This window comes from Delphinus delphis, chromosome 4 (assembly GCF_949987515.2).
Source record: "Delphinus delphis chromosome 4, mDelDel1.2, whole genome shotgun sequence".
Taxonomy (NCBI): domain Eukaryota; kingdom Metazoa; phylum Chordata; class Mammalia; order Artiodactyla; family Delphinidae; genus Delphinus; species Delphinus delphis.
Window position 1 is genome coordinate 83,498,776 of NC_082686.1, and position 514,263 is coordinate 84,013,038.

Here is a 514,263-nt window from a genome sequence, read left to right on the forward strand (position 1 = left end):
TTTTTGTATGTGTCATCTTGTACCAAGCTTTGTGCTCTGTGCTAGGGATACAAATAACTATAGTTATTACTAACCTATTTTACAGATGCAGAAACTGAGGCTTGGAAAGGTTATCTAGGTCATACAACTAGTGAGTAACAATCCATCAAGTACTGTTTTCCACCTAAATATCTCTCGAGCCCAACCTTCCCTTTCCTTCTCCCTGTACCACCCTAGAGTAGACCCCATCATCTCTCTGCCCAAGGCCACTGTAGCCTCCCATGTGGTCTCCAGGTATCTATTTCTGTCCCCCTCCAATCTGTTTTCCTCACTACGTAAAGATTTACCATTGGAATTACCAAGGTCTAGAGGGGGTTCACTTTATAATTTGTTTTTCACTTTACGTATGTTATCAATTTTTTGGATGTGTTTAATAAAAATGTTTTAAAGGATTTACTCATATATCTCCAATTGCAAGCCCAGTGCATTGCACATAGTATGCACTCAAGAAGTATTTGTTGAATAAATGAATAGTAGGGCCAGGAACTTACTCCAAAGCCCTGCATGATAAGGAAATAGAGGGATTTATAAAATGTCACTGTTGGCCTCCTGACCTTAATGTCTATTAAGGGTAAAGGCAGATTAACAATATTTGTTCAACAAATTTTTTGTGTGTTTCTATTCTATGTCCTGGCACTGTGTGCCCAGCACTATGTTAGATACTGAGGATCAGAAATGAACAAAACAGTTTCTGCCCTTGTGAAATTTACCGTCAATCTAATCTGAAAGGCCAGGAAAGGACTCTCTTAGCTTTAAGCTAAAACCCAAAGAGAGAATGAGAATCAGGGAGATGAAAATAAATTTCATGGAGAAAGAGGTAGGGTAAGTGGTCAGCATGGGCATGTCTGTATTCTCCTACTTTGGGGGTCTAACCCTGAGGCAGGGGCTTAGAAATATCCAGCTGAGTGTGGAGGAGGCTAGAAGCCCACTTCTCCTGGCTCAGCTTGGAAGGCTGCCCAATTCTGGCAGAAGTCTCACGTTGAGCAGGGCTTAGGAGCAGACAGTAGCTTTAGTGAGAAAGAGGAATCTGAGATAGTGCTGCTGGGTGTCCACAATTTGCAGATGGTGTGCCAGAAACCCAGACTTCTCTTATGCCTTCTGCCAGGCAAGCAGAAAGTAGCATGGGTGAGAGCCATGGACAGGCCAATGGGCACTGTGCCAGGGGCCAGGTGATCCTAAACCAGAGGCTTTATGGTGGACTAATTGGCAGGTAATGATGTGGCTAAGACCCCAAGGATGGGCAGAGCTAAAAACCCAGCAAGAGCTGAAGTGCTCCCAGGTCAGCTGGTGAGAGGAGCAGGGATGAAGGAGTCGGGGTGGGAAGGTGAGACGTCAGACTCTCAAGGTGCTGAAGCAACAGATCATGAGTTTGACAGCCAACAACCTCAGCAGTTGATGCCAGTAGGGCCCTGGTGACCAGGTGTGACTAGGCACATGGCTGCAAAGGCCAGTGAGGACCCAAGCTATGGCTCACATCTCTGCACACAGATCTGAGACCCGTCTGGCCACTCCCTCGAAGCTTCCCTTTGATCCCACAGGCCATCTTCGGAAGTCAAGAGTGGGGAGGGGGGCTTCCCTGATGGCGCAGTGGTTGAGAGTCCGCCTGCCGATGCAGGGGACACGGGTTCGTGCCCTGGTCTGGGAAGATCCCACATGCCGCGGAGCAGCTGGGCCCGTGAGCCATGGCCGCTGAGCCTGCGCGTCCGGAGCCTGCGCGTCCGGAGCCTGCGCGTCCGGAGCCTGTGCTCCACAACGGGAGAGGCCACAACAGTGAGAGGCCCGCGTACCGCAAAAAAAAAAAAAATGATTAAAAAAAAAAAAGTGGGGAGGGGTAAGTTCTGATAGGACTACAACTTTCAATTGACTGAATATTTACCCAAAATGAGATGGTTTAAGACCATATAACTTTCACTGGCAAGTTGTTTTTGTTTGTTTCTCCAGAGTATTTTTTTTAATCGAATGAAAGATTCTTGAAATGCTATAGTGCTTTACGATTTTCAAAAGTTTCACACACGTGATTTCATGTAATTCCATAATAACCCTTTTTCCCCCCTACCCCTATATTGCCTCTCCCCCTTCCCTCTCCCCACTGGTAACCACTAGTTTGTTCTCTATATATGTGAGTCTGCTTCTTTCTTATTTTATTCACTAGTTTGTTGTATTTTTAAGATTCCACATATAAATGATATCATACAGTATTTGCCTTTCTCTGTGTGACTTATCTTACTTAGCATAATGCCCTCCAAGTCCATCCATGTTGCTGCAAATGGCAAAATTTCATGGCTGAGTGAAATTTTATGGCTGAGTAGTATGGCAAGCTTAAATTTAGCCCACTCCCCAACAGGAATGAAAACCCACCAGAAAGTTTTCATCATTTAAAGAGAAATAACAGCTACGGATTTGTATACATACGCACACAGTGTGTACATTTCAGTAACAGAAATAAGCTCTATGAAGCAAATGGGCAGGGTGCTAAGAGAGCACAGCACAGGGGGACCAAATTTAATACGGAGGTAGAAAAAGCCTCCCTGAAAACACATTAAGTGAAACTGAAAGCAGTAGGAGCTGTCGGGTCACGATAAAGCCTAAGACAAAGTGAGAGAAGTTTAGGGTAACTTAAGAGCAGAGTGGCTGGGTTTGGGGCTGAGTCAGGCAAGTACAAGATGGTGTAGGTAGGTGGTGTTAAGATTTTTATCTTTACCTTAAGAACAACAGGAAGTCATCGAAGTGTTTTAAGCAAAGGAGTAATGTACTCAACTTGCCCTTTTAAGGTAATATATTCGACCTAGCAAATGGGTGGGGAATGACTGGAGGGGTGTGTGAACAAAGAAGCAGCCACACAGTTGGAAAGCAATTTGATCATCCAGGTGAAAAATGAGGGTACCTTACAGTGGGCAGCGGAGATGGAGGGAAGCTACCGAGAGACTTGGTAATGAACTGCTAGAAGACCAGGGAAGTGAGAAAAAGCAGCCCCAGCCTTCAAGCAGATGGTGCCCTGCAGTGGAGCCCACGGCTGGAGATTGGATTTCAGGCCCCTCCTCGGCCAGGCCTCCTGCACTGGAGGGGGGCCTGGAAGGAGAAGATTAGGAGAAGAACCGAGGGGGACTGGTTTCTGGAGTTGGCAGATGGTGGATGGTGATGCCATGTACTGAGAGGAGACAGACTGAAGGGAGGACAGATTTTCTATGTTGGGGGTAGTGGTAAGTGAATCAAGAATTCTTGGGACATTTTAAGTTTAAGACATCTACCTGAAGACATTAAACAGGCATCTGTGCACACAATTCTGGGGCTCAGAGAACTGGTGGGTAGCACTGTCAATGTACCCTTGTCAGCAGGTAGTTCTGAGAGCTGATGAGATTGGAGAAAAGACAGCACAGTTCAGAGGGGTTGCACAGTCACAGCCCATAATGTCACACTTTGCTTTATACAAGACAACATTCCAAATGTTGAGAAATATCACATAATAACCTGGATTTCCCCTTCTATGAAAAATCAAGGGACTTCCCTGGTGGCACAGTGATTAAGAATCCGCCTGCCAGTGCAGGGGACACGGGTTCGAGCCGTGGTCTGGGAAGATCCCACATGCTGCGGAGCAACTAAGCCTGCGGGCCACAACTACTGAGCCTACGCTCTAGAGCCCGTGCACCACAACTTCTGAAGCCCGCATGCCTAGAGCCCGTGCTCTGCAACCAGAGAAGCCACCGCAATGAGAAGCTCGTACACCACAACGAAGAGTAGCCCCCGCTCGCCGCAACTAGAGAAAGCCCGCGCGCGGCAGCAGACCCAACGCAGCCAAAAATAAATAAATAAAATTTAAAAAAAGCAAAAAGGAAAAATCAAGCTGTGGTAACCTGGGCCCACATTGCTGTAATTAGATACTAGCTAACACTATGAACCAGGCAGTGTTCCAGGCACTTCACAAATTTAATCTAAGTAACAACTTGATTTTTATGGTTCATACTTTAAGTAAGAGAAAACGGAAGCACAGAAAGGTTGAGTAACTTATCAGAGAGCTAAGAAGTTGTGGAGCTGGGTTGCAGACCCAGGCTATCTGGCACCAGGGCCTGAGGGTTTAGACACCTGGGGTGCAGCTGGGAAGCTGCAATCCCATTTAGAAAAGCCCTGTTGCCTGCAGGGCATGGTCCCACCACTTCCTATTGTTTTCCTGTCCCCGGTAAACCCCATCCCAGTCTGAGCATCGGTTGCCATTTATTGTTTTATTTGCACTGCTGTTTTCTGATATTGGAGAATTATTTATCTATACCAAGTAGAATATTAAAAATATTAAAGGCATCTAACTTCCATGGGTAAGAATTTTAAAATTATTTATTTGTGAAATTTCTGTTTGTATGTTATCTGGTCAGATAGAATTGATAAAAACAGGTTAGTATTTAGGTTAAATATGTATGAGAAACTCATAACTATGTTTCCGTGCTTCTGAAACAGTCACGCTTCTGATACATACTTGGGATCTATCATTCCCAAGTATAAAAGATGAAAATGACACAGAGCGAAGGCAACATAATATTAAATAACTAACTTTTCAATTTCAGACAGTTTTATTTAGATAAGGTTGATCTGAGACTGAGGTCTTGGGAGACTTTGACAGTATGCTTAAACTTAGTTTCAAGTCTTGGGGGAAAAATACGGTTTATGTCAGTTTGGGGTCTTACAGTCTCTCAAGTGGAAGAGGGGGTGGGGTGACTTCGATCGCTCACCAGTCCCTTCCTTAGTAAAAGTGTGAGAGGAGGGAGGTGGGGGTGAATGTTAAACGTACAGTATTAATGAAAGGAAAAGCAACAATTATTAAAGTTAGTCAAGAAGGTTCTAGGAATGATGGCACTGACCCAGGAGAAGGAGCTGGTATTTGGAACGGAGGCTCACTCTGGGAGCTGCAGCCCCCGGCTTCTTGCAGGGCTCCACTGGAGGGGAGGGGTGGGGCAGACTGAAAGCAGCAATCAGATAACCAAGGAAAGCCTGGGAAGTGTGGTGAGGCTCAGGCTCTGTCTGAGAGTGGGAGGGGAATCTGGCTCAGATGGACAATTTTGCTAAGCTCTGCCCCAGAGATCCCCAGGCTGGAAGTATCCTCCTGGCCTCCACCCTGGGAAGACCAACCACCCTTCTGAAGATTAACAGGGACCCCTGGAGCCCTTGTGGTCATGAGGTTCCCCTACCAGAATGCAGTCACTAATTAGACTTCTAAAATGAGAACCTCACACGTACAGTGCCAAGCAAACTGTTAAAGTAGTTAGTGCCTGGGAATTATGCTCGGGTTGTTAAAAATAAATGATTGTCCACAACCAAGTCCAAACAAGAAACCAAACGTCTGGTTGGCCTTTTTGGATTTTGACAAAACTATATCCCACCCTTGAAGATCTTACTGGACCCCATCCTAACCCACAAAGAAACCATGCATTGTGCTTCTCCTCTGCGTGGATTGGGCAGTCACCACAAATGCAGACTTGGGGAATGGGGAAGGTGATGCAAAACATTTTCACTGGTGCAAAAAAAGAAATGGGTATTTGCCCTGAAAGGAAACTTTCTATGGTTGGAAGTGGTTGGGTTCTCTGTATTTGTTTCATATGAAAGTGAAGATGAGGAGAACTTGGAACTCTCATACATTGCTGATGCGAATGTAAAAGGGTGCAGCCGCTTTGGCAAACAGCTTGGCAGTTTCTCACAATGTTAAACACAGAGTTATCATGTGTCCCTGCAGTTACAGTCCTAGGCAAATACCCAGGAGAAATGAAGCATATGTCCACACTGTATTTGTACAGGAATGTTCATAGCAAATGCATGTATCTCAATAAGGTTGTTTAAAAAAAAAAAGAAGTCATCTCTGGGCACAGGCTAAAAATATCTGAAAATTACTTGTAAAGTTAACATAAATATACAATTTCAGCTGTAATATGATTTGATTGTGGTGGAATCTAGACAATGTAAAAAGGGGAATGTACAAAAGTAGTCCTGCTTAAACTTCTGGGTCAAGCTTTAAAGACCGAAGACCTCTGATTTTAATTTGGTTACATTTCCTCATATCTTTCATCAGCTGTTAGGTGTCTAGTTAATACAATACTGTGATATTTTCATTTATTGTTTATTTTTTTAAAGTGGTTTTCTACACTACAGCCCTCTGTTATTAAAGATAAATAATGACACTAGTGCTAAGCTTATTAATTTGTTGACAGAATTTTTATATACTTTAATTTTCTTGATGGTATCTACTTATATTATCCTCTGGTAGCTTTTATCATGATCTTTTCCTGGCTTCCTATTTTATGGCTCATCTGCTCTAGAAATGCTCCGCAAATGCCCTCAGTCAAGAGGTATAGTCCTGGCTGTAAACAGCCCTCATTCCCAAATATAATAAGAGGCCTCTGGTGGCCTAGATGAAGCCAAAACAAATAATATTGCATATACATCAGGTTTCGAAAAGCAGTTACTGCCCAGAGTGCTGTCCTGTTGACCCTGATATTGGGAGGCTTATTTGGCCTGTACCATGGGGCACCCAATGGTAGATTGTGGGATGTTGCCCCTGTAGTCAGATCTCGGATGCTTAAAATGCAAGTGAACAGGGGATTTTAGTTGGGAAGAGTAATCGTCTATAAATAGACCTTGGCAGTGAGACATACCACCTGCACAATAACTTTTATTCTCCAAACACTTATACTTTATTTTTATTTATTATTTTTTTTGTGGCGGTACGCAGGCCTCTCACTGTTGTGGCCTCTCCCATTGCAGAGCACAGGCTCCAGACGTGCAGGCTCAGCGGCCATGGCTCATGGGCCCAGCCGCTCCGCGGCATGTGGGATCTTCCCAGACCGGGGCACGAACCCACGTCCCCTGCATCGGCAGGCGGACTCTCAACCACTGCGCCACCAGGGAAGCTCTAAACTCATACTTTATATGGCCATTATGTTTCTCCTTCTGTGCTTACAAAATGCCTTATTCATATGTTCAGAGTAAACTCATCCGGGTTTGGTGTCCCCAGCTGAGCATCAGATAATGTCAGAACAGTCATAAATGTGCCTAGAGAAGAATTGTTCACATTATAAAAGGAACAAAAGGAGGGGAAACTATCAGTTTTCTGAGCTGCTTTGTATTCTATTCACTATAGAAAACACTGACTGGAGAATTTCAGTAGTCAGAGTTTGTGTATAGAATGAGTTTGGATCTTCATAGCCCAAAATGCAGGCAGTCTGTTGTAAAGATAAAAAAAAAAAATCATAATATTGGGAATGATAGCTGGGAAAGCTGCTTTTTGTTTTGTTTTGCTTTGTTTTTTGACTCAATTTTATACTGCTTGTACAGTGTTGACATTTATATTTTGTGTAAAAGATTTATTTATGCAACAGCATAGGGCTGAGAAGCTGTGCCTCTCCTTGGCCCCCTTTGTCACCATGTCTCTCTCCTTGGAACTCTCCTTTTAGATGTGGCATACATGACAGCTTGGCAGATGTCACATCCACTCCCAACCCTTTTTCCCTTGCCTTCTTCTATAGAAGCCAGAAAGTTAAACACTCAATTTCCTATCCTCCCTTGAAGCCAGGAGTGACCATGTGACTCAGTTGTAGCCAAGAAGATGAAACCGCAAGTTCAGTGAATCAAAAGAGAGACTCCCAAAGAAAGGGGAGAGTTGTAGCTAGTCCTGCCTCAGCCTCTCTGTCCCCTTCTTCCTGCCTTGAGTTTGGATGTGATGCCTGAAAGTACGGCAGCCATCTTTCAACCATGGAGTTTCAAGCCAACACCTTAAAAACGGGACAGAAAGAAAGCTGGAGCCTGGGTCTTTTATGATGGTACCAGGCCTGGACTGCCAACTTGCTATGTAAGAAAAACATCATTTGTTTGTTTAAACAACTTGTGGCCAGACTTTCTGTTATTTTCAGCCAACCACATTCCTTTATGACACACGAGATTTCTTCAATGTGCTTCTTTCCTATTCTCAACTTCTCAGATGGCTCTTTCTCAGTCTCCACCCCCAGCTCCTCTTTCTCTGCCTATGCCTGAATACTGAGATTTCTGTGTCTTCTCTCCTTGTTCTATTCTCATTTCTTGAATAATTTTCTCCATGGGCACAGCTTCAACTGCCCCTTACATACCAACAAGTTCCAAATCTAGATCATGAATTTGGGCCTCCAACCTGAACCTGGACCATTATTTTCAAGTGCATTTAAGACATTTCCCTTTGTATGGCCCTGAAGCAAATTCTGCCTATCCATAATTAAACTCATTTTTTTCCCCAGCCAAGCCTTACTTTTCTCCCTTCTCTTACTATTTTGATTAGTTTCACCACCCACTCAGTTATCTGAGATAGAAACTTTGGAATCATCCACTCCTTGTTTACCTTCACAGGTCACATCCAGTTAGTCTCCAGGTGTTACTGAATCCATCTCTTAAATTCTTCTTAGGTCAGCTCTCTCTCCTTTATTCCCTCACCATTGCCCTGGTCCAGGTGCCCACCCTTTCCACCTGGACTTCTACCCTCTCCTCCTAATTGGTTGTGCTGCCTTCCTACTCTCCCTATCTAGTGTGTTTCAACTGCTGGGGTCAACTTTCTAGAACACATCTGATCACTTCACTCTACTATTTAAAACACCTCAGTGCCTTGGCCCCATTACCTAGGGCCAGTGGTTCTCAAATTTTACTGTGCACCCGCATAACCTGAAGGACTCGTTTAAACATAGATTGCTGGGCCACTCCTCCAGAGTTTCTGATTCAGTAGGTCTGGGGTGGGTCCTAAAATGTATATTCCTAACAAGTTTGAGGATGGTGCTGATCAGGGACCACATTTTGAGAACCACTGGTCTAGGCTAAAATTAAAACTCTTTAACATCAGGTTTAAATCATTTACAACCTACCTTCCCAGTTTCTGGCCGCTGCTCACCACGTTCCATAAGTTTTTTTGGGTTTTTTTTGGCCGCACAGCATGCAGGATCTTAGTTTCCTGACCGGGGATCGAACCCTATCCCCCTGCAGTGGAAACATAGAGTCTTAACAACTGGACCACCAGGGAAGTCCCCGTAAGTTATTTCTGAGGTCACCTGCCACTCTTATGTCCAGGTCTCAATCATTCTCTTCCCCGTGTCTGGAATGCACATCCCCCTTCTCATTCCTGGCAAACTCCCTACCAGTTCTTCAAGGAAAGTCCAGCTCCGGCTTCCCTACTGAAGAATTAATTTACTGCTTCCTCCTCTACACTCTTTTGGCACTTCATACACAGGGTACTTTAGAGTCCTGCTACTTAATTGGTGGTCCTCAACCAACACTAGGGCCATCACCTGGGAGCTTGTTAGAAAAGCAGAGTTTCAGGCTCCACCCCAGACCTACTGAATCAGAATCTGCAATTTAACAGGATCCCCAGATGATTCCCATGCCAGCTGAAGTGTGAGAAGCACTGCTGTGCAGGGCCTTGTGATTGATAGATGCTCTGATGACAGTATTTCCTTTAGTTCCTCCAGCATTCCCATGGCTCGTTATTATTGTCCACAATTTAAAAAGAGGAAACAGAGGCTGGTAGTAGCAGAGCTGCGATTCAAACCCAGGGCCGTCAGGCTTCAGAAATCTGTGCTTGCTCTCCATACTATACCCATCATCTGCCTATTACTGGTCTTCACACATAGTATTGTAATTATCTATCCATAAGTCAGCTCCCTGTCCAGGTAAGGAGATGCTGAGCGGGGCAAAGTCCTATTGTCTCTAGAAATCAAGGAAGAAAACTGCACTGAAAACAAGGAAGTACCTTTGTTCTTTCTCACTGTCAACTACAGTTCTAATAGCAACTTTGGGTAGGATGAGGTTCCTGAAAGAGTTTATACAAATTTTAAAAATATAGCAGCTTTATTGAGATATAATTCATAAATCATATAATTAACTCAAAGTATACAATTCAATGGTTTGTAGTAAACATATTCACGGAATTGTGCAATCACTACCCCAAAACGAACCACATGCCAATTAGCAGTCGCTCTCCATTTCCCCCAGACCCTCCATCTCTAGGCAACCACCAACCAACCTCTGTCTCTATAGATTTGCCTATTCTGGGTGTTTCATATGAATGGAATTGTACAATAGGTGGCCTTTTGTGACTGGCTTCTTCCACTTAGCATAATGCTTTTAAAATTCAGTCATGGTGTAGCATGTATCAGTTCTCTTTTCCTTTTTATTGATGAATGAAATTCCACTTTTTATTTATCCATTCATCAGTTGATAGACCTCTGAGTCGCTTCCACCTTTTGGCTGTTACAAATAAATAATGCTGTTAAAAGCACTGTTGAAGTTTTGGTGTGGATATATGTTTTTATTTCTCTTGGGTACTCACCTAGGAGCTGGGTTATGTGGTAACTCTATGTTTGACTTTCTGAGGAGCAGCAAGACTGTTTTCCAAGGTGGTTGTACCATTTTACATACTCAGGAGCAGTGTATGAGGATTCCATTTTTCCTACATCCTTGTCAACATTTGTTATTATCTGTCTTTTTAAAAAATTCAATTTATTTAAACTAAAAAAAAAAAAAACACCCCAAAGCCTGTGTTTTTTATTATAGTCATTTTAGTGGGTATGAAGTGGTAGCTCATTGTGGTTTTGATTTGCATTTCCCTAATAACTAATGATATTGAGCATCTTTGCTTATTAGCCATTTGTATATCTTCTTTGAAGAAATGTCTACTCTGATCTTTTGCCCATTTTGAAGTTGGGTTTTTTTATTTTATTGTATTGAGTGGTAAGAGTTCTCTATGTGTTGTGGGTTGAATGTGTCTCCTCCAAAAGATCTGTTGGAGTCCTTGCCCTCGACACCTCAGAATATGACTTTATTTGGAGATAGAATCTTTACAGATGTAACCAAGTTAAAATGAGGTTTCATGGTGGGGTTAATCTAATATGGTGGGTGTCCTTATAAAAAGGGGAAAATTTGGACACAGAGAGACATGCATACAAGTAGAACATCATGTGAAGATGAAGGCAGAGAACAGGGTGATGTAGCAGAAGCTAAGGAATGCCAGAGATTGACAGAAAATACCAAGAAACTAGATGAGTGGCATGGAACATTTTCTTCCTCGCAGTCCCCAGAAGAAATCGAGATACCTTGATCTCAGACTTCTATCTTCCAAAACTGTGAAGCAATAAATTTCTGTTGCTTAAGCCACCCAGCCTGTGATACTTTGTTATGGCAGTCTCAGGAAACTAGTACACTATATATTCTAGATACAAGTCCCTTAACAGATTATATGATTTGCAAATATTTTCTCCCATTCTGTGGATTGTCTTTTCAGTTTCTCAATGGTATGCTTTGAAGCACAGAAGTTTTAAACTTTTATGAAGTTCAATTTAATTTTGACTCCTCTGCAGGGTTAGTTTTTAAGGGCAGCCTTTGAGATTTATTCTGATCCCAGGAGGGGTCTTCTTAGCGGTTTCTTTCCCTAGTTCTCACTGGTAAACTAGCTGACCTGTGTTTGTCGACCTCTTGGAGCTACCAGCCTTCCCTTAACTGTCTACCACCATTGTGGTGGACAGTTTGAACATCTCCACACTCTGTTAGAAATAAAGGCAGTCAGCTTTACAAGCAGGGTGCTATGCTGGGGTCGTAGGCTCTGGTCTTCTTGACCCGCCTTTCTTGGTGTGGAACGTCTGCCAACCAAGTAGGGGCTGGCTGGAGGAAAGGTGCCTCTACCTCTCAGCGATACTCACCTGGAAATTAGCCTAGGCAACATGGAGTCGTGGGGGCATGCGAAATGCTGGTGGCCTGCCCTTCCCACGGAGACCTCTTTGCCTGGGAGCAGGGGAGTCCCATCTTCTTGACCACATCCACTTGGAGTGTAGCTTCTGTCACATTGAGTTGGGAGGGAAAGTGAGGTAGAGCGTGCATAGTGGTTTAAGTGCTACAGACTCTGTTCTTACTAAGTTTCAGCAGATTTTTTTGAATAAATGTTTCTTTACTTATTATACGCCATTAGGATAATTTCTAGAGACTTTAAATGTTGTTATTTTTAAAATAATTTTCACCAATTACACTTGTTTTGCTGAGGTGGGGGTCTGTGAAACTCTTTACACCACTATTCCAGAAGTAATTTATATACTTTTGATAAAAAATGGGATCATAGCAGTTGTGGAGGTAGGGGTAGGGGTGGGGTTAGGGATAGCAGTAGCAGAGTAAGTCAGGAATAAAAGATTGGGTAACAACCCTTCAGGACTTCCAGTTAGCGAACAAGAGAGAAGCAGTAGGTGTGAACAAAACCAGGAATCACTAAAGAAATTTGGAGGCTTTATAACTTCCCCATTCCTCTGTTTTTCAATATATCCCTTCTGCCTCCCATACTGATAATCAGTCAGATAAATATTCATTACCTACTCTGTGCCAGGCACTTTGCCTGGTCCTAGGGTTAGAGTTAGGTTAACAAGATAGACTTGGTCCTTGCCCTCAAGGAGTGAAAAATAAATCCCTTTGGGGAATCAGGAAAGGCATCATAGATGAGGTAGCATTTGATCTGGACTCAGAAGCAAGGAGAGGGTTATTGCTGAACCTAGATTTAGACAGAAACCCAAAAGCTAATGATAAGATCAGGGAAAGTCACTGTTATGTAAGATGCCAGGAGATCATTAAAAATATGATTTAACACATTTTGATGAAATTTTTCAGGTCTAGGCAAATTCAAAACAGGCCATTTGTCATTGGCACCCTACGTTCTAGCCACTTTGTCTCTCCTTTCACTTTCAAGTGACCTTGGGCCTTCCAAAACTACCTACTAAGGCATCTTACCCCAGCTGGTCCTCTCCTCTGGGCTGGATTCTTGGCTAGATTCTTGGAGCTCACCAAATAAGGGATGGTATCTAATTTTGAAGAGTCCATAATCTGGGACAGGGAGGTAAAGAGTCAAGTAAACAGTAAAGTACTCTCACAGAGGTAATATCAAGGAGGTAATGGGGGCACACAAGAGCCCATCTAACTCAGACTGGGCTTATTACCAAACCAAACTTGGGTCCACTTGCCCGCATGCAGTAAAGCACTCTACTGACACCTGGTTGTGGTGAAGGATAGTACAGCGTTCATTGCAGGGCCAAGCAAGGAGTCCAGGGCAGCTAGTGCTTGAAAGACCAGAATTCCCCAAATGGTTTCAGGAAAAGGTTTTTAAAGATAGGGTGAGGTGTGTGATCAACTCGTGGACATTCTTCTGATTGGTTGGTGGTGATGATCAGAAGTCAACATCATCAACCCGGTTCCAACCGGTCTAGGGTCTACATGTTGTGGGCAGCATACAGTTAATTTCTTCCACCTGGTGGGGGTTTCAGTATCTGCAAAACAGCTCAGAGGACATGGCTCAGAATATTATCCATAGCCCTTGAGAAGGAACCAAAGGTCCTTGACTTTGTTTAACGGCTACAACTATTATTTTGTCTTGCTTGACTGTTTTCCTTTCTGCATTTTCTCACTTCTCTGATTAAATTTATTCTTTGACTAGGACTTCCCTGGTGGCGCAGTGGTTGAGAGTCCTCCTGCCGATGCGGGGAACACGGGTTCGGGCCCTGGTCTGGGAGGATCCCACATGCCACGGAGCGGCTGGGCCCGTGGGCCACGACTATTGAGCCTGCGCTCTAGAGCCCGCAAGCCACAACTACTGAAGCCCACATGCCACAACTACTGAAGCCCACCCGCCTAGAGACTGTGCTCTGCAACAGGAGAGGCCACTGCAATGAGAAGCCTGCGCACCACAAGAAAGGGTAGCCCCTGCTCGCCACAACTAGAGAAAGCCCACGCGCAGCAATGAAGACCCAACGCAGCCATAAATAAATAAATAAATTTATAAAAAAAAAAAAATTTATTCTTTGACTAAAGTTTATCTATAGACAAAAGGCAGGCCAAGGATATGAGGGAGGGGATCCTGTTCTGGGAAGGCCCCATAGGGCTCTGCTTGGTTACAGGATGGGAAGAGGGTGATCACGGAAGCTCCCCTGAGGAAATGAATCCTAGCTCTTTCAGAGAATGTAGGGGAGATAGCTGGAGGCCAGGCATTCCAGGAGAAGGAAACCAGGCACAGAGATGGGTAAGCCCAGGAAGCGTTCCTCCTCTCTCCCCCACCCCACCCAAGATTTGGGGAATTCCAAATTGTATTGATTTTGACAAGAAACAAAGTTTCCCTCTCCCTAAGGAATTCAGATCTTTCTCTCTCCCTCTCTCTCTCCACTAGCCCTTAGCAGCCAGTCAGGTACATGAACTGGTGTCAGCTGAGCGTTTCCACCGCAGATTTCAATCAAGGAGTCAGTGAGGTAAAGATAAATTTATTAGCATGGTGGCTGGGTAGGGATGTTCTATCCAGATTATTTTTGCTTAAAGATAATTGTGTGTGTCCTGCTTCATAGCTCTCTAGAGCTGCCCCAGTTTATGCCTATTTTCTGGGTAGGATACTTGGCTGCCTCATCAACTCTGTGAGCCTCTGCTACCTTCCAATAAATTTCCTATTCAGATAGTGTTGTTTCAGTCACATGCCAACAAGGAATTTTGATCTTAGGCAAACCACTTAGAAGGCTCTTCCATAGAGATAATGAAGGCCTGAACTAAGGCATTGGTAGGGAGGAGGGAAAGTAAGATGGATGGATAGATAAACAGATAGATCGATTTAGATATAAAGAGGAAAAGTTCCTGGCACAAGGTATGTACTCAATATTTGAATGCATGATTGAATAATAGGAAAAATTACTCTTAGGTTTCAGTCAATTTTGTTGCTATTAACCAGAAAGGAAAATACAAGATGAATCTTTTTGGAGAAAGCTGCTTTTGAGTTTCAGGTTCTAGTAGTCCCATATTGAGGACTCATACAGAAATTTCTAGAAGACATTTGGATATAAGTATCTTGTCTGAACATTTAGATTTAGGATCCATCAAATATAGTCATAACTGGGACCATAGTGGTGGATAAAATTACCCAGGATAATTATCTGCAGGGTAAGAAGAAAGCCTGATGATTGAGGATTTAGGGCAGAGGCAGAGGAAGAGCCCATGAAAGAGAAGGAAAAGGAAAAGGAAAAGTATGGCTATAGACAAGATAGGAAAATGTCATCAGGAGCATCAAATTTGTTAAATAAGATAGGGACTTAGAATTTAACAACAAAGATGTAATTGGAGCTCTTGGCAAATGTGATTTCTGTAGTGGTGTAAGTATGTGAGCCAGATTGCGGTATATGAAGAAGTGAAGCAAAGGAGAGACTTTTAAAAAACAGGGTTTAGCCAGAAAGGAACTTGGGGCTGCAGAAAGGATTTTAAAGATGGGAGAGGCTAGAGTATGTTTAAATGCTATGGGAGGCTTCCCTGGTGGCGCAGTGGTTGAGAGTCCGCCTGCCGATGCAGGGGACACGGGTTCGTGCCCCGGTCTGGGAAGATCCCACATGCCGCGGAGCGGCTGGGCCCGTGAGCCGTGGCCGCTGAGCCTGCGCGTCCGGAGCCTGTGCGCCGCAACGGGAGAAGCCACAACAGTGAGAGGCCCGCGTACCGCAAAAAAAAAAAAAAAAAAAAAAAAAAAAAATGCTATGGGAAAGTGCTCATAGAGAGGTTGAAAATCAGAGAAGGATGTAGGGGGAAGTCCCTAAGATGCTGGTTGAGTGGGATTCAGAGTTCAGGTGGAGGAGGGACACCTAAATTCTGAAGAAGAGAGACGATAGGAAAGAAGTATAGGAGGAGAGATTCTACTTCATGTCCTTTAAGTCTCTGAAGGAGAAAGCAAGATCAACTGCTGAGAAGAGCGTGGAGTACGCCAGGAGAGTGGCGAGTGAGTTGAAGCCTTGCCAAGAGTATCTTGCCCAATTGAAGTTGGAGATCACACAATTTTAGAGGTATAAATTAGCTGATTTTCTCTACCTGTGTTCAATAGCTTGGGAGTAGGAGCAGAGAAGGGCCAACCACTGGGATGATACACATGGAGGCAGTAGGAGAATAAGTGGAACGGGAGATCAAAAGGGTGAGCAAATTTTGAGTGCTGGTGAGTGTTGGAATGACATTGTGATGATGGAGTGCAGGCTGGAAAGGGATAATGGGTAACCCAGGGGCCTGCATGAAGAGGTGTTAGAAGACTGGAGATCTAGATAAACTCACAAGGAAAATCACAGAATGAGAGAGATGGAAGGAAAGGAAGGCTGTGGCAAAAGACAGAAAGGCTTTGGAGTTTAAGGTTTCATAGGAAAAATAATTCTGGGTGATGAAATGATCCGAGGAATGGCCTTCTGTGTTACTTGGGAGTGAGTGAGAGTGAAGGTCTGTTGACTAGAGGTCAAAACAACGTGAGGCTAGAGCAAAGGGATGGGTCCTATACGCTTAAATGACCCAGGATAATGGCAGAAATCAAAATTAAAGACTATGAGTCAGAGGTCAAAATTTGCTAACAAACAATTTTATGAATGGTAGGTATATGGAAACCACAAGTTGAGAAGTGGAAAATGCAACAAACTAGGACATTAGTGTAATGTTATTTCCATGTGTCAGTAAGCAGCCCTTCCCTGATTGCTATGTATTTCCTCACTCGACAGAAAGCTCTGGAGGGCAGGGCCTGTCTTATTAATCCCATAGCATCTTACCCAGTTCTTGGCAGCAGTCGGAAAGAAGAGACCATACAATCTCTTTACTCTAGAAAGTGCTGATTCTTTATTCCCATTTACACAGTTCTCAGTCCCTGGAATCCTGTAAGTTCCTCTATCATACTATATGTAGAATTTATCTATTCATATGTCTGCTTCTCCCATCATTCTATAAACTTTGAGAACAGGAACTGTCACATTCATTACTGTAATCCCAGAGGAAACATTCTGTCTGATCCACATTAAGGACGCCAGTGTTTTGTCAAATAAATAAATGAATACATAAACGAATGAACCTCTCAGCTGTTAAGAACTACCATTCCTGATTAAGCACCACTGCCAAGTACTGGGCTTTGGTCTCTTCCTTCCCGTTGATGCCAAGCACTGAGTAAGAGTGGAATTAATCTAATAAAACAGGCCCTGCCCACCAGCAGCTTTCTGTCACGTGAAGGAGCAAGTGAAGGAGAGGGAAAGAAGCAAGTGAAGGAGAGGGAAAGAAGCAAGTGAAGGAGAGGGAAAGAAGGTTGGATAGAAGCATCTTACATTGCCATGTAGTCTAATGAAGGTTGCACAAAGCAGAAGGGGAGTCCTGGAGCCCAAATCCACCATCAGAAGGAACATGTGTGCCTTAGTATTCCTGTTACAAGTCACTGGCTGAAAGCAGCTGGTAGGAGGTGTGTGGGCTCAGCACAAATGCAACATGGATTTCAAAGCCAGCAGCTGGGGCATCATTTGGTCAATTATGCTCTCTGTGGTTGGAGGCTAGTCAGGCCCATTTCCATAGCTGTCACACCATGCTAGAAAGCTTCTTGGAGTGTTGCTTTCTGTTTTGTTTCACCTCCTCTGTTTACTCACCTGCAGACACTGAATTCCTATAAAGCCTTACTATCTTTGGTATCATCCACCACATCTCAGTAGGAGTGTGTTAAGAAAGTAAATATGATCTTTTAAAAATCCTCTTTCCTCCTTTATCACACAACCGTGTTTTTCTCTAAATAAAAAGATATGAGTATTCAAAGCCTTGACTCTTTGGACCGATTGGCACTTTGGTTGTACTACATATGCATTGATTATTGTTTATCAAACTATGACTCAAAAATCCTGTTTTGGGGCTTCCCTGGTGGCGCAGTGGTTGAGAGTCCGCCTGCCGATGCAGGGGACACGGGTTCGTGCCCCGGTCCGGTTAGATCCCACATGCCGCGGAGCGGCTGGGCCCGTGAGCCATGGCCGCTGAGCCTGTGCGTCCGGAGCCTGTGCTCCGCAGCGGGAGAGGCCACAACAGTGAGAGGACCGCGTATCGCAAAAAAAAAAAAAAAAAAAAAAAATCCTGTTTTAAGGTATATAGCCTCTTGTATAAAAAACAGAATTGGTGGTTTTATTCACTAAAACATTAAGCACCTCTGTGCTGAACATGCCATTCAAACATAAACATGAACATGTGACTTATGAGTCTTAATTTATAGAGGTGACTGGGTGATAACACGGAGCAGTCAGTGCCATTGAAAGAAAAGTTTAGTGTTACAGTTCTCCTAGAAACAAGAGGCGCAGTGTGTCACACAGGGCCACAGGGGAAGCACCAGTGTCAGTCAGGAGGCAGAAAGAAATGAGGGGGAAGCATAGGACAGAGCCTTTACTGGGGTTTCCATGGGTAAGTCAAGGCATAGCAGGGTAAACAGTTTAGGGTTGGCTAGTTTGAATAATCCCAGCTGGTTTGGTGACACAAGGGGTGGTTCTTAGCAGTCTGGTACCTGGCCCTAGGGTGATTTAGGGCACGGGAAATGTTGGTTTGGTGTGTGAGAGTTAAGGAGGCGGCTGGAGTTTTGGACAGGAGATTGGTTGGTTTATATATGAAAGCTGGGCTCACTGACAAGCTGTTTACTGCCTCTAGGAATTAGCCAGTCCTGGGAGGAGCAGTCTCTCCCCAGCCAGCAAGGTCCCCCAAAGATGTCAAAACATCATATAAAAAATATAAAAGACCCCAACATAATTAGGAGGAAATCATGCCTTTTGATTTTCTCAGTCTCCATTAACAGTTAATGAATAGCAGAGAGGCAGAAGGCAGGTTTAGCCCATTTTTCCCCCTCATTCTGTTAAGAGCACAGGTTATTTTTTGAAGAGAAAATTTAAATTATATGAGGCTTCTATTCTCTACCCATTGCTCATGGTTTTCCAATTATAAGCTAACAAATGCTTTTAATTCTTTCAACTCCTTCCCTGACTTTGCATACTGCATTTTTGTCCTGAAGACAAAATGCATAGAAAAGGAATCAACATTTATATTCTCCTCTTCTGTGCCAGAACTCTGTTCACTCTTCAACATACATCCCATTATCCAACAAGCCTGTAAAGTGAGTATTACGACTGCATTTCCTAGAATAAGCAAAGTATGGCTCAGAGAGGTGAAACGGCTTTATGGCAGAGCACAGGTTGGAATCAGAGCCGATGAAGCCTATCCACTTTCCAGGTGTGGCTACAGAGGAATTAAGTGAAATGAAAACAGCTTTAACATTTATTACTTAAGACACATTCTAACTTGCCATTTTATTTTGATGGCACAATATAAAAACTAAGCATAACAAGCTAAAGCATTGCTTGCACTTCTTCTTCTTTTTTTTTTTTTTTTTGCGGTACGTGGGCCTCTCACTGTTGTGGCCTCTCCCGTTGCGGAGCACAGGCTCTGGACGCACAGGCTCAGCAGCCATGGCTCACGGGCCCAGCCGCTCCGCGGCATGTGGGATCTTCCCGGACCGGGGCACGAACCCGCGTCCCCTGCATCGGCAGGCGGACTCTCAACCACTGCGCCACCAGGGAAGCCCCTGCTTACACTTCTGTAACATATCTTTTCAAGATTTTACTTTTGCTAATGTAAAATCAGACATTGCCTCTGCAGTAAATAATGTGCCCTCTTCGACACCTGCAATAAAATTTCTTAAGTTCTTTACTCTTGATATTACTATAAGGGTATTTTTGAGAGCCAAATCAAAAGAACACTACAGTGCAAATGTTATGGATCACTTTCATAATTAAAAATTAAAATCATAATAAAAAAATTCTGAATAGTAACACTTACATGTGGTTCACACTAAAAAACTGATTATGTGCATATTTATATAAATTACACACAATTCTATAGGAGTATGCAGTGAAATTGCCTTTTTACTTGTCCCTAAGCCACCAATTCCTCATACACACCAATGTTTTTAGCTTTTTGTTTAGCCTTCTAGTTACTTTGTGAACACACTAGTAAATACATATATTAACTTGTAATTTCCCCCACTCCTTTTTCAAACAACCACTTGAATATATTTAAGGTAAGACAAAACAATGAGCTTTTGGTAAATAAAATTTAATACAACCATAGTCAAGTAATAATGGTTAAAAGACATTTTTTATTAGATAGAACTTTTTAAAAATTAAAGACAACTATGCACAAAGTATATTTAAACAAGACATATAAGTATTAGTGTGCTGCAACTAAATTGAAAACAAAGAAATACAAAAGCTTTTTTTTTTTCCCCCACTGTGAAGACTCTGGAGCATCTGAAAGCAAAAGACACTTGGCTGCCACAAGTCTGTACAAGCTGTAAAGCACATTATGCTTTTGTTCAACTCTATAATCGTGTTGTCTTAGATAGCTCCAGAAACTCTCAACAAGATTTAAATTAAGAAACCATGGGGAGGGGTGTTGGAGAAAGAAAGACTAAGAACTTTTTCAGGAAAGATAAATGAAAGAGCCTGTAGAAGGAAAAACAAAAGAAACAAAACAGTACATAAGAATGAAACAAAAATAAGTAGACTTACTTTTTTGACTTTAGATGCAGATATTGCAAATGATGTTTACAAGGGTTTAATCAACCTAAGATAGATGTTTTTCTTAATATCTTAAAAAGCACCTTGGCATCAAACAAAAAAAGTCCCCCCAATATAATAAAACTCCAAACACCCAACAACCTTTCTTAACATTTTCTTTCAAGCAACCACAAGGCTGGTGCTCATTAAAGAATTCAAGAAGGGAAATTCACTCTATAGGAAACAAGTATGAAACTTATCTAAGGTAAGCTTTATTTAGATTGAAAGAAAAGTTGAAATAGCACTAGAGAACTTAAGGCATATAAACAAATTCAGATGCAGTTATTTTGAAAACATTAAAACAAATTCTTTTCTTTGGGACAATACACAAAATAAGTTATAACTACTGGTATTCAAAACATTTTTTAATGATGATCTTTAGCACTACAAAAATTTAATATCTAAGGCAATCACACAAATGTAAAACACTCATAAAAAACATTTTAAAAAAGTCTGAAGTATGTTGAAACTGTCTCTGGAATTATCAATTCACACTCCTGGTCAAGTGGTTTCTGATGACTAGCATTAGATGTGACAGTAAGTATAACTAGCTAGTCAAACCTACTGCCTTAAAGGCCAACCAAATTGCCCCATTCTGGTTTCTTGGTATGGTGAATTTATTTAACTAAAAGGAATAATGGGGTGAGGTGATATAAACCTGGTTTTCAGTATAATGCACAAGAAATTCTAAGAAAGGCCAAAATTATGTTGAGGTTAACTGGTGTCTTGAGTTTAGGAAAATAAAGGCAGTCCACAGGAAGCCTTTAAGAGACGTTATCTTATCACTTGGCACCACATAAAGAGCAATCTCTTCTCTTTGAAAATACAGTCTGGAGTAGAAGATATCTTTTCCATATATAAATCTCAAGAAACAAAAGGCACACACTGATGATTCAACCCTCTCTTTTCATGTATGGGTTCTCACAGCATTTCTTTTTAAAAAATCTATTGCCATATCCACACAACAGGAAAAAAAAAATACACCTGGTTTGTACACTGACAAAAGTAGTATAATTGAACCTTTATATTTTCCTGAGTTTCATTTCAAAAGGGTATGACAGTAGAGATACATAAACAATTCATATTCACTAAGAGAAAATGTATCAGTCCACAAAACGTTTTCATCTTTCTAAATATAAAAAAATGAATGTTTAACCACCGCCATGTGTGAAGCCCCTTTACCAAACTGAATTTACTCTAGAATCATGAACTGCAAGTTACTTAGATATGGCACTTTAAACACTCCAATTAGGCAAAAATGACAAGTTAATACCCTCCCTGAGTATTTACATCATTTTTTTGTTAACACCTGGTTTAAATGGAGTAAATACCTATATTTCAGTCATCTAGGGGAAAAAAAAAGGTTACTGAAGATACAATAGGCTACCATTTCATACCTGTGCAGTAAAGTCAGTGGGAAGATTAGAGTAGAAAAGGAAGAAGGCCTTTTTGTTGTAAAAACTAGACCACTTTATAGCTCATTCACATATAGGAACACATGAAAAATGATTAAAGTTCATGGAGAAAAAACTGTACATTTCTGTTGACCCACAAAAAATACTTTTGAATTCCTTCCCCACTGAGGTATATCAATGGCTAGGTTTAGCAAACTTGTATCTCCCGTCAATTTGTTTTCTGATCTGGTAAAACTGTATGCATTATATAGATTCTGACTGTATATGAGTCATCATACTAATATTCATCATGTACTTTCATATGTAACAAAGTATTCTAGAAATGCCCAAATTAAAAAAATATACTTCTGGAATTGAATTTAATAAGATCAACTAATTTTTACTTTATGTGCCTTTTTCTGATCAGAAACTGATAAAATTCTTGATGTCTGTATGTATGTGTGTAGATGAGCATACCATCTATCTACATATATACACACATGTATTGAATATATACATACACACTAACCCAAAGGCTTATACGAGCATCACCCACCAAAAGAAAATATGTCAACTATGTGATGAGAGCATGAATATAATCTGATACCATTTTGGTTGATAAATCTCTTTTGATATACTAATTATACCCTAAAATTCTTTATTACTTTATCAATGCTAACATCATTATTTATCAAAAATCAGTAAATGAAAATAAATAATTTAAGAAAAAGTATCAGTTGGGTAACTTTAAAAATTGTTACTTTAATTTCATAGGATTCAAACTAAGTTCTTGGTGGCTACTTAATTTATGTAGTTTTAAATTATGTAGAGAAAAAAATTAAGCAATATTGGCATGAGGTCCATGTTTAAACAAATTCTGTTTTATAGGATTTCCAATTTACTACAACAGACACCTGAACATTAAAAATAAATGTATAACAAAATACAAGTAAATAGTTAATACTTTTATAATAGACGAAAGTACTAAAATACAGGTTATGTTGAGAAAGTCTTCTTTGTGTGAAGTGTCTATTTATGGATGGGCATGATCTTACAAATACACATGAAAATAACAAGTATCATTTGTATAATTCTCAGCATTTACAAAACACTTTTCTCATATACCACAGAGAATTTCTGAACTAAATAGGTTCCATTATCTACAAAAGGTATGATGCAGAAGTAGAAGTTTACTCTAAAATTAAAACAAGTATCCCAATTGTATCTACTACTGTCTTTCAACTAAAATGGTAGAAAAGTGGTTTCTGAATTGCTCTGATAATTATCACAAAAAGGTATACATCATTTCAAATTATGATCTGAAAAATAAAAATTCCTTAAAGATTTGTTAAGTGTTTTAGAGTTTTCCTCAGAATTCAGACTCCAGCTAGGCATTAAAAGTTGACTCTGTATAGGTTTATTTCAAATCTTTGCATCATTCTAAAATGAGAAAGAAAGAGTAGTTTATCAATGTTAGGTTTTTGATTACTACCTTGTTTTTAACAGAAATCTGGTGACACTATAATCACATATTTGCATCATTTCTCCTATGGCAAATATATAATTATGATGTGAGACAACAATAGTGCCTGGGGAAGTCGAAATATAGCAGGCTACCTGAACATCCCTAAAATGTTTTAAATTATATCTGTCCACCCAGGAATATCAATAATCACGTACACTATAGTTCCTGCCATTTCATTTGCCTTAGAAAAAGTTTTACACTTTTCTCTGAAAACCAGTAAGCTTTATAAACTGGAGTTGAAACATCTAGACAAAGGCAATTTGATGTAGAGAAGCTTGAGAATATTGATCACTATTTTACACAATGGGTACCAAATGAAAGATTTATCTTAGAAGACTGCAACTACTGCTGTTAGTTTCTTCAGATAGCTAATTTTAAAAGAAATATGGACCCACTGAGACAGGTGGTCCCTGCTTTATCCTTTAAGGGCAGCTTAACAGTAGAGACTCCCAGGATTTTTAGCTGTTCACAAGAAAGGAGGATAACCAGGAAGAGGTCCTCACCCAAAGCACCATAGTAATGAGGTCAAACCCTACTGGGCTACGGAGAAAATCTGTCCCTGTTTTTCACAAGATAATATTGCAAAGTGGATTTCAACTCTTCTGCCATGTTCAAGAAAAGGCGCATCCCTTAGAGGATTTAGAGATGATATATAAATACTTTTGAGAGCCACAGTGGGTCATTTTCCCTTCAATGGTCTTAGATGATTTTTTCTTAGGAACTAACATGTAATTTTAATCTCCATTTTAAGGGCACTTGCTTTTGTATCTCCTCCCCCCAAAATACCTTTAATATAAGAAAATAATTCTAAGAATGAAGTCATAATAATTCAGTATTTTATGATACTCAGATTGTCATCATTACACTTTTATCAATTACAGAAAAAAACCCACAATAAAATTAATCAACTTGGATGTATTTTTTAGTGACAAAGATTTTTAAAACTGGTTTTTCTACCTTAGAATGATTCTAAGTATTCTAAGCATTATATGAGTCAAACTAAATGAAAACTTGCCATGCAATTATATATATATATGTATGTGTGTATATATATATATATATACACACATACATATATATATATATATATATACACACACACACACACATATGTGACAAAGTAAGGAATATACAGTCTTGCAGATAAACATACATAAATGAAGAAACCATCACAAATTCCTAAAAGGTATGCAGGCAGACATTATTTCCTACTCCACATAGGTTTCTTACAAATACTCACAAAGGTACACTCTCAAAGCCCAAGCAAAGACCACTATTACCTTCAACAACAACAAATTTTTTTTTCCCAATTACAGAAAAGCCTTTATTACAGTTTGAAAGATTGATATTTTGGGAAGAAAGGCATGACAATTATTATTTTTACTTTTCTGTGCATATTGCAAAAAGGAGATATGTCAAGTTCCCACTCTGGAGTTTTTAAAACCTCTCATCTTGGATTGCTGTGGCTTCTTGGGTGAGGTATCCTGGTTTTAGAGCTTAAAGCATTTCTCATTGTATCTATGAATAGTCACACATCCATGATAGGACACTGGCCTGGGCATTGCAGCTACCCCTGTGATGATACTTGTTGCAGGATCATAACAGAGAATAGTGTCTGTGGCTTCTCCATTTTCCCGTCTTCCACCCAGGATATATATTTTACCATTACATACAGACATACCACAGTTTTCCTGTTCAACCAAATTAAAAAAAAAAATTAACTGTTGACAGTAAGGGATTTGGCAGCAAACTGAAAAGTAAAATAAGACATGCTTTAACAAGTCAAAAAAGGAGACATGAAATAATAAGCTCCCTTTTGCCCAACTCCTATGTGTGAATACTAGGTAAATTTGCATGGGTGAAGGGAGTGTTAAGATAGAATACATGTCACTAATTGGGGTCAAGATATGGGAGGTGAAGTGGGGGTGGTGGACTGAGAGAAGGGTTTTAGTTAACTTAATGGTAGTTGAATGAAAACATCCTTGAAGACTTGCTTCTCCTATTACAGGAAGGTCCTTTATTATAGAAAGTGGCTATTACATGATCAAAGGGTAGGAACATTATTCATTATAGGGGATTACCCACAAGTTGAAAGAATGAATGAGAGTTATAACCAAATTAAAGAAGCACTGTTATTAGGGGCCTTGGATGGGGCACAGAAACTCCCCAGATAACATTTTATAGTTAACTTTCCATGCAATGAGACTCCTAGCTAAATTTTACTCTTCTCTGTCAGTAATACAATTATTATATAAAACAAATACTCTTGCAAGGATAAGAGTGATTCTTCAAAGAAAGAAATTATACTAAAATTGTCTCACTATTGCATGAATCTGGTTATGCTGCAGGTCAATTATTCTTCCATTTAAATTTCACTTTAATTCAGAAAGTTATTGTATATTATTATCCTGTTTCCACATAACCAACAATGAGATGGGTTCTACCAGTGAGTACAATAAACATTTTTACTTGATCAGATTTGCTATATATAAATTTCACTCTTGTAGAAAAAATTAAATCTTGGTGGATTTCTATAATAGAGGATAGTATCTTTGGGTCTAGAAGAATTAGTGAATATTTTAAAGTGTCTACATTAGAGTTTATATATTATATATATTATATATAATAATATATATTATATATAATATATATATATTATATATTGACTTGGGGCCCATATATATATATATATATATATTATATATTGACTTGGGACCCATTATCATCAGTGAATGACAAACTTTTATGTAGAATACCACCCATGAATTGTACCAATTATGTACCAGACTATAACATTTTCCATCGAAAGCACAATGAGCTCTTTCTATAAATTCTGAAAGTTCTGAACACAATAAAAGACAACATCCTTAGTTTTCAAGTACAAGCTGGCTTGCACTATTGAACTTTACAGTCACTTTGATGATGATTCTTAAACTATATAATTATAGGATCTATCTTGTTATTAACATCATTTCATAGTGCTCAGAATTAAATGAAGCAAGCAACCTTCAGAACAGATATTCATTCATATCAGGAAATTACTTGCATAGTAGTTTATTTCACTCTATGAGAGTCTCAAGGGTAATGGCAGCTAGTAAGAAAAATAATTCATCAATACATGAAGTTTTAATGTTATTTTTCATGACTTAAATGAAACACAATCTTAATATTGTAAAATATACCCCTCTCCTTAATTATTATTTTTATAATGCTTAATGCTTAAATGTTAAAACGCCAATAAAGAAAAAGAATCAGATTTCTTTTCAATTATTATTCTAAACTTTAACGACATTTTAAATACCTAATCCGCTGAAGAAGGGTAAAAAAAAAAATCTTCGTCAGTAAAAAAAAAAAAGTTCCTGATGAAAGTTAAAAAGCAAAATATGTTTAAAATAGCAAGTTGTGGAATTTAGGAATTATGCAAAGTCAAAAGGCATGGAAATGGCGAGGTAAAAACAGAGAAAAAGGCTGGGTCCATTAGGACTGGGAAAAAAAAGCTCATTTTTTCAGTTCTTTTTTTGTCATTCAACATTCTAAGCATTTAAAAACACCACAACCTTTGACTCAAATAGCTGTCTACCATGAAATTACAGTTGATTTATCATTTTTCATTTGATTAGTATTAAAAGGGTAGGCAGGACTTCCCTGGTGGCGCAGTGGTTAAGAATCCGCCTGTCACTGTAGGGGATATGGGTTCAAGCCCTGGTCCGGGAGGATCCCACATGCCGGGGAGCAACTAAGCCCGTGCGCCACAACTACTGAGCCTGTGCTCTAGAGCCTGTGAGCCACAACTACTGAGCTCACATGCCACAGCTACTGAAGCCCGTGTGCCTAGAGCCTGTGCTCTGCAACAGGAGAAGCCACCACGATGAGAAGCCCGCACACCGCAACAAAGACTGGCCCCTGCTCTCCACAACTAGAGAAAGCCCGAGCACAGCAGTGAAGACCCAATGCAGCCAAAAAAAAATTAAAAAAAAAAAAAAATTTTACCGAGCACCAATCAATCAATGCAAGATACATGAGATGAGTTAGAAAACACAGTATCCTTAAGAAGACTGAATTCCAGTATAGAAATGAACATTTATAACTATAAGGAAATTTATCACTTGCATTATAGAGGTGTTAAGTGTAGTGACAGATCAGAAAAACAAGAGATTAATTCTGAACAGGGCAACCTCAGTTTGTTGTAACTGTGAAGTGGTACTTGAAAGATGAGTAGAATTACAAATAGAGAAGGTAGAAAAGGCATTAAAGGCTAAGAGGACAACATGAATCAAGGCAAGAACACATACCATCTGGATAGCAAATGCAAGCAACAGATACTTAATGTAATTTGGGTAAAGGTGAAGAAAGTGAAGCTAAAAGGCAAGAAGAGGTCAGACAACAGGAGACCTAGAATGAAGTGGGAAAACTTTTAGATTTTATTCAGTACATTTCCAGAGAAGAGACATAATTTGATTTGCTGAAAAATAACTGGTGGTAAAATGGGTTAGAAAAGCAAGACATTAGAGAAAGGAACACTACTTAGAAAATACTGTTTTAGTTTAGGTAAGAACTGATGAGAACCTGAACAAAAGCAAGAACCACAGGAATGGAAAAGAATAGGAGAAACTCTTGAGGACACAGAACTGATACGATGGATTGATTCAATTTAAGAGAAATCAAGAAAAATTTTAAAAATTAAGTTTCTAAGTGTGAAATAATAGAAAATACATATCAGCCTCTGCCCCCAGTTCCTGACACAGAGCTCCTAAATCCCTTGCAATTTCCTGGTTGATGGGAGTGTCTTTTGTTCCAAGGAGGGACTGTTGCTGGGCTCCTAGATGGGGGTTGGTCACCAGAGAAACCAAGCCATAATTAGAAACTTGTAAGTTTCACCCCACCCTCCCTTTTCTGGAGAGGGGAGCAGGGCTGGAAACTGAATTATAACTGATCATGTCTACATGATAAAGTCTCCATAAAAATCCCAAAAGTATAGGATTTGGAGAGCTTCTAGGCTGGTAAATGCATCTATGTCCCAGGAGGGTGGTGTACCTCAAATCCATGAGGACAGAAGGTTCCCTGCTTAGGACCCTTCCAGACCTGGCCTTAGGTACTTCTTTATCTGGCTGTTCATCTATGTCCTTTGTAATATACTTTATCATATAACAAACCTGTAAACATAAGTAAGTGTTTTCCTGAGCATTATTACTGAACCCAAGGCGGGGGGGCTGTGGAAACCTTGATTTATAGCTGATTTGTCAGAAGTACTGGTGAAAACCTGAGACTTGTGACTGGCATGTGAAGTGGTGGCAGTCTTGCGGGACTGAGTCCTTAACCTGTGGAACCTGAAGCAAATTTCAGGTCATGTCAGAACTGAATTGAATTGTAAGACACCAGCTGAAGACAGAGGTCGGTTGGTGTGGGAATAAACCCACATACCTGGTGTCAGAAGTGCTGTCAGGGAGAAACAGAGTTTTTCCATTCACTAGGTTGTTTGGAAACAGAAGAAGTAAACTTGGGGAAGAAGGTGAATTCTGTTTTAAAGTCTTGGAATGCCACGGAAAACATCAAATAGGCAGTTGGAAATTTGAGTCTGGAGCACAGGAGAGAGGCTTTAATGGAGAATAAGATTTGAAGTCATCAGTACTGAGCAGTAAATGTGATCACTCAGGAACGGAGTATAATCTGGAAAAAGGGCAGGGAAAAGAGGCTCAAGGAATACCCATATTTAAGGGTTGGGTAGAAAAAAACAAGAGAACATGAATGAGACTCAGGAGATTATTAATGACCTTTGGGAGTACAATCTCTCTAGAGTGGTACAGGTAGAGCCAGATTTCCAGCATCAGAGCCATCAAGCATTTTGATGGTGGAAGGAAAGAGGGTAGAGCCACGAAACAAAAGGCCAAGGGAAGGCCTTTATGGGGCAGGGGTAAAGGCCATATAAGGGTACAAGTGCAGTGTGGATGAAAGAGACCCAAGTACAGCCATTTTCTTTATAGCAAAAACAACAAATTACCTAGTTTCTAACCGCAGAAGGAAAGAAACCAGTTTGAGAGAATTTCTTCTCTTTCAAAAATGTGCTAGAGAGAGGGATAAGAACTGGAGTAGGAGTCTCAAAAAGGTTAAGGGGAAAAAAACCCAACAGCCCAAGAGCAATACCTACTTTACCATGGGATGGTAAAAAGTAAGTTATTTCAGGGAAGGAAGTCCAAAAGGGAGGGGATACCTGTATGTGTATGGCTGATTCATTCTGTTGTGCAGTGGAGGCTAACACCGCATTGTAAACCAACCATACTCCAAAAAAAATTAATTAAAAAATTAAAAACAAAAGTAAGTTATTTCAATAAATTCCTTGGAAGGAGTTCAAAACAAGAATACCATATGCTTTATGTGGAGTTTAAACAATTTTTGAGGGACTTCCCTGGTGGCTCAGTGGTTAAGAAACCGTCTGCCAATGCAGGGGACATGTGTTTGAGCCCTGGTCCATGAAGATCGCACGTGACGCAGAGCAACTAAGCCCGTGCGCCACAACTACTGAGCCTGCACTCTGGAGCCCGCGTGCCACGACTACTAAAGCCTGCGCGCCTAGACCCCACGCTCCACAACAGGAGAAGCCACCGCAATGAGAAGCCCGCGCACTGCAGCGAAGATTAGCCCCCGCTCTCCGCGCTAGAGAAAGCCCGGTGGGCAGCAACGAAGACCCGACGCAAACAAAAATAAATTTATTTATTAAAAAAAAATTTTTTTTTTTGGAAATAATCCAAGCATACATGAAACACATAAATAGTAAAGTTACTGTATATTCATACTGGTCCTGTACTTGGTCTCTCCTACATTGATTATTCTTTTGGACTGTTTTATGTTATTACCTGTCGGCTGAATGTATTCTGTACATGCATCCAGTAATCTTCAACGGGATCATAACAGTATATTGCCTTGGTCAGTCCACCAGCAACATATATCAGGTTGTTTAAGGATACGGCTGTTATACACCTCTTGGCAATTGGGATAGCTGCACGAAGTAGCCAAGAATTGGTTTCTGGATCATAAGATTGAACCTAATAATATATAGAAGTACTTAATTAAAATTTCTCAACAAAAATGCAAATTTACATAATAAATAGTCTGCCAATATACAGAAACATGATTAAAAATAAAATCCCATTAATTCACAGAATTAAGGGAGGTTGGCTTGAGAGTAAAATATCTGAATTATGAAATTCTCAAAAGAAATACAAATTTATTACTATCAAGCAGAATAGAGTAAGAAACACAGACCGTTTCCAAGATGAATGGCTAGCAGGTTTGCTTTTTTTTTTTCCATTAAAAATAACAGTCTTCAAAAAAAATAAAATAAAATAACAGTCTTATAAATTCTGTTATATAGGATAAGTATGCCTCAATTTGAATATAATTTCTTCACATGTTTAGGGAGTCCTTTCTTCAGAAGAACACCAGCGAACCTCAATTCAGTATACTTTGAATTATCACAAATTCTGAATTAATGAATTCTAAATATGTAACATTTGACATTATATTAAAATTTAATTTAGAAAAAGAATTTATTGATTGACAAAGTTCAGTAAACTATTGCTAAATGAATTAGGCATTAGACACGTTTGCAGAATAAACGGGGTATTTTCTGAGATGTCAGGATGGCACATGTTCTTTTGTCTCATGAATTCAATGAACTGCAGCAGCTTTGAGCCATCCTATATTTACATTAGAGAGGTTTTCTTTTCTTTGTTCTAAGAATATTTTCAAAGTATGCAGAAAAATGACCCAGTTGGAAGCAGTACAGTATCTTACCCTTTGCTAATTCACTTCCCAATTGTTTTATGTGAATAATTTTTTGATTTTGTAAACTATACCAGTAAAAAGTTTTAAAATGGTTTATAGTATAATGCTGAGATCAGTTTCATCTCAAAAAAACTGGATCACACTTTTAACAGAAAATTGTTGGATATGTTATGATCTCACTTTATGATCTCACTTTAGTAACTTGAAACTCAATGTTTTCCTCCCTAAGTATAAAGTACCAGACAATTTTTAAAAGCCCCCTCACTCTAAGGGACCAAACTACCTACTTGATAGGCCTTCCATATTTCTCTTCTTGTGTATATCATTGGTAATTTCTATTTAAAAAAAAAAAGAGAGAGAGCATGGCTTACCTTATCAGAACAAGTATTATCATCAGGTCCTCCACCAATCACAAACAATTTGCCTATACAGCTAGTCACGGCAGGAGAACTCACTGCTTCCTTAAGGGGGGCAACTTCAGTCCATCGATTTGAAAAGGAATCATAACATTCTACACTGCTAAGTCTGTTTTGCCCATCATAGCCTCCAACAACATATACCTATATGTAAAATACATGGAGAAATCTTAATTATCAAAAGTTTGAATTTTTAACTAGTTGGCTAAAGAATTAAGGGATGGGGGCTTCCCTGGTGGCACAGTGGTTGAGAGTCCGCCTGCCGATGCAGGGGACACGGGTTCGTGCCCCGGTCCGGGAGGATCCCACATGCCGCGGAGCGGCTGGGCCGGTGAGTCATGGCCGCTGGGCCTGCGCGTCCCGAGCCTGTGCTCCGCAACGGGAGAGGCCTCAGCAGTGAGAGGCCCGTGTACCGCCAAAAAAAAAAAAAAAAAAAGAAAGAATTAAGGGATCTCTCCCCTTTAAAAAGCCCTTGGTAACTGTAATTGCAATATATTTAGCTCAGTTTCTGGACCTTTAAAAAAAATTATCATTCTCTCACCACCACCAAAGAGCCTTTTTAGACATTTTTTTCATAGTAGCCCCCTCCAGTGAAATTTTTAATACCACAGATATATTGTATATCTGTTTATATATTGTATCTGTGCTTTATACACAAAACAGTATGATTTTTTTTCACCCGCCCAAGAACCAATCTTCATCCCCTTAGGAGCAATATTGCTTGCACTGAGAATTACAGGATTTAGCATAAATGCTCATACTCAGGGATGGTGAAAATACTTGAATATTATAAAGTAATAAAAGCTATGAAACTAAAGTATTAAGTAAGGATTACTAGACTGTGAGATCTTTGAAGGCAGGGCCTATCTTGTTCTTTAATTTAGTCCCTGCAGTACCTAGAAAAGTACCTGATACATTATGAACTCTAGAATGTGTATTTCAAAGGGCTTCCATGTACATTTTCTTTTCACAAACATGAGGAAGGTAGGGCAGATGAACTAATCAACAAGCCATTAATTAAATCAGTTACATGCAGAATAATCCATTAAGCATCACAAGATATACAAGAAACTTTTAACCTATAGAAGCTCTCCTAAAAAAGAAAAAAAAAAGCTCTCCTGTTTAACACCTATAATTCTTTTAATGAACAGTCATCATCAACTCTTTTCTGCATCCATATCTAATTAACTATTAAGTTCTACCAAGCGTTCTTTCACAGCATCTCTCACGTCTGTCCCTTCCTTTTGTTTCCCACTGCCACCATCCTTGGGGTCCATATCATTTCACACCTCTCAATCTCCTGGTCTCCACTCTTGTACTCTCTGAACCACAGATTAATCTTCCTAAAACACCTCATCAACTCCTTTTACTACTTTAACAATGAATGCCTAAGGGTCAAGGCCAAATTTTATACATTGTCATTCAAGTGTGTCCACAAATCTCTTTCTGTACTCTTCCAAATTTCCTCAGCAGCTAATGCTATTTCAATCTTGCATTTCTTACATTATGTGAAAATTATCTGTTGGTGGGTTTGTTCTCCCAACACCAGGCAGCCCAGAGAGGTTAAGTAACTTATTCAAGGTCATGCAGCTAGAAGGGGTATGGAAACTGTGGCACAATGTAGTACTTAAAGGTATGGGCTTTGAAATCAGGAGAGGTAGGTCCATCTTTAGCTCTGCCACTGCAAGTAAGGCCTTGCTTGGGCAGTTCACCTATCTTCTCTGAGACTCCATCTTAATTTCCTCAACTTAAAAATGTAGACAATAATAGTACCTATCACATAATATAATTTTGAAGATTAAACTTTATTACTATTCCCCTACCTGCATAAACTAAAAATATATGCTGTGCGCCTTAAGATAAAAAGCCTCTAGATTAGGAAAATCTGAGCTTTTACCCCTGCTTTATCACTTTCTGTGCAACCTTGGGCAAATGACTTGATCTCTCTGGATTCAGTTTCTTTGTAAACTAAAGAAGTTACATTAAATATTCTCTAAGATGCCTTCTTGCTCTAAGATTCTATATTCCAAATCATCCTAGGTTTCCTTAACAGAGTGCATTTACAACTTTAAATAACTTTCTGTGTTTGAATTCAGCCTATATTGTAGTTTTTGGGATAACTGTTTTCCATGAATTGAGTACTTGCTGTGTAAGGTAGGAAGGATTCCTTTTATTTCTTGATTTAGTGCTTCCAAGTTTTGGGCACCTTCAAGTCAAATATACTAATATTTGTCAAATAAATTTGTGTTCATCAATCCATATACGATATTTGAGACATCAATCTTTTTCACATGCCTCTGTATGTTCAGACTAAATAATTATAATGTTTTTAGTAAGACCTCATCTCTTTTCAACACCTTAATTATTTTAGCTGCCACTTTCCAGTAATATTTTGTCATCCTTGAGGTATAGCTACCAAAACTGTATATAATATAGTAGGTACTAACAAACCAGTGGTTTTAGAAAATACTCTATTAGTATTTTATTTCCATTACATCTACCTCAAAGTCCTCATTATTTCATTGCTCTTATAGACAGCAGCAACACAGTAGATCAATACCCTTAGGAATTAACAATACCTTTCAAACTGCGCTTTGAGAAGCTCTAGTATTCTATAGTATAGCGATTTCAAGACCTTTCTGTGGGGAGATAGGAGGAGGGAATCAGAACTGATGGGTGGCTGAGTAGGAAGGGTTCCTGGCATTATCTCTGTTCCAACTAGAGCAGTTCTGCTTTCTCACTGGTGGCTCTAAAATGTCTTCAAGAGAGGGCTTAAGAGGCAGCAATCTTTTTAGAAGAGAGTACTAGGGGACCAGACAAATATGTACGTGCAGTATATTCAATATCTTATGATAACCTACAATGGAATATAAGCTGCAAACAAACAAACAACACCCCTAAAACACGAATCACTATGCTGTACACTTGAACACAATATTGTAAATCATCTATACTTCAAAAAACAATGTGCGAGCAAGTACGCTGCTTTTATTTAGATTGCTCATTAATTTGAAGTGGCTTTGGAGGAGATGATAGAGACAGAGGCAGGGAAGGGCTACAGAGTCCAAGTTAGCCCTTGATACACAGCTGTATTTTTATCTGCTTTATGTAATAGCTTTTTATATTAGATTTAACTTCAAAAAAGTTACTAGTCTACTAGTGATTCAAAAATCACTAGTCTACAAGTGATTCTCAAGTTCCTAAGGACAGTAAATGGTCCAGAATCAAATTATATGTTTTTCATATTTATTAGCTGCAGCCAATAATAAGTTTGCTTTAAAATATGTTGGTGAGTTTATCTTAACACTTGTTTTGTCCCTACTTGTACAAATAAAAAAGATAAAATAATATCACTCTACATAAATATATCTTGGCCTGAATGCCAAAGTCAGTAAAAGGAAAAAGATTGCTTGGATTAGACATTGGCCTGTTTTTGTACTTGATGTAACTGCTTTATTTTCCAGTGCTTCTCAGTCATTTAGACCGCATTGGTGCCTGAGAAGAGAAATGTGCTGCACTGCTACAAATTCCTAGTTGGGAGAACAAAATATCCATTCAAAAGTACAGTGTCAAATTGTTTATATCTTCAGTTTATGTATTGAGGTTAGAAATGGAAGGAAATACAATCTGAGTTCAAAATACCCAGAGGGTGAGTAAAATCAAGGATTTTACTCATTCTGGAAACGTAACAGCAATAATAATAAAAAGTGGTTTCTCTTACTTTACCAAGGAGGACAGCCATTTTGTGACGCCATCTGCCTTTATTTAGAGAAGCAACTCTGATCCAAATATTCAACTGTGAGTTATAAATCCAGACATCACGGCCATTGATTCTTCCACCTTTAAATGCAAAACAATGCACACACACTAACATGTGTATCACCAAGGGATCTTTGCCAAAGGCATAGATAATGAAAACATTGAGTTATTCACCCAGTCCGAGAATTTGAGGATTCAGTTCAATAAATGAAACAAGGACCCTCTTAAAACTTAAAATGCAAATGGTTCTACAGAGCAGATTTAACTTTGTCAGTTGTTATCCTGAGAAATAATAACTATATGTCCCAAATAATAAAATGCAGAATATGAATTTACCAAATGTGTAAGACTGTTCATTTAAGAGTCAGACAACAGAAGCACCCAGACAAAAGAGTTACTCTAGAAAGATTTTTAAAAATCACCCGTTTTTTAAAAAGCATACCATTGTACAAAATAAAGTATGCGTTGTTATATTATTCAACGTGTAGTAATATAGTAACCTGCAAAGGTGGTAAAATTAAATTTAACTAACAAATTAATCAACAAACTTAATTAAACTTCAGATTATAGATCCTATAGCTATACTTTGTATATAAGTCTGTCACTTTATTGTCTGTTTGATTTTAGAGGTAACATATCACATATTATAATAAAAGTTCAAGTTAAGAATTTTAAGGAAAATCCTATTTCATAAACGTTGGGGAGAATTTCAGAAAACATGGGTGGATTAGAGATGATTAACTGAGTACTTTTCATTTTGCATACGTTACTGTGTTCCTTAAAACAAAGTAAACAGGTAAAAGTTTTAAAAATTGTACCATATTCTATATGCATTTGAGAGCATTTAAAATACGATATGGCCTATTGTTTAGTGCAGGGAACATAGTCAATATCCTGTGATAAACCAAAATGGAAAAGAATATGAAAAAGAATTTATATATGATAACTGAATCACTTTGTTATACAGTAGATATTAACACAACATTGTAAATCAATAAAATAAATTTAAAAAATATGATATAGTTGAAGGCATTTTCTGGGGAATCTTTTGTAAATCATTCTGCATCATCTTGTGCCTGTTTTTAAGAGCAAAAAGTCATTTTCAGTTTTATTTGTTGTATAATATGATCTGCCTAAGGTGGGCATATCTACTTTCACTGTTTTCTTTTGACACTTATGGTTTAAAATGGCCAAGCTGTGATTAAATTAAAAGTAGCTACTGTAATAATTCTTTATTTACCTGAAACAAGAATGTCATTCCTTAGAGCACAGACCGCATACTCTGATTTGGTAAATTCTGGAAGCTTAGCCAAAGACTTCCACTCTCCTGTCACAGGATCATAGCACTCAGTGTATGGAAGATTAAATCCTCCAACTCGTTCACAGCCTCCAACGACAACTATCACCTCAGAATAGCCAGTTGACCTAAAATAATTATTATAAGAATGCAAAATTAAAATACCCTCAAGATTGTTTAAAACCCTAAAAGCATACCATTGTCATAAAGAAAGTAGAACACTATTATAAAGTGAACTGTTTATTCTCTCAGTATATGCCAACTAATACAGCTTGCTAATTTACTGACTTTGAGAACATTTACAAGGGATTTAGTGATATCATCTTTCCACAGAAAATTTCTATGGGTATTTTTTTCTATGAGTTTTACCTTAAAAGTTATAAAATGGTCCAAAGATCCTACCTAATTCAATTGGAACCCTGGTAATATCAAGGATGACTTTCAAATGCAGTCTTGCAGCAATTCAGATATGCATAACCACACAAGGTAAGATAATGCACTTTTTCTAAGTGTAGGAAAATGGAGCTTTTTCATCAGATTGCTAGTTCTAAAAAAACATTCACAGTACAATCTAAGTACCCTTTAGAGAAGTATATGTACCTGTTCAGACACTAGTTTTAAAAATAAACTTGGGCTTCCCTGATGGCGCAGTGGTTGAGAGTCCGCCTACTGATGCAGGGGACACAGGTTCGTGCCCTGGTCCGGGAAGATCCCACATGCCGCGGAGCGCCTGGGCCCGTGAGCCACGGCCGCTGAGCCTGCGCGTCCGGAGCCTGTGCTCCGCAACGGGAGAGGCCATAACAGTGAGAGGCCCGCGTACCGCAAAACAAAAATAAATAAATAAACTTTTTTTTGGCTGTACCTCGTGGCTTGCGGGATCTTAGCTCCCCAACGAGGGACTGAACCTGAGCCCTAGGCAGTGAAAGCGCAGAGTCCTAACCACTGGACTGCCAGGGAATTCCCTAAAAGTAATTTTTCTAAAGTTAAGTAAAGTTCAAGGTGCTGGTGGTCACTAAAGATGTTAACAGAGTTTATAACAAAGAATGCTAAAGGAAAAAAGCAAGATGAAAAATTGTACAGAAGGTCTGATCAATACTATGTAAATAATGTGTCTGGAGAGAGCATACCAAAGTGCTAATGATGGTTTTCTCTGGATTGTGTGGCTTCCTCCTTTATATCAACACAAATTTTCAAAACAATAATGAGCATGGGCTACTTTTAGAGTGGAAAAGACAACTTTTAAGAGCACTAAGGGAATCCAAACTTTACGTTAATTACTGGTTTCTTTTACTTTGTAGTTTAAAAAGATACTGACAGGAAAAACTAAAAGCTTATCCAAGACTTTTCTTTTTGTTCATAAGGCTCATGGAAATGAAAAAGTCTTGTAATTGCATTTTATGACTGCTACGATATTAAGTCTCACAAAGAAAAATGCTAACAATGCCTCTTCTCTTACTTAAATGTGGAGGGAAAAAAGACAACATCAGAACACTTATTTGTAGTTTTAGAGTGATGTTTTACAATTACACTAGAAAAAAACAAAGTAAAGCGACATTGGTATGTCCCTTTAACAGAGCTGCTATATTCTAGCTACACTTACAGCTATTTCAACTAACAATCATTCACCTAGTCCATGCCAGGCATACTTTTTCCATTATAAAATCAAAAATATATACTGTAGAAAAGAATTTTGTTCACAGATGCAATAAAAATTACTTTCAGGAACCCAGCAAATTATATTACCCTAACCTAGAATATAGTAAAATATTATCAGAAGGACTCAAATACTATCAATAATATTTACAATTTTCCAAATAATTCCCAAATGAAAATATTAAAAGTAAATAGTGGACAACACCAGACACTTAGTAGTATAACTAATGACTAATTTATCCTTCTTTCCATAGAAGTATTATTTCCTAAAATCTTATTTAAAATACTTCTGAGACAAACCCAGGTGATATTCCTCAAAGTCTTATTTACTGATTGAACAAAACAAAAATTGTTAAATACTGTCACTGGGGTTCAGTCACTCCTAATAGTTTTAATACAAAATGAAGTTAATTATTACATAGAATTTTGTTTTATACTTTCCTTATAGCAGTTTACTTGTTTTATACTTTCCCTTTGCTTGCACTTGCTTGCTTTTTCAAGACTTCTTAGCCCAGTAAACATATATTGTCTGTTTTGCACCTTGGAACAAGAAGAGAAAACAGCACAAAAAGCTAATGGCTAAAACATTTAGTCCCACTAAATAAGGGATTATTTTAGTGTCTATATGTGTAAGTATCTGAAAGGATCAGCAAACTAGTAATTTTGCCTGACTGAAGGTCTTATTTGCGACCAAATGGCTTTTAACTTAATTAGAGACAAATCTGGTGTTCTCATTAGAGACTGTTAACTCAATAAAATAGTTATTTTTATTTCTTGAGCTCAGAAAAATACTTATCTCAGGCAGGAAGATGATTGCCTTAAAGGAAATGAGTTGCTGCAGCTGATAACGGTGACTAGAATAAAAAAGTGGCCAAGATGATAGTATAGGATGAATAAAATTCTGGATACCCATGCAATCTATTTTTTAGGGTGAATGTTACTTTATTAACCCTTTTAAATGAAAATTCTGATTTTCTGCTGTGACAAACTAACAAATATTTGCTGCTTTAGTATTACGTCTCACCATTTGTTCCTATGAAAGTGGGACAAGCAAATTCTCTTTTTTCTACATTGGTAAATATTTTTTAAAAAGCCATCACACTCTTTTATCATAAACTTGAGAAAAGATCAAATTAAAAAGTCACATTCTTTGATTTATGTGAAAGATAAAATAATTATAAATCCACAGAATATTCTAAACCTAATCAGTAAAATGGATAGTAATTACCAGGTTCAGTTAAAAATCTCAAAAGGTGAAATAAAGGACTTGCTAGCTGAAATAACAGACCTACTTATTATCAATGCAAACATGCCAGAGACAGATGAACTGCCAAACTAACTTTCATCAACAAAAAGGGTTCAGGGCTTCCCTGGTGGCGCAGTGGTTGAGAATCTGCCTGCCAATGCAGGGAACACGGGTTCGAGCCCTGGTCTGGGAAAATCCCACATGCCGCGGAGCAACCAAGCCCGTGCACCACAGCTACTGAGCCTGCGCGTCTGGAGCCTGTGCTCCGCAACAAGAGAAGGCCGCGACAGTGAGAGGCCCGCGCACCGCAACTAGAGAAAGCCCTCGCACAGAAACTAAGACCCAACACAGCCAAAAATAAATAATAAATTCATTTAAAAAAACAAACAGGGTTTCCCTGGTGGCACAATGCTTGAGAGTCCCTCTGCCGATGCAGGGGACACGGGTTCGTGCCCCGGTCCGGGAAGATCCCACATGCCGTGGAGCGGCTGGGCCCATGAGCCATGGCCGCTGAGCCTGCGCGTCTGGAGCCTGTGCTCCGCAACGGGAGAGGCCACAGCAGTGAGAGGCCCCCATACCGCAAAAAAAAAAAATAAAACAAACAAACAAACAATATCTTAAAAAAAAAGGAGGGGGTCAAAAGGTGATCCCGGCTAATAAGAAAAATAACAATATATTTAAAAAACACAAAAGGAAATGTTTCCATATAGTGGGAAGTTGGAAGGGAGAAGGGGGAGGTGTTAGTGACATAGTCTATTTACCATTCCAAGACTCAAAAATACCTGAAAACCAAGCCATCACACCAAAAACTGAACTTAAATAGAGATATGATACTTTAAGCCATAAAGAGAGCAAATGGCTCTCTAGTCTGCAGGATATGACAGTTAATAAACTTAATATATTAACTATATATCAAAAGAGGGGATTGGTCAGCCCTAGAAACAATAAGTAAATGAGTGAACAAATGAATGAAAGAGTAAATAATAATCACAGAGGCAAACATTTTCTGTGCCCATTCAAGTTATTGTCTAAAGGAAAAGAGAAACCTTAGCTAAGCTAACTAGAACATTACTGGGTTTTTGGTAAGAATATTTTATGGTAGGTGAGACTTTCTCAAGCCATACTAGCTGAGAAGACTCTGGTTCTAAAGACCTACTAGATCCCTTTGTTTGGATTCTAAACAACCTTTTTGAAAACTTTGGTTTCTCAACTGGTAACCTGCACATAGTAAGAGAATATGCTGGAAAGGGTGACTTAAAATATCTAGTCTGTTTGACAGTTCCACTTCTTATTGCCAATACATGTATATAAACTAAAAGACAAATGAGTTAATCAGTCTCTCATAATTAACATTAAATCTGCCCCTAACAGTCTGATCTTACTGTATCAAAAAAAAAAAAAAGTTTCTAAGCCTAGAGGAATCACTGGATTATGGTTCATCAATATAAACGAATATAAATGACCCCTTAAGAGGCTTATGCCAGCCATAAACCTAATGGCTTTCTAAACTTAGTAAGGACAGTTTCAGCTTGTGTGGTAAGGCTTTCCACCTGAAACTGGAACAGACAGAATGGGTTCTATAAAGAAATGGTTGTACTGAAAGATTCAAAATGTTTACTCTTAAAAATAAGCAATTATATAAGAATTTATTATCAGGAGCTGATCACAGATGTGATTATATAGCCACAAAGATGTTCATCTCACTTACTGGTAAAAAATCAGGAAGAGTTCAAATTTGGGTGGGATGGCTATGGTTCACTGTAGATTTCATGTCATGAAAACATGTTTACCATCTATTAAATAATAACAGCAAACTATGAAATAGATTACAACTTTGTAAAAGAAATAATAAATTCCTAGAGAATAAAAGGGAAGAATAAAGCCAAATGCCACAGTGCTACCTCTCAGAGATGGGAATATGGATATTATTTTTTATCTACAATTAACATAAATTACTCCACCCCCTCTTTTTGCCTCAAGTTAAGAAAGAAAAAAGGAGAAAACCCATACCTTTCTATTAATAGCCACTACTGGGTTGTCTGCTCTTACATATGGGACAAGCATTTCTGCTATCACTTTTCTGCTACATGATCCTGCTCCCAAGGCTACAGGTAACCGTTCAGAGAAGGCTGTCTAGCTGAATCAGAGATTATCTCTCCACATGAGATGGGAGACATTCAGTCTCTCTTAGTGACTGAACTTGTAATATAGAAACCAAATCCCATGAGTGGTCATATTCAACCAGACTAGTGAGAGAGAATGATGCAGACATGCAGAGAAAAGCAGAGGCAAGCGTGAAGAAGACACAGCTTGGTTTCTGATGGTTTTTCCGTAGCCTGTTCTAGTCTTCTTGGAAGTCCTGTTGAATTTCTGCCCTCAGGTTCTACAAGATAACGACTTCCTGGACCCTTTTAATACATATATCTGCCTTCTATGCTTACAGCTGGTGAGCTGGTTTCAATTACTTGCAATCAGAATTCTGATACACTAGAGTTCAATGAACTGCAGAAAAAAACAACCTACAAATGTTTTTCAAACTCAGGAAAAGAGGCTCAATCTTCCACATTAAAGAAAGGCAAATCAAAATTATGGGATATAAATTTTCACTTTCCAGAGTAGCAAAGATTTACAAAAACTAATAATACACTGTGCTGGGAAAGGAGTGAAGAAATAGGGACTTTCGTATTTTTAGATGAAGTATAAATTGGAAGTCAATTTTTACAATATCTACCAAAATTTAAAATGCACATAACCTCTGACTGAGCAATTCCACTTCTAGTAATTTATGCTATAAATTATCAGACATATGTATAAGAATATTCACTGAGCACTGTTTGCAATGAAAAAAATCTGGAAACAACCCAAATGTCCATCACCAAGAGATGGATTAAATAAATTATGGTATCCATAAATGTGATACTATACATCTCTTTAAAAAGAATGAATTTGAAATTCTCCATAATGAAGAGTAAAAAAAAAAAAGAATGAAGACCTATAAGTGCTAATATAGAACAACCTTCAAGATTTTTTTTCGGTACGCGGGCCTCTCACTGTTGTGGCCTCTCCCGTTGCAGAGCACAGGCTCCAGACGCGCAGGCTCAGCGGCCATGGCTCACGGGCCCAGCCGCTCCATGGCATGTGGGATCTTCCCGGACCAGGGCACGAACCCGTGTCCCCTGCATTGGCAGGCGGACTCCCAACCACTGCGCCACCAGGGAAGCCCAACTCCAAGATATTTTTAAGTGATTAAAAACAAGGTGCAGGAACTGTGAGAGAAGTACACTACGGTCTGTATAAAAAACAGTAGAGACGTATGTGTACATACACACACACACACACACACACACACACACACACACACATACTTCTATATGCAAAGAATATTTCTAAAAAGTTAAAAAATACTGGTAACAGGGAGATATCGTTTGGGATGAGAACTGATATATCAAGGGTCAAGTAGAGTGAGACTTAGGCATGTATACAGTACTTTTATGTAAAAATGAATTCAAGATAACAATGAACTAACATGTATAAAAATGGTAAATCATGCATCCGATGATATAGTAGATTATCAGTCTTAAAAGGGACTGGAACAAAAATTCAGAACACTCAGTTCTAAAATTTTATTTCTTAAAAAAAATCTTAACCTTAGTCTTCTCACTGATTTACTCAATAAGAACTTGAACCTTGTCCTCATTATGACAATCAGGTTCCTATTTTCATTATATAGTAACTGCTTATCAGACAAGAGGTAGTAGAAAGTATTAGAAGAGACAAGTACTTAATTAACCAATTCCAAACTCAAAGTGATGAACTTATTAAATCTTAGCTATCTCTATTGTTTAATGGAGTGTGGCAGATATTTTTCCATAGTATGAACAATTTATACTTAAAATAAACCATTTGATAGCAAGCATTTCTGTCTCTCAAACCACATTTCCTATTCTATAACAGTATAGCTCAAATTTAAAATGTATTTTGATTATTCACAAAACCAGCAATAATTTTTATTAAGCATTTTTGTGTCAAATACTAGGTTATGCATTTTTCATATGACAGTTCTAGTCCTCACAACAATCTTACAAGGTAGATGGTATTATGCTTATTTTACAGATGAGGAAACTGACACATAGAGAAGTTAAAGTGCTTTGCCCAGCATCACAGAATTAACTAGTTATTAGAGCTAGGTTCTAGTCCAGAGGTCTATCTGATTCTGAAGCCAGTACTTTTGACACATCGTGGGGCTTGCACTATGTGTTTATTAAAAACACTATTATACATTAGTACAGAAATTTAAAGTTGTATAACATATATTAGTAAAAACAACTATTCCTAAGCTTTACTCCTTCTGTGATTGGTCTCCACTATTTCTTCTTTATATACCCAAGGTTTACAACTGGCAGTACCGATTATCAAAGTTTTCATGGTCTTATGTTCTATAGCCTCTTCCTAGAAACCTGCCATCACACTCCACTTCTAATATAATGTATCTTGGGTTTTTTTCTGCCATTTGAGACACATGGATGTATATAGGCAGACTATCCAGTATGGCTTGAGCTCTGGAAAATACTTGGCACACAATAAACACTAAAGAAATACTGGATGATGTGAAGAGTATAACCTAACTGCACAGTGGTGGGATGGGACTGTCACTACCCTAATCCAGAGCTGATCTTTGCCATCACTAATGGTGGAACAACCAGATACGCTGTGTCTCCCAACGTGATGCAATGTGATATATACATTACCTAGGATGAATTCTAATCAAAAATATTTAACTTGTCTCCATCGAGCTGAAGCTAACTTCCAGTTTCCAGGAAACAGCTAAATGCAGCTAAGTGACACCATAAGGAAGCAATCAGACTAATACAGAAGGTGGAATATTTTTCTGGTCAACTTGACCATGAACAAGTCAGAATCATAAAAAAGAAACTTTTGAAATAAAAGACTTCATGGAAATAACCAGGTGCAATAAGTAGTCCTGGACTGGATCCAGGTTCATTAAAGGACAGTTTGGAAAAGACTGGGGAAATATGAATATGGATTGGATATTAAATAATATGAAAGAATTATTCTTAACTTTGAGGTTAATTTTGCCTATGTTATTGTTTTAAAGATGCATCTTCAAGTAAATATATATATTTTATATATGTATAACTATATGTATATAATTAAAAAAAAAAACATTGGCTGAATGACTGAACAAATGAAAAAGTCTGGGCTGGAGATATAGTTTTGATAGTCAATAGCAAGCATGGTAATCAAAACCATGAGAATAGATGAGACCATCTAGGAAAGTATCAAGGCAAGACGAAGAGAGATTAACCAAGGGAATATCAACATTTCAGACACTAGAAAAAGTGCTATCAAATTGAAAATGAGTAGCTAGAGAAGAGGACCATGAGGGAAATTGTACTCCTGAAGCTAATGGAAGAGAGTTTCAAGACAGATTAAAGCAATTAAAAATGTCAGATCCTAAACAGAGATCAAGGTGAATAAAGACTGAAAAGAGGCTAACAAATAACGAACAGAAGGTCACTGATGACCTGATTGAGAGGAGTTTCAGTAGACTGACTGGAGCAGAAGTCAGAGGAGTGAGCTGCAGTTGAAGAAGTGGAGGCATCACTCCTCTTACAAAGTTTGTAGCTTCTCAGAAAGATGAGAACCTGTATAAATAATACATATTGTTCAGATAAGGAAATTCGTAGTGATTAGTACTAACATGCAGTAACAGGTAAGTGGAAGACAGAATATAAAGGATAGAAGGTGATGGCAGAGTTGTAAAATAAAGGATTCCTCCAGATTCCTCACGTAATACATAAAATATAAGATTTACATAAAATAAATATCTGCTATTATATTTACAATAGTTTGCAAATTCAATAAAACTATAGTTTGATTTTTCTCCTGCTGGCCTCCTAAAGAAAAATGATATCATAATCTTATATAGATGTGTTTCACTGTATGAAATGGATTGGTTCCCTTAAAAATTGGATCCCTTAAAATTGTAATTTTGTAAATCAAATAACTAAGAAAATCAGAAAATTCTCTAGTTATAACGTAAGGCTAATTACCTTTAGGCTGTACTCTGATTTCATTCCGGTCATATCTTTATAAACAAATAATTTTAATATAAATGACTTTTGATTCTACAACATATATTCCTTGGTCCCTATTCTAATCTTATGCAGATGGGAGATATGGGGGATAGATATTATTAACTCTATTTGACCCAAAACCATTCTGTCTGCCACAGGGGATTCTGTTTGTAAAAGTATACGATTCTACCCTTGGAAAGACCCTGTTTGCCCAGAAAAGTTCTGGAACAGTCCCAAAGCTGTTTAGCTTTCTTAAGTAATACATTTAAGAACCTTGGTCTGTCACATTCTCAGGCTCAGTCGAAGTCTCTTAACAGTCCTAAATGGAAGAACTTAAAAAAAATCATCAGTATATTTTATAGAATAAAACTGCAGTTTTTGTTCTTTGTTAAAAGACTAGGAGTAAAGTATTTTATATTTCTTTTTTTTAAATTTGTTTTATTTTTTTTGGCTGCGTTGGGTCTTCGTCGCTGCGTGCGGGCTTTCTCTAGTTGCGGCAAATGGGGGCTACTCTTCGTTGCGGAGCACAGGCTCTAGGCACGTGGGCTTCAGTAGTTGTGGTGCACAGGCTCAGTATTTGTGGCTCACGGGCTCTAGAGTGCAGGCTCAGTAGTTGTGGCTCACGGGCTTAGTCGCTCCACAGCATGTGGGTTCTTCCCAGACCAGGGGTCAAACCCGTGTACCCTGCATTGGCAGGCGGATTCTTAACCACTGCATCACTAGGGAAGTCCTTCTATTTCTTTCTTATAAAACAATTACTTTTAACTAAAGTAGCCTGACTTTGAAGAGAAAATGCACTCTAACCCTAATACGAAGAAATATTACGTTAATTTTTTAAAAAAAATAAATTTATTTATTTTTGGCTGTGTTGGGTCTTCGTTTCTGTGCGAGGGCTTTCTCCAGTTGCGGTGAGTGGGGGCCACTCTTCATTGCAGTGTGCGGGCCTCTCACTGTCGCGGCCTCTACCGTTGTGGAGCACAGGCTCCAGACGCGCAGGCTCAGTAGTTGTGGCTCACGGGCTTAGCTGCTCCACGGCATGTGGGATCTTCCCAGACCAGGGCTCGAACCCGTGTCCCCTGCATTGGCAGGCAGATTCCCAACCATTGCGCCACCAGGGAAGCCCCTACGTTAATTTTTGTAATAATAGTTACTCAATATTGTATCCAATTTATAAAGAAGTTCAGACTGTAAAGTACTGGGAGTTTTCTTAAAGTGGGTCAGACCAACACTACACTATATAAATAATAATGGCCAATAATTTTTAAAGCACTTCCTATGTACCACTTTCTATGCTGAGAAGCTTAAGGATTACTGCATTAAATAGTTTCAATGGCAAAACCTGTGAAGTAAGCACCATTTATCATAATTTTCATTTTACATATGAAGAAACAGATTAAATATTGCTATATCCAAACTAGTGTAGATTTTAAAGACATGTTATCTCACAGTATGCTGAATTTTAATTAAAAACATGCTATCTCACAATATGCTGAATTTTAATCACATGCCAAACGAATGATAATCAAAATCAATGCCAAAAATGTGGTTTGAGAGCTACGCTATAGTAAATTTATAGAAAAAGTGGAGGTGGTATGGGAAAATAAACATCAGTTTCACACAATGTGAATATATTTAACACTATTAAACAGTACACTTAAAAATGGTTAGGATGGTAAATTTTATGTTATGTGTTTTTTACCAAACACACCAAAAAAGTTAGCTTTGTTAGAAAAATATTTAAAAGATTCTTTACTATAATATTTCTCACAATAGCCAATTTTGGCTTATTCACAGTAAAACACGTTTAATACTATTCCTTCCCTTATTAAGGCATAGAGATTATTTTTCTACAATTTATGAATTAAAATCTATAGGTGTTTCAAATCTAGTAACTGTGGCAATGAGAAAAGATCTGAAGCCTTGGTTTTACATCTGAGAACCCCCTCAATCTATATTAGCTTACTTACTTCACCTCTATATTTCATGCTATCTGTTAGGAAAACGGTTAGTCTGTGAATATACAAATTGTTTTTTATACGTAGAGGCAGTCCAACAGAGTCTAACAAAGTCTAGCTACCTTACATCCAAAGATCTTTAGGGGAAAAAAAAGTGGAATAAATTTGTTACCCTACAAAGGTTAAGAGAAATTAAATATGTTGAAACATACATAGCTGCAAAGACCCTCTGCAGTGCCATCTCGTAGCTCAGAATAACAGTAACGAAAAATGCTATTGTTGAATCTAGTCTTCACTGGGAGAGAAATTCTAATGATTTGTAATCCAAAACAAATCTCAAATTATATAAAGCAACATGCAGATGATACATATAAATGACTACACTGAGATTACACTCAGGAAGTTTTAAAATATTTTAAAAACAAAAATTTTTGTTAATTATATTGTAGTTAATATGTAAACAGTCTTCTTACCTGCGTGGCCTTGTCCTTGGGGACATCATTTCATTCCCAAGTATGTGGTACCGTCTTGCTTCATGCAACAGCTGATAACACTCAGGAGAATTCTGGATCAGTTGGTCCACCTCAACTGTCTGAACAAAGTAGTTGGGATGCAACAGCGGGAGTCTCACATGTGTCAGGAGCTCATGTAACAGTGGTCTTCTCAGATCAACAGCACGATAGACCCAACGCATGACGGCTTCAAAAACCATCTCCTCTTTGCCAATGACAAGTTCATCACTACAAATATAATCAATAAGTTCATCTTTGTCAAGCTCAAGAAATTCTTCATGCTGGGACACATCCTCAAAAGTCTGTAATGCAAAATGCTTGCATTTTGTGAAGAGTGTTTTGAGGGAATGGGTATCAGCAAAGCGCTGGATTCCTAAGCAATTGCAAGGATCAAGTTGCTCCTCCAAGAACTTGGCACATGCATCACGGAGAACACTAATCTGAAAAAGGCTTGATGTTTCAAAGAGATACTGTACATTCTCTGTAGTGATCTTCACTTTTCCAGTATAAACATACTGCAAAAAACATTCCATAGCTTCAGCTAAAATACCATTGATCTCAACCAACATTTCTCGGCTTTCCCTGTGGTCATTACAAAACATAGCTCTGAAGTAGCTACTACAGGCTGAGAGAACAGCTCTATGGCAAGGAAATTCTTTTCCTTCCACACAAATGATAACATCTGTGAACAAACGACTATCTCGGAATTCATTAAATATCTGGAGTATGTTTTCAGCATGGGATGATCCTGAAGAGAAGTCAAAAAACTCACGGCCTGTCAGAGATTTAGGGTCCATTTCAAAAATTTTACGCTTTGTTGCTGGTGAATCACGCACTCCGAGATCCTCTCTGTTTAGTCTTCGTCCCAATATTAGTACCATTGTTACATCAGTTGACTATATAATTGTTGAGAAATAACTGTTAAGGATCTTCCTTATGTGGCTAAAAGTAAAAAAAATCAACCCACTTCAATATGTAGAAAGTTCAGTACTCAACTGACATTTCATTTTGATGTAAACACTACAATAAAATTACACAATCAATATATTTCATACAGGCTTTAGAGCACTATATCTCATTTTAATAAAAACTGATAAATAAAAATTTATACAATTAGAACATTAGGGGTAATTTGCAATAGTAGTCCTTAAACCCCCCCAGTTGAAAAGATGCTATGTAAGTTGTGAATTACTAATAACCTTCTGTTTCCCTTTTACACAACTGGGTTTCAGTTACTGAATGTAGAGTTAAGTCAGAATGCTGTAAGACACAGAACTTGAGTACATTCAAACCCTAATATAAATGTTTATTATTTTAACATAGTGCTGCTAAGAAGAATTCAGCTATATCTAACAATGGCCTTTAAAAATATGTATGTTGTTTGAACAGTAAGTAGATAGATTGCTTTCTAGCAATCTATCCTAAGGAAATAATCAGGATTATACGGAAAGATTTACCTATAGTTGTTCAATGCTGTATTAATAGAAAATACTTAAAACAACCTAAGTACCCTACAATAGCGGATTAGTTAAACCATAGTACATATTAAGGATGGAACACAGTCCCTGCAGCCATTAAAAACTATATAGACTATTTAATGACATGGGGAAGCATTAACCAGGTAGTAAGTAAAAAGCAGATTATCAAAACATATGCAAAAGGGTATAAATACACTACCAAATGTAAAACAGATAGGTAGTGGGAAGCAGCCGCATAGCACAGGGAGATCAGCTCGGTGCTGTTTGTCCACCTAGAGGGGTGGGATAGGGAGGGTGGGAGGGAGACACAAGAGGGAGGAGATATGGGGATATATGTATATGTATAGCTGATTCATTTTGTCATACAGCAGAAACTAACACACCATTGTAAAGCAATCATACTCCAATAAAGATGTTAAAAAAAAAACTGAAGCAAGAGTTAGAGCTGGACTAGGGGTATCTGATAAGAATTTTTCTCAGATTCTCCCCATTCTAGGTAGGTCTCTAAGAATTTTTATCTAAAGCAGCTGGAAGACTTATGAAGCTCTCTGTATGCTACGTAGGCACAAATTATAGTATAGATGTATGTATGTATAAATGTTTTTACTGCTGGAAAAGGAAAAAAATACACAAAAAACATACAAACAAAAAACATATGCAAAGAGGGGTGCAGTGGATAAGACTCTGCACTCCCAATACAGGGGTCCCGGGTTTGATCACTGGTCAGGGAACTAGATCCCATATGCATGCCGCAACTAAGGAGCCGACATGCTGCAACCAAGAAGCTGGTGAGCCGCAACTAAGGAGTCCATGTGCCACAACTAAGGAGCCCACCTGCCACAACCAAATAAATAAATATTTTTAAAAATACGCAAAGAAAATAAAAAAATTTAAGTATCATTACATCTAGGCATAGAAAAAAGGAGGCACGTATGTCAAATGATAAGTATTTATTTATCTTCTGTCTGCCTCTATTTTACCCAAAATCTGCACTATAATTATATAGTACTGGGTTTTTAGATTTTTTTAAATGTATGTTATTTATGCCCTGCTCCCTTTCACTGATTAGAAACATACTCAAATCTCCCTCAAAAACGGCTCTGAATAGGTAACTGATGGATTGAGGCACTGGACTATAGCTATCAATTCTCTTAAATTTTGATTTTTAAGGTGGTTCTTCTACTCCTACTCTCTTTTCACAAATCTCTATAAGTTGATATGTGATCCAAAGTGTTATTTGTAATTGGCTTCTACCTCCATACATTTAAAAAATATATAAATTTATTTATATTTAATTTTGGCTGCATTGGGTCTTCATTGCTGTGCGCGGGCTTTCTCTAATCGCGGCGAGCGGGGGCTACTCTTTGTTGCAGTGTGCAGGCTTCTCATTGTGGTGGCTTCTCTTGTTGAGGAGCACGGGCTCTAGGCACATGGGCTTCAGTAGTTGTGGTGTGTGGGCTCAGCAGTTGTGGCTCATGGGCTCTAGAGCACAGGCTCAGTAGTTGTGGCACATGGGCTTAGTTGCTCTGTGGCATGTGGGATCTTCCCAGACCAGGGCTCGAACCCGTGTCCCCTGCATTGGCAGGCGGATTCTTAACCACTGTGCCACCAGGAAAGCCCCCATACATTTTTGCTTTCTCAAAGTTTAAATGAAAATGTGTTCAGAATGCAAAACAAAATAACATACTGCAAGTACTAAGAATTTCCCTTTGGCTAAAAGTGACAAGTAGGAAAACATAAATGAAAAGACACTCTGCTTTCTGTATCCAATAATTTTACTGTATCTGGTATTTGTTATCTGGTATCTTATTGTATCTGTATCTGATAAATTTGGGGATAGCATATTGAGTGAGTTGGATTAATATAAGGCTGATTAAAATTTTATATAAGTTAAAGGTCTTTTTATGCTATTTTCTGCCCCTGAATTCTCACGGCTATTTTCTTTGATTGTTGACTGCCAAGAGGTCTTCCACTGCTTTACCAGAAAATCCTGAATTAGAATAGCTATAAAATCACCTGGTATTAAATGCATTCAACAGCAACAAGATACTTGTCTACTGCTTTGTATGTAAAAGAGACTATCTCATAGATCTGGGCTATTTCCTTCCAAGAAGCTTCTGTGTGGCTTTTTGGACAGCCTCACTTTCTCTGGACTTTCTGAGAACTCTTCCATGAACTAGTCCACAACAGCACGAAATATAAACTCTTTGTATTGATGACACACTAAATGATTTATGCAATTGTGTCTTAGGAATATGAGATGCATTTCAGAGTGTATCCTTTGGGCTTCCAGATGTAATTCAGTAGACTTTAAAATTAGACTGAATTCTTCTAAAAATTTAGCAAATATCAAAGCATCATTATTCCCATCAGGAAAAAGTAGTAAATAAGTAGGCAAAACATGACGACAATGTTTGTTCCCAAGAAATATAATGACTGAAAATAATACCTACATAAGTTAGTGGATGCAAGGGTGACTGGACTCTCAATGACTGACTGCCAAAGACACATAATTTGTCTAGAAAAGGTAGTATCCCTTTCTTTCTCTCATTTCTTTCAGGAGCTTTATTCTTGGAACTAAACTCTCACTTGAAAGGAAGAATTTTAAGAGAAAGATTCTTCTGGTTAAGAGTACTCTAGAGTTTATTTCCAACTACAGAACTCATAAATGTTGTAGACCTAGTTTCAGATTGCTAGGTAGATTTTAAAATTACCTGTTTTTGGCCTATGTCCCAGAAAAATGAAGGGAGATAACTTATTTTAGTGTCTTTTGGACTGGAGAAACGGTAGAATAGGGACTGAGGATATTCGGAAGGAGTAGAAAGGAGTGTGTAAACAGTTTATCTGGGGGCTTCCCTGGTGGCACAGTGGTTAAGAAGCCGCCTGCCAATGCAGGGGACATGGGTTGGGTTTGAGCCCTGTTCCGGGAAGATCCCATGCCACAGAGCAACTAAGCCCATGAGCCACAACCACTGGAGCCTGCGCTCTCAACTAGAGAAAGCCCGCATGCAGCAACGAAGACCCAACACACCCAAAAATAAATGAATTTATTTAAAAAAAAAAAGAAGTTTATTTGGTAACAGAAAAGTCTGTGATGCTGCCTTCCTATCTGATCTTGAGGATAGAATTGTTCCCTGTTACTCTGATGGTCTGTGACCCCTGGTTGAAGGAAAATGATTTACATTTTCTAATAACAATGCTTAGAGAGTTTATAAACGTTATAAATATAATACCTTTTTAGCATTTGCTTGATCAAAGCCCCAGTTTTTCCACACCTAAAATAAATGGAAAACAGCAACACATAAATCAGATAGTAATCACTTTGTGTATAATTGGTGTTATTTACTAATATGTTGAAAGAAGGTTTTAGTAGATTTCAGTTTGTGACTGGAAGTTAACTTCTGCATAGGAAAACCAATCCTGAATAATCCTTAAAGCAAATTAATAACTTTATGCTGTATCTAAAATAGTTTCCTTATTTATCAACTTCCTTACTTGACAATTTTATCCTGCAGTAAGGTTTCTTGAGTGAAAGATGAGTAAACAAATATTCATGTCAACATCAAGCTAACGGTGGAATTGAGATGAGGAAACATATCCTATGATAACTCTGCACTGGATATTTGAAGAATGTCTGGTAACTAATGTTTCATCTGAGTTTGGGGTCATTAAATAATTCTGAGTTGGTCTATCAATACTACCCAAAGCAAACAGTTTAGTCATTATATATTTTATATAACTGAAAGCAATGACAAAATCTCAAGTATTCTGGGTAATTCAGGAAAAAACATTTCAGTTTTTAATTCTTAGTTATCTAGATTATCCATATAGAATCACCATGCTTATCAAGTAATTATGTTAAATCTTTTAGTATATAAATGCATATTTCTTCTGCTTTTTTGATCCTTATAGACTTTAGTACCTGTAGAAACCAACAAATTCAGCACAATTTTTCATTGTTGTTGTTGGAAGGGGAAGAGAGGAATGCTTAAGAGAGAATACTGGAACCTTGAACTGTACACAGAATACCAACAGTATTTAAGCACAAGTGATTCTGGTTTCTGGCCTAGGTATCTATAAATAGAACTCATAAATTCTTAACAAGTTTAGACAAATTCAAAAGTGGATCCAGAAAACCAAGATATGGACTACTAATTTTTTTCTACATGTATACACAAACACACATCTCTATACCCTGATTATTGTTTGATTGCGAAGTGAATGTTATCTTGCTTGTTTCCTTATTTGCAAAAGTCAATCTAACTTGTGTATATCTTGGTAAAGAATATTTCAACTTGGTCAAATTAGGGGACTGTTAGTCCTAGCTAAGTAAGTTTTTCCCCCAATAAGACAATAAGATCCTGAGCCAATGTAGGGATTCAAGTCAATTCAAGAAACAATTCTAGAAAGCCTACCCCCTGTCTGCCACTGGGGTGGTGAATATTGGATTCAGATCCAATTTTAGATGCTGTGGGGTTGGTTAAGATTAGAATCAAACAAGAACTCAAAGATTGATACTACAATAGATTCAAATTCTCAGTGTTTCTCTAGCAGAAAACACAAATTGTTTTTCTGCTGGAGTGCAAATGGGAATACATTCTCTCATGACTGATCTAGTCTAGAATTATACCTTAAGGAGTAGAAGGGCAAGGCAACTCACCCGGGCATTTTCTGCAGGGTTTTTAGGTAATACTTACCAACCTAATCAGTAAGGGCTAGGGACCAAGGAGGTCAGTGTCAGAGGTCCAAAGGTGTTATATAGTATCAGAATTGATTTTAGAGTGTAGAACTGCAATCAAGCTTATTTTTCCTTTAGCATGCAGGACCCCTATACAAAGAAACAAGTTACTATTAGCCTTAAGATAGCATGGATTAGTGAGGGGTTTACAAAGACTAATAAACACCAGATGGTAAAGGAAACTAACAACATTTTGACTAACATGGTCCCTGCAACTTGCAGTAATGAATTGCTACATGCTATGCTCCACACTACTACTCCATTTTCTCAAATTGAACTTTGAATGAAGAACAACATAGCAGAAACAGCAAAATTACTAAAGAATTAAGAGTTTTATCTTTAAAGATATACAGTAACTCAACAGAAGGAAGTCAGAAAACACTGTAACATAGTAAATCTATTATTTAAAAATAACTAGGAAATATTTAACATGGAAGTATCTGAAACCAAGCAGTTTTTTCCACCATATTTTCTCAAACGCTAATTTATTTGAACCATTCTATTTAATGACCACTTTTTAAAAGTTGTAAATTTATACTCTTCAATTTAAACCTTTACTCTTGGAGTAGTGGTTCCTGAACCAAATTTTACAAATGCAACACCTAAAGTCCAGTCTTCAAGCTGTTATTTTCAACATTTCTCTTTTTCTTAACGAAACCACCAATAACATACTTACTCACCATAAGATATTAGAAACCAAAAAAAACCCTTAAATTTCTTTGTCTAGAATTATAGCAAGTGATTATCCCTTGTTTACATGAACCTGAAATAGTCAATACATTATTACTTTGATTAATGAGAGAAAGAGAAATAAGAGGTATCTGATGATGAAAAATTCAGGAGTTCTTAAGCAATGTGTCAGACTAAACAATTATGGTTCTATAACTGAAAAAAGAATACTGTCTTCTCCCAAATCACAGAACAAAAAAATTGAACTTATCCATTCACTGTTTCGCTCCCTTGCTTTAAAACTTTTGGCTACTAATATTCCCCAACCCCCAAAGGAAGGAAAAAAAATTGTTAATCATCATACTTGATATAAAGCTGTCCTACTGAACCTACTTGACATGTAAACTTAATGTCCTTGGTTTTATCTTGCTAGAAGATATCTAATGCATTGTTTTATTTTAAAATCTTAAGACCTGTAGATATATAGTTATCTTTTCTTTTAGCGAAATTGTTTTTGGGGGCTTCCCTGGTGATTCAGTGGTTAAGAATCCACCTGCCAATGCAGGGGACACGGGTTCGAGCCCTGGTCCGGGAAGATCCCACATGTCGCAGAGCAACTAAGCCCATGTGCCACAACTACTGAACCTGTGCTCTAGAGCCCGCGAGCCACAACTACTGAAGCCCGCACACCTAGAGCCTGTGCTCCGCAATGTGAAGCCACCGCAATGAGAAGCCTGAGCATGGCAACGAAGAGTAGCCCCCGCTTGCCGCGACTAGAGAAAGCCCGCGCGCAGCAACGAAGACCCAACGCAGCCAAAAATAAAAATAAACAAAATAAATAATTTTTTTTAAAAAATTGTTTTTGGTTCTCTTATTAGAATTAATTAAATCTGCAAGGACATGACCCAGTACTCTGCCACTTGAACAAGTTTGAGATCCAACATTTTTCGTGACCTCTCTATGGATAAAAGCACTTTGAAGTCAGTGATTTTTATTTACCTTAGTGGTGATACAAATTATTTACAGAAGTAAGTTTTAGAAAGCACTGAGTAAAGAGCAAAGCCTAATGACTTTTAGACATCAATTTAGCAGACTTTAAGATGTGCCAAATGCTGAAATATTGTAGCCCCTGGGTGATGAATTTAGGCAGAGTGACAAACTTTAATTTAAAAAAGCTAGTTTAGCTATTGTTTGTTTGTTTGTTTTTTGCGGTACGCGGGCCTCTCACTGTTGTGGCCTCTCCCATTGCGGAGCACAGGCTCCAGACGCGCAGGGTCAGCGGCTATGGCTCACGGGCCCAGCCGCTCCGCGGCATGCCGGATCCTCCCGGACCGGGGCACGAACCCGTGTCCCCTGCATCGGCAGGCGGACTCCCAACCACTGCGCCACCAGGGAAGCCCCTAACTATTGTTTTTAATAGGAGAAAGAATAGGGTTTTAAAATATCAACAGTTGTTAAATGGCCACATACTCTTTGTTTCAGTCACAACAGAAATAGAATCATACAAAATATATATGCTTATATATTTCATATACTTATGAGGATATACTAGGATATTTTATTTACATTTTTTATACAATCCATACCTAAATATTTATTGAAAAAGGATGTCCCAAATTCCTAGGTAAGAAAAAAGTACATACAGGGACTTCTCTGGTGGTCCAGTGGTTAAGACTCTGCGCTCCCAATGCAGGGGGCCAGATTTCGATCCCTGGTCAGGAAACGAGATCCCGCATGCTGCAACTAAGAGATCCCCCCGTGCTGCAACTAAGACCTGGTGCAGCCAAATAAATAAATATTTTTTTAAAAAAGGAGTATATACAAAAAAATAACTGCAGTCCCTCATTTAATGAATAGTATTTGTTTTTCACAGGCTTGACCTTTGGGTTTTAATAAAATGGCAGAAAAACAAAGAAACTAATACAAAGTTTTCTGAAAAAGCATTAAGGTTTTAGCAACTTGGACAAAAGCCAAGAAAGTTTAAATTAAAGCTGATAGTAAACCCCAACTCAGAATATTATTTCTTCTTCCTGTTTAGAGACTAAACAGGCTTTGTCTGGATAAGCAGGCTTTGTCTGGATAAGCAGGCTTATGAGTGGTGGTTTTATTTTTTACAAAGGTTAGAGGTTTGCAACTTGTACTTATTTAGAAATGTTAAATGCCTTCAATGCACAAGAGATGAGGCAGTTCAGGATCACAGAAGCTGCTCCTTCGGGCATAGTCATCCCAACTTGAATTTTAAAAATAAATTAAGAATGCATACAATGAGAACTGTTCATAGTCAATTCCTGCTTCACTCAGGGCGCTCAATCTACCTCCTACAGAAATGCACTGTCTTGGGTGAATTCCTACAGATTTATAGGAAAATAAAATCTGATAAAACCCAAGTTACCTATTAAATCACAGATTAGGAAAACCGCATCTTCAACACACTGTGGCTAAAATGATTGTTCTTGTAGATTTTATTACTGTCATCATAGAAGAGTGAGCTATAATCCCCCAAACAAGGAAACAACTCATCTAAACCGGGGTATAGAAGAATCTTAACTTTTTTGGGGGGGCGGGGGGGAGGATATCCTCAAGTTATTTTTTTAAAAAATAGAATTCTAATTTTACATCTTAGTCGACAGCAAGCAGATTTTTCATCTATTTTACGTATTTGACAAAAACCAACCTCGCCGGTGGACATAAACAGTCTGTAGCTGCAAATACTAAGAGATGATTTTTAAAAAGCTGTTCAAGAGAGCAAGTGATTAATCATTAAAATCCACTAACATTAACTGCGAAAGCTCGCTGCCTCAGGAGTGACTGTGAGGCACTCTAAAATGTGGCTTTACGGTCCTTATTTAGCTATTTAAACCCTGTTTACAGAACAGGCAGGAACTAATTCGCCTGATGGCTTTCTTCCCACCATCTGGGTAGACAGGGCGACAGGAGTTAAAAGAGGGATAATTTTCCGGTCCTCCGCGGGCCCCAGAACAGGCTCAGGCAGAAGCCGCGGCAGCCACCAAAGGATAGCGGGTCAGCTGGGCTTAGCTCCCGAGTCCCCCGGCTCGGCAGCGCGCGCCGCCAGATGCTCCGCTCGGGTCGCAGCTGCACAAGAGGCGAGCGCGCGCTCTCGCGTGTCCTCCAGATAACCTTCAAGGGGGCGGGGAAGAACTGCCTGGGCAAGTCCACCTCGCGACAAGACACCCACCAATAAACACTCGGAACTCGCCCAGTCGTTCCGCCCGAAAGCACCCGCAGGGCCCCAATCCCCGCCGCGTTAACAGTCTTCGCCCCGAGTGTCCAGAACCTGGGGGCGGGGCCATTAGGAACTAAATTAAGAAACCGAGGCCTGGAGTGGTGGGAAGGGGAGATTAGGCGGGGACTCCGCCGGCGGAACGCCCGCTCCCCCGCCCGCGCCCACTTCCGGGGGACCTTCTTTCTAGGGCCCGGCTCCCGGAGCGGGCCCCCAGGCGAGCGGTGGTAAACAAAGGCTCGCTGGCGGTGAGGGCGGGGGTAACGGTCAGGTGACGGCGCCAAGCACATTTCGCAACTGCTTTAATGGGGATTCTCTAGCCTGCAGCCCTGGGACCTAACTTGACCCGTCAGTCCTCCCTGTTAGGATCAAACTGTCGCCCCCACCAAGCGGAAAGGTTTGATTTCAGACCTTCGCATTCTCAGCGCTACCTTCGATTAAAAAAGCGACGTTCCGTTCGAAGCCCATCGGCAAAATGCGGGACCCCTCTCCCCAGCCCTGTCCGCCAGCTGCTCCCCGTCCCCCAGGGTGACCCGCACCTGCTACCCCCCGCCCCGGCGGCCATGCCCCTCCCAACCCGCCCCCGGCGGGTGCGCCAGCAGCGCCGCGGTTCCGGGGCGGTAGTGTCAGGAGTTGGGGGTGCCCTTCCTTTCAGAGTGTGGTTGCGGAACCGGGGCGGACAACCCCCAGGGGAGCCCCGGAGACCTCTCGCCCCAAACAGGGGCCCTGCAGCCCCACCCGCAATCTCTCCTCGGACCCCTCCTCTGGCTCCGAGAGGCCGACCGCCGCAGGCTTCCCTCCTGCAGACATCCCCGTGGTCAAGACCTCGGCCGCCCCTCCGCCCCCGGCTCTGGCCGGTTCCTCGCCTTTCGGCCGGTCCCGGAGCTGTCATCCCCAGGTACCCCTCAGCGAAGGCTGGAGGCGGCCCCCGCCGTACCTTAGCTTCCGGCGGCGAAGCGCTGTCTCCTGCGCCGGCGTCTCCTCGAGCCACCAGTCCCTCCGCACCTCACAACAAAGGAAACATGTGACCGCCCGGGCCAAAACACTGAGCGTCACGCAACCCTGGCCAATCCGAGTGGGCGCCCCCCGCCCCGGGAGACCCTGGGAGTTGTAGTTCCTATTCCGGGGGGGTGGGTGGCCGCCCCGGCAGCTTGGATTTCCCGCTATAGGGCGGGTGTCGGACGTGGGGCTTGAGATCCAATCCAAGGGCTATTGACTCGGAAACAGTTTTAGGTAGAGATAGGTTAAGAAACTGCATCCGTGTTAGGAGCCTAGTGGGAAACCTCAGTCGGATGTTTATTGCCACGTCCCTAGGCAAAAGCACATAATCAAGAATTCTCAGAACCCTAGAGTTTGGGACCAGGCTTTAGAGACCTTTTAATTTGACCCCTTGGTATAGAATCGGGAAATCTGAGGATCTGAGAGATGAAAGGGACTACAACCCTAGTAGCTAGACAGCGCAGGGAAACTAAATTTCACTGTAAATCTATTACTGTCACCTGTATCATCCTGGGTTAACTTTCTATTTTAAAAGTACATGCAAATCAGACAAAGTTTTCACAAATCCCTGTTTTCTGATTCCCCAAAAGACAGTATTATTTTTTTAATTTAATTTTATTTATTTTTTTGTACAGCAGGTTCTTATTAGTTATCCATTTTATACATATTAGTGTATATGAAATAGAGACACAGATGTAGAGAACAAATGTATGGACACCAAGCGGGGGAAGCGGCGGGGGTGAGGGCATGATGAATTGGGAGATTGGGACTGACATATATACACCAAAAGACATTATTTTATCTTTTTGTTTCAGCAAATATTTTTTTCAAGGTTGAGTACACCTCCAGATTTTGAAACATTTAACTAGTTTTTGGTTTCTGATATCAAAATTATAATTTCTCTCTCTTCCATAATTTATGAATACAGTCATGCTTTTATTAAATAAGAGGATGTGTTCCAGTGATCAGAGGTGTATATAATATAGAAGGCTTGTGTCCAGGCCTTTTAAACAGGCATTTTAGTTCTCTTTTCCATCTGTTATTAAAAATGAAAATACCTACCATTTATTGAGTTTCTACTAAGCTCCAGACAGAGTGTTAGGCACTTTACGTATATCCTTTAATCTTCATAATAACCCAGCAAGATAGTGTTATAATCCCATTTTACAGGTGAAGAAACTAAGCCACATAGGGGATAAACATTTGGCCCTCGTCACTCAGTTATTAAGTGTTGAGGCTGGGGTTGACACATTTAAAAAATATATATATATATGTATTAATATAGGTACATAATTGTCTAAAAAGTGTATTTACAAAGTTAAATATTACAAGTCTAGTAGTACAGCTGGAGTACCATCTCCCACCCTTCCTCATTCTTCATTCTCCAGAAGCAGCCACTTTCAACAATTTGAGCTATTCTGATATTTACATTTATCTTTCCATATAATGTATGGCTATTTCCCATTAAGGGAGCTGTCATCCCTGTCCCCCATCCTTCCAATATCTTACATTTCTGCTTAACTAATTATTTAATGTTTATGTTATTAAGACTATGTATTTATTGTTCAACGATGAGTTAAACAGTATACAACTTCCCGTCTTGGATGGCTTTTCATTTTTCCTTGGGTAGAAAGGCAGCTAAGCACCTGGGGGTCCTCAATACCATCATAAAGTTCCAACTCCCTGAGAGAGCATTTAAGGGTCTTCCTGATGCACCCTGGGGCCCAACTCTGCAGCCTGAACACCAGCCTCAGTGAACTTCCCACAGGACTCTTGCCCAAAGGACTCTCGCTGTCTGTCTCCAGGCCATTCCCATCCATATCCTGCTCCCTATGCCCCTTATGCCCCCTCTTCCCCTTCACCCCATTCACTAGGTTAGCTCCTGCTCTTCCTTCCAGGAGTCAGCCTGTGAGTCCTCTTTCCAGGAAACCCTCCATTCATCCTCATTGCCCTCTGGGCTAGGTATCTCCCCTCCTTCTTCCCGCAGCAGCCCATCTTTACCTCCTTCCCAGCAGTTATCATACTAATTGTGTGACATCACACTAATTGTGTGACATCACACTAATGCAGGGGTTAGGGGCTCTCATCCTCTGCACACCTGAAAATCTGTGTATAGTTTATAGTCAGTCCTCCACATACCCAATTCCTCTGTATTGCTTCCACATCCACCGAGTCAACCAACCCTGGATGGTGTAGTACTGTAGTATTTACTACTGAAAAAAAAATCTGCATATAAGTGGACCTTTGCAATTCAACCCTTGTTGTTTAAGGGTCAGCTATATATTTACATGCCTTTCCCAACTGAGTATCCTCTGAAATGCCTGAGGTCAGGGATGATGTCTTATTCATTTTGTGTTGCAGTATACCAAGTAGATGTTCCATATGTATCTGTTAACCGGTGAGTGATCTCTACTTCTTGAGGTTAAGGGGCCTTGAGAGAAATAAAAGTGCCTCCAGACCACTTGGGACGCCCTTGGACTGGCCTGCATGATGAGGTCCTCAGATTCTCTTGGGGCAGATGGATGCAGGGTGATCAATCACAGTTCTGAGAGTGGAAAGGAGTGAGGGGACTCACAGGACAGCAGCCCCGGAGACAGGCAAGGGCCTATTGATGGGTGTGGGAGCTCCTCAGGCAGCCCTCGGAATAGAGGTGGTTTTGGCATTGGTAGAGGGCCCTGGGAGTTATGCGTACCCCACAAATCAGTGAGCATGCCTGCCTGGCAGCCTTTTCCTCAGCTGGCACTGGAACAGAAGCAGAGGTGTCAAGTCCAGGGGCAATCTGCTGAAATTGAGTGATGGTAATATGATTTTAAAAAAAATTTTATTGGAGTATAGTTGATTTATAGTGTTGCGTTAGTTTCAGGTGTACAGCAAAGTGAATCAGTTATACATATACATATATCCACTCTTTTTTTTTTTTTAGATTCTTTTCCCATATAGGCCATTACAGCGTATTGAACCTGTGCTATACAGCAGGTTCTTATTAGTTTTTTATTTTATATAGAGTGGTGTGTATATGTCAGTCCCAATCTCCCAATTCATCCCTCCCCCCTCCCCCTGTAACATGATGTACTTTATGCAGTGTTTACCATCCAGGTCAGTTTGATCATTTGAAGTAGGTAGCTACTGAGGGGAATCCGAGGGTCTTCAGACCAATTTCCTCTCCTTTCAGGGATACAGTATATTGCTGCATATTCTGTCTTCTTGCACACACCACATGGAAGTTCTTGTTCTGCTCTCCAGAGCATTCGTGACAGCCTTTAAGGTCTGAAGGTGGCCAAGCGTCCGTAGCTCCTCCAGCCATTCTTTTATTTCTCTCCAGCCTGCTCCTCTTCCCCACGCAGACAACAGTTGGGACATAGTAGATCATCACTCCCTAGACATACCACACACTTTCAGACTTCCCTGCCTCTGCTCTAGGTCTCTTGCACTTGAAGTCCCCCTGTCCCAAATTCCAGTAGAAATATTGGTCATCCTTTAAGGCCCATCTCTGGTGCCACCTGTTCTGATCCTCTCCTCTCTCCCTCACCCGTTGTGAAGCTGTGCACACCTCCCACATCCTTTATAATGTGACACTAGCACTGTGTTTATACCCAGCCCTTGAATGCAGCTGGATCCTTTGACCAGCTACGGGCTCGGCACATTTGCCCCTTCCCTGCAACAAGCCCCAGCTGCAAAGCACTTGATGAATGGAGATTTTACTGAAGGTTTCACAAAGAGAATTATACAGCATCTCACATCGCAAAACTCCTTAACAATTCCCTTTAAACATCTCTGTTCCCTCACCTCAGCTCCTCCTTGGTACCAACTACTCCTCTTTTCCCACCATACACCCTTTCTCTGGGCCTCTCTCCAGCCACAAGATTGGGGTTCCTCCCCTTCCATGATCTCTGCCACCTTCCCCCTAGACAATCCCCTCTACCCTTCCACCCCGCCCCCCGCCATCTCTTTTTCAGTACTTTGCATTTTCACACTCATCACCTTTCAAACAAGAGAGTTCCACTCTTCAGAAGATACAGAATACCATAAATAACAAATTATCTCAGCGCACTCCACCCCCACCCTTTTTTCCTCCACAGACATGTTTAACATCTCAGCAAGTCTGTTACACAATAACTCCTCAGAGTGCTGAGTGGAGACAAGAGTGAACACAATACACTATTTGCTCGTGGCACCTGAGCCTCTCCAGTCATGAGGCCTACCCCTTCCCTCCCTTCTCTGGTGAAGAGAGATGTGACTCATCTCTGCAGCTTTTTGGATACAGAGGTCTGACTCTCTCTGACTCTATAGTTACCAGGAAGGCTGTCTCACCCAGGCCCAGAGAGTCGTGGGCCCTACTAGGCCAGTTAAACCTTGGAGTCAAACACAGTTGTATTAGGATTTAGCAAGGAAAGACATAGATGGAAAATTTTCCATTTTGAGATCTGGGAAAAGAGGTAAGTCTTCTGCCACCTAGAAGGTGAGCTCCCTACCCCTGCTCCCGAGCTTTTCCTTCTGAAACAAGAAATGTTTCTCTTGGGAGTGGTATGGGTGTAGTGGCAAGGCTTGCTTTGTTCTCGAAACCATCCTTCACAGGTCGAAGTCGATGAGGTGCCAGGAATTGGTACCTAGGTGCCTCGGATCCTGTTTGTGACCAAACTTGCCACACCAGATGCAGGTAAGGATGACTGCTTACCACCGTGAGCCCTGGGCTCTGACTTCAGGGAACTGAGGCATACTTGCATCCTCCCTGCATGTGATGCTGGTCCCTGTTTTTCTCTTCATTCTTCTGCCCCAAGGACATCTGATTTCACCTCCCTCTCTTCTTCCTGATTACTTCCCCAGTAATGAGAATTTAGGTGGCCCCCTGGTCTCTGAAGAAACCTGATGTTTTGGAAGTTACTCCTGCCCTGACTGCTCTAGGTAGGCCTGATTCTCCAAGGGACACCTCATAGCACCTTGTCCTATGACTTGCTGCAGAACCCTCTCAGGTATGAACACATATGGAAAGTGTCTTCTGCTCATGGCATCTGGTCACAAGTTTAGGCCAGTTTTTAAAAATGACCATAATCCCACAGGCTGCTCAGCAGTCTGTCCCACAGATGGCTATGAGTCCACATAGAATTCCTGCTGCTGGTCCCAGCAGACTTTGACTTCATCTCCAGTTTCTTGCCACCCTGTGACATTTAAGAGGCATGTACTAATTCCAAGTTGATGTTCCTCTGCTGTCTCTGGCACTCTTCTTCCAAATGCCTGCAGTTTAGGACAGTGTGTCTTGTCCATCTTGTGTCTTGTCCATCCCTTTTGCTTGATGGGCAGCCTTCCAAGAATCCTTCAGTAGGTATGAAAGGGCTAGACCTGACCACGAGTATCTGCAGCAGACGTTTCCTATTCTTGAAAGACTGCATCCAGTTTCTTAGGAAATTGTGTTGGTTGAGGTTGGCCCACCTATCTCCAGCCCAAGAATTCTCACTGCTCATTGTATGCTCTGTCTGAAGCATCTGTTGCGAACAGTGCAACCTCCCAAAAACTTTAATGCAGATCTCAGAGCAGTTCCCACACACTGCTAGTCCAGGACCACCCTAATTTGTGCTGTTATTTTTCACTCCCTTACATAGCTTAGCACTTTGACAGTCATGTTCTCTATCTCCCTATGAAGATTTGAAACCTACGTGTTTCCACTGGCACTTTAGACTTGAAGAGTCTAGGTTCAAAACTTAGCTTTTTTTCTTACTAGCTATATAGTCTTGTGTAAATTACTTAATCTTTCTCAGTTTTCTCATCTGTAAAAATGAGGATAAAAACACCTACCTCATAGAATTGTTTTGAAGATGAAATGAGAAAAAAAATATAGTGTCTGGGATATAGTAAGTGCTCAATAACAACCAAATTTATTACTATTATTACTGTCCCCTTCCCCACCAATTCTAGCTATGTCCTCTATGCTCTGTCCTTTGCTTTAGGAGGGGTAAAGAAGGAAAGAAAGGAGGAGTAAAAGAATATATAGCCTTTGTAAACTATATTTGATAAAAAAAAGCCTGAAGACATGAAGTGATTTAGAAAAGCTAGAAACCAAAGCCAGACTTTTTGAACATTCACCAGGGTGCTGTCCTCTAACTTCTTTTGTCTTTCCCAATGGGCATTTATAAGATTAAAAAAGAGAGAGACTGCCCACAAGATGTAGAAAAGCAATTTGCCTCTGCTCATAAAATATCCACACTCAAAGGCCACATCGCTGAACTTAAACCATGGTTGCCTTTGAGATGCAGACCAAGGGACTAAGAGTAGGGGTCGAGACCTTTGTTTTTTTCAGTAAGCTTTTGACAATTAAAAAAAACAAAAACAAAAACTACCTACATATATACACTTTTCAAATTTAAAAAAATATTTTAAAAAGTGCTTGCCTGACTAATGTGATTAAAAATAAGCACCTGTGCTAACTATTGTGCAATCTCTTTTGCTTCCAGCCCCAGATCTCTCTGCAACTGGCCTAGAAAACAGCGAGGGCTCCTAGGTCACCAGCACACAGGGACAGATACTCGACGCTGCTTGTGACAGCATTGCAAGCACATGCCTGACATACTTTGGAAAGGCTGCCTGGTTCTATTACTGGTGCATGAAAGTTTTGCTCTGGTAGGAAATCTCTAAATTTAGATGATTTTCAGGATGAACTCTGAGTGATCTTTGTCCCCAACACGAGTAAGGAATTGGAGGTCACCTTGCTTTTTACTATTTATTTTTTAAATTTATTTACTTTATTTTAAATGCCAGAGTTGATGTTTTATAATGCAAAACTTTTGAAGATTGCCATTTAAAAAAAATAAATTTATTTATTTATTTTCAATAATAATAAATAAATAAATAATAAATAAATAAATAAATAAATAAATTTATTTTTAATAAATAAATTTGGATCTTCGTTGCTGTGCGTGGGCTTTTTCTAGTTGCGGCGAGCGGGGTCTACTCTTCCTTGTGGTGCGTGGGCTTCTCATTGTGGTGGCTTCTCTTGTGCGGAGCACAGGCTCTAGGCGTGCGAGCTTCAGTAGTTGCGGCTTGCAGGCTCTAGAGCGCAGGGTCAGTACGGTTAGTTGCTTAGTTGCTCCACGGCATGTGGTATCTTCCCGGACCAGGGCTCGAACCCGTGTCCTCTGCATTGGCAGGCAGATTCTTAACCACTGTGCCACCAGGGAAGTCCCAAAGAATGGAAAATAAAACAAACAAACACAAGGGAGTATCTAAGATTTCTCCTTTACGGTTCTTATAAAAATTTTACCCTGAGTTCCTTTTTTTTTTGGCTTGAGTGTGCAAATCATTATTATAATAATACATCATAATAATACTTTGCACACTCAAGTGAAATAAAAACAAATCCAAGGTAAAAGCTCTATGGAGGGGTTTAGGATGAATCCAGTTTAGGGATTTAGTTCTTATATAATGTCAAGATGCTTAAAGGTTGCCATTTTAATTGAAGAAAAGACAATTTCACTAATGAGATAATTTTTTTTTTTCTTTTGCGGTACGTGGGCCTCTCACTATTGTAGCCTCTCCCGTTGTGGAGCACAGGCTCCGGACGCGCAGGCTCAGCCGCCACGGCTCGAGGGCCTAGCCGCTCCACAGCATGTGGGATCTTCCCGGACCGGGGCACGAACCCGTTTCCCCTGCATCAGCAGGCTGACTTTCAACCACTGCGCCACCAGGGAAGCCCACTAATGAGAGAATTTTAAGGAATGCTGAATTTAATGGAGAATCAGCTCCTTGAAAGATGAGACTCAACAGAGGATTTTTTGGTGTGTGTACAGTCAAGGTATTTTTATTTATGTACTTTAAAAAAATTACTGGGGTGTATTTGACAGTACAGTTTGTACAGTTTAATGGTTTGATATACGTACACATTGTGAAATGGTTACCACAATCAAGCTAATTAACATACCTATCACCTCAGATAGTTACTGGTTTCTTTTTTCCTTTTTTTTTTTAACATAAGTTTATTCTTAAATGTAGAATAGGTTCTAAGACTACACTTCAGGGACTTCCCTGGTGGCACAGTGGTCAAGAATCTGCCTGCCGATGCAGGGGACATGGGTTCGAGCCCTGGTCCGGGAAGATCCCACATGCCAGAGCAACTAAGCCCGTACGCCTCAGCTACTGAGCCTGCGCTCTACAGCCCGCGAACCACAAGTAATGAGCCTGCGTGCCGCAACTACTGAATCCCATGCGCCTGGAGCCTGTGCTCTACAAGAGAAACCACTACAATGAGAAGCACGCACACAGCAATGAAGACCCAACGCAGCCAGAAATAAATTAATTAATTATTTTTTTAAAAAAAGAATAAGACTACACTTTTCTAGCTATAGGTGGCAACCGATGTTATGGCAGGGGATCCAAATGTTTAAACAGGAATGGAATTAAGGACCATCGTTGCCTCAAGCACAAGGAACAGCTTACTTTTTGCCAGATTTCTTAATTCCACCTGTGACCTGGGGGCCCTTCCCTGAGGCCTTCGCTTTTAAATCCCTGAGTTTCTTCTGCTCCTCTTTCTGTTTCTGCTTAATGCCTTATCTTCCTCATCCATCTCCTTGGCCTGCTTCTTGGGCTTCTTCTTACCACCTTTGCAGCTGGACATGGTGTCTGCCACTCCTTCCCCAGCTTCTTTTCCTTTCTTATGCAGTGAGAACACTTAACATCTACCCTTTTAGCAAATTTCAAGTATACAACAAAATATTGTTAACTGTAATCATGTTGTTCTACATTAGATCTCTAGAACTCATTCATCATTCATAACTGGAACTTTACATCCTTTGACCCACATCTTTCCGTCCCTCTGCCCCCAGCCCCTGTTAGCACCATTCTGTTCTCTGGTTCTATAGCGTCAACATATTTTAGATTCCACACACAAATGATATCATGCAGTATTTGTCATTCTGTGTTTGGCTTGTTTCACTTAGCATAATGTCCCTCACATTCATACATGTTGTTGCAAATAGCAAGATTTCATTCTTTTTTAAGGCTGAATAATATTCCATTGTGTATATATAGCCAACAGTGTTTCTTTATGGAGAATCAGGAAGGTAACTTTGGATTCAGATGGACTGGCTTCAGATCCTGACTCTGCTACCACTGTCAGGGTGACAGTGGATGGTTTATTTAATTGCTCTGAAGCTCAGCTTCTTTGTGTGAAACCTAATAATACCTTCTTATTATGAGAATTAAATGCTTATGAAAAGAGCACATAGACCTCAATAAATGGTTAAGTATTATTCAGCCAGGACATAATGGTTAAGTATTATTTTGTCAAAATATAATGATAATTACTATTATGACAGGACATAATGGTGCATTGACAGATCCTAGCAAAGAAAGATTCTTCCTGTTTAACAAAGAACAACATGGGGTAATGGAAAAAATACATAGAAAAGAGAGGGATCCTGGGGAGCCCTGCCATAACTTACTCAGTCACCCTGGACAAATCACCTAATCTCCTTGAGTCCCAATTTCCTCATCCCTAAAAGGAGCACTGTGCCTTCCACCGTGAAGGTGTTTGGGTGAACTATTTCTAAAGGCCTGTCTAGTTTTAGAGGTACAGGAAGTTTGTGTATTTTTTTTTTTTGGTACGCAGTCCTCTCACTGTTGTGGCCTCTCCCGTTGCGGAGCACAGGCTCCGGACGCGCAGGCTCAGCGGCCATGGCTCACGGGCCCAGCCGCTCCGTGCGGCATGTGGGATCTTCCCGGACCGGGGCACAAACCCATGTCCCCTGCATCGGCAGGCGGACTCTCAACCACTGCGCCACCAGGAAAGCCCCTTGTGTATTTTTTTGATTGAAAGGACTTCAGTGGAAAATTTCTTTTGGTTCAACAAGCACCCAAATCAAGACATTCCTGGGAGCACATAGAATTCTTTGGGAAGGAGTTGGGTGGCTGTAAGAGGCTACGAATGACCAGAAATCAGTTTCCAGCTCTGGGAGTGAAAAGCCTGCTTGATAGGCTAATGCGATTTGGGGGAGGACACGGCTGCTTCCTTTGTGATCAGACTGAACTCGGTTTCTCTACTGAACCTTTAAAACAACTCTCCCACTCCTGAAGCAATACCCTCCACAAAGTCTTTCCAAGCTGGGTCCCCGGACCAGCACGCCCTGTTTATGTAGCCATACTCTTAAGGGTGGACCCCAGTCAACCACCTTTCCCTCCAAGTCACCCCACTCCTGTACTTCACCTCAGTTTGCCCTGCTCACAGCCCTTCTTGTGGGACTCATTACCCCCCCAAATTCAGCCCTCAGCTCTTTCTATTTTTAACTTCCAACTCAGTGACTTTTGGGAGTGAACAGTCACATGTGCTGGGGAATTTATGACATTACTGGCTCACACTTTCCCTCTTACCTTCTCACTAATAATCCCTTGCTTTAAAAAGGAGAAATTAATAGTTTTTAAAGTTCCCTTCCTCCAAATTTAAAAGTATTACATGCCAACTGTAGGAAACTTTAGAAGGGATAAGGAAGAAATTGGATATCATCTATGATCTTCCAACCCTAAGAGAGCTACTGTTAGCAATATATTTCCAATCTTTTATTTCTTTGTATTTATATTTATAGTGTGTCTATAGCTATTTATACATATTTTTGCATATTTGAATTAATACTTACATGCAAAATAAACTCTTATATATCACCATTTAATAGGTGGCTTTCTGTTTCCTTCTCTCTGATCTGTCTTGATCTTTCACCTCTTGGCAGTCCCAATGACACTGACCTGCAGCTTGGAACTAGCTTACATCAGCATGTTATTACTAAATATTGAGAAGAGTTAGAGTTTTATATGCTAATAAAAAGATATCTGTCTGCAAAGTGAAGATGATTTAGGTTCATCAACTCTGCAGACATGAATACCAGGACAAATTTATTGATGTTTTTTGAATTTCTCAGCATACAATTTCTTTCAGTGTTCCCTTGCTTTTTATTTTTAATTTTATTTTTATATCCCCCTTTTCATTTTTTATTAAACAGAAATTTGCAATAAGGTTAAAGTAAATCTTTCATTAAAATATTACTCATAATGCCATTATGCTACCAATACAACTATTTAAGCATTTCATATACATTTCACATAGGCTCAGAATTTGATTACATACTATTATATAAATATATATATTTTTAACTTAAGACTCTATGAGGAATATCTTCTTTGGTGTATTAAGTCCACCCAATTAACTGTTTTCTTTGACTTTATATTAATAATGAGAACAGTAATGGCCAACATTTATTGAGCACTATTCCAGGTGTTTATTAAGTGCTTTGCCTGCATTTTCTTATTTAATCTCCACAGCAACACTGTGAGGTAGCAACTATTATTAGCTAGCCCCCGCTTTTATAAACAGGAAAACTGAGATTCAGGAACATTAACTAGTTTGCCCAAAGGCTGGAGCGTAGAAAATCTGACTCTGGGGTCTGTGCTCCTTCTGAATCATTATACAGTTCTTTTTGCTTAATAATGTGCCTTGGTAGATATGCTATACTTTGTTAAACTACTCCATTGGTTTTGGATACTTATGTTGCATCAAATTTTTTCCCCCAATTTCAATAACTCTGCAATGAATCAGTTTCTGCATATAGATTTCTGCTTCTACTGCATGATTTCCTTATGGTTAGTTCTTAGAAATGGAAACGGAAAATAATTTTATTCAAAGGGAGCTTATTGGAGGAGCTGTTGGGAGAAGACAGGAAAATTTATTCAGTTTTTTAGCCACAGGCTCTGTTCCTGAACCCCACACTATGGAGTTGAAGGAGGTGTGGAGGTAGGGATACTGGGGCATTATGGAATCTCGTCCCTTTCAGGCTGTGTTTGGGGCCTCTCCTACTATGGAACACTGGACTTCCTGTTATTGTAATGTTTATTAAAGACATTTAAGCTTATTTTATTTTGTTACCCCCTAAGAAAAGGACTGTCTATTTTTCTTTTTTGTATCCCAGGGCTTAACATAGTGCTCATTACATAGTAAGTGCTTTGTATATGCTTGTTGAGTGAATAATGAAGGTTAGAGAAAGAAAGACCTCTCTTAACTGTGAACTCTCAGTTTCAATTGAATTAACTGTGATAGTAAGGACTAATACCTAGTCAGCGTATGTATTAAGAATCGGGATGGGTTAAGTCTTTTTATTTTTGACACTTTTTGCAGCTTAGCTGACACCAGAAGTTTGTCTTCCCAGGGTTAGGAAATTCCTACAGATAAGCAAAAAATTCCCCTGGGAAAGCAAACCAACCAACTCAAGATCACACCCCAACCACCTGGTTTATTGGGTGCTCCCAGGACTCTCACCTTTGGGCCACTGTTCCCCTGTCCTAATCGCCTCAGGGCTAGGTACCTGGCAACTAGAGACGGCCCCAACGCCCCAGAGTCTGCTGAAATTATTCAAACTAGACAATCCTAAACCTACGTACCCTGCCTCACCTATTCCTTCCTGTGAAAACCGTAATAAAGGGTCTTGTCCACATTTTCCCCTTGATTCTTCTGCCCCCTGATCCACACTAGTGCTTCCCCTTGTGGCCCTGTGTGGCGTGATGTGCCCCCACCTTTTGGGAACTCTGAATAACGAGTTATCTTTTCAATGGCAGTCACCTCCTCCTGTGCTGGCCTCACTATACTTGAATAATAATGAAACCTACATCTTAAAACAGGTACTAAAGTTAACAGTGACTGAGATGATGGTGGGTGAAACATTGTGACGATGTAAGGGGACAGTAGGGCTGCAAGATGTAACTGACAGTAGTAGTAGCATTAACTAACAAGGTATATGGTTAAAAGCCAGGGAGAGGGCATGATAATTATGATAATTAATAGCAATAATAATCACATAAACTTTGCACTTTAATAATATTAATAATCTCACTATTTTATACAGCACTTTCCTACTTATTATCTAATTTGCTTCTCACAACACATACCTTTTAGATAACATTATTATCCTGTCTGATTACAGAATGGCCTAGGCCCATTCATAGAACCAGAAATAAGATTGAATATCACCAGATCCAATCTCCTCAATGTACTTGAGGAAGCTGAGGCCCAGTGAGGGTGTGATGGTTAATTTTAAGTGTCAACATGATTGGGCCATGGGGTGCCCAGACATTTGGTGAAACATTATTTCTGGGTGTGTCTGTTAAGGTGTTTCTGGATGAGATTAACGTTTGAATCTGTAGACTGAGTAAAGCAGATTGCCCTTCTCAATGTTCGTGGGCTTCACCCAATTGGTTGAAGACCAGAATAGAACAAAAGGTGGAGTAAGAGAGAATTCTCTTTCTGCCTGATGTCTTTGAGCTGGGACACTGGTCTTCTCCTGCTGTTGGGTCACTTGGGCTGGAGCTATACTATTCATCCTTGCTCTCCGGCTTACCAACTGCAAATCCTGGGGCTTCTCAGCCTCCATAATTGTGTGAGCCAATTCCTTATAATAAATCCCATTGCTTCTGTTTCTCTGGGGAACCCGGACTATTACAGAGGGGAAAGGACTCTGACTTTGCCTTACCCCATCCCTCCTAACTGTGGTCGTAGATATCCACTGCTGGCTAAACCCAACCTAATTTAGGAGCCCTCTCAGAGCCCAGTAGGAGGCGGGGCAGAACCCCAGCAGCTGGTGGTCTTGGGATCAGTTTCTAAGGCTCCCGTCCCATTGAGGTCTGGCTGACATCCCTTGGTTACCACCCAAGGTCCATCCCATTTACCTTAGGCCAGAGGTAAGCCAAGACCCCAGGGTGGGTCCTCTTACCTCTGCTCACAACACTTCACAACAGCACCTGTCAAGGCACCTGAGACAGTACTTAAGAAGGACATGGCTCTTCTGTAGGGTAACTGCCTTCATATCCCTGGGATGCCAAGCTGGCTTGGACTTGGGAACCCAAGAAGGGGATCAAGGTCATCTGAGGTTTCAAGACAGGGGCTTGGTTATAAACCATTCCCATTCCATTAGTGGGTTCAAAGTGGAACTGGCCACAAGATGAGGATACAGAGGCCTGAATTATTGGTCCAGGTACCTCAGACTTCCCAGGAATGAAATTTGCCCTAGAGTGTAAAGTGAATTCGCAGCCTAGAGGGAGGTAATGTATAAAGCCCTACAGAGCAGGGAGCTGGCCAGTGCTGCTAGAGACCTTTACCTCTGTTAGTTTCACAAGTTCTCAACCTTTATTAAAGAACCACTGGGAGCTGGAGGACTCAAGGTCCAGCTGATGGGTCTGACTCCGCTCAGAATCAGAGAACTTCTATTTGAGACAACATCTAACGGTGACACCAAAGCTTGGTGGGAAAAGAGAGGCAGCGGAAAGTGCAGACAAAGAGAAAGAGCAAAAATGGAGAGCACGCGAATTGCCTGAGCTAGTTTCTGTGCTGTCAACTCTAGCCAGGAGCTACACAAACTCCTGCTGATGTCACCATCAGAAATAAAATCTGACTCCTTTGCATCTCTGCCTTCTCTAACAAAATGTTGTGTCTATCTGTGTGCTGAGGACAAGATCAAGAGCTGGTGTGAGTGTGCTGGCTGGGTGGGTAGCCAGCAGGGGCAGAGCAGGGAATCAGGGGCTTGGCAGAAGCCAAGGGCTGGGTCACCGAGGGGCTCAGACAGGATCCGGGGGAGCTGTGGGCATAAAGAGGTATCAGATCAGTAAACCCTCAGAGGGAAGCTGGGTTCTCTGATTTACAAAAAGATTCTGAACCAGAGGAGTGGATAAGGCAGAAATGGAGGCTGCAGGGCTGGAGACAGCACCAGGGAATTTCTAAATTTCCCTGAGAGGAGGGCACAGCCCTCCTTGGATCAGGATTTTTCTCCCTTTGCGGAGCACAGGCTCTGGACGCGCAGGCTCAGTGGCCATGGCTTACGGGCCCAGCCGCTCCGCGGCATGTGGGATCTTCCCAGACCGGGGCACCAACCGTGTCCCCTGCAACGACAGGCGGACTCTCAATCACTGCACCACCAGGGAAGCCCTGGATCAGGTTTTTTTAGAAAAAGAAATTGGATTAAGTTTAATTAATCAGGGATGGTTCAGGTTTTTGCATTTAAATTTAATTTTAAAACGAATTAAATTTTACAGACAGCTGCACGCACAGGATGGTCTTTCTAGGCCTGCAGGGACCAGACCTCTCAGGGAAGCCCAATGCCCACCTCCATCCTCACTTCCCCAGAGGCCCATGACAGATGGCAGGCTGTACCTTTGGGCAGAGGGGATTCATTTGAGGATCAGGGATCATCTTTGGATTTTTCCTTCAGCCTCCCACCTTTTGGGATAAGAACAAGTGGTGGAATTATAGAAAATATAGAAAGCAGGGTAAAGAAATGGAATAAGCCGCCCACAATTCCACTCTTCAGAGGCAATCACCCTGCTTCTGCACCTGTGGAGTGGGCATAATTACTATAATGGATTGTCATGTTAGATGAGGGAGAAGCTATTTTAACATTTTGGTGTGTTTCCTCCTATTCTTTTCATTAAGCATTTTAAAATTGGAATCACACTGTATATATAATTTTTCCCCACATTTGTTCCTTAATAAATATCATGGCTATTCTCATAGCCACAAATATACTGTGTGTGTGTGTGTGTGTGTGTGTGTGTGTGTGTGTGTGTGTCTCTGTGTGTCTGTGTGTGTCTGTGTCTGTATGTTCCAGTAAAACTACCTACAGAGCAGATGATGGGTCAGATTTAGTCGTGGGCGGCAGCTGGATGACTCTGGGTGTAGAGAGTCCAATGCCTGGCCTGCCCCAGTGCAGAACAAGGGGCAGCCCCTGATAAAATCACAGCTGACAATGGAAATGATGATGCTCTCCTCCTCAGGGATTCAGAGGTCAACTGGTCACATTTCTACTTACAGGAAACTCACCATCTAAGATGTGTAGGGTGCTGGGGGTTAAACCAGCAAGAGACGAGATTTAAACAGATTGCATTCTGTTTAAATCTGTTTAAGCCCCATTTAGTCTGGGGTTCCCTGGGTCCATATTTAATACCTAACACAGTGGCATGAGTTCTCTGAGAGAGGAAAGTGAGGACCTTATCTCATAACTGAAAATTTCCTGGAAGCCCCAGAAGAGGTGGCTGATTCTTGCCCTCTGTGGCCCTGCCTCTCATCATCATTTTGGAGGATATCTGGACCGTGCCTCCAGGGCAGGGGAGTGCAGGCAGGAGCCAAGGACTTGGCAAAAATACTTTTTTCAACTGTCACTTTTGATAATTGCTTTATATTCTATCACATGATCAAAATGTAATTTATTTATCCCTTTTCATTATGTGGACTATTTAGGTTGTTTCTAGTTTGCTGTTAAAATACTATAAAGAGCATCTTGGTACATAAATCATTCTCCTAAACTTAAGCTCTTTTGTGAGTATTAGATGGGAGGAAAACTATCTTAACATTTTGGTGTGTTCACTTCTAGTCTTTTTATTTGGCATTTTAAACATGATTGGAATCATACTGAATAAATAATTTTATTCCACCTTTTTTCTTAATAATATATCACAACTCTTCTCATGGTTATGTTTTGTTTACAGATACAATTATGTTAGCATCTGAAAGCTTAAGGCTCTTACTACATATTATCAAGTTGCTTTCCAGATAATTATACTATGCCATTTATTTCCAACAAGCTTTCTGTCTCAAACACAGACTTTGATTAAGCTTTTTTTTTTTTAAATGATTAAGCTTTAACAAGGATTTTTCAACTGAGAAAACCTGGGCTTGGTTTCCTTACTTCCATTTCAGACCTGAGTGGAAGAGCTTGGCCTCCTTGCTCTTGCCTGTTGGTCATGTCCTCTCTGGGGAGTGGGAGTTTGAGAGGAGGGAACACAGGGAGAGACTTGGATTTCCTTTCCCCACCCTATCTGGTACGAGTCATCCAGAGCTGAACCCATGTTCTGATCTTGTCCTCATCTCTCAATCTTGAGCTCTTTTCCCTGGAAGCAGTAGGCTGGTGTAGAAAAATCTTTGGGTTCAAATCCCAGTTCTGGGACTTACTGGCTGAGTGAGGTTAGGCAAAGCTCCTTACTATCTCTGAACCTTAGTTTCCAAATCTGTGAAAAGGGCATGATAATAGGCATGTAGTGAGAAGTAGATAAAAGAAACTATGTGAAGCATAGGTGTATTTAACAAATGGTAGTCCTTTCCTATTCTGTTCTTCTGTTATCCAGGGATGGCCTGGAGTTGCCATCTCAGATGAGGCACTGGAATCATCGTTCTCATAACTGTGGTATGATTTGAAGGGGAAGGAAGCCACATTCCCTCCAGGCTTTTGTATGTTTTGTTCCCCAATTTAGATCAATGATTCTTAAATTATACTATGCATTAGAATCACAAATACTGATGGGCCCAAAATGTAGAATTTCTGATTCTGTAAGTCTGGGGAAGGGTCTGGGAACTTGCATTTCTAACAAGTTCTCAGTTGATGCTGATGCTACTGGTCTGGAAACACATTTTGAGAACCTCTGGCCTAGACCATTCTACTACTCTTCCTATCCTTTTGGCTGACTCCGACTCATCCTTCAAGTCTCAGCTTTGATTTTATTACCTCTAAAAAGTCTTTCTTAAACCTGAAGTCCAAATTAAGCATCCACCCTCTATACTTTCAAAGCTTCCTGGACCTGCTTGCTCATAGGACTTATGACAATGTTCTGTAATTGTCTTATGACTTTTCTGTATCCCCCAGTAGACTACAACTTATTTGGAAAAGTGACTCTGTCTGTCCTGTCCATGGCTGTGTCTACAGGACCTTGTTTAGTGCCTGGTACATAGCAGGTGCTCAATAAATGCTTGTTGAATGAATGAGTGAGCCAGACCCTGGGTGATTGGAACCACAGCCTAGGGACTCATGAGGGTGGGGCAGGTAAAGGAGTAAGTTCTAGTGGCCAGTGTCCAGGCACATCTAGGAATTCAGTGCTAAGGAGATAAGCAGAACATTGCAGGAGCTATAGGTCCAGGGACTGGACCTCAAGAGCTTAGTCTACCCTCTGGGTATGGAGAGCAGGGCAGAACCCAGTATCATAGAAACTGAACAGGAACTTAAGACTCAATTTCTGATTAAGATGCTTGATCCATGGATGAACCTCAAGGGCATTATGTTAAATGAAATAAGTCAGACAGAGAAAGACCTAAACCCTGTCTGGGGTCTTTACTGAATGACCCAGGTGCTCAATGGGGTTTCTGCACTCTGCCTGATCAGAACTCAAATGTATCCTAGATCTAGGTGAGCTCTGGGGATTTTCCAGCCTGCAACCACTGATAATTTCCCAGGATTGTTGTAAGGATTAAATCAAATTATTCATATGAAGAATATTGCAGGGGGTTGTTACCAAGAAAGGATACATGAGGGGCTTCTGGGGTGCTGGCAATCAATATATTTTTTTTTATCTGGGTGGTGGTTACATGTGTGTTCACTTTACTTGTTAAACTGAACATGTTCTGTGTATATGTTATATATCACAATAAAAATTAAAAGAGAGAATATAGCATTGTGTTGACATACGGTAGGTGCTTAATGAATGGTAGTCAGCCTGATTAAATGAGATAAGATATGTAAAATGCTTGACACAGAATCCAACACACAATGGGTTCAGAATCATTTCCTGTAAGTAAACTTTTATGCAAGTATAACCTACAAAAAGACAAATACACAAAGCATAAACACACAGTTCAATGAATTTTTCTTAGTGTGAACACACTTGAGTAACCAATAACCATGTCAAGGAATAGAACTGAATTGCTGTTATAAAAGGGTATGAAATGGGATTTTTCTGATGTCTCAGAATTTTGGCTAAATTCTCAAAGCCAGTGATAAACACCTCTCCCCCTTCTAAAGAATGTTGTTAGACATACCTTTAGGGCCTCCTAAAAGATGGCAGAGATGGTCCTGTGACTATCAGCCTCTGTCACCCACCTCCAGCCTCACAGGAGACTAGGATTTCAAAGGCGGCTCATTTGAGAGTCTGCTTAGGAGGGAGTGATGTGGTTAAGTGATGGACTGACAAGAGATTACAGCCCCCATGCTTCCATAGAACCAGAGTTTAGGGCTAAGAGAGTTTGAGGGAAGCCTGAATACAGACCCTTGGAGTGAGGTTAGGGACCAGTGTTTTCTTCCAGCCTGAAGAATTCTGAAAGTAGGAGGCAGGCTGGAGACGATTATGATGGTGTAGTTAGAGAGAGGGCAATAGTTTGGTGGGGTAAGGATGGTGAGTTCCCTGGCCAAATGGAAGCTGAAGTGGGCAGTGGGCTTTCAGTTGCCTTGCTGGGGTCCTGTCCCAGAGGGCTACCTGTCAGGACTCCAGCAGTATGAGGAAGTGGTGGTTATCTCCAGAGGTCAGGAGAGGCAGGGGTGGATTGTAGTAGATTAACCAGAGAGTACAGGACATCACCCACATCAGGGAACCATGCACTACAAAGATACTATGGTAGCCTCTGAAGAACCCACAGACGTTTCCCCTCTAAAGACCTAGTATGTGAACCTCAGCCAACTAAGTTAGTCAAGAGAGACCACAGAATGCACCAGCCTGAGTTAAAAGAACTTTCCCTTCCCTTCCCCTTCCCTTTCCCCTAACCCAACCCTAGAAGAGCCAGAAGATGAGGTGGATGAGGTGAAACAAGGGTTGACATTGCAGACCACACATGTGTTCTTACCCAGTGTTGATTCCCAAGCCACTGGTCAAGCCTCGGGGAGAGGTGGAGAGAAGTATTGAATTGGATGTGAGTTTTTTAACTTACTATGGACTGGACTTTTTTAAGGTCCCCAGTAGAGGCTATTCCTATAACCACAAGAGCCTGAAAATCGTTAAGATCTTCCTGAGATTCTGTCCAGGGGCTAAAAAAAGAGATCCGGTGAGGCATGTTAAAGGACAGTGTTAGGGGAAAAATAAAGCCATTTCCTGTTTGTACCTCTTGAGTTCAGCCCAGTGTGTGTGTGTGTGTGTGTGTGTGTGTGTGTGTGTGTGTGTGTGAACCCATACGCACATGCACCCATTGCATTAGCTTGGCTATGACAGAGCATGGAGAATTTCTCTTCCACTATAAGGTGCACTTTTGTAGGGATTAGAATTCATTAAGTCCTGTCTCTCTCCTGCGGACAGTTCTAGGTAAATGCGGGTAGTTTCTTTCTCTCCTCTTTCATTATCAATCTGTATCTGAAGGTTTTCCTGATGATTCTCAGATCATTTAAATATCTACAGTTCCTCCCCAACCAGTTACATTTTAAATTCATGTCTTCGACATATCAAAGGCATTCTGGGTCCCTTCACAGAAATTGATGAAGCAATTACATTCATCAACAATGCATGTACAGGTTATGATTGCATAATAGCAATATTGGTCTTTCTGTATTTATCTCAGAATTTGTGAAATAAAATAAAACCATTGAAACTACATATTTATTATATTTCACATAGAAAAAAATTTTAAACATCCCACTAGTCGCTCCTGGTGTGGCTGTGCCCTTGGACTTCAGTTCCCTCATCTGGAGAAGGGGGCTGTCGTCACAGTGGTCTCCTGGAGTTGCCAGATCCACCGGCTTCAGTGTCTTTCTACCCTGCTCAGCTCTCAGGAGTGAGTTTTCAGGACCACTTGTCGCAGCAGTTTTGAATTCTCTTTCCCAGCTCTTGAAAGATGTGCTTGGTCCCTTCCGCAGCAGAGAGATCTGCTTCTTTGGTGGGGAGGCATGGGGGATGGGTAGATGTGATGGGAAGAGGCAGGGAGAGGGGCGACTGGTAGGAATTGATTGAATAAGAGGGAGGATTTGTGACAAGGGTGTCAAAGAGGCAGAGAAAGTACAGAGAAAGGGTTTGGAGAGAGGGCCAAGAAGGGCGCATGAAGCTTTTGATTAAAAATGGTATTACATCAACAAAAACACTGGTATTTAGGTGATTAAAAAAGAGTACAGTGTTGAAAATTTGTATAGCAATCACAATTACAAATCTTGGGGCTTCCCTGGTGGCACAGTGGTTAAGAAGCCGCCTGTCAATGCAGGGGACATGGGTTCAAGCCCTGGTCTGGGAAGATCCCACATGGCTCAGAGCAACTAAGCCCATGCGCCACAACTACTGAGCCCACGTGCCACAACTACTGAAGTCCACGAGCCTAGAGTCGGTGCTCCACAACAAGAGAAGCCACCACAATGAAGCCTGCACAGCACAACGAAGAGTAGCCCCCGCTCACCTCAACTAGAGAAAGCCCGTGCACAGCAACGAAGACCCAACATAGCCAAAAATAAAATAGATAAATTTAAGGAAAAAAACTACAAATCTTCCTGGGAAGATCTCTATAGGCGGCCAGTAATAGAGAATTTTATTCTGAATACCGCATCCTTTTGGTCTCAAAGATTTATGTCTTCTGACTTTTTCTACAAACTTTGGGGTTTGCCCTATTTGGATCCTGAAATTCCATGATAAAGTGGAAAGAGTTTTTGAAAGGTATTGGAGTCAGACAGACCTGATTTGTCTGTCTGCTATTATTAATTGCAGAGCCCATCACATAACCTCTCTGAGCCTTAATTTCTCCATCTGTAAATATGTACCTAAGATACAGACTATTAAGCAATTAAATGAAAGTACAAAATAGAATATTTAAAACACCCAGCACAGTACTTGACACATAGCAAGGGCTCAATAGGAGGTTAAAATTGTTAATATGGTTTTGTCTAGTATTCCATCAAACTAAATTGTCTTAGTTTGATTAAATACTTCCTGTAGCTGTAGTTTTTGAAGTTTCTCAGTTTTCTAAGATTTGTTTGTCTAAACTATTCAAAACAGGACTAGCATAAAAGCTTTTGCCCAGAATGCAAACTTCTTTGGTGCTGTATTCCTAGAAGTGAAATAATTAGGTCAAATGTGTAAACAGCTTTGTAGGCTGCCAGTTGGTGCTAAGAAAAATTGGACCAATTTGAAATGCAAATGTGACACCTAGGTGTATTTATTTCCAAAGTCTGGGCAATAATGATACTTTAAAAATGTTTACATTTGTGGTGGCTGCTGAGACCTGCTTTTATATAAGGTTCAAATTCTCAGAATTTTTATGAGCTTTTTCAGTCACATTTGCCTTGTATACTTTTCCCCAGTCTGCATATTTGTGGTTGGGTCCTATTCCATTTCATTGCACTGAGGTTTTGGTATATATCTATGTATAAAATGTATCTCTTATAATATAAATGCATTTTATTTTTCTTTAATAATCTTAAACTTACCTATCATACACAAAAATAAAAATTTTATTAAAATATTTAGTTCTTTAATACACCTGCAGCTTAAAATAGTGAACAGTGTGTGTTAAAGACAATATTAATTCATTTGCCAATATTTATTTAATGTTTCATATGTGTTACTTATTTTGTGTAGTAGGTGCTTCACGTCTGGTGTTTTGGATCTATTTCTGGGTTCTTGGCTCTTTTTTTTTGCTGTACGCGGGTCTCTCACTGTTGTGGCCCCTCCCGTTGCAGAGCACAGGCTCCAGACGCACAGGCTCAGCGGCCATGGCTCACAGGCCCAGCCGCTCCTCGGCGTGTGGGATCTTCCCGGACCAGGGCACGAACCCGCGTCCCCTGCATCGGCAGGCGGACTCTCAACCACTGTGCCACCAGGGAAGCCCTGGGTTCTTGGCTCTTGATTCAATTTCATTTGTCATTTTTTCCTAATTTTAGCTCCATATCAAACAGATTTCATAATTACGACTACATTTATTTAAATGGTCATTCATATTTTTGGTAGTTTTGTTTTATTAAATTTCACCAAGGAGTTTTAGTTTTTTAAAATATCTTATGGTTTTTCTTTTGTTTTTTTTGTTTTTTTTTTTGCAGTACGCGGGCCTCTCACTGTTGTGGCCTCTCCCGTTGCGGAGCACAGGCTCCGGACGCGCAGGCTCAACAGCCATGGCTCACAGGCCCAGCCGCTCCGCGGCATGTGGGATCTTCCCGGACCGGGGCACGAACCCGCGTCCCCTGCATTGGCAGGTGGACTTTCAACCACTGCGCCACCAGGGAAGCCCTCTTATGGTATTTTAATTGTTATCTCCTGTAATCTCTATCTAAACTTTGGGTGAATGTTCCTCCCATTTTAGTTTATCTGTATGTTCTGATTTTTTTCTGTAGTGAACATGCAGGAACAGTATACACTTAAAAATAAGAAAAATATGATATATAGGATCTTTAGTGGTAATGAAATGAAGAATAAGAGGGCAGCATGATTGTAACTTCATGATCAAGTGTTGATTAAAATAGGCAGAGAAGAGTGGACCATCATCTCACTGGTTTCTGTACATAGGTTCCCTAAGATCTCCTGTGTGTTGAGGACTGGAACATTTTACTTTTCTTGATTACAACCCTCAAAGAACTGCATAAGACTCGCATGACCAGAAATAGTCTTGGCACAATATAGGTAGTATGTATTTGCTAAATACATAGTAGTGTTACCTTGATTTTTTTTTCTTTTTTTCTTTTGTCCTGACTAATAATATTTGCCATAATTATTAGTGGTATTTTAAATAAAATGGGTGATTCCTGTCTGATTTCCGTGAGCTGACTTTGCTTCCAGACATGATTAAATAATAGGGATTGGATTTACCTTCTAGCCTTTAACAGCTAAAACACTGGACAAAGTATATAACAACAGTTTTTGGAATTTGGTCAGCAGATAGGACAGATCTGCGGCCCCTGAGAGAAGGAAAACAAATGAGGTGAGTTTTACAGTTGACTCAGTGTGCCGCCTGGATGGACTCAGTGCAGGGAGAAGGAACTCTCTGAGCTAAAAATGTAAACTGGAGTTCAGAGAGGTTAATGTAGCTAGAAGTCATGGGGGCAGAGTACTGGAGAGGAGGGAAATGCACAAAGAAAGAGCTCTGGATATTTTCAGAGAGATTCCCTTAAGCCTTTGGCTGAGTGACCTGCACATGTGTGAGAGGAAACTACTGAGGCCATGGAAAGGATCACCACAAAGCAGTAAATTGAACAATTCCTGGAATTCACACAGAGCTGGGCATAGTTTGTGTTCCAGCAGCCAGAGTAGAAAGATCTCATAATTTCTAAAGCATCAACTAGAGATGCCAGAAGGGTATTTCCTTAGTAGTGAGACTAAATTCTCCCTGGACTAAAGGCTGCTCTGCCTTCAAAGAAAGCTTTGAAAAGAACAAACTGATTCTAGGTAACTTAACTGTACACCAGAACAAAATCCAACACTAATTGAGGAAATTAAACAAAACCCAGCACTCAAGTATAAAATTCACAGTGTCGGGCATCCAATAAAAAAATTACCAGGTATGCAAAGAAGTGGGAAAATATGATCCACAAGCAAGAGAAAGGTCAACCGATAGTAACAGACCCAGAAATGACAGAGATGATGGAATGAGAAGACAAAAATGTTAAAGCAGCTTTTATAAATACATTCTATATGGTTAAGAAGGTAAAGGAACACCTGAGATAGAAATGGAAGATGCAAAATGGATCCAAATGGAACTTCTAAAGATGAAAAATACAATATGTAAAATGAAAAAGTAGTAGATGAGATTAACAGCAGATAAGATACTACAGAAGAAAGAAAAATCAGTGAACCTGAAGCCATAGCAATTCAAATTCAAAATGAGGCACAGAGAGAAAAAAATACTGAAAAGTTTTATCATGAGATTGCAGCAATTCAGTTACTTACATCTTTAGGCTCCAATTCTAATTCTAGTTCTCTTGCTGTTTCCACCACTGCAGATATTTCCTCCACTGAAGACTTGAACCCCTCAAAGTCATCTATGAGGGCTGGAATCAACTTCTTTCCAACTTCTGTTAACATTGGTATTTTGACCTCTTCCCATGAACCATGAATGTTCTTAATGGAACATAGAATGGAGAATCCTTTCCAGATGGTTTTCAATTTACTTTGCCCAGATCTATCAGAGGAATCACTCACTATCTCTGGCAGCTATAGCCTTATGAAATGTTGCTTCCTTTCTGGCTGTTTTGTTCCCTTATTCCTTTTTTCCTCTCTTGCAGTCTTCTTTGTGAATTGATGATTTTTCATAATGGTGTGCTTTGATTCCTTTCTCTTTATATTTTGTGTATCTACTGTAGGTTTTTAATTTGTGATTACCATAGGCTTACACAAAATGTTCTATGGATATAACAGTCCGTTTTATGCTGATAACAATTTAACTTTGATCATATATAAAAATGGTACCCTTTTACTCTGCCCCCACATTTTATGTTTTTGACATCACAACTTAACATCTTTTTATATTGTGTATCCATTAACAAATTATTATAGATATGTTTATTTTTAATACTTTTGGCCTTTAACTTTATATTAGAGTTAAGTGATTAACACAGCACCATATTCTAATATTAGAGTATTCTGAATTTGACAGTATACATACCTTTACTAGCATGTTGTATATTTTCATGTTACTAACAGCATTCTTTCATTTCAACTTGAAGAATTCCTTTCAGCATTTCTTGTAAGGCAGTTCTAGTGGTGACGAACTCTCTCAGGTTTTGCTTGTCTGGAAAAGTCTTCTTCATTTCTAAAGGACAACTTTGTTTTTGTTTTTGTTTTTGTTTTTGTTTTTGTTTTTGCGGTACGCGGGCCTCTCACTGTTGTGGCCTCATCCGTTGCGGAGCACAGGCTCCGGACGCGCAGGCTCAGCGGCCATGGCTCACGGGCCCAGCCGCTCCGCGGCATGTGGGATCTTCCCGGACCGGGGCACGAACCCGTGTCCCCTGCATCGGCAGGCGGTCTCTCAACCACTGCGCCACGAGGGAAGCCCTAAAGGACAACTTTGATGGGTAAAGTATTGACTGGCAGTTTTTTTCTCGCAGCACTTTGAATATATCATCTAAGTCTTTCCTTGCCTGCAAGGTTTTTGCTGAGAAATCCACTGATAGTCTTACGGGAGTTCCCTTGTATGTGAGGATTTTTTTCTCTTGCTGCTTTTAAAATTCTTTTTAACTTTGAATTTAGAATGTTTTATTATATCTTGGATAAGATCTTTTTGAGTTGAACTATTTTGGGGACCTGTGATTTTCATGAACTTGTATGTCTAAATCTCTCCCCAGATTTAGTAAGTTCTCAGTCATTATTTATTTAAATAAGCTTTTCCCCCCTTTCTCCTTCTCTTCTCCTTCTGTGACTCTAATAATGCCTAGAATATTATCTTAATGGTGTTCCATAGATCACCTAAACTTTCTTCACTCTTTTTCGTTCATTTTTCCCTTGTTCTCTGGATAATTTTAAATGACCTGTCTTCTACTTCGCAGATTTTTTCTGCTTGATCCAATCTGCCGTTGATGCTCTTTATTGTGTTTGGCATTTCATTCATTACATTCTTCATCCTAGAATATCTACTTAGTTCTTTTTTATGATTTCTATCTCTCTTTTAAACTTCCCACTTTGTTCAAGTATTGTTTTCCCAATGTTGTTGAATTGTGTTTCTGTGTTTCCTTGTAGTTCACTGAACTTCCTTAAAACAACTATTTTGAACTCTTTATTGGGCAAATCACAGTTCTCCAATTCTTTGGTGTCAGTTACTGGAAAATTATTGTATTCTTTTGGTAGTGCCATGTTTCCTTGATTTTTCATGTTTCTTTAAGTCTTGCATTGTTATCTTCACATTTGAAGAAGCAGTCACCTCTTTCAGTCCTTGTTGACTGGCTTGGGAGAGAAATAGAACTACCTCTGTCAGCCCTGTTAGGGATTCTGACACTTTCTCAGACTTTTTCTATGGATATCTCTACTCCACATTTCTTGTTCTTTCTTGGTGGGGGTAATTCTTTATTTATTTATTTTTTTGGTGGAGTTTAGTTTTCTTTATTTCTAGTGCAAGTTATGGGAAGTGAATCTTGAGAGAACTGTTCACAATGTGAATGTGATGATCAATACAATACAATTAGCTTAATTTCCACCCTGGAGGAGATCTTCAGTCAAGACATCAACACCCCTCACGTTGAGTGCATGACCATCTAAATGCAGAACAAGTTCGATTACCCTGTTTATAAAGAACTGCTGGCAGTGACACAAAGAACTCAATGATAGTGTCCTACAGCATCAAAGAAACTAGGAAAATAAGCACTATGAAAACTGATGAAATGACATTAATTTGAGCTTGGGACAGTCATTTAACCTCTATTGGTGAAAATTTCATAATCCTTTTCATTCAAATATCTTGTTGTTCTAAGAAGTTAAATACATTTGCAAAAAATTAACAATATCCCAACGAATCAACAAAAAAACCCTCCTGACACTAAAAAGCAATTACGGCAAAGTTACAGCATCCAAGGTTAATAGATAAAAGTCAATCGCTTTCCAATATACTGGCAATGAACAAGTGGAATTTGAAATTAAAAACACGATGCCATTTATATTAACAGCCTCCCTAATAAAATACTTAGGTGTAAATCTAACAAAAGACTTAAAGATTTATATGAGAAAACTACAACATCCTGCTGAATGAAATCAAATAACTAAATAAATTGAGAGACAGTCTACATTCATGGATAGCAAGGCTCAAAAGTGTCAATTTGTCAGTTCTTTCTAACTTGATCTATAGATTCCACACAACCCCCCATCAAAATCCCAGCAAGCTATTTTGTGGATTGTGACAAACTGATCCTGAAGTTTTTAAGGAGAGTCAAAAGACCCAGAAGAATCAACACAGTATTGAAGGAGAAGAACAAAATTGAGGACTGATGCTACCTGAATTCAAGATTTACTAGAAAGCCACAGTAATCAAGACAGTGCGGCACTGGTGAAATAACAGACAGATCAATGAAACAAAATAGAAAGCCCAGGCTCACGCATACAGTCAACTGTTTTTGACAAAGGAGCAGTATAATGGAGCAAATGTAGCTTTTCCAACAAATGATGCTGGAACAGCTGGGCACCCACATACAGAAAAAAAAAATAATGAATCTAGACACAAACCTTACATGCTTCACAAAAATCAAATCAAAATGGATCTTAGACCCAAACATAAAACTCCTAGAAGTTAACATAGGAGAAAACCTAGATGACGTTGGGTAGGGGGATGACTTTTTAGATACAACACCAAAGGCACAATTCATGAAAGAAAGTCCTGATAGGCTGGACTTCATTAAAATTTAAAACTATTCTTGCCAGTGATTGCCCGTCACTTTGCAGCTCCCGTTTGAGCATCATTAGGTTACTTGGTTATGCTCCCATCACCAGGCCAAGACGTTCTCAGTAATCCTGATGGTCTTCTCATTCTTTTCCTTCTCCTCCTCCTCCTCCTCCTTTGCAGCAACCTAGTTCTGGAGGCTGGAGGTCCAAGATCAAGGGGCCGGCAGATTCGGTGTCTGGTGAGGACCCACTTCCCGGTTCATAGATGGCGTCTTCGCGCTCTGTCCTCACATGGAGGAAGGGGTGGTGGGGGTAATTCTTAAGATTGTATGCAGAACCAGGCTGGATGCTGATAGCCTCCTGTTTGCTTCCCCTAGGGTGGTGCTTAAAGCACAAGTTTGTTTACTTTCTCCCAGTCCTGAAGTGCTGGGCCGGCTTTCTGTGTGTGCTCGCTAGTTGTCTGCAAAGGCTCACCCTCCCTTCCCTCCAGGGTGCGCACACAGGGAGCCTGCAACGGGGTAGGGTGTGTGTGGGTGAGGCATGTGGAGCATTGTGGGTTCCTGTGGGCCATTTGGGGGATCTGCAGGTGAGGTATCCCTGACAGCTCGTGGAAAGTCTTCCTGATGGAGTCCATGACGCAGTTAATAGGACCTCTGTCCCTTTGATACCCTCCAAGAGCCCCGTTTGCTGGTCTATCGGCCACTTTCTGTCCCCAAGTCCTGCAGCACTCAGAAATATTCTAGATGCGGTGAGAAAGAAGTGGGTCTCTTTGGCAGCATCTTACACAGCTGGGGAAGCTAGGTACACACTCTCACTTTCTCCTGTGGGAGAAATCATGGGCTGAGTAGGTCTCTATTGGCACTGAGTTGTGCTGCCTTGGGGGAGGGGTGACACAGGTAAAGTGAAACTGTTTCCTCTTACTCTCATCAATGTGTCCAACATAAGATTTTTTTTTTCTCCAACTGTGTTCTGTAACTTCTCCATTGGACTCCTGGAATTCCACAGAGGCACTCTTGTCCATGGGTGATTGTCAGAATCAGTGACCTTTGGGGGTAAGATAGTAGAAAACTCCTATTTCACCATTTTTTTTTTTTTCTGGTACGCGGGCCTCTCACTGTTGCGGCCTCTCCCGTTGCGGAGCACAGGCTCCGGACGCGCAGGCTCAGCGGCCATGGCTCACGGGCCCAGCCGCTCCACGGCATGTGGGATCTTCCCAGACTGGGGCACGAACCCGTGTCCCCTGCATTGGCAGGCGGACTCTCAACCACTGCGCCACCAGGGAAGCCCTATTTCACCATTTTGATGATGTCACTCTGTGTGTTGTGGTCAGAAACACTTTGAAAGCATTAGTCAGTCTATATAAGTGCTTAACATATCAAAGAAACAAAGATCAGACCCAGGAACTCAAGAAAGTGTATTGTTGAAATTTAGCATTGTTCTTGTTGCCAGTTGCTCTCTATACTTTAGTAGGCCCTGCGGGCTTCATTGTCATTTTAGAGAAGATTTAATTCAAAGTTCCAGAAACTCACTTAAACTTTCATAAACTAAATAAAGACACAAGTCTACAAGGGTATTTCAGAGAACCAAATGAAAGAGAGCCTCTGAGGTACCAGATTAGGTGCTGGAAAGCCACCAGAAACCAAGCTGTCTCTCCTTCCTTATCTCTCTTTTTGAGGCTCCATGGTCTTTTATTTCTGTTCTCTCTGAGAGTGTGCTTCATTCTTTTCTTTCCTTTGCTTTTTTGTCTGCTCTGTGTCCCATCGATCCTCGTAAGTACCCATAAAGCCTGACTAGAATGGCTATATACAATTCCAAATTACCATAAGAGAAAATCTGATTGGCCCAGCTTGGCTGAGTGTCTGTCTCTGGGCCAATCAAATGTGGCCAAGAAAGTGAAATCAGCAAGAACATGTATATGGAAATTACCCCCATGAGAAGGGGCAGTTTTCAGGGGAGAATCCCAAAAGGAGTCTCCTACAACCATAAATTAGTATTATTATTTTTTAATTGGGGTATAGTTGCCTTACTATGTTGTGTTAGTTTCTGCTGTACAGTGAAGTGAATCAGCTGTATGTATACATATAACCCCTTTTTTTTGGATTTCCTTCCCATTTAGGTCACCACAGAGCACTGAGTAGAGTTCCACACAGCCATATATTGTTGATGTTCATTGCAAGGACTCATCATCTGGAGAAAGATCATCACAAAAATATTTAATTAATAACTGCCTTATTCCTAAAAATGATATGAGACAGCTAAATCTTAAAGTATGCACAGGTGCAAATTTTAATATAACAAACCCGGAGAGTAAATTAATTTAGTATTAAAATTCTTTACTCTAAATCATTAAAAATTTCAAGTGTGACTTAGTTTAAGTTATTGTTCTAAGTGGGAAGTATCATTCCTAGTGATGACAGGTAAGTGTGAAGATTTTAGAAAGTGAGTATTTGGCTGGTTTGTTTCTCTTTACTTAAACACGGTCTATAGTTTAGCCAAAATTACATTAGTAAGAAAATGTGGTAAAACAAGAACTAGTAAATCAATTTGAATTTAATCAACAAAGGGAACTGGTTTTAGATATTTAAAATATTTTGGTTAATTGTAACGTTTTAGTTAACGAATTGTTAAAATTTTATAGGGAAATGAAACTCAGTTGTCTGGCTTTTATCAGGTGTTCCTATACGACTGAAGATAATCGTACCTAATAGCCTGTGTGTTAAACATTTTAGGCTACATATCTTGTTTTACTGGTAAATGAGTAGGGGAAGTGAAATGTGGAACAAATCATTACTCTGGACAGGAAGCAATAGAAAGGCAAATCAACATTGTTCTTCACTTGGTTCTTTGCGTTGTTTTTATATTTTTACTGGAAATGCTTTACAGCAATGCCCTTTTGGATCACCGTTGTTCAGTAAATATGCAGTCAAATGTAGCTCAAGAGCCAGCTGGGACTGAATTTTTCTGTTCCCCTGGGGAAAGACCTGGTACCCTAAGTTAATTTGTATGTGACTTCAGTAGGCTAGGGAGGGGAGAGAGCAGATGACCTGAAGACCAGGTTTTCCACCTTGGAGGAGAGGGGCTCTATACTCCAACAGACACGAGTGCATGTCCTTTTGTGCAACTGTAACTGGAAAGTAAAATGTTATGGAACGAGGGGGTTAAGTAACAACAAACTTCATTAAGTTGAGCTGCCTGCAGCCCTCGGTGAAGTGGGGCTTAGGGGCAGGCTCTGGTTGGAGGATAAACAGTTAACTGCAAGCTGGTAGCCTGTGTTTCCCTGTGAGGGGAAGTAAAACTTTGAAAGATTGGGATCTCCTTGGGAAGAACCTCAAGAAAATAAAAAGCTGGACTCCTGCTTGAGCAGAGGTTGTCCTAGAGAGACCCACCCTGCAGAGATCAGCTGTTGCTTTTACTCCTGACAAAGAAAAAGCTCAGAGATGGCTGGAGGGATTCCACTAACGGACCACTAGGGAGGGACCCTGCAAGCAGTTGCAGTCAGACAGTGGAAACAATACTATGAGAACTGGTGGCCCTTTTATTTGTGGGGGCATCAGCAAGATAAGTGAGGGAGACTCCAGGAAAGGCTGTGCACTTTAAGTGAGGTGGCAGGAAGATGCTTGCAGCTCCGCCTTCTCTCCTTTCTACTGGATCATTCCCATCAGTAGGTGTCACACATACACACAACCTGGCTCTTGTGTCTCCCATCTTTAAAAAAGACTTCACTAGATTCTTCATCCCCTTCCAACTGTCAGACCATTTCTCTGCCTCTCTTTCCAGAAAAAACATCTCAAAAGAATTACCTATGCTCTGTCTCCAATTCTTCACCTCCCTTAAGCCTCCTCTTTATCTTCAGGATTCTTTTGGCATTAAATAACAGAAAACTCTGAGTCAACTGTGTCAAATAAAATGGAGATTTATGAGTTTAAATAACAAGAACACACCCCCCCCCCCCCCAACAGGTAGAGTGGGCTCCGGGCATGGGCTCTGGCTCTGCTTTGGGGCAATTATCTTGGCTCTGTCCTCCTCTTTGGCATTGACTTTATCCTCAGGCTTTTACCAAGATGGTTTCTACAGAACTAAATGTCACATGTAGAAATGACAATAGCCAGTGTAAGTGAGGAGCTGCCTTCTCCTTGTGGCTCTTCTTAAGAAAAAAGAGACCTCTAAGAAATCTTCCAACAGATTTCCCCTCACATCTTGGCCAGAATTGTATCACAAGCACATTCCTAAAGCAATCATTGCCAGAGGAAAGTAGATTGTAGTGGTTGACTTGGACCTACCAGGATTTACAGTGGAGCTGGCTGTAGGGGGTTTGTTTGCAAGGAAGAAGGCGAGAACAGGTTCTGGGGAAGTATCTAACATATCAATTTAACTTTTGTCCCTAACACTACACTGAAATGGAGTGGCACAGGGCACCAAATTCAGTGAGCATTTTTTGTCTTCATCTTTTCCACATTTTAGCAACATGTGACTACTTGGGTACCCTTCAGCCTCTGCTATATCATATTCTCCAGGTTTTACTTTTCCCTTTGGTTACTCTTTCTCAGATTTCTAGGTACACGATTGAAAAACAGGACTCGTCCTATTTTTTCTTCAGCTTTGTCTTCCTTACACAATCATAGAAAATGATTCAAGGAGATAATTAGCTAGGACTTGCAAAGGACCAGCCAAGAGTGGGTTTTATGTCCCTTAGTTGATTAAATACCTCCAGTTTATGAAAAAGGTTGAAGATATCAAAGTGCATAGGAAATTGGAGAGAAAATTACTTTAGAGAGATCTGCAATGTAAGTTTTCCCTCACAGTAGGGAAGCAGTGAGACTGCTTGCTCTTCCCTGGTAGCTTGGTGAAAGAGGCTTTACTGGGAAGCACTTGGAGAGTGGGGCACAGAGGACTGGAGTCTGACGGTGGCTGGTGGCTCCTCTGATGGCAAAGAGATGCTGTGTTGAGGGTGGCTGTTCTCCCAGAGTTTTAGGCAAATGAGGCTTGAGTGCTTTCCATGGACCTGATGTAGTACACATGTAAAAAGCAGGCATGGGGTTTTCTTAGATCCTGCCCAAGAGGGCTCCTTGGAGAAAAACAAATAAACAAACCACAAACAAACCCTGGAGATATACTATTGAATTCCGAGGTGGTGAGGGAAGAATTTTAAGTGACTAGCCCTAGGAGACGCATTTACCTCCAGAAGGGGACTGCCATTGCAAGATTTCCTGAGATGGTGGAGTCTCTAAAAAAACAAACAAAACAAAACCATAAATCGTCCCATGGGAAAAAGAATAAGTTCTAAATCCTGCCAAGCCCAGGTATCTTTGTTTAGTTCACCCTCCCCACTCTGCTTCACCCCTGGAGGAATAAGGAGCAGCCTAGTGGGGGGGGGGAAGGGGACTGCACATTTTAGGGGAGAGAAATAAAGACCCATCTATACTCTCTTCTCCCACTAGAGACAGCCAGGTTGGAGCCCGCCTAAGCTGGGGAAGAAACTTCAACTCATGAGTTTGGAACGTTTGGTAATTACTTTGGACCATTCATATTACTGATTGAAATTAGACTCTGTGTGTGTGTCTGACCACAGGTGACTGGATGGTTTTTTTATTACTTAAGAATGTCTAAAAAGGTCACAAAATTGTCCTTGATTTTGTTCAAGGAGCAGTAGTTCCAAGGGGATGGTCTGAACAGGTAGTGGAGAAAAAGAATAAAGTGGTTTTCTGATTATTCCAAGTGCATTCCTCTTGCTCAATGTATTGTTAAGGCTGGATTTTTCGTCTTCTATCCAACCTCTAAATGAGACTGTGTCTGAGACCAGTCCTGGGTCTTCTTCCTTTCATTGCCTACATTTTCTTGATATGCTCTCCCTTTCCATTTTATGATTTTGACCCTCCTTATCCTGATGACTTCTAAATGTGTACCTTTAACCCAAACATTTTCTCTGAACCCCAGAATTAAGAATCTAATTGGTACTGGCAATTCTACTCGTTGCCAGTCTAATAGGCATCTTAATATGCCCCGAATTTTCCCCTCTCCACCATTTATTTTTCTTCAGTTCTTTCCTATAAAAATAAAAAGCATCCCCTTCCAACCAGTTGCTTAAACCTAAAATCTAAGAGTCATTTTGGACTTTTCCCCTTTTCTCATCCCTTACTTCCAGTCCATAACCAAGTCTTGTCAGTTCTACCTGAAGAATATATCCCAAATCCATCCTCTCCTTTCCATCTCTACTGTCATCCCCTACTCCCAGGCACCATGAACTTTTCCTGGGCTACTGACAAGCTCTCTTATCTGGTCTCCCTTTTTCCACCCCTCCCATGTTAAATCTGTTTTCTACATCACCACAGTGAATTTTAAACATTTAAATCTAATCATGTCAATGCTCTGCTTAAATCATCTATTATTTTCCTATTTCCTATAAAATAAAATCCAAACTCCTTACCATCAAATACAAAAGCCTTAATGATCTAGTCCCTGTCTTCCTCTTAAGTTCATATGGTCCATTCTCTTTCACTCACTATGCTGCAACCACTTTGCCTTGAATGACCTAGTCTCTTGCTTACCTCAGGGACTTTGCACTTTCTGTTGCCTCTGCCTGGAATGCTCTTTTACTGACTCTGTTAAGGCTGCATCCTTCTCAGCCTTCAGGTCTCTGCTCTAATATCACCTCCTTGAGAAGGCTTTTCCTGAGTACGTTTTCTAAAGTAGCTCTTCCTGAGACCTCTGTTACTCTTTATCCAATTGCCTTATTATTTTTTTTTAATCCATGGCACTTATCACAAATTTAAAGAACCTTATTACTTCTTTGTTTAGTTATTTTGTTTTCTGTTTCTTTTACCAAAATGTAAATTTCATGAAGAGAGAAGCATTCCTAAATTGTTCACACCAGTATTCTTGCCACCTAGAATAGTATCTGGCAGATAGTAGGTGCTCAGTAAATACACAGTGAATAAATGAATGAAAGGGGCAACATCCAGGAGTAGTCATCCTCTGGAGGAACCACGTGGACCCGAGTTAGAAGAGCCCAGAGAGAAATTACAGGGCCCTAAACTTGTTCAGCGGGGAGGATGCCACTTCAATGTGGTGTTTCCTCCAACTGAGCGGGACACTGCCTCACCCCACATTTTACCTAGGAAGAGGAGGACAGGATCCTCAGGGTCTGGGGAGGATAGATGTTAATAGTGATTAGTTTTGTCTTCTCTGCAGTCAGAATATGACAGAGAAGGAAACTTACTTAAGGCCTGGGCAGCCTCTCTCCAAGAAAATCTTGTTAGAATGGCAGAAAGGGCAACACTTTAAGCATTCCTCCCTATAACGGCCAGACTGAAGGACAAATCCCTCAGTCCTTCAGGGCCCAGATGAAGACCTCCCTCCTTGGGGACAGGATACTTGCTTACACTGGAGCCCTCAAGACCTCCTAAGGCTGAAAATATCTCGTGTACACCCAACTGGTAGAAAATCCAAGGTGACTTGGGTGGGGTGTGGTGAAACACAGAAGTGATGAGAAATTCTGGGATACCACCCTATGTTTAAAACTTCCATTCTTTCCTCCACAACAAATTCAAATTGCAAATAGCAGTAGATGAAAATGACTGTTTGATCAGCATGGTATGGTGGAAAACTCATGGGCTTTGGGGTCAGAGACATCTGGGGTCAAATTCTATCTATGTCACTTATTGGCTTAATGATCTTGGGCAAGTCACTTAATCTCTCTGAACCTTGATTTCTCTATCTAAGAAATAATTATCTTTGCAAAGTTGTTTGCGTATAAGCGTCTGATACATGGGAAGGGCCCGACAAATGATGGTATGGTCATTATGGTGGGAGATTTTCAATTTCTATCTCATTGTGCTAAAATGCTTCACAGACATAATAAAATGCAAAGCCTGGCTTAACTTTATCTTCCCATCTGATGAAATAAAATTATTTTTAAGGCAGGACAAGAAAAATTTTAAAGGTAAAATTCTCTCTCTGCCTTCTTGAGCCACTACCCCCTCCCCTTTAGTGTGTATTGTGCATCTGTGTTATATAATACATTAACTAGATCCCCTTAGAAGACACAGGAACGCCTAGTTGCCAAAAAAAAGAAAAAGAAAAGCCATTTCCTCCTTGCCCAAGAAAGGTAACTCCTTAGGAGATAACCTTCCTTTCTCAGTCCTGTAAGAGGTCACAGTAACCCACTACTCACCTCATTGGACTATGTAAACTGTCAGTATGTTACTTTGATGTATAACTCTTTGTCTCAAAAAATTGTATAACTGTGTTTTGACCTCTAAAAGGCGGAACAGTCCTCAGAGCTTTCTGAAAGACTGTCTCCTGGGTTATAATCCTCAGGTTGGCTGGAATAAAACTTCCATTTCTTTCTTTCTTTTTTTTTTTTTTAAATCACACTGGGTATTTATTTATTTATTTATTGGCTGCGTTGGGTCTTTGCTGCTGCGCGTGGACTTTCTCTAGTTGTAGCGAGCATGGGCTACTCTTCGTTGCGGTGTGTGGGCTTCTCATTGCGGTGGCTTCTTTTTTTGTGGAGCATGGGCTCTAGACGTGTGGGATTCAGTAGTTGTGGTGCACGGGCTTAGGTGCTCCTTGGCGTGAGGGATCTTCCCAGACCAGGGCTTGAACCTGTGTCCCTGGCATTGGCAGGCGGCTTCTTAACCACTGTGCCCCCAGGGAAGTCCTGGTATTTATTTATTTATTTATTTATTTTGGCCACGGGGCTTGTGGAATCTTAGTTCCCCGACCAGGGACTGAACTCAGGCCCTTGGCAGTGAAAGCGCAGAGTCCCAACCACTGGACAGCCAGGGAATCCCCCTCCATTTCTTTCTTAGTTTGACTATTGATTAATTTTTTTGTTGACACATCTCTGTAAACCTTGGAGGATCTGAGCCTTTTAGACAAGCTGAATGCTTTAAAGAAGTTGATTTCCAGTGAATTTGGGTCACGGTTGACATCCAACATATCATTAGTGTATTTTAAGACTTGGTGGCACCTGTGATCCATGCTGGAAAGAAACGCAACCTAATTCCAAGTGATAGGAGGTTACCAAGAAGTAGCAGGTTATAAGATGGCAGGCTGAATCATGACTTAAGAGATTAAGTTTAAACAGGGGAATGGCATTCTAGGCCAGTTCAATTTCTTCCTAGACAAATGGAAAACTATTTTCCACAGGCCATGAGACTATGTTAATTACCCTGTCATGTCATTCGGTTTCTTCAAAGCCTCTGTTTTCTAGCCCTTTAAGAATGTATCTTAAATATCCCCTCAAGCGCTGGGTAATTGTTTGCTATGAGAGATGAAATGATTGCACATAAATGTGGGTGGTAGGCAGTCGTGTTTTCTACCCATGGATAAAGAAGTTAAAAGAGTCAGTCTGAGAAAAATAATAAATCAGATGTTAAGAGAAAAGAGCGTCTACTGGTTCATTCCCTGCCCTAGGAAAGCCTAAGAGCATTCCTGGTCATGGGTTCAAAGTGATCTCCTTGTATCTGTAATAATTTCTTTTTTTATGCTTACGTCAACTTGAGTTGGGTTTTGTTACTTGAAACAACAAAAGCCCTATTATTTTTTTCACTTAAAAAAGCACTGTTGGGCTTCCCTGGTGGCGCAGTGGTTAAGAATCCACCTGCCAATGCAGGGGACCCAGGTTCGAGCCCTGGTCCGGGAAGATCCCACATGCTGTGGAGCAACTAAGCCCATGCGCCAGAACTACTGAGGCTGTGCTCTAGAGCCCGCGAGCCACAACTACTGAGCCTGCCAGCCACAATTTATGAAGCCCGCGCACCTAGAGCCCGTGCTCCTCAACAAGAGAAGCCACCGCAATGAGAAGCCCGCGCACCACAATGAAGAGTAGCCCCCTCTTGCCGCAAATAGAGAAAGCCCGTGCGCAGCAACGAAGACCCAACACAGCCAAAAATAAATTAAAAATAAATTTAAAAAAATACAAATAAAACAGTGATTTTGTTTATTTGTCCCAAGTGGGTACCAGTTTTTAATAAACAGTTATTACAAATGTTTATAAACACTTCTCTAAATGCATTACAGAAGAGCTATCACTCTCATTCCTTGAAATAACACTCTTCGCAAAGTATCCTGCATGTACATTTCTTTTAAACATCTTTATTATGTGTGTTTTTAAGCACTTCTTCGGAGCACAGGCTCCGGACGAGCAGGTTCAGCGGCCATGGCTCACGGACCCAGCCGCTCCGCGGCATGTGGGATCTTCCTGGACCGGGGCACGAACCCGTGTCCCCTGCATCGGCAGGCTGACTCTCAACCACTGCGCCGCCAGGGAAGCCCTAAGCACTTCTTTAAATGCATTACAGAACAGCTATCACATCCACTCCCTGAAATAACACTCTTCTCAAAGTTGCTTGCACAGAACACACAAGAGTCCTGTTTAATACAGCGTACAACACAATGTTTGGTACATAGCAGCAGCTCTCCGACAAATGATCACGTTATCAGTACTGTTGCTGTGGTACCGGTCCATGAAAATCATACCCCTAACCTCATTGGAAACTCAACAGTCATTGTGGTCTTCAGAGATAGTTTGGGGAGGGTGATAAATCCTGGCCTTAAACTCAATCCTTGCTACTGGTTCTATCTACGAAATACACCTGCACATACTTCTTGCTTTCTTATTCATTCGTTCATTCATCCATCCATCCATTCATTCATTCAATATGCCACCAACTAGGAAAAAGAGTTTCCTGTTAGTAAAATCATCTGATAACAGGAAACAGGGATTCTTCAACCTCCCTGAAGGAGCCCACAGTAGCAGAGAGTAAGAGAATGGATCTGGTGGTGGCGTTCTATGAAGGAAGTCTCGTTAGATCCCTGCAGTGAGTTTTCTCACCTTTGACAGTGCTTAGATGGGCCATTCCTGTAAGTCCGCAGCTCACGGGCATTTTACAGGCCTGAGCTGATCCATGTCCTGCCTGACCCTGCCTGACCTCACACCAGCCTCTTGGCCCCCTCTGCATTTTGTCTGACTTTACCCTGTAACAGCTGCTGCCTTCTTCCCTGTCGCTGCCCCAAACTGGGCCCGGCTTCCAGCTGGCTTCACGACTGCAGGCATCCAAAGGGCTGGAAGAAAATTTCTGCATGTCTTTGTGGGGGCGTTTTCCCAGACAGCATGACCTCTTTGAGCCGCAGAGTCTCTTTTTCATAATCCTTGCCATCAGCAGTGGCGTTTTCTGCTGTTTGAGCTCACCATTGCCAGAGATAGTTGAAAAAGCAGTACATATCACATAAGGAATGTGTCCTTGGATGTGGATCACTTTCACCAGGCAGGGAACCAAAACACTACTCATTCTGCCTCCGCCGAGAGTCACAGCCATGGAAGCACAAACTGCATGGAGAAATTAAGCAGCTGCATTCATTTGCCAGAAAATGTTCCAACAACGGCAACTGGGCAAGGAGTGGCCCCAACAACAGTGCTGCCGCAGCTGTCAGTGCTCAGCCTACGTGGCTGAGGCCTCTTCTCAGGGCTGCGTTAGCAGCCCTGGGGGGAGGTATTGCTGGGGGCTTTTAGGGGGTGGGACAAGGGAACCAGGGAGGAGCAAGCACTCCTGGGCCTGGGACTGTGGATTCATGGTGGCCCGATGCCATTCTCAGGACAGGAGAATGTTCTACTTACAAGAGCGGGGCCAGGGCATGAGGATCCCCGGCAGGTCAGGTAGGGAGGGCTCTTTGCTTGAAGCAGTCTGAGGCCACGTGGCCAGGGTGGAGAATCAAAAATCATCCCCCAAACAAGCAGCAGCATCAGAATGGACTTGTTCAAAACAAAGGATGTGAACAGCAAGTTTATGCGGAAGTCTCCCTTCCCTGTGGGGCTTGTGTGATTCTGGGGGCTTGTGTGATTCTGGGGGTGGGTGTGAGGCCTTAAAGTAGCTGTACAGGGTACACAGATGGAAGGCTGAGCCTGGAAGCTGCCCCCTTTCTGCTTTTGATGTGTGAGCAGGGATGGCAGAGAAGGATCAGAGGAAACAACAAAATGACTGTCACCCAAAGAAGCCACAAGAGTAAACGAGGCTGGCCCTTTGCCACGTGTAGCCCATCGAACGTCCAGGTGGGCAGGAGCCACTGTGCAGCAGCGCTCCTGAGACAGGCTGTGTCCCACGGAGCTCGTCAACCAAAGGGGACCAGGTCTTGGGCCCTGGCCCAACCGAGACTTTAAACTAAACTCTTTCTGTCTTTAACCCTAGGTAGCTAGCACTCTAAACCAGTAGGTCTAAACCACCTGCTGATTTGCAATTTCAGTACTTTAAGCTTGGAAAAGTTGAATGCACTTACCATAGACCAGACACCTGGTCTGGGAGAGAAAAACGGTTTCCACTGTTTAATCAAGCTGAAGAAGGAGGTTCAAGCGCCTGATTTCCATTGTGCCATTCATCGGAAAAACAAAAGCAAAGAGAAGATGGCTCTCTGAAACCACAGCTGTCTTCAGGGATGGTGAATTTTGTTAAAGAAAAAAACCTATAAAATCAAGGCCTCTGTTGAAACACTCATATGGCCTATTTGTTCAGCTGAGCCCCTTGAAGGGCTTGCTTTAGGAAGTTGAGCCTGGGGTGGCTTGGGAAAGGGGTACTGAATGGCTCCTCTCAAACTGAGAGGAGAATTTGGACCAGGGGGTGGTGGTGACTGGAAAGAGGGGAGAGGAGAAGGAGGGAGAGGCACAAGCAAGGCCAGGAGGTCTGGACTAGGAGTGGGTCGGGAGATCTGCCCAGTGCCGGGTGTCTGAGGGACCATTACTCTCCCCATGGCAGCCTCATTTTCACAGTTGCTTCTCGGAGTCACAAGTGAAGGGGCTGGTCCTGGGTGAACTGCACTAGGGCCAGGATAAAGGAGCAACCCTAGAGCGCAGAATGGAGAGCCCGTTCCGGGGAGGCTGGGAATCAGGGCTGCCCTGCCCCATTTGTAGAAATCTCAGGAGAGCCCTGGAGTTTCCACAGGACCTAGAATTGGGATTTGAGTCTGTCTTATCTAGATCTTAAAGGGGGCAGGGCTACCCCAGCTGACATTAGGGCCACATTTCAAGTGAGGTTTATTGAATGGTGTGATGGAGAAGATGATTAAGATTATGCATTTTCCTTAGGCCTGTGCTTGAACTATAACCAGTTTATGGGCATTTGGAAGTGGTTGAACCCAAAGGCTAGAGCGAATGGCTTATTTTTATATAATGAGTGGCTAGGATGAGGGGATTCATTGACTTGCTGCTTGAGAAGAATGACTTGCTGGGAGTTCAAGCTCTGAGAGACTCAAAGGCTACCAGGCTGCACTTCCTCAGTGATGTGACTTTGGCGAGTTGTGGGGAACACTGACCTTGATATTTGTCCAGGGAGGTGCCGGGCCTTAGTCCCAAAACGCACAACTGGGAGGCTCTGTTCGTTTTCCATTTCTGAATTGCTCATAGCTCAGTGAAGTCACAGGTGTTGAAGAGTTAGTTATTTAGCAGAAATGAGTTGTAGTCTTGGAAAAAGTTTAATGAGTTTCAATTGTGCTTAAAGTTTCTGTGGCTTCTGCTGGGATTTTAGGAAAGGCTTTCCATATAGTTCAGTAATTTCCCAGAAAAACTGGTTTCCTTAGTTATGAACGTTAATTTAAACACACGTAATGTAAATGCACTAACGCATTTTGTACCCAGTGCATGGAACAGGGAGTTGGTAACAGGGCTTCGGCGTGGGACTGTGCTGAGGGGGCACGCTGGGACTGAAATCCTGGCTGACCTCCCCTCCCCCTGCTGTGCGCCCCTGAGTGGGGCTATATCTGCTAGGGAGGAAGGGAGGCCTTTTACTCAAGTGCCTGCCCAGAGGGGGCGCCTTTCCCGAATTCACACCAGGGCAGCCTGTAAGCAGGCAATGGAAAGACCTTAGCAAATGATGCTGCATGACGTGGGCATCATTGTCTCCCTTTGGCTATTCTAAGACGGCAATCAGGGCGGATATCCCAGGGGAGGTGCCCACACTGAGGGAGGCCACAGGAAACTTGGATGTGCCTCAGTACGAATCCCTTCGGATTGATCAGTTCCCTGTTGGCTTGGGAAAATTAAAATATTTAGCAGACTTGTTATTTAACTCTGGATGGCAAACCGCTAGATATTCCTGAATTAGCACGGGCTTGCCTTATCAACACATTACATTTTCAAGAGCTTAAAGATAAAAATGTATTATGCCCACGTGACAGTCTCAGGGTCTTTGGAGTTCTGGAGGTGGGTAGGTGCCAGTGGATACCAGGCCTAAGCTCCATGAGGGCCTGGACCTGGTTCTATTATGTTCAGTGCTGCGCATCCTGCCTTTAGCACAACGCTTGCCATAGAGTATGCAGTCAGTAAACGCACGTGAATTGAAGGATGCATGAATGGTGCCCCATGGAGGTGGATCAGAGCAGAGGAGAGAAGGTAAACTTCACATAGTGGCTGATCAAGTGAAACCACATTTATGTGGAGCACATCTAAAACAATTCCTTCTTTGAAAGGAATTTACAGGGAGCTGGGGTTTGCCTTAATAGTAGAACTGGGTTAATAAGATTTTATAGAATTACATGTTTTATGTATTTAAGCATCAGAGTGTCTTTATTGATGTTACAGTTGCCTGAGAAACATGTGTCGAGGGCATTCACTGTTTTATTTACCAGATTTTATTGAGTATCTACTGTGCCTGACACTAGGGAGATGCAAATGTCAAAGGCACAGTGTCTGCCCTCACACTGCACACTGGTATAGTGGAGGAATGGGCACTAGAACACATGTTTCCAACAATGGGTGTCAAGTGCCATCGCACTTGGGTTCTATGTGAGCAAATGGGAGGCACACGTAACCGGGGTTGAATGGAATGAGGGAAGGCTTCCTGGAGGAAGTGGCTTCTTTGAATCCCTCTCAACATATATTATTCCTTTGGATTGGGTGGGCTATGGCTTTCCTATTCTCTCAGTCTTCAAAGGTGTAGTCCCACTGGATGTTCTGCCTGGGGCTTGGCCACCGCTCCTTCTGGGGAAAGCAGCTCCCACCTGGGAGAAGCCTACACCTGAAAAAACTTCACCGCTTCCTCCACTGCAGCTGCTACTTGACCCATTGTGGAGGAGACCAGAATCACACTTAGGTATCTTTCCCCCAAAGCAGGCCAAAATTTGTTAAACAGAGCCTTGTACATAGGGATTGCTGAATTAAAAGTAATATCCACTTATGTAAATGTTCTAGCCATTACGTTTTCTGAATCTAAGCTGGCCATATTCTCAGATTAAGAAATCTGATTTGATGTTGTGAAGCTTAGAATTTTCCTTTCAAGAATAAAAATTCAAATAACTTGTGTTCCATTTCTTAGTGTTTACTTTTGTGAAGAATAATAAGACAGGACAACATTACAAAAAAATTGGGACCCTCTATCCTAGTTGGTGGTAGCAAAATAAAGAGCACAAAATCGGTACGGGTTTAGAAAGTATCTAACAGTTGAATAACAATGGTCTCATTTTAAATAGAGTTCACAATACATATATAATTAGGTGTGGGGTACACCCACATCCTGTTCTTGTTAAGAATGAATTTTGGAGGGGAGCAAATTTAAATGTATCGGTTATTAAAATGAGAGGCTAATAATACTCTAGGTAGCAGGTGGTACTCAAGGCACTTATTGGTTGGTTCATAGAGAGCTCAGCTGCTTGGAGAAGTGGGACTGGTCACCAGTAGAAGTGGGAAAATAAGATGTGATGTTTTACAAAGAATCCAGCTACCTAGGGATCACATCCATCGGGATGACCCTTTCTCATTTCAAACTCAACCCCTAAACGTCAACCTAAACCCTTCTTCTTCTGCCTTAAACCTGCTCTGCCTCCTGTGCCCCTATCCTGGTAAAGGATATCACCATCTATCCAGTTGCCCAAAGTAGAAACTTGGGTGTTTTCCTTTATTTCTCTCTTTTCTTCTTCCTCTTGCCCCTCACTCCTTTCTTCTAATCACCTCCCAAATGCTGTGGGCTCTACCTTTTAAATATTACTTGAATCCATGTGCTTTTCTCCATCCCAGACACTTCTCTATCTTAGACCTCTGTCAACTCTCATCTGGCTTTTGCTGGCAGGTAGCAGCTTTTCTGATTTCCCCACCTCCCCTCTTACCTCACTCCAAACCATCCCCCATGTTGCGTCCAGAGCTGATCTTCTTAAGGTGCATGTCTAATGGTCCCTCACTTGCTTAAAACCCTTCTGTGGTCCTACACCATCATCCAGGTAATGTCCAGGGTCCTGTGGCTCACATAGTCCTTCAGGAATAGGCTCTGGGGATCTTGCCAGCTTTGTCTGTTGCCCACCTCAACTTGCACGCCACAGTCAGCCTCCTTCAGTTCTTTGAATACTCCTTGCTCCCTCTTGCCTCTAGACTTTTTCTCAAGTTCTCGCCTATGTTTGAAATGCTTACCAATCTCCTACTTGTCTTTCAGATTTCAACTTAAACGTGACTCCCTCCATGAAAGCTTTCTCTTCCTCAAGTCCGCAACAGGCTTCCCTGATACAGGCTCCCACACTAGATGTCCTCATCACAGCCCTTTTCTGTGTTGTCATTGCTTGTCACTTGAAGGTGGGACTCTCTCTGTCTCAGTGTTTACCATGTGGCTGTTGCCCCATCAATGTTTGTCACTAGATCCTGGGAGTCCAAAAGGCATGACTCCCTGCAGAAAGATTGGATAGCAAAATATATTATGATTTTTAAAAAATTTAAAGGAATTTTGTTCCCAACCCCATCTCTATTCTTTGCAGTTCTATCCTCCAAATGCCACAAAGTTTTGATGACTGTGTTTAACGGGACAGCCTGGGATGGTAGAAAAATCCCCAGACTCGGCCAACATTTGCTGTACTCTTGGGACTTGCCAGGATGTGTCTTAAGCACAATACACATGTTAACTCATTTAATCCTCGGAACAGTTCTTCTGGGTAAGTACTGTCATCTTCGTTTGGCAGATTAGGTGCAGAGAATCAGGCCCCAGCTCAAATCCATGCTCTATCACTTATTTGCTGTGTGACACTGGGCAAATGACCTCCCCTTCTGAACTCTCACCTCCTGAGCTACAAAATGGAGACAACACTTGCTGACGACTTGACTTCCAATGTTTCTGTTTTCTTACGCACCATACGTATTACACGTTGGCCTTCGGCAGTTCAGTTCTGAAGGCCACCCATACACTGCTGTGTATCGGTGGACAGAAGAATGTGAGCTGAGGCAGGTGATGTTCCAGCCCCCCGGCCGTCAGTACAGCTTTAACAGCATAGCCAGTATGTCTGTTCCATTAAATATTTTATTGCAATTTTTCCTTTTATATTATAAAATGTGTGGAAAATGAAAAGAAAAGTTCTGATGCTAGTGATTAATAAGTACAAACTAGTCAGTGCTGTGTCGGTTATTAAACTATCATCTCTCAGCTTCAAACCCACTCGTCTGTATTCTGCTTTGTGATGCAGGGACTGGCATTCTGCGAATAACATTCTTCCTTGGCCAGCTGCTTTCTTTTAGGCTCTGTCAACGAGGGACGTCGGAGGGAGATTGCAGGGCTAGATGAGGAAGAAGGGACTTTTTCCTCTTTGCTTTTGGTTTATTTCTGGTTGGCCCCCTGTTCCTGTCACCAGCATCCAGCAATGCTGCTCCTTCGCTCTGGCAGAGGTAGTTCATTCCAGAAGCAGTTTGTTTGAATTGTGTTCCCCTAAAACTCATATGCTGTAGTCCTAACTCTCAGTACCTCAGAATATGACCCTATTTGGAGCTGGGGTCTTTAGAGAGGTAATCAAGTTAACATGAGGGTGGGCCCTAATCCAATATGACTGATGTCCTTATAAAAAGAGGAAATTTGGACACCGAGATATGCATAAAGGGAAAACAACGTGAAGAAACACAGGGAGAAGACCATCTACAAGCCAAGGACAGAGGCCTTGAACAGATCCTTCCTTCACAGCTTTCAGAAGGAACCCACCCTGCTGACACCTTGATTTTGGACTTCTAGCCTCCAGAATGTGAGACAATAAATTTCTGTTAAGTCACCCAGTTCGTGGTGCTTTGTTCTGGCCACCCTAGCAAGTAACATACAGTTCAATCCAGTTTGAGGTTTTACCAACTTGCAAAGCCAACCTCATGGCATCCCTGCAGAGATACCATCACTGCTGGCTGGCCCCCTTTCTTCAGAAGTCTGGGTCCCAATCCATTGGTACCCTCCTCCAGATCCCTAAGTTTTAATAATTCCAACCTCTTCCCTTGGTTTCCCCGGGCTATGAACTCCTTCCTGCTTTTGCTACCTCTATGGTAGCTTAGTGGTGTTTTTTTTTTTTTTTTTTTTGCCTTTTCGGTTGCTTAGTTAACAATTCTTTACTACCTAGTTAAACATTCTCTATATTAAATTCTCTCTATTAAATGTACTGGAGACTTGTGGGCATGACCCTGGCTGTGGAGGTGGGGCTGCTGCCCCAGGGGGTCTAGAAGGCTGGGCATCAAGCCAAAGGGTGTTATTCTCGAAACTTAAGATCTAATGGAATTTGCCTTTCCTGCAGGACTTATCACCCCTTCCTTCTTTCCTATTTCTCCCTTTTGGAATGGAAATGCCTGTCCCACCATTGCATTTTAGAAGCACATAACTTATCTGATTTCACAGGTTCACAGCTGGAGAGGAGTTTGCCTCAGGATGAGTCATACCTCTAGTCTCACCTACATCTGATTTAGATATTTAGAGTTTGGACTTTAGAGCTGATGCTAGAATGAGTTAATACTTTTGGAGCTGTTGGTATGGAGTGCATGTAATTTCCATGCAATAAGGACGTGGGTTTTGGGGGCCGGGGCAGAATGCTGTGGACTGAATTGCGTCCCCACAAAATTCATACGTTGAAAGCCCTAATCCCCAATGTGACTCTCACAGAGAGTGTGACATAAAGATCCTTTCTGGCATAGACTCCTCCAGACTGTATTAGGTACCTCTCCTCTGATGCCAGGGACAAGGACCGTAGAACTCACAAATTTAGCACATTCGAGACAAAGACGGCAACTTTTGAAGCAAACAGAGAGGTAGACTTTGTTTCCTCATTTGAATGTACATTGGACTTAAGCCCATTTGCTGAGTGTTTAATTGTTAAGGAAAATAACTGAACTGAGGAACAGAATAAAATGTTGAAAATATATGAAGATTGGATTTAAAACTTCATATAATTTAGGGTGTCTTATTTTCTCATAGTAGCCTGCATGTTCCACGTACTATTCAGAGATTTTCTGTTCTCATGTTGGCCTCATTAGGCTGGGAGGTCCTTGAGGCAGGGCTGGAGGATATTTAGTCCCCTCTGTATCCCCTAGTGTCCAGCACTGTGGCTGGCCCATGCTTGGCATTTAATACATATTGATTAAACTTAAATTCTGGAAAAGGGCCCATTTCAACTCCCCATCATCAGTGTCATCTTGGACCTGTCTATGATCCAGGACAGAGCCTTCAGGAAAGGGGCAGCCAAGCAAGAGGAGTGTATTTTGTCGCCTTCAGACAGAGAAATGACTTTCCGTTAAGGTGGATTATTTTGAGAGGGCTAGACATAATTTACATGTCAGTCAGTCAGGCAGTGGCCCAAATAGTTCTCATGTCTGGAGGGAATTTATGTCTCTGCTCTTTTTTGCTTAGAGTTTGAAACTTTTGTTATTTAATAATAGTTGTTATTTATTTAGCACTATGGTATGTCAGGTTTGGTGCTAAGGACTTTACATAATCATCTCTCATTTGATAACCACAACAATGCTATAAGATGGGTAACCCATTTTATAGATGAAGAAACTGAGGATCTGCAAAGTTAAGCAAATTGTCAAGGCCACACTGTGGGAAATGCAATAACTGGAATTAAAATTCAGGTCGTTCTGACTCCAGTTTGGTCCTTTCTAATGGTCTTCTGCTTTCCTGTTCAAGCAGAGCCCCTAGACCCTTAGAATGGAGTGACAGATCTCCTGACTCTCTCCACACTAGGATCCTCTCTCCAGGTATAAGCACTCTAGTTCCAATTATCCCTCTGAGAAAGTGATGGCTAAGTTTTCCAGTCCCTGGTTTAAATTAGTTTACTATAACTTCACCTTTCCACACACCATACTGAAGGAGACAATTTACGAAAAGGCAGTGTGAGATTCAAAAGTGAGCATGAACTTCTACTTTTGAGTGGTGTCCCCCTCAATATTTCCTGCTATATTTGTACCTGGAAGGATTAGCATGATGACTAAGTATGTTGATGGATAGACTATTGGTTATACATGGTACCCTTTAATAATATTTTATCTTCTCATTTATTATATCCACAATTCTGAGCAGCAGTGTTGTTAACCCAGAATGGGGATCATCTAAAAGTCCTTCCTGAATGCTTTTGGTATGTGTTAAAATGTTTCTATATATATTCAGAGAATCATAAAAGATCAGAGCTACTGAATCATATTTATTGTATCAGGTTTCCAGTATGTCAAGTTTAAAAGAATTTAGATTAATTTGAGAATCTCTGGATAATGTGGATGATATATCCAGAGACATACATGAAAGCTTCCCTTGAAATGGAGATATAGAACGAGTAGACTTCATTGACCCAATGTTTTCCTTGTTTTTCATCTCTCGTCTAAAGATGTATTGAAATTCTGTAGCTTGAAATGTCAAACAGACTTGCTCACATTTTTTCACCCTAGATGAAATGTTTTAAAGGTGAGAAGGCCACCTGGCTGTTTCAAAATGAGATTGATTGGAAGTCCCCGTCCCCCAACTCTTACACCCTACACTGTGCTACGGTCTTACCCTTAGCTGTTCAGGTTCACACTTTAATTCTAAGGGTACATCCAGAGGTGACCATCTCTGCCGGATTTATTTACTCAGCTGGGAGCTTGTTGTAAGATTGAATCCCGGGTGAGGCGCTGGCAGTGGCATCCCTGCCCTGTACTGTGTCAGTGAAGCAAGCTGCAGGATTTGTTTTGTTTTTTTAAGATTTCTTATTTATTTATTTTATTTATTTATGCCTGCGTCAGGTCTTCATTGAGGCACGTGGGATCTTTCGTTGTGGCTTCTCTCTAGTTATGGTGTGAGGGTTTTCTCTTCTCTGGTTGTGGTGCCCAGGCTCCAGGGCACGTGGGTGCTGTAGTTTGTGGCACATGGGCCCTAGTTGAGGCGCCCGAGCTCAGTAGTTGTGGCACGTGTGTTTCTTCTCTCTCTAGTCGTGGTGCGGGCTCCAGAGCACGTGGGCTCTCTACTTGAGGAGCACGGGCTCAGTAGTTGTGGCACGTGGGCTTAGTTGCCCCGAGGCATGGGGGATCTTAGTTCCCCAACCAGGGATCAAACCAGAGTCCCCTGCATTGTAAGGCAGATTCTTTACCACTGGACCACCAGGGAAGTCCCGACTGCAGCATCTTAACTCGGGCATAAGGAAAGTGGTGTCCTTACCGGGCTGATCCTTCAGAGTGATTCTGAGCCTGTTCTTAGCTGCTCCTTTCAAGCCTCGTTCTCCATCCATGCTGGAGATTGTGTGCTCCCTGGAGATTATGTGCTCCCTAAACACTCCTCCAAACATTTCAAATTTAAAATATAAAAGAATAGTAAAATGAGCTCCCATCGGGATGCCATCTGGATTACTGGCCCCCTTTTCTTCCTGCTTATCCGTGCTGGCTCCTAGTAATTTGTTTTCCATACAGAGACAGCTATTGTCAAAGTGCAAATCTGATTATATCTTACACACTCAATCCTCACTGGCTCCCCGAATCTCTCAGAGGTAAAGACAAAACTCCTTAACCTGGCCTGTAAGACCTTACATGATCTGGCCCTGCCTACCTCTCCAGCTCCATCCCACACCATTCTCTCCCAACCTTTTTTACTTTTTTTACTCCAACCATATGGCCTTCCTCCAGTTCCTTATACTTGCTGTGGTCCCTCCTCACTGCGCTTTGCCTATGCTATAGCCTCTGCCTGGACAACGCTTCATGCGGGTACTGCATACTCATCCATCACAGCTCAGTCATCAGAGAAGCCCTCGCTGACTTCTCTGACTGGGTCACATTGCCCCTGATAAAGTTTTCCGCCAAGTACATTTCCCTCAAACATTTAGAATGATTGCAGTGTGTGTGTTGATCTCCTTCACTAGACTGAAATATCCTTGAGGGTAGGAACTGTGTCTCCTTTTGCTCACCCTTGTATCCTGAGCACCTAGAACATACTCATGAAACATCTGATGAATGAATGAATGCCTTTCCTTCTGGCCTTTTATCTATTTTCATACACTATTATGTTTGCAGAAATAGAAACATCTTGTACCTACCATTCTATAGCTTTCCTCGTGTACTTAGCAGTAAGCAAACATTTGGGGGCTGCTTTTATTGACAAAACCCACTCTGGAATTTTTGCTGTTTCCAATTTACTCCTTGAGTTTTCATTTGGAAAGTCCACTGTAGGGTTGGGTATAAATAGCAAAACTGAATCAGCACTGGCTGCAGCTATGGTTTCTGATCTTTTTTTGAGGCCCATCTTGGCACCTGGCAACAACCCTGGTCCACGCGGGAAGGGTAGTGCAGCGGTTAGCATGTGGGGGGTCAGAGATGAGCATCTCAGCACTGCTCTGCTTCTGTCCCAGCGAGGCCCAGGTGAATATAATGAGCAAAGTCTCTATCAAGCTACTTCAAGACAAGTGGGATCTAGGCAGAAATCTCTCTGAAATCCAAGAGCAGAGCTGTATCTAGAGCTAGAAGGTGGATCCAGATTCAGAGCAGCCCCAGGAGCATCAGGACCCCCTGGCTCTCCACCCAGTCTCAGGGTGACCTGTCTTGGCTACTCTCTACATGTCAGCTTCAGTCTCCTCTTTAACCTTCCAAGTCCCTCTGATTACTTACAGTTTTTGCTTTTCAGAAGTTTGGCTTGCAAATGGCTTTAACTTGGCACGGTTCTGACTCTATCTGTGGCATCTCTTGATACATCTTTTTGCCACCTCTTTCTGCTCTCAAATGGCAAACTCTGTGTTTCTTATTTCAAAATAGAGAGACTCTTGCTGTCCCATCTGATCTTGTTGAGTCAGTTGTATATGTCCTTGAACTAATCTCTATATACACTTGGCTGTCTTTGGATGGGGGCATCCACTCTAGTTAGTAACAAGGGGAAGCAGTGGAGTCATGTAGTACCAAAAATGGCTTCCTGGGCAACAGAGGAGGTGGGCTGGGAATTTTCCATTAGAATAGGGCATGGACAAATCAGACGCTATTACTGACTTACCTAGTACAGCCTGTGTGACCTGGAACAAAACACCCAACTTCAGTTTTGAGCCTTGGTTTCCTCAGCTGTAAAAAGAGGAAAGCAACCTATTTTATCAAATTCTCAGGATATAAGGAAATAAGATGAGATAAAACACACAGAACACTTGACCCAGTAGCATCTCAACTAGTAAGAGGTACTATTACATCTCTTCATTGTAATAGTATCATCTATAACATATTAATGTTTATAATGAATATACACAATACATTATATCTTTGAATATATTCTTTGAAAATAATATACTTTCATATTATAAATAAATATAATACATATAATGTGAGATATATATATATAGAGAGAGAGAGATATGGGATAATGTAGTTTCAAATTACCTCTTTAATCCAGGTTACTTCTGGGAAGAATTTCTCAGATGGATAAATACTTCTATAAATTGTGACTCTAGGTAGAATAATATTTCTGACGCACAGGGTGGAGTGATGGGAATGTTTTTTTCCCCGGGGAGATGGTGGTCTATTGGCCCCTCTGTACTATGTGGAAATGATCCAAGATAACATGGGGACAATAAACAGCCTGTGGATACTAACAAAGGCTATTGTACTGAAGGAGTTTTTTGGTCTGGAGCCAGAAGCCAGATTTAGAATGAAATGCACACAATTTCTTTTCTACAGAAATGTTTAAATAGTAATAGTTAATGCTTACATAGTGCTTACTATATGCCAGGCATTGTGCTAAAGGCTTCACATGTATTAACTCATTTCCCCCTCTTCACAACACATCAAGGTGGATATCTACGATTTACAGATAAAGAAACGGAGACATTGATCTGTTTCTTAAAATCCTTTCCATAAGCTGTAACCAGCTGACCTTGCTTTGACTTTATGTCCATCTCTAGTCCTCTGTCCTCTGAGTGCCGTGGTTGGTATTGCTGTTGTTCCAGGACTGGAGTCTTGCCTTGCACCCTCTTTCTTCCCACTGCCAGTGTTCTTCCATGAATTCCAAACCTGAGGGTTGCCACCAAAGCCCTTAATAACTTTTTTTTCACAGCCCAGAGGTCTTTTTTTTTTTTTTTTTTTTTTTTTTACATGTATTACTCTATGAATTATAGGGAATGGGTTCCAGCAGCTCAGGCTCCTTTGCACTGGTTCTCACAAAATGTGCTTCTGTCGGAGGAGCAGGCTGGCACTTCAATTGAAACCAAGAACATTTCTCTTGGCTTCCTTCTTTTTTCTGATCGTTTTCCTTCACACATTTCAGGAAGCTATCTCAGCTCTTAGAGGACTGAATATGCTCAGTGTGTACATTACTTCTCTTGCCCTTAACTTCTTTGTTTCCAGCAATGCCAACAGGATGCTGGGTAACACTAGACTCTCCCAGTTTTGCCCTGGGAACATTTGTGGGGAATTCCTTTTTGAACATGACATCTACAATATCACCTTTGTTGTAAATTCACATGGATGTGGCTGAAGGAACTATTCCATGTTTTCTAAAAGGCTTAGAGAACTCATAGTGGGTGCCTCTCTTCTTTCCCTTTGTGTTGGTCATTTTGGCAAATTACTGGAAGTTGGAAGTTTCAGCCAAAAAAGAGAAAAATAGAACCCCTTAATAGCTTGAGCAAGCTTAGCTAAGTAGCAAACTGTGACATGAAGTCATAATAGGATAAGGAGTGAGAGGTTACATGGGCTAAGTGGCTCAAAAATCAGTGTCTATTGAGAAATTCCCTTTACAGGAAAACTGCATTTGCCTTCAGGGCAGGTGTAGAAGCTTGGAGGTGCCAAGCTGGGCTGTAGATGTGGCTGCCATGTCAAGTACTTGGAGGTGGGGACGACAACAATGTCCGAGGAGGAGGGGCGGTGTGCTGACCAGGGTATGGGTCAGCTGGAAGAGCGTCCTGATACTGCTCTGTCTCTGTTCTAGTGAAGCCTGTTTAGATGTAAGGAGCAGAGGCTCAATCCAGTTACTTTGAGAAAAGGGGGATTTAGGCAGAACGCCCCTGCAATCCGATAGTGCAGCCTTAAGTGGGGTTGGAGGGTGTTACGGTCTCAAGGTGGCCTCGAGACCTAAGTTGTGTAATGGGGAAGACGGTATATCAGTTGTGTGCTGGTTAAAAAAAAAGCCCTGATTCATAGCATTTATCATTCTGTTGTGTAAATACTCCTGTCACGGCCAGTTTCAACCAATATGATGTCTTTGAGCTTGAAGCTGGGAAGAAATGCGTGCAGTTCAATCTCTCGAATCAATATGAGTCTATTCCAGGGCACCAAATTTTAACTTTTTTTTTTCTAAATTTTCCAAGTTTCCAACAAGGTGATTTATTTTTGTTTTATAGTCAGAAAAACACCTAACAAAAGTTATTTTTAAGAAGGAAATAGAAATAAAGAAATGGGACTTAATTAAACTTAAAAGCTTTTGCACAGCAAATGAAACCATTGCCCAAACTAAAAGACAACCTACTGAGTGGGAGAAAGTATTTGCAAATGATATGACATATAAGAGGTTAATATCCAAAATATATAGGCAGCTCATAAAACTCAATGTCAGAAAAACAAAAAACCCAGTTAAAAAATGTGCAGAAGACCTAAACAGACATTTTTCCAAAGAAGATATACAGATGGCCAACAAACACATGCTCAACATCGCTAATCATCAGAAAAATGCAAATCAAAACCAAAATGAGATATTACCTCATACCTGTCAGAATGGCTGTCATCAAAAAGACCTCACCACCACGTTGGTGAGGACTTGGAGAAAAGGGAAACTTAGTACACTGTCGTGAGAATACAAATTGGTGCAGCCACTATGGAAAACAGTATTGAGGCTCCTCAAGAAACTAAGACGGGACCACTTTCACGTCCATCAAAGGAAAACATTACTATTTTCTCTCTTCCAACATTAATTGGGAAAATGTTATTGAATGCCTATAATAGGCAAGGTGTTTGGCATGCTAGAGGGGGAATAGAAATAGGATGACCAAATTGAGTTTTGTTTTTTTTGTTTGTTTGTTTTTTGCGCTACGCGGGCCTCTCACTGTTGTGGCCTCTCCCGTTGCGGAGCACAGGCTCTGGACCTGCAGGCTCAGCAGCCATGGCTCACAGGCCCAGCCGCTCCGCGGCATGTGGGATCTTCCCGGACCGGGGCACGAACCCGCGTCCCCTGCATCGGCAGGTGGACTCTCAACCACTGCGCCACCAGGGAAGCCCTGTTTTGTTTTGTTTTTAATGTGGAGGCTTTGTTTTACTTTTTCTTTTTTTTGGCTGCATTGGGTCTTCTTTGCTGTGTGCAGGCTTTCTCTAGTTGCGGTGAGCAGAGGCTACTCTTCGTTGCGGTGCGTGGGCTTCTCATTGTGGTGGCTTCTCTTGTTGCGGAGCACGGGCTCTAGGCACGTGGGCTTCAGTAGCTGTGGCACACGGACTCAGTAGTTGTGGCTCACGGACTTAGTTGCTCTGCAGCATGTGGGATCTTGCCGGACCAGAGCTCGAACCCGTGTCCCCTGCATTGGTAAGAGATTCTTAACCACTGTGCCACCAGGGAAGTCCCCAAATTCAGTTTTCTCAGGACTGTCCCAGTTTTAGCCTAGAAAGTCTGGTATCCTGAGATATCCCTCAGTCCAGGCAAACCAGGATAGTTGGTCACCCTACAAACAGAAGACACGTCCCAGCTCTCAAGGATTTTATAATCTAGAAAACGATCTCAGATCCTCATCCTCAAGAAATATTTAATCATGTCTTAGGAGAAATAAAAATATAGGAAAATGAGAGAGAATATATAGCCGAACCTATCAGAGAAGGCTTCATGGAGATAGTTTCAATGAAGATGGCTATAATTTTTTTTTTTTAAACCCAACATTGGGCTTCCCTGGTGGCGCAGTGGTTGGGGGTCCGCCTGCCGATGCAGGGGACATGGGTTCATGCATCGTCCGGGAGGATCCCACGTGCCGCGGAGCGGCTGGTCCTGTGAGCCATGGCCGCTGAGCCTGCGCGTCCGGAGCCTGTGCTCCGCAACTCGAGAGGCCGCAGCGGTGAGAGGCCCGCGTACCACACACACACACAAAAAAAAAACCAAGGAGACTTCCGGGAAGATGGCGGAAGAGTAAGACGCGGAGATCACCTTCCTCCCCACAGAAATACATCTACACGTGGAACAACTCCTAGAGAACACCTACTGAACGCTGGCAGAAGACCTCAGACCTCCCAAAAGGCAAGAAACCCCTCATGTACCTGGGTAGGGCAAAAGAAAAAAGAATAAACAGAGACAAAAGGATAGGGACGGGTCCTGCACCAGCGGGAGGGAGCTGTGAAGAAGGAAAAGTGACCACACACTAGGAAGCCCCTTCGCGGGTGGAGACTGCGGGTGGCGGAGGGGGAAAGCTTCGGAGCCGCGGAGGAGAGCGCAGCCACAGGGGTGCGGGGGGCAAAGCGGCGAGATTCCCGCACAGAGGATCGGTGCTGACGGGCACTCACCAGCCCGAGAGGCTTGTCTGCTTACCTGCCAGGGCGGGCGGGGCTGCGAGCTGAGACTCGGGCTTCAGTAGGAGCGCAGGGAGCGGGGTTGGCGGCGTGAACACAGCCTGCAGGGGGTTAGTGTGCCGTGGCTGGCCCGGAGGGAGTCCGGGGAAAAGTCTGGACCTGCCGAAGAGGCAAGGGACTTTTTCTTCCCTCTTTGTTTCCTGGTGCGCAAGGAGAGGGGATTGAGAACGCTGCTTAAAGGAGCTCCAGAGACGGGCGCGAACCGCGGCTAAAAGCGCGGACCCCAGAGACAGGCATGAGACGCTAAGGCTGCTGCTGCCGCCACCAAGAAGCCTGTGTGCGAGCACAGGTCACTATCCACACACACCCCCCCTTCCAGGGAGCCTGTGCAGCCCGCCACTGCCAGGGTCCCGTGATCCGGGGACAAATCCCCCGGGAGAACGCACGGCGCGCTTCAGGCTGGTGCAACGTCACGCCGGCCTCTGCCGCCGCAGGCTCGCCCCGCAGTCCATGCCCCTCCCTACCCCCGGCCTGAGTGAGCCAGAGCCCCCGAATCAGCGGCTCCTTTAACCCCGTCCTGTCTGAGCGAAGAACAGATGCCCTCAGGCGACCTACACACAGAGGCGGGGCCAAATTCAAAGCTGAGCCCCTGGGAGCTGTGAGAACAAAGAAGAGAAAGGGAAATCTCTCCCAGCAGCCTCAGAAGCAGCGGATTAAAGCTCCACAATCAACTTGATGTACCCTGCATCTGTGGAATACATGAATAGACAATGAATCATCCCAAATTCAGGAGGTGGACTTTGAGAGCAAGGTTTATTATTTTTTTCCCCTTTTCCTCTTTTTGTGAGTGTGTATGTGTATGCTTCTGTGTGAGATTTTGTCTGTATAGCTTTGCTTCCACCATTTGTCCCAGGGTTCTATCCGTCCGTTTTTTTGTTTTTTTCTCTTAATAATTATATTTTTATTTTAATAACTTTATTATATTTTATGTTAACTTTATTTTACTTTATCTTCTTTCTTTCTTATTTTCCTTCCTTCCCTCCTTCCTTCCTTCCTCCCACCTTCTTTCTTTCTTTTCTTTCTTCTTCTACTAATTCTTTCTTTCTACTTTTTCTCCCTTTTCTTCTGAGCCGTGTGGATGAAAGGCTCTTGGTGCTGCAGCCAGGAGTTAGTGCTGGGAGAAGCCAACCTCAGGACACTGGTCCACAAGAGACCTCCCAGCTCCACATAATATCAAACGGCGAAAATCTCCCAGAGATCGCCATCTCAACACCAGCACCCAGCTTCACTCAATGACCAGCAAGCTACAGTGCTGGACATCCTATGCCAAACAACTAGCAAGACAGGAACACAACCCCAACCATTAGCAGAGAGGCTGCCCAAAATCATAATAAGGCCACAGACACCCCAAAACACACCACCAGACATGGACCTTCCTACCAGAAAGACAAGATCCAGCCTCATCCACCAGAACACAGGAACTAGTCCCCTCCACCAAAAAGCCTACACAACCCACTGAACCAACCTTAGCCACTGGGGACAGACACCAAAAACAACAGGAACGGGTTTCCCTGGTGGCACAGTGGTTGAGAGTCTGCCTGCCAATGCAGGGGGCACGGGTTTGAGCCCTGGTCTGGGAAGATCCCACGTGCCGCGGAACAACTGGGCCCGTGAGCCACAAGTACTGAGCCTGCGCGTCTGAAGCCTGTGCTCTGCAGAGAAAGAGAGAGGCAGTGATAGTGAGAGGCCTGCGCACCGCGATTAAGAGTGGCCCCCACTTGCCACAACTAGAGAAAGCCCTCGCACAAAAGCAAAGACCCAACACAGCCATAAATAAATTAATTAATTTAAAAAAAAAACAACGGGAACTACGAACCCGCAGCCTGCAAAAAGGAGACCCTAAACACAGTAAGATAAGCAAAATGAGAAGACAGAAAAACACACAGCAGATGAAGGAGCAAGATAAAAACCCACCAGACCTAACAAATGAAGAGGAAATAGGCAGTCTACCTGAAAAAGAATTCAGAATAATGATAGTAAAGATGATCCAAAATCATGGAAATAGAATAGACAAAATGCAAGAAACATTTAACAAGGACCTAGAAGAACTAAAGATGAAACAAACTGATGAACAACAATAAATGAAATTAAAAATACTCTAGATGGGATCAATAGCAGAATAACTGAGGCAGAAGACCAGATAAGTGACCTGGAAGATAAAATAGTGGAAATAACTACTGCAGAGCAGAATAAAGAAAAAAGAATGAAAAGAACTGAGGACAGTCTCAGAGACCTCTGGGACAACATTAAACGCACCAACATTCGAATTATAGGGGTTTCAGAAGAGGAAGAGAAAAGGAAAGGGACTGAGAAAATATTTGAAGAGATTATAGTTGAAAACTTCCCTAATATGGGAAAGGAAATAGTTAATCAAGTCCAGGAAGCACAGAGAGTCCCATACAGGATAAATCCAAGGAAAAACACACCAAGACACATATTAATCAAACTATCAAAAATTAAATACAAAGAAAACATATTAAAAGCAGCAAGAGAAAAACAACAAATAACACACAAGGGAATCCCCATAAGGTTAACAGCTGATCTTTCAGCAGAAACTCTGCAAGCCAGAAGGGAGTGGCAGGACATATTTAAAGTGATGAAGGAGAAAAACCTGCAACCAAGATTACTCTACCCAGCAAGGATCTCATTCAGATTTGATGGAGAAATTAGAACCTTTACAGACAAGCAAAAGCTGAGAGAGTTCAGCACCACCAAACCAGCTCTACAACAACTGCTAAAGGAACTTCTCTAGGCAAGAAACACAAGAGAAGGAAAAGACCTACAATAACAAACCAAAAACAATTAAGAAAATGGGAATAGGAACATACATATCAATAATTACCTTAAATGTAAATGGACTAAATGCTCCCACCAAAAGACACAGATTGGCTGAATGGATACAAAAACAAAACCCATATATTTGCTGTCTACAAGAGACCCACTTCAGACCTAGAGACACATACAGACTGAAAGTAAGGGGATGGAAAAAGATATTTCATGCAAATGGAAACTGAAAGAAAGCTGGAGTAGCAATTCTCATATCAGACAAAATAGACTTTAAAATAAAGACTATTAGAAGAGACAAAGAAGGACACCACATAATGATCAAGGGATCAATCCAAGAAGAAGATATAACAATTGTAAATATTTATGTACCCAACATAGGAGCACCTCAATACATAAGGCAAATACTAACAAACAGCCATAAAAGGGGAAATCGACAGTAACACTTTCATAGTAGGGGACTTTAACACCCCACTTTCATCAATGGACAGATCATTCAAAATGAAAATAAATAAGGAAACACAAGCTTTAAATGATACATTAAACAAAATGGACTTAATTGGTATTTATAGGACATTCCATCCAAAAACAACAGAATACACATTTTTCTCTAGTGCTCATGGAACGTTCTCCAGGATAGATCATATCTTGCGTCACAAATCAAGCCTTGGTAAATTTAAGAAAATTGAAATTGTATCAAGTATCTTTTCCGACCACAACGCTATGAGACTAGATACCAATTACAGGAAAAGATCTGTAAAAAATACAAACACATGGAGGCTAAACAATATAGTACTTAATAACTAAGTGATCACTGAAGAAATCAAAGAGGAAATAAAAAAATACCTAGAAACAAATGACAATGGAGACACGACGACCCAAAATCTATGGGATGCAGCAAAAGCACTTCTAAGAGGGAAGTTTATAGCAATACAATCCTACCTTAAGAAACAAGAAAAATCTCGAATAAAGAACCTAACGTTGCACCTAAAGCAATTAGAGAAAGAACAAAAAAAACCCCCAAAGTTAGCAGAAGGAAAGAAATCATAAAAATCAGATCAGAAATAAATGAAAAAGAAATGAAGGAAACGATAGCAAAGATCAATAAAACTAAAAGCTGGTTCTTTGAGAAGATAAACAAAATTGATAAACCATTAGCCAGACTCATCAAGAAAAAAAGGGAGAAGACTCAAATCAATAGAATTAGAAATGAAAAAGGAGAAGTAACAACTGACACTGCAGAAATACAAAAGATCGTGAGAGATTACTACAAGCAACTCTATGCCAATAAAATGGACAACCTGGAAGAAATGGACAAATTCTTAGAAAGGCACAACCTGCCAAGACTGAATCAGGAAGAAATAGAAAATATGAACAGACCAATCACAAGCACTGAAATTGAAACTGTGATTAAAAATCTTCCAACAAACAAAAGCCCAGGACCAGATGGCTTCACAGGCAAATTCTATTAAACATTTAGAGAAGAGCTAACACCTATCCTTCTCAAACTCTTCCAAAATATAGCAGAGGGAGGAACACTCCCAAACTCATTCTATGAGGCCACCATCACCCTGATACCAAAACCAGACAAGGATGTCACAAAGAAAGAAAACTACAGGCCAATATCACTGATGAACAAAGATGCAAAAATCCTCAACAAAATACTAGCAAACAGAATCCAACAGCACATTAAAAGGATCATACACCATGATCAAGTGGGGTTTATTCCAGGAATGCAAGGATTCTTCAATATACGCAAATCAATCAACGTGATACACCATATTAACAAATTGAAGGAGAAAAACCATATGATCATCTCAATAGATGCAGAGAAAGCTTTTGACAAAATTCAACACCCATTTATGATAAAAACCCTGTAGAAAGTAGGCATAGAGGGAACTTTCCTCAACATAATAAAGGCCATATATGACAAACCCACAGCCAACATCGTCCTCAATGGTGAAAAACTGAAAGCATTTCCACTAAGATCAGGAACAAGACAAGGTTGCCCACTCTCACCACTCTTATTCAACATAGTTTTGGAAGTTTTAGCCACAGCAATCAGAGAAGAAAAGGAAATAAAAGGAATCCAAATTGGAAAAGAAGTAAAGCTGTCACTATTTGCAGATGACATGATACTATACATAGAGAATCCTAAAGATGCTACCAAAAAACTACTAGAGCTAATCAATGAATTTGGTAAAGTAGCAGGATACAAAATTAATGCACAGAAATCTCTAGCATTCCTATACACTAATGATGAAAAATCTGAAAGTGAAATCAAGAAAACACTCCCATTTACCATTGCAACAAAAAGAATAAAATATCTAGGAATAAACCTACCTAAGAAGACAAAAGGCCTGTATGCAGAAAATTATAAGACACTGATGAAAGAAATTAAAGATGATACAAACAGATGGAGAGATATACCATGTTCTTGGATTGGAAGAATCAACATTGTGAAAATGACTCTACTACCCAAAGCAATCTACAGATTCAATGCAATCCCTATCAAACTACCACTGGCATTTTTCACAGAAGTAGAACAAAAAATTTCACAATTTGTATGGAGACACAAAAGACCCCGAATAGCCAAAGCAATCTTGAGAATGAAAAACGGAGCTGGAGGAATCAGGCTCGCTGACTTCAGACTATACTTCAAAGCTGCAGTAATCAAGACAGTATGGTACTGGCACAAAAACAGAAAGATAGATCAATGGAACAGGATAGAAAGCCCAGGGATAAACCCACGCACATATGGTCAACTTATCTTTGATAAAGGAGGCAGGAATGTACAGTGGAGAAAGGACAGCCTCTTCAATAAGTGGTGCTGGGAAAGTTGGACAGGTACATGTAAAAGTATGAGCTTAGATCACTCCCTAACACCATATACAAAAATAAGCTCAAAATGGATTAAAGACCTAAATGTAAGGCCAGAAACTATCAAACTCTTAGAGGAAAACATAGGCAGAACACTCTATGACATAAATCACAGCAAGATCCTTTTTGACCCACCTCTAGAGAAATGGAAATAAAAACAAAAATAAACAAATGGGACCTAATGAAACTTCAAAGCTTTTGCACAGCAAAGGAAACCATAAACGAGACCAAAAGACAACCCTCAGAATGGGAGAAAATATTTGCAAATGAAGCAACTGACAAAGGATTAATCTCCAAAATTTATAAGCAGCTCATGCAGCTTAATAACAAAAAAACAAACAATCCAATCCAGAAATGGGAAGAAAACCTAAATAGATGTTTCTCTAAACAAGATATACAGACTGCCAACAAACACATGAAAGGATGCTCGACATCACTAATCATTAGAGAAATGCAAATCAAAGCTACAATGAGATATCATCTCACACCAGTCAGAATGGCCATCATCAAAAAATCTAGAAACAATAAATGCTGGAGAGGGTGTGGAGAAAAGGGAATCCTCTTGCACTGTTGGTGGGAATGTAAATTGATACAGCCACTGTGGAGAACAGTATGGAGGTTCCTTAAAAAACTACAAATAGAACTACCATATGACCCAGCAATCCCACTACTGAGCATATACCCTGAGAAAACTATAATTCGAAGAGTCATGTACCAAAATGTTCATTGCAACTCTATTTACAATAGCCTGGAGATGGAAACAACCTAAGTGTCCATCATTGGATGAATGGATAAATAAGATGTGGCAGATATATACAATGGAATATTACTGAGGCGTAAAGAGAAACGAAATTGAGCTATTTGTAATGAGGTGGATAGACCTAGAGTCTGTCATACAGAGTGAAGTAAGTCAGAAAGAGAGACAAATACCGTATGCTAACACATATATATGGAATTTAAGAAAAAAGAAAATGTCATGAAGAGCCTAGGGGTAAAATAGGAATAAAGACACAGACCTACTAGAGAATGGACTTGAGGATATGGGGAGGGGGAAGGGTAAGGCGTGACAAAGCGAGAGAGAGGCATGGACATATATACAGTACCAAACGTGAAATAGATAGCTAGTGGGAAGCAGCCGCATAGCACAGGGAGATCAGCTCGGTGCTTTGTGACCACCTGGAGGGGTGGGATAGGGAGGGTGGGAGGGAGGGAGACGCAAAAGGGAAGAGATATGGGAACATATGTATATATATAGCTGATTCATTTTGTTGTAAAGCAGAAACTAACATACCATTGTAAAGCAATTATACCCCAATAAAGATGTTAAAAAAAAAAAACAAAAAACATTGTAGGTATTTCTGGGAAATGATATTCTGGACTCTTTGTAGCTCGTAAATCTTCGGTGAACATCCTTACTTCTGTAATGAGAAAAAAAGAAAGTAACACTATCCCCCTCAACCAGAAACAATTGAAGTAGATTTCAAATATACATATAAAGCAAAAAGGATATAAGAAGCATTACCAATCTTACCACCAAGATATAACCTCATTTAAAATTTTTGATAGGTATATATCTAGGACAGTGGGTCTCAGCCAGGGTGATTTTGCCACTTGGGGAGACACTTGGCAGTGTATACAGACATTTTTTGACTTTCACCACTGAGGAAGGATACTACTTGCATCCAGTGGATAGTGGCTAGGGATGCTGCTAAACATTCTACAAAGTACAGGACAGCTCCCTCTTCCCCAACAAAGAATTATCCAGTCCAAAATGTTAGTAGTGCCATGACTGGGGAACTCTGTCCTAGGATGTACATATGGTTTTGGTTTGAATTTACAAAAGTGATGCTAAATCTATGTATAGTTTTCTAATCTGAATGTGTTGTATTTCCTCAGGCAGAAAAGGGGAAAGACAGTCTAGGCAAAGGGAATAAATACAACTAAAAGACAAGAAAACTCTAAGCATGTTTAGAGACAAAATATTTAGTTATAAAATCATAGTGACAGAATACATCATAATGGTTAAGAACCCAGGCTTCGAAGTGAGCAAATGCAATTGGAATCTTAACTTCATCTCTTTGGGTCAAGGGGCTGAGTGAGTGGGAAGGAAAGATGAGATAGGAGCTGTATGCTCTTTTTTTTTTTTAATAACTTTTTTAAACTTTATTAATTTATTTTTATTTTTGGCTGCCTTGGGTCTTTGTCTCTGCGTGTGGGCTTTTCTATAGTTGCGGCAAGTGGGGGCTACTCTTCCTTGCGGTTCACGGGCTTCTTATTGGGCGGCTTCTCTTGTTACAGAGCACAGGCTCTAGGTGCGCAGGCTTCAGTAATTGTGGCACATGGGCTTAATTGCTCTGCGGCATATGGGATCTTCCCGGACCAGGGTTCGAACCCGTGTCCCCCGCACTGGCAGGCGGATTCTTAACCACTGCGCCACGAGGGAAGTCCCTGGAGCTGTATGCTCTTAAAAAGCCATTAATCCTCTATTAGCCTCAGTTTTCACATGCTTAAGATGAGGAACAACAATACCTACTTCAGAGGACTACTGTAAGCATTAAAAGAGATAATGGTTGGCAAAGCCCTTGCTTCTGGTAGGTGTTCAATAAATGGTGACTATGTTACTATTATTATTGTTAACTTTTTTATTGTCAAACAAAGCATAGATATAGAAAGTGGCACATAGGGCTTCCCTGGTTGCGCAGTGGTTAAGGATCTGCCTGCCGATGCGGGGGACACGGGTTTGAGCCCTTGGCTGGGAAGCTCTCACATGCCGCAGAGCAACTAAGCCCATGTGCCACAACTACTGTGTTCTAGAGCCGGCGAGCCACAACTACTGAAGCCCATGTGCCACAGCTACTGAAACCTGCACACCTAGAGCCTGTGCTCCGCAACGAGAAGCCACTGTAATGAGAAGCCCGCGCACCACGAGGAAGAGTAGCCCCCGCTCGCCACAACTAGAGAAAGCCTGCATGCAACAAAGACCCAAAGCGGCCAAAAATAAAATTAATTTAAAAAAAAAAGTATTCTTCAAGACTTGTTTCTATCAGTATAATTTGTGTTAGGGAAGATGGTTGACTGGGGTCAGAAGGGGCAATCCCTGGCCTTAGGAATAGAGATCTTCCTTGAGTACAGCTACCCATTTGTATGGGGACAGAATCTGTTCCTTACAAACATCATAGAGCCAACTAGCTTAGTAAGATATAATTAGATAGTTTTCTCAGTAGTAAAGCTTTTGCCAGTGCTTTGTATATTTTTCTGCGTGGTAGGAAAATAAAGCTTCCACAGAACAGATTTATTTTGCTTGTATCTGTAGAGAATATTTACAAGTTCATGCTGAATCTCAGAACATATCCAGGTTGACATAGATGCACTGATTGTGTTTTTTAACGTTTCTGCTAAAATGTAATCATAGATCTTATCACACTCATGGTACAGCTCTGTGTGTGCTTGCTTACTAGGAAAATGGAGGGTTTGGGGGGAAGACAGCAGTTATCGGCTTATGTCAGGGGATGGGGTGGGTGGGCTTGCAAGGTAAATATATGGAACACTATGAGAGAACTTGGTGAATAGAATCTACCATGAATGAAGAATTGAGTTATATTCTTAATTTTGGTGTTTTGGGGGTGGTTGGATGGAGTTGGATTATGGCCAATGTTGTTTATAATCTGAGAGGTTCTAGAGGACAAAATGCCATGAGAGGCATCGGTTCATGTGTTGTCCTCAGCTGTACTAGAGAGCATAGTTAGAGTCACGGAGGTGCAGTTCTGAGCTCTTCCCTGCCCAGGCCTGCAGGAGGAGTTCGGGTTGTGCGTGTCCTTGTGGCAAGCACAGGGGGCTAACTGTACACCAGCCCACCACCCTCTTCTGTGTTAACAGGTCCTGATTGTGTTCAGCTCTCAGATGGCTATTCCTTGATCTTGGGGGAGGTGGACTAGTCCCAGTGCATGAATCGTGTTTGGTGCAAGGCAATTGTGGTACTCAATTTATATTTCCTGGTGTTTGGTCTGAGGTGGCCAAGTGACCTAGGAAAAGTGTGATGGGGATTTTAGGAAATAATTTTCTCTCTGATAAAAAGAGAGAGATGGAGGAGAAGAGGCCTGCCCTTTTCATCCCGATTTTGGACCAGGGTTCTGTGAAGACATGGTGTTTGGTACTGTGCCAGCTATTATGTGACCATGAGGGTACATCTTTATCACACCAAGGGTGACAGAGTGAAAGATGGGAAAATCTTCTGTCCTTGATGACATCACTGAGCTTCTGGATCAACCTGGGACTCCACACCGCTAGCTTCTTACAATATGTGACTCTTATTGTTTAAACCACTTTTGATGGGATATTCTGTCATTGAAGCCAAACGCATCTTTGTTTTGGATGCACGCGCAGCTTGTGAGATCTTAGTTCCCCAACCAAGGATTGAACTTGTGCCCCCAGCAGTGGAAGTGCAGAGTCCTAAGCACTGGACCACCAGGGAATTCCCAGAAGCCAAAAGCATCTTGACTGACAGAGCTCTGGATGAAGAACAAGTGTTGGGAGAATATCAAAGGCCCCAATTTTAGGAGTAAGTATCCATGCGTAGAAGAGAAGAAGAGCTGAGGCAGAACTGGGACTCTGGGAGAGGCTTCGGTCACCACTGGCGAGGACAGGCAGTTGGGCTCCTGCTGATCAGTTTCCTTAGCTATAAAATGAGGAAAGTTATGTTAGTGCCACTGGGTTGTTATAAGCTTAAAAATACCTTAACTCCTATACATTTCCTAGGATATAGCAGGAGTTTAATAAAAGACAGTTATTTCTATTTAATGGAGACCTACAGAGGCAATGAAAATACTTCATGATCCACTACTAGATGCATGACCAATAGATGCTGGGTGAGGTCAGGCCAATTTGAGGCTTCCTAGGGCCATCTGGTGTCGACCTACCCTGATTGGTCTTCTAAGAGAGAAGACCCTGGGGGTGGAGTTTCTGGAGACCATTTCTTCTCTGCCCCCAGAGGCATATCTAAAACAATAGACATTTTGGGGGGAAGGGGAACATTAATATTTTCCATGACATTGTTTTCCCCTGAGCAGGGAGGAAGACAAAGACAGATGACATGCAGAGCTGATAGAAATGAGAATGCCAAAGCTAAGTGGGTTTTCCAAGGTTCCCAAGGGACTGGTCTGGGGCACATCATGGGGTCTCAGACTCCTGGGAGGAAGGAGGAGGAGGGTTTGGAATGTCCCCTGCCCATCCCATCATTGACACCTTGGGATACAGAAGCACCAGAAGTATGAATGTAATAACCAGAACCAGAGGCTTCCTGCTCACGGATGTGAGGGGGGTGGGGGAGGTGGACTGAAATAGCCACACAGCACTAACAGCAGACTCTGAGAAGCCACTCCTTTTCACTGGAGTGGCTTCCTACACAGCCTTCTAAGTAATTTCTAAGCTTGTGATGATTACAGAAAGAAGAATAGAAGTTACTGGCATTTGTAGTAACAGGATGAGAAAGTGCAAGACTTCCTGTTATGTGTGTGTGACAGCTGGTGATAAGTGGAGGGCCCTGCACAGGAAATCCGCTCAGCTTCTGCAATGTGACCTGCCTGAAACTTGGGCACTTCTTCAGTCTGGATGTTGATGGCAGGACAAAGGGGCACCTGGACCATGGACAACGTGGTAGAGAAGAGTTTGGAAGGGCCCCTGGCACCTTCTACAGATGAGCCCTCCCAGAAAAGGGGAGACCTGGTAGAAATCTTAAATGGGGATAAGGTAAAATTTGACGACACTGGACTCTCCTTAATTCTGCAGAATGGCCTGGAGACCCTCCGAGTGGAAAACTCTCTGACAGACGTCACCTTGTGTGTGGACATTCAGGAATTCTCCTGCCACCGCGTGGTGCTTGCCGCGGCCAGCAACTATTTCAGGTCAGCACGCCTAGACCAGAGTCAGATTGGGTGCAGGTCATCAGGGAAATGTGCATTGATGTGAGAGCCCAGTGTAACTAGTTGGCTGTTGCATTTACGGTTTGTATATTTATTTCTGTTTGTGTGTCTATTCAAGATTCCAAAAAGGAAGCTATTAAACTTTAAAGTTTAGAATTTAAGTCATATTAAGAGAGCTTGCATCATTTAAGGGTAATGTTTATACATTATGGTGAACATTAATGTGTATATGTCTTTGTTCCAGAGGGTGGAAAATTACCAAAGTTATGGGGATTTTCCCCCCACCATCTGACTAGTGTGTTGGAAACATAATGCTGTCTTTGTTCACCAATAGATGTAGAGAAAACAACGTGACCACTCAAAGTTATCCAATGATCTGCTGAAAATTAGGGGCTTCTGTTTAAGTGCAGTGAATGAGTAGGAAGGGAAAGCAGTTACAAAGGTGCTTTCGAAATGAGAGGCCACTAGTTACAACAAATTCAAGGGATCTGGGTTCCATCCCACTCTGCCCCTTCCTGAGCCTGTGACTTGAGGCAAATCACTTAATGCTCTGAGTTTCTGTTTTGTCATCTGTAAGATGGGGACAATAATGCTTACCTCTCAGGATTATTGTGATAATTAAATATGAGAGGGAAGAGGGTCTCACATAGTGCCTAGCATCTTGTAGATGCTCAATATATCTCTGTTGAAATTCTTCGCCTCATTCTTCTTAGTTCAGCTAAGAGCTGTGTATTGGGCAAAAGCTTGGGGGTAGGAATGTGGGAGAATCAGGAACCCAGTGAATTCCGCTGGATCCAGAGTTCTCCAGATCGATGTAGACATGGTGGGAACCAGTCCCCAAGGGAAATGTGGAAGCAAAAGGTACTTGGAAAACTTGAAAAAGAAATACTCTTGTAATTCTTCTTAATAAGATTCTTCTTAATTCTTTGTTCTGGCTGAGGAAATTAAAAACTATTTACCTATGTAAATATCATGGAAGGTATTTTATTTTTTCATTTTTTGATATGCTTAGGAGAAAATCTTTGGAATTCAAAAAGCAAGGTTGACAGATTGTTGTGGGACTGATTAGGTACCGTATGTACACGAGGCAAGAGGATATACGGGTTTGTAGGAAGCAGGGCCTGCTATATGCCAGACAGACAGTTATCTGATTTTATTTTTGCAGTAGCATAATGAAGGTGGCTGATATGCCCTTTTACAGATGAGGAAATGTAAACCCAACATTACATATCTAGTCATTGCTGGAGCAAGGATTGGGCACATTCTAGAAATTTTTGTTTTTATTGCAATACAAACTGCCCCTAGATTGGAGGCTTTATTCCACAAGAAGTATATAAAAGGTAAAGTGTAGGCACGGCCATAACACTGTGTTCACACAGATAAACATATTATTCACTCTACCAATATTGATCATATGATTTCACATTGATCACAACCCCTTTCAGAAATGAATGAGAGTCAACTTAGCTGATGTGTTGAGCACTCACTTTCAGGTTTAATCTTTTTGTTTTGGGTCACTAGAAAACTGCTATTATAAAATATATACCCGATTAGCGATTTCATTAGCTGCTTGACCTGGCTATGAAACAGGACCGCTGGCTCTGTGCTCTTAAGTACATCAGTGCTGTCTCCAGTCCTGGGGTTTCTCAGTCTAAACAGAAGGTGTTTGGGCCCAGGTCCTTCCAACCCTGCTGATGTAGGGTGCTTAGGGAAAGTGTGTGCCAGCCCCAGAGGCAGCAACGGGCAACGAGAAGTTGGAGGCGGCCATGCAGTGCACGTGTCTGCCTGTGGATGAAGAGTCTCTTCCCAAATTGCGTGGTTATGAAGGGAAATTCCTTTCATTCTCTTTTGATTCTCATTTTGGTATTTCCAAGGTGACTGTCCTCCTATAATGACCACAGTCCTGGAGACAGTATTCATTTTCCCGGTACTACTATTAAAAATAACTTCTGTTGTTGAACACTTATCGTGGGCCAGTCCCTGTGCCGCCTGTGTCACATACACTGTCCCACTTAATCCTCATGACAACCCTCCTGAGGTGGGGAGTTGTCTCCCCATTTCCAGATGAGGAACCAAAACTTGGAGTGTCTCAGTTAACGCAGTGCCCAAGTGGGATTTGGACCTAGGACTGACATTAAGTCTGACATTGCCTCACCGCCTGTCTTGCTTTGTTTCTAAGATTTTGAAAAGGGTTGGTAGCCAAGTTCCTCTTATGCTCAGACTTTGAAAGGGCAGAGAGTCTGCTCTGTCTGAGAAGCTTCTGACATAGCCCTCTGTGCTCTGGAGGGCCTGAAGCTGGTTGTAAAATTATGTAGGGTTTTTTTTTCTTTATTCATTGAGAACATAAATATTTTCCACTAAGTGAACCATAGTTTATTTAACCAATCCTCTATTGATAGACATTTGGATTGTTTCGAAGTTTTTGCTATTATGAACAATGTTATAATAAATAATCTTATATGTCATTTCATATGCATTCAGGAGTGTCTGGGGGTGCATTTCTAGAAGAGGGTTTGCTGCATCAAAGAGAAATGTATCTGCTGTTTTAATGGATATTGCCAGATTCTTCTTAATAGGGGTTAAATAATTTTGCAATCCCTATGGCTTTGCCAAAAGAGGATGCCATCTAATTTTGGGGTTTTTCCCAATCTGATAGATGTGAAACAGTATCTCAGGTTAGTTTTAATTTGTATTTCTCTTATTTTTTTATAAGGTCAAACATCTTTTCATATGTTTAAGGGTCATCTGCAGTACTATTTCTATAAACTCTCATTTTATAGCCTTTCAAACTTTTATTTATATCTTTTTTTTTTTTGCGGTACGCGGGCCTCTCACTGTTGTGGCCTCTCCCGTTGCGGAGCACAGGCTCCAGACGCGCAGGCTCAGCAGCCATGGCTCATGGGCCCAGCTGCTCCGCGGCGCGTGGGATCTTCCCGGACTGGGGCACGAACCCGTGTCCCTTGCATCGGCAGGCGGACTCTCAACCACTGCGCCCCAGGGAAGCCCCCTCATTTATATCTTTTTCAATCAAAATTAATTTTTATCAAAGTACTATGTACAAGTAGTTAACAAAGAGTCAAATAGTATTTAAAGGCTTATAATGAAAACCAAAAAATCCTCTTCACTTCCTCCACCCTTCAGTCTTGGTCACTAGAGCCCACCATTTTCAAAATTTAGCTGTTTCTGCTTCTTCTGGTATTATATTTATATTTCTACAAAATACTCTTATACTGCTCTTTCTTCATTTCTCAGGGTTAGACATCATTTATTAATTTTCTAGTAGGTCTGATAAGGATTTAGCACTTATACCTAACTCCCTTCCCTTCCCTATCCTCTCTCAATATAATGTTATCACATTTTTCATATATTTGGATTAAGAGTTTACATTATATCTATGAAAACATTGTTTCCTGTTGAGCCAAACTGTGTTTTATGATTACATTTTCTTTCTTGTAAACCTTCTTGTCTTTCCTGAAGTTAATAACTCACTCTTTTTTCCATTTGCTTAGTTTTCGGGGTATCTTTTGCTCACAGCCTCTCCACAGTGATCTTTCATGTAGTCCAAATGCATCAGAGGATCTACCACTTCTTTATCTTATCACTTCCATTACCCTATACAGCTTCTCTGAACCTGCTGCCCAGCTGTTGTCTAGCTGCATATGTAACCACGGTGGCTGTAAATAGGAACTATATTAGTAACTCAGACAATGTAGTTCCCTTTGGGGGCCTATTTAAAAGCCTGCAATGGAATGAGGAATCTGGGAAAACACGTAGAGTTGAGGCTGAGAAAAGGGTGAGGGGGAATAAAGCTTAGAAAAATCGAGGGAAGCACAGATTTAATACTTATAATAATATTTTTTTTAAGTGTATAAGATTACTAGTGTCTTTTATAAGATTGCTCCAAAGCTGCCATTTGTGTTTTGTCTCTGGACAGGTCCCCAGATCAAAGTCATTAGAAGGGCTTGTGCATCCTGCATACAGGGCCCCACTTCCCAAATGATCTCCATTTAAGCCAGTGGTTCTGTCCATTTGCAGGGGAGCAACTCACTGCAGAATATGGCAGATTCTGATGTTGACCCATGAGGGCAACCATGCTGTGATTCCTAGGGTTGGCGGGGGGGGGGGGGGTAGTGCTGATGTAGGGAGGGGTCACCAGGCTACTCAGTCCTACGTGATGACTGGCTCTTCCTCCATGAATATATAAGCTTCCAGGCTGAGGCTGTCAACAGCAAGCTCCTTTGCTGCTGCTCCTTGGTCCCTGCCTTGCACCTCAGTACCTCAGTCTCTGGGTCTGGTTCCCTGAAGCTATGATAAGGGGACTTTAACCACTAGCTACAAAAATCAAGCACACGGCCAGGAATGGGAAGGGTATTGTGGGCACAACCTATGAATAATTATTCTATATTAACCAATTACTGGATGACAGAAAGGGGGGCAAGAAGCTACTCATAATTTCTGTTTATATGTAATCCTTTGCATTTTCTCCATAACGACGTAAGATATCTAGAAAGGAGCCAGTAAGTGCAGGTGATAGAATAAACAAGGATGAGTTACAGCCATCTGGGTCTGGATTGAAAATCTGGCTAATGGCAAAAACATTGAGGATTGCTACTGCCACAGTGGGTACTGCTGATGAACTCAAATGGACTGACGATCGTACTTGGCATTGATTGGCACTGGGTTCTGTATTTTACACTTCAATATTGTCCTTTTGGCAGAACCAATATGGTGGTTAATATTTAAGTACTATATATAGGTCTATAATCTCTTATCTGCAGTTTCAAAATCCCCAAAGTGCTGAAAACGGAAAAGTTTTTCGTAATTTATTAGATGGCCAAATCCAACTGGAACCCCACTCATCTCCTCTTCTGAACCGAGAGGAGGCTACTTAGAGTCTTTATTATTTCACTTAGGACAACTATTCATATATTCACTGCTGAGGTGCTAATGTGTTCGATTAAGGAGTGCTGGAGGTACTATGTGGTATTCATGATATGGTAATAGCCAAACAATTCTGGATGCCAGAGCACATCCAGCTGCAAGATTTTAGGGTAAGGGATTATGGAACTTGCTGATAGAGTTAATTTTCATTTTGGTGTTGTTCTTCTACCTTTTTTCATCTGCATATTTTAATATACTTGTAAACATAGTTTATGTATAATTTGCATCTTGCTTTGCACCCTTTTTTCTTATAACCTTTCCCCCATAGTGCTCCATAGTTTTCATAACTACTATTTATTTATTTATATAGCTACCATTTTTAACAGAAGCATAATAAGAAAATCTTTCATCGTGAATATAGGTTGCTTCCAAAATTTTGTTTTTATAAAGTATGTAGTAATAAACACCTTGTATTAAGTACTTTTCACAGCTTGGAAAGTGGAAAGGCTAACATTTTTTTAGCATTCATTGCATGCCAGGAACTTTGTTGGATTCTTTTTCACTTCATTTAATCTTCACAATGTTGGCAATTAATAATGACAAGTAGGTAGCATTGTCTCCATTTCACCCTCCAGAGAATTCACTTTGCTAGGAAGAACGGTTTCCCTACTGGGATCCAAACTGAAAACAGACCTCTCCACTGGGCAGAAATATGGCTGTTAGGACATTTCCTGTGCAAGACCATTAACTCCCCTTCCTTGCCGTGCACTAGTGTGGTCTACATAAGCTGAAAATGAGGAGAAGATGTAAAAATTATTGCCTCTGTGTGCTTGCACACACATGCACAGGCAGGATATAGTAGGAACACTCACCCAGTTTGTGTCTGGGGGCTGAGCTGACAGATGCTGGTAGCAAAGACCCAGCATGCCTTAGGGTACTGGCCTGGGTCAAAGGGCTAAGTGAGAAATCAGGAGGCAGGTCAGAGTGTGAGGTGAAGAGACAGTATGCTTTCAAAGTATAGGATCTCAAAAACCTGTGGGACATCATTGGGGCTGGAACCAATAGCTGTTGATATAGTGGAAAGAACACTATCTTAAAGTTCTGTCACTGGAATTTGAGTCCAGACCCTGCCCTTTCTTGGCTGTGCAAATGTTGGAGGAATTGTTTGGCTCCTCTGAGGCTCAGCACCATTATCAACAATACAGTGAGGCTGGGCTTCCTTGGTGGTGCAGTGGTTAAGAATCCACCTGCCAAGGCAGGGGACACGGGTTCGAGCCCTGGTCCGGGAAGATCCCACATGCTGCATTGCAGCTAAGCCCATGCGCCACAACTACTGAGCCCACACACCTAGAACCCAAGCTCCGTAACAACCGCAACAAAGAGTAGCCCCTGCTTGCTGCAACTAGAGAGAGCCTGCGCGCAGCAATGAAGACCCAACAGAGACAAAAATAAGTAAATAAATAAATAAATTTATATAAAAAACAAACAAACAAACAGAAAAACAATACAGTGAGGCTAATGATTTGTGTCTACCTATCCTGGTGAGTTATTGTGAAATACACATAATAAAACAGATTCACTCATAAATTTATTCACCTAAACATTTTATGCATGGTAATAAGTCATATTTCTTAGTTCCAAGGAATAGAAATCAATTGGCTCTTTTGAGAAGGGGATGTAGGTAGGTAACTCACAGAATCCTCCAGAAGGCTGGAGTACCAAACTCAGAAAACAGACAGGAGCAAGGTAGGCCAGGCAGTGGCCAGCACCACAACCTAAAGCCACCTAGAACCCTTGTGGGGAGGACTCCCTTGCTGCTGCAGGACCTTGGAGGCCAATGCTAGCACGGCTGTGGCCCCTGGCAGTGCTGCCACTGCAGTCTCGGGAAACTGGAGGCTGTGCTGCTTCTGTTGCCTCTACCAGAACAGGTTTTCCTCTGTTCCTGCCTTTGCACCACCAGCTCCCAATTCATAGCCTGGTGTTGGTTTAGCTGATTGGTCAAGTCTGAGTTACACATGTTAGGGTATTAACTGTGACAAGCTGGAAAGTGAGCATCGGACTTTGCAGCTTCTAGATAGGGAAGTGGCTTCTGCCACAAACTACATCTCATTCAGAGGGAGATTTGCCACACCTCAGGAAGGTTTCAGATGCTGGGCAACCAAAAATTGCCAAGGGTCCATTATATGCAGCGACTATGTGACAGGCCTGCATCAGAGGCAGAATAGGGCTTAAAGTAATATGAGATAAACGAGTATTAGGGAATTCCACTGCTCTTGTCACGTATGCATCAGAGATAAGGATTCTGAGATCCTAGAAGACAAGAGGACAATTACTTGCACTTTCCTTCCTCCTCTCCCTCCAAATTGTGGGTAGCCCTGGGCATACCTGTGAGAGTATATGGCATCATCCATCATATATGGACTAGAATCAGGCTGAAAGTGTGAGCTACCACTGCAGTAGCTGGCATTCAGCACACCCTGTAAATGTTTGACATGAATAAAAACTTGATCTTCCTCCTGCAGGTTCTGTCACTAAGTGGCATCCTGGTCAGAGCAGGAAGTCCTCAAAGAGTTGGGAGGCCATTGCACAACTTTAGAAAAGGGAAGGATGATAAAGTGTGGTCACCATAGGAAAAATTAGAAGGAGCAGTGAGAACATCCAAATGCTTCAGAATGTTGTGGATTCAATAGGTCACTCATGTGACCATCTGGACACAGATGTGCTGTGCCTACAAAGTGACTCCTGCAGACCTTTCTTAGGATTGGAAGATGCTGGGCAGAGGTTGCTGCCTTAGGGCAGAAGTGCAATCAGGTCCTTTGAATTTGCAATAAAATGTAAGCTCTGTCATCTCCACCCTGGTGTCTAGAGCATATGGATCTTCTTTCAATCAAGAACAGAAAAAAATATTCTCCAGTTTTTTTTTTACATCTTTATTGGAGTATAATTGCTTTACAATGGTGTGTTAGTTTCTGCTTTATAACAAAGTGAATCAGTTATACATATACATATGTTCCCATATCTCTCTTCTCCAGTTTTGAATAATGTTCCATGTAGCATTCAACTAAAACACAACAGAGAAGTACTTTCATCATTTACATCTTAAATTCTGAGCTTTATCCCTGCATCAAGTACATGGATATGTAACAGTCTCTTTATGAAAATGCCTTTACAGAACTCAATTCTACTATAGTAAATGCCAAACAGTCCCTGAGAAGAGATGGCCAGATGCAGAACATCTGTGATTTTGGTAAAACCTCCTTGGACCTCACCATCCATCTCATTGCTCAATGTTCCCGTATGAGTCAGCATTCTCTTGGTTGCAGGGGATAGGAACTCAAAGTCAAACCAGCTTAGGCAAAAGAGGAAGGTATTTGGCCACATAACCAAAGCATAGGAAGGGCCGGAATGTAGCAGAGCCCAGGAGGAAGAGGAACAAAGTCCCTGAATGCAGTCAGGGAGATTTCTTCCCATCCATTTGGCTTCTCTCTCAGGTAGGATTACTCAGGTTGCACTTCTGCCTCATGATGGGGAATTTGCCTGTTGGCAGCTCTGAGACTCAATTCTCCCAGCTTTTGTTCTAGGGATAAACTGAGAGGCTAGCTTCAGTTTGAAAGTCCCCAGGAAAGACTGATTGGCTCAGCTCCATTCAATTACCCAGTCCTAGACCAATCACTGTCAGGAACATGGGGCACAATGGTCAGCCCAACTTAGCTCAGGAGTCTACTGTTGGACAAAGAGGTGAGTGAGTGTGTGTGTGTGTGTGTGTGTGTGTGTGTGTGTGTGTGAGACAGAGAGAAAGAGAGATGTCTATAAAAAGGTGAGAGCTCCTACTTGAACCACATAGTTGAGTGGGACCTGGGTGGGGAGAAGAGCATTTTCCAGAAAGAGGAGGAGGGGTACTGGACAAAAGGAAAAATAAATATCCATTAAAGACGGATAACAGATCCTGGCTTACTTTTTAATTAGCCAGCTTGTTATACTTCTGTATTTGCTTTGGCCGTCAGGAAGCTCAGTGCATCAGCTTTCCTTAGCCTAGGTTTCCGTGATATATTCTCCTCCTACTTTAATTCCTTAGTTCTTATCTTCTTTCTGTTGTTACTGTTTTATTTTATAATACCTCTGCTGCTTTAGTATAAGCCGTCTCAAGTTCTTTTGGAGAAGCCATTTCTGTCTAAAGATAAATCCCCATTGCTATGAAAGAATATCATCTAGCCAACCTATATGTCCTCTGCCAGCTGTAAGGATTCTTTTATTCTTTTAGTACATGTAACTTTTATGGAAAGCTTCAAGGCCACAATAATTGCAGGAGCGCTGACACTGTTATGACTTTAAAACACAGTCAGGGACTTCCCTGGCGGTCCAGTGGTTAAGACTCCTTGCTTCCACTGCAGGGGTACGGGTTCCATCCTTGTTGGGGAGCTAAGATCCCGCATGCCATGCGGCCAAAAAAAAAAAACCAACAAAAACCACACAGTCAAACCAAAAGTTGCATCATAGCTTTTTCTGAGGAGACACTCAGGGATCTATAAAAATTAATCATCAGCAGCTTTGCATATAATGGTCCAGGTCTTGGGTCAAGTAAGAGCTGACTGGCATTCAAGAGATCACATCATGAAGAGCGAGCTCAGGCTTGCCGGGGGCTGGTGTTGGGGGAATTAGGGGAGGAGCAGATGCCTGGTGAATAATTCCAGGAAGGTGAGGTTGGTGGACACAGCACACAAAAGAAACAGGACAAAGAGAATGGAGGGGCTTCCCTGGTGGCGCAGTGGATGAGAGTCCACCTGCCGATGCAGGGGACGCGGGTTCGTGCCCCGGTCCGGGAAGATCCCACGTGCCGCGGAGCGGCTGGGCCCATGAGCCATGGCCGCTGAGCCTGCGTGTCCGGAGCCTGTGCTCCGCAACAGGAGAGGCCACAACAGTGAGAGGCCCGCATACCGCAAAAAAAGAGAATGGAGATCAGGAAATTTAGGAAAGTTCTCAAATGACTGGCAGTATCCTTAAAGCTTAGGATAGCAGGTTGGCTTGGCAGACGATGTGTATTTTACAGATGACCCCGAAGAAGGAGCGAGGGCGAATTCTTAGTAATTGCTGTGAAAAGCTGCACTCCTACTACACTTCTTCGTGTACCACTAGTGATCTGTAGGCCTTTAACTGAGGAACACCGGATCATATAACCTCTCTTAAGGTGCAAAATATCTGGGGGTTGGGGGCACAAAATATTAAGCTTTCAGTACTACGGTGTTGAGTGGGTTTAGTGAAATTCCACCCACTTACCCATTCATATATTCATTCAACTGGCACAAATTTATCAAGGCCAGGCACTGAGTGTACAAAGATGAATGAGTTATGGTTCTTGCTTGACTTCGAAATCACAATAAGTTGGAAGAGAGAAACAGGTAAATCAGTGTTTCAGTACTGGGTAATAAGGGATATGATAGAGCTCTGCTTATGGAAGGGGCATGAAATTGTTACGGACCCTTTAGAGTCGTGCCCCAACAAGGGTCCTCCTGCCTGATGTCGCTCGTGCCCATAGAACGAGACCGAGTTTGGTTCTGAAGCAAAGGAAAGGTTTATTCTTTGATCAGAGAATGGAGAAGTGCCAGCTGGCACTCTAGAGCACACACTCTCCCGAGAGGCCGTGGGTGGGGCTGCTTTTATAAGGCTCTCCTCGGAGGGGAGGGTACCGAGTTCTCACTGGGCTGGCGCAGGTGCACTGCCCACACTCCGAACTGTAGTGCAGGGCACAGCATCTCTGCACACGGCCCACCGCCCTCTTGAATGGCGGTGTTGAGTGCAGCGCTTCTGCTCACAGTCTGGAAGCTGAGGTGTCCAGCCCGGTACTTCTGCCCAGGGAACTCTAATCCGATGAGTTAGGTGCAAGGCCTCTGCACACGACCCCCTACAGGCAAACTAAGCACAAAAGAAGACGTTAGACCTTATCTTATCAGCTAGATTCCATCTTATTTTTCCCTGGGGACCCCAGTGGGCTTTGCCAGTGACAGAGTCAGACTGGAGAAAAAGCAGTCAGCGAAGGCTTCCTGGAGGAGGTGATATCTGAGCAGAGTTTTAAATGATGAGTAGGCATTGGGCCAAGGGGACCAAGAAAAGAGGAGAAAAGGAGCAGTGTTCCAGGCCAAAAAAAGCCACATCTGGGAAAGTATCATGCAGCGTAAGGACAGGGACCACAGGTAGAAGATTAAAGTTGGAGTAAAGAGTATGTGTGGACCAAGAAGGCCAAGAGAGATGAGCAGGGTAGGATAGCATGAAAAATTTGTTGGGTTAGAATGGAGAGTGTGAAATGTACCTTATAGGAAGTGGGAAGACGGGGAAGAGTTTTTAATGAGGAGAGGGATCCAACCTCTCTGTTAACCCTTTGGGCGGTGATGTGGAGGCCCTGATAATCTAGGGAGACCCTCAGGTGGTTGCAGAAATTACAGGTAGAGGAAATGAGGTCGGAATTAAGGCTGAGGCCCTGGGGATGGGGAGACAGTCTCAAGTGACATTCTGAGTCCTCTCTAAGGGCCCTCAAGGCAGCCAGACAACAGAGAGCCGGACAGAAAGGAGCGGGGCAGCACTGGCTGGTGAGAAGGGGAGGAAGAAAGCAGGGCTGGGGGACTGGAAGACAAACTAAACTGGAAGACAAACCATACTTCTCTGAGCTTCAAGACTGGAAAGAGAGAGAGAAGGTAGTGTAATTTTATCAGTCCTCCACCCACCCGTGCCACCCCACTGTAGAGCCAAACCTGGAAACAGAACAAGTAATTTCTTTCTTTCTTTTTTAAAGACTTGTTTATTATTTATTTATTTATTTGCTTTATTTTTTTGGCTGCAGCGGGTCTTAGTTGCGGCACGCGGGATCTTCGTTGAGGCATGCTGATCTTTCGTTGTGGCGCATGGGCTCTTTGTTGTGGTGCATGGGCTTCTCTCTAGTTGCAGTGTGCGGGTTTTCTCTCTCTAGTTGTGGTGCGCGGGCTCCAGAGCATGTGGGCTCTGTAGTTTGCGGCACTTGGGCTCTAGTTGAGGCACGCGAGTTCAGTAGTTGTGGTGTGCGGGCTTCTCTCTAGTTGTGGCGTGCGGGTTTCTTCTCTCTCTAGTTGTGGCGTGGGCTCCAGAGCACGTGGGCTCTCTAGTTGAGGAGCATGGGCTCAGCAGTTGTGGCACACAGGCTTAGTTGCCCCGAGGCATGTGGGACCTTAGTTCCCCAACCAGGGATCAAACCCACGTCCCCTGCATTATAAGGCAGATTCTTTACCACTGGACCACCAGGGAAGTCCCAGAACAAGTAATTTCAAAGTAACTCAAGCTCTGAACTTTTGTGTGTGTGTTTTTAACACTTTGAGGGAGAACACACCACAGCTATTAAAATCTGTTCCCCCCAAAAAAAAAAAAAAAAAGTCTGTTCCCCTCTCTTATCCACATCTCTGATCGCTGCTGGCTTTTAGGATATCTTTGTATGAATTTTAAAAAGTTCTGTCTGGGTGGACCAGTTAGAAATATGTGCTTCTTTCCCTGGGGACTGTTGCTGTCCACATCAGGGCTCAGGACTTGGTGAGTGCAGATTGAATGTCAGCCCCAACTCTGGCCCCGTCTGGGCAGCTCTGAGGGTAGCCCAGCCTGAGGTAACTCCTCCTTTGCCTCTTGCTTCAAAACTCCTCTCCATCCCCAGCTAGAAGATCTCCTTTCGCCCTCCCACTTTCCTCTGGATTCTGTATCATAAAAGCCCAAAGAACAGGCCTGGCAGTCCGGATTCCTCTGTGGCAGCTGGTGGTGGGAGAAGTCTGGAACACATTTATGATCATCTTTGCCCTGTCACAGTAGGGATAACTTTTAGGACTGGGGAAGCCTCAACGTTTGAATACCTTGGAGTGAGGATTGGGACCAGTTCGCATGTTTTTAAGTGGTCAGAGCCAGGGAACGCTCAGAAAAATCTCTAAGCAGAGGCTGATCCTTGATTTCCGGATAATGACATGGAGGCCATAAGGAGACCAACGTGGGGTACTTGGTGGGGGGGGGTGTTGAGATGGAAAATGTTTGGAAAAAGAGAGTGACAAGGAGCCTCCGGGGCAACAGCCTAGTCAGGGTGTGACAGTGGATAGTAGGCACAAATGTTGACTCCCAGACTAAGGGAAGTGAGAATCAGAGCAGACCTCATTTAAGGGGGTTGTGAGGGAAGCGGTGTTTCGTTAGCAGAAGCCAGGTTTCACCTTTGGGCAAGGAAGTGGAAGATGTGCAAAAGCAAATTAAAGTGAAGAACAACCACCATGTTTTGTAATGTAAAATCTCAGGTAGGAAGGCTTAGGATAAACACCATGGGCTTGGGGTTCTGATTTAGAAAATCACTGGAAAATATAGTTCTTCACACACATACTTTGCTCCAATCAATTGGTCTTGGAGGTCCTTGTTATTTATTCTCATGGCAGTTAGAGGAGAAATGTGGGTTTGGAGACAAGGGGAGTCCACTTGGCCTACAGGAGCAAGTATAGGACTGAGCTGCACGTGTAGCTTCCTTTTCATCCATCCATCCATCCAACAAATATTGAGTGCCTACTGTGGGCCAGTAAATAAGAAGTGAGAGAGAAATAAAATCCAACCCTTGCCATTAAGATCCTCATGAATCTAATAGAGGGAAAAGACACATTAAAAATAGGCCCTATAGAGTGTACACAGAGAGTCCTGTCTGCAGCCCAAAGGTGTTGATGTAAACAGAGGCACATGTTGGAAACTGCTAGCTATTGATACATCATGGGATGGGGAAGTGGGTGCACAGATCAGACTGTGAAGAGCCTTGTATAGCAATGTTGAGACTTTTTATTTAGTCTTTAGCAATGTTGAGACTTTTTATTTAGTCTTCTTTAGCATTTGGTCCCAGTTTTTATTCAGGATTTCTCTTGTCCAGTTGTGTCGGTCAGGACTGTGCATTGCAAATGGCAGATATTCAGTTCCAATTGGTTCAAGCATATAAAAAAAGAATTTATTTGCTCACATGATTTAAAAGTCCAGTGGTATTGGTTTCAGGGTTAGTTGGACCATTGTGCTCATATAATGTCATCAGGGCTCAGTTTCACAGTCTGTCTCTTGTCTCTCCTTTGTGTTGGTCTCTCTCTCAGGGGGCTCTTTACACATGGAAGCAAGAAGGTCTCTAGCAGCTCTGAACTTTTATTTCTCTCAGCTCAGCAACTGCAGTGGGAAGAGAGCTTCTCTTTCCCAATAATTCCAGAGAAAGTTCTGGAATTGGCTTCAATTGGACTGGCTTCTTCCTGGACCCATCTGTGACCCAATCACTGTGGCTTGGGAGACATCCTACCAGACTGGTATTGCAGGAGGGGTCGTTCCCCAAAGGAAAATCTGGTTCTTCCTCCTAAAGTGATTAGGAATGATGTTGGGCAGCCAAAGCAAGAACTTTCCGTTATGTCTTTGTGGCTGAATCATTGCTGAATTCTGGCCACAAGCATTTGCTGTGACTGATGTTGAGCCTGTCTGACCCTGCAGGTCAGTACAAGCCCTTCTTTCTGTCACAAATTTGGATGGGCTGAGGCCATCCACGGCATGCAGAGACCTCAGCAATGGTCCAGTAGGGCTGAGAGGGACTCTGATTCTATAGAAACATGGCTGGCATTCTGGTTCCCTAGGGGTACATGTTCAGCATCCTTGAGGAACGGTGAACTTGGGCAAGGAGCTTAGTAGAGGCAGTTCTTTTGAGGTCTGATGATGTTTAGAGTCAGGCGGGGGCAGCTCTGGGGTTCCAGCTCATCTGTCAGCTTGGAGCAAATACTGAGCCAGCAGCTGTGAATTCAGGGAGCTGACTCCAGGCCCCAGAGAGAGACAACAAAGTGCTGTTAGTCATGTCTCTGGAGTGGAAAGAGAGATGCCCATGAACCTCCCAATCCTCTGAAGGCATCCCTCCAGGTGTGTGAGATTCGCATGTGCACAGCAGATTAAGAACAGGGAATTGTGCACTGTTTGTGACTATAGGGTTTTGCCACCACATCCTGTTTCAGAACTACTAGATCTAATGAAATGTGTTACTTGAATATAAGCTGCAGGGGCTCTGTATAAACAGCTAAGTTAGAGAAAGACTTAAGAGGCCAGGACAAGACCTGCTTCCATCTAAAACCCCACCAGGTTGGGAAGGGGAAGAGGAGTACTACCCCCATCCCCACTTCCAATTTGGGGGCCAGCCCTAGGCCTCATGGAATTCTAGGAGGGCTGGATCTCAGAAGATGAGCATCTACAGGGAGGGAAGACTTTCAAGGACATGTCTGTCCCAGAACCACAGCCAGTTTCCTCGACCTGGACCTTTGTCCAATCTCCTCATTCTCAGGGTGAGCCAAGGGGAGCTGGGTTGGAAAGTGAGGTGACCTCCCTCTAGGGCATTGGTTCTTAAACTTTGGTTTGCAAAACAATTATGGGCGTGGGCTGGGTGAACCAGATAGCGTTCATATTCCCACTGCCAGAGATTTTGATTCAGTAGGTCTAGGGTGGGTGAGGTTCAGAATTCTGCATTCTTAGCAAACACCCCAGGAATTCTTATGCAAGCTACCCATGGAATATACTTTGAGACCCACTGTCCTTGAGGTTGGAGTGTCTGCAGGCCAAGGATGTGGGCAGGACTCATGTGTTGGGACAGGGTCTACATGGTAGGGCTTAGGGAACAGCTTGAGGTCAGAAACTTGGCTGAGCCAAATGCCTACATACATCCTTTGTTTAGGAAATGGCAGGAGGAAGGTTTGGTGTCTTCAGCTTAGAGGTGCTGGGGGACTATAGTGATGTCATCCCTTGCTAGGTCACCCTTGCATCTGCTGACTCCCTGCTTCCTTTGGAGTGGAATCCCCTTTGATTGGCCATATTGGGTTTATATCCAATAATCCTTTCTTAACAGTATAATGTTCATTGAGCAGCACATGATTACTAATTTAAAAATATTTTTAGCCAATGTATACATATAGACATATAACCTTAAGTAGAATTTAACTCAGTCTGCAACCAGTGTTAGAGCTATTTCCAACCCTGAATACCTCACTGATGCAGAAGAGTTAGCTCCTGGTACGAACGGGATGGCGAAGGGATTAGAAGATGAACAGAGCAGGGGTCAGCATGGGTGGAGCTGGTCTAAGAATGAGAGAGTGGGGGTGGTGGAGGTGAATATTTGTTTATAGGACTGTGATTGGGGTTAGAGGTTCAGGAAGCAGGAAGTTCAGTGGCAGGTGTGGAGGCCTGGGGAGGGGGTGGGCCATAGTGAAGCTGGGCTGTTGAAAAATCCTGAGTGGATGACATTTAGAAACTGTTGGAGCATCAAGAACTCATTGAATTTGTGAGTGGAAAGTTCTCGTGTGGGTGTGTCCTCTTTAAGCTCCAGGCCCTAGACTCGGTTCTCTATGGGCAGCCTCTTCAGCCTCATGCTTCAGAGAGTGTTTGATAATTCTTGGAGGTGCAGATTCCTGTCGAAAGCAAACATACGAGGGCTAGAAGCACAAGCTCATTCATTCATTTATTCTCTCTCCAGATATTTACTGAGTCTCTACTAGGTTCCAGGCACTATTCTAGCCTCAGGGATATAGCACTGAACATGGCACAACCCCTGCCCTCACTCAGCTCACATTCTAGCAGGGAGACAATTATTAAACTTGCTAACAATAGATGTGTAATATAATTTCAGGTTGTTACAGGGTTATGAAGAAAAACAAAAGAGATGATGTTAGAGAGTGACTGTCTTAGACTGAGCGTCAGGGATGGTCACCCTGAGGAGGGGACATCTGAGTAGAGACCTGAATGAAGTTGGGAGTGAGGTTGGCAGAGCTTGGTGGGGAGCGAAGCCCAGGCAGAGTGATGGGGCCATGGCCTGACTTCATTCCAGGAGACTATTGGGCCCATGGCTGTCTTCATGGCTGTTGTGGGAGATGAGCTCTATTTTGGGATTGGCACTGACTCACTGCTGAAGTATTGGGCAACTGACTCCCTACTCTGAGATTATTTCTAACTGTAAAAAGAGGATCTTCATAGCCACCTCTGTTTTACAAGAATCTCATGAGACTTGGTCAGTGTCTGTCTAGAAAATATTGTTATTACACAAAAATTTTATTTACCTCCTGTAAAAGCTAAGGGGGAAATGGTTAGTAACTAACCCAGCTGTGCTCTTGGGGAGCAAAATGTGGTCTGGTTCACTCAGTGCTGACACTTAGTTTGACCCCCTAAAAATGGCTTTGAATTACTGCTGATTTTCTTGATTTTAGTGCACTGGTGAGCTCCAGATTAAGAGCCCAAAGTCCTAGGTTCTTGTCCCCATTCTATTGCCGACAACCTGTAGGGTCCTAGGCAATTCACTTAACTTTTACCTCAGTCTATCACCTATAAAATGGGTATAATAATCAAAAGAGATGATGCTGTTTGCCCTACAAAGGCTATACACATAGATGTGAGAGATTACTGTTATTAAAGTGGAAACCTAGGGATGGCCCATTTTGCCCAGGGGGTCCCAACTTTGCTAAAGTGTATCCATGGATCTCCTAGAGAGCAGCAGGAGGCCTAGGAGTTTGGTCTATGAGAAATATGTAGTTTTCTCCTTAGTTTCATGTTATCTGTGTCCAGCATGGTGTCTGGGGCCCAGGAGAGTTTATTTAGGTGGCAGAAAATCAGTGAAAAAGTCTCAGAGGAAAGCAGAGAAATGCTGGGACTTTGGGACCCAAACCAGGCCAGAAAAGCCCCAGAGGAAGGACAGTCTTTGGAGCACTTCCTTTCCTCTCTCTCCCATGAACATTTATTGAGCTCCTACTGTGTGCCCACACCATGCTAATGTCTCTAAGTCAGTTTGTGAGCGGCCCTAGCCCTAACTCTATGCTGAATGGGTGGTGCACAGCCGTGCAGGGACCTGACTGGACCAAGCCCAATGCTGGCAGGTCCCGGCTTGTGAGTCAGAGTGCAGTCGGCTGCCTGCTCCGAGTATCTCCCACAGCCTGCCGAGATTCCTCTGACCTGGTCTGAGACGCCTTCCCTTAGTGAGTGCTGGGTATTGTTCCAGCCACTTGGTGAGTGGTAATTATCTTATTCTTCCCAGCAGCTCACTGGGGTCAGGACCATTGTTATATCATTCCACAGAAGAGGAAACTGAGGTTTGCTCCCTTGTACAAAGTCACGTGGTGAGTTAGCGTCAGAGCCTAGACAGCCCAGCCCCTCCACCTTCCAAAAGCCAGCACTGCAGCGCTCCTTCCCACCCTCCTCTAGGCTCCTGGAATCATGCTGCTTGTGCACATGCACACCCACACACATCAAAACCCAGAAGGTGGGCTTCCCTGGTGGCGCAGTGGTTGGGAGTCCGCCTGCCGTTGCAGGGGATGCGGGTTCGTGCCCCAGTCCGGGAGGATCCTGCATGCCGCGGAGCGGCTGGGCCCGTGAGCCATGGCCGCTGAACCTGCGTGTCTGGAGCCTGAGCTCCACAACGGGAGAGGCCACAACAGTGAGAGGCCCGCGTATCGCCAAAAAAAAAAAAAGAAAAACCAGAAGGGCGTGAGAATTTACCTACTTCTGGGGTGGCCTGTAACTAAGACTGTCACAAGGTGCTGGAGTATCACAGCCCAGCTTCTTTGCCTCTTTTGGGGACAATTCTGGAATGTATTCTCCAGAGGTCCCTTGCAGGACTAGGCCAAAGTGACTTTCTGTATGACTTCTGTTTTGCTTGGCCTCCTCCCCTCCCTCATCTTGCTCCCCCATTCCCCTATAACACATCACTAGCTATTGAGGGTTGGCTTCAGGGGATTCCAGACACCCAGTTAAGTATTGGCTGAGCTGGGCCAGGATGTTATTCAGTGATTGATTCCAAGAGAATTCAGAAGCTGTGTCTAGCAGTGACAGCCTGATCAAGAGTCCAGATGATCCCAGAGATCCCAATAATCATGTCACATGGGACCCCCAAAATACATAGGCTTCAGAAGAGCCCCTTGAAGTGCAAGGCATTGAATGAGACAATTTATATACCTATCTCATTTAATATTAAAACATCTCTACAGTAGACTTTTTCAGTTTTCATTAGAATGTTTGAGATCATGCAGATTCAACGAAATTCACCTTTTACTAATTTTAAAATCACATTTTAGGTGAAGGGGTACTTCTAAATTTCACTTTGGTAGGATTCCACTGATATGTTGCCTCAGTTACATGAAGCTTCGTTTTACCCCATCATCACTGCCCACCCTCTCCTGCTAAACGTCCTGTTACTCATATATTCATGTACACGACATTCATGTGGGTAACATCCACTTTACCCCCTGAGATGATTGCAGATCTGGGTGACCCAACAGCAGAGTTGATGCTCTGGAGCATGCCGCGGAGCGGCTGGGCCCGTGAGCCATGGCCGCTGAGCCTGCGCGTCCGGAGCCTGTGCTCCGCAACGGGAGAGGCCACAACAGTGAGAGGCCCGCGTACCGCAAAAAAAAAAAAAAAGACAGGAAGAAGGGCAGAGGGAGACCCAGGGGAGAAGACCTCATGGGCTAAAACAACAGGTTCAAACATCAGCTTGTCGGGGCTTCCCTGGTGGCGCAGTGGTTAAGAATCCGCCTGCCAATGCAGGGGACACAGGTTCGAGCCCTGATCTGGGAAGATCCCACATGCCGCAGAGCAACGAAGCCTGTGCACCACAACTACTGAGCCCACGAGCCACAGCTACTGAAGCCCGCACGCCTAGAGCCCGTGCTCCGCAACAAGAGAAGCCACCGCAATGAGAAGCCTGCACACCGCAACGAAGAGTAGCCCCCGCTCGCCGCAACTAGAGAAAGCCTGCGCATAGCAACAAAGACCCAACACAGACAAAAATAATAAATTAAACAAAAAAAAATCAGCTTGTCAAGTGATTTCTTCCTCTCTCTTTTTTCTCAGTGATTTCTTCCTCTCTTTCTCTCTCTCTTTTCTTAATGTCTTTCTTCCTGCCTGGGACTGCCTTGGGGAAGACACTTGGGCCCAGCAGAGCAGGACACATTAGTTCAGTAAGCACTCATGGAACATCTGGTGGGTCCTGGGTGCTGAGGGATGGAGAGCAATCGCCCCAGGTTCCGACCTTGGGAACCTCACTGTCCCATGGGGGCAGACAGGTCTGAAGGGGGTCTGTTTAGATTTGGAACCAACGGTCACGGTTGGACTCACATTCACATATCTCTCTCCCAGGGCCATGTTCTGCAATGATTTAAAGGAAAAGTATGAGGAGAGGATCATCATCAAAGGGGTCGACGCGGAGACCATGCACACTCTTCTGAACTACACGTACACCAGCAAGGCGCTGATCACCAAGCAGAACGTCCAGCGGGTCCTGGAAGCTGCTAACCTTTTCCAGGTGTGTGAACAAACAGGCCCAGTGCTCTCCTCTGGAGAGAAAAAAGCAGCAGTTCTCTGGAGACCTGCCTGGCCTGGCTCCCAGGCCTGTACCTGGGACACACATACACACTTAGCTGGGCTTGTGCTTACTTGAAATTTCCCGGGGAGTGGAGAGCTGAGTCATTGACCCCTTAATGCGATGAAGCCAGGGGAGCTTGGTGCCTAGAACCTACACTTGGTTCCTGACTCCAGGAACAATGACTACAATGTACAGAAGCCTAATTGGAGTGGGGACTGCAGTCACCATTTCATATATGTACCTTCTACTCCTTAGCACAACCCAGGGAGATAGTCACTTTCCCCTACTTTGCGGGTGGGGAAAGCAAGGCACATAGAGAATAAGACACAAGGCTGTGATTTGAACCCTGGGCTTTCTGAGCCCAGGGGCCACATGTATGCCACTATACTGGGCAGCCTCTCAGGGAGCAGTGTCTAGATTCCAGGGGAAGCAGGAACTTTGCTGCTCAGCAATTTGTGGTGGGTGTGAAAGAAGAGCACTTCTCATGAGGGGTGTCATGGAAGATGAATAGAGAACCCTCAGAATTAAGTTTTATTGTTTGCATTTAACTGTGTTTCAGTCTGATTATAATAATTATAGTTAGCTTCATAAAATAATTAGACCCACAGATTACGTCAATTGCATCCACAATTATCACAGGAGATCCAGCTTGAGTTACCATCTTTGCCTAGGTCTAAGATTGCACCTTGAGCTCGGTTCCATTGGGTTATGACAGAGATTATCCCACTGAGGATGTCGAGATTTATGATAAACAGAGTCCAGGGACAGGCCAGGTCATTCCCAGGGACTGAAGACAAGCATCAGATCTTGTCCATGGTTTGGGAGTTTGGGAGTTGGCATCCTCTTGGATCATCAGTAGGTCAGCAGTTGAAAAGAACAGAACACAAAGTCTGGGAAGGTGGGGAAAGAGGAGTCTAGGGTCAAGATCATGGGCAATTGGATTATCTTTGTGAGGTTGGAGTCTAGGCAGGATTTAGGAAGCCCAGCAAGGAAGGGAAAGTGTAAAGAGGGAGAAAAATCAACCATGGAAGAGCACTGATGATTCTGAGTAATGGGTTTCTGCAGTGTTAGCCAATTTTGTCTCAGTTTCCTGAGGGCATTTTAAAGATACAGAACAAGTTACTTCCCAAAGGACTGGTCACGCCTTACCTGGCAATGTGGCCAAGTCAGTTACCACCTGTTCACCCAGCCCCTTGTCCTTTCTCTCTCCTTATCTGCTTAAACCCTCAGCCTTATTCACTGGCAGGGAAACTTCCTTTGTTATGTAGAGGGAGGGGCTCAGCAACCTCAGGCTCAACATCCCCAACTCATCCCCTCTACCCACTATTCCACCAGTCTAACTTCAGGGAAATCCTTCTTGTGTTATGGAAGGGACTCTCTCTAGTTCAGCTTTTATGCTGTTTGGGAAATTTCTCTTACAAGGCAAGTATCCCTTCTTCACTGCTTCCCCCCAAAGGACCAATAAGCTTGAGCAGAATCACCCCATTCACCATAATTCAATCAAACCACAGTTATTGTTACCTTCATGCTAATATCCTTTCCTGGGGTCCAGAAAGTGTTGTTGACTTGTCTAAAGATGGACAGGTAACACTGACAATAATAATAGCAATAGCATTTATTAAGCTTCAAGTACAGTGTCTGACACCAGAGTAGATGCTTAATGAATACAAATTGTATTGAGCACTTACTGTGTGCCTTGAGTGACAGTGTTGGATCTAGTAACAAGGTCTCCTGTTTTTCCCACTAACTGAAAGTAGGTCTTATATGATAGGCTGAGGAGATAATGTTGTTTTTAAAATGCAGGTTGTAATATTTATAAATTGTAATAACATTACAAACTCATTTCAGAAAATTAGAAATCCATACAAGCAAAAAGAACATAAAAATTACCTACAACCTCTTTCTGTTCAGAGGCAATATGGCAGCATCCTTAGTATATACGCTTCCGGGTCCTTTTCTGTGCATTGATTATACAGAGGCAGCTAGCAGGGTGGTAATAGCACAGCTTGGAGCCAGACTGCTGGATTTAAATGCCAGCTCCACCACTTATTGGCTGTGTGACTTTGGGTGTATTTCATAATTTTGCTGTGCCCCAGTTTCCTTGTCAGTAAAACAACCAAACCAGGGAATACCAAGGAGAGAGAAGATAGGAGACAGACATGGAAAGGAATCTCCTTCAGAGCCTGCAGAGAGAGCCAACTCTACTGACAACTTGATTTCAGACCTCTGACTACCAAAACTGTGAGAGAATAAATTTCTGGTTGGTTAAATTGCCAAGTTTGTGGTAATTTGTTGTGACGGCTGTACGAAACTAATACAAGCTTTAAAAGTAATCTATAGCTAAAAGTCTTAAAATGAAGAAGTAATCTCCTATTCCCACCCCCTCCTTCAGCTCACTCTTCTGGAACAATTACTTTCACATGTTTTTAAATGTTTCTTCTTTTATCTACTTCCAGATTTCTAAATGATTTGTGTGCACTGTTATCTCTTGAGGCATCAATTTTAGATAACTTCTTTTCCCTCTCTCCTCCTGCTCTAATTTTAACTGGTCACTCTCTAGGCCTGTTGCACAGTTGTTATCCTGGGAGTTCCCTTTGCTGTCATACTGGGAGTCCCTTTTACCTCATTTCTAAGTTGGATTTTCTCTTCCTGGATCCCATATCTTCTTTCTTGTATACTCCCACATTTTTATGGATCACAATCTTTAATATCTTACAATGAAAGAGTATTTAAGAGAGAAATTTTTTGAGACTTAAATGTCTAAAAATATTTTTGTTTTCCCTTCATTTTTTTTTTTTTTTTTTTTTTTTTTTTTTTTGTGGTACGCGGGCCTCTCACTGCCGTGGCCTCTCCCGTCGCGGAGCACAGGCTCCGGACGCGCAGGCTCAGCAGCCATGGCTCACGGGCCCAGCCGCTCCGCGGCATGTGGGATCTTCCCGGACCGGGGCACGAACCCGTATCCACTGCATTGGCAGGCAGACACCCAACCACTGTGCCACCAGGGAAGCCCCTTCCCTTCATATTTGATTGATATTTTGCCTGGGTATAAAATTCAAGGTTGAAAATAATTTTCTTTGACATTTTGAAGGCAGTGCTCTATATTGTTATCTAGTATGTACATATTTTGTAAGAATAGGTTACCACTGGACACGTGTTTTTTCATCTATTTCATCCATATTGTATATCATCTTTTTTTTTATGTCAATAGATTCATTCCTGCAACAGCATTTACAATTGCTGTGTGTCTTTTTTCACTTATTATATTCGTTTCTTCTACTGGGAGATTCATGTCTTTCAATTCTGGGAACTTTTCTTGTATTTTCTCTTTGATACTTTTCTTCCAACTCTTTTATCTATTCTGTGCTCTGGAGCTATTATTAGTTAAGTGTCGCACCTTCTGAATTTAATTTTTTTCTTATCTTTTCTTTCCTAATGACCTTTCTGTTCTACTTTCTAGGAGATTTCCTCAACTGTATATTTCAACTCTTCTGTGAGTTTTTAATTTCTGCCACCATATCCTTGCTATTTATTTTAATAGATTCCTATTCTTATTTCTTGGAGACTATTATAATATGTTTGAAGTTTTCTTCTGCCTTCTCTTTCTTTTGAGTTCCTTTACTCTGTGTGTTTGCTTAGGTCTCCAACTTTCATCTTAGAGGGCGTATCAGTTTCCTAGGACTGCTACCATAACAAATTACCACAAACTGGGTGGCTTAAAGCAACAGAAATTTATTCTGTCACAGTTCTGGAGGACGGAAGTCCAAAATCAAAGTGTCAGCAGGGCCATACTCCCTGTGGAGACTCTAACGGAGAACCTGTTCTTTGCCCTCTTCCAGTTTCTGGTGGCTTTTTGACATCTCTTTACTCCACTCCAATCTCTGCAGTCATGTCACCTTGTCTCCTCCTCTTCTGTGTGTCTGTGTTTTATAAAGATATATGTGATTGCATGTAGGGCCCACCAGGTAAGCTTCTCCTCTCATGCTACTTGACCTAGTCATGCCTCGTGCCATGTAAAGTAACATTTACTCTTTTGCCATATAAGGTAACGGTCACAGATTCTTGGGATTAAGACGTTGGACATATATTTTGGGGAGCCACCATTCAACTACTACAGAGGGTTTCTTCAAATACCCTTGCTATCCAGTCATATTTTATATTGAGGCCTTAATATACTAGGTTCAACTCAGTGCACGTGGAGTAGAATGGGAAGCGAGCAGACTAGAGAGTTTTACCAGGGTTATCAGGTGGCCTGCCAGTTTTTTTATTTGGGCTCCTTAAATGTCAGTAGTTGCTGAACTTTTCCTAGGGCCATTCAGTTTCTCCAGATAAAGATCATTCAGTCTTTTGCCGGGGGTTATAAGTCAACTGCATGTATTCTGGACCGGTTACGTAGGTGTAGGTGTGTGTGCAAATCTTTGCTTAACCCCTGTATTTTAACTAAGATGTCCTCATGTGTCTTCTTCAGTTTCTGGTGTCCCTGAGTCCAGAACCTTTCTGGTCTGGTTTCTCCACAGGATAAATCTTCTTTTCCAGTGGAAGTGGGAGTTGTTAGACTGCAAGAAGTAAGGAGGAGAACCAAGAGGCTTAACTTCTTAAACCAACTCCCTGCTGTCAGCTCCCACCTACCCTGGTCTTCCTGGTTTGGGGGGACTTTAATATTCCTACTTGTTTGGATTCTGAGGGAAAAATTTAGTGTGACCTCTGTCCTCTCAGCAAAGTCACTTACCAGTCTTTATATTGTGTGGTTTGGGGTTACTGATGTCTCTTGGTTTCATTGTGGATGGAGTTTGTGTTTCTGTTTCTTGTTCTCCTTTCAGTTTTGGGTGATTTTTCAAGAGACCTATAAAAACCGTTTAGATAGTAAAGAGTCTAATCTTTTGTAATACTGTTGCAAATATTTTCCATTGGTAATATGACTCATAATTGTTAGTTACAGTTTTTTAATGTACAAAGCTTAAAACTAGTATTTAGTCAGGTTTATTGATCATTTCCTTGATGGTTTTTGCCTTTGGTTTGTCTTTTTAGAAAGACCTTCCCCATTGCTTGATTATGTACTTACTCACTTATAAGTTCATTTAATCTTTTTACATCTACAGATTTGATACCTAAATCTTTAATATACCTGGAGATTATTTTGGCATAAAGTTTTGTCTTCTCCGTCTTCTTCTTCTTTTCATTTTCTCCAAGTGGTGAGCTTCAGTGGAGAGTTTAATGAGCTTTAATGAGAGGGATTGAAGAGGAAGATGGAGACAGGATAGAACTACAGCAAGCTTTGTTTATTGTTGATTCTCCTATTCTGGTAATCCCTCACCTCAAAATTTTCCAAATCTTATTTACCTTCTTGGAAAAAAATAGTTTCTCTCTGAAGCTATTTTATTCATTTTCCTGTGAGTGTTAATTCTTATGAAAATAAGAGAAGAGTACTGTGAGCTTTTGGACATCTGTTTAACTCGCTTTCTGACTGATATTGTTTCTGGACTACTTGCTTTGAAGTCTCAGACATAGAAAACTGGGAATATTTTCATGCCTGAAGGCACCATAAGGGACAGATGTTTATAGGTTGTTGAAATCACTCTGTGGTTTTAAAATATTATTTACTCTTTTGGATGGATAAGACATATGCCTGTTCTAAATTTAGAAATATAAGGAGATACAGTGAAACATTTGCCATCTTCACTCTTAGCTTCCTTTTTCCTGTCTTGCTGTCCTTCCTGTTCTATGCACGTACAGTGTATATGTGCATCTATCACTCACTCATTGCCTCCATTTTTTAAACGCAAATGTTGGCACAGTAAACACTCTATTTTGATGTCTTGCTTTATTTAGCTTCACGATAAGTTTTGGAGGTTGTTACAGGTCAGCACGTGTAGAGCTGTCCTGTTCTTTTCTTTTCTTTTTTTTTTTTTTTTTTTTTGCGGTATGCGGGCCTCTCACTGTTGTGGCCTCTCCCGTTGCGGAGCACAGGCTCCGGACGCGCAGGCTCAGCGGCCATGGCTCATGGACCCAGGCGCTCCGCGGCATGTGGGATCCTCCCGGACCGGGGCACGAACCTGTGTCCCCTGCATCGGCAGGCGGACTCTCAACCACTGCGCCACCAGGGAAGCCCTGTCTTGTTCTTTTCAATGCTGGATAATATCGTTGGGGTCTCTCTAGATGTCAAACATATACAGTTATCTGTAATGGTCTCTTATAAGGCAGGGTGGTGGAACAGAAAGAACATGGGCTTTGGAGTCAGGCAGAACCTGGGTTTATATCCCAGTTCAGTCACTTATTTGCTGTGTAGCTGTGGACAAGTTACTTAAATTTTCTGAAACTCAGCTTTCTCATTTGTAAAATCAGGATGACAATAATACCTGCCTTTCAGGGAAAGTGTGCCAGAGTTGGCATTTTATTTTGTCATTTTAGAACCTCCACAGAAGCCAATACCTCCTTTGTGGAACTGAAATCAGCTGGAATCAGATTATCTTGGTTTCCCTGTGACATCCAGTAGTAAAGGTTTCTTAATTTTCACACCTTTGATGTGGCTCAGCTGCTCTCTCATTTTCTGCTTCTCTTCTCAGGCCTCCTCTTAATCTCTTCCTGTTAAACACTGATTGCTTCTCTCTCAGGATTTCCCAGTCCAGAAAGGCAGAAGGGAGAATTCAGTTGACCAAGCCAATCACCACTATGGCTCTTTGAAAAGAGTTTTCACGTGAGGCCACTTCACGAGTGGCTAGCCTGTTAACACTGATTGCCCTTGGGTCAAGGGCCCATTGGTCCAGTGAGGTATGGCATAGGGCCAGACAGTTTCTTTGGAGGGAACTTTGGGTGTGTTAGGTACTGCATGATCTGCCCACTTGAGGAGATTTGCAGTAACCTGGCTATAATTTAGTAGCCAGTTTTGGTGAGGAACATATTTTCTCTAAGTAGTTTTGGGGGAAGGTAAAAGTAAGAGAAGCACCTAAGAGAAAAGGCCCAAGTAACCTGTTCACATGTGAGGCAGGGATTTTAAGATGCTTGTCACCCAGTGGAGGCTCCAGAGAAGCAAATGTCCCTCTCTTGCCTTAACTGGACTTCTAGGCTTCTGAGCTCTACATAAGCCAGGTGGTCAGAGACTACAGATCAGGGACCATGACTATAAAAACTTGGGCAATTTTTTAATCTTGGAGGACTTTGCCATGTTTGTTTGGGGAAGTTTGCCTTATCTGTTAGTTTCATTTTTATTATTAAAACCTCATGAAAGAATAAGGGCTTGTGAGCTTATCTTCAGGGCAGCAAGAAGATGTGAGGTCAGGGAGACCATACTCATCCTGCATTTAGTCTTAGATGGAAGGATCCCCGAGATACAGAGCAGCTGGTTAGAAGGGGCTTGGATGAAAAAGGAGGTCAGGCTGAGTCCCTACGGCTGAAGTGAGGAAAGAAAGAGGGATGTCGGAGTGGCAGCCTGATCACCTGGGCCGTGCCTGAGAAGACTCATGTGGTGTCTTCACAGCACCCCATGGGGAGGTGATGTAACTTTCATCATGGTGGCAGTCTGAGGGGACTTTGGTGAAAGTCCTGGCATTGCTTATTTTCCTATTGTATCTTTTGCTAATGACAGGATGGATGCTGGTGAGACCTGTATGATGAGGGAGCCATGTGGTCAGTGGCTGACTTGATAGCCTGGGTTGGCGTCTTGGCTTCCCAGTACTTGGAACATGGTACATAAATGTACCATGTTGAGCCAGTGAATATGTGGTGCTCTGGTTCATCACTAGCTGAATATGAGGACCTGCTCAAGATGCCATCAACATTTGCCTGACCTCCTACAACAGGACACTAAGAAGCCTAATTCTGGCTCTTGGAAATGCCATGAGCTAGTAGAGGAGGAAGTGTTCCACAGGCTAATACTGACACTTGTTCATTTTTAAGCACCTACTAAGAGCCAGGCACCTAGGTAAAAGTAGGTCCCGTTACTGTAAGGTACAGATGAATTTCTGCTCTTATTGACAGGGACCCACAGATGATGTCTACTCAACATCAGAATAGCCGGTTGATCTAGGCAAGAAAACCAACCCAACGCTTTCTTTACCACCATCCAGATAAAATCAACCTGTTTACTGTCTGATGCACCCTCTCCCACACGTTCCCCTTGTCAATCAGTGATGCTGTGTGGCTGCTGTGAGTGTTAAGAAATCAGGGTTAATTTCCTGGGTCTACAGGACAGTAACGGTTGCCATTTTCAGAGTATTTCAGAACAACTATTTTGCCTGTCTTATCTCATTTAAAATGAGGTAGGTATTTTTACCCCCAATTTATAGACGAGGGAAATAAGATTCAACAATGCTAAGGAAATGCTCAGGGTTTCACGGCTAATGAGAAGGAGGAGCCTGAGTTAACTCCTGTGCATAGCCTGTGTGTTCTTCACCACACATACTGTATCCACCCCTCAGAGCGAGGCCTGAAACAAGCCATGATCCTGAAGGCAGCTGGGGCCTTTAGTATGGTGCTCTGTGACCAGCACAGCTGTAAACCCTTTCACCCAACTCCCTCTGGGGAATCTTGGACACTTGGGGTTACCAGGTGTCTCCCCAGTGAGCCTACTGCTGCCCACAGAGCATCTCTCTTAACTTTGCATTTCTGTGTTTGATCTCAATGTTTGCTCTTTTAAATTTTTAGGCATAACTTATGTTCAGTAAAATGTGCATATCTTAAGTGTACAGCTTGATGATTTTTCTTATTTAGGTATAGAACCTTGTAACTACCACCCAGATCAAGCTCTAGAGCATTCCTGGCATCTCAAAATGCTCCCTCATGCCCTCCCCAGGAAGTACCTCCCCAGGGGTAACTACTACTCTAGCCATGCCACCATGGATTAGTTTTGCCTGTTTTTAAATTTTGTATTGTTCTTGAATTCCAATTAGTATAGGGGTCTAAATCTTAGGCTACAAACTCAGGTATGCAAAAAAAAAGTGTGAATTAACCTATTCTTTTTCTTTTTTTGTGTTTTTAATTTATTATTGAAATACAGTTAATTTATAGTGCGTTAGTTTCAAGTATACAGCAAAGTGATTCAGTTATACATATATATGTGTATATATATATATTCTTTTTCAGATTCTTTTCCATTATAGGTTATTACAAGATATTGAGTATAGTTCCCTGTGCTAGACAGTAGGTCCTTGTTGATTACCTATTTTATATATAGAAGTGTGTATATGTTAATCCCAAACTCCTAACTTCTCTCTCCCCACACCCCCCATCCCCTTTGGTAACCATAAGTTTGTTTTCTATGTCTATGAATCTATTTTTGTTTTGTAAATAAGGTCATTTGTATCATTTTTTTAGATCCCACATGTAAGTGATATCATATGATATTTGTCTTTCTAAACCTATCATTTTTCTAACATCGAACTTAATCTCTATTCTGAGCTTCCCATTCTACCAGTGGCAGAAGCTGTAGGCAACTTAATGACAACCCACTTCAGGAGAGCCTTATCAGTTCAGGATTTGGGCTGCTTATATAGTTGCAGGGTGCATTTACACAGTGCCAGAACATTGTAGAAAGGGGCATCTGGCTCAGGCTCACCGTGGTCATTCGCATCATGGGTCCATGCTGGCACCTCCTGGAGTGTCTACATTCCCATCGGTCTGTCTCTTGATCATCAGCCCCTTCCCCACTGGCATCAACTGAAAGTCGCCAGTCCCACCTGGTTCTGGCCATCAGTCCTTGCTGGTCATTTTGCATTTTCTCTGTCCTGTTTTCAAGGCCTCTTCAGGCCTGCCAATCCTCTCAGTATTTCCATGTCCCTCTCAGGGGCAACACAAGAAGCATCCATTTCCTCTCCTGTGCCGATCAGGAGCTGTAGAGAGCTCGGAGCAACTGCCCTAGGCCCGCTTTGTCTAGAAACAACACACTGCAGTTTCTCTTCTGCTGCTGCTCTACTGGCCTTCTGCTTTTCTGATTTCATCTCGGCAGTCAGGGTACATGTTCTTTTGTTCTCATATCCACAGCCTCTAAGGGCTTCCAGCATCCCCCTTACTCTGGAGTTCTGGCCTGCATTGAGACAGAGGGATCCTCCCAGGGACCCACACCTGCTTCTCACTCCATTACTAGACTCCCCGTTTCTCCTCTCTCTTTCAGGCCTGAGAATTGTTATTTCCTCCAGTGTGGGAAAAGCTGACTCTTATATTATCATCCATTCTCCTATTTCTACTGTTTTGGCATAAACTTTTGCACACACTCTTTAGGATTCTAGATTTTGAAGGTCAAAGGGCCCAGTTATTACCACTAATCGGTATTTCAAAACTATTTTTCTAGTGTAAGTTCTAAAAGTGTATTTAGAAACACAAAAGCCAAAATTGTCTTCTTTCATCTACCCTTTCATCCTTCCCTGAGTAAGTAAGCCTGGAATGCCCTAGTTGCTGTTTATAGATTGTGGAATAAGGAAGTGGGATGTGGGGTTTTGGCTGTAATACAATCCACGTTGCTACCAGATTCTGACTTTTTCTGCTACCTAACTACCACAAAGTACTGAGTATCTGCTACGTTCAAGGCACTTTGTGAGACGCTATCAGGGGGAAATAAAGATAAAAATTGTAAATATAGATCACATTTAAGTAGCAATTTATCATGTTCTTTCCCCTACATGATCCCATTTGAAATTGACAGTATTTCTGAGAGTGAGCAAGCCAGGTAATACCCTCCTAATGAGCCTGTAAGGTGGGTTTATTATTCCCAACACTTTCCAGATGAGGAGACTGTGGCTCAGAGAGAGTCCAGCTCATCAAGTGGTGGAGCTTTGATCTGGGGTCTAAGCCCAGAACTTCTGGCTCCTGTACCTGCCTCCATTTACTACCCTTGAAGCCTCAAAAACGAGGATTCCCAATGAGCTTCCAGACCCCAAGGCAGAATGTAGAAATTGAGAAATTTCTGGCTCTGAAGGAGGTGGACTTCATAGAATGGGTAGGATTTCAACAAGTGGCAGTTGAGTTTGGAGAAGCGTATTCCAGGCAGAAGGAACTTGTAAGCAAAGACTTAAGGTTTCACCTTCTCTACCTGCTACCCCACCTATTGCAGCTGTCTGCATTCATAGACCTGCTTCTCAGGACTTGGCTCCTGCTTAGGTACTTTCTTCTGTGCCCTACACACGTGTCCACACACACGCACACACACACATGCACACATACTCAACTCCCCGACATCCTGAGCCTCAACCACGTCCCAGACACAATCATTCTATTTAGTCCTTACAATGATGTCCCTCCCTGGCCTTCACCCTCTCCCTGGGCTGAGTCACTAAGCCGCAGCTGTGACTTGCCCCTTGAATCTTAGTGTGACCCACATGTATCCCCTTGAATCTTAGTGTAGCCCACATATATCCCCTGTTGCACCCTGCTAGCCTGTTGGGGCCCCTGCTATGTCCTCCAGGAACTCAGGGGCTGTCTGTTGCCTGAGTCTCTACCAAACTTGCCACACCCTTGGGCACTGCCCCTCCCCTTTCCCTCTGATTCCACTTCTGAGGTAGGTGCACCTCTAAGTGCCCCAGTCCCCCAGCACCTGCCCCCCTTAGCGAGTGGGCCTTTCTCAGGTCTTAGCTCCTTCCTTTCCTGCCCACCCTGTATAGCTTCCAGGAACTAGCAGACCTTTCAGTCAAGTCTAGAGGAAGGACTGAAAGTCTGGAGGGAGCAGAGGCCATCCGAGGGGTGGGAGAGTGTATTCCCACAGAGTCAGAGGCGGGTGTCTGGCTTGAGAGGGAGGGAGAGGCAAAGGTGGAAGATTAGGATCAGTGGTAATTTACAATTTGTATGAAGACCCCTCTTTAATACCAATACAGACCTCACAAGAGAATGGCTTTACGTTTAGTATCTATTGTCTGGGAAGACAAAAATAGTGACAAAAGTTCACAATGAATTCAGAAACACTCTCAAATAAATTTGAATTTTATTCATCTCATCAACAACTAACACACTCTTCACATATACTGATTTGTTGGGACTTGAAGGTAAGAATATCAATGTCTTTATAGACCCTTTGCAAGAACTCCAAGGCCACGTAGGGACTATGGTCAATGGAATTCCTGATTTGGACCAAAATAGTACTTCAGTTATTCTGGAGTGGAAGGAACCTCTAGTGAGATGTGGAATTACAGTGGTGAAGTTCTTTAGGACGCCTGGTTTTGGAGAGCATAAAGGGAAGCAGAAGAGGGGCAGTAGAGATGGGGAGGGAGGGGTGCACTCTCTTTGAGGCAGACATTTCTCATGGGAACTGCAGCCATGTTTCAAGTGGTTTCTTTCATTGTATTTTTAGTCTCCCTGTTAGAGTCAGGTGCCTGGGTGTAAATTTTTACTCACATGTTCTCCCAAATAGGAAGTTGACTGTTGCCATTATCTATCATCACTCAGCTTTAATAAACAAGTTCATGTGTCATTGGAACAGGCTGAGACAGAAAACTTACCCTAAAGTCCTAAATAATCTTAAATATGAAGAAGCAAAACCAGATTTTTTTTTTTTTTTTTTTTGCCATACGCGGGCCTCTCACTGCTGTGGTCTCTCCCGTTGCGGAGCAACAGGCTCCGGACGCGTAGGCTCAGCGGCCATGGCTCACGGGCCCAGCCGCTCCATGGCATGTGGGATCCTCCTGGACCAGGGCACGAACCCGTGTCCCCTGCATCGGCAGGCAGACTCCCAACCACTGCGCCACCAGGGAAGCCCAAAACCAGATATTTTTAAAGAGAACAAGTTCTTGTCCCCATGACTGCCCTGCACATCAGCAGTTTCCCAGCCATTGGTTGATATCCCATGATGCTGCCCTACACAACCCTCGCACTCAAAAGTGTTTTTGAAGCATATTTTGGAGGGAATGTAGGCAACTTGGAGAACCCCCACTCACCCTTCTCCTTATAAGGCCTCTTCAGACTCTCCTGGAATTTTGTTAGCTCAACAATGCAACAGTCACAAAGGCAAGGTGATGCTCAGTGAGAAAAATTAGCCAGGTGATCTCCAGTATCACTTCTACCACCTACCAGCTGTGTGACCTTGGGCAACACACTCAACTCTGAATTCTCTATTTCCTCCTCTGTACAAATGGCAATATTAATACCTACTTAAAATATATACATTAAAAAATAAAATTTATTCGTTAAACAAAATAATGGAAGGGAAATTGTCTAGTATAGATCTTGGTACCTACTAGGTATCTGAAAAATATTTTCTTTCTCTCTCTCTCCTTCCCTTCTTTCTCTCCTTTTGCCAGAGTTTGTGCTAGGTGCTCCTGGAAATAAAAACACACGGATGACCTAGAACCTGCCCTTGAGATACTTGACCATAGTACAAGGCAGTACAGTGTTCTGCTAGAGGGGCAAGTGAGTTGCCTAGTAGAGCCCAGAGGAGGGAGGAATTGATTCCATGTTGGGCAATTGAAGAAACCATGAAGGAGGAAATGGCTTTTCAGAAAGAACTTCATGAATAGGTAGGATTTCTCCACTTCTTTTCCCTTCCCTTCTCTTCCATTCTCCTTCTTCCTTCTTAACCAAGTATCGACCCAGAATTTTAAATGTCCAGAGGCAGGGAAGGCTCAAAGCACAGTCTGATTAAGACTCTGGCTCTGTGTCTTTCTGGTCCTTCAGGTTGGCTCTCCCTCTTGTATTGGCTTTGTCCTCTGGGTGGATGGATACCAGAGAGCCACCCAGTGTCTCCTGCAAACACAATTCCCAGAAAAATGTCACATGTGCAAACAAATGTTTGCATACAATGTAGGGGTTCATAAACTCTCTGGAGCATCCGTTGGTCCCAGATCTAACAACTCTGAATGAAGGAAACAGCCCTGTAGATAAAGTGATGGCCATGGTACTCACTCTTCCTTCCTTTTGAGGTATACTTAAAAGGGGAGTTCTCAGTTGCAATTAGGATAAGCTATCCTGAGTCCTTTCTTTAAAAGTGGGGCCCCAGAGTCAGACTTGCTTGGGTGAGGAAAGCAGGATTTTAGCAGGTAGTAATGAGGGACAAAGGTAGTCCTGGCTGAGGAAATGGTGGGAGCATAGAAAGGCACTGTGACAGGTGAGCTTAGGGCTATTTGGAGAAGGTGAGTAGACAGGTGTGACTCCATCAGGGAGAGTCCCAGTGCTGACTTAGAGCCACACTGGGCACAGCTTGAGGGGTAGGAGTGGACTTTCTCAGTCCAGGCAGTGGAATCACTGAACTGTTACATAGTGTTTATCCTAGCTGTAACTCTACACATTCCATGTGATTATTTGATTCCTGCTTGCCTCCCGCACTGGTCTACCTTCTCAGATGAGCACAGGCACTGTGTCTCTTTCTGCTCCCCTCTGTACCCCCAGCCCTGGTTGAGGGCCTATGATCTAATAATGTTCAATACATATTAGGGAAAAGAACAGGTGGATGAATGGTTTCTGAGTGGGGAGAGACACGTCTGGGTCACTGTTGTTCACACGTGGGAGCTTTGGTACTTGATTCTATTCTCCTTCCTTGTTCCCTTCTTTGCTCATTGGTGTTTATCACACAGGGGTAGCAACTGGCATCTTATCAGCCAGGCCTTCCTCGGTCTGGACAGATCAGACCATCTGAGTTTTCCAGTGAAGTGTGCAAATGACCCTGGGCATCTGCCGAGCCCTTGTCCTGTGCACACACTATTTGACCGGAGGCAACTTGAAATAATGTAAAAACGTGCATTTTTGGACTGAGAAAGATTATTTCAAATTTTAGCTCTGCCTCTCATTGTAAGTCTCTGAGGAAATTACCTCACTTCTCTGAATCTGTTCCTCATCTATAAAACAGCAGTGATAATAAATACCTACTTTATAGTGCTGTTGTGTTAAATGAGCTGGTTAGGCTGGCTCCTAGTATGTGCACTTTTTTTTTTTTTTACATTTTATTTTATTTTCTCATTGTGTACTTGAAAATCACAAGAAAGTATTTATTTTATTTTTTCCTGATTTTAAAAGCAACTTCATGCTCAGTGTAGAAAACTTGGTCTGTACAGCAAGGTCTAAAAAACAAATTACTGTAATAACTTTATCTACAAAACTCTATTGAAATAACCACTATTAGCATTTTGATGTATTCCTTTCTAGTATTTTCTCTACTTGTGAGAAATGTCATTTATTTTAAATAGATAATTCCTCCACATGGCACCCAATTGGGGTACAAAAAGGTAAACAGTGAGAAGTAATTCTCCCTGTCTACCCTCACTCCGCCCACCAGTTCCACTTCCCAGAGGCAACCTTGTTACCAGGTTCTTAGGGGGCCTCCCAGGGCCAGTCTACATATTTAGAAAATCTCTTTGATTTTCATATCATCTTTTTCTCAGGCAAATGCTGGCAAGGCGTACCTGCCATTCTGCTCTGGAGGCTGCCGTCTAAGTGAGTTCCCTTTCAGCCCTCATGATGTCTCTGTGGGCAGAGCCGCAGAGGGCTCTGGTTACAGCTTCTGAGGGCTCAGCGAGCCTTGGTCTCGGTTTTATATTTTTACTCTTTGAACTGAAAATCTGCAAACAACTAAACAGGTGTTAGATTTCTCAGTCTCAACTGTTTCCTCAGTTGCTCATGCGAGGAGCAGATCTGCAGGCCGTTGGGGCCAGCTCACAGGGTGGTCTGAAGCAGAATTTAGGCGTTCTGCAACATTGACCATCAGGTCAGTGTTTTCTGAATTGACAATTGAAAAGTGTGGTCTGACAGGGTAAGATAATATTTTGCAATTGGGATTGATCCCCCCATATTAGGGACGTGTGCCCCCTAGAATGCTCTGGAGTGAAGAACAAAGCCTAAGTCAATATGGTCCACCCTAAGACCAGTCCTGTCCCCTCCCTTCAGGACCCATAACCCTACCACCCCCAGCTCCTGTCATTAGAGTTTCTCCTCTGCAGGCTGCACCCTCCCACTTGGTCAGGCCGGCCCATCTGTACTCTCAGTAGGCCCCGTCTTCAGACCACCCCTCCCCAACAGGCCCTGTCCCCTCAGCCTCCCTCTTTCCATCCTTCTTCTAACTGATCGAACCAAGAACACTGACAACTTGACCCTCTAAAGGGCCCAGTGGACAAGGAGGGAAGGTAGGAAGTTAAACTCTTTCAAAGCTGAGCTCCAGAGAGCAGCAAATAGAATGGACAGGTGCATTTGAGACATCTCATCTGTAAAATGAGTATTAAATAATGTGATGAATACAAAAGGGCTTTGTAAGCTGTAAAGTGCTATATACGCATATGGGACTCATATTCTTATGAAGATGATGATAATTTAAAAATGTCATGGAAGCCAATTTTACAAATTAATTTTTTATTACAAAAGTGTTACTTATTCATTTTAGAAGATTTAAAAAGTATATAAATAAACAAAATAAGAAAAAAAAATCTCGGAACTTCCCTGGCAGTCCAGTGGTTAAGACTCCATGCTTCCAATGAAGGGGGCACAGGTTCAATCCCTGGTCGGGGAACTGAGATCCCACATGCTGCACTGCTCGGCCAAATAAATAAATAAAAGAAAAAAGGGAAAAAAAGAAAAAAAAAATCTCATAGTGTTATTACAGAGTGTGGTGCCTTGTATTATTTATACAGTATATTCCATCTATTCCTATGGGACCTGTTTCTGTGGGAGGATTATTGTTGCCTTGACAACAAATTTGCCCCGTGACTTACTCTGGCCAGTTAAGTGTGAGTGGAAATGGCATGTGCCACCTCTCAGCAAAAGTTTTAAGAGCCTTTGTGTAGTTTGCCATCTTTTTTCTCCTTCTGTCACAAAACTGGCATGTCAAGAGCTTTTCCATCATCCTTGGTCTTGGACTGAAGCCCTGTGAGCCCTGTAATGTGAGTGAGAAATAACATTTATTGTTGTGAGCCCGTGAGATTTGAGGGTTGTTTGTTACTGCAGCATAATTTGTCCCAAGATACCTGATACACAGAGATTAACAACTGTTAATATTTGGGTTTATATCCTTCAGTCTTTTTTTATGCCTATATTCAATATATATTTTTCTTTATAAAAAGAGGATCATAATGTATGTATGATTTTGTGAAGTGCCTTCTCATTTCACCTGAAAATATTTCAGTATATAGCTCCAAAAGATGAGTTTTCTTTAAGCATAACCACAACACGGTTACCACACTTACAATTAATAATAATTGCTTCCTATCACCAAATGTTGGTCACTGTAAACATTTCTCTTCTAAAATTTTGTTTAAGTCAGGGATCCAAGTAAGCTGCATACTTTGTAGTAGGTTGATATATCTTTTAAATCTCTTTTTGTGCTCCGGCTCTCCCTCCCTGCCCCACCCCCCTTTTCCTCTTTCCCCTTTTGATGTATTTGTTGAAGAAACTGAACTGGTTGCTCTGTAGAGTTTCCCACAGTCTGGGTTTTGCTAATTGTATTCACGTGGTGTCATTTAACATGTTCCTCTTTCCCCTATGTTTCCTGTAAGTTGCTGATTAAATCTAGACACTTGATCAAGATTCAGTGAATGGATTTTTCAACTCAATACATTATGAACATTTTCCATGTCATTTACTATTCTTCTACAACGTGCTTTCTTAATGACCATACAGCTGTCAAAAATATGAATGTATTTTCATTTATTTAGCTAGTCCTCTACTTTGGGTCACTAAGGTTGTTTCTAAATTTTTGCTACTACACACGACTCACTGGTAAACCTCCTTGTGGACTAGTCATTTTCTGGCCTGATTTGCTGCCCTTCTGTTCTCTTAGTTCCTGCGGATGGTGGACGCCTGTGCGAGCTTCCTCACAGAAGCCTTGAACCCAGAAAACTGTGTTGGAATACTGAGGCTGGCAGACACACATTCCTTGGACAGTCTAAAGAAGCAGGTTCAAAGTTACATCATCCAGAACTTTGTGCAGATCCTGAACTCCGAAGAGTTCCTTGAACTTCCTGTGGATACCCTGTACCACATCTTGAAGAGCGATGACCTCTATGTGACAGAAGAGTCTCAGGTGTTTGAGACTGTGATGAGCTGGGTCAGGCACAAACAGTCAGAACGACTCTGCTTGCTCCCCTATGTCCTGGAGAATGTGCGCTTGCCGCTTCTGGACCCATGGTACTTTGTGGAGATGGTGGAAGCGGATCCTCTCATCAGACAATGCCCAGAGGTCTTCCCGCTGCTGCAGGAAGCCAGGATGTACCACCTTTCTGGCAATGAGGTGAGTTGATGTTGAGAGATGCCGTATATAACCAGCGAAGTGAAGGAATTAGCAGACCTCCCAGAGATACAGGTGAGACTGGCTCACAAATCATTAGGGCATCAAGAAGTAGATGCTGTAGATGTTTATAGTCTGAGTCAGGCAGTTCCAGAAGCCCTGGATCTCTGATCTGTAAAATGCCGATAATACTACATGGTAGACAGCTACTGAGAGAATTAGGTGAGATCTGGAAATCACCCAGCACCATGCCTGGCACATCCTTCCCCTTTCCGGTTGTGTAAGGGCGGGAGTTTGGTGGGGGAGACACACACATGAAGGGAGTGTGCCCTGTCCAGTCGCCATTCCACAGGGCTGCTGCTTTCCCAGTTTGTCCACTCTGGGGAAACCTTGAGACTCTTATATCTCCCCTGACATTACCTAGGTTCAGACTCTCATTATTTCCTTCCTGAACCTCTGAGAATTCCTCAAAACTCAGCTTTCTGCCCCCAATCTGGCCGCCCTGCAATTCATTCATCAGCTGGGTGATCTAAAACTCAAGCCTAATCATTTCACTCCTGGGCTTAGCCTCTTCACTGGCTCCCCACCACTTTCAGGATAAAGCCCACACTTCTGCCTAAACTCTCTGAGCCTGGTCTCTTGCTCGCTGCTCTAGTGTCATCTGCAACCTCTCTCTCCTGCTACAGTCTGAGTGTACTGCTTGTAATTCCCCAAAGCGGACACGCTTTTTCAGCCTTCAGGCTAATGCAGGTGCGGCTCAAATGACCTTTTCCTCTTCTTCATCTAGTTAACTTCTGCTCCAGCTTCAAAACTCAGTTTAGGCATCACCTTCTCCAGAGGCCTCTGTCAGTCTCATAGCACTGGAGCATTGCTCTGTCATAGCACCAACCACTGCATGTTAACCGTTGAATTCCTCATCTGTAAATATCTCTAGACAGGGAGGTTGTTACGGTAGGAAATATGTCTTATTGGACTTTTCATTCAGACCTTAGGAGAGTCCTTGGTATATAGCAAGGGATTGGTTAATGTTTGTTGAATGAATAAATGGGTACCAAGGTAGTGAATAAACATATCACTTGTATCTACCTGGTTCTCCTTAACAATCCCTGAAGAAAGGTTGTATTCAGAACTTTATAAAGACAAGAATAGGCTTAGTGGAGAGGAACAAAATAATCATTAAGTAATGATAGAGGGGCAGTTTGTTACGTTTGTACACATGAACAGCCATACGTGTATACCACTATACAATGGTTCTGAGGTTGGCTACCAAGCCTTCTTCATTAGGCCATTGGTAGAAATATTAGCCAAAATAGTTTAGGAATTGTCTTTCAGAGGCCTCTTGGGAGCCCCTTCTTTTCTGTCTGTCCTTTTCTAATTCTGTGTTGTCCTCAGATCCATTGTCACTTATTCACTCTGCAAACACATCCTTAAATATTTGGTAGAATTTATCAGTGATGCTATCAGAACCAGGAGGAATTTTTTGTGTATGTGAGAAGGTTTTAAACTTCAAACTACAAATTGTATTTCTTTAATAGCTATATAGATACAAGAGGCTATTCACATTATCTATTTCTTCTAGAATGAGCTTTGGTAGTTTGTATATTTCAAAGAATTTTCCATTTCATAGAAGTTGCTGAATTTATTGGCATAAAGTTGTTCACAGTAGTCCCTTATTATCCTTTTTAATATCTGTAGAATCTGTAGTGATGTTATAGCTCTCATTCCAGATATTGGTAATTTGTGTCTCCTTTTTTCTCCTGATCAGTCTGGTTAGAGGTTTATCAATTTTATTGATTTTCTCAAAGAACCAGCTTCTGGTTTTACTTGACTTTCTCTACAGTCTTTACATTTTCTATTCCATTTATTTCTACCTTAATCTTGACTACTTTCTTTTGCTTACTTCAGGTTGAATTTTCTCTTCCTTTTCTAGTTTTTTAGGGTAGAAATAAAGGTCACTAATTTGAGATTTTTTTTCTAATATTGCCATTAGTGCTATAATTTCATATGCTATACTTTCATTCTTCACAAATAAATCCTGAACACCAACTATATGCCAGACATGGCACCAAGCACCATAAAACAGTCTCTACCTTACTAAACTTATGGTCTTTCAGAGAAGACAGGACACTAAGCAAATGAAGGGTGATAAGCAGACTGATAGAGAAAGACCAGATAACCACAAGGGTCCTATGCTGGATATGTGGGTCACTGGCAGTTGGCTCAGCACTGGGAAAGCCCTCATATTCCTGAAGACAAGATCAATCTCTGCAACTGCTCTCAGTTCAGCATTTAAAGTACAGTCTTGGGGCTTCTCTGGTGGCGCAGTGGTTAAGAATCCACCTGCCAATGCAGGGGACATGGGTTCGAGCCCTGGTCCGGGAAGATCCCACATGCCGTGGAGCAACTAAGCCCATGCGCCGCATCTACTGAGCCCGCGAGCCACAACAACTGAAGCCCGCGCATCTAGAGCTTGTGCTCCGCAACAAGAGAAGCCACCGCAATGAGAAGCCTGCGCACCGCAACAAAGAGTAGCCTCTGCTCGACGCAACTAGAGAAAGCCCACGCACAGCAACAAAGACCCAACACAGCCAAAAGTAAATAAAATAAAATAAATAAATTTTTTTAAAAACTAAAAAAAAAAACCAAAGTATAGGGTCTTGATCAACTGTACTTTCAACATTCTTGCTATTTTCGTTTCTGCTTCCCATTTCCTAACTCCCTGAAATGCAGGTGAAAAAGGCTTTCCTCTTATATAAAATGTCCCTACTATGTCTTCTGCAAAACTGCTGCTATGAAATATCTGCTCTGCCTTTTGTATTTGCAATGGGGTGGGGATGGGGGAGTGGGATTATAAGCTTTGGATATAGGAGGAGAGAGAATTCTGATAACTAGAAAATGTCAGGAACTTGAGCTCCCAGTCAGGCAGATCTGGGCTTTAATCTTGATTGCACAGTTTACCTACAGTGTGACCTTGGGCAAGCTACTTAGCTGCTGTAAGGCTCAGTCCTTGTAACATGGGGAAAACAATATCTACCAACTGATAGAATTGTTTTGAGAATGAAATAAGATAATGAATGAGATGTGCTAGCACAGTGTCCGGCATATGTTAAGTGCCCCAGAAATAAAGACTGTTCCTATTCTCACTCAGTTCTTTATGGTACTCTATCTCCCACAATCAAGCATTTTCTTTCTCTGAGGCTAAAATCTCTCTTTTCATTGTGTCCTAGTTTTTTTCTGCCTTATTGCCCCAAATCCTGCTCAGGGCATTTTCTCATCCTCATTTTATAGTCTAGGTAACTGAACCAACCAAACATTGTGATCTCTGAGTTGTGTCTCATTGCTAGTTGATTCCCTGAAACTCTCAGCCTTCTCGCTGCTTGTGTGATCTTGGCTTTATTCCTAATGACACTAGTGTAAGCCTGGAGGATACTCTGTGAACACATTTCTCCTCCTAACCTTCCTTTCCCAAACTTTAACCCTGCTTGTCCTATCATTATCTCTCCATTTTAACCTTGTCCCTCCTCTGAGCTCATGGAGGTGGTAACAGAAGGAAGTTTTAGAACCCTAAAAGCAAATGTCAACTTACATTTGATTTAGGAGTAGTAGCTGGTACCTTCATTGGGAGAGGTCTTTTGGGGCAGAGAAAGTTACCCCTTCATTTCATTGCCTCCTAAGTCTCCAGGGACCAACTTGATCTATACCAAAGGCTGCTCTGATATGTGTGCTGTCAGGAGGACCTACTCCTGAGGGCAGCGGGGCAGAAGCTCACCCTGAGGAGCTTTATCCAAGCAGTTTGGTCACTTCTGTTTGGTGCTCTCACATAGGTTCTTTGGACAATGAGTAGTCAATAAGGGGAAACTTTTTTGCTCTACTTCTAACAATCTGAAAATAAACTGTGTAGGCCCTGATGGTTGCATGTGATTCTTTGGCAAACACTTACTTCCGTGTGTCTGCAACAAACTTGCCCATCTCTGACTTCAGATTGGCGTTTGTCATGCCTTTGGGGTTAATATTTTGCAAAACGTAGCTGAACTTACAATTTGGTAATGGTGCCACCATCTGGCAGTCCTGTGGTTCCGAGTTACAAGGCAGGTCTCAATACCCAGCCAGTCCCATCAACTAGATGATTGTATTAGTTATCTATTGCTGTGCAACAAATTATCCCCAAACAGCTGTTTAAAACAACAAACATTTATTATCTCACAGTTTGCAGGAATCTGGGAGTGATGCAGCTGGGTGATTCTGGCGCAGGGTCTCTTCTGAAGTTGCAGTCAGTCTGTTGGCCGGGGCTGCAGTTAGTCATCTCAAGCTCAAACGGGGCTGGAGGATCCACTTGCAAGTTCCCTCGCAGGATTGTTGACAGAAGTCACTTCCTTGCTGGCTGTTGGCTGGAAGCCTCATCTTCTTGCTACTTGGGCTTCTCCATTGCAGCTGTCTTTCTTTAGAGCAAATGACCCAAGAAGGACTGAGAGAGCTGTCAAGATGGAAGCTGTAGTGCCTTCATAACCTAATTTCAGAAGTGGTATACCAACACTATTGTATTCTATTGGCATAGAGATCAACCCAGGAACAATGTGGAGGGAACAACATAGGATGTAAATGCCAGGAGGTGGGGATTGCTGGGGGCCATTGTGGAAGCTGGTTACCACAATGATCTAGACTGGAAAAAAAAGTCTTTATCAGGTCCTGGGTTAACTAACTTGCCCATTCATTCATTCATTCATTCAGCCAACATTTATGGAAACCCACAAGCTCCAGGCACTGTTCTTGGTGCTGAGGATCCATTGGAGAAAAGGGCTATCCCTGCCATCAGGGACATTAGAATAAATTACATGAGGGTGAAAAGCGCTGTGATAGGGAAATTCAGGACTGTGGGAACAGGTGTGGAAAGGCAAGAATGGCTTCCTGGAGGAAAGAACAAAATGACATTGAAAATAATGTCAAGTGGCTTACAGGGTAAGTGGTTGGGAAGGTAGTGTGGGCAATCGAGGACAGATATTATGGGGAGATGCAGACAGCAGGCAGGAATGCAGGCTTCAGTCAGTGGGAGCAGAGTCTTCCACAGGCCAGGACTCAGGACCGGGATGCCAGCCCTGGGAGTCAGGAGTAAGATCATGGCTGGTTTGGTCCCCTGCTAGTCAGCAGGCTGTTGATGCAGGAGAGCAGACACTATGAATAAGATGGGGGGGGCTTCAGAGAGGAGGCTGAGGCTTGGCTCTCAGAACCAGAGTAAGGGTCACAGGGAACCAGTTCTGAGAAGCTAGTGCTGTCCTCTAAGCATTGCCCTATAATCCCTAAATCCTCCCTGCAAGAGGACCAGATGGGTGCTAGAGGTTGTCCCTCAGCCGTGGGAAGGAAGGTTTAGAGGCTGGAGGGAGAAATCTCAGATCGGCCAAGTTTGTCTTTGGTGCCAACTCATTGCTCATTCCTCTCCTACCAGCTTGGTATTCTCATAGTGCCGCCAAGTTCTCGGGACCACCCCTTCTACCCTTATCCCAGCCAGCCTTTCCACTGTCAGTGCCCTCGGTCTCAGCCCATTGCCCAGGATTTAAACTGCCACACACCTCCACTCCTTTCTGCTGACCCATAAAGGAGAGTCCTGCCACATACTTTATGGCCACGGTCTGGCCTCAATAACTGAGGATGCAGAGTTTACTGTATCTGACTATTGGCACAGAAAAACAAAGTCTCTTCTGGGAAAGTAGAGGTTGGGTGTTGGCTGATCTGATTACATGTGATTATTGATTGGATTCACCACTTGTGGACTCAGGTAAACTGTTTGTCACCATCTGTGGGCAAGATTGAAGTTCCATAATCCATATTAGGTCAGCTTAACCTTGTAGGAAAGAGTAGCTGCTTTGGCCACGTGGGAAATAGGTGCTGCTGCCTCTCTGTCTCCTATCAGTACCCCTGTAGAACGTTCCCCATCAAGCCCAGGGATGGCTGGAACCAGGAGGAGGGCAGCTCTCCCTTTTCATTAATTACATCAATATGACATCTCCCACCACTCCTACTGCCGTGACTAGCTATGGAGGGCCATGCGTGTGCCAGGTGCTCTGCTCAGCTCTCTACATCACAACCTCATGAATGCTCACAGTGGCATGGTAGCATAGGAATGATCACAGGAATTTACAGAGATTGTGTTGCTTCTCCAAGGTCACATGGCCATCGGTGGTGGAACCAGGATGGAACTCTGGTGTATTTGACTCCAAACCTCTGCTCTTTCAGCTGGGTTCAGATATCTGTGGTATGGATTTCTTTGCTTGTTCAAGGCTCTGAAGGGTCATATGCTTGATGTTGGGACCCAGTCCCCCAACCTCCTTGGACACATCCTTGCTCCCTTTTGGTTCTTTTCTCCTAAGTCTCTGGATGCTCTTATGTGCCCTCAGGACTTCTCTTCCAGAAAAGGCCTGGTAGCGAGCGAAGTCTGGGATATCATCAAGAAACTGAAACCAGGGGGGAGTGGAAGGTGACCAGAAATGAAATTCCAGGATTCAGTGCTTCTGACCAAGCAAGAGGGAAGAGGCAGGAAAGTGCATTTGATGGTAGACAGATCTGAACTTCTTAAAAAGTAGCAAAATCTACAACTGATAACCTTTATTGAGTACCTACTATACATCAGGCCCTGGGCCAAGCACACTAAATATATTATCTCATTTAATCCTCATGACAAACCTATGAGGTTGTTACCACTAAAATTTCCATTATACAGAAGAAAAACCTGAGGCCCAAGGAGGTGAAGTCACATGGTCCTATGGTGGCAGAGTTGGGAATTGGGCTCTGCTCCTCTGGCTCCACAGCCTGAGCTCTGAACCACTGTACCATTCTGCCTTTTTGTACTCCCATTGATTTTCCAGATCATTTCGGAGCGCACCAAGCCCAGGATGCATGAGTTCCAGTCTGAGGTGTTCATGATCATCGGTGGCTGCACGAAGGATGAACGGTTTGTGGCGGAGGTAACCTGCCTGGATCCCCTGAGGCGCAGCCGCCTGGAGGTGGCCAAGCTCCCCATGACAGAGCACGAGCTGGACAGTGAGAATAAGAAGTGGGTGGAGTTTGCATGCGTGACATTAAAAAATGAGGTCTACATCTCAGGTAAGCAGAAGCCATGTGATGCCAAAGCCAGCCCCCAAGGCACTACATGTTTTCCTGAGTGAGAGACAGGCAACCATCCCAGAAGAATTACTGTGGATGGCACTGATCTAGCACTAACTGGGTCAGGATATGGAAACCGGGCACTCAGATGGTCTTATCATGGAGAGTGAACCCTAATCCTTGAGCAGTATTGTAGTAGGAACTGGGGGAGCAGGCAGATAGGACTTCCTTCATGGAAAAGGAAGAAGGAAAGTGGTACTAGAGTTTATTCGGTGTCTGCTATAGGCATAGGACACTGAGCTAGCCACTGGGAATACAGTAATGGATAAAAATATCTGCTCTTCCCCCCAAATCTGACCTCTCCCCTCAAGTTTATTAGGTCTTACTTTTAGATGCTCCAATAGCATCCAGTACTTTTTCATTTCTTACTTCTAAGTTGTTTGCTTAATTGTTTTTAACTGCTCTATGCCTGTTTCCCATTAGTCCTTAAATTCCATGAATCAACACTGTATTCCCAATACCTAGCGCTGTGTCTGGCCATAGTAAATGCTCAATAAATATTAATTAAATGATGTAATCTCTACCATCTTTACAGCATAGTAGATGAATTTACTCTTTGGTAGCAATTAATTATTGCCTCTCACATCAACTCTATAAGGTAGGTGATTTTAATCTCCGGATTACAAATGGAGAAAACCGAGGCTCAGAAAGGTATGGAACTTACCTAAAGTCACACACTGGTAAGTGTCAGGCAGGATTCCAATCCATGTTCTCTGAGTCTCATGCTCTCCCATGACATTAAAAGCCACCTAGCTCTTCTTGCAGCACCAAGGGAAAAGACAAACATCCCTTCCCTTCTCTTGGAGGTTTTCTTTAATCTGAACTTGTTTTGGAAAGAGCTTATTTCCAGAGCTGGCCTCCTCCAAGATAAAGGGCAGGTCAGTTCTTCTTTGAGTCTATTAATACCACAGACTAGGGTTTAGCTTTCTTTTGTCTTACAGAAACATTTTTTAATTGTTGTAGAAGATTTAAGCAATACAGGGAGTGTAAAGCAAAATATGGTAGCTTCTCTGTGCCATCACAATCCTACATGTTTTAATTTTTTTTTTTTTACAAAAATGGTTTTATATTGTCTTAGAGTAAGTAATGCCAGCTGCTGTAACAAACCCTGACTCTCAATGAATCACCAGAGAAGTATGTGTGGGTTGGGGGAGAGCACCTGCTCCACTCAGTCATTCAGGGACCTAGGCTCCTTCCATCTCATGATGAGGCTGTTTCCAGACGTGACCTTCAAGCTTGATGCATTTCGGGAAGAGAGAGAAACCCAACAAGTTGAAAAGACACACCAGCTCACAACAGCCTCGGCCTGGACATGAGGCATCAGTTCTGCTCACATTCTATTGGCAAGAACCAGCCACATGCCCTCCCTGCACCCCCGCTCCCCATGCAGTGGGGCTGGGAAATGTAGTTTAGCCGTGTGCCCAGGAGGAAAAGACAGGTTTGGTAATCATGGTCAGTCTTTGCCACATACACTACACATAGTGTTTTATTCTACAACTTGTCTTTTGTCCGTCTTCAATTTGTTGTTGTCTTTTAAAAAATGATACAGGCTGCTAACACATATATATGGCATCTAAAAAAAAAAAAAAGGTCATGAAGAACCCAGGGGAAAGATGGGAATAAAGACACAGACCTACTAGAGAATGGACTTGAGGACACGGGGAGGGGGAAGGGTAAGCTGGGATGAAGTGAGAGAGTGGCATGGACATATATACACTACCAAACGTAAAATAGATAGCTAGTGGGAAGCAGCGGCATAGCACAGGGAGATCAGCTCGGTGCTTTGTGACCACCTAGAGGGGTGGGATAGGGAGGGTGGGAGGGAGGGAGACGCAAGAGGGAGGAGATATGGGGATATATGCATATGTATAGCTGATTCACTTTGTTATAAAGCAGAAACTAACACACCACTGTAAAGCAATTATACTCCAATAAAAATGTTAAAAAAATAAAAATGATACAGGCGATACATGAAAGCATGCTTGTTGTACTAAATCAACAGAAATGTGTACTCAACTAACAATCTGTTCTGGACATCATTACATGTTGGTATAATTGATCTACTACATGTGTTAAGCAATGTAATACATGTAAAGTACAGCACAATCCCAAGCACGTGGGGAGAGCTCAGCAGTGTTAGTCGTCATTATCATTACTGCGAGGACTGTTATTACTGCTCATTTCACCAGCTTCAGGGCTGTCTATGGAATGAATGAACCATAATTTTTTTCAGCTTTTATTTTCCCACTGAAAAAAATACCGCAATAGGCATTTTCATACATATATATCTATGAACTTGCGCTGATATATGGAGAGATTCCTGGAAGTGGTCATAAGATGTGTAAATTTAGAGTTTTTGTAGATATTGCTGAATTGTCCTCCAGAAAGTTTGTACCAATTTACAGTTCAACCAATGATGAATGTCAGTGCCCATTTTCTACATCCTTGTTAACGTTTTTTATTATCAATTACATTTTTAATAGACTTGATTGTGTAAATTTACACTCTTAGATCGTTAATGAGGTTGAATATATTTTCATATATTTATTAGCTAAACGTATCTGTTTTTTAAAAATGATCTGTTCCTACCCTTTGTTTTTCTATTGGTTGTCTTTTCCTTATTAATTTTTTGGAGTTCTTATTATATCTCCTTTGCTATTTGTATTACAAACACTTTCTCCCAGACAGTGGGGTTGTCTTTTAACTTTGATTTATATTTTATATAGTAACTTTCTTTTCTATATGTTCTAGGTTTCTTGTCATGCTTAGAAAACCCCTCCCCACCCCAAGATCATTAACATCTTCTCCTATATATTCTCCAGTTACTTCTATAGCATTTACATTTAAATTTTAAGTATAATGTGAAATAGAGATCTAAATTTTTCTCTAAACAGATAGCCAATTGTTCTAATGCCATTTATTTAATAATCTCTATATCTTTTAGTCTGTTTCTGTACCTTGTTTTTATTTGATCCGTTTGTCTTATACTAGTAGCACATTATTTTTATTATCACAGCTTTTTAGTATATTTTGATATTTGCTAGGGAGAGCTCTCTCATTCCTTCTTCTTTTTCAAAAGTTTCTTAGAAATGTTCCCAAATCTACTCTTCCAAATGAAGCTTAGAATGTTCACTTCATGTCTTGCAATCCATGAAAAGCCCTGAAGGCACCTAATATATAGGTTAACTTGGGGAGGGTTGACATCTTTGCAGTAACCTGTCTTATCATCTGTGCACATGATATGCCTGCCCAGTTAATCAGGTCTTCTTTTACATCCTGAAGTAAAAAAAATTGTCATTTTTTTTCCCTTTTTAATAAAGTTTGCATACATTTCTTTGAAAGTGTATAGTTATTTTATAATTTTGGACACTACCTGAATGGGATCAATATCACAGTGTTTTGAATAGAGACTTCTAAGAGGTATACAACACCCCTCCCCCAGAATGGTTAAACCATATGAACAAAAAGAAAACAGGAGAGGATGAAGCTCAGTCTCCCTAGCAGCCAGGGGAAACCAAACTATGGCATCATTTTTCTCCCTCAGGCTGTAAAACAAAACAACCAAAAAAACCTTCCTAATATCCGCTGCGGGTGGGGTATGGGGAAAAGTCAACCAGGACAGCTTTGGAAGGTTCTTTGGTAGCACCTGTAAAAATTCAAGGTGGGCACACCATTGACCTAGGAATCCCACTTCTGGGCTCCACCCTTGAGAAACACTTACCCGTGACACAGAGCGTCATTAATGATATTCATTTCCACACTAGTGCACATTTTAGTCTGAAAGGTACATCCTTTGTTTTAGGTAGTTGGTAGTACTCTGTGCTGATGGGGAAATGGAAACACAAAGTCATTAAAATATTTTATTAAAGTCACCAGAAAAGTCAGCTCTCCTTTGTCCTGGTCTCTCTCCCTAACGGAATTACCTATTTTCTATCTATTGAGTTGTCTCGAAAAAATGTTTTAGCAGCTCACTCTCAGATGATCTGGGGTGAGCATCTCATTCTGTTCCAATAGAAGTTGTTTCAAAGTAGGACAAACCTCACTTATGTTTTTATAGAGATCAGAGTTATGAACCGAGAGAATTTTGTAAGATTTCATGGTGATTTTCCCGGGTTTGTATTTGTTTGAATAAATAAGCAAACAGAGAACTTAAGCTGGTTTCTCATTTGCCCGCTGGTCAAGGCCCTACTATCCCCACCTGCAATCGTCCAACTTTACCTATCCTGCCTGACCTCCTGCCCCTGAGCCTCACAAACACTGGAGTCCAGGCTCCTGTTGGTCCCCACTCGCCTAGGCAGACTTGGGTACTACTCCCCTGAAGCCTTCTCTGGACCTAGCTCACGGAGCCTCCTCTTCTCTGAATTCTCACAGCACGGAGGTGACACAGGGCACAGCCCAGCGCGTGATCCACCCCAGGCTTACGCTGTGTCTCCCTGTCACCCTGTGCAGGCTCTGTCCTGGCAACCACACTGCATGCGCCTTCATGATTTCTTTTGTCTGGGGGGATGGGGCGGGGGTTGGTGCTCATCTGGGGATTTAACACTCTGGGCCAGTGGGGAATTATGGGAGAAGCTGCGTTTCTGACATATCAGTGGTTTCTTAAATGCTCTATATGTCTCCTAGGTGGCAAAGAAACACAGCATGATGTTTGGAAATATAATTCTTCAATCAACAAGTGGATTCAAATTGAGTATTTGAACATAGGCCGCTGGAGGCATAAGATGGTGGTGCTCGGGGGCAAGGTCTATGTGATCGGAGGTTTCGATGGCTTGCAGAGGATCAACAACGTGGAGACCTATGACCCCTTCCACAACTGCTGGTCAGAGGTATAGATTATTTCTATGAGTAACTCTGTGTTATTGCTTCAAAGCTTAAAAAAAAAAATGAGTATCTGCCAATGTAGGTATACGGCTTTCTGATCTCCCTGCTCCCACTGAGAACATTTTCAGTGGCTCTGAGCTTCCCTCCTCATAGGAGCCATCGAGTCAGCATTACTGATCAGGTCACGGAAATGATTTCCTTCCAGGTGGGGGAGCTCTATGTGGGTACCTGTCCTATCCTGGCCAGAACCCCAGATGTAGACGGGAGGCTTGATCCTGTCTTGGTCTGCATGTCTTGGCCTAGAGTCTCTGTCTCCTCCGATGCCATCTGCCCTTGTCTTCTCCACACTGGGCATACCAGGATCTCTTGACTACACTGTTGGTTGAATCCAGAGTCATTTGGTAGTATTTAGAAGTCAGCCCTTATTTATTTACCTATTAGTGATGAACCATTTGCGTGCCTTCAAAGAAGACTTTAGCAATGCAATCTCAGGTATATATCATACTCAAGAAAAGGCAAAGCATTGCTCATCGATGGGCATAAAGTTTCTGTTATGCAAGATGAACCAGCTCTGGAGATCTGCCATACAACATTGTGCCTATAGATAACAGTACTGTATTTTACACTTTAAAATGTGTTAAGAGGGTAGATCTCATGTTAAGTATCCTTACCCCCACCCAACACACACACAAAGGTAAGCTGACCTCACTTCCTGTACTTCCAGATTATTCCCAATTTCAAATTTTCTTTCTCCTTATCAGATTATATGTCAGAGCATGTTCCAGCTTTGGGGTGTGTGAAACGTGGTCATCACAGGCACAAGCAAAGGTAGACAGGTCATGATGGCATCCAGCCAAGATCTGTTAACCTGAAAAGAACTTTATGGGGAGCCCTTAACATTTATAATCTGTGCCCAAGAACTTCTCAGTTTAAGTCCCATCACAAAGTTGCTCCATGACCCAAGAGGGTTATGTTCATGGGTAAGAGACTCTTAAAAGTCCCCTTTAGTGCCCTGGGGTTCACAGGATGGAAACACAAGTCTGGCTTAACCCTCAGATCTGTATGTTGCCCCAGAGTGGGAGAATATGCTTACCTGTGGCCACCTGAAACCCTTATACCAGCTTTTCTTCCTAGCTATAAGCACCAACGACAATGCCTGGCACATAGTAGGCACTCAGTAAATATTTTTTGAATGAAGGAGAACATGAATAAATATGAATATGCATGTCTGAGAAAGCATTCTCCTCCAACATTGGCTGGTTTCATCTGTATAAACACTTATTCCTGTACACCCCTCCTGCCCTGAGAACTGAACTCTGGGAGAAACAGGCTAGAAACATCTGGAGCCTGGCGGGAGGGTGGGAAATGTACACTTTGATCCTCTCTGTGTCTCAGGGGAGTCAGGCCCACAGGCCTTGTGACTTCAGGCAAAGATTCCCGGGCTTGTGTCCCCTGGCTCCTGGCCTGTGTCCTGTGAGCCATTGCAGCAATCTGGGCAGTGTCACTGACAGCTTCTCCCGATGCCCTGTGTCTCTGCAGGCTGCACCCCTCCTTATCCATGTCAGTTCCTTCGCAGCCACCAGCCATAAGAAGAAGCTCTATGTGATTGGGGGAGGGCCCAATGGGAAACTGGCCACGGACAAGACTCAGTGTTACGACCCTTCAACCAATAAGTGGAATTTAAAGTCGACCATGCCAGTAGAGGCTAAATGCATCAATGCAGTGAGTTTCCGGGACCGTATCTATGTGGTTGGTAAGTGAGCACATGGCTTCTTATTTAAGTGTAGGGTCCCCTACACCTGCAGCCCTGCAGGTAGAGCACATGAGACCCTCCTGGGAATTCTTGAGTTCCTGGGTGATGTGGGTGGGATTGAAAAGAAGAGAAGATGGGATTGGTCCAGGCCTTGGTGGAATTTACCTTGCAGTTCTGGAGACAGAAACAGCCCCCATTTAGGAGACATACAAGACAGATGGACAATGGTGCCCAGGGGAGGAGCAAGAAATTGCTTTGGGAGCAAAGTGTGTTGTAAGCATTAGCAATGCACAGAAATTGAAATATGCACCGTATAAGTGCCCAACAAATGGTAGCTATCTTTATTTCTTATTCTGTGTTCATGGGAATTTTATTCTTCCGACTTGCTTTGGGGGCTCTGAACAGTTGCATTTAGCTGGAAGGAAAGCCTGACTAGCCAGACCACAGCTGGCATGTAATTGTTAAGAGTGATGGATCTCAACCCTGACTACTCATTAGAGTCATCTATGGAGCTCTTTCCAAAAATATGGGTAGCTGGGGCTCGTGCAGACCAATAATATCAGAAGGAGAAGGAGGACGCTGGCCACAGTGTCAGGTGTTTTTAATGTGCAGGTGATTTTAATGTACAGCCAGGATTGAGAACGACTGATCAAGGAAATACCAAAAATAAATAACTCCAGCAAATGAGAGCTAATCAGAGAAGGCTTCCTGAATGCAAAATATGGGAACAGATTAAGGCAAAACCCCTTCTCTCCCTTGCTTCAGGTTTCCTGTGTCTTTATGGTCAGACTCGTGACTCTGCCCCAAAGGTCTAATCTCAAGATGGGTAACTTGGGCTGGTGTCCCAGGTCATGCTCAGTCTAGTCACTGCCATGTAGATCAATACAATGCAAGACTCCTATGCACCAGGCCTTCTGCCAGGTGCTTTATGTGCGTGGTCCTTCTGATTTCTTATCACCGCCGTGGTCTTGGTGCTCATGATTACAGATCCAAAAGTGGCAGAGCTGGGATTAGGAGCCGGGCCTATCTGATGCACCAGGTGGTATTTCTGCCAGGAAGCAGTCTTTATGGTACATTTTGGCAGCCATGTGAAGACAGGCGTCCTTCAGAACCTGATTAGCACCGGGCTGCAGAGTTTAAAGGGCTATGAAGTGTTTCCAGCATGAGACTTGCTGCCCCTAGTTATCCATTCTGGCTTTCTGGAGAGCAGAGCCGTGAATTTGCTCTTTCTATTGGCAAGATGGTAGACTTGACCTAACCAGGAGTAGGAGTTTAGTGGTTAATGGGGAAGAAAACCAGAAAACAGTGAGATGCCCACGGTGTTTCCTTTCCTCTTCAGGAGGGGCCATGAGAGCGCTGTACGCCTACAGCCCTCTGGAGGACAGCTGGTGCCTGGTGACCCAGCTCAGCCACGAGAGGGCCAGCTGCGGCATCGCGCCCTGCAACAACCGGCTCTACATCACTGGCGGGCGGGACGAGAAGAACGAGGTCATCGCCACGGTGCTGTGCTGGGACCCCGAGGCCCAGAAACTGACGGAGGAGTGCGTCCTGCCCCGGGGGGTGTCGCACCACGGCAGTGTCACCATCAGGAAGTCGTACACCCACATTCGGAGGATCGTGCCTGGAGCTGTGTCGGTCTGACTGCGGGAGCGCGGAGGGCGGAGCCACGCGGGGAGCCCTCCTCCCTCTCCCCCGCATCGGTCGCTCTAAAGCAGCTAGCGGAGCTTGAGTTACAGGCTGTGCATACATCAGGGGCTCACCGCAGCTCCCCATGGCGGCTCCTTGGAAGTCACAGCTTTGGGACTTGAGACCAGCCAGGACTGTCTGTGAGACCTACCTCAGGAGGAAAGAAGAATAATACTTGACATTCAAGACACACCTGTCCCATGCCAGGTTCGATACTGGGCACTTTTGTATACCAATTCCTTTAACCGTCAAATGACCTGGTGACTGGATTTTATTACTCCCATTCTACAGGTGAGAAAACCGAGTTTAAGAGAGGCTAAGTGATTTGCCCCAGGTCAGTCAGATTACAAGTTAGCTAAACCAGGAGTCTAAACCCAGGTCTTCCAATTTCAAAGTTAGTGTAGGTTCTGTCATGTTGTCTATCTCAGAACATGGTAAACACAAAACAGCTCATTTTTGTTCTGACAAGTTTGCTAAAGGATTCACTCAGCAAGGCAGGGAAATAAAGGTGCTTCTTTTTTTCTTTTCTTCTTTCCCTTATATTTAAACCGTTTGGGATCTTTGGTGTGGAAACCTTGGGCCCCTTGTCAAGAGCATCTCATAGGTTGTTCCATCTGACAGTTCTGGGGAGACGGGTCTGGGAAGACCTGTTTGCTATGAAAAATGTAAAAGACTTCTGTCCTCCCCTCTATTTTTTATGATCACAGGAGGCCCATTGTGGACTGGAACTGTCATGGCTGGACAGAACTGTACCTTCAGCACAGCCCAGTGCCCTAGCCTCTCAATGTCCAACAGTTGTATTGCAATGTAGAAAAGGTTTTTGCAGAGACTCAGAATACCGTTTTTGTTTTTCCGGGGCGGGGGGAGGGTTGTCTTTGGTTTTGTTTCTTCAGTGTAAACATCCTTACATTACCGGCCACTGTTGAATGACTGGCTCTTCTTGACAGCACACTTTCTACTTTTTAGACAGTGATTTGGGTCCATGTCCCTGTGACCCCACCCTCCTGGAACCTTCGTTTTCAGGATCCTTTTATTTCCTTCTATGTGGTTTTTGGATCAGCTTGGCATAGTTTTGACTCAAAGAACAGCGTCTGTTCTTCACTCTAAGAGATGGAGCTTTCATATGAGCTCACTGGAAATTCATTCTAATCCCCAAATTGGGGACACAGATTAAGAGATCCTGTTTCATGTGCTGTACTTAAAAGGCAGTAACAGGGGCTTCCCTGGTGGCGCAGTGGTTAAGAATACGCCTGCCAATGCAGGGGACGTGGGTTCGAGCCCTGGTCCAGAGACACCCCACATGCCGTGGAGCAGCTAAGCCCGTGCGCCACAACTACTGAAGTCCGTGCGCCTAGAGCCCGTGCTCCGCAACAAGAGAAGCCACCGCAATGAGAAGCCCGCGCACTGCAATGAAGAGTAGCCCCCGCTCGCCCCAACTAGAGAAAAAGCCCACGCGCAGCAACGAAGACCCAACGCAGCCAAAAAAACAACAACAACAGCAACAACAGTGGTAACAACATAGTAACTGCATTACTTAACGTACTTTATTTTCATCATATGATTTCAAATCTCTTTAGAGAGTTTTATTTCATGTCAGATGTGCCATTGTGTGCTTGTACTTCTCAGCAGTTTGGGAAGGTATTAACAGTTGATGGTGAATTTAACTTTCATAGAAAAGTTATGGTTAGAAGGAGCTACAGTTCAAAGCATATAAAAAGACCTGGAAAATTACAACTGAGATTTCTATTTATGCTTAGATCATTGAGGATAAATATAAATGCATGTTGGTGTTTGAAAAGCTCTGTGGCTTAGAGTTCAGCTCCTTGCTGTGAAAAGTGAGATGGGAAAATACGAACATATTTGTGGGAATTTAGAACACATACCTCACTTACAAACACTGATAACCTTAATGAAGCTCTCAACTGAAACAATTTAATCTACTTCCATTCAGCAAACATTCCAGGAAATGTTTGTTTGGCAAAGCCTTAGGGACTCCAAAGAGCAAGACCAATCCCCACCCTAGAAACACTCGATAAACAGGTAAACAGGCCACTTGGTCAATATTATAATTTTTCTTTTCATCAAGTTAGAGAAAATGAGACGTGTATGAAGTTATGAGGTTGCATCCAGGTCTTTATTGCCCTTCCAAGTGATCTCCTTGGGAAGCTGTGCTCTTTGGTCAATGATGTGGCCATTGTTTACATATTTGTTTTTCTTTGAGATCACCTTCAGAAACCACTTCTGGGCTATAGGAGCTATCAGCCGTATTTCAAAGACAACTTCAGGAAAGAACTGTCAAAGAGGAAGTTCAATGACAGCATCATTGGCAATGCAGAGAACCTCCCCTCAAGAAAGAGTGTTCTCTTTGTCCTGGTGGTCCTTTGATAAGAGCAACTGGCAAACTTTGAGCCCAAATTTTCAGCAGGTTAACCCTATGCCGGGAAACTGAGGATTTAGGATCTCTGTGTTATAAATCTGGTTCTCAATGCAAGAGTTCTCAATAACGGCATGGGTTGGCGGACAGAGACACCTACTAAGAAGATCCAGAGTTCTGCACTTGAAGCTGCCAGTCTGTAACTTTTAGGGACATAATGAATTTCAAGTCATTTTTGGGAAACTTTATATCATCAGGATTTAAGTCTCTAGGCAGTAGCCAGGGATGGAATCTCTTAAAATCTAACTTCCATTCTGAGATGAACAAACAAACCAAAATCAAGTTTGCAGGAAGTTAACTCTCATAAGCCGTACTACCAACAGGGGGACGAGGCAGGGTGGTGCCAGATGAGCCAGAGACAAAGGGCCCTGGGACTCAGGCAGGGTGTGTAGGATGTCCTGGCACAGCAGACTGGATCTTGAGGCGGGTCCCATGAGTGGATAGAGTACCCCTGACTGGGAGGAAGAGGATGAGGTAGGAAGAGGAGAAAGTCAGGTTTAAGGACACAGGTCTAGAAAATGATGTCAGGGACCCTGGAGTTTGTAAGCACGACTCCATTTTCAAGAAGTGCGAGGGGAGAATAAGGAACCAGGGGTTCCAGGCAAGTGGGTTCCAGGAGGAAGCCCACTTCTCAGAAGTGAGACAAAGTTAGAGCAGGACCAGCTGTCAGACCCATTTGCTGTGTGGCCTCTGAGCTGCTTGGCTGGGTCTCTTATCGTTCTGGACCGAGAGAGTGAGGCCCAGAGGCTCTGATGAGGTGGAATCTGTTGGGGAGGTTAAGGGGTCCCAGTTGCCAAGGCTGATCTGAAATGGATGGGGAGCTAAGCTCACCCAAACATCAACAGATTAAATGTTCTCTTCTTAGCTTTCATCACATTCTGCATACACTGGCTTCAGGAAACAGGCAGACACACAGGCACACAGAGCTCTTGAACTGAAAGAAACTGTGCTCTCAGGGAAATGCAAATATTTGCTTATAGCTATGAAAGTGTAGCTTTGCTATTTATAAAAGCCCTTGAGGTACTGCTGTTATTCACTTATCCTACTTTATTTTGAAAAAGAAAGTACTCAGTAAAATTTTCAAAGTGGGTAAACACCACTGGAATTTCTTATATAAAGTCCTAACTTGGGGTTGCAAAATCCTTTTTTCTCTTAGTATCTGATCTGGGTGTTGTATGAGATCTTTTAATTTGCAGAGTCATCCTTCATGGAAATCCACAAATATCTCAAACATGGCTACTGCAAAACCAGTTCTGACAGGTCAGATTTTCATATTTATAGATAAAAATATCAACACTTAGTTAACCAAATCCTTTAAGCATTTTGGTTACTTGAGGTTGTATTTTCTTTTTAAGTGATCAAACTAAAGATATTGTTTATAGGTAAAAATACAAATAAAGTTTTTATTTATTCAATAAAATATGTATGGAGTGGATAAGTATATGTTGTGTACAATCACTGACTGAATTTTTTTTTTTTTGCTTGTTTTGGTTGATATGAGTAAGTGGTATCCGAATAGAACTTAATTTAGGAGGGGAAATTTGAAACATTTCGGTTGATTCAAGGGGGTTTAGATAAACTCATAGGCTAAAATTAATCAGATTTGGTTTACAGAATGGCAAAAAAGTAGACAGCTTTTCCCTCCCTAATGCCTCATCGCCACTCCGAGCCAGCATTTACCAATCCGTTTGCAAACTGTGACCCTCATCCTGCCTGGCCTGACACCTTCCTGCAGGAGGCCCCCCTCTAGGTTTCTGGTTTCTGGTCTGACTTGGCAGCCCTGCCTCCACCAATGTCACTGTGTTGTCCCTGAAGCCCTAACTGACCCGTGCTTCTCAAACCAGAGCACATGGAACTGGACATATGAGCCAGAGAGCTGTGACTCTCAAGCACTGGTAAACGTGTCATCATTTAGTTTGTTTTGGATTTCAATGCAAAGTTCCTATGCAATTGAAAAGGAAAACCTGAGGCTTTAAAGAAATGTGGGGTCACATGAATAACTTTAGACCATTCCCCCTGTGCCTCCCTAGAGACAGAAGTTCTTGCTTCTCAGTCTTAGGGATTCTGGGCGGACAATCTTGGGAAACACAGCCCCGTCTCACTGGTTGGAAGTGCTCTGGAGTTAATCCTGGGCCGTAGATCAGAGAGCCGGTGCACCAGCTGAGAGTCAAAATGGGGTTTTGACCTTAACTTCACTGCTGAGCCCTCCAATTTCCCTGCTGGATCTAAGTGGTAATCTGCTGCCTGGACAGCTTGGCCAGGGCCTGGCATCTGCCTAGCTTTCCTTGGCGCCTCTTCCTGCTCTTGGTGCTCTCTGCTGGTTTGCGGCTTCCCCTGGACCGACCTCCTTCTCCCTGGAGATTTTGCCTTTATATAGGATCTCAGTCCCCATCGCCTCCTCCGGTGGGCTTATGCCTCATTTTCTCTTCCTGTATGCTGCCACAATGAAGATCCTTGGTGATGGGGGCTAATTTGGGTCAGGTCCCACCCCCCACCCCCACCCCCCCGCAAGCTGCCCAGTAACAGCCTGCCTGATGACCAGTCACTCTGGTTTTTACTTGCACATTCGTTTCTAACACCTGGGGATTTTCCTTTTCTTCTTGCATGCTCAGATGTCTCCATCTGAGACATGTTATTGATTCCTGCATGCCACCCATGACCTTGACACCCACGCATGCCCCATCCCTGATCATCTGCCTGGGTTCCTTACCTGCTGCCTCTCCTGTGGTCTCCAAACATAGAAACCCCACTACCCTCTTTGTCTTGACCTCTAGCTACCCCAACACCATAGTGTCCCTAGGGCCTCTTGATTTCTCAAGTTTGGAGAAAGAGCAAAAGAGGATATAGGACTTCTTGGATACAAATTCATTAGGAAGGTTTCTCTGTAAGGAAACTTTCCTGCTCCCTTACTAAAACTAACCCAGTTCCTCCAAGTTTGGTGGTAGAGGGAGAAACTCCCAGTGGGGACAGATAGTTGTATCTTATAATCCCTACTCTTTCTCCTATAAAGGAAGAGTCCTGTACATGACTCTATCTAATTTCCCAAAGGACAGCACAGACCAGGCTGGAACAGTTAAGTGAGACTTTACTGATGACTTAGAGGTGAGATAGGGAAATAAGCACAGAAATAATGCAGTGGATAATGAAGATGACAGGATTCAGCTATTTCTGAGAAGCAGTGTTTGTCCTTAGGAGGGGTGTGTGTGCGTGCATGTGTGTGCGTACATACATGCTGTCAAAGGTAAACAAAGCTGGACATTGGTTAAAGTGGTGCAAACATTTTATTCAGTAACCACTGACAGTAGGGGAACGGGCTGAATCTTACTATGATCTGTGCAGAGGTGACTGGGTGATTTAAAGGGAGGGTGAGGGGTGGGGACTGGGAACCAGTGGGGGCTCAAGTAGAGTCAGGGAAGGGAGGAAGCACAAAGTGTTGGTCGTTGTAAATGTGATTAAGGCAGCTGCCTCTGCTGGCTGGCAACCATGGAGTTAGATACTCTCTTCCCACAAAACTGGGAGACAGAGGCTCTGTCCTTCCTGATAATTACACTTCAAAAGAATGGCTTCAGGGCCTTGAGAAAGACACGCCTGGGTTGTAGGAGATACATAGATGTTTATCTAAAAGGGACAGAGGAAGGATTTACAATTGTAAGCCCTCTTTAGTAAATGCTCTGGGACTTCCCTGGTGGCCCAGGGGGTAAGACTCCGCGCTTCCAACGCAGGGGGTCTGGGTTCGATCCCTGGTCGGGAACTAGATCCGGTGCAGCCAAAATAAATAGATAAATATTAAAAAAAAAATGTTAATGCTCTAAGAAAGGGAGGTCAGGGGCCTATTATTAGGTGTTGACTAGAATGAATGGTAAATTCTTGTGATAGCCTTGAGCTTTTCCTGACAGAAACTCAAAAGGAGAGCCGGGTCACCCCAGGATATGGCCTTAGGCTGCCGGCAGCCATGCAAGGGTTGGTCAAGTTTCTTAATGCTGGGGTTTGGATGGAGTGTTCATGCAAATAAGGCATGTGTCTCAGTGCTCCAGGTACAGTTGCTTTATGAAGCAGATACATTAAAGAAGCAGGTGTACCCACCACTTGTACTGCTGCTGAGGATGTTTTAAAAGAGAACTGACCATTTTCTACAACCCGACATGTACCCTTCTTCTAGAATATTCTGAAGACAACTAAAGAGAAGAATAGGCTAAAACTTTTTTCAACCTATGTAGGCCCAAGCAGTGCTCTCAAACTATTTGGACTATGTCCCACAGTTTCAAAATGAAAACATTTTCAATATTTTCTATCTTGTTATATTTTTTCTTAAAATTGCTGTTCACAGCCCACTAAATTAATTTCATCACCCGCCATGAGTCACAAGTCACAACCTATACTTGAAAAATACAAGGATGGAGGGTGCAGACCTGGGCAAAGACAGGGCAGGGGCGTGGGGAGAGGAGGGGCAAACCTTAGTTTAACACTTACAGTAGAAACCAGAGGGAAAAATCTGACTGCACAAAGAAACCTATGAGTCTGACCTTAGACAAACAGAATTTTTGTGGGTAAAATTCTATTCTTTCATAATTAAAATATAGTAATAGGAGCATCTAATGAGTAATTTCCCAGAAATATGGACAGAGCCATAAATAGTTATAGAACAGTGATAAAATTAGTCTAGGTAGAAATTCTGGAATTTTTAATTATCAAAGTGCATCCTAGTAGAATGTTGCATTCCCAGAAAAGGTCACTATAAAAACCCGGGGGAAAAACAATACATTAGACTTTGTTAGACTTTGTTCTGGCTGAGTCATAAGTAGACATTAGTGAAGGAAGTAATGGAGTGAGTCTTTGTGAAACAGTGCAACAAATATTGATTGAGTACTTAATATGTGCCAGGCAGGATTCTAGGTACCAGGGCTCCACATCCACGAACAAAACAAAAGTCCCTGCTCTCACGAGCTAACATTCTAGTAGAGACAGGCAACAACCAAACAAGTATATAATATAATGTCAAGCAGTAAAGATGCTTGAAAAGGAGTAAAGCAGGGTTAAGTATATGCATGCTACTTTAAAGAGGGTGAGCAGATGCCCTTTCTGATAAAGAGACAGTTAAGTAGAAACTTGAGTGAAGAGAGTACCTGGGGGAAGCATATTCCAGGTAGAGGGAATAGCCAAAGCAAAGGCCCTAAGGCAGGAGGCTCAGTTTACTCAGGAACAATAAAAAGGTCTTGGTGGCTGGAGTGAATTCCAAGTGACGGTAAGGAGTCTCAAGGCCCTGTAAGAACTTTGCCTGTGGACTTCCCTGGTGGCACAGTGGTTAAGAGTCTGCCTGCCAATGCAGGGGTCATGGGTTCGATCCCTGGTCCGCGAAGATCCCACTCTAGAGCCTGTGAGCCACAACTACTGAAGCCCACGTGCCTAGAGCCTGTGCTCTGCAACAAGAGAAGCCACTGCAATGAGAGAAGCCTGTTCACCACAACGAAGAGTAACCCCTGCTCTCTGCAACTAGAGAAAGCCTATGCGGAACAGCGAAGACCTGATGCAGCCAAAAATTTTAAATAAATTAAATAATTTTTTTAAAAAAAGGAACTTTGCCTGTGATCAGAGGAAGATGACAGGGCATAAGACAAGTTCAGAAAGGACACAGGTTCACAAATGTTACATAGTTTACAAATTCAAGTTGGCTACATTCACAGTGGCAATTAGTAGCTAGGGACTGCTGAAAGCAAGTTTTTCGTGAACCCAACAAACATTGAGCTTTCTCCAAAACCTTGGTCTTTCTGACCCTGCCCTGTGCACTCTCATCACGGTGGGATGGGGTTGACTCTCCCAACTGCCTGGTCACACGAGCCCCGGGGGATTTGGGGAAAGCCTCTCAAATAATTATCTATAATTCCCTGTATAAATGGAAACGGCAGCACTCAGGTTCATGGGCATCTGGTGAAAATGAGACCATCACTGGTGATAATGGTAGGTGGTACAAGGGGGATGAAAGCCAGAACTTTTAAAGGCAGTGATCTGTAGGAAGCCTAGATGATTTTGTAAAACCTCTTATGAGTATCCGAAAATAATGTGGACTGAGATTCAGCACAATAGAAAAAAAAACTAATAAACGTCCTTAGTGGTTAAGTGCAAACCAATAAACCATTTTAAAAACGTAGGTAAAATGTGTAGCAGTTCAGATGGGAACTAGAAATTAGGTGCCAGAAGTGTTATTTCTAGATGATGTTAGAGAATGCATCTTCCTAGAAGATGGCTGAAATTTTCAGTAGGAACCAAGGCTGGAGACATGGTGGGTTAGGCTAGGCTGTAACATTGTCACCAACCTCCCTGCCTCCAAGGGAGGGTTGTAATAGGGGCCGTTTTTCTGCTGGTCTTTGTATCTAGGGCACCTTCCATAGAGCTGGGCACACAAATGAACACTCAAAGAATGTTGCTACTTCATCGCCTGCCAGGAATACTGTATAGGGCAGGGCTGGGGCTGGGGAGTTCCTGAGAAGCTGCCACCCAACAATTACCACCACCATATTGATCGCTTCCTTGACACTTTACACATATCAGAATTTGAATGATAAAAACTATCTTTTCTTTGGACTGTGCAATGTTTTTTTTAAAATTGGCAACACTGGGGCCATATTCCTACATAACAACTGGTCAGAGCAGAGTAGGGGAAGTTCGTTTTAGAAAGGGGCTGTGCTTTCCAGTTTGCCAGACTCCACTGGCCTGATTGGCCCCCAAAGGCATTTGAGTTTGCAGCCTCTGACATACACTATCTTGTTTAATCTTTGCACCAACTCTATGAAGTAAATTGATGCTTTATGGATGAGAAAACTGAGGCTCACAGATGCTGAGTACTTTCCCAGCATCAGGGCTAGACACCTGTCTGTGGGTCTCCCCAGCTGATGCTGCTTCTGCTATGTCCACTATGGCTGCAGTGATGACATGGGACCCACGTAACTCCATGCTTCTAGGATTCGAGGATTTTAGATCATGCAAATCACAATTCTAGAGTCACTCTGAAAAATCTAGAAATAGGTATTACTAACTCACTGTGTGATCTGTGCGACGACAGAGACCTTTGCCCAAAAACGCAGCAGCGAGGGGTTGGAGATGACCTCTAAGTTGACTTCCAGCCCTAACAGACTCTCATGCAGAAGGCGAGACTGCACTTTTAAAGGTTCCACATGGGGGCAAAAGATGACAAGAAGTTCCTTACTTACATCTTCGTGATGGGGCAGAGCCAAGGACTCCCAAGGGTTTATTTTCCTAAAAAAGAAAGGTCTGGTCTGAACTGCCAGCCCTATACCTCTGATCTGTGGCCACTCCCCGCCCCCCGACCAGTTCCCTACCAGGCCTCCTCTCTCAGACTGAGCTCTTAGGGGGTCTGTGGCCTATCTCAAGGTCATTGAGGCTAAGACACTATTGACAATAAGACAAATCCTTATCTTAGGTGACTCCCAGCAAAGGAAAGATGGCACAATGCCTTAATGATAAGATTTTGTATTGCATGAATCAGTCACAACCAGCTTTCGTTGCTTTGAAATTTCTTTTCTCCGTCTTCAGAGGTTGGGCCATGTGCCCACCCTTCACTTGCATTCCTTAGCACTGCATTGGTGGCCCTTTAGCACATAGTCTCAGTGACAAAGTATATTATAGCATAATTTACTTAGGTGTCCTACAGCACTTGTTCTTGCTTCACAAGAAAATATGGGATTGTGGTCATTCTTCCTCTAATGAGTATCTGTTTCACTAACGTAAAATTTATGTCCCACTGCTCTGTTTCCTTGCTTTTCTATACATGATAACTTTTTGTTTCAATGCCAAATCATAGCTTTATCATGAAATCATTTATTAGAAACGCCTTATGGAGGTAAAATTGGCCTACAATAAACTGCATATATTTAAAGGGTACCATTTGATAAGTTTTGACATATGCATACGAAACCATCATCACAAACAAGATAATAAAACTACCCACCCTCAAAGTTTCTCCTGCCCCTTGGTAATCTCTGCCTCTCACCCATGCTATTCCTCCACCGCCTTGTACAGCCAGCCAATGACCTGCTTTCTGTCAGTATGGAGCAGTTTGCATTTTCTAGAACTTTATATAAACACAACCATACAGCATGTACTCTTTTTTTGTCTGGCTTCCTTCACTCAACAGTTATTCGGGATTCATCATTGTTGTTGTATCGATACATTCATTCCTTTAAAAATAGCTTTATTGTGATGTCATTTACATGCCATAAAATTCACCTAAGTGTAGAATTCAATGATTTTAAGTATACTTACAGAGTTGTGCAAACTTCACCAAAATCTAATTGTAGAACACTTTCATCACCCCCCAAAGAAACCTTATGCCCATCTACAGTCACTGCCATTTCCACCCCAGCTCTAGACAACCGCTACTCTGTTTTCTGCCTCTATAGGTTTGCCTATTCTTGGCATTTCTTATAAATGGAATAATACAATATGTGGTCTTTTTTCTGGCTTCTTTGACTTAGCATGTTTTCAAGGTCCCTATCCGTTGTAACATGTATCTATGTTTCATTCTTTTTAATGGCTGAAAAATATTCTAATTTATGGAAACAGCATTTAGATTATTTCCACCTTTGGCTATTATGAATGATGCTGCTACAAAGTTTTTTTTTTTTTTTTTTTTTGTGGTAAGCGGGCCTCTCACTGTTGTGGCCTCTCCCGTTGCGGAGCACAGGCTCCGGACGCGCAGGCTCAGCGGCCATGGCTCACGGGTCCAGCCGCTCTGCGGCATGTGGGATCCTCCCGGACCGGGGCACGAACCCGCATCCCCTGCATCGGCAGGCAGACTCTCAACCACTGCGCCACCAGGGAAGCCCTGCTACAAACATTTTTATACAAGTTTCTGGGCGAACATATATTTTCATTTCTCTTGGGTATAAACCTAGGAATGAAATTGCTGGGTCACATAGTAATACTATGCTTAACATTCTGAGAAACCTGCCAAACTATTTTCCAAAGTGACTGCACTGTTTTACATTCCCTATAGCAATGAACAAAGGTTCCAGTTTCTCCACATCCTTGTCAACACTTGTTACTGTCTGTCTTTTTGATTATAGCCATTCTAGTGGGTGTGAAGTGGTATCTCATGGTTTTGATTTGCATCTCCCTAATGACTAGCGATGAACCACTCGTATAACTCCTTTGAGGAAATGGCTCTTCAAATCCTTTGTCCATTTTTAAATTGAGTTAAGTCATAAATGGCATTGGGTTCTCTTCCTTTCTCTTAGATCACTCCCTCTGGGGAAGCCAACTGCCATGTTTTGAGGACCCTCAAGCATCCTTGTTGGGGGCTTCCTGCCAACAGCCATGATGAACTGATCTGTCTTAGAAGTGACCCTCCAGTCCTCAAGGCTTCAGATGATCACAGCCCCACCCAACAGCTTTACTGGACTCTCAGGAGAGACCCTGAGCCAGAACGGCCTAGCTGAGCTGCCCCCCAGAAACTGAGATAATACGGGAGTTCTCTGGTGGTCCAGTGGTTAAGGCTAGGCACTTTCACTGCCGTGGCCTGGGTTTAATCCCTGGTGGAAGAAAGAAACTGAGATAATAAATGTTTGTTGTTTTAAGCTACTAAGGTTTGGGGAATTTGTTAAACAGTGAAAGATTACTAATATATGGGGAATGGGTAAGGGGTGGAGGGTGGAGGAGAAAGTGGTTCTGGGAGGAGCCTCCCACCGCCCTCCTCCAGGTGTGACTGCGGGGCACCCGCAGTAACCCTGAGACGCCTCTTTAGGGTGGCCATCCCCCGTGGGTCCCCTTGGACCAGGAGCAGACAGTGAGGACGGAGGGACGGCCGTCTTGCTGGAAAGCTCTTAGGGAGGAACAGAGCAGGAGCGTTTGTGCCCTTGACCAGCCCCTGCGTGGATAGAAGAGCTGCGTCTGCAGGGGCCGTGGCCTCAGTGCCCCAGGCAATGCCGGGTGCCAGGGGCCCCAGATCTGCCCGCTGGGAGGAGCCCGGGGTGGTAGCGGGGCTGGGCGGCAACCTGGGAACTGAAAGACATGAGGACGAGGTCCAGCCATTCCTCGAGGTAAGTGAAATGATGAGCTGGTGCCAGGGCTGCTTTCCCCTCTCTCCTGTGGACCCTGCGGGCTGGGGAGTGTGCGGGGGCCTCAGCCAGGCACAGGGCTGGCACCGAGGGGCCCTCGCACATTTGGCCACGCGTTGACTGCATTATTTCAGGGTCATCCAGGCCATCATCCCCTGCCTCCAGGTATGGATTTGCCTGGGCTGGCAAGAGGACCAATCCTCCGAGCACAGTCAAGACCCAGAAGCCACCTCCCTGCTGGGGCCGGCGGTGCACATGGGCTCCTCGGCTCCTGGTACCACAGATGAGGGTGGGGGCCGCCTGGGGCCCCACAGACCTCCAGTTTAGTCTAGGGCAGGGTTTTCTATACTCCTTAGAGTGTGACCCAGGGATGGGCAAATTTTACATCCCAACGCAGTGTACACACAGAAATACATTCACAGAATTAAAACCAACGTTTGTGGAACCATATTGTGCTTACGGTGTGTGATGTCCTCATCTATTCTGTTCTGTTCTTTCTAGTCTATTCGTTTGTTCTGTTCTTTTATTCTGTTCTATTCTATCCTGGAGACAGAGGAGGGGAGGGCTGTGGGAGGTGGCGGGGTCACCCACAGTCTCCTCACAGGACCCTTCGAGGGAGAGTTTCTTCTGAGGCAAACTGCATCTGCCCTGGGTGAGCCCTCATGTGTCTCCCCCATGGGCCCTGGGCTCTTGGCAGCAGAGACAACACCCTGTTCACCCAGTATCCCTCATGGCTCCTGGAAGAAACCCAGAATTCTTAGGACCCACAAGCCTTGGAGAACGTCCCTCAGTCAAAGCGCCCCAGTTGTGCAGGGGAGGAAAGTGCAGCTCACGGCAGTCTTTTGCTGTATCTTTGTCATTTCCGTATTTAAGCCCTGCCTCCTGGATTCACTGGCCATGGGCTCTGTGGTACTAAAAGTCTTAGGTTTACGGAGGTGGCAGCACTGAGGAGACCCCAGATTCTGGGTCTGGCAGGTCACAGGCACCTGAGTGAATGAGAGGCCCATTGCCTGGGGTAGGAGCAGGGGCTTTGGAGTCAGTCAGACCTGAGTGCAGTTTTGACTTTGCCTCTCGCTCACTGGCTGTGTGATCTTGGGTAAGCAACTTAACTTCTCTGAGCATCAGTGTCCTTACCTCTAAAACGGGAATAATACTGCCTGTTTTGTAGGATTGTTATGAGGATTAGCAAAAATGTATATAATTTACAATGCCTGGGAACTCAAAAATAGCACTTGCTATATTTGTTGTTAATAGTAATTGTAACACTAACTAGAGGGTCTCAGAACAACTTCATATACGCTGCTATTACTTAGTTTTGGAGGTAATCTGACTGCCATTGTTTTCATCCTAGGCAAAAAGGAAATTTTCATAAACATCTAGGGGAGGAAGCAGGTTATATTTGTCAGGAACAGCCTTAGTAATAAAAGGAGAGGAAACACACACACACACACACACACAAAACCAAGAACACAGGTCCTTGCCAAGAATCCATCTGGTTACAAAAAGTTGCATTTTTGGAAAATGAATGGAATGACTCTGGTCCCAGCCAGTGTCCAGCAGTGTGTTGGGAAGACATAGCCCTGGTCTCTGGGGCACTCCCAGTCCATATGCCAGAATCAACACGGTCTGTTGGTAGAGAAGTACAAGATGAGTGGGACTGATGGGCCATGAAAATTCAAGCTGATAACACCTGGGGAGCATTCTCTCTTCTCTCGGCGGAACTTCTTCATTAACACATAATTTAGGAAATATAGTTTTGCGGCTTAGAGTTTAAATACTAGAGTTGTCGTTTTGCTTTACAAATTGAACTCTCTCTTTCTTTTTTTTTTTTTTGTGGTACGCGGGCCTCTCACTGCTGTGGCCTCTCCCGTTGCGGAACACAAGCTCCGGACGCGCAGGCCCGGCGGCCATGGCTCACGGGCACAGCCGCTCCGCGGCATGCGGGATCCTCCCGGACCGGGGCACGAACCCATGTCCCCTGAATCGGCAGGCGGACTCCCAACCACCGCGCCACCAGGGAAGCCCTGAATGAACTCTCTTAACTAGTGAATCTAATAGGGACTTTAAATTATTCTGATTAGAAAACACATTTTCGGTGAATTAGGGACTTGGAAAACAAAATCATAGCTAGATCAATTATTTGGCTCTAAGTTTGGCTTTTCCCCACATGTCCACTAGATGGCGAGATGGGACCACTCTAGATCCCACTAGTTCCGAAGCGGCTCTTCCCGCACAGGGTTAAAGTGAGGAAACTGCATTTTTGTTTTGGTTTCCTGTAAAAAATTTCTTTTCCTTTAAGAATAGAAAGGTAAACACTTTATACACAACTTTTTAAGGGCCCTTTCTAGCACTAAATGAGTGCTAAATAGAGGTATGCCATTTCCCTGTCTGAAGGCCTGAACCCCAGGTGTTTTATCTTTGAGGAAAAAAAACAGTTGATGGTACCAATGAGTGAAAGCTTACCCTGAATCAGGTGCTGTGCCAAGAGCTTCATCGTATTCATTCCGCACAGGGAGACTAGAAGGTGTCACTTTCATTTTGTTTAAATGCTACCATTTTCACGTGTGGACATTTTGTAGGTAAGAGCTCTGAGGTAAGAATTTCAAATGTGACTACATCGACCAAATGAAGAATCTAACTGAGAGAGTGACCGTAGGAAAACTAGCCTCCAGAAGGAGACTTCTTTTGGGTGCCCAGGTTTTCCCTCCTGGCCATGACAGCTAAAGGGACAGAGCTATATACTTCTTGTACAAAGAGGCAGGAAACATCTGGATAAGTGAATTAGCACAAAGCCTGGTCCAGAAATGAAAAGTAGAAGCTGTGGGACCTAGGGGCCTGTGATTACAACTGGCAGAAGCAAAGGGGTTCCTTCCTTTCCAGCCTAAGGACACAAATAAGTCAGCACTGGGGCCCTTTGTTCAGCATCTACCAGGTGCCAGGCATGGTGCTAGGTGCCCTATGATTCAATCCTCATTTATGCCTCACAATCACCCTCTAACATGGGTGCTGTGAAGGTGGGATGACGTACAAGGCAATTCCACTGAGTCATCAAGATTATTTACTCAGCCTTATCTCTGCAGCCAACATTCTGCTCAGGGAAGTGGTGACTAAAGCAGATTACAGGCCACGGTCCTTCCCTTGCAGTGAAAATACTTCCATTGCTGAGTTACACAAACTAGTCTCGGAAAAGAAAACCGTTCTTTCAGTCTGAGTATTCAAACTTTGGAGCTTTTTGGTAACCAGTCAGCATCTAAGTGGAATTCGAATGCATTTCTATGGCATTGGATTCAACAGAGAAAAGCCTTTGAAACATGGAGAGAAATCAACTTCATTCTGGTTGAGATCCACGTGGACAGGCTTTTTAGAAGTGTTTCCCTCTGTGATTTAGCTAAGCTAAGAACGAATTGAGTTTGCACAGCTGGGAGAAAAATTAAGTATCAGAAAGGAATTTTCCCTAGGTGTTTTATTTATGAATTCATCCATTAAAGTTCAACTACTTCCTATTAGAAAACCAGGTTAAATCTGGACTTTATAAGTTTAAAGCCTAAGTCAGATCATGACGCTTCTCTGCTCAAACCTTCTAATGCCTCATCATGTCCCTAAAAACCAAAGTTATCCCAAAGGCCTACAGAACCCTATGTAGTCTGGTTCCCCATTACCGTATCTCTCTCTCTAACCTCATTTGATTTCTTCCTTTGTTTTTTAATACATCAGTTCTGCGACTAAGAAGAGATTGCTCTTTGCAGCTCCCTGAATTCCCCCACCTCTTTCTGTTTTCTCCATCAGAAGTCAGCAGATACAGCCTGTGGGTGGACCAAATGCCCATTTTTGTACAGCCCACAAGATAAGAATGGTGTTTACATTTTTAAGTGGCTGGAAAAAAAAAAACTTGGCAAACTACTACCTCATGACATGAAAATTATATGAAGCTCAAATTCCGGTGTCGGTGAATAAAATTTTATCTCTGCTAAGCCACATATTTCCTTGTAACCTGGGGGCCGGTCTCCTGTTAAAGTGGCCACCGTTTTCTCCAAGGGAACTCTGATGTGGTCTCTCTATCTATGTATTACATAGGTATATAAATATGTATATAGATTATAGTTAGTATAAAGAGGAAATATTAATCCTTCATAATTTTACTATTAATAATCCTAGTGGGGTAGCCACAGTAGAGATTTTTGGCATATTTACTTCTAGTCTTTTATATACACATCTACACATACACAATTATTTCTAAGCCTCGTTTTGAATTTTCATTAAATACTTTTATCTAGAAGAAAACACTATTTCTCACTCTCCTAGATATCCTCACTTCAAAATTACCTTTAAAATTTTAATTTTTTTAGCATACATTATAGGATATATATTTAGTTTTGAAAATTTAGACAGTAAAGATAAATAAGGACAATGAAACTGCCATCAGTCTCCTCACCCATAGACAAACACCAGTAACAGTTGGTCATACATAAACATTCATATTTAATACCCAGTACCTTAGCCAAACCTCCTTCGGGGTTGCCTGGGTCTACCTCCAAAGCTTCAGTAAATGCAAAACTCAGCAGACTCTGTATTAGGAGCTGCGTTTTAAATCAAAAACTAGAACACCAAGTAAATCTACTCTGCAGAAAACCTCAGCCAATGCTAAAACAACTGAAAACATGCTCAAATTTGTCTGTCTCTCTTGAGTAAGAGGGAGACAATTCATGACACGTATAGCCCAGAGGTTTCCCCGCAAATACATAGAGTCGTACTGTACCTACTATTAGGCAGCCTGCTTTCCCCACTCAGCAATATATCATAAGCAGGTTCCCATATCATGTTATCATAATTCTTCTAAAATGTGTTTTTTAATAGCTGTAGAACATTTCATTCCAAAGAGTAAAAACATAATTGATTTCGTCTACTCTACTCATGAACACTCAGGTTGTTTGTAACTTTTAACCTATTCTAATAATCATAAGCATCTTTGGATATTTTTTCCAATAATATAGACGTGGACTTGCTTGGTCACGCTATATGCGGACGGTAAGGGGTTGATGCATGTTTCCACGATTCCTTAGAGCAAGGTCGAATTCTCTCTTTAGTCTACCTAGGTTATTATCATTTAACAAAAAAACCTTTGTCAATTGAATAAACAAAGCAATTCTATCTTACTGTTGTTTTAACTTGAAGTTTGTTGATAACTAAAGAGATTGAATATATTTTCATATGCTTATTAGCATTTCTACTTCTTTTGTGAACTGCCTATGTCCTTTGTTTATCTTTTATTTATTAATCTGTAAGGGCTCATTATGTATCAAGGAGACTAACCTTTTGTAGTATATGATGTGAATATTTCCCCCAGGTTTTCATTTGTCTTGTAATTTTTAAATGGTGTATTCTATCACTATCTCGCCTTGTTTTATTCTTAGAAACTTCCCCATCCCCCAACACTCACCCACCAAGATCCCATGAGGCAAAGAGCCCAACAGTCTGTGTTTCTCATCACTATGCCCTACAGCCCTCCACGTAAGGTACAGACGCAGCTGTTGCGTCAACATCGCTTCTATGGGAAAGCCTGAGCCCTTCAGTACCGGGTACCCAGGGAGTGGAGACCCCCACGTAGGTCCTGCTCCCTCCTCACTGTGCTCAGTGGTAGGACTTCTGAAGTTCGGATGACAGTAAAGATGGGGCCGTCAGAGGAACATGAGGCCCTAAGCGAACGCTGTACCAAAACATGCTCACAGATGCCGCTCTTGGAGGGAAGCAGAGGCTCCTCAGCCTCACTCCCAGGCTGGTGTGACTGCTCCATGTATAAAATAACAGCCGCACGTTACGCTGCGGAAGCTTCCTGGGGGTCAGCCCTGAGTGAGCTCTCTACTGCGTCACTCACTGGCTCCTCACAGCAACCTGTGCAGGAGGTTCTAGTGTCCTCACTTTACAGGCGAGAAAACCAAGGCCTGACAGGTCCAGGCATCCCACACTGGCAGCGGCAGAGCCGGTGCAGCCAAGGCTGGGCCTGCTGATGCAAAGCTGAGAGGGTAACTTGTTCTGAGGGCAAAACATTGGCAATAAGCTTAACTGCCCTGAGCCTCAGTTTCTTCACACTTCAGAGCCTTTTGGCACATCTGATGGTGGGGATTAAATAAGACTAGATTGTCTTTACTATCCCTCCTCACTCTAAGATTATTGTATAAACATATTTCTATTTCTAAAAAACTTTATGAAAAGCAAAATCACACCTTGCTTTTCTTTTCTCACAAGAAAAGAAGCAAAGGTCGTAAGATTTTCTGTCCATTTACACCCTCAATTAACTAAACAGTTAATGTGTGACTGCATGTACAATAGGACGGCAAGGAGAAGGAATCAGCGTGGGCTGGAGAGGTCTTGGTGGAGGTGAGATCTGGACTGTCCTGTGTAAGAGGTGCCAACTTGCAGCAAGACAGGAGGGTGTTCCAGGAGGAAGGAAACAGGAGCAGGGCTAGGAGTCGTGGCTACACCCGGGGCCTTGTGGGAACCAGGTGCTGGGGCAGGGTCTGGGTGGGAAGCGTGGGAGTCAGGGGGAGTCGGATGGAGGAGACGGTTGTCACTCCAGGCTACGGTAAGACTCCATGCAGGAGCCGAGGGGAAGGTTCAGGAGACCGAGTTGGCCAACGGGGAAGAGAAATGTCCAGGAGCCCGTTTCATTCAGCACTGAATAGGTCCTGAGGGTTCAGACTTAGGAAAACATGTTCTTAGTTTCACATCCTTCTTCTGTTTTGGTTAGGTGTTCCATAATTGCTTAATAAATTCCCAGAACTATAAATGGTAACAACATGAAACACTATGGACCCATACAATGACCATGTTGAAACCAATGTGTTTTTTTGTTTGTTTGTTTGTTTTTGCAGTACGCGGGCCTCTCACTGTTGTGGCCTCTCCCGTTGCGGAGCACAGGCTCCAGACGCGCAGGCTCAGCGGCCATGGCCCACGGACCCAGCCGCTCCGCGGCACGTGGGACCCCCCCCCCCGGACCGGGGCACGAACCCGCGACCCCCACATCGGCAGGCAGACCCCCAACCACTGTGCCACCAGGGAAGCGCTGTTTGTTTGTTTTAATTAATTTATTTATTTTTGGCTGCCTTGGGTCTTCGTTGCTGTGTGTGGGCTTTCTCTAGTTGGGGCGAGAGGGGGCTACTATTCGTTGCGGTGCGCGGGCTTCTCATTGTGGTGGCTTCTCTTGTTGCGGAGCATGGGCTCTAGGCACACGGGCTTCAGTAGTTGCAGCACACGGGCTCAGTAGTTGTGGCTCATGGGCTCTAGAGCGCAGGCTCAGTAGTTGTGGTGCACGGGCTTAGTTGCTCTGTGGCATGTGGGATCTTCCTGGACCAGGGCTCGAACCCGTTTCCCCTGCATTGGCAGGTAGATTCTTAACCATTGTGCCACCAGGGAAGCCCGAAACCAATGTTTTTTTTAGGCATTAATTTAACAACATGATGAATATAAACACTCCCCTGGTTCTTAGGAGGCCAATGTTGTACTTGAGAATTTTGCTCAGTGGCTGAACTTCCATCTGTTCGTTCCTCTCTTCTTCTGTGTCTCAGTTTCTATCTCTGTGATCATTGGATTTGTTTTCTATTTTTAATATTTTTTGTTTACATAAAAACTATTTCAAGTGCTTTTTGGAAGTAGGTAGAATACAAATAAATTATTATTAAAGCTTCTCTAGATATATGGTCTTCAATATCTCATTCTACTAAATAATAACAAAACAGGTCTTCATACATAAGCCCTTTTGGACAGAGGATCTGAAGTCCTTTGTAAATCCAACTTATTAAACCTAATTCAAGTTAACAATCCCTGCATTTGTATGTATAGCATTTTAAGGATGAAAAATGTGGGAATTTTTTGGTTAATGTGCATTATTTTATTTGAGCCACAAAAGTCCTGACTTTCATCCCGAGTACCCAGCACAGCACCTACGGCATAGGTAGACTCCCTACAAATGCTTATTGAAAGAATGAATGATTGAATTAAGTCAGAAATAACAATTATGTGAGCAGGAATATGTACTAATCATTATTCTCATTTCACTGAGGAAGAAGCAGTGTTGTGCTGGAGTCATGAGACAGACTGGGACCTGGGACCTGGGACCCTTTACTGGAGAACTTGCACCTGAACAAACATCTCCCCGAGCAACAGAATACAAAGAAATCTTAAGGGACTAAAGATAAGTGCGTGCATGTGCAGTTGGGGCAAATTATGAACAATAAGATGCAAAAAGGCCTAAAACCAACTGTCACTTCTGAGGTGCCAGGAGCAAGGGTACTACGCATGATCCCTGCACGCAGCACCACCAAGGGGGTGGGCAGACCACCTAAGCCACGCCTCTGGCCCCACCCAGAGACCCACCCCTACACTCACCTCATTTAAGGGACCAGCCCACGCTCTTTCCAGATGGAGCAAGGGCACCTGTTACTTGTTTTTGCTCCCTCCTGCTACAGCAAGAGTCCCAATAAAGCCTTGCCTGAATTCCTTCTCTGGCCTCTTATCAATTTATACTGATTAAAGGGTCCAAGGACGCTGGTTGGTAACAATTAGGACGTGCTCAGGAGAGCCGATGGCATATATTTCTTCCCAGCTCCCCTTCCATTAAGTGACTTCATCTTGGCAGCTTGAGATTGGCCACGGTGGGAGTATTTACACCAAGGAAATCAGCAAAAGCTGTAAGTCCACAACCCTTCCCCTTGAACCCTTGAGAGCCAGTTTTAAAATATTTGCCAGCATACCGCTGAACTTAGGATTCAGACTAGTTAAGTGACTTGACTGAGGTTAAATTGCTGGCTTAGAATTCAGGTCCAGGCTCCTGGCTCTAAGGCCAGAGGCCATTAGGGAAACTGATGAGTCACGGATGAAAGTGCAGCCAGTTTCTGACTCCGCAGCCCTGCTCCGTGAGTGACGGAAACTGTGTCTCTAGGGATGTGAAACAGAGCAGGCCCTTTTATAGCAATGATGATGGGTTAGAGTAGGAAGACCTAACTCCTTTAAAATATAATAATGCTCCTCAATCCCTGTGCCACCAGTTCCCTTAGTAAAGACTCAGGGCTTGTCTTTGCCTATTTGTTCATTTGCCATTTCGCTGCCTTTATCTTTCCACATCAGTGAATCGAAACCTACCCCATGTGTATCTTATGAAGAAAGTTATTAGGTGTGTAGGTGTGGATTTTGTTGCTGGCCACACTCGGTGGGTTTCAAGTGGCCAACAGTGAGAAATGGTAACGTAACCCAAGTTTCGCCTAGGTCTCACATCCGTGCTAAGTTGGAATTTCAAGTCTTTGGACTAACACTCATCAAGAACTAACTCTCTAAACGTATTCTTTGTGGAGGGGTAACCCCAAATAGCCCCTAATCTTTGCCCACGATGTGAGCTAAAGTTCCAAAGCCTACGTCACAGCCACAAAACACGGGAAGACAGCTGGTGAGTAGAATTGTGGTTTTTGTGGAGGGGACAAGCAAATTGGAAACCCTCAAATTTGAATTGATAAATGATGTAACAACTGAGAGAACACATAATTTTCCACACGTAAAATGTGGGTTATAAATTCAAACTTCAGGTTGTTCCCTTCCTGAAGATAGGATAAGCAATTACCATCAAATAGGAAATATTTACACTTCTCAGCACCAGTTGCTGCAATGGGTTTCCTGAGAAAAATCTACAAAGTTGAAATTACAAGCTTTCCAATAAATTCTGGGTGATTTGTAACTTCTTTTAACATGCCCATTTGGCTCCTGGACTGGTTTTAGCAGGGACAATTTTGTTTAATGAGCAATAGATCATTAGAAGAAGCTAGGCGGAAAAAAAAAACTTAGAATGTAGAAATCTATGTAACATTAAGAATTTACAGGTAATTTTATCTTTCTTGTGCCATTCCTGGGCAAGAGCCAAGAATTGTCCTACCATGGGACTTGAAAGACTAAAAGGTACAAAGGAGTAAAACTGATTTTTACTGTGGCTTCCCAGAGGATCCTTTAAGTTTAAGTTCATAGCTTTTAAACCTGACACTTTCACCTTTAATACTGATGATTCATGAGACATTTTGAATATCAGATTGATTTTTTAATGAAAACACCAGTCCTTTTTCCTAACTCATATGAAACTATTCAGACTAGAATAAGAGACCTACAGTTTGAGTGTGTTTCCATAGATATGATGAAGGGACACTCAGAGGGGTAGGTTTCATTACAATCCTTTATTTCCCCAACAAGAGGAACCTGGAGTCAGAGCGGAATGATTAAATGACTTCTTTATTTTTCTGACAGTCATATAATATCTCCTAATTCTACTCCCCTAGTCTTCCCTTTGGATTACATTATCTCCTTTATGGAACTTTGGGGTTTGTTTTTGTTTTGTCCATGACCAAAAGGTGAGATGATCCCTTTACAGTAGGAGAGAACTTTGGATCCCTCTACTGGTGGTTTCTTCAAATTGCAGTTCTCCACTAAAAGGTTTATGGAGTTTGGTGGGTAACCATCAACAAAAAAATTTTTTTGAGTGAAAATATGTATTGAATATAGTAAGTGTAAATGTTTCTTGATGAAACTTTGTTTCCATGATGTGCATACGAATGCAGAGTCAAGATTACTTTTCAGTGAGCAATATTCAGCACCAGTGGGCTACATGCAGCAGGATGGGATTAGGGTGAGAGGAGTGAGGCAGGGCTAAGGAAGTGCAGAGTTGGAGATTGTCCCCATTTAAAATTTTGATGTTTTGTTCATCATGGATTTTTTTGCATTATTTTTTATTTTTCAAAAGTATTGTTTAAAATATTTATTTTGATTACTGTGCTTTTTTGGTGCCCCCTTAAATTTTGTGCCTCAAACGACTGCCTCACTTGCCTCTCCCTTGCCCTCCCCTGACAGTGGTCAGTGTGCTTTACAGAGGGAATGGCGAGGGCTGGCCAGCCTGGGGAATTCCCGAAGAGGAAGCACATGTGGGATGAGATGGTGAGAATGTGTGTGATGTCTTTTCCTTTCTCTATGAGGCAGGAGGGGAAGTCATCAGCTAAGAGGAGGAGGACAGGCCTTGGGAGAGGGGGAATGATGTAGCATGGCTGGTGAAGAGCCTGGGAGAGGGAGAAGGTCCAGGACAAGTGGAGGACGGCCACACAGCCTTGAGTACTCTGCCCACAGCTGGATATCGCCACTTGTGGTGATGCTGTCTGCCTGGTGCCTTATGTTTCTCCAGCAGCCCGCAGGTGTTGTAGAGAAGACAGGAATGACCCAAGGTCTGGGGTTGCTGGGGTGGAAGGCCAGGAGCCAGGGAGAGGAGGGCAAAGGTGCCAGGTGATCCTGCATCTGCGACAGGGAGGCAGGTAGAAGAAAGTTCAGGAGATGGCTGGCTGGACCCGGGGTGTTAGGGGGCAGGTGGGGGGTGCAGAGGATTCCAGATGAATATTTAGAGGTTGTGGCTGAAGAGAGAGTGGACTGGAATTTGAAATTTCAGAAGAAATGCAGTTCTAAGTGAAGCCACATAAATGACTTGGGCTCCTTAGGCTTCTGAGTGTTGTATGTCTACTGGGTAAGACGTAGAAATGTAGTTTCCCCAAGATTGGATGTTGTTCATATATCACAATGATGGCCAGAAACGGTGGTCAAGAAACAAAGGAGTGGACACAAAAATATATGCATTTTTGAATTCAAACCCACTGGTTTCTCTAGTTAACATTACTCAGCCTTCAGGTCTAGATTCAGTGCCACTTGTCCTCCTGGAAGATGCCTTCCCTAACTCCACCCAACCCCACCTTGAGAGCCCCCTGCGCTCCCAGCACAGCTCTCACTGCTCCACGTCTGTCTTCCCACTCGAGCGCCAGGACTAGCCTTTACGTCCTGCCTTCTGACTGTCTCCATCTTAATTTTCTTTGTTACCCCATCTGAATTTTCTGACGGACCAGCCCTTTAAGCTAGTTCCTGTTTTTTCTTACTCCTCCCCCTTCTCCTTCCCCAGAGTTTACTGTTCCAGGCCTCTGCTCAGCTCCCCCACTGGAGAGCTCACCCATGTTCATAGCCTCCATCATCTTTACACGCAGGGTGCCCACCGGACCTTCAGTCCTGTCTGCCTCCAGGCTCAGATTACCTACTGGACTTCTCTACCTGCTGTCTCTCCAACATCTCAGTCAACGCAGCCAAAAGCCAAACATGTCCCCTCCTCACTCCTAACTCAGGAGATCAGAGTTCCCTCTTTTGTCGGGAATGCTTTGTCGACAGGAAAAATCATAAACAGTCTATAACAGGAATAAAAAAGAGTTTTATTTGAGCGACACGGAAGACTGGGTCTTTCTCAAGGATGTGAAAGCCATTCCTTTGATATGTAATCGTCAGGAAAGACAGAATCCTAATTTTAAGATTGCCAGCTGGCAGACACAACCGGCCTAATCACATTGACACTGACCCACTTTTACTGGGTGTTTTATAATTTTTCACTTCCCTGACTCTACGTGAGCCTCCACCCACTGCCCCTCCCTGTTCCCTTATTCTCCCTTTAAAAGCACCCAGTCCGCTCTGCACAAATAGGGGTGGAGCTCAGCTCTTTCCCCTTCTGTCAGGGGTTACTGAATAAAATCTGTGTCCACCGCTTTAACTAAAATCTGACTGTATCTTTGACACCTGAAACAAAGACTGCTTCTCCTTCTGAGACCACCTAAGCCCTGTTGGTCCTCAGGTTCTTCTGGAATTCTGTGATTCATCCAACCCTCCCTGATCTCTGTTCCTCAGGCCACCCCTACAGGGCCTGCCGTTGGTACTGCCCAAGTTAACACTGACCTGCCTGTCCCTTACAGTGATGTGCTGGGGTTTTTTCTGCGATTTTGTCTTGACTCCAATTAACTGTCTCCAATACTTTGAGGTTGAAGACACTATTAGTTCATTATTTTTCTTTGTGTCTAGTATAAGTATTTAAATAGAAAGTATTCACTTACAGCATGAATTGAAATACTGGAAACTGCGATAGATTAACTGTAAATTAAAATGCAGTCCTGTCATCGAAATTACAATTTCAACCGATATCGTTGGTTTTGCATATGTTTTAGGATCACAAAAGTAGACTCAACAAAGAAATGCGTAATCAGCAGGGGTGAGATAGAATAGACAAGAGGTGACTGTAGGTAAACTAGCTTTGTCCAGAAAAGGTGAAAGGACGCTCTCCTATTTTTTTGAATAGTTGTGAGGCACAGCTCCCAGACTGGGGGTGGGGTCTACCACCCCCTTCCCCAAATTCCTTTACTCTCCTCTTCTTTATGCTTCTGACCACCACCCCCTATTAAAAAAGAGGATATAAATCTGTCTCCAGTCCAAACACAGATAAACCCAAGTTATGTTCCAAATATTTGCATATTTTCCTCTAAGCAGTTCTTTGTCCTGTTCTCTTCTATAGTCTTCCCTGTTTCCTATTTTCAGCAGGCTCTGAAGTCATCTGTAATTTGTATATCCCCTCGGTAACAATACTTTGATCTTTGCCCCCAGATTGCAGACTAAGTGACCAAAGCAGAGAGCAGTGAGGGGTGCCTGAGGATACATGGTAAATCTGGCCCCAAACGGGGTAGCCCTGGAGTTTCCAACCCGTTGATTGGTCATCCAGCCATGCTGCAGGCACAAAGGAAGCTGAGTTACAATCATCATTGGGATCGCTTTGTTTCCTGGAAGCTCAGCATTTTCTTTCTCCAGGTCAGGCAAGCCTGTGGGCCTCTACCCAGTTCCCTCCCCTGCACTTGGAGTAGGAAGCTAGAGGATGTGCTTTATTTATTTATTTATTTAATAGATCTTTATTGGAGTATAACTGCTTCACAATACTGTGTTAGTTTCTGTCGCACAACTAAGTGAATCAGCCATATGCATACACATGTCCCCCTATCCCCTCCCTCTTGAGCCTCCCTCCCATCCTCCCTATCCTACCCTTCTAGGTCATGCAAAGCATCAAGCCGATCTCCCTGTGCTATGCAGCTGCTTCCCACTAGCCAACTATTTTACATTCGATAGTGTATATATGTGGATGCTACTCTCACTTCACCCCAGCTTCAGCCTCCCACCCCACGTCCTCAAGTCCATTTTCTATGTCTACCTCTTTATTCCTGCCCTGCAACTAGGTTCATCAGTACCTTTTTTTTTTTTAGATTCCATACATATGCTTTAGCATACTCTATTTATTTTTCTCTTTCTGACTTACTTCACTGTATGACAGGCTCTACGTCCATCCACCTCACTACAAACAACTCAATTTCATTTCTTTTTATGGCTAATATTCCATTGTATATATGCACCACATCTTCTTTATCCATTCATCTGTCGATGGACATTTAGGTTGGTTTCATGTCCTGGCTATTGTAAACAGTGCTGCAATGAACATTGTGGTACATGTCTCATTTTGAATTATGGTTTTCTCAGGGTATATGCCCAGTAGTGGGATTCCTAGGTTATATAGTAGTTCCATTTTTAGTTTTTTAAGGAACCTCCATACTGTTCTGCATAGTGTCTGTATCAATTTACATTCCCACCAACAGGGCAAGAGGGTTCCCTTTTCTCCACACCCTCTCCAGCATTTCTTGTCTGGAGGTTTTTTGATGATGGCCATTCTGACTGGTGTGGGGTGATACCTCATTGTAGTTTTGATTGAATTTCTCTAATGATTAGTGATGTTGAGCATCTTTTCATGTGTTTGTTGGCAATCTGTATATCTTCTTTGGAGAAATGTCTATTTAGATCTTCTCCCCATTTTTGGATTGGGTTGTGTGTTTTTTTGATATTGAGCTGCATGAGCTGTTTGTATATTTTGGAGATTAATCCTTTGTCTGTTGTTTCATTTGCAAATGTTTTCTCCCATTCTGAGGGTTGTCTTTTTGTCTTCTTTATGGTTTCCCTTGCTGTGCAAAAGCTTTTAAGTTTAATTAAGTCCCATTTGTTTATTTTTGTTTTTATTTCCAGTACTCCGTGAGGTGGTTCAAAAAGATCTTGCTGTGGTTTATGTCAAAGAGTGTTTTTCCTATGTTTTCCTCTAAGAGTTTTTAGTGTCTGCTTTTACATTTAAGTCTTGAATCCATTTGGAGTTTATTTTTGTGTATGGTGTTAGGTAGCGTTCTTTTTTTTTTTTAAGTTTTGAATTTTATTTTATTTTTTTATACAGCATGTTCTTATTAGTCATCAATTTTATACACATCAGTGTATACATGTCAATCCCAATCGCCCAATTCATCACACCAACACCCTCACCCTCTGCGGCTTTCCCCCCTTGGTGTCCATACGTTTGTTCTCTATATCTCTGTCTCAATTTCTGCCCTGCAAACCGGTTCATCTGTACCATTTTTCTAGGTTCCACATATATGCATTAATATACGATATTTGTTTTTCTCTTTCTGACTTACTTCACTCTGTATGACAGTCTCTAGATCCATCCACGTCTCAACAAATCACCCAATTTCGTTCCTTTTTATGGCTGACTAATATTCTATTGTATATATGTACCACATCTTCTTTATCCATTCGTCTGTCGATGGGCATTTAGGTTGCTTCCCTGACCTGGCTATTGTAAATAGTGCGACAATGAACATTGGGGTGCATGTGTCTTTTTGAATTATGATTTTCTCTGGGTATATGCCCAGTAGTGGGATTGCTGGGTCATATGGTAGTTCTCTTTTTAGTTTTTTAAGTAACCTCCATACTGTTCTCCATAGTGGCTGTATCAATTTACATTCTCACCAACAGTGCAAGAGGGTTCCTTTTCTCCACACCCTCTCCAGCATTTCTTGTTTGGAGGTTTTTTGATGATGCCCATTCTAACTGACGTGAGGTGATACCTCATTGTAGTTTTGATTTGCATTTCTCTAATAATTAGTGATGTTGAGCAGCTTTTCATGTGCTTCTTGGCCATCTGTATGTCTTCTTTGGAGAAATGTCTATTTAGGTATTCTGCCCATTTTTTGGATTGGGTTGTTTGTTTCTTTACTATTGAGCTGCATGAGCTGTTTATATATTTTGGAGATTAATCCTTTGTCCGTTGATTCGTTTGCAAATATTTTCTCCCATTCTGAGGGTTGTCTTTTCATCTTGTTTATGGTTTCCTTTGCTGTGCAAAAGTTTTGAAGTTTAATTCAGTCCCATTTGTTTATTTTTGTTTTTATTTCCATTACTCTAGGAGGTGGATCAAAAAAGATCTTGCTGTGATTTATGTCAAAGAGTGTTCTTCCTATGTTTTCCTCTAAGAGTTTTATAGTGTCCGGTCTTACATTTGGGTCTCTAATCCATTTTGAGTTTATTTTTTTGTATGGTATTAGGGAGTGTTCTAATTTCATTCTTTTACATGTAGCTGTCCAGTTTTCCCAGCACCACTTATTGAAGACACTGTCTTTTCTCCATTGTATATCCTTGCCTTCTTTGTCATAGATTAGTTGACCATAGGTATGTGGGTTTATCTCTGGGCTTTCTATCTTGTTTCATTAATTTATGTTTCTATTTTTGTGCCGGTACCATGTTGTCTTGATTACTGTAGCTTTATAGTATAGTCTGAAGTCAGGGAGTCTGATTCCTCCAGCTCCGTTTTTTTCCCCTCCAGACTGCTTTGGCTATTCGGGGTCTTTTGTGTCTTCATACTAATTTTAAGATATTTTGTTCTAGTTCCGTAAAAAATGCCATTGGTAATTTGATAGGGATTGCATTGAATCTGTAGATTGCTTTGGGTAGTACAGTCATTTTCACAATATTGATTTTTCCAATCCAAGAACATGGTATATCTCTCCATCTGTTGGTATCATCTTTAATTTCTTTCATCAGTGTCTTATAGTTTTCTGCATACAGGTCTTTTGTCTCCCTAGGTAGGTTTATTCCTAGGGGTTTTATTCTTTTTGTTGCAATGGTAAATGGGAGTGTTTCCTTAATTTCTCTTTCTGATTTTTCATCGTTAGTGTATAGGAATGCAAGAGATTTCTGTGTATTAATTTTGTATCCTGCAACCTTACCAAATTCATTGATTAGCTTGAGTAGTTTTCTGGTGGCATATACATTTTCTATATATAGTATTAGGTCATCAGCAAACAGTGACAGTTTTACTTCTTCTTTTCCAATTTGTATTTCTTTATTTCTTTTTCTTCTCCAATTGCTGTGGCTAGGACTTCTAAAACTATGTTGAATAAGAGTGGCCGAATGGATATCCTTGTCTTGTTCCTGATCTTAGTGGAAATGCTTTCAGTTTTTCACCATTGAGTATGATGCTTGCTGTAGGTTTGTCGTATATGGCCTTTATTATGTTGTGGTAGCTTCCCTTTATGCCCATTTTCTGGAGAGTTTTTAGAATAAGTGGTGTTGAATGTTGTCAAAAACTTTTTCTGCATCTATTGAGATGATCATATGGTTTTTATTCCTTAATTTGTTAATGTGGCATATCACATTGATTGATTTGCATATATTGAAGAATCATTGCATCCCTGGGATAAACCCCACTTGATCATGGTGTATGATCCTTTTAACGTGCTGTTGGATTCTGTTTGCTAGTATTTTGTTCAGGATTTTTACATCTATGTTCATCAATGATATTGGTCTATAATTTTCTTTTTTGTGACGTCTTTTTCTGGTTTTGGTATCAGGGTGATAGTGGCTTTATAGACTGAATTTGGGAGTGTTTCTCCCTCTGCAATTTTTTGGAAGAGTTTGAGAAGGATGGGTGTTAGCTCTTCTCTAAATGTTTGATAGAATTTGCCTGTGAAGCCATCTGGTCCTGGACTTTTGTTTGTGGGAAGACTTTTTTTTTTTTTGTGGTATGTGGGCCTCTCACTGCTGTGGCCTTCCCCGTTGCGGAGCACAGGCTCCGGACACGCATGCTCAGTGACCATGGTTCACGGTGAAGCCACTCCGCGGCATGTGGGATCTTCCCGGACCGGGGCACGAACCCGTGTCCCCTGCATTGGCAGGCGGACTCTCAACCACTGCGCCACCAGGGAAGCCCTGTGGGAAGACTTTCAATTAGAGTTTCAATTTCATTACTTGTGATAGATCTGTTTATATTTTCTAATTCTTCCTGGTTCAGCCTTGAAAAATTGTACCTTTCCAAGAATTTGTCCACTTCTTCATGGTTGTCCATTATATTGGCATATAGTTGTTTGCAATAGTCTCTTATAATCCTTTGTATTTCTGCAGTGTCAGTTATGATTTCTCTTTTTTCATTTCTAATTTTATTGATTTGCATTCTCTCCCATTTTTTCTTGATGAGTCTGGCTAAGGGTTTATCAATTTTGTTTATCTTCTCAAAGAACCAACTTTTAGTTTTATTGATCTTTGTTATTGTTTTCTTCATTTCTATTTCATTTATTTCTGCCCTGATCTTTATGATTTCTATCTTTTTACTGACTTTGGGTTTTCTTTGCTCTTCTTTCTCTAGTTGTTTTAAGTGTAGGATTAGGTTGTTTATTTGAGATTTTTCTTGTTTCTTGAGGTGAGATTGTATTGCTATAAACTTCCCTCTTAGAACTGCTTTTGCTGCATCCCATAGGTTTTGGATCATCGTGTTTTCGTTGTCATTTGTTTCTATGTGTTTTTGATTTCTTCTTTGATTTCTTCAGCGAGCTCTTGGTTATTTAGTAGTGCACTGTTTAGTCTCCATGAATTTTTTTTTTTTACAGTTTTTTTCCTGTAATTTCTTTCCAATCTCAAAGTGTTGTGGTCAGAAAAGATACTTGATATGATTTCAGTTTTCTTAAATTTTCCGAGGCTTGATTTGTGACCCAAGATGTGATCTATCCTGGAGAATGTTCCATGTGCACTTGAGAAGAAAGTGTATTCTGCCACTTTTGGGTGGAATGTTCTATAAGTAGCAATTAGATCTATCTGGTCTATCATGTCATTTAAAGCTTGTGTTTCCTTATTTATTTTCTGTTTGGATGATCTATCCATTGGTATAAGTGGGGTGTTAAAATCCCTTACTATTATTGTGTTACTGTTGATTTCTCCTTTCATGGTTGTTAACATTTGCCTTATGTATTGAGGTGCTCCTATGTTGAGTGCATAGATATTTATAATTCTTATATCTTCTTCTTGGATTGATCTTTTGATCATTATGTAGTGTCCCTGCTTACCTCTTGTAATGGTCTTTATTTTAAAGTCTATTTTATCTGATATGAGTATTGCTACTGCAGCTTTCTTTTGATTTCCGTTTGTATGGAACATCTTTTTCCATCTCTTCACTTTCAGTCTATATGTGTCCCTAGGTCTGAAGTGGGTCTCTTGTAGATAGCATATATATGGGTCTTGTTTTTGTACCCATTCAGCCAGTCTGGGTCTTTTGGTTGGGGCATTTAATCCATTTACATTCAAGGTTATTATCGATATGTATGTTTCTATTACCATTTTCTTAATTGTTTTGGGTTTGTTTTTGTAGGTGTTTTTCTTCTCTTGTGTTTCCTGCCTAGAGAAGTTTCTTTAGCATTTGTTGTAAAGCTGGTTTGGTGGTGCTGAATTCTCTTAGCTTTAGTTTGTCTGAAAAGCTTTTGACTTTTCCATCAAATCTGAATAAGATCCTTGCTGGGTAGAGTAATCTTGGTTGTAGGTTTTTCTCTTTCATCACTTTAAGTATAGTCTGCCACTCCCTTCTGACCTGCAGAGTTTCTGCTGAAAAATCAGCTGATAACCTTATGGGGATCCCTTTGTATGTTATTTTTTGTTTTTCCCTTGCTGCTTTTAATATTTTTTCTTTGAATTTAATTTTTGTTAGTTTGATTAATATGTGTCTTGGTGTGTTTTTCCTAGGGTTTATCCTGTATGGGACTCTCTGCGCTTCCTGGACTTGGGTGACTTTCCTTTCCCATGTTAGGGAAGTTTTGGACTATAACATCTTCAAGTATTTTCTCAGACCGTTTCTTTTTCTCTTCTTCTTCTGGGACCCCTATAATTCAAATGTTTCTGCTTCTAATGTTGTCCCAGAGGCCTATGAGATTGTCTTCAATTCTTTTCATTCTTTTTTTCTTTATTCTGCTCCTTGGCAGTTATTTCCACCATTTTTTCTTCCAGCTCACTTATTCATTCTTCTGCCTCAGTTATTCTGTTATTGATTCCTTCTAGTGTAGTTTTCATTTCAATTATTGTATTGTTCATCTCTGTTTGTTCTTTAGTTCTTCTAGATCTTTATTAAACATTTCTTGTATTTTCTCAATCTGTGCCTCCATTTTATTTCCGAGATTCTGGATCACCTTTACTATCCTTACTCTGAATTCTTTTTCAGGTAGATTGCCTATTTCCTCTTCATTTATTTGGTCTTGTACGTTTTCACCTTGCTCCTTCAGCTGTGACATATTTTTTTGGCCATCTCTTTTTTTTTTTTTAATGAGTGTAATTGTGTTCCTGTCTTACTGGGTGTTTGTCCTGAGGCTTCCAACACTGGGTTTTGTAGGCATTTGGGTAGAGCTAGATCTTGGTGCTGAGATGAGGAACTCTGTGAGACCACACTCTGATGAATATTCCCTGGGATCTGAGGTTCTCTGTTAGTCCAGTGGTTCGGACTTGGAGCTCTTACTGCAGGAGCTTCGGCCTCACCCCAGGCTCGTGAACCACGATCCCGCAAGCCGCCTGGGGCAGCAAAAAAAAAAAAAAGAGAGCGAGAGAAGAGAGAATAACAAAGTAAAAAATAAAATTAGATTAGGAAAGTAACAGATGTGTTAGGAAGAATATAAAAATAAAAATATAGATGAATCAACAACTGGAAGGTACATCAGTACCACAATAGTAAAAAAGAGGAGGAGGGTAAAGAAAAAAAAACAAAGCGGGGTGGGGGGGGGAAGGCCTTGGCTGTGGAGGGTGGGGCCTAAGCAAGGGCGAGGTTTGGGTGGTGAGCAGGGCCTATGCTTAGGACCCACAGGGCTGGAAAAGGCACTAGGGGCTGTGGAGGGTGGGGCTTTAGCTCAAGGAACAGAAGGGGCCCAGGCATGCCCCCCACCCCTGGTCTCAGAGGACAGGGGACCTCACCTGGGAGTCCAGCAGGCTTCCTGGGCTCGAGTGGGCGGGGCAAACGCCTTCCTCTCCTCTCCTGCTCCTCAGGTCTGGGAGGGCCCCTCCCGCCTGCCTCTCCTGATCTCCGGGGACTCCCTCCTATGCCCTCAAGGACCCACGTGCCTGGAGGGGGCCTTGGAGGGCAGGGGACTGGCCTGGGAGCTCAGCAGGTTCCCTGAGCCTGAGTGGGTGTGGCAATTACCCTCTGCTCTTTTCCTACTCCTCCCGGAGGGCCCCTCCCAACCTGCATCTCCTGATCTCCCCTGCCTTAGGGGCGTGGATCCTGTCTGGTCTCCACTTCTCTTCCCCCTCAGTCCCCCTACGTCCTACCAGTTCACTTTGGGGTTCCTCCCGTCTCCTTGGGCATCAGAGTCCCCCACCAGAGGCCGGCAGGTGCCCTAGTTGTGGGGGGACTCTAACTCCACCTCTTCTCACACCTCCGTCTTGACTCTGCCTCCAAGGATGTGCTTTAGAGAAGCTTTATGACTCTGTGTGAACTGGAAGTGTGGGCCTCCATCACCTGGGTGTGGCCTCCAACAGCAAAGCCAGGGCTGGGGCAATGTTGTTTAGTTGTAATGAATGAATTTAGATCATGGTGTTTTGTTTTGGGGACAGCAAATTAAGCTTAGAGACTGATACTGTCTTTACCAATAGTTTGATTGACACAAGTTCACTACAAGAATTATAATTTCACAAGCCAACAGCATACATGATAACGTCTCTTAATAAGGCAATAAAGAAATAACACTACAAAGATATGATAGATTAATTACACTATTGTTGCAGGCGAGGGGAGATGACAAAGTCCCATTTCGCCTGAGGTGTACCTTTTCTCTGAGGTTGGTTCTCGGGAGAGTGGGCTTAACCAATCAGGAGCTGAGGTCCAGCTGCTAGCAAACCGAAAGTGAAAAGTTCCCTGTTGCTATAGCAGGTTGCTAGGGAACGAGGGCGCAGGTATAAGCTGCTAGAAGATCCTGGTGGGGCGCTGCAGGCTTTTTGCCACTACCGGTAAGAGTCTCCTTTACCACTGCAGGAGCCAATGTCCCAAGGTCTTGATGAAATAAAATTATTTTAAGGCAGGACAAGAAAAAAAATTCAAACATAAAATTCTCTCCCTGCCCCTTTCTGCCACTAGCCCCTCCCTTTAGTGTGCATTGTGCATCTGCACCATACATTAACCAGATCTCCTTAGAAGACAAAAGAATGCCTGCTGGACCAAAAAGACCAATTTTCTCCCAGTGCCAGCAAGATAACTCCTCAGGAGAAAATATTCCTTTTCTTTTCCTGTAAGGGGTCACGATCACCCACTAATCACCTTGTATGTGCAGATCTAGACTATGTAAACTATCAATATATTTTCTCTGATATATAACTCTTTGTTTCTAAAAGTATTTAACTGTGTTTGACTTCTAACAGGGGGAACAGTCAGTCCTTAGAGCTTTCTGAAAGAGTGTCTCCCAGGTTATAATTCTCAAGTTGGTTCAAATAACTCTATTTTTTTTTTTTTTTTTTTTTTTTTGCGGTACGCGGGCCTCTCGCTGTTGTGGCCTCTCCCGTTGCGGAGCACAGGCTCCAGACGCGCAGGCTCAGCGGCCATGGCTCACGAGCCCAGCCGCTCCGCGGCATGTGGGATCTTCCCGGACCAGGGCACGAACCCGTGTCCCTTGCATCGGCAGGCGGACTCTCAACCACTGTGCCACCAGGGAAGCCCAAAACTCAATTTTTTTTGATTGACTCAACTAATTTTTGTCAACAGTCTTCAGACAGCTAGATCAGCAAAGGTTAGCTTTGCCCAAACCGAAAGTCTCGGATTGTCCCTACACATTCTGGGTATTTATAGTCTAAATGTCCCCTCATCCTAGTTGCTTCTTCATGTGTTTTTACTGATAACCCCCAGCTCATCCTCTCAGCAGCTGAGCTCTGAGTGCTTATTAACCCCACAGATGAGATGATGACATCCTGACACAGCTTATTTCATTCTTATGTGGAAACAACTTTACATCTAAAAACAATTTCCTTTTTGTTTGTCTTTGTCATAAACAAGTGGATTAAAACAACTTAAGTCATAAAAAAGTGGATTTGAAATCATATCAAACCAATATACAATACATGGAGATGATTTGCTTTTGGTTGGGAAAGGCCATGAGTGACTATATTTAATTTGGAGGAGTTGAGGTGTTCTTTTGTTATGAAAGAGAAACTGGGCACTCTAAAAGAGGAGTTTACCTTTCCTAGATCTTCCCTCATCACAACAACCCTGTCACTGGGGTTTAGATATGGTTTATGTAAACAGTGGCTAAACAATTGAAGTTGCTGTGGATGGGAGGGTTTGGTTTTAAAACTTCCTAACTACACTGAACTGAGGAAAGTGACCAACAGTTCTGATTTGCCCAGGACTGTTGAGTTAGCACTGAAAGTCCTGCATTCCTGGAAGCTGGTACACAAAAAATCCCAGTTTTAGGCAATGAATGCTGAAGGTTGGGGGAAAAAGTATAAGTCCATGTGGCAGGTGCCCAAATAGCTGAAAGTGACACTATTTTTAGTATCGAGTGGATACAGCATAGATTATGTCTTCCAGAGTTGCTTTTTTTGTTGTTGTTGTTGTTCCTTGCTGCTGATGTTGGCAATCATGATTTGCAGTCACAATAATTGATTATCTATTTGTGTGTTACTCTAAGTGATGCACCTGAAGTGTACAACCTAAATGTATTTGGAGTGTCAGTGTTAGCAGTTGTCTTTGACTTGGCCTGTAGACTGACAATTGTGCTTTGTGTTGAGATAGTGCTAGTTTAATTTTGACACTATGAATGTGTGACAGTATTTGCTAAGAGTTCAGATAATGATCATGAGAATGATGACCATACCAAAGCTGGCATGATGTAGACATCACCTTAAAGGAAGGCTAAATGATTGTGTTATTTTAATGACAGATGGAAGGACTATTACAATTGGATTAGGAAATTTAAAAACCAAAATAGTACATTCTGCACAATAGATAGAAAAGAATTGGGGATTAGGCATTACTATGGTTTGAATGTTTGTGTCTCCCTAAAATTCATATGTTAAAATCCTAAAGCCCCATATGATGGTATTAGTAGCTGGGGCCTTTTGGTTAGGTCCCAAGGATGGAGCGCTCATGAATGGGATTAGTGCCCTTATAGAAGAGGCCCAAGAGAGCTCTATTTTCCCATCTGCTATGTGAGGATACAATTAGAAGTCTTCGACCAGGAATAGGGTCCTCACTTGACTGTGCTGGCACCCTGATTTCAGACTTCCAGCCTCCAGAACTGTGAGCAATAAATTTCTGTTGTTTATAAGTCACCCAGTCTGTGGTATTTTGTTACATCACTGCCAACAGATTACAGCAGGCCTGGTGAAGAATCGGATATGAAATCCTGTATGGAGACTGAAAAAACCCAACATCTGATGACTTGGAAGTGCCTAGAAGTGAAGTATTCTGTGAGTAGAGGAGAAAAATAGTTTCCCTTACAAAAGCCCAGGAATAGAGCTACATATAGTCAATTATATTGATCTGATCTTTGACAAAGGAGCAAAGGCAATGCAATGGAGAAAAGATAGTCTTTTCAACAAATGGTGCTGGAACAATTGGACATCACATGGAAAGAAATGAATCTAGACCTTATACCTATCAGAAAAATTAACTCAAAATGGATTACAGACCTAAATATAAAACACAAAACCATAAAACTCCTGGAAAATAACATAGGAGAAAATCTTGATGACTTTGGGTTTGGTGATAACTTTTTGGATGCAACACCAAAGGCAGGAAAGCTATTGACTTTGGACTTTATCCCGGGCAAAAAAGGAAAGCTATTGAATAATTTATATTTTTATGAGGCCACTCTGGGGGCTGAGTGGTAAATGGATTGGATAAAGCAAGACCAAGGGCAGGGAGGCAAATTTGGAGACCACTGCCAAAGTCTAGATAAGAGAAGGAGGTACAAAGTAATGAGCTAAGCATTACTGGAGAAATATGGTAAGTTTAGTTTTGAACATATTGTAGTGCCAGAGTCATCAGACTGAAAACATCCCAGGAGTGGTTGGTCTAATGCTTGGAGGAGCACACAGGAAGCCTAAGAAGAGTGACAAGAGCATAGCAGAGGGCCACATACTTAGGAGGGAGAAAAGTGAGAGTGGGGCCCTGGTGGCAGAAGTGTTGTGGAGGAAGCTATTGAGTTCAAGAAAGTAATCAAAGATGTCTTTAGATGGAGATAATAGTTGACTTTGATTCTGAATAAAATCCACATTATTAAGCAGGGCTGTGCAGGCCTTTTGGTAAATTCTGTAGTTATTTATACCTTTCCCTAATACAACACGTTATGTTTGTTGGATTTTGTTTAATCTTTATGTAGTTCTCTCCACCTGCCTTCCAGTCTTTGTAGGGAATAGATGTTAAGGTAGATGCCATCCCCTACATCTCATTCTTTAGGATCTCCTTTCAAAAATTTACTTACTGAAGACAGTGGTGACTTTTAATTCATTTGATACTTCCAAGGATTCTGGCATTTGTCTTATTTGCCACATCAGCAGTTTTATGATAAGTTGTGTAAACAAAGGATGTTACACCCTGAAAGGAATTCAGGATGAAGCATTTTGTTTTTTGAATATATGGGCCCCTAAGTAGTTAAGATGCATATGTAAGGAAGAATTTCAATGACCCCAGATTCTTGCATCTTCCCATATATAGATAAGCACAAAAATAATCATCTTGAGATATTTGGGTTTTTTCTGTATATGTGATTAGCAGTAATCTTTTACCAATATATATGCTTGACTACGTGTATTTCCCAGCCAAAAAAATCATATATATACTGGCTCCCCCAATCCCTACCTCTTCAGAGCAGTTCCTCAGAGCTATCTGAAAAGCTCTGGGCTATAGCCCAGGCTATAGTCCTCAGTAAGGTCCCTGAATAAAACTGAAACTCACTGGTCTTACACTGTACATTATTTTCCAGTCGACAGTGGCAAGCATCAGTTCTAGGACTGAGAAAGGACAAGGGTGCTGCTTTTCCCTAGAAATTCATTACCATATTTTTTTTCCTATCTGATACCAATCAAAGCAACTGGTGGAATAGTCACTGTCTGTCAGCATTGTTCTTTTGACAAATTATAAACTGTGGTCAAGAAAAAAGATTGCTTAATAAGTAATTTGTGAGAAGGAGAAAACAAGGATCATACTCATTCCTTCTGTAATGGAATCTACTATAGCAACTCCATGTTATTGTTATGGAAAAAGAAATTTACTGCTTATTAACAAAAAATTTGCTGTTGAGTAGCTACATGGCATATACAAGGAAATGTTTGCCATACCAGAAGAGGGAGGAATCTTACATTCTAATGCTGCTTTTTTCTCAAAGAAGCAGATAATGCTTAGTAGATAGTACTGATGAAATCTGCAGTTGATCAGTCTTTGTGCTACTGCCATGTAGCAGCTAACTTGGAACTATTAAAACTTTTTATGGAAAGCCACGTTCATTGTGTCCTCTGTAATTTTACAACTAGAGTAAAACATTTACTACAGTGCTGTTTTAACCTTTTCCTTTGCAAATATGGAGTTATGGCAAGAAGTACAGATCTTTAAGGAATAAGGACCAAACAACTTTAAAGAAAAAATACGTCATTTTAATTTATTGAAAATTCAATATACAATACAGCAATTTTTCTGAGATTTAACTGTAGGACATGATTGTTGCTGGTGTTTAGCAAAAGACTCTAGTTTACACTTACCACTAATAAAATGCCTTACTGAATAAAAACGATACCAAACAAAATAAATTCAAATATTTTCTTAAAAAATCATTTTAAAGTTAGTTCCATTCAGTCTAATGACTAACACAATAACAGCAGATATACTAGTTTAATATAATTGGCTGTTTTTATACAGCACGTATCTTTCAGTCAACAAGTATATTATTAAATGATAGTGAACACTCAATATAACCATGTGTAGAGAACTAGGAGATAAAATTCTAAGATTTACAACCCCATCTTTTTCTTAAATTGAAGTATAGTTGATTTACAATGTTGAGTTAATTTCTGCTCTACAGCAAAGTGATTCAGTTATACATAAATATGTATTCTTTTTCATAGTCTTTTCCAATATGTTTTATCACAGGATGTTGAATATAGTTCCCTGTGCTCTACAGTAGGACCTCGTTGTTTATCCATCCTGTATATAATAGTTTGCATCTGCTAACCCCAACCTCCCAATCCATCTCTCCTCTCCCCACCCCCACTGCCTTGGCAAACACAGGTCTGTTCTCTATGTCTGTGAGTCTGTTTCTGTTTCGTAGGTAGGTTCATTTGTGTCATATTTTAGATTCCACATATAAGTGATATCATATGGTATTTTTCTTTCTCTTTCTGACTTCTTCACTTAGTATGATAATCTCCAGTTCCATCCATGTTGCTGCAAATGGCATTATTTCATTCTTTTTTATGGCTGAGTAGTATTCCATTGTATTATATGTACCACATCTTCTTTATCCATTCGTCTCTAGGTGGACATTTAGGTGGTTTCCGTGTCTTGGCTATTGTGAATAGTGCTGCTATGACCATAGGGGTACATGTATCTTTTTGAATTATAGTTTTGTCTGGATATATGCCCAGGAGTGGGATTGCTGGATCATATGGTAATTCTATTTTTAGTTTCTTGAGGAACCTCCATACTGTTCTCCATAGTGGCTGCACCAATTTACATTTCCACCAACAGTGTAAGAGGGTTCCCTCTTCTCCACACCCTCTCCAGCATTTGCTATTTGTAGACTTTTTAATGATGGCTATTCTGACTGGTGTGAGGCAGTATCTCATTGTAGTTTTGATTTGCATTATCTCTGATAATTAGCCATGTTGAGACTTTTTTCATTTGCCTGTTGGCCATCTGTATGTCTTCTTTGGAGAAATGTATATTTAGGTCTTCTGCCCATTTTTCGATTGGGTACAAGCCCATCTTTCATAGCTACCCCAACAGTCTAATTCTAAAGAGGATAAAGCCAATGACTTTCCTCACATGAGCTCATGGCTGAAGTTGCTTTGCTATCAAAATCTATATTTTTGATCTGTTATGAGCATTGAGACAAAACTTCAAATATTTCCCCCAAAAGAAGCATGATGCACCTTGTGATTGCCTATTCACCAACAGCAAGCACTACATTCAAAACCATTTCATCCCAGGAATTAAATTAGGTCATCCACATTCATTGGCATTTCCTCCAGTGTAGTATGGTAGAAAGGCTCAGTGTCACAAAGAGTCTTCTTCTTTTCTTCAATGTTTAAGGCCACAGCCTTCCTCCCAAATTGACTCTCACTGCCAATTCTGAACAAAAGAAAAATTATTAATCAGAATATCACTTATCAAGTACTACATAAAGTACTAATGATATGAGCTACTTGTTAACCATCGGTGGCTGTTTATTTGCCAAGATTATACTTAGAGGACTTCTAATTGGAGTACTAGATCCTAGTCACAATATCTAGAGAAAAAGAAAAGATATCTTTTGTGGTTAGCTCAAAAAGATTCTTCTGGTTGCAAGATCAGATTCTATCAGGTGGCTTGAGTGTTATTACTTACAGAGCAGATGACAGTATTGTGTTTGGGGTAGCGAAATTAAAGCCCCTACCGAAGTGGGCCAAGAGCAGGTGTCAGCCTGGGACAAACATAAATACCAGGGACGAAACAAAAGGAACAGCTGTGTAATCCATTTTGACACAATTTTGGAACTCTAAACTGAAAATATAAACTCTGGAATGTTAACTATTGTTTAGGACTATGCTGTCCAATGCAATAGCCACTAGCTACATGTGGCTATTTAAACTAAAATGAAAATTTAGCTCCTCAGTTGCATTAATCATATTTCAGTAGCCGCACATGGCCTGTCACTACTGTGTTGGGCAGTGCAGATATAAAACATTTCCCTCACTACAGAAAGTTCTATTGGACAGATTTGATCCAGGACTTAAAACATTTTCCAGTGTGGGGGAAACCTCTAAAAATTTATTATGGTAACCCGTATTTATCATTGCTTTCTGCTCAGGTCACCTCATACACTGTAGCAGATGCCTGAGATATGTTTACCACCATAGCTTTCTACTAAAACAGATGATAGAACCAATCAAAAATGTCTTGGCTGGAGCAACTTAAAATACCAAATAACCAGTACAAGAGGAAAACAAATATGAGAATACTGACTTGCTCTTTAACCAAACAACATGCTATTTCACTTATGAATCTATGTCCTAAATCAGGCCAGTGCCATGTCTGAGCATCACCTCATTATCTATTCTTACCAACTACTATATTTTTTGACAAGTTATTTTTATATTAGTAGCAAGACATAATTCAATTTATTTAGTGATAAAGCTACTGTAACTAAGCCAGGGTCAATACAAATTGCCACCAGAAAATGCTGAGAAACATCTTAATTACAGAGGAATCACCAAGAAAGCACAAGACATGAGCAACATGACTTAAAAAAAAAAAAAAAGACTCGTGTAAGTTAAGACAACCAGATCTAACAGCATTATTGATTTTCCCTTTGAATATCTACTCTGTAGGGTCCAAAATCTGGGCTACATTTCACATTGTTTTCCCACTGTGTTCTGTTTAACCACGAATATTTCCAAGTACAATTTAAATACGACTTATGTGTTACTACATTTCCTGATTCAAGGTTGTCTGGCTGACAAAATCATACTTGAAAAGCAACACATGAATTTATTTTTCCAGAATAAAAGCAAGTAATTCAATGAAGATGACAAATACTCAACTGAAAATATAGTTTTCATAAGTAGTGGGCAAGTCATAGTTTATAACCATAGACATTAGTTGTACATAAAAATCATGAGCCTGAGATATGATAATATCTGTTCAAATTCTGATTCAAAAAGCAACTTCTATACAATCTTTCAGGGCACAAAATAGTAGCGAACTGCATATATATCACACAGCTCACTGGAGTATGGTCTTTATTCCCCCACGTAGCTTGAGCTGACAAAGATGATGAAAAATCTTCCCCTTGAAACCATCTTTTAGTAGGTAAATATTGTAATTAAATTAAATGCCAGTAAGTCAGTAGTAATCAAAATGCGGTTGGTCCCTTATCTGAATTCCCTCTTGGTAATGCTCTTTCTGTCACCACCTGTAAAATATTAATAAGCCTTAACTCTCAGGAGTCATTTGTTGAGTCAGGGTTTAAATTGGTACATGTGTATGAGACCATGCATCCCTGGCTGCTACAGCACCATGGCTAACAGGGCTTGAAAGGAAACAGTCTTATTTTGAGCAGGGGGCAAAGACAATGCGGCACTTCACAGCTACATTGTAACTAGATCCTGCTTCAGTTTTTAAGGAAATAATTAGAAATTAACAGTGTCTTAAGTAGCAATACTAGGCAAGAACAGCTCTTGCCACATCAGAACTGAAATTCCTGGCATGCGTTTTCTCAGAGCCAGTCTACCCTTTGTCTGTGTTCTGAAAAAGAACAGCCTGTTTACTGGCCGGTCTCTCATATGTCACAAAGAGCATACAATTCCTTCCCTACAGTATTTCAGAGAGGAAAATGTTAATTCAGATCAGAGTCAGAATAAAAAGCCATTTGACTTCTCTATCCCTACCATTGGAAGGAACCAGTTAGAGAAATTCATTCTATTAATTCTGCCTAAATTCTGTACCAAATCTTAGAACAAAATACCCTGGAGTTACCTGCAGTTTTTCTACTATCTGGTATGGTTGTTTTTTTCCTTGCGTTTACTCTGTCAGCTTTATTACAAGCACTAAGACACTACAGATACTAGTTACCGCAATTTTAGCACAGAGATTAAATAAGTTAAAAAAATAATCCTGGCTATAATTTTTATGTATATCAATTAGAAAAACATTACCCTCTTTCAAAATTATTATAAGATATTCACCTTTTCAGAGGTCAGCTCTTCTTTCTTCACCAGAATTTGAAATGGATTTCTCAGGAACTTTTTGAGGTCTTCAGCATATCAATTGGCACTAAGGCAGAAAGCAACACAACCTTAAAAAAGAGACAATGACTATGTTGACATATCAATTATAACAGTTTTCATAATAATACTTAGAGAAATAATGTTTGAGACCAAGCGTCCCTGTCTTACTACAGAACTGAGCTAGACAGAGATTGTAGGACACAATTGCTTTCGGCAGAGGAAAGGACAATATAGCACTTTACAGCTATATTGTAACAATGAACCCAACCTGCCAGCTGCAGAAAAATCACGTGCACACCTGAGTCCTTGTGTTTGATTTCTGGTAAATCTCGTGGATTTGACCTTTAATCCTTTGGCTCAACATTTTTACTGGCTTCATCCAAAATAAGCATCTTGATCCATTTTGGAAAGCGAAAAAAAAAGTCTTACTTAAGAGTGGGTTGTGCATAGAGACTTCCTTCCAGAGACTACAGTACAGAAGGAGAGGGGGGAAGAATAAGTTTATGTGAAGAAACCTGACAAACTACCTCAGCCAGGTGAGGTAGAATGAGATGAAATAGAATGAGATAGAATAGATAGAATAGAATGAGATGAAAATGTTACTTTACCTCTGTGGTCTTCCTCCCCAACACCCATAACTACAGTCTTATCTTGAGAAAAACATCAGACAAATTCCAACACAAGTGCATCCTACTAAATATCTGACCAGTGCTTCTCAAAATGGTGAAGGTCAGGCTTCCCTGGTGGCAGAGTGGTTAAGAATCCACCTGCTAATGCAGGGACATGGGTTCGAGCCCTGGTCCAGGAAGATCCCACATACCGCAGAGCAACTAAGCCCATGCGTCACAACTACTGAGTCTGCACTCTAAAGCCCGCGAGCCACAACTACTGAGCCCGTGTGCCACAACTACTGAAGCCCACATGCCTAGAGCCCATGTTCCACAACACGAGAAGCCGCCACAATGAGAAGTCCATACACCGCAACAAAGAGTAGCCCCTGCTCGCCACAACTAGAGAAAGCCCACACGTAGCAATGAAGACCCAATGCAGCCAAAAATAAATAAATAAAATAAATAAATTTTTTAAAAATGGTGAAGGTCATCAAAAAAAAGGAAATATTTGAATAACTGTTACAGCCAAGAAGAGCTTAAGGAGGCATGACAATCAAATGTCACGTGGTATCCTGATTGGGATCCTGGAATAGAAAAAGAACATTAGGCGAAAACTAAGGAAACCTGAATAAATTCTGGACTTTAGTTCATAATAATGTGTCAGTGTTGGTTCATTAATTTTAACAAATGTGCCATACTAATGTAAGCTGTTAACACTATAGGAAGCTGGGAACTCTCTTCTCAATCTTCCTATAAATCTAAAACTGTTCTAAAAAATAAAGCCTATTAAAGAAAAGTATTAGTATCACCTCTAGATATTCATGCATGGCAACTGGCTTAAACGATTAGGATAATTATTTTCCCTCCCATAACCCAAATATCACGGGTTAAAATATGCCCTAGGAAAAATATGGCAATACTTACAATGATATATTCTATTTAACATATCAAATGGCCTCCCTGGAGTACCAGGACATCGTGTGCTCCCTCCTCCACAATCCTGAAGTTTTTGCATTTTATTTTGAACACTGGTTCCACACAATGCAGGCATGACAAGTTGCTCCAACATAGTAGTATCCAAGTGCCAGAACTACCTTTTGGATCTAAAAGTCAAAAGCTTAAATTATTACGTTACACAAATAAAGGCTCCATCAAATGACTTTCAAAGCACATGGCTAAATGCTAAACTGTTCATATTTAGTTTAAAATTCTGGTCTGCGAACAGCTTTTATGCAGCACAATGCAGAATCACTTCCAAGCTTACAATGCAGACAAATTAAACTGCTTCAAGATAAAATCCCTTTAAGCAACTCATTTAAAAAAATTTTTTATTGGGGTGTAGTTGATTTATAATGTTGTGTTAGTTTTAGGTGTACAGCAAAGTGGATCTGTTATACATATACATATATGCACTCTTTTTTAGATTCTTTTCCCATATAGGCCATTACTGAGTACTGAGTAGAGTTCCCTGTGTTATATATAAGCATCTCATCTTTAATTAAATTTTTGTGCCTTTTCAAACTTGGGATCCTTAGTTTCCTAGAGATACCAGCTAGATAATTAAAGAACCAAACAATTAAAGAACAAACAGTTCCTACATTTTTCTTTTACATGTAAGACATGTAAGTAGTGAAATAAGCTCTACATTTACAGCTCCAAGGCAAATTGTTCTGATATGTATTCCTTGATTATCATTCACTTTAAAAATAAATATCTTTCCAATAGGAAACTTATATAGCCCTGATCTTAATAAAGCCTAAAGCTTTGCTAAGAAAAGCTTTATTTCATAGCTAACATAGCAGTAAGCTTTGAAAACAGACAGCAGGCAACAGATGTATCACAAATGACAAAGATTCCCAACTAATTACAGATACTGCATTTTTCATGTTGCAAAATTGCATTTAAACTTAACAACAATAACACAAAGTGCATGTATCCTGAAAGAAAGAAAGCTTTAGTTTCTCAGTCTACTGAGTACAGCCCTGCAAACCATAAATGCAAGCCTAGTTTAATTTGAAACAAAACCAAAAACTCTATGCATGCATGGACAATAGTTTTTAAAAAGGTTCTTTATACTAAGTCATAAGCTGTTCTTCACTTTTGTAAAACCTGAAGCATCTGGGAATTTATGTCCCCCTGGGGGAAGCCCTACATCAGTGACTGAAGGTGGATATACCAGCTTGCTGGCTCCCTAGTGAGGACAAGGGGGATATTCACCAAAGAAACTGGCCTACATGCTCAGTGACTGACACCATCCTCTACTGTTGTGTTTCAGTATCAAGTAGAGCTCTCTATTGTGGATGCATCATGAATACTAAAAAACACTTCATCATCTCATCTTATTAAAGTCATGAAAGACTAAAAATGAGCACTTGTTCCAGAATGAGGCAGATCAAAGAGACATGACAACTAAATTCAACATGTGATCCTGGATTAGACTATAGACCACTAAAAAAGCAGCTTTTCTTTTCTTTTTTTTTTTTTGTCCCACCCCAAACCAGTTTTTCTTTTGGTAAAATGTACATTTGTTGGACAACTGGCTAAATCTTAATAAGTCTGCTGATTAGATAATAATATTGCATCAAAATTAATTTCTTGATTTTGATAACTGTACTATGATGTAAGAGAATGCTATTTTATACATAGTTTTTAATGCATGTCAATCTGTCTCCTCATTTGGCATAGCACTTTTCCTTTTTCGCTACCATTTCTTCCTTCATTAAGAGAGGTATCAGTTTCCAAACACTGGGATGAATGTTTATAATGGAGCCTCTACACCGTTTGTTTTTGGTGTGTTATCACAAGTCTGTTAATCAATGTTCCAAAGTTCTATGGGAAATGTGGGTTCAACACTGTACCTTCAAACCACTGAAGGATTTGCAAATGATATTTTATCATTTTCTAGTATAGTATATAACCTGGCTTTAAACTCTCTCATTTCACACTTCCAGTAAGTTTTAACACCATATTTTCTATCAAGTTGATACGTAGCTGTTATCATCTACTATTTTAAGACCACCATGTCTACTCGTCACTGTGTAGATCATTATGAGGGCTAAGATTTATGTAATATAAAAATAGGAGTACTGTGTCAATGGAGAACTGAAACTAAACTGTCACCCAGTTGAAACCAGACTATCAAACCAACCTGTCAACTAGTTATTTTATCTTTTATGGCAAAATTGCCTTATGACCACTTGGTTATGCAGCAAAAATGTCTACAGCAAAGATGCTTATGGCAAAAATACCAGACACATACCACAGATGTTTGAACCTTGTGAATATACTGAAAACTACTAAATTGTAAAATTTGGGGTAACTTCTATGATATATGAGTTATATCTCAATTAAAACCATTTTTTTTGTTTTGTTTTTGTTTTGTTGTTTTTTTAGAGAAATAGGAATGCCACTTAGTAGGTTAAAGCATTTGACCAGATGATGGTGTTTCTGACCTAAGTGTGTGGTGGTATTGGGCAGAATGAATTAATTAGATTAAAAAACATGTAGGCAATAGAATAGCACTTGGTGATTACTCAGATGTGGGTGGAACAAAATGAGGGAGGGAGAGGGAGAGATGTTCAAGGACTCCCAAATTTCTGACATTAACTTTGTGGGCAATGATGTTATAATCTACTGAATTATGACAGTCTGCAGGGAAAAGCAGGATTAGCACAGGATTGTGAGTTAAATTTCAAATATATTGAGTTTGGGGTATCTGTAGCACACCAAGTGGAGATGTTGAGTAGGCAGTTGAACAACATGTGATGTTCAGAAGAAATCTGAGTTAGAGACAGAATATGGGGGTTTTCAACAAAGCTATAGGAGTAGATGAGATCCAGAAGATCCCACTTCCAACATAAAGTGTTGAGGAGTTCCAACATCTAAGGGTCTGGTAATCTAGCAAGAGACTGAGAAAGAGAAGAGAGAGTAAAAGGAAAACTAGACTTACTTAAAAGAGAAGAGCCAAGAGAAGAATTTATTCTAAAAGAAGGGTGTGACCTGAGAATGGTTGGCAACCTTTTTCTGAAAAGGGCCAGATAGATTAAAAATATATTTGGCTCACAGGCCACATAAAAACATGCTGAAGCTGGATTTGGTTCACATGCTGTAGTTTGCCCAAACACTGGATTAGGGTGTTAAATGTTGCTAAGAGGTCAAGAATCCATTGGCTTTAGGGACAAGAAAATTATTGGTAACCTTAGCAGGAATAGTTTCAGGAGAGGGGTGAGGACAGAAGAACAACAGGTTGAGAAGAGAATGGGAAGTAAAGAAATAGAAACCTCAGGGTAGACAGTTCTTAAAAAACTGATTAAAAATGGGAAAAGAAAGAGAGTGTTAGGTGCGAGGAAAAACAGGGACTTACTCCCTGAAGAAGAGACTACGGAATATTAAAATACTGGTGGGAAGGATTTAGTAAAGAGGGAGTGGTTAACCATCCAGGTGATAGAAGTGATAACTGATGGTAGAGATCCCTGAGATGGTGAGAGGGGAAGGATTCAGAGCACAGGCAAAGGGACTAGACTTCGATGGAAGTTGGATGGCTGCAGATGAAGGTGGGTGGGCAGCTTTGCTGGCAGGAAGCTCAGAAGCTTGGGTATTCTATTTTCTCAGTAACATTGAGACCATTTGCTGAAAATGGCTTATTAGGGAAGTCACAGGCTTGAAAAAAGTGAAGAGGATTTGAAACAGCAGTTGCATAAACAGGAAGAATGAGGGGGCTAGAGAAGCACAATGGGCCTGCTGTGCAGTGTGAAAACCCAGGTGAAGTTGACTACCATGAATTTATTTTAGTACCAAGTCTTTCAAGTGTGCAAGTTTCTCCAGCTCTTCTGGGAGGCTTGCTGCAGGCAGAAGAATACAGACAGTTGGATTCATCTATGGTTGAAGTTTTCCCTGTTGGATAACAGCTAGTAATAATTGGTAGCATTTATAAACCTTGGGGATGACAGAGTAGGTTTTCGTTAGTTATGATTTTAGAGATAAAGTCTCAGATATGTTAAGTGACTTGTTTACGATCACGTGGGTAATAGTGAGTAGTTGCTAAGATTAGACCTTCAGTTTTCATAATTCCACATTCTCTTCAAGGTGGTGGCAAAGTTTTGTAGTATTTTTGGAGAAAAACTGGGAAAAGTTCCCAAGAGGAATTTTAGAGAATGGTTTGTAAGTGAACTATGTTAACACTGTAAATGCTAAGGAAATAAAACAATATACAAAGAAATATAAAACTCCTACGAAGCTTGACATTTGGTTTTTAAAATATACTAAGTCTACTTCACCATAAATAGCTGACCATAAACCTACTTTCTGGCTTTATCCCTCACCCTGTAGTCATTTTCTTTCCCTTGGGGCTTGTTAATGTTTCTTCCTGTTTATAACACAATGACAATGAAAACCATATAAAATTATACATGGGGAGCAATTACTGAGACTAACATATAAATATTTTATTATATTAGCCTGGCTTACAGATACTGATTTGGTAAAATTGGTATATTTTGGTCTAAGGTATCTGTTTTAACTATTATTGAACAGTACATTTCTTTTCACTGAAATTCACAATATTCATAACATTCTTAATTACCTGGCTTTTTTCAACTTAAAATTAAAATATTTAGGGAGGTGGAGTCAAGATGGCGGTGTGGGAAGCCATGAAGTTAGCGTCTCCCCACAACTAGGGTGCCTGCCGGCCGCTGGTGGCGGACTCTGATGCCCAAGGAGATGGGAGGAACCCCAAAGTGAACCAGTAGGAGGTAGGGGGACTGAGCGGGGAGGAGAAGTGGAGGCAAGACAGGAACGGCGCCCCTGAGGCTGGGGAGATCAGGAGAGGCAGGTGGGAGGGGCCCTCTGGAAGGAGCGGGAGAGGAGTGGAGAGTGATTGCCCCACCCACTCAGGCACGGGGAACCTGCTGAGCTCCCAGGCCGGTCCCCTGCCCTCCAAGGGCACCCCCCACCCCAGCCTGCCGCATTGGTCCTCTGGGCATAGGAGGGAGGCCCGGGGGCCCCCCCAGGGAGGGGCCCTCCCAGACCAGAAGAGCAGGAGAGGAGAGGAGGATGTTTGCCCCACCCACTGGAGCCCAGGAAGCCTGCCCCCCCCCGCCCGCTTTTTTCCCCTCCTCAACACATTAAAAGGATCATACACCATGATCAAGTGGGATTTATCCCAGGGATGCAAAGATTCTTCAATATATGCAAATCAATCAATGTGATACACCACATTAACAAATTAAGGAATAAAAACCACATGATCATCTCAATAGATGCAGAAAAAGCTTTTGAAAAAATTCAACACCCAGTTATTATAAAAACTCTTCAGAAAATGGGCATAGAGGGGATCTACCTCAACATAATAAAGGCCATATATGACAAACCTACAGCAAGCATCATACTCAATGGTGAAAAACTAAAAGCATTTCGACTAAGATCAGGAAAAAGACAAGGATGTCCACTCTCGCCACTCTTTTTCAACATAGCTTTGGAAGTCCTAGCCACAGCAATCAGAGAAGAAAAAGAAATAAAAGGAATACAAATTGGAAAAGAAGAAGTAAAACTGTCACTGTTTGCCTATGACATGATAATATACATAGAAAATCCTAAAGAGGCCACCAGAAAACTACTCGAACTAATCAATGAATTTGGTAAGGCTGCAGGATACAAAATTAATGCACAGAAATCTCTGGCATTCCTATATACCAACAATGAAAAATCAGAAAGAGAAATTAAGGAAACACTCCCATTTACCACTGCAACAAAAAGAATAAAATACCTAGGAATAAACCTGCCTAAGGAGGCAAAGACTTGTACTCAGAAAACTATACAACACTGATGAAAGAAATCAAAGATGACATAAACAGATGGAGAAATATACCATGTTTCTGGATTGGAAGTATCAATATTTTGAAAATGACTATACTACCTAAAGCAATCTACAGATTCAATACAGTCCCTATCAAACTACCAATGGCATTCTTCACAAAATTAGAACAAAAAATTTTACAATTTGTATGGAAACACAAAAGACCCTGAATAGACAAAGCAATCTTGAGAAAGAAAAACGGAGTTGGAGGAATTAGGCTCCCTGACTTGAAACTATACCACAAAGCTACACTAATCAAGACAGTATGGTACTGGGACAAAAACAGAAATATAGCTCGATGGTACAGGATAGAATGCCCAGAGATAAACCCATGCACATTTGGGCACCTAATTTAACAAAGGAGGCAAGAATATACAATGGAGAAAAGATAGCCTCTTCAATAAGTGGTGCTGGGAAAACTGGACAGCTATATGTAAAAGAATGAAATTAGAACACTACCTAACACCATACACAAAAATAAACTCCAAATGGATTAAAGACCCAAATGTAAGACCAGACACTATAATACTCTTAGAGGAAAACAGGGAAAACACTCTTTGACATAAACCACAGCAAGATCTTTTTTGACCCACCTCCTAGAGTAATGGAAATAAAAAAAAATAATAAACAAATGGGACTTAATGAAACTTAAAAGCTTTTGCACAGCAAAGGAAACCATAAACAAGACAAAAAGACAACCCTCAGAATGGGAGAAAACATTTGCAAATGAAACAACAAAGGATTAATCTCCAAAATATACAAACAGCTCATGGAGCTCAATATTAAAAACAAACAAACAATCCAGTTAAAAAATGGGTGGAAGACCTAAATAGACATTTCACCAAGGAAGACATACAGATGGCCAAGAGGCACATGAAAAGATGCTCAACATCACTAATTATTAGAGAAATGCATATCAAAACTAAAATGAGGTATCACCTCACTCATGCCAGTCAGAATGGCCATTAACAAAAAATCTAGAAACAATAAATGCTGGAAGGGGTGTGGTGAAAAGGGAACCCTCTTGCACTGTTGGTGGGAATGTAAACTGATACAACCACTATGGAAAACAGTATGGAGGTTACTTAAAAAACTAAAAATAGAACTACCATATGACTCAGCAATCCTACTACTGGGCATATACCCTGAGAAAACCATAATTCAGAAAGAGATATGTACCACAACGTTCATTGCAGCACTAGTTACAATAGCCAGGACATGGAACAAACCTAAATGTCCATCGACAGATGAATGGGTAAAGAAGATGTGGCATATATATACCATGGAATATTACTCAGCCATAAAAAGAAATGAAATTGAGTTATTGGTAGTGAGGTGGATGGACCTAGAGTCTGTCATACAGAGTGAAGTTAAGTCGGAAAGAGAAAAACAAATACTGTATGCTAAAGCATATATATGAAATTTAAAAAAAATGGTACTGATGAACCTAGTTGCAGGGCAGGAATAAAGAGGAAGACATAGAAAATGGACTTGAGGACGTGGGGTGGGAGGGTGAAGCTGGGGTGAAGTGAGAGTAGCATCTACATATATACACTATCGAATGTAAAATAGTTGGCTGGTGGGAAGCAGCTGCATAGCACAGGGAGATCGGCTTGATGCTTTGCATGACCTAGAAGGGTAGGATAGGGAGGATGGGAGGGAGGCTCAAGAGGGAGGGGATAGGGGGACATGTGTATGCATATGGCTGATTCCCTTTGTTGTGCAACAGAAACTAACACAGTATTGTGAAGCAGTTATACTCCAATAAAGATCTATTAAAAATATAGTTAATTATTTAATGATTTATGCCAAAAATTCACATTTACTAAAAGTCAAAGTATAATGGCTAATCATAGTTAAAATTAACTAATTTCAGTGTCCCAGGCACTGGACAAGAATTTTATACAACAATCCTATGACGTGGATACAATTATTATCATTTCTATTTTAAAGAGGAAATGGAGGCCCAGAAAGATTACATAACTTGCCTACTGCCATCAAAGTGGCAAAGCTACGCTTTGAACCCAGGTGTGTCTCATTCCAGAGTACACTTCATTGCCTTAATCACTACCTTGACAGTTTAATACAGTTTCTTCCCCCAAATATAAAGTAAACGCCACAGCAGAGAACCTGAATATAAAACAACTCTCCAGCCCCTCTGAAAGATAAATTTGCTTTTGTTAAGTAGATTCCTTCCAACAATTATAAGAGCTCCCCAGGAAATCTTTCTTTGAATTGCACACCTGAGAGGGACAACAGAACTGAAATTGGCTTTTTTTTTTTTTTTTTTTTTTTTTTTTTTTTTGCGGTAGGCGGGCCTCTCACTGTTGTGGCCTCTCCCGTTGCGGAGCACAGGCTCCGGACACGCAGGCACAGCGGCCATGGTTCACGGGCCCAGCCGCTCCGCGGCATGTGGGATCTTCCCGGACAGGGGCACGAACCCGTGTCCCCTGCATCGACAGGCGGACTCTCAACCACTGCGCCACTAGGGAAGCCCTGAAATTGGGTTTTAAAGTGTCCTGGCCCCATTACTTACTGGTTGCATAACCTTGGATTAGACCTTTTGGGTTTCATCGGAACACGGATTATAACACTCCCCATACAGGGAGTGCTATGAAAGGACACTGTAAATGGTTAGGAGGTGTATAAATGGTATTCTTGCCTAGGATTGCCAGCTAAAAAACAGGACGCACAGTTAAATTTCAGACAAATAAAAAATAATGTTTTATATTTTAATTTTATTTGATATCAGAGACATATTTTTACTAAAAAAAATTGTGTTGTTTTTCTGAAATTTAAATTTTAGCTAGCATTCTGTATTTTTATTGCTAAATCTGGCAACCCTATTCTTGCCCGCATAGGTAGGGGAGCACGGAGGATGGCAGGCCCAGCTCCCTTCCCCCCACCCCCACCCCTAAGTGGAGAAAACGAAGGCAAAGGGCGGGCTGAAGAGTGAACCTAGGGAGGGGAAAGAAAGGGAAGGGCTGGGTGTAGGAGGACTCCTTCTCAGGGGTGGGACTGAAAGCAGAATCCCCTGACAAGCAGATTCTACCGAGCCTCCGGTACCTCCGCAACTCTTTCACAGCTCAGGCCGGCCAACACCCCACGCCCCCATCCCTGGGCAGAAACACAGCCGTCCTACCACCCACCGTTGCCTCGGCAGCGGCAGCGGCAGCAGCAGCAGCGGGCTCTGGAATGACTGCCACTGGTTCCTCTCAGTCGCCACCAGGAGCATCGACACCACAGAGGCCGCCGCCATGTTCCTGGAGCCCGGACGCTTGTCGAAGTGCGGCTGCGTCTCAGATGTCACCCAAATCGTCCCTCCATAACGCATAGAAGTCTCTTGTCCTCCTCTGGTCTCCATCCAGTCCGAACCAAGAAATAGCCAATCCGAGCGAGGCATTCGGGAGGGGGCGTCACCACTAAAACCAATCAAAGAACAGAGCAGAGCTGCAGTAGCGGCGATTGGCCAATGAGGCTCCATGCCCGCGGGGGTGTGGTCCCTGTTTCCTCCGCCCCTTGGGCTGGGATCCAACTGGGGTAGGGGCATGCTGTGTTTAGCCTCCTTAGGTTGCCTGCGTGTGCCATGGATGTTTCCTTCTGTGGGGTTCTTTTCCTCTCATGGGTTCCAGGGCGAAGAGCCCTTCATGACCTTTAATCTTCAGAGTTTTTTGAGGGGAAGAAGAAAGGGGAGCTGTCCTAAGATATAAAAGGGTGTGGGGTAAGAAGAATACAAAATTTTATAATGTTTTCAAAAATGTGAAAACATGTATTTTTAAAAAATCCTCCTCTTAATCGTCTCATAATTGAAATTACAGAATTTTAAGATAGACTTAATTTTTTTCTATAATGCTATTTTTAAAAATTGAGATATAATTGACATAGCGTTGTGTAAGTTTAAGCTGTACAACCTGTTGATTTGATACCTTTATATATTGCAATATGATTACCGCCATAGGATTAGCTAACAGTCCTTTCACGTCACATAATTATAATTTCTTTCTTTGTTTATTTATTTTTGGCTGCATTGGGTCTTCGTTGCTGTGCGCGGGCTTTCTCTAGTTGTGGTGAGCAGGGGATACTCTTCGTTGTGGTGCGCGGGCTTCTCATTGCGGTGGCTTCTCTTGTTGCAGAGCATGGGCCCTAGGCGCGTGCGCTTCAGTAATTGTGGCGCATGGGCTTAGTTGCTCCGCGGCATGTGGGATCTCGAACCCGTGTCCCCTGCATTGGCAGGCGGATTCTTAACCACTGCACCACCAGGGAAATCCCTATAATTTCTTTTTTGATGAGAACATTTAAGATCTACTCTCCTAGCAACTTTAAAGTACATGATACAGTATTGTTGACTATAATCACTAATGCAGTGCATTAGATTTCCAGAACTTATTAGTCTTCTAGTTGCAAGTTTGTAGACTTTATTTTTTACAGCAATATTGAGCATAAAGTAGAGCTTTCCCCTTCCCCCACGCATGCATACCCCCTCCCCAATATTAATATCCCCCACCAGAGTGGTACATTTGTTACAATTGATGAACCTACTCTGACACATCATAATCGCTGAAAGTCCTTAGTTCACATTAGCCTTCACTGTTTTGGGGGGTTTTTTTTCTCCTTTATTTATTTGGCTGCGTCAGGTCTTAGTTGCGGCACACGGGGTCTTCGTTGAGGCGTGAGGGATCTTTCCTTGCAGCACTGGCTCTTTGTTGTGGTGTATGGGCTTCTCTCTATTTGTGGAGTGTGGGTTTTCTCTCTCTAGTTGTGGCACATGGGCTCCAGGGCGTATGGGTTCTCTCGTTGAGGCTCGAGAGCTCAGTAGTTGTGGTGCGCAGGCTTAGTTGCCCCGCGGCACGTGGGATCTTAGTTTCCCCACCAGGGATTGAACCCGCGTCCCCTGCACTGGAAGGTGGATTCTTTATTACTGGACCACCAGGGAAGTCCCAGCCTTCACTCTTCGTGTTGTACTTTCATGGGTTTGGAAAATTTTATAATGATATGTGTCCACCATTATAAATCATAAAGAGGTTTTACTGCCCTAAGAATTGTCTGTGCTTTGGCTATTCATTCCTCCCTCCCCCATAATCCCTGGCAACCACTGATCTCTTTACAGTCTTTATAGTGTTGCCTTTTCCAGAATGTAGTGTACTCGGAATCATGCAATAAGCAATCTTTTCAGATTGACTTCTTTCACTTAGTAATATGCATTTAAGTTTCTTTTTTTTTTCATGGTTTGATAGCTCATTTCTTTCTAACACTGGCTAATATTCCATTGTCTGAATGTGTCACAGTTTATTAATCCATTTACCTACTGAATGACAGGTTGCTTCCAAGTTTTGGCAGTTGTGAATAAAACTGCTACAAACGTGTAGGTTTTTGTGTGGACATAAATTTCTAACTTTTGGATAAACACCAAGGAGCACAATTGCTGAAATGCATGGTAAGAATATGTTGAGTTTTGTAAAAATCTGCCAAACTATCTTATAAAGCACAATTTTCCAAATTATTTGCAATCCCACCAGCAATTAATGAGAGTTCCTGTTGCTCCACACCTTTACCAGCATTTGGTGTTGTCAGTGTTTTGGATTTGGGCCATTATATTAGGTGTGTAGTGGTATGTCATTGTTATTTAGTTTGCATTTCCCTGATGACATATGATGTGGAGCATCTTTTCATATGCTTATTTGCCATCTGTATATCTTGAGGAAGTGTCTGTGAAGGTCTTTAGCCCATTTTAAAAATCAGGTTATTCTTACTATTGAGTTTTAAGAGTTCTTTGTATATTTTAGATAACAGGGCTTTATTTTTTTAACAGAGAGATATGTTTTTCATAACTATATTCTATCAGCCCATAGCTTCTCTTTTTATTCTCTTGATAGTATCTTTCACAAAGCAGAAAGTCTTAATTTTAATGAAGTCTATCTTGTCAATTCTTTCTTTCACGGATTGTGTCTTTGGTGTTGTACCTAGAAAGTCTTCACCAAACCCTAGGTCATCTAGATTTTCTCCTATGTTATGTTATAGGAATTTTATAGTTTTGTGTTTTACATTTAGGTCAGTGATTCATTTTGAGTTAACTTTTCTGAAGGGAAGAAAATTGTTCCATACCACTTTTGTTTTAATTATGTAATTTATGTTGACTATGTCATGATGTAAATTTTAGATCATACTGTGGTTTGCAGTCTAAGAATTTTGAAGAGCTTCGCTCTAGGCCAGTGGTGGTCCCAGGACCAGCAGCATCCGTCATCCTGTGTACTTGCTAAAAATGCAAATTCTCAGGTCTCATCCCACACTACTGAATCAGAATCTCTGGAGATGGGGACCAGGAGTTTGTATTTAAAAACATCACCTGTATTTCCAGGTGATTCTGTTAGTTGGAGAACCACTGATCTAGACTAAACTGGGTGGCCCCAATGGTGCCTAACCTCACCTGTGGCACCCAAGGTGGGTCCTTTGTCTTTCTCTTCATTGTTGGAGGCAGTGCTGACGATCCACTAAAAGGGAGGTAGAATCTACTTTGGCAGTGCTTGGAGGGTAGTTTGTCTTTCCAAGCTCGGGCAAATCCTTACCTGAAGGCAGAGAATGGTCTAGATTCATAAGATAAGTGATACACAGTTTGGTTCTTGTGCCAGCAGCATCTGCAAAATAAGACTAAAGCCCTAAAGGGTTATTGTGGGGCTTAAATGATGTTTGTGAAATGCCTACCATTATACCAGGTGGCACAGAGCAGTCACTTACTATATGGCGGTGGTAGCTGCTATAATTGACACTGCCTATCACAACCCTGAGCATATAATTGATGTTCAATAGATGTGACTGATTATTAATTCATTCATTAGAGAGGAAGGCAGGCTATTCTGACTTGTTCCTTGATTTTGCCATATATTAGAGCAATGTGATTTGTCACAGACAGGAAATAAATCATAATTAGAAAAGATAAAGAGAGGCACAGAAGGGAGGAGGGCAGGGAAGGAGAGAAGGCAGGAAGCATGTCCATATTCACAAGAGCAATGGAGATAGTAACTGTTTTCTCAGAGGAACAAGGAGGTATGGGCTATTGAAAACTACACTCATTTCTTCTTAGTTACAGTTACAGGATTTCAGAACTGGAAAAGGGAACTTGGAGATCACAGACCCACCCTCTCATAGCCCAGGTGAAGCAGTTGAGGCCCCAGGAGAGCGTGTATTAGAAATGGGGGGACAGAACTGGTTTCTGAGGACAGCCACTGCCTGTTACATCTTGCTATAAAGTCAGCCAGTTCATCTCCATGGAAACCTCTGAAGATTGTGAAGGTACAGATGTGGGAAGGAGACCAGCCTTCTGAGTGTGATTTATTTCCTTTCTATTTCTTTCTTTTCTCTCTCATTCCTATTCATAAGCTTCACCTGACTCTTCTTGCTCTTCCCATTCTCCCGTCCCTTCCATCCATGATTCTTACCCATAAAACCTGGCTTAATCTGAGAAGCTGAGGTCACTGGATCTGCAAAGTCCAGCATGTCCCACATTATCAGTCTCCTTAGCAATATGCTGGTTTCTAGGGGTCAGTTCACAGTTGGCTCTGACTGGTCACCAGGTACTGACTACTACCAACAGAAAACACCTCATTTGGTTCTCAAAAATACTTGTGACCCTTGAAGAGCCAGATACTACCGTGGAAACACAACCCAAAGCTGTTTTACTCCTTTGGGTCTTTAACCCCTTTCTGAATTTCTCGCAGGAGGTTGCTATGAAAATGGTTGCTCTACTTGTGCAGGCAGAGTGCAAAGAGCCCAAACATCACAGGAGAGAAGAACCTCTGCACAAATTTCACGTAGCAGGTGGACTAACATCATCTCTTAACCACAGCCCACAATTGTTAGCAGAAAGCATTTTAAAACGTCCCCAAACCCCTGGGATGAGTGGCTATTACTAGAAATTGAATCCGAGGTGTTTGTTTGGGGTTTGGCTTTTTACATGCCAAAGAGGAAAGCTGAGCTTCCCGGAATTGGCTCAGAACCTGTGGGTGGTCCTGGCACTCTCGCGACAGGGTCCCCCCTTTTAGGAATGGACTGGGGGACAACCTGACTAGATTCTCGTTTGCTCAGGCTTTTCACGTGGAGCTCTACTGAATTCGGTTAGTCCGTCTGTCAGGTAGTATCTGGAGCCACCTAAGGAAGCCCCGGGACAGCGTCTACCACTGGATAGTTGCGGATCCGATGCTCTCCGCAATGGCGCTGTGCCAGAGCCTTTCCAGGAGGGCGCACTGGCGCGCCTGACAGTTGGCAGACGGAGCGGGGGCGCACGGGAGGAGCTGCACAAAGGAAAAGGCCCACACAGTGGAGACACACGTACGCACACGCGTGCGGAGCCAGGTCGGTGCACAGCCCGCGCCCCCGGCTCTAAATGCGAGTGTGTCCAGTGGACGCTGATAACTGAATGAGACAACCGCTAACAGGGGGAAAAAAACTCCAGCCACCGCCCCTCCCCCAAGCCCGGAGTCAGTGGATGGGACGGGCAGCTGGGCCTCAAACAGCCTTCCTTCCAGAGCCCCAGCGGGGCGGCCGCAGAACTCCCTGCCAGTCCCTTTCTCGCCTAGGTTTCTCCGCAGATACCTGGCGGGGAAGGAGGAGAGACAAGCCAGGGAACCGAGCATCTGGCGTTCAGAACCCCGGTGCTGGCGGGCGCACCAAACTTGCTGTCTCGTCTCCCACAATTGGAGGACAGATCTTGAATCGCCCCCATTCTTAGAGGAATGGGCGCACCTGCCCCACCCGAAACAGGGCGGTGCTCTCGCGCGTGCGCGCCTCTCCGGGAGCCTCGGGCACCGCCCCCGGGCGGGGAAAGGTGGGCGCGGAGGCGGGAAGCGCAAGGGCGCGCGGCGACGCTGGGTGGGCTGCACGGCTGAGTCCTGAACACCTCAGCTCCTCTGCCTTCCGCACCCGCTGACTCCGCGTGCCCCCTGCGCGCTGACAGAGCATCCTTCATCCCGGCGCGACCTTCCCGGGCGGCAGCGCAGGACATCTGACCACAAATCCAGAAACCCATGCGCCCCCTCGGCCCGCGACGCCAGAGCGCCGTTACAGCGAGATTGGGGCGACTTGCTTTTCTCCTCTCCGGAACTGCCGCTTCCCTCTCTCGTAAAGCCAGTTGTCAAGTTGGAAAAGCCGCTCCACCTCATCTTTAAAATAACCCCCTCCGGGGCGTGGCTGGCGTCCTCTAACCGCGCGGCCCTGGAGAGTTGGCCTTGGCTGGGAGTGACTCTCGTTTTGTGCCTGAGGAGAGCGAGGAAGAGTGTGAGGGCCGAGCATCCTCGCGAAGAGATGCCTTTAAAAAGTCATCCATAGCATCAGTGGAAACAGTTTTGTGTTGCTTTGTTTTGTTTATACCGAGTGGTTTTTCGGCGAAGTGCTGTTTTGGTTAAAAGAAGAAATGGCCCCTCAGGAGTTCACCCGGCGACTGACCACAGTGATCGCTCGTGTCGGTAAATGACGCTTAATTCTAAGTTTTATTAATGGAGGGTGGGCGCGTTGCCTGGGACCTGGTCTCCCCCCACCCCGCCCTCCGTCGCAGCCCTGGGATGGTCGAGGGGCGCCTGCCCAGCGTGTGGGCCTCGCTGCCTCCGGTGCTGCTCTGTAACAGGCGTCCCTGGGGTGCTGCGCTCGCGGCCTTGGGCGTTCCCCGCGTCTGGCGGGGCCGGAGCAGGCCATGGGGCAACAGCCTTCACCAGGCAATTGCCGAGTCTGTTGAGCGCTAAACCCGGGGCTAGTTGGCTGTTAGGATCTGTTACCCGCTGCTGACCGCGGGCAGGGGTGGCCAGTTGTGTAGTGATTGACCCGATACTGAGAAAGGAGAGGGAACGGGAGGAGCGAAGGCCAGTGCTTTCCAGCAGAAATCGCTGTCAGGCCACTGGAGGGTCCTTCACGAGATAGCGTACCGGAATGCAGGGCACAGTAGAGGGCCGGGGCGCAGTCCAGCTCCCTGGCCTGTTCTATAGAAGTACGGCCTGGAGGTGTCGCCCGGCCCCAGGTGAACCCCACTGAGAAACCTCTGCCAGCCCCACGAGACTGAGCAATTCTAATCCTCTTCCATGAGTTCAAAATGGGGAGCAAAACTTGCGTGCCTTCCTCCTGAAATAAGGGTTGTGGTGGAAAGACAGGCCCTATACCGTAAGAGAACATTGAGACAGCGGCAAGGAAATTCCTCCTTAACATTTTCTCCCCCACCCCTTCCCTGGACCTCCTCAAATAAAAAAACACATTCAGGTTCAGATCCTTTGGATTTAGATGACTAGAATTATCCCGATAATTCTCTCTGTTGCTCACTTCACTTTGAGACCCTTCTGTGAATGCAAATCAGTTTTTATTGAAGTCAGGAAGTTTTTTTCTCAGTGTTCCACGCATTTGCTAAAACTGCCTTTTTGGTATTTATATGATAAATATTGCTTCAATTAGTGAGCTGTTATTGCTCTTTGAGCACACTGGTTCAGTGTGTTTAGTGCAATAATATACATCTGGAATGATACACATGTGATATATTTTGTGAAGATGATTTGTATGGGGAGCCTCATTAAGTTTTAAAAAATGTTTCTGGTGCCAAATGTCTTTTTTTTTAAGACAGAAGGTCAGTATAATCCTACCAGAGAAGGACGAATGTGACATACTGATGAAGATAGGATAAAATAAAACAGAATTTGTAGTTTGAAATATATTGAATGCTGAGATGATTGAGCTAAATACCAACGTGTGCAAGAAACTGTGGTGCAGGAAAGAGCAGTGGACTGGGTGTGTGACCATCTCATTTGAATTCTGCTCTGGACAAGTCATTCCACCTCAGGCTGGAAAATGGGAATTTTAATAATCCTTCCCCACCCAGCTCAGTATGCTTGTAAGATAATGTGGGTGAAAACACCATCTAACCTGTGAATGTATTATTGGTCCTGTCCCTGGGCCCTTTGCCACTAAAGATCTTGGGCAGATCACTGGGCCTCTCTCAGGGTGAAGCTTCCCATCTCTTAAACGAGGAGGTAGACTTGGATGATTATTAAGTTCTCTCCTGTTTCTTTTTTTTTTTTTAATTGGGGTATAGTTGTTTTAAAATGTTGTGTTAGTTTCTACTGTACAGCAAAGTGACGTAGAGTTCCCTGTGCTGTACAGCAGGTTCTCATTAGTTATCTATTTTATACATATTAGTGTAGATATGTCAATCCCAATCTCCCAATTCATTTCCCCCTTTTCCCTCCTTGGTGTCCATACATTTGTTCTCTACATCTGTGTCTCTACTTCTGCCCTGCAAACTGTTATGTCTGTACCATTTTTCTAGATTCCATATATATGCGTTAACATATGATATTTGTTTTCCTCTTTCTGACTTACTTCACTCTGTATGGCAGTCTCTAGGCCCATCCACGTCTCTACAAATGACCCAGTTTTGTTCCTTTTTATGGCTGAGTAATATTCCATTGCATATATGTACCACATCTTCTTTTTTTTTTTGCGGTACGTGGGCCCCTCACCGCTGTGGCCTCTCCCGTTGCGGAGCAAAGGGCTCCGGACGCGCAGGCTCAGGGGCCATGGCCCACGGGCCCAGCCGCTCCGCAGCATGTGGGATCCTCCCAGACCGGGGCATGAACCCGCGTCCCTTGCACCAGCAGGCGGACTCTCAACCACTGCGCCACCAGGGAAGCCCCCACATCTTCTTTATCCATTCATCTGTTGATGGGCATTTAGGTTGCTTCTATGACCTGGCTATTGTAAATAGTGCTGCAATGAACATTGGGGTGCATGTGCCTTTTTTTTTTTTTTCACATTTCTTTTTTTTTAAATAAATTTATTTGATTTATTTATTTTTGGCTGCGTTGGGTCTTTGTTGCTGTACGTGGGCTTTTCTCTAGTTGCGGAGAGCGGGGGCCACTCCTCGCCACAGTGCACAGGCCTGTCACCACAGTGGCCCCCCTCACTGGGGAGCGTGGGCTCCAGATGCACGGGCTTCAGTAGTTGTGGCTCGCAGGCTTCAGAGCGCAGGCTCAGCAGTTGTGGCACATGGGCCTAGTTGCTCCACGGCATGTGGGATCCGCCCGGACCAGGGCTTGAACCCATGTCCCCTGCATTGGCAGGTGGACTCTTAACCACTGCGCCACCAGGGAAGCCCCGCATGTGTCTTTCTGAATTATGGTTTCCTCTGGGTATATGCCCAGTAGTGGGATTGCTGGGTCATATGGTAATTTTATTTTTAGGTTTTTAAGGACCATACCGTTCTCCATAGTGGCTACACCAGTTTACATTCCCACCAACAGTGTAAGAGGGTTCCCTTTTCTCCACACCCTCTCCAGCATTTATTGTTCTTAGATTTTCCGATGATGCCTATTCTAACTGGTGTGAGGTGATAACTCATTGTAGTTTTGATTTGCATTTCTCTAATAATTAGTGATGTTGAGCATCTTTTCACGTGCCTCTTGGCCATCTCTATGTCTTCTTTGGAGAAATGTATATTTAGGTCTTCTGCCCTTTTTTTTTTTTTTTTCTTTTGCGGTACGTGGGCCTCTCACTGTTGTGGCCTCTCCCATTGCGGAGCACAGGCTCCGGACACGCAGGCTCAGTGGCCATGGCTCACAGGCTTAGCCGCTCCGTGGCATGTGGGATCTTCCCAGACCAGGGCACGAACCCGTGTCCCCTGCATCGGCAGGCGGACTCTCAACCACTGCACCACCAGGGAAGCCCTCATTGGTTTTTTAGTAGCATGTTGTTTAGTCTTCACGTGTTTGTGTTTTTCCTATTTTTCTTCCTGTAATTGATTTCTAGTTTTATACCATTGTGGTCAGAAAAAATGCTTGATATAATTTCTATTTGTTGAGACTTGTTTTGTGGACTAGCATGTAATCTATCCTGGAGAACGTTCCATGTGCACTTGAAAAGAATGTGTATTCTGCTGTTTTTGAATGGCATGTCCTGTAGACATCTATTAAGTCCAATGGGTCTAATGTGCCATTTAAGAGTATTGTTTCCTTATTGATTTTCTGTCTGGATGATAATGTCCATTGATGTGAGTGAGGTGTTAAAGTCCCCTACTATTACTGTATTATTGTTAATTTCTCCCTTTCTATCTGTTAGTACTTGCTTTATGTATTTAGGTCCTCCTATGTTAGGTACATATATGTTAATGAGTATTACGTCCTCTTCTTGTATTGATTCCTTTATCATTATATAATGCCCTTCTTTGTTCTAGACTTTTTTTTTAAAATTAATTTTTTATTTATTTAGTTTTGGCTGCATTGGGTCTTTGTTGCTGTGCGTGAGCTTCCTCTAGTTGCGGTGAGTGGGGGCTACTCTTTGTTGTGATGTGCGGGCTTCTCATTGTGGTGGCTTTTCTTGTTGCAGAGCATGGGCTCTAGGTGCCCAGGCTTCAGGAGTTGTGGCTCATGGGCTCTGGAGCGCAGGCTCAGTAGTTGTGGCGCATGGGCTTAGTTGCTCTGTGGCATGTGGGATCTTCCCGGGTCAGGACTTGAACCCGTGTCCCCTGCATTGGCAGACAGATTCTTAACCACTGTGCCACTAGGGAAGCCCTAGACTTTGTTTTAAAGTCTTATTTTGTCTAATATGAGTATTGATAGCCCAGCTATCTTGTTTCCATTTGTATGAAATATCTTTTAAAATCCTCTCACTTTCAGTCTGTGTGTGTTTTTAGCTGTGAAGTGAATCTACGGAATGCAGCAGAAGATGCCATGTTTTTTTATCCAGTTAGCTACCCTATGTCTTTTGACTGGAGCATTTAGTCCATTGACATTGAAAGTGACTATTGATAGGTATGTACTTATTGCCATTTTGCTACTTGTTTTGTTGTTGTAGTTCTTCTCTGTTCTTTTTCTTCTCCTTTTATTTTCACCCCTTGTGGTTTGATGATTTTATTTAGTGGTGTGCATGTGCTTCTTTCTTTTTAGTTTTTGTGTATCTATTGTAGAATTTGTATTTGAGGTTACCATGGAGTTTATATATGTTGACCTATAACTATATATATATATATTTTAAAGTGTTAGTCATTAAGTGCAAACACATTCTAAAAGATCTACATTTTTTTATTCCCCTCATGTTTTGTGTTTTTGATGTCATATTTTATATGTTCATGTTTATCCCTTTACCATATATTATAGTTATATTTTTACAATTTTTTTGTCTTCTAATATTTGTACCAACTTATTTAAGTGGTTGATACATAGCCTTCACTGTATATTTGCCTTTACTAGTGGGATTTTTCCTTTTCTATAGATTCATACTTCTTGTTGTAGCCTTTTCTTCTCCACTTAGAGAAAACCCTTTAACATTTCTTTTAGTATCAGTTTAGTATTGACCAACTCTTAATTTTTGCTTATCTGAGAAGTTCTTTATCTCTCCTTCAATTATGAATGATAATCTTGCTGGGTAGAGTATCCTAGGTTGTAGGTTTTTCCCTTTCAGCATTTTAAATATGTCATGCTACTCCCTTCTGGCCTGCAGAATTTCTGCAGAAAAATCAGCTGATAGTCTTACGGGGATTCTGTTATATGTGACTTTGTTTTTCTCTTGCTGCCTTTAGAATTCTGTCTTTAACTTCTGCCATTTTAATTACAGTATGTCTTGGTCTAGGTTTCCTTGGGTTCATCTTGTTTGGGACTCTTTGCTTCTTGTACCTGGATATCTGTTTCCTTCCTCAGGTTTGGGAAATACATTTTTGACTCCTTTCTCTCTCTCCTCCTTCTGGGACTTCTATAATGCAAATATTGTTATGCTTGATGTTGTTCCAGAGGTCCCTTAATCTATTCTTATTTAAAAAATTTTTTTTATTTTTGTTGTTCTGATTGGGTGATTTTCATTATTCTATCCTGATTACTTATGTGTTCTTGTGTATCACCTAGTCTGCTGATAATTCCTTCTAGTGTGTTTTTCATTTCAGTTATTGTATTCTTCAGTTCTGACTGGTTCTTTTTTTATTTCTAGTTCCTTGTTAATAGTCCCACTGTGTTCATTTATTTTCCCTAGTTCAATTAGCATTCTTATTATAATGCTTTGAACTGTTTATCTGGTAAATTATCTATGTTTCATTAGTTGTTTTTTCAGGGTTTTTTCCTTGTTTGTTCATTTGAAACAAATTCCTCTGTCTTCTTATTCTGCTTAACTTTTTCTGTCTTTATGAAATTAGGTGAAACAGTTATCTATCCTGGTCTTGAAGGGGTGTCCTTGTGTGGGAGCATCCTTACACTGGGCACTGCATGTGCCCAGTGGCTTTGGTGGGAGAGCTGGATCTGACATGGGCCCAAGTCACATCTTTCCTCAGGGTGTGCTGGTAGCTAGCACCTTGGTAGGTGGTGGGGCTGGAGATAGAGAGGCTGAAGCCAGAGCCAGGTGTGAGGCAGGACTTCCCCTCTGCTCAGTGACCCTCACCACCCTATTGTATGTGGGGTCTGATCCCAAATTGCTGGAGCAGAAGCCCTGAGGGTTAGGTCTGAGCTGGTTCTGTTTTCTGTAAGTGTGTGCTTTCCTTCTCCCCCCCAGCATTGGTAACTCTGCCCCAGAGGGGAGCAGTGCTAGAACAAGAGGGGCCAGCGTGGGCACCTGGTGCTGGCCGGGGTGTGTGCTAGGGTGGTCCTGTCACATCAGTCAGAGTTCAGACTGCTCTGGATCTGCCTTCTCCACGAGCACCAGTAATAGCTTCCCTTGCCCCATTCGGATGCTGTGGCGGGTCTGAGCTGGCTCCCATCCCCCACAACTGTACTCTCCCATCAGCTGGGGCAGCTCTTGCCTAGTGTGGAGCTGCACCACAGAGCAAGAGTGGCCAGCTTGGGCTGGTGTGGTCATTGGGGCAGTCATAGGAAACCAGCCAGAATCCTGGGCAATTTCAGTCTGCTTCCTCCCACCTTGTTCCCAGGAGTTTTCAAACCAGCTAAGGGGACATGTCTTCCCTATGTCAGATCCCAGGGCTGGGATATCCATTAAGTGGTTCAAACCACTCAGTCCCCAGAGCAGATCTCCAAGCCCATGTAATCCCCCTTCCTTTCTTGTGTTCCCTCCCAGGGGTGCAGTCACAACCTGATGCCTTCTTTTCCCTTCTACCCTGCTCCATGTGGATCTTTCTTACAGCTCTGGTTGTATAAGAGTCTGCCAGTCTCCAGTGTGTTTTCAGTGAGAATTGCTCCATATGTAGATGTATTTTTGATGTGTTAGTGAGGGGAGGTGAGCTCCTACAGAGTAGGAGTAGTCCTCCTACTCTGCCACCTAGAAGTGCTAAGAAAAGCTTTTTAAAATTTTTATTTTTTTAATACCTGTAATGGTAGTTTCTTAGGGAGAAGACGGGGGAAAAACATTCATCTCCCATTGCCATTACTCCTGAAATAATCAGCTCTTTTCTAAGGAGAGTTACCTAGTACAGTACCCAGTTATTTCAGAATCTGTTGTTAAACATAAAGAAAATACAGTCCTTTAGTAGATACTTGATCTTGGTCAAATGATAAAGGTCAGTGCATGGAATGTAGGAATTATAAGAGCTGTATAGTTTGTTTATATAATAGATCCAAATGTATAAAGTTTCTAAGATTTTACAGTCTGCTTCTCCCTAGAGTTCTGTAAGCTGCAAAAAGATATACAGGCATACTTCATTTTATTGCAGTTAGCTTTATTGCACTTCACAGATATTTGTATTTTTTTTTTACAAATTGAAGGTTTGTGGCAACCCTGTGTCGAGCAAGTCTATTGGTGCCATTTTTTCCAGCAACATTTGCTTGCTTCATGTCTCTGTGTCCCATTTTGGTAATTCTCACAATATTTCAAACTTTTTCATTATATTATATTTGTTATGCTGATCTGTGATCAGTGATCTTTGTTACTTTTGAGAAAGATTATGACTCACTGAAGGCTCAGATAATGGTTAAAATGTTAGCATGATTTTTTAAAGCATGTACATTTTTTTAGATATAATGCTATTGCACAGTTAATAGGCTACAGTATAGTGTAAACATAACTTTTATATGCACGAGGAAACTAAAAAATTCATGTGAATAGCTTTATTGAATATTCACTTTATTGCAGTGGTCTGTAACCAAACCCTCAGTATCTCTGAGGTGTGTAATTAGGGTCATCACTGGGTGTGTGTAGTTGCATGCACACTGCCATTGTGGATTGATGTGGTTAGCAAGGATAGTTTTAATGTTCCTAGATGCTGTGATGCCAGCTAAGCATTCATGGCTGTTTGCTTCTGACTGAAAGGCTGAAGAAGTTAATGTTTAGTATGAAAAAGAGCCTCCATATGGGGAATCATTTCTATAATGCTGATGGGAATCCAAACTGGTACAACCATTTGGGAGGAAGTTTGGCTGTATGTAATAAACTGTTGTTTGAAAACTGCTTTATTTGCTGCCCTGTATTAGACTTTCAGACTTTGCATTTGGTCAGAGTCAACATATTCTCAATACTTAACGGTAGGGAAGAAAAAGAGCTTTCTTAAGTTTTAGAATCTAAATTTAAATTAATATTTCTTCTTCTTAATTTAGGTATTTTCTTAAAGTACTTCACATGCAGTTAACACTAATAAAGAACTGGCTCTGAGGATTGCTAAAGAGAGCAGCCTCTAATCTTAAAACCTTTTGATATAACCAATTTGGAAAAGGTTTGGCAGTTTCTTACAAGTTAAATATACACCTCTGCTTTGACTCAGCAATACCACTCCTAGGTATTTATCCAAGAGAAATGCAAATACATGTCCACACAAAGACCCTGTACATAAATGTTCATAGCAATTTTATTCTTAACAGCCCAAACTGGGGAAAAAAAAAAAATCTGAATGTCTATTAGCAGGAGAGTGGACAAACTGACTATCCAGATGATGGGATACAACCCAGCAATAAAAATGAATGAACTACTGGTGCACACAACATGGATGAATCTGAAAAGCATCCTGAGGGAAAGAAGCTAGACACAAAAGAGTGTATACTGTATGACTGCATTATATGAGGCTTTTGAACAGATAAAACTAGTCTCTACTGAAAAATCGTAACAGTGGTTGCCCCGGGATTAGGAACAAACGTTCTCTGTGAAGGGACATGAATGTACTTTCTATAGATGGACATGTTCTATATCTTGAAAAGGGTATGGGTTACATGGATGTATCCATTTGCCAGAACTCATTAAAATGTATACTTCAGATTTGAGTATTTTAAAATGTATAAATTTTACCCTCTCCTTAAAAGTAAACAGTTAATTTTTTTTTTGTGTGTGAAAAAAGTTTTCCAGTTTTCTCCTTGGCCAACGGCAAGCCTTACTCTGAAATGTTAGCTTGAATCATACAAATAAAAATTAGAAGCTTGTATACAGAACTTATTGGATAAGTTACTTATTGTATACTTACTTATTGGATAGTTTGCATTGTGCCCTTCCTTTAAATCTTGGAGCAGAACATCAATAAGCAAAAACATTAAGCATGAAGAACCAAAATAAAATGCATTATGAAAAAGCAGCCTCTTTCTGAATATAGCACTCTGCATGGCACAGTTCTGAAAGGTGAACTCAAGTGGTACTTAAGTGGGGTCTTGGTCAGATTACAACAGGCAAAGAACATCCTTCATTTAGAATCCTGACATTGTACTTGCACCTGATCTTTAGAAGTAGTTCAAGAGATACTCTACATCCCATCTCAGGATCTGAAATGTTGCCATTTGCTCTGCCAATGTATGTTGCTTGTTTAGGTAGTGACTTCTATTGGTTGCATTGTTAATTCTCTAGATTTTATTCCTTGGCAACCTGGAGAGGGGTTAGAATTGTGGCCTGGAATACATTTTCTGAAGAGCATCGTTTAAAATTTTTATCCTTGTCTATTATCTTATTTTAAATATGCAGTGGCCTGATGTATATCTTTTTTTTTTTTTTTTTTTGCGGTACACGGGCCTCTCACTGTTGCGGCCTCTCCCGTTGCGGAGCACAGGCTCTGGACGCGCAGGCCCAGCGGCCATGGCTCACGGTCCCAGCCGCTGTGCGGCATGTGGGATCTTCCCGGACCGGGGCACGAACCCGTGTCCCCTGCATCGGCAGGCAGACTCTCAACCACTGCACCACCAGGGAAGCCCTGATGTATATCTTATGATGTGATTCCTCTGAAAAAGAAAAAACATTCTGATTCTCATCAACTTTAGGATTTCCCTCTCTATCTGACTTCCTCATTCCCCAGTTTCCCAGTGAGGAGATCTGGTAATCTTTTGGGCCTGTAATCCTGTGAACACTCATTAATCCAAAGGATAAACTCTCAGCAATGACATGCCCTTGAGTGAACTTCAGAGAGATTAGCCAGGAGAAAGGATTAAACATATTTATGTAGGTGCAGTGCTGAGAGAGGAACGAGGAGAGAGCAGTGGCACCATTCCCGGAATCCAATGGCCTCCTGGTGTACGAGGTGTGGGCAGCAAGACCCTAGATACTTACCTTGCACCTTCGTGCGGATCACAGAGGCAGAGATGAGGGCTTACCACCATTTCCTAGGAAGTTGCATCAGGCTAGAATATATGGCAAAAAAAGGTACTGTGAGAGCAATGATGCCTTTCTCTTATGTATGTTTTGTTATTCATCCTCATTCTCAGAGGAATAATGGTTTAACTAACCAATTTTACATTGAAAAAATTACTTTGCAATACTGTCTCAAGTTTGTTAAGGAGTTTAAAAGGACTTTTAAAATTTAAAGCATTAATCAGCTATTAACAATATTGTAGGTGGTCATTTATTGAAAATTCGTATTAAAAAGAGATAAACAAATATTTTGAAAAAATCAGGTTATAGGATAGAATGTGTAAGTATGAACCCATTTTAAAAGCATATATGTCTATACATACATATATATATACTGACTATTATACACCTGTAAGATAACTATTTAATTTGGGGTGAAGGAATGGTAAGGAGTTTTACTTTTCTTATTTTTATTTAGTTGTATGTTTTTATTTTTTAAAAATAACCAATATAATTGCTTTTATAAAATGAAAATGAGAATCCAGATTATGAAATTCATATTCCTGAAGAAAAATGTTAAGTCTGAAGAAAAGCATTAAATCTGAAATGCTGAGACTTCATGTTAGACACATCAGCTGATAACAGACTGGTGGTTTAGGAATAAAAAAGAAAACCACTTCTCTTCAGTGGGCTGGGTGAGAAGGAACAGCATTTTAAGTATGCCTTACATGTATTTGGAAGACAATAAGACAGATGCTCGGGGCTTCCCTGGTGGCGCAGTGGTTGAGAGTCCGCCTGCCGATGCAGGGGGCACGGGTTCGTGCCCCGGTCTGGGAGGATCCCACATGCCGCGGAGCGGCTGGGCCCGTGAGCCATGGACGCTGAGCCTGCGCGTCCGGAGCCTGTGCTCTGCAACGGGAGAGGCCACAGCAGTGAGAGGCCCGCGTACCACAAAAAAAAAAAAAAACAAAAAAAAGACAGATGCTCTAAGAGCTGAAGCAGCTGCTTGTTTCTAAGACTGCTTCTTTCATGCATGGGCTTATTGATATATTCCTCCCCAACCCCTGGCCTTTTTTTTTTTCCTTGAAAATGTTTATAATACATTTATTCCCCTTAGATCACAGACTAGGAAAGGTGATTAAAGCAAATGTCTTTGTCTCTCTCATTACTCTTTATCTATACTTAGAACCTATTTCTTCAAGGGAGGGGAATTATTGAATGGAGAAGTATGCTTTTAAAACAAATTCTTCATTGTTCCAGTATACTTTCTGGTTGAGACACGATTCATGCAAGGGCTACTATGTATTTGCTACTTAAGAAAGAACAGCTTGTTAATCAGATTTTGCTTTCCATTCTTAAAACACGTAGGTGCTCACCTGAGCATGCACACAAATCCTTACAGAGTTTGAATGCAGGTGTAAATGATTGCCCTAATTTTACTAAAGTTAAATCATAAGAGGTTACAGTCTTGTTGATCGTGAGGAGAGGAAGTAATAGGAAAGATGAATATGAAGATTTCTGAATCCTAAACTTATAGCATTACATATACTATTGTTGCTTTTCTTTTTTTCCCACTATAAAAGGTTGTGAAATGTTTGCCTACGTACTCTGGCTGTCAGTCACTTTATTCTGTGACGCGATACAACAACAAAAGTTTGAGTCTCTTAATGCAAGTTTTATGAGTACCTAAATGGTCTTTCTGACATTACCGCAATCTTACATTCATGGAATGCTATCAGTCGACTTCTTGGTATAATACTGATTTCATGGGGCTAAGGGAATGAAACTCAAGAGATGGCACACTGATTAAAATATGTGCTAATCAAGACTCATATACTATTTAATTGTTGGGGGTTCAGGGAGGGTCAGAAGTTGGGTTTTTTTTTCACTGACTATCTCCCCCATTTTTTCTTTTTAAAAGGAGAATAAAATGTACTTAAAATATTAGAAAATGAATGCACGCCTGTAAGTTAGGGTAACACCAACTGCTGTAACAACCCCTAAATTTCACTGGATAAATACACTCCAATACAATGGCACTGGTCGGTTGGCCATTTTCCCTCAGACTGTTTCAGGGACCCTGCCTGCTTCTATCTTGTGGGTCTGTCATCCTCTGGCTCAGAGTTGTCACCTTGCAGTTGTCACCTGCAGGAGGGAAAAGACACAGTGGTGAAGACACACCTATTTCTGAAATACCCCAACTCATCATTTTTGCTCATCTCCCATTGGCATTCACTAGCTACATGGCAGTAACTGGAGGTAGGGCTGGTGAGTGGGAGATGGAGTTTCTGGCTGGCAGCCACCTTCAAATGATAGTGCTACTGTATGCAAGAGGAACTGTGAATTTTGAGTGGGCAGCTAGCCATCTCTGCCTCAATATCTCATCGCAAATACATTCAAATATATAAGGCCCTCCATACATATATATATATATATATATATATATATATAAATATATATAAACTTAACATAAATGATAACATTCTATTCTGTATCTTGCTTTATTTTTTTTAAACTTAATACATTTTGAACCTTTTTCTGGTCAGTACATATAGATCTGTCTGACTATATTTAATGGCTCCCTAGTATTCTGTTGTATAGCTATTCCATCTTTTATTTAACCAATCCGCTATTAATGGACATTTGCCCTAGAGGAACAATACTGTAATAAACATCTTAGTACTCACTTATCTTGCCCTTGTGTTACTGTTTCCATAGGTTAAATTCCTAGACATGGAATTTCTTGGCCAGAAGACTGCATATTTAACATTTTGACAGATATTTCCAAATTGATCAACTTTTTAAAAAGTACCTATTTATACCTTTACCTATAGAGAATTTGCCTACAGTCTTAACAATGCTGTGTTATTTATCTTTAAAGAAATTGCCAGTCTATCAGGAAGAAAAGCACTCATTCTGTTTTAATTTACATTAATTTATTAGTGAGGTTAAACATTTTATATATATATTCACCGGCTGTATTTCTTCTGTGAATTGTCTGTTCTCAGTCTGTGGCTGACGTTATGTTTCCTATGGTCGCTGTAACAAATCTCCACAAATTTGATGGCTTAAAAAACAGAGATTCATTTTCTCATAGTTCTAGAGGCCAGAAATCCAAAACCAAGGTACCTGCCCCCCTCCTCTAGAGGCTCTAGGGGAAATTGAGTTTCTGATCTCTTCCAGCCTCTGATGGCTCCAGGTGTTTATTGGTTTGTGGCTGCATCCTTCCAATATCTGCCTCCATCTTCATAAGGTCTCCCCTGTTTTCCTCTCTCTTATATGATTGCATTCAGGGCTCACTGGGATAATTCAGAATAGGCTCTTCCTCTCAAGAGTCTTAATCACGTCTTCAAAGACCCTTTTTTCCATAAGATAATGTTCACAGGTATTGGGGATTAGGACATGGCTGTATGTTTTTCTTTTTTTTCTTTTTGAAGGCAGGGGGACCATCCAGCCCACTTTACCTATTTCTTGTGAATTTTGTAAGAGCTCTCTATATTCTAGGGAGATAAGCCTTTTATCAGCCACATGTGCTGTAAATATTCCAGTTGGTTACATTTCTTTTGAGTTTGGTAAAGGTGTGTTTACCTTGCCAAAGTAGTTTTCAAATTAGTAAATCTATCACTCTTATTGGGATTTGTCATGCTTCGAAAGGTGTTCCAATTCCAGGATTATAAAAATGTTCTCCCATATTTTCTTTTAGTAATTCTGTCATTTCATTATTTAATGTGGCTGGAGTTTATTTTGATGCAAGAAGTGAAATTTGGATACAGCTTAGCATTGTTGACAATAATAAAATACCTGTACATGCACCTACTATATACTGGGAATTTTTCTTAAGTTTTCTAACATTAACTCAGTTCTTACAACAACCATACTAGGTGGATGTATTATAATTTCCCTCATTTTCAAATCAGGAAAACTGAGGCACAGGGAAGTTCATTGACTTGCTTGAGATTATTCTGCTGTAAGTGGCAGAGCCAGGGTTTGAACTCAGGCATGTGACACCAGAGGTCAGGCTCTTAATCACTATACTTGATGTCCCGTTATGGCCAGGTTCTATCTGTTACCCAGCACTATTTGCTGAGTACAGGTATCCCCTGCTTTTCGAAAGTTTGCTTTGGCCATTTTGCTTTTATGAAAGACCTACGTTAGTACCTGTTTTTGCTAACCAAAAGAACTCCAAAGAAGATTTTCACTTTTAGGAGAAAAGCAAAAAGTGTTCAACATTTGTTTAGTAGTGAGCCATTATAGAGGCAGTGCACACGCAGAATGGTACCACCAAGCTCCTTCCCCTGGAACTAGACTCAGCATCTCTGCATCAAGCTGCCATAGCTTTGAATTGTGTCAGTGAGCATCTATGCTTTATCTTGACTTATTTCGTGCATCTATTAGCAAGATGTGTACTGAGGTAATTGCCTCTTTGCTTTATGCCCTTTTGGCTTACAAAAGGTTTCCTAGGAATACTCTACTATCGGATAGTGAGGGAATCTGTAATCTCCCTCTGGCCCCATGGGAAATGCCACTTTTATCATACACTACATCCCTATTTATATTTCAATCTAATTCTAATCTCCCTTCTGCTCCTGAGTTCTTCCAACCTCATAACAAGTTCTAACAAACTTAGTTCATAGTGAAAGAGAAAGAGGTCACATGACATCAGTGGGGAATTTATGAGCAGCATTTCAAAGCAAATCACCAGTGGGTGGCAGTAATGCGGGTGTTTGAGAAAAATCTATTGCGGTATCCTTGAGATCATGGCTCAAAGAACTGGATGATAAATTTAATTGGCTTCTGTTGAATCTATTATATACAAATTGCTTTCATACGTTATTTTAATTAAATTAGATAATGTATGTAAAGCATTGTCAATGAAAGAATTAATAGTCTATCTAAGAAAGAAATGGAAATTTTTATTCATACCAACCTGGGGATTATAACCCAGGAGACAGTCTCTCAGAGAGCTCTGAGAACTGTTCTGAAGAGGTAAGGAGGGGGCAAGGCTAGGGTATACGTGATTTTGATCAAGGGGTACATGCAGTCAAGCACTCATCTTGGTAGAAGGAACAGATCTCTGAGTTAATGGTTTTAGTGCTTTTCTAATTATGGGAAGATGAAAAGACCAGGTTCATAAAATTTTCTTCTGGAAATATTTAAGTAGCTGAGGGCCAGTTCTGTCGGTTTTCCCAGAGCACAAAGTTCCTCATCCTGATCTTCGCCTTGAATTCCTTTCAGAGTGTATTGTTGGTCAGTGACAGCAGTGGCTAATGACTTGATTCTTGCAGAACTGGATGGTGGACAATATTCTTTATTTTACAGTCCCTTCCCTTTCAGTCTTAATTTCAACCAAAGTTTGGGAGGCATTTCGTGACCAATTTGTCCCACGACACTAAGAATGCTCATTCTTAGGTCAGGCGTGGGATTTTTGGATAGGCCACTCAATGCGCCATTACTGGACTAGGCCCTCCTAACAATAGCCAGAATCCTCTGGACCCGCTGTCTTCCTAGTCTGTTATGGTTCCCTCTTATTGCTTCTTCCCATATCTAGAGTTACACTAGTATAAACATTGATCTTATAGAACTATATATTTGGTCAGTCGTTTCAAGTCGCCTAGTCACACATTTGGTCATGCAAGAAACAATCTTATAAAATAGGCAGAATACAAGTAATATAGCTAGTAATATTAATAAGATCATTAATAAATATTTAAGCTAAGAACTTCCATTAGGTGCAGCCCAGTATCTCTGCAGGTGGTCTGACTAGTCTGTTCTGCACCAATTGCTATCTTTAAGGGAAATGATATATTGGCATTTTACATAAAGTTCACCAAAGATGTCTGCACGGACAAGGTGAGTGGTGGGTCATCATGACCTCTTACGGGATTGAGAAAGGAATGTTATCTTCTAAGGAGTTATATGGCTGGCACCAGAAGAAGAAAAATTGATCTTTATGGTTGAGCAGGTATTTCTGCTATTGGAGAGGTCTGGTTAATGCGTAATGCACACTAGAAGTGAGGGAGGAGGCCAAAGGGCAGAGAAAAATTTTATGTTTAAATTTTTCTTGTCTTGCCTTACAATATGATTTTTATTTCATCAGCATGTAGCACAGTGCCCAGTAGGTAGAAGGTGCTCAATAAATGGTAGTATTAATCCTCACAACAGTCCTCTAGGAGGAGATATTATTAATTATTATCCACTCCCATTTTACAGAGGGAGAACCTGAAGGTGGAGGGGCTGGTTAGTGGCAGAGCTGGGATGCATGTCCAGTTTCTTTCATTCTGCTTCCATAGTACCTGAATGAATGAATACACTGAGAGAGGAAGGCAGGAATGTTTAGCCAGAGCCTCCAGGGCTTTTTCTTAAACAAAAATAAAATTGTGTATCCATCATATTGCTAAAATGTCTAAGATCCTACCACTTTGATTCCTTTGTTAAGATATTTTTTCCTCTAAGGGCTTTAGAAAGAAATGAAAGTGCAGAAACTTTTGGAAGAATGCCATGTCGAATGAGCATTAGTCATAACTAGTCTTCTCATCTCATCACATTAGACCATATATTGTTGTTTTACCAAAGACACTGCTTCTGACTTGACTGAATGCTGGGCTGGGAGTGGTCCTAGAATGAGAGGATAGGCATTAAGGCATGGGTCCCCAACCCCTGGGCTGTGGACCAGGACTGGTCCGAGGCCTGTTAGGAACTGGGCCGCAGAGCAGGAGGTGAGCGGCAGGCAAGCAAGCAAAGCTTTATCTGCTGATCTCCAACGCTCACCTTACCGCCGAACCATCACCCCCCCACCCCCCCACCCCCCGCTCCACAAAACCGGTCCCTGGTGCCAAAAAGGTTGGGGACCGCTGCATTAAGGGGCCCACACTGAGCACTGGGGTAGGGCTTGGGGGTGCTGGAAGGAGAGGTAAAACAAGTGCTAAAGGTAGGGTTGGCTTGTTTCCCAGAGTCCTGATCCTAAAATCAACACAGCAGGAAATGTAGGCCAAAAGTTTACACCAGCTAGGCCTCAGTTTCAAATATATTTGCATACATATAGATGATTATTTTTATTGAATGATAGGAGAAGCACTAGGGAACAACTTAAATAAAAAGTTTTTTTTTTTTTCCCTGAACTGCATTTTCGTAAGCAATGGGAAAGGAACAAGAAAGGTCTAAAGTCTTGGAACTTCAACTTGTGCTTGCTTCTCAGTTGAATTAGCAGCATCAAGAGAGTTTTTTAGAAATGCACTCTCTGGCCCCACCCCAGGCCTACTAAATCAGAATCTGCATTTTAAAGCACAGGTGATTTATCATTGTAATTTGAGAGCACTGCTCTGGGGCAGTATTGATTAAAATACAGGTGGGGTCACTTTGAAACCTAGTGCTAAAATTTGGGAGCCTTAACAGAGGGAGGGATTAGGTATTTTCACAGTTTCTTAATTTCTTGCAGGGCTTTGATTGCTTTTTATTCAATATGCCCCAGGCAGCAGAGCTGGTTTGCGTCTCCTGGAGTTATGAAGGACTGCAGGAGAATGTCATCTCCAGCTATTGTTGCTAAGGAAACCCTTTGCATAAAAACTTCCACCTTGGTGCCGTGCTTGTCTCACGCAAGGGCACATGTGAGATGTCAACAGAAATTAATAAGCTTAAACATTTTTTTTGTAATAAAAAGAAAGAAAAGGGATTTGGATAAGCATTCAAAAATGGAAATCCTTATGCCTAATAATATCTCATCACTTCTCAAAGCAATTTTAAACAGGTATTTGCAGAGCCTGGGGCAAGAGTACAAATAGAGGCCCATATGTGGCATTTAAATAAAAAGTACTATTCTTTTAACTTGATAAACACACCCCCATAAGAACAAGATTTAAAGTATATAAAGGTATGGTTTTTATATGACTAAAAATCAGAAAATAGCAAAGATGAATACATTGAATTATTGCATGCATCTGAGTGTTGTGTTGATGGGCCACTGAAATTTGGATGAGTAATAAAGATATCCGTAACCCGTAAGGCATTAGTTAACCCATAAAATTTGTTTTCTAATCACGTCAGCAAATACACTATGTTGTTATAATTGAGATTTTCACATAATTTGAGCTCCATTGAGAGCAGTGATCTAAAATCAATGTGATCTAAGTAAAATGTAATTGCGTTCAAGGAGTTCAAAATTTGAATATATTTGCATCATGAATTGGAAGAAAAAAAGTGAGAATGTTGTTGCTCAGTAGTACTGGACATATTTCATTATATAAGAATCTACATGGGGAGGGTGGCAGGGAGGCTCAAGAGGGAGGGGGTATAGGTATACATATAGCTGATTCACTTTGTTGTGCAGCAGAAACTAACACAACATTGTAAAGTAATTATAATCCAATAAAGATGTAAAAAATAAATTTGAAAAAAAGAATCTACATCATTCATGCCATGTGAGAGGAAGAATTTGACAAGTTAATTGATTTGTTTTTTTCTTACTTAAGCACTTCCGCTGCTCAAATCCTCCCAGCACTCTGAAGCAGTGTCTGTCCCTGATACCAGCAGTGGCACAGCCCACAAGCCATCATAGCATTTGGATGCAGTGCGCCTTTTCTTTTGAGGATATAGACCAAGAGATGTGGAGAAGTCTTTCCCTGGAGCCCCAATGGTGTTAAGAGAGTAGCTGTTCAGGGTACAGTGTGTTCTGCCAGCCCTGAGTTCTGGGTCATGAGGACAGAGGCACCCGTGTGGTCTTTAACACATATGTTTATCGGAGGGAGGGTTACAGGGCCTGGGCAGGGGTCACAAGGAAACTTCCTGGGGTGATGGAAATGTTTCATATCTTGATCTGTTTAGTGGTTACATTAGTTATGTGTTTGTCAAAATTCATCAACGTGTACATTTAATATTTGTGCATTGTACTGCATGTAAATTATACTTCAATAAAGTCCTATTAGTATAAAAAATAAACACTACCAGAGCATACTTTTCTCTATGTAAACTAAAGGGAGTAACCAAATAGGATTCCATCACTCTAAAACAACTATTTCTTTTTTTTTTTTTTTTGCGATACGCGGGCCTCTCACCGCTGTGGCCTCCCCCGTTGTGGAGCACAGGCTCCGGACGCGCAGGCTCAGCGGCCATGGCTCACCCGCGTCCCTTGCATCAGCAGGCGGACTCTCAACCACTGCGCCACCAGGGAAGCCCTAAAACAACTATTTCTTGTATTCCTTTCTCATATGCCTGTACCCATGTGCACACACACTGCACCTGCTTTCCTCTTTCTTTCTGAACCTGGCTTCAATCTCACCATACATGTGATTTTTATGTTCTTGAAATTACATCTTAAATCTTTTTCTATGACATGGTTTCATAATTATACCATGATTGCTTCCATTTTTTCACTCTTATAAATAATATTCCAGTCCACATTTTTATGTATAAAGTTTTTATTTTGTTATTTTCTCAGGATACATTTCCAGATATAGGACGAATGGGTAAAAGGTTATGAAGATTTTGATGACTATGTATTGAAGCTCTGTATTGTAATGGTTACAATGTTGGGCTTTGGAGTTTAGAATGAGCTGGGTTCAAATTCTGGTTCTGCTTGACCTTGGACCAGCTATTGCAAATCTAGTTTCCATATTGCTGTTAGAGTTGTTTTGAGGATTAAATAAGATGATGTATATAGGGGGTTTAGTATGTAATCTACACAATAATCACTGGGTAAAATATTGTGAAACTACTTTCTGAAAGGACACTACCAGCTTTACTCCCCAAGGCTATGCAGAAGTACTAGTTTTCGAACAGAACCCCAGCATTGTGTATTATTTTATGGATGAAATGAGAAATTCTATTGCTGTTTTAATTACATTATTTGACTACTAGGAAGTTGGACTTTTTTTTTTTAAAGACAAGATTATATATTTATTTATATTTATTTTTGGCTGCATTGTGTGTCCATTGCTGCACGCGGGCTTCCTCTAGTTGTGGTGAGTGGGGGCCACTCTTTGCTGCGGTGCGCGGACTTCTCATCGCGATGGCCTCTCTTGTGGAGCGCAGGCTCTGGGCACACGGGCTCAGTAGTTGTGGCTCCTGGGCTCTAGAGCGCAGGCTCAGTAGTTGTGGTTCACGGGCTTAGTTGCTCTGCGGCATGTGGGATCCTCCCGGACCAGGGATCGAACCCGTGTCCCCCCGCACCGGCAGGCAGACTCCTATCCACTGCACCACCAGGGAAGCCCAGTTGGACATTTTTTAGTGTTCTTGGTTTTTAAAATCTTCTAAATTTCTCCTTAAAAAATTCTTCCATCTGCTTTTCAAGTGCCTCTTACTCAATGTTAATTTATGGACAAACTTCAGTACTAAGTCTTCTGGTTCAGGTTAAGCATCCCTGTAGCATAGGAGGCAGTAGAAGAAGTAAAATGGGTTTGTGTTCTTTCTAACCTGTCCAGTAAGAAAGAGAAGTGAAACGCAGCATGACCCCAGGGTGCCTTTTTGAACCACCCCAGCAACTGATTCCTCAGAGCCTCTGGTCCACACGTGTTTTCTCAGCAGTCACATCTGTTCTAGTTGTGGGAGTGGGAGGGCAGGCTGGGCTGGAGGAGGTTCATTTTAGTGCTAGGGTGCCTTCCTTTACATTGTATAACTAATTAAACAAGTTATCTGTAAAGTGTCTTCTTAGGGCTGGCTCACAGCTGGTGCTCTCAATAATGTCAGAGCAGTGGCTGAGTGGAGATCCTGGTCCCATTCCTAGTTCAGCTAACAACCGACCCTTCCATCCTTTCTGCCCACCAGATTCCCTGGGCAAAGTATTCAATAGTAATGCAGCAGGATCTGTCAAACTTGGGTCTGCCTTCCCTCTTGGGTCAGATCATACTTGTACGCCTTAACTTATTAATTAAGTAGTTTGTTTATTTATTTATTTAGTATTTTGGTTCCTTTTCCCTCAGACCATACTTGAGTCTTTTAAATCCCAGTGTGACTGAAATTTCAGAACAGCAAAAGCAGAGGCTAAGGGTTTCACTGCCCTATATTCCTTACTAGTTGCAACAGTTAGACTGCATCAGCTTTTATCAGCCAGTTTCCTGCCCTCTGCCCTGAGGAGGAGGATGCAATTAGTAGGAAGGGTCCTGCCCCAGAGCCCACATTTTTCTCAGATGGGGGTGTGGGGTCTGGGGGGTGGACAACACAGAGGTGTTTCTTGCTGCCTACAACTGAATTCCAATGGGATGTGCTGGGCTGTACTCCATCACCTAGGAGACCTTTGTGGATACTTCCTGCAGTTTTAGCACTGTGGGTCCAGGGTAACATATAATCACAGAGATAGAAAAGAGACAAGTTTTCCCCAGATCTATCTGTAACTTTGCCTAGGATAGAAATTGTGTTGAAATTCAAATACTACTTCACTTTGCCTTGTGTGGGTTATAGAGAGACAAGTTTCTCCCTAATCTACATGCATCAAAAATAGCAAGCAGGAAGCAGGAAGCCTCCACACAGGACGGAGGGGCCTGCAGGGTGCAGCAGGTACCACCACCTCAGTGGGTCATCACTGGCCAAGCCCAACTGTTCCTGGAGAAGGAAAAGCCATTTTACACATGTGGATACTAAGGCTCAGCATGTTCTTGCTGTGGTTGCCCAGCTAGAATTTGGCAGAAACAGCTCTTGGCATGTAGGGCTGAGGCAGCTTCCTTCCCACTGCAGGGGGAGGTGTTCCTTTAGATCAGAGAGCTCCTACACTCCCTTCCCACCCCATCTCTACAGGAGTGGGTAGCAGGGCCTGCCAGCAGCAAGGGCTGGTCTGTGTGTTTCCTCTGGTACAGAGCATAACTGAGGCTGAACTGCGCATGGCCCACAGGTGTCAGGCATCACTAAAAGCTGGGTGTGTCTGAGGTCATCTCCATGCACTGGGTCAGTGCCGAGTCTGAGAAACCCTCATGCTCTGTTGCTGGCCAGGTTGGGTCATGAGGTTCCTTCACTGGGAAGTCTTCAAGGATAACCATGTCACTCCCTGGCTGGGGGCCAGGCTGTCTCAGCAAAATCTGGGCCAAAGGCAAACCAGCTCATTTCTATTCTTGGAAAAACAAATCGTAGATTTTAGTCCTGTTCCTTTGGTAACCACAGGAGGCAGGTGAAAATGTCTCTGTTGGAAGGCTGGACAATCCTCCACAGATTCCCAAGATGAGAGACACTAGTCAACGTCTCGGGTGGTAGAAGCCAATGCTCCTCAAGGCCAAGGGTCTAGAAACTCCATCACGTTTGCCCTCTTAGAGTCAAGTGATCCAGGGCTGACCCAGGCTCCACACTTAAATTATTGTGTGACCACAGGCAAGGTCACAATCTCTCCGTTTCTTCATTTAAAAAATAAGATGGGACCGGGGGGTGGGGGGATGGTTAGCTTAACTCACTTCTGTTGTTTCTTTCAGATCTTACCTCTTTAATTTAAAATGTTTACTTTAAAGCACATCTCAGATATTGAGGTACAATAACAATAAATTGCATCTTATGATACTGGTTTTTCTTTGGAGTCATTGTCCCTTAAATAGACTCCCTCAGGTATGGAAAAATAATAAACCAGCTGTATTTTTGAGTATGCCACTTTCCCAGACCACTGGGAGATTGTGTTCTGAAAAACTCTTCAGTTACGTAACTCCTGTTTCTGCTTAAGCTTTCTATTTTCTTGTCCATTTGTAATTTAAATTTTATTATGGAAAATTTGAAACATATGCGAAAGAATTTTATAATGAACTGCCAAGGGCCCATCAACCAGTTTCAACAATTATCCGCATTTTTGTCAATCTGGTTTCATCTCCCCCAACCCCCGCCCGCTATTTCCTGCTCCCTGTATGTTTTTGTCAGAAGGGAATATTTTTAAGCAGATCTCAGACTTCCTATCTTTTTACTGTTAGGGACTTTACTTTGTGTATCTAACAGAGAAGGCCCTTCTTTTTTTGTAAAATATAACTACAGTGTCATCATTGTATACAGGCAGGTTGTAAGAGGCAACACCTGTAGCAGTGATACAGGGGTCTTTGAATTTGTAGTGAATTCACAGTGGAAAGTCCTTTCCTCCAGAAAAAGTGGTAGAATTCACTGAAAAGCGTCTTGGGGTTTGAGCGGCACTTGCCCCACCCCTTAGGAGACTTTCAGAAAGCAAATATAGGCAAGGTCTTTCCAGAGTGATGAATGTAACTAGCGTTTACTTAGCATCTACTATGTATATCACCATATGCATCGTCTCCTGCAACCTTTACACCAAAGCTGAGAAGTGGAAACCAAGGCTCTGGGAGGAGCTTCCCAAATATTACTTTCTGATTGATCAATATTAGAATATCACATTAACCTGGCTGCATGCCAAAACAATAGGTGATACCCTGTTTTGCATCAGCGTACAAGGCTATTTGGTTTGTACCTTAATCTAACCTGATGTTTAACTGCTGTAGAAACAATAACTAGTTCATTTTTTGAGGTTCCCTGGCAAATAGTTAAATGAGGATAATAATATTGTAGGCAGAGGGAGCATGAAAATTCCTTCCCCTTCCCAGACCAGGCTAAGAGATGCCACTCAGTCTTCTCCCCCCTCTCTTTAGTACCCTTTCCCCAAATGGATAGAATGCAAATCTTAGTGCTTATAAATCACTCGTTGTGGTTAGAGGACATTTGCAGGTTTGTGCTTGAATTTTTGCTTTGGGAACCTGTAACCTTTTATTCAGTAAGGAGCATCTTTATTTAGCAAAATGGAGTGTGCTTCGTTAAACATGTTTGGCAGTGGGAAGAGGCTCCTTGAAGTATTCTGGAAGGGGAAAAAAAGGAATGGAGGTGACTAAGAGAAAGACAAAAAGGAAGAAAGTGAGGGAAGGAATAAAAACAAAAGAACCTTCATAAGTCCCGGATTGATTTTCTGACCCAGTTTGAGATGAACTCTGGTAACTTACATTGTTTGTGTTTAAAATGTCCTTCTGCAGACGCAAAGGAATGGGCAGATCTCTAAGCACTTCCCTTGGTAATGAGACCATCCTAGCAGGTTTACTGTGAAGCTACTGAAGCTTAAGCTTCAGGGCCTCTTCCTTGCACTGACCCCTCCCAGAACCTTGGGAGAGGCACTAGAAATGTCCCGTGCTCATGTGTATAAGTGTCAAACCACACAAAACCCAGATCCATCCCTGCTTCAGGAATTGAGTTCTCAAGAGAATAATGTGCCCATAACCGTATCTTGGTAAATTCCAGACTTCCCTAGTAGTGGAACTTCCCTTTCTTCCTTTAAATTCTCTTTATAATTTGCAAGGATTTAACCTAATTTGTGTTTCATTTGTGCAGATGAAATTATGCAGCAGGAAATCAGGCCCTTGGTGGCAGTGGATATAATTGAACAACTTCACAGACAATTTGCCATTCTTTCAGGTAAGGGGCAAATTCATTTGCATTTCTAGATTTTGTTGGGTGGTCTTGCTGGGAGGGCCCAGCCTCTTGAACTTGATTAACATTATGCTCAAGTCTCAGTCATCCCTTAAGCCTCACCCAGGACTAGAATGAACTGAGGAATATTGAGTGGGAGGAGGGTGGCATCTCATAGATGTTACTTCCTTTGCTGTTGGGTGAGATTTGATCTTTCCCAAGGGAGTACATTTCTTTGAGTTGTAAAGAACAGAGCTGAAAAGATTTTGAGGAAGGAAAAAGAAATAACTCCTGGGCTTCCCCGGTGGCGCAGTGGTTGAGAGTCCGCCTGCCATTGCAGGGGACACGGGTTCGTGCCCCGGTCCGGAAAGATCCCACATGCCGCGGAGCGGCTGGGCCCGTGAGCCATGGCCGCTGAGCCTGCGCGTCCGGAGCCTGTGCTCCGCAACAGGAGAGGCCATAACAGTGAGAGGTCCGCGTACCGCAAAAAAAAGAGAAATAACTATTGACATTAGCTGTCACCATGATGTTCTTCCAATATTCTTGTTGGATGTTCTACCAAGATCCAACCTTAAGGGAGTCTTGGTTTTAAGGGCTCATGAATAGTGCTGAGGTTATTTGTTCTCTGAGAGATTTGTCTTTTACTCTTAGCTCTTATGGATCTAATTTTTTTTTTAAAGCGCCGTAAAATACAGGGTTCTCATTTTAAAAATTTCTACCTGCATTGCTAATGCTTAGAACAGAGGCCGAAACATAATACATGCTGAGGTTGAAATTATTCAAGTCCTCCTGCTTTGTCCTGTGAGGCTCCCCACGTCCCCAGTCTAGGCACCACTGTCTTGACCCTGGTGGGAGTGCCTAGCCAGCCTCCTGCAGGTGAAGCGTCATAGCTTCCCACAGTGAACCTAGGATAGTGCACAACAAAAGGCAGCATGGGAAACTGTCTCTGGGTTTCTGGCAACTGCTGCTATGGCCCTATGTCACAGAAGGCCCAAGGCCAGCATGCATTAAGGTCTCGAATGGATAATGGGGTGGGTCGGGTGGATTCCTATAGTTTTACACCAAAACTCTAATGCCTCAACTCGGAACGTGATTCTGGCATATAAGATTGCACAATGACTCATCTGGGGGAGAAGTCCATTGACTGATTGATACATTTAAATATCCAAAGTTATCTCTTTGAGTAATATTGAGGCATTTCTTTCTATGCTTATTTCTTAGAGGCAGTATAGTGACAATCATAAACTGGTGCCAGACAGCCCTAGATATGGGTTTAGATTCTGCTATTGACTAGCTGTACCACGTTGGGTAATTTACTTGTCTAAGCTTCACTCTCCTCACTTGTGTAATGAATGGGATCATCATAATTTTGAGGATTAAAGACATAATGTGTGAAAAGTGCTTAGTATTGCAACTGCCAACTACATGCTTGCTCTTTTTTCCTGATATATTTCAATCCATAAAAATGTTTATTTTAATCCATAAAAATGTTATTTTATGAACCATCTAGGTTCATATTTCAACACAATTTGTTTTTTAAAGTATATAACTGAAAAATAATTTTCAGTATGACAGCGTTTTTATAAGGGACCAAAACCATACAGTGAATATAGTGTATAATGCCACAATTAAGTCAGGAATAGAGGTAATTGTCACTGTTTAATGCAGAACATAGAACTGAAAATTCACACTGGACCAAGAAGACACCTCTGCTTTAGGAAAGGCAGTTTGTGGCAAAGACAGTCCTTTCATTCCTGAGCTTCTTTCGTCATCTTGTTGCCTCAAGTTTGACCTTCTTATGAGAGAGAAGCATGGATTAGCTGTGATAGCATTTGCAACACTACAAGTCAGGAATATTATCAGCAGCCATGGGGTTCTCCGAGTCAGCACTTTTTTGGAATCAGCGGTCTTGCTTTGCATCTTTAACTGTCCCTCTTCACCTGGCAGAGGCAGCAAATGTCAGCAGCAAGGCTATCGTGGGGGCCTGTGCAGCTGTAGTTGTAAAGCAGAAATCTCTGCAATTAGGTCTTTTCCCATGGCTGTGGCAGTCCAGCTGTGGCATCTGCTCTGAGTCACAGCCGTTTTCCTTGTCCTGATTCAGACAAGCAGGGTGAAGACGTTCCAGCTGCAGACTTTTCAATAGATTCCACTGAGATCTGGAGAGAGCCAGAGGCCCCATCAGCCAGGCATGCTGGGAAAGAGAGGATGGAGCCTTTTTCTCAGTGAAGCCCCAGGTGCCTGGCCTGCTGTGTTTTGTGAGTGTGCTCCCCTGGCTGGTGAAAGAACTGGGCTCATTGCATGATGCCTGACCCAGATTTGTGGCCAGATGGTTTGAAGCCTCTGGATGGCGAGGCCAGTGAGCAGGGCCATCAGGAGGAATTAGATAGTGACCAGGGCTAGGGTATCTGGTGGGTCTGACCTTGGAAGACAACTTGCATGTTCCCAATGAACTTGGGATATTTCTAAGTTCATGGCTTAGCTAGGAAACAAGAGAATATAATCAGGTTAGTGTGATGAAAACACTCTAGGCTTTGGACTCAGACCATCTAGGTTCATATTTCAACACAATTAGTAGGTTGCTCTGAACAGGGTTTCTCATCTGTAAAGTGGGTTGTTTTAAGGATAGTGCTTAGCATAGTATCTGGCTACGAGAGAACTTAGCCTATAGGACATGTCTGTTTGTTTTTTAAAGTATATAACAAGAGGTCTGGAGGTAGAAATTCTTGGTATTTGATGAGTGGCTCAACAACATTTAGGCTGGCATCTTTGTGATTCTCTTGATGTTTCTCTTGTTTTTAAAGTCTTGACCCCAAGATGGTTACTACAGCTCCAGACATCAAGTCTGTGTCCAAAGCAGGAAGAAGGAAAAGGAGCAGTGATGGTTTCTTCTGTTCCTTTTGCCAAGAGAGCAATAACTTTCCTAGAAGTTCTTGGTAGACTTCTGCTTATGTCTCATTCCAGAACTATGAGATGTAGCCATTCCTAGCAGCAAGGGAGTCTGAGAAGGCAAACGTTTAGTTTTTTAACCACCACAGTAGAAGGTGGTCAGGGAAGAGGGAGGTTGGGAATAAATTAACCATTTACCAGTGTCTGCCATAATGCCTTTCCTTTAATTATGAGGAATTATCCTTTTATTTTTCTTTTAATGGTTATTTTCCCTCTTGGAATTACTGCCTGAATTTCTCTCTCTTTCTGTCTCTCTCTCTGTCTCTGACTCTGTCTCTCTCAACACCTTTAATCCTTTTAGAAATAATTAATAATGAAGGCATGAAGTACTCTTAGGCTTGTGGAGTCCGACATCTGCCAGCATTTGCACAACAATGGAGCCCAGGTTTGGTAGAGGTGGAGTTCCTGGGGGCACGTGGGAAGTTCTCACCTGAAACAATGGAGAATGTCAAACCAAGGAAGTGAGCAGAGTTAAAACCAGTATCTAAGTCAGAGATGACAGACTTGAACTCACCTCCTCTCACGAAAACACCAAAATCACAGCTAACCAAAACAGCAAAATCACAGCTAACCACTGAACAACCATCAACAAAAAAGACTGGAACCTGCTAAGTGAGGGATGGAGCTAGTAACTTGGCACCTGTGAAATGAGAACCACTGCTAGAAGGTCTAGAGCAGTGCTGTTTAATAGAAATATAATGTGACCCACATATGTACTTTTTTCTTTTTTTTGCGGTACGCGGGCCTCTCACTGTTGTGGCCTCTCCCGTTGCGGAGCACAGGCTCCGGACGCGCAGGCTCAGCGGCCGTGGCTCACAGGCCCAGCCGCTCCGTGGCATGTGGGATCTTCCCGGACCGGAGCACGAACCCGTGTGCCCTGCATCGGCAGGCGGACTCTCAACCACTGCACCACCAGGGAAGCCCCCACATATGTACTTTTAAATTTTGTGGTAACCATATTAAGAAGGCAAAAAGGAACACAGGAAATTAATTTTATTTATTTATTTATTTAATTTTTTTGAGCAGTAAACATTTATTTAATGTTTTCAAAATTATTTAATTACATTAGGAAAGAATAAGTAGGATAAAGAGGTAGATGTGGGATTATAGAATGCATCATTATATGCACATATAATGGAAAATTACTGGACATATATAACATATACCCAACATTAGCAGAAGTTATCTATGGCCAGTTTATATTGTTCCTTACTCATTTCCATATTTAGTTTTTCTTCACAATAATAATTTTATCCCTTTTAAAATAATAGCAGGAGGAAGCATTCTCTGAAGGCTTACACACTTCAATAATGTGTTTTTTAGGTTAGGCTGATGTCAGTTACAACAAATTCCCAGCCCCCTGACTCATGATTCTTTTATTTATTTATCTTTTTTAGGAAAACAATTTTAATAATTTTATTTAACCTGGTATAGCTAAAATATTGTTCCAACATATGATCAGTATTCAAAATTATTAATGAGGTATTTTACTTTTTTGTACTAAGTCTTAGAAATCTGTTGATAGTTTGTATTTCCCACTTACAGCACACCTCAGTTTGGACTGGTCACATGTCAAGGGCTCAGCAGCCACATGTGTCTAGTGGCTATTGTATTGGGCAGTGCAGGCTACAGAAATGATTCTCAGTCACACTGGACCAAATGCCTCTTTTTTTAAAATTTTTAAAATAAATTTATTTATTTATTTTTGGCTGCATTGGATCTTCGTTGCTGTGTGGGCTTTCTCTAGTTGCAACCAGCGGGGGCTACTCTTTGTTGCAGTGCGCAGGCTTCTCATTGTGGTATCTTCTTTTGTTGCGGAGCATGGGCTCTAGGCGCGCGCGGGCTTCAGTAGTTGTGGCACGTGGGCTTCAATAGTTGTGGCTCATGGGCTCTAGAGCGCAGGCTCAGTAGTTGTGGCACATGGGCTTAGTTGCTCCGCAGCATGTGGTATCTTCCTGGACCAGGGATTGAACCTGTGTCCCCTGCATTGGCAGGCGGATTGTTAACCACTGTGCCACCAGGGAAGTCCCAAATGCCTCTTTTTTTATAACAAATAATTTGTATTGCCCCTCATCATCCTGAAATGAAATGTATAGATACTGTAGTAATCTGCATTAGTTAGGGTGGGATAAAGAGCTGTAACAACTCTGAAGTGTATGTATAGTGGCTCAAATGAACACAGTAGAAATTTAGTTCTTACTCTTGAAAACAGTCCAGCATGTATGTTCAGCATGTACGTATGTTCAGCATGTATGTATGGTCAGCAGACAACTTTTCTTCATGTTCATGAATGAAGCCTCCTTTCACTTTGTGACTCTTACTGATATTATCCATTTTGTGTCTTTCTTATTAGCTGCATCCAGGAAGCAGACAGGGAAAGACAGCATACCACTTCTTAAAAGCCTCAGCTCAGTAAGAGTATGCACCACATTCCATTGACTTGAACCCAGCTCAGTCATGTGGATACACTTAACTGCAAAGGAAGCTGGGAAATGTAGTTTAGCTGTGTGCCCAGAGGGTGAACAACCACCCCCTACTTATTCATGCATATACTTAAAAAAAATTAAAAAATTAAATGTAAAGGAGAGTTGTAATGTGAAGGAGAAAGAAAAGGAAACAATAGTAAAATAATATGTATTTCAATATGTATTTCCAGCTATTCTAGAAAAAATAATGAAGTAGTCAGGTGCTTGCCCCTGTACATGGAGTCACCATGAATGTAGCAGGTACAAATGCTGGGATGTGGTATGGGTGACCAGACATCCTGAGTGGCCTTACTGTAGTAGTTTTCTAAAATAGTAAACAGTTGTTGACAAAGTTCTGAACAAGGTGGTAAAGTATTATCTTCTGTCAATTTATAGGGTTGTTGCAATTTCTGGAAAATTCAGTATATTTTGAAACACTTTAAAAATATTTTATGCTTTGTGACAGCATGGGTGGACCTTGAGGGCATTATGCTACGGGAAGTGTCAGACAGAGAAAGACAAATACTTTATGATTTTACCTAGATGTGGAACCTAAAAACTGAGCTCATAGGAGCAGAGAACAGGTTGGTGGTTATCAAAGGTGGGTGTGGAGTGGGGAAAATGGGCAAAGGTGGTTAAAAGGTACAAACTTTCAGATACAAAATAAATAAGTTCTGGGGATATAATGTATAGCATGGTGACTATAGTTAATAATACTGTATATTTGAAAATTGCCAAGAGAGTAGATCTTAAAAGTTTTCACCACAAGAAAAAAAATTATAACTATGTGAGGTGATGGATGTTAATAACTAAAATCAATTTTTTACACCTTAGACCAATACAATGTTGTATGTCAATTATATCTCAATAAAACTGGAAAAATATTTTGAAACACTTTATGATTGTATGTAAAACAAAGAGTCTAGGATCAGATATATAAATGTATTTTTTAACATACTGAGTTTCTGGTAAGACATTTGGAAATCAAACAAGATGTGAGACAATTCTTTATTACATAGGTCAGATTATTTAGTATCCCAGGCCCTGAGATTTCCCAGGTGCCTCCCAGTGAGTGGTGCTCCCATTTTCCCAGCTAAAGTCAGTTCTTTTGGGGAGGAGAAAGGGAAAATAGACGCTGGGAGGCAAATAGCAGTAACCACTTCACTCTCTCTCCCACTGTTGCTCTTCACCATCTTCCTATAGGATTTCCCAATGTTCCAAATTCTCCTCTAAATGATGCAAGTCTTTATGCCAGCCACCACCCAGATCCTTATGGGAATGGTCTTATGTACCCCAAGCACTTGCTAGTGTTTTCTGCAGTAAAGCTAGCATTTAATGTATAGGTAGAAATAATACCAGGAGGAGTGATGTTTATTTTATTAAGTCACCACTGTACAATACTTAGTTCCAAGGAGTCTGGTTTTCTTTACCTTCCTTGAATAGGGCTTCTTTGCACAATCTTTCTTCCTTTTGCATTTCCACGTTTCCTCGCAAGGTGGCGCTGAATGCCTCGTTGTGGATGGAGGCTCAGCTTCGTTTCCTTGGTGCTTCTGTCTCTAAGACTAACAGACTAAAGTTCAACAGCACGTGGTGTCCCCAGTTAACCTCGGGCCTCTCTGGTGTTCAGTATCAGTATTAACCAAGATATGAGAAAACTACCCATCTTTCTCCATTTAGGCATGAATACCTTTCATTATAGTTAATGAAAAGGTTAAATCATGAAATGGTATAATCATATCCTTATGAATATTTTACAGTGTTTTGGTTCCTTGAAATATTTTAGCCATTCTCTCGGCAAATATTGTTTGTACAATTTAGTACAGTGTTACAATGCATCTAAATTTAGCCTTACCCGAGATGTAACTTTTCTTAATTCACATTTCTCTGAAGCTTCCTATGATTGTGAAACTAGAAAGAGGAATAATATTTATTAGTCGAAAACTGATAGTATCCTGATCTAAATTGTTTTCAGTCAACATAATGAGGCAACTCAATCTTGTCAAACAACTAATCTGCAGGTATCTTTTTTTAAATTTAAAATAAGTATACAGGATTTAAGAGGCATTTCCTGGAGAAGAATGAATGGTCATCCAGACAAATATCACAGTGATGGGTCTCTGAAAGCCCAAGACTCACATTAACAATACTTATAAGAGACTTGTGTAGAAAAACCACAACGCTGACTTACTCTTTACATGATACAAATATTCGTGTTTGCTCAGTAGCACATTCTCTCCCTTGAAACAAATTTACATGGAACAGCAGAGTATAAGCAGAAGATACCAGGTGTGGACTCAGAGCAGCAGAGTGGATTGGATGATCCTAATGGCGGTGTCATCAGGTAGACTGGAGACATGGCCTGGATACTCGAGGTTGTGGGCCAGGACCCTCTCTCCTTAGGATAGCTGCCTGCCTTTGCTTCTCTGAGTCTCCCTTTTCCATAGTTTCTTCATTGATCTCACACCCTCAGTAATCATGCAGTCCTCATTAACCCACACCCTGCACTGATGCATCTTTCATTAGATACGTGGAATACATGCAGTCATTTGTAGTTAACTTCACTTGGGAGCTGTGTTCCACTGAAAGTAGCCTCCCTCCACAGGCATAGCCTGGAAGGTGCTCCCAGCACTTCAGCTCATGTCCCTCTGCCTAGTGCACAAGCGCTCCAACTTTCTTAGTCCTCCGTGCCTTAGCAGCTCAGTCATTTTTTCACGGCCCTTTTTGGCCAAAAGCAATACCTAACAGTCAAAACAACTTAAGTCTATATGTCCTGACAACTTAGTAGCTGTTTGAAAAAATAAATACACACAGTTGAAAGAAAAAGTAATATTTAACTTTCAATCTTAGAGAACCACAATTATCTCAAACCTTGGAATCAGTCTAGACATCACCACCTGCATTTCCTGTTCCACATTGATTTTCATACTGCACTTGCTGTTTTTTTTAATTAAAATTTTTTTAAATTTATTTTTATTTTTTATTTATTTATTTTTGGCTGCATTGGGTCTTCGTTGCTGTGCGTGGGCCTTCTATAGTTGTGGCGAGCGGGGGCTACTCTTTGTTGCCGTGCGCAGGCTTCTCATTGTGGTGGCTTCTCTTGTTGTGGAGCATGGGCTCTAGGCGCTCAGGCTTCAGTAGTTGTAGCACGCGGGCTCAGTAGTTGTGGCTCACGGGCTTTAGAGCGCAGGCTCAGTAGTTGTGGCGGACAGGCTTAGTTGCTCCGTGGCATGTGGGATCTACCCAGACCAGGGCTCGAACCTGTGTCCCCTGCATTGGCAGGCGGATTCTTAACCACTGCACCACCAGGGAAGCCCTGCACTTGCTTTTTATCCCAGCAGCCACCAAACCCCCAACTTCCCAAAGATGCAATGCCATTCAAAAGAATACCGCACAGTTTAATATTGAAATTCCGAACTACCTCAAGCTAGTAGCAAGCAAGGCATCTGACAGATGCCAATTATTGCTGTTTTTCCCCCAAATTTAAAATATTCATGGTGGTTTTGTGAGTTCACTGTGGTTCCCTGTTTGGGAACCATGGGGCTGGAACATAGTCATGTGGGTACATCTAGGGGCAAAGAGATTGAGAAATATAATCTGTTTAATTTAATCTGGTGGCCTCTGCTCCAGTGACTTAAATATTTGAATATTAATTTTGTACTTTTGTTCTCACAGGGATGTCTTATATTCCCTTGTAAGAGTTACTGAAGGGCAGCTGATTATTGCCTCCTTGCAAGAATAATAACTGTAATAATGGTTACCATTTATTGAGCACTTATATAATAATAAACACTCTGCTAAAGTGCTTTTCATATATGTTCTCACTTAATCCTCACAGTACCTTTTGAGGTAGGTACAGGTAATATGCCTATGACATAGATACATATGTATATATAAGGAAACTTGTATTTAAGTGTCTTGCTTAAAATCACATAGAGATTAAGTGGTAAAGCAGAATTTGAACAAGCCTGTCTGATTTTAGAGCCAACTCTCTCTCTCTCTCTGTTTTTTTTTTTGTTTTTTTTTTTTTTGGCCATGCCACGCTGCATGCAGGATCTTAGTTCCCTGACCAGGGAGTGAAGCTTTGTCCCCTGCAGTGGAAGTGCAGAGTCCTAACCACTGGACTGCCAGGGAATTCCTTAGAGCCAGTTCTCTTAACCACCATGCTCTTTCACCTTTGATATTTACTAACTACAAAAATAAAGAGCAATATTATGTATTTGTGTTGGCATTATTTACTATTCTACCTATGCTAAAAATATTTAAATCAGTGTTATCTTTTATACAGTAACTATCTTCAAAGGATTCAAAAATTGAATTCTCACAACACCCCTGAGCAAGCATGAAGGAGAGAGACTTGTTCGAAGTAGTTCAGTGTCAACCTTCCCGCATTCTGCTCTGAAATAATATAGACAGAAAAGGGGGTGGCCAGTGCACATCTCGATATTAATTGAAGTCCCTTACCTGCAGAGGTGTGATGTGAAACATTTTGCTAACATCTTGACCACCTGTTTTTGTTGCAGGAGGCCGAGGGAAAGACGGTGCCCCCATCATCACTTTTCCAGAGTTTGTGGGGTTTAAACACATTCCAGATGAGGACTTTCTGAATGTCATGACCTACCTCACCAGCGTCCCCAGGTGAGCTGAACACAGTGCTCTGCTGCCTTCCTTGTCACTGGCTTTGTCCTGAATTTCCCATGTGGAAGGGCTGGGGTGAGATGGAATCTTCCCTGAGCAGAGCTCACACTGGCATATAACTTAGCCAGTTTTGCTTATCCATCAGTCACAGACAAGGGACGTGGAAAGAGACTAGAAAACAAAGTTACACGAGTATCGGTTTTGCTTATGGTGTGCACATACACAGTACTTAATAAACATTGTTGAGTGAATGAAAAATTGATTGAATCGCTAATGCTGCTCTTGTTCCTTCAGGTTCATTGCTCTAGATTAAGGTGATTCTGGCTTCCTGGGGCCTGTCGTCTCAGACACCTGGCCGCTGCTCAGGGAGGTCAAGCCATGTTAGGAGTTATTTAATTTATCTCCCTCAAATAAGGAATTCAGGGGTAGATTTTATAGTTGTCATTGTCAGATGGAGAAACTAAGTCACAGAGCAAGGAAACTAAAAGTCCAGGAATAAAAACTGTGCCTAAAGCTGAGACCAAAACAGAGATGTTTTTGGGTATCTGCTACTTCCACCTCTCTGGCCCAGGTCTCACATATTTATGCCACTTAAGTCAATAAATAGCCAGATCTCCAAGGGATGGAATGTGGTACAGAGCTCATACTGGTGACAAACATTTTATAGACATAGGTGGAGCTGAGCGTGGGGTCCAAACCCAATTCTCCCAGAAAGCAGACTTGGCCAGGAAAGGCCCTACCCTCCATGGGTCTGTATTGCTTAGGATACCGTCTGTTACTTAACTATTTTGTGGTTAGGAGTCTACACAACAGCCAGAGGTGTGCTGTTTTGCTTGCTTTCCATCTGCCTTATATGATTTAGAGGTAAACACCTTCTCTGTGATTGAAAGGCCACCTGGAGTCTGATCCCACCTGCAGAGATTAGGAAGTTGATTAGTTTGCTTTAACAAAACCCACTCTTTTTTGGTTTTTTGTTTTTATTTTATTTTTTTTACCCTTCTTACTTCTTCTTCAGAGAAAGCTATGGATTTATTTTTAATGTACTTCTTCAAAATTCAGTACTTACATTTCACCATTTCCCCTGTTCTCTGCCTCTGATCCCGGAATATTGTATGTATTATGCAGACACGAGAGGATTTGGGCTTTGTTGGTTTGAGGGAAGGATGCTGTATATCTCTGGGTTTTGCTTACATGGTTCTGTCTATAGGAACGCCTTTGCCACCCTTCTAGGCCTGGCTAATTCCTGCACAATCATCAGCCCTTAGTCTGATCTCATTTCTTCAAGGAAACTTGCCCTGACCCCAGTTCTGCTCTCACAGACTCTTTATTTCCACAGAACCCAGAGTGTACCCCTTGTATAATGCCACAGTATATGGAAATTATTTCTGCGTCTTCCATTAGACTGTGAACTAGTGAAGAGTAGGGGCCAATGCTTTTTTCCCCCCTTATTTTCTTTTTTTTAATTCCTAGCCCAGCACATAGTAGGTTCTCAAGAAGTGATGTTGGTGGAATTTCCAGTTCTGATATAATTCATCTCAATCAAAGCGTATTTGTTATAGGGTGAGAAGCGGGATGCTGCCAGAGAGAGGGGAACCCCACTCCTCACTCCTGCCTTTTCCTCCCAGGGTTATAGGGAGTTGAACTTGGTCTCCCTCTTTGGCTCAATTGCCTACCAAAACATTGACCTGTCCTTCTGTGAGGAGCAGCAAGGAAGAGGGTGAGCAGGGAGGTGGGTAATGGGTGGAAGTGCCTTCTCCCCATTCTCATTATATTTGTTTTAAACTCACTGTCTAATTTTACTGAATCCCTGGATGCAGTCATGTGCTAAATGAAAAGTGTCATTTTCATCTTGTCCTTGCAGCCTTTTCTGAGTCACGCTAAGGACTGGACATTGAGTGCCATGTGACCCAGTGTAGAGAGAAGCATCGAGGGGTAGAAACCCTATCTCACAGGCAAAAAAGATAAGAAAAATCAAGAGGCTACTGTTTAGGCCTGTTTTCCCTTTTCTGCTCTATGCTTCTTGTATAATTTCTTGTGAACTAGGGAGTATTTTCCTTTCCTAGAGTGCAGTTTGTCTCTTGAGAAAGAGTAGTTGTCTGACCAGTTATTCCTCTTTCCTCTTCCTGGCATTTGCTCCTACTTGCTCACTGCCCCACCCCTTGTTACTTTCAACATAAAACAGAGACAACAGGTAAGAAGGTCTGAAAGGAGAATTTGACCTAAACTTTGCTTCCCAGTTTGCATTTCAGTTTCCAAAGAATGAAACCACTCCTGTTCCTTTTATGATTCCTATTCATCACAATTTGCATCTTTCTAAATGTTACAGTGGTAACCAGGCACCAGAGCTTTTCCCAGATTGCACAATGTTTTATAGGCAGGTGGAATGACCTACAACAACAAGGAAGAATTGACACACTAGAAGAGGAGAATGGCAGGATACTCAGGGCAGGGAAAGGAAAGGTCGATGCCTGAAATGAATAAGGATCTCTCATTGTGGCTGGGTTGGGTGAGTGCCGTAAGGCTTCCCACGGTAGCTCATTTTTTATCAGATCTTTGCTGAGTGCCATCAGTGTGTAGGGAGCTAGGTTGGGTGCCATAAAGGACCAAAAAGACCATAAGACAATACCTTGGATCTCAAGAGATTCATCACAGGACTCTGTTGTCATGATATTTTGTGAAATATGCAAAGAAACTGCTATAGGAGCTCAGAAGAGAGAAAAGTCACTTCAGACAGGAAAAAACAAGGAAAGCTTCAAGAATGAAGTGGGCTTAAAGGATGGATAAGATTTCCACAGGTAGATCGGAGAGGGACATTTCAGAGAGAGAGAGAGAACGGGGTGGTGTTTAAGAGCTTTGGACACAGGCCAAACTGGATTGAAATCCAGATTCTATGCTCCCCAGCTGTGTCTGGAGCAAATGACTTGGCTTCTATTTCCAACCCTCACTCCACTGCTGGATTTTGAAGTTTTAAATAGAGCTTGTTTGAGGGAATTACAGACTATCCAGGTTGCACAGAGCAGAGTGAAAATCCTTTTCAGATAGTAGTGAGAAATGAGACCTGGATAGACAGTGGGGAACAGACTGGGCAAGGCGTTTTCCACCAAGTTAAGGAGTTTATGCACAGTGAGCAGGACCAGGCCGTTGGAGGTTCTGAGGAGGAAAATGGCAACCAGATGAATTTGGTGGTGGTGTGCAGGATGGATCACACGTAGTGGGGGAAAGGGGGCAGGGAGACCAATTAAGGGCTTCCGTCCCGGGATAGGTGCAAAGTGAGGAGGGAGTGAGCTGCATGATGGCAGGAGGACTGGACAGAAGGGGATGGACAGGAAGGACAGGCACTGAGGACTGGTGGTTGTGAGGGAAGAGGGAGAGTGAGGAACTAATGATGAGCCTCAGCTTTAGGAATTGTGTTCACAGTCAGATCTTTTTGCTTTTCCATGTCTGGGCACATGGAATTGAGGTCTCATTTGAAAGCTGTCTCCAGTGGCTACAGACTGTAGCTGAGTGGCTTGCAAAGGCATTAGTGAAATATTCTGAGCCACAGAGATGGCCAACTATTTTTAAATCACAGTTGTTTTCCAAAAAATCAATATTTGTATAACTAAGCATGCTTTTTCTTTTTTGCGGTACACGGGCCTCTCACTGTTGTGGCCTCCCCCGTCGCGGAGCACAGGCTCCGGACACGCAGGCTCAGCGGCCCTGGCTCACGGCCCAGCTACTCCACGGCATGTGGGATCTTCCCAGACGGGGGCACGAACCCGTGTCCCCTGCATCGGCAGGCAGACTCTCAACCACTGCGCCACCAGGGAAGCCCTAAGCATGCATTTTTATTACCCTATTCCTCTATTCAGTTTCTTTGTTTTACTCATAGTTCTGAGTTCATTACCTGAGAGGGATTGGAGAAAGTACTTTTATTAGATGGTAACAAGAACTGTGAATTTTATGATTATTTACTATTTCTGAAGGTCTTTTTCTATAATGAATCTGTCCAGAGGCCTATTTAAGTTTGAAGAATTCTTCCATGTCCCTTTTCCTCCCATAAAGCCTGATGAATATTCTTTGAGAAGAGTCGTACCTCTTTTACAATACACTTTCTGATAGAATGCTGTCAGGCATTTCTACTTTAGGAAGAGAGGGAAGGAGGACAGTGTTATTATTTGACCTGTGAATTATAATGACTTGCTCGTTTGTATTGAAAGACTGAATGGGATTATAGCAACCCGGCAGCTTTAGAAACCAGCCTCGCCAGAGAAGTGAGTTTGATCTGGGCCTTTTACTATTATGAAGACAGTGGAAAAGCCCCTGTTTTTAAGTGGCTTTGAATAGTATTAATAGGAAAGGTGCTGCTATGATTGAATAGTTAGGATAAGGTATGTTATTTCCTGGACTGGCTATGGAATTGCTCCCCCAAATCAGGAAAATGGAATCATTCATTTGACTTCTAAGGGTAGAGGTTCAGAGTGGGGAGTCTTATTGGGCTGCTGTCTTGCCCAAGGTGGATGGATTTGCTTCACAGCTCTCAGGAAGGATACCTTCGGAGACCAGACCTTAGGCACCCAACTGAGGCTCAAAATCAGAGAGCACCCCATGGATTTATTATGAATAAATGGTGACAATGGCAAGTAAGTCTTATGTACCAGGAGAATTTGAACGGACTATATTAGAAGCCAGAAAAAAATTTAATATGCCAGATTGCTGGTCTTTGCTATGTAAGAGCCAGGGTGTCTGACATTGTTTCTCCCCAGTAGAATGACCTAGTATGTATATAACAGCTTTTCTTTGTTCATTTGTTGAAGTGATTGTTTTAGAATACCCATGCTGTATCCTGCCTTTGTGCCATCTATCCTGTACAAAGAGGAGCTCACTTTCCCTTTTCTGATAATTCAGGTTTCTTTAGACATTCAAAACACAGCCTCTTGCTTGAATTTAACAGTGCTAATGATTGTAAATATCTGAAATTTGTTCTTACTCAGTGGTATTATCAATTACAAACAAGATAATTGCTCTAGTTCTGTGAAAAATGCCATTGGTATTTTGATAGGGATTGTATTGAATCTGTAGATTGCCTTGGGTAGTATGGTCATTTTAACAATACTAATTCTTCTAATCCATGAACATGGTATATATTTCCATTTGTTTGTGTCATCTTCAATTTCTTTCATCAGTGTCATATCAATAGTTTTCTGAGTACAGGCCATTTACCTCCTTAGTTAGATTTATTCCTAGGTATTTTATTCTTTTTGATGCAATTGTAAATGGGATTGTTATCTTAATTTCTATTTCTGATAGTTTGTGTTAGTGTATAGAAATGCGACAGATTTCTGTATACTAATTTCGTATCCTGCAACTTTACTGAATTCATTGATGAGCCCTAGTAGTTTTCTGGTGGCATCTTTAGATTTTCTGTGTATAGTATCATGTCATCTGCAAACAATGAGAGTTTTACTTTTTCCTTTCTAATTTTGATTCCTTTAATTTTTTTTTCTTGTTTGATTGCTGGGGCTAGGACTTCCAATATTATGTTGAATAAAAGTGGCAAGAGTGGGCATCCTTATCTTGTTCCTGATCTTAGAAGGAAATGCCTTCAGCTTTTTACCATTGAGTATGATGTTAGCTGTGGCTTTATTTATTTTTTTATATTTATTTTTTTATTGAAGTGTAGTTGATTTACAATGTTGTGTTAGTTTCAGGTGTACAGCAAAGTGATTCAGTTATACATATATATATCTATTCTTTTTCAGATTCTTTTCCCTCATAGGTTATTACAAAATATTGAGTATAGTTCTCTGTGCTATACAGTAAGCCCTTGTTGGTTATCTGTTTTGTATATAGTAGTGTGTACATGTTAATCCCAAACTCCTAATTTATCCCTCCCCCCCTTTCCCCTTTGGTAACCATAAGTTTGTTTTCTATATCTGTGGATCTATTCCTGTTTCGTAAACAAGTTCATTTGTATCATTTTTTTATATTCCACATATAAGTGATATCATATTAATATTTGCCTTTCTCTGTCTGACTTACATCACTTAGTATGATAATCTCTAAATCCATCCATGTAGCTACAAATGGCATTATTTCATTCTTTTTCATGGCTGAGTAATATTCCATTATATATATATATATATATATATATATATATATACACACATACATACATACACACACACACACCACATCTTCTTTATTCATTCATCTGTTGATGGAAATTTAGGTTGGTTCCATGTCTTGGCTATTGTAAATAGTGCTGTAATGAACATTGGGGTGCATGCATCTTTTTGAATTAGAGTTTTGTCTGGATATGTGCCCAGGAGTGGGATTGCAGGATCATATGGTAACTCTACTTTTAGTTAGCTGTGGGCTTTATTATGTTGAAGTGTGTTCCCTCTATACCCACTTTGTTGAGAGTTTTTTAATCATAAATGGATGTTGAATTTTGTCAAAAGCTTTTTCTGCATCTATTGAGATGATCATATGATTTTCCTTCTTTAATTTGTTAACGTGGTGTATTACATTGATTGATTTCTGGATATTGAATCATCCTTGCATCCATGGGGTAAATCCCACTTGATCATGGTGTATGATCCTTTTACCATGGGGTAAATCCCACTTGATCATGGTGTATGATCTTGAATTTGGTTTGCTAATATTTTGTTGATGATTTTTGCATCTATGTTCATCAGAGATATTAGCCTGTAGTTTTCTTTTTTGGTGATATTTCTGTCTGGTTTTGGTATCAGGGTGATGCTGGCCTCATAGAATGAGTTAGGGAGTATTCCTTCCTCTGCAATTTTTTTGGAATGGTTTGAGAAGGATAAGTGTTAACTCTTCTTTAAATGTTTGGTAGAATTCACCTGTGAAATGATCTGGTCCTGGACTTTGTTGTTTCGGGAGTTTTTCTTATTATTGATTCAGTTTTTTTTTTTTACTGGTAATTTGTCTGTTTATACTTTGTATTCTTCATTGTTCAGTCTTGGAAGACTGTACAGTTCTAGGAATTTGTCCTTTTCTTCTAAGTTGTCCATTTTATTGACATATAATTGTTTATAGTAATCTCTTATGATAATTTGTATTTCTGTGGTATCTGTTGTAACTTCTTTTTCATTTCTGATTTTATTAATTTAGACCATCTCTTTTTTTCTTGATGAGTCTGGCTAAAGGTTCATCAATTTTGTTTAGACCAAATAATTCTAAAATTGGTATGGAGACACAACAGATCCCGAATAGCCAAAACAATCTTAAGAAAGAAGAACAAAGCTGGAGGATCACACGCCCTGATTTAAAACTATACTACAAAGCTACAGTAATCAAAACAGTATGGCACTGGCACAAAAACAGATACATACATCAATGGAACAGAATAGAGAGCCCAGAAATGAACCCACAGTCATATGAGCAATTAATTTATGAGAAACAGCCAAGAATATACAATGGAGAAAAGACAGCTTCTTGAACAAGTGGTGTTGGGAAAACTGGATAGCTATATGCAAAAGAATCAAGCTAGACTACTCTCTCACATACATGCACAAAATAAATTCAAAATGGATTAAAGACTTAAATGTAAGACCTGAAACCATAAATCTTCTAGAAGAAAACATAGACTCTATGCTCTTTGACATAGTCTTTGTAGATTTTTTTGGATATGTCTCCATAGACAAGGAAAACAAAAGCAAAAATAAACAACTGGGAGTACATCAAACTAAAAAGCTTTTGCACAGCAAAGGAAACTATCAGTAAAACAAAAAGGCCACCTACTGAATGGAAGAAGATATTTGCAAATGATATATCTGATAAGGGGTTAATTCTCCAAAATATACAAAAAACTCATGTAATTCAACATCAAAAAACAAACACCCTAGTTAAAAAATGGGCAGAGGATCTGAATAGATATTTTTCCAGGGAAGATAAGCAGTTGGCCAACAGGCACATGAAAAGATGCTCAACATCACTACTCATCAGGGAAATGCAAATCAAAACCACAGTGAGATATCACCTCACATCTATCAGAATGGCTATTATCAAAAATACAAAAAAAATAACAAGTGTTGGTGAGGATGTGGAGAAAAGATTTTTATTTTATTTTATTTTTTATATCGAAGTATACTTGATTTACAATGTTGTGTTAGTTCCTGGTGTACAGCAAAGTGATTCAATGTTGTAGCTCTGCTGTTGAGCTATCACAGCAGAGTTCAGTAATTGAGGCAGAGACCATATGGCCTGCAAAGCCTAAAATATTTACTCTGGTTCTTTACAGAAAAAGTATGATGACTTTTAAGCTAGAATATTCGGACTGATAATACTTAGTGGACATTATTACTAAATTTAATGCAGTTGGGCTTCCCTGGTGGCACAGTGGTTAAGAATCTGCCTGCCAATGCAGGGGACACGGGTTCGAGCCCTGGTCCAGGAAAATCCCACATGCTGCGGAGCAACTAAACCCGTGCGCTACAACTACTGAGCCTGCGCTCTAGAGCCTGCGAGCCACAACTACTGAGCCCGTGTGCCACAACTACTGAAACCCGTGCGCCTAGAGCCCGTGCTCCACAACAAGAGAAGCCACTGCAGTGAGAAGCCTGTGCACTGCAACGAAGAGTAGCCCTTGCTTGCCGCAACCAGAGAAAAGTCCATATGCAGTAACGAAGACCCAATGCAGCCAAAAATAAATAAAATTAAAAAATTTTAAAAAATTTAATGCAATGTTTATCATCCCACTTAAGTTGTAAAGATTATTCAGTCAGGGCTTCCCTGGTGGCGCAGTGGTTGAGAGTCCGCCTGCCGATGCAGGGGACACGGGTTCGTGCCCTGGTCTGGGAAGATCCCACATGCCGCGGAGCGGCTGGGCCCGTGAGCCATGGCCGCTGAGCCTGCGCGTCTGGAGCCTGTGCTCCGCAATGGGAGAGGCCACAACGGTGAGGGGCCCACGTACCGCATAAATAAATAAATAAATAATGCCTAGAGTCCCTTAATGTTTAATATAGTGGACTAACTATGAATCCTCCTTCCCTATCATTTTCAGGCTTTCTTAAAATAGTAAGTAATAAATAGTAAAAAGTCATGTAATAATTAGTAAATAAGTAAATAGTATAAATAATAAAATAAATAGTAGACAATATGGTCATCCCTTGGTATAAACAGGGGATTGGTTCCAAGACCCTTGAGGATACCTAAATTTGCTCATGCTCAAATCCCTTATACAAAATTGCACAGTACAGTCAGCCCTCTGTATCCACAGATGCGGAACCTACATATATGGAGGGCCAGTTGTACTTGTTGATTTACTACTGTGCATTTATATCTTTCTTTACTCTCATCCTTCAAGTTCTTCTACCTATATTCCAATTTCTTTCCATTACTAAGATTTATAATGTATTTTACATCTTACTATATATGTTTTTTTCTTTGATTATAGGTTGATCCTAAATAATAGAAATCAGTAGAATGCATTTATATATGTAATATAATTGGACATCTAGAGTGAGAGATGTAATCCTAAGTCATTAAACCTGTGTCACTCAAAGGAGAATGCTATAAATGTTAAGGTAAAATAGGTTCTCTTTTCTCATACTCCATGGGTTGCTCACAATCATGCCACAATTTAATTCATTTCAGACTCGGACAATGACTTTTTATATACCTTTTCCCCTAGCATTTCTAATTGCCTTTCTTTTTTTCCTCTTGTTTATAGAATGGCGTATACCTATTGCATTATTAATATCTTATGGATTCTTTATCATAGAATTTGTCTAATGCATACATTAGACAAATTCTTTTGAGCCTCTCTGAGCTACTCTTATAATTCAAGGTGGTTGCTGTGTAAACCACCGGCTACAGGCTGTCAACCTGGGATTGCTTTTTATTCTGTCTCTGGGAAGGTCATTCATTCTTTTTGGGATTTCATTTTCATTAAAAAAAACTTTCAAATTATTTCTTTTGTAGAAAGGGTGTATGGTAAGTGAATCTTACAAGATCTTGAATGTCAGAAAATGGCTCACTTTGACCTCACACTTGTCTGACAGTCTGAGTATGGAATTTATGTAAAATAACATTCATCCGTTGATTTCTGGCATTCAGTGTTACTGATAAAAGGTTGATCCTTGTAACAAGGATCTGAGTCTTCATAGGTAAGCTGCTTCTTTCTCCCCATAGGAAGCTTTTGTGGTTTTTTCTTTATGTTTTGCAGGTTTGAAATTTCAAACTTTTTCTTTCATTCTGCTGGGCCTTTGAACAGAAGAGTCAAGTCTCTCTTAGGCTTAGAATTTTTTTTTCTGTCATTTCTTTGCTTATTTCTTTCTTACAACTCTGTTTTCTGCCTCTGGAACTCAAATTAGAGGGACATTACATCTTCTGAATCTCTCCTCTGTGTTTTTAACTTTCTTTTGTATTTTTCATCTATCACTTTACATTTTAATATATGGATATATGGTATATATCATATACAATACATACATATATGTATATATATATATATATATATATAAAAATTGTCAGTTCATGTCTTTGCTCTTTTTTCCCATTGAGTTTTCTATCTTTATTTTCCTGTCACTTTTAAGAATTCTTTATGGATTAGGGATATTAGCCCTTTATCTGTGATGTATGTTCCATATATTTTCTCTCAGTTTTTCGTTTGTCCTTTAACTCTGCTTAGGATATTTTTTGCCATGTGAAGTTTTTATGTCATCAAATATATCAGTGTTTCTTTTATTGCATCTGGATTTTGAGTCATTGTCAGAAAACTTTTGTATACCTGGGTTATAGAGGAATTCACCCAAGCTTTCTTGTAATACAGTATGATTTCACTTTTTACAGTTAGCCCTGATACAGTTGGTGTTTATTTCTGTGTGTGGTATGAAGTATAGATCTAAGTTTATCTTTTCCCAAATGGCTATTCAGTTATCCTAACACCATTAATTTTAAAAGCTCATCTTCACTTCAGTAATTTGAGAGCCAATTGGTCTGCCTATTCATAAGTGAGTAATATACTATTTTAATTATGAGGAGTTAAGTATGTTTAATATCTTCTAGGATTAATTCCCCCTCCCCTCCCAGGTCCTTAAGCTTTACTTACTTTTTTCATGTTTTCCTACTATTCTTTCTTGTTTTCTTTCTATGTCTATCTCCATTAAAAAAAAGAAAAAGAAAAAGAAAGCTTGTTGGTCTTGTCATTGAGACTGTTAAATTTATAAATTTACTCAGGAAAAAGTGACATATATATGGTGTTAAAATCATCCTATCAAGAAAAAGAAAAGTCTTTCCATGTGTTAAAATCTACTTTTGTGTCTTTTAGGAGTGTTTAAAATTTTCCTGACATAGTTTTGTATATTTATTGTTAAGCTTATTCCTAAATATTTTATGTTTGTTGCTATTGTAAATGGGATAGCTCTACCATCATATCCATTAACTGGTAATTTTATCTGGTACTGAATTAGGTTTAGGTATCGTTGTCATACTTGCTTCATAAATAGCATTTTGAAGTTTTCTTTCAGTTTTTAGGCTTGGAAACTATTTTTGTGGCATTGGGACTTTATACAGTCATTGATGATGTCAATTCCCCTGTGAAATTCCCCTGTGAATCTGGGCCTTGATAACTTTATTTCCTCTATGGACATTGGTCTGTTTAAGCTTTACATTTCTAATGAGATCAATTTTGGTAAACTGTATTTTCCTAGGAAATTACCTATTTTTGTCTTGGTTTTTAAGTTTCTTTGCATAGAGGTATGCAAAGTAATTTTCCTAAAACAAATTTTCTTGTGTTTCAGTGGTTATTTTCCCTTTGCTATTTCTTAGTTTATCTGTGCTTTGTCCTTTTTTTCCCCCCTTGATTAAGTGAGTTAGTGGCTTATTTATTTTGTTAATTTAAAAAATGGGATTCTGAAAACATAGGAAAAACACTCTTTGACATAAACCACAGGGCTTCCCCGGTGGCGCAGTGGTAGACATAAACCACAGCAAGATCTTTTTTGACCCACCTCCTAGAGTAATGGAAATAAAAACAAGAATAAACAAATGGGACCTAATGAAACTTCAAAGGTTTTGCACAACAAAGGAAACCATAAACAAGACAAAAGACAACCCTCAGAATGGGAGAAAATATTTGCAAATGAAACAACAGACAAACGGTTAATCTCCAAAATATACAAACAGCTCATGGAGCTCAATTTCAAAAAACAAACAATTCAATTAAAAAATGGGTGGAAGACCTAAATAGACATTTCACCAAAGAAGACATACAAATGGCCAAGAGGCACATAAAAAGATGCTCAACATCACTAATTATTAGAGAAATGTAAATGAAAACTACAGTGAGGTATCACTTCACACCGGTCAGAATGGCCATTATCAAAAAATCTAGAAACAATAAATGCTGGAAAGGGTGTGGAGAAAAAGGAACCCTTCTGCACTGTTGGTGGGAATGTAAATTGATACAGCCACTATAGAGAACAGTATGGAGGTTCCTTAAAAAACTAAAAATAGAACTACCATATGACCCAGCAATTCCACTACTGGGCATATACCCTGAGAAAACCATAATTCAAAAAGAGACATGTACCGCAATGTTCATTGCAGCACTATTTACAATAGACAAGACATGGAACCAACTTAAATGTCCATCGACAGATGAATGGATAAAGAAGATGTGGCACATATATACCATGGAATATTACTCAGCCATAAAAAGAAAGGAAATTGAGTTATTTGTAGTCAGGTGGATGGACCTAGAGTCTGTCATACAGAGTGAAGTAAGTCAGAAAGAGAAAAACAAATACTGTATACTAAAGCATATATATGGAATCTGAAAAAAAAAAAAGGTACTGATGAGCCTAGTTTCAGGGCAGGAATAAAGAGGTAGACATAGAGAATGGACTTGAGGACCCGGGGGATGGGGGAGGGGGAGGCTGGGGCAAAGTAAGAGTAGCATCGACATATATACACTACCGAATGTAAAATAGCTAGTGGGAAGCAGCAGCATAGCACAGGGAGATCAGCTTAGTGCTTTGCGATGACTAGAGAGGTGGGATGGGGAGGGTGGGAGGGAGGCTCGTTGGGGAGGGGATGTGGGGATGTATGTGTGCATATGGCTGATTCCTTTTGTTGTACGACAGAGACTAACACAGTATTGTGAAGCAATCATACTCCAATAAAGATCTATTTAAAAAATGGGATTCTGAAAAGGATGGAGAAATGGCAATGGTGATTGGGTAGGCTGTTAGCAATGTCTTCTACAATAAAAATCCTATTAGATATAAAAATAAATAAATAAATAAAAAATAAAAAAATTAACAATGGGATTCTGGTTTTTTAATTAGATCAATTGGCTTTTCTCTTTTCTACCTTATTCACTCTGCCTTTCTCTTTAATATCTTCTTCATTGTGCTTTCTTTGGGGTTGCTTTTTTTTTTCTCATTTTTTGAGTTGGAAGTTTTTTCTCATTTTTTGAGTGTTATGAATTTTCTTGATCACTGCTTTGAATGTAGCCCATAAATTCTGATGTGTAGTTTTGCATTGGCCAAAAAGTTCGTTTGGGTTTTGCTGTAAGATCGTACAGAAAAACCCGAACGAACTTTTTGGCCAACCCCCAATATTTTCATTATCACTGTATTTTAGCAATTCTCTAATTATATTTTATATTACCCCCTGACTGAAGAGTTGTTTAATAGAAGGTTTTTAAAATTTCAGGTGTTTTCTTTGTAGCCCTATATCATGACTAATTTTTGTGGATGTTCCATGTGTGCTTGAAAAGAAGATGAATCCTGTATTATCAGGAGATAAAGTCCAATACATTTCAATTAGCTCTTCCTTTTTGATTATGTTTTAGGTATTCTATAACCTTATTGATATGTTGTCTATTCTGTCTTGTACTGAAAGTGGTGTATTAAAATCTCCTATGTAAAATGTATTTCTGTCTGTTTCCTTGTATCTCCTGTAGTTTCTGCTTTTAAAAAACTGGTTATTAGGGTATTTGGAGCATAGATATTTATGACTGTTATATCTCCATTGTGAATTGTGACTTTTAGCATTAACAAGTGTTTCTTGTAATGTTTAATGCTTTATGGCTTAAATTCTACTTTGATACCAAGACTGAAACCCCTTGCTATTGTTTCCATTTGCCTAGTACACTTTTGCCTATTCCTTTATTTTTAGCCTTTCTGAATTACTTTGTTCTAGATCTTTTTCTTGGATATAGTATATAGTCGGTTTTTACTTTGTAAGTCAAATTGAAAATCTTTTTCTTATATTAAGTGCATTAAGCCTGTTCATATGACTGATATATTTGATCTCAATTTCGTCATTATTTATTTTTTAATTAATTTTTATCGGAATATAGTTCCTTTACAATGCTGTGTTAGTTTCTGCTCTACAGCAAAGTGAATCAGTTACACGTATACATATATCCACGCTTTTTTAGATTTCCTTCCCATTTAGGTCACCACAGATCATTGAGTAGGGTTACCTGTGGTAAACAGTATGTTTTCATTAGTTATCTATTCTATACCTAGTAGTGTATATATGTCAATCCCAATCTTCCAATTCGTCCCACCCCCATAAAATAGCAACATATATTTCATGTTATAACTACTAGGTGTATTATGTTATATTTACTGTATTTCTCTACATGATATGTTTTCTTTCCTTTTTAATTTTTTAACTTCTTTTGATATTTAGAAAGATTTGTGATTTTGTCCTTGTATTTATGCCTTTTTAATGCCCTTAGTCCCTTTTCTAAAATATAACAATTTACTATCTGGTTTTTTAGTTTTCAGTAATATCCATTGATTCCCACCTGTTGCTTATTACAACAATCAATGAACTTATTCTTTTCTCTCCCCTTCTCCTTTTTCCTTCTATCTTTTAACTTGGATTATTTCTATATCTTATTTTCCTACCATGGTTAGTATTAGACTTACGATTAAATATGTTAAATTAATCCCTTTGCTGCAGTTTCCCCAAGTTATCTCTTAATTGGATGAAGGACAATCTTACTAGATTCTTCAAAAGGGGCTTATAGATACAGAATTCCCTGAGTTTTTTTTTTACATGTTTATAACTGTTTTTCTATTGCCTTAATACTTGAAAGCCAGCTTGTCAGGATAAAAAATTCTTGGTTCACACATTTTCTTCATGAATTGTTGTAGAATGTTGTTCCATTCTCTTCATGATTTGTATACTACTTTAGAAAAGCATGGTGCCTGTCTGTTTCTCTTCTCCTGGTAAATTATTTGATCTTTTTCCTAGAGGTGCTTAGAATTTTTACTTTAAGCCTAACAGTTTTACTAGGATATGTCTCAGAGTTGATTGTTTCAGATCAGTTTTCCCAGGTGCCTGCTAGTCCTTTTCAGGTTTATGTAGAATCAGGTCATTTATTGTTTTTGGAAAGTTTTCTTGTATTATACTTGTAAGTATTATTTTTGTTCCTTTGTTTTACTTTTAGTCTTATGGACTCCAGTTAAAAATATGTTGCTTCTTTTTCAGTCTGGCCTGTTTCCACCACTTTCTTTCTGACCTTTGTTATTGTTTCCTTTTTTTTTTCATTTTCATTCACTTGTTTGTTTTCTTTATGCTATTTACTGTCCCTTATTAAACTTTTGTTCACATATGTTATTGCTTGGTATCTTGTTATTTAGACTCCATTTCTCATATGATTTTGCTTCTCCTTTTATTTTTCTGACTTCAATCAGAAAAATTTTCTGACTATTTCTTCGTTTCTTTACATATTAGAAAAGTCCTATTTCTGTTCTTGGTTTTTGAGTTTCTTATTTAAAGTGTCACCTGTACCCCATCCTCTACATGATTCTTTATAGACATGTAATTCAGTTTGGAGAGCTGTTACAGCTTTTTGTCTGCTTAATGACTAATTTTTTGAAGGAATTTTCATTATCTAAAAAGTTTTTTAATAGACTTTTTTAAAGTTTACAGCAAAATTGAGTGGAAATTTCAGATATTTCCCATATACTCCCTGCCCCCCCCCACACCCAACCTCCCCATTAACATCCAGCACCAGAGTGGTACATTTGTTACCACTGATGAACCTACATTGACACATCATTAACCCCCAGAGTCCATAATGTATATTAGGGTTCAGTCTTGGTGTTCTACATACTTTGGGTTTGGACAAATGTATGTTGACATGTATCCACCATTATAGTGTCATACAGAATAGTTTCACTGCCCTAAAAATCCTCTGTGCTCCACCTGTTCATCCGTCACATGCTCCCACCCCCAACCCCTAGCAACCACTGATTTTTACTGTCTCCATAGTTTTGCAGTGTGCACAATGTTATGTAGTTGTAATCGTACAGTATATAGCCTTCTAAGACTGACTTCTTTCACTTAGTAATATGCATTTAAATTTCTTCCATGTCTTTTCATGACTTGACAACTCATTTCTTTTTATTACTGAATAATGTTTCGCTGTCTGGATATACTACAGTTTATCCATTCACCTACTGAAAGAAATCTTGGTTGCTTCCAAGTTTTGACAATTATGAATAAAGCTGCAGTAAACATCCATATGTGAGGTTTTGTGTGGACATAAGTTTTCAACTTATTTAGGTAAATACCAAGGAGTACACTTGTTGGATTACATGGTATGAGTATGTTTAGTTTTGTAAGAAACTGCCAGATAGTATTTCAAAGTGACTGTACCACTTTGAATACCCACCAGCAATAAATGAGGGTTCCTGTTCCTCCACATCCTTGCCAAAATTTGGTATTGTCAGTATTTAGGATTTTGGTCATTCTAATAGATGTACAGTGGAATATCATTGTAGTTTTAACTTGCAATTTCCTAATGACATATGTTGTTAAACATCTTTTCATATGCTTATTTTCCACCTGAATATATTCTTTTGTGAGGTATCTGTTTTGGGTTTTTGCCCAGTTTTTAATTGGGTGGTTTGTTTTCTTATTGTTAAATTTTAAAAGTTCCTTGTATTTTGGATAATGGTTCTTTATCCAATATGTCTTTTGTAAATATTTTCTTTAAAAAAAATTTGTGGTTTGTCTCCTCATTCTCTTGAAGTTAAAAAGTTTTGATTCTTATTCTCTTTTTTTCCCCTTTATAGTAGACTTATATAGATGAATACTGCTTGCATCTTTGCAATTACTAAACAGGTTTGGTGGTTTGGGGTGGTTTATAAGATTCCTAGTTCAAGAACACCATCTTTTGTTAGTATAGCTAAATATAGTTTCTTTTATTGGTGGACTTAAAAAACTTTTTTTGGAAGTTAAGGGGAAGGGTGTGTATCCTTGATTTTTTTTTTTTTTTTTTTTTTTTTTGTCTTGCAGGATGCTAAATTTTATCTCTTGGTTCTTTTTGTGTTTACCACACAGTTACCACCTCTCCTTTCATCTCCTTTTCTCTCCCAGAAGGCTTGTCTTTCCAACACTGCCTCTTTGAGTCTTTCTCTAGTCAGTACCCTGAGGTATGAGGACTCTTTTCAGTATCTTTGCACTTAGGGTGAACTTTTCTGGGAATGATTTTATCTCCATCCCCTCTTTTCTTGACTCTCCCTATGTATTAATCAGAGTTCTCCAGAGAAACAGAACCAATAAGATATATATATATATATATATTATGGTTAATTTTATGAGTCAACCTGATTGGGCTAAGGGATGCCCATTTAGCTGGTAAAACATTATTTTTGGACGTGTCTACGAAGATATTTCTGGAAGAGATTAACATTTGAATTCATGAACTGAGTAAAGCAGATTGCCCTCCCCAATGTGAGTGGGTATCATCCAATCCATTGAGCGCCTGAATAGAATAAAAAGGCAGAGTAAGGGTGAATTCTCTCTCTACTTGAGCTTGGACATCCATCTTTTCTTGCCCCTGGATATCAGTGCTCCTGGTTTTTGGGCTTTTAGACTCAGATCAGGCTTTAGATCATCAGTTCCGCCATTCTCTGGCCTTGAACTTGGATTGAGTTACACCACTAGCATTTCTGGTTCGTTAGCTTGCAGATGGCAGATCATGGGACTTTTTGGTCTCTATAACTGCATGAGCCAATTCTTATAATAAATCTCTTTTTGATATATATCAATATATACCTTATTGGTTCTGTTTCTCTAGAGAACCCTGATATATAGATATAGATGTAGATATAGATATAGGTATAGATTTATTATAATGCATTGGCTTATCCAATTATGGAGGGTGAGAAGTCTCACAATCTGCCCTCTGCAGACTGGGGACCCAGGAAGGCCAGTGGTGTAGTTTGAAGGCCTAAAAGCCAAAGAGCCAATTTTGTAGATTTCAGTCCTCGTCTGAAGGCCTGAGAATCAGAAGCACTGAGGGCAGAAGATCCATGTCCCAGCTCAACACTCAGACCGAGAGAGAGCATGAATCCCCTCTTCCTTCAAATTTTTGTTCTATTCAGGCCCTCAGTGGGTTGGATGATGCCCACCCATGTTGGGGAGGGTATTCTGGACAAACCAGGATGGTTGGTCGCCCTACATTTGACTCAGTCTTATGGCAATGCAGTAAAATTTCAGTTAATTAAATATTTTCTATACCTAGCTTACTGAAAAAGGCAAATCATAGAAAATATATTAATATTAGAGCTTAATTAAGAAAACATGTACCATATCAACCACAAAACTGGTATTTTGGGGTCAGAACACATTTACCTCAATCTCTTACACTCATATATTTATACTTAGTCATATTCAAATTTTGACTCATCAAAAATTCAATTATATTTGTTACAGAGGAGTTACTAAGACTGGAAATGAAGGAATATAGTGTGAAAAGATTTTCCACACTAAGAGACTGTGGGTTTTGTGGCTTGAGCATTGCTCTTGGAGTCAGAAGATTTGAATCTTGGCTCTGCACGTAGCGTGTTACTTTGGACAAGTTATTATTATGTTTTAATCACCTTTGAGGGTGATTTTCCTAATTTATAAAGTGGAAATATTATCACCAACCTGGTTGTGAGGATTTTATTAAATAGTATTCATGCAGCTAATCTATCATAGGACCTTAGTGTTCAAAAGAACAATAGGGATTAAAACAGCCAAATGTTCCCTAAAGAAATGTGTTGTCTAGAAACCCCATTTCCTCTGCATTTGGTTTAGTTGAGGTTTTGACCCTTTTGTTGAGCCAGATAGGGTGGAAAAATAAACCCCTCAGTAGCTGATATTACTGCATGTTTTTTTAGAATGTATTCCTTATGGGAGGGACTATATTCAAAATCATTGTCATGATTCATTAACTCTTTTTTCTGAATTATGGCCGTACACAACTGTGGCCTGTACACAGTTGTGTCAGGAGACACAGTCCTTTATGTACACAGGTATATTCCCAGCAGATCCCACCCTGTTTACCCAGATGCTCTGGTCTTGGGCCTTGATCTGCAGGGAACTGAGAAGAGCCTTGTTTTGAGGGACATTTGCCCTTGGTTTGGCTGGGGAAGCCACCTATGCTGGCAGCTGTTTATTTCATAGATCAAAGAACATCCTGTGTTTACAAACTATATTATATTGCTGAGCCTCTCCCAGCTCCATCTTGCTGAAGAGCCCTAGATACTCTCTTAGAACACTGAATTGAATAATTATTTGTTTTAAAGAAAAAAGAAAAGAAATAGAAAACACCAGTAACAGCAAAATATACAAAATAAAACTGCCACAAGATACAGGCACATCTGTTGTGAGAAAAAAATTGAAGGGGAGCCATGGGGTGGGGTTAAGAGTGTAAGCATTGCTATCAGAGAGCTCTGAGTTTGAAATCCAGTTTTGCTAGTGTGATATCAAGCAAGTTATTTTATTTCTATCAGTCTTTGTTTCCTCATCTGTAAAATGGAGATAACAGTATCTATTTCATGAGATTAAGATTAAAAAATAAAGATGCCTGATAAATGATAGGAGCTGAAGATTAAAGTAGCTGTTGTCTAAAATTATTGTTGTTATTGATGTTGGTTTGTTTTTGCTGTACTACAGAACTGTTTTGGTCATTGTTGTATGCCTTTTGATCAGTGCCTGACACCTACTGTGCACTCGATAAGTATGGATCGTTGTTTTTAAGTTGTATAATATTTTTCCTTTTTCACAACTTGAATTCATTTAATTCCTTGGGTTTTTAAGCTGAGTTATAATTTACATAAAGTATACACATCTCAACTGTATAGCTCGATGAATATTTACCTGTCTATACATCATGTAACAACCACCCAGAAGAGGGTATAGAATATTTCTGTGAAGGTTTCCTCCTGCTTCTTTTCTATCAATATCTGCACTCCTACCCCTTCCCTTCCCCAAGGAAACCACTATTCTGATTTTATTATCGTTGATTAGAAAAAAAAATATTTGGAAGCTAAGCAACCACCTCTAAATAATCCATAAACTAAAGAAGAAATCATAAAGGAAATTAGAAAACACTTTTAGCTGAACAATAATGAAAACAATATATCAACATTTACATGATGTAGCTAAAGCAGTGTTTAGGAGAGAATTATAGCTTTAAATACTTATGAGGGAAGATAGGAAGATAGGAAAGATCAATGATACAATCTTCTACCTTAAGAAGTTAAAAAAATACAATGGCAGTTAAACCCAAAGAAAAGAAAAGGATTGGAAAGAAAGAGAGAGAGGAAAGAAGGAAGGAAGAAAGGGAGGAAGGAAGGAAGGGAGGGATGGAGGGGGGGAGGAAGGAAATGAAAAATAAAACAGAATAATAGAGTTCCAATTTAATTCCATGGTGATCAGAAATACAACCTGTATGATTGCAGTTCTTTAAAATGTGTTGAAATTTGCTTCGTGGCCTAGGATAATGGACTATTTGATGAATGTCCCGTGTCCTTCTAAAAAGAATGGACGCTGAGTTCTTCAAAGTCAAGTCTATATCCTTGCTGATTTTTTGACTGTTTGTTCTATCAGTTATTAGGAGAGAAGTGTTAAAATCATTAACTTTGATTGTGGATTTAACTATTTTTCTTTTAGTTCTATAAATTTTTATTAATGTATTTTGAATCAATGTTACTTCATACATACACATTTAGGATTGTTATATCTTCCTAATAAACTATTTATTTATTTTTATATATTTCTTTATTGGATTATAATTGCTTTACAATGTTGTGTTAGTTTCTGCTGTACAACAAAATGAATCAGCTATATGTATACCTGTATTCCCTTCCTCATGAGCCTCCCTCCCACCCTCCCCATCCCACCCCACTAAGTCATCACAAAGCACAGAGCTGATCTCTCTGTGCTATACCGCAGCTTCCCACTAGCTATCTATGGACTTTTTTATTTTTATTTTTTTTTGCGGTACGCGGGCCTCTCACTGTTGTGGCCTCTCCCGTTGCGGAGCACAGGCTCTGGATGCGCAGGCTCAGCGGCCATGGCTCATGGGCCCAGCCGCTCCGCGGCATATGGGATCCTTCCTCCCAGACCGGGGCACGAACCCGTGTACCCTGCATCGGCGGGCGGACTCTCAACCACTGAGCCACCAGGGAAGCCCTGACTTTTTTATTTTTATGAATCATTTATCTCTGCCAACACTCCCTCTCTTTGACCCTACTTTTTCTAATATTAATATAGCCACACTGGCTTTCTTATGATTACTGACTGCATGGCATATCTTTTACCATCCTCTTTCTTTTAATGTATCTGTCTTTATGTTTAAAGTGCAATCACTATCTCTTGTAATCAGTATTTTCACCCTGACACTATTTGCCTTTTTAATGGAGTCATATAGAACATTTCCAGTTAATGTGATTATTGAGATTGGTTGTGTTTAAATTTACCATCTTGCTATTTGTACCATCTGTGACTTGTTCCTTTTTCCTCCTTTCCTGCCATATTAGTCTGCTCTGGCTGCCATAACAAAATACCATAGACTGCTGGCTTAACCAACAGAAATTTCTTTTCTCATGGTTCTGGAGGTTAGAAGTCAAAGATCAAGGTTTCAGCTGATTCCGTTTCTGGTAAGGCTCTCTTTCTGACTGCTGACAGCTGTATTCTTACAGTGTTCTCACATGGCAGAGAGAGCTCTGGTGTCTCTTCCTCTTCTTGTAAGGGCACCAGCCCTGTTGAATTAGGACTCCACACTTATGACCTTATTTAACCTTTATCACTTCCTTGCAGGCCCTATCTCCAGTTACAGTCACATTGATAGAGCTTCAACATATGAATTTGAGGGGGACACAATTCAGTCTATAGCACCTGCCCACCCTTGAATCATTCAAATATTTTCAGTATTACATTTTAACTCTTCTATTAAAAGAGCAATGGTTTCTCTAGTGTTACAGTACATATCATTTTACATATATATTATATTTAATAATACTTTGTTATTATTTTTGCTTTGAATAGTCAATAGTCTTTTAGTGAAATAAAAGCATAGTTGATAATATTTATCCACATACTTAATATATACAGTGCCCTGTATTCCTTCTTGGAGATTGAGGTTACCATGTGGGATTATTTCCTTTTAGGAACATTCATTTGCCTATTACCAGAGTAATAGGTAAGCCCACCTTCATTTTTTAAAATAGATTGTCAGTGAGTATAGAATTCTAAATGAATAGTTTTTTAGGTCAATACTCTGAACAGGGACTTCCCTGGTTGCGCAGTGGTTAAGAATCCACCTGCCAATGCAGGGGACACGGGTTTGAGCCCTGGTCCAGGAAGATCCCACATGCCATGGAGTAATTAAGCCTGTGTGCCACGACTACTGAGCCTCTGCTCTAGAGCCTGCGAGCCACAACTACTGAGCCTGCATGCTGCAGCTACTGAAGCCCGCATGCCTAGAGCCTATGCTCCACAACAAGAGAAGCCACCATGATGAGAAGCCCACACACCGCAACGAAGAGTAGCCCCTGCTCTCTGCAACTAGAGAAAGCCCGCGTGCAGCAACGAAGACCCAACACAGCCATAAATGAATGAATGAATGAATGAATGAATGAATAAATGAATAAATAAAACAAAAAAAATACTCTGAACATATATCATTGGATTGTGGCTTCCATAGTTTGAAAATCAGTGATTATTTTTAATGTTACTCTGAAGGTAATGTATCTTTTTTCACCAGTTGCTTTTAAGAATTTTCTCCTTATCTTTAATTTTCAGCTACTTGGCTCTGATATGTCTAGGTGAGCTTTTCTTTACATTTATCCTGCTTGGTATTGGAAGAGCTGCTTGAATCTGTGAGATGATGTCGTTGATCAGATATGGAAATTTCTTCATTATTTTTTCAAGTATTGTTTCTGTAACGTACACTCTCTCCTCTCCTTCTGGGACTTCTGTTCATGTCCCACATCTCCTTTACATTCTTTTCTTTCCATTTTCCCCCTGTGTTTCAGTTTGAATATTTTTAATTGATCTGTCTTATTTCACTTATCCTGTCTTCTGCTGTGTTCAATCTGCTATTAAGCAAATTGAATGAGTTCTTAATTTCAGACATTGATGTTTTGTAATTCTAGAAGGTTCATTTGATTCTTTATTATGGATTATAGTTCTCTGTTGAAATAATGCATCTTTAAAAAACTTTTAATTGAAGTATAGTTGATTTACAATGTTGTGTTAGTTTCTAGTGTACAGCAAAGCAATTCGGTTATACATATATATGCACTGGCAGTTAAAATACTGGTGACTCACCTTAATCTTTTTGAGGCCTGGTTTTAGTTTTGCTTTGGGCAAGTTTATTCCTGTTTTGTCCTTACTCCTGGAGTGTAGCCTTAATCCTGTGGAAACTCCTATGGTGTTTCATTTATCCTAGAGTATGGCCTTTATAGAGTTTCACCTGAATGCCCAGGGTGTTCATCAAAGTCTGCCTCTTCTGGCTGGGCCCAAATACCAGTTGTCTCTCCCCAGAACTATGCAAGCTTCATAATTTCTCATCAGTTCTGACATGTGCAGTTGCTATTCTCTGCCAGACTCCTGGAGTCTCACCTAAAATCATAGAGCCCAGGAGTTGGCTAAGCATTAAAGGGGAATTTCCATGAAAACTTCTGGGGTTTCCTCTCTGAGGCTTCCCCTCTTGACAGCTATGCCCCTCAAATTCCGGCCACAGTTGTATCTTTAGTCTCTGATCCCTGCCTCTTCCAACCAGTAGGAGCACCCTTCCTTGCACTGTGGCCTGGAGTGGAAAATGTTTCCAGTGAGAGAACCTGGGTCAATGTGGAACTGTGATAATGGGTTGGCCCAATAATGCTTACTTCGGATCAGCTATTTATGTTATCTTGCAGAATTTGCTTAGATCTTCTGCCTTATTTGCATACATATACTTTTTTAGGGTAAAGCTCACCTTTTACCCAAATTAGAGAGTTACTGAAGGTTTACTATAGGCCAGCTACTTTTTGTGACCTTGATATCTTTTAATCTTCATGACAAGCACATAAGAAATCATCATAATAGTAGTACTTATACAGTGTTGTCAAGTGTCAGGCATTATTCTGAGCATCTTATACATCTATACGTACTCATTTAATCCTCACATCAACTCTACAGTACTCACATCAACTCGACAGGTACTATTATTGTTCCTACTTTACAAATGAGGAGTCTGAGAAACTAGAGGTTAAGTAACTTCCCTTCCACACAAGTACACAATATATAAGTTCATATTTATATAAAAATTCATGTTTCAAACCTAGGCAGGCTGGCTTCAGAATTAGTGCTCTTAACCACTTCGTTATTGGTGGTATTGTTCTTATCTTACAGATTAGGGAGCAGCGTTAGAGAGGTTAGGTGATGACCCCAAGTCTCAGTGCTAGTAAGAGGCGCAGTAGGATATGAACCAGATTCCAAAGCCCTTGCTCTTTCTTCCCATAGTTTCTCCCAAAGAGCGAGAAGAAAAATGTTTTCCCTTTTAGGGCTTTAGTTTTAAAAAATTTGTGAGAATTTTGTGGGGACTTCAGAGGGGACCAAACAGCTTTTTTTTTGTTTTTCATGAAGTTGATACCTTCTTGTGCCTATGGTTTTCTGGCCATTTGTGACCAGGCACTGGAAGGGGGTTGTTTTCCCCATTGACCTGTGTTATTTCTGAACACCTCTGGGACTGACTCCTAGGGAAGGATGTTGATAGCTCCTTGAATGTCTGTCTTGGGAGTGGAAAGATGGCAGAGCTCAACCTCGAGGTCCTCTGCCTACACTGCGACATGTGGTGCCCGACTGACATGAGTTCTTGTGCTCGTTGGGTGTTTCATACGTTTGCCAGCGAGAAACAGAGCCCTTGAGAGGGTTTGAGACATGCCTTCTGTTTTGTGAAGGCTGCCAGGCTCAGATGAGGAGAGGAAGCTGGTTCCTTTATCAGGGAAGTCAGACCCGGTTATCCCCTCCTGCTGTGCAGGGTGTTTACACAGCGAGCCTGGAGTGACACGGAGACAGTGGAATTGTTCTGCTGAAGGAGCCCCACAGAACCCATGTGTTTCACTGTGTCTGATACTGACCACACCCTTTTTTGCAGTGTGGAGGCTGCCAGCATCGGATTCGTCATTGTTATCGACAGACGAAGGGACAAGTGGAGCTCCGTAAAAGCATCCTTGACACGAATAGCTGTAAATATTTATTTTTGTGCTCTTATTATAAAGGTCATTTAAATTGTCTATTCAACTATTTCACATCAAAGTCATGGGGAAGTGGAAGTCATTTTATGCCAAATTTTGGGAAGGTCTTTGTAGCAGAGGCTGTTGTGTCATGTCCATATCCGCTCTGCCACCTGAAGGTCACTTACAGATGATTCCTGAGCATGTCAAAGGCTTCCTGAGTCTGTTTACCTTATTGACCTCTCTGGTCACTGGAGAGGAGTGGGTAGGGAGTGCTGGGAAGTTAATGCTCCAGCAGTGACCTGCAGCTACTGAGTTACGGGCGTTGGTGGATAAAAACCCCAGCTTCTGCACCCCTCAGTGGGACAGTTCTGAGGTACGTTCCGTACAGAATTTTGGAGGGTCCCGGCCTTTTCTGCCCGCAGCAGTCCCCCTTCACTGATACACGGGCTCTCTAGCCATCACTGTCTCACCAGCGCCCCCATACTCCCTAACTCTTTTTCCCGGGATCACCTCCTCAGTAAACTCTTTAGACCCAAATTCTTATCTTAGGGTTTGCTTTGGGGATCACCTAATTTAAGGCAGTCTTCATTTTAGTTTTCAAATTATTTTTTCACAAATTAGAAGGACACTGGCAAAGCCAAAAAAAGTGATACGATAGGTGCTTGCTTTTGGCATTAAATTGCAGAACCTTGGATAGGCTTCCTTTTCCATCTTATTAGTCTGATGTTTACCCCTATTTGTTGCCTTCCGGCAAGTACATGCATCCTTTAGCTGTAGGGACCTCAGACCAGGGAACTCAGCCACATGAGCAGGCAAAGACACCTCAGGGCCAGCCACACCAACATTTCCACCAAAGCATGCCTCCCTGGGGCAGTTGGGACTGGCTGAAGATGATGGGATATGGTAGGATGGTAATGTAGAGGCTGGAATGGAAGAGGGATGTTTGAAGCCTCAGTTATGCCTACTTACAGAAGCAGTCACACATAGGGACATGGACACATACAGAGTCTCTCTCAGATCACTTTGGAGCCTCATCCAGATACACAAATAGTGTCTCAGCTCATTTGTCCTGTCCAGACATAAAAAAATATAAGGATCTTCTGTTTAGGAACTTGAATTTCAAAGATGAGGGAATGGAAGACTCCCTTCTCTTTGTGCATGGATTGTTTTGTCCCTTTGGTTTACTTTTTTAATTTTTTAATTTATTTAATTACTTTATTTTTGGCTGTGCTGGGTCTTCCTAGCTGCATGTGGGCTTTCTCTAGTTGCAGTGAGCGGGGGCTACTCTTCATTGTGGTGCACAGGCTTCTCATTGTGGTGGCTTCTCCTGTCGCAGAGCACGGGCTCTAGGCGCATGGGCTTCAGTAGTTGTGGCACACGGGCTCAGTAGTTGTGGTCCACGGGCTTAGTTGCTCTGTGGCATGTGGGATCTTCCTGGAGCAGGGCTCAAACCCATGTCCCCTGCAATGGCAGGCAGATTCTTAACCACTGCACCACCAGGGAATTCCCTACCATATTTATTTGAGGGATAACTACAACGACGGTTGATGCCCCGAGGATTTAGACAGTGCCCATGACCATTCCAGAGTTCTGGCCTCCAGAGAGTTGTGGTTTCCCAGGATTCATAGACAATATTTGACTCATCTAATACTTGAGACTAATGTGTCCAAGAATTACATTGATCACCTTTATGTGTGAAAAATCCTATAGTGCGGGGATCTGAAAACCTGACTACCAGTCAGAATCTCTTCAGGTGCTTGTTAAAAATACAGATATCTGGACTTTATCCCAGTCCTAATGAATCAGAATATTTCAGGGTAAAGACCAGATTATTATGATTTTTAAAATAAGTTTATTTATTTATTTATTTATTGCTGCATTGGGTCTTTGTTGCTACGCACGGGCTTTTTCTAGTTGTGGCGAGTGGGAGCTACTCTTTGTTGTGGTGCGCGGGCTTCTCATTGTGGTGTCTTCTCTTGTTGCAGAGCATGGGCTCTAGGCATGCAGGCTTCAGTAGTTGTGGCTCGTGGACTCTAGAGCGCAGGCTCAGTAGTTGTAGCTCATGGGCTTAGTTGCTCCACGACATGTGGGATCTTCCTGGACCAGGGCTCAAACCCGTGTCCCCTGCATTGGCAGGTGGATTCTTAATCACTGTGCCACCAGGGAAGTCCCAAGACCAGACTATATTTTAACAAGCACTTCAGCAGGTTGTTCTTGAGAACCACTGGAAGAATGGAAAGCCATGAGTGATGGGAGACTTGGATTCCCAATTTTGACACTAAGTTGTTACATGAATTTGTTATCTCATTTCTCAGAATCTTACCTCAAGATGAGAACAGTGCTTCCTGAAAGCAACTTAGCAATAAGATGCATTAAGAACCCTTAAAATACTAAATCTTTGACTCAGCAATTTTTCTAGGAAGCTATGCTCTAAAATGTGGATAAAGATTTCATTTTAGTGTTATTTATAATACTAAAAATATGGAGGAGCCTAAATCACTAGTAATAAGGGATTGGTTACACCCATAAAAATATTTCCAAAGAATTTTTAATAACAGAAATAAAAGCTCATGGTATAATATTAAATTAAAAGGCAGGTTGCAAAATATTTCTACAGGTTGAGTTTACGCTAGATATTTAAGCAGAGAAAATAGCCTAGAAATAATTAAATTGAAATATTAAGAATGGTTATGAAATCATGGGTGGTTTTCTTATTCTAATGTATACTTTTATTAATTTCTCAATTTTTCTATAAAGTGTATAAATTGTTTTTTTAATCAGAAAATCTTTTTGTTTGTTTGGTTTGGTTTTGCTTTTAAGGAGGGGTTTAGATTATGTGACCAGTAAGAGCTCTTTCAGCTGTGAAATCCTGTGAAATATATTCTAATTCTTGGTATCCATGGTGTCCACTTTAACTTTGTCATCTGTAATCTTGGGCAAGAGGAGACCAATGGATGTGACATTTGCCCTGACATTTTTTATGATCATTCCAGGTAGCATTTCCAGGAAACTTGCAGCTTATATTCATTCTTCGTCCATCCTGCTTTATCCAGAGGACATTCACTGACATTGGCATTAAGTACTATCGAGATGAATTTAAAATGAAAGTGCCGGTAAGCATGACCTTTCTTCTTGTCTGCATTTGTTTAGGGCATGCGCAGAAGATGGCATGTGAGCTTGTTTCCAAGGAAGGTAGGATTCCTCAGGCAGAGAGGGAGAGGAGGGCATTCTGGGCAGAGGGAACGGCACGTGTAAGGACATGGAAGCAGGAAGTACACTCTTTACGTGAGGTCCATGGGGAAGCCCCATTCTTGTTGGAAGTACATATAGGATCATATTTTAGAAGAAAAGATAAGAAACATGGAATATGTCTTAAGTGTAAGGATAAAGGTTCTGGATTTAATTCAGTAGGCAATGGGGATCCAGTGAAGGTTTTTGAGTTGGGGAGTGACTTGGGTAAAGGAGTACTGGAATTATATAAATCCAGTGGTGTTATATAAAAGGTGATGTCCAAGACTGTAGAAAGAGATTGAAAAAGGAAGAGAAACTAATAGTATGAGTAAAGAAAAATCAGGATCTAAAATATGGGGGTGACAAATATAGGAAACTGTGAGTAAAAATTAAAACCAATGTTGTGATACATATAAAAGGAAAACAAATTAAAATGACAAGATTAAAAATTTTACCTCTGGAGGAGCTTCAAGATGGCGGAAGAGATATGGAGATCACATTCCTCCCCACAAATACATCAGAAATACATCTAAATGTGGGACAACTCCTACAGAACACCTACTGAATGCTGGCAGAAGACGTTGGACCTCCCAAAAGGCAAGAAACTCCCCACATACCTGGGTAGGGCAAAAGAAAAAACAGAGGCAAAAGAATAGGGACGGGACCTGCACCAGTGGGAGGGAGCTGTGAAGGAGGAAAGTTTTCCACACACTAGGAAGCCCCTTTGCAGGCAGAGACTGTGGGTGGCAGATGGGGGAAGCTTCTGAGCCACAGAGGAGAGCGCAGCAACAGGGGTGCGGAGAGCAAAGCAGAGAGATTCCCGCACAGAGGATCGGTGCTGACCAGCACTCACCAGCCCAAGAGGCTTGTCTGCTCACCTGCCGGGACAGGCGGGGGCTGGGAGCTGAGGCTCGGGCTTCGGTCGGATCACAGGGAGAGGACTGGCAGCATGAACACAGCCTGAAGGGGGCAAGTGTGCCACAGCTAGCCGGGAGGGAGTCCGGGAAAAGTCTGGAGCTGCTGAAGAGGCAAGAGACTTTTTCTTCCCTCTTTGTTTCCTGGTGCACGAGGAGAGGGGATTAAGAGCGCGCTTAAAGGAGCTCCAGAGACAGGCGCGAGCCATAGCTGTCAGCGCAGACCCCAGAGATGGGCATGAGACATTTAGGCTGCTGCTGCGGCCACCAAGAAGGCTGTGTGCAAGCACAGGTCACTATTCACACCTCCCCTCCCGGGAGCCTGTGCAGCCCGCCACTGTCAGGGTCCCATGATCCAGGGACAACTTCTCCGGGAGAATACATGGTGTGCCTCAGGCTGTTGCAATGTCACACTGGCCTCTGCTGCTGCAGGCTTGCCCCGAACTCCGTGCCCTCCCTCCCCCTGGCCTGAGTGAGCCAGAGCCCCCGAGTCAGCGGCTCCTTTAACCCCGTCCTGTCTGAGCGAAGAACAGACGCCCTCAGGCGACCTACACGCAGAGTTGGGGCCAAATCCAAAGCTGAACCCCAGGAGCTGTGCGAACAAAGAAGAGAATGGGAAATCTCTACCAGCAGCCTCAGGAGGAGCAGATTAAATATCCACATTCAACTTGATGTACCCTGCATCTGTGGAATACCTGAATAGACAACGAAGCATCCCAAAATTGAGGAAGTGGACTTTGGGAACAACAATATATATATATTTTTTTCCCTTTTTCTTTTTTTGTGAGTGTGTATGTGTATGCTTCTGTGTATGATTTTGTCTGTATAGCTTTGCTTTAACCATTTGTCCTAGTGTTATGTCTGTCCGTTTTTCTTTTTTTTTTTAGTATAGTTTTTAGTGCTTGTTATCATTGGGGGGGTTTTTGTTTGGTTTGGTTGCTCTCTTCTTTCTTTCTTTTTTTTTATTACTTAAAAAATTTTTTTAATAATTATTTTTTATTTTAATAACTTTATTTTATTTTATTTTCTCTTCTTCTTTCTTTTTTTTTTCCCTCCCTTTTATTCTGAGCCGTGTGGATGACAAGCTCTTGGTGCTCCAGCCAGGTGTCAGGGCCATGCAGCTGAGACGGGAGAGCCAAGTTCTCAGGACATTGGTCCACAAGAGACCTCCCAGCTCCACATAATATCAAACGGTGAAAATCTCCCAGAGATCTCCATCTCATCACCAAGATCCAGTTCCACTCAACGACCAGCAAGCTCCAGTGCAGAACACCCTATGCCAAACAACTAGCAAGATAGGAACACAACCCTACCCATTAGCACAGAGGCTGCCTAAAATCATAATAAGGCCACAGACACCCCAAAACACACCACCAGACGTGCACCTGCCCACCAGAAAGACAAGATCCAGCCTCATCCACCAGAACACAGGCACTAGTCCCCTCCACCAGGAAGCCTACACAACTCATGGAACCAACCTTAGCCACTGGGGGCAGAAAGCAAAAACAATGGGAACTACGAACGTGCAGGCTGTGAAAAGGAGACTCCAAACACAGTAAGTTAAGTAAAATGAGAAGACAGAGAAACACACAGCAGATGAAGGAGCAAGGTGGAAACCCACCAGACCTAACAAATGAAAAGGAAATAGGGAGTCTACCTGAAAAAGAATTCAGAATAATGATAGTAAAGATGATCCAAAATCTTGGAAATAGAATGGAGAAAATACAAGAAATGTTTAACAAGGACGTAGAAGAACTAAAGAGCAAACAGACAGTGATGAACAACACAATAAATGAAATTAAAAATTCTCTAGAAGGGATCACTAGCAGAATAACTGAGGCAGAAAAACAGATAAGTGACCTGGAAGATAAAATAGTGGAAATTATTAAACTACTGCAGAGCAGAATAAAGAAAAAAAAAATGAAGAAAAGTGAGGACAGTCTCAAAGACCTCTGGGACAACATTAAATGCACCAACATTCGAATTATAGGGGTCCCAGAAGACGAAGAGAAAATGAAAGGGACTGAGAAAATACTTGAAGAGATTACAGTTGAAAACTTCCCTAATATGGGAAAGGAAATAGTTAATCAACTCCAGGAAGCACACAGAGTCCCGTATAGGATAAATCCAAGGAGAAACACACCAAGACACATATCAATCAAACTATCAAAAATTAAATACAAAGAAAAAATATTAAAAGCAGCAAGGGAAAAACAACAAATTACATACAAGGGAATCCCCATAAGGTTAACAGCTGATCTTTCAGCAGAAATTCTGCAAGCCAGAAGGAAGTGGCAGGACATATTTAAAGTGATGAAGGGGAAGAACCTACAACCAAGATTACTCTACCCAGCAGGGATCTCATTCAGATTTAACGGAGAAATTAAAATCTTTACAGACAAGCAAAAGCTAAGAGAATTCAGCACCACCAAACCAGCTTTACAACAAATGCTAAAGGAACTTCTTTAGGCAGGAAACACAAGAGAAGGAAAAGAACTACAATGACAAACCCCAAACAATTAAGAAAATGGTAATAGGACATACATATCGATAATTACCTTAAATGTAAATGGATTAAATGCTCCCACCAAAAGACATAGACTGGCTGAATGGATACAAAAACAAGACCCATATATATGTTGCCTACAAGAGACCCACTTCAGACCTAGGGACACATACAGACTGAAAGTGAGGGGACAGAAAAAGATGTTCTTTTTCAGGCAAATGGAAATCAAAAGAAAGCTGGCATAGCAATTCTAGTATCAGACAAAATAGACTTTAAAACAAAGACTATTACAAGGGACAAAGAGGGACACTACCTAATGATCAAGGGATCAATCCAAGAAGAAGATATAACAATTGTAAATATTTATGTACCCAACATAGGACCACCTCAATACATAAGTCAAGTACTAACAGCCATAAAAGGGGAAATCGACAGTAACACGATCGTAGTAGGGGCCTTTAACACCCAACTTTCACCAATGGACAGATCATCCAAAATGAAAATAAATAAGGAAACACAAGCTCTAAATGCTACATTAAACAAGATGGACTTAATTGATATTTATAGGACATTCCACCCAAAAACAACAGAATACACTTTCTTCTCAAGTGCACATGGAACAGTCTCCAGGATAGATCATATCTTGGGTCACAAATCAAGCCTTGGTAAATTTAAGAAAATTGAAATCATATCAAGTATCTTTTCCGACCACAATGCTATGAGTCTAGGTATCAATTACAGGAAAAGATCTGTAAAAAATACAAACACATGGAGGCTAAACAATACACTACTTAATAACCAAGAGATAACTGAAGAAATCAAAGAGGAAATCAAAAAATACCTAGAGGGCTTCCCTGGTGGCGCAGTGGTTGAGAGTCCGCCTGCCGATGCAGGGGACACAGGTTCATGCCCCGGTCTGGGAAGATCCCACATGCCACGGAGCAGCTGGGCCCGTGAGCCACTGCCGCTGAGCCTGTGCGTCAGGAGCCTGTTGCTCCGCAACGGGAGAGGCCACAACAGTGAGAGGCCCGCGTACCACCAAAAAAAAAAACAAAATACCTAGAGACAAATGACAATGAAAACACGACGATCCAAAAACTATGGGATGCAGCAAAAGCAGTTCTAAGAAGGAAGTTTATAGCAATACAATCCTACCTTAAGAAACAAGAAACATCTGAAATAAACAACCTAACCTTAACACCTAAAGCAATTAGAGAAAGAAAAACAAAACAAAAACCCCAAGTTAGCAGAAGGAAAGAAATCATAAAGATCAGATCAGAAATAAATGAAAAAGAAATGAAGAAAACTGTAGCAAAGATCAATAAAACTAAAAGCTGGTTCTTTGAGAAGATAAACAAAATTGATAAACCATTAGCCAGACTCATCAAGAAAAAAAGGGAGAAGACTCAAATCAATAGAATTAGAAATGAAAAAGGAGAGGTAACAACTGACACTGCAGAAATAAAAGAGATCATGAGAGATTACTACAAGCAACTCTATGCCAATAAAATGGACAATCTGGAAGAAATGGACAAATTCTTAGAAATGCACAACCTGCCAAGACTGAATCAGGAAGAAATAGAAAATATGAACAGACCAATCACAAGCACTGAAATTGAAACTGTGATTAAAAATCTTCCAACAAACAAAAGCCCAGGACCAGATGGCTTCACAGGCGAATTCTATCAAACATTTAGAGAAGAGCTAACACCTATACTTCTCAAACTCTTCCAAAATATAGCAGAGGGAGGAACACTCCCAAACTCATTCTACGAGGCCACCATCACCCTGATACCAAAACCAGAGAAAAATGTCACAAAGAAAGAAAACTACAGGCCAATATCACTGATGAACATAGATGCAAAATTCCTCAACAAAATACTAGCAAACTGAATCCAACAGCACATTAAAAGGATCATACACCATGATCAAGTGGGGTTTATTCCAGGAATGCAAGGATTCTTCAATATACGCAAATCTATCAATGTGATAAACCATATTAACAAACTGAAGGAGAAAAACCATATGATCATCTCAATAGATGCAGAGAAAGCTTTTGACAAAATTCAACACCCATTTATGATAAAAACCCTCCAGAAAGTAGGCATAGAGGGAACTTTCCTCAACATAATAAAGGCCATATATGACAAGCCCACAGCAAACATCATCCTCAATGGTGAAAAACTGAAAGCATTTCCACTAAGATCAGGAACAAGACAAGGTTGCCCACTCTCACCACTCTTATTCAACATAGTTTTGGAAGTTTTAGCCACAGCAATCAGAGAAGAAAAGAAAATAAAAGGAATCCAAATTGGAAAAGAAGAAGTAAAGCTGTCACTGTTTGCAGATGACATGATCCTATACATAGAGAACCCTAAAGATGCTACCAGAAAACTACTAGAGCTAATCAATGAATTTGGTAAAGTGGCAGGATACAAAATTAATGCACAGAAATCTCTGGCATTCCTATATACTAATGATGAAAAATCTGAAAGTGAAATCAAGAAAACACTCCCATTTACCATTGCAGCAAAAAGAATAAAATATCTAGGAATAAACCTACCTAAGGAGACAAAAGATCTGTATGCAGAAAATTATAAGACACTGATGAAAGAAATTAAAGATGATACAAATAGATGGAGAGATATACCATGTTCTTGGATTGGAAGAATCAACATTGTGAAAATGACTCTACTACCCAAAGCAATCTATAGATTCAATGCAATCCCTATCAAACTACCACTGGCATTTTTCACAGAACTAGAACAAAAAATTTCACAATTTGTATGGAAACACAAAAGACCCCGAATAGCCAAAGCAATCTTGAGAACGAAAGAAGGAAGTGGAGGAATCAGGCTCCCTGACTTCAGACTATACTACAAAGCTACAGTTATCAAGACGGTATGGTACTGGCACAAAAACAGAAAGATAGATCAATGGAACAGGATAGAAAGCCCAGCGATAAACCCACGCACATATGGTCACCTTATCTTTGACAAAGGAGGCAGAAATGTACAGTGGAGAAAGGACAGCCTATTCAATAAGTGGTGCTGGGAACACTGGACAGGTACATGTAAAAGTATGAGATTAGATCACTCCCTAACACCATACACAAAAATAAGCTCAAAATGGATTAAAGACCTAAATGTAAGGCCAGAAACTATCAAACTCTTAGAGGAAAACATAGGCAGAACACTCTATGACATAAATCACAGCAAGGTCCTTTTTGACCCACCTCCTAGAGAAATGGAAATAAAAACAAAAGTAAACAAATGGGACCTAATGAAACTTTAAAGCTTTTGCGCAGCAAAGGAAACCATAAAGAAGACCAAAAGACAACCCTCAGAATGGGAGAAAATATTTGCAAATGAAGCAACTGACAAAGGATTAATCTCCAAAATTTATAAGCAGCTCATGCAGCTTAATAACAGAAAAACAAACAACCCAATCCAAAAATGGGCAGAAGACCTAAATAGACATTTCTCCAAAGAAGATATACAGAGTGCCAACAAACACATGAAAGAATGCTCAACATCACTAATCATTAGAGAAATGCAAATCAAAACTACAATGAGATATCATCTCACACCAGTCAGAATGGCCATCATCAAAAAATCTAGAAACAATAAATGCTGGAGAGGGTGTGGAGAAAAGGGAACCCTCTTGCACTGTTGGTGGGAATGTAAATTGATACAGCCACTGTGGAGAACAGTATGGAGGTTCCTTAAAAAGCTACAAATAGAACTACCATATGACCCAGCAATCCCACTACTGGGCATATACCCTGAGAAAACCATAATTCAAAAAGAGTCATGTACCAAAATGTTCATTGCAGCTCTATTTACAATAGCCCAGAGATGGAAACAACCTAAGTGTCCATCATCGGATGAATGGATAAAGAAGATGTGGCACATATATACAATGGAATATTACTCAGCCATAAAAAGAGACGAAATTGAGCTATTTGTAATGAGGTGGATAGACCTAGAGTCTGTCATACAGAGTGAAGTAAGTCAGACAGAGAGAGACAAATACCGTATGCTAACACATATATATGGAATTAAAAAAAAAAATGTCATGAAAAACCTAGGGGTGAAACAGCAATAAAGACACAGACTTACTAGAGAATGGACTTGAGACTATGGGGAGGGGGAAGGGTAAACGGTGACAAAGCGATAAAGAGGCATGGACATATATACACTACCAAACGTAAGGTAGATAGCTAGTGGGAAGCAGCCGCGTAGCACAGGGAGATCAGCTCGGTGCTTTGTGACCTCCTGGAGGGGTGGGATAGGGAGGGTGGGAGGGAGGGAGACGCAAGAGGGAAGAGATATGGGAATATATGTATATATATAACTGATTCATTTTGTTGTGAAACTGAAACTAACATACTATTGTAAAGCAGTTATACTCCAATAAAGATGTTAAAAAAAAAAAAAAAAAAGAAGAAGTAACAACTGACCCTGCAGAAATACAAAGAATCATGAGAGATTACTACAAGCAACTCTATGCCAATAAAATGGACAACCTGGAAGAAATGGACAAATTCTTAGAAATGCACAACCTTCCAAGACTGAACCAGGAAGAAGTAGAAAATATGAACAGACCAATCACAAGCACTGAAATTGAAAATGTGATTAAAAATCTTCCAACAAACAAAAGCCCAGGACCAGGTGGCTTCACAGGTGAATTCTATCAAACATTTAGAGAAAAGCTAACACCTATCCTTGTCAAACTCTTCCAAAATATAGCAGAGGGAGGAACACTCCCAAACTCATTATATGAGGCCACCATCACCCTGATACCAAAACCAGAGAAAAATGTCACAAAGAAAGAAAACTACAGGCCAATATCACTGATGAACATAGATGCAAAAATCCTTAACAACATACTGGCAAACAGAATCCAACAGCACATTAAAAGGATCAAACACCATGATCAAGTGGGGTTTATCCCAGGAATGCAAGGATTCTTCAATATACACAAATCAATCAATGTGATACACCATATTAACAAACTGAAGGAGAAAAACCATATGATCATCTCAATAGTTGCAGAGAAAGCTTTTGACAAAATTCAACACCCATTTATGATAAAAACCCTCCAGAAACTAGTCATAGAGGGAACTTACCTCAGCATAATAAAGGCCATATATGACAAACCCACAGCCAACATCGTCCTCAATGGTGAAAAACTGAAAGCATTTCCACTAAGCTCAGGAACAAGACAAGGTTGCCCACTCTCACCACTATTATTCAACATAGTTTTGGAAGTTTTAGCCACAGCAATCAGAGAAGAGAAAGAAATAAAAGATATCCAAATCAGGAAAGAAGAAGTAAAGCTGTCACTGTTTGTAGATGACATGATACTCTACATAGAGAATCCTAAAGATGCTACCAGAAAACTACTAGAGCTAATCAATGAATTTGGTAAAGTTGCAGGATACAAAATTAATGCACAGAAATCTCTGGCATTCCTATACACTAATGATGGAAAATCTGAAAGTGAAATTAAGAAAACACTCCCATTTACCATTGCAACAAAAAGAATAAAATATCTAGGAATAAACCTACCTAAGGAGACAAAAGACCTGTATGCAGAAAATTATAAGACACTGGTGAAAGACATTAAAGATGATACAAATAGATGGAGAGATATACCATGTTCTTGGATTGGAAGAATCAACATTGTGAAAATGACTCTACTACCCAAAGCAATCTACAGATTCAGTGCAATCACTGTCAAACTACCACTGGCATTTTTCACAGAACTAGAACAGAAAAATCTTAAAATTAGTATGGAGACACAAAAGACCCCAAAGAGCCAAAGCAATCTTGAGAAAGTAAAACAGCTGGAGGAATCAGGCTCCCTGACTTCAGAGTATACTACAAAGCTACAGTATTCAAGACAGTATGGTACTGGCACAAAAACAGAAAGATAGATCAATGGAACAGGATAGAAAGCCCAGAGATAAACCCACGCACATATGGTCACCTTATCTTTGATAAAGGAGGCAAGAATATACAGTGGAGAAAGGACAGCCTCTTCAATAAGTGGTGCTGGGAAAACTGGACACCTACATGTAATAGAATGAAATTAGAACACTCCCTAACACCATAATCAAAAATAAACTCAAAATGGATTAAAGACCTAAATGAAGGCCAGACACTATTAAACTCTTAGAGGAAAACATAGGCAGAACACTCTATGACATAAATCACAGCAAGATCTTTTTTGACCCACCTCCTAGAGAAATGGAAGTAAAAACAAAAATAAACAAATGGGACCTCATGAAACTTCAAAGCTTTTGCACAGCAAAGGAAACCATACACAAGACCAAAAGACAACTCTCAGAATGGGAGAAAATATTTGCAAATGAAGCAACTGACAAAGGATTAATCTCCAAAATTTACAAGCAGCTCATGCAGCTCAATATCAGAAAAACAAGCAACCCAATCCAAAAGTGGGCAGAAGACCTAAACAGACATTTCTCCAAAGAAGATATACAGACTGCCAACAAACACATGAAAGAATGCTCAACATCATTAATCATTAGATAAATGCAAATCAAAATTACAATGAGATATCATCTCACACCTGTCAGAATGGCCATCATCAAAAAAATATACAAAGAATAAATGCTGGAGAGGGTGTGGAGAAAAGGGAACCCTCTTGCTCTGTTAGTGGGAATGTAAATTGATGCAGCCACTATGGAGAATAGTATGGAGATTCCTTAAAATCTAAAAATAGAACTACCATACAACCCAGGAATCCCACTACTGGGCATATACCCTGAGAAAACCGTAATTCAAAAAGAGCCATGTACCACAATGTTCATTGCAGCTTTATATACAATAGCCAGGACATGGAAGCAACCTAAATGTCCATCAACAGATGAATGGGTAAAGAAGATGTGGCACATATATACAATGAAATATTACTCAGCCATTAAAAGAAATGAAATTGAGTTATTTGTCATGAGGTGGATGGACCTAGAGTCTGTCCTACAGAGTGAAGTAAGTCAGAAAGAGAAAAACAAATACAGTATGCTAACACATGTATATGGAATCTAAAAAAAAAAAGGTTATGAGGAACCTAGGGGCAAGACAGGAATAAAGACGCAAACCTACTAGAGAGTGGACTTGAGGATATGGGGAGGAGGAAGGGTAAGCTGGGACAAAGTGAGAGAGTGGCATGGACATATATATACTACCAAACGTAAAATAGCTAGTGGGAAGCAGCCGCATAGCACAGGGAGATCAGCTCAGTGCTTTGTGACAACGTAGAGGGGTGGGATAGGGAGGGTGGCCGGGAGGGAGATGCAAGAGGGAAGAGCTATGGGGATATATGTATATGTATAACTGATTCACTTTGTTATAAAGCAGAAACTAACACACCATTGTAAAGCAATTATACTCCAATAAAGATGTTAAAAAAATTTTTTTACCTCTAACTTTGGCAGAGATATGAGGCAAACAAGCATTTGCATACTTTGTTGTTAGGAATGAAGTTGGTAATGACCAATATGAAAGACTGATTGACGGTGTTTATCAAAAATTAAAATGTACATACTCTCTGACCTACCTATAGGAGTTATTCTGCAGGTACCTCACGCACATACAGAAAGCTGCATATATAATTATATTCATTACCAAATTGTTTGTAATAGTAAATGATTGGGAAAAAAGTAATGCCCAACAACAGGGAGCTGGTTAAATAAATTATGGTCTACCCAGTCAGTTAAATATTATGCAACCATCAAAAGTGGTACGGTGTGGTACAACCATGGTGGAAACAGTTGGCAATTTTTTACGAAGTTAAACATATACCTGCCCCATGACCCACCCAAGAGAAATGAAAACACATTTGCAATAACAGATGAATAGATAAAGAAATTGTGGCATATTTATGTAAAGGAATAATATTAAGCAATAAAGAAGGAGTGAAGTACTGAACATGCAACAACATGCATTTATCTCAGAAATATTCTCTTGGAAGAAAGAATCTAGACCCTGAAGTTTATATATTCTGTGATTCTTTTTATATAAAGTTCAAGAAGAGGCAAAACTAAGCTATGGTGATAGACAATTAAAACAGTGGCTGCTGTTGGGGGTGGAGATAGTAGAGACCAGAAGGAGGCCTAGGAGAACTTTCTGAGGAAATGTTCTATATCTTGGTTAAAAAGTGTACATGTGTGTATACATTTGTCAAAATGAATTGAACTGTACCCTTAAAATCTGTGCATTTTATTTATGTAAATTATATCTCAATTGAGAAATGAAAAACAGAAGAAAAATAAGATAAATCTATAGTGATATAGAAAAGTTTCTAATATATTTTTGGTTTTATTTTTCGTTGAGTTGGAAATAATTTTCAACTCATAGAAAAATTTCAAGAATAAGAGTAAAGGGACTTGCCTGGTGGCACAGTGGTTAAGAATCCACCTGCCAATGCAGGGGACACGGGTTCAAGCCCTGGTCCGGGAATATCCCACATGCCGTGGAGCAACTAAGCCCGTGTGCCATAACTACTGAGCCTGCACTCTAGAGCCTGCGAGCCACAACTAGTGAAGCCCGCGTGCCTAGAGCCCATGCTCTGCAACAAGAGAAGCCACCGCAATGAGAAGCCTGTGCACCACAGCAAAGAGTAGCCCCCGCTCACCACAACTAGAGAAAGCCCGTGCACAGCAACGAAGACCCAATGCAGCCAAAAATAAATAAAATACATTTATTAAAAAAAAAATTTTAGGAGGGAAAGACAGAGATGGATTCAGGTTTGTTTGTTTGTTTGTTTTTCCCCCTTCTCTTATGTTATAAAAATAAATTTTAAAATTCCCAAACTCCTTTCCATAAGTGAAGGAGAAAGGCATGGAACATGGAGCCTGACAAGGTTAACATAGTGATATGTAAAATCAAATCCCACTAAACTTAAGTTCCTTGAACGCAGGGCTTTTTGTGCTTACTTTTATCCCTCAGAGCCTGGCCATTATTAGAAGTTCAATACAGATATGTTGAATGAGTCAGTCAGTTTTGTTTTACCTGAAGACTTTGGGGGTCTAACTTCTATTCTTTTCATCCCAAATTTATCACTTGACTAAAACTATATAAATAGAAAAAAGCCTATATTCTCATGTCCTCTGACCAAGAATCTGTTCTAAGAATGTACATGTTGGATATGACATGGTAAAGTCAGTGCTGCCACAGGAAGAAATGAGGGGCAGGCTTTGCAGGAAGAAGTTTATTATACTCACAGGTCAAAATAATCAATGACTGAAGAAATATAAAGTCATCAGTTAAAGGCTACAAGGGGGGTGTGTTTCAGAGATGAGAGTGAGTAGGGGTATGATATTGTCCCTGCTACAGAGAGCTGGGACTGCTCCCTGGGCAGGACCACTGCAGTGGAGTAGAAAGGGACAGATTGGAGTATGTCATCCGCCTCTAGATGTCTGGGCATTTGTTCATCAGCAGGCTTGTTAATTTATGAAAACCCACTCACAATCACCTCCAGACTTTCTCCACATGAGATAAGTTGGGGGTATATCACCATCCCTCACAGAAGGGGCATCAGTGTAGTGAATCTTCTCAGTCCATACTCCTCAGTAGGTCCTTGTGTCCTAATTTTATTTTGATATTCACCAGCCCACCTTTTATTTGAATTTTCATTGCAGATTTTTAGGTCTCAGAACAGCGTTTGCTTTTGGTGGCTGAAGGGTATACTTTAGCCTGGGAACTTTTGACAAAAATTTACCTAAAGCAAGACCTGACTTCTAGGCAGCTTAGAACTGAGCTCACTGATTCAAGTCACTGTTTTGTTGCAGGCTGTTCAACACTGCTCTTCCTCACTCAAAGGGGGAAAATGGAAAGAGTTACTTACTGGTTGAAGTAACCATCTTTGGATATAAATGCCTGATTAGGCAAAGTTGAAGTACTATTTAAACAACAGTAGGGACTTCTGTGGTGGTCCAGTGGTTGAGACTCTTCGCTTCCATGTCCCCTGTCCGCACAGGGGATATGGGTTCGGTCCCTGGGGGAACTAAGATCCTGCATGCTGCATGGAGCAGCCAAAAAATAAAACAAATTTTTAAATTAAATAACAGTAGAATCTAGATGAGCTACTTAATTATCTGTGAGTAATATATTGGTTTTTTTCTGTTTTAGATCGTTATGTTAAACTCCATTTCTGACCTTCATCACTACATCGACAAAAGCCAACTGACAGAGGACTTAGGGGGAACTTTGGAATATCACCACAGTCAGTGGATAAATCATCGAACTGTAAGTACCAATTTATGTGCCCTTTTCAGTGTCCCTCCTGGTTTTCTAGAGACAGGAGACCTAGAGATCAACTGTTGGGCAGTCATTGCCCGTGACTGCCTAACATCGGGAAGGTTGGGTTTTCTAAGCAACAGGCTGGGGGAGAGACAAGGTGCAAGGATAAAAGCTAGGGCTTCTCTTGCTGATTACCTTCGCCTTGGCTCATTTTATGGTATGGGGGTTTTGGGGGACTTGATTTAGGGTGCACCTGGGGAGTTTGCAAAATACCCTGCTATACGTCAGAGAATTTAATTTACTTGATCTAGGATGGGTCTCAGGCATTAGTGGGTCACAAAAGTCCCCAGATGATTCTAGTGTACAGACAGATTGAAACCGACCAAGTCAGAAGAAGCTGCATTGAAATGTTGCCACCATTGCTTCTTATCTGAGCTCAGGGGAGTTACTAAACCTCTCTGAGTTTGTTTTCTCCCCTGCAACTAACACAGTGGTTCTCAGCTTGGGGCAATTTTTCCCGCAGAGGACATTTATTGATGTCTTCAGATAGATGTTTTTTATAGTCATAACTTGGGGAGAGGGGTGTTACTGGCGTATCCTGGGTAGGAGCCAAGGATGCTGCTAAATATCTTTTTTTTTTTTTTTTTTTTTTTTGCGGTACGTGGTCCTCTCACCGCTGCGGCCTCTCCCGTCGCGGAGCACAGGCTCCGGATGCGCAGGCCCGTGGGGCTCCGGATGCGCAGGCCCAGCGGCCACGGCCCACGGGCCCAGCCGCTCCGCAGCACGCGGGATCCTCCCGGACCGGGGCATGAACCCGTGTCCCCTGCATTAGTAGGCGGACTCTCAACCACTGTGCCACCAGGGAAGCCCTAATATGTTTCTATTTGGTTTTTCGTTTGTTTGTTTGTTTTTGCGGTATGCGGCTTCTCACTGTTGTGGCCTCTTCCGTTGCGGAGCACAGGTTCCGGACGCGCAGGCTCAGCCGTCATGGCTCACGGGCTCAGCCACGTCCGCGGCATGTGGGATCTTCCCGGACCGGGGCACGAGCCCGTGTCCCCTGCATCGGCAGACGGACTCTCAACCACTGTGCCACCAGGGAAGCCCCTGCTAAACATCTTATAATGCACTAGACAGCCCCCCACAATAAAGAATTATCTGGACCAACATATCAGTAGTGCCAATGGTAGGAAACCTTGGACTAACAAAAGCTACCTGAAGGTTTGATATGCAGAATAAGTGATATAATGTCTATGAAAGCATCTGAAATATAGTATTTTACTTTTTCCTACTTAGTCGTAGTGATGGTTATTATGCTAAACTAGAAGGGTCAGGAATATTAAGGAAAAAGTGAGATTGAAACTCAGCAAATAATGTTTGTCTATATAAAGTTGTCATTCCCCTTTCCCTGCTCTCCTAGCCCCATACCCTTGAGAAGATTAGGTTTTCTATGCAAAATCAGAAGCTGCTTTCACCATCCTGAAAACACCTTGCAGTGTCAGCACACCTCTCTATCTACTCACTTTGGAAACATGTTGTTCAACATTTACTGATGAGGATGTCCCTGGTGCCGCAGTGGTTAAGAATCCACCTGCCAATGTAGGGGACATGGGTTTGAGCCCTGGTCCGGGAAGATCCCACATGCTGTGGAGCAGCTAAGCCCGTGCGCCACAACTACTGAAGCCTGCATGCTTAGAGCCCATGCTCTGCAACAAGAGAAGCCACCGCAATGAAAAGCCCACACACCGCAACAAAAAGTACCCCCACTCTCTGCACTAGAGAAAACATGCACACAGCAGTGAAGACCCAATGCAGCCAAAAGTAAATAAATAAATTTATTTATTTAAAAAAAATTTACTGATGAACAAACACCTCAACTACATTTGATTAAGTAGGAGAATTCACCCTGTTTTAGAGTGTAATGTTTTCTTTTTGGTTGTGTTTATAAATTTTATTTATTTATTTATTTATTATTTTTGGCTGCATTGGGTCCTCGTTGCTGTGCGTGGGCAGAGATAGTTGCGGCGAACTGGGGCTACTCTTCCTTGCGGTGCACGGGCTTCTCTTGTTGCAGAGCACGGGCTCTAGGCGTGCAGGCTTCAGTAGTTGTGGTTCACGGGCTTTACAGAGTAAAGAGGTGATTTATCTAAGGTCATATGGTCAAGCAGTGGCAGAGCCAAGACTAAGGCCAAGCTTTTCTGAATTACTCTGTTAGGGGCAGGTCCTCTGTACAATTTACAATTAGTGATTACTAATAATCACCAATTACTAATAATCACTAATCAGACACATGGAATCAAGTTATTTTGTTAATTGGACTCGCCACAGGAAGCCTTTGGCTTTCCCCTATTTCTAGGATGACATTTCCAGGCTTTACACCTGATTCTCTTAGTTCTTACTGTTACATTTGTAAGGTACTCATCTGTGCCCAAGATCCTTTCAAATTTGCCATTCCTTTTGATCCTCAGAAAACTCCTGAAAAAATAGAACAACCATTGGTTGAATCCGGCCTTCTTTCCTTCCTTACTGTCCTAGTAATATGATCTTGGCCAATTTACTTGACCTGCTAGAGCTTCAGTTCCCTCTTCTATGAAATGGAGGTAAAATGCCTTCCACTCTAGATTATTGAGATGACAGACAAATGTATAGCACAAAGTACAATGCATGGCCTATTTCATATACTCAGGAAATAGTTCTCCTGTCCTATTGAGAGAGCATATTGGTGAATGTTAATCCCTCCACACTGTTATGATTGTCTGAACTTCCAGGCCATTGAAAACTTTGCTCTGGCGTTGAAGAGCACTGCTCAGATGCTCCAGACTTTTGGGGCCTGCCTAGCCGCAACAGAACTGCCCAGAAGCATGTCATCCTCTGAAGACCTTCTCATGTCCCACACAAGGCAGCAGGGCAAGTTGCAGGTGAGTGGTCAGTAATCTCTCAGAGGCCAGCCTATGTGCTGGCAGATGGTCAGCTTCCTGGAGAGTGCTGGGAGCAGAATTAAAAGTTAGGCCCTCTTGTTCCCACTTCTCCAGTAACTTGGCAGCCACTAATCATCTTTAATCTTCTAGATAGGCAGTGTGTAAAGAGGAAAATCTCTTAATGACTGGGTAGTACATGTGAAATGTTTGCAGGTTGTGAGAAGCAGCCCCTTAAAAGGGAACTCATTCCAGCTTTGTGCTGGTGAGACAAGGTGTGTGAACATCCCTTCAAGGTCCACACTCCTATGATCTTCTCAGGACAGAACAAGATACAATGGGCTGAAATTGCAGGGAGGAAGGGAGGGAGAGATGGGAGTCGGCTTTTGAAGCATAAGCTTTCCTGAGGCTGTTGTGAAGTTTTGGGCCAGACTAGTAAGCTGATTTATTGCTTCACTCTCTCAGGGATGTGTCTTTTTATTTGGGGACCAATATGAGAAAGAGAACTATGAAAGGTGCTCTGAACTGGGTTTAAGGAGAGGCATCTACTGAAGGATTCATAAAAACATGTCAGAACCTGCTGGGAAGGCAGCTTGGCAGATTCTTTTAGGCCATGCAGTAAAGGGAAGTCTTCTCAGGGCTTACTGGCTGGGTGTCAGCCACTTTCTGTCTCCAGAAACAGACCAAGTCTATTATTTAGCAGGAGACCAGAACTCAACAGGGCAGCAAATCAAGGATTGGAAGGTTGATACATCGTAGCATTGCATGTATACTTGCTGTGTTGAGCTTAAGAAGAGCTGAACTCTTTTATCTGTGACCCAAAATTTGCAAAAACTTTGCTTTGCTAGGTGATTGATTTTTTATTTATTCAGCATGTATTGACGACCCACCACCACATGCCAAGAAAACAACAAACAAAATGCAAACTCAAGGAACTCATAGTTTAGTTAGGGGAGTCAGAGTCTAGTAGTTGAGGCAAATCAATTCTTCCATGTGTCAGGGAGCACTGTTTAATTCTATCTTTAAGGGTCTTGGTTACCAAAAAGAATTCAAAATGTATTCTCAAAATTACTCTGAGTAACCAAAAGATCTGGTTTGAAACTGTAGAAGCCTGAAAGCATCCTGGAATTTTCCCAGGAAATGCCTCTGAGAAGCATGACCATTTTCTTTGCCAAACAAATGGGCCAAGTTCACCTCCCATGTTTCTTGGAAGAGACGGCATGGGGTGTGGAAGGCTGGGTCGAGGGTGCCTCTGTGAAGACTGCTAGAAAAGGGCTGGTGATCCACGCCCACAGGTCACAGACCACAGGAGCCTACAGAGCAGTCAGTTAGTATATAGGTGTGATGTTGAGCATCAGAGCTCCAGCCTGGGCTCATGAGCAAGGGTGTTCTGTGCCTCATTCCAAGAAGGGTTGGGAGAGGTTGCAGAGCAGAAACATCAAGATGACAATGTGGCCAATCATGGAGGCCTCTGGGGAAAAGGTGAAAACAAATTGGATTTTAGATGAGGACACATATCTGAAGGATGAAACCAGCCAGTCAGATCCTGCTGTATGTGCAGTGAGGGTTCCCAGGGAAGGCAGATGAGTGGATGTTCTGTCATCTCTACATAGACCAAGAGTTCCACAAAGGGAAAGGGAAGGAAAGAACCAGTCTCCAAGATGGAGTAAGGTCATTTTCTGGTTCATGGTGGCCAGCTGTTCTTGGAATTAAAACACTATGTGTGTAAGTCAAGTTTGACTTCTTTGTTTCATATCTTATAAATTAGAAGCAAAAATTCCAAAATCATTAAACTAGGTTTAGATTTTTCCTTTTTCCCATCCAAAAAAGCTTTAGAGAGAGAAAGAGTTTATATTACAAAAAAGGAATACTATTTAAACTTTTATGAATAACTTAGTTTTTGTGATTATTTTACATAATTTTATTTTTATTTGAGTATTTTCCTATCTTTTAAAACCAAAGTTTCTATAACTAGTTGAATAATTTTTTTTTCATTTGGAAAGCATCTTTTCCAAGTGAAAAAATAGTGTAAGATTCATCCTCAGAACAGTGAACTTTTAAATCTATTTAAATATCTATACAAGTTACAGTGTATGATTTAAGGCTTCCTCCCAGCCCAGAGAGTTTTTGTCTGAACAGCACAGCATTAAGAGACTTGGTTTGACTTCTTGACTTCCTTTCTCTAGGGGATCTTTGAGAGCCCTTATTTTAGGTTCACATAAGCACATAGTTGCCTCTGCACTCAACCAGTGCCATACAGGATAAACCCTAGGAGAAACACACCAAGACCTATTAATCAAACTAACAAAAATTAAATTCAAAGAAAAAATACTAAAAGTAGCAAGGGAAAAGCAAAAAATAACATACAAAGGAATCCCCATAAGGTTATCAGCTGATTTTTCAGCAGAAACTCTGCAGGCCAGAAGGAAGTGTCAGGATATACTTAAAGTGATGAAATAGAAAAATCCATAACCAAGATTACTCTACCCAGCAAGGATCCCATTCAGATTTGATGGAGAAATCAAAAGCTTTACAGACAAGCAAAAGCTAAGAGAATTCAGCACCACCAAACCAACTTTACAACAAATGCTAAAGGAACTTCTTTAGGCAGGAAACACAAGAGAAGAAAAAAACCCACAAAAGCAAACCCAAAACAATTAAGAAAACGGTAATAGGAACATACATATCAATAATAACCTTGAATGTAAATGGATTAAATGCTCCAACCAAAAGACACACACTGGCTGAATGGATACAGAAGCAAGACCCATATATATGCTGTCTCTTGTAGAGACCCACTTCAGACCAAGGGACACATACAGACGGAAAGTGAAGGGATGGAAAAAGATACTCCATGCAAATGGAAATCAAAAGAAAGCTGGAGTAGCAATACTCATATCAGATAAAATAGACTTTAAAAAAAAAGACTGTTAAAAGAGATAAGGAAGGACACGACATAATGATCAAGGGATCAATCCAAGAAGAAGATATAACAATTATAAATATTTATACACCCAACATAAGAGCACCTCAATACATAAGGCAAATGTTTACCATCAAAAAAGGGGAAATTGACAGTAACACAATAATAGTAGGAGACTTTAACACCCCACTTACACCAATGGACAGATCATCCAAACAGAAAATAAATAAGGAAACACAAGCTTTAAATGACACAATAGATCAGATAGACTTAATTGATATTTATAGGACATTCCACCCAAAAGTGGCAGAACACACTTTCTTCTCAAGTGCACATGGAACATTCTCACATCTTGGGTAACAAATCAAGCCTCAGAAAATTTAAGAAAATTGAAATCGTATCAAGCATCTTTTCTGACCACAACGATATGAGATTAGACATCAGTTACAGGAAAAAAACTGTAAAAAACACAAATACATGGAGGCAAAACAGTGCACTACTGAATAACCAAGAGACCACTGAAGAAATCAAAGAGGAAATTAAAAAATACATAGAAACAAATGACAATGAAAACACGATGACCCAAAACCTATGGGACTCAGCAAAAGCAGTTCTAAGAGGGAATTTTACAGCAATAAAATCTCACCTCAAGAAACAAGAAAAATCTCAAATAAACAACCTAATCCTACACTTAAAACAACTAGAGAAAGAAGAGCAAAGAAAACCCAAAGTCCTTAGAAGGAAAGAAATCGTAAAAATCAGAGCAGAAATAAATGAAATAGAAGCAAAGAAAACAATAGCAAAAATCAATAAAACTAAAAGTTGGTTCTTTGAGAACATAAACAAAATTGATAAACCTTTAGCCAGACTCATCGAGAAAAAAAGGGAGAAGACACAACTCAATAAAATTAGAAACGAAAAAGGAGAAATCATAACTGACAAAACAGGAATACAAAGTATTATAAAAGACTACTACAAACAACAATATGCCAATAAAATGGACAACCTTGAAGAAATGGACAAATTCTTGGAAAGGTACAATTTTCCAAGACTGAACCAGGAAGAATTAGAAACTATAAACAAACCCATCATAAGTAATGAAATTGAAACTGTAATTAAAAATCTTCAACCAAACAAAAGTCCAGGACCAGGTGGCTTCACAGGCAAATTCTATCAAACATTCAAGAGAAGAGCTAACACCTATCCTTCTCAAACTCTTGCAAAAAATTGCAGAGGGAGGAACACTCCCAAATCTGTTATACGGGCCAGCATCACCCTGATACCAAAACCAGACAAAGATATCACAAAAAAAGAAAATTACAGACCAATATCACTGTTGAACATAGATGCAAAAATCCTCACCAAAATACTAGCAAACAGAATCCAACAACACATTAAAAGGATCATACACCATGACCAAGTGGGATTTATCCCAGGAATGCAAGGATTCTTCAGTATATGCAAATCAATCAATGTGATACACCATGTTAACAAATTAAGGAATAAAAACCATATGATCATTTCAATAGATGCAGAAAAAGCTTCTGACAAAATTCAACACCCATTTATGATAAAAACTCTCCAGAAAATGGGCATAGAGGGAACCTACCTCAACATAAGAAAGGCCATATATGACAAACCCACAGCAAACATCATTCTCAGTGGTGAAAAACTGAAAGCATTTCCACTAAGATCAGGAACAAGACAAGGATGTCCACTCTTGCCACTCTTATTCAACATAGTTTTGGAAGTCCTAGCCACAGCAATCAGAAGAAAAAGAAATAAAAGGAATACAAGTTGGAAAAAAAGAAGTAAAACTGTCACCGTTTGCAGGTGACATGAGACTATACATAGAAAATCCTAAAGATGTCACCAGAAAACTACTAGAACTAATCAATAAATTTGGTAAGGTTGCAAGATACAAAATTAATGCACAGAAATCTCTGGCATTCCTATAGTGTAACAATGAAAAATCAGAAAGAGAAATTAAGGGAACACTCCCATTTACCATTGCAACAAAAAGAATAAATACCTAGGAATATACTAACCTAAGGAGGCAAAAGACCTGTACTCAGAAAACTATAAAACGCTGATGAAAGAAATCAAAGATGACATAAACAGATGGAGAAATATACCATGTTCTTGGATTGGAAGAATCAACATTGTGAAAATGACTATACTACCCAAAGCAATCTACAGATTCATTGTAATCCCTATCAAATTACCAGAGGCATTCTTCACAGAATTAGAACAAAAAAGTTTACAATTTGTATGGAGACACAAAAGACCCCAAATAGCCAAAGCAATCTTGAGAATGAAAAACGGAGCTGGAGGAATCAGGCTCCCTGACTTCAGACTATACTACAAAGCTACAGTAATCAAGACAGTATGGTACTGGCACAAAAACAGAAAGATAGATCAATGGAACAGGATAGAAAGCCCAGAGATAAACCCACGCACATATGGTCACCTTATCTTTGATAAAGGAGGCAGGAATGTACAGTGGAGAAAGGACAGCCTCTTCAATAAGTGGTGCTGGGAAAACTGGACAGGTACATGTAAAAGTATGAGATTAGAACACTCCCTAACACCATACACAAAAATAAACTCAAAATGGATTAAAGACCTAAATGTAAGGCCAGAAACTATGAAACTCTTAGAGGAAAACATAGGCAGAACACTCTATGACATAAATCACAGCAAGATCCTTTTTGACCCACTTCCTAGAGAAATGGAAATAAAAACAAAAATAAACAAATGGGACCTAATGAAACTTCAAAGCTTTTGCACAGCAAAGGAAACCATAAAGAAGACCAAAAGACAACCCTCAGAATGGGAGAAAATATTTGCAAATGAAGCAACTGACAAAGGATTAATCTCCAAAATTTATAAGCAGCTCATGCAGCTCAATAACAAAAAAACAAACAACCCAATCCAAAAATGGGCAGAAGACCTAAATAGACATTTCTCCAAAGAAGATATACAGACTGCCAACAAATACATGAAAGAATGCTCAACATCATTAATCATTAGATAAATGCAAATCAAAACTACAATGAGATATCATCTCACACCAGTCAGAATGGCCATCATCAAAAAATCTAGAAACAATAAATGCTGGAGAGGGTGTGGAGAAAAGGGAACACTCTTGCACTGCTGGTGGGAATGTGAATTGGTACAGCCACTATGGAGAACAGTATGGAGGTTCCTTAAAAAACTACAAATAGAACTACCATATGACCCAGCAATCCCACTACTGGGCATATACCCTGAGAAAACCATAATTCCAAAAGAGTCATGTACCACAATGTTCATTGCAGCTCTATTTACAATAGCCCAGAGATGGAAACAACCTAAGTGTCCATCATCGGATGAATGGATAAAGAAGATGTGGCACATATATACAATGGAATATTACTCAGCCATAAAAAGAAACGAAATTGAGCTATTTGTAATGAGGTGGATAGACCTAGAGTCTGTCCTACAGAGTGAAGTAAGTCAGAAAGAGAAAGACAAATACCGTATGACAACACATATATATGGAATTTAAGGGGAAAAAAATGTCATGAAGAACCTAGGGGTAAGACAGGAATAAAGACACAGACCTACTAGAGAATGGACTTGAGGATATGGGGAGAGGGAAGGGTAAGCTGTGACAAACTGAGAGAGAGGCATAGACATGTATACACTACCAAACATAAGGTAGATAGCTAGTGGGAAGCAGCCGCATAGCACCGGGAGGTCAGCTCGGTGCTTTGTGACTGCCTGGAGGGGTGGGATAGGGAGGGTGGGAGGGAGGGAGACGCAAGAGGGAAGAGATATGAGAACATATGTATATGTATAACTGATTCACTTTGTTATAAAGCAGAAACTAACACACCATTGTAAAGCAATTATACTCCAATAAAGATGTAAAAAAAAAAAAAGCTATGCTCACCCCTCAGGGAACACACATAATTCCTGTTAAAGTTAATAGGAGTCAAGTGCACATCGGCAGACAGAAGAGACGCAAGCAGGGAAACCAAGTATCTGGTAATAGGCTTTGTGCCTGAATCTGGGCCTCCCTTTGCACAGGTAGTAGGTATCCTGGTTGACATTTACATTAAAAATTTAGTGTCTACCCTCTTTGATATTCTGCTGCCTCAGGCTCCCCAGGTGACAGTCCAATTATAGAGCTGGAGCAGCAAAAAGGACACATGATTTAAGGGGAAAAAATATTAAAAGGGGGAAGAATTAAGAACCTGGATTTACAAAGAATCTGTATTTACAGTCGTCCCCCACACATTTACCCATCCTACTGTGAATGTAGGTGGTATCCTGACAGCAACAATGTCATAACAACTAGAAATTGAAGATTAAATTTGCACGGTGCCCAAGAGTGTCCCTGCTGTGGGGCTGAGGGAAGGAAGAAAAAGATGAAGGGGAATCAGCTGCTCCCAACCTAGCAAGACGGCTGTGGAGGGAATTCAAATTCCACAGGGCAAGCGCTGTGGAAGCACAGAGCTGAGCAAGTAACTCTGCCGGAGGGAAGGTTGAAGGTTTCAGAGGAAGGAGGGGTCAGGACACGGGGAGACGAAGGAAGGGCATCTGGCAGAGAGCTGTCTCTGCCAAGGCACGGGGGACCCCAGCAAGTTCTCTGCAGCACCTGGGGTGCTGGGTGCCTGGTTGGGGGCAGGACTGCAGACCACAGAGGGCCCTGCAGACACGTTCTCCTGGGAACTGGATCGAACGGATCCTGGAGCAACGAGGAGCAATCAGGTCTGCACAACAAGGAGTTCTGCATTGTAGAAAAAGCACTAGGACATAGGGGCTGGAGGGTGGGGACACTGGGGGAGAGGCCTGCTAGAAAGCTACCACAAAGAACTTTCTCGGTCAACAGAATTAGGGTTCGTGACCAAGACAGGGACACTGGGGAGTTTCAAGCATGGGCAGTAAGTGCAAATGCCAATAGGGACCCAACGGTCATATAAATGAGTATAACAGGCCCAACATGACAGACTCAGCACAAACTCCCCCCCCCAAAAAAAAAAAACTTTTTTTAAAAAAATTATTTTTTAAAAAAAATTTTGCTTTTAAAAAAAATTACAAGGTATTTTCATAGGCCCTAGCAATAATTTTATAGTTTTAAGAGTTTTTAAAAACCCTTTGTTCAAACTCTACTTGCAGTAACTACATAAGTTAGAAAGAAGTAGGCAGAGAGGTCTCGTTTTTGCACAGGAAGACAGAATTGGAATTCTTATGAATACCAATAGGTATTTCAATAGATACAAAATACCATAGGGTATTTTGATGTTAATACCCTAATAATCAGTGTTTTGATCTAGTTTTATATCACAGGGAGATCTCTGAGGAATCTCTGATTACTGAGGAAAGGGGATGTCACATCTCTTTCAAGGACTTTTTTCTCTAAATTGTGAAATTTACATTTTAAAGGCCAGATTCTGGAATCCATTAGTCAACATTATAGACAACACAAGATAGTAGAGCTAACTTTTAATGGCAGATAGCGGGTAAGTATTAAAAGTGGAATAAGGAGTATAAAGCATTCATGTATTCCCTAGGCTCTCACTGATTGTTTTACTTCCCACCTTACCTCCACACCCAGCCCATGACACAACCGAGCACAGGGCCTGGCATGTAAAAATAGTTCTTTATAGTAAATACATTTTAAATGAATGAATATGTGTCTACATTCATGCTTACCCTTGTCACAGAAAAGAATTCCTCCCAGAAAATTTAAATTCTTTTGACACTGAAGTAGTCCCCAGTGCCTTGCTAAGTAGGTCTTCTTCTGACCAACTGCTTGTTTCCATAATGATGGAACCATAATGTTGAGTACATACTCGGACAGCCCTACCAGTTGTTAAAAGAATTAAAGATTTATATCCCTTGAGAGCTTCATTCTACCTCCCTGGCCCATTTCATAGGACCCACAAGACCTTCTCATGATTCTGGCAACCCTTTAACCCACTAAAGAGTTAACACCTGGACCACAGTTGGCCTCAGGACTGTTTCAGCATTTCACAAACTCCATTTTGGGGTTAGGCAACTTACCTTTATGCTGTCCAAGTACCATAGTTATTCTTTCCCTCCGTGTTTATGGCAGATTTTGGTAACCCTACTGAAGCTGACCATGTGGTCTGGTCCCAAAGTGTAACCAGGTTACAATTTTTCCATGTATTTTTTAAAATTTATTTTTGGCCATGCTGTGCAGCATGCAGTATCTTAGTTCCCCAGCCAGGGATCGAACCTGTGCCCCCTGCATTGGGAGCATGGAGTCTTAACCACTGGACCACCAGGGAAGTCCCTTTCCTTGTATTTTTAACCATGTAAAGGAAATACACAGTGTATGACATCACTTACTAAGATTCATCTTTTCACTCTCATATACTTTCCTCACATTCTGCAGCTTTTTGGCTGTATCCCTCTTACAAGTTTCCCCTTCCAATGTCTCCTTCTTGCCCTAGCAATATGCTTCTTCTTGTTTGGTCCCTCCATCTTTCCTCCCGATTCTGTATCGCACATCCTGTATGTGTGTGAGTGTGTGTATAAATATAGATAAATAAGATAATGGCTAATGCCACAATACTGCTGGAATGCCGGAAGCTTAGAAGCAGTTAAGAAACTGAGTAGAAAAGCCAAGACCCTTTTTCATGGGGAGAAGGAGGAGGGAAAAGCTAAGAGCACTTACTAATGAGTGCTTTTTTCTCCCCCACCATATCTTATTTATCTTTATCCATCTGCAATGTAATTTCCTTTAGACCATTTTTAATTCATCCAACCTACAAATATTTAATGAGCACTGATGAGATAAGAAATGAGGGCTGATACCTGAGAGTGGAAAAAAAGGGATATGTCCAGTTACCAGGCAGGAATACCAGTCAAGTGGCCGACTTGGGGCATTACCTGGAGAGGACAGAGCCACAGGGGCTGTCCAAGAATTTTGATCAGAGGAGTCAAATCTATCATCAGCCAGATCTTGGGACAATTTTGAGGCTGGGTATAGGTAATGGAAGCCTTCAAAGGGGTGAATACTGGAGTGGGATGGGAGACGAGGAACAAAGGCATAAGGTTGAGAGGGCCTGGATTTCTGTGTGACTGGAGCGGAGAGTATAAAACTCCTCCCACAGGGAATGAGTTCTGCATCAGTGAGGCTGGAGATGGCTGGGCCTGGAGCAAGAGATTTAGTGTTCATGTGCATCGGGGAGATTGTTTTGTAACTATTCTTACCTTCAGGGCATACCAAACGAGCATCCTGAGTGACCCAGGAACAAAACCCAAAACTCTCAGCAGCAAAATTCTAGGCGAGGCTCCACCCCTTTTGGCTACCCTTATGCTTAATGCTCAGGGCATTGAGAGACCACCTGTATTATGTGAGTAGAGGACTAGAGCCACTGGATTTGGAAAGAGAGAGGCTGACATTTTCCCCAGTTGCAGTGCCCTAAATCCCTATGTAAAAAGAGGAGAATAGACTTGCCTTGGAAATATGAATCTTTCCCTGTCAAACTGAAATTGCTACCCATCTCTGCTGAACTTTGATAACTGAACAAGGCCACACTCTGGGGGCAGGACTGGCAGGTGTTTATTGATGAGACCAGATGAAGTTTTTTTTTATGGTCAACTAGCAGTGATTACATTATTATTGCATGGCGTTTTCCAGCACTTAACTTTTGATATCTGTCATTTTCTTGTTTCTGGTCACTATCTTGGATTAAAACCAGATTTTATTAACTAATTGTTTTTAATTTACAACAACTTGAGATACACACAAAAACTTAACAGTTGTTGCTTTTGGAATGGGAAAGTGAATGGGCTGTGGACACAGACTTGATGTTTTCAATATGTACCCTTTTGTATATTTTGAATTTTGTATTGTGCATGTATTACCTATTTAGGAATAAGCTAATCAATTTAAAAAGCTATAGCTTGACTTCTTTAGCATTTAATTTGCTATATAATAAAAATATACCGAGCTACCATTTTCCTCACCTCAAATCTACCTAGAATTTGCTTTTAATTCCTCCTAAGAGAGACTGTATTTTCCTTTCTCTAGGATGAGCTAAAATTACTTGGAAAGCAAGGGACCACATTGCTGTCATGTATTCAAGGACAAGCAACCAAAAGTCCCACCAGCAAACTCAGTCTCAATGAAGCTGAGAATGTAGCTACCATGGAAAGGTGAGTGAGAGGGGTGGAATCTGCTTTTTCAGGAGAGAATACATAGAACCAGATGATCTGAAACAACCAAGAACAGATTGGAACAGCTGCTTATGGGTCTTGATGGGGTCACGAAAGAAGAATATTTGAGACAACGAAGGAAAAACCATGGTATCCTTCTGGCATCCATCTACAGAGATCTTTTTATGAGAATGCCATTCCCTCTTCCTATGGTCTGCTTTCATCCCAGGATATCAAGGAAGATGGTAGTATTTACTGAGCTTCATTGCCAAATAACAGTTTGGTTGGGTGCTGTGCTTTGCACACCTGTCTTCTTAGGTGGAAAGAAATAGAGAGAAAGGTAAGGTTACCTGGGGTACATTTTAAAGCGTAGCAGCTGCATCTGAAGTGAAGTTTCTGCCTAGTCCTGAGGGTGTCCTGATGAAAAAATGGGAAATGTGGAAACTAGCTGAACTAGGAGAAAGTCATAGGTGACACAGACTTCATAATAAGGAGATTATCCCAATTAGTAACACTGACTAAAAACACGGGTGTTATCTCCATGAGCCTGTGGAAATGAATGCTGACTGCATGTCCTTTCTTGTTCTTTCTTGACAGGTTATTAGTTCAGTTGAATGAAACAGAAAGAGCCTTTAGTCAGTTCTGGTCTGCGCATCACCTGAAGCTTAATCAATGCCTACAACTGCGGCACTTTGAACACAATTTTTGTGAGGTATTATTTTCTTGTTTAATAAAACTTCCATTATGTTTCAGTGACTTCTGGTTCTCTCTTCGCCCTTGAACTCTGGGCATCGGGCTTCCCTCCCCTCCCTAATCCAGTCCCCTCCTTATATCTTTGATTCTTCTTCTCACCTTTTCAGTGGGTTAGCAATGTACTAGAATCCCATTTTCCTGTTGGCATACATGGTATTTCAGGGATGGTTTACCTTCCTTTTTGATTCAGTGAAGCTTTAATATTCCATCCACATGTGTCTCAGCACCCTCAGCTTAATCTGAAAGCTGATGAGCTGTAGAAAAAAAAAAATCTATATAGATACACATATGTCCTGAATCCTTTTTGGATTTTCAAGTTGTCTAGAGTATAACAAACCTATACCTCCACATGGGTGTCCATTGGCTTATGTCTGGGCTTTTCTAATGTGTCTTGTAGGTTAAGCTTGCCCTGGACAACGTGTTGGCAGAGCAAGCAGAGTTTACAGACATCGGAGACAGTGTGATGCGTGTGGAGCAACTTCTTAAGGAATACAAAAAGCTGGAAGGAAAAGGCCAGGTTTGTTTTTTTTGCCATTTTTGTGGACCAGGAAGAGGGTCACTGTGGATGGTGACAGATCATGGCCACTCATTATTGCTAGAAGGTTGCCAAAAGACACAGGAATGCCCAAATCCTGCCTTTTCAGTGACCTGAGGCTCACCCCAGGTCTCCAGGGAGATATGCACATTAACAACTATGAGGAATGATGAGGGCAGTGAGAGTTCTGTTAAGGCTGCCAGAGTGCCCAGTTGAGGCTGGAGGCTTCGGTGGGGTGAGAGTTCCAGGTGGCCCTGCCCATTCATGAGGTGACAGACTAGTGGGGGAAAAACAGGAAGGAAGATCACACTGGGTATGTTACCCACTGGGCCAGAGGTTGGGGCAGGAGTTGGTGGTAAGGAGGGGAAACTTTTAAAGGGCAAACCAGAGAAAAATAACTAGTTTTATAATAGGCAAGATGGGGAAAAGGGGGAAATTGGTCCACGTTAGTTCTGTTGCTACAGAGAGTTGGCAAAGCTTTCTCATGCTCAAAGAGTTGGAAATATCAAACTTGTAAAGGAACTTGAAAGGAATATATGTTTCAGATTCTCATACCAGAGTTAAACAGTTTCCCAGATCTGAACACAAATCAGCACTTAGGAGTGAGTCTATCTTACGTCCTTACAAATTTGGCTTATTATGAATTTAAGAAAGCCCAGTCATCTTTCCAGAGAAGTTCCTTTCTGCTTTTCTTTAATTGGGTTCTCTATATTTTTGTCTCTTGGGAACTAAGTCTTCTATGGTTACCACTTCCGTTCTGATCTAAGCTAGAGGTGTCTTTCCTCTAGATTATGGTAGATGGTAATTTTGTAGTACTAGAAATTTGCTTCTCAACGTGTGATCCTCTGGCCAGAAGCTGTCACCTGAGTGAGAACTTATTAGAAATATGGGTAAATCTCAGGCCCCACCTCAGAATCAGAATCTGCATTTTAATAAGATCCCCAGGCATTTGACACACACATTAAAGTTAGGCTTTTGACACTCACATTATTGTTAGAGACATACTTCCCCAGAGAATAGTAACAAACGTAAACCAAGGCCACTCTGGCTTTAAGAGCTGTCAGTTGTGAATTCTGAGCTGGACGTGCTTTTGCACATGCGTGAACAAATAGACCCACCTGTGCACCCAGACTCTCACTCAGCAATCCCATTCTTACCTGGTGAGCACTCCTCTTATTGATGATCGTTGACAACTAAATGCTTTAGTGCTCAAGGCATGAGAAATGTTTATTAAACAATGAAAAACATTGAACTTCATGTATCTGATAATTATATGTCTCAGAGGCTCCAAGATAGTCCCAGTTCTATGCAATTTTAGTTTTTTTTCAAGTGAACTCCTTATTAAATGTAGACGCTGTGTATTTTCATTTACATACATTCATATTTTAGGGAAAATGCCTCATCAAGCCCAGTACCTTTATTTTTGGTTTAAAAAATATGGTGTCATATACATATATCTCACCAAGGTAGCTACTGACCTACCAGGAAGGTATATCACCAAGGTAGCTACTGACCTACGAGGAAGGTACTCATTCATCACCAGGTATTCCTTGTCTTAGATTCTGTGGCTATAGTGGCAAACCAGACAGTCAAGACCTTGCTTTCATGGGGGTTACATTCTACTGGGGAGAGACAGACAAGTGAAAAGTAATCAAATAAATAATCATATCAGATAGTGACAAGTGGGATGAAGAAAGTAACAGGACATGATAGAAAGTGACTGGGGGGGTTGCTACTTTAGTAGTCAGGAAAGGCCTCTCAGACCTTTGATCTGAGATCTGTATAGCCATGCAAAGATTTAGCGGATAGCAGTCAAGGCAGAGGAGCTGCAAGTACAAAGGTCTTGAGGTGGGAACGAGGCTGGGGGCCCAAGGAATGTGGCTGGAACATAATGAGACAGGAGAACACAGGTGGGAGCAATGGTGATGAGGACTGGATTTTATTCTCAGTGGAACTGGAAGCCATTGGATGGTGCTCTAGGTCGGGTTTTAAATACTGGGGGTGGATCTGCATGACTGCATTCACATCCTCTCTTCTGCCCGCCTCCTTGGACTTGTGATCTTTGGTACATACTTCAAAAATCACTGACCAGAGGTAGGGGCAAAACCTATGGTCATGGGGCATCTTTCACGGGCAACATTCCTGAACAGCTGGTCTAACCTACAACCCGGAGCCCAGAAAGATTGCTTTTACCCATCCTGTGCCTTGCTTACCCTGTTTTTTACTTATTTGCTAAAGGATGCAGTAGACCTATCCCTCTGCCTTTGGGTGAACCAAATAAAGCTATCTTGTCATAACTGGGACTTTTTAAACATGCCTTCACTCAGATTTGTAAGCGGCATTGTTTCTTCAAGTGATATGGGCTTGGCTAATCTTTCCATTTGTCCTGTAAAGTGTTAAAGGAAAAAGGTAATGTTTGGGTAGAAGCCACCAAAACCTGCTTGAGGTTTGTCCTTTGCTCAGCACCCAGGGGTCAGCTTCCCTTTCAGCAGAGCCACACACTGATTTCTGGATTGTTGCCAACCCCCTTACTCTGTGCAGTGGCATCATCCTCATGGTAGCCCCTGAACCAACTCACTAACCAGAGTGGAGCCTGTTCTTTTACCCTCTTCTGGTTTGAGGGTTTAATCGTCTTTTTTTTTTTTTATACTACAATAAAGATGTTAAAAAAAAAAGAGATACTAAGTGTTGTCTCTCCTTTTAGACCAGTGGTTCTTTTTTTTTTTTTCTAACATCTTTATTGGAGTATAATTGCTTTACAATGGTGTATTAGTTTCTGCTTTATAACAAAGTGAATCAGTTATACATATACATATGTTCCCATATCTCTTCCCTCTTGCGTCTCCCTCCCTCCCACCCTCCCTATCCTACCCCTCTAGGTGGTCACAAACCACCGAGCTGATCTCCCTGTGCTATGCGGCTGCTTCCCACTAGCTATCTATTTTACGTTTGGTAGTGTATATATGTCCATGCCTCTCTCTCACTTTGTCCCAGCTTACCCTTCCCCCTCCCCATATCCTCAAGTCCATGCTCTAGTAGGTCTGTGTCTTTATTCCCGTCTTACCCCTAGGATTAATCGTCTTTTGAGTGCTCATCTCTAATTCTAAGAAACAATGGTTCCAGTACCCCTCCTACTTCTTTAAAAGCAGAATTTGCTATAGGGTTTTGGCTGTGAGGTATGCTGGGACCTTTGCTGATGGGCCAACAAGGAGCAGACCAGGACAAAACAGGGAGACCCAATCGTTTCTCAGCCTTGACATCTCCCTCCAAGGCCAGGGGCCAGCAGTTACACTACTGTGTCCAAGAAGGCATGGAACCCAGATCATTAACCTCCTAGGGATGTAATCTAGCTGGAGGGGCATGACTTTTTTTTTTTTTTTTTTTTGCGGTACGCAGGCCTCTCACTGCTGTGGCCTCTCCCATTGCGGAGCACAGGCTCCGGACGCGCAGGCTCAGCGGCCATGGCTCACGGGCCCAGCCGCTCCACCGCAAGTGGGATCTTCCCGGACTGGGGCACGAACCTGTGTCCCCTGCCTCAGCAGGCGGACTCCCAACCACTGCGCCACCAGGGAAGCCCATGACTTTTTTCTTTAATGGAAATTTTCAAGCACGCAAAAAAGTAGATTGACGAGTACAAGGAACTCCCATGTGTCTACAGCTCAGTTTCAACAACCATTAACTTTCTGCCTTTCTTGTTTCACCTGACCCTCTTCCACATGCATTCCATTCCTATGCCGTTATTTGTGGGTCTGTCCTGGGTTCCCTGATATAGCAGTATCGCCCCTTCTTCACCATTTTCTTCCAGAATAAACATGTCCAGCTTCATCTGTTATAGCAATAGAGTCCTGGGGGGAAAATAAGCTGTTATTACAATAAAGGTTTCTGAATTACATGTTGCAACTTGACCAGCCTTCTGAAATTTTCAGCATCTGAAAGATGCCAGGCAGGCTTATGATCAGAGTACCTGATTTCAGCCGTTTCTTTCTCATTATTTCTTTTTACTTTGGAGGTTTTGTTGCCTGATTATCTTGAGCAGAAGCTATATAGACTGAAAAATAAAATGCAATTTGGAGGTTTTACAGTAAAGTTCTTGGCAGGCAACTGAAGGATTTGATAGTCATGAATAATAATGACTTCATTAATAATCATGTGCAGCCATTATTCTAGCACATGTGGGGAAGCCATGTAGGCTGGAAGGTGGCAAGACACAGGCTTTGGAGTTAGAAGGAACTGGATTCAAATCTCGGCTCTAACAGCTACCAACTGTGTGACCCTAGTCAAGTTTCTTAGCCTTTCTGAACATACCCTCTCATCTGTAAAGTGGGTAATAATTCCTACCTCACAAGAGTCCCTGGGAAGATGAAATGAATAGATGATATATAGTAAGGACTTAGAGAGTGCTTGGAATGTAGTAGGTGGTCAGAGCTTAGACGCTATTATTATTATCCTTTCATTTCAGTAGAGTAATTTTCCAGCCATCCAGTGGTGAACTCTGTATTGTATTTATGGATCCCTTCCCAAAATCAATTTGGACCTGTTATGGACATCTTTCCTCCAACATCTCAAGTGTTTTAAGAACAGTTCTGAAGGGTGAGATGCTGCGTGCCACAGGGACGCAGCTGTGACTGCCACAGGTAACCTGGGGAGCATCCTGTGGTGAAGTTCCCTAGGCCCAGAAAACTTGTGCTATTCTTAATAAATTAGGCAGCTGGACTTAAAAAAAACAAGAGTCAACAGAGATATACTGGCCAAGTTTTCATGTTTCTGTATTTGACTAAAGTCAGACAGGTTCAATCAACCAAATGAGATCTCCAAGCTCAGGCAGGACAAGCACAGCCATTTTTCTCTGTGTGTGTTGGCCACAGCCAGATTCTGGAGCCAGACTGCTTGAGTTTGAAGCCTGGCTCTTCTCTTTCCTACCCGGGTCACCTTGGGCCATTGTGTCTCCACTCCTCTTTTGTAAAACAGCACATACATTAAAGGTTTGTTGTGAAGAGTAAAAGGAATCATTGATGTAAGCATTTTAAACAGTACCTGGCCTATAGTAAGCTCTCAGTGAATGTTAGGTGTTTTTGTTAATAGCAGAGGTGGTGGGGTAAATTCTGGGCTGCAGAATATTTCCTAGGTTCAACCTTCAGTGACTGAGTAGTTCTAGTAAGAGTGTCTCATTCATTCTTATACTCATTCTGCAAATATTTATTGATCTCCTACCATACCACATACTGCTCTGAGTTCTGAGGACACAGCAGTGAGCAAAAAAGTCAAAAATTACTGCCCAAGGAATTAGAATTCTAACCCCCTTTGAGCGATGGTGACCAAGTGCATCTGGGCCTTTGCTGTTTAGAATAAGTGCACTGAGTATTTATCCCTGAGTTCTTTTAAATAGCCACTGCTTGATTCATGTCTCTTTATTCCCATATCATTACTCCTTTTTTTGTTTTGCACAACTGTCATTTGTTCTTAAGTACCTAATACGTGCTGTGTACTATTTAAGTTGAATAAGAGCTGGTGCATGCCCACAAGGGTCTGTGGCATAGTGTGGGCAATAGATAACTGACCACAACACAGTCAAGTTCATGCTCTGATCAAGAAAGGCCTAGCGGGCTTCCCTGGTGGCGCAGTGGTTGAGAGTCTGCCTGCCGATGCAGGGGACGCGGGTTCGAGCCCCGGTCTGGGAGGATCCCACATGTTGCGGAGCGGCTGGGCCCGTGGGCCATGGCCGCTCAGCCTGCGCGTCCGGAGCCTGTGCTCTGCAGCGGGAGAGGCCACAGCAGTGAGAGGCCCGCATACTACAAAAAAAAAAAAAAAAAAAAAAAAAAAGAAAGGCCTAGGGTTATGGGAGCACAGAGGAGGGGCATCAAAATAAAAAGGTGGAGTCAGAGGAAGTTTCCTGGAGAAGATGAACTCTGAAGGGTGATTTGGAGTTAGTTACAGAGTAGTGTGTGTACATGGTCGGGGGGGAGTAGGGGAAAGGTAGGGGAAGAGGTAGGGGGAGGGGTGATGAGGGAAGGATGGGGTTTTCTAGGCAGAGAGAGCAAGTAGAGAAGGCATGGAGGCCTGAAGCTGCCTGAATATTTGGGGGACTACAAGGGAGTCATTAGTCCAGTTACAGCAGAGGATGGGGTGAGAGTGAAGGAGGAGGAGCCACAGGTATGAGCCAGAGAGTGAAAGGCCTTCTGTGCATTGGTCAGGAGTTTGAACTTCTTCCTGAAGACAGTAGGGAGCCAGGAAAGGATTTGAGGCTCAGGAGTGATGTAGGCAGGAATAGACGTCGTGATGGAATTGCCATTTTGTCAGTAGTGTGGAGTGTGATTTGAAGGAGAGCCTGAAGGAAATCAAGGAGACCAGCTGTCCCAGTCAGAAAGCACCAAGGTCTGAGCACACAGTGACAAGGAGGTGGTAGGGAAGGGCTGAGTTCAAAACGGATTAAGAAGGAGGTGTGCTCTGTGGGGCTTGGCGAATGATTGACTGGGTAGGGGGCAGGGGTTTTGAAATTGTTGAAATCATAAACCGCTGTAAATTAAGAGAGGGGCAGGTTGTCATCACCTGGAGTCGCCATGTTTCCTAGTGTTACTATGAAAAGCTAAACCAGGGCAAATGTGGCACCCTGGATGCTCAACCTGGTCAGCAAGGGTGTGTGTGGGCCTTCTGTCCCGGAGGCCTTTGGGGACGTGGCAGTCATCTGTCTTGACTGAGGTCACTGTTGTTCACACAGTTCCAGCCAAGCAGATCACTGCATCCCCTAGTTCATTGGTTCATTTATTCTTGTATCTTATTGACCACATATTTATGGGATGCCTACTAAGTGATCTCATGGAACTTATGTATTGGTGGACATGGGTGGAAGAGGTAGGAATCATACCTTAAAGCAGAGAAAGAAAATACTTTCAGGTAGAAGTAAGTGCTGTTATAAAATGAGAACAAAGTGAGGGAGAGGGCCTGGGAGGGGTGAACTAAGAGCTTAGACCTGGGAGGAGCATCCCAGGGAAGGGTGCTGAGATAGGAGCTGGTTTGGTTGTCGGCCTTGTTAAAACCACACCTCTTACCTGGATTACTGCAGTAGCCCCCTAACTGGTCTCCTTGCTTTCCCTCTTCTCTAGCATTCTTGACACCACAGCTGAATCGATCCTTTCGAAAATATGAATGAGGTCCTGTCTTCGAAACCATCCAGTGCATCCCATGTCACAATGAATAAGAGACAAAGTGCCCGCAATGGCAGCAAGGCCCCTCCCTGGTCAGATCCCCCTCTTTCCTCTCTGATCATGTCTCCTCCTTTCCTCCTTGCTTCCTCTGCTGCAGCCACAGTAGCTTCCTCCTGCTACCTGAACATGTCAAACATGCCCCCATCTCTCTCAGCCGAGCGCTGCATGGTTGTCCCTCACTTCACATCTTGGCTCCTGTGTCAAGGGTCCCCAAGACCACACCCAGATTTGAAGATTTGCTAGGAGAGCTCATAGGACTCAGCATATAATTATGCTTATGGTTATGGTTTATTACAGTGAAAGGATACCAAGGAAAATCAGCAAAGGGAAGAGGTGCATGGGGCAAAGTCTGGAGGAAACCAGGTGCAGGCTTCCAAGGGTCCTTTCCCATTGGAGTCCCACAGGATGCACTTAGTGCCGCCAACAATGGCTTGCACCAGCATTGTAAAATGTTGTCTGTCGGGGAAGCTCATTAGGGGCTTAGTGCCCAGAGTTTTTGTTGGGGGCTAGTCATGTTGGTGGCCTCTGACTGGCGTATACCAGAATTCCAGAATCCCAGAAGAAAGCAGATCTTCAGCATAAAACATATTGTTTGCACAAACAGTTTAGATACCATGAGCCATTCTGATTAAGGATGACAGGAACCCTCCTGACCTTCCCAGATGCCAGCCGAGGACCAACCTTGCAAGCAGGCCTTTCTAAGGACAGCAGTTTCAGGCTGCTGTGTTCTGCACAGTGCGGCCAGCACCTTCTCAGTGAGCCCTTCTCTCACTACCCTATTTAAAATAGCAGCTCCTCCACCAGTGCTCCCCGCCCTCCTCTCCCTGTTTGATTTTTCTCCATAGCTCTCACCACTGTCTAAGATATTATATTATCTACATATTTGTTTATTGCCTGTGTCTCCTACTAAAATGTAAGCTTCTTGAGGGCAGGGAATTTTGCTTGCTTTGTTTACCACCAAACCCCCAGCACCTGGACAGTGCTTGGTACATGGCAGGTCCTCAATGATACATGCTGAATGAACTAAAAACAGGAAAAACTTGGTACCTATGGTTAGAACGAAACAAGCTGTGCAGAAAGAGGGAGGAGATACAGTTGCTAAGCAGACGATATCAGAGCAGACAGGGACCTTGCGGGCTGCAGGAAATGGTTTAGACAAACATAATTCTTAAGTCTCATGAGCCCCCCCATAGGGTTGCCCAAACCAGATCTTTACTATTTTCTCAACCTCAGCTTTACTCCCCACTCTTTTCAGGGCCACGTGTTTGTCCCTTTTCCTTTTCCATTCAGTTGACAAGATAATTCAGTCTCCAATTCTGTGCAGTATAATACTTCATGCTCTTCTGCCCTAGAATTTATCACAGTTGTAATAAGTTAGTTATTTGTATAATTTGTTTAGTATCTGAGTTCTCCATTGAACTGAAAATTCCTGGCTTGTTAACACTATATCCTCAGTGCTTAACCCAGAACTCAACAAATATTTGAATGAATGACTTGCTCTTCTTCAGAATGCAGATGACCCTGGACTAGGCTAGACCTCCTAGGGACCTTGAACCACCCCAGTGCTTTCCCAGGTTCCCCAGCCCCAGTCTCTGAGCCTAAAACCTGATCAGCCCCTCCGTAGCCTCCCTCCAAGTTTGGAGCACACAGTGCCAGGCAGATACCAGCCTCACCATGACTCGACTTCTGATGCTTGGCTGTGGATGTTCACTTTGCAGGAGTCCTTGGAAAAGGCCCAGCTGCTTGCAGTAATTGGGGACCAGCTCATCCAAAGCCACCACTATGCAGTGGACTCCATCAGACCCCAGTGTGCAGAGCTCAGGCACCTCTGTGATGACTTCATCAATGAAAACAAGAAAAAACATGACATTTTAGAAAAGTCCTTGGAGTTGCATAGACAGTTGGACAAGGTGAGCAAAACAAAGCTGCGAACATGATGTCTGCAAAATGTTCTGTGAAACATTCTGAATCATACTTGCCCTCCCTGCCCCTCACGATTCCTGAGATGAGAGGATAAAGTCCTTCATGTGAAAACAGCACTCAAGAGGCATTAAAAACTGTGCAGATTCTAAGTCATAGAGGTACTGAAGGTCAAAAATGCCCCAGCCATCCACCACATCCCATTCGAATAAACTATAAAGTCCGTGTCCTCTGTGTGGACCCAGACTTAAGGAGTGTGTTTTGGCCTGGCCCTGTGGGGCCTTTCATGATTCCCCATCAGGTGTAAAGAGAACCAAGCACTATAGTTGCAAAGTGCTTCTCCTCATGTAAAGGCATCAGATTGTGAATCCTTTTGAAGAAGGCTAAGTAATAACAACCATGATACACTCCTACCATTTACTGAGCACCTACTATGTTCCTACCAGGAGCATAATTATGTCATCTATTTAATCCTCAAGACAACCTATGAGGAGGATATTAATGGCCTCATTTAACAGAGACAGAAATTGGTATTCAGCATAGTTAAGTCAGTGGGTCACAACATTTAGTACATGAGGTGAGCTTGCTATAATTGCAGATTTCCTGATGTACCACTCGGGAGACTCTGATTTAGTAAGTGTGGGATGATGCCCAGGAATCAGTATTTTCCTCAAGTGCCCAGGTGATTTGGTGCAGCTAGTACATGAACAACACTGAAAAACCCTGGGGTAAAAGATTGCCCAAGACCACACATGGGGTAAATAGGGGAGCACAGGTTTGAAGTGAGGACTGACAAATTCCAAACCCCAGGCTCCTTAGACTAGACAGCAACACTGTATGCAGAGTGCTCACGGGGAGGGGGCACGGCCCCCGCTGCCCTTCAGCAGTGATCTCTGAGGCAAGTGCCAGTCAGCAGGGGCTGTGACTTCTGGAGCCTGCTCTGTCAGCTGTTCCCAGGCATCAGAGAGCTCACCGCTGTGAGTCAGCATGCTCCATTTCCACAATTGTTTCTCTCTGATAGCTGGGGACACCCGCCCAGGCTGTTTACATCATCCCACTGCCAAAGGGATTTTAGTGTCAAGGAAATATAGCTGTTCCAGAAGCAAGTGGCTCAGAAGGGCCTGCCAGAGATAATAGCCTAACGCCAGTCTGTGGACTGCGTGTGTGTGTGTGTGTGTGTGTGTGTGTGTGTGTGTGTGTGTGTGTCTGTCTGTCTCGGAGAGTGAGTAGCTGCTGTGACTCTGCAGAAGACCCCAGCTTAGTGTTTTCTGCAGATACAGGCATGATGTTTAAAGAGAAAGTTTTCACAGTATATATCAAAGCATAATTTTCTATTATTTTGAAAGTCCAAAAATATAGGAAGGAGGAGGAAAAAAGTTACTTATGGACACTAATTACATTCCACTCCCCTCCTCATCCCCACACAGTGGGAATCATCCATTTTTAAATAGCTTTATGATTTTTTTGTTATTCTAATAGTAGTACACATTCAGTGTAGGTAATTTAGGGAAAGTAAAGACAAATTTAATTTGCCTGTAATTTTCCCACTTAGAGATAACTACTTTAGAGAGCTCCCTTTTGGTCTTTTTTCTCTGTACAGTTATTTTACATAGCTTTTCAGGTCACAGGGTAAATGGAAATGCAGATGTACTTGCAAGGGCAGCTTTTTTTCATACAAATATTCAGACAGCACAATGGCCCTTGTCTTTTTCTAAGTTTTTTAAAAATTGAATTGTTAGAATTCATTACTTATCTGCTTTCATTCCAGCATTCTGGAAAGTTTAAGTACTGCTGTTCTGAGCTAAAAGCTTTGCATTCTTAGATGCTTCCCTTGGAAAGACAAACGCTAATAAATGCAAATGTGGACAGAGGACAGTGGTGTTCATGTTAAAAGAGACATTCCCTCTCCCAGGAAGGCATGTAGGAGTCAGGTCTAAAGCCTCATTATTTACTCTGTGCTCTTGTAACCAATTAGGATGCAAGAAATTGGCCTAGAAGGTAAACCCAAAAAGCCACTGGTTGCATTTCTCTATGGTTAGACCAAACGTAGAAATACTCAACTCTCTCCTCTTAGAGATGTGGCAATTACTGTCAGTGGAGAAAAGAAGAATGCTTATGTGATTTATTTTTTGACTAAGTGACTTCCTCGAAAAGTATGCAGATGTAAAATTGATTTGGGCTTGTCCACCTCATGGTTATATTTATAGTGGTTGAACCTCTAAACTTGATGCTGTGCCATGACAATTCCTTATTGTCTCAGAATCCTTGTAGACCCCATATGAGGTTGGACCTCCTGAGGACTGTGGTGGCTGAGTTGTGGGCAGGCTAACTGCAAAGGGCACTGTGTTTCTTTCTAAAAGGTCAGCCAGTGGTGTGAAGAAGGAATCTACCTCTTGGCTTCCCAAGCTGTAGACAAGTGCCAGTCCCGAGAGGGGGTTGACATTGCCTTGACTGACATTGAGACATTCCTGGGCACAGCGAAGGAGTACCAGTTGCCCAGCCCCAACGAGTTTTACAACCAGTATGAGCTGATGCTCACTCTTGATGTAAAGGTAACGTTTCTGAGTTATTTTGATCCTGTGGTTGGGAAAGGGATGTGGGGGGACTTTGCCTGTTGCCCAAGAAAATCTATGTAGGATGTACTGAGCAGATTAACTGGCTCTTGAGCCCTCAGGTGGCCTCTTAGACTCCTGGTCTGTGCTTCCTGGCAAACTGACCCTTCGTGGCCTGATTCAAATATCACTTTCACTCATTCATTTCTCTGCAAATACTTATAAGCATCTCTGATGTATTAGGCACTGTGCTGAATGCAGAGGACACAGTTATGAGCAGAAGTAGATGTGGTTCCATCGTTCATGGAACTTACAGTGTATGTATGTCATACAGTTTATGTATGACATTAATAAATATCAAACACAAAACACAAAAATGTGTTGCAAGCTGAGACAAGTGCTCTGAAGGATGGATTCAGGGTTCTATGGGGTATGTGACAGAGGAACTTGACCTGGACCAAGGGTCAGGGAAGTTCCCTGGGAAGACTCACTTGAGCCAAGGCCCAGAAAATGAGTAGAGAAGATGGGGGAGGCTTTCCAGACAGAAGGATCAGAGTGTGCAAGGCTGCAGGGCTGAAGGGAGCCTGGCACAAGTACAGAACCCAAAATTCAGAATGGCTAGAGTACAGAAAACAAGAGAAGAGTCTTTGGGGTGAGATTAGAGAGGTGTAGATGAAGTGTGGCTTCGCTGGCCGTATGAAGGAGTTTGGTCTTTATTCTGAGAGCCACTGAAGGATTTAAGCAGGGGAATAACTTGATCAGATTTGCATTTTGAGTGGAGCACTGTTCTGTGAAGCCAGCAGAGTTATAGATAGTACACCTTCCTCTTAGATCCACATCACCTTGTATGTACTTCTGCAGAAGGGGCTTTTTTACCTCTTTTGAGTCATGGACCCTTTTGCGAATCTGATTCACATATTTTCAGGGTTCTGCACACTCAAAATGATTGAATGGAGTTTGATGTAGGCACTGTTTACAAATATATGGGCAGAATTTGGGAAACCCAATATGGATGGTGAAGCACCCTGGGCTATAAAGAAACAGGGAGCAGTTACCACCCCTAAGCCTGAAAGACAAAGGGGAACCCAAGAAGCACTACAGCTGTGACTGTAAGAGAGGTAGCCAGTAAGATCTGTGGCCTTGGGCAGAGGAATGCAGCCACTGGTGGAGAAATATATACCCCTACTTTTCTCTCTCCCTCTCAGATTTCCTGTGGTACATCTCACTAGCCAAATCCAGCTAAAAGCCCATGGGCATCTAATGAGCCCATCTGATGGAGTCTGTAGAGGTCAGCTTCCTGGGACACAGAACAGTATGGAGAAGATATAGTGGGGGAGCAGACAGGGAATACCCAGCATATATAACTTTTTATGATTAATTTTAGGGGACACCCTGAAGTCCATCCATGGACCCAGGCTAAGAGACTTTGCTCCAAAATGATACATAACAAACTGTATTCTAGCTATTTATTTTTAATGTCTGTCTTGTCTGTTACACTGGGGGTTGCAGTGAGGCAAGAGCCTCACCCATCTCTGTGTCCCTGTGCCTAGTCTGTGCCTGGTGTCCAGTCCGTGTTTGCTGAACAAGTGGCAGGTGGCAGAGTGGGTCAGATACAGTGGGGGCAGCTTGGTGTGGGATTGTGCCTCAGTGATGTTCTTTCCCTGACTCTTCCCAGTGAGTTTTGGCGGTAAGATGTGATCTTGAGATGGTACTGGGGGTGGTTAGGCAGGTCTACCTTCCCCTGACATAGGGACCCTTCTACTTCCCTGCAGAGAGGACAGAGAGAAGGCCCATCTGGTGTGTGTGCTATATTGTAGACCCAGGATTGGTAGCCTCATATCATATTCCTAAAGCAGAACAATCTCACCCAGCTCCATGTCCATTAGCTCCTCAAACAAGTGTATCAGGTCAACCAGGGAAACTTGTGGCCACAGCTGCCATTTTGGCCAACATCAGCAAACTTCCTGACCACACCAGCCACCAGGAAATAAATAAAACTTAATAAACCACCTCTGGGAAATAGGCAGAAACATGGAGGAAGGAGAAGACCAGAAGAAATATTTATTTTAAAAATCCAAAATGGACCAAAAAAATCCCCCAAACTCATCTTTTCTTCTTTTGGTTTGGAGTAAAATTCTAGATTATAATATTTAAATATGCTGTTGTGTCAGAGTTTTGTCCACTGAGGAGTAATGACTTGGTTGTCAAAACTGGTACTCTCTCTATATAAAAATAATCCTAGTTATATGCATATGTACACTTTGGTATAGACACATGTATCTCCTTGGGCAGTTGATGCCAGGCATAGAAACAATGAGACCCCTACTATCAATGAACACACCCACCACCAAGATCTTGGTTTCTTATACCATTCTCCAATAGAAGAGAACAGGGCTCCTTGGAGAAATGTCTGTATCTAGGCCTGGGAAAGGAAATACACAAAATGATCCTAGAGAGGGAGATCAAGATGGCAGAGTAGGAGGATGCAGAGCTTACCTCCCCCAACAAACACATCAAAAATACATCTACAAGTGGAGCAATTCTCACTGGAAACAAACGAGACTGGCAGAAAGACACTTACACAACCAAAACTGTAAGAAAGATCCACATGGAATCAGGTAGAAAGGGAAGAAAAACAATCAGGTTGGGACCACAGCCCTGGGAGGGGACACAGGGAGGAGGGGGGTTACACAGGTTCAGAGATGCTCCCTGAGGAGTGAGCAGTTTGAACCACATATTGGGTGCCCCAGCCCCAGGGTCTGACACTGGGAGGACAAGTCCCTTTAGGGGATTAAAAGCCAGTGGTATCAAACAACACATAAAAAAGATTAGACACCACAATGGAATTGGATTCATCCCAGGGTCACAAGTATGGTTCAACATATGCAAATTGGTCAATGTGATACACCACATCAACAAAAGAAAAGACAAAAGCCACATGATCATCTCAATAGATGCAGAAAAAGCATTTGATAAAATTCTACATCCATTCATGAGAAAACCTCTTACCAAAGTGGGTATAGAGGGAACATATCTCAACATAATAAAAGCTATGACAAACCCACAGCCAACATAATACTCAATGGTGAAAAGCTGAAACTCTTCCCACTAAAATCTGAAATAAGACAAGGATGCCTGCTCTCACCACTTCTATTCAACATAGTATTGGAAGTTCTACCAACAGCAGTCAGACAAGAGAAATAAATAAAAGGTATCCAAGTTGGAAGAGAAGACGTAAAATTGTCATTATATGCAGATGACATGATAATATATATAGAAAACTCTGAAGACTCCACACAAAAACTGCTAGAACTGATAAGTGAATTCAGCAAGGTAGCAGCATGCAATATTAACATACAGAAATCTGTTGCATTCTGTACACTAAAAAAGGGAAAGTAAAAAACAATCCCTTTTAAAATTGCATCAAAAAAAAAAAAACCAAAAAACACTCAGGAATAAACCTGACCAAAGAGGTGGAAAGACTTATGTGCTGAGAACTATAAAGCATTAATAAAGGAAATTGAAGATGATTCAAAGAAATGGAAAGATATCCCATGCTGTTGGATTGGAAGAATTAATACTGTTTAAATGGCCATACTACCCAAAGTAATCTACAGATTTAATATGATCCCTATCAAATTACCATGACTTTTTTCACAGAACTACAACAAATAATCCTAAAATTTATATGGAACTATAAAAGACCCAGAATTGCCAAAGCAATCCTGAATAAAAAGAACAAAGCGGGAGGCATAACCCTTTAGACTTCAGACAATACTGCAAAGCTACAGTAATCAAAACAGCATGGTATTTGCACAAAAACAGATGTATGGATCAATGAAACAGAATAGAGAGCCCAGAAATAAACCCACACACCTATGGTCAATTAATCTTTGACATAGGAGGCAAGAATATGCAATGGAGAAAAGACAGTCTCTTCAGTCAGTGGTGTTGGGAAAGATGGACTGATGCATGTAAGTCAATGAAGTTAGAACACTCCCTCACACCATACACAAAAATAAGCTCAAAATGGCTTAAAGACTTAAATATAAGACATGACACCGTAAAACTCCTAGAAGAAAGCATAGGCAAAACATTCTCTGACATAAATTGCAGCAATGTTTTCTTGAGTCAGTCTCCCAAGACAATAGAGATAAAAACAAAAATAAACAGATGGGAGCTAATCAAACTTACAAGCTTTTGTACAGCAAAGGAAACCATAAATAAAATGAAAAGACAACCTACAGACTAGGAGAAAATATTTGCAAACAATGTGACTGATAAGAAGACAGAGAAATTTGTTTCAAATGAAAGAACAAGGAATAAAACCTGAAAAAACAACTAATGAAACAGAGATAAATAATTTACCAGATAAATAGTTCTAAGCATTAGTAATAATAATGCTAACTGAACCAGGGAAAAGAATAGATGAACACAGTGGGAATATTAAGGAACTAGAGAGCTTCTCTGGTGGCACAGTGGTTAAGAATCCGCCTGCTACTGCAGGAGACATGGGTTCAAGCCTTGGTCCGGGAAGATCCCACATGCCGCAGAGCAACGAAGCCCATGCACCACAACTACTGAGCCTGCACTCTAGCGCCTGCAAGCCACGACTACTGAGCCCACAAGCCACAACTACTGAAACCCGCATGCCTAGAGCCCATGCTCTGCAACAAGAGAAGCCACCGCAATCAGAAGCCTGCGCACCACGATGAAGAGTGGCACCCATTTGCTGCAACTAGAGAAAGCCTGCGCGCAGCAATGAAGACCCAACACAGCCAAAAATAAAATAAATAAATGTATTTAAAAAAAAAGAAGGAACTAGAAAATATAAAAAAAGAACCAGTCAGAACTGAAGAATACAATAACTGAAATGAAAAACACACTAGATGGAATTAACAATGGACTAGGTGATACAGAAGAACACATAAATTGTCTGGAAGATAGAGTAATGGAGATCACCCAATCAGAGCAGCAGAAAGAAAAAGAAATTTTAAAAAGGAGAATAGATTAAGAGACCTCTGGAACAACATCAAGCATACCTGCATTCGCATTATAGGGGTCCCAGAAGGAAAAGAGAGAAAGAAAGGAGTTGAAAATGTATTTGATGAAATTATGGCTGAAGACGTCCCAAACCTGAGGAAGGAAACATATCCAGGTACAGGAAGCAAAGAGGATCCTGAACAAGTTGAACCCAAAGAGACCCACATTAAGACATCATAATTAAAATGGCAAAAATTAAGGAGAGAATTCTAAAGGCAGCAAGCAAAAAACAAAGAATGATATACAAGGGAACCCTCATAAGGCTATCAGCTGATTTTTCTGCAGAAAGTTTGCAGGCCAGAAGGGATTGGCCATGATATATTTAAAGTGCTGAAAGGGAAAAACCTACAATGCAGGATATTCTACACAGCAAGATTATCTTTTAGAGATAAAGAACTTCTCAGATGAGCAAAAACTAAGAGTTCATTGATACTAAATTGACGCTAAAAGAAATATTAAAGGGTCTTCTTTAAATGGAAAGAAAAGGCTACAAGAAGAAGTAAGAATCTATAGGAAAGGAGAAATCCCAATAGTAAAGGCAAATATATAGTAAAGGCTGTGGATGAACCATTTAAATAAGCTAGTATGAAGATTAAAAGACAAAAATTATTATAAAATCAACTATAACTACAATAAACAGTGAAGGGGTACACAGGAAGATATAAAATATGACATCAAAAACACAGAACATGGGGAAGGGAAATTTAAAAAATGTAGCTCTTTTAGAATGTGTTTGAACTTAAATGAGTATACCAGTTTAAAACAAGTAATTATAGTTACCGGTCAACATAGAATGAACCCCATAGTAACCACAAATCAAAACCTACAATAGAAACACAAAAACCCAAGAGGAAAGAACACAAGCATTCCACTAACGAAAATCATGAAACCACGAGGTAAGAAACTAAAGAAGGAAAGAACAGAGAAGAACCAGAAAACAAGTAACAAAATGGCAACAAGTACAAATATGTCAATAATTATTTTAAATGTCAATGGACTAAATGCTCCAATCAAAAGACATAGAATGGCTGATCAGATAGAAAAAGAATAAGACCTCTCTATAGGTGGCTTACAAGAGACTTCAGAGCTAAAGACACACAGACTGAAAGTGAGAGGATGGAAAAAGATATTTTGTACAAATGGAAACAAGAAAGCAAAGGTAGCAGTATCAGACAAAATGGACTTTAAAACGAAGTCTATAACAAAGGACAAAGAAGGGCATTGTATAATGATAAAAGGATCAAGAATATACAAGGGATATATAACACTCATTAACATATATGTACCTAGCATAGGAAAACCTAAATATATAAAGCAAATATTAACAGACATAAAGGGAGAATCCCACGATAATACAATAATAGTAGGTGACTTTAACACCCCACTCATATCAATGGACAAAACATCCAGACAGAAAAATCAATAAGGAAACAATACTCTTAAATGGTATATTAGACCCGTTGGACTTAATAGATAGCCACAGGACATTCTATCCAAAACCAGCAGAATATACTTTCTTTTCAAGTGCACATGGAATGTTCTCCAGGATAGGTCACATGCCAGGCTACAAAACAATTCTCAACACATTTAAGAGGATAGAAATTATATCAAGCAATTTTTCTGACCACAGATATATGAAACTAGAAATCAATTACAGGAAGAAAATAGGAAGACCACAAACATGTATAGACTAAGTAACATGCTACTAAAAAACCAATGAGTCAATGAAGAAATCAAAGAGGAAATTAGAAAATACCTCAAGACAAGTGGAAATAAAAACACAACTTTCCAAAATCTATGGCACGCAGCAAAAGCAGTTCTAAGAGTTTATAATGATACAGGACTACCTCAAGAAACATGAAAAATCTCCAACAACCTAACCTGGCATCTAAAGGAATTAGATAAAGATGAACAGAGCCCAAAGTCTGCAGAAGGAAGGAAGTAATAAAGATCAGAGAAGAAATAAATTAAATAGAGACCAAAAAGCAATAGAAAAGATCAATGAAACCAAGAGCTAGTTTTTTGAAAAGATAAACAAAATTTAAAAGCCTTTATCTAGGCTCATCAAGAAAAAAGAGAGAGGACCCAAGTTAACAAAATAAGAAATGGAAGAGGAGAAATAACAACCAATATCACAGAAATACCAAAAAAAATCATAATACAAACAGTTATATGCTAACAAATTGGACAACTAGAAGAAATGGATAAATTTCTAGAAGCATACAATCTTCAAAGACTGAATCAGAAAGGAATAGACAATCTGAACAGACCAATCACTAGTGGTGAAACTGAATTTGTAATAAAAATACACTCCCATCAAACAAAAGTCCGGGACTAGATGGCTTCACAAGGGAATTCTACCAAACATATAAAGAAGAGAAAATACCTATCCTTCTCAAACTATTCCAAAAAAATTGAAGAAGAGGGAGCACTCCCAAATTCATTCTATGAAGCCACCATTACCCTGATATTAAAACCAGACAAAGACACCACAAAAAAGGAAATTACAGGCCAATATCTCTGATGAATATAGATGCAAAACTCCTCAACAAAATATTAGTGAACTGAATTCAACAATATATAAAAAGGATTGTACACCATGATCAGGTGGGATTAATTCCAGGGATACAAGGATAGTTCCAGATCTGCAAATCAATCAATATGATAACCACATTAACAAAAGGAAGGATAAAAATCACCTGATCATCTCAATAGACACAGAAAAAGCATTTGACAAAATTCAACATCCATTCATGATAAAAATTCTCTTCAAATTTGGTATAGAGGGAACATATCTCAACATGTTAAAGGCTATTTTTGAGATTGGCCAAGATGGCAGATTAGAAAGATGCTGAGCTCACCTCCTCTCACGAGCACACAAAAATCAGAGCTATTTGTAGAACAACCATTGAATGAAAAAGACCAGAACCTACAAGAAATGATCTTGTACAACTAAAGACATAAAGAAGGAACCACAACAAGATGGCTAGAAGAGGCAGACTCACAATATAATCAAGTCCTATACCCCCAGGTGGGTGACCCACAAGCTGGAGAATAATTATACTGCAGAGTTTCTCCCACAGAAAGGAGAGTTCTGAGCCCTACATCAGGCTCCCCAGCCCAGGGGTCCTGCACTGGGAAGAGGAACCCCCAAGGCATTTGTCTTTGAAGGTCAGCAGGGCTTAATTTAGGGAGTTTCACAGGACGGGGTGGGGGGGGGAGTAAAGACTTCATTCTTAAAGGGCACACACAAAATCCTACATGCTCTGGGACCCAGGGCAAAAGCAGTAATTTGATAGGAGCCTGGGCCAGACCCACCTGCTGGTTTTGGAGAGTCTCTGGAGAGGTGGAGGGCAGCTGCGGCTCACCCTGGGCACATAGATACTGGCTGGAACCATGCTTGGCAGTTCCTTCTACCACTGGACACTGTTGTGGGTGGGCACCATTGTGGTACCCTTCCTCTAGCTCATTAGCACCAAGACCTGACCCCACTCAAGAGCATGTAGGCTCCAGTGCTGGGACTGGCCAAGCAAACTGGGTGGGGACTCAGCCCCACCCAGGAGCAGACAGGCTACCTAAAGACTTCCTGAGCCCACAGCCACCTCTAGACATCCTCTAGACATGGCCTTGACTATCAGAGGGCCAAGGCCCAGCTCCCCGCACCGGGGGGCAGGCACCTGCCCTGCCCTCCATGAAGTCTGCTGAACATCACCAATTATTAGAGAAATGCAAATCAAAACTACAGTGAGGTACCAGCTCACACTGGTCAGAATGGCCATCATCAAAAAGTCTACTAATAACATAATGCTGGAGAGGGTGTGAAGAAAAGGGAACCCTCCTACACTGTTGGTGGGAATGTAAGTTAGTACAGCCACTATGGAGAACAGTATGGAGGTTCCTCAGAAAACTAAAAATAGAACTACCATATGATTCAGCAATCCCACTCCTGGAAATATACCTGGACAGAACTCTAATTCAGAAAGATACATGCATCCCTATATTCATAACAGCACTATTCACAATAGCCAAAACATGGAAACAACCTAAATGTCCATGGACAGATGAATGGATAAAGATGTGGTACATATAGTCAATGGAATACTACTCGGCCATAAAAAAAGAATGGAATAATGCCATTTGCAGCAACATGGATGCAGCTAGAGATTATCATACTAAGTGAAGTAAGTCAGAAAGAGAAAGAGAAATATGATATTCTCTTATATGTGGAATCTAAAATATGGCACAAATGAACCTATCTACAAAACAGAAACAGACTCATAGACATAGAGAACAGACTTGTGGTTGCCAAGGGGGAGGGGGGAGGGAGAGAGATGGACTGGGAGTTTGGGGTTGTTAGATGCAAACTATTACATTTAGAATGGGTAAACAACAAGGGCCTACTGTATCGCACAGGGAACTATATTCAGTATCCTGGGATAAACCATAATGGAAGATAATATTAAAAAGAGTGTCTCTATGTGGATAACTGAGTCACTTTGCTGTACAGCAGAGATTGCCACAACATTGTAAATCAACTCTACTTCAATTTTTTTATGAAGGCATTCAAACTGAAGATAATGGAGATAATGGAACTCGTATACACTGTTGGTGGAAATGTAAATTGGTGCCACCACTGTGGAAAACAGTGTGGAGTTTCCTCAGAAAACTAAAAATAGAACTTTCATATGATCCAGCAATTCTGCTCCTGGGTATATGCCCAAAGAAAATGAAAGCACTAATTTGAAAAGATACAATGCACACCAATGTTCATAACAACGTTATTTATAATAGCCAAGATATGGAAGCAACCTAAGTGCCCATCAACAGATGAATGGGTAAAGAAAATATATAACACTGTGTATATATACAGTGTATATATATGTGATTGATATATATATACCTATATATATTCCACTATACATATATAGTGGAATATTACCCAGCCATTAAAAAGAATGAAATTCTGCCATTTGCAATAACGTGGATGGACCTAGAGTGCATTATGCTTAGTGAAATGTCAGACACAGAAAGACAAATACTTTGTGTTACCACTTGTATGTGGAATCTAAAAAATAAAACAAATGAAGGAATATAACAAAACAGAAACAGACTCACAGATATGAAGAACAAACAAGTGATTACCAGTGGGAGAGGGAAGGAGAAGAGGGCAAGATAGGGGTAAAGGATTAAGAGGTACAAACTATTATGTATAAAATAAATAAGCTACAATGTTATATGTACAGCACAGGGAATATAGCCAATATTTTATAATTACTTTAAATAGAGTATAATCTATAAAAATACTGAATCACTCTGTTGTACCCTTGAAATGAATATAATATTATAAATCAACTATACTTCAATTTTTTTAAAAAAAGATGATCCCAGAGCATCTTATAGTGCCAGAAAGTAAGGAACTGCTCAAAACAAAACAAAACAAATCACAATGATGGGACATAGGAGGCAATTGAAAGAGCTCCCTGTGACCAATGCTGGAACAATTTGAGCAACAAAATTCATAAAGTACTACTGGATTACAACTCAAAGTATAAAATAGATATCATGAATCCATTGTGATATAAATACATGATGGAATAAATACATAAATGGAGGAAAGGAAACTAATCTCCCATACAGAAGAATTCCAAATTATTTATGTAGATACTCTGGCATAACTCCCCACTCCTTAAGTGTGGGTTGCCCATAATGACTTTCTTCCAGAGAGTACAGTATGGGAAGGAAGAAATAAAAGAGTGACTTTACAGTGGAGAAACCTAACAAATACTATCTCAGCCAGGTGATCAAGGTCAACATCAAGAGTCTAAAGTCATGTAGATAGTGTGTACCCTTGATACGGTGTGATGAAAATGACACTTTATTTCTGTGGTCTTCCCCCCCAAAACCCCATAACTCCAGTCTAATTATGAGTAAAACATCATATAAATCCCAACTGAGGGGCATTCTACAAAATACCTGACCAATAATCCTCAAAACAGTCCAGTTCATCAAAAAACAGGAAAAGTTGAGAAACTGTCACAGCCAAGAAGAGCCTAAGAAGTCATGACAACTAAATGTAATGTGGTATCCTGGGAGGGGGGAAGGTACTTTAGGTAAAAACTAAGAAAATCTGGGGGCTTCAGTGGCGTAGTGATTGAGAGTCCGCCTGCCGATGCAGGGGACACGGGTTCGTGACCCGGTCCGGGAAGATCCCACATGCCGCGGAGCGGCTGGGCCCATGAGCCATGGCCACTGAGCCTGCGCATCCGGAGCCTGTGCTCCGCAACGGGAGAGGCCACAGCAGTGAGAGGCCCACATACCAAAAAAACAAACAAACAAAAAAAAAAAACTAAGAAAATCTAAGCATAGATTTTATTTAATAATAATTTATTTTAATAATAAAAATAATGTATCAGTATTGGTTCATTAATTGTAACAAATGTACCATACTAACATAAGATGTTAATCATAGGGGAAATTGAGTGTGGTGTATATGGGAACTCTCTGTACTATTTTGCAATTTTTCTGTAAATCTAAAACTATTCTAAAAAATAAAATTTATATCTCAAGAACAGGTACTCTATGTCTAAAAGATTGAGTCTGTTACACTTAAGACACAGTGATGATCAAAACGACATCAGCAGTTAAACTGTTGTCCTTATAGCAGCCACCCTGTCTCTGTCTGAGGCTCTTCAAAGTGTTTTTTCCTAATATATTGCTATTGTGCTATCCTCTTAGTGCTGCTGTTTTGATTTTTCTCCCTCATTCACTTTCACCGCCCAGTCCAGGGAATTAAACAATCTCAGTAGCAAACAGCAAAATTTGATTCTTCAAATATTCATTGGGTACCCAGTTTGCCCTTTATTCTGGGAATCAACAATGAAAGTCACACTCCCTGAATCAAAGTGCTGGCAGTTTGGTGGAAGACAAACATGTCCCCACTAAACGCTCCTTAGTCCAAGAGCAGATAGAATGGAAGGGAGTGTGAGGCACATAGAGGAGGCATTGGTCAGCTCAGCCGGGGGAGGCCAGGGTGTTCATAGGAGAGGATGCCTAAATTTGGTCTGGAAGACTAGGTAGGGGTTTTCAGGGAACACAAAGTGGAAGGAGGGGACCTCAGCAGAAGGAACAGAGGTGCAAAGGCAGAAAGGCTGGAAACGAGTATTAGGGAAACTGGCGCAGCTGGAGGCTGGAGTGTGAAGGGTGGGTACTGGCGGGTGGGAGACTGGAGGGAGACCAGGGTCAAGTCCTGAAGAGCTCAGAGCTCCCGAATGAGGAGTCTGGACTTTATCCAGATGCAGCGGAGAGCCCCTGCAGGGCTTTTAAACAGGGAAGTTATATGATCATATTTAATTTTTGAAGATAATTCTGATTGTGTTATGGAGAATGGATTTACAAGTAAAAAGAGGAAAGAGGGGAATGCAATGGTTAATCTTGCACTACCTCCCCCTCATCTGAGTTTAGGAATTTAGGGTCTCTTCTGACTGCCTCATTATTTCCAGAGTTCACCCTGGGGTCTCAAGAGAAAGCTGCAAAAGGGCAAAGGTGATCCAAGTCCTGTGTAGCCCGAGTGGCGAGTCACTGGGCTCTAGCATGTGACACTGACCTCACACCAGGGCTGTCCCCCACACAACACCAATTTGACAATCATTCACTGAGTCAGATTTCTTGATCTTTGAGCAGCAATTAACACCCATGTCTCAGTTTCCTTAAGCTCATCACTGGACCAGAAGGGCAGAGTAGTAGTGTCTTATAACCATCCCCCCAGAAATACATCACCCTGACATAAGGGAATTTGGCTTTTTTTGGGACTTGGACTCATAGCTGTGTAATCAGAACCTTTAGTCCACGGCACAACTGAGCTTCCTGAGGCCAGAGGCACATTCTCTGAAGTGACCTTTTAGACACAGACTCTGAGTAGGGGTCAGCAAACTACAGCCCATAGGCCAAAACTGCTTGCTACCTATTTCTGTAAACCAAGTTTTATCAGAACACAGCCGCTCTCTTTCATTTATGTATTATCGATCATCTACGACTGCTTTTATGCTAAGACAGCCAAGTTCGGCAGATTCGACAGAGACCAGATGGTCTGCAAAGCCTGAAATATTTACTATTTGATCCTTTACAGAAAAATTGCCAACCCCTGGTCTAGATAAACACTTTGCAATAGAAATATAATGGAGGACTTCCCTGGTGGCGCAGTGGTTAAGAATCCGCCTGCCAATGCAGGGGACACGGGTTCGAGCCCTGGTCCGGGAAGATCCCACATGCCGTGGAGCAACTAAGCCCATGCGCCACAACTACTGAGCCTGTGCTTTAGAGCCCACGAGCCTCAACTACTGAGCCTGCGTGCCACAACTACTGAAGCCTGCGCTCCTAGAGCCCATGCTCCACCACAAGAGAAGCCACCTCAATGAGAAGCCCACGCACCGCCAACGAAGAGTAGCCCCCACTCGCCACAACTAGAGAAAGCCTGTGTGCAGCAACGAAGACGCAGCGCAGCCAAAAATAAATAAAGTAATTAATGAATTTTAAAAAAAGTAATGCAAACCACACATGTAATTTAACATTTTCTAGTAGCCGCATTTTAAAAAGTAAGAAACAAGTGAAATCAGTTTTTAATAATGTTTTCTTTAACCTTTGTGCAAAATATTATTTCAACATACAATCACTATTGTACAATTAATTGTATTTTAACGAGATATTTTATGTTTGTTTTTCAAATAAGTCTTCAAAATCCAGCATGTATTTAAACTGACAGAGCAGCTCAATTCAGACTCGCCGCATTCCAGGTGCTCAGTAGCCACATGTGGCCAGTGGATACTGTATGGACAGTGCAGGTCTGCACTCAGACTCTCCAAAGAGTGAGACCAGCCCCAGATTTTGGTGCAGAGGTCAGCCTCAGCAGGGCCTTAGGCTATAAGGGAACAGTTGTTGCATAGTCAACACTCCAGTCCTAGGAATCTTTGCCCTTTCGTCAGAAGATGGCCCAGCATAGAAAAGACCTTACATTTTCCAGTTGCAAACTGTGGCAACCTCCCTCGGTGTGTGCTGAGCCTGTACTTTTGGAGTTCGGCATCCTCAGACCACCCTGCGTGGATTATGGTGGTTCAGCTTGACCCACCAGAGCTAGAGGGACGTCCTACTGGAAGAAACATATTCAACTGAATTCAGGCCTTGGGGAAACTCAGGTGAAATGGGTCTTGTTTCTTGTTCTCCTGAACCTCTCTCTGCCTTAGGGCATATAGTCAGTTATGAGAACATGTTTGAGTTTCATCTTTCCCCTGGTATTTCTTCAGTTTCTTTCTTTCCTACTTATATATAAAGAAGGGGTCTCACAGATTAAAATTTAAATGTGTATCCTTTTCATTACAGATCTTTGTGTTTCCCTTGATCCTGCTTCAGAATTTAACCACCTTTTCCCCCCAGAATACTTACAGTCTTTTCTCTATCAGGGCCTTTATTCAGCGTACATTTCTTATTTTGAAATCCTCCTGTTTTATAAGTTGGTCTAATGCCGTTCATTCATGGCCTGTGGCATCCTTTTCTACCGTGAATGGATATGGCTTAGTGAACATTTACCCACTCAGCATATATTTACTGAGCACTACTGGGTGCTAGGCAGTGTTTCAGGCATTGGAGATAGAATGGTGAAAAAGATACAACTCCTGCCAATCAAGTGGGAGGTACAGACTCTTAGAAGCACAATTCTGTATGAGGCGAGATGTGCAATGACCTGCATATAGATGCCCAGAGAAGGGTCACCTGAGGGAGGAAATAGGGAGGCAGGGAAGAGGGGAAGATGGGAGAAAGGGAATGCCTTATGTCCTCAGGCTCAGTGCAGAGTGACCGGCTCATGAACTGCTTTTGTTCCCACAGGCCAAAGCCCAGAAAGTCCTGCAGAAGCTGGGTGATGTGCAGGAAATATTTCACAAGAGGCAAATGAGTCTGATGAAACTGGCAGCCAGACAGACTCGCCCAGTGCAACCTGTGGCCCCGCGTCCTGAGTTCTCCCCAAAATGGGTGTCACCAAAAATCCGCCAGCCCTCCACCTTGGGTAGGTTACTGGGGGAAAGAAGTTTTGTGGCTTTATGTTTCATCGATGCCCATGAGGGTTTAGATTATTGTTGCTTAAGATGCATAATGGTTACTGTTTTGACAGATATTATTTAAGATGTGGAATAGTACAGGCATTGAAGACTTACAAATTTAGGTAAAACTGAGTGCCTGTATGCCAGGAAAAGCTCACAGTCTAGTAGAAGAATAATATAAATGCACAAATAACACTAGCATAAAATAAACTCCATTAAGGACCTTTAAAAGGCCCATAAGATTCTACTAGCAATGGAGGGGTAAAATTGGTTCTTTGAAAAAAAAAGGAAAAAAAAGATGAGTCCTTACACCAATCCTACGTGGTCTTGATTACTATAGCTTACTAGTAAGCCTTGAGATCAGGTAGTGTAAATCTTCCAACTTTGTACTTTTTCAAGATTGTTTTGGCTATTTTAGGTCCTTTTCATTTCCATATAAATTTTACAGTCACCTATCAGTTTCTGCTGGGATGAATATATAGATCACTGAATGAATATATAGATCAATTTATCTCAGCAATGTTGAGTCTTCCAATTCATGAACGTTATAACATTCCACTTATTTAGGTCTTCTTTAATTTCCCTCAACAATATAGTAGTTTTGAGTGTAAAGATCTTAGGCATTTCATGTTTTTAAAAAGCCCTATAATGAATTGAACTTACCATATATAACTATCAATAGGAATATATTTCTGTATAGAAATATAATCATATCATCTGTGAATAAGGAAAGTTTTACTTCTGTTTCAATCTTTATGCTTTTTTTCCCCTTGCCTTATGATGATTGATGGCTGGGACTCTAGTACAATGTTGAATAGAAGTGGTAAGAGCAGACATCCATGTCATTTCCCAATATTCAGGGAAAAAGTTTATTTTTCACCTTGAAGTACGATATTAGCTGTAAGTTTTTCACAGATGCCTTTTATAAGATTGAGGAAGTTCCCTTCTATTCCAGTTTGCTAGTTTTATCAGGAATGATTATTGAATTTTTCAGATGCTCTATTTGGTGCATATATTGTGATGATCATATTTTTTTCTCCTTTATTGGTTTATATGGTGGATTACAATTATTTCTTTTTAAATGTTAAAACAATCATGCATTCCTGGGTAAACACTCTTGGGTATGATATATGTGTCATTTGTTGCCTCATGTATTTTATTAAGCACATATTCATAATTATTATGTCTTCTACATACACTGGCCCTTTTATAATTAGGAAATATCTCTCCTTCCCTTCTTATCTTTAGTAAAAGTCCTTGTCTTGAAGTCTATTTTGTCAGATATTAATAGAGCCATTCCAGCTTTCTTATGCTTGGTGTTTGCATGATACACTTTTTCCATTCTTCTATTTCTGTCTATTTTTAAAGTATATTTCTTGTAGACAGCTATAGTTGGGTCTTGCCTTTTAGAAACATGTTAACCTCTGCTTTCTAATTGGAGTGTTTAGTCGATTTTACATACTATGTAATTATTGATATAGTTGGATTTAGAGCTACTATTTTGTTATTTGTTGTCTATTTGTCTCATATGTTTTTTATTCTTCTGATCTCTTTTCCTGGCTTCTTTTGGGTTAGCCAGTTTTTTAGTATTCCATTTTAATTCCTCTACTGGCTTTTTAACATACATACATAACTTTTGCATTGTTTTTTCCCCAGGTGTTTCTTTTAGGGCTTACCATGTGCATCCTTAATTTCTCACAATCTACTTTGAGTTAATATTGTAGCACTTTATGTAAATACAGGAAATTTGCAAAAGTATAGTTCCATGTGCCCTTTAATCATCCTCTGTGCTATTATCCTAAATATTACATCTACATATGTTACATACCCCAATATTGTGTTATAATTTTTGCTCTAAACAGTCATATATCTTTTAGAGAAATTGGGAGAAAGGAAGAAAAAATGAAAAAAAATTATGTATGTAATTTTATATTTATAATTTTATATATATATAATTTTATCTTTACCATCCTGTTCACCATTTCTGGTGTTCTTTATTCCTTGTTGAATTACCATCATGTGTCTTGTCTCTTCAGGCTGAAAACCTCCCTTTGGCATTTCTTGTTTTGCAGGTCTGCAACAAATTCTTTCAGTTTTTATTTATCTGAAAATTATGGGGTCTTTTGGTAACTCCCCATTTAGTACAGCTTACAGTCCCCTGTCTCCTACAACATATTAAACTTTTTAGAATTAAAAAGTTGATAACAGTTCAGTGAATTTCTTTCCTGAATTTTTCCACACACATGCATACACATGCACAGACACACTTATGCACACATACCACAGAAACACACACTCACACACAGAGAGACATCCTTCTTGGATGTTTGGAAACAGGGCTTCGTTCTCCTGACCTCCCATCTAGTGCTCTTTCCCAAAACTAAATTATGCTCTTTTCAATGACTTTTGCTTCCCTCATTATTATTATTTTTTTAATTTGAGTAAAATTGCTTTACGATGTTGTGTTAGTTTCTGCTGTACAATGAAGTGAATCAGCTATATGTATACCTATATAAAGGACATAACGTTTGTTACAAGTAAACAAAGCAGGAACGATAGATTGTTTCTCAGCTTTTTGAACACAAGATTTCATAGTAGATAATGACCCTCCTAGGATCCACAGATCTTTGACATGTCTGAACAGGTATTGTTGACCTTGGTCAGGCAACTAGCTCATTTTGTATAACAATCCTGCACTTTTGTTTTGGAGATTAACCACCAAGTATGGATTCTAGCTGATCGCTAACAGGATTTTCAAATACATTTGTCTGACTTTTAGCAACTGAGTCTGTGCCAAGATAGACTATTATATTTCACAGTGTAAGGAACATGGTCAGAGCTGCTTAGAGACGGGAGCTGGAATCTCAGCTCTGACTCTTGGTAGCCAGGTGTCTTGCGTACAACATTCAACCTCTCTGAAGTACATAAGGAACATGAAAAAATTCTTTTGTGGCTATAATAATAGCTAAAATATACTGAGTGCTTATCACGATCTAAACACTGTGCATACTAACTCATTAAGGCCTCAGAACAACCCCATACTGTAGGCTTTCTCATTATTCCCCATATACAGATGAAGAGGCTAAGGCTCTTGATAACGTATGCTTCATGTGTGGAAGAGCAAAACTTGAGCGCTGGCAGCATGGCTCCCACGTCCCTGCCTTTAACTTCATCGCTGTACTTAGCGTTAAGGGAAGGTGCTTCTCAGTCATGGGTGTTGCCAATTAGTGTATGCATTTCCAGCTTCCCATTGTTATGCCTGGAATTACTCAGGTTACAGAGATCCTGTAGAGAATGAGGAGCCCAATGGATTGTCCATTGTTATAAAATAGCTTCAGTGGTCACATAACCTGGGGCAGCAGACAGTGCTTCACTACAGATTTCAACATAACATGTATGGGAAACCCACAGACAGCTGCTTCCAGTTGTCTCACAGAACTTGAGGCTTGGGAGGGGCCTCTGGAGGCAAGACAGTCAACCTCCAACAAGTCTACCACAGATAAGCATCAGGGTGCTATTGGTGGCATTAGCTGGATGACATTTTGGCCATAGCACCCAGAAATGCTCATATCCTGTCCTGGATTCATCACAAGTATCCCATGAGTTTCCCAAAGAAACTGCATATACAAGGGTGGTGATGGTGACAAGAATTCAAGTTACCACTTACTTATTAGCCTTGTAGCCATCACCCCCAGTGCAGCCCTCTGGTAAAGCTGGGTTAGAAGCTTCAAGCATAACCAGGGCTTCTCCTACCCAAATCCCAATCTTACTGCCAAATGGCCATGGAGCTTGAAGAAGGGTATCTCTCAGGTGTCTGAGAGCCCTGTGGGAAGGAGAGGAGGGAGGGAGAATGATTGAGAGGAGAGAGCAAGAGCAAGGCTGCCCAATTTCCTCTAGACTCAGCTGATTCTTCACACAGTCATCCTGTCCACTAAAAATACGTTTGCATCAGTTTGGGAATGCAACTGTTAGATCATCAGATTAGCAACGATTTCTGCCTAGGGCAGACATGGACATTCCCTTATATAATCACAGTGTGTTTAAATGGTAAGAGTTTAGTATTTTTCAAATTTTCTGTAATAATCACAAATTAATTACCTGTATAATGGAAAAAATACACTCAATAGAATGTGGTACCTAGAATTGAATCTTCTAATCCAAGAACATCAAGTACAATATTATACATTGCAGATGATTAATGCTAAATATCAGGGCATTAAAAGAATCCAAGAAGTCTGGAATAGTTAAGGAAGATTTCATGAAGAAAGTGACTTTTTAGCTGGGCCTTAAAATTGGGAATGATGGAAACTATCATTTTTACCACATTACATTTACTGATTTGTTGTGGTTTGATGTTTCCTGTGGTGTTGAGTGTGACTTTTTTCTCTTTGAATCAAATGCCTGGGATCAAGGACTCTTTCTTTTCTGCATCTCTCCTTCACCTCCAATTTCATCTACTACCTTGGAAATCACTGTAGCAGCTCAATGAAGCTTTGTTAATCAACTGCATCAACATGGTCCAAGTCAGGCTAAGTGCTTTGAGTTATTTATAAGCCAAATTAATGGCAGGTTTTCTTTGTCTCTCTAGCTCCTCATCAGAAAACATCTGAGGAATGTTATGTGGAGACGGATTTAAACTCTGTGGAAAAGGAAGATGATGAGACTAAATTTGAAGTCAAGGTATGATCACCTTTCCTTTACTGATAGAAATTTCTGACATGATATAAGATTGCTGCCATAATTATCAATAAACCAATAAATTGTGTTTCCTTATTTCATACCTACCATCACCTCCAGAAGATGTGCCCATAAAGGCACATAGCACAGACTAGTGCTCCCAAGAGATGAGGTTTGTAGAATTTCACCCTTTCCTTTCTTCTTAATTGCAAATAGAAACCAAAAGCTCTTTGGTCATAATGTACATAATTGTTGGTAGATATTGTTTTATTGAAGGAAAAGTCATTTTATTCATTCCTATAATCTGACTTCATATTTAAAATTGGTAGAACAGTGTATGGTTTATATATAAAAAGAATATGACAGGGCTTCCCTGGTGGCGCAGTGGTTAAGAATCCACCTGCCAACGCAGGGGACACGGGTTCGAGCCCTGGTCCGGGAAGATCCCACATGCCGTGGAGCAGCTAAGCCCATGCGCCACAACTACTGAGCCTGTGCTCTAGAGCCCACAAGTCACAACTACTGAAGCCCGCATGCCACAACTACTGAAGCCCGTGCACCTAGACCCTGTGCTCTGCAACAAGAGAAGCCACCACAATAAGAAGCCCACGCACCACAACGAAGAGTAGCCCCCACTCGCTGCAACTAGAGAAAGCCTGTGTGCAGCAACAAAGACCGAATGCAGCCAAAAATAAATAAATAAATAAATTTATCAAAAAAAAAAGACAAAATTACATACAGCTACACACACACACACACACACACACACACACACGTGCGCATATATAGCTGGTGAACTCTAAATAAGCATTGTGGATTGTGCCAAAGTCATTTTCATGCTTTTGATACTATACTCTAGTTGTGTGAGATGTTAACATTGAAGGAGGTTGGGGGGAGAGTACATGGGACTTCCCTGTACATTTCTTTGCAAACTCATGTGAATCTATATAATTATTTCAAAATAAAAGTGAAAAAAAAAAGCACATAAGCTTTGGAATCTGGCAGACCTAGACTTAAGTGACATAACCTCTCTAAACCTCAGTTTCTCATCTGTAAAAATGGGAATAACAATAGCTACCTCCTGAAACTGTTTTGAGCATTAAGAGAAAATTTGAAAATGGCCAAGCACTATATAATCGTAAAGTAACATTGTATTTAAAAACCCAAGCAAAATGAATTGTGAATATATGTTGCTGCACAGCCACCCCAGAAGTGGTCCCTTTCCTCTGCCTCACTAAAGAATTAAATATCTGGGGCTTCCCTGGTGGCGCAGTGGTTGAGAGTCTGCCTGCCGATGCAGGGGACACGGGTTCGTGCCCCAGTCTGGGAGGATCCCACATGCCGCGGAGGGGCTGGGCCCGGGACCCCTGGCCGCTGAGCCTGCGCGTCCGGAGCCTGTGCTCCGCAACAGGAGAGGCCACAGCAGTGAGAGGCCCGCGTACTGCAAAAAAAAAAAAAAAAAAAAAAAATTAAATATCTGGCTGACTGAATGGTTCTGAAACAGAAGCCAGTAGACCATGGGCTCAAATGGACTTCAGCAATAGTTCATATCCATCATCAATTCCCAATGTGTCCAAATCTAGGCCCCCCACAGAGACTCCACTGACCATTAAGGAGTCAGGCAGAAAGCAAGTCTTAGGCTTTTCTTAGAGGCACAAACAATGTGGGAACTAGTTCCCAGCAGACTTTTCTTAGAGAGAGAAAGCTGCATTCTTCTGTCAGTTTGTTCAGTCATCCTTCTGTATTCTGGGCAGATAAGGACACTGTCATTGCTGTTTTGGAATCCCTCATGGTTGGAGTTATTGCATCACCATGTCTTCCAGAGTTAGGAAACAGTCTGCAATTTCATACAGTCTTGTAATTTTTTTTTTTTGGTAGTGCTTTTGTCTGGTTTTGGTATTAGGGTAATAGTGGCTTCATAGAATAACTTTGGAAGTGTTCCCTCCTCTTCAGCCTTTTGGAAAAGTTTGAGAAGGATCAGTATTAGTTCTTCTTTGTATGTTTGGTAGAATTCCCCAGTGAAGCCATCTGGTCCTGAACTTTTGTTTGCAGGGAGGTTTTTTGTTTTGTTTTGTTTTGTTTTTTATTACAGATTCTATCTCACTTTTAGTGATCAGTCTGTTCAAATTATCTATTTCTTCTTGACTCAGTTTTGGTGGGCTGTGTGTTTCTAGGAACTTGTCCATTTCTTCCAGGTTGTCCAATTGGCATATAGTTGTTCATAGTATCATCCAGTCTTGATCAGTCATTTTTTGAAATGGGCAAATGTAACTAAAATTCACCTGACTTGACATTCATGAAGTCTGTGAAATCATTAAGTAATATAAAAAGGATTTAATTCACCTTCAGAACTGAGCATCACTCAACCATTTTCTGTATGCTGGTCTTCAAAGAATGTCATCTCTGAAGGTGAGGGCTGTGTCAAGTGCACCAGAGCCCAGATTTGGCACCTGAACGCATATGCCATTGCATTGACTCACAATGTGATTGGAACTCACTTCTTATCTCTGTGACTTACTTTGCCTATCTTTAGACAACATATTTATGACCTGCACACTTCATAAAGATGCCGTGGGAGTTGTAAGTATGTTAAGGTTTTCTTATATAAGAATTAAAATTAGAGTAAATTATTTCAATAATTGTAAACAATACAATGAGTGCTATTGTTTTATTTGTTGTAAAAGAAAAAAAGGAAATATTGTCAATAAACATAAAGCACCTTTCCTCAGGGAAGATCTCAAAAGTATTTAAGGCCAAAAGTTTCCATAAGCTACATTCATTATTTACTCCTGTGTTACATACTTGTAAAAATAGACACTGCAGGAGCAGGGGTGGAGATAGAATCAGAGGCCAACAGGGTTGGAAAATGCTGAGTAGAATTCAAAAAGCCCTGACCACCAGATTTCTGGTTTCTTCCTTCTGCTGTGCTGTTTGTTTAATTCAGGCTCCAAGACCATCCTGCTAAGATGCTCTCTCCCCCTGTGTTTAGGCAGATCACCAACAGCATAGGTACTGCTAAGCAGGCACGAGTACATGCTACCATCATCCTTCTGTGCTTGTGTTGCTTTTTCCCTTACTGTTGCCTTGCTTGGGTATTTAATGAAGGGCTTTTCCCCCAAGAACATATATATTAACAGTCAAGGGAGAAAAGGAAGCAGGGTAGGAACAAAGGCTGCCACACTTCCTCATTTTGGAAAACAGTGGCTGGTCAGACTGCTGCTTCTAAAGCCCAGGGCTATGAGAAGAGTGAGCAGAATCCACAGTCGTGAAAAATATGAATAGGAAGAAAGGGGATTTGTGCACCAAATCCCCAAATCCTGGACTTAGAAGTCAGTTTAGGGTCAGTAAATGCAATTAGTGTTTTCCAAGGTGGGTAATATAACCAGGGAAATCATCATTCCAAAATATGTAAGAAAACTAGTAAGAAAAAAAGTAGGTTAGAAAAGAAAGTTTAGATTCATCTCTGCACGGTTCAAAAGAGGAACAAGGAGGTTGATTACCATCAAGAACAATCACTGCTGCTTGTGTTTTGTGGCCACTGTCCAAGACAGATGACCAGGATAAGTAGGAGAACATGCATCTGACTCTCGGTGACAATTCTGACACCTTTTTGGCCTTAGGCCTGGAACTGAAAGATGAAATGAAGGCATAACCAGTCTAGGAGAGTGAATCATAACATTGTGATAAATGCCCCTCCTTGCCCTCAAGAGCAAATGCTCACAGGGGAAAAAAAAAAAAAAAAGCTATAAATCCAAACCATTCATGATTGCTGCTGGAGTCACCGATACTCACTACTGCAACTAAAATCATGATAAGGTCTTATCATCAGCAGAGAACTCATTCCCAAAAAAGGCGTTCCCTCTTCTCTGGCAGGAGAATCCTTGGTGTGCCAGTTCGCAGGAACTTGACAAGCTCAACTTGAGGAGGCGGCTGAGATTCTCGGGGCCATCTGGCAGCTGTGAGGGCTGCACTTGGCTCACTGACACTGTCTGGGAAAGCCATGGTGGAGTCCTTCCCTGTGGCGCCTAGCAGTAGTGATGTGGCTACTTTCTGCCCTTCCCATCACCAGTTGGAAGCTGAAAGCATGACTCACCGGGGCTGCTTTCCCTGGGCTGCTCACGTCACGGCCTCTTTGGAGATGGAAAGAAGCCAAAGGCTGATGAGGATTTCTTTTTCCTGCATGTCAACCCTCAGGAAAAAGGAAGAGCTACTGGCTGTGAGCACCAACGAACAGTGTTCCTGGGCACCTATTAAAGTCGTTTAAAATAGCGAGATCTTTTCATGCTTCTGAGCAAACAGGCTCCTTCATAAAAATTTTTTTAAAACAAAAAAAGTCAAGGCAGGAAGAGAACAGAGAGGCGAGGGAAGGGTTGCTAACACTGACTGAGGGCTAGACGTTGTGCTGGGTGCTGTGTGTACCTGATTTCATCTCAAGTCCTCAATAACTTGTGAGGAAGGTGATGTCTCCTTTGTTTTATCTGTGATGCTGTTGAGGCTCTGAGGAGCTAAGTGAGTTTCCCCAAGTCTAACACAACTAGTAAATGATCCAACTGGAATCTGAAATTAGCAGTTTACTTAATCTAGCAGTTTCCTAATCTATCTAATTTAACCTGTCTACCGGATTACTTAATCTACCTAACTAGCAGTTTACTTAGCCTTTCATCCCCTAAATTTCCTCTTCTGCAAAATGGAGTTAAATAAAGTAACCTCACAGGTGGCTGATTAAATGAGAAATATATGGAAAGCACCTAGCATGATGCCTGACATACAGAAGATTCTTAGTAATGTTAGTTTCCCATTTAATCCTGTGTTTACAGATAGAATGTTTTGTGTAAAAGAAGAGAAGAAGCTGAAGGAAGGTTGGATTCAGGTCTTAAATTAAATAGCTTCTCCTAATCTCGAATATGTATCTTTTTGCCAAATGATCAGAGCTCAGGGCCAAATTTAGTTTTTTGCTTTCTCACTCTTCTGAATCCCAAAATCTTTCATTTACTTTTCTGTTTCTCACCAAGAGAACTATGTGAACCATAAGCACATTTCACTGTTCACTTTCTGTGATGTTTAAAGTCTGGTCATTCTTCGAGATTCAAAGAATCCACCAAATCTTGATCTCCCCAGCCAAGCTCTCTGAACAATATCTAGAATGAAGATTCTCAAGGTTTCCTGTGTGCTACAACCCTGAGAAGCTTATTCATAATGCAGATTTTCAGGCTCCACCCCGAGAGACACTGATTCAGGAGGTCTGGGTTAGGGTCCAGGAATATGACTTTTTTTTAAAAAATTTTATTTATTTATTTATTTTTGGCTGCGGTTGGTGTCCATGGCTGCACGCGGGCTTTCTCTAGTTGCAGTGAGCGGGGCTACTCTTTGTTGAGGTGCGCGGGCTTCTCCTTGCAGCGGCTTCTCATTGCAGAGCTAGGCGCGCAGGTTTCAGTAGTTGTGGCTCGCTGGCTCTAGAGCACAGGCTTAGTAGTTGTGGCGCACAGTCTTCGTTGCTCTGCAGCATGTGGGCTCTTCCCGGACCAGGGCTCAAACCCGTGTCCCCTGCATTGGCAGGCAGATTCTTAACCACTGCGCCACCAGGGAAGTCCCAGAATATGACTTTTTGACTTATGCATTTGGTGACTAGAATGCAGGTGGTACAAGGGACTGCACTTTTGGTCACATTGGCCTAGAGGCTATATTCATAGGCAATTGGGATAAAGAAGAAATCGTTAAGGTAGATATGGATCTCTTAGGCTAATACAGAGTCCAAAATGCAGGAGAGTGAGGATGTGACTAAATTATTGTATGAGAATGTATTTTTCACTGAGGGAACTACATGAGAAAAAAGAGAGAATAACCGTAAGACCACTGTTGGCTTTGCTCTCTCATCAATAAAAAATGGACATGACTAAAATATTTGATGTATCCAATTTGGGTGGCTTATTCAGCTCAATTTAATATATATCAAAGCAATTGCTATGGGTCACATATGGGAAACAATTCTAACATGGGGCCTAAACTCAGGAAACTTACAAGTTTCATGGGGGAAACAACATATTTCCAATAATTTATAATATAAAGCGGAATGACCTACCTCTAGTAAAAGGAATATAATGTGTTAGAAGGCAGAAGAGGGAACAGTTCATAGCAAGTATGTCGGGGTGTTTTTTTCCAAAGGAGGTGGCATTTGAACTTAATTTTTTTTTTTTTTTTTTTGTCTGGTACACGGGCCTCTCATTGTTGTGGCCTCTCCCGTTGCGGAGCACAGGCTCCAGACGTGCAGGCTCAGCGGCCATGGTTCATGGGCCCAGCTGCTCCGTGGCATGTGGGATCTTCCTGGACCGGGGCACGAACCCATGTCCCCTGCATCGGCAGGTGGACTCTCAACCACTGTGCCACCAGGGAAGCCCTGAACTTAATTTTTTAAAGAATTTTAAAAAAATTTTATTTATTTTTCTTTATTTTTTTTGGCTTTGTTGGGTCTTAGTCGCGGCACGGGGGCTCTTCATTGCCACGCGCGGACTTCTCTCTAGTTGTGTCACACGGGCTCCAAGGCACGTGGGCTCTGTAGTTGTGGCGCACGGGCTCTCTCACTGAGGCACATGAGCTCAGTACTTGTGGCATGCGGGCTTAGTTGCCCCGTGGCATGTGGGATCTTAATTCCCCAACCAGGGATCGAACCCACATCCCCTGCACTGGAAGGCAGATTCCTTACCACTGGACCGCCAGGGAAGTCCCTGAACTTAATTTTAAAGAATAAATACAACTTTGAAAGGTGGATAAGATAGAGAAGGGCATTCCTGGATGGGGAAGGACGTAAAGCCTCAGAAGTCTGAAGGGATCATAGGGTATTCCGGGAATAGTCCAAGAAAGCTGGGAAGGTAGACCAAAGACAGGTTGCTGAAGACTTTCGTTGAGGGTTGTTGCCAACAAGGGCATTTGTTTATCAGTTTGACATTGGTACAGCAATGAAGAGTAAATTAGATGAAGAGAGGCAGGCTGACCAGCTGCCAGCAGTTGTCACAGTCCAGGTGAGACTTCAATGTTGAGAGCCTACTAATGGCAGTGGCAAAAAAGGAGATGGGCAGAGCTCATACCCATTAGGCCAGGTGTTCTCCCCAGTGCCTGGAATGCTCTAGACTATCAGAGAAAATTTGATGAATGAAGCAATAGATCAAGGCAGAGAAATAAGGGGATAGATTTAATAGGGAGGGAAAAGAAGATACTGAAAATACCTTCAAGGTTTCCATCTTGGAATCTTCATTGAATGAATTTGTTGCCCAGTATAGAGTACTCGGGGGAACAGTAGAAAGTGAGGACTTATGCAGGCTGAGTCCAGCATTTGTGGTCTCATGGATCTATAACAGTAACCTACACACTCTCTTTCTGTTAGCTGGGCTATACTCCTCCCCACACCAGCAAGAGTCAACCAGTTGGCCTTGAGGTTATTTGGAAATTAACTAGATTAGGGCACTTTTGCAAATCTAATAAAGCATTTTTCAAATTTGTGATTTTATTTATGAGTTAAGTAAGATTTACAGACATGTAAAAATTGTTACGTTAACATTTATGCATTAAAGTTAAAATCACATGAAATCAAACAGTCTGAGAAAATTCAGGATGTATGGACAACTTCTTTTCAATATCCTTGGGTTACTTATTTCCTCCCCATTTTCTTGGTTTGGGAATGGGAGAAAGGTATCTTGTGACATGTTTCTCACTTTCTGATATTTTTAACAGAAATACAGACTTGCATATCATTGGTAAAACAACGTTGCAATGTTTGCAGTTTTTTAAGAAGACATTTCCCCCATAAACAAATACTATAAGTAATGTTTAGAGTATTAGTCCAGCCTATAAAAGCCAATTTAACCAGTAAGAACACTGAACTAATTACTAACAAGTCTAGCTGAGAAACTCAAGATCTTAGATAAAAGAGACCCTGGAAAAATTTTGTAAATTTTCCATCTGGGACCCATTTCCTTATCTTTCCCTAGTCGTTTCCCCTTTCCACAAAGCTTCAGGACCAGTTACGCCTGTCTCCTCAAGCCCCCCAAAGGGCTTCAGTCTATAAAATGTCCTAAAACCCTCCTCTTTTCTCGCCACCCCTTCCCTCCCTCTTGGAAGTCTCCTCCCAATGCAGCTAATCTGGACTAGAATTGGGAGAAATCTGAATGAGCTAGTTCACAGCAATGCAAGGCTGAGTGACTGACAGCCCCTTAACCCTCCTGCAAACACTTGCCATCTTTTAAAATGGACTGACTGCCCTATTATCTAAAGGAATCTTTAGGTAGTGGCTTCTTCAGGCAATGCCAGTGAAGCGTACGAAAAGATGTGCTGGAAAAAGGCCAACGAGAGGGAGCAAATAGGACAGACCAGCCGGGTAGGAATTCACTTGAAGGATAGATTCTCAAGGTGGTTCCTGTTCTTCAGAAGTCCTTCCTATTCTCCACATCAGAACCCACTGAACCTCAAAAATCGGGGGGGGGGGGTTTCCCCTTTCCCGGCAGTACCAGCAATGGAGAGGGGAGGCTACTCTTTCCCAAGGTTGATGTTTTTCACTCTGGGAAACAGAGTGTCTCTAAGGCCACCCTAGACTGAGGCTGGAGGTGACTGCCCTTTGGAGAGGCTTCCTTTCCTTCCTGCTCTCCTCCTCTAAGCTGTGCCATTTGGTAATTATTTAGTGATTCTTACTTGTCATACCTCTTTTACCTTCTCAGGTTTTCATAATTAATTTGCAATCCCAGAAAAGAGTTAATAACCTTAAACGCTTCTTTCAATGATCACTCTTCATGCCTGCCTTCACTGCCACCCTTTTTCTTCAGAATAAAAGGAACGTACAGGAGGAGGGAGTCTCCCACCTGATTGGCCTCCCAACAGAGTAGTTTATGGGTTGGTTCCCTTTTAAAGCAGTTGACTGAGAAAATCCCTTCTTTGGTGCCCTGGGGCATCCCCAAGTCAGGGTGACTGAAGGGAAACAGGATATGATTTCACAAGAAACTTAGTGCTCTGCTTTAGAATCACCTTACTGTACAATTCACTGAGGCTCATAAGGAAACCCTAACAAAGAAATAAAGCAGCAATCGGTGGGTTGGTCTGCGGTCAGTTTTCTCGGTCCATTATTTGAATCAAAGGACCAATATTTGAAAAAAGCAGGCATTTATTTGAATATGCTCTCTTCCTCCTAGAACTTTCAGAAGCTTAATTTAAAATTTTCCCAAAAGTACTCTGGCTACAATTGAGCTTTCATCTCAAAATTGGAAGCAATAGCACTTATGTTGGCATTTTATATTATAAGCAGAGAAATGTTTCATAGCCAAATGAAACATCTCCCTCATTTTACACAGAAGGAAATGGTTGCCCAGGGAGATTAAGTGACAGCCAACATCTCCCAGCTAGTGAGAAATATGGGGTCCAGTAGCAACTATCCAGCAATTACTGAAGGTCAGCATGTTGAGTGCTTTCCATAATTACCTATTTTAATCCCCACACAGTAGATATTAAAGAGCCAACCATAAATGTCATTTATTCTTTTCTTTGTGCTAAGCATTTTAATACATCATCTCTAATTACCACAAAAACCTTCTGATGTAGATGTAATACCCCTATTTTACTGACAGAGAACTAAGGTGCTACCCAAGGCCACTTCTTTAAAAGTAAGCCAGGGGGCTTCCCTGGTGGTGCAGTGGTTGAGAGTCCGCCTGCCGATGCAGGGGACACGGGTTCGTGCCCTGGTCCGGGAGGATCCCATATGCCGCGCGGAGCGGCTGGGCCCATGAGCCATGGCCGCTGAGCCTGCGCGTCCGGAGCCTGTGCTCCGCAACGGGAGAGGCCACAACAGTGAGAGGCCCGCGTACCACACACAAAAAAAAGAAGCCAGGGATTCCCACCCAGATTTACCTGTCACACCTCAGTTTGCATTCTTTTCACTCTTTAAGAGGTTTTCAAATTACAGGTCACAATGGTGATAGTGAACTCAGTTTGGTGGGTTCACCAGCGTTTTAAAAAAATAAATAAACAGAAGGGAATGGGATAGAATTTAAAAACAGAATGTATCCCATCACAAAATCACACAAACATTTTTCAGTTATACGTACATCTGCTGTATATTTTTTCCCCAACACCAACAAACAATTAATTCTGTACTGTCTACTTGGAGATGGCATCAGATGCCAAACATTGAGGGCTCAGCCTTATAAGACTGCTCCCATGCCCCTTCAGAGACCATCTGCAAACCCACGTTGTCACCTGTGCTTCTGAGACACTGGCTGGCTGTAGGTGCTTCCTAATAGTTACCTCATTAACATAAACTCAAGTGTGGTTGAAAGGGGTTTGTTATAAATATCAAGACACTCTATCACAAGAAATTTAAAGGGTTTTAGGAGCTCTGTGCCAGAAACAGCATGAAGACCAAATATATATTTCATATTATAAATCACAGTATATGTGTATAAGTATTATTATGTAAACGTTTTTCCTGTGGGTTGTGGTCAGTTTTTAAAGCCACTGCACCAGAACTAATCCATCTAAACCTCAGCAAAACACTGGTATACAGTGCAGTTAACTGCCGGCTCTTATTAAAACAGTCCCCAGATCTGCTGTGGATCCTTCCCATACATTCTCAAAACCATGGGTGTTGTATTCCATCAAACTTGATTGACAGAGGACTCTCCCTCCACCCTGACACCAACTGTCTGACATGTGGCCACAAGAATATGGGTTGACATTACCAAGTCCATGCCTAAGCATTTCAGCAAGCCCATGAGGTCATCTCATGCATGACAAAGTCTATAAATTAGAGGGACGTTATCATTCTGCATAAAATGATAAAGCCCATACCTGCACCTTAAGTCAGTGTTATTTTTCCATCACTATACTAGGTTGTCAGGAAATAAGAGCCTCTTCAATCCACCATACTAACAATAGATCAGTAGAGTTGGAAAGAGCACAATTCATTTCACAAGCATAAGCAAGTTTTACAGTGAGAGGGAGTTTTATTAGTAATGGTGGTTACTCTTTCTGACGGTATTGCATGTTGTGGATTCAAAGATGAATAAGGCTGGAGCTCAAAGTCCAGTGAGTGTTTCTGGCACAGTAACATCACAGAGGAGGAACTAGAAAGGGATGCAGTATAACATTAACTGCTATAGTAATTAGTTCAACATTACATAGAAAATGTGAAGAAAGAGCTTTGGTAGTGTAGTGAAAATACCTAGATTGGTTTGAATCCAGGGACTGGTATTTACTTCTGTATATTGACTGAAATGAAAAATATATTGTAGTCTCTGGTCAAATATAGTTAAGAGAGGGAACTAGAAATTTAGATTCTTATTGAAATGATATCCTATTTTAAAAGAAAAAATATGAACCTGAATGTAAGATTGCTCGTGTATTTTAGAGCTAAATTAACAAACTAGTACCCCAAATCCTCCTTTATTTGTTAGCCAGCTTTGTGGATATGATACCAGATTTGGGAAGACATCTATGAAAAGACAGAAAATCCATGGTTTTCTTTCATACACTGAACACTTTTAAATTGCTGTCTCTGTGGTCTGCATTGTGGATAATAAAACAGCCTTACCTTGACTGCTCTCTGTTAATCCAGGGAGAGGACTCTCTTGCAGTGTCTACAACTAACTGAGCAGCCTGTAACTCTCACCTGTTTTGCAAGGTTCTTCCTATCTGTTCATCTGAATCTGGGAAAAGCTCGTCGTCCAACTTTTAGCTCTAATCTACAAGGAATCTTTATGTTTATTCATTAAATTTCCCTTAATAATACTTTTGCAAGAGGGCCCTTTCTAAATCTATACTCCCTTTTGTGAGAATGTAAAATAACTCATTTAAACAGAACCTAGCAGGCAGGAAGAGTTCAAATGCTGGCTAATTATCTACTTGTTCATTATTGGTTAATACCCTTATAATACTCCCATTGCTATCAATATGATATACAAATTCACTTCCTGGTTAAAATTATATTTTCTGGAAAGTAAATTGAGTGGGAGTCTTGTCTCTTTTTGAGAATTAAATGCTTAGTGTTATTCTTTTTTTTTTTTTTTTTTAATTTTTTGCCACGTTGTCTGGCATGTTGGATCTTAGTTCCCCGACCAGGGATCGAACCCGCGCCCCCTGCATTGGAAGCACAGAGTCTTAACCACTGGACTGCCAGGGAAGTCCGCCCAGTGTTCTGAAAAAGATCTGCAACGCTATGCGGCAGATAATGCTGTTACAGAAGGGGGTCCCCTTCCAGGGCCCGAGAGTGGGCTGTTGTCTAACACTCGGAAATGAATTATCCAAGGAGACACACTTAACTGACAAGCAAAAGACTTTATTAGTATGGACATATATACACTACCAAATGTAAAATAGATAGCTAGTGGGAAGCAGCTACATAGCACAGGGAGATCAGCTCGGTGCTTTGTGACCACCTAGAGGGGTGGGATGGGGAGGGTGGGAGGGAGACACAAGAGGGAGGAGATATGGGGATATATGTATATGTATAGCTGATTCACTTTGTTATACAGCAGAAACTAACACACCATTGTAAAGCAATTATACTCCAATAAAGATGTTTAAAAAAAAAAAAAAGACTTTATTGGGAAAGGGCACCTGGGCGGAGAGCAGTAGGGTAAGGGAACCCAGGAGAACTGCTCTGCCACACGGCTTGCAGTCTTAGGTTTTATGGTAATGGGGTTAGCTTTCCAGGTTGTCTCTGGCCAGTCATCTTGCTTGGCCCATATTTGGTCTGACTCAGGGTCTTTCCTGGTGGCACATGCATCTCTCAGCCAAGATGGGTCCCAGCATGAGGGTTTCTGGGAGGTTGGCAGGACAGAGTAGGGCTGGCGTCTCCTCCCTCCTTTTGGCCCCTCCCGGATTTCCCACACACACACACACACCCAAGGTCTCAGCGGTGGCACACAGTGGAGCAGGGCTTCCGACCACCAGCTGGCTTTAAGCCAGCACTGGTGACCACTGTGCACTGGCCTAAGAAGGCAGTGTGATTCAACGGACTTGTGATTACCAGCCTGGGAAAGTGGACCCTGGACTTATCTCCCGTCTGTCTAGCTCTCTCTCTGGGTTTGGGCAGGCCACAACTTCTCCAGACATTGATTTCTTACCCAGAAAAAAAAAAAACCCCAAAAAACAAAAAAAAAACCCATTGAATCAAATGATCCCTCTGCTGTCCCTTGTAGCAAACTCTGAATCATTTTTGTGAATCAGCAGGGAAGGGGGAAGAATACAATGTTAATAGTCCCTTCATTTAAGGAAAAAGGATACCTGCTTTTGTGAATGAGTTTTTGATGTTCCTGAAGGAAGCCTCAAGGGGAAACTGTAAAAGATCCAGAGTGGTTGGGGATAACCCAGGAAAGAAAGAGAAAGATGAGAAACTGAATATGTTACTTATCTAGAAAATTAAAAACAACAGCAAAACAAAGACATTTAGGAATAGAAAAATATAGGTAAGAGCCCTCCTCCCCCAAACAAATAGATGATCTTACCAAAATTTCTTTCACTTCAGAATGAAGAAATACTTGAAAGCAGTCATGATGGGGAGAACCCTGAGCCAGAGCAGCTTGACAGTTCCAAAAATCTCTCCCCCAGCAGGTAAGATTGCACATCTCTTTGTAGAAGTCATTTTAACCCTTTAGAGGGGTGGGGGTAATGGGGGAAGAGGGTAGGGTATGCTCTGTTTTAAATCTCATCACTTACCTTTCCTAGATAAAATCACATATTTATTCTTTATACTAACCTTCATTGTGTACCGGAGAACAAAACTCATGAATCTCATAAAAGCAACAAGCAAGAGCTGAAAATGGCATCTCATAAACCAGGCTTCCCAAGATACTCAGTTTTTAAAAACAGTGTATTATCAAGAAAATACTAAATGAAAAACTATTGCTAATATTGATTGAATTATTGGTTTTAAAGCATTTAAAGGATATAGGTTCCCCATAAACACAGTTTATACAAATGTAATGCTATTTTTGGCCTACAGCAAGGTGTTTGCATGCATGTGAATGCTCTGCAGATCAGAAAGCCTAAATTATGGCAGTTAAGACCAAAAGCATGAGAGGAAATTCATTTTTTAAAAAATTTTCCTTGTACTCAGAATCCCCATCATTACTTCTATTCTAGCCTTTGTCACATTGTTTTACCCACACCATTTGACTTATTCATTTATGAGCTGCTTTTATCCCAAGGGTCTATCATGTTTAGCCCTTAGCAGGCCTCCAAAAAAATGCCTGTAGAATGAATGAACAAACACCTTTAGGAATTTGCCCCTTGATTAAAGCCAGTATTAGTTTAATTAGATTACTTCCTAGTCTTTCACTTTAAGGTGTACTCAAGGAAACATGTGGGCTCTTACTGGTTGAATATACCTTTGAGTTATAGTAAATGGCCCAATTCAGCATATCTGAAAGTGTATTTACTTGGGTTATGTCTGAAAAGCACCACCTGGCAATGCATTTTGTTAATTTCCTTAAGTGACAGTATATCATTGGGGACTTTTCTGTTACTACAACCATACTTACTTTTATAATTGTAATTTTATAATTTTTATAATGAATCCTTTATGTTAGTTGATGAATTATTGTATTAATTTACAGGAAATGATTAAATCATACTTCTAATGAGAAATGCAAATGGGAGAAGTTACAGCATTTAATGAAACAAAAATATCTAAGATTCTTGCAAAAGATCTTTGAGAAAAGGCAAAATTAGCCAGTGGATTAAGGAAACAGGAGAATCTATAAGACTACTGTTTTAGTTCTACAACCAGCTTTGAATAAATACTATAAGATCACCATCTTTGCTGCAACAGTTTAATCTATATTCCCTTATTCATTTTTGATTTTATAGATTTCAGTTTTTATGTATAACTAATACAGATTTGTTGGGCTAGAGTTGATAGGTACAATATGCTTGGCACATAGTAAGCATTCAGATTTTGTTGAATAAATTATAAGCTTTTAAGTAGTGCAGGTAAAATGTTATACCAGATAGTGTTCATTAAGGGTCCTGAATAATTAATCTCTTTTCATTTTTGGATGGCTTGCCAGAATAACATTACTTTATTATATTTGGGAAAAATAATGATTCTAAGCACTATGTGATAGCACTGTGCATAGTCCCTACCCTTCATAACTTACATTTTAACTAGGAAAAAAGACATGAAGTGATTCCTAGGTAGCACAATAAAATATTTGATTAAATATATACTTTAGAGGGAGGGGAGGAGATGCTTAATGGAGGAGCAAGGGTAGGGTTGTAAATCCAAGATTTCAACAGTTTCAGGAGAAACAGTGTTCCTAGCAAGGGAAACCAATTTATGCAAGGTAAGATCTCATGAATGAGATCTGTGATGAGTAATAGCGGCAGTGGGAAAAATAAAGCTACAGGGAATGAAGGAGGAAAAGAAGATTAGATAAGGCCTTGAAAACCAGGTAGAAGAGATTAGATTTGATGCTGGGGCAGTAAGGAGCCTTTGAGGTCTGGAGCAAAGGAACATCATAATGAAAGCTGCGACTGAGGCTAGTCCAACTGCAGAATGCAGTCACTGCAGGGAAAGCAGAGTCAAGGAGACACCTAACATTTCTCTCATTATTACAGAAGAATGAGTAACCCTGTCTGATTCTCACTGTAGCTATGGTATTCAATTAAAGTCCCCAAAATAGGTCAACTTAACTCTTCTGAGTCATCATCATTTTAGTCCCAACTACAAACACCCCAGCCATGCCGTGCAAGTAAAAGTTCTACTACAACCAAATAATTCAGATGCTTCCAAGTTTTAAAAAATATATAGATTGAATCACACCATGTACTATGCTAAGAATCAAGCCAGAATCAGGTGAAAAGCAGATGAGCACATACTATGTACAGATATACTGAAACACCAAACACTGCAGAGCAGGCCTAAGAATATTCATAACGTTAAGAGACTAGGGCTAAATTTGAATCAACTGTTGAATAGCTAATGATATCAAATAAAAGGAAAATATGACCTTTCAAATGATGTCTTAAGGCACTATGGCTATAGATAGGTTCTTATTTCATCTTTTCCTGAACCTCACCTAGACATTCCAGCATAAATCTTTCAACAAACAAAAGAAGCATTTTAGATGGCTCCACAATGCAGAGGACACAATAATCCTCTATCATGGGCACAGCAGCAAGTCTGAACAGGAAATAGGATTACGATCATGTACTACAGACCTCTCTGACATTAAACAGAACTAGTTGATTATATAAACAAATGGTGTTCACACACGAGTTTAAAAACCTTTGCGAAAATACACATCTGTTGACAATTTTCAAGTTGTTTATTGGAAATCATAGATTTATTTTTAAAAACCCTCTATTTTGCCATATAAGCAAAATTCAAATAATATAAATATTTAACATTTTGGTATAAAATTAATAATATGGAAAAAAGACGCAAACCAACCAAGAGGTAAAAAGTTTTTAGCAATAACACTGTGTATAACTGTCAATTGACCATCCAAGCTAAGAGTTTATTTTCCCTTTACTGATGATTTTTAAAAGACAGCCTTGCACTGGAGCACCAAAAAGTTTTTTCCTTCCTTTTTAAAAGGTTGGAATCCTTTATTTACAATTAATCTTCTCAGTACTTTAAATCTGATGAAGGAAGAGTCTAGCAATTTCCTTCTTATTAAAAAAAGGAAGTACCTTCATATTTCCTTCATATTTAACTGTTTCATTCTATTTTAAGCAAAAATAAAAAGATGAACACAATTGAGGGGAGCTCTTTCACAAATAAATAACTGTTTCACAAAAGTATTGCTGTAAACAAGATCATTTTGATGGCCAGAGAGACACTGATGTTTTCAACCAATGGCAAATTTAAACAGTTACAAGTATAGATACACAGGGCATATATATGGCCAAAAGGCAAATGGTTATTAAAGAATCAACTAATAAAAATTAATTATAAACCTGGTTTGTCAAAATACGCTTTTGTTCTCTACAGTTTTTTAAATTGGTCAGAAAATTAAAACTGTAATGATCTAAAAACCCTGAACCTACTCTGAAAGTAACGAAAAACTAGAATGTTTGATACCATAGTTTTGACATGAGTTAAAAATTTTAAATTATCTGAGCAATCAATGTAAACAAGCTTCAATTTTCAAAATAGAAAAAAATTAACAAAAAATTTCTGTAAACATTGAGAAGCTACCTGCAACAAATTATACATATCATCATCCAGTTGTGTATACTGAGAATTCTTTTTTAGTTTTTTTGCATGTTTCAGACATCTTACTAAGTGATACATCTTAGTTTTCCCTAACAGGAGCCTCTGCAGACAAAGGGTTTATCATCAGTTCGACTGCTTTTGCTGAAGTCACTATTTTGGCTTTCATATAATCCCCCTAACAACAGACATCACCTAGTTCTTTCTGTAGTGAGGGGAGGTTGTTTGCATCATAGCCACATTTTTATCCTGCTCTGTAAAATAAATGTAATGCGCTATTGGATCTCAGCCACATCTCTTTGATTACAAGAAACCTACAGCTTTACAAATGCTTTAAATCTCATTCTGGTGACTTTTCTATCACTTTCATTCTACTTTGAAGTTGGAAATATTTATAAGTTGAAGATAACCTCTGACAGTTGTTGTGATGAAAGAGTAGATTTTTTTAAAATACTACAGCTTCGATTTGATGTTTAATACTCTCAATTTTAAAAGCTGAACTCAGAACAAAGTCTGTGGTTTATGAGACCCTGTTGGAGAGGGGTAGGCTAATTTTAGTAATCAATACAATTTAGACACTAAAACTTTTATTTTATAAATTATGGAGAAAAGAGGCTTTTAATGTTCTATCTTTCCTTTTGAATTCTTCATTATTATATTCCTCTATGTAAACTTACATTCAAATAGCTGCCTTAAAAACAGACCCATATTGAATATTTAAAAACCAGTTGAAAAATTCATTAAATTAAAATCAGCTTATTTGAATTAACAATGATTTCTCTCTAGAGAAGGACCCCATGAGTAAGACACTGTCCATGTTTTGTGTCATTTTCTAATAATCAAAAAGAACCATAATAAAGTACTAGTTAGGGCAGAACTCATGACTTCTCAAATTTCACATTAAACTTTGAAAAAAAGATATGAATATATTTAAAATGACTCCAACAGTATCCAGGTAAAATAGCTACATGGATGTGACAGTAAGTGATTTGACAGTTTATAAAGAAATTGTGTACATTTTCCTAAATCTCCTCTGAAGAAGAGGAAACTTTCTTTTACCAGATTCATGTACTTTCTTCTAGGCCAATCCTCTCCTGCCTCCACCAACTCCATCAAGTGCTCTTTAATCAAAATAAACTTGTATACCTGGTCTAACAATATATCCATTTCTTTGAAATGTTGTACTATACACTTACTTGGTATTTTCCAAAAGCAGTTATTCTAACACCTAGGCACCTTAATAACTTCTCTACACCTCTAATATACACGTGGTACTGTGAACTTGAAATTCCCTTTAGTTTTGTTTTCATAAACCTTGTCTAAATATAAATTCCTTGATATGAATTTAGGCAATGAAGTAGATAAGTTATATTGAAGGGCTTCTAGAATCAAAGAAACATTCTGATAGACAGGGCTTTCAAAATATTTCTTTGTTCTTCATATTCATTTCACTTATGGTATAGACAAACATTTAAAGGTTTTTTCATCCACGTCTGGCTCAGTGACAGTGAAAACATACAACATTCAAGTACTATTAGGCAAAGGCAGCCCTACACGGATACGTATCCTCACAGGTCAGTTTGCAAAGGAGGACTATCTTAATTATTCTGCAGTATAATTGACCAAAGAAACCTTTTGAAATCATTTTTACTCTTGGGTCTGTGGCATCCTTCCAAAGGTCGTGAAGGTCTTCTACATGCCCATGAGATGTCATCATTTTTTCATAGATGCAGGGATGATAAGGAGTTTTACCTTCCCCGGAGAAAAACACATGGTATTGTGGTACTATCCCTATTTTATTGGCACAGAGGCCCATGAACACATCGTCTATGTAAAGACTAGAGTTAAGTGTCTGTGATGCCTCATAGACTTTGGCGGCTACATCACCAGAGATCACGTAGGCGGCTCCTGCAGTATAGTCAGGGTAAGCCGGCCACTGGTACATTTCATAGGAGACATAGTATTTGCTGCTTTTGTCTCTGACGGGAGGGGCACCACGATGAACACGACCAATCCAAAAGTCTTGAACACCAATTCGTTCTAAACTCTGAAGGTATTCAATAAGATTTGGCATGTGAATAAATATGTCATCGTCAGCAGTCATAAGGAATTTGGCATGTGGACAAAAGCTATTTGCCCAACTGAACTGCAGAAGAAATTTAAGAGTAAGATTATAGAAAGAATCAGCAAAGCCTTGCTGAATTATATCATTGTACATCTGATCTTCCCAAACCAGTCTTCTCTGAAGTCGTTCTCTTGTCAGTGGGTCAGAAGGTGTTCCTAAGACAAACAGAGTTTTAATGTTGGCGTTAAGTTCAGAGCGAACATACTTCTCATTGCCCCATGTTTTCCTAATGGCAGAACGGCGATTGTAGTTTTCAGGAGCAGTCTTTACAAACAGTAAGAGCAGGACGTCTTGTGTTTGACACTTCTCCTCATGGTTTATCAAGTACTGGTAGCGAGGAGCCCCATCCTCGCTGCGCTTAAGAGACAGGCTATCATTCACAAAGTCGTAGCTATTTATGAGGTATCTGTAAGAGTAGGACTTCATGTGGCTCACGATGTGGTTATCGATCGGTATCCAGAAGAACATGAGGCTTAGTACAAAACAAGTGGCAAATAACTGAATAAATTGCCATTTTTTTACTCTCCTGCCACTAACAAACATTCTGACGTCCATTCAGGTCTGTTTTTATTCACGGTCAGTTTTAAATGGGTGCTTCCTTCTTCAAGACCATAGGACTTTGTATTCTTTAGAACAGATGTGCATGTTGGTCATTAAAAATGTAAAAGGAGCTTCTTATTTCACAAAATATTTTAATACCATTTTTTTCGGAAAGGGGAGAAAACGGAACACACTGCAGGATGAGGACACTGGCACATCAGAATGCTCCCACTCTGACATCCTTCATTAAGTTCGGAATTGGCCTTATGCAGCTATTCTGTGTACTCCTTTTTGTGAAAGTTAAGTGCAACCTATTAGATTTAGAAAGAGAAAAAATGAGAAGTGAATAGGTTACTGAGTTACCAAAAAGAAACAGACTACTCTTAATTCCTTAAAAACGATATGTAACCTGACTGATCTGGACAAAAGGTGATGGGGCAGCTGGTGTTGCGGGGAGGCATACAGCTGTGTATTTTTTCAGGGGAATCCAGGGAGAGGGAAAGAACCACTCTCTACCATCTTCTCATTCAGAATACAGAGACCCTTTTCTCTTTTCAACCTTAAAAAAAAAGAAAAGCATCCAGTATGTCTATCATCTTATATACTTAAAGTTAAAATTTCTCAAATGGGTGTATCGATGAATCTATTGACTTGGAATATAGTCAGGATGACAGCAGCTATATAGTTCAGGGAACAATACTGAATGAAAAGGAAGTTCCTAATAGTAAAAATCCATTAAAGCTTGCCCCAGACAAGGCAGGAATAGGAGTAAGATTTTTTTTTTTTTTCAAATCAAGGTTCATTATCAAGGAGTTGAGATATGCTTCTCAAAAGCATAGTCCAAACTCTCTCTAACCAAAGTGACCTTTGTACAGTCATCTTCTTTCTGTACTTTTCCATTTGGAAACTCCACAGGCACCTCAAATTTAACATGTTCAAAACTGGGAAGCCACAGGATTATAACCAACAAGCACTGTCTTTGTAGTCAGGCAATTTGAACACCAGTGCTGGCTCAGCCACTTACTGTATGTTGTACTTTATCATGCATCTAACCCAGAAATGTAAAAAATTCTAATAACACTGCTTAATTTGAAGTCTTAAATGGGAAGATTAAATGGGAACATACATAGAGGTATAGATAGAGGAAGGTAGATAGATAATAATTACCTGCACATGGGGGTACTCAAATGCCATTTCTACTGTCTTCTCCCCTAAAATCTGTTTCCATTTTTTCTTTGTGTCTGACTACACTTCATGTGTCTGTGCCAGAAATCTGAAAGTCCTCCTTTCCTTCCTCTTCTGTATCTAATTATTTAATCTTGTGAATTGCTTCTTCTAAACCTCTCTTCACCTTTTCATGTCATCTTCACTTCTCAGCCAGACCAGTACAGCTGACTGAAAGATCTCTGGCCAACCCATCCTCCCCACAGAGTGACCTTTCTAAAACTCAGATCTAACCATGAGACTACCTGAGCTCTTGAAACCCCTTCAGATGCTCTCCACTAGTTGACAATACCAAATTATTGGCTGAAAGCTCAGACACCCTTGCTATTTCACACACACCAGCCTTTGCACCAGCAGTCCTGTGGCCTGTTAGCCCCACTCCCCTTGCTAAAGGAAGTCTACTAGTCCTAATTAAATTCTACAGGCATCTGCCTCTGGGAAGTCTGAATTGGGCCCCCTGCTCTTACCTGTACTGCCATAACACCTTCTTTTTTTCTCTTTTTTTTTCAAAAAATTTTATTGGAGTATAGTTGATTTACAATGTTATGTTAGTTTCTGCTGTACAGCAATGAGTCAGTTATACATACACATATATCCACTCTTTTAGATTCTTTTCCCATATAGGCCGTTACAGAGTATTGAGTAAGAGTTCCCTGTGCTATACAGAGGGTTCTTATTAGTTATGTATTTTATATATAGTAGTGTGCATATGTCAATCCCAATCTCCCAATTTATCCCTCCCCCCCTTTTCCCCCCTGCTAACCATAAGTTTGTTTTCTGCATCTGTGACTCCATTTCTGTTTTGTAAGTAAGTTCATTTGTACCATTTTTTTAGATTCCACATGTAAGTGATATTATATGATATTTGTCTTCCTCTGTCTGACTTACTTCACTCAGGATGACAATCTCTAGGTCCGTCCATGTTGCTGCAAATGGCATTATTTCATTCTTTTTTATGGCTGAGTAATATTCCATTGTATATATGTACAACATCTCCTTTATACACTCATCTATTGATGGACAGTTAGGTTGCTTCCATGTCCTTCCTGGCTGTTGTAGCCACAACACCTTCTTACATCCATCTTCTTGTACTGAGATTTTTTACTTAACTGCCTCCGCCCAATTACACTGTGAACTCTGACCCAAGGCACGAGATAGATGCCTTGTTGTAGATAACCTACCTCAGCATCCATGTCAGTGCCTGATACCTAGTAGGCGTTCTCTGAACGCTGGTGCAAAGAACCATGCTGGGGGTGGAGCCACCTGTCACTCAAGCAGCTGGTCACTTGGGAAGAACTGGGGTCAGGATGCCCAGCCAGGTACCACCTCAGATGAGGCCCCTGCCACCACTGCCTGCCACGTGTCCTCCCTTTCCTCCTACCACTAGGGGACAGCACCACCCTTCCTCGAGGATTCTGTCCCCAGTGCTTACCACAGTTAAGATGCAACCTTTTGCCTGGAGAAGCAGGCTCTCCCCTCGGGCTTGACACATCAGTCTCCTGGGCTTTCAACAGACTGACAGGGAAAGGACAACGCAGATTCCAGGATGTCCAGGCTGGCGGAGTAGCTGAGCCCACATCACAAGCCCCGGGGCAAGAGCTTTGCTTTTGTGCCCAAAGACCTCATCCTCAAGTCCCCTACCCTTTGCCCCTGATAAAAAACCAGTTGCACACACTGAGAGCACCAGGCAGTACCGGCCTAACCTGGGCTGTGGGAATTCCTTCTTGACTTCAGGCCTTTCACATCCCCCCAGGATTACTCCACATGAGGGTGATAACTGCAAAAGCCAAGCATGCGAAAAGTCCAAGGAGGACAGGAGATTAGAACCAAGCCTCAGTGAGACTCTGTCTAGAGATAATCAGCACAGGCATCTTATCCCCAAGGGTAGAGATTTTTAAACTGCTAGCACCACTTAGGAAGCCACAGACAGCTTTAAAAAAAAAAGAGAGAGAGAGAAAAGAAAAAGGAAGAACAGAATAGAGAATGGCAGAGTGCATTGAAAGTAGTAAGTGTAAGTATTGTTTTGTGAAACTTTAAGTGTTGTGTGTATATACCTTTAGGGTTGTAAAGTAAAATGCATTTTTATTGTGCTTTACTGTCAAAAAAAGGTGAGGAATACTATTCTAAGGGCTAGATCGACGTTGGTAATTTCCCCCTTAGTTTGGCTGGTCATGGCGGACCGAATGCTCTAGGGTAGGTGAAGGACAGCAGGGAGCATCCATTTCTGATGATGGCATCTGCCTACACTTTGCACAATCACTTTCACTGGCTTGGGGGGAGTGGGGCACTTCCTCTCCGTCTTAACAGTGCTCACTTAGATAAGGTCCATCTCTGAAGGCCCAAACCCCCTTCTACTTCTTCCACGACACATACTGAAGGAACTGGAGGCTTAATGCGAAGTAACAGGGAATCCCTAACAGCAGATTTTAAGACAGCATAAGTGTTTAAGAATTCTAAGAAAATTCTCAATTGAAACTAATCTGCTGTTTCTATTCCAAGAGACCTGGGAAGGAAACAAAGAGGAGAGTAACCCTTGGAACCACAGGCAAAACTAGCTTCCCATTTCTGAGCAGCTGCACTCAGTATGTTCCAAGGGCAGCTTGCTTTGCACCTATTCACAGTTGTTTACAACCCAGAGCTTCTTGCTAGACAGTCAGCCCACCAGCCCAACTCCGCCAGCACCCACTCGCACACTGCGCTCACAGAGGCCCTAGTCTCTCTCCCATGAATGGGGTCTATTACTCACCCGGGTGGAATGTTGCTGCTAACATTGCTACTACAGCCAAGAAACCAGCCCATAACATTGGTTTTGTCCCCTCCCTACCCCGCCATGTATGTATTTCCCTCATTTTCCTACATTTCTTCAATTGTTCCCAGTTGGCCTCTAAGAGTCACAACTGTTTTCTTAAAAATGAAAAAGAACTTGTCACAAAGCCAACAAGCCATGCTACTTCTTCAGGCTCAGCACAGTGTGTGAAGTTCTAAGACACGGTTTCTCCACCTGCAGCTGCTTGAATTGTTGGAGCCACTGTTTACGTCCGTCATAACCAAGTCTCCCTGATAGTGTTGATGTGATGAGGGGAAGACCTAGGAATGGTAAACGGCTCTTTTAGAGGACCCAGCTTCTCTTATAGCAAAAGAACACCCCAACTCCTCCAAAGTGAACTTAGTCACTAGCCCGGACTTTTCCAACCAAAAGCAAAAACACCTCCATGGTCTAAATTCATTTGTTACAACTAAATAACATTGCCCCAGCCCTGGCTTTGCTGATGGAGACCACACACAGGCAATCAAGGCCCACCGTCTGGTTCACACAGCCATAAAGCTTCTCTAAAGCACATCCTCTAGCTTCTGTATTCAAAGTGCTGGGTTGGGGGCTATAGAGAAGCCCACAGGCCTCCCTGACCTGGAGAAAGAAAATGCTAGTCCTAACAGGAAACAAAGCGATCCCAATAATGATTGTGAACTCAGCAACCATCCACAACAGAATGCTGTGGGTGCAGCTTCCTTTGTGCCTGCAGTGCGGCTGGGTGACCAATCAACAGGTTGGAACCAAGGCTACCCAGTTTGGGGCCAGATTTATTGTATAACCTCGGGCACCCCTCACTGCACTCTGCTGTGGTGACTTAATCTGCAAGCTGGGGGCAAGGATCAAAGTATTGTTACGGAGGGGATATAAAAATTACAGATGACTTCAGAGCCTGCTGAGAGAACAGGACAAAGAGCTGGTTAGAGGAAAATATGCAAATATTTGGAATATAACTTGGGTTTGCTTCTATCTGGATTGAGAAGGAACAGATATTCTTAGTATTCTCTTTCCTGATAGAAGTAGTCAGAAGAATAAGAACAGAAGTTGAGTAGGAACATCAGAAAAGAAGGTAGCAGACCCCACCCCAAATACTTCTCAGTCTAGGAGCTGTGCCCCTCAGCCACTCAAGAATACTTCTTCACGAGAGAGCTCTTTAAACTTTTCTGATTAAAAAGAACAAAAACAGGGCTTCCCTGGTGGCGCGGTGGTTGGGAGTCCGTCTGCTGATGCAGGGGACGCGGGTTCGTGCCCTGGTCCGGGAGGATCCCACGTGCCGCAGAGCGGCTGGGCCCGTGAGCCACGGCCGCTGAGCCTGCGTGTCCGGAGCCTGTGCTCCGTGGCGGGAGAGGCCACAGCTGTGAGAGGCCCGCGTACCGCAAAAAAAAAACAAAAAAAGAACAAAAACAAAAATAATTAGTGCATCTAGAGGCACTAATGAACCCTGATTTTTTTCTACTTCACTCCTGCTGTCAACCCATTTCTTTGTTGAGTCTACTTTTGTGATCCTAAAATATTACGCAAAATCTGCTGTAAATTTTGACATTTTAATCAAGATGATGAGGTCGGCATTTTAAGTTCAAGTTAAACAACCTCAGTGTCCAGTGTTTCAATTAATCCTATAAGTGTGTGAGTATTTGCTATGGAAATATCCCAGGCACAGTGGGAGTCATGAAGTCGTATCTTCTGGTCTCTGCTCTGAAAGCACCTACAATCTAGTTGAGACAAGACTCATGGTGCCCATGTGAAAACACAGTTCCCCCAGACAGCAACGGGGATGTCACAGTAAGGTACAGACAGTGTGTTGGCACTAATCTGGGTCATACCAACTCCAGGCACAATAGGAGTGTCCCCAGGAGTAGAGATCAGTGACAGTTGGATCAGAAGGGCCTGAGGATGAACAGGATTTAGGTGGCTGCAGAAGGACAAGCAGTCTGTTTCAGGCAAGAAAGGAAAACAAAATATGGCAAATCCTTGAGAAACAGGCATGTGTTTGAAAGCAGGAGGTTGGGGTGTACTTATGGAGAACCTTGAAAATAAGGCAGAGAAGCCAGTGAGTGCCCAGGGCAGCAAGTCCCAGAAGTTTCCCTTTTTGTTTTTAGTGATAACTCCCTTGTCAATATTTATTAAACTTTATGCAAAAATCTGGCAGCAGTATGCAGGATGGATGCAGGATGCCTGGAGATCGGACACTGGTTATATCAGGGCCTCGTACTGAAGCAGAATGACGAAAGGAGGGTCTAGTCTAGGATGGTAGAAGTGGGGAGGGAAGGAAGGAATAAAGAAGACCCTCTCAAGCGAAACAAAACCCCAGTGGTATGTGATGAGTGACAAGGAAAGGAGTAAAGGAGAGGAGAGAAACCTAGTTTCAAGCATTCCTGACAAAAGAGGGAACTCTGGTCTCCTGAGTTAGGAGTGAGGAGGGGACATGTTTGGCTTTAGGCTGCGTTGACTGAGATGTTGGAGAGACAGCAGGTAGACAAGTCCAGTAGGTAATCTGAGCCTGGAGGCAGACAGGACTGAAGGTCCGGTGGGCACCCTGCGTGTAAAGATGATGGAGGCTATGAACATGGGTGAGCTCTCCAGTGGGGGAGCTGAGCAGAGGCCTGGAACAGTAAACTCTGGGGAAGGAGAAGGGGGAGGAGTAAGAAAAAACAGGGACTAGCTTAAAGGGCTGGTCCGTCAGAAAATTAAGATGGGGTAACAAAGAAAATTAAGATGGAGACAGTCGGAAGGCAGGACGTAAAGGCTAGTCCTGGCGCTCGAGTGGGAAGACAGACGTGGAGCAGCGAGAGCTGTGCTGGGAGCGCAGGGGGCTCTCAAGGTGGGGTTGGGTGGAGTTAGGGAAGGCATCTTCCAGGAGGACAAGCGGCACTGAATCTAGACCTGAAGGCTGAGTAATGTTAACTAGAGAAACCAGTGGGTTTGAATTCAAAAATGCATATATTTTTGTGTCCACTCCTTTGTTTCTTGACCACCGTTTCTGGCCATCATTGTGATACATGAACAACATCCAATCTTGGGGAAACTACATTTCTACGTCTTACCCAGTAGACATACAACACTCAGAAGCCTAAGGAGCCCTTGTTTTATGGTGTAGGCGCCATTTTGTTCACGTTACTTCCCACACACTCAAGACAACTTACCAGCAAGAAAGTCATTTATGTGGCTTCACTTAGAACTGCATTTCTTCTGAAATTTCAAATTCCAATCCACTCTCTCTTCAGCCACAACCTCTAAATATTCATCTGGAATCCTCTGCACCCCCCACCTGCCCCCTAACACCCCGGGTCCAGCCAGCCATCTCCTGACCTTTCTTCTACCTGCCTCCCTGTCGCAGATGCAGGATCACCTGGCACCTTTGCCCTCCTCTCCCTGGCTCCTGGCCTTCCACCCCAGCAACCCCAGACCTTGGGTCATTCCTGTCTTCTCTACAACACCTGCGGGCTGCTGGAGAAACATAAGGCACCAGGCAGACAGCATCACCACAAGTGGCGATATCCAGCTGTGGGCAGAGTACTCAAGGCTGTGTGGCCGTCCTCCACTTGTCCTGGACCTTCTCCCTCTCCCAGGCTCTTCACCAGCCATGCTACATCATTCCCCCTCTCCCAAGGCCTGTCCTCCTCCTCTTAGCTGATGACTTCCCCTCCTGCCTCATAGAGAAAGGAAAAGACATCACACACATTCTCACCATCTCATCCCACATGTGCTTCCTCTTCGGGAATTCCCCAGGCTGGTCAGCCCTCTCCGTTCCCTCTATAAAGCACACTGACCACTGTCAGGGGAGGGCAAGGGAGATGCAAGTGAGGCAGTCGTTTGGGGCACAAAATATTAAAGTGATAAAAGTATGACTATAGACTAATGATGCTCCTCCAGTAAGTCACAGATTTTTTTTTAAATCCTCAATACTTGATACTTTTATGCTTAAGCTTTCATGACTTAAAGTCCCATGTGAGACACAGTTTTTGGTTCCTTTCCAGGCATAACTCAAAGGAAAGAAAGATAACATTTTCTCTCCCATCTTTATGTTGCATTTTGTTCTACATTCCAAGTATTTTTTTTCCTGGCTTGTTCTGATCATCTATTCCCTATTAAATATAGCTAGAATCAATCCTCAGGAGCCAAACTGCCATGTTAAAGAAATTAGGAATAAAAAGCCCTGAATTTACTGGAAAGGCTATAATTTGATCTTCATAGATTCTTTTCTTAGTAAATTAGTTGTAGTAATTGGTGCTGAGAAACACACCTTGTTACTGTTTAGCACTATTTCCCCTTCTGTTTGCTCAATAAGGAAGGAAGTAACCTGAAATGTGAATTTACAACTCACATTTTAAGTGGGAAAAATTAGATAGTCTCTCAATTATATTTTATTCTTAATCAAATTTCCAATATAAGGCTGTAAAAAAGGACAAATTCCACTCAACAGCTGTCTTTAGGTGTTTTGTGGCTGTGACTAGCTATGAAACTTTAGCTCAAGCCATGGGCAAAGATTACAAGCCATTTGGAATTGTTATCCCTCCACAAAGAATACATGTTTAGAGTTAGTTCTTGATCCAGTGTTAGTCCAAAGACTTTAAATTTCAACTCTGCAAGCATGGATATGGGACAGTGGGAAAAGCTGGTTATAAAATGTATTGCTCCCCACTTATGTAAACTAAGTTATATGTTTCTTTATAAGTTAAACATGGGTGTCGATTTCTGTTTGCTGGTTATAGGAAAAATAAAGACAGGGAAATACAAAATGACCAAACAAGTAAAGACAGCCTCTAAGTAAAGATAAGCACTAAGGAAACTGGTGACAGAGGGATTATAGAATATATTATATTTCAGAGGAATTATATTAAAAGTTGCTGAAATTTCCCAGTAACCAGTTTGATTATACAGAATTTGAAACAAACAAAAAAGCTGAAATATAAAGAGGGTCTCAGAAAGGTCAAGCACTTGCTTTTCTAAGCTTGGCCTTCTGTATTCATTCTTGAGGCATATTTGTTTGGGTTGTCAGGGCTGCTTGCTCTTTAAATACAATTCTTAACAGTTTTGTTCTTGCCTACTTAAGGAACAAACTTCTCCTTATGCCCAGTCTAGCAACAGTTACTAACTTGGTGTGTTTACTGTGCACCAGGCTCTGTTCAGAATGCTTTACATATATAGTAACTCTTTAAGTCTCACAACAACCTATGAGGGAGAAATTATCTCCCCATTTTGCAGAAGAAGAAACTGAGGCACTGAGGCATGGGATTAACCATGTAACCTCCATAAATTCCAGACCCTGTGGCAGCTCAGAAGCACCTGATCAGTTACAGCCCTGTCCCTGAGCTCCTCACCTGCCTTTTCTGGCACTGGCACAGCTGCTCTTCCTGGAGCTCCCAGAAGGATGGGAGGACAGGGAAGCAGGTAGGGCAGAACCAAGAGTAGCAACCCAAGGCAAAAGATTTGCTTCACTGTCTAAAGTTTGGAGTCATTTATGTTTTGCTACCACCTGCACTTCACCAGAGCTTGTTCTTATTTTCTTTGTAACATACCCTTTTCCTAACCTTCCATCTCAAGTTTCCCTCCTTCCTTTTCTTGATCTCAGTAGCACTAGACAATGGGCAAAAGTGACTGTGTAAGTCTGGGTCCTTTGGGTACATAAAGTCTTTCCTGCACAAGGAAGATTGGGGAATTTAAGGGTGGAGATTCAAAGTGGTAGAAGGGGGTAAAGAAAAAAGTAAGGAGGAGGGAAGGAGAAGAGAGTAAAACGTGTAGGACTCAGAGAGGATGTTTTAAGCAAGTATTCAATGAATAAGTATTGGATGAGATAAAAGGAGAGGAGTCGTACACAGCTGAGGTCAAATTATGATATGAAAAATAGTGATTTCAAAATAGGGTGACAATATAACCTGGTATAAACCTGTTATATAAGCTATGCACATTAGCTTGTTGTCCAATGGCAGTTCATATGTCCCATTCTGGACACATTTGATTGTGGGTTCAGAGTATAAAAAATGAAGGTCTAAAACATAAGAGATATTTATAACACATTTCTGTCTCAGCTGATCAACATTTATTATAAGTTAACTACCATTTAAGCACCTGTCCTATCCCAGGCATTATGCTGCACAGCCCTGAAAGTAGGTAATACCTACATTTAATTCATTCAACAAATATTAATTTATCACATACTGTGTAGTAGGCCACAGACAGGATGCTGAGAGGGCTTCAGAGATGTTTCCAGTGTAGATCCCCTAACAGAGTAAGAAAATGTTCCGGTGCAACCTTGAATCTGGACCTGATGGGGTCAAGAGAGTAGAAAAATCAAGAGTTTTAGAATGTGAACAAAAGTAATTTATATTCTGCAGCTTCCATTTACTAATCACATGAGCTTGATTTGTCTCTAAACCTTGTACCAACAGTGTTTTCTGAGGATCATTTGAAAAGATTTATTGACAGAATGTGGTCCAGATCAGGGGTTTGATGTATGCTAGTTTCCTTTCTCTAGAAATTGCTGATGCATCTTTACCATGATGGTTTAGTTAATAGATGGCCAATATTCTTTATGGGTTATTTTCCTTTCAAAGTGATGAGCTATATTCTTTATATTCTTCTCAAAAATATTTATTGAATATGAGTTTTTTGAAATACTGATCTGATTGCTAAGGGCCACTAATACATCTCAAATACTGTTGTGACTGAGAACAGAGGTATCATTCCTAATTGACTGAACATGGTCTTCCATTATGCTTTACAGGAAAGAACAATATTGTTCCCACAAGCACTTAAAAATACATTTCAAAGGACACAGCCAAAAGTAAGGCCCTGTAAATTATGGAGAGGGAAACCTGAGTGGAGTCATCTTTTTAACTTACTTTGCTTAGAGCACAACCAAAACGTTGTCAAAAGAGTTGTAGAAAAGGAATAAAAGAGACAAAATAATGAAATTTCAGGGAATCTTAAGCTGGGTAATAGTGCTCTGAACTTGGAATTTAGGGGGCTTATTGCCTGCAGACTTGGTAGAACATTCCTTTCTGTTTAAAAAAAAAAAAAAACTGGCTTCTAGTGTTAAAACATTCACTATGGAAGATAAATAAGTTACTGGTCAAAGCCAGCCTCTGAATGTCTAGCATTAAAATGCAAAAAGAAATCACTTCTGTTTATTCAAAGTTTACATCTCACCTGATCAAGTTGCTTATCTTTAAATATGAATTCTTATATCTCTTTTATATACGCAAACTGTAAGACAAATATTCTAGATTTACACTGTTCTGGCTAAATCTCTGCTGGCAGAGATTCTATATCTAATAGCAGGGCTCTTGTAATAATTTGCTGTTCCTCAATTTCTGGAACATAGGTACAATGTATACATCTCCTCACAAGATTATTCCACAATGGAATAAAATAATGGCTATGGAAATATTCCCAAAAAGGCATAATGTGCCATAAATTGCAAAGCTAAGATTTATTCAGTTGAGTATATATAACATTCCAAAAAGACAGGATACATTTTGTTACTTTGAGAAGAAATCATTTCCTTCTGAATTTTTCCCAGTTTCTTTCTACCACATCCCATGTTCTGTTATGTAGACTCTAGTGCAGTTGGTCCTCAGAAAGAACTCTACCTTGACTATTTGAAAGTCACCGAGTACAATGATTCTAGCCAAAGTGACCCATTTTAAAAGATGACCCATTTCAAAACCCATGAGTTATTATTCAAGCTGTTCTATATTTGAGAATTTGAAAGTTATTTCCTTTTCTTACAATCTCATTTGAATCAGTCTTTTATAAAAGGGAAATTTGATCTCTATTTTAATGAAATATAATGTGACATTTTTTCCTTGCTAAAGCCTGCACTTTATGTTGAAAACTCTTCTCCACCTTCTGATGGTTTGTGTTTGTGCTTGGGTGTGTGTATGTGTGTGTGGTCAAAGCATTTGTGTGCAATATCATCTATGCCTCCTAAACATCCCTCATTTCTCACTTCCTCAGAAACAGCCTCTCTGAGCTTCAGGTTGAACTCTCCCTGTCACAACACTCATTCCCATCTTCAGGTGTCACGGTGAGCACCTGGAGGGCTGAGATTAGTCAGACTGAGTCACCCTCTTCCTCAGAGGGTGCTCAGTAAACACTCAAGGAGAGTGCCTGTGGGAGAGGGGATGGGAGAGAGAGAAGGAGAGGGAAAGGGGAGAATCATTTTAAGTATTTAATGGAAACATTTCAGGTATTGAATTTATCTTCTTTAAAAAGAAAAGAGTTGACTCCAAAAAGCTGCTCCCCCCTCTCCCCCGCCCTGTCACAGGATATAAAATCTACCATAAGTTTCTTTTGAGAAAGTTAAAACCTCAGGTGCTAATCACCAATCCCCCTTTCAGAAAGTTCAGGATGGGATCTTTTCAGCGCCATCACTGAATACAACTACCTTCAATCATCCTTTTCTGGGTCAGTTTCAGCTTCTCACACCCTTCTCCCTTCCCCCATAGGGACCAGGCAAAGTTTCCCAAAATAAAGGCACAGAGGAACAAATCCAGTTCTAATGGATGTACTTGCATCAGAGAATTACCCTAAATATTAGCTCCAAGCCACCACCAGCCACGGAGCGATTACAACTTTGGTGTCCCTTTAACATGACCCATAAACTATGAAAACCAACACTGGGAAAGAAAAATATAAGGTGTGTAGTCAGAGTCGGATGAAAAGTTCCTACTCTGGACCTACGTAAGTGGTATCTGAGTAAGCAATTGACTCTGTCACTTCAGGGTGCAAAATAAAATTCAGCAGAGTCAAAGGAAAGCGTGGCAAAGACCTCCCCACTTAGAAAGAGGTCTCTTTTTCCAGTTTCCCCGCCTGCCTACTTCCTTGTCTCCATTTCCCCAGCCAGTAATTCACCGAAAGCTTCCCTAGTCTGGCGGTTTCCCAATTCCCAACACGACACAGGATTTCTACCCGAATTCACCCCTGCAGCCTAGGTGTGGCTGCAAGGTTGGGGGCCACCAGCCGGAACGGAGGCCCGCAGGGCTCGGTGTTCTCCTCCCGGCTCCGGACGGTTTCGGCATCGCGGCGAAGCGGCCGCCTCGCGGAAGCTCCGAGGAAAGGGAAACCCGCCCGGCGCCGGGACACTTCACCCCGCCGGAGCTCCGGGCCCCCCAGCCTACCTGCTGCACCTGGGCGGAGGCTCGGCCCAGGGTCACGGTCGCTAAACGCCCGCCCGCAGGCCCGAGCAAACAAAGGCGCTCCGGAGAAGGAACGCGCCTCCTTCCCCACCGCGCTCTCGGGCTGCGGGCAGCCCTGACCCGCGGCGGGTAGGGCGGCCCCAGCTTCCCGACGCCGGGCCGGGCGCGCTCCGGACCAGTGTCTGCTTCAGCCGTGCCTCCCCGGCCCCAGCGCGCATTCCAACCTGAGCCACCGTGCGAACGCGCGTGCCTTCACCTCCTCGCGACTCTCTTCCCCTCTTGGCCCTGGAAACCTCACCGAGGAGGCGGAACAGACTCCGAGTCTCCGGTCCTGCAGCCCGGGAATTGCTCCTGCGGAGAGGCGCGGCGCGGCAAGGCGGCCAGGCCGGGCAGGGGCGGGGCGGAGGCCGGGCGGTCCGGAGCCCTCCGCTGTGGACCGAGGGAGTCAGTCTCCCCTCACAAAGAACAAACCAGGCGGGGAGTTGAGATTTATCCCCGCCGAGCGGGCTAGAACTTACCACATTTAGTGATCCGGAAGAGAAGACTACATTTCCACCCACCAGGGGCCTGGGCCCCTGCTAGGATGCGGTGGGATGCAGAGCATTTTTTTAAATGGTACGATTGATCACATATATTAATTCCATATGAAACAACTGGTCTCCGTACAGTTTGCATTAGGAGGTAGAATTTGTTAGACAGGCGATCCATTCGTTCAGAACATGCAAAGGTTTACTCATCTGCGGGAGATAAGTTTTGACTGAGTTGCAGTTCTCTGAGCACCTTATTTTCCTTTTCAGAGCAAGAGGTCTAAGGGCAGGCTAGACTTTAAAAGATCTCTTGTCACACCACTTACGCCTCGAGCTTCTGGGGGCCTCAGTGACAAAAGAAGGAAACTCTAATCTGCAGCATACAGTTTCGCTACAGCGGTTCGTTTTAAGAATGCAGTGGGACGGTGGGGAGAGACTCACCCCGCCCCACCTTCAATCCCAACTTAATTTCAAAGAGAGCTTAAAGCAAAACTCACCAAGTTCAAGACCAGCTCCTCAAACTCCCAAATCGCAGGTCGGCTCTCCTCCTGGCAGCGAAGCTAAAGTCATGGGGGTCTCCGGAACAAAACTTGCCCGTTTAAAATCTTGGTCAGGGACTGGGCAGCCGGCTCTCGGCTGGGCTCGCCTCCCCGGAGGGGAGCGGGCTGCAGAGGGCAGATTGCGGGGGACCCAATCAGGGACTCCCAGCGGAGGGCGGGGGCGCGGCCAGCGTGCCGCGTTTCCTGCCCCTCTTGGCGTCACTGACGAAGCCCAGTCTGGCCTGACCTTTGACGCCACCCCTGCGTGTTGGGGAAGGTGATGGGTCCCGCCTGAGTCTATTCCTGTCGGTGCATGGCAACTCCAGGAAGTGCTTCTCCACACCTCTTTAGTTATTTGAGATCATTTAGTCAGATCATCAACTGTGAGCTAGGATCCGCATGAATGTCCTCTTTGAGGTGTTCTCCCCATTCAAAATACTTAATACATGTAATAGACAAAATCAGGAGAACATAAATTTCCACTGAATGGAAGAGATTATAAATAAATCCTTTATGGGTTTAGTTTTTTGTTCTCCAAATATTGTTCTAGCATCCTCCTCATAGAACAAATATCATTTAACAGAGGTGATATTTTGAACGACTTTGTAATTGTATATATTTGAGAACATGAGAGAAAACAAAAGATTAACCCATTACTTCAGTAAAATAAAAGCTTTGGATTTGTTATTGTAAAAGGAATGACAGGTAATGACTTAAAAGTAGATTACTGAGTCAGTTTGAAACTGTAAATACAACATTGTACATGTTATTTCTAACTAGATTTTTAAGAGGTTTTGTTATTGGTGGTTTTTTTTTTTTACGGTACGCGGACCTCTCACTGTTTTGGCCTCTCCTGTTGCGGAGCACAGGCTCCGGACGCGCAGGGTCAGCGGCCATGGCTCACGGGCCCAGCCTCTCCACGGCATGTGGGATCTTCCCGGACTGGGGCACGGACCCGTGTCCCGTGCATCGGCAGGTGGACTCTCAACCACTGCACCACCAGGGAAGCCCCTTAAGAGGTTTTGTAATTGCTTTCTTTAAGCTCCTTAGCATATTTTCAACCATGCAGTTATTTTCTTTCATATATTGCCTGTAGAGAGCATGGCTCAGTACTGCTATTATCAACTCAGACCACGTGGCATGTCAGACCACAGATAGAAATATTTAGGTAATGTGATTTGTAAGGGAATCACTGACAGTGACCCATAAATAAGCTAATTTATTGTTAGTGCAGTGCAACTCCCTTTCCCCATGCAAATTAAAACCCTGTTGGTAAGTAAACCCACAGACATTCCCCCTCCCCCCAGGTATCGTGTATGTTGTATTTATGTGCAAATGTTCAATTGCCATTATATTCCTGTTGCGTCATCTGGAACTGAACCCACATAGGTGCAGGTGTCAGCATGTGTGTATTCCGCATGCTCGAACACATAGGACTGTACCCACAAAAAATACAAACTGAAACAAACATGGATAAATACATATAAAAATCACATATTTACATCAGCCTGTATGGAGATAGACAAGCCAGACAGAGAAATGCTTCAAAAGTAAGTCAGGAGATTGGTGAGAGGATGTGGGGCTTTTGGTGGGAGGAGGGGAGAGGGTGTGGATGAGAGATGGGGTGGTCCAGAATGCCTGCCCAGGTGCCCACACAGGAACATACATGCACAGGGACGGCGTCTTTGCCCATCTGGGAGAATGATTTCCTACAGCAGGCTGGCTTCCCATCCCACCCCAGAAGGAGAGGAAGAGGATGATAGATTGGATAGTATATAACAAAGTACTCAGTTTGTTTTGTTGGGAGGGAGTGCTTGAAATTAGTTGGAGATAAAATTAACTGATAGTAGTGAAGCTGATTTGACCATCAAAGAAGGAAGACAGAGTCGCCTTGCCCTCAGTGTCCACAGTAGCTGCTTGTGAACAGAGACCACTACAAAATTTATAAATGACTTTCAATCTCACCATCAGGACTTTGCTTCAGAATTTAGGAAAGTGGTGGCAAAAAGAAAGCTGTAGCATCAAGATGGTAAACTTGAAAACTGAGAGGAATTGCAATTTGCATGTTAAATTTAGAAGGGAGAAGATAAGGCGGAGAAAGAGCAGAGGGAGAAGCAGATATAGGAGAGAGGACCAGAGAGTAGAGCATGTATTATTAGTTTTGGGGAAAAGAAGACTGAAACGAGTACAAGAGAACCTGGGAGATGGTGGGAGCAAAAGAGACCCAAAGAGAGAAGTGTTAGTGAAGTCATGAAAGGAGAAACTGGTTTGATAACTGCTACTTAATACCTAACACAGTTGAAGCATATCAACATAGTGCCATGCTTGACTTGTTAGCTTTCAGTAGAAGGTAGGAGGTTTCCTCACAGACCCTGTACAGGCCCTGTCCCATGAATTCAGACACACCACAGGCTGTGTGTTCTGAAACCAGTGAGCATCTATGCAAGGCCTGGGCAGCTAGAGAGGTGAGGTGGAATCCTGACTTAGTTCCTGCTGGCCACGAGATCGGGGCAATCGACCCAACTTCTCTGTGCCCCATGGTAATTCCCGACTGGAAGGGTGCAGTGAGGGCTGACTACAGAGCAGTAACATGTGTGAAGTGCTGAGCACGGCGCCTCACGGACTGGGTGGACAGCTGTCATCCTTACGCCACTGTGGGCTACAGAAAGCTCTCGCTTGTTGAGCTGGTCTTCATGCTATATCCCATCATCATCATTGCTATAAAAGGACCAGCTGTGTTTCACATCTTTAGAGATACATTTTCTGTTAATACAGCATCAGCAGTTAAAACAATGCAACAACTCCTTGGCTGTCTCCTCTTCCTCCTTTACTGCCCACCAGCCCCTCCTACCCCCACATGTATCCTTCTGGGTATTCTTTTCTCACCACACTTGCTGCTTGGTGATCTCATCCATTGCCTTTAATCCATGATTTATATTTCTAGTCTAGATTCTGAGCTCCAAACTTGAGTGTCTTCACTTAAGTGTCACATCAGTCTTAAGCTTAGCAGGTCTAAAATGGAATATTCAAATACATTTTTGTGAAATGGTGAATGGATGGGTGTTGGATGACCCCCAAGGGCCAGAATCCTCCTTCTTCTCGCCAGTGGACCCAGCCCAGGGTGTTTGTTATGTGTCAGTAAGAGTCAGTGGCATTATGTCACTGTATAAATATCTGTGGATCTGTTTTCCCTACTCTTTTGAGAGTCCTCAGACCTCTTGAGGATGGAGGTCACATCCTAGTCATCTCCAGTTCCCTTGAAGAAGCCTCCCACAATGCCTTGCACGGAGTGAATATGTATTAATGGCTGGTTGAATTGAATTTTTGCTGAACGCTTCCCACATTCATCAAAAGTTCAAACTTTCGGTCCAAAAAGCCTCATCTACAGTACAATGGCCCCAGTATACTTCTCCCTCGATGCCAACAAGGCCCAAATGCTGACATTGGAGGCACACTAGCCCCTTTCCTACAGCTCCTGCTTCTGCTCCTGTGGTTTGGCACCATTCACCAGCCTCCCTCAATTCCAGGATCTTGGCAGTTGGATGAAACCATACTAGGTATACCCAGAGCTGGAAGATGAAGGGAACTGACAGCACAAAGAGGTACTCACCCACAGGCCATTCTAAGAACCCATTTTGTTCCTTTCTCTTCACTTCTGCATGGGGGGAGGGACCTCCTCAACTCATCATCTCCTTCCACATCAATACATAGGGGCATCTCTCATGGGCCCCTATAACCCTCAGTAGGGGTCCCACAGGGACAGGGACAGTCTTGCTGGGACAGGCCCTGCTTGCTGGGACCCTTCTTGGTGCAGTAGAGCTGTACTGTGGATTGAGTGGGCCTCACTCGGGGGAGGGAGTGGGGGAAGAAGACTGGCAGGTGGGAGTGAGGCTGGCACAGGTTTCCTTTCCATGTGCAAATGCTCAAACAGCCCCTGTGACAGTGACCTGGTACCAACTCCCTGCCATTAGATCCCTCAGCATTTCTTCTCCCCTCTCCACCTGCAGATCATATATCCACTTTCACACTCCCAGGGCCATACAACATTCTGTGCAGGTTCCGAGGGGCTGCCTCTAAGTCTACCTTTTTCTCCCCAAGCTAGGAGCATTTATCCAAATTGAGTGAACGAGTGATACTTGTGTAGGGACAATCTTGAATTCTACCTGATTAACACTTAACTTTTAAAAGACAATTGGCACCATCCTGCCCACAGTTATCTAAACTGAGAAAAACTATTTGGATCCTGTGAGGGGTGGTACAGAGGAAAAAAAGAAAATTACAGCACATGGAGATGTTCAGAAAACAGTTGTTGACTATGACATGGGGGCTACGTGCCTGGCCCAGATGCAATCATTTGAGTTAGAAATTTTGCACTTAAGTTTGGTTGTGCTGATATTTAAGGGACAACTAAAATCTAATTCTCTATTACCCTTTTCTTAATAGTTAATAATTACTAAGCGCTCATTGCCTGCTTTATGGAGCATACATGCTTCAAATCCTACTCAAATTAATTCTAAAAGGCAGTTATAGTCCTGCCTGAGATTTATATTGAGTATTATTTAAAATATGGACCATTAGTTAGGAATTAAAAATAGCTACAGTGAGATTTTTCTTATAACAGCACTTTTCAAAAGCCAATTCTAAAGTTCTTGACAAATCATGTGCTCTGAAAAAATATACATTTCATGAATCAGTCTTGATTGGTCTAATGGTCTAAGGACATAAAACCCAATATTAATTAACACCTATTTGATCGTGCAGATATAGGGCTAAGGAATCCTAGAAAGAGCAATATCTCTGAGAAATAGGTTTCTAGCATAATAAACAAACAAACCCTCTTGGGATGAAAGGAATTAATAGAATAATAGGATATCTGCTGGTAGATCTAGATACAAATAGGTCTGTAAAAAGGTACACAGGGTAAAGAAAGCAGTGTGTCTTTTCATCAGTTTTTGATCTTTGACTATTTTATACACTTTTTTTTTAATCTTTGGGGATTTCCTTTTTGCAATAGATTTCCCTTTGCATGAGGCAGAAGCTTATTAACTCTTTCACAATTTCTTTTCCTTACGGGAGGATTATCAGGTTACTGGATACGCCTGTTGGAATTAGTACCAGTACTACCCTTTCCCATGAATTGAGGTAGTAATGGTTTTCCTATCAGCAGTATTCCAGGAGTCTACTTGGTACCAGAAATCTCTCCCATGAAGTTCTGTTATGTTTGGATTGCACATGTGCGGATACACCGTGGCTCTGAGATTCGATCCAGGTTCCTTGAATCCTAGGCATAAATGGCTGATGGTCTGAGCCACCCCTTTTTCTCCAACCTGCTTCCTTGTGTCCTTACTGTGCAGGCCCTGTCCCTTACAGAGCCATGCTGCAGAGTCAGAATATTGGTACTGTTTCAGTGGACTGACATTCACCCTTGGCACTAGTCTCTAGTTTTAGAGCTCGAAGACCTGGACCTGACCTCTTTCTGGCAGCACCAAGTCAGCAGTTTGACCTCAATCAAGTCACTTAATGCTCTGAGTCCCAATTTCCTCTTCTGTGAAATGAGAATAACAATTAGTGCCTGCTCCTGCTTACAGAATTGGTGTCTGTTCCTTAAATCTACCTTCATCCATTCCATAAACATTTATTGAGAATTTCCTACTTGTAAGGCATGGGGACAAGGGATGGATGATAGGACATCTGCCCTGCAGAAGCTCTTTGTCAGGTGTTGAATGGATCAAGGAAGATGATATGCACATTTAAAAAAATAACTTTACTTCACATCATGAGGTTAGCTATTATTATTATTATTACTTTTTTTTTTTTTTTTTTTTTAGCTGTACTTGGGCCTCTCACTGTTGTGGCCTCTCCCGTTGTGGAGCACAAGCTCCGGACGCGCAGGCTCAGCGGCCATGGCTCACGGGCCTAGCCGCTCCGCGGCATGTGGGATCTTCGCGGACCGGGGCACGAACCCATGTCCCCTGCATCGGCAGGCGGACTCTCAACCACTGCACCACCAGGGAAGCCCCGGTTAGCTATTATTTTAAAAATGGAAACTAATATGTGTTGATGAGGATGTGGAGAAACTGGAACCCTGGTGACTTGCTGGTGGGAATGTAAAATGGTACACAATATCGTGGTTCCTCAAAAAGTTAAAAATAGAATTACCTTATAATTTAACAATTCTCCTTCTGTAATTTCCATCTGTAATTCTACCCAAAGGAAGTAAAAGCAATGACTCAACAAAGATCTGCAAACCAATGTTCACAATAGCCAAAAGGTGGAAACAACCCAAATGGCCATCAACAAGTGAATGGGTAAATGAAATATGGTCTAGGGCTTCCCTAGTGGCGCAGTGGTTGAGAGTCCACCTGCCGATGCAGGGGACACGGGTTCGTGCCCCGGTCCGGGAAGATCCCACATGCCGCGGAGAGGCTGGGACCGTGAGCCATGGCCGCTGAGCCTGCGCATCCGGAGCCTGTGCTCCGCAACGGGAGAGGCCACAACAGTGAGAGGCCTGCGTACAGCCAAAAAAAAATGGTCCATACAAACAATGGAAGATATTTAGCCTTAAACAGGAATGAAATCTGACACATGCTACATCATGGATGAACTTTGAATACATTATGTTAAGTGAAATAAGCCAGACGCAAAAGGACAAATTTTGTATGATTCCACTTATACGAGGTACCTAGGCAAAATCATAGAGACAGAAGGTAGAGTGGAAGTTACCAGGGCCTGGCGGGAGGAAGGAATGCAGAGTTAGTGTTTAATGGGTACGGAGTTTCAGTTTGGATTGATGGAAAAGTTCTGGTGATGGTTGCACAACATTGTGACTGTATTTTAATGCCACTTAAAAATTGTTTAAATGGTAAATTTTATGTTATGTATATTTTACCACAATTTTTTAAAAATTGGGGGAATTCCCTGAGTCCAGTGGTTAAGGACTCCACACTTTCACTGCCCAGGGCCTGGCCAGGTTCAAGCCCTGGTTGGGGAAACTAAGATCCCACAAGCCACGTGGCACGGCCAAAAAAAAAAAAAAAATTATAATCCCTAAAATGCTACACAAATGCAGGTTTGTTAACTTGAATTAGGATTAATGGGATTTGGTTTATAATCAGCCCCTCTTTTAAAAAGTGCAGTATGCGTGAAATTACTTTGTCATTATTTATTATGTGATATTGAAGAGTGAGCCAGATAAACTTTAGTGATTACTTATGCCCCATCCTTCTCTAAAAAGAATTTAAGGTTGTTTACCCTAAACACATCAGAGTAATGAGATCAAATCCAATTAACATCAGACAAAATATAGAAACTAAGATATAAAAGTGGAGAAGACAGAACAGATGGCTTATCAGCAACTGAGCAAAACTTTCAACTGTTAGCCTTCCAGGAGACAGAGAACGGTTTATATTCATCAGACCTTTTATTAATGCTTAAAATATCACTGATTTCAACAAGGTCATTGTATGGGTCCATAGTGTTTCATGTTGTTACCATTTATAGTTCTGGGAATTTATTAAGCAATTATGGAACACCTAACCAAAACAGAAGAAGGATGTGAAACTAAGAACATGTTTTCCTAAGTCTGAACCCTCAGGACCTATTCAGTGCTGAATGAAACGGGCTCCTGGACCTTTCTCGTCCCCGTTGGCCAACTCGGTCTCCTGAACCTTCCCCTCGGCTCCTGCATGGAGTCTTACCGTAGCCTGGTGTGACAACTGTCTCCTCCATCCGGCTCCCCCTGACTCCCACGCTTCCCACCCAGACCCTGCCCCAGCACCTGGTTCCCACAAGGCCCCGGGTGTAGCCACGACTCCTAGTCCTGCTCCTGTTTCCTTCCTCCTGGAACACCCTCCTGTCTTGCTGCAAGTCGGCACCTCTTACACAGGACAGTCCAGATCTCACCTCCACCAAGACCCCTCCAGCCCATGCTGATTCCTTCTCCTTGCCGTCCTATTGTACATGCAGTCACACATTCACTGTTTAGTTAATTGAGGGTGTAAATGGACAGAAAATCTTAACGACCTTTGCTTCTTTTCTTATGAGAAATGAGAAGCAAGGTGTGATTAGACCAAAGACCACATCATACATTTTATTTAAAATGATTTATTTACAACGGAGTATTACTTAGCCATAAAAAGAAACGAAATTGAGTTATTTGTAGTGAGGTGGATGGACCTAGAGACTGTCATACAGAGTGAAGTAAGAAAGAGAAAAACAAATACCATATGCTAACACATATATCTGGAATCTTAAAAAAAAAAAGGGTTCTGAAGAACCTAGGGGCAGGACAGGACTAAAGATGCAGATGTAGAGAATGGACTTGGGGACATAGGGAGGGGGAAGGGTAAGCTGGGACGAAGTGAGAGAGTGGCATGGACATATATACACTACCAAATGTAAAATAGATAGCTAGTGGGAAGCAGCCACATAGCACAGGGAGATCAGCTCGGTGCTTCGTGACCACCTAGCCGGGTGGGATAGGGAGGGTGGGAAGGAGATGCAAGAGGGAGGGGATATGGGGATGTGTGTATATGTATAGCTGATTCGCTTTGTTATACAGCAGAGGCTAACACACCATTGTGAAGCAATTATACTCCAATAAAGATGTTAAAAATAAATTTTTAAAAAATGATGTATTTATAGAGTGACCTATAAGAGCCAGTAGGGATACTCAGGATGATCTAATTCAGCCTTTTGACACATGAAGAAATGGAGACCCTGAGAAAGAAAATGTCTTGCTCAAAGTTACCCTACATATTAGAAGCAGAAATAGACTTGGAAACCTATTTTCGTGAAACCCAGTATTTTTATATCACCATGCTAGTTTCATTTTAATTTGTGTTTTATTTCATAATCAGCAAACAGGACTTTAGATGCACCCCAAACATAGGCCAAGAGGAGCAACATAATGTAGTGGGAAGAACACGGACTTTGCCAAAGCCAGAGACCTTGGACAAGTCAGTGCATGGCCCTGGGGCTTTCTTTTTCCATCTGTAATATAAGGATTAACTGATGGTCTTTAAGTTTATATCTGCTTCTGGCATTTTATGAATGTACTAGACTGTTGGCCCAGCCCCACCAAAGAATTTACAAGTACTGGGAGAGCATACATCGCTCACCTTTGCTCCCTCCTCCACACTGTCGTCCTCGGCCTGGGACAGTTCCCTGTCCTTGTCCCCTTGCTTGCTTTTTTCAAAACTCTGATTAAACTTCACTCAACTCAAAATCGGCAGTGTCCCCTCCCTTCTGTGCTCCTGACTCCTCTGGCTACCTGGTACCTATCACTCTGCACAGGAGTCACTGATGTTCTTGTCTCTGCCATTAGACTATGAACTCCTTAAGGCCTGGCATTTTGGTACATTTCTCTATCCCAAGTGCCTATCATGGTGCCTGGCTCATAATAGGGAGCTAGTACACACTTGGTAAATGGATCTAATGGTTTTTGTCTGGGAAGCAAGGATAAGACTGTGGTACTAATTTCACCTGAAGCTGTTGGAAAGAGTTTTCATGGAAAAGGAAGAAATGGAACTTTCAGGAATGACTAGAATTTGAAAAGAAGTATAAAATAATGATACCATTGGCCTAACTAAAGGGGGGTAGGTGGCTCAAAGGAATGGATCAGCTCAGTGTTACTTAGCCAAATAAGGGAACATCCGCATTAGAATCATGTGGGGTGCTTGTGAAAATTACAGATGCTACCTCTGTATTTCATCCATTGCTCCCCATTCTGAATCTGTGGCTCTGTACTTACCTTTTGAGCAAGCCCCCTAGGAAGATTCTTTTCACATGAATGGAGAGTCTTGAAATCCTGGGAGGAATATTGACAGTTGTGGGCAACTGAAAGCTATTTTAAGTTTTTGAAGAGGGAGAATGATGGCATAATGGACTTGAAGCTTTAGGAAGGGCATAGACTGGAGGTCTGTAAAATAGATTGATGGGAGTGAGATCTCAGAGGCAAGAGTGAGCGGCTAGGAGTACACCAATGTATTCAAGATGAGAAGGCTCGGGAGTTTGCTCTGTATTGGTGGCGTCGGCAATGGAGAATAAGCAGGGACTCCAAGAGGTGTGTTCAGAGATGAAAAGATGAGGCTTGGTGACAGATTGAATGTAAGCGATAATGGCAGGGAGGAGTTTGCAATGACAACTGTGTTTTAGGGACCCTAGAGTATGACCCTTCCACCAATATGCATGCTGTTTCTGTCTGATGAGTTCTATTTCAGCCTGAGGTAATGAGGTGTCTGGGAGGCATCCAGGTGAAGACATATGTAGACCATTGGCAACATGGGCTTGAGCATGACCAAAAGTCTGGCAGGAAAATGATGATGTGGGAGAGTCAACAGCATGAGGGAAGAGGAGGGAAGGAAGTCTGGAAACCTGAGTTCAGACCTTGGGGGAGCAGCAACATTAGACACAAGGAGGAAGATGAATCAAGGAAGGAATAGAGAAGAAACAGAGAGATGGGTGGTGAATGAAGATTGAATAATAAAGAGAAACCAAAGGAAGAGAAAGGTTTAAGAAGATGAGTATCCATTACATCAGATGCTCTAGGGTTTGAAACGGATAAGAATAGACCTTTCCATTTGGCAAAGAGGGTATTAGATGAAAACTAGCTTTTTTAAAGTGAAAATCTATAATACTTTCTGACACGAGTGATATGATAGAATACAAGGAGTAAATTAAATCTCTGGACGGCAAATTGTATTGACAGGTAATGAGCAAAAATATATTTCTAACAGACTGGTTTCCAAAAGGATACTCTTCTATTGGAGAGCTGGGAAATTGGGGAGGGGGCGAGGGGCAAGGGTTAAAAGGGGGAACAGATTAAGGTGTGTGGGCAAAGAAGAAACTTATCGGGAGATCCTAACATGTACATACTACATTAATGATCTTGCTTACCAAATAGGGCTGCATTCATTTTTTTAAAAGTCTTTCCTTTCTTGCCTCTCGCTTACGGTATCATCTTAAACAAACACGAGCTGTCATATAGGATGGAACCAGATCTCCAAAGCTCTTTTTTTATGCTACCTTGAAATATGGCTTCAGAGAAGAAACAGTCCCTTAAAACACATTATGCCTCCATTTTCTCCTTAATGACCTGGGGGTATGGGTGAGGGGAGAACCACTTTTACATGTAAAACAAAGCCAGAGTATACATTTAGTGTAGACTACATTCATGTGGGCTGATCTGGCGTTGTGAACCCCATCCTAATTACAGCGTTCCACCTCTGGGTAGATGTCCACCAGGGCATAAGTTGCTCTAGGTGTTTAAGGTTTTAAAATGACTTGAGTACTCCCGATGTTTTCTGTTTTTTATCTACATTATATATACTTGATGACTTTAGATATTAAATCCTTGATTTTTTTTCTGTGAACAAAGTTATGTGTTTTGGAATAATAAAGCAGGCAATCGTCAGCTAGAATCATCGATTCTCTCCCATTTTATAAAGTTATTTGAAAGGAAAACAAAGGAGAAGAAAGATAAAAGAATGGTTAACAGTGGTATGAGAACTTTTTTTTTTTAATCTGAACAGAAATGAAGGCTACCAGTGTTCAGGAGACTTTCTATTGTTGGAGTTTTATCCATTGCACTCAAATAAGTAAAATGAAGCAGTTGGAACTGGGATATGACCTGACAAGGGACTTTTTTTCTTCTGAGTTGTGGATTTTTTCTTGTGTCAGATTCGTAAAGACTCCTAGGGGTCTCTAAGTTCTTATATTAACTGTTGGATGATAAGATTGATTTCTGCCCACCACCTAGTTGTTTCTGCCTTGTGACTTCATTTAGTCGTCAACACATTCTTAAACAGCCTTGCCAAGTTGCTTAAGCCCAGTGCTTCACGGAGACATAAGAGGCTGGCTGTACTCTGGCTTTCTATGAATGCTTAACTGTTGCTGTGGTCGTACTTTATGTCATGGCTCATAGAAACAGGCTGGTATTGAGGCCTATATTTCCTTCTGACATAGTAACTATCATCATTTCAGGATGATTTACAAAAAGCAAAGGAACCTCTTAACTCAGAGACACCGTTAAGCTAAATATGATCTTAGAGTAACTTTTTTGGTAGAATTATACTTCTTACAATTGTATCCTTGGTCAATGGCTATCCTTTATCAGTCTTGCCTTATAACAAGCATTTATAAATAGATATGGAAATTGTCATTTTTAAGAAAGAATAATTGTTGAGCTATAAAATAGGTAGATTATAGCATTTATTTATATCTCTCAAATGGGGTTTATATGTCATTACCTCCAGTAACATTCATTTTAAAACGTCATGTAAACTATTTTTTTTTAATTAGAAAAGCAGTAGATGTTTAAAGTTTTTGTTTAAATCAAAGATTGAAAAAGGGTGCAGAATAAAATGTAAAAATTCTCCTCTATTTCTAGTCTTCAGTATCACTTTCTAAAAGCAATCACTGTTAACAATTTTTTTTAATTTATTTTTTATTGAAGTATAGTTGAATTACAATGTTGTGTTAATTACTGCTGTACAGCAAAGTGACTCAGTTATACATATATATATATACATTCTTTTTCATAGTCTCTTCCATCATGGTTTATCACAGGATATTGAGTATATTTCCCCAAGGTCCTAGTGCTATACAGTAGAACCTTGCTATTTATCCATTCTACATATACCGGTTTGCATCTGCTAATCCCAAACTCCCACCCCTACCCTCTCCCACCCCCCTTGTTAACAATGTTTTAAGTTTCTTTGCATGAATTTTCTAAGCATATACAATTTTACATATATGTATGCATATACGCTCATTTTACACATAGCATAAATTTTATACAAATAGTCACTCTGCAAACTGTTGTACCTCTTGGTTATTTTTTTAAATTCAGTTAAAATACATTGACTGTGTCATGTCAGCATGATTCAGTCAGCTTCATTCTTTTTAAAAACTGCATAGCATTTCATTATATGTATGTACCATAATTTAAGTAATTTCCAGTTTATATCTGGTTGTTGTCGTTCTATTGTTCTAATTACAAACAATGAACGTACTTAGAAGTGAAATTACTGAGTCAAGGAGCATGTGTTTTAAATTTTGGTGAGATATTTCCAAGTTATCTTGCACAAATCTGTACTTTCACCAATGTTATTCGAGTGTGTTTCCATATCTTCATCTGCCGGTCTTCCTTTGAGGTTTGCAATGTCTGCCATATTATAGAAGTTGAAAATTGTACTTCTTTTTAATATGTTTTTGTTGGATTCATATATATAGAGCATTTTTTTCATAAGACTAATAGCCATTTATGTATTTGTGTGAATTTTCCTACATTGTGTCCTTTATTTGTCCCTTGTCATACCCATTCTTATGAGAGGAAAAGAAACTCTTTTCTAGGGTAGGCTACTGTTTAATAGATAATCCACCAACAGCTCACAGGAAACCATAAATGTATATATTCTACATGTGAACAGTTGTACAAACACTGATTCACTTGGAGGCCTGAAAGAAAGCCCTAAAAAAAGTATGGCCACACAGCCTGAGGAGAGAAAGAAAGCAGTCTGTCTGGTGATAGATGTGGGGACCGGCCTCACTCTTTCTATTAGTTTTCTATTGCTGCATCAAAAAATGACCGCAAGCTTAGCAGCTCAGCCCACAATTGCCCTGGGACAGGAGTCCAGGCATAACAAGACTGGCTTTTTGCTCAAGTCCCACTGATAAAATCAAGGTGTTGGCCAGTTGCGCTTCTTAGAAGGTATCCTCTTAGGAGTGCATATGGTTGTGGCTGAATTCAGTACCTTGCAACCGCAGACTAGTGCTTCTGTTTCCTTGCTGACTGTCTTCTGGGGGCCATTTGGCCCCTAGAGGCTGCCTGCCTTCCTTGCCACATGCCCTCCCCCCATCTCCAAACCCAGCAAAGGAGAATCTCCCTTGTGCTAACGCCTTCACATGCTTCCAATCTCTCTGACTTTTAGACCCAGACCTAAAGGGTCCATGAGATTAGGATGTGCCCAACCTGGTAATCGACCTATCTTAAGGTCAACTGATTTGGAACAAAACCGAATGACAAAATACTTTCCCAGCAGCACTTAAGTTAGTGTTTGATTGACTAACTGGGAGGATGTGTGTGTGTGTACCAGGGACCAGAAATCTTGGGGGCCGTGTTAGAATTCTGCCTACCACACCTCCCACCTGCCTTTCTCAGGGGAAGCAGACAGAGCTCATGTCTTCTGGCTGAGGAACTCAATCACACGGAGACATGGAATGCCAGAGGAAGGGAGCAGGAAACCACATGTGCAACGTAGGGATCAGGTAGACCTTCCTGACCAAGGATCCCAACCTGGTATTTCTGACTCCAGTGTCTGCCCTCTTGACCCCCTTGCTATGGCTCACAAACAGATCATTCTCTGGCTACATAAATGGATTTTGAGTCGTTTAACTTTGCCATTTCTTCTCATGCCAGTGTGATCAGAGTGTGCTTTTGTGACATGTTGGCCTTGGGTGTTCAACAGAACGGAATGAACTGACCACAACCTAAGTAGATGAGCCACTAAGGGGAACTGTATTGATGACCATTATTCTAGAAGAATTCTAAAACACTGCTTCCCACCCCCACCCCACCTCTGTCTCTCTCTTTCTTTCATCTTCCCACCTGCTGCTGATTTAGGCGCATTATACGTGACTTGCTTGAGACGGAAGAGACTTATATAAAAGAGATTAAAAACATAATTGACGTAAGTAGATTCGGGGCGGGGGGACGTTAAGCATGTATTCAAACTGGAAAAGTTTTGTTGCAGATAGAAACTCAAAATAGTTGCCATATGTCTCTAGAATCCCCACCAAAGTTTCAGGTCTTGTAATAGCACAAGTGGTTTTTTCAGTATGAATAAGAACATTCTTATGACTATTGATTCATGTAACAAAATAACTTTCAACGGATTGTACCAATTCACATGATTCTAGCAGTGCCCACCTAGGTTCACCATATGCTTGCCAACAGTGGGTATGATAATTTAAATGTTTTTGATAAATAAATGAGAGAATTGTTTCTTATTGTTTTAAGTAGCATTTTTTGCTTGAGTGAAAATTTATATTTTCTCTATTTTCCTAAGGTAATAATCTTGAGAAATAAACTATATGTACAAAGTTATAATAGAAATTTTTTACAATAAAACATCAGAAGAAAAGCAAATGTCCAGGGAATGGAATGGTTGATAAAGTCTTATATACATGCTAAATGATATATTATTCAACTGTTACAAAATAATTATTTTTAATAATATACAGCAACATTGAAATGAATGCTTGTAAGATTAAATTTAAAACAATATATGTAGAAATTTATAAGAGTCTAAAATGCATATGGAAAAACAGACTACAAATTATATATGTACTGTGATTATAACCATATAAAACAGCTTTTTAAAAAAGTCATGAAGGAAATATAATAAGACAATAGTAATTGCATCAGGTCATAAAATAATGGGTAAGTTTTTTCCTTTCACATTTGACTTATGTGACGAATTTAAAAAATAGATTTGTTCTTGCTATAAAAATGCCATCTTATTATCATTGCCATTAAGCCGTCTTCTTCTGAAGATAGACACATGAGGAAAATAATATCAGAAGAATGTATTTGACGGAATGGCTTTCAGGACATGTGTGCCTTACTCCCCAATTATTAAAGTGGCTAAGTCAGATCATCTCTTATATGTTCCTGTTTGTAAAACCTACCCTGTTTCCACCTCTGCAGGGATATATCATTCCAATGGATTTTATTTGGCTGAAGCATCTAATTCCAGATGTTCTTCGGAATAACAAGGAATTTCTCTTTGGGAATATTAGAGAACTTTATGAATTTCACAACAGGTACATATTCATTCAAATTATCAGGGAAAATGGAAAATAAGAGAAGGATGGAAATCAGAATGATGGAATTTGGAGATGAAAGTGCTTAGACATTTTTAGGCTTAATCAAGTAGTCCAGAGTCAGTGGATTGGATTGGGGTGGTATGGGATAAGAAGGATGTGAGAAGTGTCACAAGGTCCCCGAGGAAAAAGGGAAAAGACATTAATGGAGCATGTACTGGTGTCAGGCATCGATGTTGTATTCATTTGTGGGTTCCTTTCCTTATTTATCTACTCATGCATCAGCATTTACTGAGCACCTGTTCTGTGTCAGGCACTGTGTTCAGCATTGGGAATACAAAGTCGACCAAGACGCAAGTCCACATACCTATTATCGTAGCGGAGTGCTGGGAACCAGGGTGTTAGAAAATGCTAACTGGTCAGGGAATTGTCCTTTCAGCCCAGGTCTGCTTGGGTGTTGGGTTCTAGAGAATGAGAGAAGGAAGGGACTTTGGAAATCATGTTCCAACCCTTTCATTTTACAGATGACAAAACCACAAGTTGTTTACTAACTTTACTCACTCTAAATGGCCCCAGGATCACACATCTAATGATAGGAGGGAAGAGACTGCTTGGTGAATTGAACTACAGTTCTTAGCCACATCTGTTGTCCATTGGTCAGACACAAGGCTGAAATGGAAATCCCACTTCTGCTTTCTCTGGAGAAGTTATGCAGCCTCTTTGAACCTCAGGTTTCACGCTTACGAAACCCTGTCTTACCAGGTTTGGTGGAGGATTAAATGAGATATTGTTTGCAAAGCACTTAGCTTATGCCTGATTTATAGTCAGCTCTCCGTGATAGTTGTAGTAGCAGCAGCAACAGCAGTTCTTGTTAACATTACTATCATGTAGCAGGGATCTTCAGTGTATCCAGTCTGTCTGTGGCTGGTGCTTAGAATTACCAGAACTGGTATGAGTGGTTTCAGGGAATCCTAGTAATGTCACAGAATGCATTGTTTTCTTCCAAATCAGCATGTTGAAGATGAGTCAAAAGCAGTAAAGCCTGGAAAACAGCATTTTTCTAAGCACCTCTTAAAACCTTATGTGATTTTACTTCAGAAAATTTTGTTAACCCCATACATGTAAAAATCAAAGCATTATTATCGTTTTCTTTCCCTAGGACTTTTCTAAAAGAATTGGAAAAATGCACTGAAAACCCTGAACTTCTGGCACGTTGCTTTCTCAAGAGAGTAAGTCTGTGCTCCCAATAACTCAAAATAACCGTGCGATTAAAGTCAGCCCTTAATTTTCTGTGTAATGGCAAGGGCAAATGGAAACACAAGGGGTCTAAAAACTTACATCTGCCTTTTGAATGCAAAGCGGGAGTCCTTTGCAGTACTTCAGCCTTTGTGAGCTGAGTCCAGTTTGACTGAGCTCACCCTGCTAGGTGGGAACGACTGTAAGCCTGGCTTCCTGCCAAGTCCTCTGAAATGGAAGACTGGCCCCCCAGACCCCTGAGGCAGAGGATCCTTCTCTGAATGACTAAGCTAACTGTTTTAGGGCAAGAATCATACAGCAGGCTTAAATTCTTCACTAAAGTTGTAGTAACACTCTCAAAAGAAGTACTAAACTGAAACTATAGAACATACATTTTCTTCCATTTTATTTTCTACGGCATCAAGGAAAGTTAGAAAATTTTAAGTCTACAGCCTGTCTTCCACTTAGCACCCCATTTGTGAACTTCCTGTCCTACAACATCGTATTTCTGTCTGCTTCCCTTCCCACCACACAGACCTCTCCCCTCTTGCCAGTTCTCCACCTGGCTTTGGGCAATAAATAGGCTGGCACTTTGGGCCAGTTGTGCTCCCTGGGAGCTGGCTCAGAGAAATGCCTTAGCCGGCATCATTCCCCACCAAGTGCCTCCTTCCTCCTTTGGAGATGAGCCCGGTGCCCTTTGCTTTCTAAACTTTTCCCATTTCTTCTCTCTCTCCCAACCGGCCCTTCCTTTCATTCTCTTGCTTGTTTTCTTTTTGTGAGCCTGAGACAATAGATCAAACAACTTAAGCATTTTTAAACAGCTCAAATGATGACTGATAAGTCTAAGAGCAGTACAGTAAGTCCCCTACCTACGAACCTTCAAGTTGCGAACTTTCAAAGATGCGAACATGCGTTCACATGTCTGATAACGTAAGTTAGTTCACGTGTCTGGTGTACATTGTCACGTGCATGTATTCTCTGCAAGTGGTTGTGCTTTTGTGTGCTTTACTGTACAGTACTGTATAGAGTACAGTAGTACAGTATCTTTATTTCAAGCCCAGGATGTCTGGAAGCAAGCATAAAAGCAGCAGTGATGTAGTTGGTACTAAGATGCGCCGATGGAGAGGGTGTGGAGAAAAGGGAACCCTCTGGCACTGTTAGTGGGAATGCAAATTGATATAGCCACTATGGAGAACAGTATGGAGATTCCTTAAAAAACTAAAAATAGAGCTACCGTACCACCCAGCAATCCCACTACTGGGCATATACCCTGAGAAAACCATAATTCAAAAAGAGTCATGTACCACAATGTTCATTGCAGCTCTATTTACAATAGCCAGGACATGGAAGCAACCTAAGTGTCCATTGACAGATGAATGGATAAAGAAGATGTGGCACATATATACAATGGAATATTACTCAGCCATAAAAAGAAACGAAATTGAGTTATTTGTAGTGAGGTGGATGGACCTAGAGTCTGTCATACAGAGTGAAGTAAGTCAGAAAGAGAAAAACAAATACCGTATGCTAACACATATATATGGAATCTAAAAAAAAAAAAAAATCATCATGAAGAACCTAGGGGCAGGATGGGAATAAAGACTCAGACCTACTAGAGAATGGACTTGAGGACATGGGGAGAGGTAGAGTAGGCTGGGACAAAGTGAGAGAGTGGCATGGACACATATACACCACCAAACGTAAAATAGATAGCTAGTGGGAAGCAGCCGCATAGCACAGGGAGTTCAGCTTGGTGCTTTGTGACCACCTAGAGGGGTGGGATAGGGAGTGTGGGAGGGAGGGAGATGCAGGAGGGAGGGAGATGCAAAAGGGAAGAGATATGGGGATATATGTATATGTATAGCTGATTCACTTTGTTATAAAGCAGAAACTAACACACAATTTTAAAGCAATTATACTCCAATAAAGATGCTAAAAAGAAAAAAGTAAAAAGACATGCTGAGCGATAACGATGGAAACAAAAGTGAAAAGAATTGAGAGAGTGGAGCGACAAGAGGAAGAAGAAGTAACTGAAGAACAGCAGAGATTCACGACACAGGAAATGGCAAGACTTCCTTTATCTGAGGAGGCACTGTTAGTTTTTGAGGCAAAGGACCTGAATGTAGAATGGTACACGAAGGTTGCAGCAGCCGTTCAGAATGCAATCCAGTGCTACCGTGTCACCTATGATGAGAAAAAAAGAGCTACTACCCAGATATCACTGGACCTGTTTTTTTAAGAGGGTAGATGGAACTGAATCCAGCAAGGAACCGGAACCTGTGCCATCAACGTCAGGCGTGACTGAAAGTGCAGCTCTCGCCCTCCGTCTCCTATTGCTGACGATCCTTCAGCTCTACCATCCCCCACCTCCTCTCCCCCCTCCAGTCAGTAACTCTTCTTGCCTGTTCACTCGATGCCAGCCCCTGTATGCCAGCTGTTGTGCTGTACTACTGTACTTTCAAGGTACTGTACTGTAAGATTAAAAATGTTTTTTTTTTACTTTTTGTGTTTTTTTTAATGTATTATTTGTGTGAAAAGTATTATAAACCTATTACAGTACAGTACTATATAGCTGATTGTGTTATTCGGGTACCTAAGCTAACTTTTTTGGACTTAACGAACAAATTGTACTCACAAACACACTTTCAGAACATGTAGGGGACTTACTGTACCTGTGATAAACTGAAAGCAAGCAACACAAAAATCCCCAGGTTTCAAGGTATTAGACATAATGGAGAAACAGAGTCTTCAACCCTCAGAACTCTGACCGACTTAGAAGACCCCTTCCATAGCCCTGTCTGGGCTTTCCATCACAGCCTTGTCATAGGTTTTTCATCCAGTGACAGAATTCAAGATACATTAGAAACCATTTTGTATTCAATCTGATTAATTTCCTTTTTGACTTACTTTGATAGCATTATTCGTGTTTTATACTATTTGGCAATTTGGGTTAATCAAACCACCAATGTGAAATCTCGTTGCAGAGTTTAGTAATATTTCATAACTGACTATATCATTATTGCAAAGACTTATTGAAATTGTTGCATGAGAAAATGACCAACTTCCTGTGGGGAAAAAAAAGGATATTATCAAGTTAAAATTGCCAAGTTTGAGGAAATGGTCGGGCAATTGCTAACTAAACATCTTTTCTTAGAAAAATTCCTCTCCTAAAGTTTTACAGAGCTTTTTATAGTCCCCCATGTTGGGAGGAACCCTAGAAATCATTAATCCAGACCACATACCTGCATATAATCCTATATGATTTATGATGTTGGGGACAAAATACAGGTAATAAATTCTTTCCAAGCACAAAGTATTACTCTGAGACAAATGAAGTAATTAAAAACCACAATTACTTAACCTTTGAGAATCCTTGAGGGCATTGTCGCAGCTGTGCAAAGACCTGTATTGGTTAGCCAATAAGGCAGGCCCATCACCCACTATTTACTACAGCAGTTTACCTCTTCTCAGTAATACTTGCAGACTTCCACTAATCATGAACAAGAATTTTGAAATATTGCTCTAGCCAAGTGTTTCAGTCAGATTTGATAGCTTGTAGTATCCAGGAAGATTCTGCCCCAGAGACCAAACTCCATGTAGAATAGCGTTTGTCAATAGTTTACTTTGAGTCCCATTTGCTCTGAGATCTCACGTGGTACAATAGAAAAAAACACTGGGGTGGGACTCAGAAAACTTAACTTCTTATCTAAGTTGGGCCACTTGCTATCAGCATGACCTCAATTATGTCACTTAAACCCCAGGAGTTTCACTTTTCTCCTGAATACAACAAGCTTAGTAATACCAATATGTAAAGTTGTGGAAATCAAATAAAATAATGCACACAGAAGGACTCTACAAAAGTAAAAAATGCTTTGACAATAGCTACCATTTGTTGGGTACTCTGCATGTATTGGGCATTTGTTGAGAGGTTTCTATACATCTTCCCATTTAATCGCACAACAATCATAGGAGTTGACTGCTGTTGTGAGCCCACTTAACAGATGAGAAACTGAAGCGAAGGAAGGTTAAGTAACTGACCTCGGACCAAATAGTTTGTAAGTAAGAAAGCCAAGAACTGAACCTGAGCCACAGTTTTCTTAATCCATAAGAAATCTTCCTGTGTGAATATGAGGTTGGGCGTGTAAGGTCGGATCTAAACAAACGGCACCGCGAAACAGAGGAAAGCTTCAAGTGAGCTTTTTTAGGGAGCGCTCCCGGGGGAGGTTCACTGGTCCGAGAGAAAGGGGCCAGAGAAGTCGCACCCGGGCGAGGGTTGGGCAAGATTTTATAGGGGAAGAAGGGAAAGGGGTGTGGTGAATCTGGGAGGTCGCAGGGTATTCCTTATTTGGTGGTCTTTTCGGGTATCCTAGGGGACCGTTAGTCCCACCCCTCGAAAGGCCGGAAGGCTGGGCCGGGTGCAAAGTCCCCAGGTCAGTTCCTGGAACTGGGTGGTCCGGAATGTCTCCAGGGCAGTTTCTGGAACTGGGTGGTCTGGAGAATTTCGGTCTGATGAAACCTGTGAATCTGATTGTGTTCCCCTGCCTCGGGCCAGTTGGCCTTACAGGGGGTAGCAATTTTTTTAGCCTCCTGATTTATTCTATAGGGAGGTAAGGAGAATCAGGTACTTTCGTATGCTGCTGGTTAGTGCACATGCTTTCTCTAAGGAATTTTGGACTGAAGAGCAAATTTAGGTCAGTAGTTGTGTTTCAGTACTGGAAGGCATATAATGTTCTGTGATGCTCAAAGTGCAGACACAGGACCAAAGGGTGAAGGTTTCAGGAACACAGGTATCAGCTCAGCATCCACCAAGAGAACCAGGTCCCTTTCTGTTACTGGGAGGATTTAGGGAAAGGTGGCCGACTGTTGGCGATGTTTTCCTGGGTGGAAGTCTGGATCTCCAGTCTCCTCCAGCTTCTGAGAATCTTCTGGTGTTGAGTGTTGAAAGCAATGAAACCTTGAATCCTTTTAGGAGCAAAAGGCCAATGTCTTTGTGCTCTGACAAACCAAATGTGGGTGAAATGCCTTAATCAGTTTGTAGTGTTTTATAAGCCTGGCCTTCAGTGTAGCAGGAGTATTCCTCAAGTCTAGGCTACTACACTCTGGGAGCCATTGAGTTTAACAAATGTACTTAGCACAGTGCCTGGCACATCAAAGGCACTCAACGGATAGTTCTGGAGTGAATGAATAAGGAAGTTATTATTGTTAAGTTCTGAATTATTCTAGTTTCTTAACCAATCTGAACAACATTTCTCAAGGGCTGTCTGCCTTCTTAAACGTGTGTGTGTGTGTGTGTGTGTGTGTGTGTGTGTGTGTGTGTGTGTGTGATTTTTCTTGGAGAGAATAGCAAAGGACAGAGTTGCTGTAGTCCTTGCAGTGAAGTGAAATGACCACTTCCAATCCATCGGGAGAGAGGAAGAGCTACAGAAATGGAAATCATTCACTACAGCAGGGTGTTTAGAAATAGAATAGACATCGTGAAAGCTGTAAGGGAAAAAATAACCCATGTCCAGATGAAGGACATCAAGAGTGGCCTCAGCAAGAGGACAGGGACACAGAAATCCACAAAGAAGTGGCCACGTGGTCATCTCTGCCAGAGCAGCCCGGGCTCTGTGGCAAGCACAGCTGAGTGGACGGACCAGGTTCTCCTGATGGAATGGATGAAGCTGGCAAGCTGACTCCACAGGCTGGGGGTATCTTTTCTATCTGGGATATTGGCAGATGTGTTCCCACCTCACACAGTCTTTGATGCAATGAGAATATAGGTCACACAGCACTTGGAATCCCTCTTGATCTCTAGCACTGAGATAGTCATGTAGCTTTTCCAATCTCGGAGTCTTGTGCTGCGGGTTGAAGGTGATGTCTGAGACGGGTTGCCCAGACCACTTCGGTTTGTGTCCAGACTGCCACATTTTCCTTCTGGGATGTTTCTAACCTTTGGTTGTTTCTTAGGTTTATTTGTAGGGGTGGCATCATGATAACTGTAAAAAGGAGTGAGTGGGGAGAGAGAAAGGAGAGGCCATCAGCTACGAGCACTTTTTGTCCTTTTTATTACTCAGTACAGAACTATCTGGGGGAGATATTGGTGTCCCAGATAACGAGCAGAGGGGAAAGGATAAAGTAAAAACTCAACTCCTGTTCATGAATTTACTTACTTATTTACCAGAGTCCTGTAGCTGCTCTCACAGCACTCCATTCACATCTGCGTTGTTTATAACCCTGTGTTCATCTCCCCATCACACACTCACCCCAACAGAAGGTTATTTATTGTGCATCCCCAGTTCCTTACACATTGAAAATACTCAGGCCTGTTGAATGAATGAATAAACTGTATTATCCTGTCCTCTTACTGAAAAATGCTACCTGGTTAATTTGTTCTAACTTTTTCTCACCCAGAAAGAAGACCTTCAAATATATTTTAAATATCATAAGAATCTGCCCCGAGCCAGGGCAATTTGGCAAGAATGTCAAGACTGCACCTACTTTGGGGTAACATTGCATTTCTAAGGTCTCCCACAAACTGTTTTCCCTGGACGCTGTTTATGTACATCCAATTTGTAAAGAAATTGGAAGTATGAACTAGGAAGAGGAACTTGGCATTAATTGGAATTTATGTTTATTAATTGGGATTTATGTTTATTAATTGGGATTTATGTTTATTAAAAGTCTCTCCTTTTTTGAAATTATACACTGGAAGTTTCAATGCTGCCCTGAGTCTCCATGGGACAGCTCTGTAATGAGCAGCTGTAGCCTGGTGAGAAAACCAGGGTCCTCTTCTAGGATGGGTTTTAAAAGTGGAATTAAGTCACACTTTGGGGTTCCCTGGAATGATATCAATAAGCCCATCATGTACCCTTGACTAGACTCCACCACCCCCAAACCCCAATTCTAAGACAACCTTTTCAGAAGCCTGCCCCATTGTCTCCCTCCTAATGGACTTACTTTCTTAAAGAAATAAATGTTCCGGCATTCCCACTTGCCTATAAAAATACTAGCCAAGCCCATCCCCTTTCCCATTACTCTCATTTTACACACTGTTCCTGAGGGACTGAACAGCCAATAACATTATGAAACTGGTCGACACAGCTGCCCCTTCTCTCCATGAAGAGCTCATTTCACTTCTTGTATTTAAATGCTGCCGCTTCTGTTCTGTGTGTGTGTGTTGTTTTGTTTTATGTTGTTTCTGTTTGGCTTTTCAAGGTATGCCAGCGTCAACTGGGTCACAGTCTCCCTCTTTTTAAGTATCTGAGAGGACCAAGCCAGAGACTTACGAAGTACCAGATGTTGTTGAAGGTAAGTCGATGAGACAGTGCTTCCTGTGCTTGGAGAACAGATGTGGGTGCTATGGTGCTCTTTTCCTTAGACATGTAGAATTGTGACTTCGACTTCCAAAGGTGAAACTATGTCTAGATTTCAGGCTTTTTCTGTCCCCAGGTCTAAATCAGCCTCCTCAATGAGGAATAAAACCAAAGAATCATAGGGTCCCGGGAGCCTGGCTTGCGGCCAGAACTTGGATCTCTAAGGAGAGCCCAGCTTGGGGGAGCAGAGGTCCTTGGGAGGAAAGTGGGGAAGAGGGAGGCCACCACACTGCTGGCAGCTGAGAGGGTGGGGAGGCAGCCAGACCTCTATTCTCGGTAACATATCTACAGGTAAGATATCATCTGCTCCATTTTACAGCTGGGGCAAGGAGCTTCAGGAAAGAGCTGTGGTTTTCCCTAAAGCTACTATTTTACGTGCATTTAAACAATGGAGGGGAGAAGACAAAACTGGATTCTTTTGCGACATCTACCTCTGCCCTTAGACTGAGGATTTTTCTCAAGAGCAGCATAACAGAATGAATTTTGTTTTGCTGAATCCCTAGGTGGTTCTTTCTTTCTTTGCTCTGACACCAGCACACCTGCAGGAGAGCACTCCCAGACTGCGCCACCACCCACCCGCGTGTGCCACCCCCCCACCCCCACTCCCCCCACCCCCCCACCCCGCCCACACACACACAGGACAGGAGCTCTGTCAAAGCTGCTTCCCCAGGTGTGAGCTCAGGGAAAGGTTTGGGTCACTCCTCCAAGGTCTGTTTTGAGTTAACCTTTATAAGCAGCTCTTGCCCAGTTGGCTACTCTCACTTAATTTAAAAACAAGCCCCTGCTGTTTACTGGGTATCTTCCCACATGTATTTCTTTTTGTTTGTTTGTTTTTGTTTTAAAAAAGAATTGTTTACTTACTGAACCTGGGGCAGATTAGATACACAACCAACTTTAAATTTACATCTTTTAACTCAACTTTGAAGTGTTTTCACACACACGTACACAAATTGGCATGCAACAGTTGTCCTAAGGTAAAACACAGTCACCTTAAACCGTTGCAGGTATTTTCGCCCAAGGTTGAAAAATTGTTTATCCTGAACATGAAAACCTGTAACAGATTTAAATTAAATATATAAAACTCGTTACTTGTAGTTTTCCCCTTGCAAAGATCCAAAAAAAAAATGTACAAGTAACTAATATACATCAGTCACAACATAATCCTGGATCATCCCCACACCAAAACCAGATGCTCCTTTAATTTTAAACCCATCATCAGAGGCCAAGAGGAAGTCATTTAGTTTTAGATAAAACAAAATTCACACCCACCTGTATTTCTTATTTAATCCCCACCATCAGATGTGCCAAAAGGCTCTGAAGTGTGAAGAAACTGAGGCTCAGGGCAGTTAAGCTTATTGCCAATGTTTTGCCCTCAGAACAAGTTACCCTCTCAGCTTTGCATCAGCAGGCCCAGCCTTGCCTGCACCGGCTCTGCCACTGCCAGTGTGGGATGCCTGCACCTGTCAGGCCTTGGTTTTCTCACCTGTTAAGTGAGGACACCAGAACCTCCTGCACAGGTTGCTGTGAGGAGCCAGTGAGTGACGCAGTAGAGAGCTCACTCAGGGCTGACCCCCAGGAAGCTTCCTCAACGTAACGTGCGGCTGTTGTTTTATACATGGAGCCGTCACACCAGCCTGGGAGTGAGGCTGAGGAGCCTCTGCTTCCCTCCAAGAGCGGCATCTGTGAGCATGTTTTGGTACAGCGTTAAATGGTAATACTCCATGTAGGCTAGGGGCTGGTGAAAAAAGCTTTCATTTAAGGCTGGTGGGAACATAGTCCTTCTCTAAAGAACTTGGAAACATGCATCACAACTCTTAACATTAACAATTCTACTTGTAGGAATTTATCCTTAAGAAAAGTGTATAAAGATTATTATTATTTTAGTAAAAAATTATTGAACCTAAATGTTTAACAGTAGGGGGGATTAATCAATCATGATTTAGCTATAGGATGCAATACTCTGCCACAATTTTAAAACATGTTTAAAAAATATATAATGTCATGGGAAAATGTTCATGATACGTTGTTGAGAAAAAGCAGGCTACAAAATAGTGTGTCCAATGTGGTTCTATGTTTGTGGAAAGAACACTGCGCTGAATGTACCATTTACTCTTTCCCTCTTACTTGTGACAAACAGACAAATTTATATACATCCTCATTTTAGCATTGGCTGGAGATTGTTTGCGCAACAGATTAAGTTGGCCTTCTACTTTTTGATTTTCAATAAAGCTTTTGGGTTAATGCAGGGTCTGCTGGATTTTGAGTCACCTGAGGATTTGGAGATGGACCCAGGTGATCTAGAAGGAGGTTTGGCTAAGGTACTGGATATTAAATATCGTTCTGTGTACTAACTGCTAATGGTGTTTGCCTATACATGGAAGGACTTAAGAGCGACTTCGTTTTGTTTATGATCTTTATTGTGTAAATTTTCTAAAATAATATGCATCCTATAATTCATAGTCAGGAAAAAACAAAAAACTAAAGACAATTTCAAAGTGGGGATTCGTAATAGGATAAGTGGTAATATATCTTCTTCCTTCCACATAAAAATGTTTTACTGGAATACAAAAGTAAGCGAAGGTATAAAATGCATACATAAAAGACTGGAAGTAAGTATAATAAAATCCCTTCGGTGGTTTTCCTGCATGGTAGGATTATGAATGATTTATATTTACTTCTTTGTACGCCTTAGTAAATCTATATACATTATGCCCTGTTCCCTTCCAAATGTGTGTGTATATGTGTGTGAATTCTAAGACAGCCAAGAAGAAACTTGGAAGAAGTGATGGCCACACCAGATTGGGAAGAAATTTTTGGCTTGGAAGTGGGTTTTTTCAATTTTTCTATTATAAAATTCTGGTTTTAACAAGAATAACATGAGGCATGTGTCTCAAGGGGCGGTCATTTGCATGTCTTCTCTGCTCACATGGTGCTGTGGGGATGCCTTAAGATTAAAGGAAGCTCAGGGCACAGGTAGTAATTTTATAGCCTGGAGCAAATGCAGCTAGCCTGGTTTAGAGGAGTTTAATAATGTTTGTAAGAATTTACCCTGAGTTAGAGAGGTTTAATAATGTTTGTAAGAGTCCTATATCACACAATGTAAAACTAGCCACTTGCCATGTTTGTGGGAGGAGGGTTAGTGGGAAGGAGAGGGAATAGGTAGCCGTGGAGTCTCTAAAAGCACATTGAGTTTCAAGTATTTAGGAAAGAGGAAGATGGCTGGTGTCAGAACTTTTAATCCTTTGTTAATGATGTTACAATAAACTCGGGTGAGAGTGTGTTGTCTTCCACCAGGACCTGGCACACATTTACCATAAGTAAGAAGGTAAGAATCCATGGAAAATTGTTCAGTGGAGGCAGCATGCTCTGCTCCATTCATCAGCCCTGTCACTCATATCTCTTATCCAAACATGCTAATCTTTATAGTTTAAGTAGAGATTAAGAAAATACACAACCCTTTGCTTACATCATGCAGTAGAGGATAAGAAGAGGTGGGGCTATATGCGGAGCAGCAAAGAGCTCTCTGTTCTTTGTTGTAGAAGTTGATGTGTTAAAAAAAAAAAAAAAAATGGACGAAGCCAAAATCTTTTTGTTTGTATTTAGCAGATAACAGATAAATACGCTATGTAGGTAGCAGGTGAATAAAATACGGAAACCCCAAGCGAAAGACTTTGAAGCTGAAACCATCCCTACCATGTCCTAAGTGTCACAATAGTAATAATTGGAACGTCGGTGTCTTAAATTAGCTTTTCCCTTAATTCTGGGTCTTTATGCTGTTTGGGAGGTGCAGATCACGTTGGCTTACCTCTTTGGCATATTTAATGGTGATAGAATATGGGAAGGGCAGGGGGAGGAGAGGAGAGAGAAAGGGCAGAGCTCGGGGAGATTCAGTGTGGCAAATGCCACCGTTATGGTGTTTACACATAAATCATTAGTAAACCTCTGCATAGCAGCCCATTCTTTGCCTCTAAAGTTTACAAATATCCTCCTCTGGGAGGGTTTTAAGTATAATTTTACCCATAGGAATAAGACTGTCACATTAAATACAGGAATATGATACTCGGATTATACTTTTCAATAGGCCCTGGGGGTAGGGGAGTAAAAGGGAGAGCACCCTATTTAAAAGGGCTGGGGTTTTCATGCTTTACAAAAGCTCAGGATGTTTCTTATATAGCCAGAATATAATGTCCATGATTTTATGAACTTCATTCTTCATTAGTACAATGTGCAGAAAGTGTAATGATTTTGCTTGTGTGTGTGTGTGTGTGTGTGTATCATATATTGTACTTAAACCAGCAAATATCCTTAGCTACAATTCTTTGGGAGCAGGGAAACAGGTTGATGTACCTACCTTCTCAGTAACTTCATGCTGGCTGGATCCGTAGCTCCTTATCTCTGTCCTGTTTCCCTTCTTCCCTTGGTAGATGGTTTACCTTTTGATTTCCGACAAGGCATTTGGTTTCCACAGAATGGGCCAGAGAGGACCAAGGATTCAGCCTTCTCAGACGACCTACAACAAGCTTTGGCCATGATGGAGGATTTGATCAAGTCCTGTGAGTTGGCTGTGGACCTGGCAGCAGTCACCGGATGTCCGGTATGTTCCATAGCAAGTGCTGGGACATTTCCACAAAAGGCAGGCACAGTATTACAAATGTAGCAGATACTGTGGCAAAGTTAGAGAACTGATCTGTGGGAAAGGAATTTGACTCTGGAGGAAAGCTACCTAAATCGGTCAGCAAACCTGTGCTACGAGATTCCAAGCAGCACCTCAGCATTTTTAGGAATCTTGGGTTGTGGTCCTTGGGATCCTGAATGTGGAAACTGACCCATACTCTGGAAAAAGCAAGAACTCAGGGACCAGAACATATTGGGCAGGGGAAAGTGCTGAGGGAGTAATTTATTTTCTCACTCGTGGCACCATTAAAATATTAAAAGATTTTCCCTCTTGAGTTATATTTTCTCTGTGAAAATTACTTTGAAAATGGGTCCTAAGTGAACACCCAACCCCATTTTACAACACAGATCCCAGAAGAGGCCTTGTATATCCCTTAATCCAAGTGCTTAAAGAAAAATACCCAAAGAGAGAGTGCTGGGGGGTTGAGCCATCTCAACTCTGGCATTAGAGTTAATCCCAAGTAGGCCAGACCCAGGCATTCCAGGCAAACTATCCTCTATAACTGTATGATCGCCCTGGGACTGGGACATAATTAATATTCAGCTGGTTTTCACTGTGAGCTACTCTAGATTTTGACTCAGGGGTATTTTCTGTCATTGTCATAACAAATTACCCCAAACTTGGTGCGTTCAAGTAGTGCAAATTTATTGTCTTACAGTTCCACGGATCAGGAGTACAACATAGTCTCACTAGGCTAAAATCAAGGTGTCTGCCTTCCTTTCTGGAGGCTTTAGGAGAAAATCTCTTTCACTGCCTTTTCCAGTTTACAAAGGCCACCCACTCACTTCCTCTGCTCATGGCATCTTCCTCCCTCTTCAATGCCAGCAGCGGAGGTTGAGTTCTTCTCCCATCACATCACTCAGACCTTCCCTTCTTTCTCTTCCACCTTTAAGGACTCTTGTGATTACATTGGGCCCAACCAGTTAATCGATGATAATCTCCCCATCTCAAAGTCAGCTGGTGAACAACCTTAATTCATTTGTCACGTTACCTGACCTAGTCTCAGGCTCCAGGGATTAGGGCATGGACATCTTTGGGAGGCCATTCTTCTGCCTCCCACACAGGAATCAAGCATTCAGAGAATTGTTGATACATGTCACACAGATACTTTCCTTCTCTTTTTTACCTTTTCATTTTTACCTGGACTTAACATACTGTTTATTGAGGTGTTAGTAGATGAAATGACCTTTCTTTTCTTTCCTTGTCAGAAATCAAACCACACAAATTAATTAGGGGCAAAAAACCCTGTGATTTTTGATTTCCCTCCCTCCTGGTTTTCCTCTGGCCAGCATCTCAGAAACAGCCCCACTGGGTTTGCTGAGATCTGGGCAGCGATGCTATTACTGTCCCCTGGGACTCCAGAATGCTCTCTGCTTACTACTGATGCAAGATTCAAGAGGGTATTCATGAACCATGGGGTGTGTGGCAGAGGGGATAGTTTTCTTGATGATAACTGTTCCCTTCTTTGGCTAAGAAAAGTCAAGAGAGCAATTTGTTTAATCATTTGGAATATCTTTCTGTTCTTCTTTTCATCTTTGAACACATGTCAGCTACCCCTATCAGATGTCCCTTTCTCTGAATCAAAAGAGTGTCCTGGAACCTGTACTCAGGGCAGGAAACTCCCAGCTATTATTCTGAGTGTAAGTAACATAGGAAGGGGAAGTTATGAGAAAAGAATATTAAAATGTGAGTAAATAGCAATCTACTCTGATTTCATTCCAAGCTGGTTTGCATGCAAATAAGATGAATGAGTTTATAGAATTTTAGAGATTTTTTAACACCAAGGCAAAGAACTTTTCTCCCCCATGTGTCCTCAGAATTGCACCTTTGAAATACAGTCCATGGTTTCTTTTTCACTAAGACCTTAACTTGCTTTACATCTAGTACATTAGGTAATATATCCTGACAGTTTTGTACAATCCTACTGAATTATGGAAGAGCAGGCATTGGACTTTTCAACTTTCTGATTCAGGAACAGGTCCATGGAAAGAAGAGTTGACTCACCCCAATCACGTGGTCATCAGCCAGGACTACTTCCTGGATCTCTTTACTTCCTATCCAGGGTGCCAACCTCTCAACACATTCTTCATCTGATTCTGTTTAGAGTTTACTAACAACTCAACTACTGTTAACTCAGATCTAATGATTCTGAGATTCTTTGCATCAGCTTTGTAGAACTTTATCACAAGGTGTTTCCCATCACATGCTGTAGGTAGAGATGAATCCAGAACTTAACTTCTTAGTTTCTCTATTGACATCCAATATTAACCTGGTTTTGTGAAGAAAAGAAATTGAACTTGGTGGGATGAATTCATAATTAAAACAACTAGAAAAAATGCCCTTCTGATATTTACATTTTCTCCCTGTTGTGTATACTCAGTTAGTTCTTGGTTTAATTTAATCACAAAAGATTTAAGAAAAAATTTTTTAAGAAAATTTGTTTTGTGGAACACTGAGATGTAATTTATTTCCCTCTCTTTACAAAAAAAAAAGTTCCCCCCCCGGGGCTTCCCTGGTGGCTCAGTGGTTGAGAGTCTGCCTGCCGATGCAGGGGACTCGGGTTTGTGCCCTGGTCCGGGAGGACCCCACATGCCGCGGAGCGGCTGGGCCCGTGAGCCATGGCCGCTGAGCCTGCGCTTCCGGAGCCTGTGCTCCACAACGGGAGAGGCCACAACAGTGAGAGGCCCGCGTACAGCAAAAAAAAAAAAAAGTTCCCCCCTATTCAATTTAGTGCATAAAATATAGATGCATTTAGAGTTCTTTTAAATCCTCACTTGCCAGGAACATGTTCCAAGGTTGAATAGTAAAGGTTGAATGAAATATTTTATTTTCTGAAACAAATTTATGTTATTCGATAAAGGAATTATTTTTATGGCAAATTTATTGTGGGCTAGGGCCAGGTATTTTATTTTCTATTTTAGTTCCCACTTTCCTTACCATCGTGTTGGCTGCAGAGATAAGGCTGAGTAAATAATCTTGATGACTCAGTGGAATTGCCTTGTACGTCATCCCACCTTCTCAGCACCCATGTTAGAGGGTGATTGTGAGGCATAAATGAGGATTGAATCATAGGGCACCTAGCACCATGCCTGGCACCTGGTAGATGCTGAACAAAGGGCCCCAGTGCTGACTTATTTGTGTCCTTAGGCTGGAAAGGAAGGAACCCCTTTGCTTCTGCCAGTTGTAATCACAGGCCCCTCGGTCCCACAGCTTCTACTTTTCATTTCTGGACCAGGTTTTGTGCTAATTCACTTACCCAGATGTTTCCTGCCTCTTTGTACAAGAAGTATATAGCTCTGTCCCTTTAGCTGTCATGGCCAGGAGGGAAAACCTGGGCACCCAAAAGCAGTCTCCTTCTGGAGGCTAGTTTTCCTACGGTCACTCTCTCAGCCAGATTCTTCATTTGGTCGATGTAGTCACATTTGAAATTCTTACCTCAGAGCTCTTACCTACAAAATATCCACACATGAAAATGGTAGCATTTACTAGATTATTTTGCCATCGTTCCCCATATCAGGGAGACCATCTGACATTTCATTTGCTGATTTGTTTGGGGCAGCCCCTATGTTGTATCTATGAGCTCACACCCATCAGATTCATCAACACACCAAAGTGATGGCCACACTAGTACGTCACTAGTGGAAAAACTGGTTGAGGCTACATTCATTTCCTAGAGCTGTGATAACAAAGCATCACAAATTAGGTGGCTACAAAACACAAAAATGTATTCTCTCACAGTTCTGGAGGCAAGAAGTCCAAAATCAAGGTTGTCGGCAGGCCCGTTCCTCTAAGGCTCTAGAGAAGAATCCTTCCTTGCTTGTTTCCTGGCTTCCTTGGCTTATAGCTGCATCACTACCATTTCTGCCTATCGTCCTAACTGTCTTCTCTGTGTGTGTGTCTTTGTTTTCTTATAAGGACACCAGTCATTGGATTAGGGCCCACCCTTATCCAGTATGACCTCATTTTAATTAATTACCTCTGCAAAGAGCCTATTTCCAAATAAGGTCACATTCTGAGATCCTGGGTGGACATGAGTTTTTTGGGAAATACTATTCAAGCCAGTTCAAGGTCATCACTGAATTAGCTTCCTCACAGTGCTGAGCATTTAGCTTTGTGTCCCCTCAGGCACTCACTAAATGCCAATAAATGATTCCATACTTTAGGGCACAAGTATCTGCAAGAGGTTGTACATGTAGTCTCTGGCCTTGGGACCAACTCCTGTCTGACTGGAAAGAAAGGATATATATGGTTGAAAAGGTGGCCAAGGGTCATCCTTGGTCCTGTTCAGAGCAATCCCCCTACCGTCTTCCCTTTGGAGGCAGAGTAGCCTCCACACAGGCATGTGTCCTGGATGACAGTAACGTAGGTACACCTGTCCTTCATCACTGCTCTACAGGGCATGTGCCCTCGGCCACCACAGGATGGGTCTCAAGCATTGAGATGTCTGATCCCATCACAAGCGTGGTCCTGAGAAAGTTTATGCAAGATGTCCTGGATGATAGGTAGCCCATCTCTTCCAACTCATCTCAAAAGACCCAGTGATTCCCTCTAGTGACCTTCAGTGATGACAGGCTTACTGGAAAAGGCAACCATATAGCCTCAGGAAGAGTCAGAACAATGACAGGACAGGGTTCGTGGGTGTGAGAGCTAAACAATTCCAGGATCCACAGCAACTCTAGGACTTTGGCCTGGGAGGGAGCTGGGGTTCTCACCTGTGTGCTCTGCCTATACGTGCCAGGTATGTCCTCTCCCCTCACCGGCCGCTGACTGGTTCTTTCCCTCCATTGGTGTCTTTTCCTCTTCCTCATAGTTTCTGATGACTTACCTTCTTTATTGCTCTGCTTCCTTATCATTTATTCCACCTCCAGCCCTCATAAAGCATCTCACAGCTACAACTCTTGCTGCTTACTGCTTCCTCCTTAGTTCTCCTCAGTTCAGACAGGGATCAGATTGGCCATCTGGCACATCTTTTATACACCGGGCCTCTGTAGTCAGGGGCTGTCCCGTCTCTGGATTCACATCCTTTGGCCAATTGCTTACTAAGGTTCAAACAGCTGTGGCTGTGGGAGGGATGAGAAGTGCAGAGGCTGTAAAGGACAAAAACGTCGCTGCCTAGGGTGGCCTCTTCCGCCTCTACAGCCCACGGCCTTGGCAGACACCTTCACTCACATCGCCCAGCCCTCTGCAGGTCATCAGAGTGTACACCTGGGCTTGTTCTCCCGCCGCCCCCCCCCCCCATCCTTCTGGCCTCTTTCAGAATTGCTTTTAAAAGCTGTACTATGAAATGATGCCTCCACATTCCCCAGATGTGTTATTAGAAACAGCTTTACCTAAAATCCATTCTGGGATGCGGTTGAAGGTGGGCTCAGTATTTGACACAGTGACCCTTTATGAAGACCCATGGGAGAAATTTCTCTCACGTCTTATTAACAAATTGCCATGCTTTCCCTTAACAACTGGTTTGGGTATGTCTTCGGACATAATGAGTCATATAACTCACCAGATTTCCCTCTGTACTGCCTGCCAGAAGGTCAAAGTCTAGTCTGCAGCAAGGTTACATGCTTTATATTGTATGGGTTTTATGTACATCCTCTTCATCTTACTGTTGTAATCTCTATTTTTTTTCTTCAGCCTGATTTCCTTGGTTATTTTCTGTCTGCCTATAATGTATATATTTTTATAAGATGTATCTAATTTTTGAAATGGGGTGAAATATAAATACATTTTTAAATAGAAACTGATTACAATCATTCCTGTGGCAAATGTTAAACATCAACTTTTGCCAGCTGCCTTGACTAAACATATTTCCTGTACTCTATAGGTCTGAATTGTACAAATTGAATGGGTGTAAAGGAGAAAGCAATCACTGAGGGCTGGGGTGTTTCCATTTGAGTGGGTGCAGGAAGGATGTGGATAGAGTGAAAAACTCCTCACTGGTCCTCGTGGACCCATCACCCATCTGTCTTGGGGTGCAGTCAAGCTAAGCCTGTGCACGCAGCAGCGGAAGCATCGTGCTTTTAGGAGAGAAGGCCTTGTAACTGGAGCTCTTATTCCTCACTGAGGATTTTTTATTCACTACATTTAACACATGTAAATTTTACAAAGCAAAAAGAGAAAAATAGCTCTGAAAATATGACACAAGCACCATAGAAATGACTAGAGTTTATTGCCCTTGAAGTTTTTGTTTGACTTTCAGATATAAAGTCATTCATTTTTTTAAAGGTATTCACAGTTTGTTCAATATAAATAAGTTATAAAATGCACATATGTCTAGTAATAATTATCAAAAATTGTAGGGCTTTATCTCAGCTAGATATAACTCAGGGAAATGTCTCTGTCCTGGTCCTGTTCAAATAATTTTTCCTTTTGGTGTTTGATTCAGAGAAATAAAGTCTTGATTATCTACTTTAAGTGATATAATTTTTGAGAAATACCAGACAAAATACCACGTTTCTAGTTCATCACACTCCACTACTTTTAGAGAGAGCTCAGAGAAGGCCAGGTCACTTCATTTGGACTTTGAACCAGACATATGATTGTGGAAGGAGACATAGTGTGTGCCTTAGAGCCAAAAAGATGAAATAAAAGATTTGTCATTTGGAATTGTCTTTGCACTGTTCACTCACTCTGAAAAATGCAGAGTTGAATGTCATTACCATTTCCATTACAGTGTTATGAAGATTAGGTCATACTAAGCTTTCTCCTTTCAGAACAAACCTCATGTTCTCAGGTTCTCATATACCTGAAGGAGAGGTTAGGATACAGATGGAATACATGGGTTACCACAGATCCATAATGCAGCAAAGATTCTGGCTGTCCCGAACATAATTAAAATATTAATTTCTTGGCCTTTTTAAGTAGTGTCTTTTATCAAAAACAAAGAAGAAGAAATGGAATTCTGCTAGCTAAAATTAATTGCAAGACAAAAATATTGGAGGACCAATATCTTCAGTTCAAAGCATTGCTAACATGCTTTGTGTTTATTACCTTATACAGCTGCACTATTTCCTTATATAACTGAATGATGCCATGCTCAGTGAAGCTCACAAAATTGTAGTTTTGATTAGTGACAGATGAGCCTGACTGGCACTTATAAGACTGTAAGCTTCAAATAAGCATGGTTTGTAATTTGAAAACAGACCCCTAAGAGTTCTTTCGTGTCAAGTAATTTAACAGCTTCTTTTTGTGTGTGTCTGTGTTTCCCAAAGGATGATATCAGAAAACTGGGCAAGCTGTTGATGCATGGCTCTTTCAACGTCTGGACAGTTCACAAGGAGCGTTATAAGATGAAGGATTTAATTCGATTTAAGCCCAGCCAGAGGCAAATCTATCTATTTGAACAGGGAATAGTGTTCTGTAAGATACGAATGGAGCCCAGTGACCAGGGCCTGTCTCCTCACTACAGCTTTAAGAAGTCTATGAAGGTAAAGGGGTCCTATTGCACTTGGGAGTCAGCACAACCCTATGGAGAGAAATGCTGTTATCCGTATTTTACAGATAAGGAAACTGAGGTGAGGTTAACTTGCCAAATGCCACACAACAGAGCGAGAATCCACACACAGGCCTGATTCCAGAGTCAGAGCTTGTAATCAGCCACTAGATAGGGCCAGCGCTGGCACAGAGGTGCCTTTGTGCTGGGTGGAGAAAAAGGACCCAATGGCAGCCTGTCTGGACAAACTAATTGAAAAGTACCCTCTTTCCTCCAGGCAGAGGATTGAATGCCTTGGAGATTAGAGCATGGGCTGGATTTCATCTTCTCAACCATGCATCTTTGCATGCAAGTGTAAGGCAACATCCTGACCCTGGGGGTGTAGGAACCCATGTCCACACCAAACATTGCCTCTCACCCATGTTAGAAATATTTCATAGCTAGTGATCACACGCACACACACACGTGCTCTTGTGATTAAAATTGGTAGTTTATTCATAGTACTTTTTGTTATTTTTGTTTCTTAATGGATACAAATTCAGTTACTACTATGTAGAGATTTGTGAAATACTCAGGTATTAAAGGAGAGATAATCTTTTTGCTTAAAGTTGAAGGCTACAGCTTTGCATATGGAAACATATAGTCTGTCTTGTCCTCTGAAACAGACAAGACAAATGACACTGTACCAGATTATGTTTTATGCTCCTTGGGGCTCTTAACAGAGGACAGCAAAACACTTGGAAGGAAGATGGAAGAAGAGAGCAAGGGTAGCAAAGATTAGAGTGGCTGACAGGGATAATTTTTTTAAATCAGAAAAGATGGTATAGAAAATTTTCTTCTTTCTTTACAATAGTTAATGACACTTTCAATTCGCCAACTTGGAAGGGGGAGCAACAGAAAGTTTGAAATTGCCAACCAAAATGGACTTGAGAAATACATCCTACAGGTAAAATTCATGCCTTCCCCATAGGTGTCCTTTCCCCTTTCCCTATTGTGTTCCCATCACTCAACCAGTGTTTTCTGTCACATTCTAAAGGTCACCCAGAGAATAAAAGTCCTGTCCAATTAATGCACCAGGTGATCTGATACTCATGGTATTTTCTTATTTGTAATTGCAGGCAGCTTCAAAAGAAACCAGAGATTGTTGGTTTTCAGAAATAAGTAAATTATTGCTGGAACAACAAAACAATATTAAAGGTAAGGTTACCCTTGCTGGCTTTAGTCTGGAGAGTTATACTGATTCCAACTTTGTAGTGGGTATGGAGATTGGGGATACTGTTAAAGAAAATGCTTTGCCTAGAAAATAACTGTGGGCACATTTTCATAGTACCTGGAAGCACCTGTGGATGCTTTAGATTGTGTGTGGGTTTTTGTGGTTGTGTGCATGTCCCTTTTACACATACTCCCACATACCCAATGGCCAAGATCCAATTTTCTCAATCAAAAGTCAACAATCTACAGCCCAGAGGAGGGTCCTCGCAAGAAGTCAACCATGCTGGCACCCTCCTCTCAGACTTCCAACCTCCAGAACTGTGAAAAATAAACTTCAGTCATTTTTAAGCCACCCAGTCTATGGTATTTTGTTATAGCAGCCTGAACCAAGACAGGCTTGATGAAAATCAGTTGGCCATAGATATAGAATTCTCTGCTGACAGTCTTTTCCTTTTAGCACTTTTGTCATCCCACTGTTTTGTGGCCTCCATAGTTTATGATAAGAATTAAGCTATTTATCTTATTAAAGATTCTTTGCATGTGACAAATTGCTTTTCTCTTGCTGCTTTCCAGATTCTCTTGTCTTTTTTTTTTTTTTAATTAAAGGGTAATTGACCTACAAAACTATGTTTGTTCCAGGTGCTCAACACCTGGAATTCAGTATTTCTATACACAAAGTATTGCTATAATTTATGTCAAAAAGTATACTGCCTGGGACTTCCCTGGTGGTCCAGTCCACTCTGCACTTCCACTGCAGTGGGCACGGGTTCAATCCCTGGTCGGGAAACTGAGATCCCACATGCCACACGGCACAGGGGAAAAAAAAAAGTATACTGCCTATGTTTTCTTTCAGGAGTTTTATGGCTTCGGGTCGTACATTTAAGTCTTTAATTCATTTTGAGTTTATTTTTGTATATGGTATGAGAAAGTAGTCCAATTTGATGCCTTCGTATGTAGCTGTCCAGTTTTCCCAACACCATTTATTGGAGACGCTGTTTTTTCCACATTGTATATTCTTTCTCGCCTCCTTTGTCATAGATTAACTGCCCACATAAGTGTGGGTTTATTTCTGGGCTCTCTATTCTATTCCATTGATCTATGTGTCTGTTTTTGTGCCACTACCATATTGTTTTGATTACCGTATCTTTATAGTATAGTTTGAAATCATGTCTCATGATACTCCCAGCTTTGTTCTTCTTTCTCAAGATTGTTTTGGCTATTCAGGATCTTTCGTTTCCCTACAAATTTGGAATTATTTCTTCTACTTCTGTGAAAAATGCCATTGGTATTTTGATAGGAATTGCATTGAATCTGTAGATTGTCTTGGGGAGCATGGTCATTTTAACAATATTGATTCTTCCAATCCATGAGCATGGTATAATTTTCCATTTGTTTGTGTTGTCCTCAATTTCTTTCATCAATGTCTTATAGTCTTCTCTCCTTGGTTAGATTTATTCCTAGATATTTTATACTTTTTGATGCAATTGTAAATTAGATTTTTTTCTTGGTTTCTCTTTCTGATAGGTCATTGTTAGTGTATAGAAATGCAACAGATTTGTGTATATTACTTTCATATCCTGCAACTTTATGTAACTAGTTGCTTTCCCCTTGCTGCTTTTAAGATTCTCTCTTTATTGTTACTTTTTACCAACTTAATTACAACATGACTTAGTGTGGATCTCTTTGGGTTTATCTTGTTTGGGACTCTCTGTGCTTCCTGGACCTGATGTCTGTTCCCTTCCCCAGGCTAGGGAAGTTTTCAGCTATTATATCTTCAAATAAGTTATCTGCCTCTTTCTCCCTCTCTTCTCTTTCTGGAACCCCTATAGTGCAAATGTTAACATGCTTGATGCTGTCCCAGAGGTCTCTTAAAATATCCTCATTTTTTACAATTCCTTTTCTTTTTTCTGGTCAGCTTGGGTGATTTCCAGTATTCTGTCTTCCAGTTTGCTGATCTGCTCCTCTGTATCATCTAATCTACTGTTGATTCCTTCTAGTGTATATTTTGTTTTAATTATTGTATTCTTCAGCTCTGTTTGGTTCTTTATATTTTCTAACTCTATAAAAATTTCTCTCTGTGTTCATCTATTTTTCTTTTGGGCTCATTGAGCATTTTATGATCATTACCTTGAGCTCTTTATTGGGTAGATAAGTAATAAGTATTCCTTAATATTTGTTCTGGGGTTTTATCTTGTTCCTTCATTTGGAACATATTCCTCTGTCACCTCATTTTGCCTAATTCTCTGTTTTTATTTTTATATATTCTAGGTAAGTCAGTTACGTTTCCCAATGTCAGAGAAGTGGCCTTATGTAGGAGATGTTCTTTGGGGCCCAACAGCCCGCTTCTCTTTGGTCACCAATGTGCTCTAGGGCTGCCTTCTATGTGGGCTGTGTGGACCCTTCTGTTGTGATGAGGCTGACTACTGTAAGCACACTTGTAAGCAGGGCTGGCCCCCACCCCAGTTGGCTGCAAGGCTCTGCCTCTTGGAGGAGGCTGCCTACCTGCTGGTAAGCAATGCTTGGTCCTGGCATAACTGGCTACGCAGCTCAGGGGTTCCCAGGACTAGTGCCGGCCCACTGGTGAGTGCGTCTGGGTCCCGGGCCTTCTGGTGGGTGGGGCTAGATCTCTGAATGGCTGGAGGCTCATGGGGTCCTAGGGCATCAGGCCTGCTGCTGGGTGGGGCTGTGTCCCAGTACTAATCATCTAGAGGGAGGATTCCAAAGTGGCACTTGCCAGCACCAGTGTCACCATGGTAGAATGAGCTCCTAAAGATGGCTGCTGCCAGCATCTATATTCCCAGGGGGAGTCCCAGTTGCCTCCTACCTCTCTGGGAAGCTCTCCAAGATTATCAAGTGGGTCTGACCCAGGCTCCTTTCAAACTATTTCTTCTGCCCTGGGTCTTGGAGCATGTAAGATTTTGTGCATGCTCTTTAAAAGTAGAGCCTCTGTTTCCTAGAGCCCTCTAACTCTCCCGAAAGTAATCCGCACTGGCCTTCAAAGCCAGACACTCTGGGGGCTCATCTTCCCGGTGCAGGACCACTGAGCTGGGGTGCTCAACATGGGACTTGTACCTCTTGCTCCTTAAGGAAAACTTATGCAATTGTGATTATACTCCCGTTTGTGGGTTGCCTATACTGCTTTTGACTATACTGCTTCTCTGCCCCTCCTACCCATCTCATTGTGATTCCTTCTTTATATCTTTCGTGGTGGAAAATCTTTTCTGCTAGTCTTCCGGTGGTTCTCATCAATAGTTACTCTGTAAATAGTTTTAATTTTGGTGTGGCCATGAAAGGAGGTGAGCTTACAGTCTTCCTACTCTGCCATCTGGGCTGTCTCTCCTTTCTTTGTCTTTTGACAATTTTGACAGTATAGGTTTGGGTCTCTGAGTTTTTATTTCTTGGAGTTTGTAGATCATCTTGGATGTATAGATTAGCATTTTTCATCAAAGTCTGGAAGTCTTTGCCCATTCTTTCTTTAAGTATTCTTTCAGTTCCTTTTTTCTTTCCTCTGGCATTTCCATTATGCTTGATATACTTGGTATGTTGATATGCTTGTTGGTGTCCTGTAGGTCTTTAAGTCTCTGTTCATTTTTTTTTTCATTCATTTTCTTTCTCTTCCTCAAATTGGATAGTTTCAATTGACCCATATCTGAGTTCTCTGATTCTTTCTTCTGCCTGCTCAAATCTGCTATTGAGCCACTCTAGTGAATTTTTCATTTCAGTTATTATACTTTTCAACCCCAAACATCTATTTGGCCCTTTTTAAATATAATTTCTCTCTATTTATATTCTCTATTTGATGAGATTTTGTTTTCATACTTTTCTTTAGTTCTTTATGTATGGTTTCCTTTCATTCTAAACTTTTTTTTAAAGCTGGTTTAAAGCCTTGGTCTAAGAAGTGCAATATCTTGGCTTCCTCGGGGACAGTTTCTATTGACTGCTTTTTTTTCTGTGTATGGGCTATACTTTCTTGTTTCTCTGCACATGTCATAATTTTTCTTTGAAAACTGGACATTTAAAATAACATAATGTGGCAACCCTGGAAATCAGATTCTCCTCCATCTCCAGTGTTTGCTATTGTTGCTATTTGTTGTCTTTGTTTGTTTACTTACTGACTTTTCTGAAACAATTCTATAAAATCTGTATTCGTGGTCATGTGTAGCCACTGAAGTCTCTGCTTGGTTCATGACTGGACAGAGATTTCCTTAAACACCTGAAACCAACAAGCATTCCAGTCTTTGCCAAGGGGTTCTGTGGATTTTTGTTTTTTATAAGTTTATTTATTTATTTATATTTTATTTTTTGGCTGCATTGGGTCTCCATTGTTGCACACGGGCTTTCTCTAGTTGCGGCGAGTGGGGGCTACTCTTCGTTGCAGTGTGCAGGCTTCTCATTGTGGTGGCTTCTCTTGTTGCGGAGCACGGGCTCTCGGTGTGTGGGCTTCAGTAGTTGTGGCACACGGGCTCAGTAGTTGTGGCTCGTGGGCTCTAAAGCTCAGGTTCAGTAGTTGTGGCACACAGGCTTAGTTGCTCTGCAGCATGTGGGATCTTCCCAGACCAGGGCTCGAACCCGTGTCCCCTGCATTGGCAGACAGATTCTTAATCACTGCACCACCAGGGAAGTCCCTCTACATGGATTTTGAAGCACACCTTCAATATTCAGCCAGACAGGTGACAATTCCACGTTAGCCTTCAATTCCTGTTTGTGCAGAGCCTCAAGATCAGCCAAGGTGAGAGCATAAGCCCTGCTAAGATTTTTCCTGAGCATGCACACAACGCTGGTCATGTGCACAATGGACTTCTAGATTCTCAGGACTATTTGGAGTTTTTCAAAACCACTATGGATATCTTATTCTAACCACTATGGATATCTTATTCTTAAGTTTTTCCTTTTAAACTTTTTGATTAGCCTATTTTTGCCCCAGCTGATATCCAGTGCCTCAAGCAGCCAAGAAGTTAAACAATCACCCTGGACATTTTCTACAAATGCCCCTGGGGAAAAGGCTTTTCACACTGTGCAAGCTCTTAGTTGGGTTAATAAAGACAGCCTTGCAAGTAGGATATTCCAGGCAATCCCCAGACAACTCAAATAATGACAATCTACTGGGAATGAGACTTTGAAGGAGCTCCAACCCTGTTCTGTCCCTTCCTACAGGTGCCAGCTTGCTAATTTTCACCATGATTGCAGGCTGTTGGCTTCCAAGGCCACCACCAAGAAGAAGGGGTGAGATGGGACTAGGGCAACTAAGACACCACAGAGCTCACTGGTCATACTGAGATTCATCCATTCTTCTTGAATTAATGCTCTCCTGATTGCCTTTGTTTAATTTCCAGCATTCTGAAAATATTGTGTCTGACTATTTTTATCAGTTTTTTCCATGCTTTCATTGAGGAGAGAATTTTTGGAGGGCTTTTTTTTCCCTGCACCATTTTCACAGATGTCACTCACTGTATTCCCTTTAATCATTAAAAATCATCTTTGAGTAGGCTTTACCCTTTCACATTTGTCTTCTCAAGTGATATTAGATAGGAAAATCCACAACAAGCTTCATCAATTGAGTTCTAATATTTCCTTCGGGTAATGTTGCTAGGGTTAAGAGATGCTAGTCTCATGTGGAAAACCTATCTCCTATCATTTATACTGGCAACGATTTTTGTTGTTTACTAAGAAAAATTATGTAAGTGTGAAAAGATAACTTTGTCTTCAGAGACTTAGCAGGAATGAAATCATTTCATGCTCTTTCTGTGTCTTCTCTGATCATGAACTAGTCAGGAGGATGTGAGGGTGGGTGTGCGTCGAAAGATGACGAAAAAGATAAGAAATGTGATTGGAAAAACCACCACATTGGTTTTCAGTTACAATCAAGTGGCCTAATTTCTCGCTTTACACTGTAGGCCTCTGCCAGGAAATGGTAACAAGATCATGTAGTTAATTTTAATTTATATAAAGGTAAGATTGGAAAAAAACTATGATTTAATTTTGTTTTTGAACTATTAATAGTATGCTAAATATGTGTTATGGTAATGGAATATGCGTGCTCTGGGGGCATAGTACAGAAACATGTAACAACCCTAGTAGAAAAAGTTACTTATTTTCCCCAGAAACAAACATTCTAATAACAATATTGTTCTAGAAATCCTTACTCCCTAGACCAGTGTTTCACAAAGGGTGGTTTAGGGACAGCCTGCAGTGGAATTACTTGAAGAGCTTGGGTCAAATGCATATTTCTGGGTCCTAGCCTAGAACTGTAGAATTAGGATAGCTAGGGCTTATACCTGAGAATATGCATTGTAGCTTATTAAAGTTTCTGGGCAGAGGCCTTAAACTACATTTTTTTTTTCTTTTTTTTGCGGTACGCGGGCCTCTCACTGCTGTGGCCTCTCCCGTTGTGGAGCACAGGCTCCGGATGCGCAGGCTCAGCAGCCATGGCTCACGGGCCCAGCCGCTCATGTCATGTGGGATCTTCCCGGACCGGGGCACAAACCCGTGTCCTCTGCATCGGCAGGCAGACTCTCAACCACTGCGCCACCAGGGAAGCCCAAACTACAATTTTTAAAACAGTTTTATTGAAAAAAAATACAGCTTTATTGAGATATAATTGACATAATAAATTGCACATATTTAATGTATACAATTTGATAAATTTTGACATATGTACATACCTGTGAAAGCATCACACAATCAAGATAATGAACCCTTCTTTCACCCCCAAAATTTTCCTCATGTCTCTTTTTATTACCTTTCTCTTGCCCCTCTCTTACCCCCCTACAGCTCTCCAGGTGATTACTGATCTCATTTCTATCGCTATAGATTACTTTGATTTTTCTAAAATTCCATAAAGAAAATATATAGCATGTACTTTTTTTGGCCTAGTTTCTCTCACCTAGCTTTTTTTTTTTTTTTTTTAATTTATTTTTGGCTGCGTTGGGTCTTTGTGGCTGCACGCAGGCTTTCTCTAGTTGCAGTGAACACCCTTTGTTGTGGTGCACGGGCTTCTCATTGCAGTAGCTTCTCTTGTTGTGGAGCACGGGCTCTAGGTGCACGGACTTCAGTAGTTGTGGCACGTGGGCTCTAGAGCTCAGGCTCAGTAGTTGTGGTGCACGGGCTTAGTTGCTCCGCGGCATGTGGGATCTTCCCGGACCAGATCTCGAACCCATGTCCCCTCTGCATCGCCAGGTGCATTCTTAACCACTGCGCCACCAGGGAAGTCCCAGCATAATTATTTTGAGATGCATTTATGTTGCTTTGTGTAGCAGTAGTACATTCCTTTTAATTGCTGTGTAGCATTCCATTGTTTGGCTATACCCCAGTTTACGTATCCATTTACCTGTTAATGAACATTTGTTTTCTTTCCACTTCTGAGGGGCTATTCTGGATAATGCTGCTATGAACATTTGAGTACAAATCTTCTCATGGACTTAGGTTTTCATTTCTCTTGGGTAAATACTTAAGAGTGTAATGGTTAGGCCAGATGGCAGGTGCATGATTAATTTTTTAAGAAATGGCTACGCTATTTTCCAGTGTGGTTATACCATCTTATACTCCCACAGCAGTGTATGAAAGTTCCACTTGCTCCACACACTCGCCAGCACTTGATATTGTCAGTCTTTTTTAATTTTAAGCCTTCTAATAGCTATGTAGTGGCATGTTACTGAGGTTTTAATTTGTTTTGATTAATGGTTGAGCGTCTTTTTATGTGCTTCTGTATCACACGTGTATCTCCTTGTTTTCTTATTATTTAGTTTTGAGAGTCTTTTTTAATATATTGTAAGTACAAGTCCTTTATTGGATATATACTTTGCAAATATTGTCTTTCAGTATGTAGCTTAGCTTTTCATTCTCTTAAGAGTACCTTTTTAAGGGCAGAAGATTTTAAGTTTTATGAAATACAATTTTTAAAAAATTATGGATCATACTGTTGGTGTCGTGCCTGAGAAATATTTGGCTAAAGGTCACAAAGATTTTCTCCTATGTTTTCTCCTAGATGGTTTATAGTTTAAGTTTTACATTTAGGTCTCTGATCTATTCTGAGGGGGGTTTATGGTGTATGGTATAAAGTGTCAATCAAAGTTCAATTTTGTGCACATTAATTGTTGTTCTACTACCATTGTTGAAAAGACTCTTCTTCCACCAATTGACTCTTTATATAAGTGCATCTATTGCTGGCTGCTGTATCCTGTTTAATTGATCTATTTATCTGTCTTGACATCAATACCTTACTATCTTGATTACTGTAGCTTTTAAAATCAGATCATTTGAGTCCTTCGACATTGTTTTTCCTTTTTAAAGTTGTTTTGGCTCTTGTATATCCTTTACATTTCTGTATATACGTTTAGAATCAGCTTGTCGATTTCTATAAGAAAGCTTGCTGGGATCTTGATTGGGATTGTGTAAAATCTACAGATCAATTTGGTGAAGTGACATCTTAACAATATTGAGCTTAATCTACAATCTAGATTTTTAACTAGATCACCCTGCCCTTCCCTGCCCCACAGAAAAACACGTTTGTTGTGAGGTCATGGCATTTATTCAGTTAATAATTCAGAAACACATTTCTTAAGTCTTCCTCAAGTCCCAGCACTGTGTGCTCTAGGTTGTGACAGGAATGTAAAATATAAATAAGAAGCAGAATCAGAACGCTAGCAAGTAGTTTAGATTAAAAAAAAAAAGCTGAACTGAAAGATCGGCCCAGAGGTGTGGTCCCAGCCCCTTCCTTTCACAGGCAGGCCAACTGAGGGTCAATTTCACACAGCTTTCCTGCAGCAGGACCAGGTCTCCTGAGCCTGGCTCACCAAGCAGGGTCTGATGAAATGTCACTGCGAGTGATGCCCACAGCAAGGGCTCTAGGAATTCAGAGGGGCCTCCGCGCCCTGTGGGTGAGTGAGCAGGAGTGGGGCCTTGGGCTGGTCCCCGAGAGATGAGACTCCAGGGCCGAACACAGACGCAGGGGCATCAGGCAACAGGGGAGGGAGGTTTCAGAGGCTGCCAGATCAGGAACATCAGGACCTCACCCCTGCCCAGCACTCACACGGCTCTGACACCTACGCATCGTCACCCCAGTTGATTCCTACACTGCCCGACCCCACCTTCAACCACCGGGACTGCTGGGCACGATAACTCCGTGCCCTCTGGGCAAGGCCTCCGGGCCCCCAGCGATGAGGGCCTCTAAGGCGACAAGACGGACCCTGGGAGCCACTGAGGGTGTGGAGACAGGGCCTCTGGAGACAGCCAGGCAGAAGGGGCCTGTGCCCAGAGGGAGTTACAGAGTCAGAGAGGCTCTGGGCTGGGAAGAGAAGAGCGTAACCCGACGCGTGGGATGCTGCGGCGCAAGTCAAGGAGGGCGGCTGGCCCTGTGGTTTGGGACAACCTCCTCCTGTGTGGCCTGACCCTGTGTGACAGGGAGGCCTAGGGACACTGGGAGATCAGGCTCACTGGGCAGGGGCTCTGGCAGCAGGCGGCTTCGCAGGGGCAGCACGGTGCGTGGTACAAGGCAAAGTCCCTTTGTGGTACAAGGCATCGTGCTCCCGGCCGCAGGCCCATCCTAGCAACTGGGCAACTCGTGCCATCACATGGGTAATAAAGGTGGACCCACGGGGCTTCCCTGGTGGCGCAGTGATTGAGAGTCCGCCTGCCGATGCAGCGGACACGGGTTCGTGCCCCGGTCTGGGAAGATCCCACATGCCGCGGAGCGGCTGGGTCCGTGAGCCATGGCCGCTGAGCCTGCGCGTCCAGAGCCTGTGCTCCGCAATGGGAGAGGCCACAACAGTGAGAGGCCCGCGTACCACAAAAAAAAAAAACCAACAAAAACGGTGGACCCATGAATCTTTGAAATCACAGAGCTGCCACCAAGAGAGCATGTTCAGTGATGACTTGGAGCCTGGCTTGAGAGGTTCATGGGTAGAGTGGAAGGAAATGAGGTTGAGAGAGAAGGAGGTAAGCCTCGAGTATCAGTTTGGGTTTAATGCAGGTGCAGGCGGTGAGGGACACTGGAGGTTGAGACCTGGTGCTGTTCTCACAGCTGGGACAACACCCGAACAAAGAAGGTGATTCTCATCCTGTCCCAGAAATGCATGATGTTTCCCTTACCAAGCCGTGTAACTTGGGCTCCGGTGGAAAAAGTGAGCATTTAATGGGCCCATTGTTTATTTCTTAATTCAGTGCTAATGGAGCTAACTGTGGAAACGTGGATGGACTGAGAATCAAGGCACATGGGACACAGCAGGATAGGCAGAGAAGTGGGAGGGGTTGCCAAGGCCAAGTGAGCCAGGACTGCTGAGAGGTTTACCAAATGACTAAGAAAATAAGACCAAGATCTACACACTTTCATCAATTTTTATAGTATTCTGTGCGTGTACATGTGTATAAAATCAATATATAAAATCTATTCAAATTGGCTTACATTTGAGAGTGCTGCGGCTTTTTGTTTCTGTTTTTTTCATTTCAGGCCAAGGGAATATACAGTTTGAAGCAAGCACTAGGTGTGTACTGATTTTTTTTTTTAACAAGTGTCAGATGTTGCAGATAGTTCCTGTTGATTCTACATCATTGCTTTCATTGATTTTCTTCAACACTTAGCTTATTACAAGGGATTTCCAATTAAATTTTAATTTAATTTTTCTAATTAAAATATATTAGCTCCCTGACCCCACTGCCAGCCTAGGGTATCTTTCCTAATGCTGGCTTGCTGAGTTGCAGTTGAGTCATACCTGCCATTTTGAAACTCCCGTAAATGCCTTTGCTTCTGGCTGTTTTCTGGAACTTTCCTCTGAGGACCTCCAATTCTACTCCTATTTTCACCCTGCCTCCCACTTTGCATGTTAACTGGTTCAGCTTCCCTCATTGCATCGGGAACTCTCCTGATCCTCGTTCGTCCTCTCTTCACTCCTCCCTGTCTGGAGGAATATACACTCACACTTCTTTCAGGTTCAGTTCTCACTGGTGCTTCTTACCCCATCTATTCCTGCCCACTTAGAAACTCTCCATCTCTGATTCCTCTCCCCCTCAAAGGCACTCAGGACGTACCCAGTGAATGCTTGTTGAATAAACCCGTAGCCTGTGATCCAGTTCAGGTACAGCCTGCTTAGTTTTTTAGGCTCATTTGGCCTGTTCCTAATAGAGGCAGCCCAGGCCCTAAAACAAAGAGATGATAGTGATGGCAAGGGGTGAGGGCTCTGGTGGACAGCTGAATCTCCCTCCTCTCTGTACCCACTCCCTTAAGGAGTACCCTATCACAGCATTTAATGTGCTGTATTATAATTTTATGATGTGTTTAAGTTTTCCTCCCCATTAGACCGTGAATTTCCTCTAGGGCATAGAGGTTGTCTTATTAGTTTTAGCTTCCCACGGGCCTCATATTATACAAGGGCCTGGCACTCATGTAAGTGGTCAGTAAATATTTAGTGAATAAACAAATTAAAAAACTGGTTGAATAATCACATCAGGCTAGCAGACCACTCTGCAAGCAGAGCTAGGAGGTGATGAGGTTTAGCTCAGGGCACATCCTATTCATCTCAGACCTCCAGTGCCTAGCAAGTGCTTATTTGTTGAGCACTTGAAACAGCTTTTGAGACAATGAAAGGGGATTCCATCTCCTCACCTCAGATTTGCAGCCAGTCAGATGTTAACTATATGATCCAGCAGGTGGTATCCCTTGAACATTCCTTTGCTGAATGTCACCAGAGAGCTGGGGCAATTCTATACCACAGGTAGAGAAGGAGGAGGAAGCAGGTCCATAAGGCTTTAGCTGGGGATAATCTGGTGTGAGCCAGCTCCACTTCAACTAGTACAGAACTAGTGTAGTGAGGTCATGTATATTTCTCTAAAGCAAAGGCAATGAAGTGGAATTTGCACCCTGGATTGAAAATATGGAAAGAGCTACCAGTAACAAGGAAGTCTCAGTCCCTAGCACATGTCAGATTAAAGGTAGGATCCGATGGGAGAGTGGGGCATGAAAGCAGTGGGGTGATGGCAAGGGGTGAGGGCTCTGGTGGACAGCTGAGTCTCCCTTGTCTCTGTACCCACTCCCTTAAGGAGTATCCTATCACAGCATTTAATGTGCTGTATTATAATTTTATGATACCAGCTGCTTAGAAGCTGAGGAAGACATTGCTGGATTCTCAGCCCTTCCTTAATTATGTGAGTAAGAAGAAAGGTATAAAATCAACTTCCTGCTGTTCATTTGCATAGATCCAGTTAGGCCAGAATTAAAATGAAGGGCAAATGTTTCACATTGAGAAGTAACTTACTCTTTGGAAGAGCTGTCCTCTTAAGGAAATGGTTGTAGGCTAAGAGCATTGCCAGAATGTCCCTGCTTTGGAATAAAGACACTGGATGGTGGCACTGTATTTCTTGCTCTATCCAGGGTTTATTGACTTCATCTCCTCCCAAAGCTTTCCTGGAAAGGTTAGCAGCACTTGATCAGGAGTTTCCTCGCAAGATTTCAGCTCTAACTTCTTTGTGTGTCAGTTTTCTGGCAGGCAGAATTGGGTGTGGGATCAAAAAGAAAAACAAATGTGGAGGCATTTTTATATTTTGTATTTTAATGACATAATAGATTATATGTTTTATTTTAATGACATAACAGATTATGTGTTTATGGGGCTTGAATGTGCTGTTTTGGTTGTCATCTTTTCTTTCCTTGACTATTTAAAGATAATCTTTTCCAAAAGATTATGCTTTTACCACTGCCCATAATCAAAGTATTGGGAATTTAGTATTTGAGACTTTGGTTTTAGATTATCATGTGATTAGTTTGGTGCGACATGTAGTATGTCTTCAGGTATACACTTTATTTGGAAAAGGGCTCTGAAAGGAATTTCAGTTCAAAATACATTTATTGAGCACCTATAAGCTACAAATTCCTTGTCATTAAGGAAACGTACACAGATCACCCCCTACTCCAGCACAAGGCTAACTAGTGTATGTTTCCTCTTCAGACTTCTAGAGCCCTGGATGCTAATGAGCAGGATATGACAAATTAATTTTTTATGACAAAATATGACAGGATATGACAAAATTTTCTTAATTATGTGGAAAATTTTTTAAAGAAATTTTCATAATTTCTTATGAAATTATGAAAATTAAGAAATTGAATTTCTTAACTCAATAAGAATTAATTAATTAAGAAATTGAATTTTTAGTACTGGTTAACAAATACTAAGGCAATGCCATTTAATAAGGCTGTTATTCTCAATTAGGGTGTGTATGTGTGTTATAAAATTGTATATTTGAAAAATGAAAAATTACCTATTTTCTTCTTAGTACAGACCAGGAAATTAAGGCTTGAGAAAAATTGTGGCTGGTGAGTGTTCAGGAAATACAGTCCCTAAATTTTCTTTGCATGATAAGACCTGTTCCTTTATGTAGCAGAATCTCTGTGAGATAGGAAATATTTGTTTTGTTTTCCTATGGAGACGTAATTGGCTTGTGAAAAATGTTTTTAAGAAAAGACAAACAATATTTTCATCTCTTAAATAATTGGCTTTATCCCCCAATACTGTCTCTGATCAAGTCATATCTTAGCTTCCCACTTAACAGTGACTCTTCAGATTATCAAGTACTATTAGAATATTGGGCTTATCCACCTTGTATCATAAAATATGTTTTGTTCTTGAGGTGTCTAACTCCTTTTTCATGTTCCAAGAATCCCTTGAAGAGACCTTTAAAAGACCCTTTGCGGGCTTCCCTGGTGGCACAGTGGTTGAGAGTCCGCCTGCCGATGCAGGGGACACGGGTTCGTGCCGCGGTCCGGGAAGATCCCGCATGCCGCGGAGCGGCTGGGCCCGTGAGCCATGGCTGCTGAGCCTGCACGTCCGGAGCCTGTGCTCCACAATGGGAGAGGCCACAACAGTGAGAGGCCCGTGTACCGCAAAAAAAAAAAAAAAAAAAATAGTACAGTTTGGCAGATTATCACACAGCTAAAGATAATCTTACCAGATGGTCCAGCGATCATACTCCTCGGTATTTACCTAAATGACTTGCAAACGGTAGTACATCCATACAATGGGATATTATTCAGCAATAAAAGAAAATGAGCTATCAAGCCATAAAAAGACATGGAGGAAACTTAAATGCATATTGCTAAATGAAATAAGCCCATCTGAAAAGGTTCCATACTGTATGATTTCAAATATGACATTCTGGAAAAGAGAAAACTATAGAGATAATAAAAAGATCAGTAGTTATCAGGGGTTAAGGGTAGGGGATGGGAAATGAGTAGGTGGAGCACAGGAGATTTTTAGGGTGGTGAAACTATTCTGTATGATATAATGGTGGATGCATGACATTATGTATCTATCAAAACCTGTACAACATCATTAATCATTAGAGAAATGCAAATCAAAACTACAATGAGGTATCACCTCACACCGGTCAGAATGGCCATCATCAAAAAATCTACAAACAGGGGCTTCCCTGGTGGCGCACTGGTTGAGAATCTGCCTGCCAATGCAGGGGACACGGATTCGAGCCCTGGTCTGGGAAGATCCCACATGCCGCGGAGCAACTGGGCCCGTGAGCCACAACTGCTGAGCCTGCGCGTCTGGAGCCTGTGCTCCGCAACAACAGAGGCCCCGATAGTGAGAGGCCCGCGCACCGCGATGAAGAGTGGCCCCCGCTTGCCACAACTAGAGAAAGCCCTCACACAGAAACGAAGACCCAACACAGCCAAAAATAAATAAATTTATTTTAAAAATCTACAAACAGTGAATGCTGGAGAGGGTATGGAGAAAAGGGAACCCTCTTGCACTGTTGGTGGGAATGCAAATTGATACAGCCACTGTGGAGAACAGTATAAAAGTTCCTTAAAAAACGAAAAATAGAACTATCATAGGACCCAGCAATCTCACTACTGGGCATATACCTTGAGAAAACCATAATTCAAAAAGAGTCATGTACCACAATGTTCATTGCAGCACTATTTACAATAGCCAGGACATGGAAGCAACCTAGGTGTCCATCGGCAGATGAATGGATAAAGAAGATGTGGCACATATATACAATGGAATATTACTCAGCCATAAAAAGAAACGAAATTGAGTTATTTGTAGTGAGGTGGATGGACCTAGAGTCTGTCATGCAGAGTGAAGTAAGTCAGAAAGAGAAAAACATATACCATATGCTAACACATATGTATGGAATCTAAAAAAAAAAAAAAAATGGTTCTGAAGAACCTAGGGGCAGGACAGGAATAAAGATGCAGACGTAGAGAATGGACGTGAGGACACGGGGAGGGGAAAGGGTAAGCTGGGATGAAGTGAGAGAGTGGCATAGACATATGTACACTACCAAATGTAAAGTAGATAGCTAGTGGGAAGCAGCCGCATAGCACAGGGAGATCAGCTCGGTGCTTTGTGACCACCTCGAGGGGTGGGATAGGGAGGGTGGGAGGGAGACGTAAGAGGGAGGGGATATGGGGATATATGTATATGTATAGCTGATTCACTTTGTTATACAGCAGAAATTAACACAACATTGTAAAGCAATTATACTCCAGTAAAGATGTTTAAAAAATAAAATCTAAAAATAAGATAAATAAATAAAAAGCCCACACATGGTAGTATAGTTGAGGTTGTTGAGACCTCATCCAGATCCTTTTTATCAGTCAGTTTCGATCTTCAGCCGACCAGAGTCATCCAGCCAAGAAATGCCTAAGAGCTTCTGGCCTCCCTCAAGGGCAGCTTGGCTGGCTGGTACAAAAGCCAGCCCTTCTACCTCAGATGGGACACTCGTGGTGCCATCCATATTCCAGCATTTCTCAGGGGATCAGGCAGATGCTGGACCTTGGCTGAACCCTCGTCTGCACCTGGCTTCTTCCTTGCTCTGTCTTCTGCCCTCATTGCCTTACACATTTCAACTGAAAGCCCTTTCTCCTTAACTCGCTTGTACAATCTGCTTCTGGGAAACCTGACCTAAGACAGTTAGTACCCAGAGAGGTCCTAGAAAGGATGGGATTCTGGTGTTGGGTCACTTGCTGGCCAAATGGCAGTGAGGACTCCATTGCTAGTGGTAGGTGGAGTGTTGGAAGTGCTGGTCCCTGGCCTATGTAGCAGTTCAATTGCTAAGACATTCCCTGGTGGTGACCTGGGATCAGATACAGGCAGACAGGGATGCATCAGCTGGCGCAATGTCTCTAGCATTTGAGAGGTTTAGGGAAAATATTAACTATCAGGAACATGGAACTGGGTGGTTATTGCTAAGCACCACTGATGCATTGAAGAGAGTGAAGAAAGTGACAGCCTCAGATTAATCGCCAATTTAAAGCACAGTGTGAGAATCAGGGGGCCTCCTTTCCAGTGTTCAGCCCCTCATCGCCTACAGCAGAGGGCAGTACTTGAGAAAAGGATGAATTCGCAGCCTAGACAAGTCTGCTGCCTTATTATTTTGGGGCCCTAGTGCCAACAGATGAAGCAGGCAAGTCAGGCCCTGACAGGGAAGATATAGGACCCTAAAACTGGAGGATATCTGGGTACATGCCCTTGTTCCCCTGGGCTGGCAGAAGTGGCCCACTCCCCCTTGTTGAAAGATTGGCCCTTCTCCTCCCCTCAAGATTATGCAGAAGTCTCAGATGAGACATACAGTAAGTCCCCTACATACAAACAATCAAGTTGCAAACTTTCAAAGATGAAAAAGTGCGTTTGCGTGTCCAGTCACGTTAGTTCGTGTGTCTGGCGTACATTGTCACATGCGTGCACCCTCTACAAGTGGTTGTGCTTTTGTGTACTTTACAGTACTGTGTACAGTACAGTAGTACAGTATCTTTATTTCAAGCCCAGGATGTCTGGAAGCAAGTGTAAAAGCAGTAGTGATGTAGCTGGTACTGCTAAGAAGCACCAAGCGATACCAATGGAAAAGAAAGTGAAAAGAATTGAGAGAGTGGAGCGACAAGAGGAAGAAGAAGTAACTGAAGAACGGAAGAGATTCACGACGCAGGAAATGGCAAGATTTTCTTTATCTGAGGAGGCACTGTTAGTTTTTGAGGCAAAGGACCTGAATGTAGAATGGTACACGAAGGTTGCAGCAGCCGTTCAGAATGCAATCCAGTGCTACTGTGTCACCTATGATGAGAAAAAAAGAGCTACTACCCAGATGTCACTGGACCTGTTTTTTCAAGAGGGTAGATAGAATTGAATCCAGCAAGGAACCGGAACCTGTGCCATCAACGTCAGGCGTGACTGAAAGTGCAGCTCGCCCTCCGTCTCCTGTTGCTGACGATTCTTCAGCTCTACCATCCCCCACCTCCTCTCCCCCCTCCAGTCAGTAACTCTTCTTGCCTGCTCACTCAGTGCCAGCCCCTGTATGCCAGCTGTTGTGCTGTACTACTGTACTTTTCAAGGTACTGTACCGTAAGATTAAAAATGTTTTATTTTTTGTGTTTGTTTTGTATGTATTATTTGTGTGAAAAGTATTATAAACCTATAACAGTACAGTACTGTATAGCCGATTGTGTTAGTTGCGTACCTAGGCTAACTTTGTTGGACTTACGAACAAATTGGACTTATGAACACACTCTCAGAACGAAACTCGTTCGTATGTAGGGGACTTACTGTACAAGACAATGCTTGCCCTCCTCAGGATACATCCCCACCCCCTTCCCAATCCCCTTCTAGAACAATAACCAGCATCAAATTACAACATAATCTGACTAGGGAAGAGGCACATAGACCTATGGACACGAGCTCAAAATGTAAGGATCTTTGTGCTACACTTTAATGCCCCCCAGAGAACATCCATTGCAGAGAAGTTACCAAAGAACCAAGCTGACTAGATGACTTGGCCAGGAGGTGTCAGCCAGCTTCTTCCTTGGCAACCCAGTATGTGGACAGTGGGCTCATACATGGAGAAGCTTTGGCAGCAGAATGGGAGGCTGTGCACGGGCCTAGCAGCATGGGCTCCCCGCCGTCAAGACCAATCTAGATACTGCCACTGTTGACTGTCCAACCTGCCAGCACAGAGATCCATGCCGAGCCCTCAGTTGGATACTGTTCCTTGAAGAGAATAGTTGATTTCATCAGATCCTCCAAGCTGGAAAGTACAGTGATTCACGCTGAACGGGATTGACACATGTGCCTTTCCTGCCTTCAGTGCCTCAGTCTGCAACACTGTCCAAGGATAGAACATTGTTTTGATTGGGGGACTCACTCTGTGGCAAAAGAGGAACAGCCATGGGCATGTGACTGCAGGACCAACCCACTGGTCCTACCACATATTCAGAAGCTGCCGACCTGATAGAGCCATGGAGTAGCCTCTTGAAGGCAAGGGTGAGCAGCAGTTTGGACCTGAGACTGAGGGGTTGGGGTGCTAACCTTAGGATGCAGGATATACCTTAAACCAACGGCCACTTTATGGCACCAGGACCCCAGTAAGCAGAAAATATGAATCTGGGAGCCAAAAGGTTGAATGAGTTGTGACCTTATTCATTATCACACTACTACTGACCCACATAGGGAATCTGTCCTCCCATTCCTGCAACTTCAGCCTCAGTGGGTCTGGAGGTCTTGGTTCCCAAGGGGGACATTTCCACCAGTGGACATAGTAAGTGTCCTACTTAACTTAAATCTATGTCTGCCACCTGCTGCTGCAGTTGCACTTGGGTTGTACCTTTAAGCCATCATCTCCCTCCCACTCATTCTATATCCCCTTCCCCTTCATCTGGCACTTCTGCTGGTGGCATGAGTAGTGGGTGTCCCAGACTCTTGTCTAGCTATTGTTCTTTTGCTTACAGTTACAGCAGGGCAGGGGAGTATGCACTGGGAGACGTCCCAGTGGATCACCAGATGCGTTCTTCTCTGCCTCTATTAGGTAGCAGCCTGACCACCTCATGATAATCAGGATCAATGACTTCCTCAAGCGTGACAACTGTTTCCTTTGCCTGGGGGGCTTTATATTTTAGTCTTATGGAAACATTCTCATTAAATCTCTGATGAAATGGGCAAGGCTTTGGCTAAAACCAGCTAGACACATCAGAGGGCAGCTGGTTGCTGAGCTAGGTGATAGTTTCCCAATTGTGAAGTTTCTTTGACCCCAGCTCCTAGCAGCCCTGAAAGTCTAAGATGGCAAGCTCGGACTGCTCTAGAAGCTGGCAGGGACTTTGACAACAAAAAATGCACTAAAAAAAAAAAAAGTGCTGTGAGAATATGTGGAATCTGAAAGCAATTAATTGAATGTTTAGGAGTGATTCCTTTCCTCTTGGCCAGAGACAGGTATGCAAAGGAAATGGACACTTGAAATATAGACCAGCCTAGACATCCAAGTTTACACTCTGGGGCACCAAGCAAAAGGTCCTAATCCAGCCTAGTACCTGTGGAAGCACCCTGGAGATCTCACCTGTCGTGAGCCCTGGAGAGCTACTGGGATGAATTAGGCAGAACATGAGCCCACTGGCTGACTCCTAGAAGGCAGAGAAAGAGCTCAGCAGCATAGCACACAGTTAAGGGCCAAAGCGCTGAGGGCTTACAGACTTCAGCTCCATGTTTCTGGATGAATTACTTAACTTCTTTGTGCTTAAATTCTTTTCATTAATTATTTTACAAAATGGAGGCAATACTGTATAGTCTTGCTGTGAGAATTAGATGAAGTTCTTAGGCTGGTGCCTAGATTGCTGCTAGCATATTAAATAGCAACTAGTTACCCATGTCTGTTCCTCCAGGGAAGGGAAGGAAAGCCCCAGGGGCTTAACGCATTACTTCTCCATTCCCCCAACCCCAGGTGAAAATGATGTACTTTAGTTCATATAACAGAGATAGTTCTTTTAAAGGAAAAGAGGAACAAAGGAAACTCTAGTTTGAAAGAAAATAGAAATAGTTTGCCCCTTTGAAATCTATGGGCTAAGAGCTGTCTCTGAACTAGCAGGATCTACAGTTGTCCCTTTGTGCCACCTAGTGGACAGCAAGGGAAAATCCACAATTTTATCTTCAAAGTCTATAGTTTACCAGAAACATGTATTCTGAAGAGGATAGTTTAAACTCACTAATGGGCTCACATGTTAATAAATTTCATTTTAAAAATATATTTATTTATTTATTTATTTATGGCTGCACTTGGGTCTTCGTTGCTGCGTGCAGGCTTTCTCTAGTTGTGGTGGCTTCTCTTGTTGTGGAGCATGGGCTCTAGGTGCGTGGGCTTCAGTAGTTGTGGCACATGGGCTCAGTAGTTGTGGCTCGTGGGCTCTAGAGCGCAGGCTCAATAGTTGTGGCGCACAGGCTTAGTTGTTCCGTGGCATGTGGGATCTTCCCGGACCAGGGCTAGAACCCGTGTCCCCTGCATTGGCAGGCAGATTCTTAACCACTGCGCCACCATGGAAGGATTTTAAACACTAGGTGCCAACTGAAACTAAATTCCCTAAATATTTTAGGATTTATGTGGTGTATGCTATGAAGGTCATCCACTGAGGAAAAAGAGAATACACCCTGTCATCAGCATGAATTTTCATGGCCCACCTTTCCTATTCTTCCTGTCCTTCTCCACCAACACTCTACGCTTATTCTCTACATGGACTGGGAATGCCCCAGAGACTCAGGGTATACCTTCCCAACACACTGCTGGACCTTGGGCTGGTACCAGGGTCATTCTGCTCATTTTCCAAGAATGCAACTATCACTCGAAGTTTTGCTATAATCAAATTGACTATTTGTCAAGGGTCTGTATGTTCAGTTCGGTTTTTCTGCTGTGTGTGTGCACTCTGCTTCCCGTTAAAGTCATTTTTTAACTTTATAATGTTTCCTCCCCCAGATGTTTATGAGGATGAAGAAAATGGCAGACAAATATCCCCAAAATGTGAGTAATAATAGCACACTTGGAGTTCCCAGAGCGGTTCTGAGACCTTCTCTTTAGTATTATCATAATTACTATTAACAATAATAATAATGAGTGTTATTTATTAAATTCCATTTTACTTTACAAACATTTTTGCTAACATTACATCAACACTGCAAAATAGGTATTATTATCCCCATTTTAGAAACAAGGAAACTGATGCTCAGAGAGGTTAAGTGGCTTACCCAAGATCACACAGCCAGTGAGTGAGAGACAAAGTCAAAACTGCACTCAGGTCTGACTGACTCCAAAGCCCCTGCTCCTACCCCAGGCAATGGGCCTCTCATTCACTCAGGTGCCTGTGACCTGCCAGACCCAGAATCTGGGGTCCCCTCAGTGCTGCCACCTCCGTAAAACCTAAGACTTAGTATCTAAGATTTTAGTACCACAGAGCCCATGGCCAGTGAATCCAGGAGGCAGGGATTAAATATGGAAATGACAAAGATACAGCAAAAGACTGCCGTGAGCTGCACTTTCCTCCCCTGCACAACTGGGGGGCTTTGACTGAGGGACGTTCTCCAAGACTTGCGGGTTCTAAGAATTCTGGATTTCTTCCAGGAGCCATGAGGGATACTGGGTGAACAGGGTATTGTCTCTGCTGCCAAGAGCCCGGGGCCCATGGGGGAGACACATGAGGGCTCACCCAGGGCAGATGCAGTTTGCCTCAGAAGAAACTCTTCCTCGAAGGGTCCTGTGAGGAGACTGTGGGTGACCCCGCCGCCTCCCACAGCCCCTCTCCTCCTCTGTCTCCAGGATAGAATAGAACAGAATAAAAGAACACAACAAACGAATAGACTAGAAAGAACAGAACAGAATAGATGAGGACATCACACACCGTAAGCACAATATGGTTCCACAAACGTTGGTTTTAATTCTGTGAATGTATTTCTGTGTGTACACTGCGTTGGGATGTAAAATTTGCCCATCCCTGGGTCACACTCTAAGGAGTATGGAAAACCCTGCCCTAGACTAAACTGGAGGCCTGTGGGGCCCCAGGCGGCCCCCACCCTCACCTGTGGTACCAGGAGCCGAGGAGCCCATGTGCACCGCCGGCCCCAGCAGGGAGGTGCATCTGGGTCTTGACTGTGCTCGGAGGATTGGTCCTCTTTCCAGCCCAGGCAAATCCGTACCTGGAGGCAGGGGATGATGGCCTGGATGACCCTGAAATAATGCAGTCAACGCGTGGCCAAGTGTGCGAGGGCCCCTCTGTGCCAGCCCTGTGCCCGGCTGAGGCCCCCTCACACTCCCCAGCCTGCAGGGTCCACAGGAGAGAGGGGAAAGCAGCCCCGGCACCAGGTCATCATTTAACTTACCTCGAGGAATGTCTGGACCTCGTCCTCACGTCTTTCAGTTCCCAGGTTGCCGCCCAGCCCCGCTACCACCCCGGGCTCCTCCCAGCGGGCGGCTCTGGGGCCCCTGGCACCGGGCATTGCCTGGGGCACTGAGGCCACGGCCCCTGCAGACGCAGCTCTTCTATCCACGCAGGGGCTGGTCAAGGACGCAACCGCTCCTGCTCTGTCCCTCCCTAAGAGCTTTCCAGCAAGACCGCCATCCCTCCGTCCTCACTGTCTGCTCCTGGTCCAAGGGGACCCACGCGGGATGGCCGCCCTAAAGAGGCGTCTCTGGGGGTTACTGCGGGTGCCCCGCAGTCACACCTGGAGGAGGGCGGTGGGAGGCGCCTCCCAAAGCTACTTTCTCCTCCGCGCTCCCTCCGGTCGCCCCACCACGTTCCAGGAGCAGGAGTTAAACCAGGCTTTGCCCCTGCGTCGTCCCGCGGCGTCTCTGGAGGCCTCCAGGAAGCGGCTGCCCGGCGGCTCCCTGTCGTGCTCGCACAGCCCTCACGGCCCTGCTCCGGGGAGTACCCCATGCCCCGAGCGCAGCTGGGGGGGCCTCTGGGCGGCAGCTCCCTCTTGCTGGATGCCTGCTCCCAGAGATACTGTGCCCCCAACCCCAACTGCAGGCTACTTCCGCTTACTCCTGCGCCCCACAAGGCCCCTCCCCCTGAATTCTCACCGAAACTGAAACCCTCCTGTGCTCAGATTCCTGCAGGATGGACTGGACTCAGCTGACGCTCAACCTGGGGCTCCCTCAGATCAAGATCTTTCTGCAGATGCTCGCCTCCCTAAGCTGACTTGGGAGAATTGTGGGGACAGAGATCCCGTCTTTAGAGTAGTAATGTGTAGGGAATTCCCCGGCGGTCCAGTGGTTAGGACTCCACGCTCTCACTGCGAGGGCCTGGGTTCAATCTCTGATCGGGGAACTAAGATCCCACAAGCTGATTGGCACGGCACCAAAAAAAAAATGAAAGAAAGAAAAAAAGTATAAATGTGTAGATTTCGACTGCAGTGTTTACAGGCCAAGGGCTAAGGTCCTTACAGTTGTGTGAGGCTTAACTTTTGACAAATGCCTGACATCCCAGCAGACATACAGCAGGCTCAGTATTTGGTGGGATTTGCTGTTCCTCCCCAGTGTCTTTAACAGCCCTGGCACAGAACAGGTGCACAATGGTGTGGCTAATTGGTAAGTTAATCATTCAGTGGCAAGAGAGGCAAGATGTACTTCCTCTCCCTCTGATTTTCCCACGGGGAGAGCAGTGACTTTTGGCAGAGGCTGCCAAGGAAATGGGAAATGGGCAGTAATCAGGGGAGAGAAGGAGGGAAGGAAGAAAGGAGGGCGGGAAGGAGGGAAGGCAGGAAGGTCGTCAAGCACAAAAAGACAATGACTGTTTTCTTGGAGGACAAGGAGGTAGGACTGTGAACACCACGTGGACATGTCTTCTCACAGTTACAGAATTTTGAGCTGGAAAAGGGAACCTGGAGATCACAGGCCCCCTCCTCCCGGCCCAGGTGAAGCAGTGCAGTCCTGGGAGAGGAGGGAGAGATGGCGAGAATGGGTTCCTGGAGACCGGTGCTGCCCATTCCGTCCTGCCATAGGCTGCGTGGCCTGTCCTCCCGCGCCCTCTCCCCCACGGCCAGCCAAATTCTTCCTTTTCTTTCCCCAAGGTTGCTCCAGCAGGGAGTTTATCTCCATGGAAACCTTTGACAATTGTGAAGGTGCAGAAGATACGGAAAAGGAGAGCAGTGCTCTGAGTGTAAATTTCTTTCCTTCTTACCTCTTTCATATTTTCCCTCATTCCTGTTCATCAGCTTCTCCTGCCCCCTCTTCCTCTCCTCCTTCCCTCTCCCTCCTTTACATGATTCTCACCCATTAAGGACTCGGCCTAATCCAGGAAGCTGAGGTCACTGGATCTGCAAAGTGGCTCAGACCCCCAGCCCAGCAGGCCCCGCATCCCCGGCTCCTTAGCGATCCCCTGGTTTCTGGCCAAAATTAGGGTCTCTTGCTGAGGACCTGAGTGGCCCCATAGGAAAGCTGGGGCGGCCCCGCCCTGCCAGCGGGAATCGCCGTGTGGACCGGACCCGCCCCCCACCCAACCGCAGCATTACACCTCTGTCCCTTCCCTTCCAGCTGTCGGGGCTTTGCCAGTTGGACGACAGTTATGAAACCTCCAAGTCTGTTCAGGAAACGGGAGAAAGCATCCAGGGAGAGAAAGAGGGCGGCGAAGAGGACACGTGAGTGTGAAACGGAAAGAAAAGTAAGCGAACTTGTTAGCCACTGCTCCTCTGACTTTCTTCTTGGAATTTCAGGGCCACAAACAAAACTGAGGAGAGCCCTGGGATGTCCGCTGGCTTGCTCGACCCCAGTGGGGAGACCGGTTTTCGAGCAGAGGCAGTGCGGGCACGGGAAGGGGGCCTGAGGCCGCCCTCCGCAGAGAACTGACACTCGTCCCAGACAACCCAGCCTCCCCGGCCTCCTGCATTCCCAGGAGCCGCTGCTGTGGATGCAGAGACCGGCCCGCCCTTAAGCAGAAGCAGCAAAGGGGCCTTGGAACCTGGAGATCCGCTGCCCTGCCCGGGTGCAACAGGACCATCTTGCCGGAGCCTAAGGAGCGGTCGCCATCCGCCCGCGGAGCCCACCCCTCCCGCTGCAGCGCCGCTCGCAGACCCCGTGGAGAACCTGCAGGTGCTGACGCACTCCTGCGCAGGGACTTGGCGCAGAGCCCGTGGAGAACCTTGCGCCATTAGAGTCACGCCTGCGCAAGCGCAGCCGGCTTGGTTGCAAACCCCGCGGAGAACCTCGAGCTACTCGGCACACGCGCCTTTTGGAGGTTAGCATAATCCAGTGTTGGAGAGCTGAGCGCAGGGTTTCTCAATGTCGGCACTTTTGACTTTGCAGGCTGGATACTTCGTTGTTGGTACTTCTTGTGCCTTGTAGGATGTTTGGGAGCATCTCTGGCCTCTGCCCACTAGATGCCTGTAACACCCCCCCATCCACTCACCCAAATTATGACAATCAAAAATGCCTTCAGACATTGCCAAATTTCTGCTGGGGTGGAAGTGGGGAGCTAGGTTGAGCACCTCAGATCAGAGCTGCTCAGACTCCACATGGCAGCCCTGTGTTCACCTCCCTTAATCCCCACAGGAATGTTAACGTGATACTTTTGTTACTTTGTTCCAGGATTGTTTCCTTTTAGCGAGGGTTGGTTACAGGTTAACTTCTTACGTTTAGACTCGTTAGTTTTTAGTTTCAGTTATCTTCGGTTATTTATTTTTAGTTTTATTAGTTAATTTTCATTTGTTTTTAGTTTTCTGGTTATTTAATCTTATAGCTTTAAAGTTAGCTGTTTATAATTATTTTGTCTTTAAAGTTACTTAGTTTTTGAGTTATTTATTTTCAGTTATTTATAGTTACTTTGTTTTAATAGTTATATATTTCCAAATTAGCTTTAGAATTATTCATTTTTAATTATCTGTCTTTTCAGTTGTTAATATCTGAGTTATTTATTTTCATGGTTATTCTATTATTAGTTATTGGCATTTTTGAATTATTTATTTTACAGTTACTTATTTGAATAGTAAAAACTCACTGGAAGTTTTTGAATTCCTTTATTTTCAGAATAAAATAGCTGTCTTAATTTGGGTTTTTTCCGCTAGTTATTTGGTTTTAGAGTTACTTATATTCACAGTAATTTATTTTCACTTATTTTAGATTCTGTGTTATTTTTACATTCAGTTATTATTTGGGTTTTTTATTTCTTAGTTATTTGGTTTTAAATTATTTTATTTTCAGTTGTTGCATTTTTGAACATTATATTTTGAATTTTTTAGTTTCAGAATTTTTGAGCTAGTTTCTGAGTTATTTTCAGAGTTACTTATTCTCAGTTATTTCTTTTCAGTTTTGTCTTTGTCATTCAATTTTTTTTCTATTCACTATTTTTAGTTATTTTATTTTCAGGTTTATTTTCAGAATTATTAAGTATTATAATTATTTAGTTCATCAGTCAGGATCCAATCAAGAGAGACACTATACTAGTTATTTTAACAAAAAGGATTTACTATAAGGAAGTGCTATCCAGCTATTGGAGATTTTAATGGGAAAAAAAGTGATAATGAGATATCATGAAGATTCTAACTATAAGAAGCAGCTACCAGCCCAAGGGCAGAGGGAACAAGGGAAGAGGTTGGGGGCCCCACATGGCTGAGGGTAGCCCTCTGGTGTGTGGGGAGGTGGCATTCCCCAGGTGCCCCCAGGAACTTGAAGGCGGGCCTGGGAACTGGATGCAGAACTCTGCTGCCAGCTGGTGCTAGAGGAAGGGGCGTGATGAGGCTGCTTATGGAAGTGTTGGGAAAATGGTAAACTGCAGCTTCCGGAACCGACTGGGGCTCTCAGGGTGAAGGCCAGTTGCTACGGCAATACTGAAGGGAACCCAGGCACACAGGGAGGAGCAAAGCCCTCGCTGGCAAAGGAGGTGAATGACCCCAACCACAAAGCAGAGAGCAGAGGGTGGGCGGGGAGCTGAGCGATCATGGCTAATAACCAGCACCCTGAGCTCTGGAGTTGTTTATTTTTAGAGGTAGTTTTGGATTTAGTTGTTTTTGGAATTGTTAGGGTGCTTTGATTTTAACTTTTCACTGGATGAGGGATCTGGCTGAGTTTTCAGTCCCCTGATTCATTCCTGGAATGGAGTGGGTCAGCAGGCACCTGGGGAGTGTCTCCCATGAGTCTCGGGAACATCACTGTAGAATTCAAGAAAACCAAAATAGTGTGTCCATAAAGAAGGCCTTTGACTGGGTGGCCAAAAAGGGAAGAGACTGAGGAATAGACCATCAGGGAGGGGCTTCTTGGCACGATTATCCAGCAGAGTGTTTGAAATTTTTCAGAAAGTTGAACTATGTGGTGGGTCCACGCTCTCATGCCCCCTTTCCTAACAACAAAGTATGTCTTATGGTAGAGTGTGTTTCAAATTGGTAGGATACAATACTTACTATTTGCACACGCAAATAAAGTTCTTCCCAAATCTATAGGAAATCTTACTTCCTTCTACCTGCATTATTTTCCAACCCACCTTGTTCCATTTTGACCATAAGAATATTTATTTATTTATGTATGTATTCCCTCCTTTCATTCAACACCTATTTCCTGAGCACCCCCATCCTGAGGAAGGTGCCAGCATCGGGAGAGACCAAGGAGGTTTGAAGATGAGTGAGAGGTTCCTCAGTCCAGTTGCGGGAGACAGATATGGAAACAGATCATCGCAACACGGTGTGACACATACTGTGGGAGCACACAACCCTGCTGCTGTGTGATGAGTCTGGTTATGGAAGTGTTGGGAAAATGGTAAACTGCAGCTCCTGGAACTGAAGTACAGTTTTGAAAATTTTAGACTTCTTAAAAACCAGGAAAAAAAAAAACAGAGGGTGGCTCTTCTATGAGTGACATTTGTATCATCATTTTGTTTGGGTAAATGGAAAAGAATCCAAAACCATCAGATAAACCCCCCAGCCTTCTTTTACTAGTCGTTCAATTCGTCATGTCACCTGTTGCCCACTAGGGGGACTCATTTCAACACGTTGCTGAGGAGTGGGACTGCTGTAGCCCCAGGTGAAAGTGGTCTGGCCCAGGATCTGTAAAATCTGGCAGAGTCTGAGTCCACACTAAACACCAGCCATGCACTATGAAATGATGAGAAAAGTTAGAGATCCTCTAAACCAGCACTTCCCAGAGAATATTTTGCAGCATAGGCAGAAGAGTGTAAGAATTCAACGAGTTAATCCCACAATGAAAAAGAATTATCTAAAAATAAATACACTTTAAAAATACTACGCAGGGAGGGGAGACCTTCAAGATGGCGGAGGAGTAAGATGTGGAGATCACCTTCCTCCCCACAAATACATCAAAAATACATCTACATGTGGAACAGCTCCTACAGAACGCCTACTGAATGCTGGCAGAAGACCTCAGACCTCCCAAAAGGCAAGAGGCTCCCCATGTACCTGAGTAAGGAAAAAGAAAAAACAGAGACAAAAGAATAGGGATGGGAGCTGTGAAGGAGGAAAAGTTTTCACACACTAGGAAGCCGCTTCACTGGCGGAGACTGGGGGTGGACAGGGGGGAAGCTTCAGAGCCACGGAGAAGAGCGCAGCAACAGGGGTGCAGACAGCAAAGCGGAGAGATTTCCACACAGAGGATTGGTGCCAACCAGCACTCACCAGCCTGAGACGCTGGAAGCTGAGGCTCGGGCCTCCGAGATCAGATCACAGGGAGAGGAGTAGGGTTGGCTACGTGAACACAGCCTGAAGGGGTCTAGTGTGCCACAGTTAGATGGGAGGGAGTCCGGGGAAAAGTTTGGAACTGCCTAAGAGGCAAGAGACCATTGTTTCGGGGTGCGCGAGGAGAGGGGATTCAGAACACTGCCTAAATGAGCTCCGTAGACGGGCGCAAGCCGTGGCTATCAGCGTGGACAGCACAGCTGGGCATGAAATGCTAACACTGCTGCTGCAGCCACCAATAATCCTGTGTGCAAGCACAGGTCACTATCCACATGCCTCCTCCCGGGAGCCTGTGCAGCCTGCCACTGCCAGGGTCTCATGATCTAGGGACAACTTCCCTGGGAGAACACATGGCACACCTCAGGCTGGTGCAACATCACATTGGCCTCTGCTGCTGCAGGCTCGCCCCACATTCCAACTACAACCACTGTACGCGTCCCTCCCCCCCACCCCCGGCCTCAGTGAGCCAGAGCCCCCTAATCAGCCACTGCTTTAACTCCGTCCTCTCTGGGCAGGAACAGAAACCTGAGGGTGACCTACACGCAGAGGTGGGGCCAAATTCAAAGCTGAACCCCAGAAGCTGTGCGAACAAAGAAGAGAAAGGGAAATTTCTCCCAGCAGCCTCAGGAGCAGCAGATAAAATCCCCACAATCAACTTGAGGTACCCTGCATCTATGGAATACCTGAATAGACAACAAATCATCCCAAAATTGAGGTGGTAGACTTTGGAAGCAACTGTAGACTTGGGGTTTGCTCTCTGCGAATGACTTGTTTCTGATTTTTATGTTTACCTTAGTATAGTTTTTAATGCTTGTTATCACTGGTGGATTTATTTATTGGTTTAGTTGCTCCCTTTTTTTTCTATTACTTTTTTATTTCTTTAATTTTAATAATTTTTTAATTAAAAAAATTTTTTTTCTTTCTTTTTTTTTCTCCCTTTTCTTCTGAGCCAAGTGGCTGACAGGGTCTTGGTGCTCCAGCCTGATGTCAGGCCTGAGCCTTTGAGGTGGGAGAGCTGAGTTCAGGACATTGGACCACCAGAGCCCTCCCGGCTCCATGTAATATCAATTGGCAAGAGCTCTCCCAGAGAGCTCTGTCTCAACGCTAAGACCCAGCTCCACCCAACAGCCAGCAAGCTACAATGCTGGACACCCCATGCCAAACAACTAGCAAGACCCATTAGCAGAGAGGCTGCCTGAAATCATACTAAGTTCAGAGACACCCCAAAACACACAGCCAGATGCAGCCCCACCCACCAGAAAGACAAGGTCCAGCCTAATCCACCAGAACAGAGACACCAGTACCCTCCACCAGGAAGCCTACACAAGCCACTGAACCAACCTTACCCACTGTGGACAGATACCAAAAACAACAGGAACTACGAACCTGCAGCCTATGAAAAGGAGACCACAAACACAGTAAGTTAAGAAAAATGGGAAGACAGAGAACTATACAGCCGATGAAGGAGCAAGGTAAAAACCCACCAGACCAAACAAATGAAGAGGAAATAGGCAGTCTACCTGAAAAAGAATTCAGAGTAATGATAGTAAAGGTGATCCAAAATCTTGGAAATAGAATGGAGAAAATACAAGAAATGTTTAACAAGGACCTAGAAGAACTAAAGAGCAAACAAACAATGATGAACAACACAATAAGTGAAATTAAAAATTCTCTAGAAGGAATCAATAGCAGAATAAGTGAGGCAGAAGAATGGATAAGTGACCTGGAAGATGAAATAGTGGAAATGACTACAATAGAGCAGAATAAAGAAAAAAGAATGAAAAGGATTGAAGACAGTCTCAGAGACCTCTGGGACAACATTCAATGCACCAACATTCAAATTATAGGGGTCCCAGAAGAAGAGGAAAAGAAACGGTCTGAGAAAATATTTGAAGAGATTATAGTTGAAAACTTCCCTAACATTGGAAACGAAATCGTCAATCAAGTCCAGGAAGCACAGGGAGTCCCATACAGGATAAATCCAAGGAGAGACACATCAAGACACATATTAATCAAACTATCAAGAATTAAATACAAAGAAAAAATATTAAGAGCAGCAAAGGAAAAACAACAAATAGCATACAAGGGAATCCCCATAAGGTTAACAGCTGATCTTACAGCAAAAACTCTGCAAGCCAGAAGGGAGTGGCAGGACATATTTAAAGTGATGAAAGGGAAAAAATCTACAACCAAGATTACTCTACCCAGCAACGATCTCATTCAGATTTGATGGAGAAATTAAAACCTTTACAGACAAGCAAAAGCTAAGAGAATTCAGCACCATCAAACCAGTTTTACAACAATTGCTAAAGGAACTTCTCTAGGCAGGAAACACAAGAGAAGGAAAAGACCTACAAAAACAAACACAAAACAATTAAGAAATGGTAATAGGAACATACATATCCATAATTACTTTAAATGTGAATGGATTAAATGCTCCAACCAAAAGACATAGACTGGCTGAATGGATACAAAAACAAGACCTGTAAGTATGCTGTCTACAAGAGACCCACTTCAAACCTAGGGACACATACAGACTGAAAGTGAGGGGATGGAAAAAGATATTCCATGCAAATGGAAATCAAAAGAAAGCTGGAGTAGCATTTCTTGTATCAGGTAAAACAGACTTTAAAATAAAGACTAGGGCTTCCCTGGTGGCGCAGTGGTTGAGAGTCCACCTGCCGATGCAGGGGACATGGGTTTGTGCCCCGGTCCAGGAAGATCCCACATGCCATGGAGTGGCTGGGCCTGTGAGCCACAGCCGCTGAGCCTGCGCATCCGGAGCCTGTGCTCCGCAACGGGAGAGGCCACAACAGTGAGAGGTCCACATACCGCAAAAAAAAAAAAAAAAAAAGATTAAAATAAAGACTGTTTTCGAGAGACAAAGAAGGGCACTACATAATGATCAAGGGATCAATCCAAGAAGAAAATATAACAATTGTAAATATTTATGCACCCAACATAGGAGCACTTCAGTACATAAGGCAAATGCTAACACCCATAAAAGGGTAAATCGACAGTAACACAACCATAGTAGGGGACTTTAACACCCCACTTTCACCAATGGACAGATTATCCAAAATGAAATAAATAAGGAAACACAAGCTTTAAATGATACATTAAATGAGATGGACTTAATTGATATTTATAGGATATTCCATCCAAAAACAACAGAATACACTTTCTTCTCAAGTGCTTATGGAACATTCTCCAGGATAGATCATATCTTGGGTCACAAATCAAGCCTTGGTAAATTTTAAAAAACTGAAATTGTATCAAGTATCTTTTCAAACCACAACACTATGAGACTAGATATCAATTACAGGAAAAAAACTGTAAAAAATACAAACACATGAGGCTAAACAATATGCCACTAAATAACCAAGAGATCACTGAAGAAATCAAAGAGGGAATCAAAAAAATACCTAGAAACAAATGACAATGAAAACACAACGATCCAAAACCTATGGGATGCAACAAAAGCAGTTCTAAGGGGGAAGTTTATAGCAATACAATCCTACCTCAAGAAACAAGAAAAATCTCAAGTAAACAACCTAACCTTACACCTAAAGCAATTAGAGAAAAAAGAACAAAACCCCCACAAAGTTAGCAGAAGGAAAGAAATCATAAAGATCAGATCAGAAATAAGTGAAAAAGAAATGAAGGAAACAGTAGCAAAGATCAGTAAAAGTAAAAGCTGGTTCCTTGAGAAGATAAACAATATTGACAAACCCCTAGCCAGACTCATCAAGAAAAAAAGGGAGAAAGCTCAAATCGACAGAATTAGAAATGAAAAAGGAGAAATAACAACTGACCCTGCAGAAATACAAAAGATCATGAGAGATTACTACAAGCAACTCTATCAATAAAATGGACAGCCTGGAAGAAATGGACAAATTCTTAGAAAAGCACAACCTTCTGAAACTGAACCAGGACGAAAAAGAAAATATAAACAGACCAATCACAAGCACTGAAATTGAAACTGTGATTAAAAATCTTCCAACAAACAAAAGCCCAGGAGCAGATGGCTTCACAGGTGAATTCTATTAAACATTTAGAGAAGAGCTAACACCTATCCTTCTCAAACTCTTCCAAAACATAGCAGAGGGAGGAACACTCCCAAAGTCATTCTATGAGGCCACCATCACCCTGATACCAAAACCAGAAAAAGATGTCACCAAAAAAAGAAAACTACAGGCCAATATCACTGATGAACATAGATGCAAAAATCCTCAACAAAATACTAGCAAACAGAATCCAGCAGAACATTAAAAGGATCATACACCATGATCAAGTGGGGTTTATCCTAGGAATGGAAGGATTCTTCAATATATGCAAATCAATGTGATACACCGTATTAACAAACGGAAGGATAAAAGCCATATGATAATAGATTCAGAAAAAGCTTTGGACAAAATTCAACACCCATTTATGATAAAACCCCTCCAGAAAATAGGCATAAAGGGAACTTACCTCAACATGATAAAGGCCATATATGACAAACCCACAGCCAGCATTGTCCTCAATGGTAAAAAAATGAAACCATTTCCACTAAGATCAGGAACAAGACAAGGTTGCCCACTCTCACCACTATTATTCAACATAGTTTTGGAAGTTTTAGCCACAGCAATCAGAGAAGAAAAAGAAATAAAAGGAATCCAAATCAGAAAAGAAGAAGTAAAGCTGTCACTGTTTGCAGATGACATGATACTATACGTAGAGAATCCTAAAGATGCTACCAGAAAACTACTAGAGCTAATCAATGAATTTGGTAAAGTTGCAGGATACAAAATTAATGCTCAGAAGTCTCTTGCATTCCTATGCACTAATGATGAAAAATCTGAAAGTGAAATTAAGAAAACACTCCCATTTACCACTGCAACAAAAAGAATAAAATATCTAGGAATAAACCTACCTAAAGAGACAGAAGACCTGTATGCAGAAAATTTTAAGACACTGATGAAAGAGATTAAAGATGATACAAACAGATGGAGAGATATACCATGTTCTTGGATTGGAAGAATCAACATTGTGAAAATGACTATACTACCCAAAGCAATCTACAGATTCAATGCAATCCGTATCAAACTACCACTGGCATTTTTCACAGAACTAGAACAAAAAATCTCACAATTTGTATGGAAACGCAAAATAGCCAAAGCAGTCTTGAGAAAGAAAAACGGAGCTGGAGGAATCAGGCTCTCTGACTTCAGACTATACTACAAAGCTACAGTAATCAAGACAGTATGATACTGGCACAAAAACAGAAATATAGATCAAGGGAACAGGATAGAAAGCCCAGAGATAAATCCACACACATATGGTCACCTTATCTTTGATAAAGGAGGCAAGAATATACAGTGGAGAAAAGATAGCCTCTTCAATAAGTGGTGCTGGGAAAATTGGACAGGTACATGTAGAAGAATGAAATTAGAACACTTCCTAGCACGATACACGAAAATAAAATGGATTCAAGACCTTAATGTAAGGCCAGACACTATAAAACTCTTAGAGGAAAACGTAGGAAGAGCACTCTTTGACATAAATCACAGCAAGATCCTTTTTGACCCACCTCCTAGAGAAATGGAAATAAAAACAAAAATAAACAAATTGGACCTATGAAACTTGAAAGCTTTTGCACAGCAAAGGAAACCATAAGACGAAAAGACAACCCTCAGAATGGGAGAAAATATTTGCAAATGAAGCAGCTGACAAAGGATTAATCTCCAAAATATACAAGCAGCTCATGCAGCTCAATATCAAAAAAACAAACCACCCGATCCAAAAATGGGCAGAAGACCTAAATAGACATTTCTCCAAAGAAGAAAGAAGATATACAGATTGCCAACAACACATGAAAACATGCTCAACATTACTAATCATTAGAGAAATGCAAATCAAAACTACAACGAGGTATCACCTCACACCGGTCAGAATGGCCATCATGAAAAAATCTACAAACAATAAATGCTGGAGACGGTGTGAAGAAAAGGAATCCCTCTTGCACTGTTGGTGGGAAAGTAAACTGATACAACCACTATGGAGAACAGCATGTAGGTTCCTTAAAAAACTAAAAATAGAACTACCATATGACCCAGCAATCCTACTCCTGGGCATATACCCTGAGAAAACCATAATTCAAAAAGAGATATGTACCACAATGTTCATTGCAGCACTATTTACAATAGCCAGGACATGGAAGTGTCCATCGACAGATGAATGGATAAAGAAGATGTGGCACAATATTACTCAGCCATAAAAAGAAACGAAATTGAGTTATTTGTAGTGGGGTGGATGGACCTAGAATCTGTCATACAGAGTGAAGTAAGTCAGAAAGAAAAACAAATACCATATGGTAACACATATATATAGAATCTGGGAAAAAAATTGTTCGATGAACCTGGGGGCAGGACAGGAATAAAGATGCAGATGTAGAGAATGGACTTGAGGACACAGGGAGGGGAAAGGGTAAGCTGGGACGAACTGAGAGAGTGGCATGGACATATATACACTACCAAATGTAAAATAGATTGCTAGTGGGAAGCAGCTGCATAGTACAGGGAGATCAGCTTGGTGCTTTGTGACCACCTAGAGGGGTGGGATAGGGAGGGTGGGAGGGAGATGCAAGAGGGAGAGGATATGGGGATATATGTATATGTATAGCTGATTCACTTTGTTATACAGCAGAAACTAACACAACACTGTAAAGCAATTATACTCCAATAAAGAGGTTAAAAAAAAAAAAAAACTACACAGGGGAATTCCCTGGCTGTCCAGTGGTTAGGACTCTGCGCTTCCACTGCAGGGGGCACAGGTTCGATCCCTGGTCAGGGAACTAAGATCCTGCAAGCCAGGATCTTAGTTCTTTTGGCATGGCCAGAAGAAAAAAAAAAACACTACATGTTCTGCTCCTCTCTTGGTTGATCCCAATTAGTAGATTAAAGGAGCAGAGAACTCTTTCAGGAAGAATGTCTGTATGCTTTTGTTAAACTCATGATTTCCCAAACTTATTTGACTACAGAACCCTTTTCTTAGTGGAATGTAACATCCCATGTGTAAAGGGAAAGAGTAAGCTGCTGTAACAAAGATATCCAACAATATAGTGACTTAAAGAATATTTCTGTCTTGTGACACATCCTGGGTTGGGCCTGCAGGCTGCTGTGCTCCACACGGTCATTTAGTGGCCCAGGTTCCTTCCTTCTGGTTTTTCTGCCATCCACTAGAGCATTGTCTTTGCCTGCATAGTCAAAAACAGATCTCAGGAATGTCCAGTTTCCAGATTGCAGGAAAGGGAAAGAACTTGGAAGATATGCATACGTAATATTTTAAGGCCCAGTGTGCAAGTGGCATGCAAAATCTTTTCTTATATTCCCTTAGTTAAAACTTTGTTTCACCAAGCTGCAAGAAGTATTGGGAAGCTAGCTAGGAGGCCATTGCCCAACTACAACTTTATTACTGTGCATCAGTGTCACCCAGCCTGCCTGCAGCCGAGGAGGAACTAGAATCCATGTCTTCCAACTCCTAGGCCAAGATTCTAAGTTACCACACTAGCATTTGCTTATCAGTCAACAAGTATCAAGTGTCTCTTGAGTTCCAAGTTTATTGTCAGATGAGGATAGAAAGCTTTTTAAAATATAGTTTCACTAATCCTCTACAAAATGTTTGTCAATTGCATCTTTAATCTGGTAGCAGTTTTTGTTTATGGATAAGCTTTTCAAATATGGCTATTATAAAAGTAGCAAGAATTGTAGGTTTATACCATAATATTTTAATTTGCCAGGGAACATATACCATGGAAATTAACAAAAGGAAAACAGGGTAGAGAATCTTGAAATGGACCCAGATACATCTCAGAATTTATAAAAAAAGGCATTTCAAATTAGTTCTGAACCAAAAAGATAAATGTTTTGTAAAAGTGGTGTTTGGACCACTGGATAGCAATATGGAAAAAATAATAGTAAGTTTACCTCAGCCCTTAAAGTCATTCATATCAATGCCAAAACCTTGGCCTCTGTGCACTGGTGCCAAATCGAATCTCAGAGACAGAATTTTGGGTGAAGTAGAAAGAATAACTTTATTGCTTTGCCAGGCAAAGGGGACACAGTGGGCTTGTGCCTCTCAAAAACAGTGTGTCCTCAACCCAGAGGGATTTGGTGAGCAGTTTTATAGCAATGGTTCAAGGCCAGAGTTGCTGATAAGGATTAGGGTGTGTGCAGGGCCTTCACTCCTTTAATCTGGCCTCAGGTGGTCTCCTGATAAGCTTCTGTGGTTCCTTTAATCTGGAATGAAGAATGCTAACATCTTCCATTTGTTGGGCGTTTTAATTCTGGAAAGAGCTCAAAGATATTGTTATGTGTATCCCTTGAGGTGGAACCAGGACCTGCCCCAGGGCTGTACTATTGTTTCTTGACTGCTCCTCCTTTGTCTCTGCATTGCTCCCTTCCCACAGGGTCCTGCTTGGTTTCACTATTGTTCAAGAGTGTGACTTAAAGAAATCATGAAAGTCAAAACATATTGAAAAGCATCTTGAATAGGATAAAGTCTTTCCAGGCAAAAACTAAAACCAGAAGCTACAAAGGAAAATCTTGACAAATTAAGCTATGTAAGAGGCAAAAACTTATATGTAGAGAAAAGGAAAAATTAAAACTCAAAAGGTAAATACATTTTCAAAACATGGCACAAGACTAATTTCCTTGGTGTATAAAGAGTGTTTACAAATCAACAACAATGGAAAAAGAAATGGGCAAAGGACATGAATACATAGGAAAAAAATTCAAAATCCAGTAAATACATGAAAAGAGGCCAAACAATGATATATCATTTTTCATTATCAGACTGTCCAACATTTAAAACTTTGATAATACCCAGTGTTGGAGACGCTATAGGAAAACCATCACTCTCATACACTGTTGGTAAGAGTGTAAATTAGTACTATCATTTTAGAAGTGAATTTGTAACAGCTTTCAAAAATTTAAAATAAGTATATGATTTGATCCAACAGTTCCACTTCTAGGAATTTATTTTAATGATAAACTCATACAAATGAACAAAGAATTATATGTACAGATGTTTATTTTAGGATCACTTTTAACAGGAAAACAAGTAGTGAGAAATGGGAAACAACCTAAATGTCTGTGGTAGTGTAAAAATTTATCCCCAGATTGAGAGTCCTTCCTTCAAAGAGTGGAATCAAATTACCTTCTCTTTAAGTGTGGGCTGTACTAATGACTCAGTAAATAGAATGTGGTGGAAGTGATGCTCGTTGACTTTCAAGACTAGGTTATAAAAAGCATTTTAGTTTTTTCCTCATTCTCCCTCTTGGGTTATTCACTGTAGAAGCCAGCTGCCATATTGAGAGGACACTGAAGCAGCCCAAAGGAGAGACCTGCGTGGCAGGAACTGAAGCCTCCTGCCAACAGCCATGTGTGTGAGCCCCTGGGAGGTAGACTGTCCAGCCCTAGTCAAGCTTTCAGATGGCTTCAGCTCAAACTGATGTCTTGGCTGAAACTTCATGAGAGACCTGGAGCGAGAAGAACCCAGCTAAACCACTCTTGAATTTATTACCAGAGGACCATGAGATAATAAATGTTTGCTGTTTTAAGCACCTAAGTTTTGTTAACGATAGATAACAAATATATTAAATATAAAAAGCCGATTGATAAAATATTGTACTGACATACAATGGAACTCTGTGCAGCTATTAAAAATAATATCTTCTGCTTGAGATGTAGAAATCTAGAAAGAGAACTATCCCCACACTTGCAAGATCAGAAAATCTGGAAAATATGCAAATTCACAACTTTTTGTGGACCCATGAGAGAGCTGAGTTCACCGGGCACCCATATAGCCTGAAGACCAAGGAAAGACAGGCACCTACAAAGAGAGATGGAACTCCAAGCACTTGCCTACCTGGAGCAGGCACTGCTGTACGCTGGCAAAGAGAGTTCTGCTAAATTTGTGGCCCAGTGTAGGCTTGCAAGAGAAAATAAAAACCAAGGGGCCATAGATATAATGAATATTTGCATCCACTTACAGGCTTTTCTCCTCCAGTGGTCTCACTGGGCACTCACAAAAAAGATTAGCAAAAGTCCTGAGAAAGCATCCTTGAGGGCATAGCCTGGGGAAGGGGAATATCAGTTGCTGCAGGAAAGACATGAGACAAGGCTTGGATCCTATTGCCCCATATTTCCAACAGAACAAAAGTAGAACCAGCTGTCCAAGAACAGGCAATAAACACATCCTTACAGGGCTGGTAAATCCAACTGCAGCTGGGGGAAAATAATGGAATAAAAACCAAACCTCTGATCCTGGGAGAGAGGTGGGAATATGTGCTGTGCCCAAAACTGCTGGGGGAGGGTAGAAACACTTTGAAGGTCACACCCCCTCAAGACCCAGGGACAGAGTGCCTGCCTTCCTGAGACTTAATCAGAACAGAGCACCTCATGGCTCAGTCCCCAGCCCCAGGCTAACAAGCACTGACTATCAAGTAACAGTGGAGTCTGCTGGGAGAGCTACAAGGGCATGGAGAGACTCTGACACATACCAGGGAAGACCTAAAGCTGAGAGTGGAGCACACATTGAGAAAAACGTTTGGTCAAACAATGCCATACCTTAAACACAGGTAACACTTGAGGAATCTGAAGTGCATGGTGTACTTAGGCTGACTGTAGCAACAACAAACTCAAGGGTCTACACAAAGGAGTGAAGACTGCAGGAAATGGTAATCACATAAGTAAGTACTGAAGCTTTTTCCCCTCATTATTTATGTCTCCTTAAAAGAAAATTGACTATTTAAATATAAAAAGAATAAGAATATGTTGGGCTTCCCTGGTGGCGCAGTGGTTGGGAGTCCGCCTGCCAATGCAGCGGACGCGGGTTCGTGCCCCGGTCCAGGAAGATCCCCGGAGTGGCTAGGCCCATGAGCCATGGCTGCTGAGCCTGCGCGTCCGGAGCCTGTGCTCCACAACAGGAGAGGCCACAACAGTGAGAGGCCCGCGTACCGCAAAAAAAAATAAAATAAAGCGGTTAATCCATCAAGAGGACATACCAATCCTAAATATTTACACATCAATAACAGAGCTTTGGAATACACAAAGCAAAGACAGAACTGCAAAGAGGAATAAAATCCACAATTTAATCTGATATTTCAACTCCTCTCTTGTAAGAATTGATAAAACAATAAAGAAAAAATCAGTAAGAATATAGAATACTTGAACAACACTGTCAACCAATTTAACCTAATAACATTTATAGAACACTGAATCCAACAACAAAAGAATACACACATTCTTCTTAAGTTCACATGGAACATTTAACAAGACAGACCATTGTTATGGGCTGAATTGTGTTCCCCCCTGCTGTTTGGTCCCATCCTGTTGATGGTGATGCTCTTGCCTAGGAACTAGGAACACCTGAGGCACTCACCAAGCTTGTGGGGCCAGTGTTGTGGCTGGACTAGCCCGTGTGGTTCTTATAATGATTGCAGTACACACTTCAGCCAGAAACCATCAGGGGACTTTGAGGAACAAGATTTACTACTCATAGGTCCTGGAGAGTACACAGCACACTCAAGGGCCATGAAGCAAGGTCACAGGTTGAGAGACAGAGAGCACAGACCTGGGGCTCTGCCTTTGTTAGGGCCCAAGGGTGGGGTGTTTAGGGTTTCACAGGTTCACTCTTTATTGGCTAATTTAAAGCATAAGAGAGAGAATTAGGGAATGGAAAGGCAGAAGCTAAAAGAATGTTGTAGAACAAAGTTGGAGGGCTAATAATACCTGATTTCAAGGTTTATTATAAAGTTACAGCAATCAAGGCAATTTGATCTTGACATAAAGATAGAAAATTATATCAGTGGAACAGGATAGACCCATATACGTGTGGACAACTGATATTCAACAAAGGTACAAAAGCAATAGAGTGAAGAAAGGATAATTTTTTCAGCAATGAGCTCATCCACATCTCAAATCATATGGAATTCTCAATAAGAGATTTCCCATCCGAAACCATCAAGGCCAGAAGGCAGTGAGAGGATATATTAAAGTGCTGAAAGGAAAAAGACTGTCAATTAAGAATTCTATATCCACAAAACTGTCCTTCAAAACTGAAGGAGAAATTAAGACATTCCAGATAAACAACAACTGAGATAATTTGTCACTAACATACCTTCCCTACAAGAAATGCTAAAAGGAATCCTTCAGAAATGAAAGGTTACTAGACAGTAACTCAAATCCACATGAAGAAATAAAGAGCACCAATAAATGTAACTACATAGGCAAATATAGAAGACATTATAGGTATATTTTTTTGTTTGTCATAGCTCTGGCTACTGTAACAAATCACCATGGACTGAATGACTTAAACAACAGATTTATTTCTCACAAGTTTGGAGACTGGGAAGTCTGAGATCAGGGTGCCAGCATGGTGGCATTCTGGTGAGGGCCAACTTCCTGGCTTGTAGACAGCTGCTTTCTCACTCTATCCTTACGTGGTGGAGAGCAGAGAGAGAACTAGCTCTCTTCCTCTTCCTTTAAGGACACTAATCCCATCATGAGGGCTCCACCCTCATAATCTAATTACCTCCCAAAGTCCCCACCTTCCAATACCACCACATTAGAGCTTCTGTATATGAATTTTGAGGGAACACAAACATTTCCTCTATAGCGTTGTTTGTAACTCCTTTTTCTCTTATCTGATATAAAAGACAACTTCATAAAGCAATCATTATAAACCCATGATGGTGGGTATACAATGAATAAAGATGTAGTTTATATGGCAATAATAGCAAAAAGGAAGGGGAGACAATGGAAATAGATAGAAGCAAAGTTTTTATATACTATTGAAGTTAAGATAGTATTAATCCAAACTAGATTGCTATAGGCTGAGATGTACAGTAATCTTCAGGGCAACCACTAAGAAAATAACTCCCCAGGCCCCTCCAGTCAGGCTTATCACCACTCAAGAGATTTTGCTCCGGTAGCCAGCAGAAAGGGCACAGGCTTCAGGGCTAGACAAGGCATGATGCAAATTTTAGCCTGTTATGTGATGCTGGGTGGTTCATTTTCCACATCAGTAAAGTGGGGATTAAAAAAATCTACCCTGTAGAGGTACCATATGCATTACACAGTGTCAGGCACGTAATAGGGAGTCCTTATATGGAAACCATTATTACTGCTATTATTATTATTATTGCTATTCTCCAACTACCCAGATCCTCTATGACCTTCAGTCTCTCCAAGGTTCAACGCCTACAAAGTCATCTCTGACTATTCCTTTCCTCATCTAGTGTGTTTCTAAGTAGCAAACAATTGATCAGTCGCTCTCTAGCTATTTATATCAATAAATGTTTCTCAACTAGGCAGTAAGCAACTTGAAAGCGTATATTATATTCTAGTCCAGAGCACCTCTTCAGCTGTAGTACAACATAGTGCTTAAAATCCTAGACTTTCAAGCCGACTGGATTCATAGCCCAGCTTCTTCATTTATTATCTAAGTGATTCTGGGCAAGTCACTTGACCTCTCTATGCTCAGTTTCCCCATCTGTGAAATGGGACAACAATAATACTATAGTGCCCACATAGAGTGGCTGTGGGGCTTAAATGGAATAAGAAGAGTGTCTGGCACAGAGTATCTGCTTAATTATTGTTTATTGAATAAATTGACTCAAAGTCCAGAATTCTAGATAGCAAGTAGCTGAAATTAGGTCAACTGACACAAATTAATCTTCACCTTCCACCATAAAAATTCAATTTGGAAACACACCCCTTGCTTTGGTAAGTTTGCTTGATTACAGCAACGTAGTAAGATAAAATAGTTGCCAAAGTTGTTTTTCAGGAAATGGTTTGAGACTAAACTGAAAGCCCTAAACCTAGTAATCAGGAGGGTATCCTGATAAACTGCCTATATGTGTGTTCCTCACGGGGACTCACAGCTCTGGGAGAGAGACCACCATTGTTTTGTCTAATTAATAGAGGAAGGAGATAAGACATGAAAAGGTTGCCTTTTGAAGATATTCAATATTATTTGTGTTCCAGGAAAACCACCTGGGAGTAGTCATTGTTATCCCTGTTATACAACAGAAGAAACCGAGGCTCAGAGAGGTTACCCAAGGTCATACAGCCGGTGAGTTGGCAGGGCCAGATTCAAACCCAGATCTCCCTGATTCCTGAGGTCACACTGACCCCTCCCCACAAGGTGAAGTTCCCAGGTGAGGCTGCCTTGAGCAGAGAACAGGGCTGCCTCAGGCTTCTTGTGAAAACACACAGAGACAGACAGCACTCTACCCATGGAGTTTTGACTCCTGCTCACCCTCAAGACTGAGGGACTGGTTTTCTCCTGGCTGAGAAGGGTCTCTGGGTTTACAGAAATGTACTCAAGATCTTAGAGAAAAATGGAGACCCAACTTATGAGAGAAGGAAGCAGACACTGCCACAGATCCACCACCTCTTGTGCAAAATGATCTCAGATGCCCTTCACCTTGGCTGGGGGACATGCCCCATCCCCCATCCCGTCGCTCACAAACACTAAAGGCAGAGACGAAAGTGCCTGCCTTCACACAAGAGCCACTTGTGGTTTCCCTCCCCTCTCAGCATACCACTTGGGAGGGCCTTTCAGTTCTCATAACGCAAGTGACTTTGTTTTCTCTGCCACAAGTTATAAGGGGCAGAAGGAGGTGTCTACTTTGTTGCCAGAGCCTGCCCTGGAGTTAGCCTTGCACCATTCGGAAGACCCAGCCTTGCTGAGCGCTGAGCCTAGCAGTCCCTTGGCGAGGCAGCGATACTCCCTGGCTCCCCAGTCATGTCCTGGCAGCTGTCTGCAGTGGTGGTGCTCTTCGTGTCCCTGGCCGGTGAGTGACACACATGACTTTCCATGGTGACCCTGCCACATCCGGTCCTGTTAAATGTAAATGCATTCTAGTGCCAGTGACCAAGGTGGGGCAGGACAGATTGGAGATGGCTGTAGTGGCTTCAGCTACTGTGGGTATTTGACTCGGGAATGCCTCTTTATTACCTTACGTGTGGAGCACACCTTCATTTTCTTTTCCAGAGGCTTTCACAGTTTGGACTTGTTTTCCATGAGTCAGGCAGCGTAGGTGTCCACCCTGGAAGACAGTGACGCTGCCCCTCGTTCCCAAATGGTCTGTAGGCACCTGATTAGGGAGAGTTTGTACAAATCTCTTCGATTTAAGAGATGGAGAACTGAGCCAGGGCTTAGAAATGGGGCTCTTGCCAAGAGCCTGGGGAAATCACGTCATGCCTTGCTTTTTCTGCTTTTCTTAAATGGAGCGCTATGTGTATGTTATGTAACAGCGAGTTGTGAAGATGAACGAGATGTGGTCTGACAAACTGCCGTCTCAGAAAGATGTAAGCCAGGGCATCAAAGATTTCTTGTTTCATTACCAGTATAGGTCAGATCAAAGAGACTGTCTGGGAAGCTGAGATTTTAATGATTCTTTTATGTCTGTGCCCCCTGCTTTCACCAAGAACATTTTCTCCCTAGGACGTTGAGTCCTCTTATGTGCTTTATCAAGTTTGCTGGTTGATTCACAATTCCTTCCACTACCACTGACTTGAACATGTGAGGGAACTAGCTCTGTCCACATGGCCTCACTAACACGCTCAAATGGGAGACACAGCTGCACTTGAGTGTAACACGAATTGTCATGAAAGTTGGGTGAAAGGTCAGGCCAGCGACCCTAATCCAGGCTGTTTTTCTTTGTGCCACACTTTCAGAATTAGAGTTTCACATTCTTTTGGAGGCAAAATGAAAATTAATCATTATATTTAGCAGAGCAAGCCAATAAAAATGCAGACGATTTCAATGTAGCAGTAACCCTCAGTGACCTGTCTGTGGGCACCAATTCAATGGCTGGCAGATGACTGGTGGATTCAGGAGGGCAATGAACGTGAGATAAATGCACAGGCAGGTGGAAAGGAAATGCCCACGTTGCCCTTTCGTCTCTGAGTTGTGCATTCTTAGAGGTGAACATGGGCGCTCAGCTAACAGATGGCAGCCCTGAGATTTGCACCCAGGAAGTTCACCTTCGGGGTCCATGCTCTGCACTTCTGCACTATACTTCTACATGCATATGTTCAAGAAATACTTGTTGAATTGCATGTGAGCAAAAACCATTCGACATTTTGCTTGGAGAGACAAAGCTTTTAGGTAAGCTAACTATGTAATCTTTATACAGTCACTTTGCTTCCCTGATCTCAAATTCGAACCCCATAAAATGAGGAGATTTAAGTTTGTATCAGTTAAATTTAGGTTCAGCTGCACATAAGAGACAAGCGCCAAATAGTGAATTAAACAAGATAAGTGTTTGTTTCTGTCTCAAGTGAAAACAAGTCCAGAGGAATTCAGACCAGGTCTGTGTGGGGACTCATTCTTGTGGACCCACCATCCAATGTGTGACTTCCACCTGCAAGGTCTCCTCATGGTTCTAGATGTCTGCTGGAGCTCCAGCCATCACATACACATTGCAGCCTGATTAAAGGAGGAAACAGGAAGGCAATAGAGAGGCCCCCTAGGTGACTGAGCTCCCTTCAAGCAACCTTCCCAGAGGCCCACATAACCCTACCACTTGTATTGCTTTGACTTGAACTCAGTCACATTCCTACCCATCTGGAAAGGAGACTTAGAGATGGGGGGCTTTATTCCATGCAGCAAGTGCTCAGCTTAAACTCATGGCTCAGTTACTAAGGAAAAAGGAGAGACTGGATTTTGGCGTAGTCAGCCAGCAGTCTCTGACACAGGGCTAGAGCCCCTTCTGCTCAAGGGTTTTCTTTGAGCCTCAAGTCCCACAGAAAACTGACAGAGGCAGGATTTACAGCTCTCTGCTAAAAGGCCTAAGATTAAACTGTGAAACTGTGAGCAGAACCTTGTCAAGGGCCCACCCCTGCTGCCCCACACATCCAGAAACCGTCTTCCTGCCGCATCCAGCTAGGGCTACCTCTGCTGCCCGGGGAGGTGCCAGAGAAAGTGCTCAGGAGTTAAGCTCGACTCCCTGCCCCTGGACATGGCCACGGCACTCCATCTACTCCGCAGCTGTGCTCCTTAGAGCTCTGCAAAAGGTAGCCTCTGAGACCTGCCAGGTCTGCTCCCTGCTGGCCCTCCTCCTGACCCCTCCTCACACCCTCCCAAGCTCCCATGATGCTGACTCCGCTGTTCTGCAGAGACATTCCAGGCTCTGAAGCCCCATGCCTTTACACATACTCTTTCTCCTGCCTGTGGGATGCCATCTACTTTCCTGTCTGCCTGAAGAATTTCTCCTTGTGATGGATTCCCCACCTCACCCCATAGGACTCAGGGCCTGCTTCAGTAATAACACCTGGGCTCCCCTGGTGGAGCAGTGGTTGAGAATCCACCTGCCAATGCAGGGGTTCCGGGTTCAAGCCCTGGTCCGGGAAGATCCCACATGCCGCGGAGCAAGTAAGCCCGTGCGCCACAACTACTGAGCCCGCAAACCACAACTACTGAGCCCACGTGCCACAACTACTGAAGCCCGTGCCTAGAGCCCGTGCTCCGCAACAAGAGAAACCACCGCAATGAGAAGCCCATGCACCGCAACAAAGAGTGGCCCCCGCTCGCCGCAACTAGAGAAAACCTGCACACGGTAACAAAGACCCAATGCAGCCAAAAATAAATAAACAAATAAATTTATTAAAATAATAATAATAACACTTGTCACACCGAGGAGTATAGTCCATTTCTGTGTCTGCCTCACAAGGCTTTGCCCCCCTGAGAACAAAGACCTAACCCCAGTGCCTGGCCTGGAGCTTGGCTCAGAGGAGGCGCCTCTGTATCTGCTGAATTGGGTGTGGCGGGGAAACCAAACTAAGGCTCTCTGGGAAGGCCCGACTGTCTGGGAAATACCTAAAGAAGCAGTTCTTGTGTGGTCACTGGCTTTGCCAGGGCCTGGCCGATGGGTTATCTCTCACTCCTCCTGCGAGTTGTAGGGAAACCAAAACATTCTCACGCCCCTTCCTGCAGTTCACCATCTAGAGGAATACAAACAAGGGGTTAAGGCTCCGGGGTACTCATTTGCTGAGTCTCTTGAATCCTGGAGAGGAGACGCTGAGGTTCTGGGAGTGGGAGCTTCGCAAATCAGTGTGTGGACTTCAGGCTGTATTCTTCTGAGTAGAAGGAGAACTGAGAGAGTCTGAGCTGTGCCCTGCCCTTGCTTCTGCCCACTGCCCAGTTTGTGGTTTTCAGACAGACCAGTGAACTTGACTAAACCTTTAGGCCAAAGATCCCATTGAAAAACTATGACCCAATTTTGACCAAGATTGGTCATATATGTGTGGTCATAAACATAGATTTTGTAAAACAGAGTATTTTTCAGAGCATTATTTCCATTGAGTACCTAACAAACATATGGACTTTCTGGGATGTATTTCAATGCACAGCATAGCTACCTCTGTCAAATTTCCATCTAACTGCCTGCCCATCTTTTATACCCCACACTCCTACAGGGAGATGAGGAGAGGAGGGGAGGGACCAGAGTAGAGAAAGAGAAGAATATTAGAACAATATTTCCCAGACTTGTTTAATTGTAACACACTCTGTTACTTTCAGTCACTTTTGTTCCTGCCACCTACCAGCCCAGGCTCCTGTCCGCCTCAAGGTCACATACCATATGGAGACACCATCACCTCCAGACACCTCACAAAGACTTCCTATATACCAAGCACACTTGACAGTGTACCGTGAGTCTTCTTGTCCTGTTTGGGGTGCTGTGCGTTCATGAATGGCCAATGTGCTTTTTTCCCTTACTTGAGTTCATTCATCACTGCTGAGAGAGGAGTTCTAATTGCATTATGAGGAAGGCTCCCCCTTTGAAAGGGTGTGCTACTCAGTTGAGGAAATTCTACTCAGTTGAGAAGATTTGCTTTAGTTCATAAGCATAAGCTGTACACAGTGGGATTTTATCAAGGACCTAATCTTCCAGGAGAGCAAAAGTCAGGTGGTTCCCAGTCTCCTGGAGTTCTCTGCAGCAATCTTTGCTTTTTACTACAAGATATTCCTAGATACCACATCTGGGAGTGAATTCTATTTCTTCATAGTAATACTATGACCCTAACTGTGTTCCTGTTGGGTTTTTGACCCAGGGAACAGCAACTCAGGTTCAGCCCAAATGAATTATGCAAATAAATCTTCAACAACTGTCAACCTTCATAACAATCTTGAAAGGAAAAATCTTGCTCCAAGCTCTACAGTATGGGCATAAAGGCTCCACGTATGATTTTACAAAGATTGGTGAAGTAAATCTATAGCCCATAAAATCTGCAACTCTCAAATATCATACATTTCAATTGTCCAAGTAAACATTTTAGATACAAGAAAAGACTCTTTAGTAATAGTCTCAAGTAACTTAATGTCATGAATAATGTCTTCTTTAAATGTTATCAAAGGCATTTTGAACTGATACTTTTGTCTTTCCCATTTTGCAAACCAGCTGTGCAGAAATAATTTATAAGTGCTACTACTGGGCTTCAAGTTAGCCTTTTCTTCTGGAAAATAATCACTGTTTTAGCATGTGGGCCTTTGAAAGACTCTCTGAGGACCACCATTATGATGGTTTAGTGAACTGGGGTCACTGGAGGGGCACCCTACTCTTCTCTCCTCTGCTTTTGTCTCTTCTCTTACCATTCTTCCCAGTGACACGCACCACCTCCACCCATGCCCAGATCCAAGGGCAGGCTTTGGTTCAGACAGGGGCTTGAGTCTCAGCTTCAAAATTTACTAGTTGTGTGATTATGGTCAAGGTAATAGAATTTTCTAAACCTGAGTTTCCTCATCTGAAAGACAGATAAAGATTAGTACCCGTCAGGGGGTTTTTGAGAAGAGCTGGTGAAATAAGACCCTCGACCTGAGGCCTGCCATGTAGTAAGTGTTCAGTAACTTGGAATTTTTATTGCTATGGGGAAAGTACCCACCTAGAAATGTATTGGATGAAAGGGAGAGATAGTAAAGGTGTTTATGGATGACTTTAATTCGATGTGAAATTCAGGACTTTATAAACACCAGCGTAGAGTGATCTTCTTTCCCTTTTCCCCGTGTTTTTCCAAGTCACTGCTCAGCACCGGGCAGTAACAGCTCCAATGAGTGAAAATACAATGCATAAACATAGTGAAACCATAGCATTGAAGAGACAGTGCCATCTCTCAGTGTACCTGATCGTAAGCTCCCAAGGGACATCACCTGCAGTTGTCTAATTTCTGGCTTGCTCTGTGCTTGGAAGGAGACAAGGATAGAACTATTCTGGTTGAAAAAGATTCAGAGGCCTTCGGCCCTGAAGGGATGACCCAGGAGAGAACCTATGACGATAATACACACTCTAGGTATGCTTAATAGTCCAGGAAGGCTTCCACTCAAACCACCTTGTTTGAGCCTGTTAATAACCCTAGGAGGTCTACAATGCTGTAACCACCATTTACACATTCAGTTATTTATTCATTCATTCCGTATCCACTGAATACCTTCTCTGCACAGGCACTGGTGGTGAAAAAAATTACCCACAGTTCCCACCTTGAGCTTGCTTTTCATCTAGTGGGAGAGAGGCACAATTAATAAATAAACATAAAATCAGGGCTGATATTCTGCTGGTACACACTGTCTGAACAGGCTTATTGTTAAATATTTGAATACCGTCCCCTTATATAATTACAAGCTGTGATTAATGCAGTGAAGGCAATGAATATAATACTGTGATGGAGAATTGTGGGGATGGGGAGCTGTTTCATGTGGGAAGGATGGGGAAGACTCTTTGAGGAGCTGACATTTAAGCCAAACCATGAAGAATTGCACACCAGATATATCAGAGCACTTATGGATTAATTTAATTCCTTAGTTGGAAAAGTCTGCGCTACTCTAAAGGTTAAGTAAGGGAATGACAGAAACTGGGGTACATTTTGAAAACTGATGGCAGGGCTTCCCTGGTGGCTCAGTGGTTAAGAATCCGCTTGCCAGTTCAGGGGACACAGGTTCGAGCCCTGGTCCAGGAAGATCCCACATGCCACAGAGCAACTAAGCCTATGCGCCACAACTACTGAGCCTGTGCTCTAGAGCCCGTGAGCCACAAGTACTGAGCCCATACACCACAACTGCTGAAGCCCAAGTGCCTAGAGCCCGTGCTCCACAACAAGAGAAGCCACCACAATGAGAAGCCCACGCACCACAAGGAAGAGTAGCCCCTGCTCGCCGCAACTAGAGAAAGCCCGCACACAGCAATGAAGACCCAACGCAGCCATAAATAAATAAATTTATTAAAAGAAAAGAAAACTGATGGTGAAATAAAAAATGGAAGGGAACTGAATCTCTTGTCATTAGAGGTAATTATGCATAGATTGGCGGAACACATGGCAAATATCCAACAGTACAATTCACACATCAGATTAGGGTTTGTACTAGATAATCTTTAAGGTCCCTTTCAAACCTGGGATTATATGATTCTCTGAAAACTATACAAGTCTGTGTAAATCTTTATTACTGTTATTCATGCTGCCCCAGCTCTATCAGGTCATCACAGCAGCACCCTACCCAGGAGCACACTCTATCCAGGAACTGTCTGGATTCACATTTGAAGATGGAAAATGAAGAGGCATTGGCACTTAGATATCTAGCTGAGCATGCTCGCTGGGGTGATAGTACCACACCCCACACAGAGAAATGGGAAGAATATCTCCAGTATGCTCACAACCCTGTAAAAACATGGGTGCAACCAAAACGTTAAAATTGTGGCCTTGTGGTAGAATTTTGAGTGACCTTCACTTCACTGTTATTTCCTTGTAAATTTCCCCCAAATCTGAAAAACACATGTTAATTTTTAATGAAGAAACCTTAAAGTGGAGTGGGGGAGGGCTTCACTCATGTGAGCCATTGGTTGGTGTATTAACATTTTTGTTTCCTAATTTGCAGTGATTTTGCATTATGGCGGTCATGTGAGAGCAAAAGCGTTTCCAGAAATCACAGGCTATTCTCCACCTGCAACAGTACAGACCACAACAAAACCTTGTCTCCTGCAGCCAACGCACCGTGTGCCTCAGAAAACTTTAGCAGCAAGGTCAACAGATGGGCATGTCACCTCTCAGATAGCTGTCACAGCATCCACCTCTGAGACCCTAACCCCACACACAACCATAAAAATTCCAGCAACAGCTTCCCTGGTAACTGCAGACAGCACCCCCTCCACCAGCCCGACAGCCCACACCCTAGTCACAACCCTGGCCACACCCAACAAGTCACACACGGCTGCTCCAGTCACTGAGGCTACAATCAGCCCCAGCACAGGTCCCAGTCCACCACCATCCACCGTCACCCCGCCAACCCACAGAACTGGAGCCAGGCCGTCGACCGTCAGCCACACAACTGGGAAAACCACCCAACTCAGTAACCAGACCACCCTTCCAGCAACATTGTCCACCACACCACACAACAGCACAACCAGTCAGAAGCCTACTCAACCCACCCACACCCCAGAGCCCACCAACACAACCCACAGAGCCTCGCCTGCCACCATAGCTCCCAGGCCCACCCTCGCACCCCAGCCATCGTCAGCCAAGACTGGAATTTATCAAGTTCTGAACGGAAGCAAGCTCTGTATCAAAGCAGAGATGGGGATAGAGCTGACGGTTCAAGACACGGAGTCGGTAAGTCTGGCACAGGACTATAGCACTGCTTCAAAAAGTTTGAGTGGGGAGTGCCTTGCTGAAAATGAACGTTCCCCTGCATCCTGTATCTTGGAATGAAATAGGTATCTGCGGGCTCCTCTTTCTCCAAGGTGCTCTGTTACGAGGTGGATCTGTTTTAGAATACGTACAAAAATAGACACTGATAGCGACCGTATGAATGAAGAAAGGCACACACCAAAATTTTAAATATGCACACCCTCCACTTTTAGCCACCATGGGCAGAGTGTTGGATGTGGCCAGCATTGACCCCAGCCTGGCCCTGCTCCTCTGGATGACTTCCAAGCCTCAGCAACTTTCCTGTGAAATGAGAGGTTTGCATTAGACGGTCTTTGTGGTTCCAGCCAGCTGTGACATTAATATGAAAAATCCAGGTGAATGAGAAGATTGGAGAGGGTGGGAGTGGGGCTTAGATTATTTGATTTACTGAAAGAATCACTATAAAAATTCTTCCTTTTTTTGCAGTTTTTACGATGTCAAGTAAAACTTCCACATTTGGTTTTTATTTGAAACAGAAGTACATTAGATAGCAAAACCTTTCCTGTAGCGCCCAACATGTTTGCTTGAACAAAAATTAAATTCTACACGGTTTTTCAAGAATATACCTGCCATGAATTATCTATCGAGGAACTCCTCTCTGTGAGAGCACTCCTTCTTTAAAAAAAGTCTTTTAAACATAACAGTTTGGAAATGAGAGGTGTCTTCCAGGGACTTTGAAATTCTCCAGTGAACACCCACTAGCCTGGAGTTTCAGGCTCAATTACCAGCCTGTGCTTCTGGTCTCCCAGCTAGAGTTTTTTTTGACATTCCATTGAGCCAATCTATTTTATTTGGTTTAGGTTTTTTCACCTCAGAAATACTTCAACATCGACCCCAATGCAACCCAATCCTCTGGGAACTGTGGCTTCCGAAAATCCAACCTTCTCTTGAATTTCCAGGGCGGATTTGTGAATCTGACATTTACCAAGGTGAGGCTGAACTCCTTACACTAACCTGCTCTAGCATCGCTTTCCCTGTCCCTCACCCTGGGGCCCGGTGGTGCAATCCCACACTTTAAGTTCCAGGGGAAACAGACCTCAGAGCCTTTCGAGATTTCTCTGATAAGAATGAGGGTCATGGAGACGGAGAGGAGGCAAGTGTCGACATCTTCCGTTTGCTTTCTTCCCTCTTCAGCCTCCTCTGTGCGGCCCAAGAAGGGCTTTGATGCCTCTTGAGAGAGATGTGGCCTTGGGGAACCTGGCCGAAGTGCCATTTGCAAACCACCCCAAGGAGGAAGCTGTACCGATGAACAGACCCACAGAAATACCCAGTGGGCAAAAAGAAACAGGATTACTCTGAGACCAGAGTCAAATGTCACAATAGGTTCTTTCCAACCACAGAAGGCAAAATTCAGGGACTAACCGGGGGCTGCGTTTTCCAGGCCATATCCTGGAGTGGGGTAGACAACTGAGTAGAGTGGAAAAGCATGGTCATGAGATCAGAGTCTTTGCTACAAATTGGACTCTGTTCTCCTTTTGACATCAGGCAGGCAACTTAATCTGTTTGAGGTTTGTTTATTTGTTTGTTTATCATTTGAAAAATGGGGAAAAGAATGAAAGATCACTCCCGTAAAGAGCTTTGTTCAGTACATGGAACGTGGATGCTCAATAGTCACTGTGGCTGTGATTACAGTGACTGAAAAGGACAAATGTCTTGGGAACACAGTGATGGTCAACCCCCTCTCAAAGGAGGCTTGCCCCTCCTTGGTCCAAAGTGTCTTTCAAATAAGCCAAGAGGACCCTTGCAGCTGGGACTCGGTGTGGGCCTTCTTCTTACCTGTCTAACGTGACCTCTGAAGTTAGAGGGTCTTGGTTAGCAGATCTTGGAGAGCAATGAGCACAGACTTTGGGATCAGACAAATCAAGATTGACTCACAGCCATAATACTTACTAGCTGCGTGACCTTGGACTAGTTGGGGCATGTTTCCTCATCTACAAAAAGGAACTAGTTATAGCTACTTAGTGGGACCCTTGGGAGAATTAGAAATGGTATATGTAAACCAACTAGCACAGTGCGTGATACATGCAACGGCCTTTATTGCATGGAGTTATTATTATTGTTAATGTTATTGACTTGGTCTCATAAGCTTTTTTTTTTTTTTAACTGGAGTATAATTGCTTTACAATGTTGTGTTAGTTTCTGCTGTACAGTGAAGTGAATCAACTATATGTATACCTATATCCCCTCCCTCTTGGACCTCCCTCCCACCCCACACCCCCATCCCATCCCATCTAGGTCGTCACAGAACACTGAACTGAGCTTCCTGGTCTCGTAGCCTTTGTCCTTCTCATGATACTTTTCTCCTTAAGGTAGAAATGCCCCTGAGAAGTTGGTGGTTTCCTTTCAGTACCAAATGGAAACAAGCATGGTCCTTCACCAGAAGAACACTCAGGGCAGAATAAACGCTCTGTTCCTGCACAACTGAAGTTAATCTAAAAAGGTGTCAGGGATTTTTTGAAAGTCACTTTGGCAAAATGGCAGAGGATAGGCATAAGAATTTATGCTTTAGTCTAGGGCTTGATCCCACCCAACCCACTGCCCCTGTGAATAATTGCCTACAGAAAGGCGTCAGGAACCTCCAGTGTCTGTGTGGGGCACACGGTGGCCACTGCTGCCGGGCCGCAGGCAGAACGAGTGTCTTGGCACCTTTCGATGTCTTTCTTTGCTCCTTTCCTCTGTCTCCTGGAACGATGCCTTCAGGCTGGGCTCTGTTTGACCAAGCTCCACCCAAGTGCCGAATGCCAGCCGTTCTGGAAATCCTCTGTGCCTCCAGAGGGTGGACAGGAAATGAGTGTCCAGTAGAGCTGGAAGGACCAGCAGGGCTCCCTGCCCCCGACACCTTCGGGAAGGAGCAAGGTGAGCCGCTCTCAGTCCACGGCCCCAGGTGTTGCAACAGCTGCTTTGCCTGAGTCTCACCAACGAAACTCACCTTATTCATTCCACTGCCAGCACCGAAACCCGGAGCGGGCACCCTTAGCTATGCCCCAAGAGAAAGCAAAAAGGCTCATAGAAAGGAAAAGTTCCCCCCAGCCTTAGCCCTTCTGGGGAATTTATGCATTTTAAAAGAGAAGTTGTTTAAGCCAGAGCAGTGGCCACAAATCCAAAGATTACAGGGGCTAAGCATAGAACTTAAGGAGTGAAGTAGTGAAAAAGTAAAAATGTCTTTTTCCTTGAAACGGGCAGCTCTTATTTTTTATTTTGACACCTTTGAGGAAGACTTTATTTCCCCATTAAATCTGCATAAGAAAAATGTTAGAGTAAGTGTGAGGTGACAAGCGGCAGCCCCAGTAGTGACGGGACAAGAGGGAGGGGTTGGGAGTACCCGTCTCCCTACCAGCCACTCCTCAGCTCCAGCTGGCGGGGTTGGTGGTGGGGCTGGCATCTAGCCCTGGGGACTGTCACTGTCCTTTATGGTAGGTGTTCATTCTGGACGGTGGGGTGTCCTGCATGGCCACTGCCCTACTGTGCCCGTTAAATATTTACACATCACCTCTATCAGGTAGTAATAAGAGACCAGTGTTTGTCAACCCTTCTTGTTCAAGAGAAGGTAGAAATCCCAATCTTTTTCTGAAAGCACATGACTTTTTAGTGTTGGCAACACATCTTTTAGACATTTGAACACTCCATTGGTCAAACAAAACGAAACACAGCTGTAGGCCCGCTTTGGCCTGTGGATCCCGGCACTGTGCCTTCTGCCCTAATGGGGGAACTATGTGAAATGCATTTAGGCAGGAAAGATGTCTAGAACCTTCCACAAGAGAAGTGGGCTCAACAATTCAGTCAACCACTTTTCCCATGTTGCTACCTTCCACACCAGTGCTTCTCAACAGCAACAGTATTAACACTTGGGTTTAAACAGATAAGTCTTTGCGGCAGGGCCTGTCCTGAGCCTTGTGGGACGTTGAGCAGCATCCCTGGCTCCTGCCTACTAGATGCCAGTAGCAACACCCAACCTCAGCTGTGACAACCCAAAATGTCTCCAGCCGTTGCTACATGTCCCCTGAGGGGCAAAATCACCCTCGGTTGAGAACCAGTGCTCTAGAGAAAAAAGAGAGCCTTAGAAAAGAGGAATACATGTTAGTTATAACATAATAGATGTTATAAAGAGAACCAGGTTGTAGAATGATAACTGGATGCTGATTAGCAAGACTGATTGGTCAGCCAATTTACCAATAAGAATTTACTGAGCACCTACTTTGTCGCCAACACTGAGCTAGACATAACAGGAGAAATAAAAGAAATATAGGCTATAGTTTTAGGTTTCAAATCATGTACAATAATTTGTCATTTTTAATATTGAAATACTGCCAATGGCAGAAACGTAAAGAAAAACTTGCCTCCTAAACTGTCACTTGATGTTGTTGTCAGTCAAGACTTCACTTATCCATATTATTACTGTGTGACCATGGACAAGTCACTAGCTCTCTCTCTGAGCCTTAGTTTCCTCCACTATAAGATGGGACCAACCAGGACCTATTTTGTTGGGCCACTGTGAGGGTGAACTGGGCTGGTGTATGTGAAAGTGCTGAGCACGGCGTCTGGAGAGGGGGGTTTCCTGTCTCGTTTCTCTCAGTTTCATTTTTTAAAGAACCAAAAACGTTTCCATGTCAATGTCTCATTTGATTAAGGTGACAGTGCTGAAAGCTGTTCAGACCCTTCAGAGGAAAGATAAATATATCTCCTTTCCCCCTGCTCCCCACAACTTCCTTGTTTTAAAGGGTATTTTGTTTTAAAAACATCTTCCAGTAACTGTGTAGAGTTTATGTTTCTGTTCTCAACACTATCCCTTTCTCATCCACCTGGTTGGAAGGGCAGTGCAAGCCTCCAGCGCCGGCTCTGGGACCTGGGAGAAATCAGTCACCAGGAGAGAGGAGCACCAGGGCAAGGCAGTGAGTTGGAGTCGATGAGGTCTGGAAGTCGAATAGTGCCCACCCACCTGGTGTTTCTCCAGAGCCTTTCAGGGGCATTCGGAGCCCTCTTAGCTTATAGACTCCTGAGGACTGTTATCAGTGTTCAAATGTTAACACACTCAGAGTGCGCTGTTTAGAACTTGCCAAGTGTGCGGCACCATTTCCTGCCCTGTTCTCCCTTGTGGGGTTCCCTCTGCCTGGAATGCCCCTCCCACCCCTCATTCATCCTTTGAGATGAATTATCAATTCATCTTCACTCTGTGAAGTCTCCCCACCCCAATCCCCACGTCCATCCCAGGTAAAACTGGGACACTTTCTTCTCTTGGAAGACCCTCCATATATTCCCTGACCTCCATAAATGCACTTACCACACATTTTGCCATCTTGAAGGCAAGTCTTGACTTATTCACGTTCCTCTCTCTAGTGCCCAGCCCTGACTTTATACATAGTATACCTTTAGCAAATGAATCCATAAAGGAGTGAATCTAAATTTCACAGAGAACTCTGGGGCAAGTTGCCAAAAAGTAGACCAGCAGCTCTAAGGAAATAGCCTCTTTGGCCTCTTTTTGTGACATTCAGAGCTGAGGTTTCTTTTCTTTCTTTCTTTCTTTCTTTCTTTCTTTCTTTCTTTCTTTCTTTCTTTCTTTTTTAACTTTTTATTTTATATTGGAGTATAGTTGATTAACAATGTTGTGTTAGTTTCAGGTGTACAGCAAAGAGATTCAGTTATACATATACCTGTGTCTATTCTTTTTCAAATTCTTTTCCCATCTAGGTTGTTACATAACATTGAGCAGAATTCCCTGTGCTGTACAGTAGGTCCTTGTTTGTGATCCTTTTTTTTTTTTTTTTTTGCGGTATGCGGACCTCTCACTGTTGTGGCCTCTCCCATTGCGGGGCACAGGCTCCGGACGCGCAGGCTCAGCGGCCATGGCTCACGGGCCCAGCCGCTCCGCGGCACGTGGGATCTTCCCGGACCGGGGCACGAACCCGTGTCCCCTGCATCGGCAGGCGGACTCTCAACCACTGCGCCACCTGGGAAGTCCTGTGATCCATTTTTAATATAGTAGTGTGTGTATGTTAATCCCAATCTCCCTAACTATCCCTCCTACCCCCCAACACACTTAGAGTTCATTCTCTAAGTCTGTGAGTCTGTTTCCAGAGCAGAGGTTTCTTGATGAAGTCGACAACATTGAACAAAAAAAGGCCTGTTTGCTGTCCACATCCTGAACATCTGTGACTGTGAAACTCCCACGATACATTTTGCAGAACTTGAGGAGAGGACCCTGGGCCTCACCGTCTTTGGCAAGCTGCATTTCTGGGCAGGCTTGACTGGCTGGCTTGCTCTGGACCCTGTCCTTTGCTAAGGAGAGTGTTTAAGTTCCTTGAATTAAGACCTTTTGAGGAGATATTGCAGAGTTCTCTTTAGACACTGGCGGTGAGGAGCCACGTTGTCAGCAGCCATTGGTTCAGTAGTGAGATGGTACTTCTGCAAATGGTCCCTTCACATGGACATGCTATAAGTGCTAAAGTACCATATTCAGCTCTTAGGAGTCCTTGGCCCCCTTTTGTCACTCTCCAACCTCAACCCCAAATGAGAAAAACATCTGGCAGAGAATAGCCCCGTGGGTGTCAAAGGAGAACGCACTATAAATTGCAGAATATAAATTGCAGAATGTGTGGCATGTAATTTCCCTTGGGCTTTGGGTTAAATCTGACACCTGCTTGAAGTTCTCAACCTCCCCACCACTGCCTTCCTCTGTATCCACCCCATTCCCGTCCCTGAGAGCTAAAGTTTCAGCCTGGTTCTTTAATCCATAGGGCTAGCTAAGCTTAGCTCACTGGCTTGCTCTCTCTTTCTTTCTGTTTGTGGTGGATCTGAGCTCTAGGATATAGATTAAAAATTATCATTTGAGGGCTTCCCTGGTGGCGCAGTGGTTGAGAGTCTGCCTGCCGATGCAGGGGACACGGGTTCGTGCCCCGGTCCGGGAGGATCCCACATGCCGCAGAGCGGCTGGGCCCGTGAGCCATGGCCGCCGGGCCTGCGTGTCCGGAGCCTGTGCTCCGCAACAGGAGAGGCCACAGCAGTGAGAGGCCCGCGTACCGCAAAAAAAAAAAAAATTATCATTTGATCTCAGTGAGAGAGGTTTACTGGGAAGGGGAAATCTTTTTATTACTGTTGTTAACAACACTAGTTAAAATTTGAGCAAAGACTTTGTGATACGTTTTTTACATGATTCCTTCATTTTATACTCACATCAACCTAAGAGGTAAGTCCTGTTACTATTGTCCCCATTCTGCTACTGAATAAGAAAAAAAATTAAATTTTTGCAATGTTCACCAAGATTCAACAACTTAACCTAGGTTACATGGGAACAGAGACATATTTTTAAAATAGTGTTTAAAAATTCTTAGCAACAATTTATTCTCCCAAAGAGGAGGTTAACCACTCTCTTTATAACATTTCATAACCAACTGATTTGCTCAGCAACTTTGTTCTTTATGGATGGTGTAGCCCAGGAGTCAACAAGCTATGCCCCCCCAACCCCCGACCAAATCCAGCCACCACCAAAAAAATGTACAGTCTATAAGCTAAGAATGGCTTTTACATTTTTTAATGGTTGGGAAAAAAAAAAAAGAATATTCTGTGACACAGGAACTCATATAACTTCAAATTTCAGTGCCCATAAATGAAGTTCTTTGGGAATATGGTCACACTTATTTGCATATGTGTCATCTGTGGCTGCTTTTGTGCTAGAATGGTGGAGTTGAGTGGTTGCTAGGGAGATCCACAAAGCCTAAAATATTTACCATATGGCCCTTTACAGCAAAAAACTTGCCAACCCCTCATATAGAATAAACTTCAGCTCTGTTACCATTCAAATGGGGCCAAATTCTGAATTTCTGAGTCTAAAAAAAGATGCTTTGCTCTAGTTTAAATAAAAGACAACTTTATTTTCTTTAACACAACTCCACAGAAAAAGTGGGTACCATGGTCTAAATAAGACTCATTTGATATCAGCAGCATACATTATGTAAAACTTGGAATCTCAAGGAAACTAAACATTCCACTGACCTCTTGTTTACAAAAGTTCACCTAACAAATGCTCTTCCTTTACCATGAAGATAGACAGCAGTTCAGTCCCAGTCAACGTCTGGCTAATTTTCACTCAGTCAAAACAGAAGGAAACCTGGATACAGGCTCCGGACTCAGTCCTGTTACATTATGACATAAACTTGCAGTGAGTATGATCACCGCCATCTGCTTTGGAAGACCTTACCTTGGGCATTAGCCCTATAATTATAGCACCAGTTCTGGTAGAGTAGGAACAGCCCTTCCTGTCAGGGCATACAGCTGGGAGGGCCCATGCTTGCTTTAATGCTTTACCTCCCCTCTTGGAATTCTTAATAATTTTTGATCTTGCATTTTTATTTTGAACTAGGTCCACAAACTATGTAGCTGGTCTTGCCTCCTATAGATGATTATATATAGGCAAATATATTCCAGGGAATGTAAAAGAAAGTTCTTGCACGACAAATTTTTTCTCTATAACCACACATCCCATGAAGGAAAGTGTAGAGCAAGATCCCATAGACAAGATCTTGCTTTGCCTCACCTACAAACAATGTGAATCAGAGGTAGAGGCCTACCTCCTCTGAGCTCTTTGTTCTCAGCTGTAAAATGGGCTGAGAACATTTATTCTGCCTCAAGGGGGTTGTGAGGACCAAAGAAGGCAGAAAAATGCACTTAGTAAACTGTAAAACGATTAAAGAAATACAAAGTACCCATTCCTTACAGCGAGGATAGCTCTAGGAGATGCCACAGGAGAGGGAATACTTCAGGAGGTATCCCATGGAGCTCAGCGCTGGCCCCATCACAGTTCTCCTGCTGCTCTTTAATCAATCTCTTGTTGCAGCCCAAGCAATTTCCAAAAACAAAGCCCTCATATCACTGCCCTGCTTAAAACCCTTCAATGGATTCTGTCTGCCCTTAGGATGGGGCAGGGATTTTATAACAGTGACTGTGGGCCCTGACATACAGGTCTCTCTTATGCTAAAAGGGATCCCAAGTAAAGAATATTCTGGGAATTCCCTGGCCGTCCAGTGGTTAGGACTCTGCACTTTCACTTCTAAGGGCCTGGGTTACTGGTCGGGGAACTAAGATCCCACAAGCCACAAGGCGTGGCAAAAAAAAAGAATAACCCGAATAAACTGTATGTAAAAGCAACCCAAGGGCCTGGGTCACAGTTGTTTTTCTCTAAAACAAATGGATGGTCCAAGCACATCATCCAACTTGCCTTTGAGACCCAAGACTGAGCACCTTGAATGAAGCATCTGGGTCTTATTCTTCCCCCAGGACCTAGAGCAATGCCTGGTCTGGAGTGGATATAAGAGAAGTTAAAGGCTAGCCAGGTGGTTTGGGGTCATATCTTCACCTGCCAACTATTAGGACTGTGACCTTGGGCAAGTCACTGAGCGTCCATTTCTTCTCCTTGTGCTTGTGGGGATTAAATAAGGTGAGGCACAGAGGTGCCTGCCACACAAGGTAAGAAGTGCCTGGCACGAGGTGAGAAGCCAGTGTGTGGAGCTGCTTCAAGGAACTGTAGGATCTAGAGTTCAGTGCATCGATAGCAGTCGCCTCACTGGAACAGTTTGTATTTCTGGAACCCTTATTGTGTAAGCAAGCATCATTTCATCTGCAAACAATATATAAATAGACTAGAATGTGGTCAAGATTATTATTGCTAAGTTCCTTTAATGACTACTAAAAGTAATTCAATTTCAGATTCTGATTTTGGTTGCTCTACTAACGTTTTTGGCAACTCACTTGCAGACAGTTTTCTAATGAATGTTTAAAAGCAATAACACCGTAAATCACCTACTTTAAAAAATAAAAACTCCTTTTCCAGCTTAACTTTCATATCTCAATCCAATTCATTTTAATGTTCCATACCCTGATTCTCTCAGGAAGCTATAGGGCTGTTTTGTAGGGTTATTAGTGGTTTTTTTTTTTCCAAAAGTACAGTCTCTGGATAAAATGTGGAGCACTGCTTTATAATTCTGAACACAACAACCTGGGGTCTTCTTCTAGACAACAGCCAGTAATCTCAGGGTTAACCTTTTCTTTCCAGAATCCTTCATGGCCCTATGTAACCATTTTGGAGACATGAACGCATTAATCTATTTAAAGTAATTGATACCCTATCCAGGAAAATCCACACACAATTTTGCATACACTGTTTTTCCCAGGGAGGGTTATGGACCCCATCAAATCCACCCACGGTAGCCTTAAGGATGAGTGGTCTCAGCTTGAATCCTTACCCTAAGATATTAATTACTAATAAGGGCTTAATGTATGCCCCCCCCCCACCCATCCACCTTCCAGATGTATTTGCAGCATTATAACAGGGGGAAACTTGGCCCAGCTGAAGGGACTCAAATAGTACCAGTGGAATTTGAATTTCAGGCTCTAGCAACAAGTATGCAATAGAGAAATTTTCAGCCAGGGGCAAGCCATTACTTATTATCTATTTATTGTATGATGTATTTACTTCTTTGGAAAATTTCAAACACAGTTGTGGCTCCATACCAACGAACCCAAACCCCTATATCAATGGTTTAATAGCTGGAATCCTGCCTAAACAGTCTGTAAACTAGGATCATAAACATAAAAACAGAGATTACCCAAAAGTTGACACACTGCTGTTTTACAGGATGAAAACTCGTATTATATCAGTGAGGTGGAAGCCTATTTGACCGTCTCAAATCCAGGTAAGTAGTTGGAGAAGACTGTTCTACCAGCGATGATGCTATGTTTCTGGTTAGCCCAGTTTTCACCTGGCTAATATGTGATGCTGCCTTTGAGAAACAGACTGAGAGAGCAGCCAGCAATGTAACTTTGAGGGAACTTATTATTGATACATCTCTGTGTGCTTCAGTCTGCTTGTCTGCTCATGCAGCAAGTTGGCTACATTGTGTCAAATCAGCAACAATAGAGTTGAGTGACTTTTGGACAGATTTGCCGTTAATGGTGAGGTTTATTTTACACTCTGGGAATCATGCATTCATTCTACGAAAGTGTAGCTAGTGCCTGCTAGGTTCCAAGCTCTATAGTATGTACTCGGTATCCCTAAGTATCTAAACATATAGTCCCTGCCCTCATGGAGCTTACATTATAGAAGTGGGGAGAGGACCGTAAACAGATGCATTAAATTATAATATACAGTTAAATAGTGCTGAATTCTATGAGCAAAAAAAGCAGGATGAGGATGGAGAGGACTGGAAGGTGTAGTAGGGAAGCCCTCTGAGGAGAAAGCCCTCTCTGAAGAGGTGAGATTTGAGCAGAGAGCTGTCCCCATTTGGGGACATCTGGGTCTGGGGAAGCTCTTTCCAGGTGGCAGGAACTGCAGGTGCCCAGGCTCTAAGGAGTGAGCTTGCTGGGGCACTCAAGGACCAGCAGGAACCAGAGTGTCCAAGAGAGCAAGTAAAGCAGCCAATGAGGTCTGAGGGGCAGCCAGGCCAGAGCACAGACAGCCTGTGGGTAAGACAGGGTGAGGACTTTGGATTTTATTCTAAAGTGTGAAAAGATGCCATTGGAGGGCTTGGCATAGGGAAATGATATATCAAATTTATATTTATACAGGTTCACTTTGGTTGCTATATGAAAAATTACCCAAAGTAGAGCAAGTTGAAAGAACTCCTACAACGTTCACTTCTAGGAAAGTAATGCTCCCAGTCAAGTTGAGGGAGTTCCTCAGAGGCCTCCGATGTTTCTCCCGAAAGCCTAGACTTCGATAACACACTGCTAGTGAGCACCTCCTCTGTGCCAGGTCGTGTACTAAGAGTTTTCATGTCTCTTTTCTCCTCTTCAAAATTCTTTGGACTGGCTTAAACTTATTCTTTTATTAATTAAGGAACTTATACTAAAGAAACTTGCCGAGAAATGAAAATGTGAAGATATATCTATTTTAAATATTAGCAATATTACATTGGTATTGCTCAAAAAGTTGTTGTCAATGATTATTGGTTAAATGTAAGTAAGATGTCACAGCTGACCTTTTCATATACATTATCTCAAACGAGTCTCCTCATATCGACTGGGGAATAAATATTGTGCATGCTAACATAAAGCAGCTAATGTTATCACTGGATAATGACCAAATTTTAGCTACTAATAGGGTAGTAACGTCTCAAGGGGCAGGAGAAGGGAAAGTCAGACCAGAAGCTAATTGAGAGGCTGAGGGAGGGGAAAAAACAACTCTAGGTCTGCATGCTCAAGGCTCAGGAGTGGCAGCAGGAACTGTCATACTCATAGTAATGATAATTTTCATGTCAATGGTGGCAGTGGTGGTGGTGTGAGTACAGTAGTTAGTTGTAGTTCAGAGGTAGTGACCATGGTGACATTAGCACGAGCAGTGGTAGTAGACTACCCCAGGATATAACACAAGATACAGCAGTGTACATGGATAATTCAGTACATCATGTAGGACGTTTGAATGTATAAATGCAGGAGTCTGCAGTGAATACAACAGTAACAGGCAGGAGACACAACAGCACAGTAGTTAAGGTAACAAGCTCTAGAATCAGACGGCTTGAGTCCAAATACCACATACTAGATGTATGTTCTTAGACGAATGTTTTCAACTCCGTCTTCTCATCTGTAAAATGGTGACAGTAGTACCTATCTCAAAAAATTTTTGTGGGAATTAAACAGGAAAATGCACGTCAAGTACTTGCACAGCACCTGAAACACAGTGAGCTGACCCTCTGTGTGAGATGTTATGTCAGATGCAAGTGAACACACCCGCAGCAGCAGGAGAGGAGGGAACTTTCGGACTCCCTCGCTAACAGCCCGTGGATGAATTCACTGAGGTCCATAGTCTGGTCCTCAGCCCCGGAAGCCGTCAGTGGCTGTTTCTTCAAGGAACCTGATGTTAAACCAAGGTCATAAAACTGATGTATAAAATCAGAATGCCAGTTTGTTCATTCATCTTGCTACTGTTTCTTATTATAACTGCAAGGGGACCAAGACAGTTGGGTACTCTGCCAATGAACTTTCTCCCATTCGGGAAACCAAACTATATTCAGAAGGGTGCCTGGTAGAGGTGGAATTAGAGCAAATGGAGTTATTAAATTTTTTTAACATCTTTATTGGAGTATAATTGCTTTACAATGGTGTAACTATTTTAAATGTTTAACCCCATGGGCCTTGAAGCACTCACCTCCTTGAAACGCGTGTGCCTCTCATGAGACAGGGCCAGTCCTTGAGCAGGTCCTTCTCTCCCAGCAGCACTCAGATGGATGCAGATGGGGCTCTCCCTTCTTTATGCTTCCATGAATGATGCAACAACCCCTCCCAATGATGGGCTTGGTCCTTCCTTTTGCTATATGAATGCATTCAGTGTGGTGACATGCAAATACTCTGCTTGGTAACTTTGCATGTCTCTGCTCTGATGCATTATGAGAGCGTGTGATTTTTGTCTCAGAGAACAATCTTACTTCTTTTATTTCTGAAGTTTTCGTGGACACTTTTTTGTGCGCAGGCACTGACAATAGCCCCCATTGACTCTGCCCCCAGTGACTTAAAATAACTGAACAAAAGATTCCGAAGAGTTTTTATTTCAATGTTATCATATTCTAATTTATGTGAGATTGCCCCCATATATGGTGAACAGAGCATCAGGAAAAAGTCCCCAGACAGCACCAGGTTGATGTTTCATGAGGCGAAGGTGTCAGAACTGTGGAGAACCACATCTAAGGAAGGCCATTTAACTGCACATGGGCCATCCAGCAACAGCTGGGGCTCAATGGATACTTGCCAGGGTTCTTACATGTCGGTATTTCACCTTTGTGTTTTCAGAGAAAGTTTACCAAGGAATGAAAAGTGCAATGGTGATGTTCGAGACTGTGGCGGGGCATTCCTTCAAGTGTGTGAGCGAACAGAGCATCCAGCTCTCCACCCACCTTCAGCTGAAAACAATGAATATCCAACTTCAAGCCTTTGATTTTGAAGGCAACCACTTTGGAAATGGTAAGTTAAGGGATCATCATGTCACAAACCTAAACTTCTGAGACCCAGGAGTAGTTTCAAGTTGTCTTCTGGTTGAAGCTTTCAAAGGGACAAGAATCACATGAACTTCCTAGAAGAGTATGATTCCGCTAAGCTCTCAGGGTCAAGTTTCTCTGGCCAACCCTCCCTCCCACCGTTGTATGAGTCAATACCAGCCTCAAAATCAGACACTTAAACCCACTCATGTCCACTGCCCTCCCACAGCAGAATACATTCTTCTTGTCTGGCCAAGATACACATTCTGACTCATTTAAACACACACACACACAGTCAATCAATCAAAGAGTGAGAAAACGCCATCAGTAACCTCCCCTGGACAAGCTGTTGAATACTGGTAAACCCAGGTGTCTTTGGAGAACACCTTAAAATCCTGAGTATTAGTGATATGTCTAAAAGTCAAGATTTCAGAATAGATTCTTTCCCACTTATGGAGGGAAAAGAGAAAGTTGTGATCATTCTAGATAGAAATACACTCTGTTGAATCCCCTCTTCTCAAATCCAAGCTGTTCTACCCAACTAGTGCTTCCTCATAATTAGTCTTAGTTTCCATGCAACTTCTACTTTGGGTTTTTCCCACCACAGAGGGAAGCAGGTTCTAACAAGAAGGCCAGGGGCAGCCCAGGGTGACTTTCCAAAAAAGCCCTTTTCTCCCCACCAGGAAAACAGTATTACAAGGGTTTCTACATTAGGGCAAGAATTGAACTTCAGTTTCTAAAACATCTCTCTCATAATAAGTCAATGACCTTATGAGTACTTCTCAGCTATCAAAAATAGATTTAGCTAGAGGTGTAGCTGTAAGTTAACTTTCTATAACGTGAGTCTGATTTCTACTTGAATTCCACTGTAAAGCTGAAAATGTGTCTGGCAGAAAACTTCTGATATACCTGGTGGAAGGCATTCAGCAAAGGCAGTATGAAGTGTCACTTGCCTTGGATCTCCTGACATCTGTAGGTTTGGTCTGAGTCCTACAATCTCTATCTTAATTTTGGACCTTTACCAGAGTCCTAAGATTAAATATTAAAATTTGCTAGTAGGTATTTCCCCCACTCTGTCATCTTGTCTCAAAATATCCAATTTGAGAAACTCTTTTAAAAATTTATTATGAAGGCTTGAAAAACCTCTGTATTTAATCATGTGGTCTTAAAAATAAGGCACACACTTTCTCTTCCTCCCCCTCAGAACCTGTGTATAGAAGGAAGTAAGCAGGTCTGGGAAACCTCTCGGTGACAGAGATGAGAAATAAAAACCTTTTAGCAGCACACCTGGCCGCTATTAAGCAGTGCTCACGAGGAGATGTAGAAAGCTATCTTTTCATTTTTTCCTCTCCCTCCTTCACCCTCTCATATACATAGTCACAAAACCCTATCAGTTCTACCTCCAAAATATTTCTCTTGTTCATTCCACTGTCCCCGCTTCAGCTCAGCTCCTTATTCCCAGTCTTTGCACCTCAAATTTCACTAAAGGTGCTCAGATGTGAAGTTGTATGTCATCCTGTAAATAATGTTTTCTACCAGAGAGTAAGAGAAGAGAGAAAAAGGAGCAAGTTGAAAAATAGAAGTTACCATACAATATGGCATTATAAAAGGCATAAGTACAAAAGGCCGTGGGAGCACAGAGGAAGGCATGAGGAGCACAGCGTTGCAGGAAGGGGGTCAGAGAAGTCCTGACAGATGGGTGACCCTTCAACAGGGGCTCGGAGAACCGGAGAGGAATCCAGCAAGTGTAACGCTCGGCCTTGTCAAAGAGAACGGTCATCCCAAACAGTAGGCCCCTGACCCCCTTTCTAAACCCCTTCTTTCTAAAATCTCGGAGCCTGCAAAGGCTCTCTCCAGTACCAGGAGCCCAGGGTGTCCAGCAGTCCCTTCAAGAAGCACAGAGTTTAAATAGAAAACTTTGGCCAGGTGATATGGTCCACGTCTGTGTCTCCAACCTTGGGAAACCAGGCTCCCGTGCTTACCCTGGCTTGAGAGTCAAGACACAATTCTGATCCTGACCCTCTGGACCTAACCAGTGTTCCTCAAAGTTGGATCTGCCTCCCAGCCGTATCACAATCACCTGGGTCCCACCTCCGACCCGCTGAATCAAAACTGCTTGGGTGCGGGGCCCGGGGATCTACAGTTAAGACACCCCTTAAGTGATCACGGGCACTACAAGTCAGTCCACTGCAGTGACCCCTTCCCTTCTCATCTTCACCTGTCCATATGTCTGAGGCAGCAGGGACAGGTCCCGCAGATCCATCTCTCTCTCAGTTGCCTTCTCTGTGAAGCTGAGGCGGGCAGGGGCAGTATCACTTCCCAGCATTGTGGCCAGCCTGTAACACCTGTTACTCTGACTTCAATTACAGCGGACGAATGCTTCAGTGACAGAAACAGGAGAGAAATCCCTGTGGCCATGGGCCTGAGTATCGCAGGATTGCTTGGCGTTTTGCTAACAGCATGCCTGGTGACCAGAAAGAGGCCCAGGAGAGGATATGAACGCATGTAAAACCCCACCTTCCTCAAAGTGTGCATGGTTAAGGCCTTGGGAATGCTGGCTGTATATTTAGCCTGAAGCGAAGGGATCAACTTTTCCAGTTGCCAACCCCACCCTCCAAATCCGATTAGGAAATTAGCATTCTACCAAAGGCCATCAGGCTAGCTACAAGACAGCTCCCACCCCACTTCTTCCTGGGTCATATGGGCTTGAGTTCCACCAGCCACACGTGATAATACAGGCCTGGCGTGAGAATTAGGGACAAGAGGCAGGGATGTGAGCAGGATCCTGTGAGAAGGAAAAAGCAAACACCCAGAGGGAAGATTGTGTGAAAGACATTTTCAAACTGCATTGATTTTTCGTATACATTTTTAAGAGTCTCAATATCTAGTTTTTTAAAAAAACTTTTTTACTTTTAAAATCCTATCCATTTTAAAATAAATTCTAAAGTGATTTTAAACTCCTGGATTTTGCCCAACTCCTGATTTACTTAAATGATAGTCTTGATAGACTATCTTTTTTTTTTTTAGGTTGACTGAAGGTCTTTTTATTTTTTTTAATAAATTTATTTATTTTATTTTTGGCTGCATTGGGTCTGTTGCTGCATGTGGGCTTTCTCTAGTGGCGACGAGCAGGGGCTACTCTTCCTTGCAGTGCACAGGCTTCTCATTGCGGTGGCTTCTCTTGTTGTGGAGCACGGGCTCTAGGTGTGCGGGCTCAGTAGTTGTGGGATGCGGACTCTAGAGCGCAGGTTCAGTAGTTGTGGCTGGCGGGTTGTAGAGTGCAGACTCAGTAGTTGTGGCACACAGGCCCAGCTGTTCCGCAAGCCCTGGAGGTCTTTTTAGACTATCGTTTTTAAAAGGACGTATTCTACACTGTTATAATGTATTATTAGTTAAAAAAAAAAAAAAAAAAAACAACTAGAAAACTTCCCAACATTCCATTTTTTAATGTAAAGTATATACGAAAGATCTTAGCAAACAAAAGAGGCTTCATACAAGTTAGTTCTCCAGTCCTTCACCTTAATTTGTTGTCTGCCTTCTTAATACCTTTTTTCTGCTCTGTCTCTATTTTTCTTTGATTTTAGTATATCCTTGTAGATTTGTTAAGTTGGGCCATCGTGGGGGGCGGAGGTAGGCAAAGCATCTAAACAGTCATAAATGGCAAAGAGAAGAGGTAAATCTACCCAGATTATTATCCACTTTCCTTTTTTAGCAAACATTTACCAAAAACAAAACAAAAAACAAAAAAAACCGTAAACCAGAAAATTCCTGATTGGGAGTGATTGGTGTCTGGAGGAAAAGTTCTATTAAAATATGGTTTAGAATGTTATTCATGGTTTTCTACTACGTTGACTGTTTAAATAGCAGAACTGGGGTTGGTCTTTCAGAGAAAGGGGAGAGTAATGGACCTCTGGATGTTTTTAACTGTTTTTACTAACAGACACTGTTCTTGTGTTTCTGTATTTTCCAGAGGTGTTATTCATTATTTTTAAGAGGAAGTTTATGAAAGTTGGCAACCACTCTATAACCACTGCTTATCTAGGACGTGTACTGCTTTCCTTTGAGGTATTTTAGCTCTCTCCACTTTCTCAGAAGTGAGGGGGTGGGGAGAGCACACAGCAGCTTCCAGAGAGCTTCAAGAGCCCTTGAAGATGGCAGGAGGGTGAGGACGTTCCTGTTCCTCCTTACCCCAGGAGGTGTTGATGCAAATCTGGGATATGAGGACCCAGTGTTCCCAAAAGTGACTCGGGTTGAGCAGCAAGGGCGTGGCCTTGGAGAGATGCCATCTGTCTTCACCTCCTTCCTCCAGTGGGTGTCAGCCAGTACCCACACTAGACTCCCATTTCCAGTTCCACCTCAAGTGTGCTTGTTAGGTTCTCTACCACAGAGCACGGGTTGTTTATTCACCGTGCCACTAACCACCCTGTAGAATGACTAAAGGGAGGTCCTAGTTTAGAAATTTCTCCCACAGCAGAGGAAAACGAAGTCGAATTAAAATCAAGAAGAGAGGGATAAGGCAGTTCGCTTGAGTTTGATTTTCCTTTCTACCATCTTCAATGAGTTCTGTGGAGTGACGGCTGCTGCTTAGACTCCTGTGATCTACCCCTCCCCACACACGCCAATTATCTTTAAAATTGCTTTGAATTAACATTCTAGTAACCGAAAAGAACACAGGTTTCCTTGGAATGATTAGTAAATAAATGCCTGGATGCATTATTGCCTTACAGTTCTGCCCACTGTTGCAGTGATGTCCCAGGAGGGTCCTAGAGGGGAAAGTGCTGGGATTGGGACTGTGGTAGACTGGGCATCTGGAAGTGGCCTCCTCCGTGTCCTGGGGTTCCCTCCCCCGCCCCCCACCAGCCCCGCGCCGTGCTGCCTCCAAGTCGTCTCTTAGGGCTGAAAGGCTTACTGCAGAGCACTGCTTGTCCCTTTCTGAGGTAGGGGCAGGAGGCTGCTGTGTAGGACTCCGGGAAGCCTCACAAGGGGCCTCTGATCCTCTCTGGCGGCACTGGCCCCTGACCTTTGGCTCTCCTGCTGCTTGCCCTTCCAGCTGGTTTCAACTCGGTTTCTCCCTTCTGCTGACGGTAGAACGACTGAATTTACCCCTCTCTCTGCAACCTACCTAGAGACAGTAGAAACCTTCACTAATGCCCACATGGAGATAACCTATCCATTGTTCATTTTGGGGTACAGTTGACCCTTGAATGATGCTGGGGGTCAGGGCACCCACCCTCCCACGGCTGAAAATCTGTGTGTATAACAGAGTTGGCCCTCCGTTTAGGTGGTTCCCTCTGTACCTGCGTTCCTCAGCCACCTGCGGATAAAGTAGTACTGTAGTATTTAATGTTGAAAAATATCTGCCTATAAATAGACCCGTGCAGTTCAAACTGGTGTCCTTCAAGGGTCAACTGTATTTCCTTCTCAAGAATATTGTTTTACAAACTGAAAGCACACAGAGGACACAGTTTGGTATCCTTGTTCCATAAGCATTTCTCCATGCTGCTAGAGGTACAAAGTGTCATTACTATGGCTGCTATCCTGAATATGCTATCAACATTACACAATAATTTACTTAACTATTCTGTTATTATTGGGAATTTTTATTGTTTCTAGGTTCTCACAACGATAACGTGAATAAAGAATTACGTATGAATTACATACAAAACAGACATTGATTAACAAATTTGTATCAATGTGTGCCCGAATTTTGGGTTTGCTTCATAAACTGTTTAAAATGGTTATAATTTATACTTCACTACTAATTCTTAATTTTTAAGAAACAAATGGGAACAAAAACACATAGGTTGTGAAAAAAATTTTAAGCACTACAGAAATATATGAAATGAAAAATTGGAGTTAAAATAGTGACTAGAGGGGCTTCCCTGGTGGCGCAGTGGTTGAGAGTCCGCCTGCCGATGCAGGGGACGCGGGTTCGTGTCCCGGTGCGGGAAGATCCCACAAGCCGCGGAGCGGCTGGGCCCGTGAGCCATGGCAGCTGAGCCTGCGCGTCTGGAGCCTGTGCTCCGCAACGGGAGAGGCCACAACAGTGAGAGGCCCGTGTACCGCAAAAAAAAAAAAAAAATAATAATAATGACTAGAATTTTCCTCACAGAATTTTTCTCCCACATTGTCTAATAGATTGAGGGGAGAAACATTTTTTTTTAAATCAGTAGCAGTCAAAAAGACATAACCTAATGCAATAAACATTTTAAACTGATGAACAGCAAAGATACAAGACTGAGAGGAAGAATGGAGAGGCGCAGCTGAGTGGGCTCCTAACCCTCCCCAGTACACCTACCCCAAGGAGCCATACTGTGAAAAAAAAAACCATTCTGTGAATGCTGACTACTCTTCCTAAAACTGGAGAGAAAGAGAGCAGCCACTTGGGACTTCCCTGGCGGTCCATGATTAAAACTCTACGCTCCCAATGCAGAGAGCCCAGGTTCGATCCCTGGTTGGGGAACTAGGATCCCGCATTTCTTCAAGCTAGGTAGGAGTAGTGAAAATGGCTACTGCGGAGACAAGGCAGAATAAACACAGACTGCTGGAAATGAACTGGGGAGCCAGCCCCAGACCAGAGGACACCCCAGTCTGTAGCTAGTTCCCAAGGTATAGAAAAGAAAATAGAATCCAATTAGTTAGCTCAAGAGGAAACGAGCAAGATGAAAACAAACTACAAGACTACAGTGCAAAATTACTGCAGGAAAAAATAATATAAGATTAAACTAAATTATAGATTCAGAGTTTTCACTTTGCAAGATGAAAAAAGTTCTGGAGATGGATAGTGGTGATGGTTGCACAAAAATGTGAATGTACTTAATGTCACTGAAGTGTACTCTTTAAAACAATTAAAATGGTAAATTTTATGTTGTGTATATTTTACCACAATTTTTAAAAATTAAAGGAGGGAGGGTTAGAAAGGAATATAGTTGATAAAATACAAAGAAAACCTAACTCAAGGAACAGAGAGAAATACCTGTCAATTGTTTTTTGACAATTAATAAGAACGTGAATTCCATATAACCAGAGCTCATAGAGGAGAAGTTATAATGAAAGAGTGAGGTAAATAGGACATTTCACTCCTAAGAAAACAAGTTGAGCATCAAAGCAACACACTTCCGTAATAAATGGAAATAGTGAAAGGCAGAACAGATAGAGCTGAAAACTGAATTATCTTCATAGAGAAAAAGACTGAGTTAACCAGTTAATAAAAATTAAGATTATAATATTATAGGTAAGCTGCTAGGTATGAAAGCTATTCAGATCATCTAAAATAAGGATAACTGGTGCCTCTGAAGTACAGAGTTAAAAAATAAAAAGAAGATATATTTGATGATTTAAGAGGTTTTCCTTAAAATAAATAATTGAAGTTGCAGATTGAAAGTGCACAGTGTATCTATCCCAGGGTGGAAGGGAAAAAAAAAACCTGACACAGAAAGCTTAACATTAAGATATATCCAAAGTAAGCCAAAGCTAAAGAATTCTTTAGACATACAAACTCCCCCTTCCCCTAAAAAATGCAAATCACCTATAAAGGGGGAAGGTTAAAATTGGCCTCAGATTTCTTTACAATAACATTTAAAGCCAGAAAACAATAGACCAATGTCTACAAAATCCTAAGGGAAAGTGTGGCCCCAAAATATAATCTGAGTAAAAAGGTAATAGACCGATATCCTCAAACATGAAATAATTCAAGGGATACAGCACAAATGAGCTCTTCTTAAAGATACAGCTTGACAATGAAATTTGATCAGAGAGAAGCCACATTACAAGCAAGGATATCAGCAAACATCTTTCAGGAATAGAGAAAGCTCAGTTTTGTTTTGTTTTTTAAGGCATTTTATCTATTTGAAGAGTAAACTATAAAAATCATTAAACAATTATGGATCTGAGATTTTATCATTCCTTCTCATATGTAAAATGATACATGTGCATGCTTATTCATCACAGAATTATTTGTAATATCAAAAGATTAAAAACAAACCAAGGGTCCATCAATCTGGGACAGATACATTCCACAACAGAATACTATACAGTTATAAGAAAAGAATGAGAACATACATGTTTGTGTATGTATAAGGAGAGTCATCCAAAATATATTGTTAAAAAACGTGTAATGCATAATAGTGAAGAAAATGGGAAATAAAGTATATTTTCACTTTTGCTTATATCTGAAACATTGGAAATATATAAGAAATTAAGTAGTTGTCTAATATTGGCAGGGGGAACTAAGAAGATGGCACAAGGGTAGAAATGAAACTTCTCAATGTACAGCATTTCATATTATTTTGACTTTAAATAGTGAATGTGTTCTAAATTTGAAACGAATTTTTAGAAATTATAGGCATTACAATTATCAAATAGAATTGAAATATTGTAAACCTGAACAATGTTTCTAAAAATATGTATAGCTGTTCAGAATTTGAGTTGGGAAGACCAGAAATAGAAGGGAATCTGTTAGTGTTAATCTTTCAAAACAGAATCAATAGATAATGTCTAACTGGAAACAGAGTTTCGAAAACACGTCTCTAATTCATTTTATAACCTCTTAATGCATTTCATAATCATTTATTTATTTTCTACTTGTGTATTTTTGTCTCTTCTTTGAACCTTAAAGAGATCTTTTATGCAACAATATTTCCCATGGCAAAGACACGTTTATTTGAAGTGCAGTAATTCCTCTAGTTTTGTTTTAGTTTTTTTCTTCTGTGAAATTCAAGTAATATTAAAATGAACAATTTTGGTTAAAATAGCATTTGTATGATTCCATTTTGATAAAACCACTTCTATTTATTTTTCTACCCATCTATTCTTACAGTTGTAAAGAAAGACACCTGAAATAATGTTTGTCCATGTTTTACCAATGATAATTTCTGGGTAGGTGGTTTTCAGGAGATTTATAATGAGTATATATCATTTTTAAAAATACAATGATTTTTCTTTAAGCATACACATGACCACACACACACTCATACACACATATATGTACAGAGGAAACAAATGCCTCAAAGATTTATGGTGATTAATTCAAGTGGAAGAAACATGGTGATTGAATAACTATTTTCTTTGTTTACTTTTCTGCATTTTGAAGATGTTTAAACAATGTAATATTAGATAGTATATAACTATATAGAAAGTAAAAGTTGCCTCTATTCCCATCCCAGTCTTCCCCCAGCTTCTTGTGTATTTTTTTGCTCTAGGCACCCATGCAGTGCTTCACAGATCTTAGGTAACTTCCCTGTCAGCACATGGAAATCTACCACATTCCTTTTGATGGCTACATCATAGTCTATTGTATGAATATACAACTGTAAATTTTTGATGGCTATTTAGATTGTCAATTTTCCTCTCATAAAAGGAGATTATTATTACATATTTTTGTGTACTTTATGAATATATCTTCAGTATAAATTCCTAGTGGTGGAATTGCTGGATTGATAGGTATGTGTTTTACATTTTGTTTTGACAATTCTGTATTTTTTTTCCAAATTATTTTAACTTCTTAGATTATGTTCTTTCCTATCTAAGAAATATATATAAATATTTACATGTAATATTTAATATAACAAAATTATATGTAATTTAAACAAATATGTAAATAACAAAATTATCATATACTCTAAAAGGATTCATGAAAAGCAACATTTCCCTGTCCCTCATCTAAGAGACAAAGCACTTTAACTAGTTTTAACAATTTCTTATGGTAACTATCTCCATAATTCTCTAAAAAATAATAAAAAGCTTATCCTACTGTTTCTTAATTTATCAGCTTTAAACCTCTTGCTATGAAAGATAAGGATTTAATACTTCTTACACCATCCTTTTTATGGTTATATCACTGTCTTTTTTGTTAAATCAATAACGTATGCATCATTATAATGTAAATATTGTCCACTGCCAAATCAAATAGTGTACCACAAGCACAGTTCCTGTCTTGTATAGATTTAGTTTTTTTCCCAGGAGTCTCTAATTACCATTCCCTCTTCCCTGGCCCCTCCTGATTCTTTTTACTTGGACCTCAGGTGAGAATTGGATTAATGGTGATTCTTGGTTCAGGACATAATTTCAATATTGGTTCATGGAAGACCTCAAGGGCATATCCTCTCATCTGTTCTTGAATAAGATATAGATATAGTTCTCCATTTATTTGTACTCAATTAAGGTCCCTTTTATTCCCAGGGCCTTGCATCTTTCTCCAGTCAAGACTGATTACATTTTAAATGAACTGAATAAATAATCTCTAACAGAATAAAGAAAAAAGAAGTTTGACAAATTTGCAAACTTTCACTTTTAAGTTCTCGTAAATAATTGGGTCTATTTTCTAATATTTTTGGCTAACTAAAAGCAATAAAACAGAACTGTAAGTGTGACAAAAATGAATGTTTTAAAAAGTGGAGAAACATCCCATGTTTTCAAGAGATAAGGTTTACAGTGACACAGTCTGTTTTACGTAAGCACATCCCACTTTACAGAGAGCAACACCTGGAAGAAAACAGGACTAACAATTATTAAATATTAATTTCTGAGAAGAGAAAGTTATTTTATTTCATCCTCCAACAATTTTATATATTATTTGCTTCCTTTATAAATGAGTAAATTGCAGGGTTAAATAACCCTCCCAGGTTCACACAGTTAGTGGTGGAAGCAAAAGTCAAGCACAGGTCTGACTCCAAAGCTCATATTCTCCCCACTCTAGCCTGCTTTCTGGTCTGTCCTCACTAAACCTTAGTGGCTGTATTTGTTTTTTCTCTTAGTGGACGAATGTTCATCTGACTACACAATTGTGCTTCCCGTGATTGGGGCCATCGTGCTTGGTCTCTTCGCAGTGGGTTTGATTGTCTATGCAATCCGCTTAAGGCGTGAATCTTCTGGATACCAGAGAATCTAACTGGTGCCCCGAGGGAAAAGAAAAAGGTGGAGTTTAGAGAATTCTTTCATTGTTTCCAAGATGTTGAAGACTTCCCTTGGAGTGTGGGTCCTTCCAACCTTGTAAACCACTATCTTTCACAAAAACCAAATTTCTGACGTAAGTTCAAGCAGTACATCAATTTCAAAATATTTTTTGTTCATTTTATGAAAGATCTAGTGAGCTGTTTAAGAATATTTTCTAGTGTCCTTGAAAATATTTTAACCAAAGTCAACATTTGAGATACATTAAATTAACATAATGTATGTAAAGTGGTATATGCTCCACATTATACACCGAAGCATCAATAGTAATGAACGTTACCTGTGTTCACGTTGGGGATTTTATTTTATCCTTGATCTTTTCCACTTTTAAAAATGCTTCTGCTTTGCCTGTAAAATGTATTTTCAGTGCTTTTACTATCCATGTTTTGTAAGATGTATGTCAATTGACCTACCTCCTTTTCCACTTTAAATGTTCTCTAAAAATCGTCAAAAAGAGCAACATATCATAGGTTGTCTAGATATTTGATGTGACACCAAGAGGAATAGATCAGCTTATATTTTTATCTTGATGACTCCTCCAGAATCACTAAAACTAAGAATTAGGTGGCTACAGACAACAGAATTAAATAATAAGCAAGAAACGATAATAATGGCCTTTCACTATTGAACAGGTATGTGTCAGACACTAGGCTAAGCAGTTTATATACATCTCATTTAATTTGCACAACTTACATGTGAGCAAACTCAGACTTAAAGAAATTAATCACTTAAATGTCACCCAGCTAACAAGTGGCAGAGCCTGAATTTGACTTCCTGTTGGTCTGGTACCAAGGTCTCTGGTCTTTTCACTACATCAAATTGCCTACAAGAACAACGACAGTAAGTGCTGCCTGAAGCCTCATACTGGCATAGGCTCCCTTTTACAGAGGAAATTATTTTGTCCAGAATCACGAGAGATTATGGTACATGAAAGGAGGCTTAATGGGAAATAAAATAGCCTATCATTAATGAAGTTCTCTACTCCCTTGAAGAAAACTGAGAGGCTCTGTAAAACATTCGTTTCTCATTTTCAAGGGATTGTTAAGCTGTGAGTCTAAGGATAAAGGAATGGAGTAAATTTCTCAAGGCATTTTTTATTTCTTTGAAAGAGAAATTTAACCGCTAACCAACTTTTCTTTCTCGAATGTAGATCCCCCTCTTGTGGTAACTTGCTTCTTCTGCAGTTTTATGGCCACGTTTTCACTCTAGTTCATGTTTTTCTGTAGAGCAGCCAAGAATTTTATTCCTCCTTGTTTTTACTACCAAAGAAATGTTAACAGAAAAGACCACACACCCCTAGCATTCGTTAGTAAAGGAATGATTCGAGTCACCCTGGAGAACATATTCACTTTCCTGACTTGTTCTCTTATGGCTCAGTAGGGTTGGCAAGGACCTGCCTTTAGTCTTAATAGAATATTGAATTGTATTAAAAGTTTTTGTAATAAAAACTTACCTTGGAGATTTATGTCATTCGTTCCTTATAATTCGGTTTTTGTGCTGTTAAAAATTTTGTTTTACAACCTTAGTGGAGGTTGTTGCTTGAATCAGTAAGTTAAATCGTCTTCCTAGAAATAATTTATTTTGTTCTATTCTCCACTGCCACATTATTACTAGGTAGGAAGACCTATTTGAGAGAAACTGAATTTCTGAGAAGATAAACCATATTAAAGTTATAAATTAAATTTCTCAACTCTCAGTCCAGACTACCTGATTGGATCACTGGTTTATTTAAGTGCTGCCACAATTACCCATTCATTCATTCATCCAACCAACATCGATTAAGGACTTCCTAAACGCCAGACAGTCTGGTAGGGGCTGAGATAAATCAGAAGAGGTCCTGTGTTAGTTATCTATAGCCATGTAACAAATTGCCCTGAAACCTAGCAGCTTAAAACAACATTTATTATCTCACACAGTCTCTGAGGGTCAGAAATCTGGGAGCACCTTAGCTGGGTGGCTCTGGCTCAGGGTCTCTCACCAGGTGGCAGTTCGGCTGTTAGCCAGAGCTGCAGTCATCTGAAGGTTCAAATGGGGCTGAAGGATCTACTTCCAAGTTCACACCATGTGGCATATCGAAAGGGATGCTCACAACATGGCAACTGGCTTTCCCCAGAGCAAGTGATCCAAGAGAGAGAG

The 514,263-nt window shown here is 41.8% G+C and overlaps 5 protein-coding genes, 2 long non-coding RNA genes, 2 other non-coding genes and 1 pseudogene across 19 annotated transcripts; 4 read left to right on the forward strand and 6 right to left on the reverse strand.

Moving 5' to 3' along the window:
* Positions 1-19,964: 19,964 nt before the first annotated feature.
* Positions 19,965-59,223, reverse strand: KLHL24 (kelch like family member 24). 4 transcript variants are annotated; one of them, XM_060011050.1, is made up of 10 exons: positions 59,145-59,223; positions 54,257-54,387; positions 52,793-52,834; positions 49,759-49,831; positions 48,043-49,023; positions 36,561-36,745; positions 35,283-35,401; positions 31,517-31,705; positions 30,215-30,403; positions 19,965-25,054 (listed from the first exon to the last, which is right to left on the reverse strand). In XM_060011050.1, exons 5-10 carry the CDS (start codon positions 48,960-48,962, stop codon positions 24,854-24,856), a joined length of 1,803 nt encoding a protein of 600 aa, XP_059867033.1. In that variant the 5' UTR covers positions 48,963-49,023; positions 49,759-49,831; positions 52,793-52,834; positions 54,257-54,387; positions 59,145-59,223; the 3' UTR covers positions 19,965-24,853. The 4 variants fall into 4 exon arrangements, with proteins under 4 accessions (XP_059867033.1, XP_059867032.1, XP_059867035.1 ...); XM_060011049.1 differs by lacking the exon at positions 49,759-49,831; XM_060011051.1 differs by lacking the exons at positions 19,965-25,054; positions 49,759-49,831 and having other exon boundaries at positions 30,203-30,403.
* Positions 59,224-63,510: 4,287 nt separating this feature from the next.
* On the forward strand, positions 63,511-65,989 carry LOC132424171 (uncharacterized). Its single transcript, XR_009519173.1, has 4 exons — positions 63,511-63,642; positions 63,782-63,863; positions 64,031-64,176; positions 65,653-65,989. It is a non-coding gene; the product is annotated as an uncharacterized lncRNA (long non-coding RNA).
* Positions 65,990-67,626: 1,637 nt separating this feature from the next.
* Positions 67,627-67,808, reverse strand: LOC132424172 (translation machinery-associated protein 7-like; annotated as a pseudogene).
* A 58,419-nt stretch (positions 67,809-126,227) lies between these two features.
* KLHL6 (kelch like family member 6) lies at positions 126,228-180,283 on the forward strand. The gene is made up of 7 exons (XM_060009977.1): positions 126,228-126,520; positions 146,570-146,735; positions 164,467-164,916; positions 171,771-172,008; positions 176,692-176,894; positions 178,429-178,642; positions 179,982-180,283. Exons 1-7 carry the CDS (start codon positions 126,228-126,230, stop codon positions 180,281-180,283), a joined length of 1,866 nt encoding a protein of 621 aa, XP_059865960.1.
* Positions 180,284-219,426: 39,143 nt separating this feature from the next.
* Positions 219,427-234,673, reverse strand: LOC132424892 (uncharacterized). Of its 4 annotated transcripts, none has more exons than XR_009519300.1 (4): positions 234,391-234,673; positions 225,313-225,491; positions 223,736-223,823; positions 219,427-221,141 (listed from the first exon to the last, which is right to left on the reverse strand). It is a non-coding gene; the product is annotated as an uncharacterized lncRNA (long non-coding RNA). The 4 variants fall into 4 exon arrangements; XR_009519297.1 differs by having other exon boundaries at positions 223,736-223,845; XR_009519298.1 differs by lacking the exon at positions 225,313-225,491.
* LOC132425141 (small nucleolar RNA SNORA63) lies at positions 223,031-223,162 on the reverse strand. Its single transcript, XR_009519344.1, has one exon. It is a non-coding gene; the product is annotated as a small nucleolar RNA SNORA63 (small nucleolar RNA).
* On the reverse strand, positions 223,485-223,655 carry LOC132425173 (small nucleolar RNA SNORA81). Its single transcript, XR_009519370.1, has one exon. It is a non-coding gene; the product is annotated as a small nucleolar RNA SNORA81 (small nucleolar RNA).
* Positions 234,674-240,222: 5,549 nt separating the features above from the next.
* On the forward strand, positions 240,223-461,855 carry MCF2L2 (MCF.2 cell line derived transforming sequence-like 2). The gene is made up of 29 exons (XM_060011057.1): positions 240,223-240,696; positions 264,944-265,027; positions 274,953-275,067; positions 300,467-300,557; positions 303,542-303,661; positions 317,357-317,473; positions 320,233-320,382; positions 331,356-331,480; positions 332,078-332,192; positions 332,631-332,750; positions 341,689-341,880; positions 344,251-344,442; positions 359,362-359,539; positions 364,162-364,253; positions 377,752-377,837; positions 412,972-413,038; positions 414,058-414,173; positions 415,333-415,402; positions 421,803-421,895; positions 422,607-422,699; positions 425,011-425,082; positions 427,233-427,358; positions 434,648-434,863; positions 435,722-435,814; positions 435,987-436,065; positions 456,808-456,852; positions 459,894-459,982; positions 460,357-460,460; positions 460,536-461,855. Exons 1-29 carry the CDS (start codon positions 240,645-240,647, stop codon positions 460,666-460,668), a joined length of 3,225 nt encoding a protein of 1,074 aa, XP_059867040.1. The 5' UTR covers positions 240,223-240,644; the 3' UTR covers positions 460,669-461,855.
* On the reverse strand, positions 336,350-398,768 carry B3GNT5 (UDP-GlcNAc:betaGal beta-1,3-N-acetylglucosaminyltransferase 5). Of its 4 annotated transcripts, none has more exons than XR_009519301.1 (4): positions 398,307-398,768; positions 394,302-394,407; positions 341,644-341,807; positions 336,350-336,613 (listed from the first exon to the last, which is right to left on the reverse strand). XR_009519301.1 is itself a non-coding variant. In XM_060011054.1 (4 exons), the coding sequence occupies exon 4, from the start codon at positions 384,122-384,124 to the stop codon at positions 382,979-382,981; it is 1,146 nt and encodes a 381-aa protein (XP_059867037.1). In that variant the 5' UTR covers positions 384,125-384,420; positions 394,302-394,407; positions 397,507-398,019; positions 398,307-398,768; the 3' UTR covers positions 380,565-382,978. The 4 variants fall into 4 exon arrangements, 3 of the variants coding, with proteins under 3 accessions (XP_059867037.1, XP_059867036.1, XP_059867038.1); XM_060011054.1 differs by lacking the exons at positions 336,350-336,613; positions 341,644-341,807 and adding exons at positions 380,565-384,420; positions 397,507-398,019; XM_060011053.1 differs by lacking the exons at positions 336,350-336,613; positions 341,644-341,807 and adding an exon at positions 380,565-384,420.
* Positions 461,856-479,223: 17,368 nt separating the features above from the next.
* Positions 479,224-513,586, forward strand: LAMP3 (lysosomal associated membrane protein 3). Of its 2 annotated transcripts, none has more exons than XM_060011059.1 (6): positions 479,224-479,340; positions 486,414-487,144; positions 488,023-488,151; positions 497,847-497,904; positions 500,993-501,163; positions 511,932-513,586. In XM_060011059.1, the coding sequence occupies exons 1-6, from the start codon at positions 479,292-479,294 to the stop codon at positions 512,063-512,065; spliced, it is 1,272 nt and encodes a 423-aa protein (XP_059867042.1). In that variant the 5' UTR covers positions 479,224-479,291; the 3' UTR covers positions 512,066-513,586. The 2 variants fall into 2 exon arrangements, with proteins under 2 accessions (XP_059867042.1, XP_059867041.1); XM_060011058.1 differs by lacking the exon at positions 511,932-513,586 and adding an exon at positions 503,547-505,006.
* Positions 513,587-514,263: the final 677 nt, after the last annotated feature.

Coding starts and splice junctions, on each gene's coding strand:
- KLHL24 (XM_060011049.1), bottom strand. CDS start 48,962: ATGGTACTAATATTGGGACGAAGACTAAACAGAGAGGATCTCGGAGTG. Junction 35,402..36,560: donor GAATGACATTCTTGTTTCAG/GTAAATAAAGAA, acceptor TTGCATTTAAAG/GTGGAAGAATCAATGGCCGT. Junction 31,706..35,282: donor TGGCTGTCCTCCTTGGTAAA/GTAAGAGAAACC, acceptor TTTTACATATAG/GTATATGTTGTTGGAGGCTA.
- LAMP3 (XM_060011058.1), top strand. CDS start 479,292: ATGTCCTGGCAGCTGTCTGCAGTGGTGGTGCTCTTCGTGTCCCTGGCC. Junction 479,341..486,413: donor GCTCTTCGTGTCCCTGGCCG/GTGAGTGACACA, acceptor CCTAATTTGCAG/TGATTTTGCATTATGGCGGT. Junction 488,152..497,846: donor TGAATCTGACATTTACCAAG/GTGAGGCTGAAC, acceptor GCTGTTTTACAG/GATGAAAACTCGTATTATAT.
- B3GNT5 (XM_060011053.1), bottom strand. CDS start 384,124: ATGGACGTCAGAATGTTTGTTAGTGGCAGGAGAGTAAAAAAATGGCAA.
- MCF2L2 (XM_060011057.1), top strand. CDS start 240,645: ATGGCCCCTCAGGAGTTCACCCGGCGACTGACCACAGTGATCGCTCGT. Junction 332,751..341,688: donor AGCTGGAAGGAAAAGGCCAG/GTTTGTTTTTTT, acceptor TTCACTTTGCAG/GAGTCCTTGGAAAAGGCCCA. Junction 364,254..377,751: donor AGACTAAATTTGAAGTCAAG/GTATGATCACCT, acceptor CTTTCACTTCAG/AATGAAGAAATACTTGAAAG.
- KLHL6 (XM_060009977.1), top strand. CDS start 126,228: ATGTTGATGGCAGGACAAAGGGGCACCTGGACCATGGACAACGTGGTA. Junction 164,917..171,770: donor ACCACCTTTCTGGCAATGAG/GTGAGTTGATGT, acceptor TTGATTTTCCAG/ATCATTTCGGAGCGCACCAA. Junction 178,643..179,981: donor GGACCGTATCTATGTGGTTG/GTAAGTGAGCAC, acceptor TTTCCTCTTCAG/GAGGGGCCATGAGAGCGCTG.